At 53.2% G+C, this 538,071-nt stretch overlaps 11 protein-coding genes and 1 pseudogene across 26 annotated transcripts; 8 read left to right on the top strand and 4 right to left on the bottom strand.

Annotated features, from left to right (window-relative positions):
- The first annotated feature begins 1,327 nt into the window (after positions 1-1,327).
- On the top strand, positions 1,328-58,374 carry TNIP2 (TNFAIP3 interacting protein 2). Of its 6 annotated transcripts, XM_070372830.1 has the most exons (7): positions 1,329-1,756; positions 25,527-25,814; positions 27,082-27,171; positions 27,576-27,824; positions 28,343-28,462; positions 41,896-41,951; positions 43,159-43,599. In XM_070372830.1, the coding sequence occupies exons 1-6, from the start codon at positions 1,478-1,480 to the stop codon at positions 41,926-41,928; spliced, it is 1,059 nt and encodes a 352-aa protein (XP_070228931.1). In that variant the 5' UTR covers positions 1,329-1,477; the 3' UTR covers positions 41,929-41,951; positions 43,159-43,599. The 6 variants fall into 6 exon arrangements, with proteins under 6 accessions (XP_070228929.1, XP_070228927.1, XP_070228928.1 ...); XM_070372828.1 differs by lacking the exons at positions 41,896-41,951; positions 43,159-43,599 and adding an exon at positions 57,801-58,374 and having other exon boundaries at positions 1,328-1,756; XM_070372826.1 differs by lacking the exons at positions 41,896-41,951; positions 43,159-43,599 and adding an exon at positions 37,134-37,351 and having other exon boundaries at positions 1,328-1,756.
- FAM193A (family with sequence similarity 193 member A) lies at positions 38,378-184,968 on the bottom strand. 2 transcript variants are annotated; one of them, XM_070372824.1, is made up of 21 exons: positions 184,539-184,968; positions 122,595-122,840; positions 99,539-99,681; positions 99,150-99,317; positions 95,232-95,466; positions 91,461-91,585; positions 87,994-88,141; positions 81,373-81,450; positions 79,901-80,013; positions 79,588-79,830; positions 77,389-77,542; positions 77,081-77,260; positions 71,206-71,457; positions 61,986-62,184; positions 60,793-61,065; positions 59,183-59,462; positions 58,452-58,635; positions 57,182-57,412; positions 54,469-55,318; positions 47,597-47,678; positions 38,378-38,952 (listed from the first exon to the last, which is right to left on the bottom strand). In XM_070372824.1, exons 2-21 carry the CDS (start codon positions 122,820-122,822, stop codon positions 38,859-38,861), a joined length of 4,260 nt encoding a protein of 1,419 aa, XP_070228925.1. In that variant the 5' UTR covers positions 122,823-122,840; positions 184,539-184,968; the 3' UTR covers positions 38,378-38,858. The 2 variants fall into 2 exon arrangements, with proteins under 2 accessions (XP_070228925.1, XP_070228924.1); XM_070372823.1 differs by having other exon boundaries at positions 99,539-99,684.
- A 20,797-nt stretch (positions 184,969-205,765) lies between these two features.
- On the bottom strand, positions 205,766-240,056 carry RNF4 (ring finger protein 4). The gene is made up of 8 exons (XM_070372832.1): positions 239,927-240,056; positions 225,247-225,392; positions 221,874-221,988; positions 217,673-217,752; positions 209,493-209,502; positions 209,116-209,263; positions 208,515-208,563; positions 205,766-207,941 (listed from the first exon to the last, which is right to left on the bottom strand). Exons 2-8 carry the CDS (start codon positions 225,253-225,255, stop codon positions 207,792-207,794), a joined length of 561 nt encoding a protein of 186 aa, XP_070228933.1. The 5' UTR covers positions 225,256-225,392; positions 239,927-240,056; the 3' UTR covers positions 205,766-207,791.
- A 2,280-nt stretch (positions 240,057-242,336) lies between these two features.
- Positions 242,337-282,068, bottom strand: CFAP99 (cilia and flagella associated protein 99). The gene is made up of 16 exons (XM_070372834.1): positions 281,860-282,068; positions 275,599-275,725; positions 266,756-266,900; positions 265,597-265,691; positions 263,372-263,484; positions 262,156-262,333; positions 260,926-261,006; positions 260,714-260,788; positions 259,845-259,916; positions 259,561-259,652; positions 258,595-258,799; positions 246,582-246,723; positions 246,322-246,473; positions 245,362-245,567; positions 243,655-243,817; positions 242,337-243,516 (listed from the first exon to the last, which is right to left on the bottom strand). The coding sequence occupies exons 2-16, from the start codon at positions 275,707-275,709 to the stop codon at positions 243,409-243,411; spliced, it is 1,938 nt and encodes a 645-aa protein (XP_070228935.1). The 5' UTR covers positions 275,710-275,725; positions 281,860-282,068; the 3' UTR covers positions 242,337-243,408.
- A 104-nt stretch (positions 282,069-282,172) lies between these two features.
- Positions 282,173-384,730, top strand: ZFYVE28 (zinc finger FYVE-type containing 28). Its single transcript, XM_070372833.1, has 13 exons — positions 282,173-282,653; positions 328,226-328,366; positions 336,482-336,619; positions 337,969-338,171; positions 339,235-339,324; positions 340,723-340,812; positions 342,718-342,819; positions 354,585-355,727; positions 378,670-378,803; positions 380,221-380,337; positions 381,409-381,513; positions 382,765-382,868; positions 383,652-384,730. The coding sequence occupies exons 1-13, from the start codon at positions 282,615-282,617 to the stop codon at positions 383,781-383,783; spliced, it is 2,538 nt and encodes an 845-aa protein (XP_070228934.1). The 5' UTR covers positions 282,173-282,614; the 3' UTR covers positions 383,784-384,730.
- A 7,276-nt stretch (positions 384,731-392,006) lies between these two features.
- On the top strand, positions 392,007-406,314 carry MXD4 (MAX dimerization protein 4). 2 transcript variants are annotated; one of them, XR_011464591.1, is made up of 7 exons: positions 392,007-392,233; positions 392,325-392,424; positions 395,972-396,001; positions 401,495-401,609; positions 402,697-402,859; positions 403,035-403,676; positions 404,260-406,314. XR_011464591.1 is itself a non-coding variant. In XM_070372859.1 (6 exons), exons 1-6 carry the CDS (start codon positions 392,170-392,172, stop codon positions 403,190-403,192), a joined length of 630 nt encoding a protein of 209 aa, XP_070228960.1. In that variant the 5' UTR covers positions 392,007-392,169; the 3' UTR covers positions 403,193-406,314. The 2 variants fall into 2 exon arrangements, 1 of the variants encoding a protein (XP_070228960.1); XM_070372859.1 differs by having other exon boundaries at positions 403,035-406,314.
- Positions 406,315-410,526: 4,212 nt separating this feature from the next.
- On the top strand, positions 410,527-425,744 carry HAUS3 (HAUS augmin like complex subunit 3). The gene is given in 6 exon segments (XM_070372847.1): positions 410,527-410,683; positions 411,469-413,234; positions 414,602-415,041; positions 416,767-416,795; positions 416,798-416,994; positions 425,426-425,744. Coding segments are annotated over 5 exon segments (1,803 nt in total). The 5' UTR covers positions 410,527-410,683; positions 411,469-412,331; the 3' UTR covers positions 425,660-425,744.
- A 28,523-nt stretch (positions 425,745-454,267) lies between these two features.
- SLC49A3 (solute carrier family 49 member 3) lies at positions 454,268-464,810 on the top strand. 8 transcript variants are annotated; one of them, XM_070372852.1, is made up of 10 exons: positions 454,268-454,621; positions 457,310-457,468; positions 457,651-457,864; positions 458,011-458,087; positions 459,600-459,737; positions 459,857-459,973; positions 460,555-460,707; positions 460,975-461,132; positions 461,291-461,400; positions 461,882-463,074. In XM_070372852.1, the coding sequence occupies exons 1-10, from the start codon at positions 454,484-454,486 to the stop codon at positions 462,061-462,063; spliced, it is 1,446 nt and encodes a 481-aa protein (XP_070228953.1). In that variant the 5' UTR covers positions 454,268-454,483; the 3' UTR covers positions 462,064-463,074. The 8 variants fall into 8 exon arrangements, 6 of the variants coding, with proteins under 6 accessions (XP_070228953.1, XP_070228954.1, XP_070228949.1 ...); XM_070372853.1 differs by having other exon boundaries at positions 454,268-454,572; XR_011464589.1 differs by lacking the exon at positions 454,268-454,621 and adding an exon at positions 464,678-464,810 and having other exon boundaries at positions 454,883-457,468; positions 461,882-463,050.
- A 501-nt stretch (positions 464,811-465,311) lies between these two features.
- Positions 465,312-467,036, top strand: ATP5ME (ATP synthase membrane subunit e). Its single transcript, XM_070372860.1, has 4 exons — positions 465,312-465,561; positions 465,956-466,010; positions 466,397-466,495; positions 466,958-467,036. Exons 1-4 carry the CDS (start codon positions 465,418-465,420, stop codon positions 466,981-466,983), a joined length of 324 nt encoding a protein of 107 aa, XP_070228961.1. The 5' UTR covers positions 465,312-465,417; the 3' UTR covers positions 466,984-467,036.
- A 1,642-nt stretch (positions 467,037-468,678) lies between these two features.
- PDE6B (phosphodiesterase 6B) lies at positions 468,679-501,683 on the bottom strand. 2 transcript variants are annotated; one of them, XM_070372844.1, is made up of 22 exons: positions 501,216-501,683; positions 499,046-499,198; positions 498,718-498,807; positions 480,352-480,492; positions 480,190-480,264; positions 479,276-479,340; positions 478,432-478,498; positions 478,243-478,290; positions 477,373-477,522; positions 477,122-477,265; positions 476,738-476,803; positions 476,154-476,300; positions 474,992-475,099; positions 474,698-474,807; positions 474,495-474,582; positions 474,004-474,104; positions 473,661-473,768; positions 472,823-472,886; positions 472,430-472,504; positions 471,039-471,122; positions 469,796-469,943; positions 468,855-469,022 (listed from the first exon to the last, which is right to left on the bottom strand). In XM_070372844.1, the coding sequence occupies exons 1-22, from the start codon at positions 501,681-501,683 to the stop codon at positions 468,961-468,963; spliced, it is 2,562 nt and encodes an 853-aa protein (XP_070228945.1). In that variant the 3' UTR covers positions 468,855-468,960. The 2 variants fall into 2 exon arrangements, with proteins under 2 accessions (XP_070228946.1, XP_070228945.1); XM_070372845.1 differs by lacking the exons at positions 498,718-498,807; positions 499,046-499,198; positions 501,216-501,683 and having other exon boundaries at positions 468,679-469,022; positions 469,858-469,943; positions 480,352-480,366.
- A 7,706-nt stretch (positions 501,684-509,389) lies between these two features.
- Positions 509,390-515,010, top strand: LOC102284196 (beclin-1-like; annotated as a pseudogene).
- Positions 515,011-523,022: 8,012 nt separating this feature from the next.
- On the top strand, positions 523,023-527,185 carry TMEM271 (transmembrane protein 271). Its single transcript, XM_070372858.1, has one exon. It carries the CDS (start codon positions 523,291-523,293, stop codon positions 524,419-524,421), a length of 1,131 nt encoding a protein of 376 aa, XP_070228959.1. The 5' UTR covers positions 523,023-523,290; the 3' UTR covers positions 524,422-527,185.
- The last annotated feature ends 10,886 nt before the right edge of the window (positions 527,186-538,071 follow it).

A 538,071-nucleotide genomic window follows, 5' to 3' on the forward strand; every position in this document is an offset into this window, starting at 1 on the left:
CGTGTGGGCACAGGCCCCCTGCACTCCATCCCCCAGTCCCCACAACACACCTGTGGGGTGGGGGCAGCCAGCCTTGACCTCTCTGCAGCGGAGAAGGTGTGAGCTGGCTACACTTATAATTCTGATTATACCAGCCTGTGAGTGTCTTCCCTGGGCTCAGCCCAAGCTCGAGTATGGATTATGTAGAGGGGAAAAAACGCCACACTGCTCTCAGGGGACTCAGGGACGAGGGCAGAGGAGGGTGTGCCAGGGAACCTTCGAAAGACCACAGGTGTGCTTGGGGATCACTGTGGAGGACGCTCGGAGTCTGAAAAAGGAAACAGCCGTGGAGCCATAGGAAAACCCTGGGAGTCAGGCTGGCAGATGGAGGGGATGGAGAAACAGGGCGGGAAAGGGCCAGCTCCCTCCTGCCTTCTGCCCTAAGAGCAGTTCTTACACCTCGGAGACGGGGTGTGGTCTTTGGAATCTCGCTGGTGGGCTGGGTACCTCGCCAGGCTCAGTTCCTGGAAGGTCGCCCTTTACGCCGTGGCAGCCGGCCTGCAGCCGGCGGGGGGAGCCGGGTCCACGCTCGGGGCTAACACTCGGGGTCGTCTCTGGCCACTTCTTTCCCTTCTATCAGTAGCGAAATAGAGGCCCTTTGACCCCTCTTCTTGTCCGGGCCTGACTTCTCTGAAAGCTCCCGCGACACGAGGCGATGAGGCTGCTGAGACAGGCCAAGAACCCGCGGGTGGAGCGGCCGCAGGACCCGGGCGGGTGCGGACCCCGCAGGCGGGCCCCAGATCTCCTTGGGGGCGGTGCCTGGCGGCTCGGCGAGGGCGGGACCAAGCTGTCTGCGGGGCAGGGCCTGGCGGCTCGGCGGGAGGCGGGAGCACCTTGTCCGTGGGGGCGGGGCCTGACGGCTCGGAGGAAGGCGGGGCCAGGCTCTCCGTAGGGGCGGGGGTCTGCCTCTCGGCGAAGGCGGGACCACGCTGTCCGCGTGGGGCGGGGCCTGGCCTTTCGGCGGGAGGCGGGTTAGGCTCTCCATGGGGGCGGGGTCTTGCGGCTCGGCAAGGGCGGGACCAAGCTGTCCGCGTGGGGCGGGGCCTGGCTTCTCGGTGGGAGGTGGGTCAGGCTCTCCGTGGGGGCGAGGTCTTGCGGCTCGGCAAGGGCGGGACCAAACTGTCCGCGTGGGGCGGGGCCTGGCCGCTCGGCGGGAGGCGGGGTCAGGCTCTCCGTGGGGGCGGGGTCTTGCGGCTCGGCATGGGCGGGACCAAGCTGTCCTTCGGGGGGCGGGGTCTGGCGGCTCACGGAGGGCGGGACCACGCTGTCCGCGGGGGGCGGGGCCTGCCTCTGGGCGCTGGGCGGGCTCGGGATCTCCGCGGAGGGCGGGGCGCGCCGGGAAAAGTTCCGGGAAGCTGGGCCGCCCCCCCTGCTCCCCCGGCCCAGACCCGGCGCGGAAGTTGCCGGCGGTCCGCGCCTCCCGGCCAGGCCCGCAGCCATGTCGTCCGGGGATGCGGAGTCCGGGGGGCGGGAGGGCGCCCCGCGCGCGGCTGCCGCGCTTTGCGGCCTGTACCACGAGGCGGGGCAGCGGCTGAGGCGCCTGCAAGACCAGCTGGCGGCCCGGGACGCCCTCATCGCGCGCCTCCGCGCCCGTCTCGCCGCGCTCGAGGGGGACACGGCGCCGTCGCTCGTGGACGCGCTGCTGGAGCAGGTGGCGCGCTTCCGGGAGCAGCTGCGGCAGCGGGACGGCGGCGCCGCGGAGGCCGCGCTGCGCCAGGTGCGGGGCGGCGGGGCCAGGCTTCCCGGGGGCTCCCTGGGGGCGCGTGTCCCCGGAGGCTGCGTGCGCCCGCCGGGCGTGAGGCGTGCGTGGTCTGCCGCGGCTGAGCCGTTGTGTCTGTGGGTTCTGGGCGGTGCGCGCCGCGAGAGGTGTCAGGGCTGTGCGTCGAGCCGGGTTCCGCCGTGCGTGTGCGCGCTGTGTTCTCGGGCTCCGCACCCGCGTTGGGTCTGAGGGCTGTGTCTGCCGGTTTGAATTCCGAGGGGATGTGTGTGCGTGTGTTGGGTTCTGAGGGGTCTGACCCTGTTGCGTTTGAAGGAGTGTGTCGCTCCCTCACGTTCTGAGAGGTGTGTGTGCCAGGGCTCAGTCTGAGGGCTGTGTGTCCCTGTCGGTTGTGAGGGGTGTTTGTTCTTTCTGATTATATGGGATGTGTGTCGAGTTGGTTCTGAGGGGTGTGTGCATGTTAGTGTGTGTGTGTGGCGTTACCCTGTGGGGCCTGAGGGGTGTGTGTCCATATTGGTTACGAAGGGTGTGTTTGTTCCCACGTCGGGTCTGAGGGGTGCTGCGACCACGCTGTGTGTGTCTGTTATTTCTCAGGTGAGTGTGTTGGCTTCTGGGGGATGCGTGTGGCTTGTTGAGGCTGATGGTTGTGTGTCCTGAGGGTTCTGAGGAGTGTGTGCCCGTGTTGAGTTGCGGTGTGCTCGCGCATCTCCTGGGTTCTCAGGGATCTGCGCTCCTGTGTTAGTTAGGGGTTGCGTGGTTGTGAGGGTGTGTACGTTTGGCTGTGCTGAGCCGTCTGCCCCCGGTTGGCTTCTGAGGGGTGTGTGTGCCTGTGTGGCTCTGTTGGGCCTAAAGGGCGGATCTGCCCATCTTGGTCCTGAAGGGTGTGTGTGTCTGTGTTGGTTTTGAGGAGTGTGTGTTTCTGTGTTGGGCTCTGGAGGGTGTGTGTGTCCATTTCTGTTCTGAGAGGTTGTGCGCCTGTTGGATGTAAGGGTGGTATGTCCCTGCTGGTTCTTGGATGTGAGTCATCTGCTCCCACGTGGGATCTGAGGGCTGTCTACCTGGGCTCAGTTCTCAGAGGTGTTTGTGCCTCTGTGGATGCTAAAGGCTTTGTGTCTGCAGCAGCTCTGAGTGGCGTGTGTGTGTTGGTTTGGGGTGCTGTGTGTGTTTTCCCCTGCTGGGTCTGAGCCGTGTGTGCGCCTGTGTAGAGTCTGGGCTGTGTCTGCTCCCGTGATGGGTTCTGAAGGGTAATGTTCCCTGGTTGTGTCTGAGGGTTCTGTGCGCCCATATTAATTCTAAGGAGTATGTGGTTGTGTTGTTTTTAATAAACTTATTTATGGTTTATTTTTAATTGGAGGATAATTGCTTTACACTGTTGGGTTGGCTTCTGCCGTAAGTCAACATGAGTCAGCCGTGGGGACACACATGTGCCCTTCCTCCTGCCCACCCATCCCCGCTCTCCAGGTCGTTACGGAGCACTGAATTTGGCCTGTGCTGTGCAGCAGCTTCGTGTTGTGAAACAGTGGCGGCTGTTTTACGCACGGCATTTGGGCTGTGCTGTGCAGCAGCTTCGTGTTGTGAAACAGTGGCGGCTGTTGTACGCCCGGCATTTGGGCTGTGCTGTGCAGCAGCTTCGTGTTGTGAAGCAGTGGCGGCTGTTGTACGCACGGCATTTGGGCTGTGTTGTACAGCAGCTTCGTGTTGTGAAACAGTGGCGGCTGTTGTGCGCACGGCATTTGGGCTGTGCTGTGCAGCAGCTTCGTGTTGTGAAACAGTGGCGGCTGTTGTGCGCACGGCATTTGGGCTGTGCTGTACAGCAGCTTCCTGTTGTGAAACAGTGGCGGCTGTTGTACGCACGGCGATGTACACGCTACTTGGAGTCCATCCCGCTCTCCGTCCCACTTTGTGTTGGTTTTCAGGTGTGTGTGTACATGCGGGTGTCTCAGCGGGGTGTGTGTGACTAGGCTCTGCAGGTTGTCAGTCTATTCTGAAGGGTCTGTTCCTATGTTGGGTTTTGATGGTTGTGTCTGCATTGGTTCCGAAGGGTTGTGTGTCCGTGTTGTTTGTGATGGGTGTGTTCATGGTGGGTCTGAGGGTTATGTGTCCTTGTTGGCATTGAGGGCTGTGTTTCCTCGTTGTGTTCTAAGCAGTGTGTGCCCATTTTTGGAGTAAAGAGTATTTGTTCGTGTTGGTTCTGAGGCATGTGTGGGCTCCCATGTTGGATCTGAGGAGTGTGTTTCTGTTTTGGGTTGATGAGTGTGTGTTTGTGTTGTGTCTGAGGGTGTGTTGCACATACTGGATCTCAAGTTTTCGCCTCCATGTTCAGTTCAGGAAAGTGTACCATTTTGGTTCTGAGGAGTGGAGTCCGCGTTGGTTCTCAGGGATGTGTGTGTCTGTGTCGTGTCTGGGTGGTGTCTGAGTCATTCTCAGCAGCATGTCTGTCTGTGTTGGGTGTGAGGGCTGTGTGTGTGGGCTCTGAAGGGCATCTGCATTTGTTGGGTTCTGAGTGGAGTGTTCCCACGTGGGTCTGAGGAGGGTGTGTGTCTCTGCTGGTTTCTGAAGTGCATGTGCTCTGAGTGCTGTGTGTGTCTGTGTGTGTGTTTGGGGTTCTGAGTGCTGTGTGTGTCTGTGTGTGTGCTGGGTCCGAGGGGTGTGGGCGCTCGTCTGGGCTCTGGAGGCGTGTATGTGTGTTGGGTTCTGTAGGTTGTCTTGTCTGTGATGGTTTTGAGGGTTGTCGTGTGCCGGTATTGAATCTGATGGTTGTGTACCAGCTGAATTCAGAGGGGTCTCCTCCCACGTTGGGTCTGAGGGGTGTATATCTGTGTTGGGTTCTGAGGGATGTGTGCCTGTGTTGGGTCTTAGGGATGAGTGTGGGTGTTGTTTGTGTCTGGAGTGTGTGTGTGTTCATGCTGAGTCCTGCGCTCCGTGCACAGGCACTGGGCTGGGTGTGTGTAGTGCATGCCTCTAGGCTCCTCGTGTGTGTGGGTTGTGTTAGGTTCAGGGCCATGTGAACCCTAATGTCTGTGATCTCTGTTAGCCCTCGTTGTGAATGTATCTTTCAGTAGTAACACCTCTGCTCTGCAGGGAGTGATGACAGAGTGGGAAGCTGCCAGAGTGCCTGAAAACAGACTTAAATCCTTACTTTCCCACTTTCTTATCCTTGTCTTTGACATCATAAGACATCTTATGATGTCTGTCTGCATGAAATATTATTAAATACTCAAATCAGGAGCAAGAGTAACAGTGTTTTCCTACAATAGCTGTTTGGCACTGCCCCAGACCTTTTGGTGAACTCTGATCTATTATCCCATTTGGCGCATCACTATTATCCAGGTTTTCCCAGTAAAGAATCTAGGCCTGCAAAAGAGAACTTTTACTACCAGGCTTGGCCCTGCAGCCAAGAGCGAAAGACAGACGTGTTTTGTTTTGTTTTATAAAAGTAATTTTGAATATCTGAGCAACCGAGGAAAGACTAAAGAATAAGATAGCCACCGTAATGGCACTGCAGGGAGATAACCAGTGTTAATCTCTTGGCATGCCTCTTCCCTGTTTTTCCTTTAACTATAGGGTTTGTATACATTTGGCACCATTGAATTCATGCTGTCTTCTACAGTTTTACTTAATATCATGTGTTTTACTGAAAGTTTTCCTTCTGTTTCAGGTTTTCAGGATTCATTAACAAAAGACACCAATCGCTACACACACAATGCACGCTCAGTCCTTCACACACTGCTGTTCGTTTGACTTTGTGAATCATAAGGCTTCTTGAACCTCGGGGCCTAGCCAGACCTCCAGGGTCTCAAGAAATTCCAAGACCCTCTCCCTGTCTTATCTGAAGTGCCACTTGGCTTGCTGGTAACAACCGGTGTGCTAGTGGGTAGGCACGTAACCCAGGCGGTGACCAGGCAAGTCAGGAGCAGGTCAGGGGCTTGCTGTTCTGCACCTGAAGCCTGGAGAAGCCTACTTCCATTTTAATTCCCTAACATCATGACGTCAGTATTTTCTTGTCTGCATCGTTTTAAATGCCTTTGGGAGATAGACGTCTTCCTCAGTCCAGCTCTCTCCCTTTTCTTGGGGAAGGTGGGTTGTAACATACCAGGGTAGCAGGAAGTTTTGTGGTCTGCACCGCTGACCTTATGTTGTGGACACCAGGAGTGATAGGTGGGTGCAGAGCGGGGACCGGAGCACATCACTTCCGAGCAGGATGCTGGTGGCCACTGGTGCTCAGTTGCCATGTCTCCCCAACGTCCCGTGGCCCCCAGCCTCTAACCGAAGCTCAGGTAGAATCAGGTCTGTAGTTCTGGGACTACTGGTCCTTTGACCTCCAACATGTGCTTTTTGTTTTAGGATTTTAAATTATTTAAAGAGAAATTAAATGATCTGGTGTCTTACGGAGTTATACGTTTGTTGCTTACCCCTACATATCTCTGGGGTTGGTCAGAGCCCGTGGAAGGATGCAGAGGTGTACACCTCGCAGAGGCCCTGGGGTCACTGAAGTGGCCGCAGAGTGAAAGCAACCAGAGGAATTGGTTGACTCACTCGTCTCATCAGTGGCCACGTCAGCCAGGTGCTTCGGAGCGGGGCTGGACCGTGTGAGCCAGGTCTGGGAGGACCGCGGGCTCCCGGGGAAGACGCTGAGGCTCACAGGTGTGGAAGGACGGCCAGGTGATCAGAGCATCTGTGGCCAGGCTGCAGTTCGTGCGTGGTGGGGCCAGATCAGTCTTGAGAATTCTGATCTTTTTTGCTGCCACAGTGGGGCTCGGACCATAGCTTATTTGTCACATGAGCTCTGGACGGAGGACTTTGCATAGCTCTTCCAGTTAAGACTTTCTGGAATAATGGCGCTGACTCACTGTGCGGCCTGTGTTCCTCAGCCCTGTCGCTAGCCTCATGGGCCCTGCTTGCTCCTGATAGATCCGGTTGCGCCTTTCCTTCTGCTGTGCTGTTGGTGAGTGGAAGAGCACGCACACTTTCAAACAGGTTATATTAGGTTTTGTGTGTGTGTGCTGGGTGTGTGTGTGTGTGTGTTTATTTTTTTACCATCTGTCTCCATACCTCTTTTAATCTTGTGCAACAAACTCTGTATCCATCAAACAATGATTTCCCATCTCCCGATTTTGTCCCCCCACCCCACTGGCAGCCACCCTTTTACTTTGTCTCTATGATGTTGACTGCTCTGGATACCTCCTATAAATGGAATCAGATCAGATCAGATCAGATCAGTTGCTCAGTCGTGTCCGACTCTTTGTGACCCCATGAATCGCAGCACGCCAGGCCTCCCTGTCCATCATCAACTCCCAGAGTTCACTCAGACTCACATCCATCGAGTCAGTGATGCCATCCAGCCATCTCATCCTCTGTCATCCCCTTCTCCGCCTGCCCCAATCCCTTCCAGCATCAGAGTCTTTTCCAGTGAGTCAACTCTTCACATGAGGTGGCCAAAGTACTGGTGTTTCAGCTTTAGCATCATTCCTTCCAAAGAAATCCCAGGGCTGATCTCCTTCAGAATGGACTGGTTGGATCTCCTTGCAGTCCAAGGGACTCTCAAGAGTCTTCTCCAACACCACAGTTCAAAAGCATCAATTCTTCGGCACTCAGCCTTCTTCACAGTCCAACTCTCACATCCATACATGACCACAGGAAAAACCATAGCCTTGACTAGACGAACCTTTGTTGGCAAAGTAATGTCTCTGCTTTTGAATATACTATCTAGGTTGGTCATAACTTTCCTTCCAAGGAGTAAGTGTCTTTTAATTTTACGGCTGCAGTCACCATCTGCAGTGATTTTGGAGCCCAGAAAAAGAAAGTCTGACACTCTTTCCACTGTTTCCCCATCTATTTGCCTTGAAGTGATGGGACCGGATGCCATGATCTTTGTTTTCTGAATGTTGAGCTTTAAGCCAACTTTTTCACTATCCACTTTCACCTTCATCAAGAGGCTTTTTAGTTCCTCTTCACTTTCTGCCATAAGGGTGGTGTCATCTGCATATCTGAGGTGATTGATATTTCTCCCGGCAATCTTGATTCCAGCTTGTGTTTCTTCCAGTCCAGCATTTCTCATAATGTACTCTGCATATAAGTTAAATAAATAGGGTGATAATATACAGCCTTGACATACTCCTTTTCCTATTTGGAACCAGTCTGTTGTTCCATGTCCAGTTCTAACTGTTGCTTCCTGACCTGCATACAGATTTCTCAAGAGGCAGATCAGGTGGTCTGGTATTCCCATCTCTTTCAGAATTTTCCACAGTTTATTGTGATCCACACAGTCAAAGGCTTTGGCATAGTCAATAAAGCAGAAATAGATGTTTTTCTGGAACTCTCTTGCTTTTTCCATGATCCAGCGGATGTTGGCAATTTGATCTCTGGTTCCTCTGCCTTTTCTAAAACCAGCTTCAACATCTGGAAGTTCACGGTTCACATATTGCTGAAGCCTGGCTTGGAGAATTTTGAGCATTACTTTACTAGCGTGTGAGATGAGTGCAGTTGTGCAGTAGTTTGAGCATTCTTTGGCATTGCCTTTCTTTGGGATTGGAATGAAAACTGACCTTTTCCAGTCCTGTGGCCACTGCTGAGTTTTCCAAATTTGCTGGCATATTGAGTGCAGCACTTTCACAGCATCATCTTTCAGGATTTGGAATAGCTCAACTGGAATTCCATCACCTCCACTAGCTTTGTTCATAGTGATGCTTTCTAAGGCCCACTTGACTTCACATTCCAGGATGTCTGGCTCTAGGTCAGTGATCACACCATCGTGATTATCTGGATCGTGAAGATCTTTTTTGTACAGTTCTTCTGTGTATTCTTGCCATCTCTTCTTAATATCTTCTGCTTCTGTTAGGTCCCTACCATTTCTGTCCTTTATCGAGCCCATCTTTGCATGAAATGTTCCTTTGGTATCTCTGATTTTCTTGAAGAGATCTCTAGTCTTTCCCATTCTGTTGTTTTCCTCTATTTCTTTGCATTGATCGCTGAAGAAGGCTTGCTTATCTCTTCTTGCTATTCTTTGGAACTCTGCATTCAGATGCTTATATCTTTCCTTTTCTCCTTTGCTTTTCGCTTCTCTTCTTTTCACAGGTATTTTAAGGCCTCCCCAGACAGCCATTTTGCTTTTTTGCATTTCTTTTCCATGGGGATGGTCTTGATCCCTGTCTCCTGTACAGTGTCACGAACCTCATGCCATAGCTCATCAGGCACTCTATCTATCAGATCTAGGCCCTTAAATCTATTTCTCACTTCCACTGTATAATCATAAGGGATTTGATTTAGGTCATACCTGAATGGTCTAGTGGTTTCCCCTACTTTCTTCAATTTAAGTCTGAATTTGGCAATAAGGAGTTCATGGTCTGAGCCACAGTCAGCTCCCAGTCTTGTTTTTGCTGACTGTATAGAGCTTCTCCATCTTTGGCTGCAAAGAATATAATCAATCTGATAAATGGAATAGTACGCTATTTATCTTTTCGTGACTAGTTTATTTCACTTAACATGATGTCCTCAAGGTTCATCCATGTTGTAACATCTGTCAGAATTTCCTTCCTTTTTAACGCTGAATAATGCTCCACATTTTGCTTTTGTCTATTCCTCCGTTGATGGACACTAGGGTTTCTTCCGTGTTTTAGCTTTTACAAACATCACTGCTGTCATGAACATAAGTGTGTAAATCTCTCTTTCAGATCCTTCTTTCAGTTCTTCTGGGTCTTTATCCAGAAGTGGAATTGCTACATTGCTGGATCGTGTGATATTTCTATTTTTAATTTCTTGAGGGACTTCCATACTGTTTTTCCACAGTGGCTGTACCATTTTACATTCCCATAAATAGGGCAGAAGGGTTCTAATTTCTCCACATCCTAACCAACATTGCTATTTTCTGTATTTTTGTTAGTAGGCAGCCTAATAGGTGTGTGGTAATTTAGTACAAGGGCTTTGCTGGTGGCTCAGTGATAAAGAATCCACCTGCCAATGCAGGAGATGTGGGTTTGGTCTCTGGGTCAGGCAGATCCCCTGGAGAAGGAAACGGCAACCCACTCGGGTATTCTTGCCTGGGACATCCCATGGACGGAGGAGCCTGGCGGGCTGCAGTCTATGGGTTCACAAAGAGTTGGATGTGACTTAGCAACTAAACAACAAGAACAATTTAGTACAAAATTATTGTAGTTGTGAAAGTGAAGTCTCTCAGTCATGTCCGACTCTTTGCGACCCCATGGACTGCAGCCTACCAGGCTCCTCCGTCCATGGGATTCTCCAGGCAAGAGCACTGGAGTGGGGCGCCATCGCCTTCTCCTTCACTTTCACTTTTCACTTTCCTGCATTGGAGAAGGAAATGGCAACCCACTCCAGTGTTCTTGTCTGGAGAATCCCAGGGACGGGGGAGCCTGGTGGGCTGCCGTCTATGGGGTCGCACAGAGACAGACACGACTGCAGCAGCAGCATTGTAGTTTTGATTTGCAATTCCTTTTAATGATAAGTGATGTTGAGCATCATTTCGTGTGCTTATTGGCCATTTTTATATTTTCTTTGAAGAAACGTCAAGCCTTTTGCCCATTAAAGGTACTTACTTAGTTGGTTGCATCAGGCCTTAGTTGCGGCGTGCAGGCTCTTTGGTTGTGATGCACGGGCTTTCGTTGCAGCGCGCAGGCTGCAGCGCATGCAGGCTCAGCAGCGGCGGCACCCAGGCTCTCTAGGTGTGGCTCGTAGGCTTAGTTGCTCTGCGGTGGGGTCTTAGTTCCCCAACCGGGGATTGTATCTGAGTCCCCTGCATTGCAAGGTGGATTCTTAACCACTGGGCCACCAGGGAAGTCCTTGTCTGTTTTTGAACTGGGTTATTTTGTTGAATTTCAGGAGTACTCTATATATGCTAGATGCTAATCCCTTAACAGATATATAATTTGCAAATATTTCATCTCATTCTGTGGGGAAACAGTAGAAACTGGCTGACTTTATTTTTCTGGGCTCCAAAATCACTGCAGATGGTGACTGCAGCCATAAAATTAAAAGACGCTTACTCCTTGGAAGGAAAATTATGAGCAACCTAGACAGCATATTAAAAAGCAGAGACATTAATTTGCCAACAAATGTCCGTCTAGTCAAGGCTATGGCTTTTCCAGTGGTCATGTATGGATGTGAGAGTTGGACTGTGAAGAAAGCTGAGCGCCGAAGAATTGATGCTTTTGAACTGTGGTGTTGGAGAAGACTCTTGAGAGTCCCTTGGACTGCAAGGAGATCCAACCAGTCCATCCTAAAGGAGATCAGTCCTGGGTGTTTATTGGAAGGACTGATGCTGAAGCTGAAACTCCAGTACTTTGGACACCTGATTCGAAGAGCTGACTCATTAGAAAAGACCCCAATACTGGGAAAGATTGAGGGCAGGAGGAGAAGGGGACGACAGAGGATGAGATGGCTGGATGGCATCAGTGACTCGATGGGCATGGGTTTGGGTGGACTCTGGGAGTTGGTGAAGGACAGGGAGGCGTGGTGTGCTTCGACTCATGGGGTCGCAAAGAGTCGGACACAACTAAGCGACTGAACTGAACTGAACTGAACATCCCATTCTGTAGGTTGTCTTTTTGCTCCACGGATATTGTTGTTTCATGTGCAAAATTTCTAAACTTTCATTTTAAAAATTGCCAATTTGTCTGTTTTCTTTTGCTACCTGTGCCTTGGATGCCATAACCAAGACATCATTGTCAAATGCAGTGTTACCAAGTGTTTGCCCTATGTTTGTTCTAAGAGTTTTATAGCTTAAGGTGTTACGTTTAAGTCTTTGGTCCATTTTGAGGTCATTTCCATGCATTTGAAAACATTGTTTATTTCCGGCTGCGGCAGGTCTTCGCTGCTGCGCGCTGCTCTGGTGGCGGGTGGACTCCTCGTCGCAGTGGTGTCTCTTGTGGAACACGGACTCCAGGGCGCCTAGGCGTCAGTACTTGTGCCACGTGGGCTTAGTTGCTCCGCATTATGTGAGTTCTTCCCAGGCCAGGGATCGAACCTGTGCCCTCTACATTGGCAGGTGGGTTCTTAACCACTGGATCACCACGGAAGTTTTAGATAAAGGTCCAACTTCATTCTTTGGCAAGCCGATATCCGGTTTTCCTAGCACCATTTTTTGAAAAGCCTGTCTTTCCCGTCAAAAGGTCTTAGCGCCCTTCTCAACCCGTCTGTCAGGCAGGGTCTGTTCTGGGCTCTGTGTAGTTTTCTTTGGTCTGTATGTTTGTCTTTATGTCAGTGCTCACTGTTTCGATTACTGTAGCTTTGTAGTAAGTTTTGAAATCAGGAAGTGTTCTCTGTTTTTTTTTTTAAATATTGCTTTGGCTATTTGGGGTCCTTTCAGATTGCATATGAATTTTAGGATCAGTTTTCCTATTTCTGCAAAAAAAAAAAATTGAGATTTTTCAGTTTTTGTCTGGGCTGCACAGCTCGCAGTTTCCAAAGCTCCAAAGAATAGCAGAAAGAGATGAGAAAGCCTTCCTCAGTGATCAGTGCAAGGAAATAGAGAAAAACAATAGAATGGGAAAGACTAGAGATCTCTTCAAGAAAGTTAGAGATACCAAGGAAACATTTCATGCAAAGATGGGCACAATAAAGGACAGAAACGGTATGGGCCTAACAGAAGCAGAAGATATTAAGAAGAGGTAGCAAGAATACACAGAAGAACTGTACAAAAAATATCTTCATGACCCAGATAACCACGACGGTGTGATTACTCACCTAGAGCCAGACATTCTGGAGTACAAAGTCAAGTGGGCCTTAGGAAGTATCACTGCAAACAAAGCTAGTGGATGTGATGGAATTCCAGTTGACCTATTTCAAGTCCTAAAAGATGATGCTGTGAAACTGCTGCACTCAATATGCCAGCAAATTTGGAAAACTCAGCAGTGACCACAGGACTGGAAAAGGTCAGTTTTCAGTCCAGTCTCAAAGAAAGGCAAAGCCAAAGGATGTTCAAACTACTGCACAGTTGCACTCATCTCACACGCTAGCAAAGTAACGCTCAAAATTTTCCATGCCAGGCTTCAACAGTACATGAACCATGAATTTCTAGATGTTCAAGCTGGATTTAGAAAAGACAGTGAAAGTGAAAGTCACTCAGTTGTGTCCAACTCTTTGCAACCCCATGGACTATACAGTCCATGGAATTCTCCAGGCCAGAATACTGGAGTGGGTAGCCTTTCCCTTGTGCAGGGGATCTCCCCAACCTAGGGATCGAACGCAGGTCTCCGGCATTGCTGCTGGATTCTTTGCCAGCTGGGCCACAGGGAAGCCCAAGAATACTGAAGTGGGTAGCCTATCCCTTCTCCAGTGGCTCTTCCCGACCCAGAAATTGAACTGGGGTCTCCTGCATTGCAGGAGGATTCTTTATCAACTGAGCTATCAGGGAAGCCAGAAAAGGCAGAGGAACCAGAGATCAAATTGCCAACATCCTTTGGATCATAGAAAAAGCAAGAAAATTCCAGAAAAACATCTGCTTTATTGACTATGCCAAAGGCTTTGTGTGGATCACAATAAACTGGAAAATTCTTAAAGAGATGGGAATACCAGACCACCTTCCCTGCCTCCTGAGAAATCTGAGAAATCATGTGAAATGCTGGGCTGGATGAAGCACAAACTGGAATTAAGATTTTGGGGAGAAATATCAATAACCTTAGATATGCAGATGATACCACCCTTATGGCAGAAAGCCAAGAGGAACTAAAGAGCCTCTTGATGAAAGTGAAAGAGGAGAGTGTAGAAGCTGTCTTAAAACTCAACATTCAAAAAGCAAAGATTATGGCATCCGGTCCCATCACTTCATGGCAAACAAATGAGGAAACAATGGAAACAGTGACAGACTTTACTTTTTTGGGCTCCAAAATCACTGCAGATGATGACTGCAGCCATGCAATTAAAAGGCACTTGCTCCTTGGAAGAAAAGCTATGACAAACCTAGACAGCATATTAAAAAGCAGAGACATCACTTTGCCAACAATGGTCTGGATAGTCACAGCTATGATTTTTCCAGTAGTGAGGTATGGATGTGAGAGTTGGACCATGAAGAAGGCTGAGTGCCAAACAATTGATGCTTTTGAACTGTGATGCTGGAGAAAACCATTGAGAGCCTCTTGGACAGCAAGGAGATCCACCCCGTCCATCCTAAAGGAGATCAGTCTGAATATTCACTGGAAGGACTGATGCTGAAGCTGAAGCTCCAACACTTTGGCCACCTGATGCAAAGAACTGACTCATTTGAAAAGACCCTGATGCTGGGAAAGATTGAGGGCAGGAGAGAAGGGAGTGACAGAGGATGAGACGGTTGGATGGCGTCATGGACTCAACAGACATCCGTCGATCAGACTCTGGGAGATGGTTGCAAAGAGGTGGATATGACGTTGCCACTGAACAACAGCAAGGTGGTGTTCGCTGTGGGTTTTTCTATGGTTTTACGCGGAGGTAGTTTCCTTTTGTTGCTGTTTGTTGCGTGTTTTTATTATGAAAGTGTTGAATTTTGTCGAATGCTTTTCTGCATCACTTGATATGATCATATGTTTTCTTCCCCTTCCTTCTGGTAATGTAGTAGGTTACGTTGATCAATTCCTTCCTCCCTCCCTTCCTTTTTTTGGATGAAATATGTTTGTGAAGGTAACCACAGCACAGTACTGTTATTACCTAAATCTACATGTAGCAAATGTGGTGAAAAATGTTGTGATTAGAAAAGATTAATAATAGCACTCTCATTTCATTGCAAGGGATTGATGCTGTTAGAGATGGAAAACAGACAAGGACACACAGTCGTGCCTTATGTTCCTCGGAAGACCTCGTCTCATATGTTGTTGTTTATCAGATATTAATCAAGTTACCTGATTGTCTTCAGATACAGTGTGTGGGCTTGGAGGAGGGCATGGCAGCCCACTCCAGTGTTCTTGCCCGGGGAAGCCCATGGACGGAAGAGCCTGGTGGGCTGCAGTCCATGGGGTCACAAAGAATGAGACACGACTGAGTGAGCATGCATGCACATACTTCATGAGGATGTTTGCATCGGTGTTCATAAGGGACATCAGTCTGTTGCTTTCTTGCCTCTGTCTGGCTGCTGACCTCACAGAATAAGTTAGGAAATGTTGCCTCCTCTTCGGTTTTTTGGAAGAGTTTGGGAGGAATTGGTATTATTAATATTTCTTAAATACTGGATAGAATTCACTGATAAAAATCTTCAGTGTCAAGCCTTTTTTCTTTTTTTGTAGGGAGATATTTTTTAAAAATAATGTATTTTTGGCTGGCTGGGTCTTCGTTGCCATGCGGGCCTTTCTCTAGTCGGGGGAGCAGGGGCTGCTCTGTCGCGGTGCGCAGGCTTCTCAGCACAGTGGTGTCTCTTGAGGAGCACGGACTTCAGGCACTTGGGCTTCAGCAGTCGGTATCCCCGGGCTCTGGAGCATAGGCTAATACTTGTGGTGCACAGGCTTAGTTGCTCTGCAGCATCTGGGATCTTCCCTGATCAGGGATCGAACCTGTGTCTCCTGCACTGACAGGTGGATTGACCACTGAGCCACCAGGGAAGCCTGTGGGCAGATCTCTGATTACTGATTCACTCTGCTTACTATTGGTAGTTAGATGTCTATTGAGTTTTTGTTTCTGTGATTTGGTCTTGGTAGAAATTGTGTTTTTAAGAATTTGTTTCATCTAGGTTATCTCATCTGCTGGTTTATAATTGTTCATAGTACTCATTTGTAATCATTTTTATTTTCATAGAATTGGTAGTAACATCTCTACGTACATTGCTGATTTTAGTAATTAGTGTCTTCTTTCTTCTTGTAATCTGTCTAGCTAAAGTTTATCCATTTTGCTGATCTTTCTGAAGAGCTAACTTTTGGTTTCATTGATTTCTCTTATAGTTTTTCTGTTCTCTATTTCATTTATCTCTGCCCTAATCTTTATTTTTCATTCCTTTTGCTAGCTTTGCATTTAGTTTGTTCTTTCTTTTCTAGTTCCTTAACTTGTAAAGTTATATTGCTGATTGGAGATCTTTCTAGGTTTATTGTTGTTGTTCCCTCACTAAGTCATGTCCAACTCTTTGTGACCCCATCGACTGTAGCACACCAAGCTTCCCTGTCCTTTACCATCTCCTGGAGTTTGCTCAAACTCATGTTCATTGATTCGATGATGCCATCCAATCATCTCATCCTCTGTTGTCCCCTTCTCCTCCTGCCCTCAATCCTTCCCAGAATCAGGGTCTTTTTCCACTCAGTTGGCTCTTCGCATCAGTTGGCCAAAGTATTGGAGCTTCAGCATCATTCCTTTGAATATTCAGGGTTGATTTCCTTTAGGATTAACTGGTTTGATCTCTTTGCTGTCCAAAGGACTCTTAAGAGTCTTCTCCAGCATCACAGTTCAAAAACATCATTCTTCGGCGCTCAGCCTTCTTTATGGTCCAACTCTCACATTCGTACATGATACTGGAGAAACCATAGCTTTGACTGTACACCCACCATAGAGCCGCCTGGTGGGTGATCCACAAACTGGAGAACAATTATACCAAAGAGGTTCTCACACTGTTGCAAAAGTTCTAGGGGCCACAACAGACTTCCCAACCTGGCGATCTGGCAAAGGGGCTGGCATCCCAGGGAATCTGATCTTGAAGTCAGCGGGATGTGATTACAGAACTTCCAAAGGACTGGGGAAACAGACAAAACCTTGTGTGCACCAGGACCCAGGAGAAAGGGGCCATGACCCCACAGGAGCCTGAGCCAGACTTGCCTAGGAGTGCGTGAGAGTCTCTGGCAGAGGCGTGAGTCGGCAGTGGCCAGCTGTGTGCTCAGGGGCACTGGCAGCGGCAGTCCTGGGGGGTGCGGCCTGCTGGCCTCAGTCCTCTGGGCAGAGGTCACCAGTACCCCTATCGTAGAGCCTACAGCCTGCAGTAGAGATGGCGACTCTAGGACTGGACCGCCTCAGGCCAAACTACAGGGAAGAAGCACAGCCCCGCTCATCAGCAGAGAATCGGATCAGAGATTCGCTGAGCATGGCCTCGCCCACCAGAGCAAGACCCAGTTTTCCCTACAGCCAGTCCCTCCCATCAGGAAGCTTGCACCAGCCTCTCATCCTTCTCCATCAGAGGGGCAGACAGAATGAAAACCACAATCACAGAAAGCTAACCAAACTGACCACATGGACCACAGCCTTGTCTAACTCAGTGAAACTGTGAGCTGTGCCGTGTAGAGCCGCGCAAGACGGATGGGTCGTGGTGGAGAGTTCTGACAAAACGTGGTCCATTGGAGAAGGAAATGGCAAACCACTTCAGCATTCTTGCCTGGAAAACGCCATGAACAGTGTGAAAAAGCGAAACGATACAGCACTGAAAGAGGGACTCCAGGTTGGTAGGTGCCTAGTGTATTACCGGAGAAGAGCAGGAAATAGCTCCAGAGGAACGAAAAGGCTGAGCCAAAGTGGAAACAACGCCCAGTTGTGGATGTTGTCTGGTGGTGAAACTAAAGTCCAGTGCTGTAAAGAAAAAGACTGCAGAGGAACCAGGGGTATTAGGTCCATGAATCAAGGTAAATTGATTTACCTTGGTCAAACAAGAGTTGGCAAGAGTGAAATTGACATTTTAAGAATTAGGACACTAAATGGAAGACAGTGGGTGAGATCAACTCAGGTGACCATCACATCTGCTACTGCGGGCGAGAATCCCATAGAAGAAACGGAATGGCCCTCACAGTCAACAAGAGAGCCCGAAATGCAGTACTTGGGTGCAGTCTCAAAAACAACAGATTGATCTTGGTTTGTTTCCAAGGCAAACCTTTCAGTAGCACACTAATCCAGGTCTATGCCCCAGCCACGAATGCAGAAGAAGCTGAAGTTGAATGGTTCTATGAAGACCCACAAGACCTTCTAGAACTAACGCCAAAAAAAGATGTCCTTCTTATCATAGGGGACTGGAATGCAAAAGTAGGAAGTCAAGAGACACCTAGAGTAACAGGCAAGTTTGGCCTTGGAGTACAGAATGAAGCAGGGCAAAGGCTAACAGAGAACACACTGGTCATAGCAAACACCCTCTTCCAGCAACACAAGAGACGACTCTACACGTGGACATCACCAGATGGTCAATACCGAAATCAGATTGATTATATTCTTTGTAGTCAAAGATGGAGAAGCTCCACACAGGCAGCAAAAATAAGACCAGGAGCTGACTGTGGCTCACATAACGAGTTCCTTATTGTAAAATTCAGACTTAAATTGAAGAAAGTAGGGAAAACCACTAGCCCATTCAGGTATGACCTAAATAAATTCTCTTGTGATTATACAATGGAAATTTGACAAATAGATTCAAGAGATTGGATCTGATAGAGTGTGTGAAGAACTATGGACGGAGGTTCGTGACATTGTACAGGAGGCAGTGATCAAGACCATCCCCAAAATAAAGAAATTCTACAAGGCAAAATGGTTGTCTGAGGAGGCCTTACAAATAGCTGAGAAAAGAAGAGAAATAAAAGGCAAAGAAGAAAAGGAAAGTCATCTGAATTCTGAGTTCTATAGACTAGCAAGGAGAGATAAGAAAGCCTTAAGTGAACAATGCAAAGAAAGAGGAAAACAAGAGAATGGGAAAGACTAGAGATTTCTCCAAGAAAAGTAGAAATAGCAAGGGAACATTTCATGCAAAGATGGGCTCAATAAAGGACAGAAACAGTGTGGACCTAACAGAAGCAGAAGAGGTGGCAAGCACCCACAGAAGAACTACACAAGAAAGGCCTTCACGACCCAGACAAGCACGATGGCGTGACCACTCACCCAGAGCCGACAGCCTGGAATGTGAAGTCAAGTGGGCCTTAGGAAGCATCACTACGAACAAAGCTAGTGGATAGAGGTGATCAGTTTCCACTGAGCTATTTCAAATCCTAAAAGATGATGTTAAAGTTCTGCACTCAATGTGTCTGTAAATTTGGAAGACTCAGCGTTGGCCACAGGACTGGAAAAGGTCAGCTTTCATTCTAATCCCAAAGAAAGGCAATGCCAAAGAATGCTCAAACTACTGCACAATTGCACTCATTTCACATGCTAGCAAGATAATGCTCAAAATCCTTCAAGCTAGGCTTTATTCAACAGTACATGAACCAAGAACTTCCAGGCGTACAAGATGGACTTAGAAAAGGCAGAGGAACCAGAAATCAAATTGCCAACATCAATTGGATCATATAAAAAAGCAAAGGAATTCCAGAAAAACATCTGCTTCATTGACTATGCAAAAGCCTTTGACTGTGTGGATCATCTTCAAGAGATGTGAATACCAGGCCATCTTACCTGCTTCCTGAGAAAGCTGTATACAGGTCAAGAAGCAACAGTTAGAACCAGACACGGAACAACGGACTGGTTCCAAATTGGGAAAAGAGTATGTTGAGGCTGTATATTGTCACCCTGCTTATTTAACTTATATGCAGAGTACATCATGTGAAATGCTGGGTTGGATTAAGCACAAGCTGGAATCAAGATTGCTGGGAGAAATATCAACAACCTCAGATACGCAGATGACACCACCCTAATGGGAGAAAGCAAAGAGGAACTAAAGAGAGTCTTGATGAAAGTGAAAGAGGAGAGTGAAAAAACTGGCTTAAAACTCAACATTCAAAAAACTAAGATCATGGCATCTGGGTCCCATCACTTCATTCATGGCAAATAGATGGGGAAACAATGGAAACAATGAGAGACTTTATTTTTTGGGCTCCAAAATCACTGCAGATGGTGATTGCAGTCATGAAAGTTTTTAAAAGACGCTTGGTCCTTGGAAGAAAAGCTATGACCGACCTAGACAGCATATTAAAAAGCAGAGACATTACTTTGCTGACAAAGGTTCCTGTAGTCAAATCTATGGTTGTTCTAGTGGTCATGTATGGATGTGGGAGGTGGACTATAAAGAAAGCTGAGCACCGAAGAATTGATGCTGTTGAACTGAGATGTTGGAGAAGACTCTTGAGAGTCCCTTGGACTGCAGGGAAATCCAACCAGTCCATCCTAAAGGAAATCAGTCCTGAATATTCATTGGAAGGACTGATCCTGAAGCTGAAGCTCCAATACTTTGGCCATCTGATGTGAAGAACTGACCTACTGGAAAAAACCCTGATGCTGGGAAAGATTGAAGGCAGGAGAAGAGGGTGGCAGAGGATGAGATGGTTGCATGACATCTTTGACTCAGTGGACATGCATTTGAGCAAGTTCCGGGAAATGGTGAAAGACAGAGAGGCCTGGCGTGCTGCTGTCCATGGGTTTGCAAAGAGTTGGAGATGCCTGAGCGACTGAGACCTTATTTGGAAGTACGGCTTTTGCAGGTGTGATAAAGTGAGGTCTTCCTGGACTAGGGTGGGCCCCCGGTGCCTGGTATCCTTATAAGACACCCCGTGAAGATGGAGGCGGAGACGGTGTGATGCGTGCAGTTTCTAACGGTTACGAACTGGACTGGGACACGTGGCCAGACGGGCCAGTGTGCCTCCTACTTCAGAGCAACAAGTGCTGAAAACCTGGGGGCTGCAGGGGTCTGGGGTCTGCATGCGGCTGTGGGGCGGTAGGTCAGGCGGCCCTTGGCGGGCGGGGAGCAGCCTGCAGTGGCCTGCCTCGTTCCTCAGGCGCTGGCTGGTTCCTGGCGGTGAGGCTGTCATTGTGGCAAGTCTGCACGTGAGCCAGGTCGGTCCTTCTTTCTGGGCCTTTGTTTACAGCTGTGCCGGCTCTTCATTGCTCTGGCCTTTCTCTCCGTCGCGGGGTGAAGGCCTCTCGCTGCGGTGGCTTCTCTGGCCGTGGAGCTCAGGTTCGGAGCGGGCGGGCTTCATCGTTGCAGCCCATTGGCTTAGCTGGCCCATGGCATGTGGGGGTCTTTTCCATGGGTCAGACCCGTGTCCCCTGCACTGACAGATTCTTAAGCTGTGGACCACCTGGGATGCCAGAGCCAGGTCATTTCTAAACTGATGTTTGAAGGAAGATTTTTAAGACAAAACATCAAGTCATTGTGTCCTTCAGATCCGAGCAGTCCTCCCCCTCGTCGGCCAGGTGCGGTGCTCTGGGTCTGTGTCGTCAGCAGGTGGAGAAGGGGCCCCGGTCCTGAGGCGGCACCCCCGGTCTTCTTCGCAGACACCTCCTGGCCTCCTCCTGGGGTGGGTGCGGCGAGGAGCGTCTTTGGGAAACCCCACGAGCCCCTGAAGCCGGGGGACCTCCTGCTGCGCTGTTGCTCAGCCTGTCTCCATCTAGCAGCTCAGGACGCTTGCAGATGAGGTGCTGCCCGAAGTCCTCCGGCCTCACAGAGGATGTGAGGGGGTGGCGGGAGGTGGAGGCAGAGGCCAGGGCAGCCGGTGCCGCTGCCTCCTTACGGTCACTGACTTCCTGGCCACTCACCCCCGTGAGCCTTAGAAGCTGGCCCCACGGGGCCTGGCCTGCACTGGTGTCGCGTACAGACTTCTGTCTGCATTCACAACATGCATATTTGTTTATGTATATTGATATCTTTCACATACAGGACACGTAAACACTTCTGTTTTACGTGAATACTCTTCCGTATCAGATAGAGACAAGGACAGAGGCGCTCCCGCTGAAGTCACAGCTTCTGACCTGAGTTAGCTTTTCAGGGAGGTGACCGTCCCCGCAGGACAGGGCTCTGTGCTCTCAGTGATTCCTCCAGATTCGGTTTTGAGCCACTGGGAGGGGAACTCGGTGCAGTTGGGTACGTGTGGTCGATGTCCTCGGGCACGTCCATCCCCTGGCAGCGACAGGATCCCCGCAGGGCTGTGCTGCTGGACAGGGAGACGCGCCCGGGGAGGCTGGGCCGTGCTGGCCTGGGGCTGTGTCCCCTTGGAGGGAAGCCTCTGCCGTATTTCCCACAGGAAAGCACAGGACGGGGCCTTGATTGGCTGGTAGGCCTTCAAAAGTGGCCAGTTTTTAAGGAACACAGTCCAAGGCCGAGACCTGGGTCTGGGTTTGTGTTTTAGGTTCAGTGCTGCCGGGACAGTCTGCAGAGAGAGCCTGCCCTCCCATCAGGGTTGGGCTTCCCTGGTGGCTCAGAGGTTAAAGCGTCTGCCTGCAGTTCGGGAGACCTGCGTTTGATCCCTGGGTCGGGAAGATCCCCTGGAGGAGGAAATGGCAACTCACTGCAGTATTCTTGCCTGGCGAATCCCATGGAAGGAGGAGCTTGGTGGGCTACAGTCCACAGGGTTGCAAAGAGTCGGATACGACTGAGCGACTTCACTTTCACTTTCTGGGGCTCACCCAGACCAAGTGCCTTGGCACCTGCCGGCGGCCCCAGCTGTGTGGACAGGCTTGGAAGGCCCTGGACGGGGCCTGCAGGGCCGGCCTGGTGCTGGAGGGCCGTGTGTTGGGAGGAGGTTCTGATGCCCTCTGGCCAGGTCCAGAGAGAGGCCTCTTTTCCTCCTTCAGCCCAGCGGTGAGGTCATCAGGGCCCAAAGGAAGGATGAAGTAGTGGCCTTCCAAGAACGGGCCTTGCCCGGCTTGGCTGTGATGCCTGTGAGGTCAGAGGGCAGTGAGGCATGATGGGCTGATGGCGCGCCAGCACCGGACGCCTTTGGGCAAGAGCCCTGCTGCTGAAGTTGATCCGCTGGCGCTTGTCACACCCGTTGTCGCCAGTCCTGATTTCCCGTCCACCTGGTGCTGGACATGGCCCATCTGCCAGGGCCTGACCTCACTTCCCCGCCCGCTGCCCTCACGGCCACCTGCTGTCCCCTCGCCACCTTCATGAGTGAGTCCCTGGCCTTCCCCGAGGCCTTTCCCAAGAGAGCTAGGCCGACTGATTCTTCTAATGGAGTTTCCCTTCTTGTCTTTCTGTTCACTTCTAGAGCAAAGTCCGAGGAAAACGGGGAAAAGGGTGCTCTTAAAGTTCCCTGAGGGAGCTCTGGTGGCCCAGTGGTTAGGACCCTGTGCTTTCACTGCCAAGGGCCTGGGTTCGATCCCTGGTCGAGAAATAGATCCTGTAAGCTGTGTGAAAAAACTTTCCCAAGAGAACGAGGACGAGGCTTTCAGAGTATTTTCTGGTCACCTGGTTAGCGCGCTGCCGTCATGGGCTGGAGTTATCTGTGGATGGGGCATGACCGATGCTGGGGGAGCAGCCCTCGCCTCACGGATGTGGGTTTGGGCCCAGGGAGGGACCCAGAGCCTGGCCGTGCTCCTGAGTCCCCCAGTTGTTTACTTTTATTGAGGTATAGCTGATTTACAGTATTTCATTAATTCCTACTATACAGCAAATTGAGTCAGTTATACATATATATATAAAACAGTGTATGTATACATACGTGTGTGTGTGAGTCGCTCAGTCGTGTCCAACTCTGTGCAACCCCATAAAGTGTAGACAGGCCCCTCTGTCCATGGGATTTCCCGAGCAACAATACCGGAGTGGGTTGCCATGCCCTCCTCTAGGGGATCTTCCTGGCCCAGGTCTCCTGCATTGCAGGCGGATTCTTACCGTCTGAGCCACCAGGGAAGCCCATGCATGTGTGTGTATGTATATGGTGTATACTCTTTCGTATCCTTGCCCGTGTGCTTTACCACAGGATGCCGAGTACACTTCCCTGAGCTCCACAGTAGGGCCTTGTCTGCTCCTTCTCTGTTAATTGTCCGCCTCTCCTAATCCCAGACTCCCACCCCAGCCCTCCCCACTCGCCCTCCCCCTGGGCAACCACAGAGTGTCCTCTGTTTCTGTGTGGTGGGAACACTGGTGTCATATTTTAGATTCCACGTATGCGTGATATATGGTATTTGTCTTTCTCTTTCTGACTTTAGTATGATTGCCTCTAGGTCCACCCCATCAGTTCTTTTTTCTAATATTTTATTTATTTAGCTGTGCTGGGTCTTAGTTGCAGCATGTGGGATCTAGTTCCCTGACGAGGAATGGAACCCAGGTCCCCTGCATTGGGAGCTTGGAGTCCCAGCCACTGGACCAACAGGGGAATCCCCACAGTTACTTCCTAACCCCAGGCTTGGGCAGACCCAGCCGTGGGCCTTCTAGGGATGTATCCCGTGGCTGCGTCTGCACGGGGCGCGCCTTCTAGGGATGTATCCCGTGGCTGTGTCTGCACGAGGCACACCAGCTGGAGGCGTGTGCTTGGTCAGCCTGCACTCTGGCTTAAGCTCCAGGCTGTAGTTGAAAAGAACAGGCAGGTTGTGCGCTGCTGTGGGACACAGTATTTTACCAAGGAGCAGAAAAGCAGGCCACCAGGACAGTGCTGTCAGACCCCTGAGTGCAAAATACACGTGCCACAGACGCGTGCCAGCACCCTGGCGAGACCCCTGGCCAGATTGTGAGTAGTGGAGGGGAGGTCCTGGGTCCCTCGTGTAAGCGTGAGCGTGAGCGGAGCTCCGATGCTCCCTGCCACGCTCCCCGTGCATGCTCAGTCTCCACCCTGGCTTTCCAGAAGCTGTTTCCCCCGTGTAGGATGGACGGGCTCCTCCTGCTGTACCTCCCTCGCATGCTCGTTACGGTGGACGTTACTCTGAAAGTGGGACAGCACAGAGCCGAGTGCAGAACCCAACTGGGGGTGCTGAAAGCCAGCGGCATCTGAAGGACTGTGGTCGGGGATACTAGCTTCCCAGAGCTGTTCTAACATCAGCCGGGTGGCCTAAGGCAGTAATAGGCAGGCTTCCTGGTGGCGCTGGTGGTAAAGAACCCACCTGCCAATGCAGGAGACGCAAGAGACTTGGGCTTCCTGGGTCAGGCAGATCCCCTGGAGGAGGGCATGGCAACCCACTGCAGTACTCTTGCCTGGAGAACCCCATGCACAGAGGAGCCTGGTGGCTGCTGTCCCTGGAATCACAGAGTTGGGCATGAGCTAGTGTGCACAGCACAAAGGCAGTAGATCCTTGATCTTCGCTGCTCTGAAGGCCAGAAGCCCCGAACCAGGGTGTGGGGCGGGTCCTCTTCAGCTCCCAGTGGCTGCTGGCACCCTGGCGTCCTCTGGGTGTGGACAGTCCAGTCTCTGCCTTTCGCCACACGCAGCCTCTTCTACGTGTCCATACTCGCCTCTTATGAGGGCACTGGACGTTGGGTCAGGGTCCATCAGATCCAGCATGCCTTCCTCTTAACTAATTACATCCTCACGGACTGAACAGCTCTTTGGAGCTAAATGAAGTCACGTTCCCAGGTGTCGGGGTGAGAACGTGGGCGTGGCTTTGGGGGTTGCCCACCGCGGGGGAGTTTCTGCTCTTTCTTTCAAGAGGTTTGCAATTGCCACACTTAGTAATTTGATGATGTAAAATCTAACCTTACGAGTTTGCTCTTGAAATCGGAATTTTAGATGACGTTTCAGGTATAACTTTTGGGGCTGAAACTCCTGAGTTAATCATCCATCCAGAAGCCAGCCTCCGAATGAACGCCCGTACAGATGGGCGTCTGTGCCTGTCTTCACTTTGTGAATGTTTATTTCTGATGCTGCTTCTTTCAGTCAGATCAGTTTAGTTGCTCAGTCGTTTCCGACTCTTTGCGACCCCATGGATTGCAGCATGCCAGGCCTCCCTGTCCATCACCAACTCCTGGAGCTTGCTCAAACTCATGTCCGTCAAGTCAGCAATGCCATCCAAGCATCTCATCCTCTGTCGTCCCCTTCTCCTCCGCCTTCAGTCTTTCCCAGCATTAGGGTCTTTTCCAGTGAGTTAGTTCTTCGCATCAGGTGGCCAAAGTACTGGAGTTTCAGCTTCAACATCTGTCCTTCCAATGAATATTCAGGGCTGATTTCCTTTAGGGTGGACTGGTTGGATCTCCTTGCAGTCCAAGGGACTCTCAAGAGTATTCTCCAGCTGCAGTCAGATCAGTTGTGCTTTTAAATCTTCCCCTTAGGAAATCGAGAGACTCTCGGAGCAGCTGGAGGAGAAGGAGCGGGAGGCGCAGCAGCTCCTGAGCCAGCCAGGGCTCGAGCGGGAGAAGGAGGTGGCCCTGCTGCGGAGGAGTGTGGCGGAGAAGGAGCGGGCCCGGGCCGCCAGCCACGTCCTGTGTCGCTCCCTGGCCGACGAGACCCACCAGCTGCGGCGGACCCTGGCTGCCACGGCCCACATGTGCCAGCATCTGGCCAAGTGTCTGGATGAACGCCAGGGGGGACAGGGGACCGCGGGGGAGCAGAGCCCCGAGGTAGGCCCTGGGGTCAGCAGGCCTCGCCTTGCGCCACGGGGAGGGTCTCGGCCGCCCGCCCTTCTGGGGATTTCCTCTAGGACGGTGGGGCCTGCAGGATGTCACAGGAGAGCGGACCTGCAGCTGCCCCTGGGCCCAGTGGGGAGGTGGCCCTGAATGGGGCCTCAGGCCTGGGCAGGGAGGACACGGGGCCCCGCTTGGTGCTGTGCCTCCTGCCTGGAGCTACTTGGGACGGGGCCCATGGGGGGAGAGCAGTGTGGGTGCAGGGGAGTGGGTGGGTTTCAGCATCAGGAAGCCCCCACCTGAGAAATCAGGGGGCTCCTCTGGGGGCTGTGGGGTCGTGGTGGTGCAGGGGCTGTGACAGCTTGGTCGAGAACCGCACCCTGTGATGTAGGGCTGTTGGGACGAGCCCTGCAGTCCCCTAGCAGCAGCTCGGCCGGGCGTCGGGGAGGGCCTCGGTCTGAGAATCCCATGAAAAAGGAACCTCAGAAAGAACAGGGCACATTTGAGAAACCAGAGTGCTCTCCGGGCAGGCCGTGGACTCGTATGATTCTGAGTCATGGGGCCCTTTCTCTCTGGGGATCTGAAAGCCGGTCGTGGTTGGCCTGGGCTGAGGCTCTAAGCAGGCGTCATTTCTCAGCGCTGGTCTTGGCCGAGTCAGCGGGGTTTCCCAAGCCCGCCAGGTTAGCACACGCAGTTCCTTTGTCATTCGAGGGGAATTCTCAAAAAAATGTCACCGCCATCCATCCGGTTTGTTAAATGACTGAATTTCTGATGGCTTTTCGGTTAGCCCCGCCCACCCTGCTGGGACTGGGTCAGCACGCCTGGGCTTCTAGAGGTGAATCCCACCAGCCTCGCAATCCCAGGGGAGGTTGTTGTAGACAGTCAGCCCCTGAAGCTGACCGTGGTCATCTTGACACACCCAACGGGAGGGACAGCGGGCCCGAAGGAGGGGCCTGCTCCTGGCGGCCATGGGCCCTGGGCCGGGAAGTTCTTTGCTTACAGCGAGCTCGGCTTCCTGCCCCAACTCCACCCTGGCTCCAGCCCTGTGACGCTGGGCGGTCTCGGGCGTGGAGACGGTGCAAGGCTTGGCCCCTCTGTGGGGTGGGCTTGGGCGGGGCCAGGACCACCCTCCCCTCTGGAAGCGCCTGTCCTTTCCTGTCTCCATTGCACCTGCCGCAGGGGCAGGGCGGCTGCAGGGCCGTCTGCGACTCGGTGCCCGCACGGAAGGTGCGGTCACACGGGTTCTGGTCCCTTTCTCGTGCAGCCCAAGTGTACGGAAGGGGACGCCTCTGTGCACGCGGTGGTTGAGAAGTTACGGGAGGAGAACCGGGTGCTGAGGCAGAAGGTGACTCACGTGAGTGTCTGAGATCGCACTCGGGCCGAGCGCCCCGCGCGGACTGTGGGTGAGGGGCCTCCCCTTGCTATGCCCAGGGGTCTCCCCTGCCCTGAGGTCGCTTCGGCTGATACACAGGGTCCCCAAAGGCCCGACACGTTTGCCCAAAAGGACGTGTTGAGCACATCCGGTTGTCCTCCACTCCGAAGTTAATTCGCGTGTTGCTAAATGAGGTGCAGGGATCACTGTCAATCCAGCGTTCAGGCAGCGACTTGGCCGTCACCACGTCCGGGTGCTTCCCCCCGTCCCGCGCCCCCCTCCCGCCCCCCTCTCCCGTCCCCCCGTCCAGAGTGGGCGCAGCCGGCCTCCACGTGGGGACGGGTCTCGTATTCCGGGCGGGCTCGAGGGCGCTTTCCGACCCCCAGGTCGAGGACCTCAATGCCAGGTGGCAGCGCTACGACGCCAGCAGGGATGAGTACGTGAGGGGGCTCCACGCGCAGCTAAAGGGCCTGCAAGTCCCCCTGGAGCCCGAGCTGATGCGGAAGGAGGTCTCCCGGCTCAACGCGCAGTTGGAGGAGAAGATGGATGACTGCGCGGAGGCGCGGCGGGAGCTGGCTGCGGCGAGGAGCGCACGGGACGCAGCGCTGGAGCGCGTGCAGATGCTGGAGCAGCAGGTGCGGCCACAGCGTGGGCGCCGGGGGGCGGGGCCGCCTTCTCCTGAAGGGATGGGATGGGCTTCCTCCTCCTGACGGGATAGTGTGGCGGGGCCGCCGCCTCCTGACGGGATAGGGGGCCGGGCTTCCTCCTCCTGACGCCGGGGGGCGGGGCCTCCTCCTCCTGAGGGGATAGGGGGACGGGCTTCCCCCTCCTGACGGGATAGTGGGGCGGGGCCTCCTCCTCCTGAGGGAATAGGGGGACGGGCCTCCTCCTCCTGACGCCGGGGCGGGCCTCCTCTTCCTGACGCCGGGGGGGGGGCCTCCTCCTCCTCCTGAGGGGATAGGGCGCCGGGCTTCCTCCTCCTGACGCCGGGGGGCGGGGCCTCCTCCTCCTGAGGGAATAGGGGGACGGGCTTCATCCTCCTGACGCCGGGGGGCGGGGCCTCCTCCTCCTGAGGGAATAGGGGGACGGGCTTCATCCTCCTGACGCGGGGGGCGGGGCCGCCGCCTCCTGATGAGGGCGTGCCCTCTCGCAGATCCTCGCCTACAAAGACGACTTCACGTCGGAGAGGGCGGACAGGGAGCGGGCGCAGAGCCGCATCCATGAGCTGGAGGAGCAGGTGGCCTCGCTGCAGCGCCAGGCGTCCTGGAGACAGGTACAGCCGGGGTTTCCTCGGGCCCGGGGCGGGAGTCGTCTTCGTTTCTCTTTCACGCATTTCGAGCTCTCCTGCGGCTGCCAAGGCCTCGGTTCCGCTCCAGGCAGGGCCGCCATGCCCAGTGCCCGGAAACCTCCTGGTGGCATTTGTGTGCGCGCGGAGGGTGGCGTCCGCCGGCCTGTCCTGAGCTCGTGCCCCTACTGGGAGCTCCTGCACACGGCCCCTCCGTGCCGCGTGATGGGGTGGCCCCCTCGTTGGCACAGGTGGGGGGTCCGGACCCCTCAGTCGTCCCTGGCACGTCCTCGTTCGAGCCTCGGCCCCAGGCAGAGCAAAGGTGCGGGTCCTGCACAGCGATGGACGCGGCTCCAGACGCTGGAGCCGAAACCAGCCTCGGGAGCGGACGCCTGCCTTTTTCTAGGATTCTCGTGAGCCAGTCTCCTGCCGGATTCACACAGGGAGCAGATCTCCCAGGTATTTAGAGACCGACGCTTCGGAGCCTGTGGCAGCTGGTGGCCGGAGGCCTGGGACGGGATCCCAGTGGCTGGACCTCCCCGCAGAGGGCGGGTGCTCGGGAGTGACCCAGAGAGGCCAGGGGGACCTGCAGTGCCCCCACTGCCTGCGGTGCTTCAGCGACGAGCAGGGCGAGGAGCTCTTCAAGCACGTGGCCGAGTGCTGCCAGTGAGCCCGGTGGCCGGTGCGCCCCGCATCAGGATCGGGGCCCCCAGCACAGGCTGGGGGTACTTCTGAGCCTCCGTCTCGGCCACTCTCGGGTCAGCGGGAACTTGCGGTGGGGCTGGCGGCAGAGGTAGGGGTTGGAGCTGGTCTCCCAAGCGGCCAGGCAGAGGCCACGAGTGGACAGCCATGGGCGTTCTCGCCGGCCAGCACGACGCCTCCTGGGAGTCGTGGAGCTGAGCACTGAGCTGCATTGAGACTCGCTGCGCTGCCCTAGTGTTCGCCACACCCCCAGAAATTGAACACGTGATCATTTGACGATTTTGTAATAAAGGGACTTGCTAAGTGGTTGCCCTGAATGTGTGTGGGGGACTGGGGTGTAGGAGCCTGGCCGCACTTCCACCTGGGCCTCAGTTAGCTGCCGAGGAGACATGCTTGCAGACTGTTGCCTGTTGGGGCCTGAAGAGCCCAGTCGTCCAGTCCAGACGGGAGTCGAGGACAGGCTGAGTGCAAAGGAGAGCCCTGCAGGGCAGCGCAGGGCCACGGGGCCTATCACCTTGCTAACCGTCAGGAGAGCCAGGAGGCTAGGGGTTCCTCTCGCCCTCAGTGCGGGCGGGGAGGCGTCACAGCAGCAGGGGACACAGCTGGGATATGAACCCCCTGCTGCTGGCCCACGGTCTGCGGTTCCCTCCGCCTGGAGCAGCTGCCGCCACGCGAGTGCGTGCGGTCTCTTTCTCCGGTTCTGCCTTCCTCCCAGGGGAGTTGAGGTGTCCATTCCTCTGTGGGATTCCCCACGCCCCCTCCAGCGTCCACGAGCCTGACTGGAAGCCGTCGGTCTCGAGCGTCACGGGGAGCCTCTGTCCTCAGGAGCTGGGGACTTGGCAGACACCCAAGCGCTTCTTGGAGAGAAAGGAGCCACAGGAGGGGAGCCCTCAGATCCTTGGCTGACCCTGAACCGGGCAGGGGCTGAGAGTAAGACTCTATGAATTTTGCGGCAGGGACAGGGCTGGACGGCAGGACGGGCGGAGCAGAGGCCCCAGCGGCTGTCCCTCAGGGTTAGAAGGGGTAGCTGCATCCTCAGTTTTCCTTTGAAACCCTCAAGGGGCCACATTTTAGGAGTAAAGTTGACATCTTAGGGCAAAACGAAAACGTCCCCCTCTTCTAGGTAGCCAACCAGTAATCCACAGGCCTGCTGGACAAAACCCATTTTTCTTCAGACACAAGTAACAGAATCCAGAGTCCACTATACAGTAACAAATTCTAGACACGTGGGGGAAGAGGCACCGTGAAGACACAGCCACACAAGTACAGGCTCACCAGGTGCATATGCAGCAGCAGCTGCCAAATCGCTTCAGTCGTGTCTGACTCTGTGCGACCCCATAGACAGCAGCCCACCAGGCTCCCCCGTCCCTGGGATTCTCCAGGCAAGAACATTGGGGTGGGTTGACATTTCCTTCTCCAATGCATGAAAGTGACAAGTGAAGGGGAAGTCACTCAGTTATGCCTGACTCTCAGCGACCCCATGGACTGCAGCCCACCAGGCTCCTCCGTCCATGGGATTTTCCAGGCAAGAGTACTGGAGTATATGCAGCAGATGGTACTAAAAGAAATAAGGATACTATGGAGATTGTTGAGGCTGGTCAGAAGTAATTCTGGATAAAAATACAGAAAGGAGGGCAGAGCATGGGGATGAGTAGACATGGATGACTACTGATTGTTTAAAACAATAATGTCTTGAAGGTTTTCAGACATGCAAACAACCGCGAGAACTTTTAGGTGGGGGAGCAGATTGTTGACAGTAACGACGATTGTCAACAACGAGGCTTAAGCAACTTGCACACTTACAGGTTATAAGGCCTCTGCATTGACTTACAGTAGACTGATGAATCACAGGAGCATATTATAATCTCTAGGGAAACCACCGAAGCAGTGACGGAAATACTTAAAAAGTTACAGAGGGATTCCCCGAGCAGTCCGCTGGTTAAGACTCTCTACTTTTTTAACTATTTGCTTGGCTGCACCGGGTCTCGGTTGCAGCACCGCAGGTCTTTAGCCTTCGCTGCAGCGTTCGGGTCCTTTAGTTGTGACCTGTGAACTCTCAGCTGTGGCACGTGGGATCTAGTTCCCTGGTCAGGGATGGAACCTGGGCCCCCAGCATTGGGAGCGTGGAATCTTAGCCACTGGACCATCAGGGAAGCCCCCAGACTCTACTTCTAATGCAGGGGCCTGGGGTTTGATCCCTGGTTGGGGATAAGAATCCCAACATATGTGGCAATAAATAAACTGACCAAATCCTCTGACTGAATAACGACCATTGTCACGGTGGACAAAAATAAGTCTTGCCTGTGTGCCCATCAGAAAAGATGAAGACACACCACGCCAACATCAACCAAGAACAGTGTGCTTTAAGACAAAAAATATGACCAGAAATAAAGATCAACATCACACAACGATAAAAGTGTGAATTTATCAGGGGTATATAATATACCCAGATTTGCACAGAGCTAATAATAATAGCAATATAAAGCATAAGAACTAAATACATAATCATAGTTGGAGATTTTAACACACATTTCTCAGTAACTGAAAGAAGCAGGGGAAAAAAATCGGTAAGGAATAGAAGATTTAACCAAAATAATCTACCTGGCCTAATTCATATGTAGAATGGAAGTTACACTCAACAAGCGCTCACTGTAATTCTTTTCAGGTGTACACGGAATGCTTCCAAGAGAGACAAATTAGTGAGTCACAACAATATTCCAAAGAGCCTAATCACTGAATTTGTGACTGCTGACCACTGAGATTAAACCACAATTCAGCAACAGAATGATAACTGATAAACTCAGCATATTTCTAAATGATCCATGGGGAAAATAAATACAATGGAAACTGGAAATATTTTGAACTAAATAAAAATACAAGTTGCTAAAAATTATGGAATACAGCGAAAGCAGTGACCAGGGGAAGTGTAACAGCGCCGAAGGTGTGTATTAGGATGAAGGGAGGTGAGACGTCAACGATCCAAGTGCTCAACTCAAGATGCTAGCGAAAGAACTGCAAATTAAGCCCAAAGAACACGGAAGGAAATCATAAAAGAGCAGAATCAATGAAATGGATAACAGACAAAAATCATCAATGCCGAGAGTTAGTTCTTTTAAACAGTAATAAGACTGATAAGCCCAGAGCATGACTGATGAAGAAAGAAAACGTAAATTGCTAAAATCCGGAGTCAAAGATGAGCATCACTATAGATCTCTAGGATGTTAAACAGGTGAGACGCTATGAAGAGTTTATGGAGCTGATACATGTGACAACTTAGATGAAATGATCAAGTCCTTCAAACACACAGCTTCCTAAAATTGAACAAACAGAAAACCTGAGCGGCCTTATGTCACTTACATAGACTGAAGCTGGAATTAAAGGTCTTTCCACAAAGGAAATTAGAGTCTCAGGTGACTCACTGGTGAATTCTTCCTAACGTCTAAGAAAGACATAGCAATGTCCTACAGACTCAGGAGACCAAGTAGGAGTGCGCCCTGACTCATTCTATGACACTGAAACGTGAGGAAGATCGGGCACAAAGGAAAGTGACAGATGACTCTCGAATGTAGAGGCAAAAACCCTAAAAAAATAACATAACCAAGTGCAGTTATTACAGGAATATAAGATTGCTTGACATTAAAAAAATAATGCACCATAACAACAGACCAAACAAAAAAAATCCATATAATCATCTCAACAGAAGCAAAAAAAAGCATATGACAAAATTCAATACCCACTCACGCCACCACCACCCAGCAAACGAGGAGTCCTCTGTCTGACAGAGCTGTGTGTCCGGAAGACCTGCAGCCAACTCTCCACTTGATGACGTGCTGAGTGCTCTCCCTGAGGAGGGCCCCATCAGGCAAGGTGCTCACTTATTCCTGCAGTTCCCCCTGGTACAGGAGCAATTGGGCAATAAAGTGAAGACTAGAAAAATTGGAAAAGAAGAAATAAAACTGGCCCTACTCACAGATGACAGATGGTGTATGTAGAAAACCCTCAGGGGCCTTCAGAAAACAGTTTAATCGGGAAGTCAACGATCGCAAGAGACAAAGATGTCTGAATGTATGAAACATCTGTGGTATTCCTGTATGTTTTCAGCAAATGGAAAAGCTGATTAAGAAAACCTGCTGAGTTGGATTGTGTCTCCCTCCAAAAATAAGTTCACCAAACAATGTTGAAGTCCTAATCTCCAGAATGTGTGAATGTGACCTCATTTAGAAAGAGGGAGGGTCTTTGCAGGTGTAATCTAAGGTGATGTCCTGCTGCATTAGGGTGGACTCCAAATCCAGTGACCTGCGTCCTTATAAGCAAAGGGCAAGAGAGAGACACGAGAGAGAGAAAACACCATATGGGGACAGAGGCCAGTACCGGACTGATGTATGGATAAGCCAAGGACACCAAGCACACCAGTGACCACAGGAAGCTGGGAGTGCAGCAAGGAAGAGCGTTCTCCTCACAACCTCTAGAAGGAACCAGTTCTGCTGACACCTGAAATCTAGATTTAAATCTTCCAGAACCTGGAGAATACATTTCTAAGCCATGTGGTTTGTGGCACTTTGTTATGGGAGCCCCAGAAAACTAATGCATCACTTCAGCTCAGTCGCATCCGACTCTCTGCAACCCCACGGACTGCAGCACGCAGGCCTCCCTGTCCGTCACCACCTCCTGGAGCTTGCTCAAAGTCATGTCCGTCGAGTCTGTGGTACCATCCAACCATCTCACCCTCTGTCGTCCCCTTCTCCTCCCGCCTTCAATCTTGCCCAGCATCAGGGTCTTTTCCAATGAGACAGTTCTTCACATCAGGTGGCCAAAGTATTGGAGTTTCAGCTTCAGCATCAGTCCTTCCAGTGAGTATTCAGGACTGATTTCCTTTATGATGGACTGACTGGTTGGATCTCCTTGCAGTCCAAGAGACTCTCAAGAGTCTTCTCCAACACCACAGTTCAAAAGCATCAATTCTTCAGCACTCAGCCTTCTTTATGGTTCAACTCTCACATCCATACATGACTACTGGAAAAAGCATAACTCTGACTACAAGGACCTTTGTCGGCAAAGTGATGTCTCTGCTTTTTAATGTGCCGTCTAGGTTTGTCATAACTTTTCTTCCAAGGGGCAAGTATCTTTTAATTTCATGGCTGCAGTCACCATCTGCAGTGATTTTGGAGCCCAGAAAAATAAAGTCTGACACTGTTTCCATTGTTTCCCCATCTGTTTGCCATGAGGTGACTGGACTGAATGCCATGATCTTCGTTTTTTGAATGCTGAGTTTTAAGCTAGATTTTTCACTCCTCTTTCACTTTCATTAAGAGGCTATTTAGTTCCTCTTTGCTTTCTGCCATAAGGGTGGTGTCATCTGCGTATCTGAGGTTGTTGATATTTCTCCTGGCAATCTTGATTCCAGCTTGTGCTTCATCCAGTCCGGCCTTTCCCATGACGTACTCTGCATGTACGTTAATAACCAGGGTGACAGTATACAGCCTTGACGTACTCTTGCCAGTTTGGAACCAGTCTGTGCTATGTCCGGTTCTAACTCTTGCTTCTTGACCTGCATACAGATTTCTCAGGAAGCAGGTAAGATCGTCTGGTATTCCCATCTCTTGAAGAATGATCCACACAGTCAAAGGCTTTTGCATAGTCAATGAAGCGTATGTTTTTCTGGAATTCTCTTGCTTTTTCTATGATCCAGTGGATGTTGGCAATTTGACCTCTGGTCCCTCTGCCTTTTCTAAATCCAGCTGGTACATCTGGAAGTTCTCAATTCATGTGCTGCTGAAGCCTAGCTTGAAGGATTTTGAGCATTACCTTGCTAGCATGTGAAATGAGCACAATTGTGTGGTAGTTTGAACACTCCTTGGCACTGCCCTTCTTTGGGATTAGAATGAAAACTTGGAAACCACTAGGCCATTCAGATATGACCTTTAAAAAAATCCCTTATGATTATATATTGGAGGTGACAAATAGATTCAAGGGAACAGATCTGGTAGACAGAGTGCTTAAAGAATTATGGATGGAGGTTCGTAACACTGTACAGGTGGTGGTGACCAAAACCATCCCCAAGAGAAGAGATGCAAAAAGGCAAAATGCTTCTCAGGAGGCCTTACAAATAGCTGAGGAAAGAGAAGTGAAAGGCAAAGGAGAAAAGGAAAGATATATTAATCTGAATGCAGAGTTCCAAAAAATAGCAAGGAGATAAGAAAGCCTTCCTCAGTGATCAATGCAAAGAAATAGAGGAAGACAATAGAATGGGAAAGATTAGAGATCTCTTTAAGAAAATCAGAGATACCAAGGGAACATTTCATACAAAGATGGGTACAATAAAGGAAAGAAACTGTATGGACCTAACAGAAGCAGAAGAGATTGAGAAGAGGTGGTAATAATACACAGAAGAACTGTACAAAAAAGATCTTCATGATTCAGATAAACACAGTGGTGTGATCACTCACCTAGAGCCAGACATCCTGGAATGCAAAGTCAAGTGGCTTAAGAAGTATTACTACAAACAAAAAGCTAGTGGAGGTGATGGAATTCCAGTTGAGCTGTTTCAAATCCTAAAAGATGATGCTGTGAAAGTGCTGCACTCAAATGCCAGCTAATCTGGAAAACTCAGCAGTGGCCACAGGACTGGAAACGTCAGTTTTCATTTCTCATAGTTTCTATTTGTCATTGAGTCCACAGTTATTCTCTTCCAAAGTTTCCAATCAGCTGTTACTTATATCTTGGGTATTTTTCATTTTGGACACAGTTTTTCTCCCTTCGGATTTGGGTCTTTTTTTATAGCTTCCAGTTCTTCATCTCGTTTACGTTTTCCTTTATGTGCTTGAGCACAGTCGTGAGATCCTAACATGACTGCTAAGGTTCTTGTCGGCAGATTCACTGTCTTTGGCTCCGTTTCTGGTGCTTTTTTGACGTTTCTTCTGCTTATGGCTGGAGAAGGCAACGGCGCCCCACTCCAGTGCTCCTGCCTGGAGAATCCCAGGGACGGGGGAGCCTGGTGGGCTGCCATCTGTGGGGTCACACAGAGTCGGACACGATTGAAGTGACTTAGCAGCAGCAGCAGCTGCTTATGGCTTACAGTTTCCTTCTTGGCACGGCCTGGATCCTAACACTTTGAACTGTACCTTGTCGTGCAGGACACTTTTGTTTAAGTCTGTCGGGCATTGTTCCAGCAGGCAGCGAAGTGAATACTTAGGACTGGCTTGCTCCTCTGAGGCTTGTGTTCGGCCTTAGATTCCACCCAGGGGTTAGCAGAACCCCACTGCTGAGCTCAGACCCCACGGAGGACTCCACGCCAGTGCCCGCGTGTTCCCTGGTCTCTGTGCCCTGGGTGGTGGAAATGCCCCCCTGGGCTTATGGAATTTACGCCGCTCGTGCACAGATCGGTAGATCCAGGTGTGCAGCTGCCTCCAGGCAGGAAGTGGGGGCCCTTCCCTCAGGAAACATTGTTCCAACATCCAGGAGCAGTGCGTAAAATCTTGCCCTGGTTTCACAACTGCTGACGGCAGGAGCACAGCTCTGCAGCCGCTCTTCCTGCCCAGCGTCGGGAGTCACAGCCACGCTCAGCCCGTGGCCGACACCACACGGTGCCTGCCCGCCCGCCCGCCTGCCTCTGCCAGGCGTCCCGTTTGGGGAGCGAGTCCTTCAGAGCTCAGGCTGTTCTGAATCTTCTCCTGCCCCACACCGCTGTCTCCCCTAACACTGGATGGTGGATCCCAAAGGAACAGCGACTGCCTGATCGTGAAGATGAAGCAGGAAGGCACTGCCATCCTGTCGTCTCTGCGATGACTTAGAGGTTTCGTGTTGAAGACAGTAAAACAGTATGAAATATGCGATGTTCTTCTCCTTAAAGAAAGAATGCGTTAATGACATTGACAAGCACCACATTTCGGTTCCTTAATGGGATGAGTGTGTAGGCGGCAGGTTTCAATAAAAGCCCCCTTTGCTGTTTCTCTTCCAGCCGCCATCACTTTACTTCATCTACAGCTCACTCACCTCTAACCAGCACGAGGCCCTCCGAGGCTGGGTCCAGGCTGAGCAGTGACCTCGCTGGGCACGCGTGAGGCTCCCTCCGCAGGCCTGGGCCCCGTGCCCCCAGCTCCAACTGCAGTGACGGAGAGGACCCGGCCTCTCCCCGGCCTCTGCGCCTCCCGGGGCCTGAATCCACCCTCTTTCTTGTTCCCCAGACGCCCCTTTGAGGACCAGGAACGCCAGGGGTGGTCCTGTGGGTCAGCCGGCTTCCAGGGGTCTGAAGGCTGAGATGGGGCAGGCCCACTGGGCAGAGCAGGTGTGGAAGGTGGGGGGCACCCAGGGAACGGGGGGCACAGCCGGTCTGAGCTCAGCGGGGAGGGGAGGCGCCCCGCCCTGCTGGGGTCCAGGGATGCAGCGGGGTCTGCGCCTCCCTGAGGACTCCCCGCCGTGGTCACAGCCCCACCTCAGTCTCTCCCTTTGTCCGACCATCCGACGTCCAGGAAAGACCTGCCCGCCGCGTGACCAAACCGCCCCTGCCTGCTGCCCTCGCCTCTCCCCGCAACCGCCGGCCCCTCCTGGACCCTGGACCCCGGTCAGGGCCGCCCCAGCAGCAGAGCCACGTGAGCTCCTCCCTGCCCCCGGGCCTGGTCTGGGGCTCAGACCGCGGTCCCGTCCGCACAGCCCGTGAGAGAGGCCTCCCGTGGTGACCACGGCGGCCCCGTGCCCGCGCTCTGAGCCGCCCGCCTCCTCTCAGCCCGCTCCCTGGACGCCCCGGGGATCGTCAGACGCCGCCGGGGCCGGGCCCCCACCTCGCCAGCGAAGAGCCAGACCGAGCTGTTTTCAGAAGCGGGCTCTCACCGCGTCCCCTCCCTCAGGGACGCGCGTGGAAGCCGTGTCACCCGGGGGCCGCGAGCAGCGGGAGCTAGTGTTGCAGGGGGTGCGGGGAGCCGGGGCCAGCGCTGCTCACAGGTGCCCCAGGAGACGTTTCCAGCTTCCGCGTCGCGGCCAGAGCCCCGCCCCCAGGCCCTGCAGCGCCCCCGCCCTCCTCCAGCGCCCCCCGCGCCCCGACAGCGGAGTGCACAGCGGAGTGCCCGGCCCGGCCCGGCCCGGCGGTGCGTGGAAGCCCCGGGCCCCGCGGGATGGAGGGCGGGGAGGATACCAGGGCTGAGACGCGCGGGCGACGCCCACTCACCCCTGACCCCCGACCCCGGCACAAAGCAAGCAGACCAGGTCTCCTGCTGTACTAATGTATTCCATCTTTCAAAAAGAAAGACATGATTTTAATATTACTTAACAATATGTTAAAAAAGTAGCCAGGCAGGCTCCGTGTTAATACAGTTGTACACTCTACAGACTTCATGGTGTGAGTACTGGTGGGTGTTTGCTCGGAACGGTCTCGTTCTGCGGGGTCTTACACAAGCTGGCTACAAGTCGGGGGTCAGACACGGACGCGCGACGTGGACACTCTGGACAGTGGACTGTGGAGGACGGCGGGCCCGCCCGCCCGGGCCATCGGTGGACGCGGGCGGAGCTGGGTGGAGCCCCCCGGGGGCAGGTGGCGGGACGGGGCGAGACGCAGAGGGCCGGCCGCGCGGGGACGGCTCGTCCGGCTCACGCACAGACAACACGCACACGAGCTCACAGCGCGGCCGAGCAGCAGGCTCTCGTCGAGGGGCCGGGCCGGCCGCCGCGCCGCCCTCTCCAGCATCCTCGTTCAGTGGGCAGCAAAGGTGGCTTTTTTCAAGCTGAAGTTGGACCAGTTGATGGACAGTCTCTGTCGGGTCTGCCTGGCAGAATCCAAACAGAACCTGGAAAACAAGAGGCCGCACAGTCATGGGGTGGGGTGGGGGGGCACAGCCTGGCCGGAGCTGAGACCCCAGCAACCCCCCTACCCCAGCTCTCAGCGGGAACCTGACGCCACGGCCGCTGGGGAGGACGGTGCCCCTCGGGACACCGGCCAGCGCCCCGGACACCCCTGCGGTTCTGTGTCTTTTCCTCTCAATCCGCAGGGAAAGGGCCTGGCCCCGCTCTGCCACGGCCGGCACCCTGCCCTCCCTTACCCACGAGTCACAAGGGTGTGATGTGAAACACGACTGCACCACCGGGACACACAACACTGCTCCCCGCCACCCTCAGGGCAGCTCAGTGCAGCCCGATGCCCCAGGCCCCCAGGCCGGTGCCTCCAGGCCTGTCTGCTCTGCAGCTGGTTCCCCGGCAGTGACTGCCAAGTTCTGCACTCAATGAGGGAAAGGATGTTTTCTTTCAAAAGCTTTTGCATCATTTCTGAAATCCTCACCCTTCCCTCCCTCATGTAGCAGGAATTTGAATTAAACCAGAAAATGGTATAGCTGTCCCTCGTCCAGCAGGAGCAGCGTTCCCACCTCATCCAGGGTTGGTTTTGGAGCCGTGGCCCAGAGGACTCTTGTCCAGGGAGGGGATGCCTCCGGCTGCCTGCCCCCCGGCGAAGGGGTGCACCATCTCCCAGCACCCAAACCCCGAGTCCAGTGAGGCTGACTTTTAGAGCTTCCGGAAGCTTCCACCTCTGCCGCCTCCTTCACACGCAGCCAGGGCGCTCAGCGGCTCCGGGCCTGAACCTGAGCAAGGTTCAGGGGCGCTGGCAGCAGCGGGCCCACCTCCTTCCCCGACAACACTGCCCTCAGGTGTGTTCCACACTGCCACGCAGACAAGCCCTCGTGTGTGCGACACCCACGTGCGGCTGACTGTCACGTAAAAGCCTGGGCACCCAGCGCTGGGCAAAAGAACCCCGCACGGCCAACCCCGGGCGCGGGGCTCAGCCCCGGACGCAGCCAGCCCGGCCTGGTCACCACAGGCCCTCATGGTTCTCTGCAGGGTCAGGACCTCGCAGGCATCCGCAGGGGCTGGGGCTGACCCGCACACGCAGAGGCGCACGGCACCTCTCCACTCGGCTGCGTCCTTCGCCACCGTGGGCGTGCGGTCCTGCCGCGAGGCTGTACCACACCAAGCGGACAGGACCCTGGAGGGCACTCCCGGCGCGGACATGGCGGGGCTGGGCACGGGATCCCAGGGGCACAGGATTGGCCATCACAAGCTCAGTGGATCCGCCAAGCTCTTTTCCTCGGGGGCACCTGATGCTCCGCTTCTTGCCTGCAGCGGGGCCCCGGCCACTCCCAGCACCAGCTGGCTGAGGCCTCCACGGGGAACCCGTCACAAGCTTTCTGGGACATCGACTGCTTCGTCTGCCCACCTGTCAAGAGGTCTGTTTGTCTTTCCGTAACATGCTGCAACGCTTACACATCTTGACGTGAATCCTGTGACATGCTCGCTGCAATACTGTTTTCTCACTTTTTCTATTAAAAAGCAAGTTGTTGATTTTAGTGTAGCTTAAGTTATCAATCTTTTATTTTATGGTTGGTGTGTCTAAGAAGGGCTTCCCTGGTGACTCAGATGGTGAAGAATCTGCCTGCAATGCGGGTGACCTGAGTTCAATCTCTGAGTTGGGAAGATCCCCTGGAGAAGGAAATGGCTACTCCAGTGTTCTGGCCTGGAGAATCCCATGGACAGAGAGAGGAGCCTGGCGGGCTACAGTCCATGGGGTCACACAGAGTCGGACACAAGTGAGCAACTAAGCCCGGCACATGATATAAAGAATAAATACAGAGTGAATACCATGGGTTAGCAGCCAGGCCGGGGCCCCTGCCAGCACCAGATGCTCCCGCCCCGAGCCCACCTCAGGCCCTGCCCTCCTCACCTCGGAAGGAATCACTGACCTGGCTTTTTACGCTGATCACCCCCGTGCCTTTCTTTACAGTCCTAACACCTGTGTATACATCCCTGAACAAGACACTTCATTTCTAAAAACAGACTTCGCCGAGGTATAACTGACCTACAACAAAGTGCAGGCAGTGTCTGGGAAATGATCCCATCGCGCAGGACGCAGGGCACGTCCACGGCGCCCCAAGTCTCCTGGCCGCCCCGGCCCCAGGCCAGCCACCTGCTGTCTGTCTCCCCACGCTGCCCCCATTGCCTGGACCTCACTCCAGTGGGGCCTCGGCGCCCACCCTGGGTCTGGCCTCCGCGGAGCACCCACGTGGCCCACAGCAGCCCCTGGGTGGAGGGAGCGTCGCCTGTCTATCTGCTCGTCTGCGTGGACCTCGGGGTCACTGGCAGGTTGGGGCTATAAGTAAGACTTGCAGGAACGTCAAGGAACAAGTCTCGGTGCGAGCATCCACTCTCTTCTCCTGGGAGCTTTTGGGGAGACCCCTGGAGAGGAGCTGCTGGGCTGAGCAGCAGGCACTGAACGCTGTACTTCAGTCTGCCTGATTCCAAGTCCCCGTGAGTGGCATCACCGTGTGCGCTCTCGCGCGCTGGGCCTTGTCTGACGTGCAGCGTGTAAGCAGTGTTCATGGTGCACACGGCTCAGCTCCGTCCCTTTCTCCTGCTGTGTCAGTCCTCCCCGGGCTGTATCGCAGGTCCGTCCCCACGTGCTCCAGAAACACTGCGCTGAATCCCACAGAACCCTTCCTGGGCTTTAAATCTACAGATGACCTTGGGGAAGCCCAACGACTTAAGGTGCCAACCCTCCTGCAAGTGCGCACATGGAGCCTCTGAGACCTGGGTCTTCCACGCCCCTCTGTGGCCCCCACGGCTCCCGATTCGTGGACACGGCACAGACTTTGGCGCTGTGATGACTGCTGTCTTTATTCAAACTCTGTTTCTGTATTACCAATGTGGAGAGAAAAATAACTAACTTGGGTGCACTTATCCTACAGCCGGCTCTTGCTACACTGTGCGGCGTGCCCTGAACTTCCCAGACGATCAGCTCGCTGTAAGTGAAAGCCTGCTTGCTCCCTGCAGGTCTTGGGCCCCTGGTCTCCACTCCCGTCCCTCTGTCCCTCGGGACCCGTGTGCAGGGCTGAGCAGCCTCGCTGACGACGGGCTCCGCTCCACACGCGCTCCACACTCCTCCCACTTTGGGAGACGCTCCGCCTATGTCTCTCTCTCCGCTGCTGGAGCCCTTTTTCCAGGCTATGGATACTTTCTTCCACTGCTTACTGTTTTTTCTTTTTTTAATTATAAATGGGTGCTAAGATCTTAGCAAAGGTATTGTCTGAACCCACTGAAATGATTGCATGCCTCTTCTTTCATATATGAATGTAGCAAAAAACACTTCCTAATAGTAATTCAATCCCGGAATAAGCCAGTTTGGTCACATGCCGCTTTTTAAAAACATACTGTTGTTACTTGAAATGTATTTTCTTGATGATTTTCACGTCTAACATTCACGAGAGAAACAAATCTGCAATTGCTCATTTTCTCTGGTATTGGTTTAGCAGGTTTTGGCGTCCATGTTGCAATTCTTCCCTAACGTGAAGTGGGGACTCCCTGGGGTCGGGGCCTGAGACCCCGTTTTTATGTCAAAGAGTCAGACTCCGGCCGTGCCGCTGCCTGGCTCCTGTCTCACTGTTTCTCTTACGTAAATTACCTCTTTGTTCCACCTTTACTCTACTGTGGCTTTTCTAATTTCTCAAATGAAATCCGTAACTCACTGATTTTCAGGTTTTACTACCCAACTCCAGCATTTAAGGCTTCAGTGGAAGTGCTCTCAAGAGCGAACCTTTCCTTTAGTTTTCCTGAAGTACAGCTGATTTACGGTGTTTGTTACTCTGCTGTGCACTGAAGTAACTCAGTCACGCCTGTGTACCTTTCCATCTTCTTTTCCATACGGTTGATGACAGGACACTGCACACAGCTCCCTGTGCTCTGCGGGAGGACCTTGTTGTTCACCAATTCTGCATGGAGGAGCCTGCTCACCCTTTCTCCGCGGACGAGTCTGCATCTCCTGATCCCGAACCCCCACTCCACCCTCCCCACCTTCCTCCCCCACGGCGACCACCGGTTTGCTCTCTAGGCCTGTGATTCTCTTCCTGTCTCACAGATCGGTGCACTTGTGTCGTACTTTAGACTCTACACGACTGATGCCGCATGACACTCGCCTTTCTCTTACTTACTTCGTTTACTGTGATGACCTCCAGGTCCGCCCATGTCGCTGCAGATGCGTTATTCCATCATTTTTACGGCTGGTTCATATTCCATCGCGTCTGACTTTTTGTGACCGCACGGACTGCAGCACGCCAGGCCCCTGTCCATCACCAACTCCCAGAGTTCACTCAAACTCACGTCCATCGAGTCGGTGATGCCATCCAGCCATGTCATCCTCTGTCGTCCCCTTCTCCTCCCGCCCTCAATCTTTCCCAGCGTCAGGGTCTTTTCAAATGAGTCAGCTCATCAGGTGGCCTAAGTATTGGAGCTTCAGCTTCAGCATCAGTCTTTCCAATGAATATTCAGGACTGATTTCCTTTAGGATGGACTGGTTGGATCTCCTTGCAGTCCAAGGGACTCTCAAGAGTCTTCTCCCAACACCACAGTTCAAAAACATCAATTCTTCAGTGCTCAGCTTTCTTTATAGTCCAACTCTCACATCCATACACGACCACTGGAAAAATCATAGGTTTGACTAGATGGCTATTTGTCAGCAAAGTAATGTCTCTGCTTTTTAATATGCTGTCTAGGTTGCTCATAACTTTTCTTCCAAGGAGCAAGTGCCTTTTAATTTCATGGCTGCAGTCACCATCTGCAGTGGTTTTGGAGCCCCAAAATAGTTTCTCACTGTTTCCATTGTTTTTCCATCTATTTGCCATGAAGTGATGCCATGATCTTAGCTTTCTGAATGTTGAGTTTTAAGCCAATTTTTTCACTCTCTTTCACTTTCATCAAGAGGCTCTTTAGTTCTTAGCTTTCTGCCGTAAGTGTGGTGTTATCTGCATATCTGAGGTTACTGACATTTCCCCCCGGCAATCCTGATTCTAGCCTGTGCTTCATCCAGTCCAGCATTTCTCATGATGTACTCTGCATACAAGTTAAATGAGCAGGGTGACAAGATACAGCAGCCTTGACAGACTCCTTTCCTATTTGGAACCAGTCTGTTGTTCCGTGTCCAGTTCTAAGTGCTGCTTCACAACCTGCATACAGACTTCTCAGGAGGCAGGTCAGGTGGTCTGGGATTCGCATCTCTTTCAGACTTTTCCACAGTTGTTGTGATCCACACAGTCAAAGGCTTTGGCATAGTCAATAAAGCAGAAGTAGATGTTTTTCTGGAACTTTCTTGCTTTTTCGATGATCCAACAGATGTTGGCAATTTGATCTCTGGTTCCTCTGCCTTTTCTAAATCCAGCTTGAACATCTGGAAGTTCACTGTTCACGTCCTATTGAAGCCTGGCTTGGAGAATTTTGAGCATTACTTTACTAGCGTGTGAGATGAGTGCAATCGTGCGGTAGTTTGAGCATTCTTTGGCATTGCCTTTCTTTGGGATTGGAATGAAAACTGACCTTTTCCAGTCCTGTGGCCACTGCTGAGTTTCCCAAATTGGCTGGCACATTGAGTGCAGCACTTTCAGAGCATCATCTTTTAGGACTTGAAATAGCTCAGCTTGAATTCCATCACCTCCACTAGCTTTGTTCATAGTGATGCTTCCTAAGGCCCACTTGACTTCACATTCCAGGATGTCTGGCTCCAGGTGTGTGATCACACCATCATGGTATCTGGGTCGTGAAGATCTTTTTTGTACAGCTCTCCTGTGTGTTCTCGCTTCTCTTCTTAGTATCTTCTGCTTCTGTGAGGTCCCTACTGTTTCTGTCCTTTATTTTGCCCATTTATTGTGTCTAATTCTCTGTAAAGCCCAAATTGCTTTTTGTAACTTGAGGTTGTTTTATTAAATACATAGGTTTAAAATTCCTATTTCTTCCTAACAAATGGAACATTTTATCATTAGGCAGCAAACTTCAGTTATCCCTTGTGTTAAAATACATTCCATCTGAGAATAACACATCTGGAACAGCTGTCTTTCTCTGTATTTCCGCCTCGCTCTTCTAAGGAAACGGTTTGACTGACTTCTGGCCACGCCGGCGCTTCGTGGCTGTTCTCTGGCTGCAGTGAGCGGTGCTGCTCCTCGTGGCAGCGTCTCCTGTCGGGGAGCCGGGCTCAGGCAGCTGTGGGGGGACCTCCCCAGACTGCAGCGAGCATGTGTCTCCCGCGCTGGCAGGCAGGTTCTCCACCACCGAGCCCCCAGGGGAGACCCCTGTCCCTCTCCATTACAGTTCAGGTTATTTTCTTGTATGTAGCATATATACATATTTATGTGTATATACATGAAAAAAATTTAACACAGTCTGACAAACTATATTCTTTCTGCTTACTGCCTATAATGGCTATTGAGACAACTGGACTTCTATCATCTTTTAAAAATCTGTCTGTTGTACTTTCTCTGCACTTGTTTTTCGAGTTTTGATTTTTAATTCCTCCTACTGATTACCAGTTTATACATTTTATTTGTATTAACGTTTGCTGTTAGAATTGTGTCCAGTCCATTCAGGTTCAGTCTGAATGGTAACTACCCTAACAATAAAAAAGGGGTTGAGGATACTCAGCTCTGATCACATCACACTGAGCAGACAAGTTGCTGATGCTCAGTACTGGGGTTCCTTCAAGTATAATGTCAATTAGACATTTACCAAGATCTACCAGGAAGTTTTTTCATCCCTTCCTGTGTATATCAGACTAATCTCCTGAGCTCAATTTCCTTTTTTTTGGTGCCATGCTGTATGGCTCGCAAGATCTTAGTTCCCTGACGGGCATGGAACTATGCCCCCTGCAGTGCAAGCAGAGTTCTAACTATTGGACTGCCAAGGAATTCCCAATTTCTTTTTTTTAAAGTATAATTTTACAGTTTCCTTTTAAACAGGTCTCTTTGCAGCATGCTCCTGCAGCTTTTCTTTATTACGGGAAAGAAGAAGTTTGTGGGATCCATAATTATAGACGATCTTTTCTGAACACTACGTAGCGCTCCATGGTCTGATTTCAAATGCCACGTGGAGGAGTGGATTTCTGTTTGTTTATCCTATTGGTATATGCTGTGTTTCTGATTCTGTAGATTCGTATTTCTCATTAGTTCTGCAACTCGTCGTCTCTTTAAATCCTGCTTTTCCGTGGCCTCTCCACCTCCTCTCGGAGGGGCTTCGGTCAGGCGTGCATTAGACTGAGCCCCTCGTCTCCGGGCCCTTCGCCACGTTTGCTGGTTTCCTTGCCTCTCAGTGCGTTCCAGCGTGCCTTCCAGCTCACTCACTCCCTCTTCAGCAGGTCAAATCCATCACCTGTCTATTGAGACCTTGATTTTACCAATTCTGTTTTTCACTTCTAGATTTTTATTGTTTGTCCTAAGTCCTGGGTGCTTGACAATCTTTGTTATAGTAAGTCATCTGTGAGTATAAGCTGCATGAACCCTGCAGGTCCACCTTGGGGAAACTTTCCTCCAAAGTGTCACCAACATCCAAGAAATGCCCTATCATTCCATTCCCTGCCCTCCAGAACCCAGCTTCAGGGCAAACTGTGGAGGAATTCAATAATTTAGCTGTACCTTCCTTTGGACTTTGTACAAACACGTTCTTATCATCTGAGAATGACAATTCCACGTCTTCATCTGAATCCTTATCCCTTTGTTTCTTTTTATGTCTTTAGAAATAAAAGTTGTGATAAGAGGCATCCTTATTAACATTATTAATCTCAAAGAATAGCTTTTAATGTTTCACCATTAAGTATAACATTCACTGTATTTTATGGATACCCTATATCATGTTAAGGATGTGCCCTTCTATCCTAGTTAAGAGTTTTTATTGTGAAATGCTTAACTTTAGCAAATGCTTTATCATCTCCTACGAGTTAAAACACACGCACGCACATTATACAATAAACATAGTTTTCAGAAACACTTAGAATTTCATATCTCAAATATGAATTAATGACATTGGAAACTGCTTCTTTTTTGAGTTGTATGTGTGTGTTTTCTGAAAAAAATAATTAAAGTACTGCTAAATAAAGAACAAAGCACTTTAAAGAAAAAAATTTCTTGCCGTAGCTCAAATAGACAAAATATTACTGAAATTATGACAAACATTATTAAACATGTGCATACCAGAAAAATGGAATATATTATCCAAAATGTTACTTTTCACCTTAAGAGCATGCCCTATCCCTGTTCCAACACCAGCACAGATAAAGATCAGTGGGAAGACCTGTGAGGACAGAGGCGCGGGCCCGCGGCCCCTGGGGACGCTGCGGGCGAGGACCGCTGTGAGATGCACTGTGACGCCGTAAACCCACCTCCACACACACGGGGAATGGGGCGGTGACCGCGAGGGCGCGGAGGCGCGTGCGCGTGCTCCACACACATGGGGAAGGGGGCGGTGACCACGAGGGCGCGGAGGCTAGTGCTCGTGTGCGGGTGTGACACGGCACGGTGGCCAGGCTGCGGGCCGCTGACACGACCTCTGCCCCTGACTGACGGCAGTGCTCTGGGCGGGGCATGCATGGTGCCACACGGAGCCCCTTTTGCCTCAGACACCAGGCCTAACACTTACCTTTTGAAATACTCCACTTCCCTCTCTGTCTCATCCATGTCCACACTGTCTAGGTCGATATCTTTAGGCAGAAAGACATCATCTGCAAAATGAAAGAGGTAAGTCAACTAAATAGCAGGCCATCTTACCAGAACGGAACAAAGCATTTGGTTTTACTTCAACTACTTCAAAAACTAACAACCTTTTCCAGGATAAGATTTTGCAAAGGGCCAGCGGTGGGCGGACACCACTCGGGCGCCTGGCAACACCCGACCGTGGGATGAGCTGACTCGTGTGGAGTGAAGGCCCCTCAGAGGCGGCGCAGGGCTGTGGCCTGGGGAGAGCCCTCGAGAGGCCACGCTCCTGGTTCCGGGTCCCCGCTGGAGGGGCAGGGGCAGGGCTGCCAGGAGACGCAAGGCACGTCTGGGCCCTGGATCCAGCCTCTGGAGGAACCCGGCCCTCCCGGGCCTTCGGCTCATTTGACGACCCTCCAGAGACTTTATCATCAGCCTGACGCTGTCCCAACCAAACAGCAAGGCTGTCTTTCAGTCTGCAGGTGAGGAGCCCTCCTTGGAGACAGGTTACAGCAGGCAGCCTCGGCACCACTGGGGTCCTTAACTCTCTCCTCTGCTTTGCCCCCCGTCCGGGGCCTGCAGGATGCGGTGCGCTTCCTGCCTGAGCTCAGGTGCCAGAGGCGCGATCTGCGCACACTTACACACTGGGGGGGCTCGGGGCGGGGGGTGCGTGGTGCCCTGCGCACCAGCAGGCTCCATCCAAGGAGCGTGCAGACCACCGCTGCCGCTCTGTGAAAGGCCGCTCTCCACCCTGTCCCCACGTTAGCATGGGACAACTTTGGGAATCTTCCATAAAGACTCTCTTTCTTCCTCTCACTGGGCATTTGCACAGGAGGGTAACGGAGTACACCCTGTAACAGTTACAGTAGTGGAGCCGTGGCCTAGCTGCACACCTGCTGCCCACAGTTCTGAAGAGTCCCAGCGGCAGGCAGGGGCCGTCACACCCACCCGCCACAGCAACGCCGCCCCCAGGACCAGCAGGACAACAACCCCCCACACAGACCTCACTGCCCAGTCCTTCCCTGAAGCCCTGTCCCCCTGGCTTCACCCACAGCTGGACACCAACAGCAACACCCCACCCCGACCTCTGCTGGGCCGCACGTGCACAGAGCTACCTCCTCCGTGCAGCCATCCCACTCGGCCACAGGCGCACCCCTCCACTTCCGCTCCTCACGCTCACGCCCCTGGTCAGCAGGCTGGGCACGCTCCCCGTCATTAGCCAGGGATGCCTGTGCCCCATCCTTGCTGCTGCTTTGTGCTGCGTCCCCCCACCCCACCCTCCCATCCACACAGGCTTGCTCCTCCCATGCAGAGACCGCTCGCTCTCCAGGCCTCCGGCACACACCTCCCGCCAGCACCGCCGGGGGGCACCCCTGCTCAGGGACACTGCACACGAGGAGAGATGTACTGAGCCAGGAGGGTTTACAGGAGTCAAGAAAATGACAACTTGGAAAGCCCAATCGCAAGCTGTTCCACAAATATGATAGTTCCAGAAGAAGAGCAGCTTCAACCACAGAAAAGAAACACAGCAAGAGGCGCATCTGCTGGGGACGCTGCCTCTATAAAAAGTGATTTCTGATACTCTTCTGATCAGATCTGACAACCAGGGTCAAAAATCGTGGTGTAAGGAAAAAGTAGGATGAAACTATAGCCAGGTTCAGTATCGGACATACATTTTTTGCACAAATAAACTGTATTAACCAGAGTGGAGAGAAAGTTGACTTAAGACAGTCCAGGCCTGGCTGGCTGCTCACGTGCAGACCATGGAAACCGCACGCTTCTCTGGAGCTTGGAGGACTCGCCCCGGCCCTGATGGGAGGACACGCGCCCACAATCTCTACAGGAGGCGGGTGCTTGCGTGCTCACTCACGTGCAGACCTACGAGCACCACGTGCTCTGACGACAAAGCAGACACAGCGCAGCTTTAGAGTGGGGCGAGAAGGGACGGCAAGTGGGGAGCGGAGCGAAGGCGCCCGGTGTGCGGCTGCCCCCGGCAGGAAGCAGGGCCACGGCCCACCAGGGGCGGGGCGGGGCCTGCGGGGCGGGGCCTGCGGGGCGGGGCCGGGGGGCACAGGCAGAGCGCCCCAGGTGTTCTGAAACAGCGACATTTAGGGGAAGAAGCAGCGAAGCGAACACGGCACCCAGAGAGAGGACACACACAGGGAACAGGTCTAATAATCACACAGTCATGTCAGGGCTGTCCTAGCAGCACACGGAAAGGGGCTCACCTCACCCGCGGCACATAAGACTGTCAATACGGCTCACACAGTAGGACTCAGGCGTCGAAGCTGTATATAAGGGAATGACCTAAAACCAAGCGACTCAGGAAGGCCAGAAACGAAGGGAGCATGACAGAGGTGCCCGCCAGGCAAACAGAAGCAGAGGGACAAAGGGGAAGTCAGGCCAAGAGCAAGGAGCACGACGAAAAGGAGAGCTTTAATAATAAAGCCGCACCGAGTAACACAGAAACCGCCTTTGTAAAACAGAACACAGGGAAAGAAAACCTCGATAATAACAGAATACGGATTAAGAGGGCAAAAGCCAAGAAAGGCATGGAAGACTCGAACATAATTCAAAATATATCATGGATATAAACATGTATTTAGATATAGTTTTGTACCATGAAAACAGAGAAAATATACTTTTATCTCAAATGCACACAGAGCAATCACAAAAACTAGTCACAAAGATAATACCAGTAATTTAAAATTACCCGTAATTAAAAGCAGAAATATAAACAATACTCTCGAATCACAGAGTCCAAAACCTAGAAATTATTAATATAAGAGAGGCTCTCCCATCTGGAAATCTAAAAGCCACCTATTAAACTACCCGGTGAAAGGGGGGAAAACTACATGGAAATTCCTGAATTTCTAAAAAAGAAACCAAGTGGAAACATTATCTGATATTATGAGATATACTTAAAGGGAAAGTTCAGAGAAAAATTTTTCAGAGAAAAATTCAAAGTGTTACTTTGATCAATAACATTGAAAGAATGAAAAGAAATGAACTCAATTCCAAGTGCAAAAGTTGTAAAGAACAATGAAGTGAAACAAAAAAGAGCACAGGAAAAAAAGATAAAAATGGAAACTAAGGCAGCAGAGGAAAGAATAAAACAGACCTAATTACCAAATCAAGAGCCTTTAAAGAAACATTATATGGATAAACTATTTTAGAGTCAAACACAGTACGGAGAAAGGAAGCACAAACATACAATATAGGAAATGACGAGAAGAAAACCACCATTAAAATAAATTTGTTAAAAAGAATGTACTTTGGGGACATCCATGGTGGTCCACTGGTAAAGAATCCACCTTCCAATGCAGGGGACGCAGGTTCAAACCCTGGTCGGGGAACTAAGATCCCGCATGCCTCGGGGCAAGCCCGGTGCCGCAGCACAGACCCAGCACAGCTAACAGCAAACAAGACAGAGCAAAAGGCACGTGCTCTGCAGGCGTCTGCGGAACGAGGCTGGAAAAGTAGCCGAACTGATAATTTAGCACAGAAACACAGTTTACAAAAATTAACCTCATAAAAGACAGAAATACCTTAACAAACCAATTACCACAGAGGGCAGAGAGAATGTTATCAGGAAACTACCCCAGAAAAAAGGCGCCAAGCCCAGGGGGCTGCACGCGAGGTTCCTCTCAAATCACTAAAGCCTGAGCAGTCCCAGTGGAGGGTGAATTTCTCAAGAATACTGACAATGAAAAAAAAACCTTCCTAATCATTATGAAGTGCAACAGGTCTAAGAAGAAACATGTTTAATCTATACAGATGCTAGAAAACCTCTGACAAAAATCAGCTCACTCTTGATAAAATATTTTTTTACAGTAGGAATTACTGGGTATTTTCTTAACGCGATGAACTATATGAACCTTAAAGCCAAAATCTTAACATAGAGACACCAGATGTCTCCCTTAAGTTCATGAATGATGCGATTACGTAAGAGAAAATGAGGCATAAGAACTGGAAAAGCAGAAGTAAAGTTTTCTCTATTTGCAAACGGACGACAGAAAACCTGAGAGAACCAACAAGACTGAAGGAACTCACGAGGGTGGAAGGCGGAAAGCTAAGGAGCAGAAGGCAGCGGTTTTCATACATGAACCCAAAGACCAGGCGGAGGAGCGCGGGCCACAGACACAGCGCGAGTCTCCCGGGGCCACGTTAAAAAAAGGATAAAGAAACAAGTAAAATTCGCTGCAGTAATACGTATTTAACTAAACGTACGCAAACGCTCACTTCAGTAGGTAATCAATGTGACAATTACATAGGGGCATCTTACGCTTTTTCATGTTGGGTTTTAATGGTGTGTAAGTTCACGCTCACAATCCCCTCAGCTTGCACGTGGAGCATCTCAGTGCTCAGGGGTGACACATGCCTGGCTACCGCACCGGATGGTCCAAAGTTAGAACATAAGATGGCAGAGGACAGCTCATTCAAATTAAAAGCAAGGAAGATTAAATACTTAGAAATAAGCTCAATAAGAAACGTGAAAAACCTATTACAGAAAACTTAAAACATTCCAAAAAGAGATAAAGTGGATTTGAACACATGGAAAAACGCCCCGTGTTCTTGGTAAGGACAAATGTCATCATTAAATCAATTCTCCCTAAATTAATTTATAAATTTAATGCAGTACCGATAAAGATACAAGCGAGGGTTTTTTCCAAGGGAGTTAGGCACATTTACACCAAAGTTCCTATGGGAATACAAACCCGAAAGAACAGCCAAGAAAACACTGAAAAGACTCTGAGGAGAGAGAAGCAGTTGCAGCAGCTCACCCAGCGTGCCCAGGGCGCGCGGACAAGCAGGGGGAAGAGGCGGAAGCCCAGAGAGGCCCGCGGCAGCGCCCGGCCCCGCAGAGCAGCTCTCCAGGAGCTGCTGTTGGTGCATCCAGGTGAGGGCGAAACTGGATTCATGCATCACACGACACACGAGAATAAACTCCAAATAAACCTATCTGGGAGACTATCGAAAAAAGTGAAACCATCGCGTTACTAGAAAAACACGGGGCACTCCTCTGCCACCTCAGTGCTAGTGCGAACAGTCACACCGAGTAAATGTTCGAAGTCCCGAGACCACGAGAGAGCAGTGAGCTGACCACTGAGGTGACCAGGGAAACCTGCGCAAGGCTAGAGCAGGCACACACAGCCAGAGCCAGCGTCCACGAGAACCCTGCGAAGCGCCTGCAGCAGGCAGCGTGGCCCCAGACGAACACCCCCATCACACAGAACTCTTAAACAAGGGAGGAAAAGACCACAACCCAGCTGAAAGATGAGAAAAAGATGAGCAGAAAATGCACGAAAAGATGTAGAAAGAGCCCTTAAAAACAGGACCTCGCTGCAGTCAGAGAAAAGGCACACGAGAACCCCTAACAGATGGGCCACGTCCGGGACCCGATGACAGGACGCTCTCGGGAGGGCGGGCATGAGCCCACGCCCTGCCTGGACGGCGCCCGAGCCAGCACTCCTCAAAGGCAGCACACCATCTGGGGCCCACTGCACGTGCGGGCAGCTCCGAGCCCACCTCGCACGGACCCCCAGGCCCAGAGCAGGGAAACACCCTGTGCAAACGGAAGGGGCTGCAGGGGATGCAGCGCCGGTGCGGGCGGCCGCAGCGGCCGCAGTAAGCGCAACACAGAGGGCTCTGCGTGGCGGACATGTGCCCTCCTCAGTCCTGCCAGCAACACGCCAGCAGCCCCCTGGGTGGGTCTCAGAGCTGGAAGAGAGAGGAACGCCGAGCCGGATGTCTGAGCAGGGCATATGGGAGCACACAGCGCGACGGGGCACAGGGGGTCCTCCTCCAGGGGCCCCCAGACTGAATCTGGGGCATCGAAAGAGTGCTAGGAAAGGGGTGCCCCCGACAGCACCAGGTGAGGACTCCTGCGACAGTCGCCACAAAAACACGGAAGAAAAGGCAGAAAACACCCAGGGGAGAAGAACGGCCCTTCCTGCAGCACGCCGCGTAAGAAATGCAGAAGAAAGAAAGAAACAAACAGCACCTGAATGACCTGTCTGGGTGAGCGAGGGCTGCTGGCCATGGACGTTCAAACTAGCGGGCCAGTGCCTGATGCCCCACACGGGGCTCGTCTGCCCCCGACACAATGGGCCTGAGCAAAGGCGGGGAGGCGTGGTCCCCAGGGAGGACCAGGGTCACCGCCAGGCGGGCACGGTGCCCTTCTGACTGTGCTGCGCCCGCAGACACAGCACTGCTGCTAACAATGCACAACCTGAGCCTCGCTGTGAGGGAACGGCACCCAACTGAAATGACTCTAAAAAGGAATTCATTCTGAACATGGATGGGCCGCACTCCTTAGAAAGGCGAGGTTTGAGAAAGAGAGGAACTGACAGGGGCCCCCGGGAGGGCCCCACATCAGGAGAAACGAGCTTTCCCTTAAAGGACGCTACGGGACAAACAGAGCAACAGGAATGAGGCTCCGGTCTCCGAGGCAGAGGATGGCCTGTGCGGCGTCGGTTCCCTGCCTCTAACCACTGTCCCGTGGTCCAGAAACGAGGGCCCTCACTGAAGGAAGCACACACAGGGACATATAAAGGGAAAACGGCAAAACAACCCTCCCCTGGTGCAGAAACACAGTCGGGAGGCCAGGAGGACGGACCCGGTGTGACCGCTGACCTGGGGGTGCGTGGGGTCCTCGTGCTCTTCCTGCAGCTGGGGGGCTGGGAGGCTACCTCACGACAACCAGACGTGGCAACGGTGCCCACGTGGCCCTGTGCTGGCAGAGCGGCCCCGAGGCAGAAGCCAGCATGTGCCCATGGGCTGCACGGCTGGGGGCGATGGTGGGGACCCCGCACTCACCGATGGAGCTGCTGGCACGCTCCCCCTTCTTCTTCTTGCTCTTCCTGCCCCGGCCCTTGGGCTGCGGGGACTCCGCGGTCGCCGGCTTGCCGCTCTGCAGGGGCTCGCTGGGCAGGGGGGGCTCCGCGGGGCCTGGGCCCGGCTTCTCTTCGCGGACGTGGTTCAGCTGCTTCCTGTTGTTGTTGTTGCTGTTAACCTTCGTCTCCTCCCTCCGGTGGCCCACCAGGGGCGGCAGCTCCAGCACTCTGGCCTTGGGCTCAGCCTGTGGCCGGGGCCTGGCCGGGCCCTCTGGGGCCCGGGGGGACTCCCCGGGCTTCCTGGCAGGCTCGCCGGCGGCCTTGCTGCCCGGCCGCGGCTTCTGTGGGCCGGCGCCCCCTTTGTGGTGATGCACCATGTCCAGCAGGAAGGACAGCGGCTCTGGCTGCTCCCCGCTGATCCCCTTGGGCAGGAGCCGCTTGGCCTCCCTGGCGTCCACAGGCTCGGTGGGGTCCGCGTGTCTGGAGGGGTCGGCCCCTGGCCCCGGGCCCGCGTGGTCTGCATGTCTGGAAGGGCAGGGGGATGAGGTCTCGGGGTCTTCGGTTGGCTCCAGAGAGCCGTTGTGGATGGTCTCGGCGCCAGGCGCCGACTCTGCGGCTGCCTGGAAGCTGCTGGCGAGCATGTCCAACTTGGGGCAGTCCTTCCCGAGCCGCTCCTTTTTCTTCTTCTTCACGGCCCGCAGGGTCTGGAGCTCCTGCAGTCGCTGCAGCTCCTCCGTCAGCCGCTCGTCGTCGGCCCGCCGCCGCTGCTCCTCGCGCAGATGCAGGTGACCCCGGGCCCGCGCCTCCGCCTCCAGACGCGCCTTCTCCTCCAGCTGCGATGGAAGGGAAGGCAGCGTGAGACACAGAGAAACCGGGGGCCTGAGAAGGTGAACCACGTAAGACGATGAACTCTGAAAGGGCCTGTAACAGGCCCAAAACTCAGAGCACACCCACATCACGCAGGGGGGACGGGGAACAAGCCCCCACAGGCTGAGCTGCCGGGGGGTCGGGGGTTGGGGAGCAGAGGCCAAGGTGAGAGCGGCTGTGCGCCCCTGCCCCCATGGGCTCGGCATCCAGGAGCGGGCAGAGGATGCAGCTGCCAGCACAGGACTGACCGGGCGCCTCGCAGGTGCTGCCAAGCCCATCCAGCGAAGCCCCTGCTGACGCACCTGTGCGGGTCACAAGGACACACAAGAAAATGTGTGCTAAGGAACTAGAAATTCTTTTTCCCATCCTAGCAGGTAACATTTCCAACCTGTGTTCACCAGTGTGATAGAGCAAACGACTTTCTAAAGTATTCAACGTGACGCGACAATGCTTGTCTCTGCCGTCCAACTGGCAGGAAATTAATTTTCATCTCAGGTGAAGACTGTGTTATTAGTGACACACATTCCAAGAGCATAAGGGAAAAAGATCCCTGCTGTCTAGCAAACGAACACCCAGTAAGAGAACAGAGAACAGCTCCTCCATCACGGGCTCCAGGGAGGCCTGTGCTGGGAAAATGCAAAGGTTCTTCCAAACTTCAGCATGCCTCACAGTATCTCAGAAGGCGATATTTATAACAGACAACCCGTCTTTCTACAAAACTTAAATATAAAATTAGGCTGAAAATTCAATGACAGATTTTCAAAAAATCTCAAGTAAAGATCATTCAAAACCCTTGCTCCCTCTGTCAGGGAGGTGGCGTTCTGGAGGCGGCACCGACAGCGCCCCCAAGTGGCCCCAAGGGCACCGCGTGCCCCCGCAACGAGGCAGCCACAGCGCGCCCGACCCGGGTCATTCTGAAAACCAAGGAGCCGGGTGGACATGCACAGGTGAGTGGGCGCGGGGGGCAGCCTGCGCCGAGCCTGGAGGGCCTGCAGCCGCATCTGGAGTCAGGCCACCGGCAGGAACAGAGGACGGGGGCGGGGCCAGCCCAGACAGCACCTGCCTGAGTGGAGGCTTCAGGGAACCCAGCAGAAAGTGGATCCCTGGGACCCTGACACCGCAGCGCCGCAGGGCAGAGGACATGCCTCCCACACCAGGTTTGCGTCAGGAGCAGGCCCGTCCCTCCAAGGCCCTCATCAGACCTGGGGTCAACCCAGGCCTGTCTCAGGACTGGGAGGTACGCCGCCAGCAGCAAACCCACACCGTGCAATCACGACCGCCTCCGAGTCGCTGCGAGCGAAAATGGAAGCAAACACCACACAAGTGGCCCAACCCGGGGTGGGCAGGTCTCCTTATCCCTCACAGGGGCGTCAGCTCCTCCCAAAGCAACTCAGCCCACGGTCAGAGTCTGCAGCCTGATGAGCCCCCCACGAGCACAGCCCATCCACCTGCTGAGGGGCTCGAGGAGTCGGGCACCGGGAAGGCCCTCGAGAGAAGTGGGCAGGCAGGGCAACTACAGGAAGGGCCACTCCCTTCACGCACGGCGCTGGTGTGCCAGCGCAGAGCAAAGACGACCCCTTATGCGCCGTCTCCACCAGCCCACAGTGCCCCCTTGCCCTCAACAACCAAGGGCTCCTGTCTCAACTTTCCTGGGCAAGACGTGCCGTCAACAGACAGAGGGGCCGGCCCGCTGTCGCACAAGGACCTGGGGCTGGTGAGACCATGGCTCGGGGGGGGACACGGGGTTCCCGTTCAGGCTGGTGGAGGCCCCCGGGGCTCCGGGAGCAACGTGGGGGCCTGCGCGGCCCCAGGCCTGCCCCGCCGTTTACCTTCCTCTGCTTGTGCCGAGCGCGCTTGGCGGCCCGCGTACTGCTCACGGGCTTGGTCTCCGAGCTGTTTATGAACTGCAGCAAGTCCTCCACCCTGCGATGGTCGACCACACTCTCCCGTTCTGAGAGCTGGTCCGCTTTCTTAGGCTGCTCTTCCTTCCTCTTGGTCAGCCGTAAACGGAGCTTTTCCCTCATTTCCGCGTAGTTTCTACTTGTGGGTGCGGCTGGAGGCTAAGACAAACGAAAACATGACTAAACTCAAGTTTTAATGACTGTAAATATGACAGATTTCAGACCACAGTGTTAAAAAAGAATTTTTTCTTATTACTTAAGTACCCCATGTATGTCAGGAAAAACAAATAAAAGAAAAAAATGGCAAGAAAAAGAGAAGCCTTTCATCACCAATTACCCAAAGGCAGTATCCTGGCATTGACCTGTCGAGCTCCATAGGTTCAGGGAAAACCTGGCGGAGGACGTGCAACTATGCACCCAACGGTTATTTCCAAACTAAAAAGAAACCATTATCCATACCAGCTGATGCACTTGTGATGTAACGGAGCTTAACTATCTTTTCACGGCAATAAATGGGTTTATACTCTCTTTCCACATCCACTCGCAGGGTTCCTTTCCAGTGGTGAAAAGGTTTCTCACCGACTACTAAACCCAAGTGCGTCCGGAGAAGACGACAGACGGCTCCCGCTCTCTGCTCCTCCACTGCCCGCCCCGACAGCGTGCCCGACACCTGCCCCTGAGGGACAGGCCGCCCCGGACACAGCGTGGTGTGCACGTCTCACCGGGCCGCGCCGTCGAGCCCAGCACATGTGTGACACAGAGCCCCGCGGGGCTGCCGTCCACGTGTGCACACTCAACAGTGCCCACGCCTGGGTCGGCAGTAGGTCTGACTTCATCAGCCATTCTAAACACCACAATCAAATGCAAAATACAGAGATAAAATACTCATAACTAACTCTGGGCAAGTATCTTTCATTATTTCTGTAGGACAAGTACAACCCGGAAGTGGAACTGCTATTTCAGACAGGATCCTGACTTTATTACTAACTGTGCTGCAAATAAAGCTTCACACACACATAACCATCCCCTGAACTCAACCTGGTGTATTATTCTCGCAGAGTGGTTTGTGTGTTTTACCATTCTCATTGGAATGCGCAGTTTGCAAACGCCCGTCGGGCAACCCTGAGCTGGCCGCAGCGGGGCCCCTGCAGCCCCGGCGCTCCCGAGGCGCCTGGGCGGCGCGGGCGCGGGCACTCACCCCGCCGTGCCCGAAGAACTCGCAGTAGCAGCAGTCGCAGTACTTGCCCTCCTTCTGGTTGGTGGAGGTGGAGGTGCTGGAGCTGTGTTCGGAGCAGCTGTCCTCGTCTGCGCTCTCGTCCCCGTCATCCTGCTGCGGGTCGTACACGCCGTTCTCGCAGCGATGCCCTTCGCAATCAGGGTCACTGCAAAACCGCGCAGGGCCCATCAGCCAGCGGCCTGCCCCGCAGGGGCCCCCGCAGGCGGCGTGGCGTGAGGGGCACACCTGGCGGGGCTCGTCAGGTCCACACGCGTCCCTCCCCCTCACCCCCGCTTCCTCCTGGAGGTGTGTGTGTCGGGGGCGGCGGCGGGGGGGGGCGGGTGGCAAGTTCAAAGGGAACGAAAACAGTCTTTCATTAAACCTATCGAGCATCTCGTATTATTCTGTGCTCCTGCGTGCATGCCAAGTCACTTGGTCGTGTCCGACTCTCCCTAACCCCATGGACTGCAGCCCACCAGGCTCCTCTGTCCATGGGCTTCTCCAGGCCAGAATACTGGAGTGGGCTGCCATGCCCTCCTCCTGGGGATCCTCCCGACACGGGGATGGAACCCAGGTCTGCTGCACTGGCAGGCAGGTTCTTTACCACCAGTTCTACCTGGGAAGCCTAATGTACCAAACGCCCAAGGCGCCTGCCCTCACGTCCTGGGGGGTCAGGGAGCACTGCCCCAGCCTCCCCGCCAGGCGGGGCTCACCTGCAGACGCTGGGGGGCGCGCTGACAGAGCCATCGGTGGTGGGTGGCGGGGGGGCCACGGGAGCAGGACAGAAGCTCTTGAGCGACTCCACAAAGCCGGGGGAGGCAGCTGTTTTGGGGAAGGACACAGCTGCGATGTTGGCCAGGTGAGGCGTGGAGGCTGCTGAGAGGGCGGCGGGGGCAAGGGCGGGCAGCGGGGCCAGGCCCGTGGGGCTGCTCCTGGGGGCTGCCGGCACCCCGTGCCTGTGGTCTTCCTTGTTGATGCCGTGAAAGACGTCACCTGCGACAGAGATGCTGGAGTCACTGCCTGCGGCCTTTCTCTCACTGCCAGCTGCTTTTTTTTGAAAACCAACTTTTGGTCCGAAAATGTTCCACTCTATAGAAAACTTGCCCTTCGTCTGGATCTGAGACTCACCACTGCTTTGCTACGTTTACTTTCTCCCACACACACCTGCCCGTGGCTTGATGTGGGGGTGGCAGCTGCTCAGCCCTGGGCGTGTGGCCCGGGCTCCTGAGAACACGCGTCTCGGCAGGGAAGCCAGCACGGCAGCCCGGCTGCGGATGCAGCGCCCCCGGAGGACCGTCACAGGCACAGCCCACCCAGGCCTCACCCACAGCCTCTGGCGGCTTCTCCCCCAGCCCAGGGTCTTTTAAACTTCCTTTCTTCCTTCCGCAACTCTGACCTCTCCTGAGCTGAGGCCAGCTGTCCACAATTCTGGACTCAGAAACGCTGGGGGCATGAGTCCTGTGAAGGTGGTGCAGGGTCCTCCCACTGACCCCAAGGGGCACCTAAGGCACCAGTTCCCGGCAGCCTGGCGACCTCAGTCTGCGTGCAGGAGCCGGCGGAGCCAACCCGTGAGCACGGCGCCCAGACAGTGGGACTGCTGCCATCTCCAAACAGAGACCCCACGTCTGAAACCCGTGAGGACGCCTCCCTGGCAGTCTCTGGGTGGGCGCGGAGCGGCCTCTGCTCGCATGGGTTGTGTATCCGAGGCAGCAGTGAGCTTTGACCCTAAGAGCCCCCGACCCCCAGCTCCCTTTCCTGAGGACCCCGAAGGACCTGAGACGTTGGCTGGGTGCTGCCATCCCCTCCTTTACTCCTCTCGATGCCCACACAGCCCTAACTCTGGCTCACGAGGCCTCCCTGGTCCTGCTCCCGTGTGCCTCTGACGTCGCCTTCAAGCCCGCTCTGCCCTGGGCTCAGATCAGGGCGGCGGCGACACCACCTCCGCACCAGGGGCCCGCACAGCGGCAGGGCAACACCTCAGGCGGGCTGGTACCCTGTCGGCTCGCTCCGCACAAGGCTCCTGCTTCAAGGCGACTGAAAATCCCTCTCTCCGTGTTCTGAAAGCAGTGCCCTCTTCCTCTCACAGCACACGGTGCGGAGAGCGCCAAGGTGGCACGCAGCGTGGCAGAGCCCCAGGGGTCAGCGTGACAGCAACATTCTCGTCACGGCCAGAGGACACGCTCCCTGGGCCCGGGCACTTGTGGGTGTCACTTACACTGACGCCTCTGGGCACGCCGAGGAGGAGGCAGTCACCGAGGCGCTGGGCAACAGCCAAGCCCGGGGCCCCCTAGGGAAGCAGGGCCCGGCCAGCGGGCGGCCTTACCTAGGGAAGGCGGCCTCCTGGACGACACGCGGAACTGGCTGCTGCTGGACTGCACCGTGGTGGCCGTGCAGGACACGGAGGACGTGGCTGACGACGTGGCCATCACAACCTTGTTTGCTTCCATGAAAGCGTCTTGGAAATTATACAAACACTTCTTTTTCGCAGCACCCTTTTTCTCTTTATTATCAGAAACTGCAGCCGTTTCACTGCCAGATGGAGGCGGAGGAGCTTCAGGTCTTGCTTCTGAGAGTGTTGGCCCTAATAAGTCACTCCCTTCAGAGAAGAACGGGAAAATTAATGCTTCCAAAAGACACAGGCTTTGGTCAAATCTAAAGAGCAGCTGCTGACTGAACTACGAACACTGGGGGCTGCAGGGTTAGCGGTCCCCGGCGACGACGCTCGCCAGCTGGTCTGCATCTAAGAAACGCTGACTGAGCACCTACTACGTGCCGGTTCCTATGCTGGGTGCTTTCCCAAAGTTATTCAATGTCTAACACCACTTTCTGAGCTTAGCACTCTAATGTCTAACCTAAAGATGAAGAAACTGAGGCCAGAGAGGCTAAGTAACTCGCCCAAGGTCACACAGCTAGAAACCCTTTCCAAGCACAGACCAGACATCAAGCCTAGCTTGCTGTTCGAGCACATGCAGGGCTTGGGCTGGGGCCCCCAGGGCCGTCCTCACATGGACGACAGAGACGAGGCAGACGGGCAGCCCTCATCTGCGCCCTGTCCCGCCAGGAAGGCACCGGAGCCTCAGCAGCTGAGGTGGCCATGGGGAGGTGCTTGTTAGCAGGGACAGGGCCCATGTAGGGGCAGAGCAGGGGGAAAGGAAGGAACGGAAGTCACAGCATTCAAGCCACAGCACCCCGCTGCCCGGGCCGAGCTCTGGTGGTCACCACTGCTAGGGAACCTAAGCTGACCACCGCGCCCCGGAGCCCAGACGCTCCGCAGCCCGGGGGCAGGGAGACCCAATGTCTGAGGCCACAGGCTCCCAGCTGCCAAGCCCAGTGCCTGCACGGCTCTGTCGGTGCAGCGGGACTTGACCAGCAGCCTGACGGGGTGGGGGCCTGCCACCCTCAGTGGAAGCCAGGGGAAGGAGCGGCCTGGGACCTGCTGGGGAGCTGTGGCAACAGGTGGCATCGGCTCAGCTCAGGTCTCTGTAAACTCCAACGAAGGTTTAACGAGTTCCTTACCAGAAATTGTATCTGGCAAGTAAGTGCCAGGGTTCCAGTTCTTATCATTCATCACTTCTGATCCCCAAAGACTTATAAACTTAGAACTAGTCCACTCTGGAGTGCTCCCAAAGCAGCTCGGGTAAATATGGTCTTGAAGAGATGCACTGAATACCTGATGTTTATTTGTGTGATTCTGAACAGGTGCTGGTGGTAAAGCCTACAAAAAAAAATGTTCTAATCACATATCAAAATTAATATTCTGTTTACGTAAGGATTTAAACTACAGACAAACAAGTCATCATTGAAACCTGGGGGGCACGCGTGCCGTGAACAGGCGTGCAGGGAACACACCTCACGGAAGGCGCACCTGATCACACCCGGTGCCGCGTGTGACGGGCAGCAGACGCAGGCTGGAAGAGCAGCTGGTGCTCAGGGGCTGACCGCACACACGGAGGCAGCCCAGGGGCCGCTCCTGAGTCACGCTTTAGACGAGGCCATCTGCACGAGGTCTGCTCCGATGGCCCACTCTCATCTGACGTTTTACAAATCACCAGTCAAAAGTCCCTGTGGAGCCACTGATAAGAGGTCAGCTCTGGCCCTTTCCCTCACACCTGGGCAGAGTGCAGAAGTGTGGGGACAGATGGGTTCGACACTGAGCTGAGCCCACCCTCCCAGGTGTGGAAGGAGAGCCCTGCCCACATGTTTCTGGGCTGATTGGCCGTCAGCTGCCCCCTGCACACCTGGGCGGCCCCAGCCCACAGCCGTGCCCCTGCCCGACGCCCCTCCCTCGGCGCGGCTGGAGCGGGCTCGTGGAACTTGAGAGTGAGCGTGGCGCTCCGAGCTCAGGCTGGGCCGGTGGCTCCCCACCCCGACGTAGCACCAAGTCCCGCGCGTGGTGTGGCCTGCCCTGTGCTTCCGCTCACCTGGCCTCTGGACACACGGTCTTCCCTTGGTCCCCAGACTTCAAGCTGCTGCTCGGCCCACCGTGTGGCTCATGGTGTCTACTCCTAAGAACGTCCTAACTGTAGCTCACGACCCTGCTGGCCTGGGGTGAGCCTCCCGCCACAGCCGAGCTGCCACGCCCTGGAGAGGCCGTCACTGCCCTCCTCTCACCCCACAGCGCCCAGGCTGCAGTGGCCCGCCCCAGCGAGCCCACGAGTCCAGGATTCTCCCCGTCAGCACTCAAGACTCACTTCCAACCTACTGGTGGCGCAACTGCCTTGCCTCCAATCATGGAAGGTGTCTGGGGGCGGGGCCCCTGGAGCCTGGACCTGCCGCCCCGCATCTCGCTTACACCAGCACACGCCATCCACCCCGGCCCCCCCCGGGTGTGCATGGGAATACCCCCTGGGACATGGATGTGAGCAGTGAGTGTGCTCAGCTCCGCAGTGGCGGGGAAAGGGAGCACTGGGGAGGACCCCCAGGAGCAGAATCCCAAGGGCCAGGCCGGGCAGAGTGGGGAAGGGAAAGGCCAGAGCACAGGGCTGGCCGGCGTCCAAGCACAAGGGAGAACCCGACGGGCTGAGGGGCCACAGAGAGACACGCCCGTGTGCCTTCTATCCCGGGGGGCTGGGGGGCGCAGAGGGCTTGAGGCAGCGGGGTGAGGCGGTCTGGTCAGCGGGGTGCAGAAGTGGGCCTGCGGCGCTCTGGGAGAGGAGCGGAACAGCAGGACAAGGGTGCCCCGGGGCTGTTAGTACGGGGGTGTGGGGTGGGGGTGGGGTGGGGGCCGAGGCAGAGCACTGGCAGGCAGGGAGGAAGGGAGGGTCTGTGGCCCCGCTCCTGGGGGCGCCGCGTCAGGGACGGAGCTGGGCTGAACTCTCCTCCGGTCCCAGCCTCTGGGCTGCACGGGCTAAGGGGTTCACGGGCCAGCTTGCCCTCTCCTAGCTGTGTGACCTCAGGCAGATTACTCAATCTTTTTGAGCTTTAGTTTTCTCATCTGTAATTTGGAAACACCCCCCTCCAGGGGACGTGGTAAGCGTTAAACCAGACTGTGCACGGAGTATTCAGTGTCGCCTGGCCCGAAGCAAGTGTTTCCTGAGCGCTAAGGGGGGGGGTCTCCCAAGACACAAGCCAGCCCCCCCCCAGCCCAGTTCAAGGTGCTGCTGCCCTCTCAGGGGCCGGGGCCGGGGTCCTTCCACTCGGGCAGCTGAGCAGCTTAGCACACCACCGACCCTCAACGGGCTCGGGCAGATGAAGGTGGAGGGTGAGGCAGGAGCAGATTCGGGACTTGACAGCGGAGGAAGTAGGGCAGACCAGACCCCCAGCACCTCGGCGGGAGCCTGACCTGCTGACCTGGCAGGAAGTCTCGGGGGCAAAGGGCAAGGACAAGGAAACTCTCAGCAGGTGGCAGTCTCCACGGAGCAGGGACGGAGCACGAGGCCCGGTCAAATGGGAGGCCTCAGTGCTGGAGGCCCCGGGGCGCGCAGAGCCCGCCCCGGCAGGTGGGACAGCCAGCCTGTGCCCGTGGTCGGGCCGGCCGGCTCAGGACGCAGACTCACGCTGCACGCTGGCAAGCCCCTCGAGAGCCCGGGGACAGCGAGCGCCGCCGCCTCCCCGAGAGCATCCGCTCAAGGCCTGGACCATATGCCACCCACGCCTCTCTGGTTTCTGCTCAGCCATCAGTGCTCTGCCCCGCGTCACCTCTCTGCAGGCCCACCCACAGGCTCTGGGGCCGGGGTCTCCCCTCAGGGCCATTTGTCTACACTGCGTCTACAATTTCTATCAAGGTACGCCATGGCGTTTTGAGTTTTCAAATTTGATCAGGTTTTTGTCTTCTCTTTAGACGATGAGATTTCTGAAAGCAAGGGCTTGGGGTACTGTTTTCCTTTATCTAGCACGCAGCACAGGGCCTGGCACAGCCTGCTGTTCAACAAATGCTGAGTGGAGTAAGGACTGTAACCACGGAGCTGTTACACTGGAGACATAAACTAGTGACGCTGTATGTCTGGTTCAGAAGGCCATCTATGCAAAACAGGAGGTCCAGTGGTGGAGGCCAAGGGGCACAGGGGTCCGCAGCTACCAAGCTGCACCTGGGTGAAGGCATCCGCACAGGAGGCCCGCCCACGCCCAGGGAGAGGGGGCACCTGTCACCTAGACCCTCTGGGGGCACCACCATAAAAACATGAACGATTTAAAGCACGTGTGATAATGCTATTATATTACAGCACTGAGTTTAATCTTTATACAAATCCACATGGCTGTAATTCACAGAAGTTCTGATGCATTCTTTACTTTGAGACAAAACTGATTCACAAGGAAGCACAATTCTGCTCTAACTGGAAGCCCAGACACACTAACTGATGACTTCAGCCAAGCACACTTCTGAATTTATGCAGAGCTGTGAGACCCAGCCTGCCCTGCATGGAGCCCGGTGCCTGGGGAGCAGTGGGCAGCAGCTGCTGCCAACACCCAGCGCCTGAACGCAAGGGCCGCCGGGTGCCCAGCAAGCAGGGGAGACAGTCACTCCCCGCTGGGCTTCTCCTGAGAGGCCCCTCGGTGCTCCTGCCACAGAGTACCACCTTCTTTCTGCTGTTTCTCAGCTCAGAAGAAGTGAACTCAAATAAATACAGGTTGCAGGTCCCACCATGACCTGCAAATGGCAATCAATTCATGTCCCTCTTCCCCATGCAGTCTTTTCCTTCCTCAAACTCCAACTGAATGTATACTTCTTTCCACGTGTAACTCTGCGAGCCACGTCCGCAGTGGCTGCACACAAGGAACCCAGTGAGGGGGTGAGGGGTGTGCACGCCCACAGCGGTGTGGGAGCCCCGTCACCAGGCTCCCTCAATGCACTGAACTCACCGACCGTTTGCAGGTCACCCCTGTGCTCCTGTGGAGAGCCCGAGACAGCGCTCCACCTGCGCTCCAGCCCCGTCCTAATGGGGCAACTGCTTCTTGACACATCTTCCAGACAGGAAGGACACAGCACTTAAAGCTGGGGGCCTCGAGCACAGCCCCAGGCCAGCGGCAGGGGAGGAGCAGGCGCCATGGCCGCGGGCTCTTCTCTCTCAGGTGGTGAGTCCTCCCCCGCTCTCCTTGGGTTTTGTCCGTTGAGGGGAGACATGTCCCAGATCCCAGACAAACGGCACAGGACACCTCTGTAACCAGGTGCTGAGCTACAGAGAAAGCAAGGGAAACCGTTCACAGGAACTGGTAAGAACACAGCAAGAAACACCGGCCCCAGCGGAGGTGCAGAAGGGACGGGCGCCCTGCGGGCGTGTGCACCACGGTGACAGAGACGAGCGGACGGCCCTGCTGTCCCACGGGAGGAAGCAGAGCCAGAGACAAGGGGAGCTGGAGGGTCCGGGGGCCAGCGCACCAGCAGCACCTCCACGCCAGCAAGTGGGGTCCCCTCCCAAGGAAGCACCCCCATTCAGGGTCTGCTGAGCATGCATGACCTCACGATAAAAAGGGTTAGAGCCTCACAGCTTCATCCAAACAGAGTCACTATGTGTGACGCACTCACAGAAAGGAGAGATGAGAGAACAGGTGATCGAGGAACAAGAGAACGTGGAGAGGTTCTAACGCTTTTGAAAAATAAAGCTTAGAAATAGGAATTACAAGTAGGGTTAAAAACTCAAGGAGTAGGTTAGACACAACAGGAAAACCACCAAACTGGAAGAGTGATCCAGAAAGGAGTTCTCAGAACAGAAGATGATCAGGCTGGGAGGGACCACAGGTATGAAAAGCAGGTCTGGTCAGAGGTTCAGGAAGAGACAGCAGAGCAGGGGACAGGGAGACCATGAGGCAGGCAGGCAACCCGAAACTTCTCCTGTGCGGGTTCTAACAGGAAATGCGGTCAGCACTCAAGAACAAATTGGTACTGTGAGCAGAGAGATTCTAAGAAAGAGTCAAAAAGAAATGCTAGAAATAAAAAACGTGGAAAGAAAAACCAAGACTCGGCAGACTGAACACAGCCAAGAAGCGAATCGACGAGCCTCAAGATACGACAAGAGAAACTTTTCAAACTGAGATGCGAAGAGAAATAAGAATTTAAACAAACAAAATCCTCCAAAAAAATAGCACCAACAATGACAAAAGAAGAGAACAGACTGTCCAAGAATCTGGGGCCCTCTCGAAAGATGTTCCGCACGGGGCTGGGGTCTGCAGGAGCAGAGCAGACAGGAAGGAGGCCTGGAGGAGTGGCAGCCAAGGACGTCCCAACTCTCGACCGGCACCAGAGCAGGCCAGGAGGCTCAGAGGGCACCAGCAAGACCTTCACGAGACCCTATCCGGGTGCAGCACATCCCAGCTGCAGGAAACCAAAGCCAGAATCCTGGTAGCAGCCTAGGGGTGGGCTGAGGGGAAGAAACCCTGTCCTACAGAGCAAGGGACACAGTCACAGAAGACATCTCACTTAAACGGCACAGGCAGGAAGAGAGTGGGGTTAAGCAGGTTCTAAGTGTTCAAAGGAAAAAATAGAAAAACCACCAACCTAGAATTCTGTATCCAGCGAAATTATCCTTCAAAAGTGAAGGAGAAATAAAGACTTCCTCAGACAAAGAAACACTGAGGGAATGCACGTCCAGCAGACCTGCCCTGCAAGAAATGTTAGAAGATTTTCTTCAGGAAGAAGGAACATAATATAGGTCAGAAACTTGGATCTACATAAAGGAAGAGAGAGCAATGGAAAAGGAATAAACATCAGGAAAATAAAATCTCTTATCTTTCTGTTAATTGATCTTAAAAAAAAAAACTTTGCAGTAATAATAGCAACAATGTACCGGGTGATTAATATTGGATAAATGAAAATGATGCCTGCAAGTCACAAGGGACCGGAAGCAGGAACTGGGAACAATCTGTTATAAGCAGCTCAACTGCACACAGTGGAGGAGCAGCGCTGGAAGCGGCCCTAGCTCAGTCAGAAGGTGCTTTCTAACACAACCGTTAAAACGGAAAAAGAGGTGTGATTGATACGCTAAGAGGAAATAAAATGAATCAGAAAACGTTCAAGTGAGAGTACAGAAAGCAGAAAAGGAAGCCTCTGACAACAAATAGAAAATAGTTACAAACATGGGTATTCATCCAAACACATTAAAAAAAAATCAAAGTGAACGGAATAAATACACCAATGAAAATGCCGAGATCATCAGAATATATTAAAGAACAAGAGCTTCCCCCAGCCCCCAAAGCCCCAGGATCCAACGATGCCTGTCGACAAGACACCTGCTGTGGGCAGCAGTGGCAAATCACCCAGGCAGCCTCAGTGGGCAGACCAGACCTCAGAGCGAGAAGCCTTCCCTAGTGACTGAAGGGCAACCCTCCAAGGACACATGAGAACCCCCAGCACACAAGCATCTAACAGAAGAGCACCAAACTGCGTGAGGCCAAGCCTGCCAGGCCTGCCGCAGAGCAGGCAGGTCCGCCGTGAGCTGCAGACCTCCACCACCCTCCGCAGCAAGGGCATAGGGGCAGCAGGGGCCAGCAAGAACACACCTGGACCCCACACCGCCAGCCAGCCGCTGCCTGCCGCACACAGAACGGCAGACCATCTGTCCTGAGGAACACGGAGCATCTGCCAAGACGGACCACACCCTGGGCCACAAGGCAACCCCGAAAGACCAGAAACAGTGCGCGCTCAGATAGAACGGAGCTGAAGTAGAAACCAGCAACAGAGAGACAGCTAGAGAACGCCCAAATATTTGGAAACTAAATTTCCTGTCACTTAGTTTTAATTTTTTTCTTCAGTATTTCATCACTGTATTTACCTCCTGCAAGTACTTTTAATTTTTAAGTAACATTACTCAACATACAAATTACAAACATATCAGTGGTAATGAAGACTTCTGAAAATGGAAATAGTTTTCAAGTCTTTCTAATCTCAAGAAAATAAAATTTTAACAGTACCCATTCCAAGCGTTTTAGGTACTATTTATCCACAATGGCAAAAGCATGAATTAAAGATTGCAACTAGAGTGACACAGTCTTAAAGGCGACAGCTAACCAGAGCAGAAATCCCTAAAGGCCCTGATGCCGCAGGAAGAGGACTGGGTCAGCAGAGCCTCAGCGGGCACGGCTGCCCACACTCGGGCCGCCCCTGCCTGTGTGGGGCAGGCATCTCGCTGAGAAACCTGCTCTGACGGAGCTGAGGACAACCATGTCCTTCCACTACAGCTGGGTCCTCCTCCAGCAGCTCCTGTAGGGCTGGGCACGCTCTGTGCATTTAGGTACAGATGCCGCCACAGCACTCAACTAAGTCAGACTAACTCAAAGAACACACAGTAACTTTGCAAAACCTGGTAAGTGACGACGTGAGACTATGCAGAGAAACATTTTTATACCAGGTACAAACCAAGTATGCTGTCAAATGCATCTCGTTTTTCCAAATAAAAATGGCACCCAGCTAGTGTATATTTTAATTGCGTCAGTGAATAATCTTGGCACTAACAGTAAGTGGCTAAAACACAGCCTCACAGCTGCTCCTCTGCAGTTTCTTCAACCCATGAATCTTTCTCATCCACCTATTGGATTACAGTTCAGTGGTAACAGAGACAGACTGCGACCCAGATGATGCTTCCCCTCCTTTATCCTTCTATACACTGCTGGTAACACCCTGAGAAAAGGCCAAGATCCAGGGGAAAACTCAGTTTTAACTAGAGTGGGAATAATAAATTTCACTATTTCACTTGAAGATTTTTAGGAATTAATTCTTGAATAATTTCTACCAGCATGAACATATGAGAGAACATTCTACACCCTCTTCTCCAGGTGGTTCCCTAGGACTAGGAAATGGAGCTCTATTTAGGTAAGAACAAGGAGCAAACAGCTTCCAAACTCATATGCTCACCTGAGGAAAAGGGTGAAGGATTGGGAGGACCGTCCAAATAGCCTGGCCTTGAATGTAAACATGAATATGCTACTTAGAACGACCCGATTAACAAAGGTGTCATTAAGTGTTTGAACTGAGCAATGAGTCAGAGAGAGAAAGCCGCTCAGTCGTGTCTGACTCTTCGCGACCCCATGAACTATAGAGTCCATGGAATTCTCCAGGCCAGAATACTGGTGTGGGTAGCCTTTCCCTTTGCCAGGGGATCTTTCCAACCCAGGGACTGAACCCAGGTCTCCCACACTGCAGGTGGATTCTTTACCAGCTGAGCCATGAGGGATGCCCAAGAGTACTGGAGTGGGTAGCCTATCCCCTCTCGAGGGGATCTTCCCGATCCAGGCACTGAACTGGCGTCTCCTGCATTGCAGGCGGATTCTTTACTAACTGAGCTATCGGGGAAGCAACAGTCAACCTAATAAAATTTAAGCCTAAATTTGAGTGGTTACCAAGCACTTATCATCACAGAACATAACAAACTGAGGATGCTCTCTAATAAACCAACAATTATCACCCGGCACCCTCCCCAGCAGACAAACAGCAAACCCCAGTGAGGGGTGATGTGCGGCCTGAGGAAGTCCCTCTCACGCCACATGCTCCCTTTCGAACACTAGAGAATCACTGTCTATGAGTAGAGTCTGGGGAGAGTTCTATTTTTGACTGATTAGAGCTAATAACATTAGCCAGAATAACTGATGAAAAATTAAAATTTATGACCCGAATCAATAAAAGTAAGTTCAAAACAGCTAGTGAGGCAAAGCTATCTAAGGTACGAAGAACGAGACAAACCTAACGATTGCACTGCGACGTCTAGGGCGCAGCACGCGCCTCAGGCTCTGACGGGAGGCAGCGCGTGCCGCCCTTCCCAGCCGTCACCCGTCTTGCCAGGCCCGCCTGACTGCCCCCGGCCCCCCACTCACCTGCTGGCGAGCCTCTGCTGCACGGTGCCCAGGGCCCCCTCCTTCAAGCTTGTGCCTTTCTACATAACAGTCCTTTAAGAGGACTGTCATTTAAGACCCTGCGGAGCCTGGCCAGTGTTAGAGGACTCACGTTACGTTCAAGCTGTGTTACCCGCCACCGCCAGGCCCCGAAAAGCTGGAGAACTGGGCTGCTCTCTGGGTGGGCAGAGGCCCTGTGGTCCCCAGCTCAACCCATTACGCCAGTACCACATGAAAACCTCTTCACATCCTGGTCAATTCCCAAGGAACGAACTATGACGTCCACGACTGTTTTTACAAATGTAAAGGTTCAAAACTCCAGGAGGTCACAATATTACAGTAAAAGGAAACGTTCGCAGACCCTCCCATGAGCGTGGCTGCTGCCCCACACAGCCGTCACTTTACGGGTCTGTCTGTTTAAACACGATCTAGAGGTCTGAGTGGTGCGTGAGCGCCCCGGCCCTGTCTGCCCACTCACCTTACTGTGTGTGAAGGGGGGCGCTGTGTACAAGGTGGGGTGGATGAGAGGGCGAGGCAGGTGTGGGACGGCGTGCAAGGGCACGTGCCCGTGGATGTGGGGGTACAGGTGCAGCGCAGGGTGCGCAGGCTTCTCGGGGCTCAGAAACTGGTGGCCGGGAGGCAGGGCACCAGCGGCCATTGCTGAAGGCGTTAATCCAGACGCTTCTTGTTTACAAACATGACATTCACAAGTGTTTGGAGCTTGTTCTGCCTAAAGGGAAAGAAAAAAAAAAAGAGTATTTAGTAAGTGAGTACTGAGTATTTAGGGAAACAAAGAACGATATGGATTGAATGCGAGTCAGCCACACAGCAAATACAAAGGCAGCGGGGCCCGTCCTGACACCCCGGGTAGACGGGTCCCTCCTTGCGAGCTGAACGAGGGCCCCCAGGACTGGGACTGAAGAGGCCTGGAGAGACAAGGCGTGCGCACCTCACCCCGGCTGGGTGCCTGCCGGGGCGGCAGCCTCACCCGTCTGCATCCCGCGCCTGTGTGAGCAGGGCCGCGGAGACTGCAAGATGGCAGAGTGGAGAGAGGGAGCTGGGACCAAGGACAAGGAGACCACTGGTGCCATGCTCCGCTGGGCTCACACTGCTTAACGGATGGCTACACAGAGGTTCTTCAAAGTGCACCAGAGACAGGACTTCCAGCTAAGGTGGAATGAAGCAGTCGGTGACTCTTCTCCCTCAAAACAAGTGCAAAACTGAACACAATTGTCAAAGGCAATCGTTTTGAGGCTCTGGAAATCAACCAAACGAAAAAAACATATTGAGAAGCGTTTATTCATGCAAACCTGCTAGAACTTCTACTTAAGAACAGAAGGGGTCTAGCTTTCCTGCCCAGGGATCTTCCTATCCCCAACTCCCCACACCCTTTAAAAACTAACTAAAAAACAAAACAAAAATAACATAATTCAAGAATCAATAGCAGAATTAAAACTGGTACACTAAAATTCTGTTTGATATGAAAAAAGGAAGTAGAGACAGAGGTAGAAGAACACGAGGCGCAGAAACAACCGGCACAGCGGCAGACGGGAGCACCGCCAGCAGCTGTGTTAGACGTGAATGGGGCGCTCCCAACAAGAGGCGGGGACCGAGGGGCAGGATACACACATAAGATCCAGCTCAAAGGCTGGAAGAAAAAGACACAAAGAAGCTAAAATTAAAAGGACAAAAATTTATAAAACATACACATAGCAACCTGAAAACAGCTGGAATGGCTATATTAATGTTAGAGAGAACAGTCTAAGACAAGAAATAACAGCAGGGAGATACTTCACAGTGACAAAAGGGCCAATATATTAGGGAGGCAGAACAATAATTACATGGATACACATTCCACAACACTGTCCCAAAACGCATGAATCAAAACCTGGCAGATTTGAAAAAGGAAATAGATAATCCAAAAGTTATAACAGAAGACCTCAATATGTCTCTCTCAGTAATTTTTAGAATTAGATAAAAAATCAGTTAGGATACAGAAGACTTGAATAACGCTATCAATCTGACCGGTTTCATTTACAGGACATTTCACCTAAGAGGGGCAGAACACAATTTTCAAGTGCACATCTAGGTTAGATCACATGTTAGGCCATAAAACAAGTCTTAATAAATTTGGAAGCTCTAAAATCAGTAATCTCAGCCTTAGATTTAAGAAGCTAGGAATAGAAAAAATTAACCCCAAGAATATATAAAAAAATAATGGAGATCAGAACAGAAATCAATGAAACAAAAAAAAAAAAAAAAAAAAAAAAAAACTGATTTACAAAAATATAGCCAGAGTGACTGAGGGAGTTAAAAAGTAGTAAATAAAATTACCCAAATCAGGAATTAACATTGCTACAGACTCCACAAAACTAAAAAGAGATAATAAACAACCATGAGACATCAAATTAGACAACTTAGATGAAATGGATAAATTCCTAAAAAGACACAAATCATTAAACTCAATCCAAGAAGAAATAAAAAATCTGAACAGACCTGTATCAAGTAAACGAAATTTTAATTAAAAAGATCAGGTCCACGGGATTTCACTGGTGAATTCCATCAAATATTTAAGAAATATCAATCTCAGACGAATTCCTTCAGAAAATACAGGTGGAACACACACTCCTCAGCTCAGTCTCTGAGGCAAAGACATCACTGCTGCTGCTGCTGTTGTTCCGTAGCTAAGTCGTGTCTGACTCTTTGCATCTTTTAATTTCATGGCTGCAGTCACCATCTGCAGTGATTTTGGAGCCCAGGAAAATAAAAATCTGTCATTGCTTTCACTTTTTCCCCTTCTATTTGCCATGAAGCGATGGGACTGGATGCTACGATCTTAAGTTTTTTTAATGCTGAGTTTCAAAGACATCATAGACAACAGACCAATATCCTTCATTAACATAGATATAGAAATCCTAACAAGACATTAGCAAACCAGTCAAGCAACATGTATTAAAAAAAAAAAAGACTATAGGTCATGACCAGGTGGGATTTATCCCAGGAACACAAGATTGGTTCAAAATTCCTTGATGAGATACAACTTGGTAACAGAACAAAGGATGAAAGCCACAGGGACATCTCAAGAGATGCAGAACAGGCATCTTAAACCCAATGAATATTCACGATAAAATTCTCAAAAAAAAAAAAAAACCAAACCAAGGAGTAGGACATAGCTTCCTTAGCTGACAAAGGACGTCTAAGGAAAACCGACAGCTACCATCGTATTTTACTGGTTAAAGATTCAACGCTGTCCCCCCACGCCTGGAACAGGCAAAGTTGTCTGCTTGCACCACTTCGATTCAATGCTGTACTAGAGGTTCTAGCTAGCTCAATAAAGCAAGAGTAGGAAATTAAAAGAATCCGGGCTGTAAAGGAAGAAGGAAAACTTGTTCACTCACAGACAACACGATTTTGTATGTATAAAACCCAAAAGTAATCTACCAAAAAAACCCCCAAAACAAACCCACAAAACCTCAACCACTCTAGGACAAATAAGTTTATTAGCAAAGCTGCAGAATTCAAAATCAATACATAAGAATTGACTGTATTTCTATGTATTACCAACAATCAATTGTAAATCGAAACCAGGGACTTCCCTGGTGGTCTGGTGGCTAAGATTTCGTGCTCCCGATGCAGGGGGCCCCCGAGTTCCAACCCTGGTCAGGGCACTAGATCTCACATGCCGCAACTAAGAGTCCTCACGCCGCAAGGAGGATGGGAGACCCCATGTGCCGCCCTAAACCCAGCTCAGCCAAAGAATGAATGTTAAAGAAAGAGAAAGAAACCAAAATTAGAAAATACCTTTACTATACAATCAAAAAACATCTAAAATCTTAATAAACTTAAGAAACACGGACTAGAAATTTTTAAAAATTACAGAAAGAAATTAAAGATGACCTAAACAAATGGAAAGAAATAGCACGTGCAATGTTCATAAGTCTGTTTTCCCAAAATTGATTCTCATCATCCCACAAATAGAAGATCAGGTCCAGAGGGTTTTGGTGATGAACTCTATCAAATACTCAAGAATTCAATGCAACCTCCATTAAACTCCACAGGTGTTTTGCAGAAGGTAACCAGTGGTCCCTGAATGCACATGGGGGAGTCCCGGCGGTCCAGTGGTGAGGACTCAGCACTTTCACTGCCATGGCCCAGGCTCAATACCTGGTCAGGAACTAAGATCCTATAAGCCATGAGGTGTGGCCCCTACCCAAAAACAGTAAAATAAAATGTATGTGAAGCGAACACAACATTACAAAACAACTATACTCTAATAAAAATTAATTCTAAAAAACTTAACATTCCAACCCAGGGTTCCCTAGTGGCTCGGCTGGTAAAGAATCTGCCTGCAATGCAGGAGACCTGGGTTCCATCCCTGGGCTGGGAAGATCCCCCGGAGAGGGAACAGCTACCCACTCCAGTATTCTGGACTGTATAGTCCATGAGGTCGCAAAGAGTCGGACAAACTGAACCACTTTCACTTTCCCACCTGGAAAAAACACATATGGAAATGCAAAGGACTCTGAACAGCTTCAGCAATTTTGAAAGAGGCCCAAAAAGAGAAAGGCAGATCCTGCCTGATTTCCAAACTTACAATCCAGCGACAGTCGAGCAGAGCACAGGTTTCTGGGTGCGGAGGCCACAGGGCAGGACGCCGGGCATGGCCGTGGGCCCTCAGCCACCAGCTGGTTTGCAACCAGCGACCCCTGCGATGCAGCGGGGACGGTGGTCTTTCTGACACAGGCGCTGTGCCAGCTGGGTATCAAACGACCCTCGCTGTAGACCACTAGCAAAACTGAGCTGAGTGGACCACAGACCTGAGCAAGAGCTAAAATTACAAACCTTTCACAGCAAAATAGTTTTGTATTAGGTAAAAGTTTTTTGGATATGCCATCAAAAGCATGATTCATAAAAGAAAAAGCTGATAAACTGGAATGCATCAAAATCAGTAACTTTTGCTTTTCAAAAACACTGAAAAAAAAAAACTAATAAGACGTATCACAGACCAAAAGAAAATATTTGTGGATCACATACTTGATAAAGGACTTGTTTAAAGAACTCTTAAACCCAAACACTAGATAGAAAAGGAAACAGCCCACACAGCCCTTAAATATCTATGACAGAAAGCTTAACTTTGCCCATAAAAAGTGAAATAAAAACGGAAACCTCACAGAGCTACCATTTCTCACCTATTAGACTGGCAAGACTTCAAAGCTCTCCCCTGTGACAGCAGGGGAGACCACCACGCTCGGACTGGGGAAAGCCACTGCTGGTGACCCTCCTGGGGACAAAACCGCCTACGTGTGAAACGTCAGACACGTGAGGCCACTCACTGGAGAGTTTACGATGGGAAAGTAAAGGGAGGCAAACACAAGTATCCACCAGCAGACTGAAAACAAAGCACAGCACAACCAGGACCTGTCTCCACAGCTGGACACAGAGGGCAGCAGCAGAGCGTGAGGGAGCGCGCTCCACCAAGCTGGCAGGACACGCCGCCGGGCGGGGAAAGGGCAGTGTGTCAGGGTAGGCCTTTCTCGTCAGTAGAGAAGAGTGTGCGTACCTGCATAAATCAACGGTGATCACAGGCTGGGGGTGAGCAGGCGCTGGGGGGGACCGGGGGCTGGGGGTGTGCAGGGGCTGGGGTGAGCAGGGGCTGGGGGTGCACAGGGGCTGGGGTGAGCAAGCACTGTGGGGGATGCGGGATGGGGGCTGGGGGTGAGGAGGGCCTGGGGGTGATCACGGGCTGGGGGTGCACAGGGACTGGGGTGAGCAGGCGCTGGGGGACCGGGGCTGGGGTGAGGAGGGGCTGTAGGTGCACAGGGGCTGGGGGTGAGCAGGGGCTGGGGGTGCACAGGGGCTGGGGTGTGCAAGCACTGTGGGGGACGGGGGCTAGGGGTGAGGAGGGGCTGGGGGTGCACAGGGCCTGGGGTGAGCAGGCGCTGGGGGGGACCGGGGGCTGGGGGTAAGGAAGGGTTGGGGTGATCACGGGCTTGGGGGTGAGCAGGGGCTGGGGGGACCGGGGGCTGGGGTGAGCAGGTCCTGGACCAGGGCGAGGGGAGGAAGTGGGGGCAGAGGGCCCAGGGCATCCCTTCCAGTGTCCCCTCCCCTGTAGACCGCACCACCTACAATGGTTTAATGGGCCTTGGCCCTCACGTGCTCTTCCTTTAGGAGCTGCCTGAGTCTCTAAGAGAAAAGATGACCGTCTGGCAGAGCGGTCTCGGTTCTCACCAGTCTGACCTTCACAAGCTTTTCACAGGAACGTACTTTTGTGTTCAGTAGCACTCATGTCGAGAGAAACCAGACACAGAGAAGACAGCGTGGGCAAAACCAAGTTCAAGGAAATAAAGCTGTACCTGCTGAGCTGGGTAAGACGGGGGTGGACTGTCCACTTTACTTTCCTCTTTCCTGGGGCTCCCGCTCCCCAGAGCCGTGTCCTCCTTCGGGGCTCCCGGGGGTTCCCCACTACTCTCGCCGTCTGCCTCCTCGTCGTCAGCTTCCGAGGAACTGCTGCTGGTACTGCTTACCTGAGGGGACTTTAAAGACAGTCACAAAGATAGTCACTTGTAACTTATGCTTTTTAAACCAGAATAACACAGAACGCTCAAACCCCGGACACCATCTGGGGTGACTCATCGTCGTGATGCGGAGGCTGGGCATGTACCTCGTCCTTCAGGGCCAGGTTCTCCCCGCCGCCGTTCAGCTCGCCATGGACGCCGTTCATGCTGGCTACCACCTCGGCGTCCTCGTAGTTACTCAGGGGGTAGATGTCAGCAAACTTGGCCGACAGCGGGGCGACGTCTTCATCGTCACTGCAACTGAGATGCGCAGAGATGTCACCGCGGGGCCGTGGCCGCTAAGGACCGTGCACTGCCCACCCAGGAGAGCCACGCTCACGCACAGGAGCGTGACACTGGGCCCCACGCATGCGTCTCAGGGGCTCCCGGTAACCTGGACCAGGAGGAAAATGCCCGAAGAGGACCACTCGTTCTGTCCAGAAGAACGGAAAACAAAACTCCAAACGGAGAAACATTAAGGAAACCACAAAATTTCAATAGATCAACTTGAAGCGCCCTGGTGTACAACTGTTCTCTCTCTCTGTCATTTTCAAACAAATGCTATTTTTTATTATAATTAAAGGGGTACAGAAACCAACCTTAGGTCTTCAGTGTTTGTTTTTATAACCACCAAAATTTCAGAGGTAGCCAGCTGAACAAAACAATAAAAGCACTTATGTGACAAGGCCAGCTGTAGGCAAGTCCGTTCCAAAGTCATAGTTAGCAGCTTTAACAAGACATCCAAGTGATAGGCAAATGGAATATCTACAAAAACAAAGTAATGTGACTTCAAGGCTGTGAAGACCACTTCAAACGTAAGGCTTTCTGGTGCCTGAGAAGAGATGGCACGAAGCGCCCAGCTCGGGGTACGTGGCTCAAGGCCTGACGGTAAGCGACGCCCCGTGGGCCTACACCATCATGCCTCCGCATCCACCGTGAGCCTCAACCGTCCGGAAGGAGAAAGCCTAAGAACTGGAGCCCTTTGGGCTTCAGGGCAGATGGTCCAGAACAGCCAGACTCAGCTTCATCCCACTTCTGGGAGAACTGAGTCCAAGGAGCATCGTGCGCGGTCACCTGGAGCTGCTACAGCAAGTACGGGCAGGCCAGCTGCTGGGAACGCCTGGCTCCGGTGCCCCCACAACCTGCGGACACAGGCACTGCCCTGCGTGGCACCCATACCACCCCGGGGGAGCCGAGTGAAGTAACAGACCCACACGCTGCCTGCGGCCTGGCGACTCCAGACTCAGGCGTCCAGGCAGCCCTGCAGCCCCGCCACGGAAATGCCGCACGTCCATCTCACGCTCGGAGCAGCAGCAGGAAAAGGACATGCATGGCCCAGAGCCAGGAGGGTCTGGAATGGCCGTGTCTGTGGGAAGACACAGACCCCACGGTGCGGGCGGCCAGGTGCCCGCAGTGCCTCGCGTGGTCCTGGCTCCGCCCCGCCCGCAGCGTGCGTGCCCACGGCTGGCGTCAGCCACTAAGACCCGGGAGCAGGCGGCACTCTGCCAGCCTGGGCTCTGCCCTGACGACTGGTGCTTGGCTGCAGCCGCTTCGTCCTGAGCCAGCTCACGCCTGGCTGTGACGGCCCTCTGCCCTGCACAGGCTCCGAGGGAGCACAGGGCTCAGTGAGAGCAGCCGCAGAGCTCAGCGTCCGAGATCAAAGCCACACGGAGAACTGAGGGACTCCAAAGGAGAGCCTCGGGGCCACCGCATGAAATCCAGGTCGGGAGGCGAGAATCCCAAGGAACACGGGAAGCAAAGTCGGGGCGACCGTCCCTCCCCCAGGCTCCTGACCCACACGGGCACCATGACACGCGGAGAATATGTTTAATCTCTTAAATAAACACCCACCAAGGGAACGGCCCATCCAGGAGTTGGATGGGGCTTGATTCCCACCCTGTGAACTGGTGACCCCTTGCTCGCACAAAACGTCTTGCGGTTGATGTGGGAACACGGACAGAACCTCTCAGTCGCTTGCTAAAGTGACTATCTGAGCTCCCAGCAGGATACGGAGCAAGCGTGGACGCCAGCTGAGGATGAGGAGGATGGGTGCAGGCCAGGCCAGCATGGGAGATGCTCCCCGCAGACCGATGCGCGCCTGCCTCACTGCATCCGGCAGCTCACGAAACAGCGTCCATGCTTGGGCTTACTGCATCCATGTGTTAAAAGCGATTTTAAAAAATGAAGGGTCCTTCTTCTTGAAAAGCACCCTTAACGCTGCCCATACTTCTGCAGACGTCATTGGGTCTGCATCTTGGAATCGGATGAGTTGTCATGAGAAACCTCACGACAAAGTCATGACTTACAACGTTGGTGCAGAGCCATTGTCTGTGAGGATGAGTCTGGGATGTTGCTGAACGGTGATGGGAGAGCTGGACGCCGACCCTGAGCTGGCTGACGACACACCGGGCGGCCGTATCTCAGACAGGCAGTCGGGAGCCGCGTCCACCGGAAGGGGCAGCTGGTGAATGTGGATGTCGCCCGTGACCGGGGGGTCCATGATGCCGCAGGTGAGGATGTGGGAGAGGCTGCAGTCGTCACAAGCACACCTGCGGGGGGTGAGGGGGTCAGCGCGGGGCCAGCAGGCCGGGCAGTGCCCGGGGTCCTGCGCGCGCTCACCTCCGCCGGTAGTTGCAGTTGGGGCAGTCGGGCACGCTCAGCCGCGACGACAGCACGTGCCGCATGGTGTCCGTGAAGCTGTTCTCGCCAGCGACGGCTTTCTTTTTCGTGAACTGGAGGAAATCATGAGCCAACAGGTTAATTTTGCAAGACCTTCATCATGACATGGCTGTATTTTTCGGTGATTCTGATGCTGTGCACGTCCCACTCAGAGACCTGCTGCCCGCAGCTTCCTCAGGAGGGCCAGGGCTGGGAAGGGGGGCAGACGAGCAGTGTGTGGTGCAGGCAGGGAGAGGCCCGGACAGAGGTCAGGGGGCTGAGTCCACCAGGCGCCTCAGCAGCACACACCCTGTGACGCCCTCATGGGGGACACCCAGCCCTTGCCCTGGCCCTCCGGTGGGCTGGGGACTCGCAGCCCCCAGGAGATAATCACTGCCCCCAGGAGCTTAGATTCTGGACGAAGAAAGAAGCGAGAAACCAAACTTCAGGGGAAACCACAAGGTACAGGAGCTCAGCAGCCCTGCCGGGGAGGTGGGGAGGCCGCCGGGGTGCGCCAGGCCTGAGCACGGTGCAGGAGGCAGCGTGGACGCCGCTGTCCGGGCACGGGGAGCCCAGGCCAGCAGGAGCGCCGAGCACCGCCCTGAGCCCCCAGGCTACGCAGACACTGTCCACACGGGGCAGGATGGCAGCTGGCCAGGCAGCACACGTGGTGCCGGCAGGGGGAGCAAGGCCGCTGCAGAGCGCACCAGCCGTGCCTGGAGAAGCAGTGGGCCTGGGGGCCACCGAGGAGGCAGCGCCTCACCTCCCGCCGGGGCAGGCATGCCTCTGTGTTTCAGAAAAGGGGCCCACGGACCAGCTTGGGCACAGGCATGGGTGGCGCCCGTCTGACGCAGGCCACGCGCTGAGTGCAGAGCACAGGTGCCCTGTCTACCCGCGCTGCCCAGAAGGGACCACGGGCGGGAGGGGAGCGGAGGCCAAGGGCTTTCACTGCGAGAGCAGCCAGCAGACACCGGCGCAGGCACCGGGCCGAGCGGGCAAGTCTCCTGGTGAAGTAATGGCCCCAAGACCAGCATGCCGGGCCGGGGAGTGCCGCCAAGGTGGCGGGCAGGGCGGGGAGAGCCTGCGGCAGGAAGGGGCGAGCCGGGAGGGCAGCAGCCGCGAGACAGCACAGTCCTGGCACACGAGGATTGGACCCGGCCTGGCCCTGGGTCCTCACTGTGCGTCGCCCCTGGAAGGGAATCCGGAGACGCAGCACCCACCCAGGAGGAGCCCGTGGGGACACGGGGAGGCTGTGGGCCGGGAGAGCCACTCCATAAACACTGTGTCCCTGGAGGAGTACAGAGACGAGGAAGCGGAAAGGAGAACCAGCCTGCAAACAGGTCTGCCGAGCAAGACGTGCAAGGTGGGCTCCGCAGCCCTTTGCTCTGCAGCGAACAGCTTCACTCCGACAACGCCCTCCCACCCACACGCACCTGCTCTTCGATGAACCGCCTCTGCTTAAAGAGCTCCCAGTCCTCCGTCAGCATGCGCTGCTTGGTCTTCATTGTCATCTACGTGGAATGCACGGGGGATGCAAAGACAGAAAGTCTGAGTACCAGCAAGAGCCACCAGGACACTTTCGAGGGGAGACTTTTAATGATGCGAGAGACCGCGTGTGGAGACAGGAGAAGCTCCAACTACAGAAAGGTCACCGGACTCGCCGCCTCGGCGCTCACACTGACTCACTCAGAGTCTCCACAGTTGTCGTGCACGGAAATCAGATGAATCACACCAAAGAGAAACTGAGAGACCAGAGATGGGCCCGCCAACACGGGGGGAGACGCTCCCCACTCGCTGAGTGCCAGGGTGGGCGCCAGGGCTGCTGTCTGGCCATGAGCCTCAGCCCAAGACGAGCACATCCCGGAGCCGGATGGCGGTGACCACCACAAGAGTGAGCGCGGCTGGCACAGCGGCACCGCAGACTCGCAAACTGCAAGGGCGGCCCGGTCTGAGGAGGCAGACTTGACCACAACAAGTAAGAAACTGGGGGAACAGGAATTAGGAACGGGCTCAAGGCACTGACTTACGTGAAGGAGGAGACTATGAAATGACTAAGTGATAATCATATAGACGTATTCTTACAAATTATTAAAAGCTGAAGCATGACCGCTGAAAGGAAGGAATGGGATACATATCTTCCAAATGATTGGAATACTCGGAGGGGGGCATGTCCTACAAGGAAGGAAGCACCACCCACAGGGGCTCCCCTCCAGCCAACACAGGGCAGCTGCCCAACTGCCTACTAAACAGCCAATCACATCTTCAAGTCAGACAAAAACGACCAATACACCCTCCAAATGAAACAAGCATAACTTAATACAAAACTTCAACTAGTAAGGAAGTAAAGGCAAAAGCTGAAATTACTGGAAAAAGCCAGAAGTAAATGTGATCAGTAAACCCAAAAGTTGGTTCTCTGAACTTCCTGCCAGGCTGAACAAGGGAAGAAATGAACCACAGACACGGCGGGAGTGAGCACGGACACGGACACACAGGAAGGGGCTTTTCTGCAACAGGAGGACACGCGAGCACGGGATGCCTCTCAACGAAAGAAGAGCTGCACAGGCGGCTCTGCACGTTGTGCTTCAGAAGTCGAGTCGATGCACTGACGTTCCAAACAATACAGACTTCCGGCAGCTGGGGTGGCGGGCGTGTAGGGCGTGGGCAGGGCTGGGGGGAGGCATGGGCAGGGCTGGGGGGAGGCCACGGGCACAGCTGGGGGAAGGCCGGGGGCACAGCTAGGGGGAGGGATGGGCAGAGCTGGGGGGAGGCCACAGGCACAGCTGGGGGGAGGCCGGGGGCACAGCTAGGGGGAGGCATGGGCAGAGCTGGCGGGAGGCCACGGGCACAGCTTGTGCATGAAGGCCGTGGGCAGAGCTGGGGAGGCCGTGGGCAGAGCTGGGGCACCGGGAGCACTGCCTGCCGCCTGCCTGGCCTCCTGCCCGGCCCCCTCAGCGCTCTCTCTGCGGCCTGAAGCCAGAGGGAGGGAACGGACCGTCCTGCAGCCGTCAAGTCCCCACTGCTGTCAAGTATCCCTGAGCACAGCTTACACCCACCCCTGTATCTGAAGGATGTGGATAATTTCCCAGGCAAATATCAATTTGTAAAACTCACTTAAGAAGCAAAAATCCCCAAACAGGCTCATAAACACAGTGTTTATTGAAAAGGCAGTAAAAAACATTGAGTCCCTCTTCCTCCTCCTGCAACAATGAACCAGGTCCCAGAGCTTCAGGTCGGGATCTACTAGTCTATCCTTCTCCTTCATGGAGCAGGAAGGTTAACTACTCCTGAAAACCGAAAACAAAAGGGAAGCTCTTCCATTCATACTGTGAGATCAGCATGAGCTTTACACAAAACAAACAGGACCTGAAAGACGGAAACTCAGTAACACCTCAGAACACAGACGCAGTGATAAAGACCCTCAACAGAATACCTAATAATGGATTAAACAATAGTATATACTCTAGTAGGGCTTAATTCCAGGAGTGCAATATCTCAAAATTAGGAAGCCTAATGTAATTCAACACTAGAACTGGACATGGAACAGCTGAATGGTTCAAAACTGGGAAAGGAGCATGTCAAAGCTGTATATTGTCACCCTACTTATTTAACTTATATGCAGAGTACATCATGCGAAATGCTCGGTTGGATGAAGCACAAGCTGGAATCAAGATTGCTTGGAGAAACATCAATAACCTCAGATATGCAGATGACATCACTTTAATGGCAGAAAGCAAAGCGGAACTAAAGAACCTCTTGATGAAGGTGAAAGAGGAGAGTGAAAATGCTGGCTTAAAACTCAGCATTCAAAAAATGAAGACAATGGCATCCGGTTGCATCATTTCATAGCAAATAAACGGGGTAAAAGTGCAAACAGTGACAGATTTCATTTTTGTGGGGGGCTCCAAAATCACTGTGGACAGTGACTGAAACTATGAAATTAAAAAACACTTGCTCCTTGGAAGAAAACCTATGACCAACCTAGACAGCATATTAAAAAGCAGAGACATTATTTTGCCGACAAAGGTCCGTCTAGTCACAGCGATGGTTTTTCCAGTAGTCATGTCTGGATGTGAGAGTTGGACCATAAGGAAGGCTGAGCACCGAAGAATTGATGCTTTTGAACTGTGGTGTTGGAGAAGACTCTCGAGAGTCCTTTGGACTGCAAGGAAAACCAAGCAGTCCATCCTAAAGGAAATCAGTCCTGGGTGTTCTTTGGAAGGACTGATGCTAAAGCTCAAACTCCAATACTTTGGCCACCTGATGCAAAGAGCTGACTCATTTGAAAAGACCCTGATGCTGAGAAAGACTGAAGGCGGGAGGAAAAGGGGACGACAGAGGATGAGATGGCTGGATGGCATCTATTTGGAACTAGTCTGTTGTTCCATGTCCAGTTCAAACTGTTGCTTCCTAACCTGCATAAAGGTTTCTCAAGAGGCAGGTCAGGTGGTCTGGTAGTCCCATCTCTTTCAGAATTTTCCACAGTTTATTGTGATCCACACAGTCAAAGGCTTTGGCATAATCAATAAAGCAGAAATAAGATGGTTTTCTGGAACTCTCTTGCTTTTTCGATGATCCAGGGGATGTTGGCAATTTGATCTCTGGTTCCTCTACCTTGTCTAAAACCAGCTTGAACATCTGGAAGTTCACGGTTCACGTCCTGTTGAAGCCTGGCTTGGAGAATTTTGAGCATTACTTTGCTAGCGTGTGAGATGAGCGCAATTGTGCAGTAGTTTGAACATTCTTTGGCATTGCCTTTCTTTGGGATTGGAATAGAAACTAACCTTTTCCAGTCGTGTGGCCACTGCTGAGTTTTCCAAATTGGCTGGCATATTGAGTGCAGCACTTTCACAGCATCATCATCTAGGATTTGAAATAGCTCAGCTGGAATTCCATCACCTCCACTAGCTGTGTTTGTAGTGATGCTTCCTGAGGCCCACTGGCTTCGCATTCCAGAATGTCTGGCTCTAGGTGAGTGATCACACCATCCTGATTATCTGGGTTGTGAAGATCTTTTTTGTACAGTTTTCTTGTGTATTCTTGCCACTTCCTCTTAGTATCTTCTGCTTCTGTTAGGTCCATAATATTTCTGTTCTTTATTGAGCTCATCTTTGTATGAAATATTCCCTTGGTATCTCTAATTTTCTTGAAGAGATCTCTAGTCTTTCCCATTCTATTGTTTTCCTCTATTTTTTGCACCGATGACTGAGGAAGGCTTTCTTATCTGTCCTTGCTCTTCTTTGGAACTCCACATTCAGATGCTTATATCTTTCCTTTTCTCCTTTGTTTTTCGCTTCTCTTCTTTTCTCAGCTATTTGTAAGGCCTCCCCAGACAGTCATTTGGTCATAGCAAACACCCTCTTCCAACAACACAAGAGAAGACTCTACACATGGACATCACCAGACGGTCAACAACAAAATCAGCTTGATTATATCTTTTGCAGCCAAAGATGAAGAAGCTCTATACACTCAGCAAAAACAAGACCAGGAGCTGAATGTGGCTCAGATCATGAACTCCTTCTTGCCAAATTCAGACTTAAAGAAAGTAGGGAAAACCACTAGACCATTCAGGTATGACCTAAATCAAATCCATTATGATTATTCACTGGAAATGGGAAACAGATTTAAGGGACTAGATCTCATAGATACAGTGCCTGATGGACTATGGATGGAGGTTCCTGACGTTGTACAGGAGACAGGGATCAAGACCATCCCCAAGAAAAAGAAATGCAAAAAAGCAAAACGGCTGTCTGAGGAGGCCTTACAAATAGCTGTGAAAAGAAGAGAAGCGAAAAGCAAAGGAGAAAAAGGAAGACATACCCATATAGACCTTTAAACATGCTGAATCCTGCTTGTGCGTGTCCTGTTGAGGGTTCTGCATCGACACTCGTTACAGAACTAGCATGTCCTGTTGAGGATTCTGCATCGATGCTCATTACAGAACTAGCGTGTCCTGTTGAGGATTCTGCATCGACACTCGTTGCAGAACTATAGTTTTGGTCTGTAGTTTTCTTGTAGTGTCTTTGGCATCAGAATGAGTTAGGAAGTGTTTCTTCCCTTTTAGTTTTCTGGAAAACTCTAAGAAGGGTGGGTATTAATTCTTAAACGTTTCCTAGAATTCACCTGTGAAGCCGCTGGGTCCTGAAATTTTCTTTGTTGGGAGATTTTTGATTACTGACCCAATATCCTCACTAGTTATAGGTTTACTGAGTTTCCCCACTTTCTCATGATTTAAGGTCTCGCTGGTCCTGTGTTTCTGAGTTTGTCCATTTTGTCTAGGTCATGCACCCTGTTGGCTCGCAGGGTCCTCAGGCTGCCCTGCATCTCCTGCAGGGGTCCGGCCTGGTCGGAGTTGCCCTGGAGACCCCGCAGCCCTCACATCCGGACTCCAGGAGTCTGACTACAACTGTCCTCAGTACAGGCTTCTCAGTGACAGCCTGTGAACTTCTGCCGCCAGTCTTTCAGCTCCTGGCCAGCCCTCCGGTGGATTCGCCAGGGAGCAGCGTTTCTGCCTACAGGTCTGTCACGACTGCAGATTCTCACAGGACCAAGAGGCAAGCCGAGGGAGAACGCCAGCACCACCGGCCAGGATCACAGCGCACAGAGCCGGGGCGCCGTCGGACGGACGGTGTGCCGCTGTCCTCGCAGCAGCCTATCGTCCACATGGACCCAGAAGGTTCTCAGGGAACACCCACGGGGCTTGTGGGGTTTCAGACTGTCCAAATGCAGCTCTGGAGTCCAGAGCACCCTGAAGAGGGGCCCTACCTGAGGAGGGGAACCTGGCCTCAGATAGCTGAGCCCCACACTCGCTCGCAGCCCTGTGCTGGGAGGCATGGTGGGTCCCCACAACCCACACTCCCCTAGCCCAGAGAGCAGGCTCCTCAGAGAAGGTGGCGAGCATGCATGGGGTGGGCTGTGCTCGTCCCCTTGGCCTGACTCAGCTGCTGGAGGTCCGGATGAAGGCTGCCTAGGGAGGGCAGTGGGAGGGCAGCAGCATCTGCCAAATGCACCTCAGCCAGGCAACGTGGGCCAGCCCCACCCATAGGGGCTGAAGCTGAGGGGTCAGGAATCAGCGACAAGCACAGCTGGAGAACAAGTGTCACATGAAGAAAACCCCAAACCACCACTGCCCTCTGCGGGAAGCACAGGACAGTGGGCAGCGCGTCACAAGCACAGAGCAACTCCCGAGGCCACACGCCAGGGGCGCACGGGCTGCGAAGAGGTCAGGTACGGCTGCACAGAACAAGCCGCCCCAGCCAAGCTTGGCTCAGCAGCGCCGATCCAGAAGGTTGCCAGCAGCACCGGTGGGCGGACAGCCCGACCACACGGGGGAGGACGGGGAGGAGAACTTTCCCATGTCCTGAACGAGACAGCCCCTGTGAATAGGACGGTCCCTGAGGCCGCAAGACTCCTGGGACTCCACGAAACATGGAGAGGCTGGAACAAATGGCGACCCGGGAACGTGTCCGACCCTTCCTGTGTCTCAACCCCTCATCTGGCTCAGGCAGCAGCTCTGAGACCAAGGACCACAGCAGAGGCCAGGCGGCATTCACGGTCGTGTTTGGAGACAGACACTAGCCCAGCGCACATCTTCAGCCAGAACCAAAGGCGCGTCTCCCCATGGCCTCAGAGGTGCGCCCTGAGCTCCGTCACGGCTTCCCTCAGCCCTCACCCCGTGCCCTCGGGAAAGCTCCGTGTCGAGCACCTCCCCGCTCCCACCGCCCAGGTGAGGCAGGCAGCCGGCTCGTGCTGCCAGACAGGCTGGGGCACAGGGGCCTGTGCCCTGCCTCCCCACGCTGGACCCGCCGGCGTGCCCCAGGCCTGTGCTCCCATTCAGACGCGGCAGCGTGGGTGGACGAGGGGCGCTGTGGGTCCCTCGGGCGTGCGCCCCCAGGCTCCGGACGGCAAGTGTCAGTTCCCGAGGGCCGGAGCGGCTCCCAGAGGCCCCGCAGGCCGCACGGAGCCTGGGCGCCCCTCTTGCCCCGCCCCCGCCCCGGGCCCCCCAACCCCCAGCGTCCACAGGCACGCCCCCTGGCACGCCCCTCGCGGGCACCCACCTGCTCGTCCACGTAGGCGTCAATCCTCTTCTGGCACTGCAGCCACTCGGCGGCCACGGCGCGCAGCTCCTCCTCGGAGCGCTGGAACCGCTGCAGCAGCGCGCTGTACGTGTCCTCGCAGCAGCCGTCGTGCGTCGTGGTCCCCAGCCTGCGGACAGAGGCCTGTGACCGCCCTGCTAGCACCTTCCCTCCCGAGGCGGCGGGGGCCCCCACTGCACCGCCCCAAGCCTGCTGCCCAGCACGTGCAAGATATAGGCCAAGCGCCCAGAGCCGAGTCTGGCCGAAAGAAGCAGCTCAGACAAGGAACAGATCTGATAAAAAAATGAGTGGTGAGGGACGCTGCTCTAAAAAGACTAAGGCCCAGAGACGCATTCACAACAAGTGGGCTGGAAAAGGATTCCTGCCCGTTCAGATACACTGATCCAGAGAAAACACAACATTTAATAAGAAATACAAACTCTGGGCCAGGCTTTCACATTAAGTACAACAGGAAATTCAATTCAAAAAAGTACAATTACAGTTTCATTTATTCTCTACCATACCTTGTTAAGAAAGATGGTAAGACGACAAATGAGAGAATTAACAGAAAACAAAAGACAGATAGCAGGTAAACAGCTGGATTTCTGAAGAAGGAGGCACTTGGGAGCGCGGGGAGGGGGCAGCTCGTCTTATGAGGCAGGCTGTCTTCAGAAACCGTTCGTTTTCCTAATCTCTGAACATGTCAACATCTGAGCCAAAATAACGGTAATAAAGACCTCCTAACAAGGAATTTCTAAATCCAAACCAACACTTATAACTGCTCAGGAGCACAGGCTGGTGTGCAGGGTTAATATCAGTGCTGTTTACACAGAAGAACTGGAAGCTGCCCACTGGGGTCAGAGCCCTACACCACACGGGGCTTCCCAGACTCTGAGAGATACCGACCTGCTTACGCCCAAACGCACATACACGCACTCACACATGCGTCCGAAATGGAAATGCTCCCACGTGAAGCAGAGCTAGGGCTATGCCATGTTCAAAATGCGTGTGTGTGCTGGGGCGGAGTGAGGCGTGGACGCTGGAAAAAAGTCTGGAAGCAACACCAAATTTTTTACGGTACTACTTTTCATCATGACTTCCTGTTTTCAGAACTTTATTTCTGAATTCCAGATTGCAATGGCAACCTAATGATTTTGTAATTAAAACAAACAACGTGACTGAAAAACGAGCAGGGTTCCACGGGTGCAGACAGCGCCCTCTCCCCGCTGGTGTCCACTGTGTGGAGACGCACACCGCGTGGACAGGGTCCTGTGTGCTGCAGCGTCTGCATGGGTCCCGCGCATTGGAGGGAGACACAGAAACCCACGTCCCTGACAAGCTGTGCAGCAAAGGGCAGGCCGGGAGCCCGCTGGAACCACGGCGGCCCTGCGACGCCAGGGCTCACACCCCAGGACTGCCCTCCTAAGGCTGCGCCTGGCCCCAGGACACATCGCTCTTCAGCGCCCTGACCCCCAGGCCTCGCCAAGGCGGCTCTGGGCTCCGTAGAGCACATGGGCACCCAGGGGAGAGCGTGGCAGCCCGTGAGGCAGTGACGTGGTCCTCCTGGGCCTCTACAGCCCCGTCATCACAGACCCGCCTCCCACGTGGGGCTGCCCTGCCTCCCCTGCGCTGCCCGAGGCCCGAGGCGCTCTCCTGTGCTCCTCTGCAGACCTGCTCAGAGCCAGGGGAGGGCAAAGCAGCTGTGGGTGGGGGCAGGGGTGGTCCTGGACTTCTGAGGGCGCGGGTGGCACTCAGAGCGTGACCGGAAGGCACAGGCTGGAGTGCAGACAGAACAGGAAGCCCCCCGATGGCAGGAAGTGTCCTCAGGGTCAGACAGCATCATCGGTCCAGCACACAGGCCATTCTCTCAACAGTCACTCTGCAAACACAACCACCCCACATAACGGGTGGTGGTATCTACGATGAACAATAATCTATGTGAAACAGTATGTGGTGGGAAGTGAGAAAGAAAACGACATAAAATCACTGTGGGTAAGTTTACTTATTTACAAGCCCAATTAAATATTCCCTTAACGATTAATATGTATTAAAAATAAAGACCAAGTCAAGCCACAGCTCCGGAAACCACCACAAGCTAAGCAGCTGCAGCAGGTTCCTGGCCCCCCGAGGGACAGCAGAGTCTGGTAGGGCGGCCGCTCCATCGCCAACTGCGGCCACACAGACGGGCCAGCTGGGCCCCCAGGGCGTGCACGCTGCATCACCTGGCCCGGCGGCCCTGCAGGACCTGTGGTGCCAGCTCCTCGACAGGCTGACTGCAAGGGGAAGTGGGCAGGGTGGGGCCTGCAGACTAGAGCACCTCAAAAGGAATGGAGGTCAGCATGTTATGGTGACAGAGTCTATCTGGGGCAACAGGGAAGTTTTGGAAATATTGGTGGTGGTCATCCAATCATTATTAAAAATGTAATTACAGCTGCTGAATCACACACTTTAAGAGAATTAATATGCTTTGTGAATTAGACCTCAATAAAGCTCTTAAAAAACATAGGCACAAGGACTTCCCTGACGGCAGAACGGTCAAGAGTCCACCTGCCGATGCAAGGGACACGGGCTTGGTGCCAAGTCCAGGAAGATCCCACATGCCGCAGAGCAACTAAGCCCGCGCACCACCACTCCTGGGCCTGTGCTCGGCAATGAGACGCCCCCTCGACGGGAAGCCTGCGTGCCGCAGCGAAGAGCTGCCCCCGCTCACCGCGGCCGGAGAAAAGCCCGAGTGGCAGGAAGACCCAGTGCGGCCAGAAATAAATGAATAAATTAAAAAACCAAACCAAACCACCGAGACACAGGACCTTCCTGAGTTAAGTCAGTTTCTTTAAATGAGTTAACTTATGAGATCATTTCTATTAAAAAAAAAAAAAAAAGCAAATCAAAAAGCAGGGAAGACTATGTATGGAAATGCACATGAGTAGTGAGGAATAAAGACGGGGGCTTCTCTCCTCCCCATCACCAGAGTGAGGGATCCCGAGCACGGTATGGGACTCCATGCTCGGCACGCCTTATGGAGCTCCGGAGACATGCTGCAGCAGGAAGCCCCGAGCCCGGAGGCGGGGGGCGCGTCTGAGAGACCGGACAGGCGACCGGGCCCCCTCCTGCGCCCCTGGCCCCATCAGCCGACCTCCCTCCCCACCCAAGTGCCACAGAGGGGACCACCCCACGGCCACCGAGCAGAACCCGCGTCTCGTCAAGTAAAGCACCTTGTACCGCAGCTTTCCTTTATCAGGAGAAATCTGTGACGTTAACTCTTAGTCGCATCAATCCTGGGTTTGTTATTCTAAGTTTAACTGTATTACTCTTCGGGTTGTGAGCTTTCTCCCCAAGCGGCATTCTCCCCTAAGCCCTGCACTTTCCTGGCAGAACTGCCGTGGCAGAGGTGTCCAGGCGCACAGCTGCTGCGCCCCAGGGGCAGGACGCACGCGGGGGAGACCGACTACCTGATCTGCGACACCAGGGCTGGCAGGTTGCTCTGGAGAAGCGGCTCGGAGAAGACCAGGTCTTCAAAGAGGTGCTTGTTGTGCAGCTCCCACGTCACCTGGAACTTCTTCAGGTGCTCGTTTTCCTAGTTAATGAGACATACGAGAAGACACGCTGAATTAAAGACTGGAAAACTGGCAGAGCACGCTCTCCCTGACCTCCCACAAACCACGTCCCTCTATGCAGGCCAGAACACCGCGCTCCGAGGGCGGCGAGTCCCTGGGCCTGCAGCCTCCTCCTGACTGACTCAGCAAGACGCACACGGCTGAGGGCGCAGGAGAGAGCTCAGTGCACAGCCAATGGCATCTCTCACCACGGGGCCTTCGAGCCGACTGAGAGCCCTCGCAAACGACTTCACTGCGTACCCACCCTGTGGCGCCCAGGGACGATCCAGAGCCTGTCCAGAGAAGAGCCTGAGGTGAGTCTGACAGACCGAGAACTCCATGCTGGCAACCTCGTGGGGAGGTCAGCTCCTCCTCTCCCTGATGAACGTGGCCACCTCATCCGTTACTTTCCACAACCGCTTTACACACTCAACACCCTTCCGGCCATCAGAGCGAGTGACCTCTAGAGAGAACAGGGGCCCAGGGCTCCGTTCACGTGCTCTGACTGCAACCACACGTTCGTGAACTCGCATGTCGGCCACATGCAGGCTCCCTACGGTGCGTCAGCTCGCACATGGGAAGACGGCCTCCTCTGAGCGACCGACAGCCCCACAGACTTCAGGAGCACGGCACCCCCGTCCCCGCCAGAGCCACGCCTCATGCCACCCACCGACGAGTCTGCTCCCGCTCACTGTTTAGCGTAGCCGAGCAGAAGGGCTGACACTGGGGGACGTCGGGACACGATCTCCCTGCGGACACCCCAGTGTCCTGTGCCCTCACCAGCAGGGGACGGAGGGGCTGAGAGAGCAAGCGAAGGGGAACCGCGCCCGTTCCTGAACCCACACACACCTGCAGAACGATGCTGCAGGCACAAAGGCCTGCTCCGCACGCGCACACAGACGGGCTACACGCTTTGTGAGCGCTCTGGAGCCGCACGGAGCCTCGGCAGGGGCCCTCGGACCCTCACCTCTGTCTGCATTTCCACTGTCGGCTCTCATTGCATGTTTTACCAAAACGCTCCACGCCAGTCTCTCATGCAGTGCCTCTCAGAGCCATTCCCACACCAGAAAGCTGGGCGGGGCTGAGGCCGGGCCTGAGCCTGAATCAGGCACGCTGTGTGAAGACGTGCTCGTCGTGAGTACAGAGCCACAGATGGCGTGGGGACAGCACACACACACTCCTCAGGGACCCCTCCGCACAGGCACCGCGCCAGCTCGGACAGAGACAACGCAGCGGGCCGCAGCTTCCAAGCTCCCAGGGGCAGGGCAGAGGCCCGCGCCCAGGTTGCGACCCGTCCCTGCGACAGAGAGCACAGAGCGAAGGTGGCAGGAGGAGGAGCGAGGGTCCCGGGAGGGTCCCGGAGCCACGGGCGAGCCTGGCTGCTGCATGTTTTCGTGAAGAGGGGATGGTCCCTGCCCGCTGGTCTGAGCGCAGCCCCGAGTTATGCTGGCAGGAACAGGACCAGAGCTCTGGGTTGGGCACATCAGCTAGAGGTGACCAAAGGCGAGGACTGCTGTAGGAAGACACTGGTATTTTTTCAGATCTGAAATTATGCTTCCAGACGAGGCGTGTGAGAGAAACAGCAGACCCCATACTCGTTTCACAATCTCAGATCAACCTGGGACAGCAACGCACACCAGTGAGCAGCACGCCCCACAGCCCACACAGTAACCCTGACCTTGGGGCCGCGGTGCCCCATTCACATGCCGGGCAGCCTGCCAGGGTCTGGGAGGCAGGGCCTGCGGGGGTGTGCGGTCACAGCTGCTGCAGCGACTACGCGGGGGGCGGGGGCGGCAGCAGAGACTCAGTGTGGCTGCACCCAGAGGCCCCAGGAGAGCTCCCAGCCAACTTGGCCCTGGCCCTGGCCCTGGCCCCTCCACCCCAACACTCCCGCCTGTCACTTCCCGCAGACGGTGGGGCTGGGAAGGAGGGCAAGCGTGTGCAGTCACGTCCTAACAGAACTTGAGAAACAGCAGGCTGGTCAAGATCCTGCTGTCCTTGAGAAGGGAGACTCAGGGTTCCCGCCTGTTACAGCTGGGGAGGCATCTCCTGGACAAACGGAGGCACAAGGACGCTTCCCAGAAAGTTACATGTGCAGATGCCCTCGACCTCCTGCCGCGGTGCACGTGCTCTGCAGCTCTGGGCTTGCAGAGGGCACTGCCCTGGAGAGGCGGGGTGGCGAGCAGAGGGGGAACAGGCCAGGGGACTCGCGGAGGAGGACCCTCTCGCGGCCAACCACAAAACCCGAGCTTTCAAGCAAAACTCACAACTCCGGCAAACGGACACTTGGCACTGGGCCTGGAAGCTCCTCCGCGTGTAGGGGCCCTTCCGAAGAGGTCAACAGTGACGGCGGCGGGGCTGGTCCACACTGAGGACAGCGCTGCTGAACTGGACACTGAAGACCATCAGGCAGCTCTGCGCAACCCACTCAGTGAACCAGGGATTCCCAAATGATCAAGGTCGGATGCTCAAAAACCACCTGAAGGCTGAGCGACCCCAACAGACGGTGACGGAGCAGAGTCCCCTCGCTCGGGTGACAGTTTCAGGCCCACCTTGCAGCCAACCGCCAAGAAGTACTCGGGCTCTGGTAGACTGCCTCAAAGAATACCCACAATGGACTGAGAAGTCTACGAAAATATTCCTCCCCTTCCCAAGTAAATAGCCGTGTGAGGCCCCATTTTCTTGAAAACTTCAACCGAAACAGCCTGACAAGCTGAGCACAGAGGCAGACACAAGCAAGCGCGCGTGCTCCGTCCAGCCAGACGCCGAGGCGTCCGCTCCGCGCACAGCAGCGCGGCCCTCGGGGCTCCCCCCGCGCAGGAGTGGCAGGCTCTACTGGAGCGAGGCTCGAGGTGGCCCTGGACCCGGAACCCACCTGCAGGACTGGCTTGTTTCTACCGAGGCCTGCCAACTTCAGAGTCACACAGAGACCCTTACGCTCAAGTCTTCAGAACCACCAGTTTTGAAACTGACTGTATTTGTTTCAAGACACTGTTTTACCACGAAGAAAGCAGCTTCATTTAATAACAAAATGTGAGCGATGAGGACCACCTCCACAGACTGTTAGTAAACCAAGGAAGCAAAGAGGGCCTGTTTCTCCTTCCAGCCGGCAGGTGCGCCGAGGCCGTCGAGGCCAGGTCCCAGGAGGTGCGTCTCCACCACCTCCTCCTGCAGCCCCTACGGCCACGGCCTCTCTGAGGCGGTCAGAGGCCCAGGGAGAGCAGGTCTGTGTGTCCCTTTCACCAGGACTGGAAGACGCCCACAGGGGCCGGCATCCCACCTGAGCACGAACCCCTCCTCAGTCCAGCGCTGGGCAGCCCCCACGCCCTGCCCCACCCCAGCACGGCCTCCGTGCGCGCAGCACAGCACTCCGGCCCCGCAGAGACATGCCCCCGTCATTGCGAACCGTTTCCTCCCCCTCACGCTGTGCCCACGCTGTTCCCTGGGCCCCAACGTCCCCACACGGTGCTCCTGCTTCTGTGCAGCAGCCAAGTCCTGAGGGACGGGAAAGAGGGGAGCAGCCCCCGCCCCCTGCCCAAGGAGGGGAAGCAGCCCCCACGCCCCGCACTTCGCCCGAGCAGGGGACAGCTTGATGGGCTGTGGCCCCCCGCAGACGTGGCGCCTCACCAGCGTGCCGAGGAAGCTGCTGATGGTGCGTGCGGCCTGGCACAGGGCGCCGTACTCCTCCAGGAGGAGGGAGATGAACTGGTGCGCCTGCGGCGGGCCCTGCAGGCCGGACGGCGGCTTCACTCTGGATGCGGCTGACAGCTGCCGCAGGAGCCGGACCTTCATCTCCAGCACGTACTCCCGCGCCTGCTGCTCCAGCCGCTGGTACAGCTGGTAGGGGTCCCGCTCACAGAGCCTGCATGGGAGAGAGGCACACTCACCTGCAGGGCCTGCTCACAGTCACCCCCGACGGGCGGGGCGCCCCGAGCTCATTGCGCAGACAGGGAGACTGGCGCCCGCTGAGTGCCCTGTCAGATGGGGGCGGGGCGGGGGTCGCTCACGCAGCCAGCCAGCAGGGGGCAGAGCGTGCACAGGGGAGCCGGGCTGGGATGCCAGGAGACCCAAGCGCTGTCTTTGAACACGTCTGTGCTGCCGGGTGAGGAGCAACAACCCCAGAGGAGCTGCCTGGGCAGGAGGCCGGCTCGTCCTCCTTCCTAGTGACTCAGTCTACAGTCCAAATGGGCTGGTACTGTTCTCATCACCAGAGAAATCTTAAGAGACAAATTATCCCACCAAAAAACTAAGTGATGAGATAAAACGTGTCAGCTGAAGATCAGAGACAACAAATCAGGACATGCCCCCAATCAGGCCACAACAGCAAGTATCCGTTTCACGAATTTCCTTTCTAACATGGAGACTGTCAGCTTTTACAAACTTGTTCTACAGTAACTGGCAGGACTGTGGTTAAAGAGCCCCCTGGCTTTCACTGTGCACTTCTGAGGAGCCTCCAGATGGAAACCGACGACACCGGAGCAGCAGGCACGGGCTCCGTGTACCGCCCGCCACCAGGAGCACCACGGGAGCTCGGCACACGAGAGCAAACCCAAGAGCAATACAGCTCCTGGACTCGGACCACAGCCCCTTTCCCCGCTGGGCACCACGCTGGGCAAGAGAGAGAGAAGCTGTCACCTATTTCACTTGTGCTTCCAGGCAGCTCAGTGGGTAAAAACTCTGCCTACGATGCAGGACACACAAGAGATGCAGGGTCGATCCCTATGTCGGGGAGATCCCGTGGAGAAGGGAGTGGCGACCCACTTCAGGATTCCTGCCTGGAAAACTCCATGGACAGAGGAGCCTGACGGGCTACAGTGTACGGGGTTGCAAACAGTCGGAGACGAATGAGCGACTGAGCACATTTCATTTTTAACTCATCATACCAAACCACCTCGGCTGTAAAAGACAAGAGCCAAATAAAAACAGAACCCTGTAGCCTTATTAAAACCATGGCCAGAGAACAAGAAGAACTGAGCAATTCCCACTGTGGTTAGTTCAATTCAGATCGACGTGTTAGTTTTTAAATGTAGGATAACAAGTATAATTTTAATTACCAGTATAGAGGCTGCTCTCTGAAACAACGCACTTCATCTCTTAAGGAGGGTCACAGAAGTCTCAGACGACACGGGGGCAGCAGGCCTTACTGGGGCCGAGTGCCTCCTCTGTGGTGCCCTGTGCCTGGGGACTGGACACATGCTGTGCGTCGTCTCTTTCTCCATTTCTGTACCTTACATGTTTAACCATGACCACGTGCTCCTCTGGCAGACTTTGTAAAAGTCCTGACTGAGGCAGGAAGACGGACACTCTGTGGAAGCTCTCCCAGCCGCACGTCCGACAAACACTGGTCCCGGCGGCAGGGCTCCAGGCACAGCGCGACTCCAGGGAGCGGGGTAACACAACACAAAAGAGGGGAGGGCAAGGCGGGGGGAGGCCCCTGGGGTCAGGTCCTCCAGGGAGCGGGGTAACACAACACAAAAGAGGGGAGGGCAAGGGGAGGGGGAGGCCCCTGGGGTCAGGTCCTCCAGGGAGCGGGGTAACACAACACAAAAGAGGGGAGGGCAAGGAGGGGTGGAGGCCCCTGGGGTCAGGTCCAGTGGTCTGAGACAGTGGCTCTCAAGTCTAATGCGAAGGGCTGCTGCTGTTGTGAAGTCGCTCAGTCGTGTCTGACTCTCTGCAACCTGATGGACTGCGGCCCACCAGGCTCCTCTACCGGTGGGATTCTCCAGGCACGAATACTGGAGTGGGTTGCTGTTTCCTTCTCCAGGGGCTCTTCCCCACCCAGGGACAAACCCTCGTTTTCTGCAGTGGCAGGCAGATTCTTTACTATTGAGCCTCCAGGGAAGCCCAACGGGAAGGATGGAAGGGAGAAAAGAAATCTGAGTGAGGAAAACACTCCAGACAGAGCGAAAAGCAGAAACCAGCACCATCTGTGGCGGCAGCATGAGAACCGGTGTGGCTGGAGTGCGCTGGTGGGGTGTGAGCACAGACTGGGGGGCCAGGGTGGAGTGCTGGATGCCGAGGGCCACGGGAGTCACCGCCAGCTGCACGAGCCCCAGAAATGGGCCCCGCACATACCCTTCCTGGCGTCTGTGCTGGCGTTTGAAACAACAAAAAAAGTGTCCTCTAGACGTGAAGAGCACAAAAAACACAGTACATACAACACATGTGAAAACATGAGACACACAGACCTCAGTCAGGGGCTGGAATCCCTGCAGCTCCACAGCACGGTCCCTCACCAGGGCGCTGCCGCCTCCCAGACCTCAGCCGCGTGCAGGGCACCACCACAGCTTCTGCCACAATGCCCGCCCGCACTATTATCCGCCGAGCGCTTCAACTGTCTCTGCTTTACTTCGGCCTCTTCCTAAGCACCCACAGCTGTGAGGTTATGGGTCTGACACTCAGGTTATACATATTTTCCTAATATTCACCAGGAAACCCAACTGCTAGATAAGGCATATACTGCCTAGAGCCATCTCAGGTGCAACAAATCACTAACTAGTTGCCACTGCCCACGGCCAGTCACCCATCCTGCCTCCAGAATACACAGCGAGCAGGAGGTTACAGAGCCTCAGAGACTGCGAGCAAACCAGGAGAAAAAGACCAAAATGAGAATCACTTAACTCACTGCTTTTATTTGGAACACCCCTAAAGAGAGAAAAAAGATGGCAGGAGCTATGGTGGTGGTGGCGGCTCAGTCGCTGTAACAGGTCAGCTCTGACTCTTGGTGACCCCATGGCCGGTAGCTCACCAGGCTCCTCTGTCCATGGCAAGAACTTCCCAGGCCAGAATACTTCAGTGGTTGCCATTTACTCCTCCAGGGGACCTTCCTCACCCAGAGGTCAAACCTGTGTCTCCTGCCCTGGCAGGCGGATTCTTTAGCAGCTGAGTCAGGGCTTCCCCGGTGGCTCAGCTGGTAAAGAATCCGCCTGCAATGCAGCAGACCTGGGTTCAATCCTTGGGTGGGGAAGATCCCATGGAGAAGGGAACGGCTACCCACTCCAGGATTCTGGCCTGGAGAATTCCACAGACTGTACGGTCCATGGGGGCGCAAAGAGTCAGACACGACTGAGCAACTTTCATTTCACCTCACCCAAAGTGTACAAACCGCGTAAGAACAAATCCTGTACTGCCGATGTGCACAAGGCCCCAGCCACACCCCGAGCCCCTCCCAGCGACACACACCCATATGAGCAGGCCAGCAGCTGGCTCCCCAGGCACCGCCTGACCCCACGGAGCCCAGAGTCCCTCACCTCCTCAGGGGCGTGACCGCCTCTCCTCCACGAGGCAACAAAGCAGCAGGGCCCGAGAAACCCTCCCCACCACCCTGGGGCCAGCCAGTGCCCAAACGGAGCGCTACTGCCGATCTCAATGCTAGGGAACGACGGGAACATGTCTGTTCACCTTCACCCACAGGTAACCAGAGTCCAGCAGGATCGGAACCGGAGCCTTGACCGGCCCGTGTGCCACCGCCGCGTGCCTGAGGCCGCCCCCCGAGGGGCCCGCTGAGCACCGGGGGCTGGGGGGCCGGGCCCGGGCGAGGCGTACCTGTCCACCAGCTCCTTCACCCCCGCCCTGTCGGGCACCAGGGACTGGTCCTGGTCGTCTGCGAGCGGGGTGCCCGCCTGCCGGTAGATGCAGCGGACCGTGTAGCGCACCTCCGACCAGTAGTTCTGCAGCTGCTGGGGCTCCCGCTCCGCCTCCGCTGACATCTCCCTAGGGACACAGGCACCGGAGCAGAGTCAGGGGGCCGAGGGGCCGACCGGCCCGGGACACCCCCGTGCCCCCGGCCCACTCTCCTCCCCATCTTCCAGCGGCGGCAGCCCCCCTATCCCCCATGTGTGTGGGGCCCCGGACCCAGACCTCTCGTTGATCCCGGGAGCCCCTGCCCTCCCAGCAGTCCTCAGGGCGGGACAGCAGGGGAGCCTGGGTGGTACCTGCGCTCGCTGCAGGCCTCGCAGGCGCACGCGGGGTCCGCGGGGGCGGCCACGGGCATCGGCTGAGCACCCAGGGCCAGCCGCCCGCCACTGCCAGCCTCCGTCTGCGAGCTGAGTGGGGTGTGGAGAAGGAAGTCTTGACCCTGCTTCAGAGAGAGCGGAACAGACGCGTCACGTTAAATGTCGTGGCTCAATTAGCCACCAACTGTTCAGGAAAACACCTTTTAGAAAAAATGTAAAACCTTCACGTTAAAAAGAAAACGTTTCAACTGACAATGTGTAGGAAACTCTCTCTTGACATTCGAGAATTTCGCCGGGGACGAATTACTTTTTTAACCTTCTGACAATCACATCATAACCACGCGAGGACAGTCTTTTAAAAAGAGCAGTTCCCAAACCAGGGCTCTCTGACGACCGAAAGGGGTCGGATGGGGAGACAGGTGGGAGGGGAATCAAGAGCGAGGGGCATATGTATACCGACGGCTGAGTCAAGTTGATGCAGGGCAGAAACCAACACGATATTGTAAAGCTATTATCCTTCTGCTAAAAAAGAAAAAAGAGAGCAGTTCCACTCCAGCACCCTGACTGCCACCACCACCCCGGGGGACACCGCCCCCAAGTGACACCCCCCACCCCCGTCACTTGAGACGGTGCTCAGCGGACCCCCGGCGGCCACTCTCTGAGTCTGTCCCATGGAACCGAGCGGGAAGCAGGCTCAGACCTGGACCCCCAGCCTGGCCAGCATGGAGACCACAGCCCCGGGCCCTGCACACAGACCCCCACCCCCACCTCCTTCTGCCTCAGAACCCGGTCCTGGGGCCCACGCAGCTGCCACTCTGTCCCTCCGGGATGGGGCCTGGACTCTGGTCTGAGGGCTGTGGGCCCCCACATGTGGCAGGAAGGTGCACGCGTGCTCTCCCCCAGGGCCGGCTGGCCAGCGGCTAGCTCCACCCAGCACCCCAGCCACGAGCAGGGACCCCACAGGAGAGGCTGTGAACCAGAGTACTGCGTTGTTCTGCCCCTGCCCCCGCGGGCAGAGTGGAGTCTCCAGACAAGCCCCGCTGGCGGCAGAGCCGGGCAGACCCAGCGCAAGAAAATCCTCCATGCATGGGGGTGGGAGCAGGGAGCCACCCCCGAGCTGAAGCAGGGCTTGCAGTCACGAAGGAATCCCCGAGAAAGCTCCTACTGTGTGCGAGACCCTGGGATGACTCTGGAGGCAGAGTGGGGACGGGGCTGTCACAGTCCCCAGCAGGCAGGCCAGTGCCAGATCCCAGCTCAGTCCAGGAAAACCACAACCTCCTACGGGCAAGAGCCTCTGCTGCGGGCCCACGAGGGTGTCGGGGCCCCAGAGAGCCACAGCGAGACCGCGAGCAACAGAGGCAGCGGGGGCAACAAGGACACGGGAAAGGCGGCCCTGCCCCCCACCCCGACCTGAAGCCCTGAGCCAGATGAGACAAGCGGGATCTTTTGTGGACAGAACCCGAATACCTGAAGACAAGACAATCCCGCTCTGAAGACGCCCGGAGGGGCGATGGTCTGACGGGCAGGGACGGGCAGGCAGATGCGGTGGGTGGGCGGCCGTGCTGGGGGTGGCAGCCGTGCTCGCGCACACACCCACGACCACTGTGGGGCCCGCCCGGCTGAAGCCACCGCTGGCCCCCGGGCCGTGACGCTGCGGTGCCACGAGCTCACACACCGGGGACCCGTCCTCCGAGCCGCGGCAGGTGGTGTTTAAGACACGAGTGAGGTCATGCGGATCCCACAGAGAGCCCCCGCTGCCATCAGCACTTGCAAACACTCTGCAGTCCTCCCAGCCTTCAGGGTTCTCGGACAAAGGTCTGCTTCTACATGACTGCGCCGGTCCCCGCACACAGAGTGTGACCCACCGAGCCTGTGACGGCGGTGACAGAAGAATCCCATCAGCCACTCTTCAGCAAAGATGCCTACTCGGGGGACAGGACGGGTGTTGAACCAGCTCTCCGCTCCAAACCTGGCGCTCTCCGCCCTGTGACCAGGGCTCCTCTGCCGTGGCCCCCTCTTGGGCCCGGCGAGCCTGCCAGCCGCAGCCCCCCGCGGCCCCCGCTCCAGGTGTGCCCTTGGAGCCGCCGCCCACCCGCAGGGCTGCCCCTGTGCACCAGGCGGCACCCTCTCGGGTCTGCGCATTGGGCTCCTGTCGCTGGCTCCTCACTCCTCACGTTCAAGTGGGCCTGTCCACACCAGCGGCGTGCTGCCGGTCCTGATCCGGGTCCTGACAAACTGCTACCTGTCTTCCCCACGACAAGATCTGTCCCGTGAGGGCGGGACCCTTTCTGACCTGCCAGCCACTGCACACGAGCACCAGAGACGCTGCCGGGCACCCGGGGGCAGGCTCAGCCAGGATCCCGGGAAGGAACACCTCCCGCTGACAAGGGAGGAGCGGAGCGCAGAGACCCCGTGGTGAACCACAAACGCGCCCCCTCACCGTGTGCCTCTCAGACAGGCTACCTTCAGTCACTCTGCTCTGCCCAAGTCCCACGCAGTTTAAAAGACCCAGAACTTCAACCACATAAGATGCACAATGTCCACAACCAGCAACAGAGTCACGAGGCAGGAAAATACGACCCGTGACCGGGAGGCTCTGAACCGCTGGATCAGCAGGAAAAGCCCCCGTGTGTGTTTTTCACCTGCGTCGTTTGGTTTCTTGCTGAGTTGTACAGAGTCCTCGATATATTTTGGGTATTACCCCTTATCAGATATGTGGTTTGTTATTCCATTCTGCAGACTTTTTCAGTTTCTTGATGGTCTTTTGCTATGCAGAAGCTCTTTATGTGGCCCCAGCTGTTTACTTTTTATTTTGCTGCTTCTGCTTTAGATGTCAAATCCAAAAACTCACTTCTGAGACCACATCAAGGAGGTTTATTTCCTAGGAGTTTCAAACTTTCGGATCTTCCACTGAAGTCTGTGACCCATTCTGAGCTGATGTTTCTGAGTGCTGTAAGACATGGGCCACGTTTCATTCTTTCTCGTGTGAACATCCAATTGTCCCAGAACCATGTACTGAAGACTGTCTTTTGTCCACAGTTCAACAAAATTACTGATGAATAAATCACAATACATAACACACTAAATTATGTGTGAACTGTGGTTTGTGAAGAGTGAATTAATTACATCAGCGCAAAGGGAAACGGCAGCCACCCAGACAGCACGAGGGCGCGTGTGAATGGAGGCAGCACACGCACAGCACTTCACACGGATCAAAACGGGAAAGATAACTTATGAGAATACTTATTACACACATGCAGGCATCTTTAAAAGGGTTTAAGAAAATAAGGGAATGATAAATATGAGAGGACCATGGCTCTGTCAGAAGGGGAGGGAAAAAAAGATGGGCAGGGAGGTGCACGGTGGCCTGACTTCCAGTGCTGACCGGGGCTTACTATCCCTCACAAGATGTATACTGTACACACGGTCACACACAGATCAAATATGACACAGCAACAAAAAGGATGTAAATGAAAGGCAAACCCTGACCGACTCCCAGCTCTCCCCTTCGCTACTTCACGTCCCTTCCGAGGCCCCCTCAGCCTCACCGTCCCTCCCGGGTCCGCCCTCTCCTCCCCACACAGTGACGCGCCTGAAGCATCAGCCCCTCACGCCTTTTTAAAGCTGAGTGATTTCTGGCTACGCTGGGTCTTCTCTAGTTTGGTGAGAGAGGTTACTTTCTTTGCGGTACACGGGCTTCCCATTTCGGGGGTTTCTCTTGTTGGGAGCACAGGCTCAGCAGCTGTGGTGCAGGGGCTTAGGCGCTCTGCGGCATCTGTGACATCCCCAGACCGTGTCCCAGGATCGAACCCGTGCCCCCTGCACAGGCAGGCAGGCTCTCAGTCACCAGCCCCTAGCCCTGACGGCTCAGCTTCCCCGCCACTCGGTTACTGCTCAGAGTTCAGCCTGGCCTCTGCCCCCACGGCTCTGCTAGCACAGGCCTGGACAAGGTCTCTGCTACGGGGTGGGATTCTCACAGCAGGGGCTTCTCTGGTTGCGGAGCACAGGCTCCAGGGCGCGCGGGCTTCAGTAACCGAGGCTCCCGGGCTCTGGACACAGGCTCAGCAGCTCCATGGCATGTGGGATCTTCCCAAATGAGGGACTGAACCTGTCTCTCCGGCACTTGAAGGCAGATGCTTTACCACTGAGCCACCAGGGAAGCCTCTGAAATTACAAATCTTCAAAATAAACCCGGGGACTCCACTCGACAGAAGTCAAAAGATCTGTGTGACCTACAGTCAGATGGGTGGGGAGGGTCTAGCAATGTCCAGTTAACAGGTTAAAAAGAGATGTCAGTTACGTCTATACCAACGAAGTTAAAGGAAGAAAGCTGCAAAAAAAAAAAAAAATCATTGAAATAGAATAAATAAAAGTCAAGTAACTGAGTAAATTTTTTTTAAAGCTGCAAAGGCATAATACAGAAAAACATGGAATATTTATAAGCAGCGAAAGAGTCCATACTTATGGGATCAGAAAACTTAACACTAGAAAGAAGTTAATTCTCCTCCTCCCAACTCGGTGCACCCCGGTCAGACTCAACACGCTGCTTCTGCGTGCATGTCTGTGTGCTGGCGGTTGTCTGCGTGTGCGTGTGTGGGAATGACAAGGTAATTTTCAATTACACAGAAACGGAAAGAACCAAGAGTGACCAAGGCAGATCTGACGAGCACAAGGCAAGACACCGTTCTCTCTGCACACACGTGTCACAGAGCCACGGTCATCACAGAACCAGAAGCACAGCGGGCTCGGGAGCCGCGGTGCTCGTCATCACCACGCACTTAGCTGAAGGGTCAGCGCCACTTACAAGCGTCCGTGATGCTGCCAAGGCAGTAACTGTGTTAAACCTCAACCCTTAAGCACGGCTTGTGAATATTCAATGTAGCAAAACAGCAAGTCTGCATGGAGCACTTCTGCGATGCGCCAAAGACCACAGCTGGACACCAAGTGAGCCCCCTTGTCCCGGAAACAGCAACCTGCCCGGACAGAGGGCCTGGCAGACCCATCTGTGCACATTCAGACCTGGACGCTGTCAGACATCTTCTCAAAAATGAACAAAATAAGCCTGCCTCTTCAAGGAAAACAGCTGATGCTACTCGTAGCCAGTCCCAAAACTGGAGCTTTCCAGCAAAAATCAGAAGTTTGCAAAACATGTGTCCATGACTGAGGGCTTGAAAGCACATCCACATGTGGACACCTTTCTGAAGATATCAGTGGTGACAGTAACAGATGCGACTTATGAAAAAAAAAAACAAAGCTGGATGTTGAAAGGCGTCCCTGTCTGGAAGCTCTCCCTTCCTGGGTAACCTATTACTGTACAAACGACCAGCGTGCGGTGCTGCTCACTCACGTGTGGGCAGGAGACTCACTCGGAGTGCCGCAGCTAACCAAGAGAAACTGATACCTGTCACAGTTGGTGTGGCACCAGAGAAAACCCACAGTTATCTGAAAAAGTGATCACATACAACTTCAACCAAACCACCTAACACACAGCAGATAGAGATTCCAGCTGTCGTCTATTACCCAAACGTGAAGATCTGAGAAGAGCGCTACTCTATTATTTTTGTTTTGGAAATAATTTTCATCAAAAAAAAATGCTTTCAATCTTAACCCTGTGCTGTGCTTAGTCACTCAGTTGTGTCCAACTCTCTGCGACCCCAGGATTGTAGCCCACCAGGCTCCTCTGTGGGGATTCTCCAGGCAAGAATACTGGAGTGGGTTGCCATGCCCTCCTCCAGGGGATCTTCCCAACCCAGGGATCGAACCCAGGTCTCCTGCATTGCAGGCAGAGTCTTTACCATCTGAGCCACCAGGGAAGCCCAAGAACACTGGAGTGGGTAGCCTACCCCTTCTCCAGGAGATCTTCCCAACCCAGGAATCGAACTGGGCTTCCTGCATCGCAGGCGGATTCTTTACCAGCTGAGCTGACCCAATGACTCAGCAATTCCTTTGCTACATTCACGTAGATCAGGATGTGTAAACCTGTGCTCCAGGAGCATAAGGAGCACAGCAAGAGCTGGAAAATAGACACAAGGCAGCATGAACTCACACGGACGGACAGTATATAACCGCCCCAGCTGGCCACACGGCCCACAGCAGCGCCGAACTCAGTGAAACTATGAGCCATGCTGTGTAGGGCGACCCGAGGTGGACAGGTCACGGTGGACAGGTCACGGTGGACAGTTCTGACAGAATGTGGTCCAGTGGAGGAGGGAATGGCAAACCACTCCAGGATTCTTGCCCTGAGAGCCCCACGAACAGTGTGAAAAGGCAAAAAGATAGGACACTGAAAGATGAACTCCCCAGTTTGGTAGGTGCCCAACATGCTACTGGAGATCAGTGGAGAAACAGCTCCAGAAGAATGAAGAGACGGAGCCAAAGCAAAGACAACAGCCAGCTGTGGATGAGACTGGTGATGGAAGTTGCATAGGAACCAGGAATGTTAGGTCCACGAATCAAGGCAAATTGGAAGTGGTCTAACAGGAGATGGCAAGAGTGAACATAGATATCTTAGGAATCAGTGAACTAAAATGGACTGGAATGGGTGAATTTAATTCAAATGAGCATCTTATCTATTACTGTGGGCAAGATTCCCTTAGAAGAAATGGAGTAGCCCTCACAGTCAACAAGAGTCCGAAATGCAGTACTTGGGTGCAATCTCAAAAATGACAGAATGTTCTTGATTCGTTTCCAAGGCAAACCATTCAATATCACAGTAATCCAAGTCTATGCCCCAATCACTAATGCTAAAGAAGCTGAACAGTTCTATGAAGACCTACAAGACCTCTGAGAACTGACACCAAAAAAAGATGTCCTTTTCATCATAGGGGACTGGAATGCAAAAGTAGGAAGTTAAGAGATACCTGGAGTAACAGGCAAGTCCGGCCTTGAAGTACAAAATGAAGCAGGGCAAAGGCTAATAGAGTTTTGCCAAGAGAATGCACTGGTTATAGCAAACACCCTCTTCCAACAACATGAGAGACAACTCCACACATGGACATCACCAGATGGTCAATACCGAAATCAGATTGATTATATTCTTTGCAGTCAAAGATGGAGAAGCCCTACACAGTCAGCAAAAACAAAACCGGGAGCTGACTGTGGCTCAGATCACGAACTCCTTATTGCAAAATTCAAATTTAAACTGAAGAAAGTAGGGAAAAGCACTAACCATTCAAGTATGACCTAAATCAAATCCCTTATGATTATACAGTGAAAGTGACAAATAGATACAAGGGATTAGATCTGATAAGAGTGGCTGCAGAACTATGGACGGAGGCCTGTAACACTGTACAGGAGACAGGGAGCAAGACCATCCCCAAGAAAAAGAAATGCAAAAAGGCAAAACGGTTGTCTGAAGAGGCCTTACAAATAGCTGTGAAAAGAAGAGAAGTGAAAGGCAAAGGAGAAAAGGAAAGAAATATTCCCCTGAATGCAGAGTTCCAAAGAATAGCAAGGAGAGATAAGAAAGTCTTCCTCATCGATTAATGCAAAGAAATAGAGGAAAACAACAGAATGGGAAAAACCAGAGATCCCTTCAAGAAAATCAGAGATACCAGGGGAATATTTCATGCAGAAATGGGCACAACAAAGAACAGAAACAGTATGGACCGAACAAGCAGAAGAGATTAAGAAGAGGTGGCAAGAATACACAGAAGAACTGTACAAAAAAGTTTTAATGACCCAGATAACCACGATGATGTGATCACTCACCCAGAGCCAGATATACTGGATTGCAAATCAAGTGGCCTTAGGAAGCATCACTATGAACAAAACTAGTGGAGGTGATGGAATTCCAGCTGAGCTATTTCAAATCCTGAAAGATGCTGCTGTGAAAGTGCTGCACTCAATGTGCGAGCAATTTTAGAAAATCTGGAAAACCCAGCAGTGGCCACAAGACTGGAAAACTCACACGGCCCAAAGAAGGGCAAAGCCACAGAGCGCTCAAACGACCGCACAGTCGCACTCATTTCACGAGCTAGCAAGGTCATGCTCAATATCCTCCAATCTAGGCTTCAACAAAAACCTCCCAGAATCAAACACTTCCAGCTGTACAAGTTGGATTCATAGAAAAACAAGAAAATTCCAGAAAAACATCTACTTCTGCTTCATTGACTACACTAAAACCTTTGACTGTGTGGATCACAACAAACTCTGGAAAATTCTTAAAAAGGTGGGAATACAGACCATCTTACATTACCTCCTGAGAAATCTGTACGCAGGTCAAGAAGCGACAGTTAGAATCAGGCATGGAACAATGGACTGGTTTCAAATTGGGAAGGGAGTACATCAAGGCTGTATATTGTCACCCTGCTTATTTTTAATTTATGTGCAGAGTACATCATGAGAAATGCCAGGCTGGATGAAGCACAAGCTGGAATCAAGATTGCTGGGAGAAATAACAATAACCTCAGATAATGCAGATGACACCACCCTTATGGCCAAAAGTGTATAGGAACTAAAGAGCCTCTTGATGTAGGTGAAAGAAGAGAGTGAAAAAGCTGGCTTAAAACAGCATTCAGAAAACTAAGATGATGGCATCCAGTCCCATCACTTCATGGCAAACAGATGGGGAAAAAATGAAATACTGACAGACTTTATTTTCTTGAGCTCCAAAATTACCGTAGACGGTGACTGCAGCCATGAAATTAATTAAAAGACACTTGCTCCTCGGAAGAAAAGCTATGACAAGTCGAGACAGTGCATTAAAAAACACAGACATTACTTAGATGAGAAAGGTCCATATAATCAAAGCTATGGTTTTCCCAGTGGTCAAGTACGGACGTGAGAGCTGAACCGTAAAGAAGGCTGAGCGCCAAAGAACTGATGCTTTTGAACTGTGGTGCTGGAGAAGACTCTTGAGAGTCCTTTGAAGTGCAAGGAGATCCAACCAGTCCATCCTTAAGGAGATCAGTCCTGAATATTCATTGGAAGGACTGATGCTGAAGCCAGAGCTCCAATGCTTTGGCCACCTGATGTGAAGAACTGACTCACTGGAATAGACCCTGATACTGGGAAAGACTGAAGGCGGGAGGAGAAGGGGACGACAGAGGATGAGTTGGTTGGATGACATCACTGACTCAATGTCCATGAGTCTGAGTGAGCTCTGGCAGACGGTGAAGGACAGGGAAGCCTGGGGTGCTGCCATCCATGCGGTCACTGAGAGCAGGACACTGAGCACCTGAACAGCAACAGCAATGCAGCGAGATGAAAATGAGACACAAAGGCGTCTACGGATCCCAAACATGACGCTGAACCAGAGGGAGCAGACGCAAAGTGCTGCGCACTGCCTGACACCTGTCTGTAAAGTTCAGAACTCCAGAACAGGGCAACTCTGCAGAGGGACGGAGGTGAGAGCGTGCAACTGAGGAAGAGGAGCAGGAGGGGTGGTCAGGGGAGGGGGAGGGAAGCGGACGAAGGGCAAAGCCTGACTGGGGGCCTCGCTGCAGCAGAAATCAACCCAAAGAGATGGGCGGTCACTGCAGGTGACAGGGATTCATTCCGCCATTAAGAAACAGCTGCCCAGGACTTCCCTGGCGGTCCTGCAGCTAAGGCTGTGTGCTCCCAATGTAGAGGGCCTGGGTTTGATCCCTGATCAGGGAACTAGAAGATCCCACAGGCTGCAACTGAGAGATCCAGCATGCCTCAACTAAGACTCGGCTCAACCAAAGAAATAAACATTTTTTTTTTTAAAAGAAATAGCTTCTCAAGTGCACATCAAAACCACAATGAGATTAACACCTCTCACCTGTCAGAACGTCTGTCATGAAAAAGACCACGGACAACCACGACTGGTGAGGATGTGGAGGAGAGAGAAGCCTCGTGCACGGCTGGTGGGGAGGCCAGCGGGCACAGTCCCCGCGAGGCACGAGGAGCTTCCTCAGCAAACGAGTGGCAGAGCTACATACAACCTGGCAACTCCACTTCTGGGTAGATATCTCAAGAAAACGAAGACACTAATTTGAAAAGATACACGCACGCCAGTGTTCACAGCAGCACTGTTTACAGTAGCCGGGACGCGGAAACCGCCTAGACATCCATCGACGGATGACCGGATAGAGGTAGTGTATACACAGACATGTGCACAAAAGAACACTGCTCACTTCAGTTCAGTAGCTCAGTCGTGTCTGACTCTTTGCGACCCCATGAATCGCAGCACGCCAGGCTTCCCTGTCCATCACCAACTCCCGGAGTTCACTCAGACTCACGTCCATAGAGTCGGTGATGCCATCCAGCCATCTCATCCTCTGTCGTCCCCTTCTCCTCCTGCCCCCAATCCCTCGCAGCATCAGGGTCTTTTCCAATGAGTCAACTCTTCCCATGAGGTGGCCAAAGTACTGGAGTTTCAGCTTCAGCATCATTCCTTCCAAAGAACACCCAGGGCTGATCTCCTTCAGAATGGACTGGTTGGATCTCCTTGCAGTCCAAGGGACTCTCAAGAGTCTTCTCCAACACCACAGTTCAAAAGCATCAATTCTTCGGCGCTCAGCCTTCTTCACAGTCCAACTCTCACATCCACACATGACCACAGGAAAAACCATAGCCTTGACTAGACGGGCCTTTGTTGGCAAAGTAATGTCTCTGCTTTTGAACATGCTATCTAGGTTGGTCATAACTTTTCTTCCAAGGAGTAAGCGTCTTTTAATTTCATGGCTGCAGTCACCATCTGCAGTGATTTTGGAGACCAAAAAAATAAAGTCTGACACTGTTTCCACTGTTTCCCCATCTATTTCCCATGAAGTGGTGGGACCAGATGCCATGATCTTCGTTTTCTGAATGTTGAGCTTTAAGCCAACTTTTTCACTCTCCACTTTCACTTTCATCAAGAGGCTTTTTAGTTCCTCGTCACTTTCTGCCATAAGGGTGGTGTCATCTGCATATCTGAGGTGATTGATATTTCTCCCGGCAATCTTGATTCCAGCTTGTGCTTCTTCCAGCCCAGCGTTTCTCATGATGTACTCTGCATAGAAGTTAAATAAACAGGGTGACAATATACAGCCTTGACGTACTCCTTTTCCTATCTGGAACCAGTCATTTGTTCCATGTCCAGTTGTAACTGTTGCTTCCTGACCTGCATACAGATTTCTCAAGAGGCAGATCAGGTGGTCTGGTATTCCCATCTCTTTCAGAATTTTCCACAGTTTATTGTGATCCACACAGTCAAAGGCTTCGGCACAGTCAATAAAGCAGAAATAGATGCTTTTCTGGAACTCTCTTGCTTTTTCCATGATCCAGCGGATGTTGGCAATTTGATCTCTGGTTCCTCTGCCTTTTCTAAATCCAGGTTGAACATCAGGAAGTTCACGGTTTACATATTGCTGAAGCCTGGCTTGGAGAATTTTGAGCATTACTTTACTAGCGTGTGAGATGAGTGCAGTTGTGCGGTAGTTTGAGCATTCTTTGGCATTGCCTTTCTTTGGGATTGGAATGAAAACTGACCTTTTCCAGTCGTGTGGCCACTGCTGAGTTTTCCAAATTTGCTGGCATATTGAGTGCAGCACTTCCACAGCATCATCTTTCAGGATTTGAAGTAGCTCAACTGGAATTCCATCACCTCCACTAGCTTTGTTCATAGTGATGCTTTCTAAGGCCCACTTGACTTCACATTCCAGGATGTCTGGCTCTAGGTCAGTGATCACACCATTGTGATTATCTGTGTCATGAAGATCTTTTTTGTACAGTTCTTCTGTGTATTCTTGCCATCTCTCCTTAACATCTTCTGCTTCTGTTAGGTCCATACCATTTCTGTCCTTTATTGAGCCCATCTTTGCATGAAATGTTCCCTTGGTATCTCTAATTTTCTTCAAGAGATCTCTAGTCTTTCCCATTCTGTTGTTTTCCTCTATTTCTTTGCATTGATTGCTGAGGAAGGCTTTCTTATCTCTTCTTGCTATTCTTTGGAACTCTGCATTCAGATGCTTATACCTTTCCTTTTCTCCTTTGCTTTTCGCTTCTCTTCTTTTCACAGCTATTTGTAAAGCCTCCCCAGACAGCCATTTTGCTTTTTTGCATTTCTTTTCCATGGGGATGGGCTTGATCCCTGTCTCCTGTACAATGTCACGAACCTCAGTCCATAGTTCATCAGGCACTCTCTCTATCAGATCTAGGCTCTTAAATCTATTTCTCACTTCCACTGTATAATCATAAGGGATCTGATTTAGGTCATACCTGAATGGTCTAGTGGTTTTCCCTACTTTGTTCAATTTAAGTCTGAATTTGGCAATAAGGAGTTCATGGTCTGAGCCACAGTCAGCTCCTGGTCTTGTTTTTGCTGACTGTATAGAGCTTCTCCATCTTTGGCTGCAAAGAATATAATCAATCTGATTTTGGTGTTGACCATCTGGTGATGTCTATGTATAGAGTCTGCTCAGCCACCAGAAAAAGAGAAATTTACATTTACAGCCACACGGATGGACTTGAAGGGCATTATGCTAAGTGAAACAAGTCAGAGAAAGACAAATACTGTACGACGTGACTTATGTATGTGGACTCTAAAAAATGAAGCAAACTAGTGAGTATAGTGGAGCAGAGAAGCAGACTCACAGACAGCGAGCCCGTGGTTATCAACAGGCAAAGGAAGGCGGGAGGGCAGGGCGGGGGCTGGGGTTAAAAGATACAAACTACTGTGTACAAATTAGATAAGCAACAAATATGTAAGGACATACTGCACAGGACAGGCGAACAGAGTCAATGCTTTATACCAACTATTGTTCAGTCACTAAGTTGTGTCTGACTCTTTGGGACCCCGTGGACTGCAGCACACCAAGCCTTTCTGTCCTCCACTATCTCCCAGTTTGCTCAAACTCATATCTATTGAGTCGGGGAAACTATCCAACCATCTCATCCTCTGCTACTCCCTTCTCCTCCTGCCTTCAATCTTTCCCAGCATCAGAATCTTTTCCAATGAGTCAGCTCTTTGTATCAGGTGGCCAAAGTACTGGAGCTTCAGCTTCAGCATCAGTCCTTCCAATGAATATCAGGGTTGATTTCCTTTAGGATGGAGTGCTTGGATCTCCTTGCTGTCCAAGAGAACTCTCAAGAGTCTTCTCCAGCACCACACTTCAAAAGCATCAATTCTTCAGCGCTAAGCCTTACTGACTATAAATGGAGCATAACCTTTAAAAATTGTCAATCACTGCTGTACACCTGAAAACTTACTGTGTATCAACTTTATCTCAATAAAAAGTACAAAATCGCTTCTCAAGAGACCAAATGAGATGCACTTCTATGCTGACTGCACAAGACCACTTACAAGACACAGCACGGAGCAGCTGAAAACACGAGGCTGTGGGAAGGGGAGGAGGGGAGGAGAGCACACGTGTGCCCGAAAAGTGAACACAAGGCCCTGAGGAAAGAGGTTGCCAAGGCAATGAGCAACGACTGGGGTTTAATCAACAGCCTGTGTCCATCCAGCAGAGCCCTAAAACCTAGAGAGCAAAGCTGGAAAAACCTGAGAAAAAAGGACACACGCGCACAGCAGGCCACTCTAATTGACCCGACTCAGAAACGGAGAGACTGAGCACACAGAGCACAGAGCATGCCCAACGAGGGCGGAGCGCGCGGGCAGGCCCTCTACCTGAATGCCGAGAAGGCGTCCTCAGGCACACACGGAACACTTAGAAAACCTAGCCACGTACTATGAGACTGAGGCGACGGCTCACAGTGCAGAGTTCTGACAAAGCGTGACCCACGGAGGACGGAACGGCAAGCTGCCCTAGCACACTCGCCACGAGAGCCTCACGGACTGCATAAAAGGACAAAGGATGTGACACTGGAAGGCAAGTCCCCCGGGTCAGAAGGCGTCCAATACGCTGCTGGGGAGAGCGGAGGAGAACCACTAACAGCCCCAGAAAGAGTAAGCTGGGCCAAAGCGGAAAGGACGCTCAGCTGTGGAGGTGCCGGTGATGAGAGGAAAATCCGACGCTGCAAACAGCCCTGCACAGGGACCTGCAACGCTGGGCCCACGAATCACGGTCTGTCGGACGTGGTCAAGCAGGACATGGTGAGAATAAACATCCACATCTTAGGGGTCCAAAATGGACGGGAATGGGCACATTTAACTCAGACGACCGCTGTGTCTACTACTGTGGCAAGAATCCCATAGAAGGAATGGAGAAGCCCTCAAAGTCAGCAAGAGTCCAAAATGCAGTGCTTGGGTGCAACCTCAAAAATGACAGAATGATCTCAGTTCATTTTCAAGGCGAGCTATTCAACATGTAATTCAGGTCTATGCCCCCAGCCTTTCATACTGTGGCTGACTCACTGGAAAAGACCCCGAGGCTGGAAAAGACTGAGGGCAGGAGGAGAAGGGGAAGACAGAGGATGAGATGTTTGGATGGAGTCACCAACTTGGACATGAGTTCGGGCAAGCTCCGGGAGTTGGTGATGACAGGGAAGCATGGTATGCTGCAGTCCGAGGGGTCGCAAAGAGTCAGACATGACTGAGCGACTGAACTGATGCCCCTACCACTGATGCCAAAGAAGCTGAAGTTGAACAGTTCTATGAAGACCCAGAAGACCTCCTAGAACTAACAGCAAAAAAAGATTCTATTCATCACTGGGGACTGGAATGCAAAAGTAGCAAGTCAAGAGATACCTGAAGTAACTGGCAAGTTTGGCCTTGGACAACAAAATTAAGCAGGGCAAAGGCTAACCGATTCTGCCAAGGGACGCACTGGTCACAGCAAATGCCTTTTTTCAACCACACAAGAGACGACTTTACACATGGACATCACCAAATGGTCAATACCGGAATCAAACTGATTACGTTCTTTGTAGCCAAAGATGGAGAAGCTGTATACAGTCAGCAAAAACAAGACCTGGAGCTGACTGTGGCTCAGATCATCAGCTGCTCATAGCAAAACTCAGACTAAAACTAAACAGAGCAGGGAAAACCACTAGACCGGCCAGGCACGACTGAAATCAAATCCCTGTGAACATGCGGCGGGGCAGTGATAGGTCCAAGGGACTGGATCCTGTTAACAGTGTTCCTGAAGAACTACGGTGGAGGTCTGTACACTGTACAGGAAGGCAAGCGCACAAAGCCACCCCAGAGAGAAGGAAGAGCCAGAGGCACCGTGGGTCTCTGAGGAGGCCCTGCAAACAGCTGAAAGAAGGAGAGGAGGGGAAAGCCAGGGAGAAGGGGAAGGCGCACACCACTGAGCGCAGAGCTCCAAAGAGCAGCACGGAGAGCCGAAAAGGCCTTCTTCAGCAAGCACCGCAGGAAACTGGAAGAAGGCAACAAAAGCAGAAAGACAGAGGTTCCACAGGAAAAAGGGAGAGGGGGCATCTGGCCAAGGGTGGGCACAATAAAGGACAGAAACGGCAGAGAGCTGGCAGCCGCCGGGGAGACCAGCCAGAGAGGGGAAGAGTACACAGAGCTGTACAAAAAGACGCTGATGAACCGGGTTACTATGCTTGTGTGGTCAGCCAGCCAGAGCCAGGCATTCTGGAGAGCGAAGTCAAGCGGGCCTTAGGAAGCACTGCTGGTAATAAAGCTAGTGGAGGTAGACTTAATTCCAGAGTTAGAGCTAATAATTCCAGTAGAGTTATTCAAAACCTGAAAAGGATGACGCCATCAAGGTGTTGCATTCAATATGTAAGCAAATCTGGAAGACCCAGCAGTGGCCACAGGACTGGAAAAGGTCAATCCTCATCCCAATTCCCAAGAAGGGTAGTACTAAAGACTGTGCCAACCATCGGACAGTCGCACTCATCTCCCATGCTAGTATGGTCATGCTTCAAATTTTGCATGCTAGGCTTCAGCATTATGCAAACCAAGAACTTCCATATGTCCGACCTGGTTTTAGAAAGGGAAGAGGAACCAGAGATCAAATTGCCAACATTCCCTGGATCATAGAGAAAGCAAGGAATTCCAGAAAAAATCTACCTCTGTTTCATTGACTATGCTAAAGCCTTTGATTGTGTGGATCAAAACAATGTGTGGAAGGCTCTTAGAGAGATGGGAATACCAGACATCTTACCTGTCTCCTGAGAAACTTGTATGCGGGTCAAGAAGCAACAGTTAGAACCCTGAATGGAACAACTGATTGGCTCAAGACTGAAAAAGCAGTATGACAGGGCTGTCCGCTGTCACTCTGTTTAACCTGTACGCTGAGCACATCATGAGAAATGCCGGGGTGGATGAGTTACAAGCTGGAATCAAGGCAGGCGGGAGAAACATCAACAACCTCAGAGATGTGGGAGATACCACTCTAATGGAGAAAGTGAAGAGGAACTAAAGAGCCTCTTGATGAGGGTGACAGAGGAGAGTGAAAGAGCCGGCTTAAAACTAAATATTAAAGAAACTACGATCATGGCACCCGGCCCCGTTGTTTCATGGCAAACAGAAGGGGAAACAGTGGAAGCAGTGACAGATTTCCTCTTCTTGGGCTCTAAAATCACTGTGGAGAGTGACTGCAGCCAGGAAACCAGAAGATGACTGCTTCCTGGCAGGAATGCTCTGACACCCAGACAGCGTGCTGACAAGCAGACATTACCCTGCTGGCAAAAGTCGGTCCAGTCAAGCTTATGGTCTTCCCAATGGTCACGTACGGTTGTGAGAGCTGGACCGTGAAGAAGGCAGAACGTCAAAGAATTGATGTCTTTGAACTGTGGTGCTGGAGAAGACTCCTGAAAGTCCCCTGGACAGCAAGGAGATCAAACCAGTCAATCTTAAGGGAAATCAACCCTGAATCCTCGTTGGATTGATGCTGAAGCTCCGGTATTTTGGTCATCTGATGTGAACAGCCAATTCACTGGAAAAGCCCCTAATGCTGGGAAAGACCGAGGGCAGGAGAAGAGGGTATGAAGGGATGAGAAGGCTGGATAGCATCAACGATGCAACAGACATGAACTAGGGCAAACTTCGGGAGATGGGAGGGACAGCGAGGCCTGGCATGCTGCAGTCTTTGGGGGTGGCAAAGAGTCGGGCATGGATGGGCGACCAAACAACCACCACCACCACATATTAGTATATCTGATTGACAAGGAATCACCGCAAGACAAGCCACGAGGTTCAACAGTAACAGCATTAAATTAAAAATCAGTATGATTACAAGTAATCCAAGAGACAGGTTTGGATATTTACAAGTACTTCTAAAAACAATTCAATGTTGAAAACAGAAATAACCTCGATTGGATAACACCTAAAACTGAGCCAATACTGCTAGCAATTCAAAATACAGAGCAGTAATCAGGTTTCCAGCACACGTGACCGCAGAATCGTAAACACTGATGGGGAAGAACCCCACGCAGAAAGGCAGGAGAGCAACCACCTAGAGAGACCCGCCAGCTCTGCAGGCGCCTCGGCAGGGCCACTGGTGTGCAGGCCGGGCCACCCGTGCGTGCGTGCTGTCCGCATCCTCCTGTGCAGGCCCGGGCAGGCAGAGCGGGCAGGTGCCCCCTGGTCTTCGGGTGAGATGAGCACAAGAGAGCCGCTCCCCTAAGGCAGCTGGTACCCAGCTCCAGCTCCCCGGCCCTCGGAAGAGGCCCGGAAGACGGGGAGTCCCCACACTGTCGTCCGCCCCACCTCGCCATGGCATCTGCGCCCTGCTCCTGAGAACAAGGAACCAGGGGAACCAGGTCCACGACCGATGGCGTCTGTAACTCGGGACCTGGTGGTGCCTGCCATCACCACCTCGCACACCCTGAGCAGAGCAGGGCACCTGGGCAGGAGCAGAGCGGAGCGCACCTGCCAGCAGTGGAGAGGACGCTGGGAGCGTGGAGGGGAAGGGAGCGGCTGGCACTCAGACACGCCCCCGCACACATAACAGCAGTTACAGATGGAGCAGAGTGGAAGGACCGAGGTTTGTAAAGACTCTCAAGTCCCTCTTTGGAGACAGAACTGACAGACTTCTAGCAAGACTGGCTAAAAAAGGAAAGAAAAAGCACAAGTACGAGGAATAAAAAGCTGTATCTGCAGGCATGGTAGCAACTACAACAGACCCCGAACACAAACCGACAAGAATATAATTTACCACAGCTGACCTGAAAAGGGGCTTTCCTGCTGGCTCAGTGGTAAAGAATCCACCTGCAATGCAGGAGACCCGGGTTCGATCCCTGGGTGGGCAAGATCCCCCAGAGAAGGAAATGGTAACCCACCTCAGTGTTCTTGCCTGGAGAATCCCATGGACAGAGGAGCCTGGCGGGCTACAGTCCATGGAGTCACAGAGAGTCAGGCATGACTGAGTGACTAAACACACACACGACTTGAAAACAAATGGAAAACGTCTTATCTGTTCAAGAAACTGAAGCACAAGTTCAGAATGCACCCCCAGCCCTGCACCGCTGTAGACAAGGCAGGAGGCCGTGACCTGGGGGCTGGGCAGGGGGCAAGGCTGGAGGCGGACAGGCAGGCGGGGCCTGGGCCGGAGGAGGAGAGGACGAGAACCACTGGGGTCTCGGGGGCCGCACCCGGGAGGCGGGCTCCTCGGCCGCAGGGAGACCGTGGAGCGCCAGCGGGGCCTGGGCAGTCCCGGGCACAGTGGGGCGGCCACGGGGGCACTCCAGGCAGGACCCAGCGGGCCAGGGCGGGCAGCGGGGAGCAAGCCCAGGCGGAGGGGCCAGGGGACCCAGCGGGCCAGTGGGCAGGGGGAAGCAGCCCAGGAGGAGGGGCTGGGGCCAGGGGAGAGCTGGGGAGGGCAGAGACCCCCGGGACAGACACACTCAGGCCTGCGACCGGAGAGCCGGGATCCAGGCAGACGTCTGAAATCGAGGTTTCTCAGTGTCCGCTCAGGACACGGTCTCGGTGCCAGGCTCTGAGCGAGGCCTGCAGGGTGGGCAGGCATGCAACGGGGAGGCCGGCATGATCTCTGGAGACAAGGCACTTTCAGCACTGGGCCCGTGGGCCTCGCTAAGCACGTCCCTGACCACGGGGACACTGGCATGGCCCCCACGCCCATGGCCTGGGCCCACCTGACAGTGCCAGGCCCAGGGGCGCCAGCCGAGGGGGCAGCACAGAAGGTCAGAGGGGGCAGCTCCACTCGCAGTGAGTGCCCGAGGCCGAGGGTGGACAGCCTTCTCCCCAAGCAAGTGTAGGCCTTCCCCGCTGGGGCTGGGCGTGCTCCCCTGGGGTCTGAGGCCAGGGACCGGACACGGGCCCCAGCCCAGACCCTCAGATGCCCCGTGGCAGGGCAGGGTCACCAGGCAAGTGCATCTGGCCCCAGACATAGGGCAGGGGAAGGAGCAGGGGCCATGGAGGAGGCCCCTGGGCATGGGGAGAGCCCCCAGCCCGGCCCACACCAGCACAGGGGCAGCGCCAGAGATGCAGGTCTGTGCCAGCTCCAGGGCCAAGCTCGCCCACCACCTCTGCAGGCACGGGCTGGCACTGCCCCCACAGGAGAAGGACCACCACACACATTACCACCACACACACACCCCACTGACACTGCACACACCACCACCACCACCGATACACAGCGGTGTGTGACGTGTGCAGTATACGCATCAGCATTATACGGGAGAAGGCAACAGCACCCACTCCAGTGCTCTCGCCTGGGGAACCCCAGGGACGGCGCAGCCTGGTGGGCTGCAGTCCATGAGGTCACGAAGAGTCGGGCAGGACTGAGCAACTTCACTTTCACTTTTCACTTTCATGCTTTGGAGAAGGAAATGGCAACCCACTCCAGTGTTCTTGCCTGGAGAACCCCAAGGACAGTGGAGCCTGGTGGGCTGCTGTCTGTGGGGTCGCACAGAGTCGGACACGACTGAAGCGACTTAGCAGCAGCAGCACCATTATACACACTATACACACACCCCCACCACCACCACCGATATATAGTGGTATACGACGTGTTCAGTGCACACATCACCACTGTACACGCACACGCAGCACCACACGTGCCACCACTACACACACCACTGCACCCACACTCACACATCGCCACTATATACACACCCCACCGCCACCACTACACACACACCAGCACCACTACACGCACATCACCAACACCACACACACCACCAACACTAAACTCTCCAGAGAAGACCAGGAACAGCAACACATCTCAACTCACTTTACGAGGCTCCAAAAGACATACAAGACAACACGCCTTCCACGAGCCTCAATGAGGTGACTCCCTTCACAGGCCGATGCCAAGTTCTCAACCAGACGTGAGCAAACCGGGCCAGTGACGCGTACAAAGGCTGTCTGCAGAAAGACCTGCACAAAGACGCTCACAACCGCCCGACCCAGAGCAGTCCGAGTCTGGGAATGACGGAAGCACACGCCAACGGTAAACAGACCCCAAACTGCAGCCCATCTCTACGGCTCATGCAGTGAAAACAAGGAACACGCTACCGGTGCACCACGCTCCGAGCATTACACCAGCAAAGACACACGCGACACTCTGGAGACGGCAAAGCCACGGGGACAGAAGCCGCACCAGGGGCTGTCAGGGCCGGGGGAGGGGAAGGGCCACTACCAAGGGAACGAGGGGATGTCTGGGGTTCTGTGTCTTAACCAAGGTAACAGTGCTGACACAACTGTGTAAGTCTGTCAAAACTCAGGGCACTATACACACACTTTAAATGGGTGAATTTTACTAGACGTAAATTACATCTCATTGGGAAAAAAAAGTTCAGCGGTTTTAAGCAGCATGAACAAAGAAGCCAACCACACAAAAGCAATGGAAGGTTTAAATCTGCAAACACTGGTTAGCATTACACCTCTGTGGTCCCTGGGACCACTTTTTTGATGAGAAGAGAAGCCTCATTTCTGGATGCATCGTCCAGGCAAAATGAGAGTCAGGAAACGAGACTCTCATCCTGGAAAGACTGATTATGGGCCATGACAGGCATTTCCACTTGCCTCCAAACCAGGACGGACATAGCAACTATTCCCCCAAAGCAGTCAGGGCACTGCAGAGGAGCTGGACTGGAAACAGGAGCCAAAGACAGTAAAGTTTAGGAAGCAAAGAGAATGCACGAGCTGGGGGAAGACTCAAGAATGCCTGCTGGAAGCGAACAAAGAACAAAGAAGTACCAGGAACGTGAAGAGGCCTCCATAAGCAACTGAGTGCCAACCTCGACAGCACACTGAAAAGCAGAGACGTCGCTTTGCTGACAGAGGTCCGTGCAGTCAAGCTATGGTTTCTCCAGTGCTTGTGTATGGATGTGAGAGTTAGAACGTGAAGAAGGCTGAGTGCCGAAGAACTGATGCTTTGAACTGTGGTGTTGGAGGAGTTGGACTTGGCCCTTGGACTGCAAGGAGATCAAACCAGTCCATCCTAAAGGAAATCAGTCCTGAATATTCATTGGAAGGACTAATACTGAAGCTGAAGCTCTAATACTTTGGCCACCTGATGCAAAGGGATGACTTGTTAGCAAAGACTCTGGTGCTGGGAAAGACTGAGGGCAGGAAGAGACAGATTGACGGAGGACGAGATGGCTGGATGGCATCACCAACTCAATGGACATGAGTTTGTGCAAGCTCCAGGAGATGGTGATAGACAGGGAAGCCTGGTGTTCTGTAGCCCATGGGGTCGCAAACAGTAGGATACGACTGACTGAACAACAAAAAAAAAAAACTGAAAAAAGACCAAATACTTTAAGTGGACAAGAAAGGAAACAAAAGTAAAACGATAGAAGCACAAAGATCTGCAGGTGAGAAAACGAGAGACCACCTATGCCGTCCTTTTAGTCCCTTGCTCTCTCTCCGTTCACCTCTTCACTCACTCGCTCACTCACTGTGATTCACTCACTCACTGTGATTCACTCACTCACTCACTGTGGCACCAAATGTCCGGAGGGCAGGGCTGGTGACGGACAGGGAGGCCTGGCGCGGCCCCTGGGACACAGCTGAGCAACTGGACTGACTGGCTGAGCCTGGTTTGGTAAGAAAATACACAAAAAGAGCTGCCCTCTTGGAGAGCATATTCCAGTGAAGGGAAAGACGAAGTGAGTAAGTAACATACACAGTGTATTAGAAGGAAGTGCTAAAGAGAAGTGCAGGCAGGAAAGAGGGCTGGGCAGGAGTCACACCAGTGCGAAGCCAATTTCTGTTTTGATAAATGACGGGATTCTGAGCTGCAGCTGTTACAGCTCTACTCCAGAAGCTGGCACGTGAGCTGGTGCTGCCTTCCGGGAAACCCTAAAACAGAAGCCACAGCTCAGCGGAGGGCAGGGAGGAGGCTTCTGCCACGTGGCAGCGGGCCTGAGTGGGGGCTCCAGTGGACAGCAGCCTAGGGTCAGGAAGCAGAAAGTGCGGGGGGCTGTCACGGCCGCATGCAGAGGCAGGAGCACAGAGACCACAGGTCAGAAACAGCCAGCAGGCAGGAATCAAAGGCAAGACAAGCCCGAGGTCATGGGGCCTCACATGGCTGCAAGGCAACTCCCTCCAGAAGCCAAAGGCCCGGTCTGAAAGCCCTTTCGGGACTCATGGTGGTCCAGCGTCTCAGGCTCTGCCTGCCAGTGCAGGGGACACGGGTTTAATCCCTGGTCTGGGAAGATCCCACAAGCCGCAGGGCAACTAAGCCCAAGGACCACCGCTACTGAGCCTGCACTCCAGAGCCCGTGTGCCTGCGAGCTTGTGCTCTGAGACGAGAAGAACCGCAGGGGGAGCCTGCAGCCCGCAGCCTCCCTGCGCTTCACGCCGGAGGGAGCCCAAGGGCAGCCGCCAAGACCCGGCACAGCCACGAACTGATTAAAGAAGAAAAACCAAAGCCCTTTCAGAACCAGGGCCCATGAAGACGCTGTCCGGGCTGAAGATGCTGATGTTCTCAAGAAGGCTTCACTGAGCTGAGGCATGGAAAGGGAGGGGGCAGAGTGGGGCGGGGAGCCTGACCTGAGAACTGCATCTGGGAGAGAAGTTTAGGCAAGCTACCAGCACATGGAATCGTCTAGAACTGAGCGCACACAAAGCCGCCTAGTTTTTCAACAAATTGTACCGCCAAAGAAATCCTGCGACCAGAAGTAAAACACCGAAACCCGCCCTGAGGGCCGCCGAGCTCGCTGACGGAGCTGGCCTGCTGACTGGGGGCAGGCCCGGCTGGCGGGCAGCGCGGGAAGCGCCGGTGCGGGCAGCCCCGCAGGCACTCACCGCCGGCTGCTCGGGGCCGCCGTGGCGCGCGTCCTTCTCCACGGCGCGCCGGCAGTCGGGGCACACCCAGAGCGGCAGGTGCAGCACGCTGTTGCCCTTGGGCGCCATAGACAGGGCCAGCTTGCTTGCGGTCTTCACTCCACTCTCTAAGAACGAAGAGTCTTTCCTCTCGCTTCTGCACAGAAGACAGTAATCCCCAGCGGGGTAGGGCGGTGTTCTATGATTCATGCCAAAGTTAAAAGGAGTCTGGAACAGAAAAAAAAAGTTTTTTCAAAACATGAGCCACAAAGCCAGGACCATTCAAACTTTACAGTTCTCACACTTTAATGCACATGCATGTTCACACTGAGAAACATCAAACAGGGATTTGCTGAATAAAACTGTGCCGAGCATTCTAGAAACTCATAATACATACCTCCGATAAAACAGCGATACCATAAAGAACATCTAAGGAGGAGGCAGAAATCTGTCCTCACCCCTTCACTTAGTTAGCCTTCTGTGTTCCCCCCACGTGCTAGGAAGCGTCAGCCTTGATTCAGACTGAGGAAGCACCAGGGCATTTTCTTTTTTCTTTTAACCATCAGTCAAGTTCAGGGAACTCCCTGGAGGTCTAGTGGTTAGACCCCCTTGCTTTCACTGCCGAGGGCTTGGGTTGAGGACCTAAGATCCCACAGGCTGCTCAGTGCAGCCACAAACAGCAACAGAGGTCGAAGCCCCGGGCCTAGAGGTGTCTGCACTCAGGGCTCAAGGCTGGGGCGGCAATCCGGCTCGAGTGCACCTACAGAGCCAAGCCACCTCTGAGGCGGGCTGTCCAAGCTCGAGTCAAGATAAACATCTAGGAGGCTGACAGCAGCCACACATAAAAACATTCAAGACCGGCCTCCCTCCAAGCGTGTCTCACTATCTACCTCCACTTTTCAAACAGGTCCTAAACTGAAGGGTGAGGGTAGGCAGGAGGAAGAGGAAAGATCATGACTCCAGATCCTTTCTAGTATCAACCTCGTTATCAGAAAAATAAAATTAGTCTTAAAAACACACAGGCGCCCAGGTTTAAAACAGGCCTAAAGTCACCAGGTGAGCAAGTAGCAGCCAAGATTTTAGTCCAAATCGGCATGAGCCCAGAGGCATCACGTGCAGCTTAGCGGAACCACCCTGCAAATCCTAGAGTGGCTCGAGAGAGGTGCACCTGGCCGCAGGCGAGCAGGGAGGCCAGGCACAGCCTTCCCGACGCAGCCTCACCGGTCAAGGTTCCCGAGCACAGTGCTCGCGCTGTGCGCCCGGCAAGCAGGCAGGCAGACCAGGACCCTGCTGGGGCCGTTCTGGCTGGAGCACTGCCCGCCTGCTCCCCTACTCCGCCCAGCCGGCAGCCCAGCTCTGTACTCAGCCCCGGCGCTGCCCCTGCCATCCTCACTGGGGCGTGCACGGCCACTGGCTGGCCTGACCCTGCACTGACGTGACTGCCGCCACCACGGCCAGAGCGCTCTGGCTGCCAGCAAGGCCTGGAGGGGCCAGGTGTTGGTGCTCAAACAAGGGGGCGGACGGGATGAATGAAAACATGAGTGATTACAAGGATGGGACAGCACCGTTAAGACACAGAAGTGTAACGTCTGTTCTTACCTACGAAAACCAGCGATCAAACCTGCTTACAGCTGTCACACCCACAGGTGCGCCCTGGGTTTCACCAACCCAGCTCAGCAGCCCCCTGCATGTCTGAGGGCGCTCACTTGAAAGGCTGGGCACGGCTGTCCCCGGGAGCAGCTGCCCTTCTCTGTCCCAACAGGTCCCAAGCCCATTGCTGGAGGAACAGCCCCAGGCCTCAGACCTCTGCAGACTGCCTTTCTGGTGACAAAGGTCCCCAGCAGAACCAGAATGTTAAGAGGCAGAAGTGAATTGAGAGCACCCAGCTCAGGGTCCATCCCCGCAGGGCTTCCTGCGAGCAAGACACTAGTCCCAGCACGGAGACACACGGTGAGTAAACCAAGATCCCCGCCGGGAGTGAGAGCAATTCTCGCCAAACGCAGGGACAAGGTAAAACATCTGTGCTCTCAAGTCAGAACGTTAGACAGCGGCGACTGAGCAGAGACAGCAAGAAAAAGTGTCTGCGGTTGAGGATGATGCCCTTCGTCACTGCAGCCATCGAGGGCCTCCTTGAGGAGACGTCTCAAGTGAGGGGCTGTGGCCAGAGGCCTTGGGGTGCGGACAGAGAAGGGGGCAGGGAGCCACGGGGCCCGGCCTCACTCTCATCTGGACATGGAGACAGGACGTGCGAGGAGAAGAGATGAGACAAGGGAAGGGGCGAAGAGGCCAGGGTGAAACTGCTGCAAAGGCAGAGCCCCCGGGACGGAGAGAGGCTGGACTGCGCGTGGAGCAGCCTCAGTGGGGCCGGCTCGGGCACAGGGGCCTGACACAGACCATGCACGGGCCAGATGCCCGGGTCCTGCTGGCCCGAGAACAACGTCAGACCAGCGGACACAGACAGAACCCCGACGGCCCACCACGCTAGGCTGCCTCTCCGCCAGGGTGCAGACACGAAGTTGCCAAGGGTACAGAGCAGACGAGGAAGACAGCGTGGCTTTAATGAGAGCAGAGCTAAGTGAGACCCGAGGGCTAAGGCAACGCAGACGGAAGCAGCCGCGGGAAGAGCTGGCAGAGGGGCGCCGGCATGGGGGGCAGCTGTGGACACGGGTCCTTCCGGCGCAGGGCGCAGGCTGGAGGGGAGGCTTGGGGCCGAGGACGCTCAGCCAGCCTGGGGGCCCTGTGAGGAGGCAGCTCATAAGAGGAGTGTGTGACCCAGGTTTCTCCTTACAGAGAAACCCTGGCGTGCGAACAACGAACTCTGGGGTGGTCATCACATGTGAGGTGAGCGCAGGGGAGCAGAACGGTCAGACTTTGGGGGCTTGCCTACCCGGGCAGGGGGCCCCTGGCAGCGGAGGACAGGCTGCAGAGGTGAAGAGCAAGACTTAACGGTGGCACGTTACCCACCCAGACAATGTGGAGCTAGACACCCGGGAGAGAGGGCGCAATCCCTTGGGCACACGGCCTGTAAAGCCAGACAAGGTGACGGCGGAGTGCAGACGTGTCCCGATGCCCGGAGACTCCGCTCAGCACGGCAGCCGGTCCTCGGGCAGCGAGCGCGCCCTGCCCTGTCTCCTCACTGCCTCGTTCTCCCGCCCCGCCCCAGGCCACCGCGCAGAGTTCTCACTCCACAGATTCACGGGGCAACTCCTGGACTCGTCTGCAACGAGCGGCATCACACAGCATCTCCTCTTGTCGGGCCTCTCTCACAGTATCATCACTTGGAGATGATCCCTTGTGTGGCTCACGAGACTGCTCCTTTCACTCCTGAGCAGTGGCCCTTGGAGGTAAGTCACAACTCGCTTACCATTCTGCTGTCTGGGCACAGGCAGCCTGTCTCCCGGTGTCAGCTTCACAAACAGTACTTGCTATGAACACTCATATATACATCTTGCTGGGAACACATGTTTTTCCTTCTCTTGCATAAATACCAAGGAACAGAATAATTGGGGCATCTGACTTTTAAGAAACTCCCGGACCTCCCGGCAGTCCCGTGGTTAGGGCTCTGTGCTTCCACTGCACGGGGCACGGAGCCCTGCTCAGGGGACCAAGATGCCACACACCATGCGGCCTGACCAGAAAAAAAGAGGAAAAAAAAACCAAATTGCCAAACTTCTCCCAAAGAGCACTGGTAAGGACTTCCAGGTACCCGACATCCTCATTAACGAGGTTTCAACTGTGACCACCATAGTGAATGTGTAGCGCTGGCTCAGTATGGTTTTCTTAATAATGCATTAAATATCTTTTCACACGCTTATACAGTATCTATTCAAATGTATGGCCTGCCTTAAGGTTAATCAATTTTATTGTTAAGACAGTTAGCTTTTGGTTTCATGGATTTTTCCCTACTAAAAATTTTTTTGTTTTACTGCATTTTGCTTTCATGTTATTATTTCATTACTTTGAGTATCTTTGGGTATAACTGGCTCTTTGACTTTCTGTTTTCTTAACGTGGAAGCACAGGACACTGAACCCTATCTCTTGCGATGGTTGATGCTGCACGTGTCCCTGTCAAGCACTGCTTTGGGCTATATTTTACAAATTTTGATATGCTGTGTTTCCATTCTCATTCAGTTCAAAATATGCAACCACAAAATTAAAACACGCTTGCTCCTTGGAAGAAAAGCTATGAAAAACCTAGACAGCATATTAAAAAGTAGAGACATTATTTTGTCAGTAAAGGTCTGTCTAGTCAAAGTTATGGTTTTCCCAGCAGTCATGTATGGATGTGAAAGTTGAACCATACAGAAAGCTGAGCACCAAAGAATTGATGCTTTTGAATTGTGGTTACTAAAGACAACTCTTGAGAGTCCCTTGGACTGAAAGGAGATCAAACTAGTCAATCCTCAGTTGTGAAGAACTGACTTATTGGAAAAGACCCTGATGCTGGGAAAGACTGACGCTGGGAGGTGAAGGGGACATCAGAGGATGAGATGCTTGGAGGCATCAGACTCAACGGACTTGAGTTTGAGCAAATTCCTGGAGATACTGAAGGACAGAGAGGCCTGGCGTGCTGCAGTCCACAGGGTCGTGAAGAGCTGGACACGACTGAGTGACTGAGCAGCAATAATCTACAACGGGAAATGAAAAACTGCTGTCAGAGTGCCTCTAACTTCTCAGACTGCAGTCTGCATCCCTTTACAAATCTGAAGGTACCGAAAATCACGGGAACCAGTCATCTTGTAAAGGACATTAACAGCCTTCAGAGCAATATCCAGAAATCACCAGAAGGGAGAGAAAAATCACATAAATAGAACAGAGACTCAGAAAGGCTTTTGCTGCTGCTAAGTCGCTTCAGTAGTGTCCGACTCAGTGCGACCCCATAGACGCCAGCCCAGCAGGCTCCCCCGTCCCTGGGATTCTCCAGGCAAGAACACTGGAGTGGGTTGCCATTTCCTTCTCCAATGCGTGAAAGTGAAAAGTGAAAGTGAAGTCGCTCAGTTGTATCCGACCCTCAGCGACCCCATGAACAGCAGCCTTCCAGGCTCCTCCATCCATGGTATTTTCCAGGCAAGAGTACTGGAGTGGGGTGCCATTGCCTTCTCCCAGATAGGCTTTTAGTCAGTCCCTAAATGGGTCAGTCACATTTGAAAATTGAGTGACCTGAAGTAATTCCAAAAGTAGCCACTCACATAGCTGGTGAGCCCAAGCCATCAAACAGGGCCCTGCCCCTGAGCAGAGAGGCAGTGCCAGCCCCTTCACCTGCACTCCCATCACCACCACCATGTCCTTGGCCACAGGGGGGCAGCTGTGTCACGGAGAACCACAGCAGAGGCTAGCCAGGGACCTACCCACACAAGACTGATCCCCACAGGCAGTGCCTGCTTTCTGCAGGACCCCTTACCTCCCATAACAGAGTTGATGACACCGAGTCAGTCTCCAGGGTTGTTACTAAAATTGTTACGGTCGGAAAACTTCACAAGGCGGGGACAGGAGTCAGGGCCCTGGGCACAGGCACTGCGTGGGATGGTTTAGAGAGCTAGGGGACAGGGAGGCGTGTTTGCCCAGGAGCTGGATAGCGAGGGGAGAGGAGACACAGACCCCCAGCTCGAGGCAGGCGGAGCACAGGCCCACACAGGGAGCACGGAGGGCGCGCATGTGGGCGGCAGCAGCAGGGGGCCAGGCTCAGGGCCCCACACAGACTAGTGTCTGCTTCGGAGGCCCTGGCCAGGCACGCAGGGGCCACCAAAGCCTTTGCTCCCCTCTGGTCTCTCAACCGGAGAAGGCAATGGCACCCCACTCCAGTGCTCTTGCCTGGAAAATCCCATGGATGGAGGAGCCTGGTAGGCTGCAGTCCATGGGGTCGCTGAGGGTCGGACACGATTGAGCGACTTCACTTTCACTTCTCACTTTCATGCATTGGAGGAGGAAATGGCAACCCACTCCAGTGTTCTTGCCTGGAGAATCCCAGGGACGGGGGAGCCTGGTGGGCTTCCGTCTATGGGGTCGCACAGCGTCGGACACGACTGGAGCGACTCAGCAGCAGCAGCAGCAGCAGCAGGTCTGTCAACAAGGGCCACTGAAACAATTACTAAAGACGAGAAGGAACGACGCTGAGGGAGGGAGGGAAGGTGCGTGTGGCATGCTGCTGACGGGGCGTGAAGGCGCCAACCACCTCTGAACCAGGTGGCAGGGTTTCCGCCGTTGGCCTGCATGGCGCCCTCGGGCGCGCTCACCCCCTCTCTCCCCCCAGCCCTGGGCCTGCAGGATGCCCTCGGGCTTGCTTACCCCCCTGCCCCCCGGGGCCTGCACGCCCCCCCATCCCACCCCCAGCCTGCAGGGCGCACTCACCTCAAGGGCCGCCTCACCCTCGGGCAGGCACCGGGCCCTGCCATCTGCCTGAGGCCTCTCCCACTGACCAGCCCCTTTCTTTATTAGGCCATCCATTTTTCCTTCTTTCCTGCATCATCTCCATTAGGATACAAACATGCTATTACTCCTCCCAGGCTGAAGAGACAAAACACTCTCCTCTTAACCTCACTTTCGCCTCCAGGTACTAACTGCCAATCTCTTTACCTTCCTTCTCAGCAACGCCTTCCGAGCTGTCCACGCCAACTTTAAGAGAAATGTAATGCAAGATGCAAACATGAACCCTGTAATAAGTTAAAACTGAAAACACAGGTAAAAACAAGGAGCTAACCCACCCAGCACAGCGGCCAAACCAGGGGCACCGACGGCACGTGCTGGCAAGGCTGTGGAGCAGCAGAGGCTCAGCGCTGCTGTGCGCAGGCACACGGGGCAGCCGCTTCGGAGGGCAGTCTGGCGGCTTCTCACAGAATTAAAAATCCTCTCGCCCTACGACCGGGCAATCACGCTCCTCAGAATTCACCCAAATGAAAACTGACATCCACACGAACATCTGCACACAGATGTTTCTAACAGTTCTACTCACAGTTGCCAGAACTTGGAAGCAATCAAATCTCCTTCAGAAGGTGAATGGATAAACAAACTGTGGTACCGCCAGACAACAGATTATTATTCAGTGCTAAAGAGAAATGACATATCAAGCCATGAAAAGACATGGAGGAACCTTCAGTTCAGTTCAGTTGCTCAGTCATGTCCGACTCTTTGCGACCCCATGAACAGCAGCAACCTTAAATATGTATTATTTAAATGAAACATATATTATTAAATGAAAGGAGCCAATCTGGAAAGGCTATAGACTGTGTGAGCCCTACATGACATTCTGGAAAACTATGCAGACAGTGAAAGATGAGCAGCTGTCGGGGACGGGGGAAAGGGCAGGCATGGGTAGGACACGAAGGGTCTCTTAATCAGTGTGATACTCAACGGGGCACACAGGCCGTTCGACGTCTGCCCGACCCACAGAATGCCCAGCAGCCAGAGGGGCCCGGACCGAATCACGGACTTGGGCAACGGCGTGTCAGCTGAGTTCACTGGCTCTCACAGACCACGGTGGGGATGCTGACGCTGTGGCGGCTGTGTGTGACTGAGGATGCATGGGAACCTGCTGCACCTCCTGCTCAACTTTTCTGTGAAACTGAAACTGCTCTAAGAAAAAGCCTATTAAACACCTCCCGCACAAAAGACAGGTGAACTTGAGTACGATTTTATTTAACTCAATGTTGCTGTTCAGTTGCCAAGTCATGTGCGACTCTCTGCAACTTGATGGACTGCAGCATGCCAGGCTACTCTGTCCTCCACAATCTTCCAGAGCTTTCTCCGATTCACATCCATTCGGGTGGTGGTGCTATCTAACCATTTCATCCTCTGCCTCTCTCTTCTCCTTTGGCCTTCAATCCTTCCCGACTAATGCTGGGTCTTTTCCAAGGAGTCATGGTACTGGAGAAGACCCTTGAGAGTCCTGTGGACTGCAAGGAGATCAAACCACACAATCCTAAAGGAAATTAACCCTGAAACGATGCTGAAGTTCCAATATTTTGGCCACCTGATGCAGAGAGCCAACACACTGGAATTGACTCACTGAACTCAATATATGCACAATATTCTCACGTCAAAGGTAACCAATATAGAGTGAGATATTTTACATTCTTTCTTCATACTAGGTCTTCAGTATGAGGATGTGTTCACACATAAAGCACATCAGGGGCTGTAGGGCCCCACGTGGCCAGGTGACCCGAGCTGACCGGCACACGTCACGGTCACTAAGGCCCCACCGACCCTGCGGGCCCACACTGCCGCCGAGAGCATGAGACGCAGGAGCTCGCCGCCTCCTGCCTGACACTCTGTCCTCACCCAGCCGCCTCGTGTGCTCACCCTCTTGGTTTTTTCTGAGAACCGACTCCAAACCCTGAGGCTGTGGACCTAACCTTGTCTAATTCAATGAAACTATGAGCCGTGCCATGTGGGGACACCCAAGATGGACGGGTCACGGTGGAGAGTTCTGACAAAACATGGTCCACTGGAGAAGGGAATGGCAAACCACTTTAGCATTCTTGCCTTGAGAACCCCATGAACAGTATGAAAAGGCAAAAAGATACGACACTGAAAGAGGAACTCCCCAGGTCAGTAGGTGCCCAATATGCTACTGGAGATCAGTGGAGAAATAACTCCAGAAAGAATGAAGGGATGCAGCCAAAGCAAAAACAACACCCAGTTGTGGATGAGACTGGTGATGGAAGTAAAGTCTGATGCTGTAAAGAGCAACACTGCATAGGAACCTGGAATGTTAGGTCCATGAATCAAGGCAAATTGGAAGTGGTCAAACGAGATGGCAGGAGTGAACATCGACATCTTAGGAATCAGCGAACTAAGATGGACTGGAATGGGTGAATTTAACTCAGATGACCATTATATCTACTACTGTGGGCAGGAATCCCTTAGAAGAAGTGGAGTAGCCATCGTAGTCAACAAGAGTCCAAAATGCAGTACTTGGATGCAACCTCAAAAACGTAGAATTATCTGCTTGCTTCCAAGGCAAACCATTCAATATTACAGTAATCCAAGTCTATGCCCCAACCACTAATGCCAAAGAAGCTGAGGTTGAATGATTCTATGAAGATCTACAAGACCTTAGAAAACTAACACCCAAAAAAGATGTCCTTTTCATTATAGGGGACTGGAACGCAAAAAGTCAAGAGATACCTGGAGTAACAGGCAAGTTTGGCCTTGAAGTACAAGAAGAAGCAGGGCAAAGGCTAACAGAGTTTTGCCAAGATAACCCACTGGTCATGGCAAACACCTTCCAACATGAGAGACAACTCTACACAGGGACATCACCAGATTTTATATCTTTGCAGCCAAAGATGGAGAAGCTGTATACAGTCAGCAAAAACAAGACCAGGAGCTGACTGTGGTTTAGATCATGAACTCCTTATTGCCAAGTACAGACTGAAATTGAAGAAAGTAGGGAAAACCACTAGACCATTCAGGTATGACCTAAATCAAATCCCTTAGGATTATACAGTGGAAGTGACAAATAGATTCAAGGCATTAGATCTGATAGAGTGCCTGAAGAACTATGGACGGATGTTCGTGACACTGTACAGGAGGCAGTGATCAAGACCATCCCCAAGAAAAACAAATGCAAAAAGGCAAAATGGTTGTCTGAGGAGGCCTTACAAATAGCTGAGAAAAGAAGAGAAACTAAAGGCAAAGGAGAAAAGGAAAGATATACCCATTTGAATGCAGAGTTCCAAAGAATAGCAAGGAGACATAAGAAGGCCTTTCTCAGCGATCAGTGCAAAGAAATTGAGGAAAACAACACAATGGGAAAGACTAGAGATCTCTTCAAGAAAATGAGAGATACCAAGGGAACATTTCATGAAAAAATGAGCTCAATAAAGGACAGAAATGGTATGGACCTACCAGAAGCAGAAGATATTAAAAAAGAGGTGACAACAATTGACAGCAGAACTGAACAAAACAGATCTTCACGACCCAGATCATCACGACGGTGTGCTCACTCACCCAGAGCCAGACATCCTGGAATGTGAGGTCAAGTGGGCCTTAGGAAGCATCACTACAAACAACGCTAGTGGAGGTGATGGAATTCCAGTTGAGCTACTTCAAATCCTGAAAGATGATGCTGTGGAAGTGCTGCACTCAATATGCCAGCAAATTTGGAAAACTGAGCAGTGGCCACAGAACTGGAAAAGGTCAGTTTTCATCCCAATCCCAAAGAAAAGCAATGCCAAAGAATGTTCAAACTACCACACAATTGCACTCATCTCACACACTAGCAAAGTAATGCTCAAAATTCTCCAAGCTAGGCTTCAACAGTATGTGAACCGTGAACTTTCAGATGTTCAAGCTGGATTTAGAAAAGGCAGAGGATCCAGAGATAAGATAGCCAACATCCGATAGTTCATTAAAAAAGCAAAAGAGTTCCAGAAAAACATCTGCTTCTCCTTTATTGACTACGCCAAACCTTTGACTGTGTGGATCACGATAAATTGTGGAAAATTCTTAAAGAGATGGGAATACCAGACCACCTGATCTGCCTTCTGAGAATTCTATATGCAGGTCAAGAACCAACAGTTACAACTGGACATGGAACAACACATTGGTTACAAATTGGGAAAAGAGTACGTAAAGGCTGTATATTGTCACCATGCTTATTTAACTTCTATGCAGAGTACATCATGAGAAATGCTGGGTTGGATAAAGCACAAGCTGGAATCAACACTGCTGGGAGAAATACCAATAACCTCAGATATACAGATGACACCACCCTTATGGCAGAAAGCAAAGAGGAACTAAAGAGCCTCTTGATGAAAATGAAAGAGGAGAGTGAAAAAGCTGGCTTAAAACTCAACATTCAGAAAACAAAGATCATGGCATCTGGTCCCATCACTTCATGGCAAGTAGATGGGGAAACAGTGGAAACAGTGACAGACTTTATTTTCCTGGGCTCCAAAATCACTGCAGATCGTGACTGCAGCCATGAAATTAAAAGACGCTTGCTGCTTGGAAAAAAAGCTATGACAAACCTAGACAGCATATTAAAAAGCAGAGACATTACTTTGCTGACAAAGGTCCGTCTAGTCAAAGCTATGGTTTTTCCAGTAGTCATGTATGGATGTGAGAGTTGGGCTATAAAGAAAGCTGAGCGCTGAAGAATTGATGCTTTTGAACTGTGGTGTTGGAGAAAACTCTTTTGAGTCCCTTGGACTGCAAGGAAATCCAACCAGTCAATCCTAAAGGAATTCAGTCCTGACTATTCATTGGAAGGACCGATGCTGAAGCTCCAATACTTTGGCCACCTGATGCGAAGAGCTGACTCACTGGAAAAGACTGACGCTGGGAAAGATTGGAGGCAGGAGGAGAAGGGGACGGCAGAGGATGAGATGGTTGGATGGCATCACTGACACGATGGACATGAGTGAGTAGGCTCCAGGAGTTGGTGATGGACAGGGAAGCCTGACGTCTTGCAGTCCATGGGGTCACAAAGAGTCAGACAGGACTGAGCAACTGAAATGAACTGAGAGAAAGTATCTGCAACATGGATGCAACAGGCGAATTCCCTAAACACACACAGCAGCTTCCAATCGTTCCAGCACCGCTACACTGTCAGTGTGACTGTCGTCCTCGTTTCATTAAAGAGGAGACTGAGGCGTGTACTGTACGGACTTGAACAAGTTTGTATCAGAGCAAGGACTCACACCCAGGCCGGCTGGCTCCAGACCAGTGGAGGGTGTGTGGGGGCCACTTCCTGGGCGAGAAGGCCTCTTGGGTGAAGGCCTGTCCCAGAGAGGCCGGGTCTAAAAGGGCACCAGACACTCGCAGATTAGAGATTATTAGCAAAGCCAAAAGCTACTTCTTTGAAAAGACCCATAAAATGGACAAATACTGGAAAGACTCATTAAGGGAGAAAGTACAAAAAACCAACGTCAAAAATGAAAAAGACCTCATTACAGATCAAGCAATCACTTAAAGTAATAAGGAATATTAGCAACATCTTTAGGTCAAACTTCAGATGAGAGTTTGATGAAAAGCTCAAACAATTTCTAGAAAATACAACTTTTCAAAATAGACAAATAGAAACTGGAGCAATACTGTAATTATGAAGTAAACTCAAACATGTGTAACTCCAAGCCAAGATGGTTTATTCCAAAAATTTAATAAGAAAAACATATCTGATTTTAGACAAACTAGTGCAGATAACAAAAAAGAGTACATACTAAAAATTAACCATAATCAGTACACGAAAATGTGACAGAGAGAAAGGAAAACCCAATGTACTCTCACTCATGAAAACAGATGAAAGTCTTAATTGAATTTATCAGCAAACCCAATCCAGTAACACAGAAAAAAGGATATTCCCATGACCAGATGGGTTTACCAGGAAAGCAAAGTTGGTTTAATGTTGAGCTGATTTTCTAATCACTCATCACAGTGAAGAGTGAGAGACGAGTGCCATGTAATTAAAACAGATGCAGGGTGTGCACGTTTCCTCATCACAGTCAGTCGTGTCCCACTCTGTGCGAGCCCACTGGCTGTAGCCCCCCAGGCTCCTCTGTCCATGGGATTTTTCAAGCAAGAATACTGGAGTGGGCTGCCATTTCCTCCTCCAAGGGTACTTCCCGACCCAGGCATTGAATCCACATCCGTGTCTCCTGCATTGCAGGCAGATTCTTTACCCACTGAGCCATCGGGGAAGGTCAAAAAGCTGCAGAAAAAGCTTTTAATCATATTGAATATCCATTCATTAGTAAAAGCACTCGTAGTATACGAGGAACATACGGTAACTTAGACTGAGAAAGGCCATCTTGAAAAAAGAACCCTATTATCACTAAACATAAAGATCAAACAGTCAAAGTTTTCCTCCTCGGATCAGGAATGAGATGAAGGTACTGACCACCATCATTTCTACTCAGCAGAGAACCCAGCCAGTATAGTAAGAAAAAAAAGTAAAAGGACCAATGATTAGAAAAGGGGGAACGAAGTGCCAGTATTTGTAGATGATATGATTGTACACACACAAAATCCAAGAGGATGTAAAGATAAATAAGAAGAATTAAGTTTATAAAGGTTGATTTTTTTTTTAAATTTTAGATACCACTGAATGATAACCTCCGAAAAAGAACTCAAGCATGGCCCTCACGGCCGTGGAAGTGCCGGTGGTCGTGGCCGGTGGGCACCGTGGTGCTGGGAGGGAGCGCAGTCTGCCGGAGGCGTTCCAGAGCCGGGAGTGCGGCTGGCGCGTGGAGACCCGCACACACACAGCAGGACCGAGCAAAGTGAACATGGTGAAGACAACGTAGCCAGGTTTGCACTACAGAAGAGACACACAGAGAGAGAGAGGAGGAAGGCTAATGATAAACTCCGAATGTTGGACTGGATCTGAAGATTCAGTGTGAACTCCTGTTTCAGCAGATCCGCATTTTCACTTGTAAATACTACTGTCCATTAAACCAGGGCTCCTTGGATGGATGGCTGATTTCAGGACTGCGGAAGAGAAAACTCAAGGTGAGAATGAATGTCTGGTATAGTAAAGTACGGAAGTACTCAAAAAATGAAAGGATTCAGCAGCCAGCTGGAAGGGGTTCCCACTGCTCAACGTGATATACTGTATAAAACAGGAAACCACACCAAAAACCAAACAGGAAACCATAGGTCCATAATTACAGAAGGAGTATACAAACAACAAGGAAGAAAAGAAAGTTCTAGCTTGCTGCAGAATGTCAATAAATACAGAAGGGATGGAGGAAGTAGAAGATCACCATTTTGCTACCACTGAATTAATGGATTCAACCAAGAAGTACTGCTGGATGCTAAATTAAGAGGGAGAAAGCTGGATGAGAGTCGGGATATTTATGATAAAGTATTTCTCTACAGAAGACATATTACTTAACACAAAACATCAGTAACTTTACAGTGAAGACGCCGGTCAGACACCACCTTAACCACGTGTGAAGCGTTACCAATACCTGTCATGGAACAAACCAATGTCACAAACTCCTAAGATGATGTGCTGCAAAGAATACAACATGATTTGTGCAAAATTCCTGTCAAAATGCAAAATTTTAGTCCAGTTTGGAGCTAGACAAACTGTAGCAAAGTTCTAAACAAACCTTAGAAATACTGAGTAGAAGGAGCTACACGCCAACAACTGTATGCTGCCAAGTCCCGAGAACGTGAAGTTCCAACAACAGACAGAGCTGGAGCGCTTAGACCGTGCACTTAGCGGTTACCCACGGAAGGAGAGAAAGGGAACGGTAACCAAGACGTAGCCTTCGCGCGCTTCTGGAGTCCTTGAAATGTCCTGTTTCTCCATTGGGAGAGTGCTGGTACAGGGACCACACCAGGGGGATCTGCAAAGCTGGACGTTATCGCCCGCGCCCCAGGTGGTGCCGTGGTGAAGAATCCGCCACTGAAGTAGGAGACGCGGGTTCAATCCCGGGGTCAGGGTCATCCCCTTGAAGCAAATGGCAACCACTTCAGTACTTTTACCTGGAAATCTCAAGGACAGGGAAAACTCCGGCATGCTACAGTCCACGGGGTCACAAAGAATCGGATACGACTTAGCGAATAAGGACACGTGCAAAATACGTATACTTACTGTATGCATGTCTACGAAGTTTAACAATAAGAAGTTTTGAGAAAACATGTCTGACAAAGGAACAAGGTAATCCCATGGGGAAAGGAGAGGCTTCTCAATAACACAGCTGGATATCCATATTGTGGGGGGTAACCTCCAACCTTGGGCTTCTCAGGTGGCGCTAGTGGTAAAGAGCCTGCCTGTCAATGCAGGAGACATAAGAAATGCGGGTTCAATCCCTAAGTCGGGAAGATCGCATGGCAACCCACTCCAGTGTTCTTACCTGGAGAATCCCATGACAGAGGAGCCTGGCGGGCTACAGTCCATGGGGTCGCAGAGTCAGACACGACTAAAGCAACTGAGCAGGCACGCACACATGCGCCTCCAACCGCACCACACACCACACATAAAACCTTGGAAAAACAAACCCAAACTGAAACGGGTAACAGACGTACACATGAAAGCTGACATCACGGCACTTTAGTAAGAGAACAGAGAGGAAGGCTGTCCAGCCTCAGAGAAGACAGAATATTAGAAGATTTTTCTACTTAGACAAGATGTCAACCTTGGGGTAGAGACATTTGGGAGGACCCCAAGAGCACTAACCACACTTGACAAGCTGGACTTCATGAAACTGAAATCACTGTTGACATGGTTCCTCCTGGCTTCGGCTCCCAGATGGAGGTGGCTGGGAGGAGCACTGCTCCCTCCTGCACAGTAAACCCAACCAAACTAACCCCAAGCCATGACTTTTGGGGAGCCCATGAGGAAACTGATGTAACAGAGCAAACTGGCCCCAAATCTAACTGCCTGCAAGAGAACAGACCACACGCACCCACCTGAGGCCGACGTGCCCGGCACTGGTGAGAAGGGTTCACGGAGGACAGCCGATGCTGGGCAGGGCTGAGTGCCGGCGGGCAGGACGCCGTTTCGGGCCACAGAAGCTGGGGGACCTGTGCCCCTTTGCTGCGTCCCTAGGAGACTCACTGAGTGGACTCTGGAAAGATCTGCAAGAGCCCTAAGAAGCACTGGGGATGGGGCAGCACTGGGGAGGGGAGTGGCAGCCAAGTCTGAGAGGCAAGGAATTCCACCCTGATCCTTCTCCACGTCCACTGTGGAGAAAAGGCCTTCCCTGTCCACACTGCCCAGGGAAAGGCTCTGCTGAACACTCACTGCAACAGGAGGAAGGAAAAGGGGGTTGGGGGAGTGCTCCTGGAAAAAGGGCAAGATTACACAGGGAGCCCCCAACTACAGCCAAGGACGGGGCAGGAGAGCTCAGAGGACTGCACCCCAAGACTCAGGGTCAACACACACAAAAGACTCAGCCTTTCGGGACGAGGAGACAGCACCACACCTCTCCTGCTCACACCCAAGTCAGAACGCTTCAAGTAGGGGGATCTCTGCAGCCCAGTGGTTAGGACTCTGCACTTCCACTGCTGAGGGTGTGGGTTCAATCCCTGCTTGGGGAGCTAAGATTCCACCAGCCACATGGTGTGGCCAAAAAAACAAAGCAACTTAGGAAAAGCTTCAAGTAACAGCCAAAGTGGAATGCTGCTGGGAGAGGAGCAGAGAGGAGCAAGGGGTGCAGAGACGCCCGGTGAAGCAGGGCGGGGCAGGAAGATCGCAGCGCAGAGGCACAGCTCTGGAAACCACCCCTCACACGCAACACAAGCCATCACAGCAGAAACCTGAAGGCCGTGGAGCTCTGGCAACAAGCACGGCTGCAGCAAGTTCTGAACAGAGCCCAGCTCCTGACAAAAGGAATTCAAGCTACGGTGGTGAAGGCCTACCTGCGCCCGTTTCCAGGCATACAAACGACTGTCCTATACAACATGTGTGGTTCCGAAAAATATATGTAAGGTAGACAAAAAGCATTAAAAAACAAAAACAAAAACACCACATTCCCAAAAGACAAAGCAACCATCAAAACAAGACTCAGAGGGACTTCCCCAGAAGTCCAGTGGTTAAGATTCAATATTCAAACTGCAGGAGGCGTGGGTTCGACCCCTGCTCAGGGCACTGAGATCCTGTTTTTGCCACACAGCATGGCAAAACAACAAGACTCAGATATGAAGCAGGTTTTGGGACGATCTGACAGGGAATTTAAAGCTACTACGATTACTATATTAACAACTATAAAAGAAAAGACAAACAGCATGGAAAATCAGATGAGTAATTTCAGCAGAAAAACAAAAACATTTCTCTTCAGTGAAGCTGAAGACAGGTCAACGGAAATCACCTCAACTGAAACACAAAGAGAAAAATGAGTGGCAATGGGAGCCTGGACAGAATATCCACTAAGTGAGACAATATAAAACATTCTCACACACAAAACATTCTAACAAACTGGTAACCAGAGGAGGGGAACAAAGAGCAGAAGAAACAGTGGTTGAGAAATTTCCAAAATTAATGACAGACACCAAACCTCAAATCCAAGCAGCACAGAAAAGACATCAAACAGGATAAACAAACAAAACAATAAACAGTAAAAGCCCTGGTCCTGTCGCTTCCCAACTGCTTAAAACTAAAAGTGAAAACCTTAAAGGCAGCCGGGGATAAAAGGTTAAGCACTACACACAGTTTAACAAAGATAAGAATCAGAATTGGCCTCTTGTGAAAATCCATGTAAGCCAAAAACAAACAAATTTAAACCTGTTACCCAAAAATTCTATACCTAGCAAAGATATCCTGAAAAGAAGTAAAGGAGAAATAAAGACTTCCTCAGAAAGAAACACGGGAGAAACGCACTGCCAGGAGACTACAGGAAATATTAACACATTCTGAGCACAAAGAACACAGCTTAAGGCGGAAACTCGGACCTACTCAAAGAAATGGAGAGTCCTGAGAATGGAATATAAGCAAAGTAAAGTAAAGGCAGTTTTCCCCCTTTAAAAAACTGCACTGAAGTGCAACTGACTTTCAAAAGCAACAGTAGCAGTGTGTTCTGTGTTTACAGCGTTTGTAAAAGTAAAACGAACAACATCAGCAGAACAAAGTGGACCTGGGAATACGCCGCGTAAGGTCCCCCCACCATCCACTCTGAGCAACTGCGCACCGTCGGAAGGGAGACTCTGCACTGACTTAAAACGTGCCTTGTGAATGCTAAGACAGCCATACTGTAAAAGTTTGGTGCAAAAGCCATTGCAGTTTTACACTGTTCAAATTCGTTGTCTGATACTGGAATATATTCTTAAATAAATATTGTTATGTTATATATAACAGTAAGACTCTTGAGAGTCCCTTGGACAGCAAGGAGATCCAACCCAGTCCATTCTAAAGGAGATCACTCTGGAGTGTTCATTGGAAGGACTGATGCTGAAACTCCAATCCTTTGGCCACCTGATGTGAAGAGCTGACTCATTTGAAAAGACCCTGATGCTGGGAAAGATTGAAGGCAGGAGGAGAAGAGGACAAGAGAGGATAAGATGGTTGGATGGCATCACCGACTCGATGGATGGACAGGGAAGCCTGGCATGCTGCGGTCCATGGGGTCTCGAAGAGTCGGACATGACTGAGCACCTGAACAGATGTTATATATCATTTTAGTGCACGTGCTGCTGAAGCAAGCACTGTTACACATCACTTTAATGTGCATTTCTCGCTTTATGTTTTTCGCTAATGACTTATTACTTGCTGTTTATTTTATATTTTAGACTAGGGAAATGATGACTAGACAAAAAGCAAATTCGAGTGATTTTCTTACACAAGTTCAAAAGGGGTTGTAAAACAACAGAGACAACTCACAATATCAACAGCGCGTCTGGCCCAGGAACTGCTTATGAGCACACAGTGCAGCGGTGGTTCAAGAAATTTTGCAAAGGATCAGATCAGATCAGTCGCTCAATCGTGTCCAACTCTTTGCGACCCCGTGAATCGCAGCACGCCAGGCCTCCCTGTCCATCACCAACTCCCGGAGTTCACTCAGACTCACGTCCATCGAGTCAGTGATGCCATCCAGCCATCTCATCCTCTGTCGTTCCCTTCTCCTCCTGCCCCCAATCCCTCCCAGCATCAGAGTCTTTTCCAATGAGTCAACTCTTCCCATGAGGTGGCCAAAGTACTGGAGTCTCAGCTTTAGCATCATTCCTTCCAAAGAACACCCAGGGCTGATCTCCTTCAGAATGGACTGGTTGGATCTCCTTGCAGTCCGAGGGACTCTCAAGAGTCTTCTCCAACACCACAGTTCAAAAGCATCAATTCTTCGGCGCTCAGCCTTCTTCACAGTCCAACTCTCACATCCATACATGACCACAGGAAAAACCATAGCCTTGACTAGACGGACCTTTGTTGGCAAAGTAACGTCTCTGCTTTTGAATATGCTATGTAGGTTGGTCATAACTTTCCTTCCAAGGAGTAAGCATCTTTTAATTTCATGGCTGCAGTCACCATCTGCAGTGATTTTGGAGCCCAGAAAAAGAAAGTCTGACACTGTTTCCACTGTTTCCCCATCTATTTCCCATGAAGTGGTGGGACTGGATGCCACGATCTTCGTTTTCTGAATGTTGAGCTTTAAGCCAACTTTTTCACTCTCCACTTTCACTTTCATCAAGAGGCATTTTAGTTCCTCGTCACTTTCTGCCATAAGGGTAGTGTCATCTGCATATCTGAGGTGATTGATATTTCTCCCGGCAATCTTGGAGCCTTAAAGACGAGGGGCTCAGGAGCTGGCCATCAGAGGTTGACTATGATCAACCGAGAGGACCGCTGAAGCTGATCCAATTACAAACATACAAGAAGGTGCAAAGAAAGCAACCTCGACCATTCTGCAGTCATTCAGCATTTGAACCAAACTAGAAAGCTGAAAAAGCTTGATCAGTGGGTGCTTCATGAGCTGACGGGGAAAAAAAAAAAATCATCATTTTGAAGTGCTCAGTTCAGTTCAGTCGCTCAGTCATGTTCGACTTCCTGCAACCCCATGGACTGCATCCCACCAGGCTTCCCTGTCCATCACCAACTCCTGGAGTCCACCCAAACCCATGTCCATTGAGTCAATGATGCCATCCAGCCATCTCATCCTCTGTCGTCCCCTTCTCCTCCCACCTTTAATCTTCCCCAGCATCAGGGTCTTTTCCAGTGAGTCAGCTCTTCTCATCAGGTGGCCACAGTATCGGAGCTTCAGCTTCGGCATCAGTCCTTCCAATGACGTGTGGTCTTGTCTTATTCTATCCTCTGTCCATGGGGTTCTCCAGGCAAGAATACTAGAATGGGTTGCCATTTTCCTCTCCAAGGGATTTTCCCAACCCAGGAATCAAACTGGGGTCTCTTGTATTGCAGACAGATTCTTCATTGACTGGGTTATGAGGGAAGCCTATTCTATTCAACAACAGTGAACTATTTCTTGATCGGCCTGTGACTATGACGACAAGTGGTCTGTATGTGACAGCCGGCTATGCCCAGCTCAGTGGCTGGACCGAGAAGAGGCTCCAAAGCACAGGCCAAACTCGCACCGCAAAGGTCACGACCGCCATCTGGTGGTCTGCTGCCCGTCTGACCCACTACAGCTTTCTGAACCCTGGCAAAACCATTACATCTGAGAGGTACGCTCGGCAAGTCGATGAGATGCACCCAACGCAACACCTGCAGCCGGCACTGATCAGAATGGGCCCAACTCTCCTCCGCAACAACGCCCGACCGCGCATCACACGACCGACGCTTCAAAAGTTGAACTACAAAGTTTGGCCTCATCCACCACATTCACCTGACCTCTCGACAACCAACTACCATTCTTTAAGCACGTGGACAACTTTTTTGCAGGGAAAATGCTCCCAAAACCATCAGGAGGCAAAAAATGCTTTCCAAGAGTTTGTTGAATCCTGAAGCATGGATTTTTAGACTACAGGAATAAACAAACTTTTTCATTGGCAAAAATGTGTTGATTGTAGTGGTTCCTATTTTGATTAATAAATGTTTATGAGTCTAGTTATAATGATTTAAAATTCACAGTCCAAAACCACAATTACTTTTTCACTAACCTAATAATACGTCAATAGAAGAGATACAATGGAATTACAAAACATGCTAAATTAAACCCTAACGGGGCAGAAGCAGAGGAAAAAGAAAAGGAAGTGTGAACGTAACAATCACGTCCCATCCAGGACACCCGCCGGCCGCCCTGGACAGGGGAGAGAGGAGGGGCTAAGGCGTGTGAGGAGCTCTGACGACGGACATCTGCAAAACCTTGACTGGGGTGGTGGCCACTTGCCAACATTCGTAGAATTGTATCCTTAAAGTGCGTGCCTCTTACCGTATGCAAATTATACCTCGATAAAGTTTATTTTTCAAAGTAAAGAAAGAAAAAGTCTACTAACGATAGCAAGGCTGCTTAAGAATGCCGCTCCAAGGCCACACTGCCCAGTTTCGTCTGCTAGCGCAGCACCTTGGGCTTCACCTCCTGCCTCAGCCTCCTCAGCTTCAACCCCTGCCTCGCAGGCCTGCGTGAGGACCGAGGTGCCCAGAGCCCCTCCCTGGCACCGAGTGAGGGGCCCCCGCGAGCGAGCCCGAGTCACACGGAGCGCAAAGACCTGGCCCTCGCGGCGGGGCTCACTGTCATCTGACCAAAGACTGTCAGACGGAAGCTGTTACAATCACTGTGAACCAGGAACTCTCTGGTGGTCTAGTAGTTAGGACTCTGTGCTGTCACTGCCAGGGGCCAGGGTTCAATCCCTGGTCAAGGAACTAAGATTCCACAAGCTATGCAGCACAGCCAAGGAAAAAACTCACCATGAACATTCCACCCAGGCACTGTATTATTCCCTCAAGACACACATATTTTCAGTCACTGTTTTGGGAGTTGGTACGATTAGCTTTTAAAACCATTCACTGTGTTTATGCCTCTCTAAGAGAGAGGAAACTGCCGCCCCTGCCCCTCCAGCCCCGGAGAAGCTGGCTCTTCTGGAAGCATGTGGTAAGGGGCTGGGGTCCCACGACTGAGCACGACACCCCCCCCCCGGCCTGCCTGGGCCACGGCCTGCTGAGGAGCACGCACACCGGCGCCCAAGCTGCTGCCAAGCAATCACGCCATCAGGAGCGTCCATTCCGCTCTCACCTGGTGGTTCCCGCCAAGTGCAAACAAAACACATCTCCAGAAACACACCTCACTGTCGGAAGAGAGCCCCTGAGCTCCTCCGTGCACACAGGCAGCATTTACTGGGGACCTGCTGGGTGCCGGACACGGCTCCAAGCCCAGCTCTGCGCTCTGGCCCCTGGGAAAACGGCAGGGAGCGGCCTGTTTCAAGGTCATGAACGTCAGGAGGGGAGATGACGTGTCCAGCCTCACAGCTGACATGGTGCCCGGCACTGTGCTAGACGCACAGCTCACTTCCTCCCGTAACTGCGATGAGCCACTGTGAACAGAACCACTAAGTAACCTCAGCTGACATCACAGAAGAGGACTCAGGTCCAGGCAGCCTGAACGCAGGCTGTGTACTCACAGCGCTGCAATTAGCGCCTCTCTGCGACCCGACCTCCTGGGAGGGTCTGGGAGGGAAACCTCCTCTCATGGCCCACCTGGAGAATGGCCCTCATCTTTCAGTATGAGTCCCGCATCATCCTCCATTTAAAACCTGACTCATTCTGCTCTGGCTCTCTCCCAGGCTCATGATGAGTAACACGTTATTCTGTTGGCACAGCGTTTCTCACGCGACTTTCCCGCTGGGGGCCACTTGCCTCCGCCTCCCGCCCAGTGAACTGACTGCAGACTCCAGAGGCTTTGTCTCAATCCCAGTCCTCCCACTAACACCTCCCATGACAGCACTCCTAGGGCAGGCAAGGCCCGCTGAGTGAGCGAGGAGGAGACTCTCTAGTCTTGCTGGGCTGAGCACGATCACACCCAGTGGTTTTCAAAGTGAAGCAGCACGCAGGAAAGGGCCAAGCGCCTGACCCAGGAGGCACCCGAGCTTCCCAGGGGGCAACTCGTGTGAGAGGACCCTGACCCCACACATAACACTGCACTGCTGCGCCTTTAGAAACTGTACCTACAGCCTCGTGGCAAGTTCCTTACGATCAGTAACTAAGGAAAAGAGCTGGCGTCTGTGGACAGATAGCCGCGATGACGCGCCGGCTCAGCCCGGGATGGCTGCAGCCCGCCCGGCGCTCAGTGATCCCCAGGGCTCTGCGCGAGGGGACTCCCTCCAGGGAGCCGACCTTCGGGAAGCGCACTCAGCCGCACCCTTGGTCAGAGGTGCGCATCCACACCGGCTCCCTGGCAGGGGCGGTCAGGGGTCTGGAGAGAACAGGGAGGGCTGGTCAGTAGCAAAGAGATCTAGAGAAGGCGTGTGCGGCTGGTGGGCACGGAGTGCAAGGAGGTCTGTGTCCTGTGAGCGCTCCGTGGTGACACCCACTGCAGAAGCGGGGGACAAGACGACCTGCCCTGAGCGTGACCCCTGGCCTCTTTCACCACCTCGCAGCAAGCTCTCCAACAAAGAGCTGTGGCAGCAAGGACACACTGATACACCCGCTCAGGGACGGAAGGCGCGCCAAGGCAGACCTGGTCTCCTGTCCGGGATCTGTCTGCAGGGCAGAGCTTCTCCAGCATCCGACAGCACGTATTTTCTCCAGCTCCGGACCTGGGAAGCAGCAACGCAGCTGGGAGCCCCAGAGCGCCGGATGGTACCCTGGCCTTGGCTACCACTTCCTGCGCCCTCTCCTCGGCCCCTACCCCCACACCAGGTCCCACAGGGCTGGCTGGCCAGGGACACCCGCGAGGGCAGGAGTGCATGCACGAGGGACGACGGGACCAACAGCGGGCTGCGGCAGGGCACCCTGACTCTCTCTGTGCCCCTCTCCACTCAGCCTGCTCACTCAAAGCCCGGAGGGGCACTCCCCGTGGCCCTCCCCACACAGACAGCACACACCCCAGGACTCACACCCACACAGGGACCCTGACTGCCTCTGCAGCCCCAGCTCGCCTGGGCCCCAGACTGCTCCTGCCTGCCCGGGAACTGTGAGCCAGCTCGCCCAGGCACTCCAGCTGCAAGCGTATGTGCTCCAACGTGGTGTGAGCTCCAGCCCTGGCAAGTGGTCCCTTTCCAGAGTGTCCTCTGGGTAACAGCCCTGAGCCCTAGAGTATAGAGCTCTCCTTCCTGTTTACAGTTCTCCTCCTATCACAACTTCGTAACTCCTTAATACACTAAGTCTCTCTGGTTTAAATGACTAGTACATGGTTTTGTCTCCTCACTGGACCCAGCCTAATCCAGTGTGGCTGCTCCCCAGCATCACCACCTGGGGACCCTGAGTGTCTTATCCACTGTTAGGATACAAAATAGACCAAGGAGCTCATTTTAGGGTAAAGGTGAGGTGAGGGGCCCGTGGCCGGTGGAGCTGCCCGTCTGCCCCACAAGCGATCCCTCGGCAGCACTGGCTCTAGAGCATGCTGCACAGCCTCCGGAGGACTCACCGCACCAGACAGGAGGCTCTGCGGCTAAAGAGCTGCCCCACAAACCCTAGCTTTACATACGCTGCACAGATGACCAACAGACACTGCCGTGCCTCCTAACGTCCGGCAAAGAAGGGTCCAAACGAGAGGAGCATCTCGCCCACACCTAGTGACCAATCCAGAAAGTGCTTCCTTCCCGCCTCCACAACTCAGGCTCCGACAGGTGAGGAGTCTGAGCACTCAGGCGTCGAATGCTTGCACTAGTGACTCATTTGCAGAACATCGGAAGCTCGCCTGACCAGCTGGACTCCTAATGCCTTTGAAGCCAACAAGTTAAAAAAACAAAAACGATGGAGAAGGAAATGGCATCTCACTCCAATATTCTTGCTTGGAAAGTTACATGGACAGAGGAGCCTGGCAGGCAGCATCCTAAGAGGTCACAAAGAGTCGGACGCAACTGAGCACGCACGCGTGCTATGTAGAATACATAATTTTCACCTCTGCGCAAAGCAAACAAAGATCTTTCTCCAAATAGTCTAGCTTAAAAAAAATGAAACAAAAACCAGTGACTAGATACGGTGGTGGACCTAAGCTTCCTTCTAAAATGTTGACAGGTCTTCCAAGAATAGTAACATTAACACTGATACACTTTTTCCAACCATCTGAATTTATGTCCTGAAAAAGAATGAAGAAAAAATAAAACATTACGCCAGAACCATATTCCCTCCCCAGACAAAATCTAGTTGGCTATGATTTTGTTTTTATCCATAAACATGCTTCCAAATAAAATATGCTGAAAGACACATGAGGACACAATGGAATAAGTCAGCGGGGGCAGATCAACAGAATGCCTTCCATCAGTGCGGTTCGCCACCAAAGGCACCAGCACACAGGCGGGGCAGCAGTGGGAATGGGACAAGGAAAGCTGCAGACAGGGTTTCCATAAGGGGAGCCTGGGACTCTGAAGCCAGAAAGCCTAGATCTGAATTCCAAGCCCATCTCCTGACAAGCTACAGAACTTGGAGAAGTCACTCAACCCTCGCATAACTCTTTTTTCTTCTGAGAAACAGACATCCTATAAGGTGTTAAAAAAAACACTATTTTTAAAAACAACACTGAACCCTATAGCTGCTTAGAAAATATACACTCAAAATAAAGCACAGCAGGGGTGGAAGGCTACCCACTGGATTATAAAAAATATCCCCTCAGAGGGCGGCCACAGAGCCAAATGACAGACTACAAGTGAAGTGAGTAGAGACTAACAGAGTAATCATTAAGTCAAGTGGCAGCTGCTTAGTATCATAAAATGACAAATATTTTAAACGGGCAAAAATCAAGCAGGTAGATACAAATAAAATAAATACATGGGTAGCAATATTAAAATTAGAAAATTACAATACATAATGCAAAAAGCATTAGTGTTTCCAAATAAAATCTAACAGAATTTACAGAGGTCATACAGGGTACCTAGCAGTCTGTAACAGATTAGGTAAACAAAAACATAAACGACAAATTTAAATAACGCTCAATTGCTGGGTTTACGTCAAGATTTAAATTCCACCACACCCTTCTTTTGTTAAGCTCCAGAAACACAAACCAATCAAAAGCACAGGTTCTACAGGACATATTCACTTAAAAAAAAAAAAAAGAAATATAAAATTTATTAAAGTTGAAACCATATACTTCAAAATCCAATTCACTTCAATACTCAAAGCTCTCTCATATAAATATTGTAACGAAGAAGTAATAAATTCAAAATTGCAGTCCCATCAATAATTAACACTAGCGTACAGAGACCATCATTAGAGTCCCCTAACAACTACAGTGACCAGCAAATGATATGCACTGAATGGTATTTGGTGAACAGATTTAGAACAACAACCAAACAGAGATGGTGTCTGGCCAAAGCTGTACTTAAAATTAAGTTCACAGCTTTAACAACGAATATTATTTTGAAGGGAAAAAAAACTGCCTCAAAATTATAAATCAATTCAGAAAGGCCCCAAAGAAAACAGGACCAGGTTACTTTAAAATATGAAAAGTTTAATGATATATAAAAGAGAATTGTTAAACAATAAAGAGTACTTAAGGGGCTTCCCTGGTGTACTTAAAACTTTGTAGACCTCACTGAATTCTATGCTAAAAATGGTTAAAATAGCAAATGTATGTTATATATTTTACCACAATTTAAAAAGTAATTTTTACACCTGAAACTAACACCATTGTAAATCAACATTATTTCAATAAAATTTACAAATTAAAAAAAGAATAATTCCCTGTGGTCCATTAGTTAGAACTCTGCACTCTGGCTTCCAAGGGCATGGGTTCAGTGCCTGGTCGGAGAACCAAGACCACGTAAGCACAATGCAGCCAAACAAAGAAAACAAAAAACAAACTCATGATAAAATGAGAAAAATAAATGAAGAATAATTTTTTAAAAGGGCAAATATAACGGGAGATTACTGAAAATATCTTAAAATAAGACAATATTAAAAAAACAAAGAGCGCACAGTAACTACATACCAAGTCCAGGACTGTGTGCCAGCGCGTCAGGCCAGTGTATTTTACAGAACGATAAGAGGAATAAACATTTTTTAATTTTAATTAAGTGAATGATTAAAATTGATTCAGGTAGAAACATCAAACCTAAACCAATGACCATGAAGAAACTGAAAACACTGGCAGAAAATTACCTCCTTTAAAAGTTCCAGACCTAGGACCTCCCGGGTGGCTCAGTAGTAAAGAGTCCGCCTGCCAACGCAGGAGACGTGGGTTCCATCCCTGATCCGGGAAGATCCCACGTGCCGCAGAGCAACTAAGTCTTGTGCCACAGCTCCTGAGCCCTCGCACTCCGGGGCCCAGGAGCCACAGCTCCTGAGCCCTCACACTCTGGGGCCCGGGAGCCACAGCTCCTGAGCCCTCGCCACACCTACTGAAGCCTGCACACCTCAGGAGGAAAAGCCACCAAGATGACACGCCCACGTGTCACAGCCAGCGAGTAGCCCCTGCTCGCCACAGCTACAGAAAGCCCATGCACAGCACTGAAGACCCAGTGCAGCCAAAAATGAGTAAATAATAAGCAATTCTTTCAAAAAAGAACACCTGCTATGAGAAATAACATTTACATGACCTCATCAGACCTTTAAGAAATACATACGATTAAAATAAACTCTGCCTTTAACCACACACTGCACTGTTTGACTTTACTATATTAATCTCATAAGATAATCACTGTTCATAGGGCAGAAAAACCACACAAAAAAAGTTTAAATGAAATGAGTGCAGGGGGATGGGCAGTCCCCAGCTAAGTGACTTCCAGGAAAACCTAGCAACTTCAAGGCTTTCTCCATTCAAATCCACGCCTTCGTAAAATTAAGAATAGAATAATACCAACAGTTGTGTCCGACTCTTTGCCACCCCATGGACTGTAGCCCACCCACTGGAGCCACCAGGCTCCTCGATCCATGGGACTTTCCAGGCATGAATACTGGAGTGGGTTGCCATTTCCTTCTCCAGAGGATCTTCCCAAACCAGGGATCAAACCCGGGTCTCCCGCATTGTAGACAGACGCTTTACCGTCTGAGCTACCAGGGAAGCCCAATTAGTTACAACCAAAATAATGAACATCTGTAATAAATATTACATAGACTCCATAATACTCTCAAAATTTTGAGGTATTTTAGTCTTCATCAACTGAAAACCTTAGGTAATGTAACTTTGAGATCAAACCTAATACAAAGACATCTAAAAAAACTCAAGTGATCACATCAAAAAAGCATTGTGTGTGTGCATGGAATTTACCCTCCAAACTACAAAGACTGGTCTGAGAACAGCGCCACCCCGTGCTAGGTGCCCACACCCTACCTCCCCAGTGCTGTGCAGGTACAGGCACAGAGAGTCCGAGTCGCTCGGCGTGTACGACTCTTTGCAACCCCATGGGCTGTAGAGTCCACGGAATTGTCCAGGCCAGATACTGGAGGGGGCAGCCATTCCCGTCCCCAGCAGGCACAGAGGCGGCCCCCAGAGCCCGGGTGCCGTCTGGGTCACCCCTCTCTGAGCTGCACAGCTGGCCCTGCACAGACCTGTCCGAGCCCGATTCCCGACATGGAACGGGGGTGACGGCGGCCCCACTGCAGTCTGTACTGAGGACAGGCAGCACGCAGCCACACAGCGGAGCACGCCCAGCACAGAGCAGTGCTGCGTGAATGCTGTGCAAGAGCCGGCTGGTGTTCTCTTGTCGTTGCTGGGTTTTGTTTTGGGCAGTGCTGGTGGCATGCAGGATCTTAATTCCCCAGCCAGGGACTGAACCCTCGCCCCCTGCAGTGGAAGCAGGAGTCTTAACCACTGGGCCACAAGAAAAGTCCCTAATTGCCAGCTAAGGTTAGTATACATTAATAATCGGGTTTGCGGCAGAGCCACTCAGTAATTACTGGATACACTGCCAATTAATGCCAAGAGATCATATAAACTAACTTCTGATCTGCCTTCTAATACAACCTGGACTGCTGCTCCTTCTACACACTGCTGTCCCAACTCACCTAAATTTTGAGCCTACTGGGAGTTCCACTTTAATTACTGAGAGCCTGGGTTCAATCCCTGCTGAGGGAACTAAGATCCTGCAAGCTGAGCAGCTGGGTAGGGGGAAAAAGCTTCCTGAAAGTAGAAACCACTCCACATGACACTTCCTTCAAACCTGACCGTCCCCAGCAACACACAAGATTTATGTACGTTCCTCTGATGTTACAACCCCAGTACCTAGGGACTGTACCTAACACATCAAAAAGCCTCAACAAACGTCTGCTCAATGAGTAAACTTGCGTTCTTTACACCATGCCAACTTGCAGTCCAAGCTCCTGACACCCCTGGCAAGTCTGGCCCTGGGATCCACTGGGCAGATTCTGTTCCTTTGCTGGGTGTCGACCCCGACTCGGCTCACTCAGGACCCAGCTGGCACTGCGGCTCTGACCCCCACGGCCGTGCACCCTCCTTGCTCCCCGCTCCCCTCATGGGTCAGCCAGGGCCTGAGCAAGATGCCATGCCACAGATGGAGTGAGTGGGTCACGAAGCCTCCTTTCCCACAGGTGGGCCATGAACCCACGAGTCCTTCTATTTCCCATGTATTTTTAAAAATTTAGTTCAGCTTTTCAATGCTTCCAATAGGGCAAAAGGCCTTGTTCCTACCCAAGTAAGTGTTCAATAGCCAGAATTAAATGATGAAATAATGCTGCTGCAATTTTAATGTTTGTTTTTAAATGAGTGCAGAATGAATTTACTCATATAATAAACAATGCCATGCACGCAGCATTTAGAACTCCTCTGTTCGAATTCATCAGGCAGTTCAGATGTAAGCACCAACACTAGGAAGGAGGCTGCAGATTCCGAATGTCAGCAAACCCTGAGGCCTGGTCTCAGCCTCGGCTCAGGCTACACAGTCCCTCGCTACACCCCCACACTCTCCCAGAAGCTGGTTCAGGGGCTCAGGTGTCTGTGCTACAACCGTCTAACCTGCACCTCCCCTTGGATGTTTCAAGGCACTTTGAGCTCAACGTGTCCAAACCCTAATTCACGTGCCTGGGCCTCTGTGGCAACGGTCAGCCAGAGCCTCTGGCAGCGTCCGCTGCGAAGAAAATGGCAGCTGGGCAGAGGGACAGTCCCGCCCTACATGAGGAACATCTGGAGCCTGATAAGATGCCCACAGCCCGTTCTCCACACCCCTCGCCCACCCCGAGTCCATAAGCAAACTCAAGGAGGTACACGACACGCCCATCAACTGCCCACCCGGGCCTGACACCAGGCCACCAACTGGCCTTCCTGCTTCAGCCTCTGCCCCTTCCATCCAGGACACATGTGGAATCACTCTTTCAGAACTAAAGTGAAAGCTGCTCAGTCATGTGTGACTCTCTTCGACCCCATGGACTATACAGTCCATGGAATTCTCCAGGCCAGAATACTGGAGTGGGTAGCCTTCCCTTCTCCAGGGGATCTTCCCAACCCAGGGATCGAACCCAGGTCTGCTGCATTGCAAACAGATTCTTTACCAGCTGAGCCACAAGGGCTGCCCAAGAATACTGGAGTGGGCAGCCTACCCCTTCTCCAGCAGGTCTTCCCGACCCAGCAATAGAACTGGGGTCTCCCACACTGCAGGCGGATTCTTTACCAACTGAGCCACCAGGGAAGCCCTTTAGAACCTAAGTCACTGCCTATCACTCCTCTGTTCAAAACTCCCGCACGCTCCAGTCTTAACAAGATAAAAACTGACATTGTCAGAGAGGCACACCAGACCCTCTGTCCAGAACAGACCGGACAAGCAGGCACCCAGCAGACACCGGCAGGACGGAGGGACGCTGGTGACGTACGAACGGCAACGTGCCATCTCCACAGGAAGCTGCAGGCAGGAGCAAGACGGTCAGTAGTAAACACACAGATGCAGGCAGGGAATGCAGACCGCCCCCGACTCTAGCCTTCCCGCAGCATTTCCTGGCGCAGGGAAATCGCCTGCGAAGTCAGACTTCTGAGAGCTCGCTGTGAGCCCCCACGTGCACTCTGCCCACTCTCCATCCCCACGGTCAGTGCTCACCTGCGTCACTGAGGCGCCTTCGTATCCGCCGTCACCCAGCAAACCATGATCCTCACTGTGGCCAGAGAGATCTCCGCTTTTCAAAGCCGCCAAGGGGTCCCAGGTGCTCTTAACCAAAAGAGCAAAACCCTCTGGCCCAGGCCTGCAGGCCCCGCCCAGTATATCCCCATCCCCATCCCCGTCCCCGAAGGCCCCTTGCTCCAGCACACTTTAGGGAGAAGGCTGGGCCAGACAGAAGGCTTCCCTCCTTTCCAGCCTCAGGACAGACAGTTCTCATCCACAGGCAGTGTGAGACCCAATCCATAACCTGCTCATTTTGCAAATCAGAGGAGCACAAGAGCCTCTCTGGGTCCCACAGCAAACTCCTGACAAGGCTGGAAAAATGCCCAGGCCCCCAGCCCAGCCAGTGCTAACGGCCACAGCCCCAGGCAATCTGGCTTCCAGGAGGGACCACTCAGGACCTCACTCAGGGGAAAAGCTATTAGAAAAAAGGCTGGGAATGTTGCTTTCAGCTTAACTCTTATTGACACTCCGTCTTCATGACCTGTTTTGATGTCCTGACAACAATTTTAGAAAATGGTAAATACCCAGTTCTGCTCTAGGATTTTACTTGACACACATCCCTAAAAACTCTCCTCCGCCAAGAATCTTTACATAAAACTAGGTTTTCTGCCTCGAAACCACTAAATCCAAACTCCTACTGCACACATGAATTTCTTACACGTAACTGAACTCCACTGCACTATCCTGACAGATGCTCACCTCTGAGCTTGCCTGCAAGGTGGCCCTCATTAGCGGACGTGTCCCCACGGCCCCCCTGCCTTGCACCCCTGGCCCCGCCCTCTCCTCCATGCCTCAGAAGGAAAACAAACCCACGGGGGAACTGGAAGCCCTTCACAGCACAGCTGGGCCACAGTGAAGACAAGCAAAAAGTACGATCTGGTCCACTTCAGAGACACGGGAAACGGGAAACTAAACCACAAGCAGCCAGCATTCATCAAAGGCGAGGAGGAGGAGCTCTGATCACGGCAGGTGGAATGAGGGGGGTGGGCCCCTGAGGAGGGGCTCAGGGAGGCCGCCCATGGCAAGGAGCACCTCCAGGCCCGGAGCAGGTGCCTGCGCGGCAGGCCTTACGCTGAGCTGAGAGGAGCGACCTTGTTTCATGCAACCTCAACCGCAGCAGAGCTCGGGAGCAGGCAGGCCAGCGACTCAGGAAAAGAGGAGCTCCACCCCGCCCGCGGGCCTCACGGGGCGGGCTCCAAGGCCAACTCCGCCCAGGGATGGAACCCAGGTCTCCCGCACTGCAGGCGGGTCCTCCACCAGCTGAGCCCCCGGGGTGCAGCTCCACTCTAAGGAGCCCCTGAACGACGTCAAGGCAAGTCACGACAGTGCGCCGGCCCTAAAACTTTAGGGGCGAACATACGAGCCCTGTGACTATCCAGAAATCTGTGTCATCTTTGACTGCCTTTAGTTCAGTTTAGTCGCTCAGTTGTGTCCAACTCTGCGACCCCATGAATCGCAGCACGCCAGGCCTCCCTGTCCATCACCAACTCCTGTAGTTCACTCAGACTCAAGTCCATCGAGTCAGTGATGCCATCCAGCCATCTCATCCTTTGCCGTCCCCTTCTCCTCCTGCCCGCCAATCCCTCCCAGCATCAGAGTCTTTTCCAATGAGTCAGCTCTTCGAATGAGGTGGCCAAAGTACTGGAGTTTCAGCTTTAGCATCATTCCTTCCAAAGAAATCCCAGGGCTGATCTCCTTCAGAATGGACTGGTTGGACCTCCTTGCAGTCCAAGGGACTCTCAAGAGTCTTCTCCAACACCACAGTTCAAAAGCATCAATTCGTCGGCGCTCAGCCTTCTTCACAGTCCAACTCTCACATCCATACATGACCACAGGAAAAACCATAGCCTTGACTAGACAGACCTTTGTTGGCAAAGTAATGTCTCTGCTTTTGAATATGCTGTCCAGGTTGGTCATAACTTTCCTTCCAAGGAGTAAGCGTCTTTTAATTTCATGGCTGCAGTCACCATCTGCAGTGATTTTGGAGCCCAGAAAAATAAAGTCTGACACTGTTTCCACATCTATTTCCCATGAAGTGGTGGGACCAGATGCCATGATCTTCGTTTTCTAAATGTTGAGCTTTAAGCCAACTTTTTCACTCTCCTCTTTCTCTTTCATCAAGAGGCTCTTTAGTTCCTCTTCACTTTCTGCCATAAGGGTGGTGTCATCTGCATATCTGAGGTGATTGATATTTCTCCCGGAAATCTTGATTCCAGCTTGTGCTTCTTCCAGTCCAGCGTTTCTCATGATGTACTCTGCATAGAAGTTAAATAAGCAGGGTGACAATATACAGCCTTGACATACTCCTTTTCCTATTTGGAACCAGTCTGTTGTTCCATGCCCAGTTCTAACTGTTGCTTCCTGACCTGCATACAGGTTTCTCAAGAGGCAGATCAGGTGGTCTGGTATTTCCATCTCTTTCAGAATTTTCCACAGTTTATTGTGATCCACACAGTCAAAGGCTTTGGCATAGTCAATAAAGCAGAAATAGATGCTTTTCTGGAACTCTCTTGCTTTTTCCATGATCCAGCGGATGTTGGCAATTTGATCTCTGGTTCCTCTGCCTTTTCTAAAACCAGCTTGAACGTCAGGAAGTTCGCGGTTCACGTACTGCTGAAGCCTGGCTTGGAGAATTTTGAGCATTACTTTACTAGCATGTGAGATGAGTGCAATTGTGCGGTAGTTTGAGCATTCTTTGGCATTGCCTTTCTTTGGAATGAAAACTGACCTTTTCCAGTCCTGTGGCCACTGCTGAGTTTTCCAAATTTGCTGGCATATTGAGTGCAGCACTTTCACAGCATCATCTTTCAGGATTTGAAGTAGCTCACCTGGAATTCCGTCACCTCCACTAGCTTTGTTCGTAGTGATGCTTGCTAAGGCCCAATGGACTTCACATTCCAGGATGTCTGGCTCTAGGTCAGTGATCACACCATTTTGACTGCCTTAATCAGCGTCTTTTAGACTTCAGAGTACGGGTCTGCCTTGTTAGGAAGGTTTATTCCTAGGTATTTTAGGATGCTCTTTTGATGAAATGATAAATGCAACTGTTTCCTTAATTTCTTTCTGTCATCAGAGTATAGAAATGCAACAGATCTCTTTTAACTTTGTATCCCGTGACTTTACTGAATTCATTAATGAGCCCCAGCAGTCTTCTGCTGAGTTGAGAGTTTTCTGTATATAGCATCATGTCACCTGCCAACAGCATCAGTTTTACTTCTTCTCCAATTTGGATTCCTTTTAATTCTTTTAGAAGAATCTTCTCTGATTGCTGCAGCCAGGATTTCCAAAGGTACGTTGAATAAAAGTGGCAAGAGTGGAGATCCTCGTCTTGTTCTTGATCTTAAAGGAAATGCTCTCAGCTTTTTACCACTGAGTATGACGTGAGCTGTGAATTTGTCACATGTGGCCTTTACTATGTTGAAGTAGGTTCCCTTTATATCCACTTTCTAAAAACTTTATTTTTAATCATAAATGAATAAAATGCCTAGAAATAAATCTTTCTAAGGAGGCAAAAGACCTGTACTCTGAAAACTATGAAGATGACATAAACAGATGTAAAGATATACTGTGTTCTTGGATTGGAAAAATCAATATTGTCAAAATTATAATACTACCCAAGGCAGTCTACAGATTCAAGCAATCCCTATCAAATTACCAGGGCTTCCCAGATGGCACAGTGGTAAAGAACCTGCCTACCAATGCAGGAGACACAAGAGACATGGGTTTGATCCCTGGGTTGGGAAGATCGCCTAGAGTAGGAAATGGCAACCACCTCCAGTATTCTTGCCTGCAAAACTCCATGGACAGAGGAGCCTGGTGGGCAACATCCCACGGGGTTGAAAGAGTCAAGACACGATGGGCAGGTGAGCACAAATCAAATTACAAGTGGCACTCTTCACAGAACTGGAACAAAAAATCTTTAAACTTGTATTTTTATGGAAACACAAAAGACCCCAGTAGCCAAAGCAATCCTGAGAAAGAAAAAATAGAGCAGAAGGAATCAAACTCCCTTACTTCATTCTACAAAGCTACAGTAATCACAACAGTATGGTACTGGCACAAAGACAGAAATATAGATCACAGGAGGAGGACAGAAAGTTAGGAGATAAACCCGGGCACCTGTGATCACCTGATGCATGGCAAAGGAGGCAAAGAACCACGCAGAAAAGACAGTCTCTTCACTAAATGCTGCTGGGAAAGTGAAGAGCTACAGGAAAAAGAATGGAATTAGAACATTCCCACACCATACACAAAAACAAATTTAAAATGGATTAAAGACCTAACTGTAAGATATACAAAACTCCTAGAGGAAAACGTAGGCATAACACTCTGACATACACTGCAGCAATTATCTCCTAGAGCAATGGGAAGAAAAACAAAAGGAAATAAACAGAACCTAAGTAAACGTAAAAGCTTTCACACAGCGAAGAAAACCACATAAAAAATGAAAAGGCAACCTACAGAATGGGAGGAAATATTTGCAAATGATGTGACCGAAAAGGGATTGATTTCCAAAATATATAAACAGCTTCAGTTCAGTTCAGTCGTTTGGTTGTGCCCGACTCTTTGTGACCCCATGGACTGCAGCACGCCAGGCCTCCCTGTCCATCACCAACTCTCAGAGCTTGCTCAAACTCATGTCCATTGAGTCGGTGATGCCATCCAACCATCTCATCCTCTGTCGTCCCCTTCTCCTTTCGCCTTCAATCTTCCCCAGCATCAGGGTCTTTTCCAATGAGTTGGTTCTTCACATCAGGTGGCCAAAGTATTGGAGTTTCAGCTTCAGCATCAGTCCTTCCAATGAACATTCAGGACTGATTTCCTTCAGGATGGACTGGTTTGATTTCCTTGCAGTCCAAGGGACTCTCAAGAGTCTTCTTCAGCATCACAGTTGAAAAGCATCAATTCTGTGGTGCTCAGCTTTCTTTATGGCCCAACTCTCACATCCATACATGACTACTGGAAAAACCATACCTTTGACTAGATGGACCTTTGTTGGCAAAGTTAATATCTCTGCTTTTTAATACGCGTCTAGGTTTGTCATAGCTTTTCCTTCAAGGAGCAAGTGTCTTTTAATTTCATGGCTGCAGTCACTGTCCACAGTGATTTTGAGTGAGTGAAAGTCACTCAGTCATGGGGACTCTTTGCGACCTCGTGGACTATACAGTCCGGGAATTTTCCAGACCAGAATACTGAAGTGGGTAGACTTCCCTTCTCCAGGGGATCTTCCCAACCCAGGGACTGAACCCAGCTCTTCCACATGACAGGCGGATTCTTTACCAGCTGAGCCATAGGGAAGCCCAAGAATACTGGGGTGGGTAGTGTATCCCTTCTCCAGTGGATCTTCCCAACCCAGGAATCAAACAAACCAGGGTCTCCTGCATTGCAGGCGGATTCTTTACCAACTGAGCTATCAGGGAAGCCCAAAAATGATTCTCTCTGCCAGAATGTTAAGAAACCACCAAGCCATGTAATAGTGATTTTGGAGCCCCCCAAAATGAAATCTGTCATGGTTCCCCCTTTTTACATCATCTATTTGCCACGAAGTGATGGGACCAGATGCCATGATCTTCGTTTTCTGAATGTTGAGTTTTAAGCCAATTTTTTTCACTCTCCTCTTTCACCTTCATCAAGAGGCTCTTTAGTTCCTCTTCACTTTCTGCCATAAGGGTGGTGTCATCTGCATATCCGAGGTGATTGATATTTCTCCAAGCAACCTTAATTCCAGCTTGTGCTTCTTCCAGCCCAGCATTTCTCATGATGTACTCTGCATAGAAGTTAAATAAGCAAGGTAACAATATACAGTCTTGATGTATTCCTTTTCCTATTTGGAACCAGTCTGTTGTTCCATGTCCAGTTGTAACTGTTGCTTTCTGACCTGCATACAGATTTCTCAAGAGGCAGATCAGGTGGTCTGGTATTCCCATCTCTTTCAGAATTTTCCACAGTTTATTGTGATCCACGAAGGGAACATTTCATGCAAAGATGGGCTCGATAAGGGACAGAAATGGTATGGACCTAACAGAAGCAGAAGATATTAAGAAGAGGTGACAGGAATACACAGAAGAACTGTATAAAAAAGGTCTTCACAATACAGATAATCACGATGGTGTGATCACTCATCTAGAGCCAGATATCCTGGAATGTGAAGTCAAGTTGGCCTCAGAAAGCATCACTGTGAACAGAGCTAGTAGAGATGATGGAATTCCAGTTGAGCTATTTCAAATCCTGAAAGGTGATGCTGTGAAAGTGCTACACTCAATATGCCAGCAAATTTGGAAAACTCAGCAGTGGCCACTGGACTGGAAAAGGTCAGTTTTCATTCCAATCCCAAAGAAAGGCAATGCCAAAGAATGCTCAGACTACCGCACAATTGCACTCATCTCACACGCTAGTAAAGTAATGCTCAAAATTCTCCAAGCCAGGCTTCAGCAATATGTGAACCGTGAACTTCCAGATGTTCAAGCTGGTTTTAGAAAAGGCAGAGGAACCAGAGACCAAATTGCCAACATCTGCTGGATTATCGCAAAAGCAAGAGAGTTCCAGAAAAACTTGTATTTCTGCTTTATTGAGTATGCCAAAGCCTTTGACTGTGTGGATCACAATAAACTGTGGGAAATTCTGAAAGAGATAGAAATACCAGACCACTTGACCTGCCGCTTGAGAAACCTGTATGCAGGTCAGGAAGCAACAGTTAGAACTGGACATGGAACAACAGACTGAGTACGTCAAGGCTGTATATTGTCACCCTGCTTATTTAACTTCTATGCAGAGTACATCATGAGAAATGCTGGGCTGGAGGAAGCACAAGCTGGAATCAAGATTTCCGGGAGAAATATCAATAACCTCAGATACACAGATGACACCACTCTCATGGCAGAAAGTGAAGAGGAACTAAAGAGCCTCTTGATGAAAGAGAAAGAGGAGAGTGAAAAAGTTGGCTTAAAGCTCAACATTCAGAAAACAAAGATCACGGCATCCAGTCCCATCACTTCATGGCAAATAGATGGGGAAACAGTGGCTGACTTCATTTTTGGGGGCTCCAAAATCACTGTGGATGGTGACTGCAGCCATGAAATTAAAAGATGCTTACTCCTTGCAAAAAAAGTTATGACCAACCTAGACAGCACATTTAAAAGCAGAGACGTTACTTTGCCAACAAAGGTCTGTCTAGTCAAGGCTATGGTTTTTCCACTAGTTGTATATTAGAGTTGGACTATAAAGAATGCTGAGCGCCAAAGAATTGATGCTTTTGAACTGTGGTTTTGGAGAAGACTCTTGAGAGTCCCTTGGACTACAAGGAGATCCAATCAGTCCATCCTAAAGGAGATCAGTCCTGGGTGTTCATCGGAAGGATCGATGTTGAAGCTGAAACTGAAATACTTTGGCCACCTGATGTGAACAGCTGACTCATTTGAAAAGACCGTGATGCTGGAAGGGACTGGGGGCAAGAGGAGAAGGGGACGACAGAGGATGAGATGGTTGGATGGCATCACCGACTCAATGGACATGAGTTTGGGTAAACTCTGGGAGTTGGTGATGGGCAAGGAACCCTGGGGTGCTGCAGTCCATGGGGTGGAAAAGAGTCGGACACGACCGAGTGACTGAAGTGAACTGAACTGTGAGTCACCCAGCCTGGCATCTCACATGATGGTGGCTTAGCTGGTAAAGAACCTGCTGCAATGCGGGAGACCTGGGTTCGGAAGATCCCCTGGAGAAAGAAACAGCTACCCATTCCAGTATTCTGGTCTGGAGAATTCCATACACGATACAGTTCATGGGGTGGCAAAGAGTGGGACACGCCCGGGTGCCTCCCACATTCCCTCTGCGTGTGAGCTGAGCGCCCGGGGTGGCAGTGCGCGGCCTGGACGCGCCCCTGTCCTGTTGGGAGTAGCCCGCTGCTCCGGGTGCGGTGCTCACTGTTGCTGCTGTCTCCAGCCGCACACTTGCACAACTATTTTTAAATGTAACTGAATAAACTACCTTTGGACCTCTTTGTTTTATTGCTAAATAAAATCTAGTTTTTAGAAAGTTATGTTTCCTCACTCTTAGCAAGAGAATTTCCACTGCAATTTCTCAAGCCCACACGTGGATTTCTGACCAGCTGGCTCTTTACCAGAGTCTGGATGAGTAAGCCCATGAGCTTTTCATAAATAATTAGGACAGCATTGAAAAAAATTGTATTTAACTTCCAGAACAAGCCAAAGACTTAATTCACAACATGAGTCTCCACACCTCAGGGAAGCGAAGAGGATGATCTGAAGGTCTGTCTATGTTTCAGAATCAAAATTAACTAAACCTGGAATGGACTTGTACACATAAAACATATTCAGGGCATTATCTCCTAAGGTCTAATTGTTTCCAAATAACACCACCCCCTGATGACAGCACTCTTGTTTCCGCCCCTTATCCTGTAGTCACGTAGTGGCTGGCAGTCACACACACTCCTTACCGCAGGACGCGCTGGCCTGGAATGCTTTCCTGTATCCTGCGGTTTAGCAGGATTGAACATCTGAACTAAACTGGCTAGACGTTCTACATTCACATCGTGGAAAATTTCCACAGTTCAAAAGTGATACTGAAATTTTCAAGTAACTTTAAAAAATTCCTAATTCCACATTTCATTTGATCCATTCAGCAAATATTTATTGGGCTAAGACAAGGTTACGATGCCCCGAAAATTTTTCTGAATTCAATAAACCTCCAATCTAGTAAAAGACAATAAATGTGCAGGAACACGCAGAAGTGTCAAGCGACATGGAGCTCACGGCCGTGGCTGAGAGAAGACCAGGAGAGGCGTATGGAGAAGGAAGCAGGACAGACGGATTCTCAGGAGGCAGAACTGGAAGGAAGGGGTTGGGGGCGGGAGAACAGAGGCAGTGGAAGAAGAGCTTCCCTGGAGAGCAGAAGCGGGAAGCCAGGACCAAACTGCGGGGCGTGAGGCAGCACCAGGTGACGGGCAGGAGGCGGCCGCGCGGCGCCCAGCACGCGCGCCTCGGCGGGAGTCCGCCCCGGAGGGCAGGGCAGGCGAGCGGGGCAGGGGAGGGCTCGACGGCGGACGGCGGACGCACGCGCGGGAAACTCCCAGAACGCGCGCGCACAGGGACGCAAACACAGAACTGTGCTTTTGCAAACCTGTCTTTTTCATTAACACCCAAAACATTTTATATCACAGAAACTCGCGAGAAAAAACGTCAGGGAACCAGTGTGATAGAATGCGCTTCATTAGTTTTCTAAGTCTTGGTATCCGTTTTTTTTAGGATTCCAAAGAGAACAAGGTATTATCATTGTTTTAGTCGCTAGGCCGGCTCTGACTCTGTGCAGCCCCATGGACTGCAGCCCGCCAGGCTCCTCTGTTCACTGGATTTTCCAGGCAAAAGACTTGAGTGGGGTGCCATGTAAAGCCAGACTGCTGGAGCACTATGAGCTTAATTACTTAGAAAACTGGCTTCACTGCCAGGCTTCACTGAAGATGGTCCCTCTACTTTATAGACACAGAGCTCTAAAAAGAAGAAATACACCGCCAGCTACATTTACTAAATCATGCTAATCGACTTTCAATCCTATCAATTACACAAGGATTTTTGTTGAAATTGAGCTAGCCAAATTTCATCTTCCTCATCAAAGGTCTTTGCAGTTATACAGAATCAGAAAATGTAACATTCTTTTATTTTTAAAAAATAGGTTCAAAAGCAAGCATTACAACAGGAAGCTTTTACACAGGCTAAAAGTTTCATTTCTAAGTGTGAGTGTGCACTAAAAAGACATTCACAGTATCTAAGCAGAACAAAAACAAATTTCCAAGACAACTCTAAACAACCATTTCCAAAATGCTCTCTACAGCAAGAGTTTCTTTCAAAAAGCAATTTTCTACTTATTGTTAAAATGTCACCTTTACCTTGAGGGGGCAGACTAAGTATTTATTTTCTCAAAAATACTTAATTTTCTATTTAGTTTTCTACTGACAGCCACTTATTATAGAAAAGGTCAGCAAACTTAGACCATTCATCCTTACATAAAACAAAGCAATTCAGCTCAGAACAGGCAATGCTCTCAGTTCTGCCACAAGCCAACCAGCAAACCTGTGTCTTGCCAAGTATTTTCATAGTTACTCCCCTCTCACCGAAAACACTGTGAAGATTCACTACTCTGTAAAGGTCTCAGGCTGATGCCTTCTGTGCTTCTGGCTTCAGATCGCTGCTTTGAGAACCTCACTGTGCGTCGCGTGGGGAATAACTCACATGTGCTGTTCCTCTACAATCCTATTGCATCCAAGATTTTTTTTTTTAATTACACTGGCTGCTCCATCACTGGTATATCTAGTTTTCCCACAAACCCCTATTTACCAAAGAAACTGTTTCAGAATACACATGCTCTAGGTTACTCAACAGCTCACGCACAGAAAAGCAGTCCACCTGAATCTACCAAAAAGCATTAGCTGAAACCTATTTAGAGACGGCAGATGCTGTGAGCTGGCCTGAGCGGACCCATGGCTGGGCGCAGTACTTCTGCTCTGGAAATCATTCTTGGAAGCCCAGCTTACACACCCTGTTTCCCCAACCCCTTCCAAAACGTTGTACATTTCTGATTCTCCATACTAAATCTCTGTCTGTACAAATTAGCTGAAGTTGCTTCTGCAGCTGAACCATATAGAAATGTTAAGTTTCCTCAAAAGAAGTTCATCCTTCCTGTTTGCAGGGCAGGGAGAGACACAATGGCTCAGCTGGTAAAGAATCTGCCGGTCAAACAGGAAACCCGAGTTTGACCCCCAGGTCGGGAAGATCCCCTGGAGAAGGGAATGGCAACTCACTCCAGTATTCTTGCCCGGGAAATCCCACCGACAGAGGAGCCCGGCGGGCTACACAGTCCAAGGGCCCGCAAAGAGCCAGAAACGCCCTGGCGACTACACACCAACCAAGGTGGAGACGTACAGAACAGGCACACAGCCGTGAGGTGCGGAAGGGGGCAATCAGGAGACAGGGCTGAGGCATACACCCTGCACCAACAAAGACGGGCCTGGCGTTCCAGGGTCCTAGCAATACTGCTCTTTACAGCATCGGACCTTGCTTCTATCACCAGTCACATCCACAGCTGGGTATTCTTTTGGCTTTGGCTCCATCCCTTCATTCTTTCTGGAGTTATTTCTCCACTGATCTCCAGTAGCATATTGGGCACCTACTGACCTGGGGAGTTTCTCTTTCAGTATCCTATCATTTTGCCTTTTCATACTGTTCATGGGGTTCTCAAGGCAAGAATACTAGTTTGCCATTCCCTTCTCCAGTGGATCACGTTCTGTCAGATAAGGAATCCCTCAGAAGAAATGGAGCGGCCATCATGGTCAACAAGAGTCCGAAATGCAGTACTTGGGTGCAATCTCAAAAACGACAGAATGATCTCTGTTCATTTCCAAGACAAACCATTCAATACCACAGTAATCCAAGTTTATTCCCCAACCAGTAACACTGAAGAAGCTGAAGTTGAACGGTTCTATGAAGACCTACAAGACCTTTTAGAACCAACACCCAAAAAAGATGTCCTTTTCAGTATAGGGGACTGGAATGCAAAAGTAGGAAGTCAAGAAACACCTGGAGTAACAGGCAAATTTGGCCTTGGAATACGGAATGAAGCAGGGCAAACACTAATAGAGTTTTGCCAAGAAAATGCACTGCTCATAGCAAACATCCTCTTCCAACAACACAAGAGAAGACTCTATACATGAACATCACCAGATGGTCAACACCAAAATCAGATTGATTATATTCTTTGCAGCCAAAGATGGAGAAGCTCTATACAGTCAGCAAAAACAAGACCAGGAGCTGACTGTAGCTCAGACCATGAACTCCTTATTGCCAAATTCAGACTTAAAATTAAAGAAAGTAGGGAAAACCACTAGACCATTCAGGTATGACCTAAATCAAATCCCTTATGATTATACAGTGGAAGTGAGAAATAGATTTAAGGGCCTAGGTCTGATAGATAGAGTGCCTGATGAACTATGGAATGAGGTTCGTGACATTGTACAGGAGACAGGGATCAAGACCATCCCCATGGAAAGGAAATGCAAAAAAGCAAAATGGCTGTCTGGGGAGGCCTTACAAATAGCTGTGAAAAGAAGAGAAGCGAAAAGCAAACGAGAAAAGGAAAGATATAAACATCCGAATGCAGAGTTCCAAAGAATAGCAAGAAGAGATAAAAAAGCCTTCTTCAGCGATCAATGCAAAGAAATAGAGGAAAACAACAGAATGGGAAAGACTAGGGATCTCTTCAAGAAAATCAGAGATACCAAAGGAACATTTCATGCAAAGATGGGCTCGATAAAGGACAGAAATGGTATGGACCTAACAGAAGCAGAAGATATTAAGAAGAGATGGCAAGAATACACAGAAGAACTGTACAAAAAAGATCTTCACGACACAGATAATCACAATGGTGTGATCACTGACCTAGAGCCAGACATCCTGGAATGTGAAGTTAAGGGGCCTTAGAAAGCATGACTACAAACAAAGCTAGTGGAGGTGATGGAATTCCAGTTGAGCTATTCCAAATCCTGAAAGATGATGCCGTGAAAGTGCTGCACTCTTATGATCCGGCAAGCCCACTGCTGGGCATACACACTGAGGAAACCAGAAGGGAAAGAGACATGTGTACCCCAATGTTCATCGTAGCACTGTTTATAATAGCCAGGACATGGAAGTAACCTAGATGTCCATCAGCAGATGAATGGATAAGAAAGTATGGTACATATACACAATGGAGTATTACTCAGCCATTAAAAAGAATACATTTGAATCAGTTCTAATGAGGTGGATGAAACTGGAGCCTATTATACAGAGTGAAGTAAGCCAGAAAGAAAAACACCAATACAGTATACTAACGCATATATATGGAATTTAGAAAGATGCTAACAATAACCCTGTGTACGAGACAGCAAAAGAGACACTGATGTATAGAACAGTCTTATGGACTCTGTGGGAGAGGGAGAGGGTGGGAAGATTTGGGAGAATGGCATTGAAACATGTATAATATCATGTATGAAACGAGTCGCCAGTCCAGGTTCGATGCACGATACTGGATGCTTGGGGCTAGTGCACTGCGACGACCCAGAGGGATGGTATGGGGAGGGAGGAGGGTTCAGGATGGGGAACATGTGTATAACTGTGGCAGATTCATTTTGATATTTGGCAAAACTAATACAATTTGTGAAGTTTAAAAATAAAAAAAAATTAAAAAAAAAAAAAAAGAAAGTGCTGCACTCAATATGCCAGCAAATTTGGAAAACTCAGCAGTGGCCACAGGACTGGAAAAGGTCAGTTTTCATTCCAATCCCAAAGAAAGGCAATGCCAAAGAATGTTCAACCTACCACACAACTGCACTCATTTCACATGCTAGTAAAGTAATGCTCAAAATTCTCCAAGCCAGGCTTCAATAGTACATGAACTGAGAACTTGTAGATGTTAAAGTTGGATTTAGGAAAGGCACAGGAACCAGAAATTAAATTGCCAACATCCACTGGATCATAGAAAAAGCAAGAGGGTTCCAGAAAAACATCTACTTCTGCTTTACTGACTACACCAAAGCCTTTGACTGTGCAGATCACAACAAACTGTGGAAAATTCTGAAAGAGATGGGAATACCAGACCACCTCACCTACCTCCTGAGAAATATGTAAGCAGGTCAAGAAGCAACAGTTAGAAATGGACATGGAAAAACAGACTGGTTCCAAATCAGGAAAGGAGTACGTCAAGGCTGCATACTGTCACCCTGCTTATTTAATTTATATGCAGAGTACATCTTGAGACATGCCGGGCTGGATGAAGCACAAGCTGGAATCAAGATTGCTGGGAGAAAGGTCAATAACCTCAGATACACAGATGACACCACCCTTATGGCAGAAAGTGAAGAGGAACTAAAGAGCCTCTTGTTGAAAGTGAAAGAAGAGAGTGGAAAAGCTGGCTTAAAACTCAACATTCAGAAAACAAAGATCATGGCATCTGGTCCCATCACTTCAAGGCAAACAGATGGGGAAACAATGGAAACAATAACAGACTTTATTTTCTTGGGCTCCAAAATCACTGCAGATGGTGACTGCAGCCATGAAATTAAGACACTTGTTCCTTGGAAGAAAAGCTATGACAAACCTAGACAACATATTAAAAAGCAGAGACATTACTTTGCTGACAAAGGTCCGTGTAGTCAAGGCTACGGTTTTTCCAGGAGTCATGTATGGATGTCAGAGTTAGACCATAAAGAAAGCTGAGCGCCGAAGAACTTTTGAGCTGTGGTGCTGGAGAAGACCCTTCAGAGTCCCTTGGACTGCAAAGACATCCAACCAGTCCATCCTAAAGGAAATCAGTTCTGGATATTCACTGGAAGGACTGAGGCTGAAGCTGAAACTCCAATACTTTGGCCACCTGATGCAAAGAACTGACTCATTGGAAAAGACCCTGATGCTGGGAAAGACTGAGGGCAGGAGGAGAAGGGGACAACAGGTTGAGATGGCTGGATGGCATCACCGACTCAATGGACATGAGTTTGAGCAAGCTCTGGGAGTTGTTGATGGACAGGGAGGCCTGGCGTACTGCAGTCCATGGGGTCACAAAGAGTCTGACACAATTGAGCGACTGAACTGAACTGTATAACAACTATATTCCAATAAAAATAAAAGTAGTCCACGCTTAAGCTTAATGAAATCGTGTAGGGTACTAGATGGAGCACTGTTACGACTCTAACCATGGCTGCACAACAGTAGGTGCTGCTTCTCCTCCGTGTGCTCGGCCTGTGGACACTGTGACCGTGAGGCTCTCTGCTGTCCTTGTCCAACATCTCAAGACGCGACAGCCACTCTGGACACGTCGTTAGTAAATCTGGATAAAACTTCACACTTGAAATAATCTCTGCGTCACTTGTGTGTTCTCAGCCTCACTATACGGCTAACAAAGAGCTGACACAGGAGGCAGTGGTGGCGGCTCTGCCATCCATTTCCTTACTGTTTCCTGTGCTCTCATTACTGGCATTCTCTCCAATCCAGGGTTCCTTTTAAGACTACCTGTTTTGCGAGGCCCAGTTTAATTAAAACTAGCAGTCAAAGTAATGAACTTACTTAATGAGCACTCATTAACTGCCATAGGCATCAACACTCTGCTAAGCTCACAAGCATCCTCTCTTGCCTCAGGGTACCGCAGGAATCATGCGAGACTCCTGATTCCGACGTACGGATCAAGTGCGGTTGTCAGCCTCGATCCACGCTAAGCGTCTATGAAATGCGATGTCTTACCTGAAAATACGGACCAACCTGCTCTTCGTGCGGCCCCAGGGAGCACCTCACCTACTCCACGTGGGCCTCTGCATATTCCACACGCCTGAGGCCCCTCCCCTGGGTGACGGGCAGTCTAAGTGTGTGACTAAGGAGTGGCAATCACACTCAGTTTATGATACAACGTTGGAAAGACCTTCAAGATTAGTATCAAGCACAACTTTCTCACCTGACAGACATGTCCAGCGGACAACCACACAGAGCCAGCCTGAGATCTTCAGACAAAAGCACCTCTTGCTAAGTTTTCTAGCAAACAAACCAGTAATACCTAAGCCCTACTTCAAAGTCTAAACACGGGCCAGCTGAGTTCACTTGGAACAGATGAGGGGAAAACAGGCCTCCACCACCATTCTAGTGAGTAGGAGGCACAATGTTAGACTTTTATCAACCCTCCGAGTTTGTAACTAAGATCAGAAACCTCTACCAACACATGGTAAAAGCACCAAGCGTAAATCTGAACCTGAGAGGAAGAGCTGAACATAGACTTCCGGCATCGAGGTGAATGCTCAAGCGCAGGGGAGAGGGAGCAGGACAGCGCCACGGAGAACGGCGAGGCAGTGTTCCAGAAAGGCGCGTGCAGTCACGGTCAGATGCAACAGACTCAAAAGATACCAGGACTCAAAGACAGCCACAGGAGTTGGTGAGAAGGTCACGGTGGTCTCAGGGAAGGCTGATTAAAGAGGCAGGTGAGAGAGGCACGTAAGGGGGAAGCAGGAGTTGAGGGTGAAGGAGGAGACGCAGCAGCGCTCACCAGCATTCCAGGGGGTCTGGCGGCAGCTAGGCGGGAAAGTCCGACAGAGATGTGGCTGAGTGGCTAGTGAAGGGCGAGAGACAGACTGAGAGGGAAGGAAAAAACGGTAAGCGCAAAAGCTCACTCGGAGAAGGCAATGGCACCCCACTCCAGTACTCTTGCCTGGAAAATCCCATGGACGGAGGAGCCTGGTGGGCTGCAGTCCATGGGGTCGCTGAGGGTCGGACACGACTGAGCAACTTCACTTTCACTTTTCACTTTCATGCATTGGAGAAGGAAATGGCAACCCACTCCAGTGTTCTTGCCTGGAGAATCCCAGGGACGGGGGAGCCTGGTGGGCTGCCGTCTATGGGGTCAAACAGAGTCGGACACGACTGAAGTGACTTAGCAGCAGTAGCAGCAAAAGCTCACTGCTAACGAACACAGCCCAACAGAGGAGGAAGGGTTCAAGACAGGAAAGGAGGGACAATGTGGAGAGAGCCAGGCCGTGCTCACACACACTGCCACGAGCTTCCGGGGTTCACAGACTTGCTCCAATCGACAGTTAGAACCTCTGGAGTGTAGGATTAACTGTGGAAAAACAACAAAGACAATGTTTCCTTCCAAATTAGAAGACAAGAGCAGCACACTTCAGGAAAAAGGGGAAGAGGGCGGAATTGCAGGAGCTCACGTGACCTGGCTGGGTTTCAGAGGAAAGTTTTCTCCGCGTGTACCACGTGCTGGATAAGCCTCGGAGCTCACTTTAGAGAGAACAGCCCAGTAAACCGGGGCCTGTGATCCGTTCTAACCCAGGGCTGTGGCCAAACTGAGGACTTCACAGCCCAGGCTGCTGAAGGCAGCACCTGCCACATGGACAGGACGTGGCCCCCTGGAGAGACAGAGCAGTGAGCGAGCAAAGCAGCAAGGACAGCGCTGGGCAGAGGCAGCCCCAACAGGGGGTCCCGGGCGGGCCTCAGGGTAAGACGCCACCTGTCAGTGCAGGGCACATGGGTGCCACCCCTGGGCCGGGAACTAGCTCCCACATGTTGCAACTAAAGATCCCCCAGGCCTCAACGACACAAGATCCCACGTGCCACAGCTAAGAGCTAACACACCCAAGTGAGTATTAAAAAAAAAAAGACGCAGCACCACAGGGCACAGCCCACTCCCGCTGTGCAGGCCGCACCACGCGAGCAGAGCACCATGGCTGCTCCGGTGCCAGATACGGGGTGGCAGCAGGCGGAAGGAAGCTGGCTGAGAGCAAGACGGATGGGAACCTGCAGTTCTGCCAGAGTCTGGTAGGCAACGCACGGGAGGGAGAACAAGGAAAGGTGTCAGCAAGGACGGGCGAAGGCTCCAGCTGCTCAGGCCAGCGGCATTTACGTGCAGAGAAGGTGAAGGGCGGGGGCGAAGCCGGGCGTGGGGAAGGAGACGCTGTGCAGCCTGGGGTGAGACAAGCAAGACCACAGTAACAGGAGGACTCTGTCTCTTGGGCAGTTACTGGTCAGTGACCAGCGCCACCAGGAGCTGAAGGCTGCAAGCAGGGACCCTCACTGGGACCATCACAGGAATCTTCCAGCTCGACTCTCCGGGCCTCGGTTTCCTCAGGCAGCAAGCACTGTCGGGCAACAGATGTGTGTTCTGTCGCCGTCCCGCTCAGCTCCGAGGCTCTGTAAGTCCTGACTTGCCCGTGCCAGCACTCCAACTGGAGCAGCATGGGCACCAGTAAACGTGCACACACACGGAGGACAGTCAGCACACGTATGCAGAGAGACACGCAGCGGGAATGACTAGCTGGGAGAGCCCACCTTCCTGTTTTCTCTCTTTTAAAGTGAGATACAACTGCCCTACCGTTCTTTTACAGGAACAGAGAGCACTGGGGAGTCCCTGGTGGTCCAGTGGTTAGGGTTCGGCACTTTCACTGAGGTGGCCCAGGTTTATTCCCTGACTGGGAAACTGAGATCCCGCAAGCCATGTGGTACACTCAAAAAATATTAATACTGACTGTAGCTATGATTTAAGCCACTTAGTGAGTGATGTTGCTTTTCATGTTTTTAAAACCAGACACCAACAACAATATTACAAGGAGCGTCAAGAATCCACTTACGGGATTTCCTTACCAAGGCAGCCAAACAGCTCTGGCAGAGGGCTGCTAACCGCCTTCTCCAGGCTGTTCCGACCGTCAGCCGGGACGCACCAGCACTGACACCCGCCTTTAGGAGCCTCCACAGAGGGAGCCAGGCTCTCAGCAGGAACTGGGAAACAGCGGCTCCCCTGCCAGGCTATTCACCACAGTGCAGTGACTGCCACGCACTTCTAGAGAAAAAACTGGGGGTCACTAAATGCAATGAGATGTCCCGGAATCAATCCAAGAACACAAATAGGGTATCTGCAGAAAACTTAGTGAAACCCAGACAGTCTGCAGTTAATAATACTGTACCATTTGTAATGTCTTAGTTCTGACAAATACACCAAGGTTAAGGAAGATGTCAACATTAGGAAAAGTTGGCTGAAGGGAGTATGAGAACTCTATATACTAACTTTGCAACTTTTCTGTAAGTCTAAAATTATTCCAAAATGAAAAGTTTATGAAAAAATAAAATTCCTGGGTCATGAGATGTTAAATCTACTAACTTCTTATTAAGTTTCAACGTGTAACTAATAATGTAGTTAATTTGAGAGAAAAATGTTCTTTGTGTTCTGTGAATGAGAAAAAGTTCATTTCCACAGGAGACGTGATAATTAAATGCCACAAACATTACTGGAATTACTCTAAAATAATCTAGAAACCAGGGAGCCGGACTGTTAAAGAAGGCAGAGCGCCGAAAAATTGATGCCTTCAATCTGTGGTGCTGGGGAGACTCGAGAGTCCCGTGTACAGCAAGGAGATCAAACAAGTCAGTCTTAAAGGAAATCAACCTGGAATACTCATTGGAAGGACTGATGCTGAAGCTGAAACTCCAATATTTTGGTCACCTGATGCGAACAGCCGACCCATTGGCAAAGTCCCTGATGCTGAGAAAGACTGAGGGGAGGAGAGGGCATCAGAAGATGAGATGGCTGGATGGCACTACTGATGCAATGGACATGAACTTGGGCAAACTGGGAGATGGTGAGGGACAGGGAGGCGTGGAGTGCCACAGTCCATGGTCACCAAGAGTCACACACAGCTGGGGGAGCAACAACAATCTAGAACATTGATCGTACAGTTAAAAAAAATGTCTTGCACGCCCTCGAGATACAAATTACTCTATTTCAGCTCATTCTGATTATACGGTCTCTAAAATAAAGTCACCTTGTGCCCCATGCGTATTCAGAAGGCCGAAGGAGTCAAAAAAGAGCGCGTCATAGAATGCAGAGAAGCACGCTACAGTGCCGCCAAACAGGCCTCAGTACCTCCCCAGGAAAAAGGCCTCACGCTAGGAAGAGCGTTTCAAGCGGATGGAATACAAGTGAGATGAAAATGGGAATAGGCATGACTGACAAAAATCATCAAGCAGCCGTCTATAAGAAACCCACTAAGTAAAAGAGCACAGGTAGTTAACAGCAAAATAACAGAAAAAGCTGTATCACACGAACACCAATTAAAACAGGCTAAAGTGGTTCTGTAGCATCAGATGAAGTAGGCCTCAGAGCCAAGAAAACTGCCAGGGATAAGACGGACATAACCTAAGTGAAAAAAGAGGATCAAGTCACCAAAAGACATGACAATGAAAAACGCATATGCACGAACAACAGCGCTTTGAAGTCACAACACAAAACTCAGCTGTGAGGAGAAACCAAGAAACCCACAATTTCAGCCAGAGGCTCCAACTCTCCGCTCTCAGTGACTGACAGAACTAGTAACCAAAAAGCCGTCAAGAATACGGAATTAGTGAATTACCCACTCACTCTGCTATACACCTGAAACACAATGTTGTAAATCAGCCATCTCCCAATAAAAGCTCTTTTAAACTATAGAATTAAAATAATTTAACTTGACATTCAAGCAAACACTCTACTCAACAACAGCAGAATTTACATGTTTTAAAGTACATAAGCAATATTCACCAACACAGACCATTAAAACCTTAAAATTTTTCAAAGAATTAAAATCATAAAAGCTGTTCTCTGACCATACTAGAATTAGACTACAAGTCAGTAACATGATAAATTGAACGACAACCTTTTTACCTAATTACGTGGCTGCGGCAGGTCTCAGGCACATGCAGGCCTTCGCTGCGATGTGCAGGCTCCTCGCTGTGGTGCAGCTCCAGACCAGCTGCAGGCGTGCGTGACCTCAGTTTCCTCGCCAGGGAGAGCCCCCATGCCCAGCGCTGGAAGGCAGGCTCTCTACCACCAGACCACCAAGGAAGCCCCTAAACAACAGACTTTTAAATAATATCAAAGAAGAAGATTCAAGGGAAATTAGAAAATATTTTAAACTGAATGAAAATTCAAGTACAACACCAAAATTTGTGGGATGAAACTAAATTACGGCTTAGACAGAGTATACAGCATGCAAACGTGTATGTATATTAGGAAATGCGTTATCTTGAAAATACGTATTTTTAAGAAAGAAGAATAGTCTCAAATCAATAATCCAAGCCTCTACTTTAAGGAATTAGAAAAAGAAAAATCAAAACAAACTCAAAGCAAGAAATAAGACAAAGAGTAAGAAATAAAATTTTCAAAAAAAATTTTTTAAATTAATGAAATAAAAACAAAGACAAGAGAAAAAACAATAAAACTAAAAGCTGGTTCTTTAAAAAGATTAAAAACTTGAAAACCCTATAGAAAGACTGGCAGAAAAGAGAGAAGACAAATAAACAGTATCAGGAATCAAAGAGAGAACACAGAATCCTCACAAACCAGAGACAATTCACACAGAAACTCAACAGTTAAGATGAGATGGACCAGCTCTCCTCTAAAAAGTGCAAGCTACTAACACAGAAGGGACAATTCTTAAATTGCTTTATGAGGCCAGCGTCACACTGACACCAAAGCCAGGCAAGGGAAACCTAAGAAAACTATTCACACGTACCTTATAAAAGCAGATGCAGCAAGGGACCTGCCTGGCAGTCCAGTGGCTAAGACCCCATGCTCCCATCACAGGGGCCCCACAATTAAAGATCGACTGTCCCACATGCCGCAATGAAGACCCAGTGCAGCAAATATTTTTTTAAAGTGTAAATCCCCCAAAAAATTCCCAGAATACGTGATTTTAGCAAGATCAACAGATAAAAGTTGAATACACAAAAATTAATAACTTTTATATACTAGCAATGAATAGAAACAGAAATTCTTCAAAACACCATTTACAGAAGTTGAAAAAAATGGAATACTTTATGAATCTAACAAAACATGTAAAGGATATGTATGCTGGATACTATAGTACAAAATACTGGAGAAAAAAATCAAAGATGTGCTGTATGTCAATGCTATGTCAATTTTTAAAAAATCAAAGATGACCAAATAAATGTAACAGAACCACACACACCATGTTCACAGACTGGAGGATTCAGTACAGTATACATGTCAATTCTCCACCAAACTGACTATAGATTTAATGCTACTCTAATCAAGGCCCAAGTAGAATTATTCGTAGACACAGACAAACTGATTCTAAAATGTATGGAAAAGTGAAATGACCAAACAGCAAAAACAATTTTAAGCTGGAGGAATCATCTTACTAATGTATAAGATCCACAGTAAGTGAGACAGTGTGGCACAAGCACTGAGACCGACGCAGAGATCACTGGACAGAATACAACCCAGAAACAACCCACACCAACGAGCCCAACTGATTTCTGACCCAAGTGAAAAGTCAATTCAATGGAGAAAGGGTAGAACAAATGGGTTTGGGACGAACATGACATCCATCCTGCCCAAAATTATACCTGATACGCGATCAACTCAAAATGAATCACAAATCTAAACGTAAAACTAGGGCATTTTTAGAAAAAAATACAGAAAAAAATCTTTATGAGATTTTATCAAATAGTTCTTTGACATGATACCAAAAAGTATGATTTATAAAAAAAAATCTGGAAAGTTGAACTTCATCAAAATTTAATTTTTCTTTGCAAAAAAACAAAAAGTTGATGGAATTTAAAGACTAGGTACAGCCTGAAACTGTTTTTGCAAATCACAAATCTGACCTAAGATTCATAACAAGAATTATCAAGAATTCTCAAAAGTCAAAAGAAAGAAAATAAAACAAGTAAAAAAAAAAGCAAAGTCTTAAACACTCCATCCAAGAGGATACAAGAATGGCAAATCAATGAAGCGTTCAGTAACAGTCACTAGGGAAATGCACACTAAATCACAACACCACCACACACCTATTCATTAATGGTTAAAGTAACATCTGAGGAGGGCACGGCACCCACTCCAGTGTTCTTGCCTGGAGAATCCCCAGGACAGAGGAGCCTGGTGGGCTACAGTCCACGGGGTCGCACAGTCGGACACGACCGAAGCAACTCAGCACAAAATAACATCTAACAGTATCGAGAACTGGCATGGACGCAGAGCACCTGAACTCTCACCTCTGCTCGCAGGAAGTTAAAACAGAACAGCTGCTCAGAAAACAGTTTGGCAGTTTCTTACAACGTTACCACTGACCCTGCTCCCATTCCTTGGTATTCACCCTAGAGAAATGAAAATTTACTTTCATATGAAAACTTGTACACAAATGTTTTACAGCAGCTCTATTCATTACCAACAAAAACTGAAAGGACCCCAGTGTGCACCAAGAGAAGATGGTCACGGCAATCCACCCATACAACAGAATGCCACCTGGCAGTGGGCAGGGACAAGCTGCTGAAACCTGCACAAATCGGGATGAAACTCAAAGTGACTATGCCGAGTAAAGGAACCAGCCTCAAAACGTTACAGACCGTATGATCCCATCTATATGACTTCCCAAGAAGACAAAGCCATAGTAACAAAGTCATGACTGTCCAGAGTGGGGCAGGGAGGAGAGCGACTGCACAGGAGCAGCTGCAGGGAGCCTGTCTGGGCAACGGCGCTGCTCCGCGCACTGACGGAGACACACGAAGCTGCACATGCCGCGGGCAGGGCTCCCTGGCGGCTCAGCGGTCAGGATGCCAAGCTTTCACTGCCACGGCCCAGGTCCAGTCTCTGTTCGGGGAACTGAGATCCCGCAAGCCACACTGCATGTGTATACATATGAACGTATATATATGTGTGTGTGTGTATATATATACACACGTATATAAACGAACACACACACACACATATACAGAAGGCTTCCCTGCCGGCTCAGTCGGTAAAAAGAATCTGCCTACAATCCAAGAGACCAGTTGCAATGCAGGAGACCCTGGTTTGATCCTTGGGTGGGGAAGATCCCCTGGAGAAGGAAATGTCAACCCACTCCAGTATTCTTGCCTGGAAAATTCCATGGACAGAGGAGCCTGGTGGCCTAAAGTCCACGGGATCTCAAGAGTCGGACACGACTTAGTGACTAAACCATCACACGCGCACACACATCTATCTACCTATACAGACAGATATAGCAATAACGCATAGTAACCTGGAATGTTACGTCCATGAATCAAGGCAAATTGGAAAGAGTCAAACAGAAAATGGCAAGAGTGAACGTCAACATTTTAGGAATCAGTGAACTAAAATAGACTTGAATGGGCGAATTTAACTCAGATGACCACTATATCTACTACTGCAGGCAAGAATCCCTTACAAGAAATGGAGTAGCCCTCATAGCCAACAAGAGTCCAAAATGCAGTACTTGGGTGTAATCTCAAAAACGACAGAATGATCTCTGTTCGTTTCCAAGGCAAACCATTCAATATCACAGTAATCCACGTCTATGCCCCAACTATTAATACCGAAGAAGCTGAAGTTGAATGGTTCTATGAAGACCTACAAGATCTTCTAGAACTAACACCCAAAAAACATGTTCTTTTCATTAAAAGGGACTGGAATGCAAAAGCAGAAGTCAAGAGATACCTGGAGTAACAGACAAGTTTGGCCTTGGAGTACAAAACGAAGCTGGGCAAAGGCTAACAGAGTTTTGCCAAGAGAACACACTGGTCATGGCAACACCCTCTTCCAACAACACAAGAAAAGACTCTACACATGGACGTCACCAGATGGTCAATACCGAAATCAGACTGATTATATTCTTTGCAGCTGAAGATGGAGAAGATCTATACAGTCAGCAAAAACAAGACTGGAAGCTGACTGTGGCTCAGACCATGAACTCCTTATTGCCTGATTCAGACTTAAATTGAAGAAAGTAGGGAAAATCACCAGACCATTCAGGTACAACCTAAAACAAACCCCTTAGGATTATACAGTGCAAGTGAGAAATAGATTCAAGGGATTAGATGATAGAGAGTGCCTGAATAACTATGGACGGAGGTTCGTAACATTGTACAGGAGGCAGTGATCAAGACCATCCCCAAGAAAAACAAATGAAAAAAGGCAAAATGGTTGCTTGAGGAGGCCTTACAAATAGCTGAGAAAAGAAGAGAAGCAAAAAGCAAGGGAGAAAAGGAAAGATATCCCCATTTGAATGCAAAGTTCCAAAGAATAGAAAAGAGGTAAGAAAGCCTTCCTCAGTGATCAATGCAAAGAAATAGAGGAAAACAATAGAAAGGGAAAGACTAGAGATCTCTTTAAGAAAATTAGAGATACCAAGGGAACATTTCATGCAAAGAAGGGCACAATAAAGGACAGAAATGGTATAGACCTAACAGAAGCAGAAGATATTAAGAGGTGACAGCAATACACAGCAGAACTATAAAAAAAAGATCACTCACCTAGAGCCACACATCCTGGAATGTGAAGTCAAGTGGGCCTTCGGAAGCATCACTACAAACAAACTAGTGGAGGTGATGCAATTCCATTTGAGCTATTTCAAATCCTAAAAGATGAGGCTTGTGAAAGTGCTGCAATCAATGTGTCAGCAAATTTGGAAAACTCAGCAGTGGCCTGGAAAAGGTCAATTTTCGTTCCAATCCCGACGAAGGGCAACGCCAAAGAATGTTCAAACTACCGCACAACTGCACTCATTTCACACGCTAGCAAAGTAATGCTCAAAATCCTCCAAGCTAGGCTTCAACAGTACATGAACCGAGAACTTCCAGATGTTAAAGTTGGATTTTAGAAAAGGCAGAGGAACCAAACTGCCAACATCCGTTGAATCATAGAAAAAAGCAAGAGAATTCCAGAAAAACATCTACTTCTGCTCTATTGATTATGACAAAGTCTTTGACTCTGTGGATCACAACAAACTGTGGAAAATTCTTCAAGAGATGGGAATACCAGACCATCTTACCTGCCTCTTGAGAAATCTGTATGCAGGTCAAAAAAGCATCAGTTACAACTGGACGTGGAACAGCAGACTGGTTCCAAATCGGGAAAGTATATCAAGACTGCATATTGTCACCCTACTTATTTAACTTAGATGCAGAGTACATCTTGAGAAATGCCGGGCTGGATGAAGCACAAGCTGGAATCAAGATTGCCGGGAGAAATACCAGTAACCTCAGATACACAGATGACACCACCCTTACGGCAGAAGGTGAAGAAGAACTCAAGAGCCTCTTGATGCAACTGGAAGAAGAGAGTGAAAAAGTTGGCTTAAAACTCAACATTCGGAAAACTAAGATATTGGCAACTGGTCCCATCATTTCATGGCAAATAGCTGGGCAAACAATGGAAACAATGACAGACTTTATTTTCTTGGACTCCAAAATCACTGCAGATGGTGACTGCAGCCATGAAATTAAAAGACGTTTGCTCCTTGGAAAAAAGCTATGATCAAGCTAGACAGCCTGTTAAAAAGCAGAGACATTACTTTGCTGACAAAGGTTCCTCTAGTCAAAGCTATGGTTTTTCCAATAGTCACCATAAACAAAGCTGAGCACCGAAGAGTTAATGCTGTTGAACTGTGGTGCTAGAGAAGACCCTTCTGAGTCCCTTGGACTGCAAGGAGATCCAACCAGTCCATCCTAAAGGAAATCAGTCCTGAATATTCATTGGAAGGACTGATGCTGAAGCTGAAACCCCAATACTTTGTCCACCTGATGCGAAGAACTGACTCACTAGAAAAGACCTGATGCTGGGAAAGATTGAAGGCTGGAGGAGAAGGGGACGACAGAGGATGAGATGGTTGGATGGCATCACCGATTTGATGGACATGAGTTTGAGCAAGCTCTGGGAGTTGGTGATGGACAGGGAGGCCTGGCGTGCTGCAGTCCATGGGGTCACAAAGAGTCGGACACGACTGAGCGACTGAGCTGTACTGACAATATATAGATAGATAAATAGATAGATATAACTACATGTTAATTTTTTAAATTAGCACATAATAAAACCACTTGGAAAAATTCTAACGGTATCTTTAAAGTCAAGCCAGATGTATACTGAGCAATTCCACTTTGGGTTTACACTCGACCAAAAGGAGTCCTCTATCCACCAAAAGACATGTACAGGAATGTGCATACCAGCCGGATTTGTATCAGTCATGAAATAAAATGAGCCCAATGTCCGTCAATATTAGAATGGTTAAGTTTCGGGACAGTCGCACAATGGAAACTGCATGCCATGAAAAGGAATGGTGAGCTGCTGCATCAACAACAGGAATGGACTCAAATACACTGTTGAGCCGGAGAGCCCTGCCTACCGCAGAGCACTGTAATGCGAAAATCAGACACAGGCAACACACGCAAGAACAGTGGGGATGACGAGGAGGGGAACATGGGCACATTCTAGGGTACTGGGAATACTTTTTATCCATGTTGCCTATGTCCAAATACTGGTCCCATGGGTGTGCACACACACAAAGAATACTGCACACAGAGACACTCCCTGTGGCTTTACCCACTGCAAACCTTTCTGAATCACACAAGGTTCTAGATCTTTACCGGACCTACTTCCTCAGGTCACTGAAGCAAATGCAAACCAGGGCCTTCCCTGGTGACTCACTGGTGAAGAATCCAGCTGCCAATGCAGGTGGTACAGGTTTGATCCCTGACCCAAGAAGACCCCACGCGGCTCGGAGTAAGAATCCACAGTGCCACAACGCCCGAGCCTGTGTCCAGCGCCTGGGAGCTGCAGCTACTGGCGCCCCCGCGCCCCAGAGCCAGTGCTCAACAACGAGGCCTCCGCAGTGAGAAGCCCATGGCCTTCAACTAGAGAGCACCCTGCTCACTGCAATTACAGAAAGCAATGAAGACCAGCCCAGCACCCCTCCAAAAAAACATGAACCCGAGAGTGATGAGTGAGCATCATCTCATCGTGGCAGCTCTTCCTGCGGCACGGGGAAGGCGCTACAGACCCCAGCGTGCCCCAAGGTCCACAATGGCACCGTCTGACCGGACGACACACTGCGCGTGTTGTGTCTTAGTTGCAGTCATGTCCAAGCCTCTGCGATGCCACGGACTGGGGCTCGCCAGGCTCTTCTGTCCATAGGATTCTCCAGGCAAGAATACTGGAGTGGGTTGCCATGTCCTTCTCTAGGAGGATATACTGTATGATGGCCCTTAAACATTAACATTTCAATTATTAATTTCTCGGGTTTCCAAATCACTGCAGATGGTGACTACAGCCATGAAATTAAAAGACACCTTCTCCTTGAAAGGAAAGTTACGACCAACTTAGACAGCATATTGAAAAGCAGAGATGTTAACCTCACCGACAGAGGTCCGTCTAGTCAAGGCTATGGTTTTTCCAGTGGTCATGTATGGATCTGAGAGTTGGACTATGAAGAAAGCTGAGAGCCAAAGAATTGATGCTTTTGAACTGTGGTGTTGGAGAAGACTCTTGAGACTCCCTTGGACTACAAGGAGATCCAACCAGTCCATTCTGAAGGAGATCAGTCCTGAATATTCACTAGGACTGATGCTGAAGCTGAACCTCCAATCCTTTGGCCACCTAATTCGAAGAACTAACTCATTGGAAAAGACCCTGATTCTGGGAAAGATCGAAGGCAGGAGGAGGACAGAGGATGAGATGGCTGGATGGCATCACCAACTCAATGGACATGAGTTTGAGTAAACCCCGTGAGTTGGTGAAGAAGCCTGGCATGCTGCAGTCCATGGAGTCACAAAGAGTCAGACATGACTGAGCGACTAAACAAAACTGAAACATTAATAAATTCTTCTTGCCAGTTTTTTAGCAACAAAAAAGGATTTACATTATTATCAACACAAATGCTCCCTATGCACCATGTTCTCTCATTTTCAAACTGTAGTATCACTGTTTGAAAATGTACCTTGATCTGTACCCCAAACAGCTTCCTGTCATAAACCTCTAACAGCATTACAAAAGAGTCCTAAATGCCTATCTGAGCCCTCCATACGTGTACATATTATGTAAATTGATACCCCAACAGCTAATTTCATGGCTCGATTTCCACAATACGAAAATCTGCATACTCTCCTATGCAGATATATATATACACACAGATACTTTACAAAACTGGATCCTTACTACAAACACTATTCTCTTCAACGTTTTGCTTCTTCAGCCACGCTGTGTGGCTTGTGGGATTCAGCTCCCTGACCAGGGATTGAGACCACGTCCTCAGCGGTGTGGAGTCCTCACCACTGGACATTCCCACACACACTTTTTTATTTTGTAAGCTTCTCTCTTCACTTAATGCATCATGAATGTTATGAAAATTATATTTTAAAATAGGGATGCAAAACAGCAAGATATTTTCATAATATCCTTCACCTACCAACTTTTCACGCAGGGCTAACTCTTTATCATCACGTTAGAGCAGACCAGCACACGTGGCTGTTAGAACAGGACGGGCCAAGATGTCTGTCATCATCTTTACATCCTCATGTCACGCGTGAGAAAGCTTCATCGATGGCGTCCTGCAGCAGGGTGCCTGCAGAGCCAGCCAGGCCGGCTTCCTGACAGCAAGGGTCCGGTTCACACACAACCCCGTGTGCCCACTTGCCAGCCTCCAACCGTTTAATTCTCCCAACAACATGAGAAGCCGGGAGCCTACAAAGCCGGGCAGTGTGAGGCTATGCCTCAGGGCACAGAGCCTAGCAAGTCTGTGTCCCCCGGCTTTGCGTATTTTGTGTACAGAGCTGTGCTATGGGCCGAAGACTCTAGAAGCTAAGCTGTTTCCTACTCATCCCACAGTCCTCATTTCCCCGTAGAAGCCAACTGCACATGGAAGCGCCCTCTCTGCCTCAAGGCCGCCTCCGACGGCCGTGGTCCTGGGTCCACGCGTGGGGCCCGCACAGCACGCTGACAGGGGAGCAAAGACCCCTCCTGAGAATCCAGACAGCCTGCCTACTCTCACTCCTCTCAGGCACCTTCTGCCCTGGCAAACCCAGAGATGGAAACGAGGCGCCCCGAGAACCGTAAGCCTGCCTGGGAAACGCAGGGCCAGCACCCATTTACCGTTACTCATTGACCAACACTGTTTGGGGTGCCTCTTCTGCCCCAGATGAGGTGTCCCCAAAAGCTCACCATCTGAGGGGAAACAATTCAGAGGTTCCAGAATTACACAAAGAATTTTTGTGACTGGTGTCACCTGTTACCATAAACAGTATCTTTGATACGTTATTAATAAAACACTTGTGAAGTACTTTTAAAACTAAAGACACAGCTTGAAAACTTCAAAATATAGTAGAAAAGAATGTTTTCAAAGGTGCAGGTCACAACTTAACAGTACATAATAATCCGTGCATTACAACCATCATTATTGTTAATGAAACTGAGCGAAACTGAAGATACCAGAAAGTATCAGAGTATCGTTTTGTAAACCCTGCAGTGTGAGTGTGTGTGTACATGTGTGAGTGCAGGGTATGTGCAGAGCAGTATTAAGTCTCAGGGTATTCAGTTCTTATAGTGGGACACGGTCCAAACTCTGAACTCATAAATTTAACAGAAAAAAAAAAAAGTCCTGTCAAGATAATTAATACTAGGCAGACAGTTATCCAAGTTTGAAAAGTGTCATTCGAATAATAACTAAATGGTTATTTTAGCTAAATAATGCAAAATAAGTGAGAATTATTAAAACCTAAAATAATGGTGTGAAAGGCTACTGTAAGAATTTTTATTGTGCCAATTTGTTTTTATTAAATCAATAAAAATGGATGTATTTTACATCCAGCTGCAGCCAGTATTATCAACATTTTTGCAAAGAATTTGCTAAAGCAGACCTCCCTGCCTCCCCTCCCCAGAAGCAGCAAACACGGCCCTTAATTTGCACTCCATCCATGAAATGCATAAGCCTCATCCTGTATCCTAAGAAGGACACCAGTTTCGCTCTCCAGTGTACTGGAAGATGGCAAGCTCTGAAGACTGTGAAATGCAGGGCTGTGACCCAAAACAAAGCGGACAATATAAAGAAAGTTCCAACAACTGCAGAGAACACCCAAAACCCTATAAGCTACAACTAAAGCCCACACACATTACTATGTATTCAGATAATAATATCAGGACCAGAGAACCATGCCACGTGCAATGATTTCTTATCTGTTCTCACTACCTATCGTTCCAACACAACATTTACAATCCCGCATAAAACAATTTCTGTCTCAGAAGCGGGCACACAAATAAATACTCCTTACGAGGCTTTCGGTTGTTTTCACTGCTGAAATGTCTTCAAAGCAACTTAAAACAGTCCTAACAACACAAACTCCTGGAAAAAAAAAAATCCATTATCTTTCAGCAGCCGACTGAACGAGTGGAAATGACTGCCAACTGCACACCCGCGTACCAGTCCTGGGTCTTGCAAAGTGTTGTGACCAAGAGCGAAATAAAAGTGGCAGCCATCCACAGCTAGCAGCGGCGGTGTGTGCTGCTGTCTTCAAAGACAGAAGAAAGAAAGAAAAAAAAAAAAAAATGACGATTCAAATATATACCTGAGCAACCAGACCCCTCATTACCTCTATAAACACTTCCAAAGAGCAGGGGGTGAAGCGCCAGGGCCGCCACTTGCGAGGACTGCCAGTCTCTTTTTTCAAATGACCGTTTCGGAGGAGCACAAGAAATCTTGGAGGCGGCGCTCGGCGATGACCGTGCGCCGGGCGCGGAGGAAGGAGGTGGGCACGCGCGGCGAGCCTCGCTCGCGTCCACCTGACGCCCAGCGGCTCCGGAATCGCACCCGAGTAAACCTCAAGGACGGGCCCGCCGCGGGCCGAGGCGGCCCCGGCCCGGGCCGTGACAGCGCCGCGCAGGTGGGCGCCGCGCGCTCCCGGGAGATGCGGCACCTGGCGGCGGCCGGGCCCCGGGCGCCTCCCACAGCCCGGGGCCGCGGTCCCCCGCGCCGGCCCCGCGGGAGGCTGTCAGCGCGCGAGCCGCCCGGCCCCGGCCCCGCACCGTTACCGCCCCCGCCCCCCCGCCGCTTACCTCAAAGTAGCCTCCGGGGCGGCGCCGCCCGCGCCCGCGCCCGCGCCGAGGGGCCCGTTGGCCGCCGCCGCCGCCGCCGCGCCGCCCGGGGCCGCCAGGCCCGCGGCCTGGGAGCCGCGCAGCGCCGCCGCCGGGCCGGCCTTGCCGCCGCCCGCGCCGCCGTTGCCCCCGCCCGAGCCGCCGCCGCCGCCGCCGCCCCGCTTGTTCTTCCGGCGCTTGGCCCCGCGCTTGGCGTCGGCCGGGCTCATGGCGGGCGGGCAGGCGGGGAGGGCGCGGAGTGGGCGCGGGGCCGCGGGCGGCGGCGGAGGGCGGGGAAGGCGGGGAGGCTGAGGCGGCGGCGGGACACGCTCTGGCCGGCCGCGGGCGGGGGGCGGGGGGGCAGGGCGCTGCGCGGGGTCGCCTCCGGGCGGGCGGGCGGGCGGCAGCTGCGGGGCGGCGGCTGGGCGGGAGCGACGGCGAGTCCACCGGGCCCGGCGCCGCCGCTGACCAGAGTTAGAGTCCAATATGGCGGACACAAGGGGAAAGGGATCCCAGTTTACGTCGGGGGAGGGGGAAGGAGCGGCGGGGAGGGGGAGGGGTGTGGGCGCCCTCCTCCCCCTCACCGCCCCCCCCCCGCCTCACTCCGCCCTCTCGAGCTCCGCTCCCCCTCCGGCCGCGCCCTCCCTGCCCGCCGTTAACACGCCTCCGGCACGTGGGGCACGCCGGGAGCTGGAGTCCGCGCTCCCGCACCCGCCGCTCGGGCCGCCCGGTGTGAGGACTACGATTCCCGTCAGGCCGCGCGCGCTCAAGCGCCGGGACGCCGCGAGGGGCTGCGGCAAGGGGAGCGAGATGCGGAGGTGACGTCACCCCGGGCCCGAGCCGCGCGGCCCCCTCCCCGCCCGCGCCGCGCGGCCTTCTGGGACTTGTAGTCGAGCGGAGGGTCCCGGCCCAGCGCGGGGCCGGGTGAGCGAACTACGAGCCAGCGGTGAGGAGAGTTCCGCCTCTTTGACAGGCTCCCAGACGCCCCCGCGCCCACGCCCCCGCCGCGGGTCCGCAGCCGGGTTCGGCCCCCGGGATGGCGTCGGGTAGGCGAGCCCGCGTTCTGACCCGCCGGGAACGGCTCTGTGACCTTGGCCCGATTCGAATCCGCTTCCTCCACCGTTGGCCCTGTGACCTTGGGCCGGGGCCCTCGCCTGAGTCCAGGTGACTCAGTGGGACTCGAAGGACCCGTCTCGGGGGCTGGGCGCGCGTTTCCGGACGGAGAGCGCTGGGTCTGGCTGCCGGCTGGTCAGGGGCCTCCCGCCCCGGGCGATGGGGCCGCCGCGAGCCTTCAGACCTGGCCGCTCGCTTAGAATCGCTGGGCTGGAGGCGCCCTTCCCACCTCGTCGTCTTCCTGCTGCCCCTTTGCAGCCACCGCCCGGGGACCCGGTACCTTGCGACCCTGCGCTGTCGCAGGGAGGTCCAGCCGCTCCTCACGACCTCGGATGCACCCGCCGAACAGGCCACGAACCCCGTCAGGCCCTCCCCGGCCCTGCAGTGGGGCCACTCCGCCGGGACCCTCCTACCTGGGCCGCTTGCCCGTCATCGGGAAGCCCCAGGTACAAGTCTGCCCTCAGCCCCGTACCACAGAGATCCCTCGTCGGGCCCCGTGTTCAGGAGGGCTCCACCCTTCACAAACACCGAGACACAAGAGACGGGTTTTACCTTACTTGGCTCCATGGCTGGTTACAGGGCCGAGATGCAGAGGACCTTGGCGCTAGAGTGTATGGTACAAGGGCCTTCATTTGCATTTCTTCCTGGGCCCCACAACCTTCATCTCTGCTGTCAGGACCCACCGCCTCACCTTCCCTCTTACCCCAGCTGCACCCGCGGCCTTTTAATCCTCTGACCGATTAGTGCCACAACCAGAATGAGCTAATATGATCAATTATGTAGGCAGAATAAGACCCCTCACTCCTCCTGGTGGGTCTTGAATGGTCTTGCTGCTGAAGGTAGAGTTGGACAGGCTGGGGATGTTTGTCTTAGCACTCCACTGGATGGGCAATGTTTGGGGCTGCCCCCCTCCCCACAGCTTCCCTGATAGCTCAGTTGGCAAAGAATCCGCCAGCAATGCAGGAGACCCCGGCTCAATTCCTGGGTCAGGAAGATCTGCTGGAGAAGGGAAAGGCTGCCCACTCCAGTACTCTGGCCTGGAGAATTCCCATGGACTGTATATGGGGTCGCAAAGAGTTGGACACGATCGAGCGACTTTCACTCTCCCCACAAGCCTGGGTCAGGCTCCCCACTCACTCTCCCCACAAGCCTGGGTCAGGCTCCCCACTCCCACAGACCCTGTGCTTTTGCTCAGAGCACGTCGCACTGGACTGGGACTCTTGGTGTTCACCAGTATCCCCAGAGAAGCCTAGGACGGGTATAGGAATGTCTGCCTCCTGCATCTCTGAACCTTAGCTCCTGCCAGGCAAGGACTGGACACACGTCAATCTAGTATTTGTTGGATGAATGAGTGACATAATGCCATTTGTCAAGCAGTTTCGCACCAGCCACTCTGCTGCTGCATGCTCTCATGCAATCAGTACAACCATTCTCCGGATAGGCACCATTAGCCTGCTACTGTGGATGAGAAACAAAAGTTCACAGATGGTGCGGGGTTTGCCCAAAGTCACCCAGATAGAGGCAAGGCCCAGGTTCCAGCTCAGATGTGGCTCAGGTACAGCAGAGCACAGGGTGATACGATCAAGAGTTCTCTGGTGCTTGGGGACAGAAGCCTCTCTGAGGAGGAGAGCTGGACCAGAGCTAGTAACTGTCAGAGCAAAGGTCTTTCAGCTGTCAAGACTCAAGCAGGGGAAAGCCCAGCATCCCCTGGGACCTAACAAAATCAAGGTCAGGTTTTATTCTAAATGGAACTGAGAGTCATGGAGGGTTGTGAGCAAGGACTGTCATGTTGGATGCATGTTTTTGAGAAAACTCTGGCTATTATATTGAGAATGGATGTCAGGGGAGCAAGATTAGAGGCTGGGACACCCCTGAAGGGCACCCAGCAGATGGAGAGGGTCCTCCTGGCAAATAGAATTTACAAACAAAAGGCATAAAGAAGTGGTTCTCAGCTTTCATTTTCCATTATCTACTCCTAAGGAAAAATTAAGATATTAAGGAGATAATACTAAGGAACAAAATTTTGTGTGGTAGAATTGAACTTTGGGAGGGCCACAAACCATTGTAATATCTAAGATTTCTTTCTTCCCTTAAGAATAAGTTTTCACCCCTTGAGAGATGGGTTAGTGAGTGTTTTCCAGAGAAACAGAACCAATACAAAACAGATAGATTTATTGTAAGGAATTGGCTCATAAAATGATGGAGGCTGACAAGTCCTGAGACCTTCAGTCAGCAAACTGGAGAGCCAATGGTACAGTCCAAGTCCAAAAGCCTGAGGGCCAGGAGGGCCAATGGAGGTATTCTAGTCTGAAAGCCAACCAGGTGTGAGACCCAGGAAGAGCTGATGTTTCAGTGTGATCCAAAAGGTAGGAAAAAAACAAATGATCCAGCTCAGAGGCGCTCAGGCAACAGGGGCTGTCTTTTTCTTCTATCAGATCAGATCAGTCGCTCAGTCGTGTCCGACTCTTTGTGACCCCATGAATTGCAGCACGCCAGGCCTCCCTGTCCATCACCAACTCCCAGAGTTCACTGAGACGTCCATCGAGTCAGTGATGCCATCCAGCCATCTCATCCTCTGTAGTCCCCTTCTCCTCCTGCCCCTAATCCCTCCCAGCATCAGAGTCTTTTCCAATGAGTCAACTCTTCGCATGAGGTGGCCAAAGTACTGGAGTTTCAGCTTTAGCATCATTCCTTCCAAAGAAATCCCAGGGCTGATTTTCAGAATGGATGAGGCCCACCCACATTGAGGAGGACAATCTGCTTTACTCAGTCGACCAATGCAGGTGTTAATCTCATCCCCAAACACTCTCAACAGACACCTCCAGAATTATGTTTAACCAAATATCTGGGCATCCTAGGACCCACTCATGCTGACCTGAAATAACCGTCACAAGGGAGAATTCAGGACATAGGGTCAGGAGGGTCTTTGTATACTCTTAAAAGTAGAAGCAGCTTGGTCTGGCAGGAGCACAAGTGGTCACAGGGACACATGGACAGTGACCGTGGAGAGGCTTCAGGCATGGACATGGCCACTCAACGCACCCTCCTGATTTGGAAATCTCTTAGAACCACTTGCAGGAAAAGATGGCATATGTTGGATATTTTTGTAAAAGTCAAGTTTTATTATTTTCATGTGTACTATTAATGAAGATATGAGTATGTACTAATAGCACAAGACGATTTTGTAAGAAAAGTTAGATGAGTTCATTCTCACAATTCATAATTCGGGAGCATTACACAATAATGAATCATTACCTCGAAAGCCTTTTCTAATTTGTGGCTTTGTTAAGTCTGCAGAAAGAGAAGCTGAGCACCCCTGCTCAAGCCATTTCCTTGCCCCAAGTAGAACTAGTCGCAGTGAGCTCCCACCCTAGGCAGAGCACAGGAAACGCTCTGCAGAAGCTACACAATTGTAAGAGCAGCCATGGGCATGTTAACGTTTGGCGATCCCAAAGAATCAGGGAGTTCTTGAGGATCACCCAGAATTGAAGCCACCAGTCATAAGCTCTGCCCACATGGAGCTTCTAATCAGCTTTTAATCACATTGCTTGTAAACATGAAGGAACAGTGAAGGATCACCAGTCATTTAAGACATGGCTCAAGTGTGAATGTGAAAAAATGTGTGGGCAGGGTAGGCAGGCAAAGAAACTGTTATAATGGAGGGAATCAAAAAATGTTTTCAAAAACTTCTAATGAGGTGGATGAAACTGGAGCCTATTATACAGAGTGAAGTAAGCTAGAAGGAAAAACACCAATACAGTATAATAACACATATATATGGAATTTAGAAAGATGGTAACAATAACCCAGTGTACGAGACAGCAAAAGAGACACTGATGTATAGAATAGTCTTATGGACTCTATGGGAGACGGAGAGGGTGGGAAGATTTGGGAGAATGGCATTGAAACATGTAAAATATCATGTATGTAACGAGATGCCAGTCCAGGTTCGATGCACGATACTGGATGCTTGGGACTAGTGCACTGGGACGACCCAGAGGGATGGTATGGGGAGGGAGGAGGGAGGAGGGTTCAGGATGGGGAACACATGTATACCTGTGGCGGATTCATTTTGATATTTGGCAAAACTAATACAATTATGTGAAGTTTAAAAATAAAATTAAAAAAAGAAACAAACTGCTAATAGCCTCAGAGGTGTTTAAGAAAAGAGTCTTGAAAATTTAAATTATAGCCAAAATTGTAAAAGAAATTCAATAGAAGGGCTACAAGATAAAGGTAAGGAAATTATTTAGGAAGTAGAACAAAAAGGAAATTAGAAGGAAATTATACAGGAAGTAGAACAAAAAGACACAGAAAGTTAGAAACGACCTGAAATCTCACTTCAGGAGTCTTAGCAACGTTCTCCTAAGAATTCTGGGGGAGGACTTCTCTTGCGGTCCGGTGGTTAAGGACCCACTTTCCAATTCAGGGAACATGGTTCAATTCTTGGTCGGGGAACTGGATCCTGCACGCTGCAGGGCAGCTGAGCCCCAGCCCACCCCCCGGCTGCAGTTCCTGAGCTCGCCTGCTCGGTAGAGTCTGCACTGCAAATAGCGAAAGCCCTCACACCTGCAGTGAAGACCCAAATAAACACAGCCAGAGTGAAAACAACTTGAGGGGGGACAATGGAGGGAATAGCTTTTCAAAGAAAGAGTGTGGGACTTCTCTGGTGGGCCAGTGACTCAGACTCTGCATTCCCAAGGTAGGGGCCCAGTTTTGATCCCTGGTCAGGGAACTAGATCCTGCATGCCACAACTAAAGATCCCACTTGCTGCAACAGACAGGTGCGCCCGAACAAGTACTTTTAAAAAATAATAGTAATTTACCAGAAATGAAGACTTGAACATACAGACTGGAAGACAGCTATGCTCCTCAGTACACCACCAACGTGAAGGTTCACATTGAAAGAGCCCACCAAGGAAGATGGTTAACTGTAGTAAACCAGAGATTTAAAAAAAAAAGAACTTAAAAACATTGAGAAGGAAAATCAACTTCATCTAAAAAAAGATAGGAAAAAAGAACCTCACTAAACCTCTTAATTAGTAACATTCAATGCTAAACTGATGCAGGGCCTTCAAAATTCTGAAAAAAAAATCACATTTAAGTAGAATTGTATAGCCAGCCAAACTGTCAATCATGTATGGAGACAAAAAACAATTGTGGACATACATATTGGGAGACGATATTTCCAAATGATGTGACCAATAGGGATAGTCTCCAAAATTTACAAACAGCTCATGACGATTAACAGCATCAAAACAACCCACTCAAAAAATGAAGAGAAGACCTAATTAGACATTTCTCCAAAGCAGACTTACAGATGGCCAATAAGCACATGGAAAGATGTTCAACATCGCTAATTATCAGGGAAACACAAATCAAAACCACAACGTGATGTCACCGCACACCAGCCAGAACGGCATCATCAAAAATCCACTGACAATAAGTGCTGGACAGGGTGTGGAGAAGAGGGAACCCTCCTACATACACTGTTGGGGGGAATGTACATCGGGGCAGCCACTATGGAGAACAGTGTGGACGTTCCTTAAAAAACTAAAAATAGAGCTACCATATGACCCTGCAATCCCACTACTGGGCATATATCCAGAGAGAAACACGGCCCGAATCGACGCGTGAACCCAATGTTCACTGCAGCACTGTTCACAATAGCCAAGGCATGGAAGCAACCTAAATGTCCATCTACAGGGGAAAGACTACAGAAGATGTGCTACACGAATACGATGGGATATTACTCAGCCATCAAAAACAGTGAAATGATGCCATTCGCAGCAACACGGATGGACCTCAAGAGCGTCGTACTGAGTGAAGTAAGTCGGACAGAGAAGGAGAGGTATCGTATGACATCCCAGTGAGCTTACTCACAAAACACAGACACCTGGCTTCAAGAGAACAAGCCCATAGTTACAGGGGTGGGGGAGGATGGGGTGAGCTATACTTAGGGAGTTTGGGATGGACATGTACACACTGTTCTAATTAAAGCAGACAGCCAACAAGGATCTACTGTACAGCACATGACATTTTGCTCAATGTTATCTGCCAGCCTGAATGAGGGGGAGTTTGGGAGAAAATAGATGCATGGATGGCTCAGACTCTTCTGCTGCTCACCTGAAACTATCATTGTTTATTAATTGGCTGTGTTGTTGTTCAGTCGCTGTCACGTCCAACTTTCTAAGATCCCATGGACTCTAGCATGCCAGGCTTCCCTGTCCTTTACTCTCTCCCAGAGTTTGCTCAAACTCATGTCCCTTGAACTGGTGACACCATCCAACCATCTCATCTCTGTCACCCCTAGTCAGCTATACCCCCAATAAAAATTTTTTTTTAAATTGTGGACATTCAAACTATATTTTTCAGGTAAGCAGACATAGTAACAAATCCTAAAATACCAGTAGGTCTATTTCTCACTTATGGCCTGAGGCTGTGAAGTATCTCTCCTCCATCGTGAACCATGAACTTCCAGATGTTCAAGCTGGATTTAAAAAGGCAGAAGAACCAGAAATAAAATTGCCATCATCCATTGGATCATCAAAAAAGCAAGAGAGTTCAAAAAACCATCTGCTTTATTGACTACGCCAAAGGCTTTGACTGTGTGAATCACAGCAAACTCTGGAAAATTCTTAAAGAGAAAGTAATACCAGACCACCTTACCTGCCTTCTGAGAAATCTGTATGCAGGTCAAGAAGCAACAGTTAGAACTGGACTTGGAACAACAGATTTGTTCCAAATGGGGAAAGGAGTATGTCAAGGCTGCATACTGTCACCCTGCTTAATTTAACTTACATGCAGAGCCCATCATGTGAAATGCGGGCTGGATGAAGCACAAGCTGGAATCAAGATTGCTGGGAGAAATACCAGTAACCTTAGAAACACAGATGACATCACACTTACGGCAGAAAGCAAAGAAGAGCTAAAGAGCCTCTTGATGAAAGTGAAAGAGGAGAGTGAAAAAGTTGGCTTAAAACTCAACATTCAGAAAACTAAGATCATGGCATCTGGTCCCATCACTTCATGGCAAATAGATGGGGAAACAGTGGAAACAGTGACTGACTTTATTTTTCTGGGCTCCAAAATCACTGCAGATGGTGACTGCAGCCATGGAATTAAAAGACGTTTGCTCCTTGGAAGAAAATCAATGACCAACCTAGACAGCATATTAAAAAGCAGAGACATTACTTTGCCAACAAAGGTTCGGTCCAGTCAAAGCTATGGTTTTTCCAATAGTCGTGTATGGATGTGAGAGTTGGACCATAAAGAAAGCTAAGTGCTGAAGAATTGATGCTTTTGAACTGTAGAGCTGAAGACTCTTGAGAGTCTTGGACTGCAAGGAGATCCAACCAGTCTATCATAAAGGAAATCAGTTCTGAATATTCACTGGAAGGCTGATGTTGAAGCTGAAACTCCAATCCTTTGGCCACCTGATGAAAAGAACTGACTCATTGGAAAAGACCCCAATGCTGCGAAAGATTGAAGGCAGGATGAGAAGAGGACAACAGAAGATGAGATGGTTGGTTGGCATCACCAACTTGATGGACATGACTTTGAGCAAGTTCTGGGAGTTGGTGATGGACAGGGAAGCCTGGGGTGCTGCAGTCCATGGGTCGCAAAGAGTTGGACATGACTGAGCGATTGAATTGAACCCTTTTCAAGTGTGTGACTCTGTGGCATTACCTACATTTACAATGCTGTACACATGATGGTGTGATCACTCACCTAGAGCCAGAAATCCTAGAATGTGAAGTCCATTGGGCCTTAGGAAGCATCACTACAAACAAAGCTAGTGGAGGTGATGGAATTCCAGTCCAGCTATTTCAAATCCTGAAAGATGATGCTGTGAAAGTGCTGCACTCAATATGCCAGCAAATTTGGAAAACTCAGCAGTGGCCACAGGACTGGAAAAGGTCAGTTTTCATTCCAAAGAAAGGCAATGCCAAAGAATGCTCAAACTACTGCACAATTGCACTCATCTCACACGCTAGTAAAGTGATGCTTAAAATTCTCCAAGTCAGGCTTCAGCAATACGTGCACCGTGAACTTCCAGATATTCAAGCTGGTTTTAGAAAAGGCAGAGGAACAAGAGATCAAATTGCCATCTGCTGGATCATCGAAAAAGCAAGAGAGTTCCAGAAAAACATCTACTTCTGCTTTATTGACTATGCCAAAGCCTTTGACTGTGTGGATCACAACAAACTATGGAAAATTCTGGAAGAAATGGGAATACAAGACCACCTGACCTCCCTCTTGAGAAACCTGTATGCAGGTCAGGAAGCAACAGTTAGAACTGGACATGGAACAACAGACTGGTTCCAAGTAGGAAAAGGAGTACGTAAAGGCTGTATATTGTCACCTGGCTTATTTAACTTATATGCAGAGTACATCATGAGAAACGCTGGGCTGGACGAAGCAGAAGCTAGAATCAAGATTGCTGAGAGAAATATCAATAACCTCAGATATGCGGACGACACCACCGTTATGGCAGAAAGTGAAGAACTAAGAAGCCTCTTGATGAAAGTGAAAGAGGAGAGTGAAAAAGTTGGCTTAAAACTCAACATTCAGAAAACGAAGATCATGGCATCTGGTCCCATCACTTCATGGCAAATAGATGGGGAAACAGTGGAAACAGTGTCAGACTTTATTTTTCTGGGCTCCAAAATCACCGCAGATGGTGACTGCAGCCATGAAATTAAAAGACGCTTACTCCTTGGAAGGAAAGTTATGACCAACCTAGACAGCATATTGAAAAGCAGAGACATTACTTTGCCAACAAAGGTCCATCTAGTCAAGGCTATTGTTTTTCCAGTGGTCATGTATGGACATGAGAGTTGGACTGTGAAGAAAGCTGCTGCTGCTGCTGCTGAGTCGCTTCAGTCGTGTCCGACTCTGTGCGACCCCATAGACGGCAGCCCAGCAGGCTCCCCCGTCCCTGGGATTCTCCAGGCAAGAACAGTGGAGTGGGTTGCCATTTCCTTCTCCAATGCATGAAAGTGAAAAGTGAAAGTGAAGTCGCTCAGTCGTGTCCGACCCTCAGTGACCCCATGGACTGCAGCCTACGAGGCTCCTCCATCCATGGGATTTTCCAGGCAAGAGTACTGGAGTGGGGTGCCATTGCCTTCTGGGCACCGAAGAATTGATGCTTTTGAACTGTGGTGTTGGTGAAGACTCTTGAGAGTCCTTTGGACTGCAAGGAGATCCAACCAGTCCGTCCTAAAGGAGATCAGTCCTGGGTAGGACTAATGTTGAAGCTGAGACTCCAATACTTTGGCCACCTAATAAGAGCTGACTAATTGGAAAATACCCTGATGCTGGGAAAGATTGAGGGCAGGAGGAGAAGGGTACGACAGAGGATGAGATGGTTGGATGGCATCACCGACTCAATGGACATGGGTTTGGGTGGACTCTGGGAGTTGGTGATGGACAGGGAGGCCTGGCGGGCTGCGGTTCCTGGGGTCACAAATAGTCAGAGATGACTGAGTGACTGAACTGAACAATGCTGTACAGCCATCACCATTATCCTTTTCCAGAATGTTTCACCATCTCAAACATAAACTGTACCCAGTGAATATCCCAAGGCCATGTTAACCTCTACTCTACTTTCTGTATCTATGAATTTGTCTATTCTAAGTACATCATGTAAGTGGAATCATAGTAGTTTTACGTGTAGCTTATTTCATTTAGCATGATGTTATCATTAGTCCATGTTGAAAGCCTGCATCCGAATTTCATTCTTTCTTCAAGCTGAATACTATTCCATTGCGTGGATATACCACACTTTCTCCATTCACATGTGGATGGACATTTGGGTTCTTTTTACCTTTTGGCTGTGAATAATGTTGCTGTGAACACTGATATACAAATACCTTAGTCTGTTTTCCATTCTTTTGGGTATTAATCTAGAAGTGAAAATTTTGTATCATACAGTAATTCTACATGTAACTTTTTCAGGACCCAGGAAACTGTTTTCTTGATCAGCTTTATAACTTTGTATTTCTAGCAGCTATGCACGAGGGTTGCAATTCTGCATATCCTCACCACACTTGTTTTCTGTGTTTTTGAAAATAGCCCTGTAATGGGTGTGAAGTGGTATCTGTAGTTTTGATGAACATTTTACTCATGACTAATGATGTTGAGCTCATGGGCTTATTGGTTATTTGTATGTCTTCTTTGGAGAAATATCTGTTTTAGTCCTTTACCAATTTTTGAATTAGGCTGATTTTTTTGTTCTTATTGAGTTGTAGGAACACTTTATATATTCTGATTATTTGACCCCAATCAGATAGATGGATTCCCAATATTTCCTCTTGTTCTGTGGGTTGTCTTTTCAATCTCCTAATAGTATCCTTTGATGCACAAAAGTTTTAAATTTTAATGAAGTCTAATTTATTTTTCCTTTAGTTGCTTCTTTTTGATGTTATATATGAGAAAGCTTTGCCAAATCCAAACTCATGAATATTTGCATTTATGTTTTCTAAGAGTTTTTATAGTTTTAGTTCTTCAATCTAGGTATTTGATCCATTTTTAAATTAATTTTTACTTATGGTTTAAAGACCCAATTTCATTGTTTGCACATGTTCAGTCCTTCAGTCATGTCCAACTCTTTGCAATCCCATGGACTGTAGCCCACCAGGCTCCTCTGTTCATGGAACTTTCCAGGCAAGAACACTGGAGTGAGTGGCCATTTCCTACTCCAGTTCTTATGCATGAGAATATACAACTTTCCAAGCACCATTTATCAGAGAGACCTTTCTCCTCCATTGCATGATCTTGAAGCCCTTATGAAAATCACTTGGCCATTGAAATGCGGATTTCTTTCTGGGCTCAGCCTCACTCCGTTGGTCTCTATGTCTGTCCCAAAGCCAGCACCACATGGTTTTGATTCGTGTACTTTTATAATGTTTTCAAATTGGGAAGTGAGTCTTCCAAATTCTTCTATTTCAAGATTATTTTATCTGTCCTCAGTCCTTTAAAATCCCATAGATTTCTATAAAGACTGCCATTGGGTTTGGTAAGGATCGCACCGATTCTGTATTCTATTTTTGGGCAGTACTGCCAACGTAACAATACTGTCTTGCAACCCACCAGCATGCAATGTCTCTTTATTTAAATGTTTCTTTCAGCAATGTTCTGTGGTGTTTATAGTAAAGTCTCAGTGTACAAATTGTATACCTACTTGGTTAAATTTATTAAGTGTTTTATTCTTTTTTGGTGCTTTGGGAAACTTGATTTCCCTTTCAGATTATTAACTGATAGGGTATAGAAATACAATTGATTTGTGAATTTGTATCCCACAACTTTGCTAAATTCATACTGTAATTGTACGTATTGTGTATTATTTAGGAAACTCTACATGTCACTTTGTGTTCCTAGGAGTTTGCCCATCTCATCAACATTATCCAATTTGTTGGCATGAAGGTGTTCATAGTCTTATAATCCTCTGTATTACTGTAAAGTTCAGTAGTATCCTCTCTTTCATTGTTTTAAGCAGTTTGAGTCTTCTCTCTTGCTCTTAAGTCAATCTATAGGTTGGTGAAAAAGTAACTATGGTTTCAGACCATGAATTTTAAATCATCATAAATACGCACCGTTACAATCCACATATTTTTGCCAACAAGAAATCAGTGTGTTTATCCCTGTAGCATAAAAGCCCACGCTTTGGGATTCAGAGAACTCTCGGAAAGCACCTTCTGCCTCCTGCTGGCTGTGAAAGCGTTTTCAGCGCAGGAAGTTGCCAAGGCGCTGGAAGTGGTGGTAGTACGTGGGCCAAAGATCAGGTGAATACGGCGGATGAGACGGAACCTCATAGCCCACTTCGTTCAATGTCTGAAGCAGTGGTGGTGTGACGTGCAGTCGGGCACTGTTGTGGAGGAGAACTGGGCCCGTTCTGTTGATCACTGCTGGCTAAGGTGTTGCAGTTTCGGTGCATCTCATAGATTTGCCGAGATTGCATTACTTGCTGAGGTACATTACATCTGTACCTCTCAGATGTAATGGTTTTGCCAGGATTCAGAAAGCTGTAGTGGATCAGTCGGGCAGCAGACCACCAAATACTGATCACCTTTTTTGGGTGCAAGTTTGGCTTCAGAGAGCGTGCTTTGGAGCTGCTTCTCGGTCAAACCACTGAGCTGGTCATCGGCGGTTGTCATATACACTCCACTTCTTTTCATCTCACGTCACAATCCAATCAAGAAATGGTTCATTGTTATTGTGCAGAATAAGAGAAGACAACACTTCAAAACGATGATTTTTATTTTCGGTACCTCATGAGGCACCCACTTACCAAGCTTTTTCACCTTCCAATTTGCTTCAAATGCCCAATCACCATACAGTGGTTGGTGTTGAGTTCTTTGGCAACTTCTCATGTAGTTGTAAGAGGATCAGCTTCCATAATCCTCTCGATAGTTCATTGTCAACTTCTGATGGCCGACAACCACGTGCCATGTCTTTAAGGCTCTTCTTTGCAAAACCTGAAACACCGCTGCGCTGCAGGTTTGTTAGCAGTCCCAAGGCCAAGTGCACTGTTGATGTCACAAATTGTCTCCGCTGCTTTGAACTTGAATAAGAAAATCACTCGAATTTGCTTTTTGTCTAATATCATTTCCTAGTCTAAGATAAATATAAAATAAAAAGTGATGTCATTAGCAAAAAAACATAAAGCGACAAACGTGCATTAAAATGATGTATGACATAACCACATTTAAGAATGTATTCCAATATCAAACAGCAAAGTCCAACGATGCAAAACTGCAATTACTTTTGCATCAACCTAGCTGGAGGTTTTTTCACTTTTATTATTATTTTTGCCTAACATATATTTTATTGAAGTATAGTTGACTTAATGCTTCAGGTGCACAGAAAGGTGATTCACTTGTACATATACACACATTATTTTTCAGATAATAGAAAATATATTACAGGTTATTACAAGATAATTGACTATAGTTCCCTGTATAATATAGTAAAAGTTTTGTTGCATATCTATTTTTCTTAACTAGAAATCTAGGATTCTATTTATACTAAGTCAAACAAGTGGAATCAAAATGTCATAAATTTTTTAGTTAGGCAAAAAATGGTAAGTTTTCTAAAACATATATATTATACATACTATTTTTATAGATGTATACAAAAGCTTTTCTACTACACTTGATAAAGACTTGAGAAAAAACATCAAAAAAAAGAGATGGAGAAATTAGAAAACATAAACTAAATGAAATGGGAGCACTGACTATGAAAAAGTGAAACTAGGTCAAAGATCATCATATAGTCCAGTTGCTTTAAACATGACTGCTCCAGTGTTCTTGCCTGGAGAATCCCAGGGACGGGAAGCCTGGTGGGCTGCTGTCTATGGGGTCGCACAGAGTCAGACATGATTAAAGAGATGCAGCAGCAGCAGCAGCTCATTAGAAACATCTGGAGCTCTGGAGAAAAAAGCAATACTTGAGCATTTGTATTTTCCTAAAACTGCAAGACAATTCTGATACCCATCGGGATTTTAAAAAGTGGTTACAAGTTTTCCTATTAAATGGTAGTTTCGGTGATACAGAATTCTGTTATTTTCTGTTGATCAATCGTGATACAATGGTATTGAGTAATAGTTACATAATCACAAGAGTAAAAGATGTAAAGATGTTTATCAGTTTTCACAATCAATAGCCAGACAAAAAATAAAAGATAATTACAACCGCAAGCCATAATGGGAACAAGATTAACCTAACAATATAAAATAGCTGCACACAATTTGGGGGGTCAGGCAGAGTGGTGTGGGAAGTGGAAGTGCATACACGCACATGCTTTCATCCACATGGCCAGTCTGTCTTTTGGTTGGTGCCTTTAATCCACTTGCATTTAAGGTAATTATCAATATGTATGATCCTATTACCGTTTTCTCAATTGTTTGGGGGTTATTTTCTGTAGGTCTTTTCCTTCTCACGTGCTTCCTGCCTAGAAAAGTTCCTTTAGCCATTTGTTGTAAAGTTAGTTTGGTGGTGCTGAATTCTCTTACCTTTTGCTTCTCTGGAAAGCTTTTGATTTCTCCATCAAATTGGAAGGAGTCTTGCTGGTAGAGTATTCTTGGCTTTAGGTTCTTCCCTTTCATCACTTTTGATTACTATGTGTTGGTGTGTTCCTCCTTGGGTTTATCTTGCCTGGGACTCTGTGCTTCCTGGACTTGGTTATTATTTCCTTTCCCGTGTTTGGGAAGTTTTCAGCAATTATCTCTTCAGATAACTTCTCCGGATCTCTTTCTTCTCCTCCTGGGACCCCTGTGATGCACATGTTGGTGTGTTCACTGTTGCCTCAGAGGTCTCTCAGGCTGTCTTCATTTTCTTTTCGTTCTTTTTTCTATACTCTGTTCTGTGGCTGTGATTTCCACCATTCTGTCCTCCAGGTCATTTATCAGTTCTTTTACCTCAGTTATTCTATTGATTCCTTCCAGTGTATTATTCATCTCTGGTTGTTTGTTCTTCAGCTCTTCTAGGTCTTTGGTAAACATTTCTTGCATCTTCTCCAGTTTTCCCAAGATCCTGGATCGTCTTCACTATCATTATTCTGAATTCGTTTTCCAGAACATTGCCTGTCTCCACCTCATTTAGTTGTTTTCCTGGGATTTTATCTTGTGCCTTCATCTGGGACATAACTTTCTTTTCATCTTGATTAATGTTCTGTAAAATGGTTTTTGTTTTAGTCACTGTGGGATTGTGCTTCTTCTTTCTTCTTCTGTCTGCCCTCTGACAGATGAGGCTAAGAGGCTTTTAGAGGCTTCCTGATGGGAGGGACTGGCTGTGGGAAAAACTGGCTCTTGCTCCGGTGGGCAGGGCCTTGCCCAACTTTTAGTGTCTGTTCTTTCCTCTATTGTTTTCTAGTCTCAATGTCCTATCTCTGCTTCATTCTCTTCTATTGCTTTCCATCTGCTAGCTTTACGTTTAGCTTGTTCTTCTTCTAGTTCCTTAAGGCATCCAATTAGATGATTGATCTTGCAATGTAGAAATTTATAGCTATGAATATCCCTCTGAGCAGATAAAAAAGCAACAGTTAGAACCAAACGTGGAACAAAGAACTGGTTCAAAATTGGGAAAGGAGTATGTCAAGGCTGCATATTGTCACTCTGTTTATTTACAACATACGCAGAGTACATCATGCAAAATGCCAGACTGGATGAATCACAATCTGAAATCAAGATCGCTGGGAGAAATATCAACAACCTCAGATATGCCTATGATACCACTCTAACGGCAGAAAGCAAAGAGGAACTGAAGAGTCTCTTGATGAGGGTGAAAAAGTGAAAAGGCTGGCTTGAAACTCCACATTACAAGAACTGACTGGGAGAGAGGACAGGAAGGGGCTTCTTAAGGTGTTGATTAATAGTTTCTTGTTGAAGTTGGTTGTTTCATGAACATTTGCTTTATGGTAATTCACTAAACTGTACTTTTGAAGTAATTCCATGAAATATGCTTTTGAAACTTTTAAAATTTAATTTGGCTGCACTGCGTCTTCGTTGCTGCGTGTGGACTTTCTCTAGTTGTGGCCAACAGCTGCCTCTGGCTGCAGTGCGGGCTCCTCATTGCAGTGGCTTCTCTCGTGGAGAGCAGGCTCAGAGTTGAGGCCCACGGGCTTTGCTGCTCCCCAGCGTGTGGAATCTTCCCCAGCCAGTGGCTGAACCTGGGTGCCTCCATTGGCAGGCGGATTCTTAACCACTGGACTACCAGGAAAGCCCAAGGCATGCTCTCTGCGCTCTCTATCTCACAGTGCATGCTAAGTTGTTTCAGTCGCGTCCAACTCTGTGCAACCCCACGGACTGTAGCCTGCCAGTCCACTGTCCGCGGATTCTCCAGGAAAGAATACTGGAGTGCGTTGCCATGGCTTTCTCCAGGGGATCTTCCAGACCCAGCAATCAAACCCGCGTCTCTTATGAGTTCTGCATTGGCAGGCTGGTTTTTTTTTTACCACTAGTGCCACCTAGGAAGTCCGTATTTCACAGTTTAAAAGGCAAAGAAACACAGCAGCCTTGAGTTTAACAACCTTAAACATTTCAGAAAAGCAAGGCTTAAAAACAGGGAGGGAGGTTCAAAGGGAAGGGGATATAAATATATATATACACACACATACATACACACACACACCTATGGCTGATTCATGTTGAGGTTTGACAGAAAACAACAAAATTCTGTAAAGCAATTATCCTTCAATACAAAAATAAAAAGAAAGGGGTTAAAAACAAAAAAAAAAAAGCAGGATTAATACTTTCTGGAAGAATCCACCTTCAATCCAGAACTCAAAGTATTTTCTGACAGGACACCAAGTTAAATGGGTTCAATCTAAGGGAGAAAAAAGCTCACAAAACATAGAGAAGGATGTCACTATGAGAGCCAGCAGGAATAAAAGGCCTCAGGTTAGATCCACAAAAACTGTGGGTACTGGAATTAACACAAATGTGAAACTGACAACTCTCTAAGAAAACGTAATAAAAATAAACGGAAAGCATAAATTAGTATTAATGATAAAAAGGTGCTGCATACACTGATTAGCTTACAAGAGAATACTTTGAACTTTATACCAAAATCTTACAAAAAGATGAAATACACAACTCGTAGAAACCTGTAACTGATTTTAAATATGAATAATTCTGAAACATTAAAAAAAAAAATCGCGTCTTCACTCGTGGTCCAGTGGTTAAGACTCCATGCTCCCAATGCAGGCTTAATAGCTGGTTAGGGAACGAGAGCCCGCATGCCACAGTTAAGAAACAGCACATGTAGAAAGAAAAGAAATCTGCATTTTTAAATCTTTGATAGGTCAATGTAACTTGTGACATGTATTTTTAAAAACCCTAAACCAAACATTTGTATCATAGAAAAAGCAAGAGAATTCCCAGAAAAACATCTACTTCTGCTTCTGAAGTGACGTGAAAGTCACTCAGTCGTGTCTGACTCTTTGTGACCCCACGGACCACACAGTCCATGGGATTCTCCAGGCCGGAATACTGGAGGTTGCCATGCCCTTCTCCAGGGGATCTTCCCAACCCAGGGATCAAACCCAGGTCTCACAAACTGCAGGCAGATTCTTTACCAGCTGAGCCACCAGGGAAGCCAGTAGAGTCTGCCTGCAATGCAGAAGACCTGAATTTGATTCCTAGGTCCAGAAGATCCCCTGGAGAAGGAAATGGCAACCCACTGCAGTATTCTTGCCTGGAAAATCCCATGGATGGAGCCTGGCAGGCCATAGTCCATAGGGTTGCAAAGAGTCAGACACAACTGAGCAGCTACACTTTCTTTCTGCTTCACTGACTACACTAAAGCCTTTTGACTAAGTGGATCACAACAAGTTGTGGAAAATTCTCAAAGAGATAGGAATACCAGACCACCTTACCTGCCTCCTGCGGAATCTGTATGCAAGTCAAAAAGCAAGTTAGAACTGGACATGGAACAACAGACTGCTTCCAAATTGGGAAAGGAGTATGGCAAGACTGTATATTGTCACCCTGCTTATTTAACTTATACGCAGAATACATCATGCAAAATGCCAGGCTGGATGAAGCACAAGCTGGAATCAAGATTGCTGGGACAAATATCAAAAACTTCAGATATGCAGGTGACACCACCCTCATGGCAGAAAGTGAAGAAGGACTAAAGAGCCTTTTGATGAAAGTGAAAGAGGAGTGAAAAAGTTGGCTTAAAGCTCAACATTCAGAAAACAAAGATCACGGAATCCAGTCCCATCACTTCATGGCAAATAGATGGGGAAACAATGGAAACAGTGAGACTTTATTTTCTTGGGCTCCAAAATCACTACAGATGGTGACTGCAGCCATGAAATTAAAAGACGCTTGCTCCTTCGAAGAAAAGCTATGACCAACCTAGATAGCTTATTAAAAAGCAGAGACATCACTTTGCAAACAGAGGTCCATTTGGTCAAGGCTATGGTTTTTCCAGTAGTCATGTATGGATGTGGGATGAGAGAATTGAACCATAAAGAAGGCTGAGCATCGAAGAATTGATGCTTTTGAACCGTGGTGTTGGAGAAGACTCTTGAGAGTCCCTTGGACTGCAAGATTATACTGGTCCATTCTAAAGGAAATCAGTCCTGAATATTCATTAGAAGGACTGATGCTGAAGCTGAAGCTCCAATACTCTGGCCACTTGATGCAAAGAACTGACTCATTGGAAAAGACCCTGATGCTGACAAAGGTTGAAGGCAGGAGGAAAAGGGGACAAAGGATGAGGTGGTTGGATGGCATCACTGACTCAATGGACATGAGTTTGAGCAAGCTCCCGGAGTTGGTGATGGACAGGGAGGCCTGGCGTGCTGCAGTCCGTGGGGTCGCAAGGAGTCAGACAGGACTGAGCAACTGAACAAAACCAAATAGTGGCAAAACAAAGAAACATGTAAGTCAATAAATCATGAACAAAGTGGATTTACCAAAGAAACACAAAGCTGGTATACACTAAAAGAAAAATCAATGTGAAACACAGTATTAACTGATCTCAAGGGGGAAAAGTCGTATACCCCAGCAGAGAGAAAGAATCAGTAAGGACATACGTCCATTGTGGACAAAATAAAACAGAAAGACAAACTCTTTACCTCATGGTTAGAAAAGGAATCTTCCTTTTCCTGCTAATTATCTTACAAGTCCAGCAAGAAAAAGAATGTTCCAAGAATTAGAACAAGTCAAGTTGGACTGTGAAGAAAGCTGAGCGCCGAAGAATTGATGCTTTTGAACTGTGGTGTTGAAGACTCCTGAAGTCCCTTGGACTGCAAGGAGATCCAACCAGTCCATTCTAAAGATCAGTCCTGGGTGTTCTTTGGAGGAACTGATGCTGAAGCTGAAACTCCAATACTTTGGCCACCTGACGCGAAGAGCTGACTCATTGCTGGGAGGGATTGGGGGCAGGAGGAGAAGGGGACGACAGAGGAGGAGATGGCTGGATGGCATCTCTGACTCGATGGACGTTGAGTCTCAGTGAACTCCGGCAGTTGGTGATGGACAGGGAGGCCTGGCATGCTGTGATTCATGGGGTAGCAAAGAGTCGGACACGACTGAGTGACTGAACTGAACTGAACCAAACCGAAGATGATACGGCTGTGAATGTAGAGGATTCAATAGTACCCAGAGTCTTAACAGAATAAAGCTTTGGCAAGGATGCTTACACAATATACAAAAACCACTATGTGCTAACAACAGAAAAATGTAGTTAAAACACAACTTAAGTTTCAAAAGTAAGAAACCTAGAAACAAGCCCCTTCAGTAGCCAGCTTTGCGGGCCCCGCTGCTGTTAACCCTCTCACGGGACGCTCATCTCCGTCTGGGGCCTGACGAGGACAGAGGCCTCCTGGATCCTGGCTTCAGGACCACTGCTGGGTTGCCGTGGCCACCCAGGATGTGTAGGGTCAGTCACAGCCCCAGGTCTCGGGAGGCCCGTACCTCAGGAGGGCACTGGGCCTGAGCTCTGCACTCAGGAGCTGTTCCTTTTCACCCTACCTAGACTATGCAACTGAGTTTTTCTCTGGTGGTCTCCTGTGAAAGGCAGGCCTCTGAAGTTCACCAGTCATGTGCCCCTGAGCCCCAGGCCTCCAGCACGTGAGCCTGCTCCATCTCGGGACCACCAGACAGGAATGGAGAAAAGGCACAGGAAAAGGTCGGCTCTGCCATCACTTCCTCTCTGGAGACCTCAGGCCCATCCGCTTCATCTTTCCCAAAGCACTAACAGGCACGCCATGCCCTCCTGGGCCCCTTTCCCACATGGAGGACAAGCCGTGTGTGGTGGGTGGTGCACCAAGTCCACACTGCTCAGAGCTGAGCTGGCCCTGGCAAGACGGACCAGACAGCCCGCAGTCAACCTCACTTCTTAGGGGCTGAAGTTAAAATTCTGCTTGATTAGGGATTTCCAGGGCCTGGACTCGCAGCCCCGCCCAAGAGTAACCCTCTTACCTGCTGGCTTCTAAGTTGGTACATGACCAAGCCACCTTCCCACACGTGTGCCCCAAGATACACAAAGCTGGAGGCAGACAGGAATCAAGTACCTTGGTCAAGGGTGCAGGGTGAGAGGTGAAATGGATCCCGATGAGTAAATGAACACACGAAAAAAGTACCTGGTTCAAGTTAATGATTTATTTTCACCTGTAACACTAGCAGAGAAGTCAAAAACAGACTGACGAACATGGATAAAGTTTATAAATGGAACAAAGAAAGATCTGAACTATGTACACTGAGGGAGGGAAAGGGGTTTTTCCATCTCTTTTCCTATTTTGCAATTTCTGAATAGGAGAAACTAAACATTTTCCCCCCGTTTAATATGAAGGAACACAACTTTTATGATCAACCATCTGTCCTTAAGCATAAAGCATAAGAGATTTTGGCTGTATGGTTGTCCTGGCTCCTGAAGTCTGGGTATTGTTAGAACATTAAAAAAAAAAAAAAAAAAAAAGAGTGTTCCATGAAGCCCAGAAGGAACTTCATGGGGACACCTGTGTCTACTCAAAGGGCAGACAGTGCCCGTCACGGTGACGAGAACTGATGTCCTGCCTTCCTCGACTGTAAGGAGAAAATAGTACTTTTATCAAACCAACTGGAAGTGAGCCAAACAGTTATCAAGTCAGAATGAAGCATGAATTTTCCTTTCACAGAGAAGGGACACTCCTTCGGCCCTGTTTAAAGTGAATTCTGTGCTGAGTCCCTGCTCCTCCAGAAGGAAAAACTGAAGGTCAGTTATTGCTAGCAACGCCAGAGGAGGCCCCCTTCCACCTTGAAGCTGTTTCACACGGAAGGCTGTGGGTTTGGCTTGAAGCCCTCTGAGGAAGGAGGGTGTGGAGGTGGAGGAGGCAGGCTCTGCAGGTCTCTCCCGGGAGCCACCCCTGGGCCACCATGCCACCTCCTTGAGGACTAGAGGCTCTCACACCTGGAGTTGAGCAGAAGGGTGTTATCTGGGCCCCTGGGGAGGAGGGGCCACAGTACTTCGCCACCAAAATCTAAGGAGCAATCGAAGCCCAAAGGATCAAGGCCTGAAGACCAGAAGAGCAGCTTCTGAAATAAATGTCAGTTGCAGGGGTGATGGTACCCAGCTTGAATCTGGAGAGCCGAGCTTTGAATCACAGGTGGCTGTGACTTGGGCAACAGGATGGACGTGGGCAGCTGATAAGGCCACAATTACTGCCACCGCCGCCCGGGTCTATGCTTGAGTAGACGTTAGGCAGTGGGAACTGAGGACCAGAGGGCCTATGGTAAACACAGGATGATTTTATCAGAGAAGAGGACACCCGACCATGTGCCTGCCCCACCGTGACTGCTGCGCCAGTGAGCTCAGGCGCGGGTCCAGTTCCTGAGAACAGGTGGTGAGCAGGATGGGGCGACACAGGCACGGCTCCGCAGGCGGCACGAGGCCTCCCAGGGACACTGAGAGCGCTACATCTCCTGGGCTGCTGAAAAGGAGGCAAAGAACGGGCTTTATTGCACATTTCGTTCTTAGAAAACTAGGGATTGCCCTGCCGAGGCCTTGGTGATCTGCAGGAACCTCTGACATCGATGTAGGCGGAATCATGGGTGGCCTCTGAATCACAGGAGATGGAAAACAAGTCCAGTGGTTGGTCTTTCCGGGGCCACGCTTGCATCTGGGATCCTCAGACTGGATGGACCCTGTGTGGCTTGTCACTGCGGTGGGCAGACGCCTGGGACGAGGTAGCGTGCCCAGGAGAGCTGGGCGGACCTGCGTGCTCTCTGACCAGGGCTGGTGCTCCAGGACACCGCCAGGAGGAAGGTGGGGCAAACTCTCCAAACAGGGAAAACTTCTTGGCAAACGTGCAGCTTCTGAAAGAGGCTAGAACCATGACTCTTATCTCCAATGTGCCTGACTCCCTCTCTCCTACCCTGGAACCAGACTACCCAGGAGACGTCGACCAGCTGGGAGGGGCCTGGCTCCAGCTCCACGGCGTCCAACTAGAGGCAACAAGAGGGTCTAAGATGGGGTTGGAAACAAGAGAGCAGTGTACATAGTGGACGTTGGTTCTGAAATAGTCTTTCTGAGCTCAAGACACTGGAGGCAGATGAGCCGCGTAAGGCTGCACAGAGAGCCCAGCCAGGCTCTGTGCGGCCCTCGTCTCTCCCGAGCGACACTCAGCACTTCATATGTAAATGGGGTGGTAGCGTTTGTGGCTCATCTTTTTCCTGCAAGTTGGGCAAGTGTTAGCATTCTTCAGGGAATCACGGAGGCACTGGCTACAGAAGATGTGGCCACATTCTGTAGAAACAATGAGACGCCCGTTCTGCACAATCTGGAAAACAAACAGCCTTCATGTCACATCTTGTACCGGAGCAGCCGGAGCCCCAGCGTCCACTCCCGCCTGTTCCTAAGATGACGAATGAGCAGGGAAGGGCCGGGGGCTGCAGCAGGGAAGCAGGGAGGGGGTCTGGAATACTGAGGATGCTCCTCTGAGGCTCAGGCGTATGGGCGGTGTCTCTGAAGCTGAGGAACAGGCAGGAGCCAATCTCGGGCAGCGAGAGCCCAAGTTGAAGCCCTGGGGCTCAAGGAACCCCAGGCACTCAGTGGGGCAGAGCCAGAGGGCCCAGGGCCACGGAAAGCACTAGCAGTTCCTCTGAGGCCGGGCGGGACGCGCAGGACTGGCTCTTGCACAGGGCAGTGCAGGGAACGAAGGAGCCAGAGTTCACGACTGTGCGGCCCAGAGAGACAGCACACCCTCCCCTCACAGACGTGCGCCAAGCCACGTGCCGGCCCCGGCATGCCTGCGAGACAGGTGTCAGAGCCCACCCACGGAAGTGCTCATCTCACTCCCTGCCTGGAGCAGCCAGAGACCAGGACCAGGGGAGACGCAGCCGAGCCTGCTTACCTCCGAGTACCCGTCCATGCAGATGGGGCAGCTGACGGTGCCCGAGGGCCTAGAAGCACAGAGCTCACGTCAGGAAAGCAAGCTGGACGGTCAGCTCCTAATGCTACGTGGCTCCATCTAAGCCGCCCATGCCCCTTCCTCACAACAGCCTCCTGCGGCCCTGCCACAGCCCAGGCACTTGGGAGGCTGGCAGTCCCATGGTGCAGGGGTCCTCAGAGAAAGGGGGCAGAGAGGGCAAGAGTGCAGACAATGGGAGTCCCCCTTGCAGTCTCCGTGTCTGGGGCAGGGGCTGGCCGAGCAGCCCCTTCCTCACCCCCAGCTGCTCACACACGACCTGGCGGTGCCTGGTGCACCTGGTCAGTCACAGGGGGAACAGCGGAGCCCAGCCTGGGATCCGCCCGCTACCCAGATGCTTCAGTAAGCCCTTCCTGAGCCCAGGGGTTGAAGCATTTGCTGAGGGGCCAGTATTTGTAACACCCTGCCTCCGCCCAACCTCTTCACTGGAAATTGGAGGAAGAAGGGATCCTCATTCCGGGGACAAGCGCCCATGTGTGCAGAGACTTCCTGGCAGACGGCCTGCCCCCAGCAAGGCCCCTGGTACCTGAAGCCTGTGGCTGCGCTCCTGGGGGAGTGGGTGGTCACGTACACGTCCTTGTCCCGGGCCAGCTCCTCCTCATCACTGCTCACCACACAGCTATCCGCGTGGTCCTGGCGCAGCCGCCGGCCGTTCCTCCTCGGCCGCCTCCTCTCTAAGGTGCGAGTCCTCGTTCAGGGAAGGGCCTCTCAGCCCCATCCCTTTCGGGACCAGCTGCCTTCCCAGCCGTCTTCCCAGGAGGAGCCCCCAACCCTGCTGCAAGCAGGCCAGGGGTGAGTCCCCGCAGCAGGCAGAGCTGCCTCAGGGGGTGTTCCTGCCCACAGAGCAGGCGGGCCTGCAGCGCTGCCCTCGCCCAAACCCAAGGAAGGAGGGAGACCACTCACCTTCAACAATCTTGGAAACAGGAGAAAAACAAAAGAGAAAGACACAGTTAACTTGACGTATGATATTCTGTACTCTTTAAAACTCTTCAACAATCAGGCTCACACACTTGGGTCCCACGTGGGGTCCTCAGGGAGCAGCCAGGCCTCAAGTGGCCGAGCCTGGCGCCTGGTGCTGAGGAGTCCCGAGAGCTGGCACGTCACTCACCCTCCCGGAGCTGCCCATGGCCTCTTCTGAAACAGAGGCTCCAGTGCCCACAGCGCCACACCACTGCGAGGACCAGGCGAGACTACACGATGCCAAGGGCACCAGGGGACCACAGCCCACCACCCACCCCGCCTATCCTCACACCCCACAGGCTACTGCCAGAGATGGGGCTTTTACTGGGAGAAGGCTTTGCAGGGTTCATGCCTTACCAACCGGAGGAGGTCAGGCAGGGACCCTGAGAACAGCACATGCCACGCACTGAGACCAACCCAGCCCTGTGCTGGAGGCGGGCAGAGACTGGCAGGGAGGACCTACCAGTCCAGGCCGGGCTCCAGGCCCAGCGGCCTCGCCACGCTTCGCACACACTGCAGTTCTCACACGCTGAAGTCCCCGGCTGCCCTGCCGCTCCCGTTGTTCCCAACAGCATTTGCTCACTTTGTGTCTCTGTCACCGTCTAGTAATTCTCACAATATTTCAAACTTTTTCATTGTTGTCATATTCATTATGGCTCTATCTGATCAGTGATTTCTGATGCAACTACCCTAATTGTTTTGGGGCACCACGAGCCTCACCAATATAAGATGATGAGCTTAAGTGATAAATACGTGTTCTGACTGTTCCACAGACCAACTATTCCATGAATCCCTCCCTCTTCTTGAGCCTCCCTACACCCTAGACACAACAAGACTGAAATTAGGCCAGTCACCTCACAGCGGCCTCACAGTGTCCAAGTGCAAGGAAGAGCTGCATATCTCACTTTACATCCCACCCTAGAAATGACAAAGCTTAGTGAGGAAGGCACTTCGAAGGTTAGGACAGGCCAAAAGCTAGGCCTCCTGCACCAGTTAGCTAGCTTGTGAATGCAAAGGAAAAGTTCCTCAGGGCAACTAGACGTGCTCCTCCAGTGAACGCACAATGATAAGAAAGTGAACAGGCTCACTGCTTCTGCGGAGAAAGTCAGAGTGGCCTGGATGGAAGATCCAACCAGCCACAGTATTTCCATAAACCAAAGCCCAAGCCAGAGCAAGGCCCCAACTCTCTTCAATTCTGTGAGAACTTAGAGGGGCAAGGAAGCTGCACAAAGTGTGAAGCTGGCAGGGGTTGGTTCCCAAGGTCAAAGGAAAGATGCCGTCTCTGGCACATCAGGGTGCAAAGGCAAAGCCCCAAGTGCTGATGTAGAAGCTGCAACAAGTTACCCGAAAGAGCAGCCAAGATCACTAACGTGGGTGGCTACACTAAACAGCAGGTTTTCAGTGTAGACAAAGCCTCCTGTAGAAGGAGACGCCATCCAGGACCTTCGTGGCTAGAGAAGTCAATGCCTGGCTTCAAAGCTCAGACTGACTCCCTCGTTAGAGGCTTAAATAGCTGACTGAAGTCAATGCTCACTCACCATTCCAAAAACTCTGCACCCCTAAGAGTGGTGCTAAATCAAGCCCCTCTGCCTGTGCTGCGTGGATGGAACAAAGCCTGAGTGACAGCGCATCTGCTTACAATACCGTTTACTGAGTACCTTAGACTGCTGACTCATGCTGCTCAGAAAAGATTCCGTGCAGAACATCCCCTCTCTCTGACAATGTACCTGATCACCCAAAACCTCTGATGGAGATGGACAACGAGACGAATGCTGTCTTCTTGCCGAGTAACACAACATCCTGCAGCCCTGGATCAAGGAGGCGTTTCAACTTCCAAGTCTTGTAATTTAAGAAATATATCTCTAAGCCTACAGCTGCCATAAATAGTACTTTCTTTGATGGATCTGAGCAAAGCAAACCAAAAACCATCTGGAAAGCAGAGATATCACTTTGCCAACAAAGGTCTGTATAATCAAAGCCATAGTTTTTCCAGTAGTCATGTATGGATGTGAGAGTTGAACCATAAAGAAGGCTGAGCGCCAAAGAATATGATGCTTTTGAACTGTGGTGTTGGAGAAGACTCTTAAAACTCTCTTGGACTGCAAGGAGATCAAACCAGTCAATCCTAAAGGAAAACAGTCCTGAATATTCATTGGAAGGACTGATGCTGAAGCTCCAATACTTTGGCCACTTAATGCAAAGAGCTGACTCATTGGAAAAGACCCTCATGCTGGGAAAGATTGAGGGCAAGAGGAGAACAGGACGATAGAAGATGGAGGTTGGATGGCATCAGCGACTCAATGGACCTGAGTTTGAGCAAACTCAGAGAGACAGTGGAGGACAGAGCAGCCTGGTGTGCTGCAGTCCATGGGGCCACAGAGTCAGACAAGACTCAGTGACTGAAGAACAAATGATACACGGTGGCCAGAGAGCTCCCTTCACTGGTGATGACTGTGTCTCCACGTTCAATGGAAGAAGAGCTCGGAGATAAGACTTCTTGCCCAAAGGACAAAAAGGACCCACACAGCCCAGCCTCCCAGCTCCACGCCCTTCCTGTGACCTTGAGTCACCTCCTAGCTGATGGACAATAACATAATTTGTAGAATACAGCTAAAGATAATATAATCTTTAATTCATATATTAGAAAAAATATGATTAAAATTAGCAAAATAACTCAAAGGAAAAATCAATGAATGAAAACAAACTTATAAGAAAAAGGATACACAAAGCTAGAAGTTGGTTCTTTGAAAGATCGAATAAAACTCTGGTGATACTAATCTAAAAAAAACAGAAAACACAAATAGCCAGTATCAGAAATGAGACATCACTACACTACAGATTCCACAGAACTGAAGACATTACAAATTTATGCCAATAAAAGTGAAAATTTTGGATAAAATCAACAAATTCCTACAAAGTATAATTAACAAAGTGAAGTGAAAAGTGAAAGCTGCTCAGTTGTGTCCAACTCTTTGTGACCCCATGAACCATATCCCAACAGGCTCCCCCTGTCAATGGGATTCTTCAGAAAAGAACACTGGAGTGGGTTGCCATTTCCTTCTCCAGGGGAATCTTCCTGACCCAGGGATTGAACCCATAACAGGCAGATTCTCTACCATCTGAGCCACCAGGGAAGCCCGATAATTACCAAAGCATGAACATGTAGTTGCTCAGTCATATCCGACTCTTTTCAACCACATGGACTATAGCCCACCAGGTTCCTCTGTCCATGGATTTTCCAGGCTAGGATACTGGAGAGGGGTGCCATGCCCTCCTCCAGGGGATCTTCCTGACTCAGGAATCAAAACCGGACCTCCTGCATTGCAGGCAGAGTCTTTACCGTCTCAGCCACCAGAAAAGCCCCAATAATTACCCAAACCTACTAAAACTCTGCTGCTGCTAAAACTCTACTTCTGCTTTATTGATCACGCCAAAGCCTTTGACTGTGTAGATCACAATAAACTGTGGAAAATTCTGAAAGAGATGGGAATATCAGACCACCTCACCTGCCTCCTGAGAAATCTGTATGCAGGTCAAGAAGCAACAGTTAGAACTGGCATGGAACAACAGACTGGTTCCAAATTGGGAAAGGAGTACGTCAAGGCTGTATACTGTCACAGTGCTTATTCAACTTATATGCAGAGTGCATCATGCGAAATGCCAGGCTGGATGAAGCACAAGCTGGAATCAAGATTGCTGGGAGAAATATCAATAACCTCAGATACACAGATGACACCACCCTTATGGCAGAAAGTGAAGAGGAACTAAAGAGCTTCTTGATGAAAGTGAAAGAGGAGAGTGAAAAAGCTGGCTTAAAGTTCAACATTCAGAAAACTAAGATCATGGCATCCGGTCCCATCACTTCATGGCAAACATTGACAGACTTTATTTTTTTGGACTCCAAAATCACTGCAAGATGGTGACTGCTGCCATGAAATTAAAAGACGCTTACTCCTTAGAAGAAAAGCTATGACAAACCTAGACAGCATATTAAAAAGCAGAGACATTACTTTGCTGACAAAGGTCCATCTAGTCAAAGCTATGGTTTTTCCAGTGGTCATGTATGGATGTGAGAATTGGACTGTGAAGAAAGCTGAGTGAGCACCAAAGAATTGATGCTTTTGAACTGTGGCATTGGAGAAGACTCTTGAGAGTCCCTTGGACTGCAAAGAGATCCAACCAGTCCGTCCTAAAGGAGATCAGTCCTGAAAATTCATTGGAAGGACTGATGCTGAAGCTGAAACTCCAATACTTTGGCCACCTGATGTGAAGAACTGACTCACAGGAATAGACTCTGATGCTGGGTCTTTTAGATTGAAGGCGGGATTTGGAGAAGGGGATGACAGAGGATGAGATGGTCGATGGCATCACCAACTCGATGGACGTAGTTTAGGAAGCTCCGGGAGTTGGTGAAGGACAGGGAGGCCTGCCCTGCTGCAGTCCACGGGGTCGTAAAGCGCTGGACGTGACTGAGGGACTGAGCTGCAGCGCTTTATGTGTAGAGTTCTACCAACTACCCGAGGGAGGAGTAGCCCCAATCTTACAAAACCTTCTGGAGAACAGAAAAAAAAGGTGCCCAAATCACTTTATAAAGATACCAAAACTCTGATATCAGAACTTTATAAAGAAAAATTACCAACCACCAATCTTACTCACAAAAAACGAGGCAAAGATTACATATAAGATATTAGCAAACTGAGTGTAGCCACATAGGAAAAAAAAATTATGTTACAACCACAAAGCTTAAGTAGTTTAACACTAGAAACCAATGTCTTCAACATATGAAAGGGGAAAAAAACCATCACTAGATTAGACTTAAATTTCAACACTGATTTCAGGATGAAACTTATAGCCAAACATGAAAAAGAGAAACTTCTCCACTCTGGTAAGGGTATCGACAAACCCCAAAACCTTACAGCAGAGGCCTTATTTAATGGTAGAACTGAAAGGACTCTTTCAGATTTTGAATGAAACAAGAATGCCCATGACTGTCACGTTTTTACTCAGCCAATAATGAATTTTTTAGCCAGTGTGTTAAGGCCAAGAAAAAAAAAAAACCCCGAGAAGAACCAAAACTTATTTACACAAAAATTCAAAAGATTTACAGATTAAGAATTGTTGGACTAAAAAGAGAAAAATCAATTGCATTTCTTTATATTAACAAATCAAAATTAAAAAGAAATGAAAATTTGAAACACCATTTATAGCATCCTAAAATAGTACATACCTAGGAATAAATCTCCTAACAAGACATGCAAAATCACTCCAGGGTATAAACTTTACTGTGAAGTATCTAATCTTGGTGTTCAGTTGCTTAGTCGTGTACAACTCTTTGCGACCCCACGGTTAGCAGCACGCCAGGCTTCCCTGTCCTTCACCATCTCCCGGAGCTTGCTCAAACTCACACCCATTGAGTTGGTGATGCCATCCAACCATCCATCTTATCTCAAACCATACACAAAACTCAATTCAAATGGATTATAGACCTAAATGTGAAACGTGAAACAGTAATACTTTTCAAATATAGGAACAAATTTTTATGGTACAGGATTTTCATCAACAAAATTGATAAATTCAACTATATCAAAATTAAGATCCTTTGTATATAAATCAAAAAGAGAAAAAGAAAAGCCTCTGAATAGAAGATTCAATACACAACTAATGGCAGGCTTGTATTTAGAAGTTATTAAAAGAAATGAGACAAGGCAGGCAGTCACAAGGAAAAATGAGCAATGATTCAGTTTAAAAAAAAAAGATCCCAACAGGCAACACACCAAAGAGGACAACGAGCCACCAAGCACGGAAAGGCATCTGACCCCAACAGGAACGGGGAGAAACACCCTGAAAGCACGCGGGAGACTCCATGCAATACCAGACGGGCTACAAGTGCCGTGGCGGGAGCCTGGGTGGGGACGCCTCTCTGGAAGATGGGGGGTCACTGCCCAGCGCCTGCTGAGGGCACGCACCCGGACAGAGTCCGCACAGCTTCTCCTTCAGTCTTCAGAGGGCTAACCAAAGTTCTACCGTGGCCCTGGGGTGTACAGATGCCGAGCTCCTCCCAGACGGGGTCCAAGTGGCACACTGAGCCTACCCCCTGGATTCCGGGCGGCTGTTAAGATTACCCCAATCTAGGAAACAACACAATCGTTTCACTCTCCTGAACACGGCGTCTGATGTAACCCTAATCTTGTAACCCCTCTAATAGAGGCCCCTCATCTTGAGTTAGTAACATTACTAGGTATTCCAAGTGGATATTTCGTGAAAATTTCAGTCTGGGTATACTTCACACTGTAAATTTTACAAGTGGCATTTGGATGTTAAAATAATTATCAATAAAAAATGAAGAACGATTAGACTAAAAGGGATGCTACCAAATCCCAATTATTCTATGTCTGGGAACACTGAGGCCACAGGAAGGGGACTCCTCCACCAGAACCCGGGACCCCTGCTTCTCAAGCTTGGCTCCCATCCACCTACCCGCCCGGCCAGGCTCTCCACCTGCTCCCAGGACAGCCCCCAGTGCCAGCATTCCTGTCCCAGAGTCTCCCAGTGACTCTCCACAGTCAGGGACACAGCAGGAGGCTATAGAGCTCAGAAAAGCAGCCCATGCAAGGAAGGCAGATGAACCATCAAAACAAAACCAGGGCGTAAAAGGGGATGTGACGACGCTGGCTTGTCACTCAGTAGCAGCCATTGGCGTCCCCATGAGGGCAGAATCCTGGCCATCTCCCCAGGGCCTGGCACGCCACAGGTGGACACCAAGTGCTGGGCCAACAAGGACTGGCGGCACTGTGAAGTGTTAATCAGCAAATGAGCTGCAAGCTTCAGCCCAGGTGCCAGACTCAGCTGTCTTCTCAGAACCTCAGGGAGCTTGCCAGGAACAGCAGCAAAGCTGGATGTATGCGCTTTAGAAAACACTCATAGGCCCAGCGGGGACCACTGATAGCTAAGCCACCGAGACTTATCTCCAGGGAAATGACTGTCTCTCACTCAGAAGCGGTGTCCCCGAGCACTCACACATAATCCGCTGGGACAGCTGACAGGCTCAGCAGGAGCAGCTGCCCGGCCTTTGTGGCGGGGGAACAGATGCGACGGACGGACACACAGCCGGACAGCCCAGCAGTTTCAGAATGGGCCCAGGGTCTAAACCTCTTCACTTGTCAGGTCAGTTCCCTGTCCTCACACACTTGCTTCTTTTGAAGGCTCGAAGCTTCTCGGTGTAACCCTGAGGTTCTAAGCACAGCCAGGAGAGCCCCAAGGCCATGGGCTCCTAGGCCGAGGGGAGACTCAGCTCCCAGCAACCTCCGCTGGCCCCAGCAAACCAGTCCTCAGCAGCACTGCCCCCCACCGCCCCCCTCACACGGGTCCCCCTCCGCTCTGCACACCTGTGCCCTCTATCAGCAGCATCCTGAGACACAAGCGCACCCTCAGGAAGCAGGCAGGCTGAGCAGACTCCCAGCCCAACCCGAGGCGGCACCCTGCTTGGTGGAGCTGGGCTGTGGGACTGGCTTCCCCATCCCCGAGCAGGTCTCCTTCCTGGAGGCCACGCAGGGGCAGGCGGTACCCCAGGGCAGGGGTGGTGGGGCAGCAGCTCCCAGGCTCCACCCTCTGGGAGCCATGGCACCGTCGGGCACCAGCGGGCAGTGTGGGGGGCCTGCCTGCTCCACAGCAGCAGCTTCCAGGCCTTGAGACCCACCCCTGGCAGTGCTCAGCGAATGTCCCCATTCCCACCAGCCAAGAAGGTGGAAACTCACGTTTACTGGGCACCGTGCTGGGTGCCAGGCACTCAAATAAAGGATTCTTCTAATCCTCACAGTACCCTACTGACACGGATGGCATTATCCTCATTTTATGGACAAGCCAAGGAGACTAAGTAACTTGCCCCAGGTCACGCAGCTGTTGTTAAGGGTGGAATCAGGGACTAAAGAGAGACGGAGCCTCAGAGTTCTCCCCAACTATGCAAAGGAGGCTCACTAATGATTAATTAAAGCAATAAAGTTACAATACATGATTTTCCTCAAACATTTTCCACCTTGAGTGCCATAACCTGTGACCAAGGCCTTCGGATGTGCCAGCCAGGGGCTCACCACCGAGAGCGCCAATGCTCAGGCTCCCCCACTTACCACAACGGAGTCATTGTGAGTCAGGTCGACGACCACAGGCTCTAAAGATTCACAGGTGAGGTCCACTATTTCGTCTCCAGCTTCAAAATAAAGCATTTTAACAAGCTTTGGAGGGAAAGTAAAGGCATAGTGCCCAGTTTCATTAATATGACAACTAACAGAACACGGCTTATACCAAACATCCCTGAAGTACAGTAGTAAAGGGGCAAGCAGTGAGCACTCCTCGAGTTCTGCTCTGAACAACACTGTGCGGTTTTACCCAGCACCCCACCCCTCCCCGTGGCTTCACAGCCCACCCCCACTCATTGACAGCAGAGAGGCAGCGGGTCACCTGCTGTGGGTGGGGGTGCACAGCCGGGGAGCGACCAAGCACACTGGCCTCGGGCTCTGCGGCGGGTCTGTCTGAAAGCTCCGCTGCCCCGATCTCAGGTCAGGCTATACTCGGCACCGCACAGGCTGTACTCGTCCCCAGTTACATTCTGATCTCCATTTAGCCCGCCAGCACTTCCCAACTTGGTTGGGCCACAACGGTTTACTCACTGGTCCCCCAAAACCCCAACTTGCCAGGAGAGGTTGAGCCTGTCCTGCCACTTGCTGTGAGCCCGAAAGCACACTGCACGTCTATCCACGCACGGACACGTGGGCCACAGCGCTGAGGTCGGGCGGTGCACAGCCTCCGTCACCACAGACGGAAACAAGGCGCACAAGCACCTTTGGTTCCATTATTCGTAACATTAAAAAGGAGCGGGAAGAGCGTCTAAAATAATGGTCGATGTTTGGGGAGAGTGACTTGTAATAATTTACCATATTCAAACTTTTGTTTTCCTGGATTAGAAAGTTCACAGCAATAAAAACCATATGTCAAAGATTCCAACGTAATTTATACAAAATGATTTCTTTTAAAGAACAGTCCATAATGGATCTATCCTAACTTACAGAACTGCTTCTCTTTCTGGTGAACACAATTTTGGGTTCTTACAATAAAATACATGCCAGCGGGCAGCGTGTGCATGGAGTCCTGCACGTGGGTGTGAGGCTCACCGAGGACGGAAAACGCCACGTGGAGAGCAGTGGGCCACAGGCAGGCTGGAGCCCCTGAGCCCTTGAGAGGCACACACGGACTCAAGTGTTCCACGGGAGCAGACTCCTGCACGTGCTGGGGGCGCGGGGGAAGGGGTGCGGGGGAAGGGGCGCGCCCAAGGCTGCATGAGTCTGTCAGAAGTGAGGTCAGAGACCAGAGGCAAGGTGGAGGGCCTTACTCCCTGAAGGGCCACGACATGACCTCAGGCAAGCCGCTTCTCTCCAAGTCTCAGTTCTCATGCCTCATAATTATAAAAGCAACCTACTGTATGCAGAGCAGAGGGATGACACGGGCCATCTGCCACTCCCCTGAGCAGGCCAGCAGAGGGGAAAGAGCCAATCTGCCTCTGCCCGTACCAAATGCCCGCCAACCCAGGAAGGTCTGTACACAGGTCTGCCTTCTGGGGCAATTGTTTGTCTTAATGAAGGAGAGAAGAAACCTGAGTACTTCCTGAGGCCAAGTTTAAGGTGAGACACAATTTCAAAGAGAAAAGGTGGACCCAAGGATGCGTAGCCTCCTTGGATGGCTGGTTAGGCCCAGGGGGCAGCTCTGGCTCACTTCAGCTTTGAGTTGTGAATGGTGAGTCTGAGACTGTAGGTCTTATAAATACAGTGACTACGCTGAACCTTGTATAGTGCTATCTGCCAAGCACAGTTCTAAGTGTTTCAAGTCACCTACTCATTTCAGAGCTAGAACACCTCTACACAGAGCTACTGCTTATACACACCCCATGATCCACGCACACACACATGCCACAATCCTCGCACGCACACATGCCATGATCCTCACACGCACACATGCCATGATACACACACACACAGCCCCATTCATTATTCAGGTGTTCACACATGCCATGATCTGCACACACGCCATTATCCTCACACATACACACCATTTATCTGTGTGTGCACATACGCCATTATCCTCACACACACATGCATGATCCTCACATACAAACAGGCCATTATCCTCATATACACACACACGCCACTCATTATCCACATGCACACACACCATCATCCATGCACACACATATTATCCTCACACACACACACGCCATGCTGCTCACACACACACAAGCCATTATGCTCTTAAACACACGCCATTATCCACGCACGCACACACGCCATTATCCTCCTATACACACACACCATTATCCTCATATACACGCCATTATCCTCATACATAAGAACACACAGGAGAACTGTACAAAAAAGATCTTCAAGACCCAGATAATCACAATGGTGTGATCACTCACCTTGAGCCAGCCATCCTGGAATGTGAAGTCAAGAGGGCCTTAGGAAGCATCACTACGAACAAAGCTAGTCGAGGTGATGGAATCCCACTTGAACTATTTCATATCCCGAAAGATGATGCTGTTAAAGTGCTGCACCCAATATACCAGCAAATTTGGAAAACTCAGTGGCCACAGGACTGAAAAAGGTCAGTTTTCATTCCAATCCCAAAGAAAGACAATGCCAAAGAATGCTCAAACTACTGCACAATTGCGCTCATCTCATACACGAGTAAAGTGATGCTTAAAATTCTCCAAGCCAGGCTTCAGCAATACATGCACCGTGAACTCCCATATGTTCAAGCTGATTTTAGAAAAGGCAGAGGAACCAGAGACCAAATTGCCAACATCCGCTGGACCATTGAAAAAGCAAGAGAGTTCCAGAAAAACATCTACTTCTGCTTTATTGACTATGCCAAAGCCTCTGACTGTGTGGATCACAGTAAACTGTGGAAAATTCTGAAAGAGATGGGAATACCAGACCACCAGACCTGCCTCTTGAGAAACCTGTATGCAGGTCAGGAAGCAATAGTTAGAACTGGACATGGAACAACAGACTGGTTCCAAGTAGCAAAAGGAGTACGTCAAAGCTGTATATTGTCACCCTGCTTATTTAACTTAAATGCAGAGTATATCGTGAGAAACGCTGGGCTGGAGGAAGCACAAGCTGGAATCAAGATTGCCAGGAGAAATATCAATAACCTCAGATATGCAGATGACACCACCCTTATGGCAAAAAGTGAAGAACTAAAGAGCCTCTTGATGAAAGTGAAAGAGGAGAGTGAAAAAGTTGGCTTAAAGCTCAACATTCAGAAAACGAAGATCATGGCATCTGGTCCCATCACTTCATGGCAAATAGATGGGGTAACAGTGGAAACAGTGTCAGACTTTATTTTTCTGGGCTCCAAAATCACTGCAGATGGTGACTGCAGCCATGAAATTAAAAGACGCTTACTCCTTGGAAGAAGAGCTATGATCAACCTAGACAGCATATTGAAAAGCAGAGACATTACTTTGCCAACAAAGGTCCGTCTAGTCAAGGCTATGGTTTTCCAGTGGTCATGTATGGATGTGAGAGTTGGACTGTGAAGGCGGCTGAGCACTGAAGAATTGATGCTTTTGAACTGTGGTGTTGGAGAAGACTCTTGATAGTCTCTTGGACTGCAAGGAGATCCAACCAGTCCATCCTAAAGGAGATCAGTCCTGGGTGTTCACTGGAAGGACTGATGCTGAAGCTGAAACTCCAATATTCTGGCCACCTGATATGAAGAACTGACTCAATGGAAAAGACCCTGATGCTGGGAAGATTGAGGGCAGGAGGAGAAGGGGACGACAGAGGATGAGATGGTTGGATGACATCACCGACTCAATGGACACAAATTTGGGTGGACTCTGGGAGTTGGTGATGCCAGGGGGGCCTGGCATGCTGCAGTTCATGGTGTCGCAAAAGTCAGACATGACTGAGCAACTGAACTGAACACACACTCAATTATCCTCACACACACACACACCATTATCTGCGTGTGCACACACACCATCGTCTGCATGCACACACACACAATTATCCTCATACACACATACCTAAATGCCATTAGCCTCATACACACATAAGCCATTATCCTCATATAAATACACACACAACGTTATCCTCATACACACACACGCCATTATCTGCAAGCACCATGCCTTAATCCTCATACACCGCCCCCCCCCCGCCCCCCCGCAATATGCCCTGTTTCAGATGAGGAAACTGAGGCCCACAGGTTGTGTAGCCTGCACCAGGCCGGTGGCTCCCAACTGATGCTCAGGGTCGCTGGCAATCTTACCGCTTTCCACGAGCTCTATAGGTTCTGCCTCCAAGGCCATCTCAGGTGGGGAGGTGGTTTCCCGAGTTCGCTTCTGGGCTTGTCTAGAATTTACTGTCCCACCACGACGCTTTCTCTGAGGGTTTCCAGGGAAAAAGAAACAGTTACATAGCTTCTGACCAGTAAGATTTCAGCTAGAAAAATAAAAAGGTCAACTCATTGAGAAAAAGACCACAATGAACAGCCCTGAGGCTGGGGTCCTTTCAAAACTCGAGATTCTAGAACACTGACTGCTTAGCGAGAAATCATCCAAAATATATAGTGAACACAAATTCTATAAAGTAGAACTTCTGTTACACAGACTGTTAGTCCGTCAAAAGTATGTGACATACAACTCTACGGAGGCCTCTGGTCCAGGCTGGAATTAGACCAGAAATCCCTTCTTTCAACCAAAAGTTACAGCCCTATTTCCCTTGGGTTTGTATCTGACCCCACTGAGCACCTTCTGTCTTTCAGCCCAAGACTTTCAGTTTCCCAAGTCCCTATTCCCGTGAAAAGCAGGTCTCTTTTTGGGAAAGGGTTCTGGCCTCTAAATTCTTAGAATACTATCAAGTTGTAGTTTACACCCTAATAACCACTCCCCACGGCTCCAAGAACCAAAGTTTTTATTTATTTTTTCTTGCGATGAGAACTTTAAAAAAGTTTTTATTGGAGTATGGTTGACTTAGTCTTGCCTGGAAAATCCCATGGACGGAGGAGCCTGGAAGGCTGCAGTCCATGGGGTCACTGAGGGTCGGACACGACTGAGCGACTTCACTTTCACTTTTCACTTTCATGCATTGGAGAAGGAAATGGCAACCCACTCCAGTGTTCTTGCCTGGAGAATCCCAGGGACAGGGGAGCCTGGTGGGTTCCCGTCTATGGAGTTGCACAGTCGGACACGACTGAAGTGACTTAGCAGATGGCTGACTTACAGTGAGCAAAGTGAATCACTTATACATACACCCTTTTCTTTAAGCCTCTCTTCCCAGATAGACCGCTGCAAAGCGCTGAGCAGAGCTCTTTACGCTACGCAGTAGGTCCTGCAAGAATCAGTTTCAGCTCCCAGGGGCTCCCAGAGAGACACGCCTTCTGGAAGGTCAGAACCATTAATCAGCATGTCTGCACCTCAGACCCCAAGTCAGGCTTCTGTGCCCTCGCGCCGGGTGCCAACGCGCTCCAGCACAGCTGGCCTGTCCCCTGCATCTTTCTCAAGAGACGGGGCCTCCACCTGCCATGCAGCTTTATTACCGCGCCCTGTGCGGCCCCACGCAACCCTGGCTCCGTTTCCGCGCTCCTCCCTGTCCTGCCCTCAGTGGCACTGGGCCCACTCTGCTCACAATGGGCAACATGGGGCAGTCACCACCTGGTGAGCCTGAACTTCCTCGCCAGTGGCAGCCTCACAGAGCTCTCCTAAGGACGAGGCATATGCAGTGCGGAGCACTGGCCGAAGACGCCATCACTGCACTGTCGTGCCTGGCCAGGCATCCTCACCTTGGACACGCTGGCGGGACAGGGAAGCATCCTTGGGATCTACACAAGACTGAGGAGTACCCCTCACCCAGCCCAGTCCTCACTGGCAGCGGAGAAGCCGGCTTCTCTCCGTGTTCTAACCGCCGCTCTCATTTCATGGCCGCCCAAGGAGCCGCCTCCCAGCCCAGGGGGGCCTGGAGGCCAGTGGCAGCAGCTGCGCTAAACTCCGCAGCAGGGAGCCACTCCATCCCTCAGGCCAGAGGTGAGGCTACTGCCGGGGGTTTCCAAGTTTCCCCAGCAGCTACCAGATTACCTAGGGCTCTGCCCCACTCTCTTTGAAGTTGTCCTGATAGCTTCCGTCCTTGGAAAAGGACCACATCTTTCTCAGCAGACACTGCTGAACAGAGCCCTTCACGTCCCTACTGTGCAGATTCTCTGAGGGAGGAAGCAGCAGTCATGGGTCCTGGCCACAGTCTGAGTGCGGAGCCCTAAAAACCCCGGCCCGGCCACCACAGCGATGTGTCCTGCTAACCCTCACCACAAGTGAACAGCAGCCCTCTCCCCTTTCAGCTGCCCCCGCCGGGGTCACCCAGCCCTGCCCTCTTCGCTGGACCAGCTCTTACACAGCTTTGAGGGACCTCCTCGACTGGCAGCTCCACCATGAGGCCATCCTCAAGCCCTCCTGCTGACCACCTCGCACCCCCATCCTCCTCCCCCTTCCCCACAGGAAGCCCCTACACTTCTCTTCCATCCGCATGCCCTAGAGGCCAGGCTAAGACAGCCTAGAATCTGAGGAAGGCTCTGCCCCTGCCCCGCCCATTATTTTCATCATGCTCTCCTGCCGTTTACCAGCAGAGCCCTCAGAGGGCCGCAGCCTGGTGTTAAAACTGACCACCTGATCACTGCCACACCTTATTCACACTGCCCTGAGGAAGAGCTTAACCAGCCTCTCACAAGAGGCCACACTGCTCTGTCTGTTCAGAGTGCGGCTTCCGAGGGGAGGTGCCCAGGCTTAGGAGGCTTCCCTGCAGATAAGGGACTGAGGTGGGAGGTCACCTGGCCTTTAAAGGGCAGGTCCGGGGGCCTGGAACACAGTGGGGACTGCAGCGGTCAGAAGGGATGGACCAAGGGGAGGGAGGTGGACCAGAACAACATCTATAGCATTTCTACCACTCTTCACCCTGGGAGCGGACTGGCCAGCCTTATCCTCGCCGCCGCCACCCCAATACTTCTAGAACCTGGAGAGAGGGTGAGTGTCACAGCTGGTCCACCGGCTGGGAATGCTGTTTCAGAGAACAGCTGTTCTGAGTTTAGATCACATGCGCAGCATCGTTAGTAGGCAGTAAAGCGGTGAGGGGGACCGTCAGGCAACCTCTGGACTCAAGGGGCTCCCGGTGACATTTGGGTTACAACAAACCAGAGCTGCCTCTGCTGTCTAAAACACCAGTTACAATGACTTACCAACTCTGGCCACTGAGCGTGAGAAAACTCACCAAGGGTTATTATCACTACCAGTGCTGGCATCAGACCAAGGACTACACAGGGAAAAGGAACAGAAGGAAAAACGGAGAACTGAGCTGCAAATAATTAAATAAACCAGAGCCCTAATATTTCCAGGATGCCAGCAGCTGCTCTGGAGGCGTAAAATTTCAAACCCTCAGCCATTCTTCTCAGCCTTCTCTCTTTAGGGCACCAACCAAAACACTGGGAACTCTGACCAAAGGAAAGCAGGTTGATGACACTACCACAAGGCCCCATATATACTCTTTCAAGAATGAGGGTCACTCAGAAGCAGCTCTATGGCGCTCTCATAATTTAGGTACGCAAAGAATGAAGTAGTTGTTTAGTCTTAAAATAGAATCCACGAACTTGTAGAACTCACCGTGCTCATGGTGCTCCTTGGCGCCAACCTACAGAGAAACCCACAGTCTAGACCGGGCCTGCCTCAGCCTCTCATGCCTGCTGGCTGCTCATCTTCTGACTAGCGCAGGGACCTGCACGCCAGCAGATTTCCGGAATCTTCAAGCCCTGGAAAATAAAGGTATCCAGTTGACAAATGCTGCACCTGTTTCATCAATAAGAGAGTTCAGCTCAATCGTCTGCTGGTCCTTCTGTCAGCTGCGCACTTTGCCGAGCACTTTATGCAATCATGTCCTAATCCACACCCTCTGTGGGAGACACACACCCTCGTAGGATACAGGACAACGCAATCCCATAGCCTGCAAGCAGGACCATTATGCCACCTCTTGCCCTCCTGGCTGCTGAACACACACAGGTGCTCCTTGGCCCACAGTCCGCTCCCTGCCTGTCTAGACTTACCCCCGTGGGGCTAAGACGGGCTCTGGCCTTGTCGAAGTGGTGCCCACCTCCCCCAGGCTGTGCCAGGAGACAAAATGCAAACGGGAGGGTGCCAGCCAGCTGCTGGTCACTGAGTGACCTACTCTAGTTAGGCCGTTCCAGGCAGCCGAATGGTGATGACCTGTGACCCACTGGGGGAGTAGGCAGAGGGGACAAAGCCCAGGTTTCTGTTACGAAAGGAGAAATCCTGAACCCTCTTGCACAATCTATGAGGACGCGGCTTGCCTCACTCAAGCTTGGGAAAGCAGCTGTTGCCCCATGACTCTGACTGCGAGAGGCTGGGGACCCTGGGCTCACAGCCTCTGGTTCACAGCTTCCTTGGATGCAGTGACCCTGCCTCACTCCACACGCTGAGGCTCCTGCCAACAGGGAGGGTGGGTGACGCTGAAGCCCCCTCCCAACTTGAATCCTCTCTGGAGTAATCAAGAGGAGATCAATAAACAAAGGGACCCGCCCCCCAGCCACCAGACACACACACAAAGACAAGAAACCCCTGCAGAGTCCTGTGCAGCTTCTGGCAAGATGAGAATCACAACTGCTCCATGTGACTGCACAACCCCAGAAAGCAAAGAGCCTCCGCCTCTCCCCAAGACTGGGAACTGGGGCCTGCTGCAGATGCCCGTAATTCAGGGGGAGCGACAAGGGCCACCGATCCAGACCCACCCTGCATGCCCAGCTGAGACTCTGCCACTGGCAGTAGATGGGCGAAGAAGAACCAAGAAATTGTGGGTTGGGAAGCCAGGCAGGCTCCGGGAAGGGCAGAGAGCACAGCAGGTGCGGAGGCTCCTGGGGAACGGGAAGCCCTTGGCTCGCTCAGGGCCTGCCGAAGGTGGGGACTAACCCTGCAGATCTGACTTCAGGAACACAGTGGCGAAAGCAGTGAAGGAGAAGCCAAAATGTGCAGGCAGGAGTCAGGGTGCAGTGGTGTAGACGGGCTTCTAGTGGGAGAGGCCCGAGCACAGGGCAAGGCCGAGGGACCAGAGGAGAGCAGGGGAGGCTATGGTTCTGGGTCGGCCCGTCCGGGATGACAGGGGTCTGCACAAGGACAGGCATTCTCAAAGTGGAGCCCGCACCAGGCTCACTTACCTGGAGGGTTTGTTAAACTACATTTGGATTCAGTAAGTCTAGGATGGGGCTCACAAGTCCCGAGGCAAGGCTGATGGGGCCACTGCAGGCCACGCAACAGGAAGGCCTGTCTAGGACACGGCCTGGGAGCTGGAGAGGACTGGTCATACACGTGTGAGAGACAAGAACACGGGGCCTCTGCCAACCCCCTTCACGTCCCCGGTACTGCCGCCTCCTCCACACAGCCTCCCCAGCCTGGAACCCTCCTGCCCTGCTGCCAACACAGCTCTGAGCAGCAGCTGACCCCACAGCCTTCCCCTAGGTCCCCATCAAGTCCCGACCCCTAAGCCTGGCCTGTGGAGGCCAGCTGGCCTTTCAGTTAGAGCACACCTCCAAGGCCAGACAGCAGGGACAGAAGTCACAGCTCCAAACCCCTACTTGTGGCCTTGGGCGAGACTCTGAACTCCTCTGTGCCTTATCTGTTGTTTAGTCGCTCAGTCGTGTCCAACTCTTTGACACCCCGTGGACTGCAGCCCGCCAGGCTCCTACGTCCATGGGATTCTCCAGGCAAGAATACTGGACAGCGTTGCCGTTTCATTCTCCAGGGGATCTTCCCAAACCAGGGATCAAACCCATGTCTCCTGCATCAATAGGTGAGTTCTTTACTGCTAAGCCATCAGGGAAGCCCAGGCCTTATTGAGTGAAAAAGTTGGCTTAAAGCTCAACATTCAGAAAACGAAGATCATGGCATCCGGTCCCATCACTTCATGGGAAATAGGTGGGGAAACAGTGTCAGACTTTATTTTTTTGGGCTCCAAAATCACTGCAGATGGTGACCGCAGCCATGAAATTAAAAGACGTTTACTCCTTGGAAGAAAAGTTATGACCAACCTAGATAGCATATTGAAAAGCAGAGATATTACTTTGCCAACAAAGGTCCGTCTAGTCAAGGCTATGGTTTTTCCTGTGGTCATGTATGGATGTGAGAATTGGACTGTGAAGAAGGCTGAGCGCGAAGAATTGATGCTTTTGAACTGTGGTGTTGGAGAACACTCTTTGAGAGTCCCTTGGACTGCAAGGAGATCCAACCAGTCCATTCTGAAGGAGATCAGCCCTGGGATTTCTTTGGAAGGAATGATGCTGAAGCTGCAACTCCAGTACTTTGGCCACCTCATGCGAAGAGCTGACTCATTGGAAAAGACTCTGATGCTGGGAGGGATTGGGGGGCAGGAGGAGAAGGGGACGACAGAGGATGAGATGGTTGGATGGCATCACTGACTCGATGGACCTGAGTTTGAGTGAACTCCAAGAGTTGGTGATGGACAGGGAGGCCTGGCGTGCTGCGATTCATGGGGTCGCAAAGAGTTGGACACGACTGAGCGACTGAACTGAACTGAAAACAAGACAGCACCGACCTCAATGGTGTGTGAGGATTACAGGAGCTAATACAGAGAGCACTTGGACCAGTACCGGCACTTCAAAGGCTCACGGACCTGTTCTGCCAGCACAGCCTTACACCGCCCATTGCGCAACCCCAGCCCTCCGCCCAGCCCTAAGAGGCTGTGGACCGCTGCACCCGACCCAGCTTCAACACGTACCCACGGGCTGCACACCTCCCCATGCATGGCTCCTGCCCTGGGAATACAGCAGTGAATACATCCAGCCACCAGCTCCTGTCTGGGGTGGGTGCCAGCAGACAGCTCAGGTGTTGCAATAATTGGGGCATATAAGCCCCATGCAAGGGAAACCAAGAGGACAGGGAGAGGCCAGAGGTTCTCCAGGAGCAGCCCCACCGAGGGAGTGTCCAGCCAGCCGAGCCTTTCTCCAGCACCTGGCAGTCTGCATCCGGGTGCGCCCCTGACCACATTATCCACTCAGACACCGAGTAGTTTATTTTTTTTTCATCAGCAGGTAGCTGCTTTACAGTGCTGTGCTGGATTCTGTCGTACGTCAGCATCAGCCATACGCATACACACCGCCCTCCCTCGAGCCTGCCCGGGGGCCACGGGGGCCTTAGCCAGTCTCTCCGCTGCCTCACTCTCTCCAGGGAGGCTCGCAGCTGGCCTACTGCATGACCTCGCCTGACACCCTCAGGCCAGCCCAGGGGTGCCCTCACTAAGACTGGCACGAGAGCCTCCTTAAGCAGACATGAAGACAGTCCACCTGGTGGGCACGGGAGGCGGCGGCACCCCCACAGCCCTAGGGACTCACAAGACCAGATCACACGTGGTTCCAGAGCCACCAGGCTTCCTGGATCCTAACCCAGAACTCACCGATTCCAGCAATCTCTCTCAGAATTGAGAAGAATCTGATACAAATGTCACTGACAGTGATCTGTCTGCTGAGCACAAGGAAATAATTTAACGTACAGACCTTGGTTACTCCAAAGCCTCTTGCCTCCTACTTGTTTTAAGCTTTAAGTTTTCAAACACTGTTGCTCCAGGCGCGTCCGGCAGCTGCACCAGAGGGCTCCACGCTCCTCCGCGTGCACACTCTCCCTGCTCCCTGCCGCCCACCTGCAGCCCCAGGCTCTGCTGCACCCCCCGCCTGGTTCTCCCTCAGGGGATAATAAAGGTCAGCGGTCAGAGGACATAAAAGGTTGGAAGGCCAGCCTCACAGAAATCTGCCAAGGGGCTGGATTTCACCAGAGAATGGAGGTGGGAAGACCAGGGTCGGGGGGCCTCCCCAGCAGACCAGTTTGCGGACATGGAAGTGCACTGTGTGGACAGAGAGGCCAGAGGTTGTGGGAAAGATGGCCCTCACCAACTACAAAGCGTTCTGGGTCATGCACTGATAGAAGCCACTAGAACAGTAAAACTAACAACAGCTCAAACTTAGAGGTCACTTTTGTGTGCAAGACACTACAGCGCTTTCCACACACCATCTTGTATAATCCTCCTCTAGCCCAACATGGAGGCAGACACTATTATGGTGACCATTTCACATACAAGGGAGCTAAGAATGATCAGGGCTTAAGTAACTTGCCCACAGTCCACACCTAGTAAATACCAAGTCTGGATTTGAACCAGGGCAGTTTGACACCAGAACACCGAGTCTTAAAAGCACAAATACAAGCCAGAATCAGATGTATTAATTCTAGAAACAATATGGAACACGGGTGTTTTCCAGGTTTCTCAAACTTAGTGTCCAGGAACTCCTTCCAACATGCCAGTACTCCATCTCAGCAACACCCCCACCAGCCACCCCGTGGTTTCCAAGGCAAACCGTGCAGTTCCTCAGCATGCCTCACCTGAAGAAGTGCCAGAGGTCAGGACTCTGTCCACTCTGCACCTAGCTAGTCCTTTGCCCAAAGGAGATGTTCCTGTTTACAGAAGCGGCGAGTGGCTCAGAAGTGAGAGAGGGTGGTTAATGTCCCTGCCACTAAGAAAAGACCAGGAGTAGAGGGTGGCACTGGGAATGGTCAAGGCCAGATGCCAGGACCCCTTAACACTGTGACAGGAAGGTGAGGGAAGACCAGCTCTCGCGAGATCATCTATCTGGGTATTCCATGGGAGGGACGCCACGGAACTGGGCTAGGGAAGGGATAAACAAGGCAGACACCTTAATTTTAGAAATGCTGCACGTGGGTATCCAAGGAGAAAGGTCCAAAGGCAGCTGAAAATCTCAGGAGAACTAGGGTGGAGGGAGAGGTTTTAGAATCTGTGTTACAATCTGGGAAGTCAGGTGGGGGGTGGGGGAAACCCTGAAGAGAGAATCAAAAGGCAGAAAGCAAGCTTGGAGAACTTGGATATCAGTCAGACAAAAGCTGGCATTTCAAGGAGAAGACAGCAGTAAACAGAAGACCTAGAATGAGGACAGAAAGCTGGCCACAGGGAGCTGAGCACTGATAACCAAGCAACTGGAGGCCCAAGCTGTTACGGAGGGCCAAACTGGGCTGCCTGGAGGTAGTGACACTGAAGATGAGGCCCCAAGTGATGCAGCTATTCAACAAGCACACCGGTGGGCAGGGCCATCCAAGGGGAGGAGAGATCTGCCCAGGACGGGCCGAGTGCTGTGCGGGAGCCGAGGCCCACACGCCTCCCGGGGCGGGGCAGGCAGGCAGGGGTTCATAGAGACGGCACCACCTGCACGAGGAGGCCCGCGAGCGCTTGGACGGCTCAGCACGCAGACCCGTATGGAGGCGTGGAGTAATCCAGGCAGAAGTGAGCTGTGTGGCTTGGAGACAGTGGCAAGTGTGCAGAGAAGTGAGGCCACCCGACTGGATGGCAGCGGGGAGTTCAGCCTTCTCACAGGTTTAACGGTCTACTCAATCATGGCGTTATTGCCAGAAGTTGATTTCTTCCCAGGAGGCTACTATGGACACGAAAGATGACCCCCCAACGCTAGGAGGGGTGGCACACAATCACATGTGACGCCTCTGTGCGTGTGACTACACGCGAATGTCTACATGCATCACGGCTAGAATCTGCTGGGCAGTGCTGACTGCAGCTGGGTTCTGTGGCCTTACGGTCCCACAAGCCAAGAAAGGAGGATCAGCAGAAAAGGGGCGGGGAAGGGGTGCACCAGCAAACAAGGGAGCTGCAGGAGTCCAGGGAGCTGTCTGGGTGAGGAGCTCTGTCCAGCCCAGGCCCACGGCGGCCCACAGCGCCCTCAGCCACCAGGGCAGGTGAGGCTGCTGCCATCTGGGCGCTCAGGTGGCTACTTGTGCATGTCCGACCAGGAGATGAGAGGCAGCCACGTCGGGTCATGCACGCCCTCTGTGTGGCAGTTACAGAGCAGATCTCTTTCAACTCAAGAAGCTTTTCTGAGACAGGAGCAGAGTGAGTCTGACTCAATGCCAGCATGGTAAAAGCAGAGAAAAGCCTCAACCTAGAGAGTCTCATCAAGGCAAGGCCGATTTATCAGCAACTGATTAGGCACCGAGGCCCTGGCTAGTACCGACAGTCTAGGTCACGTGTTTTTAAAATTTCTTTTTGGTCACACCTTACAGCTTGTGAGATCTTAGTTCCCCGTCAGGGACCAAAGCCGGGCACTCGGCAGTGAGAGCACGGAGTCCTAACCATGGGAGGACAGGTGAGCCCCCGCCAAAGCTTCTTAAATGAACACTGCTGGCACTGTCGCATCAACGACCAGGCCTCAGAACTTAAGAAATATTAAGAGCCTCCTGCTTATACAAAGGAGGGTGCACTGTATAGACAGCAATCGTGAGACTGGCCAAACGAGCCCCAGAGCTCTGCACACACACCTGACCTCCATGCCTCAGTTTTCCCATCTTCCACGGGGGAAAAATAGCCCCTACCCTGCAGCTGTGACACTGAATCAAAGTGCCCAGTAGGTTCCAGCACCCTGGACGGAACCCTACCAGCTGAGTAATTCAACAATTCTGTACATGGGCTTACTCTGAATCAGGCACTGCTTCAGGGATTGGAAATACAATGGTGAACAAAACAGACACTCACGGAGCATACACTCTTAAGTGGAAAGACAATCAATAAATTAAGTAATAAATAGGTATTACATCAGAAAAGCTAGTAATCACAGCTCTTCTTACAAGTGTGAGTGCTACGAGATGAGAGCAGACTAAACTTTCAACCCCAGAAGAAACTGGAACAAACGTTTCTGCTCTCAGCAAGCTCAATTCACTTCCAGAAGAGACTTGGCAGGACGTGGCTGATCACCCCTGCCCAGGCGGACAGGAAGCTGGAGAGCCAGCACGCAGTGTGGGGCGGCCCCCTCCCAGTTACTGATCCCTAAAGGAGGCCCAGAAGCCCACCCACTGATCTCCCCCAGGAGCAACAGGGACTAGACCTGGCAGAGACAGAGAGCATCTGACGGTGCCTATGCTATGCTAAGTCACTTCAGTCGTGTCCGACTCTGTGTTGACCCCATAGATGGCAGCTCCCCTGACCCTGGGATTCTCCAAGCAAGAACACTGGAGTGGGTTGCCATTTCCTTCTCCCATGCATGAAAGTGAGAAGTGAAAGTGAAGTCGCTCAGTCGTGTCCAACTCTTAGCAACCCCATGGACTGCAGCCCACCAGGCTCCTCCGTCCATGGGATTTTCCAGGCAAGAGCACTGGTGTGGGGTGCCATTGACAGTGCCTGGAGACAGACAACTGGGCCTGCTGCGCACTCACCGTGCAACCCTGACCAAGCCAGTCAGCCTCAGAGGCCTGAGAGGGGCGCCAGGGGACTGCATTCCTGCTCAAGGATTCATCACTCAAGGAAATTTTCCCCTTTTCTCCAAACAAAGGACCCAATGAGGATTGTTTTTTGCTTCTACTAGAGAAAAAGAACAACTCTTTGGGTATAGAGATATTCTACTTTTGTTTACAATTCAGCCTTGAGGTTCAAGCGCCCAGAATTAAGTATGAACTTCAGTTTTCTGAAAATCAGTTAAAAAAAGAAAACTAAAGTAAAAAGAGTATTATTCAGCCTTAAGAAAAAGAACCCTGAAGATACTATGCTCAGTGAAGTAAGACACAAAAGGGCAAATACTGCGTAATTCCTCTTACATGAGGTCCCAAGACGTCAGATCCAGAGACAGAAAGTAGAATGGAAATTGCAGAGGCTGGGGATGGTGGGGGACAAGGAGTTTTACTTTAATGAATAGAGTTCCTGCCTGGGAGGATGCAAAAGGTTCTGGAGACAGATGGTGAGGGCGGCACAACAAGCTGGATTTACTTGATGCCACTGAACACCTGAGAGTGGTTCAGATGGTCTATTTTACATTATGTATATTTTACCACAACACAAGAATTAAAAAATAAACTTATTTTCTCTCCTGGATACTTTTAATAGGATTTAATCAAGTATTCAGAAATGCTCTGCAGTGGGTACAGCTGAGAAACATCTGTAAGGAATGCACCTCTGGGGGGACCCTCAGTCTCCTCCAAGCTCTGGGACCTCCAAGACATACCTATGACTCTAATATCACCAGAGTGCTGGCTCACCCTCTTCTAGATGAAGCTCTTCTCAGGAATTTCTCCACAGCTTCACATGCAGGGTTGAGACAAATCCCCCCAAACATTAGGCTGACCCTTTGTCAGTGAAAGCCCTGGAGCCTGGCAGGGAGGGGCACCTCAATTCTCCACAGCCATTATCTCCCAAGGTTGCACCGGTAATAGGTTTGGATGGTTTTCACAAGTGGGAGGGATATCAACAGCCACCAAGTTCAACCAATTAATCTTGGAAGGAGGAAGTTGCCTGCTTGGTCCTGCGACCACTCCTTTGCAGGCGGCTTCTCTGGGACACACAGAAGCACAGCTCGGTGGCTGCTCCACCCAACCCTCTTAACTCTCATTTTTTTTCAGTCACCATGGCCTGGGCTGGGGGAGGTGCAGGGACGGTGCAGCGGTGGGAGGGCTGGTGATACCAATACAAACTAGGGTATTTCAGGGGGTCAGGAGCAAGAGAAATATAATGAAGGAAACCTCAGGATCCATTTCCTCCAGAGGCTGAAAACACACCAGAGGCCAAAAAGACAGACTCTAAACTTCCAGGAAGCAGGCATGCTAGGCCTGTGCCAACAGCACCAAAGCACAAAGCTAGGAATCTCTGCTGCTTCTGCTGAACCAGGAACCTGGGAGGGGCTGGGGGTGGGGTACGTGTGTGGACTAAACCAGGATGGCCAAGGTGCAGACTGTGGTGGTGGCAGGGGGGAGTCAGCAGCTTATAAATGTGGCTCTTTGACCTTTACCCACAACAGACAGCAGCCCAGTAGCGCCCCCCAGAGAGAATGCCCTCATTTGCATGAGAGGGGAAAGAAACAAGAAAGAAAGCGAAGTCTCTCAGTTGTGTCTGACTCTTTGCAACCCCATGGACGGTAGCCTGCCAGGCTCCTCTGTCCATGGGATTTTCCAGGCAAGAATACTGGAGTGGGTAGCCATTTTCTTCTCCAGGGGATCTTCCTGACCCAGGGATCAAACCCAGGTCTCCCACATCGCAGGCAGACGCTTTACCGTCTGAGTCACCAGGGAAGCCATAAGAGGGGAGCTGGTCTCAAACAGCTCTGCCCCCAGGGGTCCTCAGCCAATGGCCTTCTATTCAAGCAGATACACAAGTGGGCTGGCTAATGGGTGCATACATGCCATCACCAAGTGGCAAGCCAAACCCAATTCTCTAAAGACATTCGTCTTGGTGGTGGAATCCAGATCCTCTCCAACTCTCTTCCTCGGAAGTAAAGTCAATGGTCCTTGGATCCCAGGACAGCAAGCACCTATTACAAGGGAAACATTGGGACCGTTCTAAGGACAAAACAGCAAAGCAGGAGGAAGAACGTTCAGTGGGCCAGACGAAGTCAAAACTTTAAATGGGAGCTCAAAAACATCTGCCAGACTCCAAGGGACCCAAGGACATCACAAATGTTCCCAGAAGACTGCACCCATTGCCTTCATGTGTAAAGCCAACCACTAAGTGGTCTGGCCTCACTTGCAGTGACAGACACAGGTCTTCCTAAAAATCGCCATACAATACAAAAAGTGCATAGAGTTTTTGGGTAAAAGTGGAATTAGGGGTACAACACTCCAAAACTTGGACAACTGCACACACATACACGGTAAGAACCTACCCAAAGCGGCAGTGTAGACACGCAGTGAACTGACACAGCTGATAGGTGTCTGAGGTGGAGATGGTCTTTGTGGCTTGGTTCAGCTGAGTTCAATTTTCTATGTTTACCTACTGTTATCTGTAGATGAAATTATGCACACTCAACTCAACAGCCCCATTATAGTCAACCTGTTGCGTAAAATATCAATCCTGCTGGAATTAATCCTTGCTTCCAAACAACTGTTGAGAGCAGAATTGATAAAATCAACTATACTTGGACGCATGTATTTAAAACAAACCAACAGAGGACTGACCGTGCCTCCCTTCAGGTGCCGTGGACGCCAGCCGCAGCACAGTGATTCGATATATGCTGTCACCCCGCCTCAGGGGTCTCCTACCCCATCCCACTGTGGAGAAGTGCTCATTCTTCTCGGTCCACCTCAAAGGAATGCTACTGCCTTTCTGTCACTCCTCGTCCTCCGTTTTTTCTGTTGCACTCCATCTGCTAAACGTAACTCTATGTCAAAACCCATCAGGGTATGCCCTCTTCTTTGAACAGCACTTGGCACAAACATGGTAGCTAAACAGTTATTTTCCATTGAAATTAAATTACCAACCTCATGAGATACTTGAAAAAGATGGCAGATTCTTCAGGGTGGCACAGTGTCCTGAGGTGGGAAAAAGATGGGGAAAGTGGAGCCTCATTACACTGCAAATAAAAATACAATCACCACCAGGAAACAGAGGGACATTTAAAACCAGAAAATCATCATGGGAGAACAGGACAGAACATCTCTATCTGAAGCATTTTCAATTTGAAAAAAAGGGGCCACAACCTCAAGTTTTTAAATATTAGTTAAGAATTGAAAAATATCAAGAAGGTGTTCAGAAAAGAAGCAAACTTTATATTGGTCTGCTATAGCAAGCAGCAGAATTTGGCAACAGTTTGGTTAAAATGAGAAGTGAGGTGCAGCGGACAGGAAAATGCCCAGGTCCTGAGACCACTTTCTTGGGGGAGGGGGTCGCTCAGGAACAGAAACTAGACTGAAGAGTACAATGCAATTACTGAAAATTAAGTTTCTCGAGAATATTTATAATTAGACCCTTTCTGGGTGAACCGTCCTTGAAAAAGAAATGTAACAATAAACACTAACAAAGTCCAGCAAAAGGAACACAGACATTGGGATCTGAGGTTCTGGTGCTAGGTCTGCTTACTAATTGCATGACCTTGGGTAGTAACTCTGTCCCTCCTGTGCTTCAGGATATGTAAGATGGAGCTAAGCAAAACTACTGGGAAGGATGGATTTTTAAGTGGTAGAGACGCCTAAATTTAGTAGACATGACTGTTACATCACAAACCTAGAGTAACCCTTAGAGACATCTGAGTCACACTCCTATAACTAGAAATTATGACTCCAAGGACTTCACTGAGGTCCAGTGGCTAAGTTTCCGAGCTCCCAATGCAGGGGGTCCGGATTCTATCCTTGATCAGGGAATTAGATCCCACATGCCCCGACTAAAAGAGTTCACATGCAGCAAGGAAGACTGAAGATCCCCCGGGCCACAACTAAGATCTGGTGTAGTCAACAAATACCAAAAAGAAAAAAATTGTAATTCCCAAACAAAATGGCATTAACAGGTCATAAGGCCATTCAGGAGATATTCATTTTAAATTTGTGTATGTCAAGAAGATCTACACAGCAAGCCAGGCTCCTCAGCGATCTGGAGGCACGTTCTGCAGTTAAGGCGCCCACTGGGCATGTCTGGAGACCATGTGGTTTCTGGAGCACAGGAAAGCCTGATGGTCACAACTTCTCTTCTGCACAAGCAGGCTACTGATAATACTCATTCTGAAACGTTTCCAAGCCTTTCCTTCTCTTCTAAATGAGGTATTCAATTCAAGACTTACTTATGCCTGGGGGAAAAAAACAAAACAAAACCCTTCCAAAGAAAACTCCCCATCCGGTACCCTCTATCTTAGCCCCACATTTACTCACATTTGACCTATAACCCTGGGGTGAGGCGGAATCTGTGCTCTGGGCCGTCCTCCTTAGAGAGGAAACCTCAAAATGCCTTGCTCTAAAAATTCCCAAAATTCTTCTAAGATACAAGCTATTTAGGAAAGATAAGTCAGAAGAGCACATATGATTCATATCTCACTCAATAACAGAGTCAACCTTGTAATATTCTACAGGAGCCACCTTATCCCTCAAAAATCCCTAATTTGGGGATAGTGAAAAATGTATATAATCATTCCAAAATAAGACATGGGTAACATATACACACCCTTGGCTGGTGGCTCAGACGGTAAAGCGTCTGCCTGCAGTGCAGGAGACCCAGGTTTGATCCCTGGGTTGGGAAGATCCCCTGGAGAAGGAAATGGCAACCCACTCCAGTACTCTTGCCTGGAAAATTCCATGGACTGAGGAGCCTGGTAGGCTACAGTTCATAGGGCCGCAGAGTCGGACACGACTGAGCAACTTAACTAACATATACACGGGAACACACAACACATACAAACGAACCAACTTGTGCACGTATTTTCATCGAGTAGCACCCCAAGTCTTTCCCAGAAACTGGCAAGGGTATAAACTCCCAGACACAAACTTTGCTGAAAGCTTTTAAGTAAAAGTCAGTAAAGAACTTCCATGACTGGCAATCACCAAGTTCAGTGACTAGTCCCTGTGTGTGCGCACGCTCAGCCGTGTCTGACTCTTTGCAACCCCACAGACTATAGCCCGCCAGGTTCCTCCATCCATGGAATGTTCCAGGCAAGAATAGTGAAGTGGGATTCCATTTCCTTCTCCAGGGCATCTTCCCGACCTAAGAATTGAACCCTTGTGTCTTGTGTCTCTTGCACTGGCAGATGGATTCTCGATCACTTGCACCGCCTGGGAAGCTCCTAGTCACTCACTGCCCTGGCCCAAGCTACCCCTCTCTCTTCCTAACTGGTCCTGACCATCCTTCTCATATATAGCACAGTGATTTTTCTAAAATGCAAATGTAACCCTGTTAAGCTCCCTCCTTAGAACTCAATTTAGTGATTTCCCACTTGGCCTTCAGATAAATGCTGAATTCCTCACTGTGGAGGCACACCACAGACCTTCTGTATTCTGGTTCCTGATACCTCTCCAGCCCCATCTTATGTTTCAACCTTGGGGAATACCCCTCATTCTCTCCACTCTGGCTCCTCAGCTCCAGCAGGGCCTGTACCACGTCTGTTTTTGTCCAAGCAAAAGCTTGGCACACAGAAGACCTCAAAATATGATGACTTAAAATATTAATGTATAAATTCTTAAAGGGGAGGGGGAAGCCCCTTCTTTTTCTTTACAAAGCATAAACATGCATATAGCTCATAAAAAGAGCATACACTAGCAAGGCAGCATTAACATTGGGAAGAGAACAATTGTTGGGTGAGAGCAATTAGGAAAACAATGTGTAAAAAAAGGTGGCGATGGAGGGGACTCATGACTGTAAAAGGTTTACAAACACTGCACTAAGGCAAGATTTGAGTTCAAGTTGGAAGCTCAAGTTCAGGCCATACAGATGGCAGCATTATTTGAACGCTCTCAAATTCACAGGGGAAACCACCAGAAAAACAAAGCCAAACGATTCCCTTCAACTCTTCTTTCATAACCAGCGGGCCGCCAGGCTCCTGGTCACTGAGTTCAAAGGTCTAGTTCTGCAGTCAGGGAACCCAGGCTGTGACCTTGGGCAGACCGCTTCAGTCTTCCCGGCCACTAAGGCAGCCTAAACTGGAGCACAGAGTGCAGGACCACAGAGCTGGAGACCCCAGGTCTGGTTCCAAGAAAAGTGGAGCAGGAGGAGGAAGGTATGGCCGTGACAGTCGACGGGCAGGGGCTGGAGTTACACAAAAGCCAACACCCCCCGAAAACGCCTACCAAGGCTCTGAACTCTCCCCTTTCCCCTCGACGGGTCAAGACGTGGAAAACGGCCTGCGCCGAGTCCTGGGCTTCAGGTACCCGTCTCCAGATGCCCGCTGCGGGCTGGGCCGCAGGCTTCGGCGGCTACGCGTCCGGCCAGCGCGCGGAGCCTGAGACCCGCTGAGCTCTGCCCACCCCCCCGCCTCGAGCGTGCCAGCCCCGGCCCAGCCTGGAGGTGGCTCCGCCCGGCCGACTCGCCAGCCCGCGGCGGCCCGAGCACACAAAGGCGGCGGCTTCGGCGGGGACGAAACCCTCGCCCGGCCTCCCTGCACGCCCGCGCCAGCCCGCGAGCGGCGCACCTCCCGGCCTTCCCGGTGACCTTGGACGCGCCCCTCCCCGCTCCGCCGCCTCAGTTTCCCCGGCGACGCTAAAACGGAGGCGCCCAGGCTGCGGCACGCCCGGAGCGGCCGACAACCGCGGCGAGGCCTCCCCACTTCCGCGCCCGCGCCAGGCTCGTGCGGCCCCCGCTCGGGGCCCGGGGAGAGGCTCTCGGCCGTGGGTCCGGGCCCCAGAGGGGTCGGCCGCGCCCCGGCGGTTCCTCGGGACGCGGCGCCAAGGCCTCCTCAGGCCGCGCGAGGCCACAAGAACCCCCCGAACCCGCCCGGCGCTGCCTTGCCGCCCGCGCCCCCCACGAAGTCGAGCCCTGCCTGGCGCCGGGGAGACTCAGCGGGCACGGCGGTTGACGCACTCGAGCGAGGGAAGCACCTCCGCGAGCAGCTTCAGAGAAGACCTCCACCAGACGACGCCGCCGCCACCGCCTCAGCACCGACCCACTTCCCGTCCGCGGGCCTCGGCCCCGCCCCCGCACCTCCCTACTGGCCGCCGCCATCCCTAACTCCCGCGGTCCGCCCGTGGAGAGGGCTCTATTTTCATCCCTATTGGATAAGAAAACCATCTATCACCACTTTGAAACGCGCCTGCTTCCGGCCCCGCCCACGCCCGCGAACTCAAAAAAGCTCCTGCCTTCCCGCGAGAGGAGCGGCCGGCGCCTCTCGGCGCGCAAGGCCTCTCGGGAGTCGTGGTCGCGGCTGGGACACGCCCCTCTCTCCGCCTAAGTTCCCTGGAATCTCTGCCGCCTCCACTCTGGCCTCCTGACCACGCCAGGCCCTGGACCCGAGCGCGGCTGATCCCCGCGATCCAGGGCCTTTACCCGGCTGCTGGCGGAGATGGAAGGGAGGGGGTGAAGCACGGACCGGCCCATCTGCGGGAAGCCGGAGGAGGCACTCAACCGGGCCGTCTGGGAGGGCTCCCTGGAGGGAGCTAGCTGAGCATCCAAAAGACTAGAATGGAGGAGAGCAGTTCCAGGAAAAGGGGGCCTGGGTGGGCAAAGGTGGGCGCGCATGACCAGAGAGCTGAAGGCTGCCCAGTAGACCAGGGTGCAGGGGTTGGGAGCGACGGGGATCGCCGGAGGCCAGAGGCAGACCTCCGAGAGGGCCCGGATGTCAGGCTGGGAGTCTTGATTATTCTGAAGACCTCAGGTGTCAGGAAAGGGCTGAAGACGGAGAATTCCCGCCGGCATGGGCCCAGCCAGGTCCTAGGAAAGCGGGCCTGGAGGTCTCCCAGGCAACTCCACGGAGTCAGAGTGTGGACCCTGGATCCCTCTTGCCTGAGTTTGAATCCCAGGTCCAGGGTTCAGGCAGGTCCAGGGTTCCCTGGCCTGTTGTATGGAGAAGACATTGGTGTCTATCTCAGAGGGTCCTAAGATCCAACTCTGAGCACAGGTGTGTGCCAGTCCTGGTGGGGCTGCATGTCAGAATGGGGATTAGAGAGCCTGGTGGTGGCTTCCTCGAGTTTAGCTGCCAGAACTGGGCCTGGACATGGATTTGGCAACCAGAAAAGAGCCCAACTTGTCTCTCTTTTTCTGAGACTACCAGATCACCCCAATAGGACCATCCCACCCGGGACAGGCCCACACTGTGGCCAGATGGAGAACTAGAGGGACCTCCAAGGCCACCTGAGGTCCAGGCTGTCACCTGGCACACCGCCACTCCTGCTGGGCCCTATCGGCCAAAGCACGTCAGCTCAGATCCAAGGACTGGGGAAGATTAGACTCTGCTTCCTGATGGGAGGTTACAAGGGGAGGAAGAGGATGCTAGGAGACACTGTTGCCATCCGTACCACACAAGACAGGCCCTCAGGCCATAAACTCAGGGGATGGCTCAAGAGCTGCCCTCCAGGTTCCAAGGGGTCTATATGAACAGAAGGCCCAGGTTCTCTCAAGGCACTCTGAGCAGCCACCCAGTCCAGGAGGGCAGGTGGGGACCCTGTGGACTACCAACCAGCATCGTTCCCAACAGCACCCTGAGTTTGCTGGGCCACCACCTTTCCCCCTGCTCCAGAGGCCAGTCCGACAAGTGAAAGGAAATTCTCTGCCTTTGTCACAGGGCCTGCTTTAGGCCCCCATGCAGACCTTCCCCCATTGCAGGGACTTGTTCAGCAGACCATGTTCAATCCAGTGAGGCTAGAGCTCAAGGCTTGGAAGACAGAGAGGTTTCCCTCCTAAGAGAGTTGCCAGGGAGAGATGGCCCTTCCTCCAGATGCTGTGAGATTCGAACTGCTATCAGCTTGGAGACAGAGCTCTTGGATCAGGCATGTCCTGAAGTCCACCCTACCTTTGAATTACCAGTTATGCTGCTGCTAAGTTGCTTCAGTCGTGTGTCTGACTCTGTGCGACCCCATAGATGGCAGCCCACCAGGCTCCCCCGTCCCTGGGATTCTCCAGGCAAGAACACTGGAGTGGGTTGCCATTTCCTTCTCCAATGTGTGAAAAGTGAAAGTGAAGTCGCTCAATCCTGTCTGACTCTTAGCAACCCCATGGACTGCAGCCCACCAGGCTGCTCCGCCCATGGGATTTTCCAGGCAAGAGTATTGGAGTGGGGTGCCATTGCCTTCTCCATGACCAGTTATAGAAGGTGACAATTCCCCTTTTGGAGCCATCTGAGCTCCTGAGGGACTCTCTTGGGACAGGTCATCATCAGTGTATTCCCTCAATATCAAGTGAAATGGGTTTGAATGACAATAAAGGGTGTAAGAAATGCCATTTTTTTAAAAAATGAAATTTAATCTGCTCCCAGCTCTGATTTGACAGGGAGGTGGGAAATTCCTCTTTTTACCAGCCTCGGTCGCAGGGAAGTCCTGGGTTCTGACACAGTTGAGAATACTGGGGGAGAGCTCTGGTCTTCAGTCTGTCCCTGTCACTTTCAGATGTCCGCCCTCCTGATCTGGATGTGCCCTGGGGTCCTGCCTCCCCCCTCTGAGGTGCCCTCTTCTCTGCAGGCCCAAGGAGGATGTGGGTATGGGATCCCTCTCCTAGACATCCATCCCCTGGCAGTGCACAGCCCCTCCCCTCCCCACCGGCTTGCCCATCCTTTCCCGGGAGCTGCAGCACACTGCGTGGTCTTCACTCAGCCAGCCGGTCCTCAGCCACGCACCTGCAGCCCAGGCCGGGGTCTGAGGACCAGGGGAATCAATCCGTTCCTGTCCAGGCCCTGGGCCAGGGCGCCTGCCCAGCAGCTCCAATCTCATTCCTTCGGTGAGCCTGGGGGAAGGCTGGGCCTTACTCTAAAGGCCTCCAGGCCTAGCTTTGGGTCCCAGGGCTTGGGGCAGTTCACTTCACCTTTCTGAGCACCTGTGGTCTCACCAGCAGAAAGGGCATGGGGGACAGTTCCCAATTCCCTGGCCAATTCCCCCCATCCTCTGAGGTTTAGGAGATCAGGCGCCAGAAGGGCCAGTTGGTAGTGACTCAGTATCCTGGCCACTTCTAATTGCATCCGCACAACCACATACTCAGTCTTGGGGGTTCCTGGATTAGGCCACCTAATCCGGGCAGAGAACGGAGATTCCATGGTTCCACGCGCACTGCGGGCTCCGGGAAGTCGGGCCCGGGTCGGGGGAATGCCTACCGCTCGGCCGTAGGGAAGGGCAAGGATCTGGACCAGGGTGGCCATGTTTAGCACATTAGATACAAGACACCCCAATAAAGCTGAATTCCAGCGGATACTTTCTTAGCATGTTTGTCCCACGCAATAACTGCGCGTCCCGCCTTTTATTTGGCAACCCTGCTCTGGGCGGGCGGAGACGGGCGGAGCGGGGCAGGGGGCATGGCCCCGCGGTCTTCATTCGGGCTAGGGTCTCAGGGTCCGGGGTAGGGGCGAGGGGAGGCCGCGCAGCTCAGGCGGCCCCCAGGCGGCGCGCGGGCCCGCATCCTGGCTGCTGCGCCCTCAGCCAGCGCTCGTGGCTCCGCTCCAGCTCCAGCCTGCGCTGCGCCTCCAGCTGCGCCTGCGGGAGGGCGGGCGGTGGAGGTCGGCGCGAGGCGCTCCCCCGCAGCCGGACGCGGCTTCCCTGCGCGCCCCCCGACCCGCACCTCGCGTCCCCGCCCACCGCGCGGCGCGCCCTCGCGGCCGCTCCCTGGCTCACCCGCTGCTTGGGGCGCACGGCCCGCGGCGCCGGCACGTGCCCCGGGGCCGCCCGCGCGCGCCGCTCGGCCGCCTTCTCCTGGATCCGGCGCTGCAGCTCGAGCACACGCTCGTCTTGGGAGGGCGCTCCGGCAGCCGCCCACCGCGCCTTCTTCTCCTCCCACCTGGGCGGGCGGAGGGGCCGGCTTAGGAGGGCCTCGCCGCGGTGGACCAGAGAGGTTTAGGTGCCAGGGGAGAGTGCCCTCACACCCTCGGGGAACCGCTCCGGGAGGGTTCTCCCCGGGGCCTCTTGCCTTTTTGCTCCTTGTATTTCACAGTCGTAAGAGTATTCCACAGGTTTGCCTATGCACATTTTCGGGGATGAGAAAAGCCACCGCCCTTTCATCTTACCCTGCCTTCCCCGCTCTTGCCTAGCGATTACTGATGCTAATGTCTCGCTGTCTGTGCAGATCTTTCCATACCAGGCCCCATGGGGCCCGAAAAGTCACCACCACCACCACTACTACTACTAAGTCGCTTCAGTCGTGTCCGATTCTATGCGACCCCAGAGACAGCAGCCCACCAGGCTCCCCCGTCCCTGGGATTCTCTAGGCAAGAACACTGGAGTAGGTTGCCATTTCCTTCTCCAATGCATGAAAGTGAAAAGTGAAAGTGAAGTCACTCAGTCGTGTCCGACTCTTAGCGACCCCATGAACTGCAGCCCACCAGGCTCCTCTGTCCATGGGATTTTCCAGGCAAGAGCACTGGAGTGGGGCGCCATTGCCTTCTCCGAAAGTCAGCACAGTGTTCCCAAAACAAAAAGGGTGTGTGTGTGTCCATCGCTTTCCATTGAAAGAGATGTTTGACAACCAGATGCTACGTGTGACCCCACCTCCCCACCACCCCCCCGACCCCCAAGTCCTAGTTTAAAAAGATAAAAGTTATAGTACTCAATCTTTCCAAGCTGTAGTGAACAGTTTTGGGATCCTTGGAGAGAGGTGACCAGGGACAGGGTATTGAGATGGTGCTGGGAGTCTCTGCTCATTTCTAGCTGTGTCACTGTGCTGTGGTTATGTAGGGCTGTTTTTTCTCATTAGATTCACACCAGAGCGTTTACGAGTACAGTGTCCAAAACCTGCATGGGCTTCCCTGGTGGCTCAGCTGGTAAAGAATCCGCCTGCAGTGCAGGAGACCCCGACTCGATTCTTGGGCTGGGAAGATTCCCCTGGAGAAGGGATAGGCTACCCACTCCAGTATTCATGGGCTTCCCTGGTAGCTCAGACGGTAAAGAATCCGCCTACAATGCAGGAGACCTGGGTTCGATCCCTGGGTTGGGAAGATCCCCTGGAAAAGGGAAAGGCTGCCCACTCCAGTATTCTGGCCTGGAGAATTCCGTGGACAGAGGAGTCTACAGTCCAGTCGCAAAGAGTCAGACACGGCTGAGTGACTAAGCAAGCACTTCCTAACTTCTGCCATTAAGTAGCTGGCTTGCTATTAATGGATGAAGCACAGGGCTAAAGGGTGTGGCCGGGCTCATCTGAGCCGTCACCACAGGCTTTTTTTTCCACCCTTTCAGAAGGCCTGAGACTTGTCTAAGAAAACAGTTGGGTGGGGGGAAGAGATTGCAAGGGAACTGACTGGAGGGTGATGGATTGCTTGGGTGGGGGGAAGGCAGGCTCCCTGCTCCTTGCCCGCCCAGGGTGCCCGGCCTGGGGTCGCCCGTACCCACCTCAGGGCTGCAGACCTCCCCATGGCGGCGCGGCAGAGCGCCACCTGTTCCACCGTGTCCCGCAGCTCCTGGCTCTTGGCGCGCTTGCCCTGGATGATCTGGTCTCGCCGCTCCTCCTCCTGGCGACGACGGGTCTCCTTAAGCAGGGCCAGCCGCTCACGCAACTCCACGACCGACATCTCCCCCTCCAGGCCGTGGCCGGGGATCTGCAAGAGGACCGGGGTAGGGAGAGGCCCCAGGTCGGGAGCCAGGTCCGACCCTTCCCGGCTGGCCCCGGCCCCTGGCTTTCCCCCTGCACCGGCTTCATTGTCCTTCCTGAAGGCCACAGGCCCGGCCCCGTGCCCAGGCGGCCTCCCGTCCTCTCGGTACTGTTTGTATGGCAATGTCCACCATCCGGCTTCTCCCGCCTGGGCCCCCTCCGCATCCCTGCCTGCGCGGGGACACCTCAGCTGGGGGCCTGGTGGGGCCCCCATGGTACTCAGCCCTGTCTCCCCAGCCGGGACCTGGGGGTCCAGGCAGAGAGCCTGTCGGACTCTGCACAGCCCAGGACCAGGCCTACCCACCCAGGCCCATCCCCGCGTGCCAGCCTGGCCTCTTGCGCTGCTTCCCACACTGGCCCCCGGGGGCTGCAGCCTGTCCAGCACCCCTGCCATCCCTCCAGCGCACCTGCCACGCGGGCCTCGTGGGTCCCAGCAGCTCCCTCAACACGCAAGTCCGTGAAGCTGCCTGGCTGGCCCCCCGGGGTGCCAGAGGCCTCCCTGGACCGGGTCCTCCAGCACAGCGCACAGGAGGCAGCTGGGCGTGAGTGGCCGGGTGGACCCCAGCTGGGGTCCAGACCACCTTCGGCTTTGGTGGGAATTGTGGGTGCACCCTCCGCAGGACGCCAGGCCCAGGAAGACGCGGGGAAGCTCCCCTGCTGGAGGGCGCTGGACGGGCACAGGCCCTGGGCGGCGGCCTCACCTGGGTCAGGTCCACCAGCTTGCCCCTGCGCGTGGGCTGAAACTCCAGGGCTCGCAGCTGGGAGACGAGGGTGCAGCGCCGCCTCTGCTCCTCCTTGGCCGCCTCCGCGCTGCGCTGCAGCAGCTCTCGGTTCTCCTCTGTCACCTCCTGAGCTGGGGGCCGAGTGGGGCGCTGAGAGGCTCGGAGAGCAGCCGGCCAGCCCCGGGGGCGGGGTTAGCTTCTGGGAGGGCACGGCAACCCCCCATGCCCCGACCCCCTACCTATCCGCCGGCGGCCCTTCCGGAGCTCAGTCTGTGCCACCCTGACGTTCTTCTGTGTCTCCATCACCTGCTCCACCAGCTCCTTCATGGACTTTTCCTCCTGGAGGCGCCTCTCCGTGCACCGCTGCATCAGCTCAGCTGTCTGGACACAACCAGCCGCCATCAGAGCCGCCCGGTCTGGCCCCTGAGCTGCTGAGGTTGGCCCTGAATCACCCGGGAACCTGGGTTTAGGCTCGCCAGTGTCTCGGGGGTCGGGCCTGCGGGGAAGTCCCACCTCACGCCCCTCCTGGCCTCTGCAATGGGGGTGAGCCCAGAACCAGGCAGCCACGACCCCGGATCTGACAGGGTCGCCGAAGAGGGCGGCCAACAGAGCCCAGGGGAGACCGGGTCAGGGCCCCTGGTCTGCCCTGAAGCCCACCCACTGCTGACTCCGGCTGAGAGAGGAGGACCCTCCTTGCTTTGCAGCCACGTGGGGCCAGCTGTCCAGATTCTGCCCACGTCTGTGCACAGGCCAGGCCGGCCCCAGGGGAGCCCCAGGCACGACCTGACGGTCCTCCCACACCCCTCTTTCTCCTGGAGCCTCTGAAACGCACGGCCCTGACCACAGGGCGTGCTGCCGCCACTGAGAAGCACGTCACAGGCCTGCGTCCTGGCTCCCCTCTTCTGCTCTGCGCCAGGGGTTCCAGCCTCACCCACGTGTTCACTGGGATTGCAGTTGGCTTACTCTCGTGGCTGTTTCAGGGAACATATCACAACTCTTTGATCCATTCCACCATCAAGACACATTCAGGTTGTTTCCCGTTTGGCGCTATTGTGAACAATTCAGAATATTATTTTCAGTCTTCAAGATACTACAAAGTGGACTTCCCTGGTGATCCAGTGGTTAAGAATCTGCCTGACAATGCAAAGCTGAGCGCTGAAGAATTGATGCTTTTGAACTGTGGTGCTGGAGAAGACTCTTGAGAGTCCCTTGAACTGCACGGAGATCCAACCAGTCCATCCTAAAGGAAATCAGTCCTGAATGTTCACTGGAAGGACTGATGCTGAAGCTTAAACTCCAATACTTTGGCCGCCTGATGCAAAGAACTGACTCATTTGAAAAGACTCTGATGTTGGGAAAGATTGAAGGCAGGAGGAGAAGGGGACGAGAGGATGAGATGGTTAGATGGCATCACTGACTCAGTGGACATGAGTTTGGGTAAGCTCTGGGAGCTGGTGATGGACAGGAAGGCCTGGCATGCTGCAGTCCGTGGGGTCGCAGAGAGTCGGCACAACTGAGCGACTGAACTGGACTGACAGTACAGGGGACACAGGTTCGACCTCTGGTCTAGGAAGATGCCGTGTGCTGCGGGACAGCCAAGCCCATGTGCCGCAACTACTGTAGCCTGTGAGCTCCAGGGCCCAGGCTCGGCGAGAAGCAAAGCCGCTGCTCACCACAGCTAGAGAAAGCCTGTGCAGCAACGAACACACAGTGCAGCCACAAAACACATAGAAAATTATTTAAAGACTCTCCATTTAAAAAAGAAAAAAACGATGCCACAAAGGACAGAGTGGGATGTATACCTCCCGTCACTGCCCAGCGCCCGCCAGGGGCCCTGGACTGCCAACCCCAGAGGTCTTGGCCGCTGAGGGTTCATTTCAGACCACATGGCACGTGGAGGGTCCGCCTGTGGTGGTGGCGGGGACTCCAGGCACACTGGGCAGGAAGGAAGCCTTGGTGAAGCACTCTGCCAGCACATATAAACTGGCTCGTGGCCACCCCTCTCCATGCAAGTTTATCCCAGGTTCTAAGAAAAGGAACCAGGGTCCTTGGAGAGATGGCCACTTTACGGCTGAGGAGGAGAAGGTACGCGATGAGCCTGGAGCATTTTATGGCATTGTAAAGGAAGGGGGAGCCTCCCGGGTGGCTCAGCAGTAACAAACCCGCCTGCAGTACAGGAGACATGGGTTCAATCCCTGGGTCAGGAAGATCCCCTGGAGGAGAGCATGGCAACCCACTCCAGTGTTCTGGGATATCCCACCGACAGAGGAGCCTGGCAGGCCACAGTCCTTACCAACTAAGCAACAACTAAAATGATGTGCGTGCTAACTCGCTCAGTTGGTCTGACCCTGCAGCTCTATGGACTGTTTGTTTCAAAGAGTAAAAATGAACTTCCCTGGTGGCTCAGACGGAAAAGCATCTGCCTACAATGCGGGAGACGTGGGTTCAATCCCTGGGTCGGGAAGATCCCCTGGAGAAGGGAATGGCAACCCACTCCAGTATTCCTGGCTGGAGAATCCCACGGACAGAGGAGCCTGGTGGGCTACAGTCCATGGGTCACAAAGAGCTGGGACACAATTGAGCAACTTCACTTTCTTTGGAAACTTTGTCATAAGTTCGAGAAATGCTTTGGTGGAAATACAAGGTGAAAAAAAAAGCAGGCTCCCAGAACATGGAGGAGTCCTACCTCAGGTAAGCAGCCTCTTGGCAAAGAAAGATGCCTGGTCTCTGGGCACCGAGCTTGTCGGCAGCACAGAGAGGGCTGGGGGCCTCACCCCTGGCTCCCAGCTCCGTGTAAGCCTCCTGGAGCCCAGGAGGCCCGCAGCCATGGAGGAGGCCCAGTGAGGGAGGGAGGGAGGGAGGGAGTCCGGGATTGTAGTTCTGCCGCTGCCCCAACCAGCGGGGTGACCCGGGCAGAGCGCCCTGCCCCGCCCCCGAGTCTCTGCTGCTGACTGGAGTGGCGGTGTCGCTTCCCCAGCCGCTCCCCGGCCGCCATCAGCCGTGGCCTTAACGTCAGCCCAGCATCGCCGTTCGGAGAAGAGGGTGGAGTGCTCGAAGAAAGAGGGGAGGCCAGAAAGCCAAACGGGTGGGCGGGCAGAGGGGCTGCGGCCTGGCTGTCCGGGCCGGCCTGTGGGAGGAGGGCAGGGGTCACCAGGGTGCCCGGAGCCCCGGGGCCGGCTCTCAGCTCTGTCTGCTCGGACATAGCCCTTGGGCCCTTGGTCTGGCCCGGAGTCCACTCAGGGGCCAGCCTGGCCTCGCGCCTCCGTGGGCTTCCTCTGGGCTCTGCACGCCTCCCGCCTCTACAGCCAGCACCACCCTGCCCCAAGGAAGGGCCTTCAGCTGGAAATTCAAGGGAACAAGGACCCGCCCAACAGCACCAAATAGAAAAATGCCCCAAGGGCCGCCTAAGGGAACAATCCACCCAACGCTTCCGTGAATCGGGCTCTGGGAACGGGCGCCCGTGACAACCAGAGTGGGAAGGGTCCTTCACCCCGTGGTTTTGTGTACCGGTCTTCTGGATTAAGTTCACTGTGACAACAGATTTAAAAAGGTAATTATGTGAATTTCATCCATTTTTCCCCCCAATATAGTTACTTATTTCTATGGTTCATCAAATTATTTTTAAAAGGGGATAAAATTGGGAATTCCCTGGCTCTCCAGTGGTTAAAACTCTGCGCTTCCACTGCAGGGGGCACAGGTTCAATCCCTGGTCGAGGAACTAAGATCCCACAAGCTGAGCAGTGCAGCCAAAAAGAGAAGGGGGGAGATAAAATTTAGTGAAGACAGTATACTCATATTGTTTAACATTTTGAGACAGTGACAGAGCTACACTCAGGACTTTGCAATTGTGTCCTTTTCGGCCCCATTGCTAGAGTGCCTTAATACTGGTGACCAGGAAAAAATCAGAAAAGGCCCCTGGCCCCCAGCTATGGAAATCAACCCTGGGCTCTGTGAGGAGGCCCCGGGGCTCAGGAGAATAACTGAACATGTGTCTGAAGAAGAGGAAATTCAGATGGGCCCCAAACATCCTGCCCCTCAAAAGAAAGGACGTCCCGTGGCTCTAGATGGGCAGAGAGGACAGGGGAGGCTGGGTAGGGAGGGCAGGCTCTGCGGGCCGGGCCGTGGCTACGGAGCCTCCGGCGATACACAGTCCCATTAAGACCCAGTGGTTAAGACTCGGCACTTCTACTGCAGGGGCTTGGGTTCAATCCCTGGTCGAGGAACTATGATCCCATATTGTGCATGGTGCAGGAAAAATAAATAAATAAAGAACGCTCGATTTAAAAACTTAGGAAAAAAAACAACTAAAATAATAGTTAAAAACAAGACAAAGGCTGTAAAAGTCACCAGTCCCGCATGAACGGAAAAAATGCAGGAAAAAATGCAATTTTCTCTTCAAATGTTCCTGTGCAAGTTGCTCAGTCACGTCCGACTCTTTGCAACCCCATGGATTATACAATCCATGGGATTCTCCAGGCTGGAATACTAGAGTAGGCAGCCTTTCTCTTCTCCAGGGGATCGTCCCAACCCAAGGATCGGACCCAGGTCTCCCACATTGCAGGTGGATCCGTTACCAGCTGAGCCACGTCTAATCTGTTGGTTTGCTCGTAAAACACAGTTGTCATCTAAAACGCCTGTAGCTGGATGTCCCAGGAGGGGAGAGACGCCTCAGGACCCGCTCAGTGTGGGGCAGTCAGGGTCAGCTTCGCTCTGGGGGACACGGCTCGCGGCTCAGGATGCTGCCCTAGTTACGCGGACAGTCGGTGGGCGAGGTGCAGGGTGGCGGGAAGCCAGAGTATTCTGTGCCCGCTTCCCAAGAGCAGCCCGGCTCCTGGAACACGGAAGGAGCCCCGAGGAGGAGGAGTGAGGAGCCCCGAGGAGTTAGGAGCGAGCCTGCAGGGGTGGGGCTGCTTTCCTTCCAGGAGGAGCTGCTCCCCCCGGCACCTCAGATGGGTCGCCTGGATACAGTCTCGTCCCCAGCAAGGCTGCTCATCAGGCCGCAGCTTCTAGTCCAAGCCCCGGCGTCCAGCGCCCACCCCTCTGATGGGGTCTCTGCCCCTCCAGGTGGCTCCCCCAGGCTCCTCTCGGGGTCTCTGGTCAAGGCAAATGTGCGGCTGCTCAACTACAGCCCACTTTTGCCCTCTGCCCCCACCCCCCGCTTCCGGACGTTTCCGCGTGAGTCCCAGGGACTCTCAAACTCCAGGGAGACTGCACGGGACTCATCCCAGGAAGGCACGGATGGGTTAGCATTAAGAAATCCCTCATACAATTCACCACACGCACAGAGGTTGGGAGGAAAAGTGGATTCTCTCCACAGAGGCTGCAAAAGCCTTTATGAGAATCGGCACCTGGAACTTCCACATCTGGGAAGACGGCGGGGGGTGGGGGGGCACTTTTCCCTACTCCTCCTACTCGGCACAGCTAAAACCCCCGAATATAATCAAACATACAGGGCTTCCCTGGTGCTCCAACGGCTAAGGCTCCGTGATGCCAGTGCGGGGGGCGGGGGAACCCGGGTTCAATCCCTGTCAGGGAAGTAGATCGCACACGCCAGGCTCCGTGCTTCCAATGTGGGAGGGGCCCGGGTTTGATCCCTGTCAGGGAAGTAGATCGCACACGCCAGGCTCTGTGGTTCCAATGCTGGGGGGGGCCCGGGTTCCACCCCTGGTCAGGGAACTAGATCACACACGCCACAGCTAGGCCTTCCCTGGTGGCCCAGAGAGAAAGAATTCACCTGCTGACGTGGGCAACGGCATGAGCTGGATCCCTGGGTCGGGAAGCTCCCCTGGGGAAGGGAATGGCCACCCACCCCGGTATTCTTGCCTGGGAAATCGCGTGGACAGAGGAGCCTGGCGGGATATAGTTCCACGGAGTCACAGAAGAGTCAGCTGAGAATACTGCAACTAAGACCTGGCCCGGCCAGATGAATAAATATTAAAAAAAAATACGTAAGAAGACTGTGAGCAGTGGAGGGGAGGGGGCCGGCTGGCAAGGCCTGCGGGGCCGGAGGAATGGTGCGGTGCTGGGCCCCCGGTCTCCTTTGTACCTTGTGTGTTCCAGGCTGGGGGCTGAAGGCCCCCAGAATGCCACAGGCACAGATGAAAAGCATGACCAAAGCCGGCTCTCTCCAACGAGTGTCAGCTGCTCAGCTGTCTCTTTGTGACCCCATGGACTGAAGCCCACCAGGCTCCTCTGTCTATGAGATTTCCCAGGCAAGAATACTGGAGTGAGTTGTTATTCCCTTCTCCCAGGGATCTTCTCCACCCAGGGATTGAACCTGGGTCTCCCTCACTACAGGCAGATTCTTTACCAGCTGAGCCACCGGGGAAGCCAGGAGCCACCCAGAGAGACAGAAGACAGTGCAACACGACCTGTGACATCACAGACAAAACCTGGGCAAAGGCTGAGTGGGCGTGGACTTCCTCAAGCCATGGGAGATGGAGCACATGAATCTGAGCAGGGGCCTGCCCCAGGGGTCCAGTGTGCCAGAGGAGAGCTGGCAGCAAGCTCAGCAACCTGGCATCCACCCCCACCTGTGGGAACAAGGGTCCCTTCACCCCCACCCACCAGGGTGGCATCAGAGGAAGCTGAGTGCCAAGTGAGGGCTTTCCCCTCACGCTTGCCACATGACAGCGAGGGCCACGTGGGGGCAATGATGAGGTGCCCTGCCACTCCCGGTCAGGCAGCTGTCGGTGGAGGACTAGCGGAGCCCTTGCCCTCACGAGTAGCCCCTCTCGGGGGTCAGCAGAGGCACGTGGGGAAAGTGGGCTGATAAGCCTGCCTGGCAGTAACGTCGTGGTGCCTCCCTTCCCCTGCCAGAGCAGCGTCAGAGAGGGGCAGCTCAGACAGAAGGCTTAAATGCAACCCAGAAGCTTGGAACATAATACCCAGAATGTCCGGGTTTCAACCGGTTATCACACCACAAGCCAGGATGGTGTCCAACAGAATGAAGACGCAATCAGTAGACGCCAGCACTGAGGTCACAGAGCTGTTAGATCTGACCGTGGTTTTTAAAGAAGCCATCATTAAAATGCTTCAACAAGGCATTATGAAAGACATGATCTCAACAAATTTAAGATAAATAGCACAGAGCATGTTCAACAACCACGATGGAATCAACCAGAAATCAATAATGAAAAAGAACAAATGCTTGGAAACTAAACAACATACTCCTAAATAATCCATGGGGCAAAGAGGTATTTTCAAGTGAAGTGAAAAAGGACACTGAACTGAATGAAAATGAAATACAACATACCAAAATTTGTGGACACAGCCAAAGCAACAAATAAACGGAGACGTACAACACCGAGCACTTAAAACAGAAAAGCAGCGGAGTCTCGCGTCGGTAATCCAACTCCGATCCCAAGAACCTGGGAAGAGAACAGAATAAACGCAAAGCAAGCAGAAGGAAGGAAATAATAAAGAGCAGAAGTCAACAACATTGAAAACAGTAGAGAAAAATAAATGAAACAAGAAGCTAGTTCTTTGAAAAGATCAATGGAATTGACAAATCTCTAGCAATCCTTACAGAAAAAATGAAAAAACATAAAATCATCAATATCAAGAGTGGAATGCTTTAGACCCTACAGACATTAAAAAGGACAGTAACAGAATCTTAAAAACAACTCTTACGTTCATAAATTTGGCAACTCAGTGAAATGGACAATTTCTCAAAAAACAGAAACTGGTACAACTTACCCAAAACGAAACAGATCATCTGAATCACTCTCTAACTTGTAAGAGAGTTGAATTTGTGATTTAGAAACGTCCAAAAAAGAAAACCTCAAACCCAGATGATTTCACTGGAGAATCCGACCATGTGTTGAAAGAATGAATATCAATTTGACACAATCTTTCCTAGAAAATGAGAGGAGAAAATACTTCCAAATTCATTTTATGAAGTTAGAATTACCCTGATAACCAAAATCAGACAAATGACATTACAAAGAAGAAAACTATAGATTAACACTTCTTATGAAACCACATCTAAGAACAACTCTAAGAAAATCAAAATAGTACCAAATAGAATTCAACATACATAAAAAAGAATTATACAAACACCACAATCAAGTGGGGTGTATTCTTAGAATGCAAAGCTGGTTCAACATTTGAAAATCCGTCGATGGAATCCACCATATTAACAGGCTAAAGATGATCAGACGACTGTATCCACTGATCCAGAGAACCATCGGGCAAAATTTCCTGATCAAAAACTTTCAGAAAACCAGGAACTGAAGGGAATTTAGTCGACTTGATAAAGTGCACATCTACGAAAAACCCGACATCTAACATTATACTGAACAGTGAAAGACTGATTTCCCCCAAGATGGTGAACCAGCCAGTGCAACAGGCAAGAGGAGGAAATGAACGGGATGCAGATGGGAAAGGAAGGGATAGAAGACGACAGCCGCGTCACAGAGAGAAGCTCAGGGAACCTATGACAAACGGTCTTGTTTGTCCGAGAAAACTAGTCAGGGAGTTTGGCGAGGCCACAGGACGCAGGAATGACACGCAAGGCCAGCTGTGTTTTGCAGACGGGCATTCACTGCGTGGACACCAAAACTGAACTTAATACTGCCATCCACAACCACTGGAAAATCACGGAGAGACACTTAGGTGCAGTCTCACACACGTCTACAGGACTTACACACAGAAACCCAACAACCAGATGAAAGAAACGAAAGACTGAAGCAAGTGGAGACATCCTGCATCCAGGGACGGGAAGACGACACTGGACGGCATCTGCTGGATTCGGCTCTGACACCATGTGCGAGAACAAGCTTCAAGCGGATACAGACCCAGGTTTAAAAATGAAGCCACACAGACGCTAGAAGAGACTGTGGCTGAATCCTTCCGTACCAGGTGCACGGGAAACCCTCCTCACTATTCCAAATCCAGATACAACGAAGGAGAAGACTCGTAAGTTTGATGACACGAAAACACGCGTGCACGGCCAGAACACAGCATTCAGGTGAAGCCGAATGAGAAACCGGGACACGATACCTGTAAGAAGACATTATGATTAAAGGCTTACTTCGTTAACAGGCAAGTGAAAGTCGCTCAGACGTGTCCAACTCTTTGCGACCCCACAGATATACAGTCCATGGAATTCTCCAGGCCAGAATACTGGAGTGGGTAGCCGTTCCCTTCTCCAAGGGATCTTCCCAACCCAGGGATCAAACCCAGGTCTCCCACATTGCAGGCGGATTCTTTACCAGCTGAGCCACCAGGGAAGCTCAAGAATATTGGAGTGGGTAGCCTATCTCCAGGGAATCTTCCCAACCCAGGAACTGAACCGGGGTCTCTTGCATTGAGGCGGATTCTTTACCAGCTCAGCTACATAAAGTCAACGAAATGAAACTTAAAAGCTCACAGAAAATGAACATGGTCAACTAATCTTTGACCAAGGCACCAAGAAAATTCAGTGGGGAAAGGACAGTCTCTTTTGTAAATATTGTTGAAAGAGCCAGATTTATGCCAACAGTGAGACTGAACCTCTGCCTTAACCACACACAAGAATCAACTCAGAATGGATCAAAGGCTTAAATGTAAGGCCTGAAGCCATAAATGGGCTTCCCCGGCGGCTCAGACGGTAAAGACTCTGCCTGCAATGCAGGAGACCGGGTTCGATCCCTGGGTCAGGAAGATCCCTGGAGGAGGGTATGGCAACCCACTCCAGTATTCCTGCCTGGAGAATATCATGGACAGAGAAGCCTGGGGGTGCATATCCATGTGGTTGCAGAGTCAGACACAACTGAGCAACTTTCAGCTTCACTTTTTGGGCTTCCCAGATGGCACCAGTGGTAAAAAATCCACCTGCCAATGCAGGAGGCTTTAAGAGACGTGGGTTTAGTCCCTGGGTCAGGAAGATCCCCTGGAGAAGGAAATGGCAACTCCCTCCAGTGTTCTTGCCTGGAAAATTCCATGGACAGAGGATCCTGATGGACCACAGTCTATGGGATCGCAAAAAGTCAGACATGACTGAGCATTCACACACATGGAATGGGAGACAATACTTGCAAATCATACATTCAATACGACTAGACATCTCTTCAAGAAAATTAGAGATACCAAGGTACATTTCCTGCAAAGATGGGCACAATAAAGGACAGAAATGGTGTGCACCTAACAGAAGCAGAAGATATTAAGAAGAGGTGGCAAGAATACGCAGAAGAACTGTACAGAAAAGATCTTAATGACCCAGATAACCATGGTGGTGTTATCACCTAGAGCCAGACATCCTGAAGTCCAAAGTCAAGTGGGCTTAGGAAACATCACTACAAACAAAGCTACTGGAGGTGATGGAACACCAGCTAAGCTATTTCAAATCCTAAAAGATGATGCTGTGAAAGTGCTGCGCTCAAAATGCCAGCAAATTTGCAAAATTCAGCAGTGGCCATAGGACTGAAAAAGGTCAGTTTTCATTTCTATCCCAAAGAAGGGTTATGCCAAAGAATGTTCAAACTACTGCACAATTGCACTCATCTCACACGGTAGCAAAGTGATGCTCAAAATTCTCCAGGCTAGGCTTCAAGAGTATGTGAACTGAGAACTTCCAGATGTTCAAGCTGGATTTAGAAAAGGCAGAGGAACCAGAGATCAAATTGCCAACATCCGCTGGATCATAGAAAAAGCAAGAGAATTCCAGAAAAATATCTACTTCTGCTTCATTGATTATGCCAAAGCCTTTGATTGTGTAGATTACAACAAACTGTGGGAAATCTTGAAGACATGGGAATACCAGACGACCTGACCTGCCTCCTGAGAAATCTGTATGCAGGTCAAGAAGCAACAGTTAGAACTGGACATGGAACAACAGACATTTTAAAATTGGGAAAGGAGTACATGAAGGCTGTATACGGTCACCCTGCTTATTTAACTTATATGCAGAGCATATTATGCAAAATGCTGGGCTGGATGAAGCACAAGCTGGAATCAAGATTGCCAGGAGAAATATCAATCACCTCAGATATGCAGATGACACCACCCTTATGGCAGAAAGCGAAGAGGAACTAAAGAACCTCTTGATGAAAATGCAAGAGGAGAGTGAAAAAGTTGGCTTAAAACTCAACATTCAGAAAACGAAGATCATGGCATCCAGTCTCATCACTTCATGGCAAACAGATGGAGAAACAATGGAAACAGTGACAGATTTCATTTTCTTGGGCTCCAAAATCACTGCAGATGCAGCCATGAAATTAAAAGATGTTTGCTCCTTGGAAGAAAAGCTATGACAAACCTAGATAGCATATTAAAAAGCAGAGACATTACTTTGTCGACAAAGGTCCGTCTAATAAAAGCTATGGTTTTTTCAATAATCATGTATGGATGTGAAAGTTGGACCATAGAGAAAGCTGATTGCTGAAGAATTGATGATTTTGAACTGTGGTGTTGGAGAAGACTCAAGAGTCCCTTGGACTGCAAGGAGATCCAACCAGTCCATCCTAAAGGAGATCAGTCCTGAATATTCACTGGAAGCTCCAATCTTTTGGCCACCTGATGCGAAGAACTGACTCATTGGAAAAGACCCCGATGCTGGGAAAGATGGAAGGCAGGCGGAGAAGGGGACGACAGAGGATGAGATGGATGGATGGCATCACCGATCCGATGGACACGAGCTGGAGCAGATTCTGGGAGACAGTGAAGCACAGTGAAGCCTGCGTGCTGCCGTCCGAGGGTCACAAAGAGTTGCACGCGACTGTGGAACTGAACAACGTGAAGAACAACACAAGCGTGTCTCGCAGGCGGAGGGACACGTGAGCCTGAGGCGCAGCCGCGACTCAGACCCTAGGGGCACATCCAGCGGGCGTGGGTTCCTGTGCGTCCCTGGCCCTGCAGGTTCCCGCCTCGTCCAGGCTCCCGCCAGGCCCTCGGGACGGGACACCGGCAGGGCACCCCCAGCCAGGCCGTGTCTCCCGCAATGTCCAGAGCATCCTCACTGGAAACGTGGGTGACCCATATACCCTTTTGTGTCTTGTGCAAACACGTTTGCCTCCCTGAAGTTTCCCTCAGTCCTCCAGTCTCCCCTCACATGTAGGTGCGGGGACCAACCGACCCTGCTAGTAGGGGCGGGGGGCAGCCTGGACCCGAAGTGGTGGCCAGTTGGCCCACTGAGGCCCCTCCACCACCGCCCCCCGCCCCGGCCCGGGCCACGCGGGGCCAGTGGACCCGGCCCGGCTCTGTGGGTTTAGGAGGAAACGGCCGGGTCAACAACCGCAGGAGCAGCCCCGGCCGACCCCCACCCCCGGTCACCTCCTCCTTCTTCAGCTCCGCCATCCGCCTCTTCTCCCGCGCCACCTGCTGCCGTGCCAGCACCGCCTCCTCGTGGCTCAGCTTCCCCCGCAGCCGGCGGACCTCGCCCGCAGCCAGCTGCTCCTCCCGGTCCTTCGCCTGCATCCGCCTCTGCCACTCGAGGAACTCGGAGAAGTCCCCGGCCCCGTCCACAAGCCGGTCCACCCTGGGGAGACAGGGCAGCGGGCTCCCGTGAGCCCCGCCTGAAGCCCAAGGTCCACGGGGTGGGGTGGGGGGGCGTGGCCTTCACGGGCATGGCCGCTCTACACCGGACACCTGGCCCCACACCGCCCGCCGACGACCCCCACCCACCAGCCCTGGTCCAGTGTGTGCACCCACCCTCCAGCCGCGTCTCCCGCTTCGTCCCTTCAGCCGCTCGTCCATCCGCTCACCTGTGTCCGTCCGTCCTCCACCCCGCCCCCCCGCGCCCACCCATCTGTCTATCCGCCACCCCTCTGTCCCTCTGTCCCTCTTCTTATCCAGCCGGTCAGACACCCAAGCTCCCCCCACAGCCCAGCTCTCCAGCTGAGAGCAGGGCCTGAAGCCGGGGCGCTCTAGGGGAGGGGGCACCGGAGAGGGCTCCCGGGAGGAGGCGGCCCCTCAGGGAGCTGTGCGCTGGCCGGGTTTCCCTGAGCCTCCACCGGGAGGAGGCGGCCCCTCAGGGAGGTGTGCGCTGGCCGGGTTTCCCTGAGCCTCCACCGGGAGGAGGCGGCCCCTCAGGGAGCTGTGCGCTGGCCGGGTTTCCCTGAGCCTCCACCTCCTCGTCTGTCCATCTCCTCCCCGAGTGGAGACGAGCTTCCTGAGCTGTGGCCATGACTCTAACGCTGGCCTTCTCGAGTCCCTGCGGCTGTTCGGGTGGGACTGTGTCCCCCGCACCCCCCCACCCCCAGACCCTGCAAGGGGTGCCCAAGGCCCTCCCATCCCCACCTCTGCAGCTCCTTCTCCACCTGCCGCTGGTACAAGGCCCCTTCACGCAGGATGGCGGCCGTATTGAGCTTGACCGGGGCGTTGTCATTAGGCTGCGGGAGAGGGTTGGGGCAGGATGTGACGGGGGTGGGGGGCGGCCTCGGAGCAGCCAGCACCCCCCTGCCCCTCTGCCCTCCACACCCGCCCCCTGCCCTGCACTCCCCTCGGCCGAAAGGGCCGGGATGTCCTCAGTGGGACAGGCCCGGAGGCGGACGCGTTGGGAGAACCCCAGGATTCCCGCTCACCGTGTAGAAGGTCAGTTTCTGGGCCTTGAGGATACGAGGCGGGAGCCGGAGCCGAGGCTTCTTCTTGGAGTCCTGCGGGAGTCCAGGCCTGGCACCTGTACCCACGGGTGCCCCCAAATGCACCCCGGGGAGGCCTGGCCCACTCCCCTCTGCCCAGCTCGCCCCATGTGGGGTCCCTGGGCAGGGCCCTGCAGCCGCCCCGGCGGGTAGGGAGGGTTTGGGACCCGGGACCGCAGTTCCCAGTCAGGGCGCTGCAGCCTGCGGGCTCAGGGGCCCTCTCCCTGCTGCCCTGGCGCTGCCCCAGGACGGGCCCAGCTGCTCCCTGCCCAGCCTTCTGCTCTGCTGACCCCATCAGGGTTGGCACGGCGGTCCACGGGACAGCAGCTGGTGAGAGGCAGCCCCCACACAAGCACTCAGCCGTGACACAGGGCACGCTGCTCCCGGGCGGGGTGCCCTCTCCCTGGCCTGCCCCCACTGCCCGGGGGAGGCTCACCTCTGGCCCATCCGCTGTCCAAGCGGGTCCACGGTGGCGGGGGTGTGGGGTGGGGGGACAGGTCAGCCTCTCCCAGGGGGAACGCCGCTCAGTGTCCACCCAGCGCGGGGCCTCCCGGCCCAGCTCCCTGACTTTCTTTATTGACAAACGCATCTTGGAGTTTTTTTCTTACAGAAATGTTAAATGCTCAGTGTGGGAAGACCTGGAAACAGCCGGAGAGGGCCAGGCTGCCCCTGCTGGCCTGGACGGTGTGCGGCCTGCTGTCTCGGCCCCACCCCCCGCCGTGGGCCGGGGCCCCGCACCCCACCCTCCCCGCTGTGGCACAGGGAGGGGCCTGTCTGTGCAGCCCTGCCCAGGACATGAGGGGCGGCGTCACCTGCAGCTGGGGCTCCCCGCGGCTCCTGGGCACCGCGCACCGCAGCTCCTCGAAGTTGGCCTGCAGCAGCAGCTCCTGCACAGGGACAGACGGCTGCAGCCCCGCCAGCCGCCACGCGGTCCCCCGGCCACAGATGCACAGGCCGGCTCGCCACCCCTCCCCTCCCCGCCCGCCGGCACCCCCACGGGGGTCTCCGTTTGCAGCCCACCGACCTCGGCCTTCCAGCGGTTGTATCTCTTGGTCATCTCCAGGAGCCGCTGCTCCTTGGGCGCCTGGTAGGTGCTCCTGGGGACCTGGTGGTGGTGGGGGCAGTGGAAGGGAGACCCGAGGTGCCAAGCCGCACTATGAAAACTAATAAGACTAATAAAAGCCATAAAGACTAATTGATGTCAGTAAGGAAAGGATCTGGGTCAACGAAAAGGAAATTGAGACAGCTGACAGGGGCCAGGGGGTCCATGGAAGGCCTCTCAGGGAAGAGACTGTAAGGAGACCAGACCGGTGGTGGGAGTGGACTGGGAGCCTGAGACCGTCCAGCGCCATCCCTTTACCCTTCACGTATTCCTTAGTTCTGCTGGGGGATGCGATTGGTTCTGGGAAGCTGAGTCCATCACAGGCACTCAGGGTAGAGCCCAAGACCGGTCGGAACACTGCGCTCCCAGTCACGGTCATCAGGTCAAGGGCAGACACGCAACCCCAGTTGGTCTAATCACACTGCCACAGAATTCTTGGCCCTAGGCGTCTCCGCTCACGCCCTGGACAGTGAGTTGTGGGCATGAAGCCTGGATGTTTGGCTACCATGAGGGAAGTCAGCCCAAAGATCAAGCTGACCCTCAGAGGGAACTAGGGGGAAGACAGTCACACAGCAGCAGCTCCAGCACCCTGATCAAACCATGCCTGAAGCCCATCCTAATTCAGCCGTGAGAGTCAACTAGTCCTCTATTGTCTAAGCCAGACTGAGCTCTTTTACCTGGTAATAAGAAGCATCTTGACTGAGAGACGTCAACAACGCAGGGGAGCGGGAGGCAGCAAAATAGGGTCTAGGCAGATGGGATAGACAGGCAGAGACCCCGAGGTGGGGAAAGCCTACACGCACGCACAGACACACACACACGCGCGCGCGTACACTGTGGGGAGGGAGAGGTGCATAGCAACAGGGTTAAAGAGGGCTCTGAGCGCCAAGTAAGACAGGCCTGCACCCTGCGGCCACCAGCTTCACTCCACGCCTACTCACCAGACCTCACTCCCTGGGCGCCCACTCCCCTGGGCGGGCTCTGGGTCAGCCAGGCTTCCCTCTCTGGGTGAGATGGGGTGGTGGGGGCATCGAATGCACCTGGTCTGGCCCATGCACCCTCAGCCCTGGAAGAACCCAGCTCCGCCCCAGCCCACACAGCCCATGCTCCCTGCCTGCACAGGCCGGGTCCACGGAGACCTGCTCCACTTACAGGTCTGGTCTTGGCCACCTGGGGGACCGGCTCAGGCACGGGGATGGCACGGGGTCTGGGGGTGGTCAGGCTGAGCTCCTTGGGCTCTGTGACCTTGGCCTTGCTCTTTGGAGGAGAGAGCTGGCTGGTCAGCTCCCCCTGCAGCTGGTCGATCAGCTCCTGGATTTCCGGCTGCCACCTCAAAAGCAAAGTGGGAGCAGCTTGGGATGGGCTGCCTGTGCAGGTCACTGAGGGGACAGCCCCTCAGCACGGGGGAGGGGGCTGTGAGCAGGCAGCAAGCTGGCGAGGCAAAAGCAAGCTTCCTGGAGCTGCACCACCGTGACGGGCGCAGAGGAGGCCGTGGGAGGGGGTGAGGAGGAGGGAGTCTCAAGGTGGGGGTGCCCCGGACCAGGGGTTCTGGAAGGGCCCTGCTGGGCTGCCCCCGAGGTTTGGGCTCCTCCCCTCCATGCCTCCTCATGCCAGTGGGCACCACCGGCCATTGCCCACGTAGCCAGTGGGTAATGCCTCCTGAGGAGACTGCTTGGTGTGACTCTTTCCTGCCCCAGCCTGAGGTCCAAGGTCACCAGGAGGAGGAAGGGCGTGTCTGAGGGTCAGCAGGGCTGGGGTCTCGGCGGGGCGGGGCCGGTAAGGAAGGGGGCTGCTCACAGAGTGGGCGGGGAAGGCTGCACACGGGGTGCTGGGCGGGGCTGCAGGGTCTGCAGGCCTGGGCGGCTGGGAGCAGCCCCCCGGGAAGCAGTGAGTCCAGCCACTGGAGTGAGGCCCTCCCCCTCGTGAAGGGCCGGCTCTGGGGGCACCCCGCTGCTCAGGGCCGGGCCTCCTCCCCCGCATGGTGGGGGGCCTCCTGTACCCGGCTGGCACCCGAGGGCTCTGCCACTGCCAGAACCACCTGTCGGCCCGTCCCCAGGAAGACAAGGTGGCTCCCCCGACCCTGGCAAAGAGGGCCGGCTGCAGGGGGTGCAGCTGCACACTGGCCCTGGCAGGCCCACTGGAGGTCCTTCTGCCCGTGGGTCCTGGCCTGCACCAGCCCAGCCGGCATTGGCCTGAGCCTGTTGAGGGAGGTTGCGGAAGGCGGTGGGGACAGCTTTGGGGTGACGGGCCCAGGAGTGGCGCTCCGGGGGCAGCTGGGGAAGAGATGCAGGCCTCTCCTCTGCCCCGGTCACGAGCTGGCTGCCCTCGAGGATGCCCAGCGCCCAGGTGAGACCCAGTCGCTGCCCACCTCATCAGGGGGTCGATCCAGTTCTCCTTCACGTGGGAGGTCTCGTAGACGAGGCTCCACTCGTCCTTGATCCACGAGCCGAGGTTCAAGGGGTTGAAGAGGAACCTGAGGAACTGAGGAAGGAGGGAGCGGCGGGGGCCAGACCCACTAGGTGAGAGTGAGGACCCGGGGGGCCCCCAGCGGGGAGTCAGTGCTGGGGGGGCAGCTGTGGCTGGCGCACCCCCAGGAGACCTCAGCAGGCCGCAGGCAGGGGTCCAGCCCCCCTGGCCTGCCCCCTCCTGTGGGCCCCGGGGAGCTGCCCATCGTTCACCTGGGCCCCTGTGTTCGCCAGCGGGGCCCCTGTCAGCTGTGGGCCCCCGGGCTTCAAGCCCTGCACCCCCTGGGTCTGTACGGACACCCCCACCCACTCCTCCTCACCAGCTCTGGTTGGGTGGGGGCTGGGAAGGCCCTCAGCCCTGATGCCGGAGGGGGTGGCGGTGGGCAGGGGGCAGGGGCAGGGCCTCTGGTTGCCTGCTGCTGCCTCCTCTGGGGCCCACCACCCCCTCAGGCATGTCCGCCCCTCTTCTTTCTGCTCAGGCCTCCATGCCCTTCCCCAGGGAGCAGCTGCCAGGGGTCCTTCTAGAGCCTTCCACAGCTTCCCACTCAGCAGCCTGGCCCCTGCTCCCCCACGCCCCAACCCCTCGGGGCCTCTGTCTACCCCCTGGGCACCACGGAGGCTGTCTCAGCTCCTCGCCTACCCCCTACCGGTGTTAGCTCCATCTTCTAATTCCTGTTCCCACTTTCTGATGAAGGAGGCAGTCAAGTCCCTATGGTTGGGGCATGGGGTCTCTGCAATTCCTCCTCCCAGACCACTGCTCCTGGGGCCCACCACTCCACCCCCGGGCCCCCTCCTCTTCTCAGCACAGGGGGTCTGTTGACCCCCATCTAGGGACACACCACTCCCCGTCCGCCCGTGGAGGGGGGCTCTCTGAAAGGAAGCCGCATTGGAGAGGGCGTGGTAGCCGTGGGCACCCGCCGGGAGGCCGAGGCTGGTGCAGGGTCTGCTCCGCAGCTTCGGACCCGGGGCAGGCTGACTCACTCGTGGGCCTTTTGCTCAACAATCATAAGAATTTCAAGACTCTGACAGCGGAGTGTGAACCAAGTGCTGGCACTCCAGCTGGGAAGCTGGCCCCGGGGCGAGGGGGGGTTGTCTCTGAATAGCGCTCAGAAAATGCTGTCACGAAATGAAGCCCTCGCTTACGCTGACTCTGCAAACATCCACGCACTGTGAATTGCTTACGTTTAACACGGAGAGGAAAATGAGTGGCTAAACGTGCTGCCTTGGTCACCTGCCAGTGGGCGGGTGCAGATCTCTGGGGCGGTGGTCCCGGGAGTGTCCCGGCTCCTGGCTCCCCTCCCCCTGGCCCCACGCCTCTCCTTTCAGGGCTGCCCCTGCAGCGCCTGCGGCTTCCCTCCAGAGGGGCCCCAAAGCACTCCTGGGGCCTCGGCTGTCCCTCTCTTCTCCCGGGAGTCATTATCCTGGCCTGGGGGCTGCCCCCCCACCACCAAGCCAAGTAGGGAGGAAACAGCCAGCAGTTGAAAGCCTGGCCCAAGAGCCAGCTCTGCCGCTCAGCTGCTGTGTGATGTCGAGTTAGTTACCGAACCTCTCTGTGCCTCAGTTTCCTCAACTGTGGGCTGAGTGCTTGTAGGAGTGACCTCACCCAGTCCCTGTGAGGGTGGACCAAGAGCTGCTCGCAGAGGAAGCCAGGCCCATAGCAAATGCCCGTGGCAGTGGCCGGCAGAGGGCAGCGGACCTCAGGCCCATTCACGGTCCTGCTGGCCCTGAGGCCCCAGGCATCCTGAGCTTTCTACCCGAGTGAACAGGTGTCCACAGAAACGGCCTGGGGCGGGTGCAGGGGGTGGGCTCCTGCAGGCGCCCTCTCGGAGGCTGCCACCCCTCAGGACCTGCTCTGGACTGCGCCCACTCCCGTCCCCCCAAGGCCGCACAGCCCCTGCTGCAGGGAGGAGAGGCTGCCTGGAGCTCGGAAGGTTCCAGAGGCCCAGACTATGAACAGGCAAGGACGCCTTGTCTCGACTAACAGCTCACATCCAGCAGTGACCACACGCCGGACCGTGAAGAGCAGAAACCAGCTTCCCCAGGCCTGAAAAGGGCGCATTTGCAGCAAGGAGGGGTGGGGCCTGGGGTCTGAGAACAGAGCTTGGGGCTGGGGGCGGCAGGGGCTCACCTGGCACACCTTGTGGACGGGCTGGGACCGCACGACATCCCGGAAGAGCTGAAAGCCGAGCTCCTCCAGCTGGAACGTGGCCAAGTAGCAGATCACTGCGGGGAGACAGGGCATGGGCCTGGGGAGCAGGATGCTGGGGCCCTGCCCGGGCGTTCGATCCCGGGAGAGGCACCCGGGGCTAAGGGCCCGACGGCAGCAGCGAACAGAGCCAAGGGCGCCCGCCTCCCTCGGGCCCCCGTGAAAATGACAGCCTGACGCAACAGCACAGGCGATGGGGGCGGCGGGGCGGGGCCCGGGGGGCCGGGTTCCAGGGCTTCAAGCACTCCCAGGTTGTAGTAGCTCGTTGGATACATTTCCAGAAATCCCAAAACTTCTGGGGTAAAAGTAAAACCATCTTGCATTTCAGTTTGTGAATTCTGAGATTGGAAGCCGCTGGACTAGGGGGCGGGGGGCCAGCAGCCCAGCCCTGGCCCCGGCATCGTGCCCCCCACCACTTCTACCTCTGTGCTCCCTGCAGTCCCGACCCCTCCCTCCCAGGCAGGGCCATCGAGGCCCAGGGGCGGGACCACCTTCCCCGACTCAGACACCGGCCACTTTGCCCCCGATGTCACCACACCCATGAAGGCAGCACTGCACAGCACGTGGGGTCTTAGTTCCCTGGCCAGGGATCGAACCCACGGCCCCTTCACTGGCAGCCCGAAGTCTTAACCACTGCACGGCCAGGGAAGTCCCCAAACGCCTCCTTCTACTGAACCCCCTCTGGGAGCGTCCAGAGTACAGCCAGGACACCGGCTCTGCACGTGGTCCTCAGGCCGTGGGGCCAGGAGCTCAGCTGATGATGAAGACCAGTCCTGTTACCCAGACTGGCCTCCAGAGCCACCTCTCCCAGCCAGGCCAGCCCTCCGAGGCCTGCGGAGGCCTGCGTCCTGGGGCCTGGTGGTCAGCATGCCTGGAGTCTGTCTCCACGTCAGTGAAGGAGGGAAACACAGTCCCCTGGCCACCTGCGCTCTGGCAGCCGGGAGGGTCCAGGGAGGGAAGGGAGGCTGAGGACCTCGGAGGCCTGCTGGGGGAGGGTCTCAGTTGCTACTGAGGGTCTGCGGGGCTCTGGCCCGCAGGGACCCATGGGCTCCCCCGACCGCGGCTGGCCACGGGCACCTACCCTCAAAGAGGCTGTAGTCGGCCCGCAGGCAGAGCCGGCCGTCCCGCACGTAGAAGGCGTCCACCACGATGGTCAGCAGCTTGTGGTACTCCAGGCACCCGGACAGGATCTCCATGATGAACGCCTGCTTCTGGGGGCTCAGCGTCTGGAGGAGAAACAGCCGGGGGAGGGGGCAGCCGCCTTCAGATACGGGGGCCCCAGTGCCCTACAGTGGGGAGCACCCTGGCCAACCCTCTGGCCCGCAGGTCCTCCCCCAGGAGTTGCTCCCAGGGCGGAGACCGTGAGGGGAGCAGAGATGGAAATAAACACGGAAAACGACCCCAAAGGAAAAGCCCTGTGTGATCCTGCTTGTGTGAGGAGTCAGATTCCCAGGACGGGAAGTAGAAAGGTGTGTGGGGGGTGATGGCGGGGGATGGAGAGAGGGTGGAAGCTGTTATTTGACGCAGAGTTGCCATTTGCGAAGGTGAGACGGTTCTGGAGACAGACTGTGGTGATATTCACATGCGAACGTACTTAATGCCACTGAACTGTATTGCATCATACACCTAAGAATGGCTAAGATGGTGGATTTTATGTCACGTGTATTTCACCACAGTAAAAAAAGAGCAAGCTCCTATGAAGTTTTTCAAATGAATGATTTTAAAAATTACACCCCCGCAAAAAAAAATCAAACAAACACAAAAACCAAGCAAGGAAAATCTCTGGCAGAGGGAATTAGTGTCAGCGGAGACTGACTCTTCTCCATTTACTCTGAAACATGTTGGGTTTTGTAACCTGTGCGTGTCATGGTTTATGTATTCAAAAAACTAAGCTTCGACAATAAGAAAAAAAGAATATCTACTGTAGCCAGTGGGCTTCCCAGGTGGAGTGGTGGTGAAGAACACATCTGCAAATGCAGGAGGCGTAAGAGACGCCAGTTCATTCCCTGGGGCGGGAAGATCCCCTGCAGGAGGGAACGGCAACCCACTCCCATATTCTTGCCTGGAGAATACCAGGGACAGAGGAGCCTGGTGGCCTGCAGCCCATGGGGTCGCAAAAGAATCAGACACGACTGAAGCGACTTAGCACTCATTGTTGCCAACCCAGCAGTGAGCATGGCTCGTGGGGATGGGGCTGGGGCGTCTTTCCTGAAAGCAGTTTGGAAATGTTTCAAGGGTCTTGTATTTCCCACACACTTTAGTCCAGGAACCACACTTCTGGGACGCTAAGGAAACCAAAAGGCAGGAAATATCCACATACGAGATGCTCAGGGCAACGGCATGTGCAGTGGCAAAAATGTTAACAGCCTGAATGTCAACGCAGGGAGTCAGATATAAGCTCTCCATGCTGTGGGTGAGTGGGACGCAGCCACTACCATGATGCTCCCGGAAGGCTTACAGTGAGACGGCAAAATACTCAAGGCCATGTAAAACTGAACACGTACACTAGGACCCAACAGATGTGCAGTTCAGTTCAGTTCAGTAGCTTGATGTTCAGCTCAGTTCAGTTCAGTCGCTCGGTCGTGTCCGACTCTTTGCGACTGACCCCACGGACTGCAGCACACCAGGCCTCCCTGTCCATCACCAATTCCCAGAGCTTGCTCAAACTCATGTCCATCGAGTCGGTGATGCCATCCAACTGTCTCATCCTCTGTCGTCCCCTTTCCCTCCCGCCTTCAATCTTTCCCAGCATCAGGGTCTTGTCTAGTGAGTCAGTTCTTCGCATCAGGTGGCCAAAGTATTGGAGCTTCAGCTTCAGCATCAGTCCTTCCAATGAACAGTCAGGACTGATTTCCTTTAGGATGGACTGGTTGGATCACCTTGCTGTTCAAGGGGCTCTCAAGAAATGTAAAACACATCAAAATAATAAATTCTTGTTAGCAACATCACTCCCCTCCACTTCCCCACTTTTGGACAATATTTTATCTAAAAAAAAGGAAAAACACTTCTTGGGCGGCGCTGGGCTGCTTTGCCTACTTGCGGCAAGCGGAGCTACTCTTCACTGTGGTGAAGACGTTTTGTCGTGGCGGCTTCTGTTGCTGCAGATCACAGGCTCTGGAGCACCCGGGCTTCAGGAGTTGTGGCTCGTGGGCTCTAGAGCACAGGCTTAGCTGTCCCTTGGCATATGGGATTTTCCTGGACCAGGGATCAAACCCGTGTCACCTGCGTTAGCAGGCAGACTCTTATTCACTGTGCCACCAGGGACGTCCTGAATTTTTATTGTCAATGAGATTTTCATACGTTTACTGGACATTTACTTGTATTTCTCTTCTGTGAATTATCAATTTACATTCTTGGCTAACTTTTTCTATTGGGATATTATCTTTCCCAATCATTTATAGGAGCTCTTCGTAGATTGAGGGAATCAACATGGCCATTAGCGTGACAGCTATTTGCTATAACCTTGTAATTTGCCTTTTAACTTTGTGCAAACGTTTTTTGTGTTTTTTTGACATAGGATCATACAACTTTTGCTTTGTTTTGAGGTCAAATCTGCCTTTTCCTCTGTGATTTCCTCCCTTGTTTTTATGCTAAGAGAACACCAGAGTAATGAGCCCATCCGAGGGGTCCGAGATGAAGTTGGACTTCCGGGAGCCCCAGCCCCCACGCGTGTGAGTGGGGTGTCTGTTCTTACTCCCTCTCGGCCTCCGCACCCCGGGGGCTGGAGGCCTGAGAGCCGCCCTCTCCAGCCGCCTGGGGTCCAGGGGTCCTGGGTGGAGTCAGGCTCGGCAGGCAGCAGTGATGGGCGGCAGGGGCGCTCCAACACTGACTCTGCCACCCCTCCGGCGCCTAGAGCCCCCAGCTGATGGGGCAACAGCACCCTCCCCCGACCTCCGACCTCCGACCTCCGCCCTCCGCTCACAGGCTCCTCCGCGACTTCTCCGTTATCTGCACTCGCCTCTGGGTGACCTTACACACTGTCAAGGCTGACGCAAGCAGATTTTGCCTCTGGGTCGGAGGGCCCACTCCCGTCTCAGAAACCACTACGCCCTGTTTCCCGTGACGCTGTTCCCAGCGTCCCATCCACAGGGTCCCAGCCACTCTGCCGCACCTCCTTCGGCCACTCCTCAGCGGCCACCCAGCAAGTCTTTGTAAAGGAAAGGCGGATCGAGCCTGTGCTTGCTGGAACTCTCTAGGAAGAGTCCTTCCGCGGCCCGCCTCCGTGAGTCCCCGCCCACCGGGCTGCACTCCGGGCGCGAGCGACCCTCCGATCAGAGGGACGTCTCCTCAAGGCCGGCTGTCCCCTCCGCCTGCAGGGCTCTGCCCTGCACGCTTGCTCCCCATGCCCATCAGGCCTTGGCTCAGATGCCACCCGACCCGGGAGGCACCTCAGTCACCGGCCCCCCCCCCGGGTCACCCGTGGCCCCTCACCTGGCGGGATCGCGCACACCGTGCTTACTGCCCCGTCCCCGGCTCCAGGGCCGCCGGGGTGCTCACGAGGGAAGGGATGGGCCGCCCTGCCTCCGTGGGGGACCGCGGGCAGGTGGGCACAAGGCGGGGCTCCTCCCCTCGCAGCACAACCGGGAGGGGAGGGGCAGCCTCGCTCAGGTCAGCTCCAGCCTCAGGAGCCAGGACCCTGCCTCCTTCCTATTCCCTCTCAGGCTCCCCAGACCCCCTGGCTGTGCCCATACAGAGGGCACGAGCCCCAGCCAGGCGCCAGGCACCTCCCCCTAACTCCCCGCCTTTGTCAGGGGAAGCCCGGAGCGGTGAGTCAGCAGGGCTCTCTAGGGACGCCCTGAGTCAGCGCTCCCTGCGTTGAGGCCTCCTGGCTCAGACCGTGGAACTCCACTCTGCATCCCCTCACACGCCTGGGTTTGGGGCTGTGAGCATGTGTAATATGTCAGAGCCTGGGCTGCGAGCCTGGGCTGCGCTGGGCCAGAGTCTGGGGGCCGGCAGGCGAGGATCCAGGCAGCGCAGGACCATCTGGCCCGCATGCCAGGCCCTCACCCCCGGAAGGTTGAGCCGGGGGGTGGCGGAGAGGAGGCTGAGGTCCACACAGGTGACATGAAGGATGCTGAGCCCTAGACTGGTCCTCCTGGCCGGGCCAGCGGAGCAGGCAGGGCAAGGTCCAGACCCTCCCAAGCAGCCCTCAGTACTGGAGTCAGAAACCCCTAACTCTGGGCCAGCCTTGGTCACTGAGGCCAGAGGGCAACCCCCCCGCCCCGCCGCCTCCCAAGGGGCCTCTGAGCTCCGGGTACAGTCTAGGGCCTTGGTCCAGTTCAGGGCTCCTGCGTCTGGGCCCCGGGCAGGCAGGGGGGGCACCAGAGACCCAGAAGCCTGCCGCTGGCTCCACACATCCGGCAGCGCCTCTGACAGCGGGTGCTTGGGTTCACGGTCAGAGCCCCAGGGTTGGCGCAGAGCCGCAGCAGCCTCCAGGGCCGGGAGGGGACCGGGATGCTGATTGTACCACAACCCAGGGTTTGTAACTCATGTCATCAAGACCCAGGGGCTCCCGCTAATCGGTGACACAAAGACATAAGTTGGTTAGAAGAGGAGGCGAAGGAACTAAGGCTGCCAGACACACACACAAGCCCTTCTCCCTTCCTTCCTGCCGGGCAGGAGAAAACTGTCTCAACTTCTCCCGGCCCCTTGCTGATGTGGCTCGAGGCTCCAGTTGACGAGATCCGATGGCAAATTGCTAGGTGTGGCCTCCAAGAAACTTCCTTGAACATCAAGCAGACTCAGCTGGCACCTGCCTTACACTGTCTGCCCTTCTCCTCTCCTCTCTGGGACCTGGGTGCAATGCTGGAGCAAGGCAGCCACTTTGTGACTACGAGACAAGAGACACATTCTGAGGATAGATGAGCAGAGAGGAAGGAGAATGAGTTCCTAACGGTGCCACAGAGGTACTGGCAGCCACCCTGGGCTGCCTGTCCGCCGACTGCTCCTCACATGAGCAAAGACACCTCTGATATCTTTAAGTCACCACTTTCCTGCTGTTGCTCCTGCCAAACACCGTATCTTAATAGACACGGGTCTGAGCAGGAAGGTCAGAACAAGAAATACTCATGAAAATATAATGGGAGAAATGCTGATTGTAACTACGCCAACTGCCTTTTCCCACCTGTTTCGTTGGCAAAGATGAAAACGTTTGTGAGCACATCACATGAGCAGGGAGAGTGTCAGTAAGGAGATCTCTGTGTCAGGGCAGTTGGCAAGATCTCTTGAAGTCACGAGGGCCAGCACTGTCTCTCGTGTGTTTTCTGGAACTTGACTCTGGGTGTGCCTGCCCAGGTGCAGAGGGACAGGGTCGTTAAGAACAGTAACAGGCTGGAAACAACAATGATCCCATCCACAGGGCATGGTTATAATGGTTCTGGCACAGTCAGCAAAAAGGATGCTCATGGCTTTACGACAAGAGGGAGCGATCCCCATGGCCCCTTGTCAAGTGGGGAGAGAGAAGGGCAGGACTGTGTTTAATGTGCTACCATCTCATAAAAGACTTTAAAAATTATATATAGTTATTGACAGCTTTCACACGTAAAGGTTATAGTTTAAACAAAAATGTTTTCAGATCTATTATATTACCTATGTGAGACAGGTCTGGACTGTCTCTCTGGATGGAGGTCACTGGTCTCCCCATAGGGATACCCACACTGCATACCATATTGATCCTCTGGGTTTGGGATGTTTGATCCAAAGTACATCGGGTATTTTTTAAGATATCCATTAAAACAAAAACCCAGGCCCGAGCCCAGGCTTTCTCACACTGTGGACCAGAAAGTGAAAGAGGCTCCCTGGGGCTGGCCACCGCACCACGCCTCTTTCCACCAGGACCTGGGCTGTGTTTCCAGGCTCCGCCCACCCCTGCCTTCCCCTGCTTCCTGCACAAGCCTCTTCCCATCCCCCTCGCTTTCCCCCAGGCTTGGGGGCTGGCCTTTCCCCACCCCGGGCTGCCTGATTTGGCCCCTCTCCTGTCGGCCTTTTCATTCCCCTGCTCAGAACTCACCTGCGGTTTGCCGAGTGGCAGGGTCTCTTGGACTAACTCCTCCACCGCCTCCTACGATTCCCTCCTCCTCCTCCCTCCGCCCATCCCCAGGCATTCGCTCTCAAAGCCAGACTCTTCCTTGAGGGCCACTCAGGACTCAGGGCTCTCTGCTGCACCCCACCTCTGTCCTGAAGGCTCGTGTCCGTCTCTGGATGTTTCTGTGCCCAGCCTGCCCAGCCTGGCACCTGAGCTGTGGTGCTACGTGGCCCGGAAGAGTGATGCCCACCAGGCTCCAGGAAACTGTCCCGTCAGCACCCCCCATAGGATGCCCTAATGAAAGGTCACTTGCTCCAGAGAGAGGTTAACCCGCTGGGGGAGCCAGAAGGGCCCGGAGCACGAGGGGGCGGGTGGGACGCGCCCTGTGGCTCCTGCTCCTCCCTGAGGGCTGGGCCTGCCTGCCTCGTTGCTGGTGCAGCCCCACCCCATCCTTTCTCCCGCTCTGGGCCCCCAGCTGCATCCCAGGGCCACTTCCCCCACTCCGGAGGCTGGCATCTGGAGAGGCTGCTCCCCATGCCTCAGCCTCGCCTCAGGCCGGTGGTGCTGCCGGAGAACTTTCAATGGCAGATGGATCCCTTTCAGATCTGAGACCGAATCTTCTCCTACTGACATATGTTCTCTGTGCAGGAATGCCATCAGGACTGTGGGCTGGGGGGCTGCTCCGTGTGTGCGTGCGCGCGTGTGTGTGTATGTGTGTGTGTGTGTGTCAGGGGAAGGATCCCCAGGCTTCTGTCTGCAGAGGGAGAGTCCCCACACCCTGCCCTACACCACTAACCACCTTTCCCTGTCTTGACATGATGAATATCTGCAAAGAACGGGGTCTCCAAATAAGGTCACTCTCACAGGGATTCCCTGGTGGCTCAGATGGTAAAGAGTCTGCCCGCAATGCAGGAGACATGGGTTCGATCCCTGGGTTGGAAGATCCCTTGGAGAAGGACATGGCAACCCACTCCAGTATTCTTGCCTGGAGAACCCCATGGATGGAGGAGAATGGTGGGCTACAATCCATGGGGTCGTAAAGGTCGAACCAGAGCGGTGTCCTGACCCAGCTGGAAATAAAGGCTTGCTCTCCAAACTGGGTCAGACTCCAGTGCCCCCTGCACTGGGCCCAGGATGGCTCTCTGAAAGGGTGTGAGAGGACCAGTGACCTGGAGAAGAAGCTCTCTCTCAGTCCAGCGTGAGTACCTGCACCCGGGGAAGAGTTCGGGGGCTGCTGGGCTGGGGTGGAGCGGGCGTGGTGCCCCCCTCAAGGTGGACTCGCACAGTTACTGTCATCACGCCATAGCCCCCCAGATGACAACCAGGACTCATTTCCTAAGCCACTGTGAAAGCGTTAGTCACTCGGTCGTGTCCGACTCTCTGCGGCTGTAGCGCGCCAGGCTCCTCCATCCGTGGGATTCTCCAGGCAAGAATGCTGGAGTGGGTAGCTGTTCCCTTCTCTAGGCGATCTTCCCGACCCAGCGCTTGAACCCATGCCCCCTGCACTGGAAGCATGGATCCTAACCACTGGACTGCCAGGGAAGTCCCATCCCAGGGACTTTCCCCACTTTCAGTAATGATTCTGAAATGATTCTGGAGAAAGGAAGGCTTTAACTTTGTCGGTTCTGCTGAGCAGTGAGGGATGCCCTGCAGGGCTTGCAGTGGGTCAGGCCACCCAGGGGTCTTGCTGTGTGTGGTGGTGCTGGGATCACAGTAAAGAGGCCTTTCTTGTCTTCAGTAGCTGTGGGTGAGGGGAGGGAGGCAGGACAGACCGAGGGAGCAGCCAGGGGGTGGCTGGCTCCAGGGACACGGCTTCGAAGCCAGCTTCAACCAGCAAGGAGAGGGACCGCGGACGGGCCTGACCTTGGCTGTTTTCATCCTTTCCTCCAAACGCTTTGGGTTTCAGGGGAGAGTTTGAGGGAGAGGAGGGGAGCAGAGGTGCGGGGAGCGGGGCACACCCCACGCCCCAGCCCTTGTGGATGGCAGGGCTCCAGCTGGCAGAGACACCCTTTTCTGAGCCACCCTGGGGATCAGCGGTCCTGAGGTTTCCCTTGAGAGATAGGCTTCTGTGTCTAGGCCTCCTCCAGCCTCTGTGGGCACCGCCAGGGCCTTCTCCACCCCAGGTTTTCCAGCGGCAGCACCATAAGGGGGCTGATGAAGGTGGAGGGGAAGGTGGGTCTGTGGGCAGCCCCGGGGCATGGCAGAGGCCACCCCACTGCGGGTGTGTGAGGGTGGAGCAGCTCACAGCCCTTGCTAAGCCGAGGAGGGCTGCAGCTGGCGCTTAAAAGCAGACAGGGGTGGGGGCGCAGCAGGCCGAGTGTCCCCCCAGAGCCCTTCTTTGGGAGCACGTGGCCTCCTCTGACGCCCTGTCCACGGGGCCCACACCCCGAAGTCCTGAAGGTAGCACCTGCATCATCACCTGGCCCTGTTCCTGGGCGCCTGCCCTTGATGGACAGACCGACAGACGCGGGGTCAGGTGCCAGAGGGACCAGACCCTGGTCCAGAGAGACTTCAGCCCAGGGTCTCTCTGCACGTGCGTCAAGGGGGGGCCGCAGGACAGGGACCTCCGGGGCTTGGGGATAAGAGCCCAGGAGCTCCTTCTGGTGTGGCCAAGCTGCCCAGCAGACAGCCCCAGCACACAGCCCTGCCCCGGGCGGGAAGACGCCCCCCTGGCGGGGTGGGATGGGGAGACGCCTGCGAGGCTGGCACGTGTCCACCTTCAGGGAGGACGGCCAGCCCTGCAGACTCCTGGGTCACAGGCCATGTTCCTGGGTCGTGGCAGCAGCCTTTGGCCCACTGGGAATCTCGCCTCGGGCTCTCCACTCGAAGGACAGGATGAGACTGTAAAGCTCCCACCATGGCCCCCCACCCCGAGCCTCGAGCCCCCACGTGGACCCTACCTGCAGGGAGGCAGCCGTGGCCTCCAGGAACTGCTCAGGACTGTCCTTTTCAGGCTGAAATCGGTCCAGGTGCTTCACCACCATCTCAATGCACTTCCCATAGTAGGTCATCTTCCCAGGTGGGACCCTAAGGGCAAACCCGACAGGTCACGCCCTCCATGCGCCCTGGGCCACTGGCCCAGCAGGCGGTGACGGGCCATCACTGAGCCCACAGAGGGTCCACCGCGCAGCCCCGCGGGGCGAGGGGTGCCGGACCAAAGTGGGGGCCCCGGTGGCACAAGCCAGGCTCACCTCCAGCCCACCCCCAGCTTCTGCTCGCCCACAGCCCCTGCAGCCTTCTCCGCCCACGAGGGAGGGTCCCAGGATGACCCCTGAGGGAGGCCCGGCCAGCGTGGGGGCCCCGGAGTCCACCCAAGTGTCCCTCAGCCCAGCTGGGGCGTGGTGACGGGTGACTCAGCAGTCCTGCTCGGAGGAGGGGAGCACCTGGTCACAGAAGCCTGGGGCAAGAAGAATCCACAGGTCTCCACTGTAAAGGTGAGGTAGCCAGCACCCTGGCTGGTGCTGAGATGGTGGGGGACAGGGAGGCCCGGCATGCTGCCGTCCACGGGGTTGCAAAGAGTCAGACGTGACTGGGCTTCTGAACAACAATGACAACCAGCACCCAGGTAAGACGCCAGGCCTGAACATTCCAGAAACACAGCAGCTCCAGCAGACTGGCTCGCTCAGAGCCTTCTCTGGCAGACCCTGGAGAAGCTGCTTAGGGTGGGATGGGCCCCCCAGGACCCCCACATTGTCCTCAGAGCAGGGTGGCCAACCCCAAGGAGCTCCCATCTCAGCCCCTGTGGTTCCACGCTGACTGAGCAGCTTCTGGGTCACCACGCAGCTGGCTTCCCTGGCACCAGCTATCAGCAAGGCCGCTCCTCCCTCCACTAAGCTGGACAGGCTCCCGAGAGCAGCCCGCAGCCCTAGGTCCTGGCAGGTTGGAGACCGAGTGGTGAAACCCCGGGGCTCCCCAGTGAGAGGCCAGCCCCAGCCAATCACGGCCCTCTGGGTGAGGCCCCCCACCATCACCTTAAAGACAGCGAAGGCCAAGTGCCACCAGACGCCGCAGAGAGCCTCTGCCGCCAAACACGGAAACAGAAGCCCGCCGAAAAGGACGTGCGAGAACAGTGGGAATAATCCAGAAACAAACAACTATGCCAGCTCGGAGAGAGGGAGAGATGCGGTGTTCACAAAGCATCTGAGGAGAAGAGAGTTCTTGGAAATTAAAGTGTGATAGCAGAGCGGGAGATGTAAATAGGAGAGGCAAAGACAGTGGAGAAGAGAGAGCAGAACAGGATAATGAGAAAAGTGGGGGAAAAACCACCAAGAAATCGAGAACCATCCAAGAGACCTGCTGTGCATTCCACCTGACGGGGGTTTCCGAAAGACAGGAGAGACGTAATGAAGAGAATCTCCAGCGTTGCAGGGCAGGGGCCCTGGAGGCAGGAGGTGAAGGGAGGGGCAGGGCTGGATGAGGGCAGCCCCAGGCCCCCCGATAGTAACTCTGGGCACCAGGCCCCAGGGAACCCCTCTCCAGCCCCAAAGGATGATGGCCCCGGAGGCAGTGACGGGTCCTGGTGGTGCCAGCAGCTGACTCCCGGTACCCGTGGGAGATGGACAGGGAGGCCCTGTCCCCCAGCCTGGGGAGTGTGCCCAGAAAGGGGCAGGCGCAGCACTGGGAAGCCGGAGGTTTTTCCAGAAAGGTGAAAGTAGGGGGCAGGCCGAGGGCCCCCTTCCTGAGCAGTTTTTCCGGCGCTTTGATGCCTACCCTCATCAGGAGAGGGAGGGCAGCGCTGAGCTGCCGGGGGTCTGCACACCTGGGCTCTGCGCCACCCCGCATGGAGGCCTGACTGGGCCCTTTGGCTCCTGGGGCCAGCTTTTGGGCCTGGCCTCTGCCGTGCGTGGACACAGAAGCTGGCTGGGGCCCATCCCAAATGGGGCTGGAGGAAAGGCCTTGTGGGCCTCAGAAATGTGCTGGAACTGGCCTGCAGCCCTGGGCCCGGGGGAGTGCCCGCCCGCCCTGGAGATCACGTTTCAGGAGGGTCGGTGGATCCAGAGCCACGTGAGCAAAGGCCACGACCCACGAAGGCTCGGGGGGTGCTCGGGAGCTCCTGTCTCCACACCGGTCCTTGCAGCCAAGTGCTCCTGAGCTGCCGGCACCACCAGGACCCGTCACCACCTCGGGGCGGGGTGGCGGGAGGTCTGTGAGGGGCGGCCTCCAGTCCGCGGAATCTCCTTCCACTCCAGCCATCACTAGCACCCCCGAGTTCTCAGCTGCTGCGGGATGCGGCAGAGCCTCCTCAGCATGCCCCCCTCCTTAGGCTCGGGTCACAGTCCCTGGATTCTTTTCAGTCCTCACCCTGGCCCTGCCCGGTTGGGCTTCTCGCTGGCTCAGAAGCCCCATCACATGTCTCTCCAGAAACTCGAACTCTCTCCTCTCCCTGTTGAGCTCCTAGGCACCCCTCAGCACCCCATTCAAATATCACCACCTGTGAAGCCTTTCTTCCTCCTCCCTTAGCTCTCCCCTTCTCTGTGCCTCCTCCAAAGTTGTCCCAACTTCCCTTAAGCTCCCGTGAGCCCCTGGTGCAGGGTCTGCCTTGTCGCCTCCGAGTCCCTTGCCCTCCCCCCGAGCGGGCCCTCAGCACCAGCCCCAGAACTGTCTGTGGAATGAATGAGGGAGTGTAAACACGTACTCAAGGACCGACCATGCTAAGTGGTTCTTGGGTTTCAATCTGCTGTTTCAATCATAACAAGAGTTATGATCCAGAGAGAGACCTACTCAAAGACCACGATGCTTTTTAAGCCTTGGCTTCCACAGGTTCTAGAATTCAACAGAGCTCAGCTCTACTGTCTCATTTAATTGGACAGTAATAGATACCTCAGTGGCATTCATGAGGCAGGTTACCGGGGAAGAGAGCCACCTGGCCTCGGGGAGGGGGGATCAGCCTCTTCATCCCCAAGGAGCGTTTCCTGCCTATGGGACCCACTGAGGCCCAGGCTAGGGTCTGAAGTTCTTGACCACCCACTCCACCAGATCTCGGAACTGCATGGAAGAGGCACCATGTCAACACAATGAGGGAAATAACAGTCAACGCCAGGGCTCACGAGGAAGTCCTGAACCTAGGCAAAAAGTCTATTTTTATGAAAGCAATGTCAAGTATCAGTTTTTCTCCTTCCCCCGCGCTGCGGTCACGTTGGGGTGCTGCCCTGGGGCACGCTCAGCCTGGAGGGACTGGGTAAAGGGATCCCTGCTGTGCCTGATGTGGGCACTGAGAGAGCACGTGTGCGTGTGTGTGTGTGTGTGTGTCTATGTATGTATGGGTGTATGTGTGTGTATGTGGTATGTGGGTGCGTGTGTATGGGTGTGTATGTGTGTGTGCACGTGTATGTATATGTATATATGCGTGTGTATGGGTGTGTATGCGTGTGGGCGTATGTGTATGCGTATGTGTACGTATATGCATGTGTGTGTGTGTAACAGCACCTGGGCAGGAGGGCTTTCCTCCCCTCCCCTTCCCTCCCCTACTGTCCTGGAGCTGGAACATTCTGAAAATACCATGACCTGAGGGGCCCTTTGGTGATGATGCACATCAAGGAGGAGCAAAAGAGCCATCCAAGGCCTCCCCGTCCAGAGAGACCTGGAGGATACAGAGAAGAGGCCCCCCTTCAATTCTGGCTCATGGTCGGGCCTGTGGGCTCCTGGGCTGGGGAATGGGCACCCCACACCTGCCACAGAGGGCTGCCTGTAAAGGTGGACGCGGGAAGAGGCACTTCAATTCTGCATTCCAATTGAAATTAGCCTAGAATCTCAGGCAAAATAGTCACAACTTTGAGTAGGAAATAGGTATTGAAGTTCATCCAATTCTGATGCGTGCTTTTAGCACCTCAGCTTTATTTTAATGGTGTAAAATCATACATGTGGGTAAGTGAGACTTAATTCCCAAGCTTATTGTTTTTTTTAATATTGATTTTAACTCCAGTGATCAGGCCGTGACTGTCTCATTTTTAAGGAAACTTTAAAGGTGGGCTGGACCAAGTCTTTTCTTATCAAATCCTTTACAGACAGAAATGACATTACACGAGGAGATTTAAATTCCATAATCCCATCAGACACACACTGGTTCAACACTCTCAGTCACTCAGATCAGATCAGTCGCTCAGTCGTGTCCGACTCTTTCCGACCCCATGAATCGCAGCACGCCAGGCCTCCCTGTCCATCACCAACTCCCGGAGTTCAGTCAGACTGATGTCCATTGAGTCAGTGATGCCATCTAGCCATCTCATCCTCTGTCATCCCCTTCTCCTCTTGCCCCCAATCCCTCCCAGCATCAGAGTCTTTTCCAATGAGTCAACTCTTCGAATGAGGTGGCCAAAGTACTGGAATTTCAGCTTTAGCATCATTCCTTCCAAAGAAATCCCAGGGCTGATCTCCTTCAGAATGGACTGGTTGGATCTCCTTGCAGTCCAAGGGGCTCTCAAGAGTGTTCTCCAACACCACAGTTCAAAAGCATCAATTCTTCGGCATACAACACAAGAGAAGACTCTATACATGGACATCACCAGATGGTCAACACAAAAATCAGATTGATTATATTCTTTGCAGCCAAAGATGGAGAAGCTCTATACAGTCAGCAAAAACAAGACCAGGAGCTGACTGTGGCTCAGACCATGAACTCCTTATTGCCAAATTCAGACTTAAATTGAATAAAGTAGGGAAAACCACTAGACCATTCAGGTATGCCCTAAATCAAATCCCTTATGATTATACAGTGGAAGTGAGAAATAGATTTAAGGGCCTAGATCTGATAGAGAGAGTGCCTGATGAACTATGGAATGAGGTTCGTGACATTGTACAGGAGACAGGGATCAAGACCATCCCCATGGAAAAGAAATGCAAAAAAGTAAAATGGCTGTCTTGGTCACTAGAGAGGCTTAATTTACATAGATTCCCAAATATGTGCTAATTGAAATACATTCTTTTCCTGCCTTTAAATTCTGACTAAAGCCAGTCTCCTAAGGATTTCTGCTAAGTCATGCTCGGACCGTGTGGCAGGTTTTGTTGGTTGCTTTTCAATCTCCTCTCTTCCTTCCTCCCTGAGTACAAAACCCTAATTTTTAGTTGGGTCCATCGCTGCCCTGGTGGCTCAGCGGTTAAAGCGTCTGCCTGCAATGCGGGAGACCTGGGTTCGATCCCTGGGTCAGGAGGATCCCCTGGAGAAGGAAATGGCAACCCACTCCAGTATTCTTGCCTGGAGAACCCCATGGGCGGAGGAGCCTGGTGGGCTACAGTCCATGGGGTCCCAAAGAGTTGGACATGACTGAGCGACTTCACTTTCACTTTCATTGCTGCCTAACTGAAAGAGGACATTTCTTAGCCTTCCTGGCATCTGGGTATGGCAAGAAGTGGAAGCGTCTTGGAGACTTCCAGAAGGTCTCCTTGTAAAAGATGGGCATACACTTCCTCTCTTTTCCATCTTCCTGCCTGGACTCAGGAGGTGATGGCAGTAACTTAGGAAGCAATTCTGGACAATGAGGAAACATGCAAAGACCGCAGAAGAGCAAGTTAGAGGAACCCAGATCTCCCTGATGACTTTTGAGGGTGTCCTATCTCCCATGATTTCCTCCCCATGGGCCTATTTTTTGGAAACATTAATAACCTTGTCTGGGTCACTATGACGTTTTGCATAAAGCTGAACCTAATCCTAACTATTGGGCTCCCCTGGTGGCTCATGGTAAAGAATCTACCTGCCAATGCAGGAGACTCGGGTTCGATCCCCAGGGAAGATCACCGGGACGAGGAAATGACAACCCACTCCAGTATTCTTGCCTGGATAATCCCAAGGACAGAGGAGCTTGGCGGGCTACAGTCCATGGGGTCACAAAGAGTCAGACATGCCTGAGCGACTGAGCACAGCACTAGCACTTAACAGATTCTCAGATTTTTTTGATTGTTTTTATGGATGCAAATTAGGGCACGTTTGGGGGAAGTAGTGAATACGGGAGAATATCTTTTTAAAATATATCTCTTGTTGAGATAATTAAAAGAAAAAAAAAGCACTGTTAACTTCAATCAAGGAGTTGAGAAGAAGAGGAGGTTAGCGAAAGCAAGACGGGAAGCAAGAAAGAACTACCCTGCAGATCTAGGGAAGTGCAGGTGGGAGGTGCTTGTGCTGAGCGGACGCGCTTTGCCCCACTTTCAGGCTGCCCTACTCCGCGTACCTGTTAGGCCCCGCCGGTGCTCCGGAACCTCCCTTATTCGCCACCGACCGCCGCACAGCGAGGGGGCTCGGGAACAGCAGTGGGTCCCGCCCTCTGCACTTGTGCTCCGCCTGGACCTCTGCAACCCCTTGGGCAGGAGCGGTGCTGGGATGCAGTTGGACCGTCGTCACCTAGCAACCGCTGCACGCTTCGGGGCCGTGGGCGGGAAGACTACAACCCCCAGAATACACCGCGCCCGCGGAGCGGCAGAGGTCGCCCCATTCAAGGGCCCCACCTCCTCGCAATGCCCGTCGGGACTTGTAGTTCTCGGCGCCGCAGGGCGCGCCGGGTCGCCGGCGGGGGAGCGCGCCTCGGGCGGGGCGCGGCGCGGCGCGGCGCGCGGATTGGGCGGCCTCCGCGGCTCGAGGAGAGGCTGGGGGCTCGCAGCGCGTCGGCGCATGTGTGGCGCGGGCGGCGGTGGCCGGTGGAGGTGCGGGGTGTCAGTGAGCGGGGAGGCACCGGCGCCCCAGTGCCCGGTCCGTCCGCGCGTCTGTCCGCGGGTCCGCGCCGCGCGCCGCTCTCCAAGCATCTTCCAGCCGCGCACCTGCCCCGCGCACCTGCCGCCCGCCCGCCCGGCGCCCCCCGGGTCCTCACGGGACCCCGGCCCGGCCCGGCCCCGCGTCCGCCCCGCGCCGCACCCGGGACCAGGCGCAGCGCTGCGGAGGTGAGGGCCGCCGGGGTCGGGCCGGGCCGGGCCGGGCCGGGCTGGCGCGGCGATGATGAACAGGTTCCGAAAGTGGCTGTACAAACCCAAGGTGAGCGCTGCCGGGCAGACCCTCTTCCCGGTCGGGACCGACCTCTCCGCGGTGCCGCCGACACCCCTCCGGCTACTCGGCGACTTGCAAACACGGTCGCCCTTCCCCCCAGCCTAGACTTAAGCGGGTACCCCCCGCCCCCAACCCCGCCTGGTGCAGACTCCTCCTGCTCTTACCCTCGAACCCGGGTGCACTCGCTGCCGCGCCTGCCGGCTGCCAGAACCGGCCCCTCGCGCTTCCCAGTCGGGTCCTGCGTGTGCCCAGCTTGCACCTCGTGGTGGCCTGCCCGCAGCCCGAACAGACCCCCCCGCCTCTTCTCCTGGGTTCCGGAAAGACCTCTCAAGCCCCCCTCGCTGCAGCGGCAATGACTCCTGCGTTCCTCTTCTGCGCCCCCTCCCCGTTATCCTGGACCCAGAATATACCTCCCACCCGGCCCCCCCTGCAATCCGAAACGGACCCTCTCTGCGTTTCCTCCAGGTTCTAGAGCGGGCCCTCATATCTGTCTCTTTCCCGGGGCCCGGAGGGACCCCTCCTTGTCTGTGTCCGGAGCGGGTCCCCATCCCACTTCCCGAACCAGGACCGATCCGCGTCTGGCCCACTTGGCGTGCGTATCCTTGTCCCGTGCCCACCCGCTTGCGCTGAACCCAGGGGATGCTCCTGCCCACCGGCGGAGGGTGAGTGCGCCCGGGGCCGCAGGCTCAGAGAGGCCGGCGGCGAGCTCTTCCCGGCGCGGCGCCCCTCCCTGGTCGTGGGTCGGGGTCTGGGCAGCGTGCCCCGCGCCGCCCTTGGCGGCTGCGCCAGTCGCACTGCGGGCGCTGCGTCCCTTGCCGCTCGCCCAGGGCTCGAGTCCGCTGCGGCCGGAGCTCGTCGGGGTGCGGCGGTGCGCCCGAGCCGGGTGCTGGGGTCCTGGGCGCACCCTAGACTTTCCGGGGCCTAACGCTGGGGGACCGGTGCCGCGGTAGGGCCGGGGCGCTGGGGTCTTGGCTGGGGTGGGGGGTGGTTCTTGGTCGGGGTGGTGCCAGTGGTCATCTCTAGGCGCTTCGGACATCCACAGTGGGGCTGAGCGACCACAGGGACACCCTCACCCCAAGGCTGACCACTTTTCTGGATCTGGGTTTTCCGCCCCCCTCCCCCATCGAGGGTTGTATCTCAGGGTCGGGGCGAGGGGGCGGTCCTGAAATCTGTGGTCTCCTGGCGCTCTTTTGGGGTCAGCCGCCGTCTGTTGGAGGATGGGCACCCGAGGTCCGGCCGCGAGTTCAGAGACCGCAGGGGCTCGTGCGTCATCGCCGGCGGGGTCGCCGTTGGGTTGAGGGTTGAGGGTTGAGGGAGCCTGGGGCCGCCCCTTGCTTGGCCTTGGCCTCACCGGGGGAATTCAGGTTCTCTCCTGCCCGAGCGGCTGCAGCCCTGCTCCCGCTCGTCTTCCCACCTCCCCGTCGGTTCGCAGCTGTGTTGGCCGCGTGCTGGGGAGACCCTGGTGCCTCAGGTGCTGCCTGCGGTTTGGGGCCTCCCTGCTCTTGGCCGCCTCCAGCCCAGCCCTCTTCTTACTGCAGTCCCCTCACCCCCACCCCCAGCAGCGGCTCTGATCCTCCGGGTTGATGCTGTGTAGGTGGCCAGGGGAGGGGAGCCGCCTCTGAACACGATGTCTGTACAAGGAGTGGCTTTTTGTTTGTGTGACTTCTGTCCCCAGTTAAGGAAAAACCAAATAGACTTTCAGAAGGTCACTTTGGGGGTGGGCAGCAGAACCGTTTTTCAGTGGGCAGGGGTGAAAAGAGACAACGTATCATAGTAACGTTCTGCTGTTTCTGAAAACACTGTCAGGGATCCTTTTTCCAGGCGGGGCTGTGGAAGAGGCCTTGTTTCCAGGGTTGTTGTTGCTGTTTGACCCCATGGACTGCAGCTCGCCAGGTTTCCCTGTCCTTCACCATCTCCAGGAGTTTCCAGGGTTGCCTGACTGTAACATATTGTTGGAAGGGCCGCAAAAGCAGTGTGGACACTCTGTTTCATCTGCAGCTGAATAATTCCAGTGGCCCTCGCTGCTTCACTTTAGGGAAAAGTCTTTAGGAGTGGGGAATGATTCTGCCCTTGAGATTGTGCCCCAGAATTGAGAGTTGAGTCCCGAGTTTTCCCTCTCTACAGACAGCTCTGCCCTTCCAAAGCCGGCCCCGGGGCTGGGCAGGGCCAGGTGGAGAGTCGGGGGGTGTTTCATCTGGTCCTGCTCCTTCCTTTACTGTGGTGTCTCGGTCTGTTGTCTGACCCTTGGACTCAAGACACATCTCCGTCTGAGATCTTTGTGTTTGCCCTGAGGCCGATCAGCCTGAGCGCGGCAGTCCCTTGTTGGACTTCTGTCTTTGGGGTTAAATATCTTGATTATTTGAAGGGTTGGAGGATGTTAGGTCACCCTAGTAGTAGCTTTTCATTTTTCAAACCAAAGCTCCTATTTTGGCCTTAGATTGTGAGCTGAAGTTCATGCTTTCCCTCCGTTTGGTACAAGTGAGCAGGAGTCGGTTCTGGGAGGTTTCTGGGTGTGAAAGAGTTGAAGTGTTAAATGCTGGGTGTGGGAAGGTGTGTCTGAGAGAGGTTGCTGCCTGTCGTGAGGGTTTTTTCAGCCGTTGTATTTGGATAGATATGCAATTCAAACTGAATTCTTGATTTAATCCCTGCTTTGGTTTAAAACTGAACACTGAGCTTCTTGTTCATCACAGTGCAATGGAAAACATTCTGAAACCAAAAATACTCGTTCTTGTTCCAAAAGGCATTTGGAGATGCTTTAAAGTATTCTTATATGACGCTTACAATTTCTGATGTCTGAATCATGAATAGCTACCTAAGTTGAATGAAAAACCAGACCAGCCTGATGTCTACGACGGTTATTTGCAGGCTCTCATACTTCTTCCTTTTATTTTCTTTAAGGCGGTCTTTTAAGCACTATTGTGGTTTTTCTCCCTGGAAGGTGTTTAGGATTTCTAAGTGTCTCTGCTTTTGTTTAGGGAGAAACTTTCAAGAAAGAGTTAACTCTAAGAATGTGAAGTATCTCGGAATACCAGGTCTTCATTTTCATCAGAAGTCTCCATATTTGTGTTCATGCTGGGCTAGAACTTTTTCCCTATCCATGGTGGCTGGGCTGAGGGGAGAGGGCCCGGCGCGGTGCGGGGGCCTGACCGCCGCCGTCAGGGAGGATGCACCGTTTCCCACCCTTGGGGAAGAATGGATCGGCGGGTGGGTCGCGTTGCCAGGTGGACGGGGATTCCCATGCTCGGCCGTGCGCCCCAGGAAGAGCTCTCTTGTCTGCACCCCCAAACCATATCTAGGGGGTGGGGTCATTAACTTTCCTTATCCCCCCCTTCTTTGTGGGGAAGCAGTCCTTGTGAATACAGAGCTTTCCTGAGTGAGTTTATCTGGAAACTTCCTGTCAACATTCTGGGTTCGGTTCAGGGATGAACTGGCCTTTTCCAAGAGAAGCTGAGAAGCCTGCTGGGTGTGTGCAGTTTGTGAAGGAAGGCCTTTGCGGAGTTGCAGTCTGCCTGCTGCAGGGCTGGCAGGCGGCGGGGTGGGGGGGCTGTTGTGTGTGAGGCTTCCCACCGTGGCTGTTGACCCAGCCGGGTCTCGGTGGGCAGTTGGGCATCCGGGGCCCCTCCCTGTTTCCAGAGTCCCGGCCCCCCTGGCTGTGGGCGGTGGGCATGGTGCTGCCCTGTGGGGCTATCACTCTGCCCCTTGACCCCCAGGTGGAGGGGGCCCTGCAGGTATCAAACCAGCCGGCCTCGGGGCCAAGACAGTCCCGGGCTTGCGTCTGCATGGCCCCCATTGTCCACAGACACCAGCAGCCACTTGTCCTTGGGGGGCTCACCCCCATGGTGGCCGACGGTAAGGGCACCCCCACTGGCAGCAAAGCCTCAGGTTCAGAAGCGTGGCACGAGGGGTCGCAGAGGAGGCGAGTGAGGTGGTGGTCTTCCCGTGACCTGAGTCCTGCCGCCCTCTCTGGTCACTCTGTGACCGTGACTGTGGCCGTGACTGTGGCCGTGGCCATGACCGTGGCCGGACACCCCAGCAGCACTGCCGCGTGCCCCATTCGGAGTGCAGCGAGGACACAGACGGGCACGGATGCAGCGCCAGGGCTTGGGACGTCAGTGCTGACTTCTAGCAGGGGTGCTAGCTGGTTCTTTTCCAGCCAATGAGTCCTGAGCGCCCAGCTGCAGCCATGGCGTGCTCGGAGCAGCAGGTCTGTCTCCCGGGAAGTGGGGGTGGTGGGGAGCTGCTGGAAAGCCAGGCAGTCTGCCCCGGCCAGTGGGGGCCTGGAATGGGGTTCCCGAGTCCTGGAAGGATGCTTGGCGGTGCTGAGTCAGAGCGCTGGCTGGGCGCACCTGTCTCTTGTCCCTGAGTTCAGAGGGCGCCAGGCCCCACCCCCGCCCCTGGCTCCGGCCGCCCCCACCGCCCCCTCTCCCCCTCCCCCCACCCCCAACCGAGAACCATCCTTCTGATGCAGGCCAGCCCAGGCACACAGGAGGGCCCCGGAGTCCGCTTGCCAAGGAGGCTTGTGGCACCCGCATCGGGTCTGGTGGGGGACTCGGCGGGCGGCTCTCATCTCACTCCCCAGGCTCTGCTGCCCTTCGTCTGCGGCTGGGGGCGGGGGGGGGGACATGGGGGTCGCACATGCCCAGCCTTGTGCTGCTGGCGTTGGCGGGGAGGGGAGAGGCTGAGCCACAGACGGGCAGCGAGTGTCAATTTCTGTGCCCACTCTGTGCCAGCTCTGAGGTCATCGCTCAGGGCTCTGCGCTTTACCATCAGTGCAGCGGCCTGTTTATGGGAAGCATATGATACGGTTTCTGTTAAATGGGCGAGTCACAGGCAGGGAGCCTGAGGCCTCGGCTAATTGCTGTCTGGCCTTGGCGTCCAGCGGGCGGTGGTGGGGTGTGGGCGGGAGGTGGGGGGGCCTGGGCCTTGGTGTACTGTCCCCCGTAAATGGGAAGTGTGTCGAGTAATTCCGTTTGCCCCTCTGCTGGCAGGCGGGTGACGTCAGCAGGGCCTCTCACTCAGACTGCCTGGAATCCCCAGAGCACCAGGCAGGCTAGTCCTCCACGCTTGGAGGTGCCTGTGCATGACTGGGCGGTCATCTGCCGGTTTCGAAGGCAGAGTCTTGTAGGGGCTGATAACCTCGAGCAGCCTCGGCCCTGAAGGGTGTGCCGTGTGGCCACAGAGGTGGGCACAGGTGAGCTGATTCCATTTCAAAGATGAGTAAACGTCTGCAGTGTTGTGGGTGTCAGGATCCCTCTCGTGTTTACCGCCCTCTGTCTTACTGTTCGCCTTGGCTTATGCGTCTCCACAGTGTTGAAGCCACAGATGGGGTGGCAGGCAACTCACCGCCCGCCCCCCCCAGCCCTGGATGAGACCGGATAGGTGGAGTTTGAGGGGGCCATCTCTGCCTGAGGTTCATGGTGATGGCTCAGGAAGTGGCCTCTGTCATTGAGCTCACAGGCAGGGTCGGAGGTGCAGGGTTGAGACAGAGCTGTGCGTGGAGGCCCACGTGGCTGCTAGTTACTGCTTCCAGGTCATTCTGAGAATGAAGCTTCTCAACAGGTGCCCCCCTTCCTTTGGGTGCTCAGCTTCGGGGAGGAGACCCTGACTTGCTCTCCGGCGTCCCGGGGTCTGGTTACCTTCACCCTCCCTGGTGGCCTGCCATTTGGATACCCTCCCAGATGGGAGTCCGGGGTCTTAATTTCAGCCAGTGTGCTCTGTGGGGCCCACTGTATCAGGCCCGACCCCAGACCTCTTGAGCTATTATCCCGTGGATGTGGCCCGAGTCCCTGTTTCGTTGGCTGGAGGCTCAGGACCCAGTAGAGGACCCCAGAGCTATGGGAAAGGGAAGGAATCCGGCACCGGGGCTGGGCGTGAATGACGGCTTGGGGTAGGTCTCTGTTGCTGAAGGCTCCGAGGCTTTGGGGGTGCTGGTTAACAATTTGATTATCTAATGCAGCCTTTCTTACACATGAGGTTAACTTGCTGGAGCCATCACGGGGGCTAGGATTGAACTTAGGTCTGTCTGACCCGAGGCCTGGAGCCCATATGCACCCCATCCTGAGCTGTGCCTTTCCTGCAGGAATGAGCTGTAACTGTCATCGGTTTTTGTGTGAGTCCCATTTGGTGAAACAATTACTTTTGTACTTTTTACACTTGGATTGCAAAGAAACTTGGGTATTGATGGGCAATTCAAGTGTTTGAAGGAGGAAAACAAAAATGAATGGATTTTTTTTCACCGATCTGAATAGATTAAGCAAAAGTAGAATAGAGCATTTCATGTTATGGTAATTTATGTAGAGTAGTTGGTTAAGATGAATGGAATTTTTTTTCCTTCTTATAGTAAGGATTCTGAAGCTCTTCTATTTCTCATTGTCTTGTGCTGGGTGGGGACATGGGATGTTGTGGACACTTCACAGGGGGCTCCCTTCATGGCTGAAGGGGGTCTTTTGAGCTCCGCATGTTGTTCAATCGCTAAGTCGTGTCCTGTCCGACTCTTTGCGACCCCATGGACTGCAGCACGCCAGGCTTCCCTGTCCTTCACAATCTCCCGGAGTTTGCTCAAACTCGTCCATTGAGTTGGTGATACCATCCAACCATCTCATCCTCTGTAGTTCCCTTCTCCTCCTGCCTTCAGTCTTCCCCAGCATCAGAGTCTTTTCCAATGAGTTGGCTCTTCGAATCAGGTGACCAAAGTACTGGAGCTTCAGCTTCAGCATCAGTCCTTCCAGTGAATATTTAGGTTGATTTCCTGTAGGATGGACTGGTTTGATTGAGCTCTGCTTGGGAGCTCTGTAAGTCTCTGCTGTGGTGGGGTTTGTTCCAGCCAACGCTTTCCCCTTGACAAGCCACCCCCAACCTTCGGGGTATACTGGCTGGGTTCCTGGGGAAAATTGGGTTAGCATGCCCACTGTGGGGGTGATGTATTTAGAACAGTCATTTTTTTTTTCTTGCATTTTCAATTTTTGAGTATGTTTTCAGTTGCTTTTAGGGATATTCTAGTTAATAAAAAAAAGTCTAAGAGCAGAATCTGCTCCTAGATGTCCATACATTTAAGAATTGCACACCATGTTCACAGTAACATGAGCAGCCGGAAGGTGGAAACAGCCCAAATGTCCACCAGCAGTGAACAGGTGAACACACTGGGGTTCGTGCCCACGATGGAGTACGACTCAGCCACGAAAAGGAACGAAGCCCCCAGCACACCGTGCGTGAGCCTTGAAACCCTGATGCCGAGTGAAAGGAGCCAGACCCAAGAGGGCGAATGGCGAGTGATTCCATTTATGTGAAATGCCCAGGAAAGGCAAGTCCACTGAGACAGGAGGGGGATTGGGGGCCGGGGGTGGGGGTGGCATGAGGAGCGGTAGCCTGAAGGTGTGGGGTTCTTTTGGGAGGCGGTGGGAAGGTTTTAGAACTGGAGCGTGGGCGCACTAAATGCACCTGGAGCACAGTTTGACGTGATTCCCTGTACTTGTATGAATTTCACTTCAATTGAAAGAAAGGGATTTTTGGAGAGTTTTTTTTTTTTTACAAATTGTATTGAGATAATCAAGGGAAAAGGTGTTTTGCAGCTGAACAGAAAGATGCTCCGGTCCACGTTTCTCAGGGAGGCTTGGTGTCCTGGAGCCCCACTGGCCACCGCCTGTCCAGCTCTCCCTCCTGGTGGTGTCGGGGGTGGCGGCCACGTGCCCTGGGGGGTGTTCTCCGAGGAGGGGTGAGTGGCCCGGGGGTCAGCAGGGAGGGGCAGGGAGCCTGTGGGGCCAGGGCCGGGTCAGACGCTAGGGTCATTGGTGTTCAGAGTCACCTGGGTACCCAGCGGAATAAAGCAGGCTGTCCCAGAAGGGCCTCCTGCTGCCCCGCTGAGGCGGAATTCGCCATAAGAAGTCACGAAACTCCTGAGAAAGTGGTTCCCCCTGAGCAAGGATCAGAAGCAGCAAAGGTGTGGAATATTACTGTCATAAAAAGGAACGCATTTGAGTCAGTTCAGGTGAGAACTGACGAGATGAACCTGGAGCCGATTATACAGAGTGAAGTAAGTCAGAAAGAGAAAGACAAATATTGTACATCAACGCGTGTATGTGGAATCTAGAGAGACGGTGCTGATGAACCTGTTTGCGGGGCAGCAGTGGAGAGGCGGACATACAGAACAGACTTGTGGACAGGCCGGGGAAGGAGAGGGTGGGAACGGTTAGAGAGGAGCATTGAAACATACACGTCACCACGGGTAAGATAGGGAGCTGATGGAAAGCTGCTGTGTGACAGCAGGGAACTCAGCCCGGTGCTCTGATGACCTGGAGGGGTGGGAGGGAAGTCCCGGAGGGAGGGGACATTTGTGTGCATATAGCCAATGTGCGTCCTATGGCAGAAAGCAACACAGCGCTGTAAAGCTATTATCCTCCAATTAAAGATAGATTAACAAAAGGAAACGCCAGGGCTCATAGAACCGCCGCATGAACAGTCCAGGACGTGGGGGCAGGAAGGCACAAGGCAACCAGGCCTTTTTTATTTAAAACATTTTAATTTTTTTTTTTTCTGGCTGTGTAATCTTAGTTCCCCAACCAGGAATTGAACCTTTGCCCCTGCAGCGGAAGCACAGAGTCTTAACCAGTAGATCACCAGGGAACTTCCCTGAGCCTCTTTAAACCAGAGCCAGAGGAAGCTCCCAGAATGAGAAAAGGCAGTCTTTGGGTTAAAAAGCAAAGCCGGGGCCCACCCCAAGGAGTGGGTTAAAGGTTGGAGGGGGTTGGTGACCTGGCGGGTGGTTGAGGAGGTCACCCAGCAGGTGGTCTGGGAAAGAGGCTTAGGGACGCAGAGGGCAGGATGAGGGGGTTCCAGGTGCACCTGATGGGGCTTCCGGGACGAGAGGCCAAAGACAGGGAGGCTCTTGTCTGCCCGTGTTGGTGGCGTTCACGTTCCACGCTGCCCGTGTCCTAAACAGCCTGGGCGGTCCTGAGTGCCGCCTGAGTGATGTGCTGACTCACGGTGCTGAGTGCACGGCACGTGGGGGACTCCTCGGGAGGACAGCAGGCGGGGCTGGGCCCCAGGCCCAGAGACTGGGGGGGTTCATGGGCAGGGACCTTGCCGGGCCGAGGGAGCTGGGGGATGCAGGCGGAGTCCCCGTGGAGCGGGGCTGCCATCCGCAGAGGAGCGTTGAAGGAACGCAGTTTTGCCTGAAGACAAAAAGGTGTCCGCCCCCCATCCTTGCTGGAGAGACGTGTTCTCCAAAAGCAAAATCAAAGTCAGCAGGAGGGAGTGGGAGGCGAGAAGCAGTCAGATGCACCAGCGTGGGGGCAGGTGGGGAGCCCGGCTCCCGGGAGCGGTCCTGAGAACCCACGGGGATGGATGACCAGGACTGTCGCCCGCCGGCCAGCCGGCTGGACGGTGCAGGACGAGGCCGCTGTGCTGGCCGCCTCCGGGCCGTGAGCTGAGTGTGTGAGTGAGCTCGGATGAGCCCTCTCTGTTAGTCACAGACAGGGGAGCTCCAGACCCGGAGAGGGAAGAAAGAACGCAGACGATGGAGCCCATCCAGCCGCAGCAGGAGAGGGAGGGAGAAGGAAAATAAAAAGCAAGCGATGAAGCTGCAGAAATCACGGCAGATTCCTCGGGGTTCTGAGCTCTGAGCTGAGCAGGTGCCTCGGCTGGCCTGAAGGAGGGTCGGGGTGGGGAGCTTCTACCCCGGCTGAGAGCAGGGCCAGGGCTCAGTGGCCTGTGCAGAGGTGGGGAAGGGGGCCCGAGAAGTTGGCTCCTGGGGCTTTGTCTGCAGACGGGGTGTTGGGAGGCCTTAGGGAAGAGATGAGGCAGGGCGGGGCTGGGCACAGAGGATGCTGGGCCTCGGCAGGCGGGCCCTTCTGGGCAGTTTGTACGCCGCCCTGGACAGGTGGCAGGTGCCCGGGAGGGGCCTCCCCGGTGGAAGCCACCCTGGGTGCTGAGGGTGGGCCCCTTGCTTCTGGAGGTGCGTCCGGGCACGGGACGAGGCAGGCCCGTCCTCACCCCCATCCATCACCTCTTCCTCTGCAAGAGGGGCCGCGCTTGCCGGGTGGATAGCCCAGCTACATGTCCCCGGGGGGCAGCTCAGGATCCTTCTCTCCCTGTGTCTGAGGTCATCACAGGCAGCTGTGACTGTTGGAGAAGCGGTCACACGTGGTCCCGGGGCTGCCCCCCGAGACAGGACCCGTGAACGTGGGGAATGGCTTAGCCCAGGACCTCCCACCCCACCGTCGGAGTCTGGGGACCGTCTGGAGTCTATCCCCCACTCCCCACCCTGGTGGGGGCTCTGCTTTGTGGATGGGGAGTGGAGACGGGCCCAGGACGCGGGCTCAGGCCCCGGGGGCCCCCTCGGGCCTTCTCGCCCGTGACAGATGTGCTCGCTGTGGGCTGTTGCCAGGCTTGGTGCTCTGGCTGAAGAGGAGGCCCTCGGAAGCCCCCAGGCCGCCTGCCTCTCAGGCCCCTTGGGCTGGGCTCCCGGTGACCCGGCTGGGTGGGGCCCTCAGAGAGGACCCTGCCGGGATGCCCACTGCTTGTGTCTCTGGTCAGGGGACACGAGGTGCCACGCAGGTGCTCACGGTGGCCTGTTTCCCCACATCAGCCGGGCCGGTGCCTGGGGCATCGCCTCCCCCGACAGGGCACCTGTGCCCGCCCAGGCGAGCAGGTTGGGGCTCCCTGGGACCGTGAGAATGCCGACCAGCTGTTCCCAGTTGGGGACACCTGGAAGGGACGGTGGGGGGCAGCCATGTGGCCGAGGCTCCCTGGCACCCCACCCCACCTCTGCCGCCCTGTCACAGCTGAGCCCGGGGCCCCTGGCAGCCTGTTGCCGGGTGTTTAGAAACTGCTCCGAGAGAACCAGAGGCCCCCCAAGGGACAGTGCTGGGACCACATGGCTCTGCACGCTGTGGTCTCGTGGCGGCATTGCCTGGCTGCCCCTCCTTAATACTCTGAGGGCCCTGGGGCCACCCTCCTGCCCGCTGCCCTCTGCCCAAACCAGGTGCGGGGCTGCTGCTGGCCATGGCTGGCGTGCGGCCTCTCTAAGGGGCTCTGGGGGTGTCTGGTTGGTTCACGCCAGAGTGCTCCAGATCATTCTAGAGCCAAGGACTGTTGGGGGCACCCCCTGCCTGCCCCTGAGGACAGCCCCAAGAAAGGAAGGCAAGTGGGGTGTCGTGCGAGGCACGTCCCCCGCCTTCCCCGTGCTGGATGGCCTGGGAGGGGCTGGGACACGTGGCTCATGCCCCACAGACCCTGACCCAGAGCTGGAGGGCCCGCGGGCTCCCCTCAGGGCTCTCCCGGCAACGCACTTAAATCCAGCTTGTCGATGAGGCCTGCTGTTGTTTTTTGTTAACATGTCTTGTTTTTCTAAAAGAACACGTTGACATTCGCTTGACACGCAGTGTCCAGGTCAGTGCAGACTGCAGCTCCCCTGGTCTAGAATGTTCCCCGGAATCCCTGACGTAGGCTCTCCCCTGCCCCAACCCCTGGTAACCTCCAGGCTGCTCTCTGTCTGGTGGACTTGCCTGCTCTGGACGTTTGTATAAGAGGAGACCCACAGCCTGGGGCCTTTCGTGTCTGACTTGCTTCATGGGCATTTATCCTTATTGTAGCCCTTGTGAGAATTCCCTTTGCAAGGACAGGTCACACTCCGTCGCATCCAGACTGGGGATGCACTGTGCCAGGCCTGGAGAGCAGGGTGTCCCCACGGCATCCCCCACCGCCCTGTGCCCGTCACCCAGGGCAGACTCCTTGAGATTGCGGGCCTGGCGGTCCTCCGAGGTGCTGTGGCCTGTCCCCCCACATGCCCCGAGGCCTGCCAGGAGCCGTGCCCACATGGCGGGAATCCTCCTCAATGTGCACAGCGTGTGCCAATGCTCCTTGGCGTGCCTAGGCCTTTCTCACATACCGGCTGCCTACCCCACGCCGGGCACAGTTACGCAGGGTCCCCTGGGTGGGGTGGTCATGTGCTTGGTGGGGGTCTCGGGAGCTGGTTGCAGCTGAGTTAAGAGTGGGGCTGCCCCTGAGCTGTTGTTGCCTCTGCTGATTCTGGGACACAGGATAGTTTGGGATCTGGTAACGGGCAGAGACTACAAGGAAATCCAGCCAGTCCATCCTATAGGAGATCAGTCCTGAATATTCATTGGAAGGACTGATGCTGAAGCTGAAACTCCAATCCTTTGGCCACCTGATGCAAAGAACTGACTCATTGGAAAAGACCCAGATGCTCGGAAAGATTGAAGGCGGGAGAAGAAGGGGATGACAGAGGATGAGATGGTTGGATGGCATTACTGACTCAACGGACGTGAGTTTGAGTAAACTCCAGGAGTTGGTGATGGACAGGGAGGCCTGGCGTGCTGTGGTCCATGGGGTCGCAGAGTTGGACACGACTGAGCAACTGAACTGAACTGACCTGAATTGGGGGCGGAGTCCTCACTCTGTGTCTGGGTCTGGCCAGAGTGGGCTCCTTCTCAGGAGAAGCTGGGACCTTCTCGCGGGCGCCCGGTGGGGCGGAGGGCAGTGGGTGCTGGGGATCGGGGGCAGTGAGGGGCGCCGGGTGGGGTGGGGGCAGGCACTCAGCACCCTCAGAAGAGAGAGCTGCACCAGCTCAAGTGCCGCACAGAGTGGGTGTGTGTGGCACAGTGAGGGCGTGAGGGCGTGTGGGGCACGCCGACGCAGTTCCCTGTCCTCAGAGGGACGGGACCGGGCTGCGGGCATGCTGGGCGGGGCAGCGTGGTGTGGGCAGGGCAGGCAGGGGGTCCTGAAGGCCGCAGACGATGCCTGGGCAGGAGCAGGGGCCACAGCTGGAGGCCTGAGGCCCAGACCTGCCTGGGTCCTAAGAGCAGGCTTACAATCCTGCACGTCTGGGGGGCGATGGTGCCCCCAGGCATTGTGGGATCTGCGTGGCCAGGCCCTGCAGGTTGGACTGTGTCCCCCTCGAGACAGTTCAGGCCCTGACTCCCTGCACCAGGCCCTCACCTGTGACCAAGATCTTATTTGGAGGCAGGGTCTTTGCAGATGATCTGGTGAAAATGTCCTCAGGGTGGGCCCTGTGTCAACAGGACTGGAGTCCCTTTGAGAAGGGGATATTTGGGTGCACGGGGCACTCGGGGGTGGGGGGGCATGTGAAGACGGAGGCAGGGAGGGGGTGATGCTTCCACATGCTAGAGATCTCCAGGAGTGCCCCAGACTCGGGGGAGAGAGGGAAGAGTCTCCTCAGAGCCTTGGAGCTGAGAGCACCCACCTCCATCTGCACACCTGGGTTTGGTGGCCCGAGCAGGTCGCAGGACCCCGATGGCGAGATTGCGCGGAACCTGCCGGGAGAGGTGGCCGAGCTCTGGGCTGGTGCACCCCGCCCTGTGTCGGGAATTTCCGCTCATGCTAGCTTCCCCCAGGGCTCTGGGCTCAGCTCCTGTTTGGTCCCAGGCACCCCCATAGCCTCCAGCCTGGGGACTCCAGGGCCCCTAGGCTCTTGCCCCCAGCCCTGTCCACCCCCGCCCCCCATAACCAGAAGCACCAGAGCAGAATCTGAGGGGTGGTGGTTTAGGGCTGAACGGGCGTCTTCAGGGACCATTCACTGGGCATCAGCGGAGTCCTTGGCTCTGCCAGGGCCCACCCACCCAGCCACATCGGCCAGCACATCCGTGGCCCCTGCAGCCCGGCCCACGGCGGCAGCTCCCCAGGGGGGTCGGCTAATGCCTTCACCTCCTGTCGTCTGCCCCCTCGATGTTCCCCCCTAAACCCCACATTAAAAGTCCCTCTCAGTTGAGAGCTAGGGTTCACCGGGGGGGAGGGGGACGTGTACCTGTACCCCTGCCGCCCCAGGTGGGACGCAGCTGGCTGTGCCTGGCCTGCCTCCCCGAGGTGACCGTTCCACCCCTGCCTCTGCTCTGGCATGTCGCAGTAGCACCCGGCTCTTTGTGGACAAAGCTGGGCATCGGTCCATCACCAGCTCTGACGGGCTGCCCTGGACTTGCTCCCTCCAGGCAAGCCTGGGGTGTCTGGTGACCTTCGGCCCTCCTCCAGGGCGGTTTGGGATACCCGTTGCCGTCAGGTCACAGCTGTTCAAACCCCCATGTTTGAGTGAGTGCGAAGAGGTGAGTGTCGTGTGTGTGTTTTATCACCTGGTGAACGGAGATCATTTTGTGTCATTCTCTCCTTCTACATGTTCTGTGATGGATCAACAACATCTAAAAACACTTAATCCCAAGGCCCTTCACATGCACGAATGAATTAACCCCAGGGCCCTTCACGTGGATAAAGAATGTGCAATCAGGTCATCCTACCGGTGGTTCTCGAGGCCTTTGAAGGCTCTTGAGGTCGCTGAAGCTCTGAAACCACGGTGGGGGGCGGGGGGGGGTGGTTCAGGGCTGTGTGCCCCCCTGGAGGAGCCAGCAAGCTCTTGTGGAGTGGCCAGGAACCCGAAGTCTCCAGCCCCCTCTTCGGGGGAGGGCCCCGAGTAAGCAGATGCTAAGTGATGAGGCAGAGCCGCGTGCACTGCAGGGCCTGCCCGGCGACGGCCGGGAGCACCTCCCTGGGGCTCTCTTCTGGGGAGGACGTTCCCAGTGCTGCGTCTTTGCGGGCACCGGCCTGGCCTACTTCCTTCTACCCTGCTCCAAGAACGCTTGGACGTGAGTGAGGGAGATAGGGAGCAGGGAGCCCCTCTGAACCATCTCAGAATGGCAGTTGAGGTGATCATTGATTGATTCAGCAAACATTCCTTGGGTCAGTACTGGTCCTGGCCTTGGCTTGGGACTTTGGCGGTGACCAGGACCACAGAGGCCCCTCATGCCGTGCTTTCCCACGGGGGATAAAGCCAGCTGCCTGGAGTGAATGGTCAGGGGTTTTGTCTGGGTCAGAGGGTGGGAGAGTTGAGCGACCTGAAAGCTGCAGGGACCCCTCCCTGTGATCCTGCGGGATCCCCGACAGCTTGCCCTCCTGATGGCTTCATCTCCCAGGAGGTCAGAAATTGCCAAGAGGCTCCCTGAAGCCGGTCTTCTGGCTCCCGGGCCCGCAGAACATGCAGGCCAAGAGCGTCCAGCCCAGGCAATGGGCTTCCTGAAGCCGCCCTGCAGAGGCTGGAGGCTGAGGGCCTTCGTGGAGCAGTGGGTCAGCGTGTGGGACTCTGCGGGTCTCTGCATGTGACCCTGCAGGTGTGATGTCCTGGAGTCTTTCTTCCAGACACCCTGACCCTGGGAGGTTGCCTCTGTGGATCACATGCTGACCAGCAGCGGGTCTTGGGGATGACCTCAGCAAAGGGGGCACTGAGGGCCCGAGACAGCAGATGTGAGCCAGCAGGGGTCCCCTCCGTCCCGTGGGGCTGGAAAGGGGCCAAGACTCAGGACCCTGAGAGGAGAGCCAGTGCCTGCTCCCTAAGTCCAGGCTTTAAAAAACTTTCTTTAAAAAAACAAACAAAAAACTTTTAAGGGGCTTTACTGAGGCAGGCTTCCGCGGTGGCTCAGCAATACAGAATCCACCTGCAACACAGGAGTGACAGGAGACATGGGTTCGATCCCTGGGGCGGGAAGATCCCCTGGAGGAGGGCATGGCAACCCACTCCAGTGTTCTTGCCTGGGAATCCGTGGACACAGGAGCCCGGCGGGCTGCGGTCCACAGGGTCGCAAAGACTCGGACACGACTGAAGTGACTTGGCACACACACTGTACTTCATGCCAATAACCTGTGCTCCTAAGAAGGGTTAGGATGGTACGTTTTTTGTTACGCGTATTTTGCCACAGTTTGTATTTCTTGAAACACTGGTGGGACGATGGGGCGGTTGTGCGTCTTGGCTGTGGGCTGGACCCACACGCGGGATGCGTGTGCACAGCCCTCGTCACACTCGCAGTGTGCGGGCGGACGTGAGGGCAGCTGAGACAGGCGGCTGGCCTCTGTCCACATCCCGTTACCGTGGGCTCTGCGGTTCAGCCGGGGTCCCTGCCAGGGCACGAGTGGGCGGAGGTGCACAGACTCTGTGCATGTGAGTCTGTAAGTTCCTGAGACCGAAGCAGCGGATACAAATAGCAACCTTTAAGCGGCTTTTCGGAGGTGTGATTGGTGGACAGTAAACACACGTGTTTCCAGTGGGTGTCTGACGCCTGTGAAAGGGTCCCCACGATGAAGACAGTGTGACTCTCCCCCCAGGGGTCCCCCCGCCGTCCTGCACCCCCACTCGGTCACACCCCCGCCTTCACCCCCTCCAGACTAACAGGTCTGCTTGCTGTCATTATAGAGCAGTTGCAACTTTCTATTACAAAAGAAGGGCCATTTAAATAAGCACAACTTCGAGGGCCCTGGAGCCTGCCGTGGTGTGTGTGGGGTCTTGCAAAGAGGAGCAAAAGGAGCTTCTAGAAAATCTTTTCAGTGACAGGACCATGGTCGGGGGTGCCTCGGACTGAGGAGTGTCCCCCAAGCTCTCGAGCAGCCCTGACCCCAGCATGGCTGCGTTTGGAGGTGGGCCTCTCGGAGGCCGTTAAGGACAGATGCCGTCCCGAGGAGGGTGCTGTCCAGCCTGCCTGTGGAGAGCTGTCCCCACGGGGACTCACGCCGAGCCCTGACCCCAGCATGGCTGCGTTTGGAGGTGGGCCTCTCGGAGGCCGTTAAGGACAGATGCCATCCCGAGGAGGGTGCTGTCCAGCCTGCCTGTGGAGAGCTGTCCCCACGGGGACTCATGCCGAGAGCCAGGCCGCAGGAACTGGCCCCGCTGGTGCCTCGACCCTGGACACCTGGCTCCCAGACGGTGGGAAATAAACGTCTGCACTCAAACTGCCGGCTCTGTGGTCTTCTCTTGTGGCTGCGGGGGGCTGATGGTATAGTGGCTGAGTGATCTCACCCCACTCCGGCTCCCCCAGAAGAGAGGCAGGCTCGTCTGGAACACACAGCCCTGTACTGGGACGGCCTCTGTCTCCATGGGTCTCCCTCGTTCAGTCCCTGCGTGGGGCCGGAGGTCCAAGAGACGACCCCATGCAGGAGGGCGCTGGGCAGTCACGCAGCAGTGCTGGCTGCGTTCCCTCGGCCCCAGCGGGTCAGGGGCCACCCTGGCTCCAAGGAGGGAGAGGGTTATCCACCTTCAGATACAAGGGGAGGCCTGGGCACAGGGAGGTGGGGGCCCGGAGCACCGTAAGCAGCCCGCCTCCCCCACCACCTGGATTCCACCCCCTTACACACTGGATCCGAGCGCCCCAGCTTATACCCTGGATCCAACCCCCTGTTATACACTGGCTCTCACCTCCTTATACACTGGATCTCACCCCCTGTTATACACTGGATCCAACACCCGGTTATACACTGGCTCCCACCCACCTCCTACACTGGATCCCACCCTCCTTACACACTGGATCTGACCACCCCAGCTTATACCCTGGATCCAACCCCCATTATACACTGGATCACACCCCCTTACACACTGGATCCCACCCCCTTACACACTGGATCCCATCCCCTTATACACTGGATCCCACCCCCTTACATAATGGATCCCACCCCCTTCTACACTAGCTCCCACCCCCTTCTACACTGGATCTCACCCCCTTCTACACTGGATCCCAGCTCCTCCTACTCTGGATTGTACCCCCTTATACACTGGATCCCACCCCTTCTACACTGGATCACACCACCTTCTACACTGGATCCCAGCTCCTCCTCCTCTGGATCGTACCCCCTTATACACTGGCTCCCACCCCCTTACACACTGGATCCCACCTCTTCTACACTGGATTCCACCTCCTCCTCCTCTGGATCGTACCCCTTCTATGCTGGATCCCACCCCCTTCTACACTGGATCCCACCCCTTCTACATTGGATCCCAGCTCCTCCTCCTCTGGATCCCACCCCTTCTACGCTGGATCCCACCCCTTCTACACTGGATCCCACCCCCTTCTACACTGGATCCCACCCCCTTACACACGATCCCATCCCCCCTTGTATCCTGCATCTCACCCCGCCCTTTGGACTGGATAGTCATCCCCTCTGCCTGTCCAGGGTTGTGCTCCTGTCCCGATCTCCCCCAGCCTTCTAGGTCATCATCAGAGGTGACAGGCGGTGGTGCCTGCCCTGGTGAGCTCAGACACTGATCGTCCAGGAGGCGGCGGGCGTGCCCTGCAGCCTGTCACAGCAGTGCTCTTCCAAGCGGCCGTCGCCGGGCGGATGGACGGCAGGCGTGGTAGGTACACACAGGACCCGGCCTTAGCCAGGAAGCGAATTCCAGCACCTGCCACAGCGTGGGTGAGCGTCAGTGTTACGCTGAGTGAAGCGAGCCTGACCCAGAGCCACGTCCTGCATGATTCCTCTTACGAGAGGCGGTTAGAGCGGCCAGACTCCTTGAGGCGGAGGAGAAGGTGGTTGTTGGGGTGGGCAGGGCGGGGGATGGGGTCACCGTGTGATGGAGACGGAGTTCCAGTTTCACAAGATGAACAGCCTGGAAGGGAGGGTAGTGATGGCTGCCCAGCAAGGTGAACGCACTGCATGCCCCTGACGTGTGCACTCGAAAATGGTTAGACGTAGATCTTGTGTGTATGTTGCTGCAGTTTAAATTAATAAGTAATAAAAGTGTTTCTGGGGGACAACCCCTTCTGGTGCCTCCCTGTTCCTCGCAGGAGCCCCTAAAGGGCTGCAGCCTCCTCCTGCTCGTGGCCACCCCCCACCCCAAGCTGGTCTTACAGAGCAGCCGCAATCTTTTTGTTTGTTTGTTTGGCTGCACCAGGCCTTAGGTAACTTGAGAACTCGTGGTTGTGGCATGTGGGATCCAGGTCCCTGACCAGAGATTGAACTGGGGCCCCTGCACTGAGAGCATGAGGTCTTAACCACTGGGCCACCAGAGAGGTCCCTGGAATCATCTTTTTTAAAAAATTTTCATTATTTTGGCCTTGCGGGGTCTTCGTTGCTGCAAGAGGCCTTCCCTAGTCTCTGTGAGTGGGCTTCTCATCACTGTGGCTTCTCGTGTTGCAGAGCCTGGGCTCCAGGGCTCCAGGAGCTGTCACTCAGGCCTCAGTTGCCCTGTGACATGTGCGATCTTCTCAGACCAGGGATCAAACCCATGTCCCTTGCGTTGCAAGGCAGGTTCTTATCCACTGGACCACCAGGGAAGCCCCGGAATCATCTTTCAAACACAGTTCTGATGTCGCTCTGCCCAGAACCCCTGCCACCCATCTCAGAGAAAAGCCTGCGTTCCTGGGAGGTGGGGGTCAGGCGCCCCTGGGACCTCTGAACCCACACCCCGCTGCAGCCCCTCTGGGCTCAGGCAGGTTCTCCACCTCGGGGTCCCCTCTGCCAGGACGGCTCCTCCCTTCTTGATTCCCCCTTCCAATCCCACGTCCCTGGAGGCCCTGTTTTCTGTCTCATCTGTGGCTCTCGGTGGGGTGATCTCAACTCTTAGGGGATGGTTGGTGGTGTCTGGAGATGTGTTATGATTACAACGTGGAGGGGGCGTGTCTTGCTGGCCTCCAGTGGGCGGCAGATGGGGGCGCGGCCCAGCCTGGAGCCGTGTACGGCACGCTCCCCCCTGCCCCCCGCTCACAGCAACCCCTGCTCCCCTCCAGGGCCCCTACTCTGCCAGTCCCCTGGCGTGATGTGATGGCTGTGTTCCCTCCCGGGGCAGCACGTTCGCCTGGTCTGGCCTGGCGCTCACAGTGACCTTGGCTCCAGATCAGCTCGGGTGGAGATGACCCGCAGGAAGGCCTTGCTACCTGCCCACCAGTCCACGACGAGGCGTCCAGCCCAGTGCGAGGGGCTGCTGAGGCTGAGCCCTGGGCCTCAGCATGGATGTCCCCTGGCCAGTCCCACCGCTCAGCCCGAGCACCACGATCAAGCTGTTGGAAAAGGCTTCCTTTCGGTTTTTTGCCTTGTCACCTGTTCTTGGAAAATAAGCCATATAATTAAGCAGTTCTCCTGAATTGTTAGGTGCACTGTCTGGATTCCTCCTTTATTAGACTGTTAAAATCTGGACCAGAGGAAGTGGCGACTGGGAGCCGCAGCTCTTTCTGGGGTGCACGTGACCTCGGACGTTCCAGGCTGGTCAGAGAATATGGATGATTCCCTTGGAAACGGATCTTTCCAGCCCTTGGACAAAAGGGGCTTCACACCAGGGGTCTCCACTGTACCCGTGTGGTTTTGTTCCACTTCTAGGAGAGAAGAGAGGCCCTTGTCCACTGGATGAGGTTGGGTTTTGAATGAGAAGGTCAGAGAGGTCAGGAGGCTGGCCCTGACCTTGGCCTCTGAGAGATCTCTGGCTCTCCCACTGCAACCGTGCTGACGTCAGAGCCCGACACCTCTGACCAGGACCCTGTAATCAAAGTGTGTACACCCAGCCCGTGACTGTCCCCAGGACTGCAGACCCCGTGTGCCACCGTCTGGACCCCGGGCTCCTCCATGTGAGGACTGAGGTGGACACTCTCGCCCCTGGGCACGAGCTGGAGCCCCGTTGCAGCCCCACCATCCGCTGAGGACGTGCTCAGCACCCAAGGGTCCTGGGGCCAGAAGGGCTGTCCGCAGTGAGAGCCCCCTCCTCCCATCCGGCTGCCATGAAGGTGTCCTCCGCAGAGGGGCCAGGCAGGGTGGTCCCCAGATCTGCGGCCCAGCTACAGGGCGTGAGTGGGGGCGACCCAGAAACACCGCCCGCAGCAGGCAGAGTCTTGGCCCCCGCGGGCGTCCACATCCTGGGCTCCAAGCCTGTATCTCAGGTCCCATGCCCAGGTGCAGGGAAGGCTGCAGGTGCAGCCAAGCTGTGACTGGTCAGCCTTAAAGTGGTGAGGAGCCCCTGCGGCACCCAGGGGACCAGGGTGACTGCGGGCCCTCCTAGTGGAAGCTGGCCGAGGGCCCTAGTGGAGCTGTGCCCACCGAAGGAGGTCAGAGACACGCGCCGCCGGCCTCTGAGATGGAGGAACGGGCCTCAGGTCAGAGACAGCGGGGTGTCCAGAAGCCGGAAAAGGCAAGGAGACTCTCTCCGAGACCCTCCAGAGGGAGCAGCCCTCCGGGCCCCTGGGTCTCAGCCCCCTCAGCCCCCTGAGCCAGGATGGCGCCCTCCAGAATTCCCTGGAAGACAAGACACTTGCTGTTGTCACGGCTGAATTTGGGACTGGTCAGGGCAGCCGCGGGGCGCCGACCTCTGCCTCCTGGGGCCGTGGGGGAGTCGTCCACAGAGGGCAGAAGAAGCGGGATGTGAGAAATCAACAGCCAGCACCAAAATACCGCAGACGCGACGCCCTTTTATAGAGTGAGGAACGCCCAAAAATACATTTCAGGGCAACAGATGGCAACGACAGGCTGTGTTAAAGGGGCCGCGTGAGCCGGCTCCTGGGGCGCAGGTAGCTCTGTGGGGCCATGGGCCTGGCGGGGTGCTCCCTGCCTGTCGGGTGCTTCCTGCACGACTCACAGTGACTACAGGGTCACTTAACTTCTGTGCAGAGTGGAGAAGTAGCCCGTTTCCGGCCCCGTGTGGCCCAGGGCCCGCCTCCTGGAGAACTGCAGCCCAGGCGTGTCGCGGAACAGGGTTCGGTCGGCGGCCTGTGGGGTGTGTTGTGGCCGTGAGATGCCGGAGGCCCGTTTCCGCAGCGGGGCTGGGAGGTCCGGGCACCTGCCCTCAGCCTCCGGGGCTCTGCCGCGAGAACCCGTCGACTCCCGACTCCCGGGGTCGGGAGGACACCTTGGGTGGCGAGAGGATGTGGACTGTGGTTGTTTTAAAGGGAGATGGGAGAAAGCCTGTCTGTTTTGCCTGCATCTGCAAAAGGATATCGCTTTCCTTTCCCGGGGACTTGGGAGTGCTTGTTCGCTGCACTTCTGGAATCCCTCTGGCTGAGATGTCCGCCAGGCAGTTCTCTGTGCACTCGGGCCAAAGTCGTCTCTGCTTCGGCGGCTCAGCGGCGGGTGGGGAGGACAGGGTGTGAGGTTGACAGTGGAGTGAGGTGGCGGGGCCCCTTTGACGGTGTTCACTTTGAGTCCCATCAGGAACTGAGAGGCAGGAGGACAGGCCGTCCTGGGTGCAGTAAAGCTCGGTTGCGTTTAGGAGACTTTGTAAGACAGAGGGTCATCGCGATGCTCAGCGGTCCTCCTGGCATCCCGCAGGTTACTCTGCTCTGTGAAGGCTTGCCTGTAAACCCTGGCCTTGAACAGCCTCTTTCCCAAATCACACACGTGGTCCACCTGATCAGGAGGAAAAATGTAAAACTGATGTACTTTTCTGAGAGTTCTGCCTATCTTATACCTCTCGGTCATTGTTCCGTGATAGCTCAGCTGGTGAAGAATCTGCCTGCAATGCACGAGACCCTTGTTCGATTCCTGGGTCGGGAAGATCCCCTGGAGAGGGGATGGGATACCCACTCCAGTATTCTTGGGCTTCCCTGGTGACTCAGCAGATAAAGAATTTGCCTGCAATGTGGAAGACCTGGGTTCCACCCTGGGTTGAGAAGATCTGGTTACCCACTCCGGTGTTCTGGCCTGGAGTATTCTTGGGCTTCCCTGGTGACTCAGCAGATAAAGAATTTGCCTGCAGTGTGGAAGACCTGGGTTCCATCCCTGGGTTGAGAAGATCTGGTTGCCCACTCCGGTGTTCTGGCCTGGAGAATTCCATGGAAAGTATAGTCCACTGGGTCGTAGACTTGGACACGACTGAGCGACTTTCAGTAAACTCTCATCTGCCAGGGTGCGGAGGGCCTGCTCTGGGGAGACCCCTGGCCAGGAGGCTCTGGGCTGTCACCCCTGTGGGACTGCATGGGGTTGGGAAGGAGGTTCCAGGCACACGCGAAGCTGCTCCTCTGGTTGGCTGTCCTGGGCTCCTTCTATGCCTCTAGGACTGACTTCTGTGGGGCGACTGTGCCTAGGGTCATCGTCGTTAGGAGTTGACCTTGAGAAGCTAATTGGGAAATGAGCATTCTGAAAGCTTTTAATTTCCCTTTCCTGATAGGATCCGCATTTAGTGTGGTCATAATTGCCAGTTTTTGTGTGTCTGGATATCTTAAATTTATGCTCAGGCTTTGGAGAGAGTTTCTGGGAGCGGCGCTGTCTGATAAATCAGGAGGCCAGCACAGGGCTCTGCGGCAATGACGGCCCTGGGTGGGTCAGCAGGTCCTGGGGGGGCGGGCGGGCACCACGGCTTTGTCGGGTCCCATCCTGGCTGTGCTCACAGAAGTCAGGGAGCTGTGTCCAGGCGGAGGGGGTCCGAGGGGCTTCTCTCCTGAGGACTTCTGCTGATGCCAACACCCCAACTCCATTCCTGGCCAGGGGAGACCACCGTGAGGGGGGAGCCTGTGACCCCTACATGATGGCACGTGCTGGACTCTCACAGAGCTGGTCTCATTACAGCAGCCATGAGAGCTGTCAGCTGGGGCCTGGGCACCCCCCTCCCCCCGCCCCCACAAGAAAGGGTCCCACCTCCCCCCACACTCAAGAGAGGGGTCCTGGCCCCGGTGCTGTGCTGTGAGGGGTTCTCTGAGGATGGCCGGCCTATCCTGACCAAGGCCCGGATGGATGCTCCCAGGATCCTAGCAGATCCCTCCCCAGGGGGGGTCTGGGGAGGATGCAGGAGGCAGGCAGGGGGGCCCACCTGAGGGCTCATTCCAGGAGGGTGGACCCAGAGGAGGAGAGGGAGGGGGAAGGACTCAGGGGCAGAAGGGGAAGGGGGCCACAGGGGACGGGAGGGGGTGTGGAAGGGGGGCTGAGGGGCAGATCGGGGAGGAGGCGAACCCAGGAAGACCCTCAGGGAGGAAACGGGAGCAGCCCTGGGGGTGGGGGAGTGGAGAGTATGCTGAAGTGGGGCCCAGGGCTGTGGGGGGGGTTCAGGGAGGTGAGGCCCTTCCGTCCGCCCACACCACACCCCCCCGCCCAGCCGCAAGGGCCTACAGACGCTGCGTCTTCCTCCGGGCCAGGTCCTCCCTCGGCCTGGGCGCCGGTAGCTGTCCAGCGCCGCTGCTCTGGGTCTCAGGTCTCAAGGGACTCTGGTGGCCACAGCTCCGCCGTGTCTGGTCGGGGACTCTAAGGCCCCCTCCAGCCCCTGGTCCCCACAATTTCTGTTCAGACGAGCCTGGACTCGGGGTGCTGGGGAAGGTGGGAGGGGTCCCTGCGAGCTCCTTAAAGGAGGTTAAGAATTTATGAAAAGAAACCATAAAGACGCAGGAGTGTGGTGGTGGTAATTTAGTCGCCAAGTCGTGTCTGACTCTTGCGACCCCATGGACTATAACCCTCCAGACTCCTCCATCCATGGGATTCTCCAGGCAACAGTCCTGGAGTGGGTTGCCATTTCCTTCTCCAGGGTATCTTCCTGAACCGGGAATCGAACCTGGGTCTCCTGCACTGTAGGCAGATTCTTCACCAACTGAGCTACAAGGGAAGCTTTATGAAAAGAAGCCATAAAGACGCAGGGGTGTAGACAGACGTGTCTCTGTCCTAGAGTAAGGTGTGGGTGACAGGCCGGAGGCTGGGGAGGCTGCAGAAGTGAGATTCAGCACCACAAGAGCTACACGAGCATTTCTCATGAAGAAGACGACCATCGACTGAAAAGACAGGTGACAGCGCGTCAGTAATGATGGAGCCGCGCGTCGCTGGCTCCAGTGATGAGCAAAGGCTCCCACCCGCGGGGACGGCAGCCGCCCAAATCCAGGGAACAGCAAGTGTTGGCGAGGACGCAGAGAAGCGGGAACCTGTGCCCTGTGGGCGGGAGTGTGAGATGCTGACGCCACTGTGGAGACAGTATGGAGCTTCCTTAAAAAGTAAAACTAGAGCTGCTGTGTGATCCAGCAATTTGAATTCTGACATCTATTTTAGAGGAAGCAAGGTCTTAAATGTTTGTAGATCCGTGTTGATGGCAGCGTTGTTCACAACAGCTAAGATAGGGAGACAAGCCACGTAAGTGTCTGTTGATGGGTGAAAGAGTAAGTCAGATGTGACCCACCCACACTGGAACATCGTTCAACCTTGAAAAGGAAGGAGGTTCCGCCACCTGCTGCAGTGGGGATGAACCGTGGAGCTGTTGGGCTGAGTGAAATAGGCCGGTCACAGAAAGGCAGGTACTGGAGGGCTCCACTTGTGTGAGGGGTTTAGATTCATAGAGACAGGAAGTCAGATGGTGGTTGCAGGGGGCTGAGTGGGAGGGGCAGTGGGGAGTTACTTACTGTTTAGTAGGTATAGAGTTTAAAGGTCCGTCGAATCAAAGCTACGGCTTTTTCCAGTAGTCGTGTATGGATGTGAAATTTGGACCATAAAGAAGGCTTAGCGCCGAAGAATTGATGCTTTTGAACTGTGGTGTTGAAGAAGACTCTTGAGAGTCCCTTGGACTGCAAGGAGATCCAACCAGTCCATCCTAAAGGAAATCGGTCCTGAATGTTCATTGGAAGAACTGATGCTGAAGCTGAAGCTCTAATACTTTGGCCACCTGATGCGAAGAACTGACTCATTGGAAAAGATCCCAATGCTGGGAAAGATTGAAGGCAGGAGGAGAAGGGGACGACAGGGGATGAGATGGATGACATCACAGACTCGATGGACATGAGTTTGAGCAAGCTCCGGGAGTTGGTGATGGACAGGGAAGCCCGGCATGCTGCAGTCCAAGGGGTCACAAAGAGTTGGACGTGACTGAGTTGAACCAAACTTGCGTTTTATGGGAAACTGTCCACTTAAAATGGTTAAGATGGTAAATTTTGTTGTATGTGTTTAACCATAATGACTGCTGAGAGCCAGCCATCACATCTGCATTCCAGTCCGAAGGGAGGAGGAGAGAGGAAGGCAGGCTTGCTCCCCCTGCTGTTGGCCAGAGCCAGGTTGCTGTTGGCCCTTGGCACACACTGGCTGGAGACGGGGGCAGGGGTCTCCAGGTGAGCGGGGAGGCGGCGTCTCCGTCTCCTCTGCCGCTGTTGAACTAAAACTGTTCTTTTGGAGCTGATTGACACATCTGTTTGTTCACACATCCTGAACTGGTCTCTCCACCCACCCTCTGTGGCCTCCTTGGCTTGGGCTCTTTCCTTGTGTACCCGCCGCCCTGCTGACCTTGAGTGGTGAGCTCCAGGCCCCCAGCCCCGTTCATGTGAACCCACCCCTGACCTCACGCTGCATTGGCCAAGGTCGTGGTGACCCCGGGCCCCACCTGTGGTCAGCCTGAGTGGTGCCCAGCGTCTGTCCCTGCTCTTGGTGGGACACTTTCTGGATCACGCTCCATCTATAAGGTCCAGGAGCTCACAAACGTGCTTTTCTACAAAGCTTGCTTCCTGTTCCCTGATTAAAGGGTTTCCTTCTAGAAAGTTCCCTCCACCAGCAGGGCAGCCTGGGCCCCTCAGGGTCTCTCTGAGGACCTGCAGAAGGGCCCATCAATGAGCCACCCTGCCCGAGCGAAGCCTGCAGCCCGGGGTTCCTCCTCCGACGCAGTGAGGGCCTGACCCAGCTGGTCTCTGGTGCGAGGTTCTGGACTCAGGTGTCGAGAGGGTCAGTGAGGGGCGACCTGTCGTCTGTGCGGAGGAGGTGCTGGTTTCTGGTTTCTGGGGGGTGGTGCTGTGGAGGCCAAGCGGCCACAATGCGCGTGGCCACAGCGTGACGACGCCTGTGTGTGCTCCACATGCACAGAGAGGTCTGTCCATGTCCCTTAGAGATAGAATGTTCGGGGCCCAGAGGCCCGGAGCTGGGCGAGAGCCTCTCCCTGGACTCTGTGTGGTCGGAAGGCTCGTGCGTATGAAGGTGACTTGTCATCAGCAGGTCCCGGCCCTTCCTGGGTGTCAGGATGATCACTTACCTCCAGGGGAGGGTGACCAGCACTGTGTTCTCCCTGGGACCTCGGGTTCTGCTTCCCTGGCAGCCAGAGTTCGGGCTATTTGTACCACGGGCACCATGTCCTTCAAGCCAGTTCCGCTCCAAGTCTTTGGCTGCAGCAAAACTAAAGTTGCTCAGTCGTGTCTGACTCTTTGTGACCCCATGGACTATTCAGTCCACGGAATTCTCCAGGCCAGAATACTGGAGTGGGTAGCCTTTCCCTTCTCTAGGGGATCTTCCTAACCCAGGGATTGAACCCAGGTTTCCCACATTGCAGGCAGATTCATTACCAGCTGAGCCACCAGGGAAGCCCAAGAATACTGGCGTGGGTAGCCTATCCCTTCTCCAGGGGATCTTCCCAACCCCTGGAATTGATCCGGGGTCTCCTGCATCGCAGGTGGATTCTTCACCAGCTGAGCTATCAGGGCAGCCCTCAGCAAAACTGGACGAGGCTTAACTGAGCTGCCGCTGACATGCAGCAAAGAGGATTTTGATCATAAAGTGATTCTCAGCCCCTGAGTCAGTGTTTCACGGCTCAGAGACGTCCCTCTCCTTCCCTGCCCCCCTGTGCTGACTCAGCTCTGAGGATGAGACCCAAACCACCTGACCGCTGAAGCCAGTCTACGTGGCAATGAGCAACGTCCCCGCATAAACATGAATGGGCCGGAAACCCCGAGCTGCGGCCGTCCGGTTAAGAAATGTGTGTCTCCGTATATATGGAATCTAGAAAGACAGTGCTGATGAGCCTGTGTGCAGGGAAACCATGGAGACACACAGAGAATGGAGTTGTGGACACAGCAGGGGAGGCAAAGGCTGGGCTGGCATCGGCACACACGTCTCCAGGTGTGAGATGGACAGCCAGCAGGAGCTCGCTTTATGACACACGGAGCGCAGCCCGGTGCTCTGCGATGACCTAGAGGACTGGGGTGGGAGGGAGGTTCAGGAGGGAGGGGACACGCTGAGTCATGTTGATGTAGCGCAGACTGTTGTTCCGAAGTCGTGTCCGACTCCCTGCGATTCCATGGAGCGTAGCACCCTGGACTTCCCTGTCCTTCACCATCTCCCGGAGCTTTCTCAAACTCATGTCCGTCGAGTCGGTGATACCATCCAGCCATCTCATCGTATGTCACCCCCTTCTCCTCCTGCCCTCAATCTTTCCCAGCATCAGGGTCTTTTCCAATGAGTTGACTCTTCGCATCAGGTGGCCAAAGTATCAGAGCTTCAGCTTCAGCATCAGTCCTTCTAACACAAATTTGCAATGCAATTATCCACCAATGAAAAATTTAAAAACAGAAATGTGTTTCTCATAGAACTTTACTGTGAAACGCTCGGGCACCAGGCTTTTGTTCCACGTCTCTGTTGCTTTGCTCACCTGTGTGCTGAAACTTAATGCAGCAATGATTTAACCTGGAAGAAGCTTTTAACACTTAGCACCTTGCAGTCACGGGGAATTCTGTAAGAAGTTTTCACTCCAACTCACGTCAAACAACTGACGTCAAATATGAACATATTGACGGGCGATCGATAAAAGACTGTGAAGCACAGAAACACGTCCCCACAGGACAGCCCACGAGGCGGGTGGGTGGGGTGGGGGTGGAAACGTGAGTTTCGGAGGCAGAGGAGCTGTGTCCTGTGCAGCGGTCTGTCTACCTTCTGACCGGAGCAGCGGGGTCAGGGGCTGCGTGCAGGCTCATTTTGTCGCTAAATGTCGACAGCTACACTGCCAGTCACCACGCCCTGTCCCCTCCTAAACCGTAGCTTCGGACTGTGGCTGTAGACTCGGTTTTCCTGATTCTCTCGAGAGATCTCCGAGTTCGAGGCGCTGGGATGGGGGCACGTGCCCCTGGCTCCCCCTGGTCTGAAAGGACCTGGGGCTCTGAGATCGTCTTATTTCGGTAGTGAGGAAACTGGGGTCCTTGTGGCTGTTCTTTGACTTTTGAGGGTCCTCCCTCTCCCTGGATGTACCCTTCCCCCCGACCCTGCACAGCTGCTTGCTCTCTGCACAAATATGGACATTTTCATGGGTGACTGATATGTCTGCAGCAGGGCTGTGCTTCTCCGGGTCCAGCCACCCTAAGATGCCCTCTGCCCGTGTGACCAGCCCTCATCCAGCCTCTTGTCCTTGTGGGACGGCCCAGTAGTGGCCCCCACATGATCCAGAGCTTGCCGAGCCAGCTGGGCAGGTGGGGCCCGTGGGCTCTGGGGTGGCTGTCTGCCCCGTGGACCCGTCCCAGCAGCTCACCAGGATATCCTGGAGCCCACAGGTCACCAGCGCAGACCTGCCCCTGGAGGGAGAGCCCTCCACTCGGAGCCCCTTGCCTGGGTTCTGGCTCCCTGCCTCCTGGGGTCCAGGGTGGGGGGGGCAGGGGTAGATAGACCCCGCCGTCCGACTTGGTTCCGTGTGTCGAGTAATCAGCATCCATGGCGCTCCTGGGGAATTAGAGACCGCGGCTCTAAAGGCAGCTCGCTGTCCACCTGGTCCCGGGAGGTAGGCCAGAGGAAGGGCAGGGGCCAGGGTGACGAGGGCCGCGGGAGCTCTCTGCCACGTGCCCGGCCTCTTCAGACCTCGAGGTCACTGTGCAGGGGCCATGTTGGAGTCAGTCCTGGGGGAGCACAGAGGGCAGGTGGGGCTCCTGAGCACGTGCAATGGCCCGGGGTGGGTCAGGCTCCGGCAGATAGTAGAGGACAGGGAAGCCTGGCGTGCTGCAGTCCATGGGGTCGCAGAGTCAGCCATGACTGAGCGACTGAACAAGCTCAAAAGGTGGTCTGGATGGCTGTGGGCAGGCTGGCCTGTCACAACCTTGTTAGAGTCGCTGCCATTTTTTTGGATGAATCGAATACATCCGTGTTTTTGAGGGGTTCTCTGAGGAACGTGAATTTCTGCCAAGCTGTTAATATATGCGTTTTGCATTTACCATTGTATGGGTTTGAGAAGTTCTTCTTGGGGTCTGGGGTGATTAAGAATTGTGTTCAGTCTGGGAGATATTTGTTTTCTTCTTTATATTTTTCAAAACATCTGTACTTTTTACAATCAAAAATAATATTTAAAATTGTTTTGTGTTTAATACACTCTATCAAGGGCTTCCCTGGTGGCCAAGCGGTGAAGAATCTGCTTGCATTTGCAATGCAGGAGACCTAGGTTCAATCCCTGGGTCGGGAAGATCCCCTGGAGAAGGAAATGGCAACCCACTCCAGTGTTCTTGCCTGGAGAATCCCATGGGCAGAGGAGCCTGGTGGGCTGCAGTCCACGGGGTCACAGAGTCAGACATGACTGAAGTGACTGAGCACGCACGCACACTCTGTGAAGGCATGTCATTCCTTAGGAGGTTGGAGCCTGAGTTGCTGGAATTTTCTAGTTCACCTTTTGGTAATTGGAGATGCCGCCCATCAGCCACCCATCCAGGGCCTCTGGTCTCTGTTGGGGGGCTTGTCTGGGGAAGGCACTGAGTGGGGGAGCCCCAAGGGTTGGCCCCAAGTGAGGGTCTTCCGTTGCCCTGGTGTGGCTCTGACCTGCCTCTGCTGCAGGGGCCTGGGCTGCCGGGGGCGCTCTGAGAGGCTTGGGGGCCTTGGACGCTGGGTAGGTGCTGGGCCTGGGCAGCCAGGCTGGCCAGCCTCGGGGAGGAAGATCCAGGAGGGTGGGTTTCGGGGTGTGCAGCCTCCTTGACCCAGATGGACATGGGCTCCGCTGCCCAGCACACATCCCTCACGCAGTCACCAGAGCCAGTGCAGCCCCGAGTGTCTGCTCCTGCCTTTGTGGGGCGGGGGGCGGGGTGCAATGTCAGCCAGAGGCCACGCTGGCCTTCCTGAGATCTACTCAGATTCAGTCACCGGGCAGTGCCAGGCCAGCCTGCTCACGCCTGCCTCCCGGGGCACCCGTCCACTCTTCCTTCCCACGTCTTGCCCTCAGGGACCCAGGGAGGCCTGTGGCCTGCGGGCACAGCCCTGGGGTCTGGGCCGTGAGGGCGTGCAAGGTGGAGTGTGTGGGACAGCCAGGAGAGGGGAGCGGGCTGGGCTGCACGTGGGGGCGGGGGGCAGTGGTGTCCGCTGAGTGATAGCAGGAGGGTGGCTGAGGGTGGCCAGGGGCGCTCGGGGGGCAGCACGCCGAAGACACCGCCCCTCGGGCTGGCTTGGGGTGCGGCGGCCAGGAGGGTGAGAGAGGAGGTCCCCGGGCCCTGGGCCTTCCTCTGCCCGCGCTTCCTCTTTTTGGCTGGAGCCTGCTTGATGTCTGGTGTCGTGTAAGTGCAGGCGCACGGCACAGGGACTCAGGAGCTTTAAAGGTCACGCTCCGTTTACAGTCATCGCAGACGTTGCTGTGTTCTCTGCGCAGTGCACCCTCATGGCTTGCTTCATGCGTAACCGCTCGCACCTCAACCCCACCCGTGATCCCCCTCCGCCTCCCCGCTGGTAACGCTAGGCTGTTCTCCGTGTCCGTGAGCCGCTCCTTGTTTTGTTGTGATACCTACTTTGTTCTTAGCTTTTTAGACTCCGTATGTAAGTGGCATTTATCGTACATAGTGCTGCCCATGTAAGTGATAAGTATTTTGTCTTTGTCTGACTTAGTCCCCTTAGCGTAACCCTCCGGGTCCATCTGTGTTGTCACAAATGGCAAGATTTCATTCTTTTTTGTGGCTGGGTAATATTCCATTGTATGTCCAGACCACATCTTCTTTATCCGTTCATCTGTCGATGGACACTTAAGTTACTGCCATCTTGGCTGTTGTAAATACTGCTGCAGTGAACACTGGGGTACGTGTATTTTTTCTTATTAGTGTTTTCATGTCTTTGGATATATACCCAGAAGCGGAATTGCTGGACCCTATGGTAGTCCTACTTGTAGGTTTTTGAGGACCTTCAAAGGGTGGAGCGAGCACGGGCATGATGAGTGGCATGGCCTTTAACCGCAGTGTCCTGTCCCCTCCCTGAGCCTCTCAGGTTCTCGCCAACTCTGCCCTGAGCATTCTCGCTGACCCCTGGGCTGGGCCCCCAGCTCCCTACCGACTGCCCTATGCCCCCTGTGCCCTCTGTCTGCCATACCGACTGCCCTCTGCCCCACTGTGCCCTCTGTCTGCCCTACCGACTGCCCTCTGCCCCCCGTGCCCTCTGTCTGCCCTACCGACTGTCCTCTGCCCCCTGTGCCCTCTGTCTGGTCAGGCGCCCACCGGCCTAATCCTGTCCTCAGGCATGCTGTTCATTCGCTCAGTCGTGTCTGACTCTTCGCGACCCCATGGACCGCAGCTTGCCAGGCTTGCATTTTCCAGGATTGTGTATAAATGGGATTGTGTATACTCTGATCTGTTTGGGGCTGGCTTCAAGTCAGCCTCGACACCGTAAGACTCACCCCTGCGTAGTGTGTCGGTCACTCACGGGCGTGTTCACCGTGTGGATGGACGGCCGGTTGTCTGTCTGTCTCAGGCAGTGCACGTGTGGGTTGCTTCCACCTCTGGCTGTTACAGATGAAGCCGTCCTGAGCGTATGTGCACAAGTCTCTGTGTGGACGGGAGCTTTCACGTCTCTTAGGACAGCTGGGCGTAGAATGGCTGGTTCGTCTGGTCAGCAAATACTTAACTCTGACAACCTGCCACTCTGTCTTCCAAAGGTTGGACCACTTTGCACCCCCACCGGCCGCGTGAGGTTCTAGTTGCTCTGCACCACCGCCAGCACTTGGATGGTGACTTTCTGAACTTCAACCATCCTGGCAGGTGTGAGGTGGTAGGTTACTGCGGCCTGAATTTGTTCTTTCCCTATGACCACGTGTTGAGTGTCTTTTCTGGTAGGTCTTCTTTAGTTAAGTGTCCAAATCTTTTGCTCATTTTAAAGTCCAGCTGTCTTCAGACTGCAGTGTGAGAGTTCTTTCTATGTTTCCTCCAAAATATATGTGTTTGACAAATATTGTCTCCAAGTCCGTGGCTTGACTTTTCATTTTCTTAACAGGATCTTTTGAGGCGTAAACTTTAGAATGTTGGTGAAACCAGGGTATTTGTTTGTTTTACAGTCCACGCTGTGAACTATTTAATAAAGCGTCGCCAAGCCCACGGTCACAGATTTCCTCTTTGGGGCGATGGTTCTGCATGTGATGAGTAAGGTCTGAGGACCGTTGCCGATGGTTCTGCGTGTGATGAGTAAGGTCTGAGGACTGTTGCTCTGCACGTGGCTGTCCAGTTGCTCCAGCACAACTTGTGACAAGATGCTTCTTTCTCCACCGCGTTTCTTTGGTGCTCTTGTCAAAAATCAATCGGCCGTGTCTGTGTGGGTGTATTTCTGGACTCTCCGTTCTGGGGCATCCCCAGGCATTGTAACAGCCCAGACCATCCCATCCCTCTCTCTACCGACACATCCGCGTGGGTGGGCCCTGCCTGGGTGCTGAACACAGGGCCCCCAAGTGCAGCATTTACAGGGAGGATGTAACCAGGTCAGGGGAAGAAGAGAGGCCGCCTTGTGACACTGAGTCTGTGTCCTGGGGGAGGCGCTCTGCAGGCATCCAAGGACAAAGGGGCTCCTCCCGGTCCTGCTCTGGATGGCGGTCCCGCCCCGACTTTGCGCCTCCTCACCCGAGCCCTCAGGTGGACGTGGGCTGATGTCTTGTCCCAGAGGCTCTGCCCTGCCTGCCTTTCAGATGGCCTAGCACTTAGGGTCTGCCGTGCCAGGGCTGGGCGAGTCTGGTCCCCTCGGGGAGGTGGGGTGGGCACACGGGAGGGTGCAGAGCAGGGGCCCAGGGCTGCTCAGGTTTTGCCACTGTTGGGGGTTCATGTGAAGAGCTCTAATTGTCCACTGTTGCCGAAGGGAGTCTATTGTGTGTGTGTGGGGCAGTGTTTATGTGTATGTGTGCAGGTGTGTGTGTGTGTGCGGGTGTGTGTTATGTGTGTGTCTTTGTGTGTGTGTGTGTGTGTGTGTGTGTCTGTGTGGATGTGTATGTGGGGAGTGCAATGTGTCTGTGTGTGTAGGAGGCAATGTGTGTATGTGTGTGTATACGTGTGTGTTTATATGTGTGTATGTGTGTGTGTGGGGGCAGTGTGTGTGTGTGTATGTGTGTCTCTGTGGGGTGCAGTGTGTCTGTATGTGTGTCTGTGTGGGGGCAGTGTGTGTCTGTGTGTGTCTGTGTGTGGGAGTGTGTGTGGTTTTACCCTGACTTGAGAAGCTGCATCTGAACTGTTTCCCCACCGACCCCATCCTTGTTTTTTGGGTTTTTCTGAGCAGACTCCCAGTTGCTTCTCTTCTGCCATATGTCAGAACATCCTGTAAAAATGCATAAAAGCCAAACAGAGGCCCTTGCTGGACTCCACTGCAGATCACTTTTACCCTCTGGTGAAACAGCACGTTGGTGAGAACAGGTGTTCTGTCAGGATGGCTATTTTTAAAGCATGGGGACAGCTTGTTGTCTGTGATCCGTGCCTCTAGTGACGAGCAACCTGTGAGTCAATTGCCTCTAAGTTTTATTTGCATTATTTGCTAAACCGAGCAGCAAGCACAACACAGAGGGAGACTGCCGGGGGAGCTGGGTGTGGGCGCCAGGAGTCCTCGAGCAGCCCGGAGGCCCGAGCTGGCCTCCCTCTGCCCATCCACCCCAGCACCCTAGATCAAAACTCCCCCATCTCCAGCTCCAAGTCGCCCCCCTACCCTGCTTCCCTGTAAGAAGTGGGTTCCAAAACCTCAGAGGTCTGACCAAGAAGAGCCAGACTCAGAATCTGTGTCACGAAGGCTTTCCCGTGTCCTCAGCAAGACCCCTGTGCCCGCTTTGGTGGAGAGCGGGCCCCATGTCCTCCCCCATGGAAGCACCTGGAGCTCTCTGTGCCACCCAGGAAGGTCGGAGGGACAGACTCCGGTCCTGCAGGGGCGCAGGCCGTCAGAGGGAGGCCCTCAGAGCCACAGGCCGGGAGCGAGCAGGGACAGCTGCCAAGGGACACCTCACCACCCTGAGCAGACAGCGGGATCATGGGGGAGCGCTCAGCAGGCCCTCCTGCCTCCCTGTGGCTCAGCCGCAGCCCTGGGCCCAGGCCGCCTCCGTCCTGCGGTGCATCCCCTGCAGAGACGGAAGGCTTGTGGGAAGGGTCCAGGTCCTGGGCGGTGTCTGTTCTCTGAGGCATGGGGCACATGGGGAAACGCACCACCCCAAGCGTGACCCAGGACACGTGACCCTGTCTGCAGCCTGGCGGCCTGGCGGCCCGGCTGGCTCTGTGGGACCCAGGACGCCTCGGCGCATCCAGCAGGGCCTGGGCGAGCGGCGCTTGGGGAGTTCTGAGTGGACAGAGACTGCAGAGAGAAGCAGGGCTCACAGGGCCCTCGGGCAGGGACCCCCTCTTCCCTGCCTGTGCCAAGATGCGTCTGGGTGGTCAGGGTGGGTGTGGGGACGCTGCTTTCCCGTCCCATGGCTGCTGTGCCCACAAAGTAGGTGGCTGGGAATCGGAGGAATGCAGCCTTTCGTGGTTCGGGAGGCCCGAGTCTGGAAGTGAGGTGTCGGGAGGGCTGGTCCCTCCTGCAGGCTGTGAGAGGGAGTCCTTCTCTTCCCCCGGTTCTGGGGGCTCCAGGTGCCCCAGGGCCTGCAGACGCCTCACTGCCATCTCTGCCTCTCTCCCCCGTGGCCTCTCCTCGGTCTGTGTGTCCCCTCCCCTCGTAAGGACACTTGTCATAGCAGGTGGGGCCCTTCGGTCATCCCGGACGGCCTCATTCCAAGGCCCTGCCCTACTCTCCATCTGCTGAGGCCCCTCTTCTCAAAGTGGTAGTCACTCAGTTGTGCCTGTCTCTTTGCGACCCCGTGAACTACACCCACCGGGCTCCTCTGTCCATGGAATTCTCCAGGCAACAATACCAGAGTGGGCAGCCACTCCCTTCTCCAGGACGTCTTCCCAACCCAGGGATCAACTTGGGTCTCCTGCATTGCAGGCAGATTTTTATTGCTAGCCTACTCAGTCATGTTCGACTCTTTGTGACCCCATGAACTGTAGCCACGCCCTGCCCCTGGTTCCTCTGTCCATGGAATTCTCCAGTCCAGAGTACTGGAGTGGGTACCATTTCCTTCTCCAGGGGGTCTGCCCAATCCAGGGATCAAACCCACATCTCCTGCACTGCAGGCAGATTCTTTACCATCTAAACCACCAGGAAGCCCCTCTGTAGAGCAAGTTGGATCCTAATCCTGATGGAACTGCCGCGCTGCCCATCCACACCCGCCCACAGCTTTGGTGGGGTCACGTGGCTGCCGCAGAGCGGACCCTTGTTCCCCCAGAGGCAGGCTCCGGGTAGACTGTGCGTTTGTCTATGTGACTGTGAGAGAGCAGATGTGGTCAGTCTCGAGAGCCCCTCAGCACCTCCACTCACGTGCGGGCAGATGACGGGAGTAAAGAAGACTCACAGACAGACAGCAGCAGACGGAGGGTGCTCCACGGCGTCGGTCACGAGGGAGACGCAAGTCCAAGTGAGACAGCACTTCACACCCCCCGGGACAGCTAGTGGAGAAATCGGACCCCCCGCACCGCTGCTCCGTGATCAGTTTTATTGACATGATGGACGTGAAGCTCTGTATCACGAGGTGTGATTGACATGTGTCACTTTTAGGGGTACGGCACGAGGATGTGATTCCCATACATCACGAAGTGGTTATCACAGGCAGTTCAGTGAACATCCAGTTACTCTCAGGAGCTAAAGAGCCTCTTGATGAAAGTGAAAGAGGAGAGTGAAAAAGCTGGCCAAAATCTAAGATCACGGCATCTGGTCCCATCACTTCATGGCAAATAGATGGGAAAAGTGGAAACAGTGACAGACTTAATTTTCTTGTGCGCCAAGATCACTGCAGATGGTGACTGCAGCCACAAAATTAAAAGATGCTTGCTCCCTGGAAGAAAAGCTATGACCAACCTAGACAGCTTATTAAAAAGCAGAGACGTCACTTTGATGACAAAGGCCCCTAAGCTGTGGTTTTTCCAGTAGTCATGTACGGATGTGAGAGTTCGACCATAAAGAAGACTGAGCGCCAAAGAATTGATGCTTTCCAACTGTGGTGTTGGAGAAGACTCTTGAGAGTCCCTTGGACGGCAAGGAAATCAATCCAGTCCATCCTAAAGGAAATCAACCCTGAATATTCATTGGAAGGACTGATGCTGAAGCTCCAATACTTTGGCCACCTGATGCAAAGAGTCAACTCACTAGAAAAGCCCCTGATTCTTGGAAGGATTGAGGACAGGAAGAGAAGGGGCCAACAGAGGATGAGATGGTTGGATGGCATCACCGACTCAATGGACATGAGTTTGAGCAAATTCCGGGAGATGGTGAGGGACAGGGAAGCCTGGCGTGCTGCAGTCCATGGGGTCGCAGAGAGTCGGACACGACTGGGAGACTGAACACGTGTTTATTTATCGTGTTGTACATCACAGCCTCAGTGCTTCTTTTTCTTTTGATGAGAAGCTTGTATCCTGTGACCACCTTCATCCAGCCCCCCCTCTGCCATCCCTCTCTCTGATAACACAAGTCTTATCTCTTTTCCCATGAGTGTTGTTGTTTTAAAGCATATACACTGGAAGTCTTTTTTTTTTTTAATGCATTTATTTGGCCATGACGGGTCTTTAGTGGCGGCATGTGAACTCTTCACTGTGGCAGGTGGGTTCTAGTTCCCTGACCGGGGATCAGACCTGAGCCCCCTGCATTGGGAGCACAGAGTTCCAGCCCTGGATCACTAGGGCAGTCCCCCTCTGTTTCTGAAGTACCATTGATCTACAACACTATTTCAGTTCCCATTACACAACATGGTGATTCGACATTTCAAAAGGATCACCAGGGTGAGTCTCGTTGCTGGGGCGGGGCGAGGTGGGGCGAGGTGGGTAGACGTGGGCGGATGTGTCCCCCTATAAAGATATGACACAGTCGCTGTTCCCCACGCTGGTTAATCTTCTGCTGAAACTTGTCCTCCGAGCACCCTGCTTCTTCTCTCCTCTTCTCACGGCTCTTCCCTCTGGAGACCCCCTGTTTTCTGTATCTATGACTCTGTTTCTGTTTTGTTATGTTGGTTCACTCGCTTTTTTTTTAGATTCCACATTTAATGAAATCATGCAGTATTTGTCTCTTCTCCGTCTGACTTAACCTCACGAAGCGTAATACCCTCTGTTGCTGCTGCCGCTGCTGAGTCGCTTCAGTCGTGTCCGACTCTCTGCGACCCCATAGACGGCAGCACACCAGGCTCCTCCGTCCGTGGGATTTTCCAGGCCAGAGCACTGGTGTGGGGTGCCATCGCCTTCTCCAGTAATACCCTCTAGGCCCATCCACGTTGCCACAGACAGCAGGATTCCATTCTTCCGATGGCCGAGTGCTGTTCCGTTGTGCATACCGCAACATCTTCATCACTCGTCTGGGATGGGCGCTTAGGTTGGCTGCATATTCTGGCTGTTGTAAATAGTGCTGTGATGAACAGGGAGGCGCAGATATCTCTCCAGTGTTTCCATGTTCTTCAGATAAATTCCCAGCGGTGGGATCACTGCATCAGGTGGCAGCTGCACGTTCTGAGGAACCTCCATACTGTTCTCCATCACGTCTGCACCGATTTACGCTTCCATGAACACGCACGAGGGTCCCCTTTTGTCCACGCCCTTGCTAACGCTTGTCATGTGTACTCTTTGTGACGATGGCCATTCTGACAGGTGTGAGGTGGTGTCTCACTGACATGGTCTGCGTTTCCCTCATAGTTCATGATGTTGAGCATCTTTTCATGTGCCTGTTGGCCGCCTGCATTTCCTTTTTGGAAAAATGTCTGTTCAGATCCTCTGTCCATTTTTCAGTTGTTTTTTGGTGTTGAGTTGTATGAGTCCTTGGTATATTTTGGATACTCTCTCCTTACCAGATTATCACTTGCGAATATCTTCCCTGATTCAGTAAGTGGCCTTTCATTTTGTCGATAATTTTCTTCCTTGTACAGAGGCATTTTAGTTTGATGCTGTCTCATCTGTTTATATTGATTTTTCTTTCCCTTGCCTGAGGAGACAAATCAAAATATATACATATATATGTATTACTAAGACCAATGTCAGAGAGCATCCTGCCAATGTTTTCTTTTAGAAGTCTCACGGGTTCAGGTCTTACATTTAAGTCTTTAGTCCACTTTGGACTCTGTCTCTGTAGGTGGTATGAGAGCGCGGGGCGGTTCTTTGGCATGCGGCTATTGAGTTCTCCCAGCACCATTTACTGAAGAGGCTGTCTTGCCGCCCTTATCATAGATTAATTGCCCATATAAGTGTGGGTTCCTTTCTGGGTTCTCTAGTATGTTCCATTGACCTGTGTGCCTGTTTTTGGGCCAGGACAATGCTGTTTTGATTAGCATAACTTTGGAGTATAGTTTGGAATTAGGATGCATGACACCTCTAATTTTTTTCCTCTTTTCTCAAGATGGTTTTGCTATTCAGGGGTCTTTGTGTTTCTATGCAAATTTTAGACTCATTTGTTGTAGTTCTGTGAAAAATACGGTTGATATTTTGACAGGGATTATATTGAATCTGTAGATTGCCTCGGGTAGTATGGCCATTTTTACAATATTAATTCTTTCCATCTATGAACATGGGATACCTTTCCATCTGTTTGTGTTATCTTCAGTTTCTTTCACTAGTGTCTTATAGATTTCTGAGTACAGATCTTTTACCTCCTTGGTTAAATTTATGCCTAGGTATTTTATTCTTTTCATGCGATTGTAAATGGGATTGCTTTCTTAGTTTCTTTCTGGTAGTTCCTTCTTAGTGTGTCGCAACGCAATGGGCCTCTGTAGTTAACTTCATATGGCAACTCTGCTCTTACATCTTTGTTAAATGGTGCAGCCAGTTTGGAAAATAATCAGATTTTCAAAAAGTCTAACATAGTCACTGTATGACTGGCACTGTATGGAATTCCACTTTGGTTTATTCCCAAAGAGCTGAAAACATATCCACATAAAAACCTGTTTGTATCAGCATTATTCATGATGGCCAAGGTAGAAACAACCCAGACGTCCACCACCTGATGGATGGATTAACAAAACGTGGTCCATCCGCGTGGTGGAATACGATTCGGCCTTAAAAAGGAATGAAGTGCTGACACATGCTGCTACACAGAGTCAGCTTGCACACGTGCTAAGTGAAAGAAGCCAGACATGGAAGAGCACAGCTTGCACGAGTGCCTTTAGCTAAATGCCCAGAACAGGCACCTCCACAGGCATGGTGGGTCAGGAGGGCTGCTGGGAGTGGGGGTGAGGTTTCTCTGGGGTGATGAAAAGAGTCTGACTTTAGCTCCTGATGATTGTGGATGCTCTGTGAACATACTAAACCCCGGCATTGCATACTGCAATCAGGTGGGTGTTATGGGAGGTGAGTCATGTCTCAATAAAACTGTTTCCAGAAGCCCAGATCATCCTCTCTGGAGAAGGGGTGGCGGGGCTCGTCCCCCACCCTGCTGGAGCTGCCTGGCCACAGACCCTCCCGGAGCAGCGTCACCAGAGCGGCCCGGGTGAGGCGCGGTCAGGGGGTCTGTGCCGGGACACAGCAGCCAGCCTGGGTTCCCAGGTCCTGTGTCCTGCAGGGGGTGGTCCGGAGCGGTGCGCTCCCCCTGGTTCACCAGGGCCCCCTCAGCGCTGGATCCCACTGACGTCCTATCTCTTAGGTGCTCCCATGGGGCCCTCCCTGGGGATTCCACGTTCCTCCCCAACCAGCGTGTTCCTCGGACCCAGGCAGGAAGGGCCTCTCCCAGTCCACTTCACCCCAGCCCAGTGGGGGGACGTGCCCAGGATGGGGGGACGTGCCCGGGGAGGGCTCCAGCCTGGCCCGGCAATCCCGAGATCAGGCTAACCAGCTGCAGTAATCCCCATGGCCCAGAATCCGGGATCCCTGTTCCGGACTTCTGATTGCTCCTCTGATTAAACAAATAGGTTCAATTCACATGCGTTATAATTAAGTCATCTCAAGTCCTTTTTGAAGGAGAGAAATAATTCGTAATAAGCAGTTTAAATTCCCATTTCCCACGAGTGGATTTCCATCCGTCCTAGAAGCTGAGAAGACCGCAGCCTCTCCGTGGCTGTTTCCCAGGTTGCTGTCAACCAGGTAGGGCTTTTCCCGGCAACAGAGCGTGGCCCCGTGTCACCCTGAAGGCCCGAGACCTCTGGGACAGTGTCCCCTGGCTGTCAGAAGAGAAGGAGCAGAATTGATTGGCATGCTAACAAGTTCACTAGGTAATAAGTCTTAAAAATAAAATGCTTTTTGAAGAACCTGAAACCTATTGAAATTCGAAGACGAGCCCTCCAGCCGTCAGATGCCTTTGTTCCCACTGGTGCCGCGGCAACCCCGCCTCCGCCCCCAGGCGGTTGCCACCCTGGGCTCCTTTCCTCTGTGGTTTCGGAAGAGCTTCCTTATGACCCACTGCAGCGGCTGCGGTTAAATTTCCTGCAACCAGCGCACTGTATGTATATACAACACCCGACTGGGAGTTTTATCTGAGAACACATTCTCCTTCCGAAAACCGTCCTCGAGATGCTCAGCCGTCTCCAGGCCTTGTGTCCGCACATGCCGCAGCCAAGGCCAGGTGGGCGCCTGGGATGCCCCGAGCCCAGGTGTCCCCTGGAAGGATGGTGTCCAGCCCGACGTGGCCACCTCACCCTGGTGGGACCATACCAGCTTCCTCCAGGGCAGGGGCCTGCTTCTCTGGAGCCGGTCCTCCCGTGGTGAGGGTTGGCGTTATCCCAGGGCCCTCGCTGTGCCACATGGGCAGAGACCCTCCGCGGGGGTTTCCTGAGGCGGGCTGCCCTCCAGAGTGACCCACGGCAGGGCCACTGCCCCTCCGAGCTGGCTGTGGCTTTTGGCCGGGGGTAACACTGCCTGGAGAGACAGGAGGGGCGGGGAAGCGACTCACTGGGTGTCTAAGCTGGTCCAGGAATCAAAAGCTTTCAGAGCACGCACTCAGCAGACCGTCTAGGGGCCGCAGAGGCCTGGCCTTGCCGCAGGGCCGCCGACGGTCGGCTCTGCGTAGGAAGGTTCTCTTGTTCAGGCGCTCGGTCGTGCCCCACTCTGTGACCCCGTGGACCATGGCAGGCCGGGCTGTAGTGGCAGTGACCTGACCCTAGGTGCAGGTCCAGAGAGTGAGCAGGGGCCGGAGGGCCAGCCATGAGGCCCTGGTGGAGGAGCCTGGATGGGAAGGCAGGCAGTTGGGTGTGAGTGGGTGCAGGGTAGCCAGCAGAGGCAAGGCTGCCCCCCGGGAACGACAGCAGTGTGCGCCCGTCTGGGGCTCCTGATGGGTGACGCGGCCAGGTCAGTGCTGGGGCCCTGACGCGCTGCTGTGGACCAGGCCAGCCTTGCGCAGCGGGATCACGGCTGCCCGGCACCCCCAGGCCCCAGGGACGGAAGGATGGTGGAGACTCGCGGAGGGCCTGGCTCGGTGTTTGTTTGGAGGCAGTGAAGGGTTTCCAGTCCTGGTGGCCCGTGGTCAGTGGGTTTCCCTGACAGTCTGGTGTGGCCTGGGCAGCTTCCCCTGAGCCCAGGGCCCGAGGGCCAGCGGGCTGTGGGAGGCCCCGCTCAGGGAGCAGCCCAAGGCTCTTCTCTGCTTTCTCGGCTACACTCTTGTGTTCGGGCTTGGCAGAGCAGGGTATAAGGCTTTGCTGGGGGGCTTGTCCAGGAGAGGCCCAGGCCTGGGCTGGCCCCACCAGCCCTCACCCCTGAGCTGCCTGCCCGCCTGGGGAGCCACCGAGATCTGGAAGGCTCTCCTCTGCCCAGCATGAGGGTGGTGGGGGTCCCATGGGTGTGGCCTTGGGAACGAGGGTTCGGAGCCCAGCTCCTGTCCTGGGGCAGCTGCTGGGGGTCAGGTGGGGTGGGGGCTGGCTGCTCTCCATCTCCAGGCTTGCGCTGGGGGCGCAAGGGGGCTGGTCCTTTCCGACCTGGCCACGCTGCCGTCCTGCCCACCTGTCCTGCCCACCTGTCCTGCCATCTGCCTCCTCTCCCCCCTTCCTGGAGCTTGGCTGAGACCATGCTGTGGTGACCAGGCATCCTTCTAAGGTTTTCCTGCTGCAGCGTTTGCTTCCTACTTGGGAAGCAAGAGTCATGGATCCGGTCCTGGTCCCTCTTTCCCACGCGGACCCCCGAGTGTCCTTAGAGTGAGACCTGGGCTGACCGCCGGCTCTGCCGGGTCCACTGATGTGACCTTGGCCGTTAGTTTTCTTCATCTGGGTCAGTATCAGGCCACCTCATGGAGGGTCTGGTGATAACCTACTGGGACAAAACCGGTGCTCTGCCCGGGGCTGGGGACGCTCTGGTTCAGGCCACGTTCTGCCCCAGCCCAGCTGGCCAGCCTCACGAAGCTTGAGTCCCTCCAGCATCGTCGCATGCCTGGCTCAGATGGGCACTTGAGGGCAGGGCCTCAGCTCACACACACCCAGGCATCCACGTCCGCATCGCGCATCCCCAGTCTGCATCACAGGACAGCTGTTTGAATGATGGATAATTGGATCAGCTTCACAGAATCGGTTCTGAATTGTCAACTTTGGCGCTTCGGACTTACTCAGTCACTGCTGTGGTTTTGTGTTTTCTCTTGCCTTCTCGGAGGCTGCTGATTCACCACTCATCTAACTGCCTAAGTGCTATCTTCGTGAATTTTATTTTTGTCTTGTAACAGTGAAAGCTGTCACTGCTATGAATTTATTTTGAGAAAATATTGACATCGTGTGCCAAAAAGACATCTTTACTGGGCTCTATTTTATCCTCTCATGGTTTTAATTTCAAGGTAGGGTGAGTACTTCTTCCTGTTCGTATCCATTGATTCTCTCTGCCGTGGACATTTTACTCAGGGACATTTGAAAGTCTCATTTAAACTTTAATGTTAAACGTTGTTGAATGAGGCCAGCTGACCCAGGTCGGACAGAGCAGCACGTCTGTCCTCCTCTGCGTCCCTGCAGTCCGCAGTCCCGCCCCCAAGCTGGCCTGAGGGTGACCCTGCCGGACCGATTTAGGTCTGAGTGATGAGCCAGGCTAGAGATTGCTGTGTTCGCTTTGTTCTCTGCATACTTAGAAATGGAAATGTGGCACCAAAATTTTCTTTTGGATCCTGTTGATCAGCACGAATTGAATCATTGAAGTTGTGTTCGTTCATTTCCTGGACCCCTGCCTGGAAGTTTGTCTTCACAGCGTCTGGGTCTCCCGGTAGCATCGGCAAGATTCTCCCGCCGCACCTCGGCAGCCCGAACCCCCCGGGAGCTCTTTCCATCTTTTCAGTTCTGGCTGCGTGTTGTGGCCTGCGGGATCTGTTCCCTGACCAGGGGTCAAACCCCTGGCCCTGCGCTGGAAGCACGGAGTCCTAACCACTGGGCCTCCAGGGACGTCCACAGAGGGGAATTTTGATTCTTTGCTGGAAATCATCCCTTCTGAGGGGGCTGGAGAGCTATCTCGGAATATAACTAAAATTTTAAAATCACACAGGCCTTCTGTGTTTCAACAAAATAAAGATAATTGCTAGCTTAAAAAAAATGTTTTTTCTGACTTCTCTAATTTCTTCAATGCGCGCATGTGTGCACGTGTGTGTGTGTGTTGTACACATCTCTCTATTTTTGGTGACGGTCAACACACTCGTAGCTCTGGTCTTAAGGTCTCTGCTGTCCTGGAAGCAAAGCGCAGTGAGCCCAGAGGGCTCGTCTGAGTGCTTCCACTCCCAGGCGACAGGTTTTGCTCTGCCCAGGCTGTGTCCCCAGGGAGAGGGGAGGCCGGGTTTGGAGGATGTTTGTTGCTCATGGTCACGGAGGTGTTTGGCCCACCCAAGTCTGGGGGTTGCTGGTTGGGGTCCCCGGTTTCTTCCCTGCCTTTCCCTGGGCGGGCCGCCTTCCCCAGCTCCCTCCTGTCTTCTCCCTTATGTGGGTGTCTGCCACACCCTGAAGGTGCCAGGTTAAACCCTGGCTGGGGGTCAGAGGGCAAGGGTGTCCCTCCCTGCCCCCAGCTTCTGAAACCAGGAGGAGGCCCCAGGGTAGGAAGTGGGTCCAGATGGGGCATAATGGATGGATGTGGGCCTGGGGGGGCTTGAGACCAGGGTGGTGGGGAGCGTGTGTGAGGGCACCATCCGGGCAGCTGCCCGCCTTCCAGCCCCTCTCCTCTGGTCAGCACAACAGGGAGGGGGCAGAAATGCACTGCCAACCACTGACCCCACCCCGGTTCCCCTCTCATCACAGAGGGGTCACTGGTGGGCATCCTGGGGGAGTCAGCCGAGCCCATGGAGGGGACCAGGGAGTCATGGACACCGGGGGCCCGCAGGGTGGGGTCTGGGCTGCCCTGGTCAGGGCGTGTCCCCCGTTCTCCATTTTCAGCAGTGGGTGCTCAGGTGCCTTTGCTGGGTAGGGGGTCAGGGGGTGAATCCCCGATCTCCTGTGAAAAGTCCATGAGGGGGGCCTCTCCCTGGTCCTGATAACCAAGACCCCTGCTCGAAGGAAGATCCACCCGGGAACGGGTCACACTGGGGGAGGGGCGAAACTCAGGCTCCATCAGCCAAGCAGCGAGCTGAGAAATCACAAAAGCAAGTTACCCTGTGTTCAGCAGACTGCAGGGCGTAGTCACGGGCAGGCTGACTCCCAGGCGGAAGGAGGAGGGAGCAGGGGCTGACCTGCTGTCCGGCCTTCGCTCCCGTCTCTGCGATCACGGAGGGCTGCGGGCTGGGGGTGCTGGGGGGTTGCCAGGGCTGGGCAGTGGAGCCTGCCCTCTGTTCAGCCGCTGCCTTTATGGCCTCGGCTTAGTCTCCGGAGTAAAGCTCCTTCCTAAGACTGAGTCCACTGTCCTTAGCCCCCAGCACTCCCCAGCCCCTTGTCTGTGGTCACCCCACCCCCCACATACACGCACACAGGGATTCAGGGGCCCGTCAGGGTGAGGGGGCCACACCCGGGGTGTCCGCTCACTCCGCTCTCCCCACAGCGGTCAGACCCGCAGCTGCTGGCACAGTTCTACCATGCGGACGAGGAGCTGAGCCAGGTGGCCGCCGAGCTGGACAGCCTGGACGGGCGGAAGGACCCCCAGCGCTGCACGCTGCTTGTCAGCCAGTTCCGTTCCTGCCAGGTGAGGGGCGGGGACAGCGGAGGGGGCCGGCGGGGAGCCGAGCTGGGGACGGGCAGAGCTGCTGAGGAGGGCTGGGCTCACGGGCCCCCTCCAGGGGAATGGGGGGGATGGAGGGCCTGCCGGGGGCTGCCCCAGAGCTGGCGGGTGGCGACCTCCCCGCTGCAGGGTCCAGACTGACGGACGGTCCAGGCCGCCAGCTGGGAATTCCTATGGCTCAGCAAGCACGGCTTCACCAGCCTGACGACTTCTATTCAAGAGTTCCAGAGCCTGCTTAGCCCGCCAGTCCGCACCTCTCCACTTGGGGAGGTGGGGGCTTGGGCGTGCGTCCCAGATCACAGGCGGGTAGGGTCCCCCAAGTGTTTCAAGCATCACGGTTCTTACGGGAGGAGCGCACCCTCCTCTGTCATCTCTCAGGAGGGGCCAAGGACCGGGGACCATGAGGGTCTCCCTCCTGGCTGGCCCCTGGACAGCCTGCTTCCCCAGCAGAGGATGGCCACAGTCCCTGCAGCTCACTGAGCCCTGCCAGGCAGGAGGCCACTCTCTGCCCCTCCCCACCTGGCCCTGCTCTCCTGGCAGGGGGGCACTTGCTTCCTGGGACTCTTTGATCCCAAGCCCCCCGGGGCCTGCTCACTGCATGTTACACCGACGGACCAGGTGGGTGAAACTCAGCGGGCGCCTCACAGAACCTCGGCAGGAAAAGCAGAGAGGGAGGTCCGCCCTGGGACTGGATGCAGGCGAAGCAGCTTAAAAAAGGTGGAAGAAAGTCATAAAAATCGGCTAAAGTACCTCATACTCACACAGAAACACCAGAACCTTCCATGTCTCAGGCTCCCTAAGGACCTCCGTGTCAGGGTCCCCAAGGCCATCCCAGGTTCCAGCAGGAGGACGCGCAGGACTGGGCACATTGATCCTCTCGGCTCCGATCCATCATAGCAAGAAGCTGCGAAGCAGAACCAGCGATGGGAGAAGGTCCAGTGGGGGAGTGGGGTCCAGGGGAGACAGGCCCCAGATTCCAGAATCCCGTCACAAGGACACACAGACCCACAGAGACACGTGTCCCTAGGGAAGCTTGTCACAGACTCAGAGCCGGGGTTCTCACTGGGGGGCCGGCCCTGCGGGCCCCTCTGCTGGGTAGACACTCAATCCAGCCCCAGGGAGGAGGGTGTGAGCACAGAAAGAGCACGGAGGCACAGGGAGCCCCCATCTGTGGGGGTGCTGGGGGCCCTCCCGACACCCCAGCTCCCGGACGCCAGCTCTGCACATGGGCCTCTTGGAGGACGGCAGTCAGGCCCGCTGGGAGGGCCTCTGTCTACACAACCGCATGGCCCCAAGTGTGGCTGAGGCCCCCTGGGCCCTGGCTCAGTACTCAGCTGCCCGCTCAGGAAACAGGACTTTGGCAGCTCAGGAAAGAGCCGCCAAAGTGAGCCTCCCTGTGCGAGCCACACCTTCACAGAGGCCCGGCATGGTCGCATGTAACTGGCCCATTACTGCAGCGCCCCTCGTTGTCGGGGGCTCCTGCGGCAGTGAATTCCTACGAAGCTCAGCTGGTCACAGTGGGAAGTGATTTTCATCTCTAACGTCTCCTGAAACAGGCATTTTGCCCTTTCTAGTTTTCATCGAGGTCTCACGTTCTGTTTGTCACGATGCTGTTGGTTCATTCCCTCCTTCGTTCTGCGGCGCTTACCCACAGAGGTGCCCCTCTGCAGAAGGCGGATGATGGCACGGGGGGCAGGCAGGCTCGAGGGGGATGGGGTGGGTGTCTCGCGGACTGCTGCAGTCAGGGAGGGATTTGGACAGAGGCCGCACGCAGGGAGGGGTGCCGTGAGTGACCACAACACACGTGAGATAAAATGTGCCAGCCTGGCGGAGGGGCTGGCTGCAGCACGCCCTGCCGGGCCCCCGCGTGGCCTTGACTTTTAGAGCCCCGTCACCCTGGGGGGATCACCCAGCTCCAGATTTAGCTGGTCCTCAGTCCAGGTGGCTTGGTGGTGAGGAATCCATCTGCCAATGCAGGAGATGCGGGTTCGATCCCTGGGTTGGGAAGATCCCCTGCAGGAGGGAATGGCAGCCCACCGCAGTCTTCTTGCCAGGAGAATCCTATGGACAGAGGAGCCTGGCGGGCTGCAGTCCATGGGGTCGCAGAGTCGGACACGACTGAGCAGACACGCGCTTGCTCTTCCCCGCCCCTGATGTTCCCAGCATCCGTGCATCAGTTCCCGGAGCACGTGGACGCCCCCTGAAGTGCCCGGAGGTCACGGCTTTCTCAGCCACGGGCGGGGGCTCGGCCCCTTGCCCGGGGTGCCTCAGGCTTCCCAGGTCCATCACACCAGGTGCCTGCACTCAGCGGGGGCGTCTGTGCAGAGCCCGCAGGGCAGCACCAGCCCAGCCTGGTTCTGCTTCCTGGGGGGGGCCTGGGGGTCACATTTTCCTAATTCTTTACAAGCCTGCTCATTTTTATATTGGATGCCTGGTATTGGGAATTCTACCTTGCTGGTAGCTGAATATTTTTGTGTTTTTTGGAGCTTTATTTTGTAATACAGTTTTGTTGCTTGGAAATGGTTTGATCCTTTGGGGTCTTGTTTTTTTTTTTTTTTTAAGATGTCATGCAGGTTCAGAGCTCTGTTTAGTCTGGGGCTAAGAAGAATTGGTACCGAGTACACCTGGGTATTACTCAATGCCCTGTGATCTGTGAGCATTTCTATGCTGTGGGCCCTGTGTCCAGCTGGACACTCAGGGAGGGGCCTCCCCGAGACTGTCTCCCCAGGCAGCTCGCTCATCTCTGCTACTCTGTCCTCTGGATTCTGGTGGCCTTGGCTTCCCCAGACTCTCGGTTCTGTCTCTTCAATGAGGGCGTTTGCTGGGTTCCACCTGGTCCCCTCTGTCTGTGCCAGGACCCAAGAATTTCCATCCAGGCGGTGAGCTGCACAGTCACAGCTCCCGCCTCATCCATTTCTCTTCTCTCTGGGATCACACGTCGCCTGATGTCCAGTGTCTGGAGAATCCTTGTCTTGTTTCCATCATTATCGTTTGAGGAGGTAGTTTTCATTCCTGTTACTCCATCTTGGTTGGAATCAGATGTCCCAGTAAGTATCCCGTGAGGGACACTGCTTTAGCTCTGAGGACCCATCAGCGTCCCTGGGTCCCTCGGTGGCTATTTGCTGGGACGTCCTCAGGCAGCTCCTGTCCTGGGCTGGGCAGTGGGGAGCATCCCCACTAAAAGGCCCCACAACTCTGGGCGAGGGCTTGGCTCGCTGGCCCACGACTCTGGGTGAGGGCTTGGCTCCCTGGCCCACGACTCTGGGCGAGGGCTTGGCTCCCTGGCCCACAACGCTGGGCGAGGGCTTGGCTCCCTGACCCGCAGGGCACTTGCTGTTGGTTTTGACATTAGTTTTTTGTGAGTTTGTTGAATCGTGAGAAAGGGACCTGCCCACCCAGAAAACCTTTTAAAAAGAGCTGACAGTGAGACGGCTCAGTGATGGTTGGGTTTTATTTTCACATTTTGTGCAATTCTGCTTATGGTGCAGAATTCCCTTCAGAGTTTACTGCATCACCTGTTTGCATTAGAAAGTCGTGCTTCCTGCTCATGGCTACTGCCTGAGGAAAACTCGAGCTCGAGCCTCAGGGGTGGGGAGGGCTGTTGAGACAAAACCGCCCAGGGCGGGACTGTCAGTCAGAGCCGTCTCTCTGGAAACCAATTTGGCGAATGGGATCAGAGCCTGTGCACGCTGCTCACACTCGGCTTTGTCATGCTGCCTCTAGGCGTGGCTTCTGAGGGACCAGCCCGAAGTGCAGCGTCAGGCGCCGCGGTGGCATTCACGGAAAATTAGAAGTGTCTGAGGGTCCAGCAGAGGAGGGAGCAGGGAGCTGGGATCCCACGAGGCTCCCCACCACAAGCTGGATTTGTGGGAAGTCATAATAACGTGTCCCGGCAGTAAGCGACAGCAGCAGCGTGCAGAATTACACGCACGGACTATCCCGGCTGACGGGACAAGAACAGGGAGCAGGCGTGCCACCTGCGGCCTCTGTGCCAAGGACACTCCCGCCCACCACTTGCCCGCTTCCCAGTTCCTGGGATGGATGTGCATGCATTTCACCCTTAGCAAATCACAAAGAAACGAAATTTTCAACATTCTCGTAATTCTACTGAATGAATGGTACATGTATACAGAACAGGACAATTTTGAGAAAAGAGTGGGATGTCACCTAAGATTCAGTAGAGCAGGTTTGAGGAGGCTGGGCTACAGGTCAAGCCTTAGTGACGTCCATCCGACAGCAGGTCTTGCCCGACCCTGTTGCCCTCAAGCCCAGGATGACGCAGGCTGAGAATGTCAATCAAAGAAGCACAGAGAGTGGACACTGAGGAGCCTCTTTCAGAGCGTCTGTCCACCCGGCTCCGTTCAGTCGCTCAGTCGTGTCCGACTCTTCGTAACCCCGCGGACTGCAGCAGGCTAGGCTTCCCTGTCCATCGCCAACTCCCGGAGCTTGCTCACACTCAGGTCCATTGAGTCAGTGATACCATCCAACCATCTCATCTTCTGTCCTCCCCCTCTCCTCCTGTCCCCAGTCTTTCCTAGAATCATGGTCTTTTCCAAGGAGTCCGTTCTTCGCATCAGGTGGCCAAAGAATTGGAGTAACAGCTTTAGCATCAGTCCTTCCAATGAATATTCAGGACTGGTCTCCTTTAGAATGGACTGGTTGGATCTCCTCGCAGTCCATGGGACTCTCAAGAGTCTTCTCCAGCACCACAGTTCAAAAGCATCAATTCTTTGACGCTCAGCTTTCTTTATGGTCCAACTCTCACATCCATACATGACCACTGGAAAAACCATAGCTTGGACTAGACGGACCTTTGTTGGCAAAGTAGTGTCTCTGCTTTTTAATATGCTGTCTAGATTGGTCATAACTTTTCTTCCAAGGAGCAAGTGTCGTTTAATGTCATGGCTGCAGTCACCATCTGCAGTGATTTAGGAGCCAAAAAAAGTAAAGTCTGTCACTGTTTCCATTGTTTCTCCATCTGTTTGCCATGAAGTGATGGGCCCAGATGCTGTGATCTTCGTTTTTTGAATGCTGAGTTTTAAGGCAACTTTTTCACTCTCCTCTTTCACTTTCATCAAGAGGCTCTTTAGTTCCTCTTCACTTTCTGCCATAAGTGAGGTGTCATCTGCATATCTGAGGTTATTGATATTTCTCCCGGCAATCTTGATTTCAGCTTGTGCTTCATCCAGCCCAGCGTTTCTCATGATGTACTCTGCATTTAAGTTAAATAAGCAGGGTGACAATATACAGCCTTGACATACTCCTTTCCGAATTTGGAACCAGTCTATTGTTCCATGTTCGGTTCTAACTGTTGCTTCTTGACCTGCATAGAAATTTCTCAGGAGGCAGGTCAGGTGGTCTGGTATTCTCATCTCTTTTAAAAATTTTCCACAGTTTGTTGTGATCTACACAGTCAAAGGTTTTGGCGTAATCAATGAAGCAGATGTTTTTCTGGAATTCTCTTGCTTTTTCTATGATCCAATGAATGTTGGCACTGTGATCTCTGGTTCCTCTGCCTTTTCTAAATCCAGCTTGAACATCTGAAAGTTCATGGTTCATATACTGTTGAAGTCTGGCTTGGAGAATTTTGAGCATTACTTTGCTGTCGTGTGAGATGAGTGCAATTGTGCAGTAGTTTGAACATTCTTTGGCATTGCCTTTCTTTGGGATTGGAATGAAAACTGACATTTTTCAGTCCTGTGGCCACAGCTGAGTTTTCCAAATTTGCTGGCATATTGAGTGCAGCACTTCCACAGCATCATCTTTTAGGACTTGAAATAGCTCAGCTGGAATTCCACCTTTACTAGCTTTGTTTGTAGTGATGCTTCCTAAGGCCCACTTGACTTAGCATTCCAGGATGTCTGGCTCGAGGTGAGTGATCACACTATCATGGTTACCTGGGTCATTAAGATCTTTTTTGTACAGTTCTTCTGTGTATTTTTGCCACCTCTTCTTAACATTTGCTGCTTCTGTTAGGTCTATACCGTTTCTATTCTTTATTTTGCCCATCTGCTTCCCTGGTAGCTCAGTTGGTAAAGAATCTGCCTGCAATGCAGGATACCCCAGTTTGATTGCTGGGTTGGGAAGATCCACTGGAGAAGAGATAGGCTACCCGCTCCAGTATTCTTGGACTTCCCTCGTGGCTCATCTGGTAAAGAATCCGCCTGCAGTGAGGGAGACCTGGGTTCGATCCCTGGGTTGGGAAGATCCCCTGGAGAAGGCAAAGGCCACCCACTCCAGTGTTCTGGCCTGGAGAATTCCATGCACTATATAGTCCGTGGGGTCGCAAAGAGTCAGACACAAGTGAATGACTTTCACTTTCACTTTTGCATGAAATGTTCCCTTGGTATCTCTAATTTTCTTGAAGAGAAAATTCTAGTCTTTCCCATCTCTAGTCTTTGCCTTCTATTGTTTTCCTCTATTTCTTTGCATTGATCACTGAGGAAGGCTTTCTTATCTCTCCTTGCTATTCTTTGGAACTCTGCATTCAGATGGGTATATCTTTTCTTTTCTCCTTTGCCTTCCGCCTCTCTTCTTTTCTCAGCTATTTGTAAGGCCTCTTCAGACAACCAGTTTGTATTTTTGCATTTCTTTTTCTTGGGGATGGTTTTGATCACTGCCTCCTGTACGATGTCACAAATCTCCGTCTGTAGTTCTTCAGGCACTGTATCAGATCTAATCCCTTGAATCTATTTGTCACTTCCACTGTATAATCGTAAGGGATTTGATTTAGGTCATACCTGAACGGTCTAGTGGTTTTCCTTACTTTCTTCAATTTAAGCCTGAATTTGGCAATAAGGAGCTCATGATCTGAGCAACAGTCAGTTCCTGGTCTTGTTTTTGCTGACTGTGTAGAGCTTCTCTATCTTCACCTTTAAAGAATATAATCAATCTGATTTCAGTATTGACCATCTGGTGAGGTCCATGTGTAGAGTTGTCTCTTGTGTCGTTGGAAGAGGGTGTTTGCTATGACCAGTGCGTTCTCTTGGCAAAACTGTTAGCCTTTGCCCTACTTCGTTTTGTACTCCAAGGCCAAACTTGCCCGTTATTCCAGGTATCTCTTGACTTCCTGCTTTTGCATTCCAGTCCCCTGTGATGACAAGGACATCTTTTTTTGGTGTTAGTTCTAGAAGATCTTTTAGATCCTCACAGAAGTGTTCAGCTTCAGCTTCTTTGGCATTAGTGGTTGGGCCACAGACGTGAATCACTGTGATATTGAATGGTTTGCCTTGGAAACGAACAGAGATCATTCTTTTGTTTTTGAGATTGCACCCAAGTACTGCGTCTTGGACTCTTTTGTTGACTGTAATGGCTACTCCATTTCTTCTAAGGGATTCCTGCCCACAGTAGTAGATATAAGAGTCATCTGAGTTAAACTCACCCATTCCAGTCCATTTTAGTTCACTGATTCCTAAAATGTCGATGTTCACTCTCTCCATCTCCTGCTTGATTACTTCTAATCTGCCTTGATTCATGGACCTAACATTCCAGGTTCCTATGCAATTTTGCTCTTTACAGCATCGGACTTTACTTCCATCACCAGTCACACCCCCAACTGGGTGTTGTTTTCTCTTTGGCTCCGTCTGTTCATTCTTTCTGGAGTTATTTCTCCACTCTTCTCCAGTAGCATATTGGGCACCTACCCACCATCTGTCCACCCAGGAATTCCATTTCTCCAGCTCTGTCCTCAGAAGTGTGTGCATAGGTGTTCAGAGAGACACTTGGGACTGTCACCGTGGCTGAGGCTGCAGGGAGCTGAGGGTGGGTTCACAGGGGGCGGTTCGGCCATCACAGAGGGCGCCGCACCGTACCCGTGGGGACTGACGTGGGAAGTGCCGGGGCCCTGTGGTGGGCACACTAGATACCTGGCCGTGGGGAAGGGGAGGCAGGCGGGTGGTCCTCCCTGGGTGCTTCTGGGAAGGTTGGGCTCCTTGCAGCTCGAGCCAAGCAGGCCCCAGGTGCTGCCACGTGGCCGCGTGACCTCCCGGCACACCGGGCTTGCTTCTCAGATTTGCCGAGCGGTCCTGCCAGGCCGCCCGCCGGCGCTGCGTCCCAGCGCCCTTTCTGCTTCTGTTTCAGGACAACGTGCTGAACATCATTAACCAGATTATGGACGCGTGCATCCCCCAGGACCGAGCCCCGCGGGACTTCTGCGTCAAGTTCCCTGAGGAGATCCGCCACGACAACCTGGCCGGCCAGCTGTGGTTCGGCGCCGAGGTAGCCCAGCTGTCCCTCCGTGACTGGCCCCCATGGGCACCTACAGGCGCAGGGCATCTCCTCTCCCACGGGTGGCGGACGGTACTGAACCTGCTCCCCTGAAACTACACACGCAAATACAGACACGAGGTTTCACATGTGATTTCTATGAGGCTTTCAGGCCCCCAGACATGTGAAACTGGTTCTCTGCTACAGTAACGCTAATACTCAGACAGCACTGCCCCCGCCAAGGAGCTGTTTACTCCTGCCTGGGCTGGGGGAGCAGCCCCCAGCCCACGCTGCCACCACCACTCACATGGCCCCTCAAATCTTGGTCTTCAGTTCCCGAGGAGGCGCCTGAGGCTCTGGAGGGAGGTGCTCCCCCCACCCCAGGCAGGACCAGCCTCGCTCTGGGCAGCGGTGTCCATGGGAGCCCCTTGCCCGGCCCCTCTCTTAGGACGCTAGCACATGCCGTCCCCCCGCCAGCTTTCCAGGACTCCCATGCCCCCATTTCTCTGCACGCTGCCGGCCCTGGGCCCGCCTGCTCCCCCATCTCAGTCTGTCCCAACCCGCTCCTCCGAACCGCCTGGCTGCAGTGTCCCCACTGGGGATGGCTCCAGATGGTGGGGGTGGCCCCGGGCAGGCTGTCTCTTCCCCCAGCCTCAGTTTTTACCTCTGCAAAGTGGGTCCCGAGGGCGGGGGCAGCTGTGGGAGCTGTGAGGCGAAGCAGGGAAGCTTTGTGGACACCAGGTGTCTGCATCTTAGAAAGGTTGGGGGATCTTGGGGAGCCGGGGGCAGCTCCCCGGCAGTGGGATTGGGCGAGAGCCAGAGTGGGGTGTCTGAGGGGTGTCTGAGGGGTGTCTGTGGGGCGGGGTGGAGGGGGAGGAGACAGGGGTCACATGCCCAGGAGGGCCCGGCAGAGCCCCAAACCCAAGGGCATTTGTTATCATGACTGTGATTGCTGGGCATCTAAGAGAAATCAGGAGGGAGCCGGTGCCCAGAGAGGAGGCGGCGGAAGGCGAGAGGAGGAGGGGGAAGGGGAGAGGAGGAGGGGGGAGGGGAGAGGAGGAGGGGGGAGGGGAGAGGAGGAGGGGAGAAGAGGAGGGGGGAGGGGAGAGGAGGAGGGGGGAGGGGAGAAGAGGAGGCGGGGAGGGTCTCAGGGATGAGAGTAGGGGGTAGAGTCTCGCGGATGAGAGGCGGGGGCAGGGGTCTAGGGGATGAGAGGCGGGGGAGGGTCTCGGGGAGGCCACGCCCCCCACCCCAGACCTGTGGCCGCGGCCTCCTGGGGCACGAGGAGTGGCCTGTCCTGGCGTCACTGGGGTGGTGCGTGCTCCGTGGGCGGGCTGCCCTGACCCCTTCGCCGCCCGCAGTGCCTGGCCGCCGGCTCCATCATCATGAACCGTGAGCTGGAGAGCATGGCTATGCGGCCGCTGGCCAAGGAGCTGACCCGGAGCCTGGAGGACGTGCGAGGGGCCCTGCGCGACCAGGCGCTGCGGGACCTCAACACCTACACGGAGAAGATGCGGGACGCGCTCCGGCACTTCGACGTGCTGTTCGCAGAGTTCGAGCTGAGGTGACCGGAGGCCGCCCGCGAGGGGTCGCGGCCGTGGCCTGCTGGTGGGGGACCCGGCCGTCTGTAGCCGAAGACTCCGCGAAGGGAGGCGCCCTCCCCGGCTGGCTGGTTGCGGGAGTCAGGGGTGGATGGGGGTGGGCACGGCGAGGGGAGGGGCCAGGGCAGGCGGAAGGACGCAGGGACACCCCAGGTCCCGCCCTCGCTTCTGCCCCTGGCGACCCCCCAGCGGTGAAGCCCCCCGGGCGGTCCTGTAGATGCAGGTCACTCACCGCCCCCTCCCCACCCAGCGCGTCTTTGGGCTCGCACCTGGGACACCACCGAGCCCGGATGAGGTGGCCACTAGGGTCCTGCTGGGCCCCCAGCTCCACTAAGTACGGGGAGCCCCCTCCAGCTCAGCGGGTCTGCCCTCCCCCTCCACCAGCAGCAGACGACAGGGCAGGGCCCCCTTCACCCGCCTCCCCACCCCCAAGGGCTCTGGAGGTCCCGGGACTGTGGGGACTGGGCTGCAAGATGTCCACAGAAACAGACATGCTTGGGGTGCAGGAGACCCAGGAGGCCCAATGCCCGTCCACCGCGGTGCGGGTTAGCAGAAACTGCCCGACTTGTGATGCGTGGGCGGAGGAGGAAGTCACAGGGTTCCAGATGGTTCTCTAGGGAGCGGGGCCCACACATGAGCTTTCTGCCTTTCTCCCTGCCTGTCTGCTCCAGATTTCCCCAAGTGAGCTTTTATTACAAGAAAGGCTGGTTAGTCACTTAGGAGAAGGGGAAACCGTTCTCACCTGGGGAAGGGGCCTGGATGCACAAGGCTACTCCCTCGTTCCCTCGAGGCAGGGGGGCCCTCTCGGAATGAGCAGTGGCGGCTCCAGGCCGGCGCCGCCCAAGGAGGGAGGAGCTTCGGCTGAAAACAGGAGCGGTGATGTGGGGCCCTGTGCTGTGAGGGCCTGAGAGGCGGCAAGGGGCTGCAGTCAGAGGGACCCCGTTTGGTTGTCCGTTAAGACCTTCAGGGCTCGGGGACATGGCCGGGTGCCCGGGGGTGGCCCTCACCCCGTCCCTCTGCCCGCAGCTACGTGTCGGCCATGGTGCCCGTGAAGTCCCCCCGGGAGTACTATGTGCAGCAGGAGGTCATCGTGCTGTTCTGCGAGACGGTGGAGAGGTGAGGCCCCTGTGACCCGGGGGCCCAGTCCTCGCGCCTCCCCGGCCTGAGGGACGGCTGTACCCGGGAAGGGCACCATGTCCGTGCGCCGCGTCCACCAGCCCTGGCTGCCCACCCCAGTCCCACAGTCCTGTTTCTCTGGGCCCGGAGGGTCGGTCCAGCAGGTGAAGCTTGAAGGGTCCGGGGGGCTCCAGGCTCAGCCCGAGGAGCCAGGCTCCTCACCTCCTCACCCTTCTCCCGCTCCTCCCATTCCCACCTCCTCACTTCCTGTCCTCCACTCCTCTTCCGCCAGGCCAGGATGGAGCCCTTGTAGGCTGGGTTTCAGAGGTGATACATCGGTAATGTAAGCATGCCTTGTTTGGGGGCAGGGGTCAGAGCTGAAGTCAGGTTTTATGAATAGACTAAGATTGAACCTGGAACATTCCTCGTATTTGACTAGTGCTTCAGCTGGCAGGTAAGTTTTGAACTTGCCTAATACCACATCATTGGAGAAGGAAATGGCACCCCACTCCAGTAGTCTTGCCTGGAGAATCCCATGGACAGAGGAGCCTGGTGGGCTACGGTCCATGGGGTCGCTAGGAGTCGGACACGACTGAGCGACTTCACTTTCACTTTTCACTTTCATGCACTGGAGAAGGAAATGGCATCCCACTCCAGTGTTCTTGCCTGGAGAATCCCAGGGACGGTGGAGCTTGATGGGCTGCCGTCTATGGCACAAAGTTGGACACGACTGAAGTGACTTAGCAGCAGCAGCAGCAGCAATATCACATCATTGGAGAAGGAAATGGCAACCCACTCCAGTATTCTTGCCTGGAGAATCCCATGGACAGAGGAGCCTGGCGGGCTACGGTCCACAGGGTACCAAAGAGTTGGACACGACTGAGCTACTAGACAACAACGTCACATCGTGAGTTTGTTAATTTTTTGAGACAGGTTGTTCACTCTTAGGCGTTGGTAGATATTTCAAATCAGCAAACAGACGGCAGGGAATCTTTGGTTTTGAACACGCTGGTGCGTGTCTGCCCATGCGTGCAGGGACGCCATCTCTGTATCCTTGGAAGTAGGTGGATGCAGGAGAGCAGTTGCTGGCTTCTCGGGGACTGTTAACGGTTCAGGGCAGCTTTCCTGCAGCGCCTTTGCTCTCGGGTGCTGGATGGCAAGCTGTCCCCACCAGCCCCCCTTGGCGGGCACCTCTCTCCTGCTCCCAGCTTCTGTCCAGCGGTGGGTCAGGAAGTGGGAAGGTGGGGGAGGCCGAGGGGGAGCCGCCCGTGCCGGGCCTCTTGGAGTGGGCTCTTCCAGCCGCTGTCCTCCACGTGTCCACGTGTGAGGCCTGCATGGCCGCCCTCCTGGCTCCCGTCTGGCCATGGTCACGCCTGCTCCCTGTCTCCTCCCCGCCAGGGCCCTGGACTTCGGGTACCTGACCCAGGACATGATTGACGACTACGAGCCGGCCCTCATGTTCACCATCCCCCGGCTGGCTATCGTGTGGTGAGTGTCCCTCACGGTGCCCTGGATGGTCGTTTTGCAGAAACCCAGGGGTGCCAGGCCCCTCTGGGTGGTGGTGAGCTATGCTCATACCCCGAAGGTGGCCATCCACCCGCCCCGGAGCAGTCACCGGGCGGGCCTGCCCTTGTCCCAGCAGACAAGGAGCCAGGTGTTCCAGGCACGCCGTCACCCTGGTGTGGGAGGGACCCCCAGCCTCGATGGGGTCACAGGTGAGCGTGATAGCCACGGCACTCCCAGCCTGGGGAGGAGGACCCCGCGCTCAGGCACAGGCAACCAGCAGGGGCTGTGAGAGCCGGCTTTGCAGGGATGAGAGGCGAGGTGCCCCTGGTTCCTGGGGAGGATGTGACGAGCTTGTCTGGACGATTCGCGGGCTGCCTGGGAGGCGGGGCCCGTGGGCTGAAGAGCAGGGGTCCTGGTGATGGGGTGGGAGCACAGCCGTGAGGGCTGGGGAGCTCTAGGTCAGGCCTTGGAGATAGCAGGGCAGCACGTGGATTCAGGCCTAAGTGGGATCTGGCTCGCTTTTGTGTCCCTGCCACTGGCCTGTGTCACGGAGCAGGCTCCTCCCCCCTAGTCACCCAATGTGCTCGGTGCCTGGCAGGTGGCAGCAAGCGAATTCCTGCAGAATTTCATTGTGTTGACCTAGCAGGACACAAAACACGTATTTATGAAGCTTTTTCACTGAGGTTTTATTTTTAATCATAAAAATTTGGTACGGAGGTATATATCCAGAATTAAAGTGTGAAAGTGTTAAATCAGTCGTGTCCGACTCTTTGTGATCCCATGGATTGAAGCCCACCAGACTCCCCTGTCCATGGGATTCTCCAGGCAAGAATACTGCAGTGGGTTGCCATTCCCTTCTCCAGGGCATCTTCCCAACCCCAGGGATCAAACCTGGGTCTCGTGTATTGCAGGCGGATTCTTTACCAACTAAGCCACCAGGGAAGCCCTATCCAGAAGTTAAGGATTGGTTAAAAATGATACTCTTGGGACTTCCTGGTGGTCCAGAGGTTAAGAATGCCCCGTTCAATGCAGGAGAATTAGGACCCAACGCACCGCAGAGCAGCTGACCCCGGGTTCCCCAACCCGCCTCTCTTCCGTCTGTTTCCACTCTGCCTTTGTGCTGTGACCAGCACATTTTCCCACGAAGTCAAGGTTCTGTCTTGGGAAATTGTTCCCCAAACACCGTTAATTGAACCACCGCCATCTGGAAAGTATCGCCCCATCTATGCAGTGCCCCGAAGGGCCCCCTCCCCAGGGTCAGGGCTCCTGGGCTGGTGGGAGGGCAGGCTGGGCCTCAGTCCCAACAGTAGGTGGTTTCAGGGCCAGTTCTCACCAACCCTGTGTCTGTGTTATATTTAAACACAAATCTGGTGTTTCCGGGCTTCCCTGGTGGCTCAGTGGTAAAGAATTTGCCTGCAAGGCAGGAGACTCGGGTTGGATCCCTGGGTCAGGAAGATCCCCTGGAGGAGGGCATGGCAACCCACTCCAGTATTCCTGCCTGGAGAATCCTATGGACAGAGGAACCATAGGATTCCTCTGTCCTATGGGTGGGCTTTGGTCCGTACGGTTGCAGAGTCTGAACACGACTGAAGCAACTCAGCATGCCAGTGTTTCCACTTTCAAGGAGGTAGATTTAACAACAGATCTCGATGCTGATTTATCTGATGGCAGCAAAGAAGTGTGAAGACATGTTTTATGATTATTTTATGATCCCTCAAACGAACACAGGCCGACCTGCTTTGAAAAGGGATGAAACCTGGGTAAACTGCACTGCTTTTTCCTAACTTACTTACGATTCAAGCTCAGAGGGGAGCGCATGTGGGAGTGGCCTGGGCCGGCCACGCGGCCGCAGGGCTGAGGCCGGGCTGCTTTGTGTCCTGGATGCAGCGGCCTCGTGGTCTACGCGGACGGACCCCTGAACCTGGACCGCAAGGTGGAGGACATGTCAGAGCTGTTCCGGCCCTTCCACACGCTGCTGCGGAAAATCAGGTGAGGGGAGGGCCGTGTGCCCCTGAGCCCCTCGGGGCTGCGGCTGATCCGGGCTGACATGACCTCTCTGGAGGAGTCTGGTCTTGCTTTGCCCTCTGAGAGCTCCAGGCTGTGTGTTTCCTCCGGGCACAGCTTCAGAGCGTGGCTGCCTTTGCACTTCTCTATGAAGCTGCTTCTTTGGCTTCTGTTCACTGAAAGCCCCGGCGATGACCTCCGTTCTCCTCGGGGTGCTGGCGCCTTCACTGTTGGCTCCACTGCTGGGAGCCCCCTCTGACCCCCACCCTTGCTCCCCCACAGAACAGGTGCTTGCCCTGGGCCAGTGGCCCTCAGACCCGCACACAGACGTCCTGTCCCAAGACAGCAGCCGCCCTGCTGACCGCGCGGACGCCAGGCCCCCTCTGGTTTCTCACAGAAACGTCTCTGTGACTGGCGACTGTGAACCCGGGTGGTGCGGGGTGGACGGGGCCACACACGGCATCCCCCGGGCCAGGCCGCCCCCCACAAGTGCTCGACTGGGGCCTGGGCCCGGGCCTCTGCTAGTTCTTTGACTGGTTTAGGGGGTGTGGACTAGTTTAGGGGGTTGACTAGTTCAGGGGTGTTGACTAGTTCAGGGGTATTGACTAGTTTAGGAGTATTGACTAGTTTAGGGGTATTGACTAGTTTAGGGTGTTGACTAATTTAGGGATGTTGACTAGTTTAGGTGTGGACTCGTTTAGGGGGTTGACTAGTTTAGGGGTGTTGACTTTAGGGTGTTGACTAGTTTAGGGGTGTTGACTGGTTTAAGGTGTTGACTAGTTTAGGGTGTTGACTAGTTTATGGGGGTTTACTGGTTTAAGGTATTGACTAGTTTAGAGGTGTTGACTAGTTTAGGGTGTTGACTAGTTTAGGAGTGTTTACTAGTTTGGGTGGTGTTGATTAGTTTACGGATGTTGACTGGTTTAGGGTGTTGACTGCTTTACGGGTGTTGACTGGTTTAAGGTGTTGACTAGTTTAGGGTGTTGACTAGTTTAGGAGTGTTTACTAGTTTAGGTGGTGTTGATTAGTTTACGGATGTTGACTAGTTTAGGATGTTGACTGGTTTAGGTGTTGACTGCTTTAGGGGTGTTGACTGGTTTAAGGTGTTGACTGGTTTAGGGTGTTGACTAATTTAGGGATGTTGACTAGTTTAGGGTGTGGACTTGTTTAGGGGGTGACTAGTTTAGGGGTATTGACTAGGGTGTTGACTACTTTAGGGTGTTGACTAGTTTAGGGATGTTGACTAGTTTAGGGTGTGGACTCGTTTAGGGGGTGACTAGTTTAGGGGTATTGACTAGGGTGTTGACTAGTTTAGGGGTGTTGACTAGTTTAGGGTGTTGACTAGTTTATGGCAGTTTACTGGTTTAAGGTATTGACTAGTTTAGGGGTGTTGACTAGTTTAGGGTGTTGACTAGTTTTGGATGTTGACTAGTTTAGGAGTGTTGACTAGTTTAGGTGGTGTTGATTAGTTTAGGGATGTTGACTAGTTTAGGATGTTGACTAGTTTAGGGCTGTTGACTACTTTAGGGCTGCTGACTGGTTTAAGGTGTTGACTAGTTTAGGGTGTTGACTAGTTTTGGGTGTTGACTAGTTTAGGATGTTGACTGGTTTAGGGTGTTGACTGGTTTAGGGGTGTTGACTAATTTAGGGGTGTTGACTGGTTTAAGGTGTTGACTGGTTTAGGGTGTTGACTAGTTTAGGGTGTTGACTGGTTTAGGGGTATGGACTGGTTTAAGGTGTTGACTAGGGATGTTGACTAGTTTAGGGTGTGGACTAGTTTAGGGGTGAAGCACTCAGTTCTCCTCAGTGAACAGTGCCTCCCCCACCCTGAGGCTCACTCTGCCCCTCTTGCCGCCCCCCACTCTCTCAGGGTGGCCTTGGCACCATCTGTGCCATCCTGTGGGCTTGGTGACCTAGGGCCTCCCTTGGCCTTCAGCAGCAGGTCCTCCAGCCAGCATCCCTGACCTCGACCCTTCCCCAAAAAGCTCGCTTCAGGTTGCGTGGTGCCCCCAGCAGTGGTGGCCTCTGTGGGCGACAGGGCCCAGCTGAGGCTCCTGTGGGGGTGGGTCAGGGGGCTGTCCTCCGAGGCTGTGTCCCTGAGTGCCTCCCTGGCCCCATCTCGGCGCACCCTGAGGCCTTTCCTCCCACCATCCCCGGCCTCCGAGAAGCCCCCCGTCCCCAGTTGTTGGGTCCCTGAGTGCCTCCCTGGCCCCATCTCGGCGCACCCTGAGGCCTTTCCTCCCACCATCCCCGGCCTCCGAGAAGCCCCTCGTCCCCAGTTGCTGGTCCAGGACCCCAGGGCCCCCTGCCATGCTCTCCCTGGGCCTGGCAGGACTTCCCGGCTCGGGGCGGCTTTCCTCCGCTGGCCTTCTTGCCCTTTGCCCCGTCAGGAGCCAAACGCGCTTTGAATCCAGGCAGGGAGGAGTGGCCCAGGAGATCCTGGGGGGTCAGTGGGCATCCTGAGCAGGACGTGACCCTGGACCCAGAGGCTGAGTCTTGCCCTCTCTGGGCGCTCAGCTGGGAGAGGAGACAGGGAGCAAGGGGAGAGGGTGGACAATCCTAGGCCGGGAAGGGAAGAGCAGGCCCTGAGTGGGCAGTGGCCATGGGGCAGGGTGGGCGCGTGGGGCTGGGGAGGGGCCAGGTGCTGGGGACTCTGCAGGGGCAGAGTCCAGAGCCTCGGTACGGGCGACACACTCGGCAGTCTAACAATTGGGATCGGGAGGAGGGACAGACATCGGGCAGTTTGCTGAGGCTGTATTCAGAGAAATCATGGCCAAGAGTTTTTCAAAACTGAAGAGAAATCTCTGCGCACAAATTCAGGAGACTCAGGAAAACTACACGCAAGGTGAACAGAACACACACCTGGGTGTGTCACAGCAACATGGCTGAAAGCGGAGAAAACCCTTAGACACAGCCAGAGGAAAGGACATATTGCTATGAAACGAATATGAATTGACAGCTGTCTTCTCAAAAACAATGAAGGCAGGCAATGAAATGACGTATGGTTAAAGTGCTGAGAGGAAAAAGCTGCCAATCAGAATTTTATAACCAGGAGAAATATTCTGCAAAAATTAAGATGAAATAGTGGGCTATTCAGAAATACAAAACTAAAGAAAGTTGTTATCACCAGACTGTGCATAAAGAAAAACTAATTGCAATTCTTTCGACAAAGGAAAAAAATCCCAGATGGAAATATGGATGCAGAGGAGAGACTTAAGACCTTGATGTGGAGGAAGGCGCCAAGATGGCGGAGGAGTAGGACGGGGAAAACACTTTCTCCCCCACAAATTCATCAAAAGAGCATTTAAACGTCGAGTAAATTCCACAAAACAACTTCTGAATGCCGGCAGAGGACATCAGGCACCCAGAAAAGCAACCCAACTCCTCGAAAGGAGGTAGGAAAAAATATTAAAGACAATAAAAGAGACAAAAGAGGAGGGACGGAGTTCCGTCCCGGAAGGGAGTCTTAAAAGAGAGAAGTTTCCAAACACCAGAAACCTTCTCACTGCGAATCCGTGCCGAGCTTTGGAAGCACAGAGGACAACATAACAGGGAGAAAAAAATAAATAAACAATTAAAACTCGCAGATTGCAGCCCTACGGTAACTCCTCCAGCGGAGAAGCAGCGCAGACGCCTGCATCCGCCATTAGCAAGCGGGGCTGGGCAGGGGCGCGGCACACGGGCTGCATCGCTAGAGTAAGAATCTGGCCCGAATACCTGAGCGCTATCTGAGCGAAATAATTTGGGCTAGCAAACCAGACTGTGGGATATCTACCATGCGAAAAGCCAGCCCTAACCTAAGACACCGCCAGCCAGCGTGCGGAACAAAGGACTAAACAGAGGTAGCGGCTGCAAACCTTCCCCTCCGCTGACAGGCAGCCAGAGCCGGAAGGGGGCAATCGCAGCCCCAGAGGGACATTATCTATAAAACTGGCTTTTGCTAACTAAAACTTATTGGGGTCTGGGCGGTCAACATCTGCCTGAGAAGGTGCGCGGTTTTACACCCAGATAACCAAGTGGCGGGAGGCGATAAGTCGCAGCATTGGCGCTGCGCCAAACACCTCATCACCTGAGCTGCACAGACCTGGGAAGAGCACAAAACGCAGCCCCAGCTGAGTCTGCGCCTCTGAGGACTACCTGAGTGCCTGAACCTGAGCGGCTTGGACCTGGGAGGTGCATGCAACCCAGGGCCAGCCTCGGATTGTTCCCGGCGGAACAACCTAGAGCCTGAGCAGTGTGGGCAGGGAGGCTACACGCGCCGTGGAGCGGGCAGACCCAGTGTGGCTGAGGCACTGCGGCGCGCACGCCAGTGTCATTTGTTAGCAGCATCCCTCCCTCCCTCCCCATAGCGCGACTGAACAAAGAGAAGAAATACAGCTCCACCCACCAGAACACCGACACAAGCTTCCCTAACCAGGAAACCTTGACAAGCCACCTCTACATACCCACACACAGCGAGGAAACGCCACAGTAAAGAGAACTCCACAAACTGCCAGAATACAGAAAGGACTCCCAAACTCAGCAATTTAAACAAGATGAAGAGACAGAGGAATACCCAGCAGATAAAGGAACAGGATAAATGCCCACCAAACCAAACAAAAGAGGAAGAGATAGGGAATCTACCTGATAAAGAATTCCAAATAATGATAGTGAAATTGATCCAAAATCTTGAAATTAAAATGGAATCACAGATAAATAGCCTGGAGACAAGGATTGAGAAGATGCAAGAAAGGTTTAACAAGGACCTAGAAGAAATAAAAAGAGTCAATATATAATGAATAATGCAATAAATGAAATTAAAAACACTCTGGAGCCAACAAATAGTAGAATAACAGAGGCAGAAGATAGGATTAGTGAATTAGAAGATAGAATGGTAGAAATAAATGAATCAGAGAGGATAAAAGAAAAACGAATTAAAAGAAATGAGGACAATCTCAGAGACCTCCAGGACAATATTAAACGCTACAACATTCGAATCATAGGGGTTCCAGAAGAAGAAGACAAAAAGAAAGACCATGAGAAAATACTTGAGGAGATAATAGTTGAAAACTTCCTAAAATGGGGAAGGAAATAATCACCCAAGTCCAAGAAACCCAGAGAGTCCCAAACAGGATAAAACCCAAGGAGAAACACCCCAAGACACATATTAATCAAATTAACAAAGATCAAACACAAAGAACAAATATTAAAAGCAGCAAGGGAAAACAACAAATAACACACAAGGGAATTCCCATAAGGATAACAGCTGATCTTTCAATAGAAACTCTTCAAGCCAGGAGGGAATGGCAAGACATACTTAAAATGATGAAAGAAAATAACCTACAGCCCAGATTATTGTACCCAGCAAGGATCTCATTCAAGTATGAAGGAGAAATCAAAAGCTTTTCAGACAAGCAAAAGCTGAGAGAATTCTGCACCACCAAACCAGCTCTCCAACAAATACTAAAGGATATTCTCTAGACAGGAAACACAAAAATGGTGTATAAACTCAACCTAAAACAATAAAGTAAATGGCAACGGGATCATACTTATTAGTAATTACCTTAAACGTAAATGGGTTGAATGCCCCAACCAAAAGACAAAGACTGGCTGAATGGATACAAAAACAAGACCCCTACATATGTTGTCTACAAGAGACCCACCTCAAAACAGGGGACACATACAGACTGAAAGTGAAGGGCTGGAAAAAGATTTTCCATGCAAATTGGGACCAAAAGAAAGCAGGAGTCACAATACTCGTTATCAGATAAATTAGACTTTAAAACAAAGGCTGTGAAAAGAGACAAAGAAGGTCACTACATAATGATCAAAGGATCAATCCAAGAAGAAGATATAATAATTATAAATATATATCCACCCAACATGGGAGCACCGCAGTATGTAAGACAAATCCTAACAAGTATGAAAGGAGAAATTAACAATAACACAATAATAGTGGGAGACTTTAATACCCCACTCACACTTATGGATAGATCAACTAAACAGAAAATTAACAAGGAAAAAAAAAAAAAAAACATGTATCTATAAAGCTCACTAAAGCAAAGCACAGTAAAATGAGGTATGGCAATAAAAGGCATTAAATTTATCAAATAAAAAAATAAATAAATAAAGTGCTGAAAAATTAAAAAAATAAATAAATAAAATGATAGTTGTAAAAAAAAAAAAAAAAAAAAAGACCTTGATGTGAATTAATATAAATGAATAAAGGCTGTACAAAACAACAATTATAATGTCTTAGAAACTTTAACTTACGTGATAGCATAGTTTAACATTTGAAAATAAAGTCAATATTTTTCTATATTAATTTTTAAATAAGAAGAAAAACCAAATCATTTTGAAAGTTACAGAAAAAGAATTTGAAAAACTTAACACCTATTTTAATCAAAACATCTCTTAGCAAATTAGGAATAGAGAGAAATTTTCTTTATCTAATGAAAGATACACACACATATGCACACACTTATGAAACTGGACGCTTACCTAACACCTTATATAAAAATTAACTCAAAATGGGTCAAAGATCAAAATGTAAGTGCTAAAACTACAAGATTATTATGAGAAAACACAGGCCATAAGCCCATGACATCACACTCGGCAGTGGTTTCTCGGATGTGACGCCAAAGGCACAGGTAAGAAGGAAAAATAGACATACTGGACTCTGTGGAAATTTCAAAATTCTGTGCCTCAAAAGACAATACAATAGAGTAAAAAGGCAACCCACGGAATGGGAGAAAGTATTTGCATATCATATATCTGATAAGGGACTAATGCCTAGAATATGTAGAAAACTCCTAAAACTCGCCACCAAGAACAGCAACAAATAAACAACCCAATTGAAAATGGGCAAAGGACGTGAACAGACATCTCTCCAGAGAGGATGACCAATAAGCATATGAACAGACGCTCAACATGACGATTGTTAGCAAGACGCAAATCCAAACCTCACACCCGTGAGGAAGGCCACTATCAAGACAAAACAAAACCTAGAAAGCAGCAAGTGCTGGTGAGGACGTGGAGAAATCGGAGCTCTTGCGAGCCGTTGGTGGGAATGCAAAATGGTGCCGCTGCCGTGGAGGTTCCTCAGAATATTAAGAGAGAACTCCCATGAGATCTGGCAGTTCCTCTTCTGGCTTTTTACCCAAGAGAATTGAAAGTAGCATCTTGAAGAGATATCTGTACACTTGTGTTCACCGCAGCATCATTCACAGCAGCTAAGACCTGGAGGCAACTGTTGACAGATGAGTGCACAGGCACAGCGTGCTCCAGCCTTACACCAGGATGTGATTTAGCCTCGAAAAGGAAGGGGACTACAACACAGGCTACAGCATGGATGAACTGTGTGGCCATGCTCAGTGACCTAAGCCAGTCCTAGAGATAGTGTATGATCCCAATGACGTAAGTTCCCCAGAGTCCTCCAGATACAGAGACAGAAAGCATAAATGGTGGTTGTCTGGGGCTGGAGGGAGTGGATAACGTTTCACGTGGACAGAGTTTTAGTTTTACAAGATGAAGCACTAGGGGATGGATGCGCAGCAATATGAATATATTTAATACTGCTGAAAATGAAAGTCGCTCAGTCCTGTCCAATTTTGTGACCCCATGGACCATACAGTCCATGGAATTCTCCAGGCCAGAATACTGGAGTGGGTAGCCTTTCCCTTCTCCAAGGGGGTCTTCCCAACCCAGGGATTGAACCGAGGTCTCCCTCAATGCAGGTGGATTCTTTACCAGCCGAGCCACCAGGGCAGCCCTGGTGAATACCACTGAACTGTCCCTTAAAACGGTTCAGGTTCTGAGTTTTATGTTACATGTATTTTATCACAATAAAAAAATTTAAGTATTATTTACAATAGTGTCAATAAATATTAATCACTTAAGCATAAATCTGAGATGTCTGAGACCTCTACTGAAAGTTACAAAATGCTTTTGACCCCAAATTTTAAAGACCTAAGTAAATAGCTGTTCCATCTTCAGTGAGTGGAAAACTCAATACCAAGAGGATATCAGTGATTCTCAAATTAATCTCTGAATTCAATGCAACTTCAAACAAAATCCCAGGAGGCTTTTTCTTTTGTGGAACTCGACAAACTAATTCTAAAATTCACATAGAAAGGCACAGGGCCTGGAATAGCCAAGAAAAAAACAATTGCTGGAGAAAAAGGCCAAAGAAGAATATCATCGCTCTGTTCCGCTCTGAGTTTCGTTTGGGTAGTTTTCACAGACAGAGAAAGTGATGGCACCCACTCCAGTGCTCTCACCTGGAGATCCCAGGGACGGCAGAGCCTGGTGGGCTGCAGTCCATGGGGCCGCGAAGAGTCGGACACGACTGAGCCACTTCACTTTCACTTTTCACTTTTCACTTTCATGCATTCTTGCCTGGAGAATCCCAGGGATGGGGGAGCCTGGTGGGCTGCCGTCTATGGGGTCACACAGAATTGGACACGACTGAAGCAACTCAGCAGCAGCCGCAGTTTCCACAGACGGTGCTGATGTGACCAAGCTTGTGAACACGTGTGCATTTCTGCTGAGCATCCTTCATAAAAAAAGGGCACAGTTGGAGGTAGTTCCTGTCATAAATTGTAGTCTTGCTGGCAGAGGTGTAGTGCACAGGGCCTTTGACAGAACAGAGGGTCTAGAGCGACCAACACATCATTCACGACAAGGATGGTGCCAGAACAGTGGAGAATGGCTGGCTTTTTCAATGCACAGCTGAACCAGTAAATATCCACACGAGGAAAAAGATCCTTAATACACTCAAACGTGCTCACTTGCTCAGTCGTGTCCGACTCCTTGTGACCCCATGAACTGTAGCCCATCAGGCTCCTCTGTCCATGGAATTTTCCAGGCAAGAATACTGGAGAGAATTGCCATTTACTTCTCCAGGGGATCTTCCCAACCCAGGGATTAAAGCCGCATCTCTTGCGTCTCCTGAATGGGCAGGCGGATTCCTTACTGCTTGCACCATCTGGGAAGTTACTACACTGGGGAGCATGTCGATTCTAGGTTGATTACAAGCACAAGGGTGAAGAGTAAAACAACCCTTTCAGAGGGAGAAACTGGGTACATCTCTGTGTTCTTCGAGTAGGCGGAGAGTCCTCCAACGAGGCACAGGAACACCGACCACGGAGAGAAACACGACATCTCTGTGTTCTTCGAGTAGGCGGAGAGTCCTCCAACGAGGCAGAGGAACACCGACCACGGAGAGAAACATGACATCTCTGTGTTCTTCGAGTAGGCGGAGAGTCCTCCAACGAGGCACCGAAACACCGACCACGGAGAGAAACACGACATCTCTGTGTTCTTCAAGTAGGCGGAGAGTCCTCCAACGAGGCACAGGAACACCGACCACGGAGAGAAACACGACATCTCTGTGTTCTTCGAGTAGGCGGAGAGTCCTCCAACGAGGCACAGGAACACCGACCACGGAGAGAAACATGACATCTATGTGTTCTTCAAGTAGGCAGAGTCCTTCAACGAGGCACCGAAACACCGACCACGGAGAGAAACATGACATCTATGTGTTCTTCAAGTAGGCAGAGTCCTTCAACGAGGCACCGAAACACCGACCACGGAGAGAAACATGACATCTCTGTGTTCTTCGAGTAGGCAGAGTCCTCCAACGAGGCACAGGAACACCGACCACGGAGAGAAACATGACATCTATGTGTTCTTCAAGTAGGCAGAGTCCTTCAACGAGGCACGAAAAACACCGACCACGGAGAGAAACATGACATCTATGTGTTCTTCAAGTAGGCAGAGTCCTTCAACGAGGCACCGAAACACCGACCACGGAGAGAAACATGACATCTCTGTGTTCTTCGAGTAGGCAGAGTCCTCCAACAAGGCACAGGAACACCGACCACGGAGAGAAACATGACATACTCAGCTTGACGAAAATTAGAAACTTGAGTTTGTTCAAAGACACCATTAAGAGTGAGAAGGCTGCAGAGCTGGAGATGACACCCAGTGAAGAACTTGGATCCAAAATTACATAAAGAGCTCCTGTCAATCGGCAAGAAGAGTTAGCCCAACAAAAATGGGCGAAAGTCCTGACAGGCGCTTGAGAGAGGCCTCCGGGGTCGGTCGGGGTGTGAACGGGGGCACGACCTCCCGAGTGAGCAGGCCAAAGTGACTTGAAACCACAGTGAGGGTGCACTGCACACTCAGCAGAGAGGAGGAAGTGGAGAAGACTGAGTGCCCTTGGGCTCTGGGCGGGGACTTGCTCCTCACCAGCCCTTGGCACCCTGGCCTGCAGAAACGCTCCCCCACGGCCCCCAGGGTAGGGGCTCAATCATGTGGGTCTGGCAGCCAGGACCCTTCGGGTGTAGAACAGCTTCAGAGGTGACCTGCGGGGCGTTTCCACTGGGAGAGACGGAAGGATTTACAACAACTACACGTCTCACCAGAGAGGGTTGCCAGGGCTGGCACGGTGAAACGGCAGCAAGTCCGATTAAATTTGAATTTCAGATACACGGTAATACTTTGTTAGAGTAAATATGTCCCCAGTGGGGGCCATTTGGGACACACTTACTCTAAAAAACATCCATGCACTTTTTAAGTGTTTGTTCGGACTTCCCTGGCGGTCCCGTGACTTAGGACTCTGGGCTTCCAACGCAGGGGGCCTGGGTTTGCTCCCTGGTCAGGGAACTAGATCCCACAGGTCTCAACTAAAGATCCCACATGCTGCACCTAAGATCAAAGTTAGCCACAACTGAGACCCAGCATAGCCAAATAAATAAATACAAATAAAGCTTTTTCCAAAAAAGCCACTTCTTCTTTTAAAAAAAAGTAAGTGTTGCTTACCTGAAGTTCCAACTTAACTGGGTGTCCAGTGTCTCTTCTGGCGCCTCCTCACACATCCAGCACCGGCTGACAGCCTGCCGCAGAGCAGTGCAGACCGAGGAGTAGTCCAGAATGTAGAGGTGGCGGGCCTGGGAGCAGGGTGGGCCACGGAGTCCATCTACCTGCAGAAGAACAGGTGTGATCACTGCAGGGACTGTGGGGTGGTCACGTCAGGGAGTGACGGCGCGTGGGGGCTCCTGGGAGCATGGTGAGTGCTGTATTTCTTGATCTGAATGCTGCTTGCAGAGTGTGTTCAGCTTATGGAAACCCGCAGCTGAGCGGTTCTGAGACATGGGACCTGTAGGACGCACGCTGGGCTCATCCCAGTCGGTCTCATTAAATCTGCTCCACCTCGAGTTCAGCTCCACTTCCTCCAGGGAGTCTCCAGGTTGTCCGGTGCCTCCTTCTGGCGGGCATGTTCCTTTGCTGCCGCCACCGTGATTGTATTTCCATTTTCACTCCTAAGTGTGTGTTTGTTATCTGCGTCTTTCTTCCAGAACTCATACGGGCAGAGACCATGCCAGTCTTCCTGTGTGTCACCCTGGGCCTGGCACAGAGACAGTGCTCAGTAGTATTTGTTGAACCAAAGGATGAAAACCTATATGTTAAACCAACGTGTACCTTTTCACTAGCAGGTTTTACTAATGCAGTTATCACTGAGAATCAGGGCTTTCTTGTTTTTCAGCAAGAAGCTTCAGAATCTCATTTTAAAGGAAGAGCGTGTTCTAGAATCAGCCCGCCACCCCAAAGGACTGTTGTCCCGACCCAAGGCCCTTGGGGCCCTGGAGGCATCGACACCTTGCGGGGATCACTGCAGGCACCACTGGTGCCCAGGCCCCTCGGCCTGGGGGCTGGCGGGGGGTTGCCTCGGGGACCCTCACTCTTCCTTTGTGCCTTGGCCCTTGTAGGGATTTGCTGCAGACCCTGACGGAGGAGGAGCTGCACACGCTGGAGCGGAACCTCTGCATTTCCCAGGACGTGGAGTTGCCCGTCCGGGCCGACGCCCCGGCGCCCCCGGCCCTGGCTCCGGCCGAGCCCAGGCGCGCGGACGCGGAGCTGGCCTGCTCGGTGCAGAACGACGACCAGGAGCTGGAACAGCTCAGCCGCCTGGTGCACAGCGCAGGGGACGCCATGGCCTCCCTGCTGTCCCCGCCCAGCGCCGGCCCGTCCCCCGCGCACAGGCCGGGCGCCGCGGCCAGCCCCCGCGGGCGGGCGTCCCCGGGCCGCGCGCAGCTACCCGCCGCCGGCGACGAGGAGGAGGGGCGGGTGTTCTTCATGGAGGACGTGGACGGGGCGGCCGAGGCCCCGGGCGGAGGCGTCGACCCCCAGGAGACGGGGCAGGGCCGAGAGGCGGGGGTCGGCTCGCCGGCTTCGGCCAAGCGGGAGGACTCGAGCAACAACAACAGCGTCGAGGGCGCCGCGCTGAGGGCGGAGGCCCCCACCTCCTGCAGCTGCCTGGACTCGCGGCCGCACCTGGACGGCTGGGAGGCGGGCGCGGAGCACGCCGAGACGGCCGAGCTGATCGCCCACCGGACCGGGGGCATGAAGCTGTCGGCCACGGTCATCTTCAACCCCAAGTCGCCCGCCTCCCTGGACTCCGCCCTCACCCACCCGGGAGTCCCGGGAAACGGCGTCCCCGCGGCGGCCGAGGGCACGGCAGGCGGCCCCCACAGACTCAGCGCCACGGCCACCAACTGCCTCCTGAACTCCTGCGTCTGCTGCGCGGGCTGCGCGGGCACCGGGGAGGACGCGGCCGCCCAGAGTCTGCGGGGCAAGTGCAGCTCGGGCGGCGTCATCCGCTCCGCCAAGGTGGGCGCCAAGGGCTCCGCCGCGGGGCCTCTGGAGGCCCTGCCCGCGGGCGGCCCGGACCCCGCGCCCTCCGAAGACGCCCCCGGCAGGCCGGAGCCTGAAGACCCTGCTTCCGACAAGTGCCTGGCACACAGCTCAGGACCCCCGGGGGACGCGGCAGACAGGCTGTGCGGAGGGGTTGACGGCTCCCGCCAGCAGGAGGAGGCCCCGCAGGAGCAGCCCCCGCCCCCGGCGGGCCCCAGGTAAGGGTCCCCGGACTCATCCTCTGTTCAGTTTAGCGGCGTCAGGCCCTCCTGCGCGAACGTGCCCACTGAGTCCTACGGAGAAGTGTCCCCAGGGGCCTAGACCGCCTTGTTTCTGGCCTTACGGGCGCCTCCTGGCAAGCAGGCGCAGCCCCGGGCCCTGGTCAGCCCTCGGCACTGCTGTGCCCGGCGTGGGCCCACTGCCCGCCCCGCCAGGCCCCCGACTGACGCGGCTGCTCCCCTGGCCTCAGTCAGCTGCACAAATTCACAGCCTGTGCGTGTGGCCCCGGGGGCCACGGTGGGATTCGGAGACCCGCCCCTGCCCTTGGCGGGGTTCCCAGGGGTCCCCTTGTCTCCCCCTGCAGCTACCGAGCAGGCGAGGCGGGCAGGCCGGGCAGGAGGGGCCCTGGCACCCACACGCCTACGTCCCCACACGACAGCCTGGGCTTCGACTGAGTGGAGTAGATCCAGCCATCACAGCCCATGCCCACTGCACGCCCCCCATCCTGGGCCTCAAGGAAGGAGGTGCCGGGGCCCCATATGTGGCCATCCCTCTGTCCTCTCGCAGGAACCTGGCCCCAGGGCTCCCATCCTGGCTGCACTGTGTCTGACGGGAGTTGGGAGGTGGAGAGGCCCCCACCAGTGGCCGTGGGAGCCGTGCAGGGAAGGAAGCTGGACACCAGGGGAGGAGTCTCTGGGCGCAGGGGCAGACGCCCTGTAGGTGCCCCTCCCTAGAGCTGCAGGTCCTCCCGGCAGCGGGCAGAGGGCTGGCAGGACCCCTGGGGGTCAGGGCCGCTCTCCTCTCTTCTGTGTGGAGCTCTGCTGCTCCGTGCCAGCCTTTCCTGTGTGGGCATCACACCCTAGCCCCTGGCAACCAGGAGTCTACTCTCTGGCCCCGTGAATTCGCCTGTTCTGGACGCTCCGCAGGGGCCAAGTCACTCATCGTGTGAGCTTTTGTGCCCAGCTTCCTTTGCTGAGCATCGTGTCGTCAAGGTGCACCCTGTGAAGGGCTGTCACGGGTGTCAGGACTTGCTTCCCGTGGCCGCCTCGTCCTCCGGGGGGACCGCGCTGGGCTCGTGTGTCCAGGGCGTGTGCTGTGGTCACTGTCTGGGTGTTGGGGGTGCTGTTGCTGTGACCACGTTTGCGTGCGGTCGTGCGAGTCGGTTCTCTGGGTGTTCTCCAGGAGCAGAGCTAGCGCCCCACATGGGCCCTCTGCCGGGTGCTGTTCCCAGCATCTTTCATCGCCTGGTCGTGTGCGAGGCTCCTGTTTCTCTACACCCTCACCGACACGTGTTGTCTAAGATGTTTTTACCAGTTCTTTCGACCTTCGGGCACATCCCTCTAGAACATAGAGCCAAGTGACTGCTTTCAAGTCACTTGACATCATTCTATCTGTAAAGTCATGCCCCAAATCTTACCCACAATAGGTTAATTTGTTCCATTTGGCATGAGACGTAGAGATAGTCCCATTTGCATTTAACTTTATAATTACGTGAAATGTTTGCATGGCTCCCAGACAAATTTATAAAATAAGTTATATCCAGAGAAATCTGTTCCTCCTTATTCTCCCCCTGCTCTAAAGTTACGGTTTTCAAATTTTTTACAGCTTATAAAAAACAGAAGCAAAGATGTATACACAGAGAGAGACACAGACACACAGAGACATAGACACACACACACACACACAGATTAGACACACACACACACCTACACAGACACACAGAGACAGAGACACACACACACACACACAGATTAGACACACACACACACCTATACAGACACACAGACACAGAGACACACACACACACACAGATTAGACACACACACACACCTACACAGACACACAGACACAGAGACGCACACAGAGACTTAGATACACACACACAGACACAGAGACACACACACACACAGACGTAGACACGCACATGCACAGACAGTGTTTTCCCCTCCTGTTGTTTGGCAGAAGGCCTCGTCCTTCCCACTGTGCTTTCCTGACCCTCTAGTCTGCAGGCCCATCCGCGGCAGTTTCTAGAGATGGCCCCGTGGTCAGTTTTGTCCACGTGGGACCTCGCTGTGTGGCTGGATCACCGTGCAGTCAGGCCTTGCAGTTTCTAGTCTTGCTTCTACAGACGGCGCTGCAATGAACAGCTGTTTCTGATGAGGCCCTTATTTAGGGCCAAGCCCAGCCTCATCTCGTCCAGTGGAACAAATGATTGTCCACGACCCAGGGACAGTGTCCTCCCTTGGGGCCTCCGACTCAGTGGCCCAGAGCTGATCGGTGAGTGAATCGTTTTTTGCAAGGGTGACATGAAACCATCACAGATTCTTTGACAAAACACACGGACCTTTCAGTTGCTGATTCCCCCTTTTCCTGCTCTGTGTCCAGCTCTGGAATCCCCTCCTGTTTTCCTGACGTGTCCCATCCCGGGCACTGCTCATTCACGCCTCCCAGCAGCTCCCAGGCCTCCCCTGGCTTGGCGCAAACGCGGAATTCCGCTGAGCTGAGAAGAGGAAGCCTCCTCCAGGGAGCCCTTGAGAGGCACTGCCGTCTCCCAGGAAAGCGTTTCCTGCAGACGCTGGAGCCTGCGGGCCGCGGAGATCAGGGCCGGTGGGCAGGACCGTGGACAGCGGCGCCCAGGGCCCTGCGCTGCGCCGGGAGTCGGGTCAGCAGGTGGCGCCCGTCCCCACCTCAGGCAGCGCCGACCTCGGGCGCGTCATTCATTCATGTCACAGGCGGGCGGCTGGATGACTGAGCCAGGTGCGGGAGAGGTGGTCTGACCTCGCGGAGCATGATCTGACTCAAGTGGAGGGACAGAGCAGCGTGGTTGGGACGGACGGACAGACAGACAGACACAAGCGATCACCCTCAGCAGGATCACTGCACGTCAGATGCCGAGGTCGCTGGCGCCGCTCGGTGGTGTCCGTGCTGTCTGTGTGCAGCTCCTTGTGGACGGGCTCGCGTCTGGGCTCGCGTCTGCCACCGGTGACCCCTCCCCCCGGCAGAGGGAGAGACGGAGCCGCGAGGTGCTGGCACCCCGCTTGCCCCAGGGCGCCCACCGGGGTCCCCTTGACCTGCCTGAGCGAGAGCCTGTCGGCCTAGCGGTGTCCTCCCTGGTCGTCCCTCAGCCGTGACGAGCCGTCATCGCAGGTTGACCGTGAGGCCGGCCGGTCCACCAGGTGCCCCTGTGGCCCTGCCACACGCGGCAGGACAAGTGACCACGGGCGCAGCCCCGTGTGCGAGTGAGACGGGTGCAGCCTCAGGCCGCTGTGCCACCTTCAAGCAGGGTGCCCTGAGCCATGGCCGCCACTCTGCTTTCAGGGCCAAGCGCCCAGGGGCCGCCCGGAGCGTTGTCTGCCTCTCGAGCAGCCCCCGGCCTCTGGCTGGAAGGGCAGGGCTGCTGGGGAGCAGACACAGGCCCGCAGGTGGGTCCTGGAGCAAGGCCCAGGCTGGGAGGACCCCACACACGTCCCCCCGCCCACTGCGCACAGGCCAGTTCCCCTGCTGCCCAGGGCAGGGGACGCTGCCCCTGGCACAGTCCTGGGCAGAATGTTCCAGAGCCAAGTGTCCTTCAGCTCTTCTCTTTCTACGCCCTTTTCTTACCCTTTCACTGCTCAAAGATAGCCTTTAAACTCAGTACATTTAAAAGCTTGCTGTTCTCCATCTAGACGCACCTCCTCATCCGGAACCTTCCACGTCCTCGAGCCAGCAGGAGAGCTCATTGTCTAGAAGATGAAAACTCGCCCTGACTCAGGTCTGCTCCGTCTTTTCTGTGGACACTTTACTAAAGCGTGCTTACAGCTTTCCGCCCCCTTGAAGGGGCTTCCAAGTGGCTAAGGGGGCCAAGGATCTGCCTGCAATGCAGGAGGCACAGGAAACTCGGACTGGATCCCTGAGAGGGCAGGATCCCCTGGAGGAGGGCGTGGCGGCTCACTGCAGTATTCTTGCCTGGAGAACCTCGCGGACAGAAGAACCTGGTGGGCCGCAGGCCATGGAGTGGCAGAGAGTCGGACACGACTGAAGTGACTGAGCACACACGCCTTCTTCAAAGAACAACACTGACTTTCTTGTTTCTGATTATAATTGTGGCCCATTGGGGTTCATTGTAGAAGCTTATGGAAACATAAAAAAGAGCAAAAGAAGGAAATAAAAACCGTTCCAAATAGGATGATGAGCAGTTTTTTTTTTTCACTGAATATTATGATCATTTATCTGAAAAATTCATTAAAACACAATATTCATAGAATCGTACTCTGTTGTAAGGACATGTTAATTGTTTCCGTGTTTTATCCATGTGCAGTTAGCCTGTGGCCCCTCTCCCTAAGATCCTGCCTCTGCCTCTTGGAACCGGCCATTAGGAGGAGAGTCCCCCCGGCAAAGGCAAGGCTGCACCTCCCTCGGCAGTGGCCGCGCTCCGCGGTGCAGCCGGAACCCCCAGGCTGCCTGGCTCTCTTGGGAGGCAGAGTGGAGCTGGACGCTCTGGTCTCCTTCTCTCTGGTGGTCATGTCCCTGCCTGCCTCCTCCTGTCTCTTCTGCAGAGTGACTTCCCGCCTTTTACCCGTTTGGAGGTTGGGCTTCCTTCTGGCTGGGGTCTTTGCTGCAGCTAGCTTTCCCCAGTTTGTTACTTGCCCTTTGGCCTTATTTGTTGATGTCATTTTAAAAAATTAATTTTATTTATATATTATTTATTCTGGCTGTGCTGTTTGTTGCTGCGTGGGCTTTTCTCTAGTTGCGGAGAGTGGGGACTACTCTCCAGCTGTGGTGTGCGAGCTTCTCATGGCAGTGGCTCCTCCTGTGCTGAGCACAGGCTCTAGGTCTCCCGGGCTCCAGAGCACAGGCTCAGCAGCTGTGGCTCCCGGGCTCCAGAGCACAGGCTCAGCAGCTGTGGCTCCTGGCTTAGGCCAGAAGAAGATCCCACGTGGGATCTTCCCAGACCAGGGTTCCAACCCGTGTTTCCTGCATTGGCAGGTGGATTCTTTACCACTGAGACATCAGGGTAGCCCTGTTAATGTCTTTTGATTTCTAGATCCTTTAGTTTTATTTTGTGGAATTAAATTTATGAGCACTCTAGAGCTTCATGTTCTCCACCTCTCTCGTTCCTCTCCACCCCAAGGCTGGGAGACATTCCGCTCACGCCTCCCGGGTCTCTGGGGTTGCCTCTGCTTTCCCCTGGCGCGGTGAGAGGCCCAGGCTGGTGTGTCTTCTGGGGCCGTCTGCACCCCCTGGAGAGGGTGGGGCAGTCGGGGCCGCTGCCGTCGTGACGCACGGGCAGGCTCGCCTGGGTGCAGGCTGAGAGCCTTGGCGCCCCCAGAAGGCCAGGTCTGTCCTGCCTCGCTCAGATCCGTGGCTGGTGGTGCCCCTGCCCCCGGCTTGGGGGCTCCCGGCGGTCCTTTGGGGTGGACGACGGGACTCCAGCAGGCAGGCCTCTGGCCACATGCTCCTCCCTGGCTGTGCACGGGCGGTCGAGGGTGGACCCTGGGGTCATCTCCCCCGGGGGCCTGTCGGCCCTCGGTGCTTCCCTGCAGACGGTGGTCCAGGGAGGGAGGCGCCTGTGGGCCGCTGGTCACCCGCCTCCCTGAGCCTCAGTTTCGCCATCTGCAAACTGGGCCCACAGCGGTCCGCCCTGCGCCCGGCGCCGTGAGCAGGTGCCGTAAGTGACCCATCCCTCGTCCTCCCATCTCAGCGGCCTGCGTGCGTGTCTGCGTCGCTCTCTGCCGTCCTGCGTCCTCCCCGCCCCCCGGGCTCCGCGGGCCGGGTCCCTGGCTGCCAGCCGCCCTGACCGCCCTCCCCGCGCCCGCCCGGCCTCACTGCTCCCTGGCCTCGCCTCCGCTTCCTCTTGCCCCCCGGGCGCAGTGACAGCGGGACAGGGTGACCGACATGTCGCCCCAGCGTTTCTCCCGTGCAGACGGCTCTGCGCCTCCCCCAGCGGGCGCCCGGTCTTCCTCTTTCCTGCGGCCCTAGGTCCGGGTGGGGACTGCAGGGGCCTGGGGGTGCCCGGGGTCCACCCCTGAGCAGTGGTGACTGCAGAGAGGCAGCCGCATGCTGTGTACCCTGGAGCCACTGGCCGCTTCCCCACACAGAGGGGACTGCCGGCGGTCCCCCCAGGGGAGTGCTGTGTGCCCTCCCCTGGGGGGACCCTCCCTGAGGGGAGGTCCCGGGAAGCCCTCCCCGAGGCCCAGGGCTGCCCTTCTGACCTGCTGAGTCCACACAATGCTTAAGCCCCTTTGGCCCCCGCGGCCTGGAAGGATGCGCTTCCTTCTCCAGCTTCCGGTGCTGGCCGTCGGGGCTGTGGAGGGCACGTCCTGCACCCAGGGTACCGGGCAGGTAGCCCAGGCTTGGCACGGTGGCCTGACTGCTCTGTGAGCCAGGGCTTGGGGGCACGGCCTGGCCCTGCCCACCCCTTTGTGGAGGGTGCTGGGGGCCCCGAGGAGACCACCTCTGGGGTGTGGTGACCGGGCAGGCCCGGGTCTAACTCCAGCCAGTCCTGGAGGCTGTGTGACTCGAGGTCCCCCCTGCCCACCCACTGCCCGGTTCCCTCCCTCCCGGGCCTGCACATCACTGCCGCCCGGGTCACAGAGCCCCTCTGGGGCTGGGTGGCGGGCACGAGACTGAAACCCATGGCAGCTGTCCCCGCCGCCACACGGAGCCCCAGAGTCCCCCACCCACGTCCTGCCTCTGGAAGCAGAAACAAGAACGATTGAGCAGTTTAAAAATAGAGGAGAACCTGGAATTAATTAGCCTCTTGAAAACCAGATTAGGCCTCATGACGGTCATCAAATCAACTGTTCACAAATGCAGGGACCCCGAGGAGGGGGGACGGGGGAAGTTGGGAGACTGGGGCTCGCGTACACACGCCTGATGCTGTGTATCAGGTGGGTAACCAGTGATAGCTAACGTACCGTGGTGACCCTTCCTGAGCGGGAAGAAGGCCCGAGAGGGACACGTGTGCACGTGGCTGATTCCCTTAGCTGTGCGGTGGAAACCCACATGAGACCGTGACGCAGCTATGCTGCAACAAGAAACGTTTAAAGATCACTGGTTCCTAAGTGACAGGGCCGTGCCGGCCCACCTTGGGGGAGCGCGCGAAGCCAGGCTGAGTGGGTGGGGGGCCCGAGGGGCGGGGCTGGCTGCGGGGTGTCCCCGGGAGGGGTCTGCCCTTCTAGACGGGGCCTCCCCAGTGTCTGGCTTTCTAACTAACTTGCAGCCAATGGTGAGCGGCTGTGCTCTGGGCCTGGGGGCAGACCTGGCCGGGGTTGCGGCCACCGTGGGGGGCCAGGACTGAACTGCCAGGAGCCGCCAAGACGGCTCCTGCCAGCGCTGGCCTGGGAGACCCCTGGGTCCACACAAGGCTTCTCCCGTCAGCTGGCCACCTCCTGGCGCCCCAGACCCTGATGGAGGGGCCCCAGGCAGAGCAGAGAGGGTGGAGGAGGGCAGGGGGGAGGGCGGGGGTGGGGGCCTCCAGGGGCTCTGTAGGGTAGGTCAGGGGACAGGTCTTTTCCCAGAGGAAGACTCAGCGTCAGAGGCACGACCACGGAAGCACGGTGGGAACACGACCTGGTGCTTGACATGGTTTCCAACAGCTTTACTGAAGTGTAACCGTAATTCGATAAACTGCGGCACGCGAGCGCCAGCAGCTCAGCGTGGCCGGGCCCGTTGCCCTGCGCTGCCCCGGGCTGGGGGTGCCGTCTCGTGCCACGTGTCTTTTCATGAGATCATCAGCCCCCGGGCCGCGCTCTTCTGTGCTCTACGGTGAACATCAATGTATGTTATTTTGCTGTTCCTCTCAGTTTGTTGTGTCCTTACTGAGTTTTGAGAGTTCTTTCTGTTCAGTTCAGTTCAGTTGCTCAGTCGTGTCCGACTCTTTGTGACCCCACGGACTGCAGCACGCCAGGCCTCCCTGTCCATCACCAGCTCCCGGAGTTCACTCAGACTTGTGTCCTTTGAGTCAGTGATGCCATCCCACAATCTCATCCTCTGTCGTCCCCTTTTCCTCCCGCCTTCAATCTTTCTCAGCATTGGGGACTTTTCCAATGAGTCAGCTCATCTGGTGGCCAAAGTATTGGAGCTTCAGCTTCAGCATCAGTCCTTCCAATGAATATTCAGGACTGATCTCCTTTAGGATGGACTGGCTGGATCTCCTTGCAGTCCAGGGGACTCTCAAGAGTCTTCTCCAACACCACAGTTCAAAAGCATCAATTCTTCGACACTCAGCTTTCTTTATAATCTAACTCTCACATGCATACATGACTATTGGAAAAACCATAGCCTTGACTAGATGGACCTTTGTTGACAAAGTAATGTCTCTGCTTTTTAATATGCTGTCTAGGTTGGTCATAACTTTCCTTCCAAGGAGTAAGTGTGTTTTAATTTCACCATCTGCAGTGATTTTGGAGCCCCCAAAAATAAAGTCTGACACTGTTTCCACTGTTTCCCCATCTATTTGCCATGAAGTGATGGGACCAGATGCCATGATCTTTGTTTTCTGAATGTTGAGCTTTAAGCCGACTTTTTCACTGTCCTCTTTCACTTAGGCAACTTGCCAAATTCAATTCGTTAGACACAATCGTTTTTATGAAGATTTCTTCAGATTTTCTACACAGATGATGTCATCTGTGAATAAAGCCAGTTTTCTGTCTCCTTTCTAATCAGATGTCTTTTACCTGTTTGCATTTCTGCGCTGGGGAGGACCTCCAGTACAATGTTGAATTGAAAAGTTGCCAGAGGGTGTTTTTGCCTTGTTCAGGTCTCAGAGGGAAACCATTGATAAAAGTATTTACCTTTAAGTGTGATGTTGGGTTTTCAGGTTCCTAGATGCCCTTTCCCCGGGTTCAGGAAGTTCCCTTTTATTCCTAGTTCGCTGGACCTTTCTCAGATACTTTTCCTGCATCTTTTGGGAGGGTCGTATAGTTTCCATTTTTTAGTCTGTTAATGTGATAAACTACATTGATTGATATTCACACGTTAAGCCCACCTTGCCTTCTTGGGGCGAACCTTACTTGGTCACTCGCTATTATCCTTTGTTTGTATTCAGTTCAGTTCAGTCACTCAGTCGTGTCCGACTCTTTGCGACCCCATGAATCGCAGCACGCCAGGTCTCCCTGTCCATCACCAACTCCAGGAGTTCACCCAAACTCATGTGCATCAAGTCGGTGATGCCATCCAGCCATCTCATCCTCTGTTGTCCCCTTCTTCCTGCCCCCAATCCCTCCCAGCATCAGGGTCTTTTCCAATGAGTCAACTCTTCGCATGAGGTGGCCAAAGTATTGGAATTTCAGCTTCAGCATCATTCCTTCCAAAGAACACCCAGGGCTGATCTCCTTCAGAATGGACTGGCTGGATCTCCTTGCAGTCCAAGGGACTCTCAATAGTCTTCTCCAACACCACAGTTCAAAAGCATCAATTCTTTGGCGCTCAGCTTTCTTCACAGTCCAACTCTCACATCCATACATGACCACTGGAAAAACCATAGCCTTGACTAGACGAACCTTCGTTGGCAAAGTAATATCTCTGCTTTTTAATATGCTGTCTAGGTTGGTCATAACTTTCCTTCCAAGGAGTAAGCATCTTTTAATTAATTTCATGGCTGCAATCACCATCTTCAGTGATTTTGGAGCCCCCAAAAATAAAGTCTGACACTGTTTCCACTGTTTCTCCATCTGTTTGCCATGAAGTGATGGTACCGGATACCCTGATCTTCGTTTTCTGAATGTTGAGTTTTAAGCCAACTTTTTCACTCTCCTCTTTCACTTTCACCAAGAGGCTTTTGAGTTCCTCTTAACTTTCTGCCATAAGGGTGGTGTCATCTGCATATCAGAGGTTATTGATATCTCTCTTGGCAATCTTGATTCTAGCTTGTGCTTCTTCCAGCCCAGCATTTCTCATAATGTACTCTGCATATATGTTAAATAAGCAGGGTGACAATTGTTTGTATTGTTGGCTTCAATTTGCTAAAGTTTCGTTTAGGACTTTGCACTGATTGTGAGGAATGCTCGTCAGTGCTTTTCTTGTGATGCTCTTTTAAGATTTGGGTATCAGAGTATGCTGAGCTCATCGAATGAGTTGGGGAGCAGTGCCACTCACTGAATTCTCCGCAAGATTTTGTGTAGAAGTGGTATTATTTCTGCCTTGAATATTAGGTAGAATTCACCAGTGATGCCATCTGGGGCCCCTGGGAGGTCCTGCTGACCTTGTGAATGGGGGAGGCAGCCATGAGGGCCCCGGGAGGGGAGGCCGTGGGGACTGTGGAGGGCCCTGGGACCCCAGCGCGTGGATCTGTGTTGGTGTTTGGCGGAGGACTGGCTTAGTCTCCAGTCTTGTGGGACTCCAGTGGGAAGGATTGCAGTTTGCCGCGCGTCTATCATAGGCCAGGCACGGTCCCCTTCAGGGCACTATCTCTGGTCCTTGCCAGGGATTAACAGTCATCTCCATTTTAAAGAAGAAAGCAGTGAGGCCTGAAACCATCCAGGAAGAGATGCCGTGTGAGCAAGAGCACGGTGTGCTCGAGTGTGGCGCTCGGAGACCTCTGCTGTCCCCGGGGTCACGAGCATGCGCACGTATGTCACGCTGGGGCCCACACCCACGTGTGCCCATCAGCTACCCCGCTGGGTCCTGCCTGCCCGCTCTCTGGGTGCGTGCCGCCGTCCTGGCCCCTACCCAGGGCCACAGGGGCGGGCCAGTGAAGACCGAGGTCCTTCCCTGGGCTCCCGGGGGGCTGAGGGCTCCGGGGGTGCAGGCCCCCGACTCCCCTCCCCACCCCTGGGCGGACAGACAGGTGCCCAGGGGTCCCTGCTGGCCGTGGGAAGGGGACGACGGCTCTGCTCGGTCAGCGGGCAGTCCAGCCGGACGAGTTGCAGGGCTTTCCCACAACAATGGCCTCTCCTTAACGTGTGACACACCTGGGATTTCACTTTTTAAATCTTTTCGTTGAAAATTGAAAGATGAAAAAAATAAAAGTGAAAGATGAACAGGATTTATTTTCAAAGGGATACACAGAGAACGCACAGGTAAATGACAGCTTGTAAGAACCTGAGCTCTAGCGCGACGTTCTGGAAACGGGTTTGAGACCCCACGCGGAACCAGGTCTGGGCGCCATCAGGGCTGGGATACGTCACTGGGGTCGCGGCCCGTCCTCAGAGGAGGTGAAAGTTGGGGCTTATTTGGGCGGAAAAGGTCACCGTCCTGGACGGTGAGCCCTCGAGTCGTCCTTCTGTGCCCCGCAGTCTGTGCTCAGAACTGGAAGAAACACGCTTGGTCTCCGGCACCTGCGCTTTCCTGGGGGGTCGTCACCGCAGTTCTGAGCGGCCCCCACCCCCTCCCGGATCGGGGCCCCCAGGCTGGGTGGCTCCTTCATCACCACAGGAGGACGCAGGGCCCAGGCCGGGGGGAGGGAGACCCCCGCAGGCGCCCCGTCTCTGAGTCACATGTCTGGCCTGCTCGCTTCTTCGGACGCGTCCAGAGACTCACAGGTTCGTCTGTGTGGTGTCGTAGCTGGAACAGCTCGCAATACTATTATTTTCCCAGGTTGTGTTTTCTCTTATTTCGTAGACCCCTAGAACGTCAGGATGACAACGTCCTTTTTCTGCAAAAGGCTCTTTTTTTTTCCCCTCCTCTGACAGTGGGATCGGACACTTGCCATGTGTCCCTGTCCAGCGTGCACTTTGGGAGGTTTGCTGCAGTACCTTTGACCGTGGGCAGAGACACAGGCTGTATGAGACGTTCGGGGTTCATGTGACTGTCTAGAACTGCATAGTATTTTGCTACCAGAAGAACGATGCTTCCTAGTAATTTAAGCCTCAGGGGAGTTGTGACAGGGGATTTGTCCTGCCTTCTGTAAAAGACAGTGGCAGCAAACAGCTGGAACGCAGCTGGGCTTCGGTACACAAGGCGCCAGGTTTTCCTACATCCTGGTGAGCAGGGGATCTGACGCTGAGTGACCGTGCAGACACAGCGGTGACGGGAGTGCAGCCTCCCCGGGGGTGCGGGGAGCCCTTGGCGGGCGGGGCCCCCACGCCTTCACCCTTGCTGCTCCCAGCTGCCATCCCTCTGCCTCGGGGGCTCCAGCCACGTCCCACCCACACCCTTCCTGCCCCCACTGCAGATGTGAACCGCTGGGCGCCAGCCGGCCTCTCAGCTCCACCTTTAAGCCGCTTGGCTCTAGACTGGGCTCTTGGGCCCACACACAGGGTCTGATTCTTCCCTGGGACCCTCTTCCGTGTCCCCAGTCTGTCTGTCCAGCAGCTGCCCACAGAGGACCTGTGCCCTTCCAAAAGAGTGACCACCCTGGGCCATGTTCCTGGTGTTCCTGGTGCCCAAATAATGCCCATCCACTGGCCCTGGGGAGCAGGCTGACCCAGCCAGGCCCCAGGCTCAGCCCCCAGGTGCGGTCCCAGGCCCAGCCTCCGTACTCTGTCCGTTTGCTCCCTGTGGCCCTTCCAGGCCTCACCGGGCTCCCTGTGGGCGGCAGCGGCTCCCTGTGGGCGGCAGCGGGCTCCCTGCGGGCGGCAGCGGGCTCCCTGCGGGCAGCAGCGGGCTGGCCCCCTGTGGGCCGCAGCGGGCTCCCTGTGGGCAGCAGCGGGCTGGCTCCCTGTGGGCAGCACTTTATTGATTTTTCTGCCTCGGACCAGTCTTTTTTATGGAGCCTTTGGCTCTCTTTCCATTCACACACACACGCTCACTCACACACTCACTCATACACACACACACCCCCTCTGCAGAGCAGCTGGAGAGGGCGTGGGTTGGAGGCTGCAGTTGCGATCTGCCCCAGCCACCGCCCGTGGGCCAGCCTTGGCTTCGGTCTTCTGGGAGAGTTCACTGGTCTCTCTGTTTATTTATTTGGAGTCTGCGTGGGGTCTTACTTGCAGCATGTGGCCTCTAGTTCCCTGACCGGGGATCGAACCGGGGCCCTCTACATTGGGAGCATGGAGTCTTAGCCATGGGCCACCGGGAGAGTCCCAGACTTCACTGCTCTTTCAAGACATAACATGAGCCCCAGGCTTGGCGGCTCTCAGAGCTCTGCCCACGGTCAGGGCACCGCCCCAGGCTCCTTGCAGGTGAGCTGTGTGCTGCCACGGCATCTGGTTCAGAAAGGCTTCTCCACCTCCAGGGCTTTATCTGCGGGGCTGGGGCCCCAGAGCGTGCCGTCCCTCCACTAAGAAACAGCCTCTGTGCCTCAAGAGGGCTGCAGTGGCACCTGCTGAAGGCGCGTCCTCTCCTCAGCCTAAGCTAGTCTTCTGGTCCCAGAAGTAGTACTTGATCTTAGAAGACACTTTGGAAAAATACCAACTTATTCATAGTCATACTATTCAGATAAATGTAATATTAATGCTTTACATTGACTATATTTTGCAATACCTCATTTATGTACATATGATAGCTCTAATTTTTAAAATGCTACCTTTTTATTTAATATTTCAGCATTTCCAGCATCATTAACTGTCCTTCCTGGAAACCTCTGACCTAATTTACTGAATCAACCCACTGTTGATGGGCATCTAGCTTGAGCTATTTCTTGAATATGCCTTTGCTAAAATGATTACAAGAAAAACATCCTTTTATTTTTTTTAAAGTGCACAGTTCAGCGGCTTTTAACACATTCACAGAGTTGTGCAAACGCCACCACTGTCCACTCTCAGAACGTTTTCATCACCCCTTAAAGAAACCCCAAATATTTCCCCAGTAAAACCTCCAGTCGCTGGCAACCGTTAATCTACTTTATGTCTCCATGGATTTGCCGAGACTTTTCTACACTTTTCAAAGAAATGAGATCATACAAGTGACCTTTGTAGCCGGCTTCTGTCACGGCTCAATCTTTTCAAGCTTCGTCTGCATTGTCGCACCTAACGGTATTTCATGCCTTTCTGTGGCCGAAGGTTAATTCCATCGCACGGCTAGACGACATTTTGTTGATCTGTTTATCGGTTGACCTACATTTGAGTTGCTTCCGTTGTTAGGCTAGTATGTGTGAACATCCATGTACAGATGCTTGTGTGAATCTATGCTTCAGTCCTGGGTAGCCACCTTGAAGTGGAATTGCTGGGTCATTCAGCATGGGGAACTGCTGACGGGTTTTCCAGAGTGCCTGTAGCACTTTAGGTTGTTGCCAGGAATCCACAAGGGCTCCAATTTCTCCAGATCTTCACCCACACTTGTTTTTTTCCGTTTTCTTTTAAAATTATTATAGTCATCACGATGGGTATGAAATGGCACATTATTGTTTTAATTTGCATTTCCCAAATGACTAATGACGTTGAGCATCTTTTCATGCGTTTACTGGCTGTTTATATAGTTTCTTTGGAAAAATGTCTTTTCAGATACATTGCCCATCCTTTAGTTGGGTGATTTATCTTCTTTTTGTTGAGTTGTAAGAGTCCTTTCTATATTCCAGGAACTATACACCCTTGGGCTTCCGTGGTGGCTCAGAGGTTAAAGCGTTTGCCTGCAATGCGGGAGACCTGAGTTCAATCCCTGAGTTGGGAAGATGCCCTGGAGAAGGAAATGGCAACCCACTCCAGTATTCTTGCCTGGAGAATCCCATGGACAGAGGAGCCTTGTGGGCTGCAGCCACGGGGTCGCAAAGAGTTGGACACGACTGAACGACTTCACTTTCATACACCCTTGGCAGACACATGCTTTGAAAAATGTTCTTGCATTTTGTCGAGTTTTCCACTATCTTGATGATCTCTTTTGAAGCACAAAACCTTTTAATTTTAATTTTTGGGTGAACCTGTGTTTCAGTTCTCTCGGGTTGATGCTCAGAGTGGAATTGCTGGGTCATTCCTCATGAGGAACTGCTGATGTTTGTCTTTGGCTGCTGTGTTTTTCATGTCACACCTAAGAAATTATTGCCTAATCCAAGACCACAAAGACTCACGTTTTGTTGTAAAAGTGTTAGCTCTTACGTATAGTCTTTGATCTGTTTGAGCCAATTTTTGTATGTGGTGTAACATGAAACTTCATTATTTTGCATGTGGAAACGCAGTTTTCCCAGTACCACTAACATTTTTATTGAAGTACAGTTGATTGACAATATTGTATTGGTTTCTGGTATATAACATAGCAATATCTGTATAGGTTATCCTCCATTTAAACTATATAAGATACTGGCTGTGTTCCCTGTGCTACACAATATACCTTGTGGCTCATTTCTTTTACATTTCGTAGCTTCTGCCTCTTAACCCCCTGCCCCATCTCACCCCTGTCTCACCCCTTCCCATCTCCCGCTCCCCACTGGTGACGACTAGCTTGCGCTCTGTACCCGTGACTCTGTTCCTGCTTTGTTATATCCATACATTTGTTGAATTCTTGGGTTCTGCATACTCACTGCACATTCACTCATTCACGTGGCGTAATGCCTGCCGTGTCATCCATGCCGTTGAAACTGACAGAGTTTCGTTCTTTTCTTGTGGCTGAGTGATATTTCACTTTATATCTGTTTCACATCTTCTTTATCCATTCAGGTGTTGATGGGCACGTGTGTTGCTTCCGCATCTTGGCTGTTGTAAATAATCCTGCTATGAACACTGGGTCGCATGCATCTTTTCTAGTGTTTCGCATTCTTCAGGTATACACCCAGGAGTAGAACCGATGGACCCTACGGTGGCTCTAGTTCTCGTTCTGTGAGGAACCTCCACGCCGTTTTCCAGGGTGGTGTGCCAAGTCGCATCCCCATCAGCGGTCTAGGAGGTTCGCTTTTCCTCTAGTTCTCGTTCTGTGAGGAACCTCCACGCCGTTTTCCAGGGTGGTGTGCCAAGTCGCATTCCCATCAGCGGTCTAGGAGGGTCACTTTTCCTCTAGTTCTCGTTCTGTGAGGAACCTCCACGCCGTTTTCCAGGGTGGTGTGCCAAGTCGCATTCCCACCAGCGGTCTAGGAGGTTCGCTTTTCTTCGCATCCTTGGCAACACTTGTTGCTTTGGTCCTTGGCATGACGGCCATTCTGACAGGTGGGAAGTGATATCCCGTGGCTTTGATTTACATTTCTCTGATGATTAGCAATATTGAGCATCTTTGCGTGTGCTCTTCGTTTGTATGTCTTCAGGAAAACATCTGTTAAAATCTTCAGTCCATTTCCTGGGGTTTCCTTGTTGGCTCAGTGCTAAAGAATCCACCTGCCAATGCAGGAGACATGGGTTTGATCCCTGGGTCAGAAAGATCCCCTGGAGACAGAAATGGCAACTCACTCCAGTATTCTTGCCCAGGAAATCCCATGGACAGAGGAGCCTGGCAGGCTACAGTCCATGGGGTTGCAAAATAGTCAGACATAAATTAACAACTAAACAACAGGAATTTCTAATCCATTTTCTAATCCAGTTGTTTATTTTTTCACATCGCATTGTATGAGCTGTTTATATATTTTGGATATTAACCCCTGTGTATCATTTGCAAATATTTTCGCCCATTCAGTTGGTTATCTTTTCATTTTGTCAATGGTTTCATTTGCTGTGCAAAAGCTTTTAGGTTAATTTGGTCCTGTGTATTTATTTTTGCTTTTGTCTCCCTTGCCTTGGGTTTTTGGTGGCCATTCAGTCGTGTCTGACTCTTGGCAACCCCCTGGACTGCAGCACGCCAGGATCCTCTATCTTCCGCTGTCTCCTGGAGTTCGCTCAAATTCACGTCCATTGAGTCAGTGATGCTATCTAACCATCAACATATCCAAAAACAATTGCTACAGCTTATGTCAAGAAATGTTCTGCCAAAGTTTTCTTTTAGAAGTTTTTTAGTTTCCAGTCGTACATTTAGGTCTTTAATCAATTTTGAGTTTATTTTTATGTATAGTGTGAAAACAATGCTCTATGACTAATCTCACTTCTTTATATGTAGCTTCCAGTTTTCCCAGCACCGCTTATTGTAGAGACAGTTTTTCTCCATCTCAGAACCGTCTTTTGAAAAGACCATTCTTTCCTTATTGGGTGACCTTGACACCCTTTGGGAAGATCAGTCGGGCACAAACTCCTGGGTTCATTTCTGGACTGGCAGTTTTATTGCCTTCTCATGGCTCCCATGCCAGTGCGGGTCTCGTTCACTGTCGTTAAATTATACGTCATGTGAGTCCTCCCACTTTGCTTTTTTTCTTTTTCAAGATTGTTTCAGCTGTTCTGAGTCACTGCATTTCTGTATGAATTTTAGGATCAGCTTGTCAACTTCTGCATGGAAAAGGAAATTTTATTTATATTTTGATATGGATTCCATTGAACCTATAGACCAGTATTGGGGGTATTGCCATGCTAATGATATTCAGTCCTCAACCATGAACACAAGCTGTGTTTCCATTTATTTAGGTCTAATTTATTTCAATGATGTTTTATAGTTTTCCGTAACTCTTATGGAGAAATGCATCAATAACCTCAGATATGCAGGTGACTCCACCCTTGTGTCAGAAAGCGAAGAGGAACTGAAGAGCCCTTTGATGAAGGTAAAAGAGGAGAGTGAAAAAGCTGGCTTAAAACTCAACATTCAAAAGACTAAGATCATGGCATCTGGTCCTGTCACTTCATGGCAAATAGATGGGGAACCAATGGAAACAGTGGCAGGCTATTTTCTTGGGCTCAAAAATCACTGCAGATGGTGACTGCTGCCATGAAATTAAAAGACGCTTGTTTCTTGAAAGAAAAGCTATGACAAACCTAGACAGGGTATTAAAAAGCAGAGAAATAACTTTGCCAGCAAATATCCATATAGTCAAAAGGTATGTTTTTTCCAATAGTCATGTATGGAAGTGAGAGTTGGACTGTAAATAAAGCTGGGCGCCACAGAATTGATTCTTTTGAACTGTGGTGTTGGAGAAGACTCTTGAGAGTTCCTCGGACTGCAAAGAGATCAAACCAGTCAATCCTAAAGGAAATCAGTCCTGAATATTCATTGGAAGGCCTGATACTGAAGCTCTTAATACTTTGGCCACCTGATGTGAAGAGACAACTATTGGAAAAGATCCTGATGCTGGGGAAGATTGAAGGCATGAGAGAAGGGGGTGACAGAGGATGAGATGGTTGGATGGCATCACCGACTCGATGGACATGAGTTTGAGTAAACTCTGGAAGACAGTGAAGGTCAGGGAAGCCAGGCATGCTGCCATTCATGGGGTCACAAAAGTCAGACACAATTTAGTGACTGAACAACAAAGGGCGAACTGAATGGTGTTGATATATGATATAGTGTGTGTGTGTGTGTGTGTGCTCAGTCATTCAATCGTGTCCAACTCTTTGTGACCCCATGGACTGTAGCCCGCCAGGCTCCTCTGTCCATGGGATTATCCCAGTAAGAATATTAGAATGGATTGCTATGCCATCCTCCAGGGGATCTTCCCAACCCAGGGATCGAACCCAGTCTCCTGCACTGGCAGGCAGATTATTTACCGTCTGAGCCACCTGGGAAACCATATATATATATATATATATATCGGAGAAGGCAATGGCACCCCACTCCAGTGCTCTTGCCTGGAAAATCCCATGGATGGAGGAGCCTGGTGGGCTGCAGTCCATGGGGTCGCTGCGGGTCGGACACAACTGAGCGACTTCACTTTCACTTTTCACTTTCATGCACTGGAGAAGGAAATGGCACCCCACTCCAGTGTTCTTGCCTGGAGAATCCCAGGGACGGGGGAGCCTGGGGGCTGCCGTCTGTGGGGTCGCACAGAGTCGGACACGACTGCAGCGACAGCATATATATATATATATGGTATATATCAATAAAGCTGTTACTGTTAAAGACCCCATTATATTAAGATATGGTAGCAATTTTAAAAAATCTTATTTGCATTCGCTTCAGGATTTAAATATTTGGAATAAATGTAACAAAAAAAATACAAGAGTTATAGTCAGTTCAGTCACTCAGTTGTGTCCGACTCTTTGCGACCCCATGGCCTACAGCACACCAAGCTTCCCTGTCCATCACCAACGCCTGGAGCTTGCTCAAACTCATGTCCATCAAGTTGGTGATGCCACCCAACCATCTCATCCTCTGTCGTCCCCTTCTCCTACTGCCTTCAAGATCTTTCCCGCCATCAGGGTCTTTTCTAAGAAGTCAGTTCTTCCCATCAAGTGGCCAAAGTCTTAAGAGCTTCAGCTTCAGCATCAGTCCTTCCAATGAATATTCATGACTGATCTCCTTCAGAATGGACTGCTTGGACCTCCTTGCAGTCCAAGGGACTCTCAAGTCTTCTCCAACACCACAGTTCAAAAGCATCAATTCTTCGGCACTCAGCTTTCTTTATAGTCCAACTCTCACATCCATACATGACCACTGGAAAAACCACACCTTTGACTAGACGGACCTTTGTCAGTAAAGTAATGTCTCTGCTTTTTAATATGCTGTCTAGGTTTGACGTAGCTTTTCTTTCAAGAAACAAGCGTCTTTTAATTTCACGGCAGCAGTCACCATCTGCAGTGATTCTGGAGCCCAAGAAAATAAAGTCTGTCACTGTTTCCATTGGTTCCCCATCTATTTCCCATGAAGTGATGGGACCAGATGCCATGATCTTCATTTTCTGAATGTGGAGCTTTAAGCCAGTTTTTTCACTCTCCTCTTTCACTTTCATCAAGAGGCTCTTTAGTTCCTCTTCACTTTCTGCCATAAGGGTGGTGTCATCTGCATATCTGAGGTTATTGATATTTCTCCCGGCAATCTTGATTCCAGCTTGTGCTTCTTCCAACCCAGCGTTTCTCATGATGTACTCTGCATAGAAGTTAAATAGGGTGACAATATACAGCCTTGATGTACTCCTTACCCAATTTGGAACCAGTCTGCTTTTCCATGTCCAGTTCTAACTGCTGCTTCTTGAGCTGCCTACAGGTTTCATGGTTTGGTATTCCCATCTCTTGAAGAATTTTCCACAGTTTTGATCCACACAGTCAAAGGCTTTAGCGTAGTCAATGAAGCAGAAATAGATGTTTTTCTGGAATTCTCTTGCCTTTTCTATGATCCAACAGGTGTTGGCAATTTGATCTCTGGTTCCTCTGCCTTTCTAAATCCAGCTTGAACATCTGGAAGTTCTCGGTTCACGTATTGCTGAAGCCTGGCTTGAAGGATATTGAACATTACCTTGCTAGCATATGAAATGAGTTCATAACTCTTGCTGTACATCTGAAACTAACACAACATTGTAAATCAACTGTGCTTCATTTTTTAATTATTAAAAATACACACTATAAAAGTATACAGTTTAATGTAATTCTAACCTATTGTATTGATGCCAAACCATCAATGCTATTGGCCATCTAGACTTTTCAGTTCCATTTCCTTTCTTTCCCCTGTCCTAAATCTTTTTTCCTCTACTTTTTAATTTTGGCAAAATACATATAACACAAAATTTACCATTTAAACAGTATTTAAGTGTACAATTCAGTGATATTATGCACATTCACAGTGTTGTATGATTATCACCACTTTTTCCAGAACTTTCTCATCATCCCAAACTGAAACTCTGTCCCCACTAAAGCCCCCCTTCCCTGACCCCTGGCACCCACCACTCTGTCTCTGTGCATCTGACTCCTGTAGGGACCTCGTGTAAGGGGCGTCAGACAGTGATTGTCCCCTTGTGACCGGCTTGTTTCACTTAGCATAATGCCCTAAAGGTTCATCCATATCGTAGCTGGTGTCAGAATCTTACTCCTTTTTAAAGCTGAATAATATTCCTGTGTGGCTGGACCACAGTTTGTTTACCCATCATCTGCTGATGGGTGCTTGGTTGTTACACCTTTTGGTTCTTGTGAGTAATGCTGCTGTGAACGTTCGTGTGTAAGCATTTGTTTGGGTTCCTGCTTTCAGATCTCCTGGGTGAGGCTGTGAGCTGAGCCGGGGTTGTTGACGGATGTGGACCCTGGACAGTGACGCTCACCCCGTTTCCTTACTCAGCTCCCAGGGAGGGCGCAGCCAGGGTCACACCCCCAAACGGAAAGCCAGGGGCTTCGTCTTGGGGACAAGACAGGCAGTCTGGGCAGGGAGGGCTCTCGGTCATCACGAGGGTCTCAGCGGAGCAGGGTGTTGGCCTCTCCAGCACCTCCCATCACTCCTCCATGTTCTGGGGAAGCATTACACACTCAGAGACAGATGTTCCCGTTGCCCGAGTGTGTTAGTCAAACGCACCCCCACTTGACTGGGGAGGGGACCCTGAGAAGCCAGTCTGGGCCCCTTCCCCTGGCCCCCTGCACTGAACTCCCAGGCGCATCCCGTCTCCAAGCTTCCTGGTGGTTGGACGCCAAGAGAGATGCCCCTTAGTAAGATACCATTTGGCTGCCCACCCATCTCTGCCATTTGTAGGTGGGGGGCGCCCATGTCCACGAGGGGCCAGGGCCGCTCTCCCGTCGCTTAGGCAGGCTGTGGCCTGACGTGATCTCGGTGGGCTGTCCTCCATGGCTGCTGGATTTTGCTGGGACTTCCAGAGCTGCCCCGCAGATGCTGCCGTGTGCACAGCTGCCCAGGGCGGACTCTCAGGCGCTTGCTGACCTTGGGCTGGGGGGACGTCAGCTCCACCAGTATGGCATCGGGGCCTCTCCCCATGGTCACTGGCCAGTTCACTCCCAGCAGCCACGCAGGGGCCCGCTGTCTGAACCACCAGGGCCTCTGTCTGACACCGGGATCCCATGCATTTGAGGCCGACCTCCAGCCTGAAAAACCCCAACTTCCCCGCAGAAAAGCGAAAGCAGAGATACTGCAGGCCCCCAAAGGCAGCTTTTAAAAAATTATAGTGGAAAAAAAAATTATAGTGAATATTTCTAGATAGATAAAAGATTTCACATACGTGAAACCAGAGAGGAGGAAATGAATTCTGCAGCAGCGTACTCGATCAAACTTTTTGGCCAACCCAATAAAACCTTAGTAGCAAAAATGTCCAGGGGAAAATTGGGGGGTGGGGAGGAAATTTCCCAGAAAGTGGGAAAAACCGACGGGGTGAAGACGAGAGGGACATTATTTTAAGGACTGAAAGGTCAGCGCACGCACCCCCTGCAGCTGGGTGAATGGACACCCAGACAGTCCAGCCTCAGCTGCGGCTGCTACTTGGGGCCTCGAGGTGACCCCTGAACAGCAGAGCTAACAGTGCCTGCAGCAGGGCCCCTGGGCCGGGGCCAGGGCGTGCGCGGGGGCCGGAGGGCTTGTCTTGGTGGAGAGCACCATGACCAGGGGCTGGAAACGACAGGAATCTCTCCTCTCAAAGGTTGGAGACCCGAGATCTGAACCTGGTGGGGCCACGCTCCCTCCAGAGGCTCTGGGCAGGGGTCCTTCCTGCATCTTCCAGCCTCCGGTGACTCTAGGAGTCCCCTGGCCTGTGACCTTGTTACCGAGACCTCTGTGTCATGGTCACTGGTCCTCCCCGCTCCCCTCCTACTAAGACTCCTGGCCTCGGGTTACGGCCTCCAGAGAGGCCAGGACGTCTCCTCTCCAGGTCCTTAGCTTGAGGCTTCCCTCCTGGGCCGGCGGTTAAGAATCCACCGGGCAGTACAAGGGACACTGATTGGATCCCTGATCCGGGAAGGGCCCCCACGCCGAGGGACAAGTGAGCCCGCGACCCACGACTGTTGAAGCCCGAGGTCCCAGAGCTCACGTTGCACAAAGGACACCCCCCACGGCCACCAGGCCCGCGGCCACCAGGCACGCGGCCACCGGGCACGCAGCCACTAGAGCATAGCCCTCTCAGCACAGCTAGAGAAAAGCCTGCCCGCACCCAAGACCCAGCACAGCCACAAAAATAACACTAAAAATCCTTACCTCGATTGCAAAGACCTTTTTCCAACTAAGGTCCCGCGGGGTTCCAGGTTCGGGCGTGGACACATGTTTTGGGGCCTGCCAGCCCCTGCAGAGGGTGTGAGTGGGGTGAGGACGCTTCCATAGGACGAGCTCAGCCCCCGGGGTTGGACCTGGGGCTCACCCAGGTGCGGGGTGGGGGGCCCTCCGGGCGGAAGTCTTGTTCCCCCTCACTGCCTGCAGCCAAGCCCCTGTGTTTCCTTCTCCGTGCAGCGGCTCTACGGCTGGTCCCTGCTCCCCAGACACGAGCAGCCCCGAGTCGGCACGCGTGGCCGTCAGAGAGGAGATGCGCTCCCGGTTCCGCGGCAGCCGGGACCTCATCCACCGCCTGTTTGTCTGTATCTCAGGTGCCCCGTCGCCCCAGGGTGGGCATGGGCTCGGGGGTACACGGGGAGTGGGCAGGCTTCAGGCAGTGGCTGGCGTGCTGCGGGAGTCTCCCCAGAAAGGTTGGGGTGCAGGCCCTGCCCAGGGGCTCCCTTACCACGTCACTTCCTTGCCCCAAGCCCCGAGAGGAGCCCAGCCAAGAGGTGGGCGTCGTGCGTCCGCAGGTCCTCCTCAGTGTGGGGGTGGGAGCCCAGGCCGGGCCTGGGGGCCCTCACCACCCACCCGCGAGGTCCTGTTCAATCTGATGTCCCGACTGATCCTGTTTCCTTCCGTCCCCTGGGTGAGGGGGACGATGACTGCTTCATTTCCTGGGATTCAGAGAGGGGCGTGAGCGCAGCGGCTTTTTCACCTTTTGCCTTAGTTTTATGTGTTGTGAGTAGCTGGGGCAGGCACCTGATTTAGAAGCGTGGCTGTGTGGTGGGGTCTCCCTCCCTGCTGCCTGCCTGCCATCCAGCCCCTCCTCCAGCCACGTTCAGGCAGTGCCCCTCCTGCAGCCTTGTCCAGGCTTGTCCACCTGGCCCATCCTCTGACCCCAGGCCGTGGGGTGGAGCAGCGGGGGGCGCAGCCTGTGGACTGGCAGACGCTGCAGAGTCAGGGTCACAGTCCCGGGGTGTCACTCTGCACTGCCCAGGGTCCCACAGGCAGGGCCCCCAGCCAGGCCAGGCTCGGGGGTGACTCCGAGCCTCCATTCAAACATCTGGCAGAACCCACCGCAAATCCACGGGTCTGTCTTGCGGTCTGGGAAACAGCAGGCCCAGCAGGTGCCTGGCAGGGCTGCTGACACAGCAGGAAACCCTCCAGAACCGCTGGCCACAGTGTCGGCGTGGTGACGGGCCCCGGGGGGTAGGGGGCAGGTGCGGTCACCCCCTGGCCTTGCGGTGAATGCAGCCCCACCAGCCCTCGAAGAGCTTTTCACTGAGGAGGGCTGAGCCCACCCGCCTGAGGGATGAGGAAACCTCAGCTGGTGAGGGTGGGGGCAGCCCCAAGGGCCCCCCAGTCTGGGCAGGCCCCCAGAAGGGCTGGCCGAGGTGGCCATGATGGGGAAGGAGCTGCCACAGGGGTGGGCACACTTGGGGGTGCGGGGTCATCCCTCATTGAGGAGCCAGAGCCCTTTGGTGGCCGTGGCTGAGACCCTCAGGACAAAAGTATGAACGAGACTAACCGCTGCCCGGGCGGGAGGGGGGCGGCGCTGCTGGGTCGTGGGCCCATCCCCTCCTTCCCTTGCCTCCTGAACTTGGCTTCTGCCAGAGGGACCCTTGGGGGGCTGGGGGGCCGCTTCCCGCCCTGGCTTATCCAAGGACGGGCTGGTCTCTGGCCCTGAGCCACAGCTTGCTCAGCAGCCAGCAGCGCCTCCCCTGCCCTCCCCGCGTGCCCCTGCAGGCGTGGCCGACCAGCTGCAGACCAACTATGCCAGCGACCTGAGGAGCATCCTGAAGACCCTCTTTCAGGTCATGGCCACCAAGCCAGAGACGGACGACAAGGAAAAGCTGAAGAAAGGTGAGTGTCCGCCGGCCGGGCTCGGAGGCGCGCCGCCCCCACCCAAGGAAGCCGGTGGAAACCTGCTCTCCCGGGCCACCCTTCTTGCATGACCACGCCCTGCGGGCGGAAGCCCCCAGCCGAACCAGGCTGTCCGCTGGGGGGCGGAGGCACACCTCGCAGGCCCCGGGTACCCCGAGGCCACTGCCAGGAGCAGCGGCAGCAATCGTGTACTGGCGAGGAGGCACGGTGCCCTTCCTCGAACAGACGGGACCCAGTGGTCCTGTGTCGCTTCTGCAGAATTCCGTCTGTCAGAGCAATGAGACGCCAGCCCAGAGTCTGGGAGGGGACACGGGTCCCCCTGCTCCAGGAGGAAGTGGCCCTCTGTGACCTGCCTCACACCAGAGTGTGCACACACACACACACACACACTGAATGGGCACCTGGGGAGGGAGCAGGAGTCAGGCAGGGGATGCTGAGGCAAGGGCTGGGTGGGGTCCCAGCGTGGGAGAGGGGAGCCACCCCTCTGGTGCCACCCCTCTTTGGGGCTGAGGCTCTGGTTCTGGGCAAGAGGCCCCCCATCCCAGGGGCTTCTGCTCAAGAGTGACGAGGCAGCCGGCCCAGGCCCCGGGGAGAATCTGTCCTGTGTGCCCGCCCAGCTCTGCCCCCCGAGGTCCGCTTTGCTGGGCCACACTGCCCCCATGTACCCGGGCATTCTGGGTGGGGCTACCTGAGGACCACTGCTGCTCAGGAAGGGCAGTGACATGGACGGCCTCTGCACGCAAGGAGTGTGGGCCCCAGGGCCGGGGCCAGGCCTGGTCCCCTGTCCGCCTCGGGGCCACGGTCCAGGGGGACCTGACCACACACAGACAGTGGATGGGTCCGGGGCCAGCTGCCCATGTGGGGGCACTCAGATGGACAGACTCCCAGGATTGGGTCAGCACCCTGCCTGCCAGGCAGTGGGTGAGGGCCCCGTGACCCCTCCGCGGGTGGGACTGTGCAGTGGGGGCTGCCCTCCACTGGCTGCACCCAGGCATACTTCCCGGGCACGAGTGGTGGCCGGTTGAGCCCAGTGGCCACACTTTCTTCCAGTCACCCAGACCCTGCGGAGCGCGGCTCTGGAGGACTGTGCCCTGTGCCAGGAAACCCTGTCATCCTCCGAGCTCGCCGCCAAGACCCGAGACGGAGACTTGGAAGGTGCGTGAGGGGCGGGGGCCAGTGGGCTGAGCAGAGAGCCGGGACTCCGTCTGCATGTCTCCCCTCTGCTCTGGCCTGTAGTCTGGCAGCAGCCCTCCTCCAGTGGGGGCCCCTCACCAAGGCCGTTAGGACGTGTGGCTCTCAGGGCAGGGCCTGGGAGTCCCCAGGATCCTCACTGTCTTCCTCAAGTAGGAGTCTGGATTTGCCTGTTGGAGCTGGCCTCGTGGCCTGGCGTGACCCCAGGAGCTGACCAGTGATGTCCAGGCATCACTGGGACAGTCAGGGTTTTTCCACGGAGAGGGTGGACAGCGTGAGAGGAGGCCTCATTGCGGTGGGGGAATGGGTGAGCTGGGGCCAGAGCAGAAGCCTGGACGGCAGAGTGGGAGGGGCAGGGGTCTGCAGGCTGCCGGAGGGGGAGGGCGAGTCCTCGGGCGCAGCTTGGGGAGGAGGGGCCGGAGACGGGGGCGGAGACCAGGGTCTTTCCTGGGCGAGTGGCCTGGCCGGCGCCACGCTCGCGGCTGGTGCAGGGTGGGCACCTCATGTCTGGGGTGTCTCCCTGGACAAGGTGGCCCCGCCCCCGAATTCGAATTCCAGAGCAGATCCCCAGGAGCTCCCTCCAGTGAGCGCCTAGAGAAGGGAAAGGGGGTGAGACCAGTCGTGGGGGGCCGGCGCTGCACTTGTGGGGGGCGGGGGCAGCCTCGGGGCGGAGTCAGCTTCGGGTGGGGCCATCCTGGGGGCGGAGCCAGCTCCGGGCGGGGACGGGGAAGGGGTATTCTAGGGGCGGGGCCAGCCTCGGGGCGGGACCATCCCCAGTTGCCCTCCCTCGCATCCCCTCCCCCACCTCCCTTGACCTGCCCTGGAGCCGGGTAGGGCGGGGCTGCCGGGGCGCCTGAGGCTCCAGCAGAGCCTTGATTGGGAGGTTGACAAAGGGGGTTGATTTCTTTCATCTGTCAGCCCCCGTGTTTGCCCGAGGACCCTGCCAGACTGGATGCCGGCCGGGAGAGGCTTGGGAGAGGGTGGCTTGGGTGCACCTCGCCCTGAGTCTTGGGGCGACCTGCAGGCTGCTGCCACAGGGTCCGATCCACGCGCCTGGCCAGCAGTCCTGATACCTAGCCAGTAAGGAACCTCGCGAGGACCGGAGGCTCCTGCATACCTCCAGCCTCCGACCCCCTCCCCAGCCCACCGGCCCTCACTGCCGCCCCCCGCACCGCTGCCTCGGGCTGACCTGTCCCCCCACTGTCATTGTCACAGACCCGCCCGAGTGGGTCCCGGACGAGGCCTGCGGCTTCTGCACCGCCTGCAAAGCGCCTTTCACAGTGATCCGCAGGAAGCACCACTGCCGCAGCTGCGGGAAGGTAGGTGGGTGGGCGGCCGGGGCTGTCCCGCAGCCCCCGGGGCTGCCGCCTCAGACATCCCAGGGAGCGTCTGCAGACCCCGTGCCCAGGTCCAGGGGTCAGGACCAATGCCCCGGGGCTGGCGAGGACTTAGGAGTCCTGTGCAGAGAGACACCCGTGAGCCCTGGGCCCTGCTCGGACTTGGCACAGGGGTGGTCTAGGGCTTCCCGGGTGGCGCTGGCGGTAAAGAACCCGCCTGCCAATGCAGGAGGCATGGAGACCGGGGTTTGATCCCTGGGTCGGGAAGATCCCCTGGAGGAGGGCATGGCAACCCACTCCAGGATTCTTGCCTGGAGAATCCCATAGACAGAAGAGCCTGGTCCATGGGGTCAGCAAAGAGTCGGACACGACCGAGCGACCTAGCACGCATGAACACGGCCTCGGCCACGCAGCCACCAAGTGCGATGGTGCAGTGCCCAGTCCTGGGCCCTTCAGACCTGGGGGTCTGGTGCGGGGGTGGGGGGCGGAGGGTCTGAATTGGAGCCTGCCGCAGCCTTGCTGTAAGGCCAGGACCCCCTTCCTCAGCCTGGCCTCTTGGTCAAGACCTGCCCCAGGTTTTCCTGAAGGTCCTGGCCTCGCGTTGGGGAGCGGGAGAGCCCCGCCTGGCCCGGGTGGGAGGGACGTGCAGGCCGGCCGGCCAGGCGGCTCAGGGCTCTGCTCCCGCCCTTGCCGGCCGTCCCTCCGAGGCGCAGGGTTGCGGAGAGCCCCGGCCCGCTCACTCGGCCGCGCGCTCCCGCCTTCCAGATCTTCTGCTCGCGCTGCTCCTCGCACTCGGCGCCGCTGCCGCGCTACGGGCAGGTGAAGCCGGTCCGCGTGTGCACGCACTGCTACATGTTCCACGTCACGCCCTTCTACAGCGACAAGGCGGGCATCTGACACGGCGCGCGAGCCCGCGGGCCCCGCAGGACTCCAGAGAGGGGGCTCCGACGGCCGCGCCCCGCCTCTGCCACCCGGGCGGGCCGTCCGCTGGCCGGAGGGGCTTTGCCGCATCTCATCTACCTGCTGGCCCCGCCGCTGCGGGGGCTGCGGGCGCCCGGACTCCAGAACTCCAGTGCCTCCGCCCCCCGCCCGCAGGGCCCTCGGGCCTGGTGCAGAGGCCCACGGAGGTCAGCTGCAGCCAGCGCGGGGACCTGGGGTGCCAGGCCTGGGCCTGGGTGGGCCCCCCTGCCTTGCTGAGATGCCGTCTGAGGCTCAGCTGTAGCGGAAGGCCTGCTCTTCCTGGGCGGGTGATGCTCACCTACCGGAGAGGGGGCACTCAGAGCAGGCGCAGGGCTTCCCCCGTGAGCTGGCCGAACGGGGAAAGACCAGGCTGTCCTCTCTCTCCAGGGCCCTGCGCCCACAGCCCCCACCCCCGCTCCCCTCAGGACCTTGCCTAAACCACATGTCTCATTTCTTGCTGGAGAGGGGACATGCAGAGCAGACCCTGTAGTCCTCTGAGCAAGTGGCCGCCCCTGCTGTGGTCTGCCCACCTTGATCCTCCAGCTGACGGAGGGGGGCGGGGGCGCCAAGCAGCCGGCAGAGGTATCCCAGCTTCCGAGGCCAGGGCGCTGCAGGGGGCTGAGGACCCGGTGATGACCTCTCGGCTGCCATTACTCCCACCCCTCTGACCCCCTGGGACCCTGGCCCCAGAGCGGCCCCAGGCCCAGCACGGACACCTCCTCAGGCTTAAATCTCAGGCTTCACGTTGCGATGATGATTGCAGTTTTATTTTTAGAGAGAGGGCACACCTACTGCTTCTTTTATAGCATAAAATCCAATTACTGTTTGAAAGTGGAATACACACGCACAAAAAACAGCGCGTGTGGGAGAAGAAAAGTATATAATGGAGGGTATATTATGTATTGAGATTATTTTTATTTTCTAAATGCTGTAATTCAAAACCATTTCCATAAATCTATTTAAGGATTGCAGACACTCTTGTTTCTCGTGTGAGCATGGATGGACTCCTTTTTCTCTGTCTGGGACGTGATGGGGTTCTTGCTCAAGTGCACTGTCCTCCAGGAAACGAGGAGGGCTTCTGGTCTCCTGGGACAGTGGGAAGACAGGACGTGGCTTCCCACCAGCCCCCAGGAGAAGGGTGACCAGCCCTTCCCTACCCCATCCCACTCCCTGCGATGGGCTCCAGCCTCCCCCGCCCCGCGCGCCCACCCTGCCCAGCACCCCAGGCAGGCCAGCAGACAGGTGGACACCCACACGGGGCGGGGGCACAGGAGAGGAGAAAGACTGTTCGTGTCCTGGAGGCTGGTGGTGGCGGGAGGACCACTGGCAGCATATGGTAGGGTGGGGGCTGGGGTACACTCCCCTTCCCCCATGGGTCTGGGCTCCTCCAAGGCCCCTGCTGCTGCCTCTAGCGGCCACCAGGGGGCACCCCGCCCACCGCCTCCTCTCCCACGGGGGCCTGGCGGCCAGGGTGTGGGGGCTTAGAGCCCTGCCTGCAGGGGCTGTCCCACTGTGGTGGGCACTCCAGGTCGGAACAGGGCCCCCAGCACACATACACCCAGTGGCCAGGCACTCGTTGTCCAGGTCCTGCAGGCGGGTGGAGAAGCCAGAGAGGGTCCTAGCCCGGCAAGGATCACAGGCAGGGCGGGCCACACCCTTAACGGCATCGCAGAGTGGGCAAGAGGGCTCCTAGTCAGGCTGGGCACTTCAGACCACCAGGGCTGGGGGTGGGGGCTGACACCATGGAGGGGGAACTTCCCGGTCATTCCCAGCTGTTCCTGTTCTCTGGACTCTGCAGAAGTTGGGGGTAGGTGTTGTTCAGTCACTCAGTCGTGTCCGACTCTTTGCAACCCCACAGACTGCAGCACGCCAGGCCTCCCTGTCCATCACCAACTCCTGGAGCTTGTTCAAACTCATGTCCATCGCGTCGGTGATGCTATCCAACCATCTCATCCTGTCGTCTCCTTCTCCTCCCACCTTCAGTCTTTCCCAGGATCAGGGTCTTTTCCAATGAGTTGACTCTTCACATCAGGTGGCCGAAGCAGTGGAGCTTCAGCTTCAGCATCAGTCCTTCCAGGGGGGAGGTGAGCAGGACCCAAAGTTCTGCCCTAAGCCACCTCCATAACCCAGAGTCCTGGAGGCTCTTGTCTACTCTTAGGTCCACCTAGAGCCACCTCCTCCAGGCAGCCTTCCCAGGCAGGGCACCCCCCACCCTCCTCAGCCCCCATCCTCACACTCATTTTCAGAGCAGAGTCTCAGACTTGTTGCAGGAGTCAGCGAACCTCTCGGATCCTCTCCTGTCTGTGAGACTGGGGAGAGACAGATTCCATGCTGGCACAAGCTCAAACTTAACCTCAGCGCAAAGGCTTAAAAACATGTGGCCTGGGCTCTGCTGGTGTGTTCGTTTCCAAGAGTTCAGGACAGGTCAGGGGCTGGGTCCTGCACCTGAACTGGGCAAAGATGAGCACCCCCACATTCCAGACCTGGCCTGCCTGGGGGGGTCTGCCAGCCTGGGGGCTGAGCAAGCTGGTTGCGCTGCCTGGGCCTTGCGGGTGGGCAGGATGCCGCTGGAGAGTGGGGTACCAGAGCTACAGACACAGAACAGCCCAGTTCGAAGCGGCCAGGGTCCCGGTGAGGGTGGAGTACAGATGGCGAATGAAGGGTCACTCCAGGTACCAAACACTGGGCTTCGAGCAGGGGAGGACACAGTCAGATCTGTGGTCTGGACACCCTCGGGGGAGGATGAGTTGGCGGGGCAGACCCCAGGGCCCCCACTGCTCCATCGCAGGCAGTAATGCAGCATAGCTGCGGTCGCTGCTCTGACCTGGCTGTCTCCCCACCTCGTCACTCAGGACTGCCTTGAGCCCTACGGGCTGTTAGCTGAGCACCCTCTGATCGAGGCGGCTCAGGGCATGCTTGCCCGAGCCTGCCCTGCTGCCCTCTGGGTCTAGAAGCCGCTGGATGCCTAGGGGCCTGGGATAGGGGCTTGGGCCCTCGGGGCATCCAGTTGGAGACTATGAGGCCTTATGATGGTGTGTAGCAGCCAGGGCCAAGTGAAGGCTACCTGAGCATGTCCTGGAAAGCCCAGAAGGCTTCCTGGAAGAGGCGGGGACACAGGCCAGGAAGGCCTAGCCCAGAGAACACAGACAGTAAGACTGGGATAGGGCTTCTGGGGTGAGCCCTGAAGCCCCTGCTGTCTGGGGGAGACTTGCCGTCTGCTCCAGGCTCACACTCCTCGGGGCTCTGGGAAGAAAGGGCCTTGGAGATAGCTGGCAGGGGCTGAGGGGCGGCAGTAGGGCTGAGCTGGGCACTGGTCCTGCCCCCCCAGCCTGTGCCCAGGACCTGGGAGTGGAGCAGGCTGGTGGCCCTGAGCCGCCTGCAGCCACACCCACCCCTGCAGTGGGCACCTCAGTCTGCACCATCTCCCTCCTTCGTTGGTTTTTCTCCCTGAGAAAAAGTTTAAAAGAAAATCTTATTGTTTTGCTTTTGGACATTTTTGGATACTTAAGACAATCATCTATAGATTGTCCAGGGGTCATTGAGTATAGTCAGAAAACTCTGTAAAGAGAGAAAAAAATATACCCCACAAATTGTTCACAAGTATAATGAACTTTTTTTATTTTACATTTAAGACTGACATGGACATTATGTTGACGAGGCAGACATTTGTTACATCCTCACGCATCTTGATTTTGCTGTCTCCTTGTGTTCTGGGGACAATGCTCTCCCGAGTGTTAAACTCTTTCGAAGGCCCTCCGTGCCCTTACCCGGGCGGCTTGTGCGCCCTTTGACGGAACTCGATGCTGGCTGTGACTGCCCAGGCCCTGCCGCCACCTCCCTACGTCAAGTGCGCAGACTGAGAGGCACTTGGGGGCTTCCCTGGTGGCTCAGTGGCAAAGAACTGCCCGCCAGTGCGGGAGGCATTGGCTCAGTCCCTGGCCCAGGAAGAGCCCATGTGCCACAGAGTGACTAAGCCCATGCGCTGCGACTGCTGAGCCTGCGCTCTGCGAGAAGGGAGACCACTGCCACGAGAAGCCCGCCCACCGCACCTGCAGAGCAGCCCCCACTCGCCACAACTGGAGGAAAGCCCATGCGGCAGTGAAGACTGGGCACAGCCAAAGAGAAATACAAAGATCTTTAGAGAAAGAAGCGCTTGCTGCTTTGGGTCTGATGCTAGTATCTCTGCCATTCCTGCCCCTGCCCTGCACCTGGCACACTGCCTCCCAGGGCTTCCCAGGCAGCCTTCACTGCACCCCACAACACCCTGAGGCCGCTACCGCCAACTCCGGTTTATCGCTGGGGAGACCGAGGCTCAGAGAGGTTCTGAGGCCAAGGTCTTGTGGTCAGACAATAATCCGGGGTGGCTTTGGTGGAGGGGCCAATGACAGAAGCCTCCGGGGCTCGCCCCTGGTCCTGGCACACAGTGGGCGGCTTGCAGGCTGACCGCCGTGCTGGGCTGGGCATGGCCCTCTAGCCCCTGAGAGATGACCCCAGAGCTCATCTCTGTCCCTGCGCCTCAGTCCCTGTCGGAACCTGCCACCACTCGGGGTCCGCACTGGGCTGGGGGAGGGCTCCAGCCCTGACCGCTCACTCCCAGCCTCCTCCCTGGAGCACTGGGCCTGGGAACACTGAGGGCAGCAGGACTCCAACCCGGTGACTGAGGGGGCGAGAGAGAAGGCAGGACAGGGCCTGGTTACCCTGGCGGTATGAGCGGGGTTCTGGAGGGGGAAGGGCTGCACACACGCTCTCCCCCTGGGGGGGGGGTGCTTCCCGCCGCTCTTCTGAGAGCCTCAGGCATGTCCCCAGTGTGTGTGCTGGCTGAGGGCTGGGTGACATGCGCCCTTAGGTACTGGGTCCAGGGCAAGGGAGCTGGGGCCTGGTCAGCATGGGAGAAGTTAGGAAACGGTCTTCCCGAGGGGTCCTTCCCTCGCAGGATCCTGGGGGTGGCGAGTTCGCCAGCCTTTCATAAGCTTCCCCCCAGGACTCCTCCTATGGTCCTCCGGTGCCCAGAGAGCGGTGTGCAGTTCTCATTTCAGAGCCAGGGAAGCTGAGGCAGGGGTGGGGTGGCGGATGAAACCTGCCCAACAGACCCCTAAGGCCTCCTGGACTCAGGCCCCGCAACTTCTCCCTGAGCCCCCCGGGGCTGGGAGCCCTGAGGTGAACTGGGCTTCTCCTAAGAGCAGCGGGGGAAAGAGTTTGGAGGAAGGGGCAGGAAAGGGAATGTGGGCTGGGGGGGGTGGCGCTGGGGGCCTGGGAGAGGGGAGGGGAGTTGGGGTGGGTGGGAATGGTCCAGGGCCCGTCTTGGACGCTAAGTGAAGGAAAGGGGTGGGGGCCTAGACTCCCAGAGGGAGGTGGCCTCTGAAGCCCGCTTCCTCCCTTCTAGTGTGGCCTCAGCGGGGTCGCACTCTGACAGGATAGGTCTCTTCACAGAAGGGGCAGGGAGAGCTGGGCAGGCATGGGAGATGCGGTAGGCCAGGAGGCTGCTCGCCCAGCCTGGGCTCAGGAAGGCTGCCTGTAGGAGGTGACTGGGCCCTGCTTGAGACCTGCTCTAGGGAACTGTCCCAGGGTAGCACCCTGCCATCCTTGGATCTGGGCCAGCCAGCACCGACCCAGGGCAGCCCTCAGTGCCTGTAGTGCCCCTTCCATGGTGGGGTGAAGGGGGCACGCATTGAGGCTCTGCGTGTAGACACCTGACGGGTCCTGGGCAAGGCCACCCCATCCATCCTCCCCCTCGCCCCAGCACCCTCAGCTGGCAGCCTCAGACTATCCCCGGGGAGCTCTGGACTCACAGCTGCAGGTCGGGCCGGGTGGGACCACTTCCCCTGCTGGCTCTCTCTATCCCCCCATCCACCGCTCAACCTACATGGCGCTGCAGGGCTGCCCCCCCCCACCCCCGCAATGGGACCCCGACACCTCCACCCACAACGGCCGGCCCACGTCCCCATCGGCCGCTCACTGTGCGGGGCGCCCAGACAGTGCGGACCCCGTGGGCACGGGGAAGTGGTCCGTCCTGGGTGTGGCTGAGGGTGGAGGTCCCCCAAAGGCCTAGATGTAGTCAGTGGCGCAAGGTGGGACCCCGCGCACTCCTGCAGCCACTCCTCCGCCCCTGTGCTGTCGCTGCAGCACAGAGCGCACCCCAGGCCCCCCGGCAGGAAGGGAGGTGGGGGTCCAGCAGGTGCACTCACACCAGCACAGGTGCGGCTTTAGGACTGCAGTCAGCAGCGCATCCCTCACATAACCAGGGCTGGCCTGACCTTGCAAACACTAAGTGGTAAGCCAGGGGTCCTGCCTCCAACACGGAGAGCCCATGATGCACCCCGGCCCTCCTTTACCCTGCACAGCCCTGGCTGCCCCCCAAACTAAGTGGAGGGCCCAGGACTCGGCGCTTGCTAGGGATCTGCCCTGAACCTGGGGTGCTTGTGGAGCAGGGGCAGGAAGGGCCAGAGTTAACATCCAGGTAGTGTTTTGCGTTTTTGTTTTCTCATTGCCTGCAGCTTGCAGGATCTCCATTCTCAGCTCAGGGACTGCACCCGGGCCCTAGGCAGTGAAAGTCAGGAGTCCTAACCTCTGGAATGCCAGGGAATTCCCTGGAAGTGTTGCTTTAATGTCCACACAGGGCTGTCTAATGCCAGTTTCCAAGTTCCTCACTGGGTTCTGCCACCCGGGGTGCGGGAGCGGGGGCGGCGGGAAGAGGGAGGTGGGCACACATTCCTAACCCCCTTTCTCAAATCAAGTTGTGCTGGGCCTGGAGGTGGTTTGGTCTCCATGCTCCTGTGTCACCAGCCCTGGGTCACATGTCTGGCAGCACTAATCATTCTGTTGGGAATGCTGGGAGACCCTGGCAAGTCCTCAGGATTCCCAGCCTTTTTGCCTGTAAATTGGGGATGTGGAAACCCACGGAAATGCATATATACAGTCAATAGGTCCTGGGACTGCACGTGCTGGATTTTTAGTGTTTGTTCTGTTTTGTTGGCAGCAGCACTGGGGAACCCAGTCATTTCTACCCCACGCTCTCCAGCCCAAGGGCCCCTCTGCAGGAGCTCCCAAGCCAACAATCTCAATAACCTCTGAGAGGGAAAAATCAAGTGGGACTGAGGCCCATCTGGGACTGCCCCCCACCCCCAGGCTGCCAGTCCTGCTTCTGTGGGCCAGCTTAGGGTCAGGGGTCACTAGGGCCACCCGCCAGCCAGCTGGGAGCTCGATGAGAGCTCCCCTCCCAGGCAAAGCAATTTTCTTCCCTAGAAAGCGCTTCCGTGGCCAGAGGGGACAAGTGCTAGCCTCTTGGAATGTCCCCACCCTTTGGGCCAGACGTGATCACGCAGTCCTCTACTCATGGGAGCCCGTCTGGACTGTGGCGGCAGAGCGTTGCCCCCCTTCTTTTCTCAGATTCTTCCTTCTGCCCTAGGGTCCTCTGGGCGGCTCTGAGGGACCCCTCCTGCTGTGGGCCTCAGTTTCTCCACTGAGATCCTCAGGAAGCCCTGACCGTTAGGCTCAGACCGTCTACGCCTCTCCTCCAAGCCCGAGCCTTTCCCGGGGTCACGCTGTGTCTGGCGGGGAGGGTTGTCGTTTTTTTGCAGCCTCACGGGAGACCCCCGAGGACACCGCGAGGACCCGAACTTCCGCGAAGCCAGTGCGGCAGCAGGCTCAGGGCGACAGGTTCTTGCGCAGAGGACGCGGATCAGCGGACCGGCGGACCGGCTGGGTGTCCGGATCGCTCTCCGAGCCCCATCGGGCACTCGTGCGGGGGCCGGGCGGAGGGCGGCCCCGCCGCGCTCCGCTTCCTCTCGGCAACGCGTCCGGCCGCGGCGCCCTCATTGGCCGCGCGCCCCGCGGCCGACCATTGGCTCCGCCGGCCCTACTTTACATGGCCCTCTCTGGGCCAATAGGCGCGAGGCGCCTACTTAACATGCACGCCGGCCTCCAATCAGCGGGCGCGGGGGCCGGGCCCCCACGTGCTGTTGCTAAGCTTGGGCTTCTAAATTGTTACTACCGCGGCGGGCCTATCGGAGCGGAGCTTCGCAGCTGTCAACATTCTCGGCCCCGCCTGAGGCGTGCGGCCGGCTCCCATTGGCCCCGGCTGGACCCAGGGCCCGCCCCCGCCGCCCGAGCACCGGCTCCCATTTGCTGCGCCGGCCGCCGCTCGCCCTTATGTGTCAATTTGAGGGCCGCGAGGCGGAGGGGTGGCAGCCGAGCGCTCGGGGAGTCCGCGGGCGTCTGGGGAAGTGGGGCCGCCGGGCGCGCGGGGCGGGCGGCGAGCGGAGCCGGCCGGGCAGCGGCCGCCGCCGTCCCGAAGCGCTCACGCCGGGGGCGGGCAGGCGGGAGGATGGAGCTGAACTCCCTGCTGATCCTGCTGGAGGCGGCCGAGTACCTGGAGCGCAGGGACCGAGGTAGAGCCCTGCGCCCCTTTGTGCGACCGGACCGCGGGCGGGCGGGCGGGGCCGAGGCCGGGGGCCCGCTGACCGCGCCGTCTGTCCGCAGAGGCCGAGCACGGCTACGCGTCGGTGCTGCCCTTCGACGGCGACTTCGCCAGGAAGAAAACAAAGGCGGCCGGCCTGGTGCGCAAGGCCCCGAACAACAGGTACCGCCCCCCGCTCGCTCGCGCGGCGTCCCCCTCCTCTGCCCGGGCCGCGGAGCTTTACGCCCCCCGCCCGCCCCGGAGCGCGCTCCCCACCCCGGGCCCGACCCTAGCCCGCGCGGCCCGGCGGCCCGCCTGGAGGAGGAGGCGCCCGGGCCGCCGCAGCCCCGCCCGGCCGGCCGCGCCCGCCCCGTCGCCATCTTCCCCGCGGGCCGCGCCTCCTCGGCCTCTCGCGTAAACAGTGCCACGCGTACAGCGCCCGTCGCCCGGGGTCTCCTCCCGGGGCGGCTCTCCGCCCCAGGCTTGTTCTGAACTTTACCGCGCTGGAAGAAACTTGTCAGGGGCGCTGGCCGGTGCCCCCTGGGTCTGGGGAAACTAAGGTTCGGTGCGGAAGCAGCGTGGGGCCGCTGGTCCTGACCTCTGCCCGCTGCGGGCCGGTGGGCTGCATCTCCGCTAAGAGCCGAGCCCGGGTGCTGGGCCGAGTGCCCCCAGGTCCCCGGGATCTGCAGGCTGGAGGCCCTGCCCCGGGCCCCCGGGCCCTCACACGGTGCCCATCGCTCCCACCCAGCCTCCTGACCCAAGTGAATCTCCAGCGATTAGTGCCGGGGTCCCTGTCTTTTGGGTCAGAGGCCCTTTTCCTAAGGGGCCGGGAGAGGCTGCAGGCTGGTGTGCTGCAGCCTGGCCTGGGACCCAGGCTGAGGAAGCCCGAAAGCCCGGGTGCACGTGTCTGGGTGGGAGAAAGAATCCTCAGCTAGGGCCCCCTGGGGGATTCCACTCTCTGGCTGCCCTGGGGACCATAGCACACCTGGCAGTGCCCAGCGGCCCATGTTGGTTCTGGCCCATGTCGCCAGGCTGGGAGCTGCCCTTCCAGGGGGCTTGGGGGCCTCTTGGCAGAGGGTGCGGCTCATTCCTGTGGCCTGCTCGTTCTTGGGAAACAGAAAGGCTGGCACAGGGACCCATCTCCTGTGACGTCCTGGCGCCCTGGGCCTGGCAAGAAAGCGGTGAAGTCTCCATCTGTTCTAGCTGCACATGCCTCTGAGTCCCAGCCCCGGGTCCCCCACTGGGGACCATTTGGGGCAGGGTGTGTGTGGGTGGGGGGACAACAGGACCTTGGGTCTCCTCGGTGAGCCAGCTGGGCCCCTGCTGTTGGTTCCTACTGTCCCAAGCACCCTGCCACCCATGGAAAACTTTGGGCGGTGACTTTTCAGTCCTATGGTTCGGATACTCAAAGCCAGTAACCAAGAGCATAGCTAGGGCTCTGTTGCACGTGCTAGTTAATGGCCACCCAGCCCCACGAAGGAGATGTTATTTTTATCTCTGGAGCTGAGGAAAGGGAGGCACAGGAGATTGAACCATTTGCTAGGGCCGCCCTTCCGTCTCTAGGGCTCCTGTTCTGAGGTGGGCCCTCTGCCCCCAGCGCTCTGCTGGGGTGGAGACCTTGAGGGCACTCAGGAGGGACCCAGAGGGTCTTCCGAGCCAGGGTGCACCTCCCTGCTGCTCCTCTTGGGGGAGCCCAGTGCTTTAGTCACCCCAGAGCTCCCAGGGCACCCCACGTGGCTGTCCTGGCCCAGCAGGGCATCAGGCAGTCCAGACCAGGGGCCAGGGTGGTTCAGGGCACAGGATGTAAAGGCCTGACTTGGCGGGGCAGCTGCACACATGCAAGGTCTGTGTCCCCCTTAGGAGGGGGAAGGGGTGGGCACAGAGGGGACCAGGATGAGGCCTGGGAGGTGGGGCAGAAAGGCAGTGCATGCTGGGGAAGACAGTGACCCCCACCATTGCCGGGGCTACTGGAAGGGGCACTGGTTCAGCAGGTGGGGACAGGAGCTGGCCCCTGGTCAGGGATCCGGTCCTATAGGGAAGTGGGCACAAGAGTGCCTCCTTTGAGGGGTTAAAGGGAGGAGCCAGTGGTGATAGCGGGGACCCACCTAGCAGGGCCCTGGGCAGGCAGCCCCTCCCTCCCCAGGCCGCTGTGATCCTGGGACCCAAGTGACAATCTCCCCACAGGGCTCTGCAAGCGTCGGGGACGAGGGGAGAGCTTCAGGAGGGCTCTGGCCCCTCTGTGTGCCCAGGCTGCCCGAGCAGCGCTGCGTCCGTCTGTGAGGGTCAGGCCACCAGGCCCCTCGCCAAAGGACTCTGGCCGCCCCTCACGCCCCTTACAAGTGAGCAGACCCACAGATCTGCAGCACCGGGCTGCCATCCAGGCCAGCAAGGAGCCTGATGGCTGTGCCCCCACCCCGCCAGCCCTGGCAGAGGTTCGGAGGCTCCCTGCCCAGCCCATGTGACCAGCGAAGCCCTCGAGGCCCTGGAACGTGGAGGTTCTGAGGCTCCACAGGGCGCCCGGGAGCCAGCTGCCCAGGTGGGAGGAGAGGAGGCCTTGGGCCCGCGGGGCTGTGCTGGGACCCCGAGCCATGGCAGGTGTCAGAGGCAGGCTGGATAGGTGAGCCCATGGGGTCGGGATGGGAGACACCTGACCCCGGGTTCCCAGAACAGGAGGGTGAGGGTGGGCGGGTGGAGGTGGCAGGGCTCCAGGAGGGAGCGGGGCACGGGCCCGGGGCCCATCTGGTTGCGCTCTGAGGTGGCCTGGGTCCTCTGCCCACTCGTGAGGCCGCCCGGGGAGCCTCAGGGCCCCAGCTGGCTTGCCGCCTTCTTGCCTGCACGAAGAGGGTGACCTGAACCCAGGAGCTTGGTTGCACTGCCTCCGTCCCGCAGGGCGTTCCCACGGCCCTGCTCTCTCTGGTGCTCGGACTCTGTGCTTCCGTCCAAAGGCGGCAGGGTTTGGGCAGCAGAGGGGGCCGCCGGCCCCAGAGAGGCTGGTCCTCCCAGGCCTCAGCCCCGCAGGAAAGCAGAGGGCTGGCCTCGGTCTCCCGCCGGCCCAGAAGCACTCGTGTCTCAAAGGCTGCCTTCTAGGCTGATGCCCCCTGGCCTGGGACCACTCTGCTCGCAGGGCGTCCCCATGGGAATGGCGAGCTGTGAGCCTCTGGCTGTGTGAGCCGGATGGGGTGGGGCAGTACCCTGGCTGGTGATGCTGGGCCGGGGTGCTTGGGTCCCCAGGCTTGGCTTCTGTGCCTACCGGCCAGCACTTGGCCTTCTGTGCCAGCCCAGGTGGCTCCCAGTGCCCTGCTGGCCTCGGGGAGTGGGCAGCTGAAGATGCAGGTGGCTCGGTGCCCAGCCGCCTTGGGAACAGAGGGTGGTCAGTCCCAGGGCTGGCTGCTGCTGCTCTGCGGGCCTGGCCCACAGCTCTGGAAGGGGCCCAGGCCCTCCTGCTGGCTAGGCACCGTGGACATGGCAGCACCCCTCTGTCTCTTGGTCACTGGGGGTGAGTTTCCCTAGCTTCCAGTCATCCGCTGCTCGTCTGCCCCAACCCTCAGCTTCCTGAGGCCCAGACTCCCTTCGTGCCGTCTGCAAGGTCTCCGGACCCCCGGGCGGGACCCGCGCCCCCTGCCCTGGTGGTGGGCAGTGCAGTGAGCTCTCCGGACCCCCGGGCGGGGCCCGCGCCCCCTGCCCTGGTGGTGGGCAGTGAACTGAGCTCTGTCTTTGTTTCTCCAAACAGGTCCTCACACAATGAGCTAGAAAAGCACAGGTAAGTGGTCTTTTCCCTCACCCACCGTGTGAACCTCCTGGCTCCTCCCACCTGCCCTTCTGCCGAGGAAGTGTTGCAGCCACCCCTCACCCCCTCTCCCTGCCTTTTGCCTCCTGGCCTGGCTCAGCACGCTGCTGGGCAGGCCCTTGTCCGGGGAGTGCAGGCGGCTGGGCTCTGCTCCCCGGTTCTGCTAAGCCAGCTGGCGGGGCTGGGGCTCCAGGTCCTTCCTGCCCTTGGGAGCTCAGCCTGGGAGATCCAGAAGCAGGGGGTCTGTGTGGAGGGTCAGGGACTTGGGGTGGGGCCGTGTGTGCTGTGTGTCAGTGAGGGCCGGCTCCCTGGAAGAGGAGCCCATCTGTTTTGGGATGTCCGAACCCTTCTGGGAACAGTTCGTCTTAAGCCTTTAGGATGCTGGCCACCTACGGGGAAGGTTTGACCCTCTCGGTCTGGGGGCCCCGGGCGCCTTGGGGCCTGACTTCCGAGGAGTTCCAAGTGGTCCTGTCCACAGGCAGTGGGGTGGGCAGCCAGGGCCTGGCCACGTGGGCCTGGTGGGAAGCTCTGCCCCGGGCAGGATCTGGGGCAGGCCTGCTTCATGCCTGCCTGCCGACCACAGAGCTGGGCCCGCTCTGGTCCTCCTCTGAGGAGCGTGGGGCCTGAGGTGAGAAGGGCAGCACAGTGGCCTGGAGAGGCTTCCCCCCACAGCCCCGATGAACCCCAGGGCCCTATGCCCTCCGCTGGCCCTCCACCCCCTGGCTGGCCCAGGCCTGTGGTCCGGCTGCGGGCCTCCCTTTGCAGCGGGGAGCAGGCCTGGCCAGGCTCGGCCTCTGGGACAGGTGTCATTGTGACCGACCCCAGCAGGACTGACAGGGAGCCGTGGGTGTGTCCAGGAGCCCCGAGGCGGGACCGGGGTGACTCCCCGGAGACGTGAGTGGTAGCTTTCTTCTGACCTCTGCTCCTATCTTCGGATGGGCCGGTTCTTCCCTGATCTCTAGGCCTGGAGTGGGGTGGGGCCCGGGGGTCTACACACGAGGTGGCCGGTCGCAGCTTGCTCTGGAGCTCGGCTGGCTCTCTCTCTGTCCCCACCCCCACGCCTACGCCCACGGCAGCGCCAGCTTCCGCCCCCCTGGGATCGGGGCCTCTGCTGGGCGGGTGCTGAGTGGGGACAGGACGCCGTGTTCTCTGGAGGAGCTGCGCTTCCTGGACCGCTCCTGTGCTTTTGGGGGGTTCCTGAGAGAACCTGCCTGGCCCTGGGTGGCTCCCTGGCCAGAGGAGATGGCCAGGCTTGACTGGGGCTGGGAGCCTGGGCCGGCAGGGGCGGGGGTGTGCCCTGGGGAAGGCTTCCCGGGGTGGTACCTGGAGAATGGCCCTCCAGTGCAGACAGAGGGGGATGATGATGGAGGAGGGTGTGCAATGAGGACATGGCAGACAGAGGAGGAGGAGGAGGGGGACGAGGGCTGGCCTTTGACCCCTACAGCTGCCCCTTGACCTTGGCCTTGGCATCAGCCTCCGTCTCCCAGAGCTAGTCCTGAGGCTGGGCCTCCGGGGCCCTTTTGAGACAGGGATGGGGTGGTGGGTGGCCTGGGGTCTCTGTGTGTCCCCCTGCCCAGCCCAGCGCAGGGGCCTCTGTTCCTGGCCGGCCCGAAGGCAGGCTTGGTCAGCTCTGAGGAGCCCAGGGTCCTGGAGCTGGGGACCGTATTGGGGACCTCAGCTGTGGTTCGGCCTGTGGCTGCCTGGGGCTGGTGCCGGATGCGCCTGGCTGCTGGCCACAGGAAGGGCCGCCTGTTGTCCCCGGGAAAGCAGGAAGCATCTGGGGGTCACTTTCCCTGGACACTGGCTTCCCTGGAGGTGTGCCACCTTGGGCCAGTGGGCTTCCGTTTCCCAGGCCTCTGAGCCGGCGGACCCCCTAGCCCACCCTGCCCTGTGCCTCCTCTGTCCCCTCCGCAGAGACCGCAGGTCTGGCCAGTCTTCCAGGGCCAGAGCTCGGCTTCTGACCCCGTGACTGGGCCGCAGTGGCCGTGTTCCTTGGCGCCCGTGGCTCAGCTCCAGGCTTTCGCTTTTGTAGGGCAGAGGGGGCCCTTGGTATCCCATGGTGGGGCAGTCCCCCCTCCCAAAGGCCAGCCTGGGGCCCTGGGTGGAGCCCTGCTCACCTCTGTCTCCCCATCGTGGACGTGGTTATTCGGCTCCTATGTGTCGGTCCCTGCACAGGAGGTCTGCTGGCAGCTGCCCCGTCTGCCTGGTGCAGCCCCACTAGGCCTTGCCCTCTCCCAGCAGTCAGTACAGGGGGAGTGGGCTGCTTGCCCCCCGTCTCAGCCCCCGAGGGTCTGTGGGTCACTGTCCGTGTCGCCTCTGCCCTGGAGCCAGGTCTGGGGCACTTCAGAGTGCGGCCGCCCTGTTCTTCGGGCCCGGGCCGCCTGGTGAGGAGCGGGGCTTTTGGAGACAAGTTGGTAGGGCCCGTGTCAGGGGCTGAGCTGTGGGCAGGAGCTGCCATTAGCATTAAGCAGTTGTGTGGGTCTGTCCCCCAGTCCACACAGGGTTCCTGCAGGAAGCGGCAGGTGTTCAGGGCTCCCAGGAATGCCGGGTGCCGCGGGGCACTGGTGGAGGGCCTGGCACTGTAGCAGCTCCTGAGGCGGGCCGGGCCGAGCCCAGTGTCGCCCGGCTCCTTCGCACACCCCTCCGGCTCTGAGAGGTGGGAGGAGGCCCATTCCCCATGGGGATGGACCCTGGGGCCTGCCCAGGGCCCCACCGCTGGCCCTGCAGCCCATCTGGATGCTCCCCGTCCTGAGGCTGGCTGGACAGCTCATCCTGAGAGCATGGCGTGGCTGTAGCCAGCGGCTTCTCCTTGTCTCTTAAGAAGCTTCTTTCTGACTTCTAAAGAACTCTGTTCACGGACGTCGTGGGCAAGCATGGACCCCCAGCCCCCATGCCCCCCTCCCAGGGGCAGCATCCTGGGCAGCTGGGTGCTGAGCCTGCCACCCTCTCCCACGTGGCCCTCAGGGACGGGAGTGGAACCTTGCCACCCGCTACTTCCTAACTTGCCTTTTCCCCCGACGCCTACGCACGGTCTGTCTGTCCTGTGTGCCCACCGGGTGCTTCCTGATGGCTCTCCAGGAAGCGCAGACGGTACTGCCGTAGGGTTGGGTCGGGTCTTGTGGGTATGGAGGTGGAGATGGATTCATGGGGCCAAGATGCTGGACCTAGAAATGCCCGTTGAGGGTTGAGCCGCCTCGGTGGCCCTTCAGAACTGCCACCCCACCAAGGAGGCTGTGAGTGCCCTCTGGGCAGCCCAACAGCAAGTCACACCTTTTCAGTTTCAGCCCAAATCAGCATCTCCTGGGCGAGTTCTCCTTTCTGGGTCGTGGTGAGATGGTGTCGGTTTTGTGTTAGATTAGCCGTTCACATTCTGCAACTTGCCTGTTTGTGTTCTTTGCCTGTTTTCACAGAAGGGTACTCTTCTTTTTATTTTTGACGTGCGCGAACTGAAAATGTCACGAATACTAACCATTTGTCTTTTATGTGTATTGCAGATATCTTCCCACTGTTATTTGTCTTTTACCTGTGTTTTTTCTTCCTTGTACAAATGTGTCTTTCCTTGATTGTAAAAGTAACATGTGGGTTTTTAGCATAGAGAACCTGGAAAACAGAAAAGAACGCACAAAGCCAAAGAAATAAATGTTGCCAACCACGTCACGTGGAGACGCGTGCTTCCTGCCCTTCATTGTGTCCTGTGGAGTCTCTCGTGTGCGTTTACTGCTTTATTTTTTGACTGGTCCTTGGGTCACTTGTCACACAGGCTGCTCTGTCTGCTGACACGTCCACTCTGGTCATGGCATGGAAATGTGGAGTACCCTCAGATGACGTGGTTGTCTCTGGGTGGCGGAACATGGGGGTTCCTTTTCATTCACTTTTTTTCCTTTTGATTTGCATCTTCTGGTTTTCCACAAAAGATCACATACTGCGTGTGTGCTCAGATGGTGGGTTGTAAGCACGGCCATTTGCCTGAGTGCACAGGGAGCCCCACTCGTGAGCTGGCTGCAGGTGGCAGGCCAGGGGGCCCCAGGGGTCTCTGATTGCAAGCCGTGCTTATGCACGAAGCTGTTCACTGGGGCCTGAGGCCATCGGGCTGTGAGCCCGCTGCGGGCCCCTCTCTCAGCCCTGGCGCCCACGGCCCTGCTCCGAGCGGCCTGGGGACTGAGCTCAGCCTCAGTCTCGTATTCTGGATGTTCTGTCTAAGGTCAAGCTCAAGTTCACCTGGAGAACTCTAGGCCGTGCTGCCTGGGGCTGGGGTGCCCGCTGGCAAGGCACTGGGCTGCAGGACGGTGCTGTGTGGACGTGGGTGACTGGCCCTGGCAGCTGGGTCAGCCCTCCCCCCATCAGATGGGGCTGTTATCACGGCGGGGGCGGGGGGCTCCTGCACCCTCTGTCTCTGCACTTTAGGGGCCCCCTCTGTCCAAGGGACGTGGCCATCATGGCCCGCTTTCCTTCCAGAGACTGAGGGAGGCTGGCTTTGGAACAAGGGCATTGAAAGGTGGAGCTGCCAGGGTTGGCACCCGAGGAGGAGGGCGTGCACGCTGGCTCTGGTGATGGCAGGGCAGTGGGGTGGCAGAGCCTGGCCGGGGTTGGGGGTACCTGCCCTCCTCCCTGTCCTGAGAGTGTCGGCTGAGCGGGCAGCTTGGTTTGGGAACCACTTGGGTGGCCTGCACGGGCTCCAGTGGACACATGGACATAGCAGAGGCTCCTGGCCATCAGCGTGCTTTGACGGTGAGCCTGGCCACCTGACCCTGACGAGGGGAGCCGGGGAAGAAGGGCGCTTCTTCCCCGTCACGGCTCCTTGCCCAAGGCCCTGACCTGAGCGGATGCTGTTGGGTCTCAGGGTTTCGTGAGGAGACTGCATTCGCCCGCGTGGACACAGGGACAGGGTCTAGAGTGAGGCGGTTTCCAAAGGGGTCCCGGAAGCAGGTGGGGGGCTTGTCCGTGGCCTTCCCTGACGCAGATGGACTCACGTTGCCATGGTGATGAGAGTGCCCAGGGAGCATCCTGTGCTTGGCAAGGCGGAGCTTCTCTCTTGGGGTGGAGAGCTCTTCGGGGGCGTCCTGGACCACTGCGCTCTGGGAAGCCTGACCGGCGTCCTTGCTTCTCCTTCAGGTTGTCCCCATGAGGCTTCTGGACCCCACCGTGGAGGGAGGGGACAGCGGGGGAGCCGGGGCTCTCGGAGTCTTGCGGCAGCACTCGGGGCCCCGAGGGCCGTGCTGGCCACTCGGGCCCAGCCTCAGGGCCTGTTCCTCCACTGGGGCTTCTGGCAGGCCGTGGGTGCCAGGGGGCTGGGGGGCATTGCCAGCCGGGCTGGGAGGCGCCCGGGAGCGGCCCTGGGCAGGCAGGTCTGTGTGGGAGTCTGCTGGCCCCCTGCCCCCCTTGCCCTTGAGCCCTCAGTCTGCTCCGCTGACCTGCCCCATGGGCCGAGCTGCCTCTGCCTGACTGTCACGTCTTTGGGTCTTTCAGACGAGCCAAGCTCCGGCTCTACCTGGAGCAGCTCAAGCAGCTGGTGCCCCTGGGCCCGGACAGCACACGCCACACCACACTGAGCCTCCTGAAGCGTGCCAAGATGCACATCAAGGTGAGCAGGGTTCCCCCTCGCGGCCCCGCCACCCTGGGGAGGGACCCCGGGGCCTGAGGAAGGGCTGTGGGCCGCCCAGCAGGGGCTCCATGGGGGCTCGCGGTCTCTGGTGGGTGAGGGGCTCAGGCGCGGCGGGTGCAGGTTGGGTTCTGTGGGGCATGGGTCGGGGGGTGGGCTGTAGATTGCCCCCCAAGGCCCTGGCGTGGGGACAGGCTCTGAGCAGGCATAGGGGTTGGTCTCTAGGAGCTGGCAGTGGGGTGTGGGCTGAGTGAGACGTTGCCAGGGGCTGGCCTTCAAGGCCTTAAGACTGAGGGGTGGGTTTGGGGACCCACCAGTGTGGGTTCAGTCCTCCCGCAGGGCCCCCCGATGGCGTGGGTGTGGGCTCCCCCGTGCAGGGTCTTGAGGGGACTCAGCTGGTGCCCTGGGGCCCTCACTGAGGCTGTGGCTCCGTGCCCTGGGAGGTGTGCAGAGGGCAGGCAGGCAGGTGGCTGCCAGATTGTGCAGGCAGGGTGTCGTCTGAGTTGGAGTGCCAGGCCAGGGCTGGGTGGCGCTGTCCCAGGCTCTAGGCCCACTCGTGACTTGGTTTGGTCAAGCTGGCTGGTGGCCATGGGCCTTCTGGAGGTGGTCAGCAGACGCAGGGCACAGGGCTGGGGGTTGGGGGCAGGGGGCGGTGAGGAGGCGTGCATCAGGCCTTTGGGTCCCGCCCAGTCTGGGTGCCCTGGGGTGTCCTGGTGTGTGTGGGGGGCCCCCACCCTGGAAACTGGAGGCTGTCAGGAGAGGCAGAACACAGCACTGGGGGGCAGGGGTGGGGAGCGGAGAGGAGGGGTGCGTCAGGCCTTTGGGTCTGCCCAGGCTGGGTGCCCTGGGGCATCCCGGTGTGTGTGGGGGTGCCACCCCTCCCCAGAAACTGGAGGCCATCAGCAGACGCAGAGCACAGGGCTGGGGGGTTGGGGGCACCCAGCATAGACGCTGGGGTTGAGGGGGCGACAACGAGGGGTGCGTCAGGCCTTTGGGTCTGCCCAGGCTGGGTGCCCTGGGGCGCACCCCCCACCCTCAGGCTCACAGCTCGGCACCCCCCCTACCCCAGAAACTGGAGGAGCAGGACCGGCGGGCGCTGAGCATCAAGGAGCAGCTGCAGCGGGAGCACCGCTTCCTGAAGCGGCGCTTGGAGCAGCTGTCAGCGCAGAGCCTGGAGCGCGTGCGCACCGACAGCACGGGCTCCGCCGTCTCCACCGACGACTCGGAGCAAGGTGGGCCTTGGGGTGGGGGGCTGGCCTGTTGGCAGCCGCGGGGTGGGGCGGCGCTTGCTCGAGGTGTGGCCCCCGGGACGGGATGAGGAAGCTAGGCCGGGTTCCCCAGAGGGCCAGGGACAGTGGGGGGCCCTTCGGGGGCCCGGCGCTAACCCGGCCCTTCCGTTCTCCGCAGAAGTGGACGTCGAGGGCATGGAGTTTGGCCCCGGCGAGCTGGACAGTGTGGGCAGCGGCAGTGACGTGGACGACCACTACAGCCTGCGGGGCGGCGGCTGCAGCCACGGCAGCTTCGGGCCCCCCTGCAGGCGGCCCGGCCGCCCTGGCCTCTCGTAGGCGCTGCCCTCCCCGCTCCTCGGCCCGCCCGCCCGCCCGCCCGGCCGAGCGCGTCGACCCTCCGGTCCTTGAAGCCTCTCCATGGGCCCACTGCTGTGCCATTCTGGAAGCTCCGCCGCCGCCCGGGCTGCCCGCCTGCCGGTCAGGGCCCGCCGCGCCGCCCGCTCCTCCCACCCGGGCAGGGACCCCTTCGGGAGGCGGGGCCCAGCTCCCACATCCGGGAGCCCAGCATAGCCGCCCACAGCGTGTTCTCAGATACCCAATCATTCCAGAAGTATTAAATGTCATTGCTGCAAACCTCGGCGGGCGCCGTGTGAGGGGCTTAATGACCACCACAGGGAGCTCAGACCCCAACCCCGGATCCCAGCAGAAAGGAGTGGACCGAGGAAGGAAGCGTGGCTCTCTGTCCATACGTCCATCTGTCTGTTGGTCCACGTAGGCTCCTGAGGCGTGGACGGAGGGATCCGTGAAGGGCGGGACTCGGGTGAGCACCCTGGGACCGTGGGTGGGCGGCAGCCTTTGCACCTGCAGGCATCAGGAGCCAGGGCTGGGCTTCTGGGGGGGCTGCCAGGCTACCCTACCCTGATTCGGGTGGCTTCTGCTCTGTTCTTAGGTCCCTCAGATGTGCACACGCACGCACCTAGGCACACACGCCTGCTCGCACACACATGCATACATGCAGACAGACGTGGTCACTGGACCCAGAGGGCACACGTCCCGGGGCCTTCAGGGGTCAGTTGGGCAAATGCCAGCCCCTGGCCTGTGCCTGGTCCCCCCTCCCACCCCCAGCCCACCTGCCCAGACTGCACAGGGCAGGCACTCCTCCCAGTGGGGGCTGGGAGTTGAAACCACTGGGTCCTCAGAGGCTCTCTCACCTCACTTTAAACACCACCAAGCAAAACGTTGCTGCATTTCCCAGCAGCCCAGAACAGGGCTCCAGGGAGACAAGCTTTTCTCCCCAAACGAAGGAGAAACACTTTTAAAGAGAAAGCACTCTGCTGACTTGGCCGCTGTCGCTGTGTGCCGCCTATTTCCTGTACGAGATTTTTTCTACTCTATTTTCCTAGCCGTATCGCGTCCTTGTTTGCTGAGGGGTGGGAGCGACCCAGCGTCTCAGGGACTCGTCCGTCTGTCACCGTCGTCCAAGTGTGCCTTGTGCCCGTGTCTGGCCCCACCCCGACCGCCACCACCAGCATCTCCCGCGTGGCTCACGGGACGCCCCCAGGTGCCCTCCTGGCCCTCTCCCTGCAGCCAAGCCCCCTAGGAGCGAGACTGCCTGGCCAGGTTGGCCCGGGGGCTGTGCGGCGGCAGGGTTCCGCTCTGTCCCCCGGCAGGAGGGGCTGTGACCTGTGGTCCTCCCGACCCCCCTTCCCCGCTGTGCAGTCTGACCTCCTAGGGTCTGTGGGGGGGGAGGGGGTGCCGCTAACCCGAAAAATAGGTTCCTTCCTGTACCCAGCTTGAAGCCTCCCTTCTCCCCACCCTGAGCAAGGACTCCGGATGTCAGACACTGGCAGCTTCTGAAGACAAACGTCCACCCTGGGTGGACAGGCCTGGGCGTTAGGAGGCTTCTCCTGGCCTTCTGTCCCCAAGGCGTTGTCCCCGGGGACCACACAGCAATATTTGGGTGGGGGGGCTGTGGGCCGACCCACAGTAGCGTCTGCCTCTCTTGTGTGTTGCCAATTTCCAGATTGCGGCGGGGAGGGGGTGGGGAACTTGAGTCTACCCCAGGAGGGTGGCCTGCTGAGGCACAAAGGGGGTCCCAGGAGACAACTCTGGCGCAGAACCTGCCCTCCAGGGGCCTGGGAGGGCAGTGGGGAGCAGGTTGAGGCGGGGACTGTGTGGGCGGCTGGGGACGCAGCTGGGTGTTGTGGCGGTCGCAAGGTGAACTGTACTGTTGGTACCTCCTTCCAGTTCCTCTGGGGCCCAGCGTGGCCAGAGGGGCTTCTCCTGTCTGCCTGAGCTCATCCACTGACCGTTCCTTGCAAGGACCCCACACCCTCGGAGCAGGGCAGGATCACCCACAGTTAAGAGCCTTCCTTAGGACATGCGACTGCAGGCTCCTGGGGAGCTGTGTTCTGAATTCTAGAGCATCAATTCTCCAGCCACCCCCATCCTCACCCCCAACCCCCAGGAGACGTTCTGCTCTGGCCGGCAGAGTCCTCCCCAGGTGACCACTGTGGCCTCAGCTGACCTTCCTGGCCGGGAGACGCTCAGCCTGTGACTTTGCAGGCCATGGTTCCCCTGTGGACTAGGGGGTGGGCAGGTTGGCCTCACTGGCCAGCCAGGTATGCTGGGGCCCCAAATGTGACGCCTTGCCACTGGCAGATGCCAGCGAGGGTCTGTGCTGGAGCTGCTCACGTGCCCTCCCCTCCCCCGGCCACCTGCACTGGTGGCCAAGGGGACCAGAGGGTCGTCAAGAGCAAACCGGAGTGTTGTGGGGTCTGTAGAAAGCAACTGGGACCAGAACAGGGCCCCTGGCGGGGGGTGCCTGCACCCTTCCTCCGTGTGCTCTCATGCCCATGTGGCTCTTGGTGGCCGTGATCCTAGAAGCCCGGGCTCGGGTTTGGGTCAGCAGCCCCCGCGCCTCAGCGCAGGCCCCGCTGGCTGGGGAGGCGTAGGAAGGCCCCCCCCTGCCCCCCCCCGCCCCCGGCCGTCCATGTGTCCCTGGCCCTCCCCATGCAGGGCGGGTCTCGAAGCGTGGCGCCCAAGCTCGCTTCCCTGGCGATGGGGCTGTGTGCCCAGCCGTGGTCCTGAAGGCCCCTGCCTCCTGTGGGGCTCCAGGCAACCCCATGTGCCGGGTGAGGCAGGCTTCCCCCACTTTCCCACCCCCATCTCTCCGGGGCCAGCTCACCCGGGCCCTCCCCACTGCATGCATGCAGGACTCTGACCCCACACCTCCCCAGCCATGTCTTGGACACAGGGCAGGTTCCGCGCCAGAGTCGGAGGTTGGGGCAGGGGGAGGGGGGTGCTGCCCAGGGGGCCTGGTGCTGGCCGGGTGGGCATGTAACAAGATCCTTGCTAGAGAGAGAGGGCCGCCCCCACCCCAGCCTGTTCACCGGGAGGGGCTGTGCTGTACCGTTCTGTCTTTGTAACATAAATACAGATTTTTATACCTCACCTCTCTGTCTTCCCGTTCTTTCCATCCCTGTGTTGGGCGTCCGTCCCCTCAGTCCCCTGGGCGGCCTCGGTGGTCCTCACCACCATATCGGGAGTCTCGGCTTTCTGGGAGACCCTGCAGACCACGGGCCTCCCCTTCCTAGGAGCCGGCCTCTGGGAGCCCAGTGTCAGAGCTGCCTCCTTGGACGTCCCCTGGAGGTGAAGGTGGGACTGAGGTGGAAGCCATTCCCCCCCCCCGCCCCCACCTTCCTGGGTCTGTTTGCCAGGTGGGAGGTCTTGCTGCCAGCCTCAGACTTGGCCCCTGGGGCTGGGGCACTATCCTGAGGACAGCGGGGCCCTCAGGGTGTCCTGGGCCGGCCAGCTCAGCTTTGCCGGTGCCTCAGCCGCCTCCGTGTCAAGTGCCCTCCGTGCATGGCGGCCACTGGCTCTCAGGGTGGCCCTGGGAGAAGCCCCCGGACCTGGCCTTGGTGTCCCCGGAACGCCCTGTTGTGCAGGTGGGGGTGTGAGGCCCCAGCAGAGGCACCCCAGGAGGAAGAGCCCCGCCAGGGGTGGGGAACTGGGGTGGGGCTTTCCTGGGAAGCCGGGGTGCCATCCCGGGCCAGCCGCAGCCCAGCGAGGCGGCTCCCTGAGGTCTGCGGGCAGGTGAGGGGCGCCTGCAGGAGGGGATTTGGAGGGACCCCTGGGGACTCAGTTCCTCCTCCGTCCCCCCGGCAGAAAGCAGTACTCCGGCCTCTTGTACTGGGCGAGTCCCTGGGGGCACCTCTAGGAGAGAAGAGAATCTTGCCGGGAACACAGTTGGGGCCTTGAGCCACCAGCCCTTGGGCTTGAATGTGAATGCGGGTATCTGAATTCCAACTATTACTATGAGTTTAAATCACCACTTTTTTAAAAAAAAATCTTAGTTTTTTTGGCTGAGCCACACAGCATGTGGGATCTTAGTTCCCCAACTAGAGACTGAACCTGCACCCCCGGCCTGGGAAGTATGGTCCTAACCACAGGCCCACCGGGAAGGCCTTCCATCTTTTACTGAGGGCATGAACGCTTCAGGTGATTAGCGCCGAGGTCCTCCCCCTGCCTGTCTCACAGACAGGAAGCTGCGTCTCAGGCAGGGCGCCTGCCTTCCTCCAGTCACCTGCTGGAAGGTGGTGCCCTGTGACCCGACCCTAGCCCTCTGGGAAGCCTCCAACACCGAATGCCTTGAGCCCACTCCAGGCCCGGTTTATAGCCAGCCCCCTTCACCCCTGACCCAGGCGGGCCACCTGCCCGTGCTCTCCTTGGCGTCCAGAACAGCCTCCGGTGGTTTTGCTGCCCAGTCACCTCCAGGATTAAACCCAGCTGCCTGCCCTCTCCCCATCCACTCCTGTGCCTTCGGCTCAACCCAAGCCCACCCCGGCCCCTCTCTGTCCCTCCGCACTCCCCTCTGTTCGCAGCTTGGAAAGTCAGTCTTCCTGTCAGTTTTGATGGCCGTGATTTGGCCGCCCGGATCGGTGCTCGTCTGAGCTGGTTACTCAGGCTGCTCACTTCTTCCCTTTCCCAGCTCCTTGCCAGGCCAGGCCCGCGGGGCACACTAGCCCTGGCGGGATCTCTTGCCCATTTAGTCCGCAGTGGCTCTGCTCCTTCCTCGTTGCCTCCTGCCTCCTCAGCCTGTCCTGATGCTCTTTACCGGACCCCAAGCCCCCTCCAGGCCCCTGGTGCCCCACCCCCACCTCCAGCAGCTCCGGCTGGGGGTCATCTTGGTCAGCGCCTCAACCCCACCCACTCAGGAGTTTGAGGACTGTTTTCCCGTGTCACGTGATTGTCAGAGTGATGGAAGACAAGCTGGCTCTCCTCCCTCCCGCCGCCAGCCCCACAGCGCAGGGCACATGGATGGCGTTCTCCTGGCCGGGATGGAGCAGGAGGAGAGGTGGAACGAAAGCCACCTCTTGTTCATCTGGACGCGGACACTCATCCAGACTCGCGTTCTCTGGCTGTCAGGCTCGCTCTCTGCATGGGACACCCCCTGCCTCTGTCTCTTGCCATCTGTCACATTTGTGACTGCAGGACAGAGCTTCTCACGCTGTGTGTCACTTCCCACTCGGAAGGTGGAGTCCCGCCACCATCACCCAAAACTACATCTGAGAAGAGACGACCTTCGACATCAGACTGCAGTCTGATGCCTCTGAAAAGTTGTCCGAAACCTAAAACACATTTTAATATCAACAGGAGAAAAAAAGATTTTCATCGGAAGGAAACAACAAACACAGTTGTTTTGGTCTGTTTAGTCCAGCCGGGTGTCAGACTTTCTCACGAAGAGTCATTCCCGGCTCCCTTTACCTTTTGACTCCCTGTGCTGTGTGCTTGTCACTCAGTCGTGTCTGACTCTCTGCCACCCCATGGACTCTCTGCCAGGCTCTGCTGTCCACAGTGATTCTCCAGGCAAGAATACTGGAGTGAGTTACCATTGCCTTCTCCGCTTTGACTAAGTTCCCTTAAAACCCCAAATGGTTTTGATTGGGAGGAAAGCAAGCTTGTCCTGGAAGTAAGTGTAACCCACTTGCTTTCATAAATTCCAATGCAACCTCAAGTACAGAAATGCCCTAATAAGTTTCCAAGGAAAACTCTTTGAATAGTTAAACCTGTAGTATTTTCATTTGTACTCAGTGGGCTAATACCATTGTGATTTTTACTTATATTTTAATGTTTTTTTGGCGCCAGGAACATCTTTCAAGCAAATGACTAAGGTCAGCAGTTCGAAGTCATGTGGAGGGATTTGTGGGCCCAGGGAACGACTCAGGAGTCACTCAGAAAAGTGGGGTTCTAGTTCAGATCAGCGTGCTGGGGTCCCACCCTCCAGTTTCCCAGGGCTCTTTGTACAGAGCAGTCCTTTTCCTGCGTCTTTGCTTCAGTCTGAGTTCCTCCTCCCAATCTATAAATATCCCCAAGTTCCTCCCATCTTAAAACCCAAACCCTCCCCCAGCGTTGCATCCCCACCCCCCTCGTCTCCTGTTCTCCTGTTGCTTTCTCTTGCTCTCCCTCGATCTCTGCCTCTTCAGCAGAATTTCTCGAAGGCACTGCCTCCAAAGCCTCCACTTCCTCCGGGTAAGGCGGCCCAGCGCCTCTTCCCGCCGCAACCCCCGCCCCATCCCCACGGCTGGGCGGGGAGTCTTCCCGGTCTCCCCCCGGGGCGGGGTATGTGTGACTAACCCCGCCTCCCAGTTTGTCAACCGACCCTCTCTTCCAGGGTCCAGGCTCCTGCGTTCAGGCAGTGTGCACCGCTCTGCGAGCTTTCTTCTCCTGTAATGCTTTCCCCGACCATTTTAGGGTTTATTGTCTTTTTAGAAGAGGAGGATCAAAAAGTAGGACAAACGAAGAATTAATAAATAGGTTCAAGTCCGGATTAAAATTCATGTTATCTGCCCTGGAACATTATTCCTTTTCTTCTTAAGAAATATTAAGAAACGTTATCCGGAGAGACTTCTGCCCTGCCAATGTCACATTAGACTAGGACGTTATCGAACAAGCCACCTTAGGGCCATTTGATGTTGGGGGTTGCGGAGTACTGATGGCGTAGTAATGACCAGGGCCCCAGCCTTGCTCACTGCCATGCTAATCTGTAGAAGATTGGTTTAAGTAAAACAAAATTATTTGTGTCTGGTAGAGAGGCAAATACGTTCTGTCCGATACAAATGGTAACCTCAAAGTTTTGCTTCACTGGATTGTGCGGTGTCCACCAGATTTCCTCCAACGTGGAGGTCTCCTTTGAGCCCTACTCCTCTCGCCGACTACACACCCTCCGTTTCTGGCATTCTGCTTTAAAACCCGTGCTCCATCCTGTGACACACATCGACTCGACGAATCAAACAGTTTAGACTTTTTAAAAAGTCCTACGTTGAAGATGGGGTTGTCCGGTGAAGAGAAGGCTTGGGAACGAAGTGCTTCTGGAAAACAGCGTTCGTCATGAGACTGAGAGGCGAGAAGTCTGCTCGGCGACTTCGTCCACGCTCACTCTGGACGGCAGCCCGGCCCCCGGGCCCGCGGAGGACCGGACGCCCCGGCCACCAGTCGGGCGGGCGACAGGGCGGAGCTGGCTCTGCTGCGCGCTCGCGACCCAACGAGGCTGAGACGGAACACCGGCTCCTCAAAGGAGGCGGACGGAGGCCTGCATGCACCCAGAGGGCGTTCCTCTAGGAGACCCCAGCTGAGGCAGGGAGCCAATCAGCTCTCTCCTTGCTGGTAGACATCACGTCCGGCCCCCGCCTCTTCCGATATTGCGCCTGCGCAGGCTGTCGCCTACCAGCCGGGTTTTGGTCCTTTGCGCGGGAGTGGGCGTCCCATGAGGCCTTGCGAGGTTGGGCGGCGGCGGGCTTCTGAGGGGCGCGAGCCGAGCTTCCTGAGGTGAGCGGCAACGGACTCGCAGTTCTCTCAGGCGGGCGGTGGGACGGTGGGAGCGGCGCGGGTCAGCGGCTGCGTCTTCTTTCCGGGCGCCCCTGGGGGCGTCTTTCGGGCGCGCGAGTAGTTTCCCGCTCAGCGCAGTCGCGGTCCTCAGGAGGAGGGGGCGGGGAGAGCTACCGGAGAGGCTGGGGACTCCAGTGCGGTCGAGGGGCGGCCGGAGGGACGAGGGGCTCAGCGGCGGGAGACTGAGGGCTCCACTGCGGATGAGGGGGGCGGCGGGAGGGGCGAGGGGCGCGGCGGAAGACTGGGGACTCTAGTGCCGGCGGGGAGCCGGACTCTAGTGGGGTTATCGAGGCGAGGGGCGCGGCGGGAAACGGGGTTCCAGTGAGGGTGGGGTGTGGCGGGGGGCGCGGCTCTCGGGGCCCCAGGCCGCTGGGCCCTGGAGGCTCTGCTGGGATGCGGGGGGCGCACTCCAACCCCGCCGGCCGGCCGGCACCCGCTTAGTCAGTTCAGTTTAGTCATTCAGTCGTGTCCGACTCTTTGCGACCCCATGGGTTGCAGCACGCCAGGATTCCCTTTGCAGCACCAACTCCCGGAATTTACTCAGACTCATGTTTGTCGAGTCGGTGATGCCATCCATGCTCTGTCTCCCCTTCTCCTCCTGCCTTCAAGTTTTGCCAGCATCAGGTCTTTTCAAATGAGTCAGTTTTTCGCATCAGGTGGCCAAAGTATTGGAGTTTCAGCTTCAACATCAGTCCTTCCAGTGACTGTTCACTGATTTCTTTTAGGAATTGACCCGCTTAAGGTTTGTGCAGTTTGTCGCGCCGACTGGGCCGTCTCTGTGGACGAGTATTTTATTGACGCGCACACCGATCGTTCATCGCTGAATGACACAGAATCACAGAGTGCCGCAAATTTCTGGGTCCCTCCTCTGAACCTCTTGTTCCCGTCGCTGGAGTTCGCAGCGTGGATTATTCAGTGGTCCCTGTGCTGAAAATAACAAACGCCTGAAATACCTTTATTTAAGGACTGCTGAGTCCTTTGGTTCAAGTCGGCGGTGGTTCTTAGGCCTAGTTTTCTCTGCACTAGGTTGGTCGTGTCTGACTTTGGTTTTTGCGTGAATGCGGCTGCTGACTGAGTCATTCAGGTAAATATTCAGTTGACTGTTCCTCAATATCTGACCATATTTATTTCTGTCTTCTCGGAAAGGACAGGGAAAAGAGGCTGCTTAGTCACGTGATGGCGTGGATCTATTTAGATCCATCTATTTTGAATTAAAAACGGACTTGCTGATCTTTGGAAAAAATAAGATTTTCTTGTTAATTAGCCTTTCATTACTGTTTCAGCGTTCTGAGTAATACTCTAATTATTTCTCTTTGTCAGACTTCTCAGCTACAACTATCTCTGGGTTAGATAGTTCCCAAATATCATGTGATATTTATCAATACTTTAAAAGATAGAGTCGCCTTATTTTGTGGTCTAATACTTGTTTTTCTTCCCCCTGTAGGATAAATTATTATAGATTCTAAAAATATTTTTCCCCCTTTTCTATGGACTTAACATAAAATTAGTTTTGTATGTATTGGACTTATTTTCTAAATATCAACACCATTAAAACCTTATCAGTTACAAAATTTTGGGTAGTTAAACCATGAGCTGTGGAAAAGAATTTGTAGAAACATTAAAAAAAATTGATTATCCGAAAGCTGATATTCTTAATGGGGAAGATTTTGACTGGTTGTTCGTTGAAAATGAACCATTTTTGAAGTGGTTTTGTGGGAATGTGAATGAACAGAACATATTGTCTGAAGAGGAATTGGAAGCTTTTAGCATTCTTCAAAAATCAGGCAAGCCCATCCTAGAAGGAGCAGCATTGGATGAAGTTCTAAAAACTTGTAAAACTTCTGATTTGAAGACACCTACCTTGAATGACAAAGAGCTAGAGAAATTAGAGGATGAGGTTCAAACTCTGCAGAAATTAAAGAACCTAAAAATTCAGCGACGTAATAAATGCCAGTTGATGGCTTCAGTAACTAGTCACAAATCTCTGAGATTAAATGCTAAAGAAGAAGAAACCAATAAAAAGCTGAAACAGAGTCAAGGAATTCTAAATGCTACAAATAACAAGATCAGTAATGAACTTCACACTCTTACTGATGGAGTTGCAAAGTTAATGATGTTCTTCAGACGGTCTAATTTGGATCAAGGAACAAATCCACTGGTGTTTTTATCTCAGTTTTCATTGCAAAACTATCTAAGCCAAGAAGAGCAAAGTACGGCAGCATTAACCTTATATACCAAAAAACAGTTCTTTCAGGGTATACATGAAGTAGTTGAAAGTTCAAATGAAGAAAATTTTCAACTTTTAGATATGCAGGCACCATCTATTTGTGATAATCAAGAAGTTCTTGAGGAGAGACGGCTAGAAATGGGTAGGCTGCAGCTGGCATACATTTGTGCTCAACATCAGTTAATTCACTTGAAAGCAAATAATTTGAGCCTAAAGTCAAGTATAAAGTGGGCAGAGGAGAATCTTCATAGCCTCACTAGCAAGGTAAGCGTGAGAAATGAGACTGGATTCATATTTAAGTTGTTGTTAATTACGAAATAATATTGGGAGATCCCCTGGAGAAGGGAATGGCAACCCACTACAGTATTCTTGCCTGGAGAATTCCATTGGAGGAGCTGGTGGGCTATAGTCTGCTGCTGCTGCTGCTAAGTTGCTTCAGTCGTGTCCAACTCTGTGCAACCCCATAGATGGCAGCCCACCAGGCTCCCCCGTCCCTGGGATTCTCCAGGCAAGAACACTGGAGTGGGTTGCCATTTCCTTCTCCAATGCATGAAAGTGGAAAGTGAAAGTGAAGTCGCTCAGTCGTGTCTGACTCTTCTCGACCACATGGACTGCAGCCTACCAGGCTCCTCCATCCATGGGATTTTTCCAGGCAAGAGTACTGGAGTGGGTTGCCATTGCCTTCTCCACGGCTATAGTCTATGGGGTTGCAAATAGCTGGACACAACTGAGTGACTAACACATGCTGATAGTAAAGTACTTTAGAAAGGGGGATGTAGTAAGTAATTACATTTTATTTTCTGTTCAGTGTTGTGGTATGTGTTATTGTTTCACACAAATAAATCTTAGTGGAGGGGAGAAATAATAATTATAACCCAACCACATTATCTAGCTCATTTTCAAAAGTACTTTTGTATTCTTTGTTGGTTCATACACAGATAAGGCTGACGTCTTTTTTATGATGAATGAGAGCCTTATTGCTGTTATAGGTAGTCTGCCTTATTTGCTCTGACCAGAGGATGGTGCTAATGAAATCCAATTCAGTGGATTGAAACTCTTGATTGTTTTTAAAGAATATACAAATGTATTAAAGATATCTACTTGCACTCTTGGGTAGCTTGCTTTCCTGGTCATGTAATCAGTAGATAGTTGAGTAAAAAGAAGAGCTTTTCTGAAGCTATATACCTATAATTGTCTCAAACTTCAGAATGATGTGTGAAGTACTGTCATTCTGTAGAAGTTCTAAAGTCAACAAGCAGGGTGGGAGAATAGCTACTGAGATTATTTTAAGAAAAGCATAAATAGCATACGTTAGTGTTTGGTAAGTAGTGTGGTAATGGGTGATTTTTTAAGACGAACTTGACCAAAAAAATCTGTTTTGGTAGCCATTTATGTGTATAGTATTTTACACAGTAGTAATAGCATTAAAATTTAGCAGTTCATAATGGCTTTACCCTTGGTTTCATCTTCTCTGTGCCATTTTAAACTGGGTTTTTGGCTTTTGTTAATACAAAACAAGTTTCTATTAGTGAATATGTTATCTGATAACCTAAAATGGAAAGTGAAAATAATTTAAAAACTATTCCTACTTTGTATTTACAGTTTGAAATGTAATTGTTTTCTTTGTGTAGGCTCTTGGCAAAGATAATTTGGATGCTAAAATTTCTAGCTTGAACAGTGAAATTCTGAAACTTGAAGAACAAATCACTCATATAAAAGACAAAATTTTGCCTGCTATGGTAAAAGAGAATGCCCAGTTATTGAATATGCCAGTTGTAAAGGGAGATTTTGATCGACAGATTGCTAAACAAGACTATTACACAGAAAGACAAGAGTTGGTTTTAAATCAGTTGATAAAGCAAAAGGCATCATTTGAACTTCTTCATTTATCATATGAAATTGAATTGAGAAAGCATTGGGACATATATCGTCAGCTGGAAAACTTGGTTCACCTACTTAAGCAAAGTAATTTGATGTTCCACCAGCGATTAGAAATGCTAACAGATCCATCAGTATCTCAGCAGATAAATCCAAGGAATACCATTGATACCAAGGATTATTCTACTCATAGGTAAGTTTCTTTGTTTCTTTAGTGAGTAATTATTTTTCTGTTTGTTTTTGTTAAGTACTAGAGTTTGAACTAAAACTTGTGAAAGTTTAAAAAGTTCTTTGTACTTCATTTTTGGCGTTTGTATTCTTCCACCTTTCTGTTATATGGGTCTGTGTTTCTTTTAATTTTTTTTTTCCCCAATTCCTCAGTTAATTTAATTTCTTAAAATTTTTTTTAAATTGAAGGCTAACCTTTTTCATTTACGTTAGATCTAGAAGTAGCTGGTTTAGAGGTGAGGTGGATGGTTTGGAGAATTGAAAATATACAATACAAGGCTTTTATTCATGTTTGGATGCTATTATTTAGATATTTTTAGATTTGGGGCAGGAGGCTAACTCTAGCAGGAAGTTTGAATGCATCTTGATGTATAGCAAGTATTGCTGATCAGAGAATTGATTGCATTTGGAGAAGGCGGCGGTAGGGAGGAGAGAAGACTTCATTTTTGCATCTAGTCAGGTGAATCAGTAAGGATGACTGCTAGCTTCTGGTCTCTTCTGGATGTCTGAGCAATTAATGGTATGGAGATACTGAAGTTGAACAGCTAAAGTAGTAAAAGGACTCAAAAATCTGGATTCTGCTGCTTTTTCTCTAGACTAAAAGAAAATCATCTAATACTTTTTATTCTTATTAATGAAATGAAGGGCATGGATAGGGCTATGTCATTGCAGTTTTAGAAGGTGGCGTTGAAATCATGATTCTGTGTGAATGGTGCCCCCTGGAATTGTGTGGTCACATTCCACAAGAAGAGAATTAGCCTTGGGCTTGAACTGGTTTGGGGCTTCCTTGGGGCTCAGATGGTGAAGAATTTGCCTGCCATGCAGGAGTCCTGGGTTCGATCCCTGGGTCCAGAAGATCCCTTGGAGACGGGAATGGCTTCTTACTCCCATATTCTTGTGAATTCCATGGACAGAGGAACTTGGCAGGCTGAGTCCATGGAGTCACAAAGAGTTGGACACAACTCAGCAACTAACACTTTCACTACTTTTCACTTTGAACCAGTTTCAGGAAGACTAAGAACAGATACTTTTTGTCATATATGTGTAGAAGGTGCTGCCTCACATTTTTCCGTTTGTACTGTAGGACTTTTCTGCCATTAATGTTTGAAGTATTACAATGGCCTCTTGGCTCATTAGGAATTTAATTTGTCAAGCAAATGTAGACATGACTGGAGTAGCAAGTTTACTATTAATATTTATGTAGCTTGTATTTTCAATTTTTCTCTTTTAAGTCTACCACAGTCCTTTAAAATTAGGTAGATGTTAGACGTGAAGATTAAATCTCAAAGGCTGACTTGACTTAGGTCTTACATGACAGCCAGCGTCAGACCTCAGTCTTCTGTTTCAAGTTCTTTGCCGTTTCTGCTGCCTCATAGTTGTGTTCTGTGGAAGAAGTGTTCTCTAGGGCGGTATCTCTGAAGGGTACTTTAATTGAAGTAGGTTAGTGGCAGTTAAAGTCAAAAAGAATTTTATATCTAAAACTTGGAAGATGGGAAAACTGGGAATTCAGATACGATAATTAGAATATGTATTTCTGTAATGAGATAGTATTGTAGTTGGAAAGTTTTTAATTGTTTGATTAATATTTACAATTGTTAGCTTTCCCAAAGATGCCCCAATATAGTGGGTTATAATTTTGAAAACTGTACTGACTTAAGAATTTCTTCTAATTTTTATTTCTACATTTTAGGCTTTATCAACTTTTAGAAGGAGAGAATAAGAAAAAGAATTGTTTATAACCCATGGAAACCTGGAAGAAGTAGCTGAGAAATTAAAACAGGAGGTTTCTTTGGTACAAGAGCAGTTGGCAGTATCTGCTCAAGAACATTCTTTCTTTCTGTCCAAACTAAACAGTGATGTGAACATGCTTTGTGAAGCTTTGTATCAAGGAGGAAATCAGCTTTTGCTTAGTGATCAGGTAGGTGCTTACCCTGGTAATTAAAAATGCTTAAAAAAAATGTTCATTGTAAAAGATACTAAAGAAAATGTTAACATGAAGAAAATATTACCCCATTTCCCTGATAGTAACATTTTTATATCTCATTTTTATTCACATATATTTTTCAAGTAGTTTTGGTCAAAGTTTTTAAAATTTATTAAATATTTCAGATATGAAAGGATATGTAATGTTTATGGTAAGAATTAAAAAAAAAAACACACCATCCCTGTATTTTTTTTCACTTATTTTAACACACAGAGGATAGCTTTTATATCTTTAAAATTCTGTGTACCCTAGTAATAGCAGCTCCTTCTAATAGGCTTCCCTGGTGGCTCAGACGGTAAAGCGTCTGCCTGCAATGCGGGGGACCCGGGTTTGATTCCTGGGTCGTTGGGAAGATCCCCTGGAGAAGGAAATGGCAGTCCACTCCAGCACTCTTGCCTGGAAAATCCCATGGACGGAGGAGCCTGATAGGCTACAGTCCATGGGGTCGCAAAGAGTCGGACATGACCAAGAGACTTCACTTTCACTTTCTAATAGCATTCTCCTCTCTTTTTCAGGGAGGAACTATGCTAAGATTTGTCATTTGCTTTCTTTTATTTATAATACAGACTGTGTGTTAGTTTTGTATGTTTCTGAACTTTATATAGATTGTATTATATATATTCTTCAGTAACTTGCTTGTTTCTTAATATGATTTTGGGTTTTATCCATGTGGGTATTTGTAAAACTTAGCTCATTTATAGTAGCTCATTTATAGTTTTCTCTTTTGTATAGTTAGTATTCCCTTATGTGAAATTCCACAGTCTAATTACCTGTTCTGTTGACAGACATTTAGATTATTTCCAGTTCTTGCTGTTGTAGATCATACTGATGTGGATAGCCTTGCTGCATGTCTTACAGATGCATGTCTCTCTCTCTCTGTCACCTCACATAGGAGTGGAATTGCTGAATAACAGGTTCTGTTTTACATAATACATCAAACTGATTTTGGAAGTGGTTGTACCATATTGTACCAGCAGTGTTTGAGAGATGCTCTTTTACGATGTTTTTTTCATCACATAGTGCTATTTGCATTTATAGTTTTCTCACTCTGCAAACATATAAAATAGCGTCCCGTTGAGGTTACGATTGGCATGTCTCTGATGATCGTGGCGGTTGAGCCCCGTTCGGGAGGAGTTCTTTCACGCATTTCAAACGCCAGCCATTTGTCAGTGATGTGTGCTGCATGTGTTTGCTCCCTATTTGTGTCTTGTTTTTTTCTTTTTTATTGTTACCTGTTAGTTTTTGACTTTTTTTTTTAAGATTTCAATTTTGATGTAATTTATCACTCTTATGGTTTGCCCTTTTTTATATCTTGTGAAAGTTTGCCCTTAACATAGTAATGACAGTCCCTTTTACTTTATCTTAAAAGTTTATGCTGTTCTAGTTCAGTTCTTTAATCCACCAGGAGTTTGTGACATGAGAAATAGAGTTCTAATTTTATTGTTATTTTTCCCCATGAATAACCAGATTGTCCCATTACCACTTATTGAGGCATCCAAATTTAAAATCAGTATCTTTCTGGTGAAAGGACTCTCATACATTAAAATACATAAAAGACCCTCCTTAAACGTCTTTTGCCTTCGTGTATGCTCACTTAGATATTAAGAGCACTGCCAGTTCTGAACCATAAGCTGGGTTCAAAGTCTGTTTTGGAGGACGAGATGGTTGGATGGCATCGCCGACTCAATGGGCATGAGTTTGAGTAAGCTCTGGGAGAAATGGTGAAGGACAGGGAAGCCTGGCATGCTACAGTCCCTTGGGTTGCAAGGAATTTGACACGACTGAGTGACTGAACAACAACAGATGATTCCTGTCTGGACTGTGATTCTAACCAAGGGCTCTTCCTGCTCTGGCCATCCTGATCTTAAGATTGTTGGTGTCCTTAGTTTATTACAAAGACAGTCTCCTGTTTGACTTCCTACCTTCTATGGACCTTGGACTTCACCACTCCTCTTGTCAGTGTCAGGAATCATGGATTCTGTTTTTTCAAGATTAGCGATTGAGTAAAGCAGCTTCTGGGGTCTCTTACCAGTCTGCATTGTTTTATGGATTTGTAGTCTTTTAAAGTCTTGTTCTCTCTTTGTTGGTTTCAGGAAGCTTTGGGGTTTTGTTTTTTGTTGTTGTTGCTGCGCTGGGTCTTCTGTTGTGGTGCGTGGGCTTTTCCTCGTTGCGGTGAACAGAGGCTCTTTAGTTGTGCCATGGACTCTCTAGTTGCCCCGTGGCATGTGGGATCTTAGTTCCCTGACCAGGCATCGAATCTGTGTCCCCTGCATTGTAAGGTGGATTTTTAATCACTGGATCACCAGGGAAGTCCTAGAAGATTTTGCTTTGTTTGACTCTTTAAAATACTTCATTTCACTTTTTACATTTTTTCCTGTGGAAGAATTGATCTGAATAACTACGTTATCTTTTCTTGAAATAAGACAGCTTATGATTAGTTTTTAAAATAATTTTTTATTATAAAATATACAAAATGTAAAATTTACAATTTTAACCATTTAATGTGTGCAGTTATGATGACGTTAAGAACATTTGCACTGTCATGCAGCCGTGTCACCATTTACTTGCAGAACTTTTCTCATCCCACATGGGCTAAACTCTGTGCCTGTTAAATATTAATTCTCCATTCCTTCTTTTCCCCATCCCTAGTAATCTCTATTCCATTTTCTGTCTCTATAAATTTGCCTACTATAGTTATCTTATAAAAGTAGAATCATATAATAATATTTTCCCTTTTCTTTGGCTTATCTCAGCATAATATCCTTAAGTATCATCCATATTGCATCAGGTGTGAGAATTTCATTCCTTTTTGGTGCTGAGTATTCTGTTGTCTGTATATACCACATTTTATCTGTTCATCTGTGTTTTATCATCACATTTTATCTGTTTAACTGTTCATCTGTTCATAGACACTTGAGTTGTTTACACCTTTTATCTGTTGTATATAATGCTGCTGTGAACGTTGTACACGAATTTGAGTCCCTGTTTTCATTCCTTTTGCGTATATGCCTACGAGTGAATGCTGAATCATGGTAAGCCTGTGTTTAACTTTTTGAGAATCTGTCTGACATTACCCAGCAGCTGTACCAGGGTTCTAGTTTATACATGTCCTCACCTACAGTTGTTATTTTCCCTTTTAAAAAAGGATGTAATAGTCATCCTCATGGATATGAAGTGATACTTGTGATTAGTTTTTTAAAGTTTCCTATTACTGATTCTATCTTCTTGATCTTTTAAATAATTATTTAAAAATCCTATGATGGTGGATTTGAAAATTTCTCATTGTAGTTCTATCAGTTTTTATTTATATTTGAGTCTATTTTATAAGTTACATCCAAGTTTAAAATTGCAGTGAATTATTATCCTGGTGGATTTAAATTGCAGTGATTTAACTGTTTAGCATTATATAATGACCCTGTATTGTGCTTTTTGTCTTAATTTTCTCTTGTCCAATATTAATATTCCTATGCTATTTTTCTTTTGGTTAGTATTTGCAAAGTAGATGCTTTTTTCCTTTACTTATGTATTTTTTATATTTTCCTTTTTATTTAGCGTTATGAAATAAACATTTCCATGCTACAATAATTTTAATTTTTAATGTTTATAATACTCTATTGATTTAATTACTATGTCATAATTTCTGTAACCAGTCCACCATTTGGATGAACTCTTAGAGATAGTATAGAATTATGAGGTTTCTTGGGTTATACACATTATTTTTTAGCTTTTGATACTGCCATATTGCTTTTCAAAGGAGTTTACCTATTTAAAATGTCACCAGCTATTTGAATGTCTACTAGACACCATTTATCATATGATACACCATAATTTCACGAGTTTCTAAGAAAGAAAAAGCATTTTCATTTAAACTGACACAGCACTTTCTTATTTAGAATTTTTATTTCATACCTATTAGAAGATATCTTTTAGGTGTGATAGACATAGGTTTTTATCATATCCCTTAGGAATATACATTAAAAGGAAAAAGCCAATTAAAATGATTACGGTATTTCTGAAACTTCACATTCAGTGTCCATTTCTATGTTATTTCTTGACTCAAAGTATTTTTTGTGTTTTTCCACACTGTACATAAACAGCGTTGGTGACAGCAACAGACTTATTGTTCAGTCGCTAAGTCATTTCTGACTCTGCAGCCCCATGGACTACGGCACACCAGACTCCTCTGCCCTCAGCTGTCTCCCGGAATTTGCTCAAATTCATGTCCACTGAGTCAGTGATGCTATCCAGCCGTCTCATTCTCTGTCTCCCACTTCTCCTGCCCTCAGTCTTTCCAGCATCAGGGTCTTTTCCAGTGAGTCGGCTCTTCACATCAAGTGGCCAGAGTGTAGGAGCTATAGTTTCAGCATCAATCCTTCCAGTGAATATTCACAGTTGATTTTCTTTAGGGTTGACTGGTTTGATCTCCTTGCTGTCCAAGGACTCTCAAGAATCTTCTCCAGCACCACAATTTGAAAGCATCAATTCTTCGGCGCTCAGCTTTCTTTATGGTCCAACTCTCACATCTGTACATGACTACTGGAACATAGCTTTGACTATATGGACTTTGATCAGCCAAGTGATGTCTCTGCTTTTTAATACACTCTCTAGGTTTGTCATAGCTTTCCTTCCAAGGAGCAAGGGTTTTTCATTTCTTGGCTGCGGTTACCATCTGCAGTGATTTTGGAGCCCAAGAAAATCTGTCAATTTCCGTTTTTTCCTCTTCTATTTGCCATGAAGTGAGTACGTCAAGGCTATATATTGTCACCCTGCTTATTTAATTTATATGCAGAGTATATTATGAGAAACACTGGACTAGAAGAAGCACAAGCTGGAATCAAGATTGCCGGGAGAAATATCAATAACCTCACATATGCAGATGACACCACCCTTATGGCAGAAAGTGAAGAGGAACTAAAAAGCCTCTTGATGAAAGTGAAAAAGGAGAGTGAAAAAGTTGGCTTAAAGCTCAACATTCAGAAAACGAAGATCATGACATCTGGTCCCATCACTTCCTGGGAAATAGATGGGGAAACAGTGTCAGACTTTATTTTTTTGGGCTCCAAAATCACTGCAGATGGTGACTGCAGCCATGAAATTAAAAGACGCTTACTCCTTGGAAGGAAAGTTATGACCAACATAGATAGCATATTAAAAAGCAGAGACATTACTTTGCCAACAAATGGCAAAGGCTATGGTTTTTCCAGTGGTCATGTATGGATGTGAGAGTTGGACTGTAAAGAAAGCTGAGCGCCAAAGAATTGATGCTTTTGAACTGTGGTGTTGGAGAAGACTCTTGAGAATCCCTTGGACTGCAAGGAGATCCAACCAATCCATTCTAAAGGAGATCAGCCCTGGGTGTTCCTTGGAAGGAATGATGCTAAAACTGAAACTCCAGTACTTTGGCCACCTCATGCAAAGAGTTGACTCATTGGAAAAGACTCTGATGCTGGGAAGGATTGGGGGCAGGAGGAAAAGGGGACAACAGAGGATGAGATGGCTGGATGGCATCACCAACTCAATGCACATGAGTTTGGGTGAACTCCTGGAGTTGGTGATGGACAGGGAGGCCTGGCGTGCTGCGATTCATGGGGTCGCAGAGTCAGACACGACTGAGCGACTGAACTGAACTGATGGGGGCTTATGCCATGATCTTAGTTTTTTGAATGTTGAGTTTTAAGCCAGCTTTTTCACTCTCTTCTTTCACCCTCCTCAAGAGGCTCTTTAGTTCCTCTTTACTTTGACTGATAAAATGTGGTCCATTGGAAATGGGAATGGCAGACCACTCCAGTATTCTTGCCTCAAGAACCCCATGAACAGTATGAAAAGGCAAAAAACTAAATGACCTAATTTTAAAATGGGCTAAGGACTTGAATAGACATTTCTCTAAAGAAGATATATAAATGGCCAACAGGTTTATTATGAGTAGTTGCTCGGTGTCACTAATTATCAGAGAAATGCAAAGCAAAACCACAGTTGAGATATCACCTTACACCTATTATGACTGTTATCAAAAAACCAAAAGAGTAGTGTTGGTGAGGGTGTGGGGACATTGGAGCCCTGGTACATTATCGGTGGGAGTGCAAAATGGTGAAGCTGCTGTGGAAAACGGTATGGAATTTCCTCAAAAAAATTAAAATAGAACTACTGTATGATCCTGTAATCCTCCTTCTGGGTATTCATCCAGAGGAAATAAAAATAGGATATTAAAGAGATGTCTCCACTCACATGTTCATTGCAGTCCTACTTGTAATAGCTAAGCTGTAGAAAAAACCTAAATGTCCATCTATGGAGGAATGGAAAAAGAAAATGTAGTATATACATACAGTGAAATATTATTCAGCCTTAAAAAAACCTCAGAATACCACAACATGAATGAACCTTGAGATTATACTAAGTGAAAATAAGATAGTCCCAAGAAACAGCGCATGATTCCACTTACTGTGGGCCATCTAAAATAGACTCATTAGAAGCACAGAGTACAGTGGTGGTTGCCGGTGATGGAGAGTTGTTCATCAGTAGGCGTCAAGTCTCACTTCAGGCGAAGGGAACAAGTCCTAGCATCTGCTATGCAACATTGTGCTAACAGCTAACAGTGCAGTGCTGCGCCCTTGGGTTCGTTAGGAGGGGAGACCTTGTGCTGTGTGTCTTAAGCACAGTAAGAATTTTCAAAAAAGGTGCTGGAATCCCCTGGCGTGGCAGTGGTTAGGACTCCACGCTTCCAGTGCAGGGGCATGGCTTTGATCCCTGGTTGGGGAACTAAGACCCTGCAGGTCTTGCAGTGAAGTGAAGTGAAGTTGCTCAGTCGTGTCCGACTCTTTGCGACCCCATGAACAGTAACCTACTGGGCTCCGAGGTCCATGGCATTTTCCAGGCAAGAATACTGGAGTGGGCTGCCATTTCCTTCTCCTGGGAATCTTCCCAACCCAGGGATCGAACCCGGGTCTCCTGCATTGCGGACAGACACTTTACCATCTGAGCCACTAGGGAAGCAGTGTGGGGTGTTATATATATGATAAAGTGCTTCTTATGACTGTCTGGTCAATAACAGTTACATGATGCTCTTAATTATACAGTGCATATTGATTTCAGTTATATTAAAGTGTGAAAGAGTCCATTCTAAAATCACTAAAATATGGTGATTTTACTATAATTGTCATTGGGTATCATTATTTTACATTTTTTCCTAGCCCAGTGAGATACAAAATGTCATCCATATGAATTTTAACTTGCATTTTTATTAATGAAGTTGAATATTTTTCAGTATTTGTAGTATTATTTTAGTAACTATTAAGATCTTTAGTATTGGAGTTAAAGGTGAGATATTTCTCACTGTTTTCCAGTTTACAGGGTTTTCCCTCAGAGGCCACTTACTGTAGATACCACTTGATTTTTTTTTTTTTTTTACTGTAGTTTAAAAAGTACTGCTCTTTGGAGCTGGCATTTATGACATGTGTGAAGTTAGTACTCTTGAACTTGTACATTAAAATCACCAGGGAGCCTGTTGAAATGTGGCTTCTGGCTTTGTTGCAGAGTGATTTAGTGTGGAGTGAGGTATAGGAATCTATTCACAGCAAGCATCAGGTGATTACCATACTGTGGATCATTCTGAGAAGTGGTCGAAGGTTGAGGTGTAGTTATAGCTACAGATTGTCTGAGAACCTCTTTGATACTACTGGCTGATGGTTAGAAAACCTAAGCTGCTTTTAATGTTAAGAAGTGAGGAATTTCAGTTATCAAATGTGGGGGGTCCAGAATGTTTAGGTTTTTGAGAAGAATTACATGGTAAATCAGGATAGTTGAATGTTACATGTAATTCCATCTTCTGTAACAGTGTGAAAAAAGAAAAATCCAGATTAAGACAATTACTTTATATTGGTAATTGCTTCATTTCAAGGTTTTATCAGTACCTCTGATGTCTGGAGTAAACAGGTTAGGCTAAAACAAGGTTTGATTGCTTTGGCAGAGTGTTAAGTTCCATGAAGGAAATGGTGTTCTTTTTTTTTTTTTTTTTTGGTGTTCATTTTTATAGTTGTAGACTCTAAAACAATGCATGGTATAAGGTAGGCATTCAGAATACTTGTTGAACGTATAAATATGCAGAACAGTTTGCATATCAAATACTCTTCAGGGAGTAGGAGTTTGCTTTGAATCACTTAAACTTGCCTGCAGAAGTTGTTTCAATGGATCTTACGTAGACTTTTTGTTAATCCTGCTATGGATTTTTAATTGAGGTCTTTTATGGTTGAGGTTGTGGGAATAGTCATTATATCATTTAGATTCTTCCTATGTAAATTACATTTAAGATTTATGATTGGTATTATGAATAGTGATTTTGAATTAAAAAGCATTATTACTTTCCTTTTAGGAGTTAACGGAGCAGTTTCATCAAGTTGAATCTCAGCTAAATAAACTGAATCATCTTCTTACTGATATTTTTGCTGATGTGAAGACAAAAAGAAAACTTTTGGCATCTAATAAGCTGCATCAAGTGGAAAGAGAATTATATGTATATTTTTTAAAAGATGAAGATTATCTGAAAAATATTGTGGAGAACTTAGAAAACCAATCAAAGATTAAGACCATTGGTCTTGAAGACTGAAAATTGCCAAAAATGAAATCTTCACTGCATGTGCTTTACATATTTAGGAGAAGAATACAGATAATAAACATTATGAAAATTTTAAGTCTGAGGTCGATGAACCATTTCATTTAATGAATTTTGAGTATTATATCAATTTGGTTTATTTCTTATATGTTTGTTCAGAGTACCAGTGCTTTTTATACCTTGAGAATTTGCTTTGTGGCACTTATTCCTGGTAACCTTTTTTTAAAAAAATTTTATTTATTTTTCAATAATTGCTTTACAGAATTTTGTTGTTTTCTGTCAAACCTCAACATGAATCAGCCATAGGTTTACATATATCCCCTTCCTTTTGAAACTGCCCCCATCTCCCTCCCATCCTGCCCCTCTCTGTTGATACAGAGCCCCTGTTTGAGTTTCCTGAGACATATAGCAAATTCCCATTGGCTATCTGTTTTACATATGGTAATTAAGTTTCCATGTTGCTCTCTCCATACATCTCACCCTCTCCTCCCCTCTCCCCATGTCCAGAACTCTGTTCTCTATGTCTGTTTCTCCATTGCTGCCCTCAAATAAATTTTTCAGTACCATTTTTCTAGATTCTGTATATATGCATTGCTGCTGCTGCTGCTGCTGCTAAGTCACCTCAGTCATGTCCGACTCTGTGCGACCCCATAGATAGCAGCCACCAGGCTCTGCCGTCCTTGGGATTCTCCAGGCAAGAACACTGGAGTGGGTTGCCATTTCCTTCTCCAATGCATGAAAGTGAAAGTGAAAAGTGAAAGTGAAGTCGCTCAGTCGTGTCCGACTCTCTGAGACCCCATGGACTGCAGCCTACCAGGCTCCTCCGTCCATGGGATTTTCCAGCTAAGAGTACTGGAGTGGGGTGCCATTGCCTTCTCCATCTATGCATTAGTATATGATATTTATCTTTCTGACTTAATTCACTCTGTATAATAGACTCTAGGTTCATCCACCTTAGTAGAACTGGCTCAAATGTATTCCATTTTATGGCTGAGTACTATTCCATTGAATTCCCTGGTGGCTCAGATGGTAAAGCGTCTGCCTACAATGCGGGAGACCTGGGTTTGATCCCTGGGTCGGGAAGATCCCCTGAAGAAGGAAATGGCAACCCACTCCAGTACTCTTGCCTGGAGAATCCATGGATGGAGGACCTGGTGGGCCAAAGTCCATGGGGTCTCGAAGAGTCGACTGAGTGACTTCATGTTGACTATTCCATTGTGTATATGTACTGCAGCTTCTTTATCCATTCATCTGTCAGTGGATATCTAGGTTGCTTCCGTGTTCTGGCTGTTATAAATAGTGCTGCAGTGAACAATGGAATACATGTATCTTTTCAATTTTGGTTTCCTAGGGTATATGCCCAGAGAAGGCAATGGCACCCCACTCCAGTACTGTTGCCTGGAAAATCATGGATGGAGGTTTTATTTCCATGGTTTTTAGGGACAACTCCCGACTTCACTTTCTTTTCACTTTCATGCATTGGCTGAAGGAAATCAATTTCCAATGTTCCCACCCAGGGACAGGGCCTGGTGTTCTGCCATCTGTTGTCTCCACACCCTCTCCAGCATTTATTGTTTGCCTAGACTTTTTGCTGGATCATATGGTGGTTTTATTTCTGGTTTTTAAGACTGTTGTGGCTGTATCAATGATACCTCATTGCAGTGCAAGAGTTTCCTTTGCATTTTATTGTTTGTAATTTTTGATGATGATTCTGATGTTGAGATAATCTTTTTTTGATTTGCATTTCTTTAATAATGAGAGGTGTTGAGCTCTTTACATGTGTGTGTGTGAGCCATCTGTATGTCTTTGGAGAAAAGTGTTTTTAGGTCTTTTCCCACTTTTTGATTGGTTGTTTGTTTTTCTTGTATTGAGTTGTATGAGCTACTTGTATATTTTGGAAATCAATCCTTTGTCAGTTGTTTCATTGGCTATTTTCTCCCATTCTGAGGATTGTCTTTTCACCTTGCTTATAGTTTCCTTTGCTGTGCAAAAGGCTTTTAAGTTTAATCAGGTCCCATTTGTTTGTTTTAGTTTTTATTTCCATTATTCTAGGAGGTGGTCATAGAGGATCTTGCTTTGATTTATGTCATCGAGTGTTCTGCCTACATTTTTGTCTAAGAGTTTTATAGTTTCTGGTCTTACATTTAGATCTTTAATCCATTTTGAGTTGATCTTTGTGTATGCTGTTAAGAAGTGTTCTAATTTCATTCTTTCACATGTAACTGTCCAGTTTTCCCAGCACCATTTATTGAAGAGGCTGTCTTTGCCCCATTGTATATTCTTGCCTCCTTTGTCAAAAATAAGGTATCCGTAGGTGCATGGGTTTATCTCTGGGCTTTCTGTCTTGTTCCATTGGTCTATATGTCTGTTGGTGTCCCAGTACCATACTGTCTTGATCACTGTAGCTTTGTAGTATAATCTGAAGTCAGGAAGGTAGCTTCCTCCAGCTCCATTCTTCTTTTTCAAGACTGCTTTGACTGTTTGGGGTCTTTTGTGTTTCCATGTGAATCGTGAAATTTTTTGTTCTAGGTCTGTGAAAAATGCCATTGGTAATTTCATAGGGATCGCATTGAATCTGTAGATTGCGTTTAGTATAGTAGTATAGTCATTTTCACAATATTGATTCTTCCTCCCCAGGAACATGGAATATCTCTCCATCTGTTTATGTTATCTTTGATTTCTTTCATCAGTGTCTTATAATTTTCTGTGTACAGTTCTTTTGTCTTCTTAGGTATGTTTATTCCTAGATATTTTATTCTTTTTGTTGTAATGGTGAATGGGATTGATTCCTTAATTTCCCTTTCTGATTTTTCATTGTTAGTGTATAGAAATGCGAGTGATTTTTGTGTATTGATTTTATATCCTGTGACTGCTAAATTCATTGATTAGCTCTAGGAAATTTCTGATAGTATTCTTAGGGTTTTCTATGTACAGTATCATGTCATCTGCAAACAGAGCTTTACTTCTTTTCTGATCTGGATTCCTTTTATTTCTTTTTCTTCTCTGATTGCTGTAGCTAGGACTTCCAGAACTATGTTGAATAATAGTGGTGAGAGTGGACCCTCGTCTTCCTCCTGATCTTAGGGGGAATACTTTCAGTTTTTCATCATTGAGAAGAATGTTTGCTATAGGCTTATCATATATGGCCTTTACTATGTTGAGTTAGGTTCCTTCTGTGCCCATTTTTTGAAGAGTTTTAATCATAAATGGGTGCTGAGTTTTGTCAAAGGCTTTTTGTGTATCTATTAAGATTATTATATGGTTTTCATCTTTCAGTTTGTTAATATGGTGTATCACATTGATTGATTTGCACATATTGAAGAATCCTTGCATCCCTGGAGTAAATCCAACTTGATCATGGTGTATGAGCTTTTTAATGTGTTGTTGAATTCTGTTTGCTAAAGTTTTGTTGAGGATTTTTGCATCTATGTTCATCAGTGATGTTGGCCTGTAGATTTTTTTGTGTTGTCTTTGTCTGATTTTGGTAACAGGGTGATGGTGGTCTTGTAGAGTGAGTTTAGAAGTACTCCTTCTGCAATTTTTTGGAAGAGTTTTAGAAGGATAGGCATCAGCTCTTCTCTAAATGTTTGACAGAATTCTCCTGTGAAGCCATCTGCTCCTGGGCTTTTGTTTTTTTGGGGGGGAAGATTTTTGATCACAGCTTCAATTTCAGTGCTTGTAATTGGGTTGTTCATAATTTCAATTTCTTCCTGTTTCAGTCTTGGAAGATTGAACTTTTCTAAGAATCTGTCCATTTTGTCCATTTTATTGCCATGTAGTTGTTCATAATAGTCTCTTATAATCCTTTGTATTTTTCCATTGTCTATTGTAACCTCTCCTTTATCATTTCTAATTTTGTTGACTTGATTCTTTTTTTTCCTTGACTAGTCTGGCTAAAGGTTTGTCAATTTTATCTTTTCAAAGAAGCAGCTTTTAGTTTTATTAATCTTTACTATTGTTTCTTTTATTTCTTTTCATTTATTTCTGCTCTCATCTTCATGATTTCTTTCTTTCTGCTAATTTTGGAGTTTTTTTTTGTTGTTGTTCTTTTCCCAATTGTTTTAGGTGTAAATTTAGGTTGTCTGTTTGAGGTTTTTCTTGTTTCTTGAGGGAGGATTGTATTGCTATAAACTTCCTTCTTGGAACTGCTTTTGCTGTGTCCCATAGGTTTTGATTTGTCGTGTTTTCATTGTCATTTCTTTCTAGAAATTTTTTGATTTCCCTTTTGATTCCTTCAGTAACCTGTTGGTTACTTGGAAATCTGTTGTTTCATCTGCATGTGTTTGTGTTTTTTACAGTTTTTTTCTTGTAATTGATACCTAGTCTCATAGCATTGTGGCTGGAAAAGATGCCTGATACGATTTCAGTTTTCTTAAATTTACTGAGGTTTGATTTGTGACTCCAGATGTGGTCTGTCTTGGAGAATATTCCATGTGCACTTGAGAAGAAGGTGTATTCTTCTGCATTTGGATGGAATGTCCTGAAGATTTCAGTGAGATCCATCTCATCTAATATATATCATTTAGGACTTGTGTTTCCTTATTAACTTTTTGTTTTGATGATCTGTCCATTGGTGTGAGTGGGGTGTTAGAGTCTCCTACCATTATTCAGGTTACTGTGAACTTCTCCTTTTATGTCTTATTAGTGTTTGTCTTATGTATTGAGGTGCTTCTATGTTGGGTGCATAGATATTTACAATTGTTATGTCTTCCTCTTGAACTGATCCTTTGATCATTATGTAGTGTCCTTGTCTCTTGTAATATTTTTATTTTAAGGTCTGTTTTGCCTGATATGAGGATTGCTTCTCCAGCTTCCTTTTGCTTTCCATTTGCGTGGAATCTATTTTTCCACCCTCTCACTTTTGGTCTATATGCATCTTTAGGTCTAAAGTGGGTTTCTTGTAGGTGGCATGTATTTTGGTCTTGTTTTTGTATCCCTTCAGCCAGTCTGTGTGTTTTGATTGGAGCATTTAATCCATTTACATTTAAAGTAATTGTTAATATATGTGTCCCTATTGCAGCTTTCTTAATGGTTTTGGGCTTGTTTTTGAGGGTCTTTCTCTTCTCTCGTGTCTCCTGACTGTATAAGTCCCTTTAACATTTGCTGTAAAGCTGATTTGGTGGTGCTGAATTCTCTTAACTTTTGCTTGTCTGAAAAGCTTTTGATTTCTCCATGAATTTTGAATGAAACCCTTGCCAGGTAGAGTAATATTTGTTGTAGATTTTCCCCTTTCAGTATTTAAATATATCCTGCCGTTCCCTTCTGGCCTGCAGAGTTTCTGCTGAAAGGTCAGCTGTTAATTGTGTGGGGTTTCCCTTGCATGTTACTTGTTGCTTCTCCCTTGCTGCTTTCAGTATTCTTTCTTTGTGTTTAATTTTTGTTAGTTGATTAGTATAAGCCAGGGGTGAGCACAGGGTGAGGATGGAGAGCCAGCAAGTGGAGTAAGGGCCACACAACGGTCATTTTTCCCCTGGAGTCAAACACATCTGTCTGAGAAGCTGATGCTTCTGAACTGTGATGTGTTTCTCCTTGCGTTTATCCTGTATGGGACTCTCTGCACCTCTTGGACTTGATTGACTATTTCCTTTTCCCTATTGGGAAAATTTTCTACTATAATCTCTTCAAAATTTTTCTCATACCCTTTCTTTTTTTCTTCTTCTTCCGGGATCCCTATAACTCAAATGTTGGCACATTTAATTTTGTTCCAGAGGTCTCTGAGACTAGCCTCAGTTCTTTTCATTCTTTTTACTGTATTCTGCTCTTCAGCAGTTATTTCCACCATTTTATCTTCCAGCTCACTGATCTGTTCTTTGCTTCAGATATCCTGCTACGGATTCCTTCTAGAGTATGTTTAATTTCAGTAATTGTATGTTTGTCTCTCTACATTTATTCTTTAATTCTTCTGCGTCTTTGTTAATTAATTCTTGTGATTTCTTCATTCTGTTTGCAAGGTTTTGATCATCTTTACTATCATGCTTGTGAATTCTTCTTCAGGTGGTTCACCTATTTCCCCTTCATTTATTTGGACTTCTGTGTTTCTAGTTTTTTCCTTCATTTGTTCAGTATTTCTCTGCCTGTTCATATGATTATTTTTAAAGCTTATTGTGTTTGAAGTCTCCTTTTCCCAGGCTTTAAGGTTGAAATCTTCCTTGCTTTTGGTTTCTGCCCTCATCAGGTTGGTCCAGTGGTTTGTGTAAGCCTCGCACAGGGTGGGATTTGTGCTGAGTTTCTTTGCTTTTCCTCTGGGCAGGGCTGAGTGAGGCGGTAATCCCGCCTGCTGATGATCAGGTGTGTATTTTTGTCTTATTTGTTGTTTGGATGAGGTGTCCTGCGCAGGGTACTACTGGTAGCTGTGTGATGCCGGGTCTTGTATTGAAGTGGTTTCCTTGGTGGGAGTGCTCACTATTTAATATTCCCTAGGGTTAGGAGTTCTCTGGTAGTCTCGGGTCCTGGAGTCAGTGTTCTCAGTCCAAAGGCTTACGGCTTGATCTCTGGTTTCCTGTTGCTAGCGGCTCCACATTTCATCTGGAAAGAACATAAATCTGGCAACCTCACTTCAGGCGTAGGCCATCCACCCAGTGTCCAACATTCCGATGTGCTTCTCTGTAAAAGCAGTGGAATCAGTCTTCTCCTGGGGTCCCTTTGAAGAGCCGTGGTTCCGGCCAAGATTAAGGCCGTAATCCTGGAAGACCGTCCTGGTGCTGGAATAGGGAACCCGCAGCCATGGGGCTTGTGGACAGCCAGCCAGAGCCAGGGGTGAGCACAGGGTGAGGATGGAGAGCCAGCAGGTGGAGTAAGGGGCCACACATCTGTCGTTTTTCCCCTGGTGTCAGACACATCTGTCTGAGAAGCTGATGCTTCTGAACTGTGGTGTTGGAGAAGACTCTTGGGAGTCCCCTGGACTGCAAGGAGATCAAACCACTCAATCCTAAAGGAAATCAGTCCTGAATATTCACTGGAAGGACTGATGCTGAAGCTGAAACTCCAAAACTTTGGCCACCTGATGTGAAGAACTGACTCATTAGAAAAGACCCTGAAGCTGGGAAAGATTGAAGGCAGAATGAGGCGATTGGATGGCATCACCGACTCAGTGGACATGACTTTGAGCAAGCTCCGAGAGCTGGTGATAGACAAGGAAGCATGGCGTGCTGCAGTCTATGGGGTCGCAAAGAGTTGGACACGACTGAACAACTGAACTGAACTGATAAGGAACCCTGTGGCCATTTAGCAGGCACTCCACATTTCCCCCTCCTCTCAGACCCTGACAACTTCAGATTAATCTGCCGGTTAATATCTCCATGGATTTGCCTATACTAATGATGTTGTTCACTCAGTGCTGTCGGACCCCATGGATCCCATGGACCTTGTAACCCCATGGACTGCAGCACACCAGGCTTCCGTGTCCTTCACCATCTCCCAGAACTTGTTTAAACTCATGTCCATCGAGTTGGTGATGCCATCCAACCATCTCATCCTCTGTTGTCCCCTTCTCCTCCCGCCTTCGATCTTTCCCAGCATCACGGTCTTTTCTAGTGAGCTGGCTCTTCGCATCAGGTGGCCAAAGTATTGGAGCTTCAGCTTCAGCATCAGTCCTTCCAGTGAATATTCAGGACTGGTCTCCTTTAGAATGGACTGGTTGGATCTCCTTGCAGTCCAAGGGACTGTCAAGAGTCTTCTCCAACACCACAGTTCAAAAGCATCAGTTCTTCGGTGCTCATCCTTCTTTATGTCCCAATAACCTAATATAGGCTATATGGCTTTCATGGCCTATTTAATAATGTATCTAAATGCAGTCATGTGATGCGTAGCTCTTTGTGTCTATTTTTTTCACTTAGCATAATGTGTTCAACGTTCATCCATGCTGTAGCATATGTCAGTGCATCATTCCTTTCTTGGCTGGATAAAATTCCATTCTATAGATACACATTTTGTTATCTTCCTCAGTTGATAGACATTTGAGTGGTCTCCACTTTTTTGGCTTATTTTATTAGAGAATTCAGTACACTTATGTTTAGTGTAATTACTGAGAAACAAGGACTTCCACCAACTTTGCTACTTGTTTTCTATTTGTCTTAAGTATTTTTGTTCTGGGGAGGAGGGAATATATACATATATTTTTTATTATCTTATTGGTTGTTCTGTGTATTACAAGTAACAATTTATAATAATCTATTCTGAATTAACATGCACAGTTTCCAAAGCTTACAAAACTTTGCTCCCACTTAGTCCCATCCCCACCCCCGTAAGTTGTTTTTGTCACAGATCACAAGTGTATGGACCATGGGGTCCTCCCAGGGCCAGGGTCAGGGTGCGGAAGGGGAGGAGGGGCCTCTCTGATGCACTTCCTTCATCTGACGTCAAATCTCAACCCCACACAGGGTCACACATGTCCATGGCAAACAGCCCAGCGCCAAAAAGAAGGCAGGACGAGGCCAGAGCTGTCAGCCCCCAGGACCGAAAGCCCTAAAGGTTGCTTGCTTCTTCCCTCCGGTGCCCAAGAGCGAAGACCTGGTTGTAATCAGGAGGCATTTATTGGGGGTTGGTTTGGGGTGTGCAGCCCAGATCCAAGCACTGGAACTGTGAGCTGCAGCCTACAAGGTGCGGGGCTAGAGAGGCAGCACGTGGCTTGCTGACAGAAAATGCTTCCCAAGGATCCGGATCGGAGCTGGAAGAAGCTAAGTGAGTATGAGTGGGGGACTTTGAAGCTGCAAGGTTGCAGGTGGCCGCTGCTCACAGGTGTTGTTTTGAACAGGGCTGGTGGTGTCCTTGAGTTTGATGCAGTTCAGAGAATTGCAAGCTCTCAGCGATGCAGGAAGTGTCTGAACCACATCCACACTGGACTCCTGGCTGCACTGTGGGTGCCCGGACCCTGTGTGTGCTTGTGCTCAGTCGCTTCAGTCGTGTCTGACCCTTTGTGACCCCATGGGCTGCAGCCCACCAGCTCCTCTGTCCATGGGATTCTCCAGGCAAGAATACTGCAGCGGGTTGCCATTTCCTCCTCCAACCTGGACCATAGCTACTCCGTTTTTATTTTTTACAAAAATCATGCTAAATATGTCCCCTCCTCCCCCCCCTCCTCCCCCTCTGCCTCCCGTCTTCCTGCCTCCCTTCTGCTCTCCCTCCCTCTGTGACAGGAGTTTGGGGTGTATGAGCGCCCCAGCACTGCGGCTCTGAAGACAGTTGACTCGTGGACGGTCCTGCCTGCAGGGCGGAGGAGTGAGCACTGTCCCCACAGCAACAGCTGTGCCTCCTCCGGCAGGGCTCATCCAAAGGGAAGGAAAGACTGTGTTTCCTAGTGAGGTGGTGTTTGCAGAGAACTGGGTGGTGGCAGCCGAAGCAGGGGCCTCCTCAGAGCCCAGCCAACCTGAGTCACCAGGGCCTCGGCTCAGCGAGCAAAGCTCCTCTCCCAGCACAGGTGCCCCAGGAACCCCCAGACCCACTGGGGGCGGGAAGCCGGTTCTCCCCGGGGCCACAGGGTGGCCCTGCAGGCCTGGATCAGCTCAGGATCTCCAGGCCCAGGAGTCATCGGGAGCAGACTGTGGTGCAAACCCTCAGGCACAGAACCAAAGGCAGAGAGCTGCCACGCGGCGGGGGGCGGCGCAGGCACAGGCAAAAGAGAAAGAGCGCAGACCGCAGGAGGGGGCGGGGGTGACGGGGCTCGGGGTGCGGGTTCCAGGCGGTGTGGAAGGCGCTGGCTCACACCAGAAACTCGCTCTGAGAGGGACCCAGAATGACTGGTGTGCGTGGACCTGTGTCCTGCCCAAAGGCATGTTCTACCTAACGCCATCTGGCGGGTGCAACCTGCTTTGGAAGCGGGGTCTCTGCAGATGTCAAGTTAAAACAAGGTCCTTAGGTGGGCTTGAGCCAAGCTGACAGACGTCCTTATGAGCAGAAGGGAACGTGGACACAGACACAGAGAAGCCACATGGCGAGGGAGGCGGAGACAGGAAGGCCATGGCTGCAAGCCCAGCACTGCCCCAGGCCGCCAGGCACCTGGAAGCCAAAGGACAGGAAGGGCCTGCCCCAGGGCCACTGGGGGCCGTGACCTCTGGGCTCGGGGCTGAATGAGCACCCCTGCTGCGTGGCTTTGCTGGGGGAGCCGGCCGAGAGCTCACCCCCCTGTTGCCTTTCATCATCTTTATTCTTAATTTGGAGGGGCTTTGGGGAAACAAGTATCTCTTGTAGTAGAAAACCCACATCTGCCTTTCACCAGTCTGTTCCATTCTCCCTGCCTTTTTTCTTCTGTTACTTTGATGGAAAACGAAAATGAATGCTATGAAACTAGCGCCTGCCTTGCCACAGCCTTGTGATGGAGTCACTTCTGTTTTTATCTGCCCCTTCATCCTCCTGTTTCCTCAGCATTACTCGCCCCCTGAACATGGGCTCTCAGTTCAGTTCAGCTCAGTCGCTCAGTCGTGTCTGACTCTTTGCGACCCCATGAATCGCAGCACGCCAGGCCTCCCTGTCCATCACCAACTCTCGGAGTTCACCCAGACTCACGTCCATCGAGTCAGTGATGCCATCTGGCCATCTCATCCTCTGTCGTCCCCGTTCTCCTCCTGCCCCCAATCCCTCCCAGCATCAGAGTCTTTTCCAATGAATCAACTTCACGTGAAATGGCCAAAGTATTGGAGTTTCAGCTTTAGCATCAGCCCTTCCAGTGAACACCCAGGACTGGCCTCCTTTAGGATGGACTGGTTGGATCTCCTTGCAGTCCAAGGGGCTCTCAAAAGTCTTCTCCAACAGTTCAAAAGCATCAATTCCTCGGCGCTCAGCTTTCTTCACAGTCCAATTCTCACATCCATACATGACCACTAGAAAAACCATAGCCTTGACTAGATGGACCTTTGTTGGCAAAGTAATGTCTCTGCTTTGGAATATGCTATCTAGGTTGGTCATAACTTTCCTTCCAAGGAGTAAGCGTCTTTTAATTTCATGGCTGCAATCACTCACCATCTGCTGTGATTTGGAGCCCCCTAAAATAAAGTCTGACACTGTTTTTCCACTGTTTCCCCATCTATTTCCCAGGAAGTGATGGGACCAGATGCCATGATCTTAGTTTTCTGAATGTTGAGCTTTAAGCAACTTTTTCACTCTCCCCTTTCACTTTCATCAAGAGGCTTTTTAGTTCGTCTTCACTTTCTGCCGTAAGGGTGGTGTCATCTTGATTCCAGCCTGGACTTCTTCCAGCCCCGCGTTTCTCACGATGGACTCTGCATAGAAGTTAAATAAGCAGGGTGACAATATACAGCCTTGACGTACTCCTTTCCCAATTTGAAACCAGTCCATTGTTCCATGTCTGGATCACAACACACTGTGGAAAATTCTTAAAGAAATGAGAGTACTAGACCACCTTACCTGCCTCCTGAGAAACGTATGAAGTTCAGGAAGCAACAGTTAGAACTGGATGGATGATACCACTCCAATGGCAGAAAGTGAGGAGGAACTAAAGAGCCTCTTGATGAGGGTGAAAGAGGAGAGTGAAAAAGCTGATTTAAAACTCAACATTCAAAGAACTAAGATCATGGCATCTGGTCCTATTGCTTCATGGCAAATAGATGGAAGAAAAAGTGGAAACAGTAACAGAGTTTATGTTCGTGAACTCCAAAACAGACAGTGATTGGAGGCACAAAATTAAAGGATGCTTGCTCCTTGGAAGAAGAGCTATGACAAACCTAGGCAGCATATTAAAAATCAGAGACATCACTGTGCTGACAAAGATCCATACAGTCAAAGCTATGGTTTTTCCAGTAGTCACATATAGATGTGAGAGCTGGACCGTAAAGAAGGCTGAGCACCAAAGAATTGATGCGTTTGAACTGTGGTGTTGGAGAAGACAACACCTTGGACTGCCAGGTGATCAAACTAGTCAATCCTAAAGGAAATCAGTCCTGAATATTCGTTGGAAGGACTGATGCTGAAGCTGAAGCACCAATACTTTGGTCACATTATGTGAATATCTGACTCATTGGAAAAAACCCTGATGCTGGAAAAGATTGAGGACAGGAGGAGAAGGGGACGACAGAGGATGAGATGGTTGAACGGCATAATTGATTCAATGGACATGAGTTTGAGCAAACTCCAGGAGATAATAAAGGACAGGGAAGCCCGGCGTGCTGCAGTCCATGGGGTCACAAACAGTCTGACATGAGTTAGTGATTGAACAACAACAGCAGTGGTAATGCCAACCTAAAAGAGAGATGGCCAGACATCTGTGCCTCCTGATCAAAAGCAGTGTCACCTAAAAAACCCAAGCTTAATCCAACTGCAGCAGGTGCTCTGTGCCTCACCCCACGCCCATGTGTCCACTGCTGACCACCCCCGTGAGCACCCTCAAGTGGGCAGCACAGTCTGTCCAGTCTCTGTCCCAGGTCGTCTCCAGCAAGGGGGAAGAGGAGCCCCCGTGAGCCCCTGAGAGGGAGCCAGGCCCCCAGTGGTGGGGCCTCAGTGGGTCTATATGTCTGGGAGCCAAGGTTTGAAGGGGGCAAAAGACCTGAACAAACACCTCACCAAGTGACTTACCGATGGCAAACAAGCACGAGAAAAGAGAGACCACGTCATACGTCACCAGGGAAGTGCAAACCAAAGCAGCGTTCTGGTAGCACTGCATACCCAATAGAACGGCCCAAACCCAGAACGCTGATGACACCAATCGCGGGTGAGTACACGGACTACCAGGAGCTCTCATCACTGCTGGTGGGAATGCAAAACGGTGCAGTCGTGTTGGAAGACAGTGTGACAATTTCTTAGAAAATAAAGATTTTCTTACCATTAGATTCAATAGTTGTGCTCCTTGGTATTTACCCAAAGAAGTTGAAAATTGCACAGAAATATTTATAGCAGTTTTAATGATAGTTGCCCAAACTGGAAGCAAGCAAAATGTCCTCAGTAAATGGATAAAGTGTGGTCCATCCAGACAATGGAATATTACTCAGCATTAAAAAGAAATGAGTTATCAAGCCATAAAAAGACATGCTGATTCTTTACCCTCTGAGCCACCCTGAAAAGACATGGAGAAACCTTAAATGTGTATTTCTAAGTAAAAGATGCCAGTGGGAAAGGCCACGTACTATATGATTACAACTTTATGACATTCTGAAAAAGGCAAAACTGTGGAGATAAAGGCAGGATGAGTGGTCGCCAGGGGTCTGGGTGGGGAGGGGTGAGCAGGTGGAGCACAGATGGCCTTCAGGGCAGTGAGACAGCTCTGTGTGAGGCTATGATGGTGGACACACGTCATCACACATTTGTCATACCCACAGAATGTAAGCTGTGTCAACTACGAACTTTGTGTAGTATCAATACATACCAGTACATACCAATGTATTGATATTGGTTCAGCAATTATAACAAACATACCAATGTTAATAATAGGGGACATAATGTGTAGGGGCTGGAAGACATGGGACATGTGGGAACTCTGTATTTTGTGACCAATTTTTCTGTAAACCTAAGTCTGCTCTAAAAAGTATAGTGTGTTAATTAAAAAACAAATTACTAATCAATGTAATGAAAGAGTATGATACTTACATTCCAAAAGCTAGGAAACATTTTTGAAGGAAATTGAAGACGACCTGAATGAATGGGGAGACATCCATGTTCAGGGATCAGAGACAAAGTTGTTAAGATGTGAATGTTCTCACAGCTAATCTACAACCCATATCAAAACCCAGATGGCTTCCTCACAGATACTCATAATGTGATCCTAAAATGTGTGTGGAAAATCACAAGACCCAGAATAGCCAAAACAATCTTGAAAAAGAACAAAGTTGGAGTACTCCCATTTCCTGATTTCAAAATTTACTACAAAGCTACAGTAATCAAGACAGTTAGTACTGGCGTAAGGACAGAAATTCAGATCAATGGACTAGAACTGAGAGTCCAAAAATGAACCCTCACGTTTATGATCAACTGGTTTTCAAAAAGGATGCCAAGACAGGTCAATGGAGAAAGCATAGTCTTTTTAAGAAATGGCGCTGGGAAAACTGAATATTCACATGCAAAAGAATGAAATTGGACTGTTATCGCATATGTATATAAAAAAGTAACTCAAAGGCACCAAAGGCCTAAATGTGAGAGCTCAAACTTTTAAACTCTTAGAAAAAGCATGGGTATAAATCCTGGATTAGGCGATGGTGCCTTAGACAGGATACAGGCACAAACCACACAGGAAGAATGGATAAGTTGAATATCGTCAAAGTGAAAGACACTTGCATTTCAGAGGACACCATCAGGAAAGCAAAGAGAAACTCAAATTTTTGCAAATCATAATCTGATCAGAGATCTGTACCTAGAACACATAAACGATATGTAAGAGGACTTCCCTGGTGGTACAGTGGATAGGAATCTGCCTGCCAATGCAGGGGACGCAGGTAGGTACCTGGTCTGGGAAGATCCCACATGCCATAGGGAACTAATCCCGTAGGCTGCGACCACCGGGCCGACCTGCCACAGCTACTAAAGCCCAGTAGTGCGTATGTTTCCTTCCTGTGCTCTGCAACAGGAAAAGCCCCCACGATGAGAAGCCCCCGTACTGCGAGGAAGAGTGGGCCCTGCTCCCTGCAACTACAGAAAGCCTGCACACAGCAACAAAGACCCAGCGCGACCAAAAAGAAATAACCCAAAATCTTCCTCGAGAAAAGAATATGTAAGAATACAAGCAATGCATAAACACTTATAACTCAACAATAAAAAGACAAACACTCAATTAAAAAAGTGAAAAATTATCTGAATAGATATTTCTCTAAAGATACACAATTGGCCAATAAGCCATTTCCCTATAGCTTTACATCATTAGCCTATAGGGAAATGCAGACCACAACCACAGATACCACTTCTCACCCGCTGGAATGGCTAGAGTCAGGGGGACAGGCAAGGGACGAACCTGGTGGTCTGGTGGTGAAGACTGCATGCCTCCACTGTAGGAAGAGGAGGGGTTCAATCCCCAGTCAGGGAACGAAGACCCCACATGCTGCGTGGTGAGGCCAAAAAGAGAAAGGCAAAAACAAGTGTTGCCAAGGATGTAAAGAAACTGGAATCCTCAGGCACTGTTGATGGGAATGTAAAACAGTGCAGCCACTTTGGAAAACAGTCTGGCAGTTACTCAAAAAAATTAAATGTGAAGTTAGCATATGACCCAGCAGTTCCACACCTAGGTACAGACCCAAGAGAAATGAAAACAAATGTCCGCCCCAAATTGACATATGTGTCTATTCTTGATAAAAGTCTCAAGGTGGAAACAGTCCAATTCCATCAGCTGGTGAATGGATAATGTGGTAAATCCATATAATGAATGAAATATCATTTGACAATAAAAAGAAAGGCAGAGCTAACGTGCAGAAACATAGATGGACCTTGACGACGTTGCTCTCAGTGAAGAGGGCAGTCACAAGAGACGCTCGTTGCTGTTGCTCAGTCCTGTCTGACTCTTGGGACCCCATGGACTGCAACACACTAGGCTTCCCTGTCCTCCACCATCTGGAGTTCACTCAAACTCATGTCCGTTGAGTTGACGATTCCAACCAACCATCTCTTCCTCTGTTGTCCCCTTCTCCTGCCCTCAATCTTTTCCAGCATCAGGGTCTTTGCCAATGAGTCAGTTCTTCGCATCAGGTGGCCATAGTATTGGAGCTTTGGCTTCAGCATCAGTCCTTCCAATAAGTACTCAGGGTTGATTTCCTTTAGGATGGGCTGGTTGGATCTCCTTACAGTCCAAGAGATCTTAAGAGTCTTCTCAGCACTACAGTTCAAAAGCATCAATTCTTTGGCACTCAGCTTTCTTTATGGTCCAGCTCTTACATCTATACATGACTACTGGAAAAAAATAGCTTTGACTAGACGGCCCTTTGTCAGCAGAGTGATGTCGCTGCTCTTTAATATGCTGTCTAGGTTGGTCATCGCTTTCCTTCCAAGAAGCAAGCATCCTTTAGTTTTGTGGCTGCAATCACCATCCACAGTCATTTTTGGAGCCAAAGAAAATATCTATCACTGTCTCCACTTTTCCTGCATCTATTTGCCATGAAGCAACGGGACCAGATGCCATGATCTTCGTTCTTTGAATGTTGAGTTGTAAGTCAGCGTTTTCACTCTCCTCTCTCACCCTCATCAAGAGGCTCTTTAGTTCCTCCTCACTTTCTGCCATTAGGGTGGTATCATCTGTATATCTGAAGTTGTTGACATTTCTCCTGGCAATCTGGATTCCAGTTTGTGATTCATCCAGCCTGGGGTATTTTGCATGATGTACCCTGAATGTAACTTAAATAAGCAGGGTGACAATATACAGCCTTGTCATACTTCCTTTCCGATTTTGAACCAGTCAGTTGTTACAAGTCTGGTTATAACTGTTGCTTCTTGACCTGAATACAGGTTTCTCAGAAGGCGGGTAAGGTGGTCTGGTACTCTTATCTCTTTAAGAATTTTCTACAGTTTGTTGTGATCCACACAGTCAAAAGCTTTAGCACAATCAATGAGGCAGAAATAGATGTTTTTCTGGAATTCCCTTGCTTTCTCTGTGACCCAACAAATGTTGGCAATTTGATTTCTGGTTCCTCTGCCTTTTCTAAATCCAGCTTGTATATCTGGAAGTTCTTGATTCAAGTACTGCTGAAGTCTAGCTTGAGAGATTTGGGGTATAACCTTGCTAGCATGTGAAATAAGCACAATTGGGCAGTAGTTTGAACATCTTTGGCATTGACCTTCTTTGGGATTGTAATGAAAACTGACCTTTTCCAGTCCTGTGGCCACTGCTGAGTTCTGAAAATTTGTTGACATACTGAATGCAGCACTTTAACAGCATCATCTTTTAGAATTTGAAACAACTCAGCCAGAATTTCATTGCATCCTCTAGCTTTACTTGTAGTAATGCTTGCTAAGGCTCACTTGTCTTCATATTACAGGATGTCTGGCTCTAGATGAGTGACCACAGCATTGTGGTTATCCAGGTCATTAAGACTTTTCTTGTACAGTTCTTCTGTGCACTCTTGCCACCTCTTCTTAATCTTTACTTCTTCTTTTAGGCCCTTACCATTTCTGTCCCTTACTGTGCCCATCCTTGCTTGGAATGTTCCCTTGATATCTCCAATTTTCTTGAATAGCTCTCTAGTCTTTCCCATTCTATTATTTTCCTCTCTTTCTTTGCATTGTTCATTTAAGAAGGTCTTCTTATGTCTCCTTGCTGTTTTCTGGAACTCTGCATTCAGTTGGGTGTATCTTTCCCTTTCCCCCTTACCTTTCACTTCTCTTCTTTCCTCAACTATTTGTCAAACCTCCTAAGACAACCACTTTGTCTTCTTGCCTTCTTTCTCTTTGCGATGGTTTTGTTCACTGCCTCCTGTACAATGTTAACAAACCTCCATCCATAGTTCTGCCAGCACTTTGTCTGCTAGATCTAATCCCTTGAATCTGTTCATCACCTCCACCATATAATCATGAGGGATTTGATTTAGGTCATACCTGAATGGCCTAGTGGTTCTCCCTACTTTCTTCAATTTAAGTCTGAGTTTTGCAATAAGGAGTTCATGATCTGAGCCACAGTCAGCTCCAGGTCTTGTTTCTGCTGACTGTATAGAGCCTCTCCAACTTCAGCTGCAAAAAATATAATATAATCAGTCTGATTTCAGCGTTGACCATCTGGTGACGTCTGTATGAGGCTTGTCTCTTGTGCTGTTGGAAGGTGTTTGCTGTGACCAGTGCGTTCTCTTGACAAAACTCTGTTAACCTTTGCCCTACTTTGTTTTGTACTCCAAGGATAAACTTGCCTGTTACTCCAGGTATCTCTTGACTTCCTACTATTTGCATTCCAATCCCCTATGATGAAAAGGACATCTTTTTTTGGTGTTAATTCTAGAAGGTGTTGTAGAGCTTCATAGAAGTGGTCAACTTCAGCTTCTTCGGCATTAGTGATTGGAGTGTAGACTTGGATTACTGTAATGTTGAATGGTTTGCCTTGGAAATGAATTGAGATCATTCTGTCATTTTTGATGTTGTACCAACTACTGCATTTCAGATTCTTTTGTTTACTATGAAGTGAAGAAGACCTAAAGAGCCTCTTCATGAAAGTGAAAGAAGAGAGTGAAAAAGTTGGCTTAAAGCTCAACATTCAGAAAACTAAGATCATGGCATCCGGTCCCATCACTTAATGGCAAATAGATGGGGAAACAGTGGAAACAGTGGCTGACTTTATTTTTCTGGCCTCCAAAATCACTGCAGATGGTGATTGCAGCCATGAAATTAAAAAATGCTTACTCCTTGGAAGGAAAGTTATGACCAACCTAGACAGCATATTAAAAAGCAGAGACATTACTTTGCCAACACAGGTCCGTCTAGTCAAGGCTATGGTTTTTCCTGTGGTCATGTATGGATGTGAGAGTTGGACTGTGAAGAAGGCTGAGCACCGAAGAATTGATGCTTTAGAACTGTGGTGTTGGAGAAAACTCTTGAGCGTCCCTTGGACTGCAAGGAGATCCAACCAGTCCATTCTGAAGGAGATCAGCCCTGGGATTTCTTTCGAAGGAATGATGCTAAAGCTGAAATTCCAGTACTTTGGCCACCTGATGCGAAGAGTTGACTCATTGGAAAAGACCCTGATGCTGGGAGGGATTGGGGGCAGGAGGAGAAGGGGACGACAGAGGATGAAACAGTTGGATGGCATCACCAACTCAATGGACATGATTTTGGGTAAACTCTGGGAGTTGGTGAGGGACAGGGAGGCCTGGCGTGCTGCAGTTCATGGGGTCACAAAGAGTCAGACATGACTGAGCGACTGAACTGAACTGAACTGTTGACTATGAGGGCTACTCCATTTCTTCTAAGGGATACTTGCCCACAGTAGTAGATATAATGGTCATCTGAATTAAATTAGCCTGTTCCCATCAGTTTTAGTTAACTGATTCCTAAGATGTCGGTGTTCACTTTGGCCTTTTCCTGGTTGACCCCATCCAATTTACCTTATTTGATGGGCCTAACGTTCCAGGTTCCTATGCAATATTGTTCTTTACAGCACTGGACTGTACTTTCACCACCAGACACATACACAGCTGAGCCTCATTTCCACTTTGGCCCAGCTTCTTCATTCTTTCTGAAGCTATTGGTGGTTGCCCTCCGCTCTTCTCCAGTAGCGTACTGGACAGCCTTCTGCCCTGGGCTGGTCATCTTCTCGTGTCGTATCCTTTTGCCTTTTCATGCGCTTCTTGGGTTTCTTGCGGCAAGAATACTGGGGCAGTCCGTCATTCCCTCCTCCAGGGGACCGTGTTTTGTCAGAACTCTCCACCATGACCTGTCCGTCTCCGGTGGCCCTAGACAACATGGCTCAGAACTTCATTCAGTTACACAAGCCCCCTCACCACGACAAGGCTGTGATCCATGACAGGAGAATTGACATGGGGATTATATCTCAATACAGCTGTTATTTTAAAAAAGAGGATTACAAAAGAAAGTACTAAATACTTAGAACTGATAGAAATTAAAGTGCTACATATTTATCTCCATGGTAAAAATATTAAATTAGATAACATGCCACAAATACGCACACAGATTTACATAAATGACCATCTCACACGATACACAAAACAGTTATATATCCATCTCAGAAACACATATGAAAGGTTAGATACCCTGTCCCACCATATGTATAAAAAATGAGATCTTTATTTCATGTGAGTGTGTGTTAGTCACTCAGTCATGTCCGACTCTTTGCGACCCCATGGACTGTAGCCTGCCAGGCTCCTCTGACCATGAGCTTGCCCAGGCAAGAATTCTAGAGTGGGTTGCCAGTTCGTTCTCCATCTTTATTTCATATCATATACAAAATATTAAATATTCAATTACAGCACACACTCAAAAAGATACCGTTTCCAATGTATCAGAAAATTTGATAACTGTCTCATCCCATACACAAAACATCATGCCATACAATGGACAGAAATATGAGTATGAATTTCAGTCATATAGAGAAAAAAGTTAGACATCCACCTCACACTTTAAGCAAATAAATTAGTCACTCACACATACACATACACACACACCCCCCACCCCATACTTTTCCAACTCAGAACACCATGCTAAAATATTCATCACGCTATATCCACAGTAAGAAAATTAGATATCCATCTATAAGTATTAAAAAAAAAAAAAAATCCTAGCAGCTCTCCATGAAAATCTCATGTTTCTGTTTCTGTGTGGTCCAGGCACTCCGAGCAAGGCCATTTACAGCCAAGTCAGGAAGGTCCATCTCAGAGACATTCCAGGGTAGACAGGAATGTCCCCTCCAGGGGAAGATCTGCTTACATTCCAGAGTAAATGAACATTTCTCTCTGTCTGGAAGGCAGGATGGGAGGTCCCCAAGCCATCCCATGTGAGATTAGTCTTCCTAATTTCAAGGTCCTTCTGAAACACACACCTCTGCATGCCGGTGGGGAGGAGCTGGAGGAGCTGGTCTGGGCGTTACCACTGCTGCGAGGAAATAACACTCTTTGCCTCTGACCCGGGTGTTGCTCCCAGAGATGGGAGACCTTGCTGGGCCACCTGTTAGCTGCAGGGAGAGCTGTCCCAGACCCTTCACCGTTGCTGATCTACCTGTTCATTTTACATCGAAGAATGAGATGCCCATTTTTCCCATTCAGGCAGAAAAATTAAGTGACCCTTTTACATACTATATACACACAAAAGACAAAACCCGTCTCACATCTTGCATACCTTAGTAGCCGCTATCCATGCAGCCTTACATAACACACCGTGCACACACACTGGATACCATCTCAGACCAGACGCACGGAATAGATGGACATCGGCCACGCGTGGCATCACTTACCTACTTCCCTCTCTCCCTCTTCCTCTGCCCACTCCAACACGATACGACCTCACACCATGCATACACAAAAAGTTTCCCATCTTGTACAGACACACACAAAAGTGAGAAAACCAGCTCTTATTTCTTCAACAGGCTGAATGTTTCTGAGAAGCACAGGTAGGGGGCCCCAGGGTCCTCTGTGGGAAGGGCTGGCAAGCTGGGTCCCAGATACTTTTGCCAGGACTTTGGGGTGTATGTGACCCTGTGCTGACCTCCCCCAGCTACACTGGAGAGAGACGGGGGTAGATGGGGGGTGGCCCCTTAGGGCTTCTTTCTGGGCAGTCAGAGCCTTTCTGCATTTAAGTAAATAAGCCCATGTTCCAGGGCAGTTTTGTAAAAAGTTCTCAGCAGACAGACCCCTGCTCGGCCTCCCACATGGAAGTCACTGTCCTTTTGAAGAGCTGGAGAATCCGGATTCTGATTTGCTTACTCAGTCCCTGCCAGGGTGGTATGTAGGTGTGTGGTATTAGGGTGTGTGTGCAGCAGGGGCTCAGATTCCAGGAGAGGGGGTGCTGTGCTTCAGGACCAGATGGTCTGGCGGGTGCTGCCCCATTGGTGAGCTTGTGGACCCCCTTGGAGAACCTGCCAGGCAGGCTAGGGCCTGGAGACGCAGGGCCTGCCGGTGGGGGACACAGGGAGAAAATGCACCGCCCCCTCAGGGTTCTCAGTCCCAGCCGCCTGCTGGCCCCATCCCCTCCAGGGCTTTGGGTGTGGACAGACTGGTTCTCGCCCTCATATAGCTGGCAGTCTCCTGAGGGGAGAAGATAAGAACCAAGTAAACCCCCGACAAACAAGATGGGGAGCTCATCGTGTGACATGAGGCCTCTGCCCTGACTGATTACGCGGCCTCTGCTCCAGGCTGGCAGAGACCCCCTTCAGTTGCCTAATTATGAGCAAGAGGCAGTTTAAGAAAGACACGCTGGCCTGGAGAAGCTTCAGTGAATGGCTGTGTGGGATGCTGATAGGAGTCTGTCTTTGATTCAGAAAAAAAGAAATGGAAACTCAGTTTTGGTCATAATCCTGTGTGTTGAATGTTATTTTAAATAAGCATTTCTACGTAATTTTCAGAAGCAGCATGCAGGGTGGGTTTGTGTGGAGATCAAAGGATGTGTGTTTCCAAGATGTGATGGCTCCAGCCCTGTGCACTGGGATTCCACGCACAGAGAGCCACGCGTCTGCATGCTGGTGCAGCGTGAGTCAAACCTGAACAGTGGGAGTGCTTACCCTAAGAAACTTGTCCAGAATTTAAACAAACTCTCTCATTAAATGTGAGTAGAAAAAGTCATTGTTTCCAAATGAATGTACTTTCCACATTATGGAAGTTTTAAAAGCTAAGCTGCTTATTTTGAGGTAATTATAGGTTCAGATGCAGTTGTGAGAAATAACACCAAGATTCCCGTACACTTTGCCCGGTTCCCCCAGTCTAACTCCTTGCAAAACACGATGTCCACAGTTACAGCCATGACACAGACATGCATGCAATCTGCGATCTTTGCCTCCAGTCTCACTCGCGTTCACTATAAGTGTGTGCCTGACATGAGCGTGTCCAGCCACAGCCAAGATGCACGTGTCCTTTTGTGTCTTCTGTCCATGTTCTAACTGCACTTTTTTTTCTGTTGAGTTTTGAAGCCTCTTTATATATTCTAGATACCAGTCCTTTGTTGGGTGCATGGCTTGCAAATATTTTCTCTCTATGTCTACAGAAATACCTTGGATGGGAATTGCATTAAGCCTACAGATCACTCTGAAAATATTTGACATATTTACTATGCTGAGTCCTCTGATCCACGAACATAGTATATGCTCCGTTTTTCCAGGACTTCACTGGTTTCTTTCCTCACCGTTGCATCATGTGTTTAGTGCACAGATTCTCTGTACACTCTGCCAAGCTTACACCCAAGTATCTACTTTTCTTTGGTGTAACTGCGGTGAGCAGTGGCTGCGTGGTGCTGGAGCAGCGAGCGGCTGAGAGGAGATACCCCACATCCAAGGTCAGGAGCAGTGGCTGTGAGGAGCTACCCCACGTCCAAGGTCAGGAGCGGCAGCTGTGAGGAGATACCCCACGTCCAAGGTCAGGAGCTGTGGCTGTGAGGAGATACCCCATGTCCAAGTTCAGGAACAGCGGCTGCACTTTGCTGGAGGACCCGTGAGGAGATACCCCATGTCCAAGGTAAGAGACACCCCAGTAAGACAGTAGGCGCTGAGAGAGAGCATCAGAGGGCAGACAGACTGAAACCACAATCACAGAGAACTAGCCAATCTGATCACAAGGACCACAGCCTTGTCTAACTCAATGAAACTAAGCCATGTGTGTAGGGCCACCCAAGACAGACTGGTCGTGGAGAGTTCTGACAAAGCGTGGTCCACTGGAGAAGGCAATGGCAAACCACTTCAGCATTCTTGCCTTGAGAACCCCATGAACAATATGAAAAGGCAAAAATATAGGACACTGAGAGATGACCTCCCCAGGTTGGTAGGTGCCCAATATGCTACTGGAGATCAGTGGAGAAGTAACCCCAGAAAGAATGAAGGGATGGAGCCAAAGCAAAAACAACACCCAGTTGTGGATGAGACTGGTGATAGAAGCAAGGTCCGATGCTGTAAAGAGCAATATTGCATAGGAACCTGGAATGTTAGGTCCATGAATCAAGGACCTAACGTCAAGGAATCTTAGGTCCAGCGAACTAAAATGGACTGGAATGGGTGAATTTATCTCAGATGACCATTACATATACTACTCTGGGCAAGAACCCCTTAGAAGAAATGAAGTAACCATCATAGTCAACAAAAGAATCTGAAATGCAGTACTTGGATGCAATCTCATAAACGACAGAATGATCTCTGTTCGGTTCCAAGGCAAACCATTCAATATCACAGTAATCCAAGTCTATACCCCAACCAGTAATGCTGAAGAAGCTGAAGTTGAACGGTTCTACAAAGACCTACAAGACCTTTTAGAACTAACACCCAAAAAAATGTGCTTTTCATTATAGGGGACTGGAACGCAAAAGTAGGAAGTCAAGAAACACCTGGAGTAACAGGCAAATTTGGCCTTAGAGTACAGAATGAATAGGGCAAAGGCTAACAGAGTGTCACCAACAGAATGCACTGGTCATAGCAAACACCCTCTTCCAACAACAGGAGAAGACTCTACACATGGACATCACCAGATGGTCAACACCGAAATCAGATTGATTATATTCTTTGCAGCCAAAGATGGAGAAGCTCTATACAGTCAGCAAAAACAAGACCAGGAGCTGACTGGCTGGCTCAGATAATGAACTCCTTATTACCAAATTCAGATTTAAATTGAAGAAAGGGGGAAAACCACTAGACCATTCAGGTATGACCTATATCAAATCCTTTATGATTATACAGTGGAAGTGAGAAATAGACTTAAGGGGCTAGATCTGATAGAGTGCCTGATGAACTATGGACAGAGGTTCGTGACGTTGTACAGGAGGCAGGGATCAAGACCATCCCCAAGGAAAAGAAATGCAAAAAAGCAAAATGGCTGTCTGAGGAGGCCTTGCTGTGAAAAGAAGAGAAGCTAAAAGCAAAGGAGAAAAGGAATGATATACCAATTTGAATGCAGAGTTCCAAAGAATAGCAGGGAGAGATAAAAAAGCCTTCCTCAGTGATCAGTACAAAGAAATAGAGGAAAATAATAGAATGGGAAAGACTAGAGATCTCTTCAAGAAAATTAGAAATACCAAGGGAACATATCATGCAAAGATGGGCTCAATAAAGGACAGAAATGGTATGGATCTAACAGAAGCAGAAGATATTAAGAAGAGGTGGCAAGAATACACAGAAGAACTGTAAAAACATATCTTCATGACCCAGATAACCATGATGGTGTGATCGCTCACCTAGAGCCAGACATCCTGGAATATGAAGTCAAGTGGGCCTTAGGAAACATCACTATGAACAAAGCTAGTGGGGGTGATGGAATTCCAGTTGACGTATTTCAATTTCTAAAAGATGATGCTGTGAAAGTGCTGCACTCAATATGCCAGCAAATTTGGAACACTCGGCAGTGGCCATGGGACTGGAAAAGGTCAGTTTTCATTTTAATCCCAAAGAAAGGCAATGCCAAAAAATGCTCAAACTACCACACAATTGCACTTATCTCACACGCTAGTAAAGTAATGCTCAATATTCTCCAAGCCAGGCTTCAGCAATACATGAACCGTGAACTTCCTGATGTTCAAGCTGGTTTTAGAAAAGGCAGAGGAACCAGAGATCAAATTGCCAACATCTGCTGGATCATCGAAAAAACAAGAGTTCCAGAAAAACATCTATTTCTGCTTTATTGACTATGCCAAAGCCTTTGACTGTGTGGATCACAATAAACTGTGGAAAATTCTTCAAAGATGGGAATACCAGACTACCTGACCTGCCTCTTGAGAAGCATATATGCAGGTCAGGAAGCAACAGTTAGAACTGGACATGGAACAACAGACTGGTTCCAAATAGGAAAAGGAGTTCGTCAAGGCTGCATATTGTCACCCTGTTTATTTAACTTATATGCAGAGTACATCATGCAAAATGCCAGGCTGGATGAAGCACAAGCTGGAATCAAGATTGCTGGGAGAAATATCAATAACTTAGATATGAAGATGACACCACCCTTATGGCAGAAAGTTAAGAAGAACTAAAGAGCCTCCTGATGAAAATGAAAGAGGGGAGTGAAAAGGTTGGTTTAAAGCCCCACATTCAGAAAACTAAGATCGTGGCATCCAGTCCCATCACTTCATGGTAAATAGATGGGGAAACAGTGGAAACAGTGGCTGACTTTTATATTTTTGGGGCTCCAAAATCACTGCAGATGGTGACTGCAGCCATGAAATTAAGAGACACTTACTCCTTGGAAGGAAAGTTATGACCAACCTAGATAGCATATTAAAAAGCAGAGATATTACTTTGCCAGCAAAGGTCTGTCTAGTCAAGGCTATGGTTTTTGCAGTGGTCACGTATGGATGTGAGAGTTGAACCGTAAAGAAGGCTGAGTGCTGAAAAACTGAAGCTTTCAAACTGTGGTGTTGGAGGAGATCTTGAGAGCCCCTTGGACTTCAAGGAGATCCAACCAGTCCATCCTAAAGGTGATCAGCCAGAGTGTTGATTGGAAGGACTGATGTGGAAGCGGAAACTCCAATACTTTGGCCACCTGATTCGATGAGCTGACTTACTGGAAAAGACTCTGATGCTGGGAAAGTTGAGGGCAGGTGGAGAAGGGGATGACAGAGGATGAGATGGTTGGATGGCATCATGGACTCAACGGACACAAGTTTGAGCAAACTCCGGGAGTGGTGATAGACAGGGAGGCCTGGAGTGCTGCAGTCCATGGTGTCGCAAAGAGCTGGACACGATCGAACGACTAAATTGAACTGATGTAACTGTAAAGCATGTGTCTTCAATTTTGGTTTCCACATGTTTAAAGTTGATGTATAGAAAGGTGATTGATGATTCTGTGCTGCCTACTCCACCAGAGCCCTCTGGAGAGGGAGGAGAGCCCTGCGGCAGTGCAGGGGGTCGAGAGGAGGAGAGGAGGGAGAGCACAAGCCAGCCTCCTGCCTGCAGGGGCCCTCAGGAGGAGGACTGCAGGGAGTCAGGAGAGGTGTGGCCCTCAGGGGAGGAAGGAAGCTGGACAGGAGACTGCCCGCCCACAGGAGAGCTCTTGTGGGAGACAGGAGGTGGCCCTTCTCTCTTTCCGGCCTTCAGTTCAGTTCAGTTGCTCAGTTGTGTCTGACTCTTTGCGACCCCATGGGTTGTAGCACGCCAGGCCTCCCTGTCCATCACCAACTGCCGGAGTTTGCTCAAACTCATGTCCATTGAGTGGGTGATGCCATCCAACCATCTCATCCTCTGTTGTCCCCTTCTCCTCCTGCCTCCAATCTTTCCCAGCATCAGGGTCTTTTCAAATGAGTCAGCTCTTCACATCAGGTGGCCAAAGTATTAGCACTTCAGCTTCAGCACCAGTCCTTCTAATGATTATTCAGGGCTGATTTCCTTTAAGATTGACTTGTTTTCTCTCTTTGCAGTCCAAGGGACTCTCAAGAGTCTCCTCCAACACCACAGTTCAAAAGCTTCAATTTTTCAGCACTCAGCCTTCTTTATGGTCGAACTCTCACATCCATACATGACTACTGGAAAAACCATAGCTTTGACTATACAGGCATTTGTCAGCAAAGTGATGACTCTGCTGTCTAGGTTGGTCATAGCTTTTCTTCCAAGGAGCAATTGTCTTTAAATTTCATGGCAGTCACCATCTGTAGTGATTTTGGAGTCCAAGAAAATAAAATCTGTCACTGTTTCCATTGTTTCACCATGTATTCGTCATGAAGTAAGGGGACTGGATGCCATGATCTTAGTTTCTTGAGGGTTGAGTTTTAAGCCAGATTTTCACTCTCCTCTTTCACTTGCATCAAGAGGCTCTTTAGCTCTTCACTTTCTCCCATTAGGGTGGTGTCATCTGCATATCTGAGGTTATTGATATTTCTCCCAGCAATCTTGATTCCAGCTTGTGTTTCATCTAGCCTGGCATTTTATATGATGTACTCTGCATAGAAGTTAAATAAGCAGGGTGACCATATACAGCCTTGACGTAGCCCTTTCCCAACTTTGAACAATCAGTTGTTCCATGTCCAGTTTGATCTGAATACATGTTTCTCAGAAGGCAGGTAATGTGGTGTGGTATTCCCATCTCTTTAAGAATTTTCTACAGTTTGTTTTTCTACAGTTTGATCCACACAGTCAACGGCTTTAGCACATTCAATGAAGCAGAAGTAGATGTTTTCCTGGAATTCCCTTGCTTTTTCTATGATCCAACAGATGTTGGCAATTCGATCTCTGGTTTCTCTACCTTTTTTAAATCCAGCTTGAACATCTGGAAGTTCATGGTTCACATACTGTTGAAGCCTGTGTTGAAGGATTTTGAGCATTACCTTGCTAGCATGTGAAATGAGTGCAATTGTTCAGTACTTTCAACATTCTTTGGCATTGCCTTTCTTTGGGATGGAATGAAAACTGACTTTTTCCAGTCCTGTGTCCACTGTTGAGTTTTCCAAATTTGCTGGCATACTGAGTGCAGCACTTTAACAGCATCATCTTTTAGGATTTGAAGTAGCTCAGCTGGAATTCCATTACCTCCACTAGCTTTGTTCATAGTAATGCTTCCTAAGGCGCACTTGACTTCACACTCCAGGATGTCTGGCTCTTAGGTGAGTGATCACACCATTATGTATATACAGATCATTAAGACATTTTCAATAGTTCCTCTGTGTATATCTGCCACTTCTCTGCATCTGCTAGGTTCTTAGCGTTTTTGCCCTTTATTTGCCCTTCTTTGCTTGAATTGTTCCCTTGGGATCCCTGTGTTCAAGCCCACAGAAATCTATATCTCGTGTTTTCTCAGCTGCAAACTGCAGATTCCCAGGTAGGGGGCGGTCACCTGCTCCTCCCTGGCCCACGGTCCCGTGCTCTGGCACAGCCCTTTTCCTGGGCATGAGGACAGGCTAGTCTCCACCTCCCCCTCTGCCCGTCCTGCCTCAGTCCTGCTTCTCTGCAGGGCAGACTCGAGTGGAGTCAAGAGCATCTAGTGCAGTCTAGAGCATTGATTGGAGGCGCTTTGCAAACTGACTCCAGCCTTCTCCTCGAGGTTGGCCTCCAGCCTACAGCTGTTACTTGTTTGGACCTCAGGAAATAGGTGGGTGGGGGTGGCGGAGGGGTTATTTCCACACCCCTTTCAGGAAGTGCGGCCTTTCCGCGAGGCAGTGACTTCCTGGAGCCGCTCCTGACCCACGTGCGTGAGCGCATCCATCGCAGGGCCTCGCGAGGGCATTTTGGTCCCCTTTCAGCCTGACCAGTGGTAACCCCTGCCTGTGGGGCGGGTTCTGACCCGACCCCACCTCCGAGGGCGGTGCTGGCCCATCAGCGCGGCTCCAAAAGTCGGCGGCCCGGGTGCAGCGGCAATGGCGGGGCCGGCGGGAGACTGGCCAGAGGCCGGCGCGGCGACCTCGGTCCGGAGCGCGCTGGGGGGCTACCGCGCCTACGCCCGCCGGTGGGTCTTCCTGCTGGTGATCAGCCTGCTCAGCTGCTCCAACGCCACGGTAGGGGCTGGGCCGGGGCCGGGCCGGCGGGGCAGGGCTGCAGGACAGGCCGGGACCTTGCCGAGCCCGGCCCGTCGACGTCCGGTGCGCGCCGAGCGCCGCTTCCCGTTGGAGAATCGGCCGCTGAGAACTCGCTCGGCCAGTCCCGGGACGCAGCCCTCCAGTTTCGCGACGGCGGAACCGCGGGGGAGGGCCGCCCGCGAGCTCAGCGCAGGCCGGGGGCGGAGAGCCCCTTCCTTGGCGGAGGCTGCGCAGGTAGAGCGGGTGTCCTGTCTGTCCTCGGGGGCCTGAGACCCGCGGTGGTTTCGACAGGATGCCGCTCCTGCCTCCGAAAGGGTCACTGTCCACGGCCACGGAGGGATCCTCCCGCAGTCTCCCTTCTCTGCCAAGTGCGCACCCACTGCAGCCTGGGCACCCGCTCTGCCCCCCTACCTGCCTCTCTTCCCTGGGCCCTGACCGCCCTCCCACGGTTTATGGCTCACTTCCAAGGTCCCTCACCAGAGGTCTTTCTTGCCTGCCCACTCAGTCCCTTTCTTCACAGCCACCCCGCTGGGGTCAGCAGAGACCCTTCAGCTGTTCTAGAACTGACCCCACTGCTGGCAGGGACAGTGCTCATCATCACAGCCCCTGAGACCAGAGAAGCCCCCGCGAGAACCAGGTCTGCCGGTTCCAGGGCCCCAACTCTCCCAACCTGCTGCTCCCCGAGACTCGCCCCTTGAGGGCCGAGGCCCTCTGCCGGCCCAGCACGTGCCACGGCTCAGCCAGCAGACCTTTTTCTGCTCCTCCAGCCCCGGGCTGTGCCATCCTGCGTGCCCTGGACTGCATGCTCTTCCCAACCTGAGGCTAGTGGCTGCCTGTCGAGCGGTCAGGCTGCAGAGCTATGGGGCCCCTGGGTCTCCTCCTGTAGGCTGCTTGAAAGAACACCGTTCAGCCTCACACTGGACCTCAGGGAGTTGGGCAGTGAGGGGTGGCCACAATCATGAAACGCAAAATGGCCGGGGGGGTGGGGAGTGGGGCCTGAAGCTCAGGGAAGCCCCGAGTGGCAGAGGGAAGTCAGATGTAGAGACTGTGACAAGGAGGGGCTGGCAGGTGAGGGCAGCCCTGAAAGGTACCACCTTGGAGAGGTTCTTGGGCGACAGCCCGTCTTGGACGTCACTGCAACCTGTTCGGGACCTCTTTCCTCCTCCTTGCGGGCCAGCCCTGTGCTGGGACAAGTGCCATGCCCAGCCTGGGACTTCAGAGACGGTTTCTCTGCAGCAGTCGGTGGTCTGCCTCTGAACACTGTGAAGCCAGGATGGGTTTGGGTGCAGTGGTTTGAGAGTGCAGAACGGGGGTCTCTCTCAGCCCCCTCCAGCTGCTTCAGTGTCTGGGGGTGGATGTTGGAGGCCGAGGCTGTGCTTCCGCATTTGTCTCGTCCGCAAGTCGTCATGGAGCAAACAGGAATCACACCAGGACTTGTCATGGTTCCCACGGGGGTCGCGGCAGGGAGCTCGGGTCAAGAGGTGCACCCTCGCTTACTCCTCCTGTGGCCAAGTGTGCAGGGCCCTCAGTCCTGGGCGGGGTGGGCAGCATGAAGGGCACGTGGGTGGCGGTTGCAATGAGGCCTCAGTGGCCCTGGAGTGGTCTGGGTGAGGGACAGCGTGGGGGACAGCCACCTACATTTTCAAAGGACGCACAGGGCCTCCCGGCAGGCTGGGAACACATGGAGGAAGTCCGCGTCCTGGGCACACAGTTCCCCCCACGTTGCTGTGTGTGTTTCAGACCTGTCTCCACCCTGCTGGCCACAGGTTCTGGGGGGGACCGAGGGGCGAGGCTGGCAAAGGTGGGCTGCGTTCAGAAGGCATAGCAGCCAGAGCCAGGCTTTCTCGCCGCTGGATCAGCTGGGCAGGAAGCAGGTGGTGGCACCAAGCTCTTTCTGAACCTAGAAGCTCTGTCCTGAGAAAAGGGAAGAAAAGGCAGCTGTTGCCCAAGGTCGCTGTCATGTGGGGCTCTGTGGTCAGAGCTCTGTTCGGGTTAGGAAGGCTGGATCCTGCGGCCTCTGCCGTGGGGGCAGGGTGTGAGGCCTGGGTGAGCTGTGCCCTCTCAGAGGTGGAGTCCGTGGGCTTTGATTTGTGACACCTTCATTTCTGCACCAGGCCAGGACGCCTCCCCACTCCCTCCTGCAGTAAGCCCTGGTGCACCGGCGTGTCCTCCATGGGCACCGAGTGTCCACGGAGTGGCCCCCACAATGTGCTCCTCGGCCTGTCCCATCCGGGCAAACTACACGCCCACGTGACAGGGAGCCGGGGGACCCTCTCCCACCCCCCGGCACTCCAGCTTTGGCCAGCACCCAGTCTAGGCTCCCCCCACCCCGGCATGGTGGCCATCTCTCTTCTGCTGTCAGCCCCAGGCCTTCTCCTCAGAGGGTCAGTCCTGGAGGCCTCGCTGTCCTGCAGGGTCCAGCCAGGTTGTCCGCCTCTGTCTGCCCCGGGAACATGCCTGCAAGGATGGTTCCGGTCCTCTGCCCCGACATGCTGTCTGAGCTCCCAGCTGGTGCCTCCTCTCTGGCCTGACCAAGTGAAGACCCCAGCCCTGACGGGACCCCTGGACCCTTTCTCTCCCTCAGACCAGCCAGCCATGCCCAGGGCAGCCAGCAGCCGCAGTGTCTGCGGTGCCTGCCCCGGGCTGACTCCAGCCTGTGTCTCGCAGCTGTGGCTCAGCTTCGCGCCCGTGGCTGACACGATCGCCCGGCACTTCCTCCTCTCCACCGAGCAGATCAACTGGCTGTCGCTGGTCTATCTCGTGGTGTCCATCCCGTTCGGTATGGTGGCCATCTGGGTTCTGGACTCCGTTGGACTCCGCAGGGCGGTGAGTCAGACCACACACCAGGGCCTGCTCTGGGACAGGCGGGTCCCCAAGCATGGGATCGAGAGCCACCCCCTCCTCCCAAGATCCGAGTCCTCAGGCAGAGCCACTGGGTGGTGAGTGGAGGCTGGGGCGGTGGGGGGCATTCCGGCTGCTGGGCAGCTCTTCTGACCCCACCCTTGCAGACCACCCTCGGCGCGTTCCTGAACTTCTGGGGGAGCATGATCCGCTCCATGCCCTGCATGGCCGTTGACATCCAGGACCCGTTTGTCTTCCTCCTGGGTGGGCAGACCTTCTGCGCCCTGGCCCAGACCCTGGTCATATTCTCTCCAGCCAAGCTGGCCGCCTTGTGGTTCCCTGAGCACCAGCGAGCCACAGCCAACATGATCGGCACCATGTGTGAGTCTCAGTGAGGCCGGCGTCTCCTCTGGTTCAGCGTGTGGCTGGGCGCTTCTGTGCACTCCCCGCTCTGGGGGCCGAGGGCTCCTCCGTGGATGGGGGCCCAGCCTACCTTCCTGAGCTGACGCACATCCCTGTCCATCTAGCAAATGCCCTGGGTATTCTGGTGGCCAACCTGCTGTCTCCCGCTCTGGTGAAGACGGAGGAGGACATCCCCTTGATGGTGAGGGAGCTCACAGGTGCACGCATGTGTGCGCCTCTGCGTATGACGTAGGCTGTGTGTTTGCATGTGTGTGTGTGCATGTTCCTGGGCTGTGTGTGCTAGTGCATGTGTGCGGGGTGGTGGGCTCGTGCACCCACGCTGCCCGTGTGAGTGTGCACTTGCATCTTCTGTGGACACGGCTGAGTGCACCCTGTGTACATGGGGCTTCCTCTGTTGCAAGTACTGGGCACCTTCCGAGCGTCAGGCACAACCCCAGGCTGCTGGGTGTTTTCCTTGGAGGGGAGAGAGCACCAGGGCGGCAAGAGGCTGGCTGCAGGAGGATGAGGCATTGCGAGGGTGGGGAGGAGGACGTGGGACCAGAGAGAAAGGCGCTGAGGTGGAGGCGAGACTGAGGGGTGCGGCTGCAGCCAGAAGTGTGTGTCTGCTGAGCAAGGGGAGGGCGGAGGGAAGCATCAATCCAGGTGGCATGCGGTTGGCTTGATGTGATGGACACCCTGGGGGGATCTGAAGGGAGAGTGATTCCATCTGGTCCAGAACAGCTCAGGGAACGAAAGGTGTGCCTGGAGTGTCCAGGGAGAGAGCCTGGGCTGTGATTCAGCTGGGGAGTGGGGTGCACTGAGGAGTGAGGGGCTTCTAGCTGGGGGATGGTTGGGGTCACTCACAGAGGTGGGAGAGGGGGTCCAGGTGACAGTTGGATAGAGCGCCCAGAGATGGTCGAGCTGAGGCCATCACTGTTGGAGTCACCCTTGGGTGAAATTTTCAAAGCCAGGTTTCTGAATGCAGCAAAGCAGAGGAGGCCCCGAACAGGCCCTGGGCTTGCTGGCGTCCACCTGGAACGACAGGCGAGGCGGGCAGTGAAGAGGCAGCAGCTCGTCTGGAGCCTAGGGAGCAGGCTTGAAGTGCCTGTGTGTGTGTGCGTGCATCCACGGGGACCTGTGCGTGTACACTCATGCCCACGTGCATGAGTGTGCATCCACGGGGACCTGTGTACGTGCATTCACGCCCGTGTGCATGCATCCACGGGGATGCACGTGCAGTCATGCCCGTGTGCGTGTATCCACGGGGACCTGTGTGTGCGTGCACTCACGCCCATGTGCATGTGCGTGCATCCAAGGCCACCTGTGTGAGTGCAATCACGCCCGTGTGCATGTGTTTGCATACACAGGGACCTGTGCACGTGCACTCACGCCAGTGTGCGTGTATCCACGGGGACCTGTGCGAGTGCAGTCACGCTCCTGTGTGTGTATCCACGGGGACCTGTGCGAGTGCAATCACGCCCGTGTGCGTGTATCCACGGGGACCTGTGCGAGTGCAGTCACGCTCCTGTGTGTGTATCCACGGGGACCTGTGCGAGTGCAATCACGCCAGTGTGCGTGTATCCATGGGGACCTGTGCGAGTGCAATCACGCTCGTGTGCGTGTATCCACGGGGACCTGTACGAGTGCAGTCATGCCCGGGTGCGTGCATCCACGGGGACCTGTGTGCGTGTACTCATGCACACTCTCCCCACAGCTAGGCACCTACATCCTCCCTGCTGGCCTCACATTCCTGTTGGCCATTGCATGCCTCTGGGAGAGTGTGCCCCCCACCCCGCCCTCTGTGGGGGCTGCCCAGTCCACCTCGCTGTCGTTCCTAGCTGGGCTGAAGCTGGTTAGTGCTGCGCGTGCTGTGGGCCTGGGGGGTGGGGGCGAAGAGGGGGAGGGGCAGGCCACCCCTGGAGCCTCCGCATGTGCTGCGAGGCTCTGGACTGAGCGGCCCCTCCCCTTTAGCTCACGAGGAACAAGGCCTACATGGTTCTGGCTGTGTGCTTTGGGGGCGGCATTGGCATCTTCTCCAACTTCTCAGCCCTCCTGGAGCAGGTCCTCTGCGTGAACGGCTACTCCAGCGTGAGTGCTGGCCCCGACCTGGGGGCCCCCCACCCGGACACAGCCTTGGGGGCCTGTTGACCTGCTGGTGGCTGTGGAGCGGCCCACGAACTTCCCAAGTGCTGTCCCCACACCTCCTGTCAGGGTGCTCCTGAGATGCTGTGAGTCTGGGTCTGCAGACAGTGGGTGGCAGCCACGGGCTGGGGTGCTGGCAGAGCCCGCCTGCTCCCACAGCCCTCCGCCAGCCCTGTGGGTCTGTCTGGTATCAGACTCACAGCATCTCGGCTGTGCCCGCTGTGGTCTGGCTTCAGCACTGGGCATGGGGTTCAGGCCCCGAGTGTTCCCAGTTTCTCAGAGGTGACAGGCGTCGAGGGCGTCTGCAGAAGCCAGGCCCTTTCTCTAGGACTTGTCCAGTTCCTGGGTGGAGGTGAGACAAGGCCGTGGCACACCCAGGGAGGACACCTCCCGTCCCCGAGCCTCCCACATGGTCCTCCTTGGGCCTCGGGTGCTGCTCGGTGACCCTGCCGTGGGTTCCCTGGTGGTGGGGTACACCTGGGAACAGATGGGTTCAGATAATGGACAAGGTGCCCCCTACCCTCCAGGAATTTGCGGGCCTCTGCGGGGCTCTCTTCATTGTGTTTGGAGTCTTGGGGGCAGTGGCTCTGGGCCTGTACGTGGACAGGACCAAGCACTTCACCGAGGCCATCAAGATCGGCCTCTGTCTGACGTCTCTGGCCTGTGTGGCCTTTGCTGTGGTAAGAGTCCTCTTGAGCTGAGACCACCTTGCAGAGGGTGAGAGTGGGGTGCCCCAGGGGTGGGGCAGCTGGCAGGTTGGCCATAACAGACACCCAGACCCACTCAGATCCAGGTGCCCCCGCCGGGGTGTCCCTGGAGTGGTGTGGGCGCTGTGGCCTCTCCAGCCCTGGCACTGCCCTGCCCCCGACAGGGCTCGGCAGGGCCTGGGGTTCAGGCTGGGGCACTTCTGACTCCTGCCCTGCCGGTCTGTGCGGCTTGCTGTCCAGGTGTCTCAGCTGCAGGGACAGACCATCGTGCTGGCCGCCATCTGCTCGCTGCTGGGGTTCTTTGGCTTCTCGGTGGCGCCCGTTGCCATGGAGCTGGCGGTCGAGTGCTCCTTCCCCGTGGGTGAGGGCGCGGCCGCAGGCCTGGTCTTTGTGCTGGGGTGAGTGCCCATTCCCATGGCTTTCCAGGGACCCAGGGACCCTCCCCTTGCCCCCACCCCCAGGACACACCATGGACGACCTGAATGCCTACTGCGTGCTGCCCTTGGGGTCCCTGGGGCAGCACTGGGGTAGGGCTGAGGGCTTCGTGGCTGTGTAGGCAGGCCGAGGGCGTTCTCATCATGGTGCTGCTGACTTCCCTGACCGTGCGCCACGCGGAGCCGTCTGTCTCCACCTGCCAGGATGGCCAGGGCCCGCTGGACTGGAAGGGTGAGGCCCAGGCCAGGAGGCTGACCCCACCCAGCCCTGGAGTCTCCCTTCCACTGGCCTCTTTCTCTTGGCAACCTCCACTGTCCTGGCGGGTGGGTGCAGGGCGCCCACTGAGGGGTGAGGTGGGTTGGGGCGGACCGAGGGCAGCAGGCAGAACCTGGAGCGCAGCCTGGTGGGAGCAGCCCTCACGGGAGCCCACCTGTGACCCCACATGAGCAGTTTTGAAGTGAGATCACAGACAGGAGAGACACAGTAAGAGACGCAGAGAAAGACAGAGATGGAGACAGAAAGCCAGAGAGACAGGAGTGCGGTCATGCTGCACGCCCACGTCCTCAGACCTGGTGGGTGACCCTGGGGCTCACGGCCCCTGGGTCTGCAAACCTGCCTCTTGGGGCCAGGCGGGGATCTGTGCCCAAGGCTGCTCTGGGGTCCCTTGCACCTAGGCGAGTGCCTCAGGCAGCGCTGGGCCGTCTCTCCCTAGCGCCCATGCTGCTGATGGCCGGCCTCTGCGTCCTCTTCAGCTGCCTCTTCGTGCTCCTCTTCCACACACCGTACCGGCGCCTGCAGGCTGAGGCCGACGCCAGCCCCTCCATTCAGGAGGATGAACGCCCAGCAACCGCAGCAGCCCTGGGCCACGCGCCCTACCTGGCAGCCACGCCCTGAGGCTCCACCGTAGCACCCTGGACCCCAGCAGCCCCTTCCTGGAACTGGTGCTCCTGGCCCTGGCTCCTTCCTCCTGGGAGCCCTCCAAGACATCTCAGGGGCCCTGTAGAGGGCCAGAGGCTGGAGAGCAGTTGGCATGAGAAAAAGAGGACCTGGGGATGTGAAGGGGAGGCAGGGACGTGGGCTCTGGTCCCTTTGGCTGGACCTGTTACGACTGAGGCTGGGATAATGCTGGCATCCTGGGGGGACCCAGGGTTGTGGCAGGGGGGCCCAGGGGATTCTCTCTGGCCGCAGCAAGAAGAGCTGCTGCTGTGCAGACAAGAGGCCACTGACCAGGGGTACCCCAGTGGCCACACCAGGCCCAGGGCGGCTACTGCAGGGGTTGGCCTGGCACTGGGGGGGCCAGGGCGAGGGGGAACTGAGTGGGTGTGGGACTCCGAAGGCCCCAGCGTGGCTGAGTGTGGGGTGGACAGGTGTGAGGAAGGCCCTCCTTGAAGGAGCCCGTGCTGGAGCCACCCGTGTCCACCTCTGCTGACCACTGAATGACCAGCCCTCCAGCCTGGTGCCGGCACAGATGGGCAGAGCAGGTGGGGCCAGGCTGGGCAGGAGGTGGAGGGTGGGCCGCAGGCAGACGCTGCTACTCCCTGAAGACCCTCCTGCCCCCAGGGGGTTACCCCTACCCCAGACCTTCTCCACCCCATGGACACTCCCACCCCCAGGAGGACACCTCCGCCCAACAGAGACACTGTGGGCAGGAAGGTTTGTCGGTTCACATTTATTCAACTGGCCACAGCCCCGTGGGGTGGGGTGCCTCTCGCTCCTCTTCCCAGGGGCGAACATGTGGCCCAGCGTCTTGTAGCCCAGGCTGCCTACAGTACCACTGGTGGAGAACTGGAACATCTGGTCGACCTGCAAGTTTGGTGCGGGGGGTGTCAGGCCCAGGACGGCATGGAGGGAGTGGAGGGTCCCCAAGGCTGCAGCCAGCAGGTGAATTACAGGAACTGGACTCCAGGCTCTGTCTTGTTTGTGTGTGGGGGTGGAAGGAAGCTGGGGGAGACCCTGCAGGGAAAGGGGTGGGGCTGGGGCTGGCGTCCCCCTTCCTGGACACTGGGCGTCCCACCCTCCTGATGCTGCAGCTACTAGGGGCTGAGGCACATCCCCCCGGAGCCCCGAGGGCCATGCTTGAGCCTCACAGAGGGCCTTGGGGAATGACGTAGGGCGCCAGGGGCCAAACCTCTTCAGCAGTCATGTTGTCGGCCTGGGATGCGAGCTGCCGCCTGCTGCTGAGGACAGCAGGGAGGGGCCAGGTTAGGCTGTTCTGGGGAAGCACTGGCCCTGAGCTGGAGCGCTGGCCCCAGAGGAGCCCTCTGATGGGTTCTCATGGGGGCACGTCTGCCCCCTTCAATCCCACCTGCTCACAGGGCAGGTACCTCTTGGGAGCCTGTCCCTGGGTGAGTCCTGGGCACTAGGGGGGACCGCAGGGAGCCATCCCTGACTCCCACATCCCTGGGGCACCTGTTCATGAGGCTGAAGTAGCCCCCAGAGGGGCTAAAAACCCAGTGATGGTCTGAATGGCAGTGACTGCGGGCCCCACGAGGGTATGGGTGATCGTGCCCTGGGTTTCCCTGAGGGACTCAGGATCCTGGGCAGGCTGATCAAGACCTGAAAGCTGGGGCAGGTGGGGGTGGGCCTGGCTTCCTCCCGCCCTGGTGCCCATGGTCATGCTCACTAGTCCTTGTTGGCGCTGCCCTTGCCATCGGGGTCCAGCATCTTCAATGCGCTGAGGACAGTCTCCTCGGGGTCAGTGCCTGCCCACAGGAAGCCTCGAGCCTTGGGCGTCTCAGGTGCTAGTCCTGCCCCTCACCACCCAGGGCTCCACGTCCTTGCCCACTTGATGCTCTCAGTGGCCTTCCCACTCTGAGCGCCTGAGAGACCCTCAGCTCCCACCCCAGGGTACTGTTCTTGGAGTCCCCTTGGTCCTGCCAGGCCCAGAGGTGAGCGATTTCTCAGTGAGGGACAGAGGCCCTACCAGCCGGTGGAGAGGTGGGCCTGGGCTGGGGGCCGTTCCCGGAATGCCAGGTCCTAGAGACTTTCAAGAGGTCTGCAAATTTGGGTTTTATGTGAGATATGCAGACATTAGGTGTCGAGTAAGTGCACACAGAGTGCTGGCAGGCCTGCAGCTGGCCTGGTGCTCACCCTCAGCTGCTCCCCAACACGTTCAGGAACACGGTGAAGTCGATGGGCCCCGAGGCCTCCTTGAACGTGGCATCCAGCTCGTCATCCTTGACTTTGATCTTGCCTGTTGCGGGAATGGGGGGTGGGGGTGGGGGTGTCACGGGGCAGGAGTATCAGCTGCCCTGGTGGCCTTGTGGTTGGTACAGGCACCCCGGGGCTGCCCCGCTCCGTCATTCTCCAGGTGTCCCCAACCCCCGTTGCCATGGGAACTGTGTGTAAGCACAGCAGGTTAAGTTGGGTGACTGGCCACCACTGCCCACCTCTGTGCAGCCTCTCTGCACACCTGGGCTGGGTGAGCTGTGTCTTCCCTTGCGCTGACCACAGAGCTGGGGGACAGAATACCCCACCAGCGTGACCCCTGCTTCTCATTTCCTCCCAGAAACGAGGGTGAGGGCCTCTCTGACGTGGACCTTGAAACGTGGGGCTGCAAGGTCCTGAGGGCTGGAGTCGGGATACCGAGGGAGCAGACTCTGCTAGGCCGGCCTTCTCGGGAGGACCTGTGCCCCTTTCTGCCGGGGAGGCTCCAGGGGTGAGGAAACCCTAGCTCTGCCGGGGGCTGGGAATGGGGCCGGTGGTGGGCAGAGGGGCACCCACGGCCGTGCCGCCCCAGGAAGGGGCTCGGGCCACACGGTAGACCTGGCCTGTGAGTCCAGAGGGGCCGGACATGGCCATCCCCTCCGCTGGGAGCCAGCCTGCACTCAGGCTACACTTTGTACCCGGACCCCGGATTCCCTGCCCAAGCCTCGAGCCCCTTCCCGGGCCGTCCCGGGGGCTGGTCTGGGGGGACCGCGGCCCGGACAGGCCTGGGTGTGGCTGCGGCCGCACTGGAGCCGCGGGCGGGGCGGGACAGGTAGGAGGGAGCTCGGTTTTTCACTTTGTACAGTGGACTCACAGTTTTCAAATATTTGTACCCGAGGTGTGCGGGCCTCGATTTGTGCTCAACCTGGTTCGCAGGAGGGTCGCACCTGCTGCAGGGAACGCGAACTCGCTGCCCGGCCACTGCCCATGCGGAAGCCGCCGCGCGCCGCGCCTGATGACGTCACCCGGGCGTGCGCGCGGGCCATTTGCCCTCCAGCCGCCAGGGGTCGGCACTCGGCGTCCTCGCCCTGTGGGCGGCGCATGCGCACGCCCGGCCGCGCCTCTGCGTCTGCGTCTCCGCGGTGTTCAGGGCCTTGCGGCATCCTCTTCGGTCCGAATTGTGCTTCCGGCGCGAGGGTCACGGACAGTATGGTTCCGCCGGTGCAGGTCTCTCCGCTCATCAAGGTGAACCAGGCTTCGCAGCCGCCGCCGCTGATCCGCTCTGCGTGGGCAAAGCGCGTGAGCGCCTTGGCGGGGCTTAAGGCCCCGGCCCGGCGCCCCCGACTCTCAGCACCCCCTGCCCTGACCCGGAGGCTGCGACCCCCCATCGGGCCGCGACGCCGCGGGTGTGACCCCCGCTCCCCCTACCCGGCTCCGCGCCCCGGACCCCGTCCCCCTACCCCGCTCCGCGACCGGGACCCCGACCCTGTGGGCTGAGACCCCCCCGCCCACCGGGCCCCGACGCCGCGGGCGTGACCTCCACCCCGTCCCCTCTCTCAGTGTCCCGGACCCCGACCCTGTGGGCTGAGACCCCCCAGGGGCGGTCCCCCCTGCCGCCCCTGACCGCTTTTTCCCACAGCTCGGCCGTTACTCCGCCCTGTTCCTCGGCATGGCCTACGGCGCCAAGCGCTACAGTGAGTGTCCGCGGGCGTCTGCGGCCCCCCGGCCGGGGCGGGAGAGGGGCGGCGTGGGAGGCCCCTGACCTGAGACCCGAAAGGGCCGGACCCCCGCGCGCGGCCGGTTGGAGGTTGGCCGGGCAGCACCTTGCAGCAGAGGACTGAGTGCGGGGCGGCTGGGTGCCTGGGGTGGCCGCGGGCGTCCTGTAGCTGCCCTCCGGGTCGGGCTCTCCGTTAGGAGGTGGGTATCAGGCCTTTACCTACATCCAGGTAAAGGAGAGTGGGAATCGGGCGCCCCTGGCACTCAGTGTACCTGAGGATGGCTTTGCCTGTGAACTGAATTCCCTTTAGAGCTTCAGTGGAAGCGTTCACTGGACGCCCCGCCCCCGCCTTCCCTTTGACAGATTACCTGAAACCTCGGGCGGAAGAGGAGAGAAGGCTTGCAGCCGAGGAGAAGAAGAAGCGGGATGAGCAGAAGCGCATCGAGCGGGAGCTGGCGGAAGGTGGTCATGCGTTTGGCTCTCCTAGATCTGTCCCCCGCCCCGCGGGGTTTTCAGAAACAGCTGCTGCTTCATACGGAGCAGCAAGTGGAGAGGAAAGGCTGCCTTCTCCATTTCCACTGGCCCCTGGGCCATCCTCTGCTGAGTGGGGTAGGGGTGGGGAAGGAGAGCCGTTGTTGGGGGCGGGTGCTAACCTGCCTTTAGTGAGGCTCGGCCCCTGGACCTTAGAGGTGAACTGTCTCAGCCTTAGAGGCCACACCACCGGAGCCAGGCTCCATCCTCCCTGACTGCGGCGACAGGTCCCAGGGAGGACCCGCAGGTCAAGGAAGGCTGAGGATATGGTGGAAACAGAGCATAGCCAGGCTCCATGAGATGAGACGCTGGATGGTTTAACCCCCAAAATCTAAGGTGGCCCTTTGGGGTGGTGGGCCTGTGTAATGGTGTGTTTTCCTTCTAACTTTCCAGCCCAAGAGGATACCATATTGAAGTGAGCCTGCCCTTCTCCTGAGCAGTGTGGCTGAATAAAGTTTTCTGTGCTCTGTGAGTCTGTGACTTTCCTTTATTGTCCCCAGTAGTTTGGTTTCTGGACTCAGACTCAGCTGTATGCCAGTCTTCTCAGATTATGTGCAGTGTGAGTGGAGAGGGATTCCAGAAAAACTAATCAATGATTCAGTGATGGGTGCATAAACACGGTGGAACACAGAGAAACTTGATCGTTTGCTCTGGGGGCTGGGGGTGGGAATGAGGTCGGGAGCCCCTAAGGATGCAGTTTGCAACAGAGGCGCAGCTCGCCCAAGCATCATGGGTGCTGCTGAGCTTCTCTGCTCATCCCTGGCTCAGACCCTTGGACGAGTAGGAAAGGGGGCAGGCTTCGCCACGTGGGAGGAGTGGGGGTGTCCTGATGCCCTTCGAGGTGGAACTTGGATTTCTCTTCTCCTTTTGCACATCCTCCTCCTGACCCCAGGTAGGGGATGTGGCCTCCTAAGGACTTTGCTGGGGTGCAGCTAGCTCTTCACTGGGCTTGGGCCTTTGTGCCTGAGAGGGCAGCAGACTCTGCCCCTGCTGGCTGTGCCTCTTCAAGCCTAGTGCGTGCGTGCCAAGTTGCTCCAGTCGTGTCCAACTCTGTGACACTAGGGACTGCAGCCTGCCAGGCTCCTCTGTCCATGGGATTCTCCAGGAAAAGAACACCAGGGTGGGTTGCTGTGCCCTCCCCCAAGGATCTTCCCGACCCCGGGAATGAACCCTTGTCTCTTAGACCTTCTGTGTTGGCAGGAGAGTTCTTTACCACTGACGCCACTTGGAAAGCCCACAAATGTTATGTATATAATAAGCGCGCGTGAGGCTTGGTGTCAAAAGTCGCTATTCCAGCTTTGTGCCTGGAGTGGACTTCCTAGGCTTCGAGCCCCAGTTCATTTGTTTTCCCTGTTTTCAGTAAAGGTGAGGCTGGAGTGCACACCCCCTAGGAGATCCTGAGGTTGGTGGGTGGCTGGCACTGGGTCTCTCTGGGAACTGGGGGGGACCCCAGTCCCATGCTCTTGTCCCCAGGTGTCATTGTGAGCTGAAGGTTGTGTGGGGCCTGTGGGTCCCCTGCACACTGCTGCCAGGAGCGCTGGGAGAACGCGGCATCTGAACCAGCCTTCACCCACGTGACCTTGCAGCACAGTTCATGGCTGTAGGCAAGGGGAGTTTCCAGTGTCTGGAAACAATTGCTTTGAAGCTAACATTGCAAGTTAAAGTCCTTTATTTCTATCAGATATTTAGCACCCATTTCAAGTGTGAGCTGTGTTTTCTGTCTGGGTCTGACTTGGCTTTTCTTCCCGGCTGAGAACCATTTGGTTCTTGGAGGCGTGTGGTTGCTTCCATGAAGGAAACCTCAGGGGTGCAGGTGGACTTGGGCAGGCCACAGGTGCGGGTCCCTCAGCAAGGTTCAGACCAGGTCCCGGCAGCATTTATTAACACATTATTTCTGCACAGATCACTGAGCTCTGATCACTGGTCTCACAACCTGGACCTTTCTGGCAGGATTTCTGGTTGGTCACAAATCAATGTCCTCTGCCACATAAAAAAGAGCAGCATGTTTTCTTTTGATTTTATTCTAAATTTCTATTCACATATTTGTTCCTAAACCAGATGAGAACTGGCATCCATGTATCCATTTCTCCACCTGTATACACATAAACACATGTGCAGTTGTGAACATATTCACCCAGTGCTCTCGGACACACAGCTCACAGATCTCCTGGTGGTGTGATTATGTATCCAAAAGTTGGATGAGGGTAAGGTAGGCTACACTGTTCAGATCATTCCTCATTGGCTTTAGTTCATAAAAACACAAGCCTTAAAAAAGTTCAAAGTATCCAAAATGGTCTTCAGTCATTTTCTCAGGCTCCCTAACCTCTTGTACCAGTGGTTAGAGGCGGGGTCCCAGGGTGGGGGTGGGGTGTGGGGCAGGGGGCCCGCGGACCGCCTCAGAGGATGCGGCAGGTAGAAGACCGGGGTGCCGGGCCGCCGTTGCAGATTTCTGTGCCCACTGCAAGAGAAGACAAGACAGTGAGCGAGGACCATGAGTGGCCCAGCGCCTCCATCCTCCCTGCAGGGGGAAGGGCAGGGCAGGGGCTGGTCTGCCTAAGCCGATTAGCCCGGCTGATCCTAATTTAGTTCTGGTGACGCTCCAGCAGTGGCCTCGCAGCTGGCTGGTTTCTGTTGGTTCTCTCCCCTGCGGACGTTTCAGAGAATGGTGATGACAGCTGCAGAGCACAAGCAAGGCTCGAGGACTCTGATGTGGGGGCACCGGCTGGTGCCAATGGAGCCGTGCTCCCACAGTGCTGGGGGTGGGGTGGGGAACAAGCTCTGCGCCCGGGGCGGGAGCACCATGCGTGCTGACCCCTAGCTTGCTTCTTAGGTTCCATGGGTCTGCTGTTTCAGCTCTGAGGCTGGCATGGGAGCGTAGATAGAGTTTATGAACTACTTAAGAGGGAACCGCTGATTGATGATGGGAACAGAGTTCCTGAGTTGGCTTTCCTCCCCTTTATAAAGGTGACGTCCCTCCAGAATCCCTTGACTCGGACCCCTAGCAGGCCCTTTCAGACTGGGCTCATCAGCCACCCTGAGTCAACCAGCCTGTTCCTAGGGGATGGGCCTCCCTCTGGAAGGGTGGCCGTCTGTGCAGCCCGGAGTCCAGGCACCCTGACCACAGGGCCACCCGAAGCCTGCCAGGGCCAGATGAGTGTCGCCTCACACCCGCCCCCTGCAGGCCAGGGCCAGGCTGCGTGGCCTTGGTTGAAGCTGGAGTGGAGCCCAGACCTTTCTTGGCCGTCGTCTCTTTCTTCTGGTCCTCCTCCAGGGCCTTCACCTTGGCTTCGTACTCATCGGCCAAGGCCTTCCACTCCTTCCTGTTGTTCTGCAGCCGGTCAAACATGGGCAGGATCTCCTCGTGGAAGCGGGAGAACTCCTGGAAAGGAAACAGAAGTCAGACCACATCCCTAGTGGTTCCTGGGTGGGCTGGGCCAGAGGTGGGGTGGTTAGAGATGCCACATCCCCAGCAAAGACCTAAAAAGGGAGAAGGCCTTGTGGTTTGTGTCCTTGAGGTTGGAACAGGAGCTACGGGGTGAGGTCCTGAAGAACAGAAAACATCCAAGCAGAAAGGACATTCCCTAGCAAGGGGGCTGAGAAGGCTGGGCAGAAGTGCGGGTCCTGGGGCTCCTTCACCCTCATGCAGACATCGCATGTCACACAGAGCACATGCTCACACATGCACACGTGTGGACACACAAGCTGTGCGGGTAGATGGAGGCGGGGAAGGCACAGGGGGGCAGTGCCTGGTGGGCCCCGGCAGTGAACCTGAGGACCAGCACGTGCGTCCTGGTCCCGCCTTCCTCCCAGCACTGACTCCAGCCCCTGGTGGAGGCAGAAAAGGGAGCTGGTGCTTCAGTAAAGGGAAGCACAAGGCCTTGGGGGCTGAGGTGGGGAGTGGGACAACGTGGTCAGAACCCAACACCCTTCTTGGAGTATGGGGCTACCCCTGAGACTGCAGCCAACAGTCATGGCGGCTGACCTTTGGGAGGGCTCTGCCCCCACCCCTGGCCAGTCCCCAGAGCCGAGGTCCAGCGCCTGCGCCAGGTCCTTGGCTCGCATCCCACTGCCCCCGGCTCTGCTCAGCTGTTTGCGGGGCCGGGCGCACCCAGCTGGAGGCTGGACCACCCCCATCTTCCCAGAGCTCAGATCCTGAATGGATGCACCGCACATACCCTGCAGTCGGTGCCTTGACAACACTGTGCAGGCTCTGCATGGGGGTGCCTTTAGATGGGGTTCGGGAAGGGATGTTTGGGGTGTGACATCAGGGTGTGCAGGAGGACGTTCTGGGAGGGAGAGATTGGGGTGGGAAATTTCATGATCCTTCTGAGGAACTGACAGGGAGGGGACCCCCTTGGGGTGAGGCTGACGGTTTTGAGTTTCAGTGCGGATTTGAGCGGGAAGGAGCCCCACAGCAGCCCCCGTCTCACCCTTCCCCTGCAAACCCAGCCAGGCCCTGGGCTGCCCTACTCACCTTGTACACAAACGTGCACACGAAGTCGATGAAGCCGACCTGTAGCTTGGGGAGCTCAGCTGCCTTGTTCCGGTCCATCATTGGCTTAAGGGGGAGCAGGGACACCGTGAGGCCTCCGACACCTCCCTGAGCCTCAGGACTCAGCTCCACCCCAACGTGATGAGCCTGTCCATGTAGGGCTCACCTTGGAAGGGAAACCCAGGAGCCCCCACTCCCCTCCAAGACACTGTGCCATTCTGGGGAGCTGCCCTAGGTGGTGCTGGGCCCCTGCCGCGCCAGCCCTGGTGTGGCGCTTGGAGCCAAGTTCCTCCAGCTCCCCCATGAGCTATCCATGGTCCTGACCCGAGACCTGGCCCCCAGCTCCTAAGGGGCAAAGCCCAGATACTCTGAAGGAGCTGATTTAGTGTCCAGCCTCTGGACTATCCCCCTGAGCTGCCTCCTGGCAGTCTCCTCCTCAAAGCTGCCCGTTGTCTGGAGCTCAGCGTGCTGGAGTGAGTCATGCAGGACCCTAGCGGTCTAGCCCAGGGAGACAGGCTGCCTGTCCTCCCATCAAGATGCCGGGTTGGTCAGGGCACCCTTTCCTGCAGTCTGCACCTGGCCCCCGGTCTTCGCAGCCCCATGCTCAGAGAGCTCGTCAGAGGCTGGAGTTGGCCTGTGAGACCAAACCTCCCTCCGTCTCTTCTGGTCATTGTTGGGCAGTGCTCGTGTCCTTATCCCCATGCAGGTACCAGTTCCGTCTAGCAACAGATTCCTGACCCCCACGTTGCTGACCCAAAGATCCTGGCATCCTGTGGGCCTGTGGGCAGATGGAGCTCCAGGTATACCAAGACTGCCTCCCTCTCTCACCTCCGCTCCTGTGAGGCCTGGTGACTGTGGGCGTGGGTCCAAGCCCCCGTGTCCTTCCAGTAGCGGGCAGTCCTGCTCCGCATACCACCCCAGCCCTGCTGCACACTCCCCACCTCGGCTACTCTCTCCACGGCCACAGCCATGCCCAGGTGAGCCCTGGACTCTGGCCACCACTCCCCCTCCCAGCACTCTTCCCATGGGCCAGGCCTGCCACACCCTGAGCCTCCCTGGAGCAGCTCGCAGCCACACAGGGGCTCACCCCAGAGCTGCCTGGGCCCACGGGGGCTTTCGGCCAGGAGCTGCAGCCTGGCTCTGCAGCTTTGGCAACAGCTTTCCACCTCTGCGGGGGATCACATCTTTACCCAATCCTTGTATTTCCACAACTTTACCCAGATCCAGGCTCACGTCACATGACCCCACAAAGTGAGAGTTAGGCCCCAGGATTCCAGAACCCCCGGGGGTCCCCAGTCTGGGCCCAGCCCCAAGGGCCCTGGGAGCTCCCAAGGGCCGGGACAGGTGTGGAGGATACTGGAGGCGACACTCACGATGGGCTGCTGATCCAGAACCGTCCTCTCCAAGTCCCCTTGCTCCCAGAACTCAGCTGCCACCAGCAGAGCAACCTGAAAGGCGCACAGAAGGCAAGCACCGGTGGGCTCAGCGCTTGCTCAGATACTGTCCTGAGATCCTGCCAGGACGGCCGGGGCCCTCAGCCTTCTGTGTCCCAGACTCTGGTGACCCAACTACTGAGGCTACACTGCTGTGGTGCCCAGGAGCGCAGCAGCCTCCTCCAGGGTGGCGGCTCTGGCTGGGCCCCAGAGCTGGGCAGCTGCCTTCGCCTCACCTTGCAGACAAGTGGGGCTGTTTCCCTCCCCCAGGCCCCACTTAGGTGCAACCCCATGGGGACTGGCAAGACGTCTGGGGACCCACATGACTCTGACCTTGCTCTGGACTTCCCAGGGCTTGGTGATGGCAGACAGGTCACACGCCGTCATCATCATGGCCCTGCGGGCAGATGGAGCTCCAGGTGCGCCCAGCCTGGCCTCCCTCCCTGCCCCACCCTGCAAGGCCTGGTGTCCCTGGGGGCACAGAGCCACGCGCCAGCGTCTGCAGTAGTGGGCGCCCCACCCTGTGCACCACTCCAGCCCTCCCCTGTCACCACAGGCCGCCAGGGATGAGTCAGCAAGCGTTTCCTGGGGGCCCATGATTTACACATAGCTCCTCATTGGGCCCGGAGAAGGCGAAGGCACCCCACTCCAGTACTCTTGCCTGGAAAATCCCATGGACGGAGGAGCCTGGTGGGCTGCAGTCCATGGGGTCACTAAGAGTTGGACACCGCTGAGCAACTTCACTTTCACTTTCACGCATTGGAGAAGGAAATGGCAACCCACTCCAGTGTTCTTGCCTGGAGAATCCCAGGGACAGGGGAGCCTGGTGGGCTGCCGTCTACGGGGTCGCACAGAGTCGGACACGACTGAAGCGACTCAGCAGCAGCAGCAGCGGCCACATTGGGCCACTGGGACAGGCCTGGGGCTGGACTAGTTCTGAATCTCCACTTTGCAGATGAAAGAGTGGAGGCTCATAACGTGAGCAAATTATTTAACGGTGGACTCGGGCTGTCTGGTCCCAAATCCTGCAGCCTCCCCGAAAGGAGAGTGGCTGGGGTGGGAGCATGGGCGCTGTCCGGAAGTGAGCTGCCCCGCTCTGGGCTCCCAGTCCCGCCCGCGGAGCTTTGCAGGAGGCGCTGCAATCGAGGGGCGGAGCCGCGCGCCTGCTCACATGACGATCTCCTTCCTTGTGGTCTCCAAGGACAGGTACTCCACCCAGCTCTTCCTGTCCTCGTAGTTCTTGGACTCATCCACAATCTTCTGGAACATCGTCCTTTTTCTGAACCCGAAGGACAAAGGGAGGGAGTCGACCCCTCCCCCCCACCCCCGCAGGACCCCGGCAACGTGTCCTCCTTGGTCTGAGCCCCACCCACCCTCCCAGAGAGGATCCGAGGCCAGAGTCCAGGCCTGGGGCGCCGGAGCGGGGCACGTCTGTCTGGGGCCCCAGGTACCCCTCTACCGGCTCCTTCCCAGCAGGGCCCCGGGGCGCCAGCGGGGCGGTGGGCGGCACCCACTTGAAGTAGAGCGCCAGGTCTGTGGCGATGATGGCGATGTCCATGAGGTGGATCACGTGCTCGTGCTGCCGCCGGTTCAGGTTCTGGTAGATGTTCAGGGTCTGCGGGGGTGCGGGGGGTGCTCCCGTCACAGCCGCGCCCCCTTCTGTGCCTGTCCCCCACTCCCTCCTGGAGGCCGTCCATCTGTCCTTCCCCATGTTGCTGGCCATCTTCTACCCAAGGGTCATGGGCCCCAGACACCGGTGGCCCCGTATTGCACTGGGGGGCATCTAACGCCCACCTTCCCTCAACACCCGGAATATGAGCCCCCGCCCTCAGGGGGCATTTCCAAACTGGAACCACCAGGGGTGCCATCGCCCCCATCGCTTCAAAGCCTGCCTCCCTTCTCCAGCCCAGAGCAATGTGGTGTGGTTGCTGGCGGTGGAGGTTCAGGGGAGTGGGCGCAGGTCAGCTGGCCAGGGCCTACGGGAGAGTGAGGGGAGGACACGGACCTCCTCGGAGAGCAGGAACTTCCCGAACTCCAGGTGGTGTCGCTCCAAAATCGAGGAGCCGTGGAGCTTGGCTAAAGGGTTCTGGGACCTGTCACAGAGGTTTGGCTAAGAACAAGCAGCGGGCAGAGGCCCCAGGGCAGCCTGTGTGCCCAGCACCCCAGGGAAGGGGCGGCACCCTCAGAGGGCCCAGGACCCACGCCTACTTCATCTGGTAGAGGTTGTTGGTGCCCCGATGGTCAATGTCATGGCACAGGCCGGCGGTCACCATGGCAAAGGCCTCCAGGTCCGTGTAGTAGCTCTTCAGCTTGCCTGTCTGCAGAGACAGGTGCCCAGATTCCTGCCCTGCCTGGCCCCCGGGGAGCTCAGTGGAGCCCGCCACCCCTCCCCAGCTTGGGTGCCTGCCACCCGCTTCCGGGCCCTTGAAGGCTGCACCTCCAGGCTCCTCCCAGCCCCGTCAAACAGGGTGCCCTCTCCCCACGCGCGCCCCGGCCACGCACCATGAGCAGCGTGAACATGGTCTGGGCCACGTTGAAGCCGTGGCGCCAGTTGTGGTAGGTGATTCTCCTGTAGCCCTTGCTCACGGAGAACAGGAACCGCACCAGGACCTGCGGGAGGTGAGACACGGGGTCCAGGCACCGCAGTGCCCGATCCCAGTGACGCATTTCCAGCTGACGGCAGTGTGAAAGGCTCACGTCCCTGCCCGTCCCACGGCCCTCCTGTCCACTGGCCTCCAGCTGCCTTCCTGGGTGGCACCTCGGGGTGGACGAGGGGTGGACGGGGCGGGGGGTGGAGGAGGGGTGGAAGGGGTGTGGACGGGAGGCATGGAAGAGGGGCGGGCAGGGGGCGGGTGGGGGGTGGAGGAGGGGCGCGTGGGGGGCGGGCCGGGGGGGTGCAGACGACCGTGGACACAGGGCGAATGAAGGGGGGACGAGGGGCGGATGTGGGTGGGCGGGGAGCGGACGGAAGCGGACGCGGGGCGGACGCGGGACGGACGCCGGGGGCAGGGAGCCGGAGGACCGGAGCTGAGGCCGAGAACACTTCCAACGTCCACAGGATGCCTGGGGCCTCCATCCTGTTGCCAAACCTCAGGTCGGGAAAGGACCCCAGGCGAGGGGCCTGGGATACTTTAGAAGAAAATGTCCATTTCAGCCGTGGGCGTCTGAGTGGGGCAGGATGTGTGGGCACCGGGGCACACAGTGGTGGAGAAAGAGGCGGTTGGTTGCTGAAGGTCCAGAGGCTTAGGGGCAGCAGGAGGGTGAGCCTTCTCCGGACGGGCAGTTGAGTTTGGATGATAGAACCCGGGCTCAACCACCGCTTCCACAGCCGTTTTTAGGGCCAGAAATTATCTGGAATTCTTGCGTTCTGTTAGTATTTTCTATAATGTGTTTATGTGTGTTTTCCCTTAGTTTTTACCCCTGCTGCTGCCCCGTGATGTGTGTGATCAGACTGCCTGCAGCCCCGTGGTATCACGCTCTCCGTCCGTCCGTCTGTCCAGCCACGTAGGCTCCACACACTTGCCGTGTGTGTTTTGCCAGCCTACACTGTCCATTCTGTGCAGACATGGCTTGCCCCCAGACTTCCTGCGGGAACTGGGATCCGGATCATCTCTCTGTGACCTCCTGGGAAATCTGGGACCCTGGATCACAAATGAGCCCTCACCTCCTGGGGGATCTGGAACTTTCGAACCACACCCAGCTCATAGTACATCTGGATACCGCATTTGACCAGCTCCAGTTCCGTGCACTCCAGGTCCGAGAAGTGGAACTCATAGATGTCGAACTTGGCAGGCCCCGGCAGCACTTCCTTCTGTGGGAGGGAAGGTGGGGCTGAGGGGCAGGCCCGCCGGAGCCCCGCCTGCTCCTCAGCTTCTCTCAGGGATCCTCTGTCCAGCCTCAGACACGCCAGGTGTCTCAACTTTGGCTGCAGCCTGAGGTGCTCTCAGCCCCTCCTGGTTCAACCCTTTCCTCTCCCCTTCTCCTGCCAGTGGCCCAGCAGCAAGAATTTGCCCGCTGGGCAAGTGAAGTTGTGAGGGAAATACAGATACACACATGCGTGGGCACACGCAGATATCGGCAAGGACCTGTGAATACACAGGCAGGTGGAAGGATACACGGACGCACACGATCACAGGGATGGGCGGGCGTATTCAGCACAGACACCGCAGGACCTCCCTCTGCCACCTGGGGTGGCACCTCCCCTCCCTCAGGGCTCCTCGGGCCCCCGGGGCGGGGCCAGACTCTGACCAGGATTTTCCCCAGCTCGTCCTCCTCGCAGTCGGCAGGCTCCTTCCCGAGGCGTTCTCTGGTTGGCTGGGAGAGAAGACGTGCTATGAGACGGTGATGGCGTCAACTGCACCCTTCGTGGCTGTGGGACTGAGTGATCCCTCGGGGAGCCCCAGCCGGAGCCTCTGGCCTCAGAAACGGTGGCGGCGGCCTCGGGCCGGCTCTTGTTCCCTCCACACCAGTCCAAGCTCTCTGCCTGGATGGTGATGGTGGAGCCCTCACACAGCACGACCAGAGGGGCTGGGGTCCCTGCTAGGGGCCTGCGGCCGGGCAGGGAGCCCCGGGCGGTGCGGTGTGTGCAGGTCTAGGCCACACCCCTGCTCCCCGTGGGAGAGCCGGACGCACCAGGATCAGCTGGATTTCCTCTCTGTCACATCTCACGTGGTACAGGACCATGTCTTGGGCGATGTCCTTGCGGTTCTCCAGCTTGTTCATCTTGTCGTAGGTGTCAGTGTTCAGCACCGACCAGCCCAGGAACTGTGTGAGAGACTGCAGGCACGCGTCACCCCCATGGGCGCCCCCGGGGCCGGCTCCCAGGCCTGGGTCCCACACCCCCCGGGGTCGTCTCCGGAACCCCGCCTGTGACAGGTGTTTACCTCCATCAGGACTTCATCCTGCTCATCGAAGGGCTTCCCGTCCTTCCTGTTGTAAAATGTCGCGACCCCCACGATCTCCTCCTTCTTGTTGACGATGGGCATGGAGAGGACGTTCTTGACGATCCACCCAGAGTCGTCCAGAGGCCCCTCCTGGTGGGAGAGTTGTTCAGAGCTGACCGCTGCCCTGGGTCTGACCCTGGCCTGGGCCTGCTTGTCACCCAGGGAGCATGAACCTCGCTTCTTCTGCCCTCAAAGGGCAGAGGCTGGGTCCCTGCTCCCATCTGGCGGCCCGCCATGCCCGCAAGCCAGCGGTGACCTCTTCCTGGAAGAGGGAAGACGTCCGCCAAGGTGCCTCACCGTGCGAGCGCTGCAGTCACATCGGTTCCCGCTCTTGGAGGCCGCCCCCACCCCGCCTGTCCCCGCGCTCGACTGAATGCTCTGCTGCTAAGTTCCCAATAATTGCCAAACAAGGGGCCTGGCGTTCCCCCGGGCCCCACAGACGGTGTGGTGGGTCCCCGCTCACATTCCGCTCATGGTTGGCCAGTGAAATATGGACCCTGGCCAGTTCCTGGAGGGGGCCCTGAAAGATAAAGCGCAGTTCCACCCGTCCACGTGACCTGGGCCTCCTCTGGAAAAGGGCCCACCCCGGTAGTGCGTCCCCAGAGGGAGCAGACGTGAACCCTCGCCGGGTGCAGCCGCAGCCACCCAAGCAGCAGACCTGTGTGCACGGAACATGCTGTGCTGCCCTTAGCCTGCGAGGTCTGAGGTTGTTTCTTAAGCAGCAAAAACGAATTCAGTCCATCATTTCTGAACCACAACACTTTTTTCCCTAAAGTACAGTACACATTCCATTAATGAATAGACAGATACCTGAAAATTGAACATTTCGTCGGCAGGGGCATTCATAATATTACAGATCTGAAAAAGGATCAGAAACACAATTTCACTTGAAGCGGCCAAATATAGAGTATGATTCTAAAATAGACTGTCCAGTCTGATGAGCTTCTACGTAGGCAAAGCTGGGGCACTTAGGCCTCTGGGAAGGGCTGGGGGACTCACAAAACCGCTTTCTGCCACGTAGGTTGGAAGGCCGCTGGCAAGGGCCCAGTGGTCAGCCGGGGGTGAGCTGTGGGGAGAGAAGCAAAGGGCGGTGGGCAGGCGCTCGGGTGTGTGTGCGCTGATTCCCTTCCCCGGGCTCTGGGTGGGTGTGGGAAGCTGGCAAAGACTTGAAGAAGGGGAGGGCAGGCCAGGGCTGGGTCTGGGGACACCTGAGCTGTGTTGTGCCTCCTTCTCTGCCCGTGAAGAGGCCCCCTCTTCCTGGGAGCCACAGGCTTCCCCCAGGCAGGCCTGGCTCTGGGTCCTGCTTGCTGCATGGGCCCCGCGGGGTGGGGTCCTGATGGGCTCTGGGGCTCGTACAGCTGTGCGGCTGTGGGGCTGGAAGTGGCCAGCTGCCGCCCCCTCTCTCCAGGCTGCCCTCAGCTCTGTTGGTTCTGCTGCCCGCTGGGCTGGTCCCTCCAGTCCCACCGCCCTCACCGCCCCCCGCACCCCCCGCCCCCGGCTGTGCAGTGTCAGGCCTCCCTGGAGACTCCGCCTGCGGGCTGGCCGGGTGAACCAAGATGAGACCCTAAGGGCCTCAAAGGCCAGTCGCTGCTGAGAGGGCCACCCGGACAGCTCTGCTGAGCCTTGAGTCCACATCAGTGTTCATGGGACGTCAGGCCTCCTCACAACCCCATGCATTTCCTCCCAGACCATTGAGTCAGTCTCTGTCCTGCCTCACCCCGCGGCACAGGGAGCGTCAAAGGGTGTGGGGGCGAGCCAGGGGCTGCGGACTCTGCCGTGACGGGCCCTCAGCTCCGTCCAGCCCGGGCCCTCGGGTAACACTTCTCAGAACCCTGACACTTACGGGATGACCTTGATGTCTTCCTTGCCGTGGAGGATGTAGTCTATGACTTTGTAGAAGAGGATTTCCTGAGAAGCAGACCGCAGAAGGCATGAGGGGCTCCCCGATGGGAACCCCACCACACACACCACACCCACACACATGATACACCACATAAGCCCACATAACGACACGCAGGCACACGCGTGGACTGTGCACATGTGTGGACCATCACTGACTGTCCTGGGACACACGTTTTTCTTCCCTCCAGCCACGTCCCCCACGCACAGACTGGCCCATATCTGTCACACAAGTGCGTGCAGCTGAGCCAGGCCTGTGTGTCCATCTTTCACAAACACACACACACACACCTGTCTCTCTCATATAACTGGGACAAGTTGTGGTCACAGCCGGCCTCTGTGCAGAGATTCCCACATGTACTTGGCGCACAGAACCCTTGGAGTCCCTGAGACAGCCTGTTGCCACCCCACTTGACAAGAGGGGAGATTGGGTCACGGCTCTGACGTGTGACCCCGGTTGGATGCACAACGTGTGGCTGAGGTATCTGCACACATCCCTACCCGACTCGCACCCCTACGTGGCCCCGCTTGGGCAGATGTTAGAGCGATTTAAGACGAGGGCAGCAGGTCTGCTCAGCCAGAGCAGATGTTGCTCAGTAAACCAGGCTGACAGCCCTCATGAGGACCAGGCCTGGCCCTTGGCCCCAGAGCACTGCAGGGGGCTGGCGCTAGGGAGACGTCCTCAGGGGCCTGCCGTCTGGAGCGGTCAGAGGGCCAGGCAGCCCTCCACCCTGTCCTCGCCTCGCCACAGCCTCCCGAGCCTTCCCTCCCACCCGGGTCAGCTGGGGCGACCCCTCCCCATGGTGGAGCTGGGCCAGGAAGCCGGGTGCAGGGCAGGCCGGTCACCCTGCGACTTACTCGGCCGTCAGGTGTGCGGGGGCCCGAGTACGCCTGGGCCTCTCCCATCAGCACGGGCCACACATCAAAGAATTCCTGGAAGAGAAGAGAAGGGAGCGGGGCACCAACTCAGCGGCAGAGCAGGACGAGGCGGCCAGGGGCCTGTGGGCTCCAGGGCCTCACCTTCTCCTTGGTCATGTCCAGGAGGCCCACCGAGTACCGGTCACAGTTCAGATAGGCCCGCACAGTGTAGAAGGCCTTGTGAAACTGCCTCTCGATGTCTGTCAGCTCCTCAAACACCTTGTTGGCCGACCACAGCAGCACCTGGGGGGTGACACACCACTGCGTCCGTGGCCACACACCCCCGTCTGCACAGCAGCACCCGAGTGAGGTCTGCCACACCCGAGACACACACTTTCACACACGCACACGGAGCCCGGGACGCAGACAGTGGTGCCTCTCCTGGCGTCTCTGCAGGGTGCCAGCGCCCGAGGTTTGATCCAGCATGTGGCCCTCGGCTCCCTGCCTCAGGGTCCCCGGAAGCTTCCTGGCAGGTAAGTTCTCCAGGCTTTGGCCACAGCCCCGCCACTCACTCCTCGGTGTTGGCCTCAGGCTGTGGTGGTGAGTGAATGAAAATTTAGATCAATTGCCATGAGCTTGAAAGGCAGAGCTCTGACCAGCCAGCCTTCCATAACTAGCCTGTGAGAAGCTGGGGCTTGAGGACACGAATTTGTTGTTTTCGGGACGTCAGGCACTTTTGTGGTCTCTGCAAAGCAAGTTGAGAGCGAGAATGCACTGACACGCTCTAGGAGGGCCTAGCCAGACCCTGCCCGGGACATCAGCCCCCAACCAGGCCGGCTGCTGTGCAGGGTCAGCCTCCCGCCCCCCGCCCCCCACCCCCACCCCCGACCTCTTCAGCAGCGCCCCAGGCCGGACCCTCTAGGCCCCACCCCTTCACACACACTCACCGCCTCCCCGCCTTCTGATCTGTAAGGAGGGAGGCCTGGTGCCCGGTCCCTCCTCCTCCACCACGAGGAGCCAGCCTCCTTGCCTGGCTCCCTTCCTGCCAGTTTGTGAGCATGTGTGACAATGTGTGCATCTGAGAGTGACTGTGTGCACGTCAGTCACCTGTGCCTCTACCCCAGAGGCCTTCTGAGCTCTTTGGTACCAGTCCTGGTGAGAGCAGAACCCATGTCACAAATGTTGAGGGGTGGGCGGTCGGGTGCCCAGGTATGTCATGGACAGCTGAGTTGGGGGTGGGGTGTCTGGGCTGCAAGCCTAATTTTTGAGCCATCTGAGTACTTCAGTCCCAAAACCTGTCCTCTAGGAGAGGGATGGAGTGAGGAGGAAAGGGCGCGGGCATCACAGTGCAGCCTCTAGGGGAGACCTCACTCCAACTCCACCTTGCCCCTCCAGTGCCACAGCCGGACCAAGGGTCAGTCCCCACACTGGACGCTGCTCTGAAGCAGGCTATCTTGGCCTCAAGGAAATGGATGCTCAGCGGATCAGGCAGCGTGTCCACAGTGGTTTGAAGCCAGGTGTGAGGCCCACCCCAGGCCTCTACCTTCCCCTTCTTCCTTTTTCTCTCTGACTTGAGTCTGGGGTACCGTCTGATGGGATGAAGGCATCTTATGGGTTACCTGGAGCCACTGCCATACCAGGTTTTAGAGCGTTCCAGCCCCCAGCCAACACCCCGATCCCCCAGCCAGAAGGTCCTCAGCCCCCAGCCAACACCCCGATCCCTTCTGGAACTGCCCCACTGACTGCTGAGTGTTCTAGAACTTTGTCTAAATGGATTCATGCAGTGCCTGTCCCACGCCCGCCCCCCTCTGCCTGTCCCACATCTGTCTGGGGCGGCTCTTCCCAGACCAGTCTACCCTCCTGCCTCTGTGGGCCCTTGGACTGCTTGTCTCGACTGCTGCAAACTGTGCTGTCTCGGTGGTGCCCCTGGAGCCCCTTCTCTGTCTGAGTGACCAGGAGCCTGTGGTTGGCAGGAGCTGCCGTGTAGCCCTTCACAGATTCATCAGGGGCGCTCCTCTTTAATGTTCCAAGATGAAATCTGGGAAGGGCCACTTGGTGACCCTGGAAGTGAGGGGCATCCAGCTGCATCTGGGGACAGATAATGCAGAGGCCTGTGCTGCCCCTGGGGTGGGGAGGCTGGCCTGTGAGGCCTAAGCTCATGCTCATACTATGGGGGGGATATCAGGCCGCTGGGAGGGCAGGGGGCAGATGGGAAAGGTGACCCAGAGGCCCTGGGCAGCTTGAGCTCCCAAGGCCCTTATTTAGGGGCAAGTTCTTGAATCTTAAAGAATTTTGAGAATCACTTGTTAAACACAGCCATTATTCAAGTTAAATAATGTTAACTTAAAAATTAAGAAAATTAGGGAATTCCCTAGCTGCTCACTGGTTGGGACTCTGTACTGTCAGTGCTGAGGGTTTGGGTTTGATCCCCGATCAGGGAACTAAGATCCCACAGGCCACATGGCCAAAGAACGGAAAGAAAAAAAAAAGAAATTACATTAAGGCAAAAATAAAAAATATGCAAATGCATGTTTCCCCGTTTCACTACAGGTGACTGTTATCCGTATGCTTATGGCTTCTGACAGTGGAAAGAAGGGTTACCCTATGATACTTCTCCCAGCCATGTGTCCAGCAACATCAGAGTGGGAGCTGCAGGGACAGGAATCAGCCTGCACTGCCCAGGGGGGGCGAGCCCGCCCCACCTTGCTGCTCCCACTCACATGTCCTGACTTCCAAACACTTCCGCATGTTCACAGATCAGGAATACGAGTAGCTCTGAGCCTGGGTGCTCTTTATGTAGCCTTGTGAGTTGGGGCACCTCCCACCTCATCCTGGGAGCGGCAGTGCACATGCTCTGTTTTTATACCAGCCAATGGGTTGTGGACAGAAGCATGGTCTGGGCAGCGTGGAGCCAAAGTTCTGTACCCCTGGGGCCTCTCGTCCAGCTGGTGCTGCAACATGGGCCGTGGGAACCGAAGCTACAGCTGGCCAGTCAGCCTCACGCAGCAGATCTGAAATTCCCACATCCCAGGGCCAAGTCTATGGTTTCTTTGTTGTTTCTCTTGCCTCCGACTAAAGTGGCCAAGACACCTTCAAAAAGGGGTTGATGGGAGCCCCTGAGGCAGAGTCCATGGGAAGAATGACCAGGGCTGATCGACAGTGATTCTTGACCAGGGAGGGGACCTAGGACCCAGGAGGATTGCTAAGATCTGTGCGAGGGAGGGGCAGGCCCTGTGCAGAGAAGCGCTTTAATTTGCAATTGGGGCTCCCCTACAGCGTGAGGAAGAAGTGGGCACCAGACTGAATCGCAGGCAATGCGGGAGCCAGGCTTTGTTCATTTCAGTCTTTTCTTTTCAAAGAGAGCTGTGAGGTAGAGCTGTGAAGTAATTAGAGTTCTTTAAAATGCTGTTCAGAGTGTAAGGTCTCAGAGGTGGCTTTCTACTGGGGTTAGGCGACATCTGAGTGGAAATCAAAGTATTTAATTGAGACATGAACACCCATTGTTGGAAGTCCCCTTTATAATTCTCACATCTGTACATGAATGTGGTCTGAAGAGCTGGAAACATCGGGTCTCTGGATGGTCGTGTTTCCTAAGTGTCAGGGATTCATTTGCTGGAATGATATTTATTGCCTGCCTTAGGACTGGTATAACTGGATGATAGAACAGACAAAAATCCTTGACTCTTAGATTCATCTTCTAATGCGGGGAGTGTAGGCTAGAACATAAACAAACAAAGCAACCAGATGGCTTGTCAGGGGGAAATGAGCAAATGCAGGGGGTCCAGCAGGTGGAGGTCGACGGAGGGGGGAGATGCAGGGCTAGAGTGAGGAGGTGCTCAGGTCAGGGGAGACCTGTCTACAAAGGAGCCATGGGATGTGTGGGGCAGTGTTCTTGGCAGAGGGACCAGCAAGTCCATAAGCCCTTGAGAGGAGCATGGCTGGGGCAGGGTGGTGCAGTACGGAGAGGTGGGCAGGGGCTGCAGGAGAGGCCCTGAGGGCCCCCCAGTGATAGGACCTAAGTTTTCAAAGTGTGGCTCTGACTGAGTTGAGTTGGGGTGGCTAATGAGAGAGGCAGAAGGAGCGGGACCCTGAGACAGTATGCAGGAAGAGGAGCTGAAAAGTGAGGGTATCCAAAGCAAGGGCTAGGGGCTCAGAACATGACAGGCAGAAAATTAGAAACTTGGCTTCTCCAGAGATCCAACTTCCCTGGAAGGAACACAGCCCCTGGGTGAGATCTGCTGGGGGAAGGTATGTGTGGTGGGGCAGAGTCCAGAAGATGCTCCCAGGCTTGCCTCCCATGCCCACACCTGGGCTGTGTGGGGTGGGTTTGAATCTTGGCCTGAGGCCACTGCTTGAAGCTGCAGATAAGAATCTGGGGAAATGTCCTCACAGCAGTTAGGTTAAGGGGCCTGGTTGAGAGGAAGCTGAGAGAAAGGCAGCCTCAAAGCCAGGGTAGGATGAAAGCCACTCAGAACCCCTCCCAGGGGGGACGGCCAGGCCTCACCAAGGGCAGAGGAGCATGTGGTGAGCATATGGGAAGAAATAAGGGCTGGAATTTAATGAAATACTTGAATACTACCATCCAGGAGGTTCAACACACACCAGATGGGATGAATTCAAAGACACCCAGACTATAATCAAGCTGTTGAAAGATGGAGAGACTCTTGAAAACAATGAGAGAAGAGAATCATCACACACAGGGGATCCTCACTAAGTGTATCAGCAGATTTCTCATCTGCTCTCATTTCAGCACAGAATCTGCTGAAACTTTGGGGACTAGAAGGCAGTGACCTGGTGTATGGTGGTTTAGTTGCTAAGTCATGTCCGACTCTTGCAACCCCATGGACTGTAGCCTGCCAGTCTCCTCTGTCCGCGGGATTCTCCAGGCAACTCCACTCCACTGGAGTGGGTTGCCATTTCCTTCTCCAGGGGATCTTCCCATCCCAGAAATCGAGCCTGGGTCTCCTGCATTGCAGGCAGATTATTTACTGATTGAGCTGGTCTTCCCAATCCAGGCATCAAACCCAGCTCTCCCATGTTGCAGGCGGATTCTTTACCAACTGGGCCACCAGGGAAGCCCAGTCTGGTGTATTCAAAGTGCTAAAATTAAAAAAAACAAAAACCTGTCAATTAAGAATCTTGTATCTGGGAAAACTGCCCTTTAAGAGTGAGGGAGAAATTAAGACATCTCCAGAAAAACAAACGTTGAGGGAATAAATGACCACTACAATTTCGCAGCAAGAAATGCCCTCCAGGTAAAATGAAAGGACCTCAGAACTAGAATTATTATAACAATGAAAACTAAAATATTGCTGAAATAAATTAGAGAAGACATAAATAGTTAGAAAGACATTCTTTGCTTATGAAGTAGAAGACTCAATGTTGTTACAATGTCAGTACTACCCAAAGTAACCTACAAGTTCAATTAATCCCTATCAAAATCTCAATGGTGCTTTTGCAGAAGTATAAAAACACATTCTGGAGTTATATAGCAGCTCAAGGGATCGTGAATAGTTAAAACAATCTTGAGAACAACTAAAGCTGGAGGACTCATATTACCTGATTTGAACACATACTACAAACCTACGTTAATCAAAACATGATACTGGCATAAAGACAGCCATATAGACCAATGGAAAGCTTACAGAGTCCAAAAATAAACCCTGGCATGTATTATTTTTGACAAAAATAATCCAAGACCATTCAATGGGGAAAGAGTTCAGTTCAGTTCAGTTCAGTCACTCAGTTGTGTCTGACTCTTCGCAACCCCATGAACTGCAGCACGCCAGGCCTCCCTATCCATCACCAACTCCCGGAGTTCACTCAAACTCATGTCCATTGAGTCGGTGATGCCATCCAGCCATCTCATCCTCTGTCGTCCCCTTTTCCTCCTGCCTCCGATCCCACCCAGCATCAGAGTCTTTTCCAATGAGTCAACTCTTCGCATGAGGTGGCCAAAGTTCTGGAGTTTCAGCTTTAGCATCATTCCTTCCAAAGAACACCCAGGGCTGATCTCCTTTAGAACGGACTGGTTGGATCTCCTTGCGAAAGAGTAGTCTTTTCAACAAATGGTGCCAGGAAAACTGGATATCCATAAGCAAAATGATGAAGTTGGACCCTTACCTCACATCATAAGCAAAAATAAACTCAAAATGGATTAAGACTTAAAAGTAAGATCTGAAACTATGAACTTAGAAGAAAATACAGAAAAAAAGCTTCCTGACATTGGATTTGGCAATGATTGCTTCAGTTCAGTCACTCAGTCGTGTCCGACTCTTTGCGACCCCATGAACCGCAGCACGCCAGGCCTCCCTGTCCATCACCAACTCTCAGAGTCCACCCAAACCCATGTCCATTGAGTTGGTGATGCCATTGAACCATTTCATCCTCTGTCATCCCCTTCTCCTCCTGCCCTCAATCTTTCCCAGCATCAGGGTCTTTTCAAATGAGTCAACTCTTCACATTTGGTGGCCAAAGTATTGGGGTTTCAGCTTCAACATCAGTCCTTCCAGTGAACACCCAGGACTGATCTCCTTTAGGATGGACTGGTTGGATCTCCTTGCAGTCCAAGGGACTCTCAAGAGTCTTCTTGCTTTTAACTGATTGCTTAGATATAACATTATGACTGACAACAAAAGAAAAAATAGGCAAACTGGACTTCCTGAAAATTAAAAACCTTTGTGCATTGAAAGACACCATTAACAGAGTCAAAAGGGAGGGAGAAAATATCTCCACAACAGGAGAAAATATTTGCAAATCACACATCTGGTAAGAGATTAATACAAAGATTATGTAGAGAACTACTAAAATTCAACAACAAAAACAAACAGCCAGATTAAAAAATGGGCAAAGAACCTGAATAGACATTTCTCCAAAGAAGAAATACAAATGGCCAATAAACATGAAAAGATGATCAATATCAGTAATCATTAGTTAGTTAGTTCAGTCACTCAGTCTTCTCCGACTCTTTGCGACCCCATGAACTGCAGCATGCCAGGCCTCCCTGTCCATCACCAACTCCCGGAGTTCACTCAAACTCATGTCCATTGAGTCGGTGATGCCATCCAGCCATCTCATCCTCTGTCGTCCCCTTTTCCTCCTGCCTCCGATCCCACCCAGCATCAGAGTCTTTTCCAATGAGTCAACTCTTCGCTTGAGGTGGCCAAAGTACTGGAGTTTCAGCTTTAGCATCATTCCTTCCAAAGAACACCCAGGGCTGATCTCCTTTAGAACGGACTGGTTGGATCTCCTTGCAAAGAGTAGTCTTTTCAACAAATGGTGCCAGGAAAACTGGATATCCATAAGCAAAATGATGAAGTTGGACCCTTACCTCACATCATAAGCAAAAATAAACTCAAAATGGATTAAGACTTAAAAGTAAGATCTAAAACTATGAACTTAGAAGAAAATACAGAAAAAAAGCTTCCTGACATTGGATTTGGCAATGATTGCTTCAGTTCAGTCACTCAGTCGTGTCCGACTCTTTGTGACCCCATGAACCGCAGCACACCAGGCCTCCTGTCCATCACCAACTCTCAGAGTCCACCCAAACCCATGTCCATTGAGTTGGTGATGCCATTGAACCATTTCATCCTCTGTCATCCCCTTCTCCTCCTGCCCTCAATCTTTCCCAGCATCAGGGTCTTTTCAAATGAGTCAACTCTTCACATTTGGTGGCCAAAGTATTGGGGTTTCAGCTTCAACATCAGTCCTTCCAGTGAACACCCAGGACTGATCTCCTTTAGGATGGACTGGTTGGATCTCCTTGCAGTCCAAGGGACTCTCAAGAGTCTTCTTGCTTTTAACTGATTGCTTAGATATAACATTATGACTGACAACAAAAGAAAAAATAGGCAAACTGGACTTCCTGAAAATTAAAAACCTTTGTGCATTGAAAGACACCATTAACAGAGTCAAAAGGGAGGGAGAAAATATCTCCACAACAGGAGAAAATATTTGCAAATCACACATCTGGTAAGAGATTAATACAAAGATTATGTAGAGAACTACTAAAATTCAACAACAAAAACAAACAGCCAGATTAAAAAATGGGCAAAGAACCTGAATAGACATTTCTCCAAAGAAGAAATACAAATGGCCAATAAACATGAAAAGATGATCAATATCAGTAATCATTAGTTAGTTAGTTCAGTCACTCAGTCTTCTCCGACTCTTTGCGACCCCATGAACTGCAGCACGCCAGGCCTCCCTGTCCATCACCAACTCCTAGAGTTCATTCAGACTCACGTCCATTGAGTCAGTGATGCCATCCAGCCATCTCATCCTCTGCTGTCCCCTTCTCCTCCTGCCCCCAATCCCTCCCAGCATCAGAGTCTTTTCCAATGAGTCAACACTTCCCTTGAGGTGGCCAAAGTACTGGAGTTTCAGCTTTAGCATCATTCCTTCCAAAGAACACCCAGGGCTGATCTCCTTCAGAATGGACTGGTTGGATCTCCTTGCAGTCCAAGGGACACTCAAGAGTCTTCTCCAACACCACAGTTCAAAAGCATCAATTCTTCGGTGCTCAGCTTTCTTCACAGTCCAACTCTCACATCCATACATGACTACTGGAAAAACCATAGCCTTGACTAGACAGACCTTTGTTGGCAAAGTAATGTCTCTGCTTTTGAATATGCTGTCTAGGTTGGTCATAACTTTCCTTCCAAGGAGTAAGCATCTTTTAATTTCATGGCTGCAGTCACCATCTCCAGTGATTTTGGAGTCCCCCAAAAATAAAGTCAGCCACTGTTTCCACTGTTTCCCCATCTATTTCCCATGAAGTGATGGGACCAGATGCCATGATCTTCGTTTTCTGAATGTTGAGCTTTAAGCCAACTTTTTCACTCTCCTCTTTCACTTTCATCAAGAGGCTTTTTAGTTCCTCTTCACTTTCTGCCATAAGGGTGGTGTCATCTGCATATCTGAGGTTATTGATATTTCTTCCGGCAATCTTGATTCTAGCTTGTGCTTCTTCCAGCCCAGCATTTTGCATGATGTACTCTGCATATAAGTTAAATAAGCAGGGTGACAATATACAGCCTTGACGTACTCCTTTTCCTATTTGGAACCAGTCTGTTGTTCCATGTCCAGTTCTAACTGTTGTTTCCTGACATGCATACAGGTTTCTCAAGAGGCAGGTCAGGTGGTCTGGTATTCCCATCTCTTTCAGAATTTTCCACAGTTTATTGTGATCCACACAGTCAAAGGCTTTGGCATAGTCAATAAAGCAGAAATAGATGTTTTTCTGGAACTCTCTTGTTTTTTCCATGTTCCAGCAGATGTTGGCAATTTGATCTCTGGTTCCTCTGCCTTTTCTAAAACCAGCTTGAACATCTGGAAGTTCATGGTTCACGTATTGCTGAAGCCTGGCTTGGAGAATTTTGAGCATTACTTTACTAGCGTGTGAGATGAGTGCAATTGTGTGGTAGTTTGAGCATTCTTTGGCATTGCCTTTTTTTGGGATTGGAATGAAAACTGCCCTTTTCCAGTCCTGTGGCCACTGCTGAGTTTTCCAAATTTGCTGGCATATTGAGTGCAGCACTTTCACAGCATCATCTTTCAGGATTTGAAATAGCTCAACTGGAATTATCACCTCCACTAGCTTTGTTCGTAGTGATGCTGTCTAAGGCCCACTTGACTTCACATTCCAGAATGTCTGGCTCTAGGCCAGTGATCACACCATTGTGATTATCTTGGTCGTGAAGATCTTTTTTGTACAGTTCTTCTGTGTATTCCTGCCACCTCTTCTTAATATCTACTGCTTCTGTTAGGTCCATACCATTTCTGTCCTTTATCGAGCCCATCTTTGCATGAAATGTTCCCTTGGTATCTCTAATTTTCTTGAAGAGATCTCTAGTCTTTCCCAGTCTGTTGTTTTCCTCTATTTCTTTGCATTGGTCGCTGAGGAAGGCTTTCTTATCTCTTCTTGCTATTTTTTGGAACTCTGCATTCAGATGCTTCTTTCTTTTTCTCCTTTGCTTTTCGCTTCTCTTTTCATAGCTATTTGTAAGGCCTCTCCAGACAGCCATTTTGCTTTTCTGCATTTGGGGAACGCGGATCAGAACCACAATCACAACCAACACCTGTGAGGATGACTACTGTTCAAACCAAAACAGAAAACGAGTGTTGGCAAGGAAGTGGGGAGACTGGGACCCTTTTGCACTGTTGGTGGGAACGGAAAATGGCACAGACACTTTGGAAAACAATATGGAGGTTTTTAAAAAAATTTATACGGAATTACCATAGGATACAACGTTTCCACTTCTGGTCATATACTTAAAAGCATCGGAAGCTGGATTTCAAAGAGGTACCTGTGCACCCATGTTCACAGCAGCATTATTCATAATAGCTAAAGTGCTGGAGCAACAGAAGTGTCCATCAACAGATGAACAGAGAAGCAAAATTGTGGTGTATACACACAACGGTATACTGCTGCTGCTAAGTCGCTTCGGTCGTGTCTGACTCTGTGCGACCCCATGGACCCCTGGTGGGCTCACCAGGCTCCCCGGTCCCTGGGATTCTCCAGGCAAGAACACTGGAGTGGGTCGCTGTTGCCTTCTCCAATGCGTGAAAGTGAAAAGTGAAAGGGAAGTCGCTCAGTCGTGTCTGACTCTTAGCAACCCCACGGACTGCAGCCTACCAGGCTCCTCCGTCCATGGGATTTTCCAGGCAAGAGTACTGGAGCCGGGTGCCATTGCCTTCTCCGACAATGGTATACTATTCAGCCCTAAAAAGGAATAAAAGTCTGAACATGCTCCACCATGGATGAACCTCGAGGACATTATGCTCGGTGCAATAAGCTAATCACAAAAAGACAAATACTATAGGATCCCACTTATATGAGCTAAAATCATAGAAACAGAGAACAGAATGTGGTTTCCAGGGGCTGGGATGGGGGATCTGGGGAGTTGGTGTTTAAAGAGGATAGAGTTCCAATTTGGGAATCTGTACAGAGTTCTGAAGATGGATGGTGGTGGTGGTTGCCTGATATGAATGTACTTAATGCCGCTGAACTGTCGATTAAAAATGATTAAGATAGTCGCACACACACCCTGCAGCCCTCACCCCAAATTTTGTCTTCCTTTTCTGGGGACTGGTGATGACTATTCTGTTAGGCCTCCTGTTTGGCCCCTGTTTCATCTCTGACAGGGTCGAGTAGTTTCAGATTAAATTGCTGTTACTACAAGGATACAGCATACACAATTCTGATACAGAATTCAGATACAGAAACCTGTATACAGATACAGAATACCTCATCAAGTTAGATCGGGTAGAGAGAGACTTCTGCTCTGCTAGGCAGGACTATGCCCACACACAGCAGGAAGTCGTTACAGAAGGAAGAGACCTCCGCCCCAGTTCCCAAAAAGTATCTTGAGTATGAAGTCTCTCGGGGGGAACTGTTGAGGGAAGCACACTGACTGAAACCACCCACCCCGGCCAAGCACCACAGTCACCATGCACATGAGTTATTTTATGACAGGAGGTCCTGGTAATGAACACAGAACTAACAGGCCACAACTGGAATTCCACCATGTGTCTGAGCCCCTCTCAGAACCCTTCCTGCTGGCATCCGTCCTGGCTGAGCAATGCGCGCACCACCAGGGAGAACTCTAAGTCACAGTGATTGGCCAAAGACAACCTGGAAACTACCCCTCCCCACAGAACCCGAGACTGAGAGCCACGTGGTGGAGCAGTCCTCCTGCTTTCCCTTACCCTGCTGCTCTCTGCGGGTGCCCTTTCCCAACAAATTCTCTTGCTTTGTCAAAAAAAACGTGTAACAAATTGGCCCCATGCTGTCTTTACACGTTAAGTCCAAACATTCAAGAAGAGCATAACATTACTATGGGCATCCCGTCTGTTACCAAAACCAGTAACGTGATTGTAGAGAAATAATCATAATGTAATCCACTGTCACTCAAAAAACAGAACAAAACAAACAAACAAGCAAACTATGATTGAGGTAGTAATTTTTTTATGTGTATTTTATCACAAGGAAAATAATTGCGAAAAAAGTAAAAGAATGGAAAAATATATACCATGCTAACACCAATCAAAAGAAAACTGAGGGAGCTATGTTAAGTTTCTACAAAGCAGAAGATAAGATTTTTCTTCTGCAGAAGAAAAATTATCAGGAGTAAAGAGGGACAGCACAAGCTGGAATCAAGATTGCCTGAAGAAATATCAGTAACCTCAGATATGCAGATGACACCACCCTTATGGCAGAAGGGGAAGAGGAACTAAAAAGCCTCTTGATGAAAGTGAAAGAGGAGAGAGAAAAAGTTGGCTTAAAGCTCAACATTCAGAAAACGAAGATCATGGCATCTGGTCCCATCACTTCATGGGAAATAGATGGGGAAACAGTGGAAACAGTGGCTGACTTTATTTTTGGGGGACTCCAAAATCACTGGAGATGGTGACTGCAGCCATGAAATTAAAAGATGCTTACTCCTTGGAAGGAAAGTTATGACCAACCTAGATAGCATATTCAAAAGCAGAGACATTGCCAACAAAGGTCCGTCTAGTCAAGGCTATGGTTTTTCCGGTGGTCATGTATGGATGTGAGAGTTGGACTGTGAAGAAAGCTGAGCGCCAAAGAATTGATGCTTTTGAACTGTGGTTTGGAGGAGACTCTTGAGAGTCCCTTGGACTGCAAGGAGATCCAACCAGTCCATTCTGAAGGAGATCAGCCCTGGGATTTCTTTGGAAGGAATGATGCTAAAGCTGAAACTCCAGTACTTTGGCCACCTCAAGGGAAGTGTTGACTCATTGGAAAAGACTCTGATGCTGGGAGGGATTGGGGGCAGGAGGGGAAGGAGACGGCAGAGGATGAGATGGCTGGATGGCATCACTGACTGGATGGACATGAGTTTGAGTGAACTCCGGGAGTTGGTGATGGACAGGGAGGCCTGGCGTGCTGCGATTCATGGGGTTGTGAAGAGTCGGACACGACTGAGCGACTGAACTGAACTGAACTGAAAGAGGGGCATTACATAATGATAAAGCGGTCATTTCTCCAAGGAGTCATTAATCCTTAATGTGTATACACCTAACAGCAGGGCATCAGATTGCATAAAGCAAAAACTAATGGAACTGCAAGACACATGGATAAGTCCAGTATTATAGTTGGAGACTTCAGTGTTCTTTTTTCAGTTAATTGATAGATCCTGCAGGCAGAAACTCAGCAAGAAAATAGTTGAACTAAACAGCAATGGCTACAATGAATGTCTGCAGACAACTTCATCCGACAGGAGCAGAACACACATTTCTCTCAAGGTCACACGGAACAGTCACCAACATAAACCACATTCTGGGCCACAAAACACGTCTTAACACATTTAAGAGAATTAAAAATCATAAGAATACATTGTCATACCACAGGTGATAAACTAGAAATCATTAAGAGAAAGATAGTTGGAAAATTCCAAAACAGATTAAACAATACACTTCTAATTAATATATGGATAGAAAAAGAAGTCTCAAGAGAAATTTTGAAAGATTTTAAACTAAGTGAAGATACAACTTAACAAAGTTCGTGGGATACCATGAAAGCAGGGCTTGGAGTGAAATCTATAGCATTGATCGCATGTATTAGAGAAGAAAAACAGTCTAAAATCAGTAACTTAATCCTAGGAAACTAGAAAAAAAGATTATTTTAAGCCTAAAGCAAGCAGAAGGAAATGACTAATCAGTAACAAATATTAAAAACCACAGTATGCCCCCAAGTTTGATAATCTCGATTAAGTAGTTTAGATCAAATGAATGTTTCAGTGCTTCGAAAGACCCAAAGCACCAACACCAACGCAAGGAGAACAGAATGATCTGAATGGACCTGTAAGTATTAAAGATACTGGATCAATAATTAATAATCTTCCAAAAGAAAGCACCAGTCTCTGACAGTTTCACTGGTGAATTGTACAAAACATTTAGGGATGAAATTATGCCAATTCACAGCAATCTTTTCCTGAATATAGAAGCAGAAGGAAAACCTCTAAAACTATTCTTTGAGGCCAGCATTACCCTAATATACAAACCAGATAAAGACATTACAAGAAGAAAACTATAGGCCAAAATTTCTCAAGAACATAGGTACAAAAATTCTTAATAAAATATTAGCGAAACCAACTCAATAGCACATGAAAATAACCATGCCCCAGAACTGAGTGACGGCATGCCTCCCAGGTGTGCACAGCTGGTCCAGCATTGGACAATCGGTTAATGTAGACCACCATATTACTGGGCGAGAGAGGAAAACATTAACGTGACCATATCAATTGGTGGAGAAAAGTATTGACAAAATCCAACCCTCATTCAGAATAAAATCTCTAAGCAAAGTGTAAATAGAGGGGAAATTTGTCAACTAGAAAAAATTCTACAAAAACCCTTCAGCGAATGTCATATCTGATGGTGAGAAACTGCTTCTTTCCCTAACATCAGGAGCAAGGCAAGGATGGCCATGTCACCACTCACGGCAGCATCGTACTGAAAGCCCTAGCAGGTACGCTAGGACAGAGAGAAAGAACAACGGAGAGAGATGGGGAAGGAAGGAATAAAACTGTCTTTACTTGCAGATGACATGATCATTCATGGGAAAACACCAAGGGATCAATTTTTAAAACTTCCTGGAACTAATTATTGTCTTAAGGTTATAAGATAATAAAGTTGACATGTAATGAAAGTCGGTTGCTTCCCTTTATATGAGCAGTGAACAGCTGGCACTTGAAATTAAAAACACAATACCACTTACATCAGCATAAAATTAAATACTTAGGCACAAAGTAACTCAATATGTACTGAATCCATATGCAACTTTGAGAAAACTCTGAAGAAATCAAGGACAATCTAAGTAAACAGATATTCTCCATTCATGAACTGGAAACTCCTTATTGTTAAGACGCCACTTCTCAACCTAATGTGCAGATCTAATCCAGAACCAGTTAAAATGTCAGCGAGCTATTTTGTGCATATGGACAAACTGATTTTAAAATTTATATGGAAAGGCAAAAACCACAAAATAGCCAGTACAATACTGCAGGAAAAAAAAAGTTGATATTCCCATCTTCAAGACTATGAAGCTATAGTGATCAGTACAGCATGGTATTGGTGAAAAGTAGGAACACAGATCAATGGAACTGAAAAGAAAGCCCAGAAATAGATGCACATGAACCAGTCAACTGCAGCCTGACAAAGAAACAAAGAAATTCAGTGGGAAAAGGCTGGCCTTTTCACTGACTGTTGCTGGAACAACTGGATAGCATATGCAAAAAATGGTATGTAGACACAAACCTTGCAGCCTTCTTGAGATTGACTCAGAGACCTGAGTGTGAAGTGCAGAGTATAAAGCTGCTAGAAGGTGGCATAGGACAGAAGCCAGATGACTCTGAGTTTGCTGAGGAGTTTTAAGGTGTAACGCTCAACTACAATCCATCCTAGTAAAGTTATTTAATATATTATGTTTATTAATACAATTAATTATATTGTAATTAACTTTATATTTAAATTAATATTATGATTATTAATATTTTACCATATATATTATACTTACTATATCAATCTATATTAAATAAATTTATTAAAATTAAAAACATGTTTTCAGACTCATGGACAGTGGTTACCAAGGGGAAGGGGGTTGCAGAGGGGTGGAGTGGGAGGGTGGGGTTAGCAGATGTAAGTCACTGTGTATAGGGTGGATAAACAGCAAGGTCCTCCTGTGTAGCACAGGGAACTATGGTCAATACCCTGCTGCTGCTGCTGCTAAGGCGCTTCAGTCGTGTCCGACTCTGTGCGACCCCATAGACGGCAGCCCACCAGGCTCCTCCGTCCCTGGGATTCTCTAGGCAAGACCATTGGAGTGGGCTGCCATTTCCTTCTCCAATGCAGGAAAGTGAAGAGTAAAAGTGAAGTCGCTCAGTAGTGTCCGACTCCTAGCGACCCCAAGGACTGCAGCCTACCAGGCTCCTCCGTCCATGGGATTTTCCAGGCAAGAGTACTGGAGTGGGGTGCCATTGCCTTCTCTGAGTCAATACCCTATGGTAAACTATAATGGGGAAGAGTATTTGAAAAAGAATGTATACATATATATAACTGAATAACTTGGTTATATAGCAGAAATTAACATAACATTGTAAATCAACTACACTTCAATTTAAAAAAAGAGAATATAAAACTTTTTTTCCAAATGTACTGGTAAGAGAATGAAAAGACAAGCTATACCACTGGAGAAAATATTTGCAAAATACATATCTGATAAAGGACTTAAAACCCAATGTTACAAAAAACTCTTGAAACTAAACAATAAGAAAAAAACAATCTGATTTCAAACAGGCAAAAGATCTGAACAGACACCTCACCAAAGAGTAGGAAATACAGTTGACAAATAAAGATGACATGAAAAGATGTCCAAAGTCACTTGTCATTAGAGCTGTGAATCAAAGCAGCGGTAAGAATGAGCAAAATCTGAAACACTGGCAGAGATGCAGACAGAGCCACAGGGACTTTCGTTCATTGTTGGTGGGGATGTAAAGCAGGACAGCCACTTCGGGACAGTTTCTCACAAACTCATACACAATTATATACCATATTATCCAGCAATCACACTCTTTGGTATTTACTCAATCGAATTGAAAATTCATGCCCACGCAAAAACCTGTCTACAAATGTTTATAGCAGTTTTATTCATGATTGCCCCAAACTGGAAGCAATCAAGATGTCCTTCTATGGGTGAATCGATAAATAAATTGTGATGCATCCAGTCTTTGGTATATTATTCAACAATGAAAAGAACTGGGCTACCAAGCCATGAAAAGACATGCAGGAACCCTAAATGCATATTACCAAGTGAAAGCAGCCAGTCCTGACACCCTCCATACTGTATGACTGCAAGTATATGACAGTCAGCAAAAGGCAAAACTAAGGAGACAGTGAAAATACTAGTTGTCAGGGCTTTGGTGGAGGTGGGGGTTTTTAGGGTGGTGAAATGATTCTTTATGACACCGTATGGGTAGATACATGCCATGATGCACTTGTCGAGATCTATAAAAAGCTACAGCACAAAGAATGAACTGTAATGTTTGCAAATAAAAAATCATTTAGTAGATTGGAGGATTCCAGGAAAGAATGCAGACTGTGACAAGGGAATGCAAGAGACCTCCTCACGGAAGGGGCAGGGAGAGGCGCCGCCCTCAGCATTTTGGAAATGATGGCGTCTGCAAGAGCAAAGACAGAGTGCACACGCTCTGGGCTCTGGTGATGGACTTGCCTCCTGTGGGTCCCAGGTTACAGCTGTGACCCTGCCGCACACGCGCACCGAGAAGGGACAGCCCAAACCAAGAGCAGAGCCGGGAGCCGGGGGAGGGGCCTGAATGACTCGCGAGGGGCGGCGGGAGACATCAGCAGGAGTGAAGATGCAGGTGGCAACGGCAGAAACCGGCTCAGCTGTGCGCACGCGCCCAGGCCTCTGTGCTCCGCCGACGGAGGGCTTGAAAGCCACGCCAAGGTCACACCTGGTGCTCTGGACATTGTTTCTAAGACTGTCTCCAACAAAAGGAGCCAGTCCCCTTGAGGAATGGGTAATTCCAGGACTGGGCAGAAAAATCAAAGGAGACAGGAGCATTTTGTAGAGAGTAAGGATGCGCGAGAGTAAGGAAGTTACGTGGGAAGCACTAAGATGCACAGAAGCCCGAAACGAAAAGCCCACCCAGCCGCCTACCAGCTGAACAAAAGCCACGCAGAGTGATGGGTCGGTGGGCATGCAGAGGGCACAGGAGCCACTGGGAAGAGGAGTTGAACAACATAATCAGTCTAGTCATGCTGGGTTACACTAAAGCATAAAGAATACCCGTGTCCAGACTGATGGACAAATGATAACAGAAAGAAGGAAGTAGGCATCAGCCTCTGGTGCAGCCCCGTCCCCACAGTGTGGAGCCCCCGTCCACCCAGCGGCCCTTCTAAGAGCACTTTGCAGCTCTCCGTGGGCTCTGCCGGCCCCACGCCCGGCCTTGCTCTCAGCCCCACACTGTAGTCCAGCCCTGCTGGCTGCCAGCCCTGCCGGGCCCCCTCTCACCCCCTCCCTCCCCTGAGCGTCCCCCCACCTCCCCCTCTGCACAGAGGAAGGTGGGCCGGACCCCGCTGAGGCCCCGAGGCCTCCTCGCTCAGGGACAAAGCAGACTCCAGTCCTGGAGGCAATTTCTTTCCTGTGTGGCTGGGGCAGAGTCCACCTACAGGCTTGGCTAAAGAGTGCCGGGACTCTCTGACCCTGCTGTACCTTCATGATCCGCCCCTGCTCCTTCTGGAGAAGGCTGGAGGTGGCTTCTAAGGCGCAGTGGTGACGCCAGGTTTGCAGGTGGTCACAGCCCTGGGCCCGAGGGCAAGGCCACCGGCCTCCCACAGGGTCCTGGCTTCCGTGCCCTCAGCTCCGCATACTCACAGCTCTGACCCACAAGCACAAATCCCTGGGCCCTCTCCCTCAAGGTACCCAGGTGCCCATGGCACCTCGTGCCTCTGTTCTGAGAGACGCCTGGGCGCGTGCGGTACCTGGCCACGGCGAGTCTCGCAGTTGTGCAGGTAGCTCAAGTGGTAGATCTTCAGGTTTAATGTCCCGAAGTTCAGGTATTTCAGGAAAACCTGAAACAGAGGTTGTGGCAGCAGCAGTGAAAAACCCCGGCTTTCAGACGCTCGCCCAGGTATGTGTTTGCAGAGGAGACGCCCAGCGGCTGAGAGCGGGGACCTCACGCCCTGCAGCGACCTCGCCTGTGGGCTGACTTGCAGCAGGTGAGCCCCCGGGGCCATGCGAGGAGAGCGGCCATGCAGATACCGCCCCCAGGCACAGGCGTGCGCACCTGGAGGGTCCCCAGACACTCACGTCTTCGTCTTCACTTGTGAAACATGGGCCATCCAGCTTGTTCACAGCCATGATCACAGCCACAACATCTTTGCCGTTCATGATGGGTGTGGCCAGGATGTTCCTCGTCACATAGTCGGTCAGCTCATCCGCGAAGGAGCTGAAGTGGGGGCACTACGAGATGAGAGGAGAGAAGGGAGAGGCCATCGCTCTGTGGACCCGGAGTCCTGGTCCCCCTTGTCTCTGGGGGTCACGGCTAAGCTGCCCAGGCCAGTGCTAAGACCCAGGGGGCCACGCCCTGGGTATCAGGAGCCTGGGAAGCATATGCAGACACAGCCCATGGCCTGTGCTGGAGGTTCCAGCTTGGCTCAGTCCTTATCACCCCATCTCAGAGCCAGCGACCCCCAGCTCTCGAACCTCAGACTGCAGAGCTTGGCTACGAGCAGGCCCAGCACCTCCACAGCTGCTAACTGGCCTTCCAGATGCCTCCTGAGTCTGTCTAGTCCCTGTGTCCCCAAGCTCCTCCTGGTCCAGGCTGCAGTCTCCTCCTGCCCTCAGCCGCCCTGAGCCCGCTTCCATGCTCAGGACCTGTCTGCCAGCCCCGCGGACCTCCTGGGCCCCTGCTCCAGCAGGCATCTGCTCCACGGGGTTTCATGCCCCAACGATGAGACCTCTGTCCATGTCTGGCCCCCAGGGCAGGTTCCCCTGGTCTCGGAGTTGCTCTTCAGGGCCTCTCCCTGGTCAGGGGCCAGTTGAAGAAAATAGCTCATCTGAGCTTTGTCCTGGTCCAGTTGCCCCTTGCAACCTGGACCTCATGCCCAGAAACACCTGCCCGCCTGTACCCTTTCCAAGGATTGGCATCCACACACCACCCCAGAGAGGGAACCTGGGCCTTGTCTCCCTGTCCCTCAGACCCAGGCAAGCCCTGTGACTTCTTTAAAGTGCCCCCAACCCTGTGCCTACTGCCCAGGCCTGGGCCTGCCTGCCTCCTGGTCCGCCTGCACACAGCAACTGCTCCCCATGACAGTCTACATGCCTCAGTGACACGGGTTCAGAGACCCTGGCCTTGCCGGGCACCACCACTCTCCTCTGTGTTCGACCTCCGCCCGCTGTCTCCCCACGAGCCCTCGGTTCTCAGCGGCCACCTGGCGGCACCCCCTCCAGCCCCTTGGACCAGAACCTCAGAACCAACAGCACAGGTTTGGGTCGGGGGGTGGGGGGTGGAGGCTCACAGAGGGGAGGGGTGGGATGAAGTGGGGGAGGGGGAGGGAGGGGCGGGGGGGCTCTCGGTGCAGCCCCCCAACTTCTGCAGGATGTTTTCCTGGTAATTTACGCTCTGGACCCTCCGATTCTTGGGTGACCCATTTCCTAAAAAGGAAGTGAAGATGAAGCTAATCCCAGAGATTAGCATATTCAGGTCGCTGGACCGAGGCTTGTTTGAGGAGATAAGTTTAAGAGGATTGCAGTCCGGAGTCAGGGGCCTGGGGGTCTGTCCAAAAGTCTGTTTTTGTCTCGAGGGACAAGGGGTTGCGGCTGCTGTGGCAGCGGCCTGTCCCTGTGGGTGCCTCCCTCTGGACCCGTTGCAGCAGGGAGGGGGTGGAGCCGCTCTCAGGCGAGACCTGTGACTCTCCCGAGGGGTTGGGGAGGACGGAAGAGGCAGCCAGCCCTGCCTGTGCCCATCGTGGGCCCCTACCCACATGCCCCGCAGGTGTTGACCCCAGTCCCGCCCCTCGGCCCCTGGGCGCCCTGGGCCAGCTTCTTTATTTTTTATATATTCATTTTTTTTCTGGCGGAGACACTTTTGGATCTCCTCCCCTACCAGGGACTGAATCTCAGGCCACGGCAGAGAAAGCGCAGCGTCCTAACCACTAGGCCAGCAGGGAACCTGGACCAACTTCTGAACCTCCAAGCTTGCCCAGCCCGGCAGGCGGTGCGGTCTCTGACGAGGCTGTGAGCTCAGGGCTCTGGGGTCCAGCAGCCCCGCCTTTCTGGGCCTCTGCACTAGTCTCTGCCCAGAGATCTTCCTGCCCTAACCCTGCCCCGGGGGTCATGCCTCAAGGGGCAGCAGGAGTCCTCCCTGCCACCTCAGGCCTCCCCCGGCAAGCTCTGAGCTGGCTCTGCTCCGCTCGCTGCCCCCGCTCCGCTCGCTACCCCCTAAAACCTGAGCACCCCTGGGGCCTGCGGACCCCACCTCCATCACGTCCTGGACGTTCACCATCTTCTTGGTCTGAGCCACGTGGCCCACGACCCCGATGTCCAGCGGGAAGACGATCTCGGAGTCAGGAGGCACCAGGCAGTCCTCCAGGACGCTGTCGGGCTGCACGCTGAAGAGGCGGGTGGCGAGCTCGGCCACACCGTTGCGCTGGCGGTACATGAAGAGGCTGCAGCGGTCGGCATGCAGGATGGAGCAGAGGCGCCGCAGGATCTTGAAGACCACGCGCTCCATGTTCACGTTCTCCTGCATGTCCTGCACCAGCTCGAACAGGGCCGCGCTCTCCTCCACCTGGCACAGCTCTCGGAAGCTGGTGCAGCCCTCGGGGCACCCGTCCTCGCAGGCACTGGCCACATCCTCCGGGCTCAGCTTCCTCCCAAAGTACTGGTCCGCGAAGCCGGGGTTCTGGTCCAGGAACCTGTGCACCTGCCCCTCACTGAGGCTCATGGTGTCCGGCTGCCCGTCCGAGAGCAGCACCCGCCCCTGCGCACAGGGCCCTCCAGCAAACACTGCCATCAGCAAAGCCTGTCTTAGTGGAGATTACCACGCCAGCTGACCTGCCCACACCTGCCCTCCCTCCCCGTGGGGCCCGGACCGCCTGCTTCCTGGGAACATCAGACCACCTGGGCTGGGGGCTGCGGGGTAATAGCTCAGGGCCTTCTGCCTGTGGCAGAGGTCCTGGCATGGGGCAGGCCCTCCCACCCACCCCCAGGGAGAGGTGATGGCACAAATGCCATGAGGGGCCACCCAAGGATCGGGGATGGTCCAGCAGCAGCCCCAGGTCTCCTGGGCCCCCAGACCCGGGCTCAGGTGTGCTGGGCGGCGGGGCAGAGCTCTGCTCAGGGGGTGGGGGTGGACCCCTGACTGCGCTGCCCACCTTGGGGAGGGAAGTGGGGAGAGGGGAGGAGGGGTGGAGGCGGGGCCCCAATAGGGGGCTATTCTCTGTCAAGAGCCTGCATCTCTAGTTAGGAGTGGTCTCCACGAGTGCCCACCACACTCCTCTCTTCTCGGCCCAGCCCCTACTTGCTGGGACCCTTACTCAGGCTGCCAGGCCCTCTGCTCACACAGAGCCCAGGGTGGCTCTGCCAGCAGTACCCAGTGTTACGGACAAGATCACACCTGAGCGAGCATCTGGGCCTCACACAGGGACCCGTGGGCCCAGACAGCAGCGGGGGCCTCCGGCTGAGCGCCTTGCCACCCTCCCTCCTCAAGGTCCGATCCCAACCTCCTTGTGAGCTGAGACGAGATGAAAAAGCTTGGGTTACAGCTGGAGGACTCACCCCAGGTCTGCCTGACTCTCCAGTTGCAGGAGTTCCTTTCACTTCCCTTCACACAAGAAACCATGTGCAGATATGTGTACATGCCTGTGAGTGCACATGCTGGGTGTGCACGAGGATGCATGCATGTGAGTGTGCATGTGTGCTCGGGGACCACAGCGCAGTTAAGGGTAGGAGCTCTGCCCACCAGCGTGCACATCACTCAGCAAAGTCGGGGGGCTGGTGTTCTGGGCTCGCCTTCTGCAGCAGCCAGAGGGGTGCTGAGCACCCTGGCCAGAGGCGGAAGCAGGGAGGTTTAGCTAGAGACCAAGTCATGGAGGGCCGGGAGAAGGGCCTCGTCTCTTTGTCTTTCTTATGCTACCGTGTCTATGTCGTCATCACGCTCATAACTAGGAGGCAGGGCTGTGTGACTGAGCTGGTGGAAATGTGTGGACGTGACATGCATGTGTGGGCGTCCATCTGTGCGCATGCGTGTGGGAGTGTGGCGCTAGCACCTCCGCGGTTGCACAAGCTTGCTCAGCACCAGTCTCCATTTGGGGGGCCTTCCGTGTGGGCCCTGGGCGGGTGCCCGGCAGCTGCATCAGCCACAAAGGCCCAGCTGGCCGAGCTTAGGGTGCTGGCCTGGAGCCGCTCTGTCCCGCCTCCGCTTCTTCACGCAGCAGAGGCCTTTCAGGGCTGCACTGAGGGCCCCGCTCTCCCAGATTAGGGAGCGTGGCCACGGCCGGGGGCAGCGAGAGGTGGGGTGGGGGCACAGGTGCCGTGGGCCAGAGCTGCAGAGCTTGGACTGGGGCCCAGGCTGAGGGTCACCTCGCTCTAAATCCAGCCCCGGGAAGCTTCCAGGGCCCCCTCCCACCATGAGCCGGAGTCCAGCCCGCGCTGGATGTGAGGGCCGTGCCCGTGACGAGGTGGCCATCCGGCCAAATGGCCCAGAAGAGCCAGATCTCTGGGGGTGCGTTTCCCAGGCCCTGTGCTCACCCTGCCGGGGGCCACCTTCCCTGTTTCTGCTTTTCCTCTCTCTGCCTCTGCAGGGCTGAGGGAAGGAGGAGTGATTCTCCCCTGTGTGGGGGCAGAGGGCCTGGCCCTGGGCTCGGGGCAGAGCACCCGTGCAAGACCCGTGGTGGCCGTGGGTGGGCGTGAAGGGGGCCCACAGTGACTTGCTGGTGGGTTTTGCTGCCCCCTGAAGTGCTCATAGGTATGGGAACTGAGGTGTTAGTGCCCTGAGGAGCCCTGGGCACATGGTGTAAACACCTGGCCACCTCACCTGCAGGGGGGCTCCTCCCCGGTCACTTCTCAACGTGCCCACTGGTGGGTCCCAGGCTCTTGAGCAGCCCCAGGGGTGGACTCGATGCAATTAGATGTTCCATTTAGGGGTGCCTTTAAAGTGTGCAGAGAGGGGTGTCCGAGAGGCTCCTGTGGGGTGCACCCGTGAGCTTCACCTTTGAGAGGCAGCTGTGCAGTGCACACGTTGCTGTTCAGTCGCTCAGTCGTGTCCGACTCTGCGACCCCACGGACTGCAGCACGCCAGGCCTCCCTGTCCTCCACCATCTCCTGGAGCTTGCTCAGACTCATGTCCGTTGAGTCAACGATGCCATCCAACCATCTCATCTTCTGTCCTGCCCTTCTCCTCCTGCCCTCAATCTTTCCCAGCATCAGGGTCTTTTCCAGTGAGTTGGCTCTTCACATCAGGTGGCCAAAGTATTGGAGCTTCAGCTTCAGCATCAGTCCTTCCAATGGATACTCAGGACTGATCTCCTTTAGGATGGACTGGTTGGATCTCCTTGTTGTCTAAGGGACTCTCGAGAGTCTTCTCCAACAACACAGTTCAGAAGCATCAGTTCTTTGGTGCTCAGCCTCCTTTACGGTCCACCTCTCACATCTGTACATGACCACTGGAAAAACCAGAGCTTTGACTAGATGGACCTCTGTCAGCAAAGTGATGTCTCTGCTTTTTAATATGCTGTCTGGGTTGGTCATGGTTTTTCTTCCAAGGAGCGAGCGTCTTTTAGTGTCATGGCTGCCGCCACCGCCTGCAGTGACTTTGGAGCCAAGAAAAGAAGTCCCTCACTGTTTGCCTTTTTCCATCCATTTTCCAAGAAGTGAGGGGACTTGATGCCATGATCTTCAATTTTTTTGGTGTTCAAGCGTCCATCAGGCACAGCAGGTAACTTCTCCAGGTGAACTTGGAAAGTGTTTGAGGAAATGTGAGGTTCCTGCTAATTTTACCTCATCACAGTGTGGGATTTTATCAGCAAGTCCGCCCGGGGAGCTGTTGACAAGGCGTGTCTGGATAGCTATCGCATGGAGAGAGTTCTAGGTCCCTGTCCCAAACTGTGGAGAGGATGCAGTTTCATAAGGAGCAAGTGCCCTGAAATTAAAATGAACCAGGCAAGAGGCTGGAAAGGGTGAGGAAATCGGAGTTCGCGTTCCAAAATATCATTTACTCTGTGGTGCAGAAAACGGACACGTCCATTAGGACCTTGTCCTTCCACAAGATGTGTCACTGGAGGGATGAGGGGGAGGTGGTAATGTGGGGGGCAGAGGGGAGCTTCAGGGGCTCGGACCCAGGCTGGGGTGGACATGCACCCCTGCCCCCACCCACTGCCCGACACCAGGGCAGACTCTGGCCAGCAAGCCTCTTGGAAATGGAACCAGGAGGTGTGTGGCTCAGCTGTGGTGCACAGGGCAGGGGAGGTGGGGACATGGAGAGAACAGAGGTCACCCTCGGGGGCCTGGAGGGAGCGGATGCGGAGCTGGAAGAGTGGGCCGGGTGAGGGAGCCCCTCTGAGTCTGTGCTGGTCTGGGCAGTGGTGTCAGGAGCTGAAACCTCTTCCCTCTCTGCTGCCATAATCTTCAGAGTAGCGTAGACTTGGGTCTCGATGCCTGGAGCCTGCAGCATGGAGTGAGGACCTACAACCTTCCAGGGGGGTGGCTGCAGGGCAGTAGCATGAGCTGCGGGGTGCGCAGAGGGCAGGCACAGCAGCAGGAGGCAGGATTGCTTCCTCCGAAGACGATCGGAACACCCCGGGCCCCGCCCTGCAGGGTCTGCAGAGGCCCCAGGGAGACTAAGGATGACTGCGGTCCTTTGTGAGCCCACCCGCAGCGGCAGGGGCAGTGGTGGTGCCCATGGAGTGGCTGAGTCTCCCGGCTGGGCCAGGGGCTGGCCTTCCAGCCTCAGTCACCTGCCAGCTGACCATGGCTGCAATGTGACCACGGGCAAGACTGGCAGAAGTGCCCAGCTCAGCCCAGCCCAAATGACTGACCCACAGACTATGAGACACGAAGCTGTTTAGGCCACCAAGATCTGGGGCACCTGGTCCTGTCCTGTGTGGCTGATCGCTGAGGAGAGCCCGGGGCAAACACCTCACAGGAGAGTCGCAGTCCTGGGTCAGCATGCTGGGCAGAGAGCACACCCTCGTTCACCAGGAGCCAGAGACGCAGCTAGTCAGGCAGCAGGTGCGACCACTTGGCCCCGGGCCCTGGCACAGCTGAGGAAGGAGGGAGGAGAGGAACGGAGATGCAGTTGTGGTCTCCCCTCCAACCTCCCCTCCCCACTGGCTACGGATTGCCCCACGGGGCATGGGCGCCCCAGCCTGCAGGCGTGTCCCAGCCTGCAGGGGCGGCCACTCAGAAACCTGGGTGGCCTCCCGCCCACCAGGGTGGCAGAAGTGGCAGGGGAAGCAGCCAAGGGGGACTGTGCCTGCCCCCAGCACCAGGCGGGTGGTCGGGGGGCTGAGGTGGACGGGAGGCAGGGCCTGGGGAACAACCCTGGGGCCACAGCGGGGTCTGAGGCAATGATCCCATGGGTCAGCACCGAACAGGAGGCAGCTCTCCAACTGACACTGAGCATGTAAGAAGTGACATCGTTGGAGAGCCAGCAATGCCGAGAATCATGCCGCCACCTCCCTGGAGGGGCTGGTGGGTCTAGTGGAGATGCGGCTGCACTCGCTAGAGCCATACTGTGCCAGGAGCTTTGCCCTTGCTGGCGATGTCGCTCCCTCCAGACTGCCTCCTCTCTGCACTCATGTCCAAGGCAGCGATTCTGTACCCAGACCCAGGGCATGGGTCATCTCTGGCCTTCCATCACTTTTTAGGGGCTGCACACAATTCCATTTTGTGGAGCTTCCCTGATTTACTTACTTAGTCTCCTGTTCACAGACACTTAGGATGTTTCTGTTTGGGTTTTGAGGGGAGGTAAATGCTGCAGACGGTGATTGCAGCCATGAACCTAAAAGATGCTTGCTCCTTGGAAGAAGAGCTATAACCAACCTAGACAGCATATTAAAAAGCAGAGACATTACTTTGCCAACAAAGGTCCATCAAGTCAAAGCTATGGTTTTTCCAGGACTCATGTATGGATGTGAGAGTTGGACTATAAAGACAGCTGAGCGCCGAAGAATTGATGCTTCTGAACTGTGGTGTTGGAGAAGACTCTTGAGAGTCCCTTGGACAGCAAGGAGATCAAACCAGTTCATCCTAAAGGAAATCAATCCTGAATATTCATTGGAAGGACTGATGCTGAAGCTGAAACTCCAATACTTTGACCACCTGATGTGAAGAACTGGCTCATTTGAAAAGCCCCTGATGCTGGTAAAGATTGAGGGCAGGAAGAGAAGGGACAACAGAGGATGAGATGGTTGGATGGCATCACCAACTCTATGGACATGAGTTTGAGTAAACTTTAGAAGCGACAGGGAGGCCTGGCGTGCTGCGGTCCATGGGGTCACAGAGTAGGACACGACTGAGTGACTGAACTGAACTGATCGAAACACTGTCAGTTCTCCACCCCAGTCCTGGAACAGCAGAGAGCTCAGATGGAGGGAGCGTCACCTTTGCTGCCAGCCCTACAGAGAAGGCGTGACTTCGGGTGCTGGCAGGAGGCCTTGCTAACACTGCCTGCCTCCCTGGCCAGAGCTGGGAGCAGCCCACACTCACTCAGGCCGTTACCTACATGGATCCAGGGGCAGAGGGCAGAAGAGATGGAATCCTTCAAGCTTGCAGAATTTTAATAGCTTCGCTTAACTCAATCAGAAAAGGACCTGTGGCTATGACTGCAACCAAGTGGCATTCCGCCTCCATGGGGTGGGTTAGGGGGTCATAGGAGAGCTTTGGGGGCAGGGAAGTAGGGGCAGGCATCCCCATGGCACCACGGGGCTTGATCTTTTTTAAAACTGTAAAGAAGGTCCTGGTGGATCAACTTCTGCCTTTTGTTTTTTTAGCCTGGAATCTGTGAAAGGGAATCTATTTGGAAATAGTCTTCACAGTGGTAATTGCTCAGTTGTGTCTGACTCTTTGTGACCCCATGAACTGTGGCCTGCCAGGCTCCTGTGTCCATAGAATTCTCCAGGCAAGAATACTGGAGTGGGTTGCCATTTCCTCCTCCAGGGGATCTTCCCAACCTAGGGATTGAACCTGGGTCTCTTGCATTGGCAGAAAATTCTTTACTGTCTGAGTCATCAGCGAAGCCCCCTACAGTCTTTGCAGATGTAACCCAGTTAAGATGAGCTCTACTGGATTCAGTTCAGTTCAGTTCAGTCGCTCAGTCATGTCTGACTCTTTGTGACCCCATGGACTGCAGCACGCCAGGCCTCCCTGTCCATCACCAACTCCTGGAGTTCACTCAAACTCATGTCCATTGAGTCAGTGATGCCATCTAACCATCTCATCATCTGTCATCTGCTTCTCCTCCCACCCTTGATCTTTCCCAGCATCAGGATCTTTTCAAATGAGTCAGCTCTTTGCATCAGGTGGCCAAAGTATTGGAGTTTCAGCTTCAACATCAGTCCTTCCAATGAATATTCAGGACTTATTTCCTTTAGGATGGACTGGTTGGATCTCCTTGCCATCCAAGGGTCTCTCAAGAGTCTTCTCCAACACCACAGTTCAAAAGCATCCATTCTTTGGTGCTCAGCTTTCTTTATAGTCCACCTCTCATATCCATACCTGACTACTGGAAAAACCATAGCCTTGACTAGATGGACCTTTGTTGGCAAAATGATGTCTCTGCTTTTTAATATGCTGTCTAGGTTGGTCATCGGAGAAGGCAATGGCACCCCACTCCAGTACTCTTGCTTGGAAAACCCCATGGACGGAGGAGCCTATTAGGCTGCAGTCCATGGGGTCGCTAAGAGTCGGACAGGACTGAGCGACTTCACTTTTCACTTTTCACTTTCATGCATTGGAGAAGGAAATGGCAGCCCACTCCAGTGTTCTTGCCTGGAGAATCCCAGGGACGGGGGAGCCTGGTGGGCTGCCGTCTATGGGGTCGCAGAGTCAGACACGACTGAAGTGACTTAGCATAGTATAGGTTGGTCATAGCTTTTCTTCCAAGGAGCAAGCAACTTTTAATTTCATGGCTGCAGTCACCATCTGCAGCAATTTTGGAGCCCCCCAAAAACATAAAGTCTGCCATTCTTTCCTCATCTATTTGCCATAAAGTGATGGGACCAGATGCCATGATCTTAGTTTTCTGAATGTTGAGCTTTAAGCCAACTTTTTGTCTCTCCTCTTTTACGTTCATCAAAAGGCTCTTTAATTCCTCTTCACTTTCTGCCATAAGGGTGGTGTCATCTACATATCTGAGGTTATTGATATTTCTCCTGGCAATCTTGATTCCAGCTTTTGCTTCGTCCGGCCCAGCATTTCTCATGATGTACTCTGCATAGAAGTTAAATAAGCAGGGTGACAATACACAGCCTTGCTGTACTCCTTTTCTACTGGATTAGGTGTTGTCTTTATAAGAAAAGGTACAGAGGAGAAGGACATTCGTGGATGGAGCTGGTCTAAACCAGCCACAGCCTCATCCTAGGGCCAGAGGCTGGCAGGGATCAGCTTGGAGCCACTGACGGCTGCCGCTGGTGAGAGGGAGGCAGCCGGGCCATGCCGGTCAGTCGCGACTCCCTCCTCTAGGGCATGTACAGTGGCTGCCCGGACCTGGCTGTCCTGGGACAGGCAAGTGTGAGGGCAGGGTCAAGGCCGCAGGAGGAAAGAGCCGAGAATGTGAAGGGAAGCTGGAGCCCACCCTCCTCAACAGGTGTTGGCGCAGCCCTTTGACAGCTTTTCTGAGCCTATAGGGGATGTTCAACTGTTATTGTATGAACCAGGGCTCCCCAGAGAAACAGACCAGTGGGTTCTGGGGCCGGAGTGTGACTCTCAGAGTGGGGCCACCATGGGCAATGTCCGCATGAACAGAGAACAAGCTAAAAGGATGGGCCCTAACTTCAGAGGGGATATAAGACTGACTGAGACAGAAAACTCAGGTGATGACCACAGACACAAGGGCCAAGAGGATACTGAAAAGTCCTGTGACCAAATATTCTGGTTCAAAGGATTTGTCTGCCCAGAAGAAACTGTGACCGCAAGTTAGATAACAAGTACGAAGTTGGGATAAAATACTACTGCCAGCGGGGGTCATAAAGCAGTGGCTGACGGTCTGGTAAGAGGATTAAACTTCATCAGCTCCATCCCTGCAATTGACCTCAGGCAACTGACCTGTGGCTTTGGCTAATGGAATGTGGGAGTGATACCAGGGTGCTTGGCCTTCTCCTATCAACAGAGGCCAGACAAGAAATTCAGGCAAGGCTTTATTGGGGTCCTTGCTGCAGCAGAGGGCAGTGAAGACAAATAAGTTCCCAAGAAAAAGAAGTGCAAAAAAGAAAAATGGCTGTCTGAGGACATCTTACAAATAGCTGAGAAAAGAAGAAACGCTAAAGGCAAAGGAGAGAAGGAAAGATAAACCCATCCGAATGCAGAGTTCCAAAGAATAGTAAGGGTACATAAGAAAGCCTTCCTAAGTGATCAATGCAAAGAAATAGAGGAAGACAATAGAAAGGGAAAGACTAGAGATCTCTTCAGGAAAATTAGAGATGCCAAGGGAACATTTTATGCAAAGATGGGCACAATAAAGGACAGAAATGGTATGGACCTAACAGAAGCAGAAGATATGAAGAAGAGGTGGCAAGAATACACATAAGAACTGCACAAAAAAGATTTTAATGACCCAGATAACCATGATGGTATGATCACTCACCTAGAGCCAGACATTCTGGATTCTGAGGGGAAGTGGGCCTTAGGAAGCATCACTATGAACAAAGCTAGTGGAGGTGATGGAATTCCAGTTGAGCTATTTCAAATCCTGAAAGATGATGCTGTTAAAGTGCTGCACTCAATATGCCAGCAAATTTGGAAAACTCAGCAGTGGCCACAGGACTGGAAAAGGTCCGTTTTCATTCCAATCCCAAAGAAAGGCAATGCCAGAGAATGCTCAAACTACCACATAATTGCACTCATCTCAAATGTTAGCAAAGTAATGATCAAAATTCTCCAAGTGAGGCTTCAACAGTACATGAACTGAGAACTTCCAGATGTTCAAGTTGGATTTAGAAAAGGCAGAGGAACCAGAGTTCAAATTGCCAACATCCATTGGATCATTCAAAAAGTGAGAGAGTTTCAGAAAAACATTTACTTCTGTTTTATTGACTATGCCAAAGCTTTTGGCTGTGTGGATCACAACAAACTGGAAAATTCTTAAAGAGATGGGAATACCAGACCACCTTACCTACCTCTTGAAAAATGTGTATGCAGGTCAAGAGCAACAGTTAGAACCGGACATGGAACAATGGACTTGTTCCAAATTGGGAAAACAAGGCTGTATATTGTTTCCTTTCTATGTAGAATACATCACGTGAAATGCCTGGCTGGATGAAGTAGAAGCTGGAATCAAGATTGCTGGGAGAAATATCAAGAACCTCAGATATGCAGATGATACCACCCTTATGGCAGAAAGTGAAGAGGAATTAAAGAGCCTCTTGATGAATGTGAAAGAGGAGAGCGAAAAATCTGGCTTAAAACTCAACACTCAGAAAACTAAGATCATGGCATCTGGTCCCATCACTTCATGGCAAATAGATGGGGAAACAGTGGAAACAGTGGCTGACTTTATTTTTTTGAGCTCCAAAATCACTGCAGATGGTGAATGCAGCCATGAAAGTAAAAGATGCTGTTCCTTGGAAGAAAAGCTATGACCAACCTAGACAGCATATTAAAAAGCAGAGATATCACTTTGTTGACAAACATCCATCTAGTCAAAGCTGTGGTTTTTCCAGTGGTCATGTATGGATGTGAGAGTTGGACCACAAAAAAGGCTGAGCACCAAAGAATTGATGCTTTTGAACTGTGGTGTTGGAGAAGACTCTTGAGAGTCTCTTGGACAGCAAGGAGATCCAACCAGTCCATCCTAAAGGAAATCAGTCCTGAATATTCATTGGAAGGACTGATGCTGGAGCTGAAGCTCTACTACTTTGGCCACGTGATGCGAATAACTGACTTATTGGGAAAGCCCCTGATGCTGGGAAAGATTGAGGGCAGAAGGAGAAGGGGATGACAGAGGATGAGATGGCTGGATGGCATCACCGACTTGATGGACATGAGTTTGGGTAAAATCCGGGAGTTGGTGATGGACAGGGAGGCCTGGCGTGCTGCAATTCATGGGGTCGCAGAGTCGGACGCCACTGGGCGACTGAACTGACTGACTGACTGCTCAGAATTTGGCCCAATTGAGCAGGTACGCGGTTATTTTTGGTCCTATGAGTTTGTTTGTATTTTGTTGCTGGAGGAGAGGTGTGCACGTGCGGAAGCGAAGGGGCCCAGGTCCCAGCCTGTCTCAGGAGGAAGCAAGAAAGGCCCTTCTAAACAGCCATGGGACTCCACTGCCTTTTATCCCTCTTTGCTGAACACATCACATCCCCAAAGGGGCTGTTGGGTCCTAGAATGAAGAAGACAGACCTGCGACGGGTGAAGTATGAATGAAGGATACTTTGACTGTTGTAAGCCACACTCATCTGAATCTGATTATTACCGCAGCACAGCACAGGAAGTTAACTTCTTTTTAACCACAGATCAGAGTTGGGTTAGTCTTGTTCCCCAGTTCATGACACACCATCACCATTGGTCTAATCCCTCTTGTATTTTATCTTATCCACATGTCCTATTTATCCACCTATCTACCCACCCACCACCCATCTGCTCCCTCAGCTCCTGTCCTCCAGTTTGAGTACTATCTTCTAGTATCTTCCATCAGGTAGCACCTTAAAAAGTTATGGGGGCATATAAAGAAAAAATGAATTTTTTTAATGAATTCAAGTTCAAATTAAGGGAATCAATTCACTCATTGTCAATGTAAGCCACTTATCAATGTTTAAAGGGAAATTAATGCATTAAAAGATTGTATAAGGGCTCCCCCGTCCCTGGGAGTCTCCAGGCAAGAACACTGGAGTGGGTTGCCATTTCCTTCTCCAATGCATGAAAGTGAAAAGTGAAAGTGAAGTCGCTCAGTCATGTCCAAGTCTTCGCAACCCCATGGACTGCAGCCTCCTCCGTCCATAGGATTTTCCAGGCAAGAGTACTGGATTGGGTTGCCATTGCTTTCTCTGATAAGAAAATAAGAAAGGTCTCAAATCAGAACTAGAAAAGAAAGAGCAAACTAAAGCCAAAGTAAGCAGAAAAAAGAGGGGAAAATAAAAGAGCAGAATCAATGAATATAAAACCAAAAATAAAGAAAATAAATTAGAATGTAGTTTCTGGAAATGACCAAAAACTGACAAACCTCTAGCCAAACTGATCAAGAAAAAAAAAAATGCAGTGAAGGCTGGGCGATGGCAGTCTTGGAAGGCCCGCTTGCAGAAAGACCTGAGCCCGCGGTATCCCCGCGGTAGACTGGATCGGGGTGGTGGGCTCCGGGTCCTGAGGGATGGAGCACCATGCAGGTGACCCTCATGTGTCAGTGCTGCAGTCAGCCTCTGAAACTGGACACGAGCTTCAAGATCCTGGACCATGTCACCATCCAGGAGCTCCTGCCACAGCCCAGCTGAAACCAGGAGAGACCCAGGAGGAAGAGGCTAACTCAGGAGAAGAGCCATTTATTGAAACTTCGCCAGGATGGTGTCTCTTGCAGATTCATCCCCCCGGCTAGGATGACGTCCACAGAAAGTGCCAAAAGCTTCAGTCTGATTGGGGAGGCATCCGATGGCGGCACCATGGAGAACCTCAGCTGAAGACTAAAGGTCACTGGGGACCTTTTTGACATTATGTCAGGCCAGACGGATGTGGATCACCCCCTGTGTGAGGAACGCACAGACACTCTCTTAGACCAGCTGGACACTCAGCTCAACGTCACTGAAAATGAGTGTCAGAACTACAAACGCTGTTTGGAGATCTTAGAGCAAGTGAATGAAGATGACAGCGAACAGCTTGGGTTGGAGCTAAAGGAGTTGGCATTAGAGGAGGCGAGGCTGATCCAAGAGCTGGAAGATGTGGAAAAGAACCAGAAGATAGTGGCGGAAAATCTCAAGAAGGTCCAGGCTGAGGCTGAGAGATTGGATCAGGAGGAAGCTCAGTATCAAAGGGAATACAGTGAATTAAAAGACAACAGCTAGAACTGGATAATGAGCTGAAGAGTGTAGAAAACCAGATGTGTTATACCCAGATGCAGCTGGACAAGCTGAAGAGAACTAATGTCTTTAATGCAACCTTCCACATTTGGCATAGTGGACAGTTTGGTACAATCAATAACTTCAGACTGGGTCGGTGGCCCAGTGTTCCTGTGGAATGGAATGAGATTAATGCTGCTTGGGGCCAGACAGTGTTGCTGCTCCACGCCCTGGCCAATAAGGTGGGGCTGAAATCTCAGAGGTGTCGACTTGTTCCCTCTGGAAACCATTCATATCTGGAGTCTCTGACAGACAAATCTGAGGTCAGTATTCCCCAGTGCTGAATGAACCTGAAGTAGGACCAAAGTGAGCAGAATGGAAGGGATGGGAAGAAGGAAGCAAAACTAGTGTGCAGGTGGGAAAGCTGAACATGGAGCAAGACCCACGACACTGATGGGCAGGGGGGACCCAGCACTGCAAGCAAGACAGAGGGACCACCTGCTCCCTGGAGAAAACGCTGACTCTGATGGTGTGGGGGACTTTCTTGGTGCAGAGCTCAAGCCTGCTCTCCAGTCTCAGGGAGGTTTTCCCTTATGTCCTTGGAAAGAAATAGGAATGCTTTCTTTGATCAAATTTTGTAGGAGCCCAGAGACAGATGGGCACCTTACTTAAGAGAGTAAGGCTGAGCTGCTTCCATCACCCCAAAACAAAGCGTTTCCTTTCTTCTGCCTGCCTCCCCTCCCCACGAGTGAGGCGTGCCTAGGAAAACAGTGCAGAGTGCTGCCGCCCTCACTTACCCTCTGCTCCAGGCTTCTCATCTGTTAGGGTGTGTCTCCTGTCCCTGTACTCCGCAATGACAATGAGGCTCTTGTGACAGCCTTCTTGATGCTGGGCTTTCAAGCACATCCAAAATACACTGCTGTCCCTTGCCAAGAGTTAATAGATAAAATGACGTGAATGGTCCCATGATCAAGTCCCTGCCCATTTGCCTGAACTGACTTAACTTAGATCTCAGTTACTAATGAGTTCTGGTGTGTTCACCTGCAGGATAGATGTGGAGAAAGGCAAAATTGAAGATATAGGAGGCAGTGGTGGCTCCTATTACATCGAAACTCAGTTTAACTCTGAGGAACAGTAAAGCTCTCAAGTTCATGCTGATGAATCTTAAGTAGGATCTTGCTTGGGTATTCTCACAGTTTTATAACAAATGACTTTCTTTTTTCCTTAGGAGTTCATTTGCCTTAAAGGCTTTCAATTTTATTTTGTTTGCAAAAAAAGAAACTTTTAAATTCAGGTACTATTAAACAGCATATGTTTACAATACCAAAAGAGAAAAAAAATCCACAAAAGCCACTTTATTTAAAAATATCATATAACAGGTAGTTTCCAGAACCACGACATGCCGTGTGTAGCGTCTGGTCTTTGTCCCAGTTTTTACTCTTAGCCCCATGCCTTCCTTTCCCTTTGTCTCCTCAAAACAAATAATTTAAGTTTGCCTTTTTTTTTTTAACTGAGTTGAATTGAGATTGATGTGTTTTCACTGGAGTTTGTCTCTCTCAACTTCCTGCGCTTAGAACATGAACTAGAAACTTTTGTCTCCACTCAGAGGATAAACAGTGTGAGATACACAGTTGGATAACATGAGAAAATGACCCAGGCTTTGATCACCATGTGATGTGATCAGAAGCTTGAAATTGAACACTTCTTACTTGGTTCCAGTACTGAATGCCTGGTCTGCTCTGTGTTAAGAGATATGAAATGGTGTTTGATACTGTTTAAGACCTTGTGGGGAGATTTAATTATTTATAATAAAAGATCGACTGCAGTCTGGTAACTGCCTAGAAAAAAAAAATGCAGACTATCAATATTAGGAATGAAAGAGGGAATTTCACTACAGATCCTACAGACATAAAAAAAAACCTTAAAAAAATTGAAAACTTTTACTCTTTCAGCTTTATTGAGATATATTTTACATACAATAAAAATCACAACTTTTAAGGGAATATTGTGGACAACTTTATGCCAACAAATCTGAAAATTTTATTGTAATAGACAAAAGACACAAATTACTAATGCTTATTCAAGAAAATTATATAACCTGAATAGCCCTACAACCGCTTTTAAAAATTGAACTTACAGTTAAAATCATCCCAGAAAGAAAACCTTAACCCCACATGGCTTCACAAGTGAATTCTACCAAACACACTGGAGCTCCAGCACTGGTGCGGCTGCCACCTTGCACTGTCACGCCCTGTGTGAGTAAAGCTTGTTCCACCCGGTGCTTGACTGCTTCACGTTTTCCCTGCTGCTGCTGCTGCTGCTGCTGCATCGCCTCAGTCGTGTCTGACTCTGTGCGACCCCATAGACGGCAGCCCACCAGGCCCCGCAGTCACTGGGGTTCTCTAGGCAAGAACACTGGAGTGGGTTGCCATTTCCTCCTCCAATGCATGAAAGTGAAAAGTGAAAGTGAAGTCGCTCAGTCGTGCCTGACTCTTAGCGACCCCATGGACTGCAGCCTACCAGGCTCCTCCATCCATGGGATTTTCCCGGCAAGAGAACTGGAGTGGGGTGCCATCATGTTTTCCCTGGTGATGCCTAAACCAAGATATAGTGAGCAAAAGTATTTGTATTCCTGATAATAGGTACCAGATGCTACTTGCGTGAGAAAAGCCAAGTGGAATTTAGCTCAGGAATACAATGAATGTAATTTACCATACTAACAGACTGAAAAGGAAAAACCATATAATAATCTCAGCAAATACAACAGCAGCAACAACAAAAAGTTGAGAAAACTCATTACTTGTTCATGATTAAAAAAAAAACTCTCAGAAAGCTAGAAATAGATTTCAACCCAGTGAAAATTTTCTCCTCAGAAGCTAGAGCATACATCATACTTAAGGATGAAAGATAAAAATGATTTCCCACTGAAATCAGGAACAATAGGAACTTCCCTGGCTGTCTAGTGATTAGGACCCCAAGCTGCCCCTGGTCAGAGAACTAAGACCCCACATGCCATGGCGCAGCTAAAAAAATCAGGAACAAGGCAAGGATTTTTACTCCTGTAACTTCCATTTGCTACTATGCATAGGAAATAGGGTCTAGCCCATATAATAAAGTAAGAAATAGAAATAAAAGGCATGCAGGTGGGGAAGGAAACATTAAAATTGTTTCTGCTTACCTGTGATATGATTGTTTATATAGAAAATGTTAAGAAATCTAAAATAGCTGGTAGTATAAGTCAATCTAGCAAGGTTGCAGGTTTAAAAGGCAACTTAAAAGTCAAATATATCTCCATATCCTTGTAACAAACAATTGGACAACAAAAGGTTATTTAAAGTAATAATTAAAGAAGGATTAAGTATATAAAATACTTAAAGGTAGATTTAACAAAACGTGTGCAAGTCCTTTATACTGAAAACTATAAAATATTGAGAGAAATTAATGAAGATCTAAGTAAATGTAGAGATAAACTGTGTTCCTGGAGCAGAAGATTCAATACTGCTAACATATCAGTTATGCTCAAATTAATCTACAGGTTGAATATGATTCCAATCAAAATCATACGGTTAACATTACTAAGAAGACTGCTGGTAACACCAAGGTTTGGTGAAGGGATGGCGTGTGGGAAACTTTCATACACAGCGCAGGGGAATGCAGGACGGCACAGCCACTGTGGAAAACAACTGGTCAGTTTCTTATAAAATTAATATAAACTTAAGACAAAACCTAGAAATTCCACTCCAAGAAAAATTAAAACACACCTTCACAAAAGACTTGTGCATGAAGGTTATTAATTACCGTGTTGATTAACTTGTGATTAACATGTTGATTAACATGTTGATTTGTTAATTAATATTAACTTGTGCATGCACGTTATTAATTAACATGCATTAACATATTAATTCATAATAACTCCATATGGACAAAGTCCATCATTTTATGAATTATAAACAAATTTTGGTGGAATTCTTCTCAACAATAAAAACGAAGCATTGTCAAGTGAAAGAAACCAAACATGAAAGACAATATATTTTATGACTGCAAGTATCTGAAATTTTATACCAAAACTATAGCACGAGAAAGCAGATGAGCAGTTCTGTAGCGCCTTGAGTGGAGCAGAGCATTGCCGGAAAGGGGAACTTTGGGGGTGTTTGGACTATTCCTGTGTCGTGCTGTGGTGGAGACTCACACCAACGTGTACAGTTGTCTAAAGTCACTGAGTCAAACACTTAAAATCAGTGATTGTTATTGCACATAAATTGTATCTCAATAAAAATGGGCACAAAAAGCTGAGCATATACATTATATTACTCATGATCAAATAAAATCCACCCTCAAGTGCATCAGTGCACAAGCATAAGAAAGTTCACAACAGCTTTATTCATAATCTCCCAAACTAGAAACAATCAAATGCTCATCAACAGTAACGTGGATAAACTCTGGCACATTTACACAATGGCTTAGTACCAGCTTTGACAGAGATAAACTAGAGACACAACAGGAGGCATCAAGCTGGATGAAAGAAACAAGATGTGCAACAGTCAGGCTCTATGATTTCACTTGTATAATAAAAAAAAAACGGGCAAAGCCAAACTAAAATGTTCAGGGATGTATACTTAGGTGATTAAAGTACAAATAAACAGAAGGAAGCGGTTCGATGAGGTCAGCAGGACCTCTGGGGGAGGCTGAGGTGAGCTGCACCCTTGAGTCTGCAGTGTTCTGTTTCCTGATTTGGTGGCAAGGACACAGATGCTGGTTTATGTCAGTAAACTGTTACATGCATGTTTTATGGGTTTTTCTGTGGCTCTATTATAAGACAAAAACTTATAAAATAATAAGGTAGATTCTGTGTCTCCAGAATTCACAGGCTCTGATTTGTGAGACTGAGGTCTTCAGATTAACCATCACCTGTGCGGAGGTGGCCGCACTTGTACAGGAAGATCTATACTGACCATTCCCTAAAAAAGGGGCTTAGAATTAATAATGAAAGAAAAATCTGAGCACTTAGCCAGTTAAAAAGATAAAGGAGGAAATACTGAAAAGTAAAATGAAAAACAAATTAGAAAAAATAATTAGAATCAGCCAAATTAATTGAAGTAAACACTGCAGGAAATTGGATTTTACATGCTAATAAATAGGTAAATATTGAAATTTAACGTTAATAGGAAAAACATTCTTCACTTGACGCATGATTACTGCTATAATAAAAAAAAAACCACACATGACATTTTAAACCCGTTGTCCTCTCTGGTTCTCTGTTCTTAGACTGCGACAGTTATGTGTCCCGCACAGAGATGCCACGAGGGTCCCTGCGAGCTCGCTTGGTATGTGGTAGGCTTTGTGATTCTTAAAATCACTACTTGCCACCCACCCCTCCCCACGTAGAGTCATTTCTCATGAGGGTGCTGCTTCTTTCTGGCATGAGCTCCCTGCTTCAGAGTTCACCACGGCCCTCAAGTCACCCCCTGGACCCCACTGTGCCAGGGGCTGTCGGGGGGACAAGCTTCACAGGTGAGCCTGTTGGGGGCTGGGGGAAAGGACTCTGCCAGAAAGCAGGGGAGGGCCTCCCTGGTGGCTCAGCGGTAAAGAATCCACCTGCCAATGCAGGGGACGTGGGTTCGAGTCCTGGTCTGGGAAGATCCTACACACCTCGGGACAACACAGCCCATGAGCCACAACTACCAAGCCTGAGCCGCAACTGCTGAAGCCTGTGAGCGCTAGGGCCCGTGCTCTGCACCCTGAAAACCATGGCAGTGAGCCCCGAACACCACACATAGAGAGTAGGCCCCACTTGCCACAACTGGAGAAAGCCCACGAGCAGCAACAAAGATCCAGCACAGCCATTAAAAAAAAAGCAGTGGAATTAATGTCCAAACTATGCATGGGTTGTAGAGCTGAGAGTGGCGCGGTGACAGGGTCCCTGAGAGCTTTGTGTGGCAGGGCCTGCAGACTGCTGTCCCTTCCTCCTGCAGACACAGAGGGGAGACAGACACATTCATCAAGATAGCTGACCACTGTCCGCGTTCCAGCGGAGCAGCCAAAAGAGATGGCCAGTCGGCCATCTGCCAGGCTGTGGGGCAGGAGCCCGAGAGTATGTTCTATGAGCACCGTGATGGGGGCAGGACGCTCCACCTGCCCCGACCCCTACATGCTTCCAGCCCCCAGCCCAGTTTTTTCACAGCAGTGCGTCTAGAACACCCCACAGTACCGGGCCCTTCTAAGGTCTCCTCACCCTCAGGACAAAGTCCGAACTTGCACAGCTCAAGGCCCTTCATGACAGGACACCTGCTGGTCACTGCCTGCAGGGCTCCACACGCTCTGCTTCTGGCTCCTGGCCAGAGAGCCCTCCCTCACTGCAGCAGGGAGGTGGGTCCTCGCCGTCCTGCGGGCCTGGTCTGCATTACTTGGCCCTGTTCTCCTCGTGAGCAAAACTGGACTGACATGAGATGCGTCACAGGACAGCAACCCCAGGTTGGCAGCAGCTTACCCATTCATTCATCTGCTCACTTGTCCACTCCACACGGCCAGGACGGGGCCTGATGGGGAGTCCTGATGGGGAGGGGGTGGGGACAAGCTGGACATGGACCCTGCTTGCACTGAGCCCCCAATATGGTTGGGAAGACAGACATTTAGACCACTGGGAGATCCTGCCTGTGATGGGGAACTTTGGCCAGGAGCTGAGGGGCAGGGAGGCAGGGGTGCAGGGAGGAGGGGTGCAGGAAGGAGGGGGTGCAGGGAGGTGGGGACCAGGGAGGTGGGCAGAGTCTGGGTTTGGGATGGAACACCTCTGTGAGGAGAGCAGAGCCACCTGCCTCAGGGTTCGTTGCCAGGACTAAACTAGAAAGTCTTTGGGAGCACTCTTTTCACTGTTCAAAGGACAGTGGGCACCCAACAGAAGAGAGGGCAATTAAGGGAGCTGAAGCTAAGGTCTAAGAAAGGGGACAGCAGAAGCTAGGTGAGGATGTGGCCCGGGGAACATAAAGCAGAAACGGGAACAGCATATGCCAAGGGCTTGCTTTGGTAAGAGGCACCACTCATTTAAGGAACAGTGGTCAGGGGTCGAGTGAAGGGCTGGCAGAAGCAGGCTCTGGAGGAGAGAGGAGGCCAGATCCTGGAGAAATCCTAAACCACGAGCCAGCCTGGGTCCTCGGACTTGAGAGGCTGCTGCACGGCAGCCCCCAGCGTGCGCAGGCCGACTCAGGCCTCCATCCAGGCCGGGCTCAGGACCAGGCAAGGCAGCTCACTTCCTCCAGCAAAGCCTCATCAATCTGGTTGCCGCAGCACAGCGTAGGGAATGGAGAAGCTGCTCCATCCTCCACGGAGGTGGCTGCAAACCTCGTCTCCCTGGAAACAGAAATAATCATTGGAAGTCAGCTCATGGCAACTCCGCTCACACGCGTGGGTGCCACGATTATTATACAAGCTGATTTACACACTGTCCTTTAAAACCTATACCCCATAAATGTGAAAGAAAGCTCACTATCCCTACTTTTCTGGCAAGTCGTCCTGCATGAGGAGAGGACTGAACGAGAAGGTTCAGCTGACGCTCTAAAATCTGCACTCCCTGCTAAAAATACAGCGAAACCTGCTCCTTCTCCGCGCAGCCACCGCCGTTCACGTCCGTCCCACGCAAATGTCCAGAGAGACGCACGAAAGGCCTTCACATATATTCACTGGGCAGATGGTTTCCGTGAAACGTGGGCGAGGGTCCCCTTGCGCAGGCTGCCTGGCGAATGTGGATGAGGCTTCCTCCAGACGGGAGGGCCCTCTGGGGGCTGGTGCCCCTGCCCACCGGCCACCGCCGGACATTGTGTAGGAAAGGGCCCGACGCTGTGAGCTCTGGGGGAGCCTCCACGGGCCAGAACTTGCCGAGCGGGCGGCAGGAACGGGGGTGTGTTCTCAAAGCACCCCTGCATCTCCCCCGGCCCCTCCTCCCGCATCGCGTTCCCTAGCTGCTGCGCCGCCCGCTTCCCCGGGATCCAGCGCGAAGTTATTTAACGCTGTAATTAGCGGGTAGGGTGAGTCATCGGTCCCCGGGTCTCGCTGCAGAAGCGGCAGAGCCGGTGTAGAAAGAACCGAGGGCGCTCGGCGCGGTGGGACCTCAGAGGGCTTGCAGGAGACGTGTTCCCAGGCCTCGTTTCAGCAGGCTGGGTGCCCGAGAGGCCCGGGCAAGGCCATCTCCACGCTGTGCTCGGCCCCACGCCTTCCTCTCCCACCGAGAGCGCCGCGTCGGTCGGAAGGAGGCGATTTACCCTCCCCCCCGCGGCACCCCCCGCCCCGCGCCCAGTCTCCCGCGTTGCTCTCAGGCCGTGAGCCGCCTTCCGATGAATTAACTCACTCGCACCCGCATCTGCGGGGAAGTCCCGCATGATCCCTGAGAATCCCTGAGGGCTCGGACGAGACTCCTCCAGGGCTCCCCGAGGCCTCACTCCCCCGCCCCCGCACTGGGCCCCGCGCTCCCCGCCGGCGCCCTAGGGTCCCGGCACCCGAGCGCCTCCTCCGAGCCCTCCCCTCCACCCCGCAGCCGAACTCCCGCCCTCCTCCCGCGAGTAGCCGGCTCACCCCTGCCCGGGCTCCTCTCTTCCCTTCCGTCCCGCCCGCCACCCCCGCACGCAAACCCCTGCTCCGGGGTCTTCTTTCTTCCCTTCGCCCCGGACTCGCCCCTCCCCGCCCACACTCAGGCGTTCCCCGTAGCCCTCAGCGCGAGGGTCCTCTGTTCCCGCACTCCAAGCCAACTTCCTCAGGCTTCCTGATCTCTGACAGGCGGGGGGCGAGGAGTGAGACCCCAGCCCTGTGGCCTGCGGAGCGCGCCCGCAGGGGCCCGAGAGGTGGGAGGCGCAGGGGGTGGGGCCTGGGGGCGTCAGGGGCGGGCGCCCAGGGGTGGGGAGCGGCGTGCCCAGAGAGGCCGGGGCGCTACTCGGGGGAAGAAGGCGGAGAGACGCGGCGCGGGGGGCTTCTCCTTGCGGGGGTGTCCGAGGGGTGTCCTACGGGCGACGCGGGTTGGGGGGGCGGGGGAGGGCGGTGCCTGGGCCGGGCGCGCCGGGCCGCGGGCGGTGGGGGGAGCTGAGCGTCCTGGGAGGGGCGCCGCGGGCTGGGGAGGGGGCGCGCGCGCCCTGCGGTCCTCCGCGCCGCATCGGTTCCCTGCGCGGGGCCGCGGCGGCGGCGGCGGGAGGCGGAGGATGCGGGCTCCGACTGCGGCGGCGGCGGCGGCGGCGGCGCGGGCCCGGGAGGACGCGGGAGGATGAGGAGGAGGCCGGCGGTCCGGCCGCGCGGCGCCGGGAGGAGGCGCAGGCGGCGGGGGCGGCGGCGGGCGGCGGCGGGCGCGCGGGGTGCGGGCCGGCTCGGGCGCGGAGGATGAAGTGGAGCGTCCGCGGGGCCTGCGCCGCGCTCTCCTCCTGCCTCCTGCTCGCCTGCGCGCTCAGCGCCGCCGCCGTCGGCCTCAAGTGCTTCTCGCTGGGCTCGGAGCTGCGCGGGGAGCCGTTCCGGCTAGGGGCGGCCGCCGGCGCCTTCTATTCGGGGCTGCTGCTGGCCGCCGGCCTCTCGCTGCTCGGCGCCGCCCTGCTCTGCTGCGGGCCCCGGGACGCGCCCCTCGCGGGGCCGGGCCCGGGCCCGGGGCTAGGGGTCGCCGCCGGCTCCGCGGGGGCTGCGGAGGCCGCGCCGGGCGACCCGGGGGGCGCCGCCGGGCCCTCGGGGCCGGTGAGCAGCCAGAACCTGCTCCTGCTCGGCGTCCTCGTCTTCATGCTCGGGGTCCTCAGCGCCTTCGCGGGCGCCGTGATCGACGGCGACACCGTGTCCCTGGTGGAGCGCAAGTATTCCCACTACTGCCTGCCGCCGCGCGCGCCGGCCGCGGCCCCCGGCCCGGCCCCGGGCCCTGCAGCCGCCGGCCCCGGCCCGGCACCCGGCGCGCCGCGCACCCGCGGCACCCTGGACAGCGCCACCTCCGCCAAGTGCCGCCAGCTGAAGGACTACCAGCGCGGCCTGGTGCTCTCCACCGTCTTCAACTCGCTCGAGTGCCTCCTGGGCCTGCTCAGCCTCCTGCTGGTCAAGAACTACAAGTCGTCGCAGGCCCGGCGAGGCCGGCGCGGCCGGCGGAAGGGAGGACGGGCCCTGGCGCGGCCCCGCGGCGGCCCGGGGCTCCGCGCGCAGCCGCCCGCCTCCCGGGCGCGGCGGGGCCGGCGGGGCCGGCGGGGGCGGAGGCTGCAGCCGCGGCCCAGCGAGGCTTCCATCCTGTCTCCGGAGGAGTCGGACTTCGCCGCCCCGGGGGACTGCGCGGGCTTCGCGACGCACCACGCGGTCTCCTACATCAACGTGGGCGTCTTCCACGCGTTTGACGAGGCGGGCGTGGAGGTGTGCTGCGGGGGGCACCCGTCTGTGGAGCTGCCGGGGTACGCGCCCTCGGACCCCGACCTCAACGCCTCCTACCCCTACTGCTGCCGCCCGCCCTGCGAGGCGGCGCGCCCCTGGGAGCCGGGCCGGGCCTGCTGAGCCCCTGGGCCTGTGCGGACGGCCGTGCCCGTCTCCCTGCCCTGCCGCGGCGGCGAGGGAGGTGGGGGGCTGGCGGGGCGCAAAGCCAAGCCTCTCCGTGGCGCCGCAGCTTCAGGGCGGTCTGGCCCAGCGCCTCTGGGGGCTCCCCGCCGCGAGACTGGCCCTCCAGTACTATTATTTCTGTGTTTGGGAGGTTTCTCTTCTTTTCTGTGTCTGCTCGTATCCGGACTCCATTTTAAAGTTTACAACAAATGTTTTGGGGTTGGCTCGCCCCCACCGCACTTCTCTTTGGCAAGTCCGTTCCCTGGGCGCCCCCGAGGCCCAGGCCCGGGTGAAAGCTCACCCAGCGAGCGGGAAGAACGCTGACTGAGAGGACAGAAAGACGGAGCGGCTGATACTGTCGGAATGGAAGACGTGAAGAAGCACCCACAGCAACACTTTGTACACGGATGTGCCTGCTTTTGTTGATAACTTTCTTACTGTAAAGCTCTCCATAAACAGTGAAAATGTTTGGTAAATTTATTGCAATTTAAAATTGGTGAGTTCCTTTATTAAATTAATTGCTATGTTATTGGAGATATTCATCAAATTGGGGTTAGAGAATGTCAACACACAAATCAATTTGGGGGGAAAATGATTGAATTTGGTTGACAGATATGAGTTTGAACAGTTGTATTATGCTAGATGGTTGGCTAAGTCCAACCTCTTTCTGAGGCTAAATTTCTGTCTGTATATCAGGTCCCATACATTTCTTTTTCTGGAAACTGGAGATTGGGTTTTTACGGCAAAACTGAGCTTATTTTGGTTAATACATATGAACAATCCAATCCTATTTTGGAAATCACAGTCATAGTTTTTCTGGCAAAGATTATTATCCTGTTGGTTAATTCAGTAATCTGGTAATTTTGGACATTATAGCATTTCATTTGAAATATACCCCTTAAATAGCCTTAATTGATGTGAAGGTCATACTTTTAAATCATTAGGATAAACTTGTGTGTGCCTATTTAAACACAACGTGAAACGTGTTCCGAACAGTGGTGAAATGTGTTTCTGCCCAGTCCTGTGGTTCTGACTGGGATCCAGGTAGGCTCTGGGTCTTGGGGAAAGGTGATCCAACTACCGTGTGCTGGAATTGTGGCGCCAGGCAGGTGTGCTGCTAATTCTGAACATGCTGTAAGCAGAGTCCCACTTTGGCCCAAATGGTGTGACCCTCCTGCAAAAAGAGTTGAGGATTCACCCTGTGCTCTGCTAGGGTGAGCACAGCACAGGACACTTGAAGTGAGAAAAGCTAAGGAAATAATGTGTAATCTCTCTAAAGTGTATAGGGGTCCACTTCTAATTGTGGAAAAACAGCCAGACTTGGTGTTGGAGATGTGGTTTCCAGGTGTGGGCTCTGGGATGAGACCAGCTGCCCTGCCCAAGGCCAGAGTTCCTCTGTACCCCAGGTGACCGAGTCCAGCATCTAACCATGACCGGCAGGGCTGCCCAGCTGCAGCAGAGGCTGCTAGAGAGGAGAGGCCCGCTATCCACGCAGAGAAGTGGAGACCTGCCGCTGTTCAGTGGAGGTGGCAAAGCTGTTATGCTGATGCTTGGACAATTACTTAGAAACTTGGGGATTCTGATCAAAGGGGCCTTGGGCAGTGACTTCTCCTTGTTATGTTGATGCCATCCGAGAAAAAAGAATCATTCCGGGCCAATCTCCCAGGTCCTCGTACCCAGACCTCTTCACATAGTGTCCATACTAGGCCTTGAGATTCAGCCAGGCTGAGGGCTCAGCCCAACTAGTTCCCCTGAGGGTCCTTATCACCTGATCCCCTGCCCCGGCCCCCACACCACCAGCCCACTGGCCATCAACCTAAGCAGAAAAAGTGATAAGTGGCAGCAAAAGAGACTTTTGAAAAGCTTTTCCCCATCTACCTAGATCAAATCAATAAGGCAGGGCTGCTCGCCACTCATGGAGCACAGACCTCAGGGGCAGCTGCAAGGCTGACTTCCCAGAACCACATGAGGAGGCAGCCAAGCCAGGGTGTGCCCAGTGAGTGGGCACATGGTGAGCTCTTGCGGAAGGCTGCTGGGCAGGGACCACTGGAACGGAGCAAACTCTTGAACAGCGCGGACATCTGATGTCAGACCTTCCTGTATCCTTCCTGTTTCCTGAGGTTCTGTCTCACACGATTTGTCTTTCAAACATGCAGGCAAAATCAATGACCTCTCTCAAGTTTCAGACTTTCATTGGGATGGGACAGAAGGCAGAATGGGATGGGGCAACTGAGGGCATCTAGGGGTACAGACAGTGGCTTCCCCCTGTCAAATGTACGTGTGACCAAGAAGCTAGATTGGATTTTTAAAGATGTGTTTCTAACTCCAGAATATGGTTAAGTCCACTTTATAGAGGCTGATATAATGATATGGGATCCCAGCGTTTTATTTTTTAAAGTTTGCTAAAGAAATAAAATCTTCAATATCCCTTCACTCAAATTGTTCTGAAGACTAGCACTCAGGGAGGCAGTGGAGAGTCACCACCTTGCTTCCTTCTAATTGCTTGTGATGGCTCCAGAGTCCTGGGAGGTTAGCCAGCTCATTCATGCTTTTTCTCCTTTTTGAAAATTTATATTAGTTGTTTAGAATTGATTCTTATGCTCCTTGGAAAATAATGCCAGCTCTTGGAGCGTTTTTGAAATATGGGTCTTATTCTACTTTTCAGAATAATAATAAACTCTTGGCCTGGTGGAAGCCAAACCAAGAGTTTATATCATGGTGAAATACCAAACTTAAATAAACACATTTTTGTGTTTTTACTTTGTTTAATGCTCTTTGTAAGTTATTTTAAACATAAAGTTTGTTTACATTTAAAAGAATGACTTAATTAACAACACATGACACAGTCACCAGACAAACCTGTGTTTTCTTAGTGTTGATGAACAAGTGCTCCTAGGGTGCCCGGGCTCACGTGCCTTCCTCAGGCAGAGGAGGTGCTCCTGGCCACACAAATCTCGACTTCAAAACTGAATTTTTGACTGATATAATTAAGCAATCATTTCACTTAAAAAGTTAGTAAATGGTGCTTGTGGTGAAGATCAAACTGCTGGTTATCAATGTTTTTACTCTTGGCTAGTGTCATGATGCCATACAGGTGGGAACCTCAAATATGTGCAAATGCACACACATGCACACACGTGTGCATGCATACATGTGCATGCAGTGTACACAAAACCACACGTGCACAGGTGTGCATATGCGTGGGTATGAGTATATGCACATACATATGATTGTACATGCAGGAATACATTTGTGACAGATGCATGCACATATGATCATGTGCACATATTACATGAGTGTGCCAGCACATAGGAATGCACACATGCATCTGTGCACACATATACCTGTGTTTACACTCCCAGACATAACATTTGCAAACACATGCACCAGTGCATGAACACACACACACACACACACACACACTGACTCCTGGTGTCTGAGGGCCAGGCCAGTGGCCTGCCTGGGACACCAGGAGCTCTAGGTGCCGTGTCTCGGTGGAGTGGCCTGGCTGTGGGCTGGTACCCCTGGCTGAGGCATCGTGGAGCATGCTCGTGGGGAGCACTCCTTGGACGATTCTGTGGGTGCTGAGGTGCATGTCAGCCTGCACACTCTGTCATATCCAGGTGGGATACGCTGGTGGGATGGCTCGTCACCCAGATGCCAGCACAGCACAGCCAGCCACACCAGGGCAGCGTTGAGGTTGGGGCCAGTGTTGGTGGGAGTGTGCAGGTCAAGTTCCCAGGCTCCAGGGCAGCAGTGTTGCAGAGACCTCTGAGTGACCTCCAGGGAGCCCTGCTCTGGGCACAGGCCCCTTGCAAGCCCTCAATGTTATTGCCTCAAAGCACCATTTTCTCACCAAAATATGAATGAAAATAAATAAAAGACTCTAAGCAAAATGAATTCTGGCACATAAATAAGTAGAAATTCTTTATATACCTGTGAACTTCTTTTTATAGGAGAGGGAGCCAGCAGCCTAATGTTAGGTGGTTCATTTTCTGGATGATATGATATCTTTGTTTAATTTGCCACTTTTCAGCACAGTAATTACAGGAAAAAACTCACCAAAATGGAAAATAAAAATCTAACTTTGAAAAGTAGTGCCCATACATCCTTACATCCCCAGTTTGAATTCTAAGGACTTCCTGGGGATGGTGGGAGAAAGCCTGGGGGTTCCTGTCACTGTTTTTAATGGTTTTCTCAAAATCTCCACATCTGGAGGGTCATCCTCACACAGGTGAGTTTCATCTAGAGAAATTCTGTCTCTACCTTTTCATCTACTGTCGCTCCTCTGCAGAATGCCAACAGAAATCCTGTTCCTTTTGAATTGATGAAGTCTGTGTTAGAGCAAAACACTTTCCACACAACGGTCACTTCCTCTCTGTCTCTGGGTGACTCTGGTCCTGGTCCAGCAGACTGTGTGGTCAAGCCACCTGGGCTACATCAAGGGCAGGAGCGCCAAACAGGCCGGTCAGGGATGGAGGCCACTGTGGCCCTTCCCTGTGCCACCTGTGGCTGCAGGAGGGGGCCCTGCTCCCGACACCCAGGCCCAGCTTTGACCTGTGCACCTGCTGTGTGCTCACACTATTCCTACAACACCAGCCTGGGTCCTTTATCAGCTCCACTCCTGATAAAACTTTCTTCTAAAACATGTGTCAGATTGTTGTCCTTCCCAGGAACTTTCAAGAACTACCTTTTCTGAAGAAAAAGTAAAACCTCATGGACCTGACCCAGTCTGACCTTTCAGCCTTCTCTGTGGGGCACAGGGGGCTCTTGTCTGGGGCCCAGAGAATAAGTAGGTGTGGAGACTGAAGCTGGTGTGCACTATGGACATGTCAGGAGGAGGGTGTACAGTGGGGAGGCAAACCCACTGGTGTCGCTGAGCACGGAAGATGATATGGAGTACCAGGATGTAGGCCAGGAACATTTCAGAGGCCTGGACTATCACAGAAGCCTGGACCACCTCAGGGGCCTGGATCGTCTCAGGGGCTGGGACCATCGCATGGACCTGGACCATCTCAGGGTCTGGATCAATTCAGGGGCCTGGACCATATCAGGGCATAGACCACCTCAGGTGCCTGGACCATCTCAATGATGGGACCGTCTCAGGGGCTTGGACCATCTCAGTAACCTGGACCATCTCAGGGCCTCGACCATCTCAGGGACCTGGGACATCTCAGGGAACTGGACCATCTCAGGGGATGGGACCATCTCAGAGGCCTGGACCATCTCCGGGGCGTGGACCATCTCAGAGGCCAGGACCATCTCAGGGGCCTGGATCATCTCAGGGACCAGGACCATCTCAGGGGCCTGGACCAGCTCAGGGCCTGGATGATCTCAGGGACATGGACCATCTCAGGGCATGTAACATCTCAGGGGCCTGGACCATCTCAGAGGCCTGGACATCTCAGGGGCCTGGACCATCTCAGAGGCCTGGACCATTTAAGGGGCCTAGACCATCTCCGGGGCGTGGACCATTTCAGAGGCCAGGACCATCTCAGGGGCCTGGATCATCTCAGGGACCAGGACCATCTCAGGGGCCTGGACCATCTCAGGGCCTGGATGATCTCAGGGACATGGACCATCTCAGGGCATGTAACATCTCAGGGGCCTGGACCATCTCAGAGGCTGGGACCGTCTCAGGGCCTGGACCATCTCGGTGACCTGGACCATCTCAGGGCCTGGACCATCTCAGGGGCATGGACCATCTCAGGGTCCTGGACCATCTCAGAGGCTGGGACCATCTCAGGGGCCTGGACCATCTTGGTGACCTGGACCATCTCAGAGGCCTGGACCATCTCAGAGGCCTGGACCATCTCAGGGGGTGGACCACCTCAGGGTGTGAACCATCTCAGGGGCCTGGACCATCTCAGAGGTCGGGACCATCTCAGGGGCCTGGACCATCTTGGTGACCTGGACCATCTCAGAGGCTGTGACCATGTCAGGGGCCTGGACCATCTCAGGAACTGGACCATCTCAGGGACCTGGACCATCTCAGGGCAGGGACCATCTCATGGGCCAGGACCATCTCAGGGGCCTGGACCATCTCAGAGGCCTGGACATCTCAGGGGCCTGGACCATCTCAGAGGCCTGGACCATTTAAGGGGCCTGGAACATCTCAGGGGCCTGGACCATCTCAGGAACTGGACCATCTCAGGGACCTGGACCATCTCAGGGCAAGGACCATCTCATGGGCCAGGACCATCTCAGGGGCCTGGACCATCTCAGAGGCCTGGACATCTCAGGGGCCTAGACCATCTCAGAGGCCTGGACCATTTAAGGGGCCTAGACCATTTCCGGGGCGTGGACCATTTCAGAGGCCAGGACCATCTCAGGGGCCTGGATCATCTCAGGGACCAGGACCATCTCAGGGGCCTGGACCATCTCAGGGCCTGGATGATCTCAGGGACATGGACCATCTCAGGGCATGTAACATCTCAGGGGCCTGGACCATCTCAGAGGCTGGGACCGTCTCAGGGCCTGGACCATCTCGGTGACCTGGACCATCTCAGGGCCTGGACCATCTCAGGGGCATGGACCATCTCAGGGTCCTGGACCATCTCAGAGGCTGGGACCATGTCAGGGGCCTGGACCATCTTGGTGACCTGGACCATCTCAGGGGCCTGGACCATCTCAGGGACCTGGACCATCTCAGGGGCCTGGACCATCTCAGGGTCTGGACCATCTCAGGGGCCTGGACCATCTCAGGGTCTGGACCATCTCAGGGGCCTGGATCATCTCAGGGGCCTGGACCATCTCAGGGACTTGGACCATCTCAGGGACCTGGACCATCTCAGGGTTTGGACCATCTCAGGGGCCTGGACCATCTCAGGGCGTGGACCATCTCAGTGACCTGGACCATATCAGGGACCTGGACCGTCTCAGGGTCTGGACCATCTCAGGGGCCTGGACCATCTCAGAGGCTGGGACCATATCAGGGACCTGGACCATCTCAGAGGCCTGGACCATCTCAGAGGCCTGGACCATCTCAGGGGGTGGACCACCTCAGGGGCCTGGACCATCTCAGAGGTCGGGACCATCTCAGAGGCTGGGACCATGTCAGGGGCCTGGACCATCTCAGAGGCCTGGACATCTCAGGGGCCTGGACCATCTCAGGAGCCTGGAGCATATCACCACCTGGACCATCTCAGGGCGTGGACCATCTCATGGGCCAGGACCATCTCAGGGGCCTGGACCATCTCAGAGGCCTGGACATCTCAGGGGCCTGGACCATCTCAGGAGCCTGGAGCATATCACCACCTGGACCATCTCAGGGCGTGGACCATATCATGGGCCTGGACCATCTCAGAGGCTGTGACCATATCAGGGGCCTGGACCATCTTGGTGACCTGGACCATCTCAGGGACCTGGACAATCTCAGGGCCCTGGACCAGCTTAGGGACCTGGACCATCTCAGTGACTTGGACCAGCTCAGGGCCTGGACCATCTCAGGGGCATGGACCATCTCAGGGCAAGGACCATCTCAGGGGCCAGGACCATCTCAGAGGCTGGGACCATATCAGGGACCTGGACCATCTCAGAGGCCTGGACCATCTCAGAGGCCTGGACCATCTCAGGGGGTGGACCACCTCAGGGGCCTGGACCATCTCAGAGGTCGGGACCATCTCAGAGGCTGGGACCATGTCAGGGGCCTGGACCATCTCAGGAACTGGACCATCTCAGGGACCTGGACCATCTCAGGGCAAGGACCATCTCATGGGCCAGGACCATCTCAGGGGCCTGGACCATCTCAGAGGCCTGGACATCTCAGGGGCCTGGACCATCTCAGAGGCCTGTACCATCTCAGGAGCCTGGAGCATATCACCACCTGGACCATCTCAGGACCTGGATCATCTCAGGACCTGGACCATCTCAGGGGCCTGGACCATCTCGGTGACCTGGATCATCTCAGGTGCCTGGACCATCTCAGAGGCCTAGACATCTCAGGGACCTGGACCATCTCAGAGGCAGGGGCCATCTCAGGAGCCTGGACCATCTCAGGGGTCTGGACCATCTCGGTGACCTGGACCATCTCAGGGGCCTGGTCCATCTCAGACGCCGGGAACATGTCAGAGGCCGGGACCATCTCAGGGGCCGGGATCATCTCAGGGGCTGGGACCATCTCAAGAGCCTGGACCATGTCAGAACCTGGACCATCTCAGGGACCTGGAGCATCTCAGAGATCTGGACGATCTCAGGGGCCTGGACTATCTCAGGGCGTGGACCATCTCAGGCGGCTGGACCATCTCAGAGGGCTGGAACATCTCAGGGGCCTGGACCATACAGGGGCCTAGACCATCTTGGTGACCTGGACGATCTCATGGGCCTGGACCATCAGGGACCTGGACCATTTCAGGGGCCAGGACCATCTCAGTGACCTGGACCATCTCAGGGGCATGGATCATCTCAAGGCATGGACCATCTCAGGGGCCAGGACCATCTCAGAGGCTGTGACCATCTCAGGGGCCTGGACCATCTTACCTGGACCATCTCAGTGACCTGGACCATCTCAGGGCCTGGACCATCTCAGGGATATGGACAATCTCAGGGCAAGGAGCATCTCACGGGCCAGGACCATCTCAGGGGCCTGGACCATCTCAGGGCCTGGACCATCTCAGGACCTGGACCACCTCAGGGGCCTGGACCATCTTGGTGACCTGGACCATCTCAGGGGCCTCGACCATCTCAGAAGCCAGAGGCATGTCAGAGGCCAGAACCATCGCAGAGTCGGGACCATCTCATGGACCTGGACCATCTCAGGGACCTGGACCATCTCAGGGTCTGGACCATCTCTGGCGCCTGGACCATCTCAGGGACCTGGCCATCTCAGGGTCTGGACCATCTCAGGGGCCTGGACCATCTCAGCAGCCGGGACCATCTCAGAGGCTGGGCCCATCTCAGGAGTGTGGACCATCTCAGTGACCTGGACCATCTCAGAGTCTGGAACAATCTCAGAGGCTGGGACCATCTCAGGAGCATGGACCATCTCAGAGGCCTGGACCATCTCAGAGGCCTGGACCATTTCAAGGGCCTGGACCATCTCAGGGACCTGGACCATCTCAGGGACCTGGACCATCTCAGGGGCCTGGAACATCTCAGCGACCTAGACCATCGCAAGGGCCTGGAACATCTCAGGGACCTGGACCATCTCAGGGTCTGGACCATCTCAGGGGCCTGGACCATCTCAGTGACCGGGACCATCTCAGGGGCCTGGACCATCTCAGAGACCGGGACCATCTCAGGGGCCGGGACCTTCTCAGAGGCCGGGGCCATCTCAGGCACCTGGACCATCTTGGTGACCTGGACCATCTCAGGGGCGTGGACCATCTCCGAGACCGGGACCATATCAGAGGCCGGGATAATCTCAGAGGCCAGGACCATCTCAGGAACCTGGACCATCTCAGGGCCTGGACCATCTCAGGGGCATGGTCCATCTCATGGCATGGACCATGTCAGGGGCTGGGACCATCTCCGAGGCCTGGACCATCTCAGGGGCCTGGATGATCTCAGGGCGTGGACCATCTCAGAGGCCGGGATCATCTCTGAGGCCTGGACCATCTCAGGAATCTGGACCATCTCAGTGACCTGGACCATCTCAGGGCCTGGACCATCTCAGGAGCATGGACCATCTCATGGCATGGACCATCTCAGGGGCTGGGACCATCTCAGAGGCCTGGACCATCTCAGAGGCCTGGACCATCTCAGGGGCCTGGACCATCCCAGGGCGTGGACCATCTCAGAGGCCTGGACCATCTCAGAGGCCAGGATCATCTCAGAGGCCTGGATCATCTCAGGGACCTGGACCATCTCAGGGTGTGGACCATCTCAGAGGCCTGGACCATCTCAGAGGCTGGGATCATCTCTGAGGCTTGGACCATCTCAGAGGCCAGGATCATCTCAGAGGCCTGGATCATCTCAGCGACCTGGACCAACTCAGGGACCTGGACCATCTCAGTGACCTGGACCATCTTGGGGCCTGGACAATCTCAGGGACATGGACCATCTCATGGCATGGACCATCTCAGGGGCTGGGACCATCTCAGAGGCCTGGACCATCTCAGAGGCCTGGATCATCTCAGGGGCCTGGACCATCTCAGGGCATGGACCATCTCGGAGGCTGTGACCATCTCAGTGGCCTGGACCATCTTTGTGACCTGGACCATCTCAGGGACCTGGACCATCTCAGGGACCTAGACCATCTCAGTGACCTGGACCATCTCAGGGGCATTGACCATCTCAGGGCATGGAGCATATCAGGGGCCAGGACCATCTCAGAAGTTGGGACCATATCAGGGACCTGGACCATCTCAGGGGCCTGGACCATCTTGGTGACCTGGACCATCTCAGGGGCCTGGACCATCTCAGGGTCTGGACCATCTCAGGGACCTGGACCATCTCAGGGCGTGGACCTTTTCAGAGGCGTGGACCATCTCAGAGGCCGGGATCATCTCAGAGGCCTGGATCATCTCAGGGACCTGGACCATCTCAGGGCGTGGACCATCTCAGAGGCCTGGACCATCTCAGAGGCTGGGATAATCTCAGAGGCCTGGACCATCAGGTACCTGGACCATCTCAGTGACCTGGACCATCTCAGGGCCTAGACCATCTCAGAGGCATGGAGCATCTCATGGCATGGACCATCTCATGGGCTGGGACCATCTCAGAGGCTTGGACCATCTCAGAGGCCTGGACCATCTCAGGGGCCTGGAGCATCTCAGGGCGCGGACCATCTCAGGGACCTGGACCATCTCAGGGTCTGGACCATCTCAGGCACCTGGACCATCTCAGGGGCCTGGACCATCTTGGTGACCTGGGCCATATCAGGGGCCTGGACCATCTCAGGGGCCTGGACCATCTCAGGACCTGGACCATCTCAGGGACCTGGACCATCTCCTAGGCCTGCACCATCTCAGGGTCTTGGACCATCTCAGGGGCCTGGATCATGTCATAGGCCCGGACATATCAGGGTCCTGGAACATTTCAGGGTCTGGACCATACAGGGGCCTGGACCATCTCAGGGCGTGGACCATCTCAGGGGCCTGGACCATCTAAGAGGCCGGGACCATCTCAGTGGCTGGGAACATCTCAGGGGCCGGACCATCTCAGGGCCCGGGACCATCTTAGGAGCCTGGACCATCTAATTGACCTGGACCTTGTAGGAGCTTGTCTTAGTTCCCTGGACTGCTGTCACACTTCATGGATTAAAACAACAAATATATATTATCTCATAGTCTGGAGGCCAGAAGTCTAAGGTCAGGTAGTTGGCAGGGTTGGCTCCTTCTTGAAGCCCTAAAGAACTCATTCTCTTCCTCCCTCTAGGCTCTGGGAGCCAGCAGTCCCAGGCATACCTGGGCCCATGCACATACATATCACGTTATACCTGACCCCACTTTTGGTGTCCTCCGGCTCTCTCTGTGTGCCCTCTCTGCTTCTTATAAGGACTTTGTTGGCTTTAGGTCCCTCTCTAGTCCAGAGTGATCTGCAAAGACCCTATTTGCAGATAAGGTCATGTTCTAGGTGAATAAGAATTTGGGGGACTGAATTGAACACTTTTGAACCTGGTACAGAACTCTGGTGCGTGGTCTGTGCCCTCCTTCCTGCCTGGGGCCAGCTGCTGAGAATACCCAGGGAGGGCACCCCTTCTCTGAGCCAGGGTGCAGGGGTGAAGCTGGTGGTGCCCTTGCCATCTGTCAGATGAACATTAAAAAAAAGCTGAAAGTGAGATTAATCACCCAAGGGGGGAAAATTTCTGAACATTTGGCATATTTGCAAACGTTTGCATATAAGAGCACCAGTGACTGTGTTATTTCATAAATCCCGCCTGGCACGTTACTTCCTCTTCTCAGCAGCTTGGGGAGGTGGGGGTAGGCGTGGTCTCTGTGTCAGAGGCTGGAGTCCTGCTGGAGACTCCACTCTCATCCAGTGAAAGGCCAAAGACTATGTTCTCTGAAGGGGTCTCTCTGCCTGGGGCAGCGTAGACTCAGCAGTGGCCTCAACTTTGCTCATTTTAAGGACTTTTTCTCCACCTGCTCCTTCTCCTCCCAGCCTTGGCTCACATAGTCTGCTCAACACCTGTGTCCATCCCTGGACCCTCACCCCCATCTCGTGTCCTGGCCCTGCTGGGACATTGTCTTTGCTGGGAGCCTCTTCCAAGTGCACCTGCAGGGCCGTCTGAACCATCGGCCCTGGAGGCAGTGCCCCCTGCTCCTGTGCAGCAGGCTGGCCCCAGGAGCCCCTTGTGCCTTTGAGCGTAGCTCAGGTTATTTTTCCTTAAATGCAAGACTTCAGTTCTCCTTTGTCTACCACCGTGGAGCCGCCCAGAGCTGTAAGCTCTGCCACCTCCTGCCTCCTTCACCTCTTGCCACCACCAACCCTTCCTGGAGGCAGGGAAAAGCTCCAGGAGTTTCCTGAAACCCCACCCTCACCTGAGCAACCAATTAGCCTTGCCTGAGCCCACACCAGCCTGAATCCTATGCCCACCACCATCTCTGTCAGTGTGGTGTCATCTGACCAATGGCTAGTTTGTGTTGCGAGCTCTTTATGGGCCAGGCCCTGTGTGACAAGCACTTTAAGATTGCTGCCTCCCTTAATCTTGGAAACAGCACTTCAAAGGTAGGAAAACCTAAGCTTAGGGAACGGGCTGTGTGCCTGGGATGGAGCTGGTGTGAGAACAGGGGTCTGAACTCAGTTCTTCACTGTGCTTGGACCCCTTGCCTTGTTCTAGCCACAAGTGGGACCAAGGCTCTTTTTTCAAGTGGCATTTGTGGGAGTTTTGTGAGCCCAGGTTTGGCAGTGTAGCAACCTCCAGCTCTCTGCAGACCTCTGTGCTTTCAGCGAACGGCCTGCTCACTGCCCTCCTCAGGGTCCCTTAGGACCCTAAACTCAGACTTTTGCCAAAATTCAGCCTCTTCTTGTTCTCCATTGAGGGGCCCCGCCCCTATGCCGGTCACCAGGGCTGTCAATTCAGCCTCTGCTAATTCATCTCTGTGTTCATTCAGTGGCCACCCCGGGGACTGGATGTCAGGAATTTCAGAGGGTGCCCCATGCTCCATCCTGTCACTTGCCCTGATGCAAATGCAAGTGCCACTCTTGGGAGACTGGAGGGTAAAGAGATTTTTGTGTATCTTTTCCATACTAAGTGCAGAAATCTGGTTGTATATTATACATAAGGCACATCTCAAAGTAGATCGGCCGCCATTCAAAGACTTGATAGCTGCGGTGGTGAGTTGCTGCAGACTGGTCTAACTTAGTGTCATGGTAGTCCAAGCTCAGGTTGGAAAAGAGTTTACAGACACAGAGCATTTAATAAAGGAGTGAGTTTATTGAGAGCAGACAGCAGAGACAATGAGGGCCCTGAGAGCACAGCAGCCGACCTCCTGACAGGCCAAGGGAGAGCTGATGCTTTTCATGGGTTGTGAAGTGAAAGGTGCTCAGTTGTGTCCGACTCTTTGCGACCCCATGGACTCTACAGTCCATGGAATTCTCCAGGCCAGAATACTGGAGTGGGTAGCCTTTCCCTTCTCTAGGGGGTCTTCCCAACCCAGGGATGGAAGCCAGGTCTCCCGCCTCACAGGCGAATTCTTTACTAGCTGAGCCACAAGGAAAGCCCAA

This window comes from Bos mutus, chromosome 6, assembly GCF_027580195.1.
Source record: "Bos mutus isolate GX-2022 chromosome 6, NWIPB_WYAK_1.1, whole genome shotgun sequence".
NCBI classification, from domain to species: Eukaryota; Metazoa; Chordata; class Mammalia; order Artiodactyla; family Bovidae; genus Bos; species Bos mutus.

Coding starts and splice junctions, on each gene's coding strand:
- TNIP2 (XM_070372825.1), top strand. CDS start 1,478: ATGTCGTCCGGGGATGCGGAGTCCGGGGGGCGGGAGGGCGCCCCGCGC. Junction 1,757..25,526: donor CGGAGGCCGCGCTGCGCCAG/GTGCGGGGCGGC, acceptor TCTTCCCCTTAG/GAAATCGAGAGACTCTCGGA. Junction 25,815..27,081: donor CGGGGGAGCAGAGCCCCGAG/GTAGGCCCTGGG, acceptor TTTCTCGTGCAG/CCCAAGTGTACGGAAGGGGA.
- MXD4 (XM_070372859.1), top strand. CDS start 392,170: ATGGAGCTGAACTCCCTGCTGATCCTGCTGGAGGCGGCCGAGTACCTG. Junction 392,425..395,971: donor CGCAAGGCCCCGAACAACAG/GTACCGCCCCCC, acceptor TTCTCCAAACAG/GTCCTCACACAATGAGCTAG. Junction 402,860..403,034: donor CACCGACGACTCGGAGCAAG/GTGGGCCTTGGG, acceptor CGTTCTCCGCAG/AAGTGGACGTCGAGGGCATG.
- ZFYVE28 (XM_070372833.1), top strand. CDS start 282,615: ATGATGAACAGGTTCCGAAAGTGGCTGTACAAACCCAAG. Junction 342,820..354,584: donor ACGCTGCTGCGGAAAATCAG/GTGAGGGGAGGG, acceptor TGGCCCTTGTAG/GGATTTGCTGCAGACCCTGA. Junction 380,338..381,408: donor CAAGGAAAAGCTGAAGAAAG/GTGAGTGTCCGC, acceptor ACTTTCTTCCAG/TCACCCAGACCCTGCGGAGC.
- PDE6B (XM_070372844.1), bottom strand. CDS start 501,683: ATGAGCCTCAGTGAGGGGCAGGTGCACAGGTTCCTGGACCAGAACCCC. Junction 475,100..476,153: donor AGTTCCAGATCCCCCAGGAG/GTGAGGGCTCAT, acceptor CACCTCCCGCAG/GTCCTGGTGCGGTTCCTGTT. Junction 469,023..469,795: donor AGAGACGACGGCCAAGAAAG/GTCTGGGCTCCA, acceptor CTTCTCTTGCAG/TGGGCACAGAAATCTGCAAC.
- TMEM271 (XM_070372858.1), top strand. CDS start 523,291: ATGAAGTGGAGCGTCCGCGGGGCCTGCGCCGCGCTCTCCTCCTGCCTC.
- CFAP99 (XM_070372834.1), bottom strand. CDS start 275,709: ATGACCTACTATGGGAAGTGCATTGAGATGGTGGTGAAGCACCTGGAC. Junction 259,917..260,713: donor GCGGGGAGCCCCAGCTGCAG/GTGACGCCGCCC, acceptor GGACTCCCGCAG/GACTCCAAGAAGAAGCCTCG. Junction 243,517..243,654: donor CCGTGCGCCCCAAGCAGCGG/GTGAGCCAGGGA, acceptor GCCCTCCCGCAG/GCGCAGCTGGAGGCGCAGCG.
- RNF4 (XM_070372832.1), bottom strand. Junction 208,564..209,115: donor AGCGCAGCCACAGGCTTCAG/GTACCAGGGGCC, acceptor CTGTGCTTCTAG/GCCCTCGGGCACCGTCAGCT. Junction 207,942..208,514: donor GCATGGACGGGTACTCGGAG/GTAAGCAGGCTC, acceptor TTTGTTTTCCAG/ATTGTGCAGAACGGGCGTCT.
- FAM193A (XM_070372823.1), bottom strand. CDS start 122,822: ATGAATCATAGAACACCGCCCTACCCCGCTGGGGATTACTGTCTTCTG. Junction 91,586..95,231: donor GCAGCTTCCTCGGCACGCTG/GTGAGGCGCCAC, acceptor CTCATTAACTAG/GAAAACGAGCACCTGAAGAA. Junction 71,458..77,080: donor CGTCTTACCCAGCTCAGCAG/GTACAGCTTTAT, acceptor CTTTCCCTTTAG/GCAGAACAAGCTCCAAACAC.
- SLC49A3 (XM_070372848.1), top strand. CDS start 456,815: ATGGGCACCGAGTGTCCACGGAGTGGCCCCCACAATGTGCTCCTCGGC. Junction 457,865..458,010: donor CAACATGATCGGCACCATGT/GTGAGTCTCAGT, acceptor CTGTCCATCTAG/CAAATGCCCTGGGTATTCTG. Junction 458,088..459,599: donor AGGAGGACATCCCCTTGATG/GTGAGGGAGCTC, acceptor CTCTCCCCACAG/CTAGGCACCTACATCCTCCC.
- ATP5ME (XM_070372860.1), top strand. CDS start 465,418: ATGCGCACGCCCGGCCGCGCCTCTGCGTCTGCGTCTCCGCGGTGTTCA. Junction 466,011..466,396: donor CTACGGCGCCAAGCGCTACA/GTGAGTGTCCGC, acceptor TCCCTTTGACAG/ATTACCTGAAACCTCGGGCG. Junction 466,496..466,957: donor CGAGCGGGAGCTGGCGGAAG/GTGGTCATGCGT, acceptor CTAACTTTCCAG/CCCAAGAGGATACCATATTG.